The sequence below is a fragment of the Meles meles genome, chromosome 11 (assembly GCF_922984935.1).
Source record: "Meles meles chromosome 11, mMelMel3.1 paternal haplotype, whole genome shotgun sequence".
Taxonomy (NCBI): Eukaryota; Metazoa; Chordata; class Mammalia; order Carnivora; family Mustelidae; genus Meles; species Meles meles.
The window spans coordinates 33,578,463-34,155,178 of record NC_060076.1 but is presented as its reverse complement, the minus strand read 5'-3'; the positions used below and the strand labels follow the sequence as shown (position 1 = coordinate 34,155,178).

The following is a 576,716-nucleotide window of genomic DNA, read 5'->3' as shown; positions in this document are numbered from 1 at the left end:
CACAGGCTCTGAAATGCCTAAAAGGGTAGTTACGTTTTGAAGAGTGGGCATGCCATATGGAATAATGTTTATGGTATATTTTTAATTCGAAAAAAGAGAACAAAAGGCTATTTAGAGTATGATTGAAACTATATACACATGTGCTTGTGGGAGGCGGAGACTCATGCAAAGGAGGAACCCTTGAGAGCAGTGGGGTGTTCACACAGAGGGAGACTACCCTGCAGCAGGAGGTCTCGGAATCTTCATCACAAAGGTCATCCCAGACCAGAGGCAGCTGCTGCTGGGCTTTTGTGGACTTGAAAAGCAGGCCTGGGGGTGGGGGTGGGGGGGATTCTTTCCAGGGCTGCTGACAGCTCAGATCTGGGAAGACTCTTCTTGTGGTCAGAGTGTTCTAACAGCGACGTGGGCTGGCTCCTGAGGTAGTGAGCTCCCAGAGGTGGGAGGTGTGTAAGCAAAGGCAGGAGTAGAACCAAGTGTGGGTAGGCAGCTGGATTAGATGTCACCTAGGATGGTTAAACAATCACACGCCTACTCTTACCAGCATATCTGGCTAAATATCCCCCAAAGAGAATCAGAGCAAACCCTTTTGTCCATAGAACACAGGGGATGAAACAGGGAGAGAAAGCAGGAGGAAGAGGGATGGAGGGAATGAGCAAGGGAAAGAAGGAAGGAAGGAAGAGGGGAAGAGGAAAGTAAGGAAGGGAGGAAGAAAGAGAAGAAAGGAAGGAAGGTGGGGGGGAGGCCAGGGAGGGAGGGAAGAAAGGATGGCCGGAGGGAGGGAAGAAAGGAAGAAGGAAGGAGAGGCAAGGATTGCCACATGCTAAGCGGGGATCTAATCCCTTTGTAAACACTGTCAGAAACTTGTCTTCCTAATTGAAAAGCCCATGCGGCTGCTTAATCCAGTCCATGTTAATGAGACCAAAACACATTACAGCAGATATCGACTCTAGTCATCATTGTAGCGCCAAGGCTGAGGACGCCAGGGCGAGTATATTGACAGAAGTGATGCTGGGGGCCGTCTTGGCCTCCGTGAGCATCATCTTGCTGCTCCCTTACTCAAACCATCCCGGGCTGAGACCTGGCCTTACATCTGCGGGATTTTCATGCAGGCAAGTACCACTCCATAACCTACCTGGGTAGTTGTCCCTCTTCAATGAAAGAAAGTGGCCTTAAAAATAAAGGCCTTCATAAAAACATTCACTCAAAGTACAGATCTGTTCAGAGGACTCTTTTTTATCCCCCACCTGTTTAATGAGTTCAGAGAAATCGTTACCAAGCCAAAGATTGGCCATTTGAGGCTCAGGGTTCAACCACTTCTTGCCTCCTGCTTAGGACGTTTAACCCCTCCTACAAAAGGTTAATGCTCCTATCTTCAGCCTTGCTCTTAGCAAATGGTCCTCCCCCATATTTCTAATTAATGAGTGAGGCACCAAATTGCTGGGGCCATGGACCCAGACTTGGAGTCACACAGTCTGTGTTCTGGCTTGGCCCTCCCTCACCTGGGTCTCGGGACCACTGTGCACTGCTAACTGAGGCCTAACAAGTTTCCCTGCTCCAGGTTCACCCTCCCCAAGCCACACAGGCTATCAGAATGTTCTTCCTTATTTACAGATCTGATCCTGCCCTATTCTTGCTTAAAGACCTTAAGTGTTTCCCATTGTCTACGGGATAAAGCCTGAAATCAGTCATTCATTCATCCTTTTTCTAGCATCAGCTGCTATCGTCACATCCCTAGTCATCACCACCCGATTGCCCCTGTCACACACTCTAGACTCCAGCCACTGAACTGCTCAGAGAAGGTGATGTGACCCAGAGCCTGGGCTCCAACCACAGCCCTGCGGCCGATCCACTTCACATTCAGCAGAGCAACTGGTTTGAACAATCTGAAAAACAACAACAACAAAAACCAGACTGCTAGTCCTGTGGCATTACCCTCCCATTCTCAGTTTAGAAACCCTTTGCTGTAAGTTATCTCATTGAACCCTCACCGGATTCCTGAGGTGGGTATCGTTCCTGTGCTGCAGGTGACCAGTGCGAGGCTCCGCTGAAGTGGCTCAGAAGCCGGAGGCAGAGCTGGAACCCAGGGCGGGAACCAACATTACCTGAGCGTGTCTTGCCACCTGGGCCAACAACAGTCCCCCGGATCCCAGGTATTACTCCTCCTTTCATACAAAAGAGGAAGCTGAGGCCGGGGGGTGGTCAAGGAACTTGCCTGTATCACAGCTACTGAGTGTGGGGCTGGAGAGACCCAAGTCCATCTGGCACAAGGTCGAGTTCTCTCTCCCCCACACCCCCACTGCCCCTCCAAGGCAGCCATGAAGAGGCCACGTGGAAGTTACCCTCTGACCTTGGCAGTCATTCATCGTCAGTCCCGGGAACAGGGTCTTCAGGATCATTATCCGGAACGTGATAGGAGGTGGGCATTTAACCAGACAGCAGCTGTCGTGTGAATTGAGTGACTCAATTGTCCTTGAGAAATGTGTGTCCTCCGGGAGTGACTCCCAGCCCTTTCTGTCCCGTGATCTGAGGTGACTAATGGGAAATCCATGTCCACCCCTGAGCCTGGTGGCAAAGAGATGAGCCGTAAACCCTGGAGCAACCAGCGATTTCTTGCTCTAGTGGAGTCCGGGCTGTGCTGATAGCAGACAGCTACAGCCTCTCGTGTCTCACAGACCATATGGAAATCCCAGGACCGCACGTCAAGAAGGAACACTTACTTGCTCGTTCATTCATTCCCTCACAAACGTTCCCTGAGCAGCCTCGCCCACGGTAGGTAGGTGCCAGGCCTTCCCTGGTGGGGGAGTCGGTGGGGGGGCCTCACTCTCGAGGGGGCTTCAAGCTTGTGGGGAGATAGACCAGTAAACAGAGGGAGGAGGCTTTCTACAGCAAGCTGGGACCTTTCCCACAGGAGGGAGCGAGGCCTTAGAGGGGGAGGCCCTCCACTGCTTTCAGAGAAGAGATTTGCACAACTTTGCTTGCGAGTCAGAGACCTCACAATGGCGTTTTTTTGTTTTTTGTTTTTTTTTCAGGAGGCTGGAGGGGTTGAAATTTCCGTTTTCCCCAAGGCAAGCTATAAGAGGGGTCCTTTGACAAGGTAGTAAAACATCTGTGTTTACAAGAGAGATAAGGAGGAAGCTGGCAGCTGTGGGCCTCGGAGGCTGCCTTAGGAAGGTGTTGTCTCAAAAGATCCAGGCGGAGGTGGAGACAACATGAGGCAGGCAGCCTGAGCCTGGCCCCAGCCCTGGGTGCGGGCTTCTTCCTTAGGGCATTCCACCTTGGCAGGGCCCGCAGAGCCTGGCACTGGACCGGGTCTGGACTTGCTGCCCATCGAGGGGTTGTTTGATGGATGACTTCATCTCACCTCTGCCCTTGTCCATCCAACCGTCAGCTCATCTAGAGATCAGAACATTTCTTAATCCCGCTGCTCCCCATCTCCTAGATTGTATTACATTTTTTATCCTCGTGGTCAACAGCAGTCCTCTGGGCCAACCTCGTCTCTCCTACTCAGGCCCTCACACGGTCCCTGCTGAACCAGATCAAAGCTCTTGTTCCCAGACATGTGCCTTCTTTCCTCCAGGCCTTTGCCCGTGTGTCCCCTGTGGCTGGCATGCCCTTCCCCACCCCTTTGCTGCCTGTCCTTTGACTCCTGGTCCTCCCTGCCAGAGGCATCCCCTCTTGGAGCATTCTCCACTTCCCTGGGTGTTGAGGCAGTCCTGGAGGCAATGCGTTTGACTGTTTCTTCTGCACATCCCTGGTCAAAGTAAAATAAACAGGAGGTGTTCAGGAAAGGTAGTGGGCAACATGCTACTGAGAATGCTGAGAGGTGTCTTGTTCCTATCAGGGCGAGCAGCTGCATCAACCCTCTGACTACGGTGAACGCAAAAATAATGCAGACAATCTCTGTTGTTGACGCCAAGCTCCTCTCTTCGCTGGAGGGCTTACTTGGGGTCAAATCTTAACTCCACGGCTCTGTCACTGGGGGCCTTAGGTGACATCCTTGCACTCTGAGAACCTCATCTATAAATGGGATAGTGAACCCACCCATTCATGGATGTGGAAGTGCTTTGCAGACTGTGAAATGAAGGAAGCCCAGAAGTTCCTAGATGCCCGGTGACATCTGGGTTCTATTCCCCTGGACAAAACTACCTCCTGCATAGTCTTCCCCAGTGACTCTTCTCACCCCACCAGGCCTTACTCTTGGGCATCGGGCGTAAGCCCATGGAAGGGATGGTGGTTGAACTCCTCCCGTGACCTAGAGGTCCACAGAGCTGCTGGAGGCAGGATCTAAGGCCCTCAGGAGACTTGGATGACCCCAGCTGAGAACTGGAATATTTTCTAGGTTTGGGGCAGGGCAGAGCCAGGGGGGTCCCGGGGCCAGGGGCTCTAGAAGCAGGGAAGGGAAGCTGGAGAGAGGGGCACATTCCCAGTCCTCAGGATGGTGATCTGTGACACAGTGAGATAAAAGGAGGGACAGAGGTGAGGACTCAGGGCCTCTGGGATCCGGGCCTAATTCTGCCACAGGTTCACTGGGCAAGTCCCTTCCCCTCTCTAAGCCTGTTTCCTTACTCATAAAATAAGAATTAGGTGGTCTTGAGCTCCCCTCTAGTCCAGAAATTTTGAGGGTCAACAAGAACTCTCTCCTAGTTAGCAATCTGCTCCCACACAAACCTGTGATATGAAGAAGCCAAAGCAGGTTGTTCTATGTTCATTTGGAAATGAATTCCCTGAATCAATCTCTTCTCCAAATGCTGCTGTTGCCTTTCCAGTGCTCCATATCGGAGTCGTTAAGTTTCAGGTACTGCATTTGATGGAATTTCTCATTAGGCTAGAGAAATCTCTTTCCCCGGACCATAGCCAAATGGAGCCAGCTGCAATGGGAAGTGGAAAATAAAGCAGCCGTGTTGTGATGGAGAGGGGGTCAGGGGACCCCCTCAACCCTGGGAAGTGGGGATGACATTGGAATGCCAGGTTTTGACCATACTTCGAGGGAGGGAGAATCTATGTCCCATGAAACGGAGCAACAGCCTAACAGGAGTTGGGTATCTTGCCCCATTTTTAGAGGTGAGGAAAGCAAGGCTCAGAGAGGTGAAGCCACCTGCCCAAGGTCACACAGCCAGTAGCTGAATCAAGCTTCAAAATATAGGCTGTCTTTCCACTGCACTACATGACCTCCCTCCTCCCGACACCAGTCTGTTTATGAGCACGTCTCTGTGAACAGAGTGTCCCCTCAAGGACAAGGCTGGGCGGACTCAGCTCTCATTACAGAGCTCACAGATGCCAAAAAGATGCTCAGTAAATGTTGGTGGAATTGAACTGAATTGAACAGAATTTCGACTAGACCCCACCTGACACTTGAAATTGATGGACAGGTGATCCCCTGTTAGGGCTGTGGTGTGTATCTTCTCTGCCGTGGCTCCAGGGGCGTCAGGCAGACAAAGTGGTTCAGTCCCAGCAGGGGGCACAAGGTCATACTCTTAGAGGGAATTAATAATATCCAAGGAATTCCTCTGCGACGGTAGGGGGGAATAAAGATTCTTCAAAGAAGGCCTAATAGCGAATTTTCTGGATTTTCCAGCTAATTTGAAGGTATCTACTTGGAACATTTTCTTGTCAGAAAAGATTTTAAAATACATTCATTCAGTGTGACATGATAATTGGGCCTGGCTGCCTGATGAATGCCTTTTATCTGTTCCTGAGCTATTGTTCACTGGGATCGCACTGATGGGCTGGAACGGGCACTTTGTTGAATGCACAAATTGGGCTACTTGCAAAGATTCTGGCCCTGGGGTGCAGTGGGGTCTCCGAAAGATAGCGTGGGGGACGTGTAATGATAAGGTGTCAGAGAAGGAAGGAACTTCAGAGATTAGAGAAGCCAACTTCCTCCACCGTACCCCTGGGGAGACCGAGGCCAAGGGATGGGCTAGACCTGCTAGTAGCACAGGACAGGGCGGTGGCAGAACAGGACGTGGCCTGGGTGTTCTGACCTAGAAGCTGAGCCTCTCGCCATTGCCTACAGCGTTCCTGTGGGAAAAGACACCGCGATGGACAGCGGGTGTCCTGCAACCCTTCATGCCTCCCCTTGCCCATCACCCCAAGACCCGGAGAACAGTCACCTGTTCGGTGCCAGGGCTGGGCTGCCGGAGTGCTGTGCATTTCTGACAGCTGGCTTCTCTCAGCTCTACTGTGTCGTTAGCAAATCAGCTATTTTTATAGACTTTTCCCCCCTTTCTCCTTCTTTTATCTTTTCCTTTATTTTAATGCCTTTGTTTTATTGAAGGCAAATTTCCAGGCCTGGCCATCTGATAATCATTTGCAAAGGCTCCATGCTTCCTTATTACCCTTTCTGAGAAAGAAGGACTTGTTTGGACTTATTTATCTTAACATGATAATTTGGTGTATCCTGATTTTTCTATTAAAATTTCTCTGGCATTTTTTTCCCCCAAAACCAGCATCTGTTTTAGGGTTGTCTCAGTTTAAAAACTGACTGTATTATCTGAACTGCCTTTCATTAACATTTAACGAACGAAACAGTTCCGTTGGATTGTGAAGTTGACATTTTCACTGTTTTCCTTGGAAAACACCGCAACGTTAATCATCCCCCAAGGGACTTAATTTTCTTTTTCTTTTTTTTTTTTTTAAGATTTTATTTATTTATTTGACAGAGAGAGATCACAAGTAGGCAGAGAGGCAGGCAGAGAGAGAGGAGGAAGCAGGCTCCCCATGGAGCAGAGAGCCTGATGCGGGGCTCGATCCCAGGACCCTGAGATCATGACCTGAGCCGAAGGCAGCGGCCCAATCCACTGAGCCACCCAGGCGCCCCGGGACTTAATTTTCCACAAAAGTAAGGTAACAAAGGCCCAGACTAGGTGTGCACATATGTTCACGTGTGTTGTTTAGGTGTATACGGATGTTGTGTTTTAGCGCTTATGTCTGTGTCTGAATGTGTATTTATGACACTATACACGTGGCTGCGTGTCATCCGTCGTGTATAATTGGCCACATGGATGTCTAGGTTGATCGTGTGTTGTGTGTGTGTGTGTGTGTAGATGAATCTGTATGAATCTGAATGTATGTGGATATGTATGTTGTGTGTCTTATGACCGTGAGACTACGTGCATGAGTGTATTTTTTCATGCCTATGTGGTGGTGTGGATATACATATCTATCCATGTGTGTGAGTGAGTGCTATGTGTGTGATGATTTGTGGGTTTGTATCTGTCCATATGTCTGACTCTAGACACACGTGTGGGGATGTCTTTGTCAGTGTTTCTCTACATGAATGTTTGCCGGGGAAGACGCCTCAATTTGTGTTCAGTCTCCTAAACACATGCACACAGTGCCCTCTAGTGGACAGTAAAGGAAGGACCCCAAGACTCCCTCAAAGAAAGCAGAATCTGGATCCCCTCCAATTCCAGACTGGTCCCATGGCGACACACGGGGCAAAGTTTCCAGAATGGCCTCAGAGAGGGCAGGAGAGGGCAGTCGTCCACTTGGCAGGGAACTCTGCGCAGGGTCCAGCCCATAGGCAGCCCCTTTCTAGCACTGGGGGAAAGGGCTCCTCCCCTGGTATGGAGGCAAGGTCACTGAGCTTCCACTTGGTGGGTTCATGGGCCAGGAGGGGGCCAGCCTGCGCAGGATCAGAGCATGGTGGGGAGAAACCTTACTCCAAGTTTCCACATTTGCTGGGGCCCTGCGTTCTCTGTTGCCCTAGCCAGGCCCAATTATAAGAACATGTTCAGTAACATGCCCTTCATGCAAAGTCCCAGAGGTCTGGGAAATAAGGTCCTTTGGCCTGAGAGGCTGTTTCCTCTGGCTGTTGTTACAAATTGCTTCAAATCTGAAGGCTTACAAAAACCAAAATGTATTCTTGGAGTTGTGCACTTGATCTTAGCCAAAAGGCGGAGAAGCGATTATTCTTAGAGTTCTGGAAGTCAGACATCAAAATGGGAGGGCAGGACTACATTCCTTCTGGAGGCTCTAGGGGAGAATCTGTTCCCTCGCATTTTCTAGCTTCTACAGGCTGTTTGCATTCCTTGGTTTGTGGCCCCACAGCACTCCAACATCTGCTTCTGTTGTCACATCTCTGTCTCTGACTCTGACTCTCCTGCCTCCTTCTTTTCTGGAGTCTAGTGATAACTAGATCCACCCCAACATTCTAGGATAATCTTTCTGTTTCAAGATCCTAGTCACATCTGTAAGGTCTCTTTGGTGATGGATGGTAACATTCACAGGTTCTGGGTATTCCTAATACCCAGACATCTTTGGGGATCCATTATTCATCCTGTTCCAGGTGTCCACCCCCAAACCCTTCCTCTCCCTATACGGTTCTTCATAGGTCAGGACGGATAGGACTTGAGCATGTAGATACCATTTATGGAAAGTTTGCCCTGGGTCTGTCATTGTGCTACACTCTTTATGGACCATCTCATCTGATCCTTCCAATATTCCTATGAGGTGTGTGCTCTTATTGTAACTACAACTGAGGCCTAGCAAGGCTAAGAAACTTGCCCTAAGTCACACAGCTGGGAAGTGGAGAAAGATCTTGCTCCCAGAATTGTTCAACATCAAAACCATATTCTTTACCATTCTGAATTCTGCAAGGGTCAAAATGCCTTGCTTTAGATGAGAGAGCTGAAATCTGGAAGCAGGGCATTTGGTAAGATTTTGACATAAGTCAATGCCTTAAGAAAAATAGATACACATGTCCTTTTAAGGACTGCTGCTGTAGATGAACCAAGCAATCACAGGCCCTCCAGGGTATAAAGATTTTTTTTTTTAAGATTTTATTTGTTTATTTGACAGAGAGAGATCACAAGTAGCAGAGAGGCAGGCAGAGAGAGAGAGGGAAGCAGGCTCCCCACTGAGCAGAGAGCCTGATGTGGGACTTGATCCCAGGACCCTGAGATCATGACCTGAGCCGAAGGCATCGGCTTAACCCACTGAGCCACCCAGGTGCCCCTAAAGATTTTTTTTTTAATATTTTATTTATCTGACAGAGAGAAATCACAACTAGGCAGAGAGGCAGGCAGAGAGGAGGAAGCAGGCTCCCCGCGGAGCAGAGAGCCTGACGTGGGGCTTGATCCCAGGACCCTGGGATCATGACCTGAGCCAAAGGCAGAGGCTTTAACCCACTGAACCACCCAGGCGCCCCCAGGGTATAAAGATTTTTTAAAGTCAGGTGTTTAGAGGTATACTTTACATATATATAGTCAGATGCCCCCATTTTAAGTGTACAGTTCTGTGAATTTTGACAAATGTATATGGTCTTGCAACCACCGCCACAATCAAGAAATAGCATATTTCCATGACCCCCAGGGTTGCCTCATGCTACCCTGTGGTCACATCCCTCCTTCCACCCCAGCCCTGCAACCACTGATCTGTTTTACGTCCCTACAGTTTTTGCCTTTTCCAGAATGTCATAAATGGAAGCAGAGATTGGCCTTTTATTCTTTTTAAGTTGGGGTATTATTTACATGGAGTAAAATGTATGCTTTTTGGCAGAGAAATCCATGAGTTTTGACCAAAAACACATGGTCCTGTAACCACCACCACAATCGAGACACAGAGTTATTCTCTCACCCCAAGGACTTCCCCCATGCTGTGCTTCTGTGGTCACTTTTTGTCCCCATGCTGTCCCTATGTCCCCCCCCACCAAGCAAACATCTGTTTTCTGTTCCTGTAATTTTATCTTTTCCAGAAAGTCACATAAATAGAATCCTAATGTATCTAGCTTCTGAGTGCATCTTCTCTTACTAATCATGATGCATTTGACATCTGTCCATGTCGTTCGTATCCGTAGTTCATTTCTTTACTTGCTGAGCTGTATTCTGTTCCGCGAATGTACCTAAGCGTGTCTATCCTCTCACCAGCTGAAAGACACGTAGATTATTTCCCCATGTGGCAATTACGGAGTATTCTCTGTATGTTCTGCTGGATTTGCTTTGATAACATTTTGTTGAAGCTGTTTGCATTTATATTCATAAGGAATCTTGGACTATATATTTTTTTTTCTTTTTTTTCCGGGGGTAAGGGGTGTCTTTGTCTGTTTTTGGCGTCAGGGACATGTTGGCCTTATACAATTATTGGGAAGTGTTTCCTCCTCCTCTAGTTTCTATAAGAATTTGTGCAGAGTTGGTATTCTTCCGTCCTTAAATAAGTTGGTATTGAATTCACCAGTGAAGCCGTCTGCGTCTGGAGTTTCCTTTGTCGGAAGGTTTTCAAATCATGAATTCCATTTGTTGAACAGACACAGTACCATTCTCATTACCTATTCCCTCCCGAGTGAAGCTTTGGTAGTTTTGTCTTCCGAGGGACTTGTCCATCTCATCGGAGTTATTAAATGTATTGTTATAAAGCTGAGACAAGTCAGTGCTAAAATAACCAAGCACATGAGTGAATGACTCGCCTAAAGAGACTATCGCCAACAAAGGACAGGAATTCTAGGTTAGGGAATAATCTGAAATTCACGAAGAACTTTATGCTCTTTGAAAATGAGTGAGTTTATTGAAAAGTACAATTATGCCCAAAGATGTAAAGCTAAGTCTTATCAAAAAATTGGAAACCACATAAATGTCAAAGAAAGTTAATGTGGTATACTCACTTGATAAAATATATATTACATATCATTTAAACACTGCAAAATGTGCATTGCAAAGTCTAGAAAAAAAAATACACCAAAATGGTGGTGTTATTTGTTGAGGTTTTGAGTCTGCGGAACTTTTTTTTTCTTCTTTTTTATTTCTTCTAAATTTGCTATATAATTTTTTTAATGAGACTAAAAAGCTAAAGGAAAAAAACGAGCATTTCCTTCCATCTCTCATAGGGCATAACTGGAGTTCCTATCAAACACAGAACCTGACACTTAGTAGCCCTTCAATAATGCAAGGACCAAGCAAGTCAAGGACCAATAGCTCAGTTTCCAAGTCTCCTTCCTCCCAAGGCCTCAGCTGTCACCAGCACTGCTCCTTCTGCGGTAGCTGCTCGCACCAATCTGAGCTCATGTCCCGGCCCTGGCTGCCCCCATGAGGTCCTACGGTTACCCGAGACCACCCCAGGTGGACTGTGCATGCACAGCCAGTGGCCAGGCCGTCTGCTTGCTATGTGCACTGCTCACCATCCCCGTGGGGCCAAGCCCCCGTGAGCAAGCCCTGCTACCTGGCGCAGCTCCTCTGCTCACAGGCATGCTCCATTGTCTCATTCGACTTCACTTATAAAGCCCAAGTTCAAAGGTAAAATTATTCAGCATTTCAAGGTGATGACGGCAGGGGAAAAAAACAAACAAACACCCAACCTAAGTGTCCCATGCAGTTGCACAGATAATATACCTGGCAAACTAGTCTGTTGGCTTGGGTAGCAGAGCCTAACACAGAGTGGTGTCCCATAGAATTCAGGATGGTGACAAGGCAGGCCCAGTAGTGGATATTTCTAGAACACATGTCCCTAAATATCCATATCCACTCCATACTTACGGCTATGTAATTACATAGGTAGCAGAAGGTAACAGGAAGCAAAACACCATGAGGACAGAGAACATTTCTTAGTTTTGTTTACAGCTATACCCCCAGAGCCTAGCCTAGTAGCTAGCACTCTGTAGGTAACCAGTATTTATTAGATATAGTTATGGAGATTCCTGTCCCTACTCGTTCTCATTAGCTTCATAATTCCTGCACCTTATTTAAGATTCTATTCAAAATGTCCCCTCCTCTGGGAAGTCTTCTGCAATCCTTCCAGAGTTAGTGATTCCTCCTGTGCCTTTAGTGCATCTTGTGTGGCCCGCTGTATTCGCACCGAGCCGAAGCATGAGGTTATGAGGCAGCGCCTTTTACAAATCCTCATAGTTTGGCTTAGTTTCCTTAGGAATTTTGTTAACTATCAAAAACCCCAACCCCATCAACTAGGACAAAACAAATTATTCTATGGCATTTTCTAAGAAGGAAAGTATTTATTTTGTCTATTAGTCATCCTTCTCTTTTTCGCCAAATGCTTTCATTTTAGGCTTAAAATGTTTTTACTTTTTTTTTTTAAGATTTTATTTATTTATTTGACAGAGAGAGAGATCATAAGTAGGCAGAGAGGCAGGCAGAGAGAGAAGGGGGCAAGCAGGGAGCCCAATGCAGGGCTCGATCCAGGACCCTGAGACCATGACCTGAGCCAAAGGCAGAGGCTTAACCCACTGAGCCATGCAGGGCCCCTACATGTTTTGTTTTGTTTTTAATAAACTTTATTTTGGAAAATTTTACTTTTACAGAAAAAATAAATTGTGCAGATAGTACAGAGCATTCACAAATAGCCCTTGTCCAGTTTTCCCTGTCGTGAACATCTCATGTTACCATGGTACGTGTGTCAAAACCAGGACATTTGGCATCGGTATAGGCCTCGTAAGTGCCAGACTTTATTTGAATTTCACCAGTTTTTCCATTAACGTCCTCTTTCTGCAACATGAGCCAGGGCAGGGCACCATGTTACAGTTAGCTGTCATGTCTCTTCATGCCTCCTCTGGATTGGGACAGTTCCTCGGTCTCTCCTTGTTTGTCAAGGGCCTGACAGTCTCAAGAAGTACTGGCTCAGTATCCGAGAGGATGTCCTCTCATCTGGGCTTGGCTAATGTTATTCTCGTGCTTAGACTGGGGTTATAGACTTATGGGAAGAACACCACGGGTCACGACATTCCAGTGACACCTGCCATCACTGGTGACATTCTCTTTGATCACTCAGTTGAGGTGGTATTTGCCAGGTGCCTCTGCTGGAAAGTTGCTATTTTTTCCTTTCCACATTCTAGTCTTTGGAAGGAAAAATCGAGAGTTCTGGAATCCTGTTTTATGTGTCCCAGAACTGATGGCTATACTATAATTGTTCTTGTAAAAAAAAATAATCGATGAATTATGATCACTTTAGAATTTAACATCAGGCTTTAAAAGGAAATTTACCTGTCAGACCCAGTGATCCGAGAATCGCTATGTTCCTCACACCTGCTGTGTTCGTCAGATTACAAAACAACCCTGATCATGAACAGGGAGGATGAGAGTCGTATGGCACTCCCTCGTACTCTTTGTCATAAGCACTCCTCACATCTCCAACTCTGGCTGCACTGGTTCCCTCTGACAAATGACATCGTCATTCCTGCTCTGTCCCAGAGGTTGTCCTGGGCTCTGTGGCTTGGACCCTGATGTTGACCTGTTCCAACCCCTTTCTTGTACAGTAGGGACAACTGAAGACCAAAGATAGAGAGGGCTTGCCTGAAGTCACACAGCTCTTAGTCTCTCAGGTCCCCTGTGTTCCCAGTAATGCTAGTGATAATCTTGGCCCTCCTCGTGCCTCAAATCCCTGGTCAGCCAGGAAGGATTCTCTGCTTTTCTGCATGGCTTCCATCCCAGTCTCATTATCTGAGTTCCTGTGGCATAATCAAGCCTGGGTCTACCATGGAGGGTCCTGAGGACCGTCAAGGAACTCCTGGCTGGCAAGATGACAGTTCCCGTGAGGGCTTAACACATGCCTGGGGCAGAGTAGCTGTAAATAGTAGTCGGATGAATGGACTAGCAGAAACACTTAAATGCACCAGCCCCTTCTGCCTGGTTAAGGGCCATTCCTCACCTTGGTGGTAGCGTCGTCCCAACCTTGAGGACACTCATCATGGGCCTCAACCTTACACCAACCTGTGTGCTTTGGCTAATGAGCTAGGGATGGCCCTGCCCCTACCTGAACCTACACTCTGAGGGCTGGGACCTTGTTTGTCTTGCTCACCGGCTGGATCCCAGCACCCCGCACAGATAGTAAGTAAGCATCTACTGGGTATCTGCTGAACGAGTGATCGAGTGTGATCCCAGGCACAGAGAAGACCGGGCTGACACACACACACACACACACACAGATGCAGCTCCCCACACTTCTCACCAGCTGCCAGGCCAACTCATCAGAGGCAGGTTTTCAAATAGAAGTGAGAAGTTGGATGTTTGAAGCTAAACAAAGCAGTGGGCTGAGCCAACTTGCCTTAAAGGAAAGCTGTTTCCCCCTCCAGCCCGCCTGGCACGTAGGAGCCTGCCACCAGGCCTGTCCCACAGTCAACCCTCAGCTTCCACCATCTGGACCCAGTTAGGGAATGTGGGGCCAGGGGCTTCTGGGAAGAAGGTCACTCACCATCCTCCCATCCTGATGGCCAGGGCTGACCCGGCTCTCTTCCCACAGTCCACTCTGCTCACGGCCAGCACACCAGATCCTGGGGCCGGCGTGGGAGGAGGTCCACATCCAGCCGTGGAAGGAGGGAAAGAAGAAAGAGGCCCACCCACTTGTCTGGGCACCTCATCTGTGCTGACTTGTTTGTAGCTTGTTACAAGTCAGAGGCAGAGGTCATCACAGCCTTCTACGACATGGAAACTGAAGCTCAGAGAGGTTGCTGATTTGCAGAGGCCGCAAAGCCTGTCCGTGGCAGAGCCTCAGGTCGGTCTGATCCCAGAGGCTAAAGTCTGGCCAGAGGCTGTGGAAAAGGTTTCAGATCGCTCTATCTTTCCAAGTAGCAGAGTAGTTCCCTTTTCTTCAGTCCATGTGAAATGCCATCAGAATGATTCACTCTTACTCATTTGGTTGTTTGTTTTGTTTTTAAGGCTAATATAAGTAATGGGGGTGGGCGGTGGAGTCACGGAGCTATCAGCCATTCCCCCCCAGTGTGAATTACTCCAATCCCTTTGCTTTCCTTCTGATTCTGATCTCCGGCTGAAGCTCCCTTGTATGGAGGAGGTGGAAATGTTGTTAAGGAAAGAGAGTCAGGGTCACTTCACTGTAGTCAGTGTGCAGTTAAGGAAACGAGGTCAAGAGCAAGGAGGAGCAATGCCCAGAAGCTGAGTTAGGAAAGCTGATGGAGTGAGGCCCCCCGCTCAGGTGTAGAAAAGAATGTGATTCTCAACACTACAGAAAGTTCTTCTCACCGAAGGCCCCTGGTGATGGTAAAGCCAAAGGCAAGGTGGGGGGTGGGGGATGGAGGGGAAGATGGAGATTTTCAGAAAGAGAGAGTCATTCTAAAAGGGGCCATGGGCCACCTGGGCTATAATGATCTGTCCTGATAAAGGAGGCCCCAGCCACTTCCCACAGCCCCGCGTCAGGGAAGCACCAGTGATGGAGAGCTGTGAGCCTTGTCCCAGCCAGTCCCCACTTTCAGATATTAGATCATTCCAGGTCATCTTCTCTTTGCCTTTTTTCATATTAGAACCTGGGAACCCAGAGGCCAATGGCTGAACATTTATGAAAAGAGAAACAATCAATGCACACTTCTGGAAAATGGACAATATGCTTCAAGTTATCTGAAAGTTTGCGAAATGTCCCACTGGAGGAACTAAAAATTGTCAGTCCCAGAACTGAGACAGAACAGTGGCTGTACTCATAATCTACTGTCGCATAATAGATGGTCCCCAAACTTAGCACTTTTAAACAAGTTTCTGAGGGTCAGGAATCCAGGAACGGTTTAGCTGGCTGGTTCTGGCTCCAAGTCTCTCAGGGGGTTGTGACCAAGCCGTTGGCAGCCTCCTAATGACTTGCCTGGGCTGGTGGATCCACTTCCAAGTGCATTTATGGACTGTTGACAGCCTGAAAGGAGGCCACAGTTCAACTGAGGTGCGTGTCTCCAAAGCTCACATGGCAGCTTGCTTCCCTGAAGTGAGAGCTCAGAGAGAAAAAGCCCAAGACGGAGGTCTCTGTCTTGCATGATTGAATCTCGGGTTGACATAACACCATTACTTCTGCCATTCACCACTGGTCACTCAGAACAACTCTCCAAGCACAGCATGGGAGGGATCTACCAATGTGGGGCACGGTGTGAGTGCCAGGAGCCAGGGCTCGTCGGGCGCTCTCTTAGGTACTATCTATAGCATTTTTTTCTTAATCAAATTTTCATTTGGACCAAATTAATATCAACCAACATGATTTCATTTCAGTTGCCTTGAGCCAGATCACAGATGGCTTTGAACCTGAAGGGAAGTATGAATAAGGGTATTTCCCCATGAGGATTACCTTAGGTGGAAAAGGGTCTTTGCCTGAAATTTACCATCAGTATCCTTTATTTCTCCCCCCATTTCAAGAGGTTCCTTAGTGTGCATTCAGCTCCAGTGTCTGTCAGAGCTAGTACAGTCTATTTGTTAGTGTGAGACCAACAAATGGTTAGTTCAACAAGGGGCCTCTGGTCGCCTCCTATTATACACACTCAAGGGCAACGTTAGCCTAACCCCTAGTCTCTAGAGGTGGGGGGAGACTCACCCCTCAAATTCCTCCATTAGCAGAAGGGCACTTGGCAACGCACCTGGCTGTTCTGAGCCTTCCTTCAAAGGAATAACCCTCTTTCCCTGAAGCAGCACCTTCATTAGGCTTAGCAAAACCCAATTGGGAGCTTGTCTCTATTTTCTCTCAAGGTCCCAGATGATCTTAGATCTTGCCACAGTTGTTTGTCAGAGACCTTTATGGGCCCCCTTTTCACCATTTTATTATCAGCAGGATGCTTTTTTCCCCCCTCGCCTTTCAATCCGTCTCTTTCCCTCATGATGGATTCTTTCGGTTTCTCTTAAGTCAGCCACTGTAGTATCTACCGAAGCAATGGGCTGATCAACCGTAGGGGCGAGGACAGATTAAAGTCACGTACCATATTCCTGGGGCTGACTGTAAGGTGGAGGAGGGTCTTTGTGCATGTGATTAAGCTAAAGATCTTAAAATGGGGAGATTTTTTGGATTATCCAGGTAGGCCTTAAAAGCAATCACAAGGATCCTTGTAAAAGAGAAGCAGATACCCACACTGCTGGCTTCGAAGGGGCCATGAGCCAAGAAGTGTAAGAAAACCAGTTTTAGAAACTGGAAACACAAGGAAATGGATTTTTCCCTTAGAAGGAGAACAGAAGGAGTATAGCCCCGACGTCTTGATTTTGGTCAGTGCACCTGATTTCAGACTTCTGACTTTCAGAACTATCAAAGAATAAGCGTGCATTGTTTTAAACCATAAGTTTGTGGTCATTTGTATCAGGGGGAATAGCAAACTAATACACTATGTCATGTTCATATGGGACAATAAGGAAAACTTAGAGCAGGAAAAAAACCAGCTCTGCTTCTCGAGCTGTAAGTGCTGGAGGTTTTCCGGCTCACACGTGCCTTTGTTGTTAAGGGGAGAAGGACCTTCACACCAAAGCCGCAGCTCCTTTGGGAGGATAACCAATGACACTGATTTCCTGCATGTTCCAATGAGTTAGACCTGCTAGATTAGAACACACCACTTGTTCACCGGATGACCCTGGGCAGATTCTACAGCCCCATCTTCTCGGCTCTGACTACACAGTAGAATCACCCAGAACACTTCAAATCATACCCATAGCCAGGCCGCACCTCTGAAGATTGATTCAGGAGGTCTGGGTTAGGGGCTTGGGCATCAGTGTTTTTATAAGCCCCCTGGTGATTCTAACATGCAGCCAGGCTGAGCAAGGCCTCTCTAGATCTGTTCCTCCTTGGAGACAGAAATCAGTTCGGTTTCTCTTAAGAGATCCACATCCCATGGGTGTGATGAGCCTTAAACAGGTAATCCCTGTAAATTGTACAGCGCGTAGTAAGCCCTCAATAGATGTTAAGTAGTACCATACTTGGATCCAGACAGACAGATCATCTTTCAGTGCCTTTCAGTGCCTACTCTACCCACCTTAAAAATTCTCAGGATAAATAGGAAGGTTCAGTAGATCACTAACATGGTGACATTTTCAGGTACACTTAAATTAAGCATTTCAAACTCCAGGGGGACATAAGATAGGACCTAGTCAGATGTCTCTCGGGTTTCATGGGATTCCTGTGCCACTCAAAACCCAGGCCAAGCACCTGGTTCAGTGTCACTGAGGTGAGTGACTTGCTCCCAGCATGCCTTAAGGTTGCAAGAAATTTACACATATTCAGGAAGGGTAGAGCCCGTCTGGCAGGCTAAGGAGAATTGTAAAAATCCTTCAGGTTTTAGAACCAGGAGTTTGGTTTACTCTGGACTCGAGGGCTCCCTGAAGGGATGACCTTGAGTTTTCAAAAATAATTGCTTTTCCTCTTCTGTGCTCCTCAATACTTGTCAGCTGGAGGCAGAAACAGTTTCCTAGCTCTAGAGAACTTTGGAATGGAGCCCAGGGGCTGCGAGCCCTGGGAGCTGGAACCAGGGCAACAAGCTGGGGGGCAGGGGGCAGACCTAGGCTGGGTGGGTCCGGAAGCCCCCCCATCTGGGGCAGGAGGGCCCTGTCTGCCCCACCTCGCTGCCCTGTGAAGCACAGAATAGTGGCGCTGATTAGAAGACAATGATTAAACAGGTCTGCAAACATGGTTTGGTGAATCAACAGCCCCCCTCAGTACAGCCGCTCCTTTATCCCCGACACAGAGATGGCTTTAGTGGAATGCAGTCCGATTCCAGCCTCCTCAGCTGGAGGACGATTGTGTCCCCACATTACCCCTCTTTTTTGGTTTTCTTTTTACTTGAAAACAAGATTGAGTTACCTCTTCTTTCCTTCTGGGTGTTGAGAGTCTAGAAGTCCTTTAAATAAACATGCCTGGGGCGCCTGGGTGGCTCAGTGGGTTGAAGCCTCTGCCTTTGGCTCAGGTTGTGATCAGGATCCTGGGATCGAGCCCCGCATTGGACTCTCTGCTCAGCGGGGAACCTGCTTCCTCCTCTCTCTCCGCCTGCTCCTCTGCCTACTTGTGATCTCTGTCTGTCAAATAAATAAATAAAAGCTTTTAAATAAATAAATAAATAAACATGACTGTTGAAGGCCCTGATCTGTCCCCAGCCGGCAGTCCTTGCACCCCCAAGACTACCTGTGTAGCGGCTTCAGGGCTCAGAGGTAGAGACTTGGAGTTCTCCTCCACCATGCCCTGCCCTGTTGGGGTCCCTCTGCCTGCCTTGGGGCAAGCCGCTGTCCCAGCCTGGGATTCTGCCTCCTGTCCTGTACGGTCAGGCTAACAGTGCTCTTAGTCCGTGTTCTCTCCCTGTCGCAGAGATAAACCCCTTTGGCTCAAGTCATAAATGACAGCGCAGGACTCTGTCCCCGCTGAAGACCACTAGTGCTGCCACGTGGCTGCTTTCATAGGAAATGATCACCTGCCAGTTTGTCAGCAGCCAATGTCGGAGCCCCCAAGGCCCCACTTGTGTCTACTCCCAGCCGCTGCCCTGGGACCCCCAAAACCTCCTCGTGACTCAGCATCCGAAGGTGTCATGCCAGGCCCAGAGAGGGGGACACAAAGACGAGGCATGGAAGAAGGACAGCAGGCCCTCTGTTTGCTAGTGAGCGCGGATTTCTGGTGTTCAGGTTTTGAAGAGCAGGTCTCGGCCCTCCAGAGGCTCAAGCACTTCCCAGCCTGACACTGTCTCTCGGGGGAGCCTCTGCCACCCTCTACCCACCAGAGTGGGGCCCAGCTCGTGGGCAAACTCAGAGTGCTGGGAAGCCATTGACCACCAAGGGACCCCTGATCTGTCTACCCAGCCTCCTTTCAAGCAGGCCGTTTGATCCAAGAAGTTGGCCCTGGGAAGAAAGACCTGGCCAGCTGTCCTCCAGGCCCTGTGAAGGACTCTCACCAGGCCAGGGGGAGGCCACGCTGCCCGGCTCCTGCCCCTGAGTCCCTTCATGCTTCCCCACCTTGGAGCATTTCTAGACACCTCAGCCCAGGAGCAGAGCTGAGAAGGACAGCAGGGCCACAGAGACCCCTGGAGCTGCCTCAGGGCTTCCTAGGGGCTGAGAGGTCTGATTGACATTGAGCTTCTGTGTAAGATTTCGTTTGGGTCTGTGGTCTAGCCCAGCCCCCTTACCGTATGGACAGTTAGGCCCAGAGTGCACACAGTGAGGCAGGAAGCCTGGAACCCAAACCTCTGGCCCCCAGCATGGGGCTCTGCCCACTGCATCTCATGTCCTCTCTCCTCTGGTGGTTTTATCCTCCCCGTCCCTGCAAACATATTACTCTATTCTGGGGAAGGAATATTCCATGATCCATAATCCCGATGAACAGGTGTGCAATGGGAAACCCCTTTCTTATTCCAACCCTGGGGCAATTTCACCGACCTGCAGCTGTGGCCTTAACCAGGATGCAACTTATCTGAAAAGGTTGTTTAAACACCACACTAGATACCAGGTAAATAATTAATAAGACTGTGACCTGTGTAGGTTCTTGTTATGGATGCTAGTCCAAGCCCCCTCCCCCACCACAGACTCCCTGAAGAACCTGGGGAAGTCCCTTGGCCTCTGTGGGCCTCAGTCTCCCCATCTGTACAATGGCAACATTGGACCAGAATCTTGAAGGGCCCCCTTGCTCCCTGCTCTGTCCCTGATTCTGTAAGGCCAAGAGTAGGATCAGCCATTGTGGGAATTCTCTCAGGAAGAGGCTGCTCCTCCGGGATGACCCACGGACGCAGTCATGGCAGGATCTTTGGAACCAGATTTGGAGAGGGGAGGCTCAGCCGAGGTCTGGCACCTCCAGGAGCTTGCTAGTGCTTAAGAGTGTGTCAATCAAAGCCAAGTTTTGCAATTCAGGGCCCCCACCGATGAGTGAATCATGTCCACTCTCTGAGCCTCAGTGTCCTTATCTGTCAACCAAAGCTGGTAACACTTGTCTTCAAAGCAGAGCTAGGAGGGTCCCTGGCAGAGCCTCCTAGATACTTCCCAGTGTCTGTCTTCTCACAGAATCACAGAAACGGGATCTCTCAAAATGACCACCCCATATAAAGACTGCAGGTCCCAGCCTTCCTTGTACTTAGCAGTACCATGTGGCCAAGTTCTGGCCAAAGGAGTGAAAATGGACGGGTTTGGTGGAAGCTTTGGGGACCTTCCTTTAAAAACAGTGGACATACATACTTTGCCCTTTTGTCCCCATCCCGCCCCCTGAAATGTGGCGGCAGTAGCTGCTCTTTTGAACCCCAAGACAATGCTTACTGCTAAGGGTGACCAAACGGTGAGCTGGAGGGCTGCGCTTACTTGAGGGTCGTTTATGGCCCTCCTGCACTGCTTACCTCTGGGCTTATTTTCCTTATTTAGAGAAATCAACCCCATTTTATATGTCATTGCTACTGGAGTCTCCATGTCTCACAGTTAAACGTGATCCTCACTCGTGGGACCTGACGAAATGAAATGGTTCTCCCCTAACCAAGTCACAGCCCCCCCATCCCCTGCCTTAAAGTCCTCCTGTGCCTCCTCAGAATGACATTGACTCTCCTTAAGCCTGGCACCTAGTCCCTTCATGCTATATCCCCTTCCCACTCCAGCCTTGGCTCTCTTCACTGCACCCCACCTTGCTCATCAACCCCCCAAGCCCCAGCCAGGAGGAGCTACTCACAGCTCCCCACGCCACCCAGGCCACCCCTCATTTCTAGTCTTTTTGCACCTATGAACCTGCTTTCCAGGAATGCCACCTCTCCACGGGCTCTCTGTCGCTTTCAATATTCAGATCAAGGGTTACCTCCTCCAGGAAGCCTCCCAAGACCTTCACAGCTGTGTTGTGTCCCATTTCTTGTTTTGCTTTGCTCTGTTGGCACCATGGAGCTTTTTCATACCGTGTAAGAGCAACACACCAGTATCCCTCTCTGTCTACCTCCCCAGTCTGCGGCCCGAGGCTGGGGAGAGTGCCTAGTTCATCTCTGCCATGGAGCCATCCGTGAGAGGAGCTGAGTGAAGGGAGGAAAGACAGAAGGCAGATGCTTGTTAGTGTGGAAATAGTCCTAGAAGCCAGTAGAACTGACTGGAGAGAGAGGTCAAAGTCAAGGGCATCCTGAGCAGCCGCTCGTCCATGCTCCCCTGCTCTGGTCAGATATTCCCGGATCTAAGAGGCCCTTGTGCATTCGTTGGCAAATCTGTCACTGATGGTGGGGTGGCATCTCAGGCTCGCTCAATCAGCAAGTGTGTAAGATACACTTGGCCTCTGCCAACACTTTGTACTTCAGTCCTTGCCTCATTATGGCCCATAATCGGCGACAATAACAGGATGGGAGAGTCAACTGACAGTTTCACAAATAGCACGTGTGCGGGGCCGAAGTTTGTGGTCCAAGGACTCTGCTAACAATGAACATCATTTAACAGCCTGACTCTAATTTTCTGGGGCCCCGATCCTCTAATGATTCTTTGGTGTATCTCATCGCCACTCCTTTAACAGTGGGGGAGACTGAGGCCAAGAAAAATAAGTTGCCCAAGGTCACACACACCCAGGCTCTGATACCGAGGCCCTTGCCCTTTGTGCCCTGCTTGCCCTGCTCGGTGATCGCTGTCCAACAATTAACTGTGCAGCTGGATGAAGACAGACCCCTCAGGCCCAGTCACGAGGGGCACGAAGGGACAGATCCATTACAGAGCCTTTGAAATGGGAGGACACATTCTAATGATTTGGTAACATAATCTTTTCATAGTTTTTGGCTTTTTATTATGAACCAGTTTAAGTATCTGCAGAAACAGAATATAACGAACCCCTGGGGCCATCAGCAGTCAGCTTAAGTAGTTCTTGACACCTGCTGTTTTGGGTAATTTAACTTGGAATAATCGCTCCCTCTAGGAGACTAGAGGAGACACATACTGCAACCAGAATAATCTTCAAATTTCTAACTGGATCGTGTCAGCTTGCCTCCTTCTTCCTCAAAACTCTAGTGCGATTAAGCAGAGCTCCTCCCCATCTCTGCCCATCTCTGCACTTCCTTGAAGGGAGAGGAGAAGTATGCTTCTCTCTTGTTTAAGCCACTTTTATTTGGGTTCTCTCTCATATCAGGAGTTCACAAAAAGCTACTTACTGGAGTCAGTAGAGGAGCTGAAAAACAAAACCAAATGACTACAAGGAAAATTAGACAACCTGTAAACACCAGAGGATTCTGGTGGGGGATGGGAAGCGTCACTCAGGCACTGATGGTGTAGAAAGCTGTCCGGGTGACGCTCCCTCGGCCAGAGTTGAGAAGCACTGTTTCATGATCCGTGTCTGAACTCGTTCTGACACGCGGCTCAGCTGAAGTCATCTCCCGAGAGGCCCCAGGACTAAGGAACTCGGGGCTCCCTCCTCTGTGCTCCCACAGAGCTTGGTGCCACACTCTGCCAGAGGAGTGTTATGGCATTAGTGTGGTTGGGTCGGGCTCCTGCTGTCCTCTGAGCTCCTCTAGGGTCGGACCACATTAGATTGATCCACAGGGCCTGGTCCAGGGATCAGCGTTCTTACCTGGGCCTCCAGAACCCTGCATGGCCTGGTCCCTGCCCCAGCGTCTTCCAGAACTATTGCCCCCTTCATTCCTTCTGCTGTCTTCTCCCCGTTCCTTGAATGCATTTGGCCCCTCCCATCTCAAGGTCTATGCCTACTCGGGTCCCTGTCACCCGCAACTTTCACCTGCCTCTTCATTTAGCTCCTGCTTGTCCCTCACCCTCTACCATCACTGTCTGAAGCCTGGTCTCGGCAGTAGCGGCATTGGCATCACCAGTAACTTGCTAGAAGTGCAGAATGTAAGGCATTTATAGTTAACGGGGGTTAAGGAGGTCCCCAGGATATGGAGAATGCTGTGATGGGCAGTTCTGACTAAAAAATATGATCGAGGTGGAGGCAGGAGGGGGTCCCTTTTCAGAATAGAGGAATGCTGGGTGAACAGAAGAAACAATGTCCACCGCAATAATGGTGTCTGCAACGGAAGACTGTTGAACACATCTGGCCTGCTCTGGCTGGGCCAGAGGCCGTGAACTCCAGCGCCTACAAGGGCTAGAAATGAGTGAGTCAATGTATTCATTTTCTATTCGTTAGCTGCCATAAATTATCACAAAATCAATGGCTTAACACAAACTTATTATCTTGCTGTTCTGTGGGCTCTGAAATGGGTGTCACTGGGCTAAAATCAAGGTGTTGGCAGAGCTGTGTTCCTTCTGGAGACACTGCAGGAAACGTGTCCCCTTGCCTCTTCCAGCTGCTTGCATTCTTTGGCTCCTGGCTGCGTGACTCCATCTTCTGCCTCCATCACGTCTCCTCTGACGGTGACATCCCCGTCCCTGTTTGAAAAGGACCCTTGTGATTACGTCACACCCCCGCCCCCATGTCATCTGGGATAATCTCCCTGCCTCAGGACCCGCGACTTCAGGTGCCCTGAGCCGCCCCATGCTCCACGTCCGTGTCGGTGTGATTCCTGTGCTGGTGCGCGAGCCGGCGTCCAGCCTGACCTCAGGCCACACACCTCCTGCATGTCCTTGGGCAGGTCCAGCTCCCTTTCTGGCTCTCAGCTGACTCACCTATAAGCTGAGGTACAGAGGGAGAGAAAGGGAAAGGAAGCCGGGAAGGTGGAAGGGAAACGGAGTTTGTGATCAGTACTCAGGGCTGGTTTGACAGCGTTCCAGCTTCGGTCCCAGTCCAGCAGTGAAAACTGAGCCCAGCGTAAAGGCTCACTCCGGAGAAAAGGAGGGGGGAAGGGGTACATTTGGGTTTGCTTTTACATGCATTGTTATTTTTAAATTTTCATTCCCCGAACTCCCTCGCTATTTTGACCCAGTTTCCATCTCCAGTTCAAAGGCAGAGAGCGGAGGCACCTGTTGTGCTCCATGCAGAATAAATGTCCAGGGCCGCTTGCGTGGCTTTTTGTTTGGAATCTGTCTGATCCGTTCATTGTCTCAGAGCCAGGAATCTTCTCTAGTAACTTCCTAGACATATAAGGCTCCAAAACGCCGGAGTATAGAAATAGCCTCTCTTCCCCCACCAGGCCAGTGTAAACACATCCCTGGGTGACATTCCTTGCTGACAATGACCTGGCTGTGGCTTATGTTATCTCACCATTTCCCCTTCAATCCTTTTAGTCCAAACACTCACAGTGGTTCCAGGCCCAACATCCGCTACAGAGGCCTCGATACTTTTGCCAATTAAAAAGCTGAATCCAAAACATTCCTGAATAATAGTCCACTCTCTGCAAAACTAATGAACACATTTCACCCTGAGTGGCTGCCTATTTGTCCTTCTCTGCAAACTATAAATGTCAAGCGTTGTGGCAGGTTTTTACTTTCTGATTTTTTGGATGCTTTTACAAATGCCTTGTGATGGGACTACTTTGATCAGAGTTCTGATGACAGCCACAGCTTGTGAAATGTCAAGGGTGGGCGTGCCGAATGGAATCTAGATAGAGACAAAGCATACGCTGGATTAGTCCCTTTCTGAAAATCTGCCCGTGGTAGAGTCATAGACTCCCCCAAAGACCACTTAGGTCAGTCCTCCCCACGTGTAGCTGCATATCAGGAGCATGGGGAGATCTTAGAAAAAATTCTTGGGTCTCAACCAACATCTAAACATTTAGAATCTCTGAAGGTAAGACCCAGAGAGATTGTGGGGTTGTTTTTTGGGTTTGGGGGTTTATTTGTTTGTTTTTTACACTCTGTAGGCAATTCTGATGCGCATGTATGTCTGGAAGTCCCTTGTCTTATTCAGTCTTTTTTGGATACTCCCCTCTACAGGATTTTGGCAAATGGTTGTCTATCCCTTCTTGTACTCCTCCAGGGATGGGGGGCTCACTGCCTTTCAGAGCAGCCCCTCCTATCCTTCCTTAGCCAGCTCTGCTTTGTCCGGAGGTGCTTCCTCTGCCCCCTGTAACTTCTCCTTATTAGGATGCCACAGATGCCTGTCTTTGGCCTTTGGAGATTTGGAGGGTGCAAACGTGTGCCATGAGTTCTAAGGAGTGGACACCCCAGTTCCTTCAGCTGTTCCTCTTAGGACACAGCCTGAACCTCTTCCTATGGGGCCACTTCCTGTCTGCCACTGGCTTCTCCCACGCGCCACAGCTTTCCAAGGGGTGATGAAAACTGATAACTCCTTTTGTCATGGAATCGGCTTCTACCAGTGAGGCTGTTAATAATTGACTGATTAAGTATTAAGTCAGTCCATCACCGAGTGCCAAGTGCCCAAAGGGGTGCTAGGTTGGCCCTGTGCTGCAGGAGAGGCAGAAGGGACTTTGCAAGGGGCTATGCAGTTGCTGGGGGAGCCCGAGGAAAACACGAACATAGATACAAAATGCACTGCTTTTAGTGAAGAACTCCACTTTGCGGCAAGGACTGTAAACATCCTGAGGGGGACATGGTCACAAAAGATTCCAAAGAGATGTAGCTTAAGGAAAGAATAATGTGAATCAGCCAGGTTCAAGCGGGGAAAATGTGAACCCTAAATAATGTGCCGAGGCAGGGATTTAATATGAGAAGCCGGTGCTGACAGAATTGCTGGAAGGGCTGGAGGGAGAAGCAAGACACATTCCCAGCACAAGATGGACATGGCCCATTGGTCTCCTTACTGTCTGAGGCCACCTCTGGAGCTAGTTAGCTGCACACACACCCCTGCAGCCATGATTCAAAGAGCAGGTGGTCAAAGACCAGGAGAAGCAGCAGCCACAGCTGCCACCCCATTTCCAGGAAGCTGGAGAAGGGACCAGGAACATGAATGCAGAAAATCCTCACAATCTGTCATCTTGTCAGTGATGCCCCCAAAAGGGGCAGGACAATAGTCCCTGCCTTCCACCTCTGGCAGGGGTACTGCTAACCAGAAGCACCTCGTCCACTTTAGAACTCTAGCTGCAAACAAGGTGGGAAATAGCTCTTAGCTTCCCACAGTCTCCAACCAGAAGGAAGGTGCAGTGGAGGTGGGAAAAGTGGGAGATGTGGCGTTGGCAGGCTTTATACCAACGACATGGACACAGTTTTAGTGTCCATCCACGGTCTACCCTACCACGGAATTCTGTGCCACCTCGGAGAGGACGATGTTGCCTTTTGATTAATATGACACGAGAAAAGGTTCAGAATAAATCACTAACAAAAGAAAGAAAAAGGGGCGCCTGGGTGGCTCAGTGGGTTAAAAGCCTCTGCCTCTGGCTCCGGTCATGATCCCAGGGTCCTCCTATCCAGTCCCGCATCAGGCTCTCTGCTCAGCAGGGAGCCTGCTTCCTCCTCTCTCTGCCTGCCTCTCTGCCTACTTGTAATCTCTCCCTGTCAAATAAATAAAATCTTTAAAAAAAAAAGAAAGAAAAAAGAAGAGAAAATAACGAAAGAAAGAAAAGAAAAAAAAGCAGGCAGCAAGATAGAGGTCACCATATAATTTCTTTTTGGTTAGACGAATTTTTGAAAAATACAAAGTTAAAAGTACCCGCAAGATAAATGGCAACTTTTGCGTGAAAGGAGTGAAGGTATTTTTGTCCCTAGAGGTCAAAAAGTATAATTTTATAATGATGTAAGGTCAATACGTAAGTCATAATAATCATAGATATGTATGTACCTGACACACGAAGCAGAGACTGGCGGAATTAAAAGTAGATCCACAATCCTCACAAGATTTTAACATTTTTCTCAGAAATTGACGAGAAAACTGGATTGAAGTTATTTTAAAAATTCTTGCAACCTTTTCCATGTTTTTCAAACTTTCTACATAGTGCACATACTCTTTTTGACCTAGGACCAAAAAAATTCATTAAAAAACAATCACACAAAAATCTTAAAGGTGAGGGGGCGGGGCGGCGGGGTGAGCAGCGAAGGTGGAAGACAGAGGGGAGGTTCCAGGATGAGGGCCTCACGAGGTGCAGCTGGTGGGAGCCCTGCAAACTCTAACTGTGTGTGACCTGGGGAAGGCCTGCCCTATTCTGGGTCTTTGTTTCCGCTCCCAAACGTTCGCCCTGGGACTGCAGCTCGAGCCGCAGGGAGAACGCACTCCACCGTGCCTTGAGACTCCGGGGTGGGGTGGAGGGAGGTGGCTGGGATCCGGGAAGCGGGACTACCGCTCCCTGAACCCCGCCCCGATGCACCCGCGCCTGAGGGAGAAGAAAGGCCTTGGCCTCGGGGCCGCAGATCCGCGACGCCCGAGGCGCAGGCGGAGCCTCTTGGCCACTGAGCGGCTGCGCGGAGGCGGGACTTGCGGCGAGCAGGCGGCTGAGGCTGAGCTACAGCTGCGAGAACCTGAAGCTGCTCCAGAGCCCCAGAGCCCGAGCCCGAGCCCGAGCCCGAGCCCGCTGCAGGTAATCAGCGCCCTTCTCCCTGGACCCTCAGGCAGGCCGCAGCTCCCCTCCCTGAGATGGAGGCTGCCTTTCTGGGTCACTGCTTCCCCATCTGGGGACTGGCCTTTCCACCTTTCCGCGTTGTGGGACCCTCTCCACGCTAACACTTGTGCCTGCACCCCGGTCCCGGGTGGTTCCTGTTGGGTGGTTCCTGTTGGGCTCGGAGGACACAGACCCCTCCACCCCCCCACCCCCCCCACCCCCCGCCTTAGCTCGACCTCATTGCTCCTGCCACCCAGCCCACTCCAGCAGAGAGCCCCTGACTGTAGCTGAGAGGCCAAGTGTCACCTCCCTGCAGAAAGGGTGGGTTGGTGCCATTTGTACTGGGCAATGCAGAAAGTCCGGTTCTTGGGCAGTGGACACTAATACTGGGAACCATAAGAAATCGCCCGTGGTCAGGAGGAACACAAAGCTAGGGCTATGGGAATCCGGGTGGAGGCTCCTATTCTTAGTTACTATGTGTCCTCCATCAGTTCCCAAACTTCTCTGATTCCCGCCTCCTTCCAGAATGCTGCTGGTCATGATCATCTGCCCAGATCACCCCAGGGGTTACTGAGAGTCTCCATGACTTAACTGTTTATAAAATGGCCTGTAAACTGTAAAGCACGATGCACGTGAGCAGTGATCCTCCAATTGCAAGTGAAGGCTCCAAGCACAGACCCCCATTTAAGCCCCTAGAAGAGGAACAGCCTTGGCTTAGCACGAAAGATTTGCCAGGCTTTGTCTATGACTCTCTCTTTCACCTGTTCAGCCCCTCCACCCCTCACCTCCGCATGGATTGGTTACCCCCGTTTAACCTCCCCTGGGACTTCCTTCCTCCTCAGATCCAGGCCTGTTGGAGCCAAAGCTGCTTCTGTCCCAGCATGGGACAGAGCTCTGAGCAGAGTGGAACCTGAGTGCACCCCAACAGGTCTGCTGGCTCAACTACCCTCCAAGGGAAGGTTTTCTTGGGCAACACTGGCTTGTATGAAGCCGGGGGACCTGGCTGGGTCTTTGCTTTCCAGGATGCCCAGTGGCAGAGGGTGGGGGCAGAGAAGCTGGGTGCAATTCCTTTTGGCTGCCTGGTGGGTCAAGACTCAGCCGAGACAGAAAAGATGGAGGGATTGATGTCCTGGCTGAAGGGTAACAGTTTCAGTGAATCTAGGAATTTTAGACACCATTTAAATGTCACTGAATACATGTTATATTGTTTAAATTTTATAATTGTTGTTTTAATAAAGTCTGCACTATTTCTGAGTCCTAGGGAAGAATAAACAGGCCCTTCTTTCCAGCGGCTGCCAGACTTGCCGCACTCATAGGAAGCTGAGACCTATGCCCCAGGGGGCATAGGCAGGTTTCTGCGGGCACTGCCAGCTCTGATGAGCCGGGCAGACAGTCCTTGCTTTCTAAGTGCACAGCCCCATTCGGTGTAGCCCCAAGAGGCCTTTCACATAAGAGGAAACTGAGGCACAGAGGGAAAGTGAAGCAAAACCTCGTCTCAGAGAACAATTCGTCACTCGGTCCCTTTGGTTTCTACTCCATGGTGAGGTCAAACTGTGAACAGTGTTTGTGGAAATGTTGTAGATCAGTTACTGACTAGCCGTGGAGCCCCTGCTCTGTAGCGGGCCGACTTTGAGGCATCGGGGACGCAGCATGAATGAATCCTCCCTCTCGGAGTGAGAGAGGCAGGCAAGAAACATAGAAGTGTGTGAATATACTCTTTGGTGTGTCAGGTGGGGAGAAACAAAGCACGGGAATGGGGGACAGAGTCCTGGCAGTGAGAAAAGCTGCCGTTCTGTAAATTTTATAAAGGACAGTCAGGGAAGGCCTTGCCGAGCAGGGGACATTTGATCCAAGACCCAGCAGAGGTGGGGCAGTGAGCTGGAGGATAGATGGGACATGAGGAGGCTGGAACCAGACAGTTCTTTAGGACCATTGCCTCCCCCCAGCCCTGATGTACCCACACCTTTGTACCCCTTATGGTCTGCATTGTTAGAGGTGGCACCCCTTTATGCTAGCATCTTGGAACCTCTGAGCTGGCGGGCCTTTGGGGGACCACTTGGCCTGCTCGCACCTGTTCAGTAGGGTTCCTCCTGTCCCCCTCCAGAGTCGTGAGCATGCTGCGCCCCCTGGTGCCCCGGCTGCTTTGCCTCCGTGGCAGGACCGCCCCATACTCTTCCGCGGCCGCCCTTCCAAGCCCCATCCCGAACCCAGACATCCGCTACAACCAGCTGTTCATCAACAATGAGTGGCAAGATGCCGCCAGCAAGAAGACCTTCCCGACAGTCAACCCCACCACGGGAGATGTCATTGGCCACGTGGCCGAAGGGGATCGGGCTGACGTGGATCGGGCAGTGAAAGCAGCCCGCGAGGCCTTCCGCCTGGGGTCTCCATGGCGCCGGATGGATGCCTCGGAGCGCGGCCGGCTGCTGAACCGCCTGGCGGACCTAGTGGAGCGGGATCGTGTCTACCTGGCCTCTCTGGAGACATTGGACAATGGGAAACCTTTCCAGGAGTCCTACGTCTTGGACCTGGATGAGGTCATCAAAGTATACCGGTACTTTGCTGGCTGGGCTGACAAGTGGCACGGCAAGACCATCCCCATGGACGGAGAGCATTTCTGCTTCACCCGCCACGAGCCTGTCGGCGTCTGCGGCCAGATAATCCCATGGAACTTCCCCTTGGTCATGCAGGGCTGGAAGCTCGCCCCAGCACTGGCCACTGGCAACACTGTGGTCATGAAGGTGGCAGAGCAGACCCCCCTTTCTGCGCTGTACTTGGCCTCCCTCATCAAAGAGGCAGGCTTTCCCCCTGGGGTGGTGAACATTGTCACCGGCTACGGCCCCACGGCGGGTGCAGCCATCGCCCAGCACATGGATGTCGACAAGGTCGCCTTCACCGGCTCTACTGAGGTGGGCCACCTGATCCAGAAGGCGGCTGGCGAGTCCAACCTGAAGAGAGTCACCCTGGAGCTGGGTGGGAAGAGCCCCAGCATCGTGTTGGCCGACGCGGACATGGACCATGCCGTGGAGCAGTGCCACGAAGCCCTGTTCTTCAACATGGGCCAGTGCTGCTGCGCGGGCTCCCGGACCTTCGTCGAAGAATCCATCTATGATGAATTTCTTGAGAGAACCGTGGAGAAGGCTAAGCAGAGAAGAGTCGGGAATCCCTTTGAGCTGGACACTCAGCAGGGGCCCCAGGTGGACAAAGAGCAGTTTGAACGAATCCTGAGTTACATCCGTCTTGGCCAGAAGGAGGGGGCAAAACTTCTCTGCGGCGGGGAACGTTTTGGGGAGCGCGGTTTCTTCATCAAGCCCACGGTCTTTGGTGGCGTGCAGGATGACATGAGGATCGCCAGAGAGGAGATCTTTGGGCCTGTGCAGCCCTTATTTAAATTCAGGAAGATGGAGGAGGTGATCGAGAGGGCCAACAACACCAGGTATGGCTTGGCTGCTGCCGTGTTCACCCGGGACCTGGACAGGGCCATGTACTTCACACAGGTGCTCCAGGCCGGCACGGTGTGGGTAAACACCTACAACATTGTCACCTGCCACACGCCCTTTGGAGGGTTTAAAGAATCTGGCAATGGGAGGGAGCTGGGGGAGGATGGGCTTAAGGCCTACATGGAGGTGAAGACCGTTACCATCAAGATTCCTCAAAAGAACTCGTAAGAATGGCTACCACCGGACCCATCTCCAGCACAGAGTTCCATAGACACCTAGACTGTGGTTGCCAAGTAGTTTTTTAGCCTCAGACCCTACTTTATTTTTTCCAGATGGACTCTTAGAGGGAAGCTCGACAAATAAAGCAATTAAAATGAGAACTACTCTCTGGGGCGCCTGGGTGGCTCAGTGGGTTAAAGCCTCTGCCTTCAGCTCAGGTCATGATCCCAGGGTTCTGGGATCGAGCCCTGCATCCGGCTCTCTGCTCCGCGGAGAGCCTGCTTCCTCCTCTCTCTCTGCCTGCCTCTCTGCCTACTTGTGATTTCTCTCTGTCAAATAAATAAAATATTGAAAAAAAAAATGAGAACTACTCTCATTAAAGCAGGCTGGGGACTGGATTCACCAGCTTCCTCCATGGCCCCGAGTTACTTCCATGAAATCTTGTGAATCTCTGGAAAATAGATTAAAATCTGGACAGTGCCTTTTAGTTCTTCCTTCTGATCCGAGGACTCCCCCCATGGATTAACCTAATGCTTAGTTGATGGTCTCAGTTCAGACAGAAGATTGGAAAGCATTCAGAGTTTCAAACTAGGTGGATTCCAAATCTTGGCCCCATTCTTCAGTGACTGAGCCTAAAAACCAAGGATGCTTTTCCTTTTTTAAGTACCAGTTACTGGCTATTTTGCTTGCTTACCCTGCATTTTGCTACTGATTTTCATTAATTTGAGGAAAGAAGTGGGCAAATAATGCATTTATATAACCGCTCCTTTAAAATAAACAACTCAAGCGTCCATCAGGTAGTGAGTGGGTAAATGAAATGTTTGCATGGAATGTTCCTTGTGCTAGTTGGCCATAAAAAAGGAATGAAGTCCTGAGACGTGCCACAATATGAATGAACCTTGAAACCATTAGGCTGCGTGAAAGAAGCCAGGCATACATACAAGGCCACATATTGTATGATTCCATTTATGTGAAATGTCCAGAATAGGCAAATCCAGAGACAGAAAGCACATTAGCGGTTGCCAGGTGTTGGGGGAGGAGGGAATGGGGAGTAACTGCTAATAGGTCTAGGATTTCTTTTGGGGAGGTTTCAAAGGGTTCTGAAACTGGATAATAATGGTGGTTGTATAACTTTGTGAATAAACACAAAAGTGCTGAATTGGCCCAGGGATTCACATAAAAGGGTGAATTTTATGATATGTGCATTAATTTCAGTTAAAAATTAAAGATACTTATACATTGTTTGCCAATCAATTTTTTTTTATCAATATTCTCTTACGACTGAAAATTTTAGAGTCGTGGGCATGGAAGGGACCCCCAGCCAGGTGCAGAAGTCCTCTCCCCAGCATATTTCTAGTTGCATTTTTGTTTTCTCTTGGCTGGGTTATAAAGTGTAACTTTAAGACCCATAGAGAAAAGCCCTGGTTCCTGCCTAGAGCAAGTCCATCCGAGTTCCCATTTCGGGCCTTCCCCACTGTCCCCAGTCCCTACCCCAAAACACTGCCCCTCAAGCAGAGCCCAGCATCAGGGCCTTTCTGACATGTTAGGGGTTTCCAGAATCTTATGTATTTATATTTATTTTATAAAGATTTATTTGAGAGAGAGGGTGCATGCACTTGGGCATGTGAGCGGGCCAGGGGCTGAGGGGGCGGTGGAGGGAGAGAGAGAAGCAGACGCCCCACTGAGCACAGAGCCTGACATGGGCTGTGTCAGGACTCTGAGATCATGACCTGAGCTGAAATCAAGAGTTGGGTGCTCAACCCAGACACCCTGCTTTCCAGAATTTTAAACCTCAGAGTTCAGTGTCTTCATTGTTAGTCTTCGGACTTCGTTCTCCATCTGAAGGGAGTAAATCCAAGCCAGCCAGACCACGGTACAGAAACAAGGCTGATCCTCTCTCTCCTTGTCTTCCATCTTTCTAGACCATGTTGCTCACGCATCACCAAACTTCTGGTCCACTTAGTCTTGGAAATGCGCAGCCTTGGGCATCTCTTTAATGTCCCCTTATCTCACCGAGGCATCGAGATGATTTTTTCTGTGTCTTCAGGAGTGGACTCGAAACTTCCTATGGACTTGGGGTCTGTCTGGGCCCCTCATCTCCCCTTCCTAGGGCCTCCTTTTCACACCATTTGTCTAAGCCTGGGGTGATCCTGACTGTCCCCCAAAGGGCACCTTTTATCGCTTTCTCTTGGAGGCTGTTGGCACCTTTGCATGGTAGACAAGTTTCTCTCCAGCAGACTGGGGAGCGGGGTTGGGATGAGGGAGCTGGGTGGCCAGGTGGTGGGGGTCTCTGATCAGGAACAAGCAACATCCCAGTGTTTTCACAGCTCCATTCCTTATCTGCTTATCAGTACTTCTAAACCAAGAGGAACTTTTAGAGGGTGTCCCAGTGTGGGTGGGACTATGAAAAGGCAATCCTCTAGGTCCCTCGCTCTGGTCCCTAAAATTCTGAGACTGATGAGTCCGATAGGACAGCTTCCTAGTCATCTGAGCCCGGAGGCCCCTCTGCCTTCCTTGGTTGCTCTCACTGGGAAGTGTGAGCAGGAGGTTTAACTGGGCCTCATTCAGTGCAGGATTTCACTCAGTCATCGATGGGGCAACTCTGCGCCAACACTCATTCAACGAGCTTACACCAAGCGCTTAGCTTACTCTGTGGGCCACGATCCTGCCAGTCGTCTTTACACACCCCTGAAGCCTCACAATCCCGTAAAGTAGACAGTGGAGTGACCCTCTTTTCAGATGAGGAAGTGGAAGCTGAGAGGATTAGCACACAGCTCATTGGGATTCAATTTCTCATATGCATACGCTAGGGGCCGGCAAGAGGAGAGCATCTAATCACACCTCAGGAGGCCTCAAGGGCCCACAGCAGTGCTCCTGGACAAGCTTCCCAGTGGAACCCCCCCAGGGCTTCTGATCAGATCCCAGATTCCAGGCCTTTGAAGAGCTCTAGTTTGGGTTGGCTCTATTCGGGGTGTGAGCCTGACCTCTGGTGGCCACCTTGTTAGTTCATTGGCTCAGATTATCCACGGATTAAAAAGAAGCAGGGTGGGTGGGGGGACGCTCAGGTGCGGGTTCTGGGCCGGTTGTGGGGAAGGAGAATTGAATGAGGCAGGAGCTCCCTCCAGGGGCTCGCAGGCTGCCAGGGAGACCATTCCCGGAGACGTGAAAAGTCTGTGCGAAGCAGAAGCACAGAGGCCACACAATCACAGAAGGAAAGAAGGGACATTAAGCCCATACAATATTTAAAAGGTACGTACTATATATATGATCTCATTTAATGTCTCTAACTTCCTTCAAGGTACTTATTGTTAGCATTCCACTTGCTAAATAAATGTGGAGGCCCAGAGGTATTCAGCTAGTGAGTGGAGCCAGGATGCCAACTCAGGTCTCCTGATTTTTTACCCACACCCGGCTCGGCCCAAGGGAGAGGCCCAGAGGCCGGGGTGCGGGGCAGGATCTGCAGGGTGAGAAGGAGATAACCAGGCAGAGACATAGAATGCGTGTTCCTGGGAGAAGGGTCTGGGGTTTATGAGCAGGCACAGAGGGTGTGAGGAATGGTTTGAGGAAGGGAGAAACCTGGGAAGAAAGGCCTGGGAGAAGGCAGGGGCTGAATTTGTGAAGGGGCTGGTGGTCCTTTGAGGAAGCCCATGGGCTGTCCAGCAATGGGAAGCCATGCGGGCTTCCCAAGGAGAGTGAGAGGAGTCTATTTTGTTGTTGTTGTTTTATATTTATTTATTTCAGAGAGAGCGAGAGCATGAGCAGGGAAGGGAGGAACAGAGGGAGAGGGAGAAGCAGGATCTCTGCTGAGCAGGGAGCCCGACCCGGGGCTCGATCCCAGGACCTCGGGATCATGACCTGAGCCAAAGGTAGACCCTTAACCAGCTAAGCCACCTAGGCAGCCACCCGGTTTTGGTTTCTAAGGCTGGTTATGGTTTAGTAGGAGGATGGGTTGGGGGATCGCCCTGGAGCTGGACACCACTGCCAATGCGGCCAACACGATGCTGCCCTGAGCCAGGTGTGAGGATGGGTGGCAGAGCCTGGCAGCCGCAAGGTGGGCTTCTGGGTGTGGTGGGCGACGGCTGCAAGAGGATCATGAGGTTAGGGTGACCCATGCTCCCCGGCTGGGGACAAAGTGGCAGTAGTGCTAGCGCTGTGAAAGGGAGCCCAGCTGGAGGAGCAGATTTGAGGATGAGGTGGAGAGTTGATTTATTTATTGGTTTATTCAGCACATTGTATGAATGCTGACCATGCACTAGGAACTATTCCAGGTGCTGGGGACATGGCAGGGAACTAAACATGAGTCCTGCACATTCTCCCCGATGGGGGAGGCTGACCATAAGTGACATAAGGATTTAGTCCATCAGATGGATAAGGTTATAATGGTGGAAAGCCCCACTGGAAAGGAGAATTGGGAATGTGGCTGAGGTGGGGTAGGAAGTGTAGTTTTCAGTAAGGTGCTCAGAGATGTTTTCACTGAAGAGGTGACAAAGGTCTGAAAGAGGTATGGAAATGGCAGGGGCAAAGGCCCTGAGGCTGGAGCACATCTGGGGGTGCAGAGAACACAAGGAGGCCAAGGAGCTGGGGTGGAGTGAGCAAGGGCTCTAGATGCACATAGAGATTTGAAGGTCAATTGGGGCCTTTACTATGAATGATGAAGGAGGCACTGGGAGGTTTTGAACAGAGCAGTGGCATGATCTGACATGTTTTATTTTTTTTTTTAAGATTTTATTTATTTATTTGACAGACAGAGATCACAGGTAGGCAGAGAGAGAGGAAGGGAGGCAGGCTCCCTGCTGAGCAGAGAGCCCGATGCGGGGCTCGATCCCAGGACCTTGGGATCATGACCTGAACAGAAAGCAGAGGCTGGAACCCACTGAGCCACCCAGGCGCCCCAATCTGACATGTTTTAAAATGATCACTGGAACTGCTGTGTTGACCACAGATTGCAGGGAAGACAAGGATAGCTTGATCCTGATAATGCCAACATCAAAGGTGAGTGGAGAATGAGAATTCCTTAAGGATCCTAAGGAGAAGCAGCTGGGAAGCAGGAAGAAAACCTGAGAGAGAGGAGTCAAGAAACCAAGGAAGGCAGGAATTTGCAAAAGGGGGGAGCCATCGGCAGAGTCCAGTGCTTCCAAGAGGTCAGGTGAGAGGACTGAGACGTGTCCCCTGGGTGAAGCATGGCGTCCCTGCAGACTTGGTAATGACAGTTTGTGTGGAAGGGTAGGGATGGAAGCCAGACCATTATAGGTTGAGAACAGCACTTAATCCCCCCCAAGCCCCAGGGCTTTGTAGATTGATCCTAGAGTTGGAAGACATTGAAAGGAAAGTAAGAAGCTCATTATGAGGAACTCAAGAGCCTCTGGTCTCCCCCAATCCCTTAAGCTGAGAGGTGACCGAGTAAGCAGTCCAAGGCCACAGGGCTCCATGGTGCAGAAGCGTGGCCTGGAGTATAGATCTCCTGGTCCGCAGCCAAGTATACTTCCCATGTGTACCAGTGTAAGGTTAGTGCCACCACAAACAAAGCCCCAAGTTGAGGCCATCAACACAATCACTGTTTATTTCTTGCTTAATCTTGGTTAAGCAATTAACCGGTGGTTAACCAGCAGTTCATGAATGCTGCTGGTTAATTCCTTGTAATAATCTAATGCAGGTGTCTGGTTAACTGGCATCTTCTTCCACATGGAGATTCAGAAACACAGGTTCCGTCCATCTTGTGGCTCCATTGTCTTAACCATTTGTGTTCTGTATTTCTTTGAGAAGCTGATGAAAGCTACTAGAAAAACTGCACATATGCCCATCATACGAAATTTTGCACACTTTCAAAGGACCCATAGGCCGCATGAATCCATCAATAGAATCCCTAGGGGTCCACAGACCCAAGTGAGAACCCCTGTGTAGGGTCTCAGAGACCTCCCTGTCTGTTGGTAGATGGGGCCGAAATTGTGAAAAAGACCACCAACTTTTTAAAAATTTTTATTTTTATAAAATTTTATATAATAAATAATAAAAAAATTATTTAAAATTTATTTAAAAATTTAAATTTATATAAATTTTAAATAATAAAATTTTATAAAATAAAAAAATTTTTATTTTTTTTAGAAAGAGTGTGTAAGCACAGGGGAAGAGCAGAGGGAGAGGTAGAAAGAGAATTTCAAGCAGACTCCCCACTGAGCGTGGAACCCACTGTGGGGCTTGATCTTAGACCCTGAGACCATGACCTAAGCCAAAATCCAGAGCTGGATCCTTAGTCAACCGAGCCACCCAGGCGCCCCCCACCTATTTCTTTAAAGCCCTGGCTTCCATTCTGTCCGCTGGCTAAAATGACCTGACCCAACCGATGTTGCCAGGGGAGGCTGGGAAATTGTAGTTACGGGGGCACTGAGGCTGTGGAGTGGTCCGCGGCGTTCAGTGGACAGCTCACCCCAGCTCTGAGACAGCATCTCCGTGCAGGTGTGTGCGACGATGACAGTGTTTCTCACGGAGATATTTTTAGGGTTTAACCCTCTCATGGACCTTTCTCTCCCTACCTTCCAACCTTGCTCATGCTATTCCTTCCTCCTGTCTTCTTTCCCTCCAGATTCAGCTCAATTTCTCTGGCCCTTTTGAGGGGAGATTTAGGCGGGAGAAAGACAGCAGAGTGAACGGAGGCACGGACAACACTGTCTCCTGGCTGCATACACCCCTCAGCCCCCAGACACAGTCGTGGTTGTGGCTGAACCCAGAGGTAGCTTTGCACTCCAGGGGACGGAGGTCAGCCCTGCGAGCCAAATGTGGGTCATCGCTCCCTCTGGTCGTGCCCTGGCTGACCGGGGCTCCCACATTCTGAATTCATTATTCAGCTGCAGACGCCAGGCCACTTTAGCTTCCCTTAATTAATTAAAATATCACATAATAATCATTCTCTGATTTAACATTCGGGAGGCCCTGGCAAAGGCTGGGAACGAGGAAATTCATTAGAGGGGACTATTCACCGTCGATTGATTTGCTCATTATTAATTTTTCCTGTGTCATCCATCCCTGGGGGAGAGGGGAGGGCAATGTTTTTTAAAGATAGAGGATTAATTTTACTGCAAAATCTGAAGAAGAAAACTCCATTTTGACTAAAAATCAGACTTGTTTTGGATAAGGTGGGAAGTGAGTACATTTGGGATCGAACACTGGCTTTCAGATGACCTCCCTTAAGCCCAGTTATAACCCGTTGACAACAGAAGACTGAGATTCAGGCTGTCCACCACCTGCGTCATCAGCTCCAACCTGCCCTGATGGCAGTCAGGGGCGTGGCCTAAAACCACTCCCCTCTCCCAACAGCTATAGCTCCTGGCAATTACCACAGGTCACCACTCCCCTTCACAAGCTACCCTGCACTTCCCCATTCCTGCTCCTTCCTCATGCTGGTTCCCTAGCCCAGAATCCCCCGTACCCACTCCAATCCCCAACTCAATGCCTCCTCTTCCAGGAAGGCTTCTCTGATCACAAAGCAGACACCTTGTGCTGCCTGGCAGGACTGCAGCCTTATCTCCCCTCTCCTGCCTGAGTCCCACCCTTCTTCATGCTGATTCCTGCACCCTTCTGGCCTCTGTGTGCATATGAGAGATGACAGAGGGCACAGCTCTCTGAGTGAATGAATATCTGGGGTGTATATCCGGTGAGAGACACAAGTTCTGAGGGAGTTAGAAGGATCAGGCCGGCAGGAGGATTTTAGGCCTGGCTAAAAATTGTGAGTCAGGTATCCAGGTGGGGCAATGACCAGAACCCAGGTGTGAGGGGATCGGAGGATTCAGGCTGAAGTCGCTGAGCTGGGCTGAAAAGGGCAAGATGCATCCAGGGTCATGAAGACGTATTGGTGGCCCCTGCTCCCACCCACAGCAGTGTTCCAGGGCCAGAGAGACCACGAAACCACGAAGAGTGTCTCTAAAAACATTTATTTTCAGGTGCAGGGGTCAGGTAACATCATCACATTTATGACAATAGGGCAGAAAACACAGGCTTTGCCTGGTTGAAAAGCCATGAGGTTGGAACAATCCAGTTTTTTCTGCCTGTTTGGTTTTGGTGAGCATTTCGGAGAGGGCAACATGATTATAATTTTGCACATCCTTTGCTATGAACCCAGCCTCCTGCGGTTTCCATGTTCAACTCTGCCCCCCAAGTGCTCCAACCCCCTTCTCTCTGCATCATGGCCCCGCCCTCCAGCTGTGACTGGGCACACGTGAGGCGAGTCAAGTGATTTCGCTGAATGTATCCCTCACCAGATGTGGGATTGTTCTAGCATCTTCTCCAGGGCCACAGCATCCCTGCTTCTCCCGATAGTTTCTCTAAGTGCCTTTCCAAGCAAGTCTTCTAACTACTCACATCCCAAAAGACTTAGTGGCAGATGTTGGATACAGAAACCCCCGTGGTGGGGCAGGGGGTAGGGCGGGGAGGGCATCGGGGTGCAGGGTAGGGGATGGGAGTGGGGCCCTTGCAGCCCCACCCTCCAACCGACAAACACAGCTTCCAGTTAATCCATTTCAGATCTAATCTTATTCAAAGAAAGGGGTTCCACATGTTTTAAAGTTTGCAAACCACCCATCTAGTTTCCTTCCCTTCTTATTCAAATGAGGAAAACTGGGGTCTGGAAGGTGAAGGGGACTTGCTTAAAGTCAGGCAGCAAGCCAGGGATGAATTCCCAAATGGACCTCATGTTTCTGGATCCCCAGGCCATGCTCCTGCCACTTCGTACACGGGGATGATGCCACCCCGCTATTTCAGATATGGAATGGCCAGGCTCAAAGGCAGAACGTTTAACTCCAAAGAGGACTCCAGAATATAATGCCTAGCAGGAGTGGCATGGGAGTGTGCTGTAGAAGCTGAGCAGGACGAGTAAGATCCCCAGGGCCCCCGGAACCGGCCAGCACCTTCCTTTACACAGCTAGGAGATTACCCGAGCAGCAGCACTGTGGTGCGGGAAGGGAGCTGACAAGGGCCAGGTGCCCTGAGTTCTGGTCCTTCTAGGAGGCCTTCAGACCTTGGGCAGGTGCCTCCCTTTCAGAACTGGTTTTTCTCCATCTGCAAAGGGGGAGGGACACCTATGTTCCCCCTGCCTGCTGTCCTCGGGTTGGGGTGACCACAGACAGAAAAGCACTTCATGAACTTGGAAGGACGAGATACAAATGAGATCCCAACTCTGACTTAAAAAAAATTTTTTTTGAATCACCTAGGGGATCTATTTTTTCACCCAGGTATTAAATACTCTTCTTATTTAAAAAAGAGAAAGAAATAGGGGTGCCTGGGTGGCTCAGTCGTTAAGCATCTGCCTTTGGCTTGGGTCATGATCCCAGGGCCTACTCAGCAGGAAACCTGCTTCTCCCTCCCCGTCTCCCTCTGCCCCTGCTTGTGTTTCTCTCTCGCGGTGTCCCTGTCAAATAAACAGAAAAGATCTTTAAAAAAAAAAAAAGAAGAAGAAAAGAAAAGAAAGAAAGAAAGCCTTATTTCTGGGTAAGGTCAAAACCTCTCCAAGTACAAGGTATTCGACTACACTCTAATCCCACAGCCCAGAGAAAGAAGCCTCTGACGCTGTTTCCTCAGTTTGATGTCCAGAAGCCAGGGGTCCACTGCCCACCTGGTGAGAGAGTGTTGGGCTTGCTGACAAGGGGACATCTTGGTCCTCAAACACCCAGCCAAGGACTCCATCTCTTTAAGGTGGGAAAATGGCAGGGAAAGGAGGAGCTCCGGCTAGCTCCACATCCTAGTATGAAACCACGGCAACTGTTTTTGAGGGAATACCACTTAAAAAGAATGCTAACACTTTGCCTCCCCTATTTTTCCCACAGGGTCACCTTACTCTAGGATGGCAGGACTCGAAGGGACCCAGGAGGTATCTAGTCCGGATGCCACATTCCCAGTGAGGAGACAAAGGCCCAGAGAGGGGAGGGGCCCATCCAGGTCATACAGCAAGTTGGAGAGCAGGCAGAGGACGGCGTGATCCTACTCTCCCTCTCCTACAACACACGCTAATCAGTCACAGACAAATGAGGTAAAGACTCACGGCTGACACAGGCCTTCAGAATTACAAGCATATTGCCAGGTGACCTTCCCTGGGAGGGGTTAGGTAAAAAAGAATTCTCACAGAGCAATTCGTTTCACAAGTATAAAAAAGCCACATGCAGTCTGGTTTCCCAATGCTTGCCCGGCTAAAAACTACATCTGCGTACGAATCTAGTTTGCATCTAATTTGTAAAAACATACAAAAGGGGTCATCTACAAACACGGTTTCTCCAACTCTTCACAAGGAAAACGATGCATGACTTGACTCTTCCAACATCCCGTCATCAATGTTTCTAAGACCCTAGAGGAAAGAGAGGAAAGAAGCCTGCTGTGTCACGATCAACTATGTGGTAAATGGAAAGGGTGGGGGGAATGATCCTTAACCCTAAATCTTCCTGGCCAGGGGAGGTGCTACCGAGGAGAAGAGGGACCTTGGGGGCATCCAAGAAGTACATGTGAGACCCTGGGTGGACATTTCAAGGAGGCAGCACCCAGCTTAATACAAGGAAGAACTTTCAACTACTGGAAAACCCCAAGATGGATGTCTGGTGGTAGTGAGCTCCACAGCACTGGAGGTATGTAAACGAGAGCTGGCCAGTACAGCATGTTGTAGGGGGAAATGAAGAACTGCGTGGCAGTGGTCTTAAAATACCATGCTTCTTTGTAGCTCCCTTTTGAAAACTCATCTATAACAGACTACATCCATAGCCCAGCACCACTGTGCATGTATTTTAAAACTATATATTATTAAAAATTGTATACATATTTAAAACATAAAAGATGTATAGAGACACACATACCTAGGTACATACATATGAACGCACACAAGCATGCAGGACAAAATTCCCGACACGTGATATAACAACACACACTAGTACATGCCCATAAAAAGCAGAGTATCAGGAGGGCAACTTGAGGAACCATCTCCTGTCTGAATTCCTACTTGAGGATGTCCCCCCTTCTCTCTCCGGAGCTCTCGCTACTCCCTCCACCGTGCCACCTCCTTAGCGACCTCTCCTTTGTGGCCCCAGTTCTAAACGGCCTCTCTTGCTTCAAACTCGTACACGCCCATCGTTTCCTTAACATGGCACTTCTTGTATTTTAATAATGGTCACTGTTTTGGTTTTCTGTGCACCCCACAGAACGGACGGAAGGTCCTGTACGCAGAGGGCACCCCACAACAGTGGTGAAATAGGAAAGAAAGTGGCTTACAGCCACAGCAAATTCATGTGTGCCTAGCCCTGGGCTCCCGTGACAGAGCAGCGCCCCCTACCCCATGGCAGCTGGGCACTGCCAGAGGTAAGCAGATGTGTCTTTCCCCCCGCTCCGAGCAGAATCTTTAGAGGGGATTGTGTATCTGTGGCTAAGTCTGTTGCTCATCCCCTCCGCAACAGGAACGGACCTTGTGCACATTGGGGCTGATCCTCTCGCTGGGTCCCTGTGTGGTAAGACCCACGGAGCAGAGCCACAGCCAGCCGACGGGCTGCCACGACAAGGAATGTGGGCAAGACAGAAATGCTGGTGGCTGTGCACCAGCCAGCTCCAGAGGTGGTCACGCAGCACGTGCCGGCTAATGAAGGGGCTTGTTTCCTAGCTTCATGGCCCACCTGTTGGCAGGGGACAGATGCGACCCCAGCTCTCACGCAGTGGCAGGGGCTGGGAGGGGGGGCTATAAGGACTACGAGCCGAGGGGCCAGAGGAATGCAGATTCTCCCTGACACGCAGTTGAGCACGGGCGGTGCTGAGGACAGGCAGGTGAGGCCTGGAGACAGCAGAGCTGCCAGCGAGGATGCACCTGGGGTCAGCAAATGGAGCTCAGACTGTCTCCTGGGCTGGCATGTTTTCACACGGTGCTGTCACAGTGACAGTGTCTGCTCTCTCTGTGTCCCCTCTAGGACTTGAAGGAAATGTTCTTTCAGCTTCAGAAACAGAAAGAGACAGCTGGTCCTCCCCACCTGTGGAAACCCACAACGTGCACAGCCCTTGCGTTTGCACGCTTGGTGGGAGGCCCAGAGTGGTAGGAGTGTCGAACGTACTAGAGGTTCAACCTGCTAGCTGTAATGTGTTCCTACTCCTGTGTGGTATCCTCTGGTTTCCTTGGTTTGTGTATTTTTCTTCTTTGTTACTATGCATCTTAGCAGCCATCTCAATCTCTTGTGACACAGGTGTGTATACACTGAAAATGACTCAGCCCAAAACATGTACATTACCGCATCACAGGCGGTCATCCGGAGCTGGGAGGCGGGGGGCTGTGTGTTTACTCAGATCTAGAACTGTCACCGTGCCCTGTGACTGGGCCTCCCCAACCATGTTGGCTGAATGGCACAGGTACACTCCCTCATCTTCCTTTCTCAGAGGGTTGATCTAGAAGTAAAACAGGCAAGGTTATGGAGTTACATACGGCATGGCAAAATCACCTCCTCGCTTAGTTCCTAATGATATGTCTTATTCTTTTTCAAAATAAGATAGAGCTCACCATTCCTCTTCTAGCCTTGACTGCCACGAATTAACGTTTCTTCTCTGTGCCCTCCGTATGGTGGCCCTCATTTTAATGTTTCCTTTGCATTCCTGCCTTTTACTGTGAGCTACCTGATCCTTTTATTATACATAACAAGGAAATTACTGCAAGTTAAAAGAACAAAAGTCTACTGAACAAGGAATGACCCTCAAGTGTTCCCACTGGCGACAGCCTTACAAAATAACACCAGAGAGAACACTTTCCCCATTTCCCCATTACACCTTCTTGTAATAAAGAGGGGAAAGTGCTTGATTCGAAAAAGTCACATGGACTCTACTGCATTCTGAGTGTCTGAGCTGGGTGGAGAAGTCACCAAACAAGGCCGAGATGGGAGTGCAATGAGGCAGACCCCCTCCGCCCCTCGGGAGCAGCCTGCTCTCACGCCCACACCTGCTCCCTCCTCTCTTGTTTCCTCTGGGCACAACCACCTCTGTCAGCCGTGAGCCACTCTATAGACCAGGCAGGGGTATGCACACCAGCTCGTGTTGAACTCACGCCGACTGAGGGGGACGGGGTCACAGGGGAAAATCCATTTCTTGCCTTTCCCATTCTAGAGGCTGCCAGCATTCCTGGGCTTGTGGGCCTCTTCCTCCATCTTCAAAGCCAGAGAAGGTGGCTCAGGTCTTTCCCACACTGCCAGCTCTCTGGCATCTTCCCTCCGGCTTCCCTCTTCAGCATTTAAAGGGCTCTTGTGATTATATTGCCCCCCCATAATCCAGGATAACTTCTTTATTAAAGTCAGCTGATGAGCACCCTTAGCTCTATCTACAACCTTAATCCCCTCTTGCATATAACGTATCCACGGATTCCAGGGATTAGGACGGGGACATCTCTCTGGGGCCATAATTCTGACCACTGCTGAAGATCACTTATGCTCCTGGGGGTTAAACTTCCCTCACAGTTAGTGCAGGGTCCAACCAGAAAAGGATAAGAAGAACTTTGAAATGTATAACATGCTATAAAAATATAAAGGGTGCTTTGTAAGAGCCGGTCAGTAATAGCCACTAATCCTAAACAAATGAGATACCCACCAAAATCCAGGCTGTGGCCTCGTGGACAGAAGGGCCCCCTCGCACCTGGACAGCGATATTGACGTGGTCCCCGGGCAGGTCCTCCAGCACCTGGGTACCCTCAGGAGACTGTGTGACCTACAGAGGACAGAAAAACCAGGAGTGGTTTAGAAAAAGTATCTCTGGGTAAGAACCACATCACAGACATCCCTGCTGTCTTCATCATCCTACTGACTCAAAGGCCAGACCCTGGCCCCTCTCATTCCTATTAAAACGTCAGTGGCTTCATGAACCTAAATGTCTGCGCAGACAGCACCCCCTGCTGGACAATAACGATGCAGACACCAACGCTATCTCTCTGAAGCCGTTCAGTTTCCTGGTCCTTAGTGGGGGCTGTTGACCTGGGTGGACAATCATATGCTGTGATCCACACCAGTCTCTCAAAAATTGACCTGTAGGAAGAGCTTGTATTGGAATGGGATTTGGGTAGTCTTTCTAAAACCCAGATCCTGTGAGGTAGGCTCTAACTTTGTTCCAGTGGATCTAGGCAAGATAAATAGATGGAACTTTCTGGAGAGCAAAGTGGCTGAAGGGGCAAATGGCACAAGGAAGGATGGTGACTCCCCTGCTCTGGGGAGAGCTCTGGGGTGAAAGTTTTGAGGCATAAGCCCGAAGATAGAAGAGCGACATGTAAATCCTCTGCTCTGCGTAAAAAGACAGACACCACTTAGAAGAAACACCTCTCTCTCTCTCTCTCTCTCTCTCTCTCTCACACACACACACACACACATGGAATACGTGGACGTAAATACCTTCCTCCACGTGATGACAGGGGTGGGCACAGCCCTCACCTCACAGGACAGGTACACCTGGGCCCCAGTGACATTGTGAACACTCCTGGGTGGTGTGATGACCACAGGAGCTGGAGGAAGAAGACAAGGGGTCACAGCCTTTACCCTGCCAGGTTCCAAGCCATCGCACGTCGAAAATGCCCTGCCTGCAGAGAGCCTGCAGGGACAGTCCCCGTGAGGGGAGCCGCAGCAGAGGAAAGCTCTCCACACTCAGAGGCCGGGAACCATGTTTCCCTCAGACCTGGAGGGATGCCTCCATGCTTCCTCATCCAGCCCCTTTGTTCTACCAACAGGAAAACAGGGGCCTGGAAAGGAAAGGCGACTTCCCAGATCGCCCGCCACGTCTGTGGCAGAGCCGGGGTTTCGCCACACTCCCGCCAAGGACCCCGGCTGCCATCTGCTTGCAGCTCAGCTACTCGAGACACAGAGCGGCTCAGGAGGGGCTGGTGTCGCCTCCCCAGTGCCAAGTCTTGGAACAGATGGGCTTTTCTCCTTGCACGCGGAGGGCGGTCCAAAGAACAGGCCAAGCAGAACAGCTGCGTGCATGCGCCCAGACCCCCTGTGGGCCGGCCCAGACGCTCATTTGCATATCGCAGACTCGCAGGCTCCTGGCGGCCTCCCTGGCCCACAGCCCCCTCCCCGGGGGCAGGGCTGCAGACCCAGAAGGCTCCCCCTCCACCAGAGTCGAGGACACCTGGAGAGGGGTCACTCCCAGGACTGCCATCCCCAGGCAATGGGGCTCTAGGCTGTCAGAGCATTACAGAAAGGAGAAGGGAGGGTGTGGGTTGGCTGGCTGGGGCAGGGACCTTGCAGGCATCTGGGTTAGAAGTGCTTACCAGACACCCCACACCGCCCTCCTCCCGGTCCCAGCAACGTGGTCTGCTCACACGGACGCTACAAGAATGAAGTCTGGCCACCTGGGTGTTTGGGCCCTCCGTCCTGTCCCTCAGTAGACCTGCCCGCACTGCATGGAAGGCAGTCCCCCAGCTCCATGGGGGATGGCTCCCCCTCTTGCAGGACCTAGAGGGTTAGGGTACGTGTCCTAGTCCAGGACCAGCATGTCCGTACCCCTCTGAGCTGCTGGAGGACAGCCTGCTGGCAGTCCAGGTATGTCCACCGGCCTCCTCTGGACTGGGCCCATCCCTGCATCTGGCCCAGCAGTGTCAAAGATGCAGTGGGTAGTCCTGGGTGGGGGGAATCCTCCCTGCTCGGGTTTGCTCATCTGTTAAGATGGGGATAATGTCCCCCGCTCGTAGGGCCGTTGAACTGATCTTACCATGTGATGAGTGTGACAGCAATGGTTTAAGTTAACAGATCATGTAAGTGGGCCTCAGAAGGTCTGATAAACACATGACTGGATGAAGAAACACATGGCAAATGAGGAGAAAAAAACATTCCTTCTCTGGCCATCAAACTGCAGGGTCTCCACTCTTGGGGCTTCCCCGGTGACTCATGGATGGCTCTGGAGAGGGAAAGGGCCCTCACCTGCCTGGATGCAGCTGCAATAAAAAAAAGGAGAGCAAAGGGAGAGAGGGAGAAGGCTACAGGAAGGGGGGGGGCAGGAGTGAAAGGGCACAGAAATAAGACTGGTCTGGCCCCTCCTGACAGAACTTGTCAAGCTGGTACCAAAAAAGATCTCTGGAAAATTGTCTTAGAACCAGAGTCTCAAACTGGAGTGGCCCACCTTCTCAAGATCCTATGCCTGACCATCTGCAATCTACTTGCATGCCTCCACTGACAGAGAGCTCACTACCTACAGAGCCAGGTGTTCCATCCTAGGAGAGCTCCTCTGGTAAGAAAGCTTGTCTTCCTTCATCTGGAGCTAAAAACCTATCTCCCTGTAACTCCCACATGTTGATCCCAGGGCTGCCAGACTGGAGCCCTACGGCCCCCTGGGTGCCCCACTAGCCTCCACTGAATACAGACACTATGCTTCCTGCCCCCAGGCTGCTTTCTTCCCCCTTAGCCTGGTCACCCCAGTCCTTTAGTCGTGCCCATTTGATTGCCCCCTGAGCATCATGGCTCTACTCACAACACTGAGTGTAGTCAAAGCCCTCTACTGAACCAAGGTCCTAGGCCTCTAACGTCTCCCAAAGCAGCCTAGCCACCTGCAAAACTGCCACAAAGAACCACTGCACCCCTGCTTTCTAGTGGGGGGGGCCCATCTGCAATATGACAAAGAGAGTCTAATTTATCCACACCCTCCTGCCGACATGCCCTCCCCCCGGAGCCCAACAGTCTTCAAATGGCTCACTGGGGGAACAATCAGAACCGTATCTTATTCCAAAGCCCTCAATGGATTCCAAAGGGACACTCAATCAACATGTTTTACTTTCATTCATGTAAAGTCATAAATTTTAAATGAGATTTCATCAATCCCTTTCAGGCCTAAATGAATAAACCAGTAAATCACATTTCAACGGTCTCTCTCCTCAAATTTCCCTCTCCCTCCTTTGAAGACTGTCCTGGAAATGCTGTCTTTGCTACTGATCTTGTGGCAGAAAATAGCACTTCTTTGACAAAGGAGCCCCCAGCTTTCGATGATAAAGCAACATTCAAATTTTTATTTATTTTAAAATTTACATACAGCACATTTATTCCTTGTGGAATGTAGCTCTTGAGTTTTGACAAAGGCCTACGGTCATGTAACCACCACCATAATCAAGATCTAGAAGAGTCCAGTCCGTGTCAAGAAATTTCCTCAGGCTGCTCCCTGTCATAGTAATCTGGTTTTAACATATCTGCTTTTAAATGTAAAATGTTTTTATCCATAATAGCTCTTCAGAATCAGCCATCATCATCATCATCATCATCATCATCATTGCAATAACAGTGATAATGCCACCACCTAATTCTGAGAGCCTGCTGTGTGCTAGGCACTCTCGTCTGCTCACAGGGATTAACCTGTTCTATCTTTCCAGGATTTCACCAGCTGTGGAGCTAGGTAGGGTTACTTGGGTTTAGACGGTTGGGCAAGTCTTTGAGCGCAGGTTCTAGCTCTGAGCTTTGTCCCAAAGGCTTGCCCTCTACTTAGATGACACTTCCTGCTCAGCCAGTGCTTTTATCCCCATTTTACAGACAAGAAAACCAAGGCTCAGAACGGTGAAGTGCCTGGAGGAGCAGGGACTCAAACCCAGGTACCCTTCAACCATCAACTCTTCACTGAGTTTTAAAGTGAATCATCTGTTGTCTGGACAGACTCCATTCCAGAACAAGAAAGAGGTCCTTAGGGACTGTGTTGGGGAGCCCCAAGACAATCCCCAGGCTCAGTGATTTGCTAGGAGGACTCATAGGCCTCAGTAGTATGACTCAGAGCTTGACTTATTACTGTGACAGGAGACAAAGCAAACAGCAAAGGGAAAAGTGGCTCACGGGGTAAAGACGGGGAACCCAGGCGCGAGCTCCCACGCGCTGCTCCCAAAGGACCCCACAGGACACCCTGGATCCCCCAGCAGTGAATGATGACAACACATGAGAAACGCCATCTGCCAGGGAGGCTCATTGGAGACTCCGAGTCCGGGATTTTTGTTGGGGGCGGGTCACCAGGGCCTCCTTGCTCATCATGTACCCAAATTCCAGGGTCCCGGAAGGAAAGCAGGCATGCAGCGTAAACCACAGTGTTGGCCCAAACAGCTCAGGCCAAAAGTCACTCTTATCACTGAGGGAACAGCGGGAACTGTCCCCAAACCCAAGTTTCCAGACGCCAGCCAAGGGTCAGCCTGGCCAGCAGGCCCTTCTAAGGACAGTCTCAAGCCTGCTCTGTTTACTCTCTTCTGCACAGGGAAAAAACCCTCCAAACATCACCCCCAGGGAGCAGCTCTCATGAAAACACTATTAAATGGGTGATACGTCATTTACACTCACAGGACATTCATCTTAATGTCCCTAAGGGCTCATTCGAGTGTGGTGCTGGGCTGTTCAATGTCATGACTACCACAGGCAGGATGGAGCCAGGTTCAAATCCTATCTCTGCCACACCCCAGTGCTGAGACTTGGTCTCAGTTTCTTCTTTAAAATGGGCACAGGCACCTGCTTTCCTTCCTCTCCCCTCTCCTCTCCTCCTCTCTCCATAAACTACTGGGAGGAAGAACTACAAGACCCCTTGCAAACTGTAAAAGGCTTCCACAGAGAGACCTGAGGACTTGACCGGCTGTTCTGCCCCACAGGGATCTCCTCAAAGTGCCTGGCCTGCTCCAGACCCCCTCCTGGCTCTAGAGAGTAGGTCTCTGGGTGGGCTCTGCCCGGATGCTCGAGGCCATGCCCAACAGCCCTCATTCTGGAGAGTTCTACCTGCTTGTTGACAAGAGTAATGTGGATTTCAAGAGGAAGCATGGTGCCTGGTGGGCCCAGTCTGTGAACATGCCAGCTTCGTCTCTCTAGCTCTTTCTTGCTAAATACTTGTCTCCTTCTGTCCCTGCCCCAGCTCAAGAACAGCTGGGAGGGCACCAATCCACCCATCAGGTGACAGAATAGTCACCCACAGGCGCACCCACCTGAGATGGGGTCCCAGTGCCAACCACGGGGACTTGGACAGGCCATTAACCATTTTGTCCTTGTCTGCAAATGAAGACAGTGACTGCTACCCCACATCCTCTGGGGTGAAGGGAGAGGATGGATGTGACTGAATTATTAACCATGTGGGTCTGTACGAGTGAGAGGGGCCGACGGTTATTCCAGCATGTGGAGATCTGTTCCCCCCCAACACGGTCAACTAGATATGTCCTTGATGGCTAGAATGTAAGATCTTCGCACATGCCTCTGAGGTTTCTTTCAAGTTAATGGTGCCCAGGAAAGAAAGAATTTCAAAAGTCATCCCCCAGGACCCCATCTGCTTGTACAAAGAAGTGCACAACCAAAGAGTTTAATCATCGACGCATTGAGTGGCCCTGATAATTTATGCTAATAGTCATGTTCGGGTGTGGAAGGAGAAACAGCTTAAGCCGGCTCCCTGCAGCCTGTGCCTCCCACCCCCTCCCTCAGCATGAAAGGCTTTTGAGCATGAGGCCCCCCTTCTTTGTCCCTCTCACAGAGTGGCGTTCGCAGCCTCTCCTGGTTACCTGGTAACACGCGCCTCGCACAGACTGCGATTTCTAAGCGGAGCCGGAATGTCAACGGAGGGTGGTGAATTTTCTAAGATTCAGGAATCAAGAGCTCACAGAAGCTTCGGGGCCCAGTGCCCTGGTGGGTATTGGCCCGGGACCCTGTTCCGACCTAATTTAGCATTCAGAACCTGCTATCAACCTGCTGCCTACAGGATCCCACCCCTCTCCCATCGGCCAACGGTCAGGGAGCATGCACGAACAACACAGCCTTTTCAAGTAATGACAGTAGCGACAACAACGCCATGCCACTTAACAGCAAGACATGAAACCAGTAACTTAGTACAGAACGAAGCTTCACCCCTCAGCCGGGGCTCAAGGCTGGCCATGCCCCTGCCCATGCCACTCTGGGCCTCGCCGCCTTCCCCAGTCATGACCCTGGGGAGCTGCCCGGCAGCCCTGGGTCACACACACCACGGGACCTCCCCTACCTGCTTTTATCTTCCCATCCCCTTTTCTCCCCAAGAATTTTCTACAAGTCCTCCAGGGTTCCCCGAGATGTCTTCCCTTCTGTGACGCTATCCCCACTCCTCTCAGGGGCCATCCCCCAGTGCTAAGCAGGGGAGCCAGCAACAGGCACTGGGGGGGAACCAGGAAGGTGATGGATCAGGACCGAAAAAACCCTCAAGATTCAAGGGTAGCCAATTTGGAGCCCCTTCCTAATCAGGTGGTCGGAGAGCTAGAGATGTGTGGCTCTGCCTGAAAAGGGCCAGGCATACCCCATCTTGGCTAGAAGCTAGCCACGCGGCTGCCCAGAATTCCCTTCTGTGTGCCTCAGTTTTCCCTTCTATTAAATCGGGGTGAGATCAGGCCAGGGTAGTAGTGAAAATTGAGTAGGAAGATGGGAAGCAACAGCGATTTCCAACAGTAAAGAATGAATAATTTTTAAAAAAGAATGATTCATATGCTGGAATTGGGCACGTCTTCATTCAATGCATTAATCAAAGGATTGCCCTAATTATTAGGCATTGGGGGGGGGGTTCAGAGCATAGGCAAAGGCCAGAATTTAAGCCTGAAAGTGGTTTGCAAACGCCCCTCCGAAGTATGAGTGAGAACACTTCCCACCCTGTGCGGAACCTGATAAATATTTATCGAGGTCTCATTCCGTTCGAGTCAGGTGCTCGCTTACTGAAGGGTAGGTGAGAGCCGGGGAGGGGTGATTTTATTAACCATATTGAGGCAGAACAGCTGCTGCTAGGACTCAGCCCATTTCCCTTTCACCAGGGTCCCTGGGGGCATTGTTAAGAAGTGCCCCTGCTGCGTCCTCTGAATAAAGGATGGCTTTGGGGCAACCCAGAATGAGACGCCACTGGGGCTGGCTGGGAAAGATGTCCCTGTCCACACTGCCATGCTTCCCCAGGACACCAGCGCAGGGCCACACAGACAGTTCAGGACACAAAGAGCGGGGACCACAGTGCCCGGGGCTGTGCAGATGACACAAATGCGGTGGGGGGAGGGAAGGAGAGCTGAATTCTGGGGAGGCCCTGCTGCCTGTCACTAACAGGATCATTAAAAGCCGTTTCTGACTTTCCTTCCTTTTGGCCCCGTGGACATCTTTCCTCGCGGGGCCTGTGCCTGGGGTGGGCCTCGGAGCCCATAGATCAGAGTGGAGGGGCTGTCACATTTACTTGTCATTTGGTAATTTTCAATGAATTAGGGGTATGGGGTTGCCATCTGCCATCTGGCCCACTCTGGTAACCATGGCAACCACCACCTGCCTGACTTAACACTCTCAAGTCCTGTCCTGAAAGAACACTACAGAGGGCATTCGGGTCCTGGATGCTGGTCAGGCTTTACTGGTCACCCTGGCTGTGTCCCCTGCCCTCTGGGTCTCAGGCTCCTCTGCACCATAGCAGATTCCGTCTGTATGTCTTCAAGGAGGCTCAGCCTCAGGAACAGAACAACACTCCAGGGAGAAATCATCTGAGACTATCAGCACCGGTTAGATCCTGGGGACTCGGTCAGCATTTCTTGCGTCTCCAGCGTGTGGAGTGAAACTGTGCCTTGTCTGGAGACAAAGAGAACTGCCTGTGAATTAACTGCTAGGGAAGGCAGATTGTAAAAAGGAGTGAAAGGAACTGGAGGAAGGAAGGAGGCAGGACTGTTTAAATGCCACAGGCCAGAAACAAAGATTCCAAGTGCAAGGGACCTCAACTGCGGCTCCACAGGGCTGAGGGCGCCCAGAGAGGGGCAGGGACCTGCCCAAGGTTGCTCAGGGAACCAGCAGCAGCAGATCGGGAAGCACTTGCCAGCTCTTTCCTCCACTGGAAGCCCTGGCCAGGAAGAGCCAAAAGTGCCTTTCCCATGCTGTGGGACTGCCTCAGCCCCCTCAGTGGGCAGCGCATCGATTTTGTGTTGCCCCATCCCCAGCAACCCGCTGGGTCTCCTGCACTTGAGTACACGTACCTGGAATGCTTGGGCGGAAATAATACTAGAAAATCTCCAAGGCCTGGAAAAGGTTGTCCCCCACCCTCAAGGCTTCCCTGTTGGAGGTAAAGTCATTACACCGACTTAGGCATTTAGGTCTAGATTTGGGTCTTCAGGCTTAAGCCAGAACCTCAAGCCAGGCTCCTTGGAACTTCCGGGCCACAAGCTCACTCACCCTCAACTCTCCACTGCCCGCTCCAGGCAGTGCAGATGGGGGCAGCTCTCCAAAACCTAATGGGCCATCAGGGTGCTCCACTGGGCATCCGTATACTGATGTTGTTAGTCTATTTTTGTTTGAGTTTTAAAAAGTTACTTATAGAGGTGGGCAATGACGGCACCCATACATGACTTTCCTGGGACCTTGATGAACCTGAAGCTTCTAGGTACCCAGCAATGAATAAATTTCCATTCCTTTACCCGCCGAATCATATGAACCTTAGACCCACACAACCCAGGTTTGGCCCTGATGGCACCATCATCTTTTCAGAACTTAGGTCCTCAAAGGTCTTACCTGTCCTGCGTGGGAGATTCCTCAGGGTCTCCCAGCAGGGCCCTAACCTGGGGTTCTCGCCCAGTGGTTCCCGAGTCCCTGTCTGGAGCTCCTCCTCCTCTGGCATCTTCACCTTCCCTCCCTCTCCGCTCCAAAACCCGACCCTGGCCTGGCCCGCTGCTGGTCCCAGGGGACTTACACCCAGTAGGACACCCCCTCCCCCAACTCCCAGTCTGGTGGAGGCATACGTGGCAGGCCTGCACAGAACTGCACGCCTTTTGGTAGTTAAGTGCCAAAAGAGACAGCAGGCTCACCAAAATTCTGACCAGCTCAAGGATTTGTACCTCCATGAGTTTGGGAAGGGGTGAAGGATGTGGATTCCTGCCCCAGTCTCCTGGAGTACCTGGCGAGGTAAGAAAAACTACTTCCGAAAGGGAAACTGAGGCTCTCAATCATGGCGCATGCAGGCATCCTCTGCCCCACATTCCAGAGGGCTGGGGTCCCTCTTTCTCCTGTCCCAGCACCGCACGGCAGAAGCCAGACTCACCAAATTCGCAGGGGCCCTCCCGCGCCTTGTGCAGGTGGCCAGGGTGCGGATGGGGCGCGTGCCGGGCGCGCAGGCGCAGCGCGCAGATGCTGGGGTAGGAGCGGCCATCGGAGCCGCAGACGGCGCCGCGCTGTGCGCACACACAGAGCCCGGTGCCCTCGGGCGCCGCCCCCGCGGAGCGGCTGGCGCACACCAGGCCTGGGCCACAGCGCGCGCCGTCCCGCCCCCCGCAGCTCGCGCCCTCGGCGCCCAGGCAGCGCACGCAGCATCCGCACTCGTCGCGCGCCGCTATCCCGGGCGCGGGGCAGCGCGCGGGCGCCGGGCAGCGCTCTGGCCGGCACGGACCGCACTCGGGGCGCCGGCCGCCGGTGGCGCGGAGCCCGAGACCTGGGGCCAGCGGCGGCAGCAGGAGCACCAGCAGCAGAGGGAAGGGCGAGGGTGAGCGTGGCATGGTCTGCTTCGGGACGGCAGTGGCGCCTCTGCTTCGCGCTGTGCTTTGCGCGCGCCGCCACCCCGCCCGCCTCCCGGCCGCTGATTGGCCGGGCCTCCGCCGCGGGGCGCCGCAGCCGGCTGCCGGGGCCCGGGAGCAGCGCGGCGGGGTGGGCTCGAGGACGCCCAGGTTCCCAGTTAGAGTGATGTCCCGACACCTGCTCTCGTGGACCCAGTGGCCTCTTGGGGAAACTGGCCCACTCGGGGCGGGAACTTGCTCTAGGTCGCTCGGGTAACGCCAGGACCCAGATACAAGGCTAGCTCCACATTTTATGTACCTTGATCCCCCCAGAAGGATGCGCTTCGTAATTTTATTTTGCATTTGGTAGTTTTAAAAGTTTTATTTTAAAGAAGGAATATGCGGTTTAAAATTTCAGAGGTTACAAATAGGTGTAATGATGAAAAGAGTTTCCCTTCCACCCTGTGACCCAGTGTCCCAACCCAGCCTCAGGAGGCCGCTCGTTATCAGATTCTGTCTTTGCAGAAATTTTGTATGCCCGTTAAAGTCTGTATGATTGTATAGCTCCTCCCTTTAAACACAGATACACACACACACAGAGAGAGAGAGAGAGAAGTGTGCCCTGCGCATTACTCTGCACTTGGTTTTTCCATCTATGGTTATTTCCCATAGCTTCCCTACGGCTTATCATTTCTGCAATCAGGCTTGTACAAACAATGGGGCATTGTTTAATTGTTTTTCTCCCCTGAATGCTACTAAAGTCATGGTATATTTCACAGTCAAAAGTGACTATGGTGGTGATGAGATCTGGTGATCTGTTTTGGACTGGTCTCAGGCTTTTAAACTTGCCGCCACGCTTAATTGCACAAAAAACGCAATCAGTTAGCCAGTTGTTTTGAGTGCTTTTGTTAGTGGGAGTCGTGCTATGATGAATGTCCTGACCCACGTCTGCAGTTAGTGGGGGGTGGAAAGACATGATACATGTCGCCAGCTATGTATTCATGCGCCGCCTACCAGCAGTCAGGCTCTGTGTATCCCATCCCTGGCCTAGCCCTGGCAGGGGACTCACAGGGGAACACCTGACTGCTGCAGTTGGTTGTGCGGCCAAATGAAGGCATGGGATGGAGGGAGGGACTTGCTGACCCAGCCGTATGGATGGCTTTTCCTGCTCACCCTTTAATCCTCATTTGCCTTGTGGAGTTTTCTTCCTTTGCCAAACGCTTAGAGTTGGAGAAGCCTCTTGGATTGGTGTCCATTTCCTTGAAAATGGCCTGCAAGCCCATAGCCCAATGAACTCTGGTTCCCAGGGTGCCAGTTAACACTGTGGGCAACATCTGTGGGCCCCTAAAGATTATAGGAAAAAGAAAAGATGAGTTCTCCTGGCAAGGAAGGGGGTTGAGGCCCCTCTATTGTCTGCCAGGTCGTGAGCTCCCATGATGTTCTGTGTCCTCTGCTCACGGCTCGCACACACGGGAGGCTAGCTTATCCAGCACCTCAGGTGGGCGCGCGCACACTCAGCAGCTGCTGAAGTGGCATGAATGTCCCAGCCTGAGGAGTTAAGGTGAGGAGAGCTTTCTCCATAAAGGGCCATAGTCTTTTTTTTTTTTTTTTTAATATTTTATTATTTGACAGAGAGAGATCACAAGTAGATAGAGAGGCAGGCAGAGAGAGAGAGAGAGGGAAGCAGGCTCCCTGCTGAGCAGAGAGCCCGATGCGGGGCTTGATCTCAGGACCCTGAGATCATGACCTGAGCCGAAGGCAGCGGCTTAACCCACTGAGCCACTCAGGCGCCCCGGGCCATAGTCTTGAATCTCAAGCTTAACAGTCAGACCAATCAGAAAAGACATTAATCCAGGCTAAGAGAAAACAAAATCTCATCTCCAGGTCTCTGGTGGGACGTTCCAGAGCAGAGAGAGGGGTGGGAGTTATGGAGGGACAGATTTCAACTCAGTCCTGTGTAAGAAGGAACATCACAAGATATGGAGCTCTGCAAAAATGAAATTAGATGCTGAGCTGCCAAGATATGATAGAGGGTTTGCCCTCCTGCTGTAAACAATGATAAAACCCACACAAATGAACACAACAACAGTGTGTAGGTCTTGGAATGGGGATATCTGGGCGGACCCAGATGAAGCAGACGAAGTTGAAAATCTTGAGCTCTGAGTTATTCTGAGCCTCCCCTCTCCACCCCCAGTGGAAGCAGTCTGCAGATTATGTCAGAAGATTTGCTTTCCCTTGTTTAAGGACCCTGCGAAGGGCTGTTACTTTGCAAGGCATAACTTTTCTCTTCAAGACCTACCCCACATGCCTCTTGTCACTAGACTTCCAACTGGCATTAGAATTCCATATGCTTGAGAAGGGGAAGTACAAACTCCAGTGTGAGAAAATATAGCTTCTATACTACAAGAATGCCAACATTTTGCTAAATTACATTGTAGCAACTTGGGGAGTATGTGCAAGAATGGATTCTAAGGATGGAAAACCAAAGAGAACAGAACGTAACTTTTACTGAGTCAATAAAGGTGCCCTTACCTGGGATTCTGGGTTCAGTGTGTTGGTCTGTGTAGCTGGAAGTGACTCTGTCTTTACTTAGTTGTTTAAGTGAAACTGAGGCTTAAGGATGATGTGCATTTAGTTTATTTGAGATGCCAGTACTTCCCTAGTGTGTTACAAAGGAAGAGATAAAAAGACTTAGAGGTAGGGGTGCTTGGGTGGCTCAGTGGGCTTTCTGCTCAGGTCATGATCCTAGGGTCCTGGGATTGAGCCCCACATCGGGCTCCCTGTTTGGTGGGGAGCCTGCTTCTCCTTTTCCCTGCTGCTCCCCCTGCTTGTGAGCACAAGCACTCTCTCTCAAATAAATAAATCTTTATTAAAAAAAATGCGCAGTCAATAGACACATTTGGCAACTGACAGAATCCCAGCATCAGTTCTGTGACACATGGAGGAAGGGCTGTTATAAGAGGCAGGGCCACATGGGAGCCCCTGGAACTTTCCTTTTTTACCAGGAGAGTTAGCAGCTGCCATCAGTTTCCTCATAAATAATTGAAAGAGAAGTCACCTTGCCATGGGGAGGATTCATTTTCTTAGAAGGCCGCACAGCACACTCTCACTTGAATAAAGCATTTGCCTCCTTTTAGCAGGCCCTTGGCTCTACTCCTTTCAAACTAACAGTGTGTCATTATGGTGCTGAGTATTTGGTCTCTTCCTGACCTGGTGCCAACACAAACGTACAGTTGACCCTTGAATAGTGCAGATTTCAACTGTGCAGATCCACTTATGTGCAGATTTATTTATTTATTTTTTTTTAAGATGTTATTAATTTGAGAGAGAGCATAAGCAGGGGGAGCAGCAGAGGGAGAGGAAGAAGCAGGCTTCCTGCTGAGCAGGGAGCCCAGTGTTGGGTTCGATCCCAGGATCCTGGGACCATGACCTGAGCTGAAGGCAGAGGCTTTAACCCACTGAGCCACCCAGGCGCCCCACAGATTTCTTTTATACTATAGTACCATAAATGTGTTTTCCTTGTGATTTTTCTTAATAACATTTTCTCTAGCTTACTTTATTGTAAGAATTTGGTATTCAATACATAGGACATAGGAAATACGTGTCAGTCTGCGTTATCAGTAAAGCTTCTGATCCACAGTAAGCGATCAGTAGTTACATTTCAGGGAGGCAGAAGCTATATGCAGATTTTCCGCGATGCGGATGGGCAGGGCCCCTACCCCTTCCATGTGGTTCCAGGGTTGACTGTAGTTGGTTTTTCTCAACCAGGGATGGTTTTCTGTTCCTCTTGCTCCATCACGTCTGTGATCTGCCAATTCTTTGATTCATTCCTCATCCAGCGGGCTCTCCAAGGATCTGCTACTGCTTACCAGACCTGGGCGGGGCACCAGGGGTTAGATGAGTAAGCCTGGCGCTGTGTGCTCAAGAGGGTGGCCTCAGGAAGGTGGGCTGGAAGACATTTCAGTGCCATAAATGTGACTACATACAGAGAAGTTCTGGGGGAAAGGAGTCCAGCTTCTGGAAAAAAAAATTTTTTTTCTCTAGAAAAAATGCTCTCTAAACTGAGCCTTGAGGGGCCAGTAAGGGCTTGGAAACATGGAATCCAGGCCTGAACCCCAGAGCTCGCGTCTGTGCTGCTGACAGACTGACACCTTAAAGGTGGGGAGGAAAGGGGAAGCCAGAGGAGGATAAGTCTTTGAGGGCAGTCCCTGATTCTCTGTTTTTGCCTTCTGCATCTTTCCTAGGGCTTCCACCAAACGCAAGGTTAGTGTGGCCGCTGCCGTGCACATTGCCACCTTGTGGACAATGTAGGGATTACAGATCTCGAAATGACCTTGCTATTCGTTCATCAGTTCAGTCATTCCTAGTAACTGGAATGAACCAATGTGCTGGCATAAAGCACACTTGGTTAGGCGAAGAGAACAGAAATGGGTACAGATAATCGCTGTGTCCTCAGCGGTATGAGTCTGTCTGAAGCAATGGAGAGATCAGGGAAATCTTCACAGGTGACATCCGAGCAGGGTCAGATAAGGAGAAAGCGTCTTTAGAGAGCCCCTCCGACATCCTCACTTTACAGAGGGGAGGACGGCAGCACAGAATGGGAAGAAACTTGCTCAAAGTTACAGAGCCCTGCAGGCCAGAGCTGAGGGGAGGACTGAGGCCTCAGGGTATCCCAGCATAGAACTCCTTTTCCAGTACGTGGTTAGCCTTGGTTAACATGGGTCCCCCTCCTGGTGTTCCAGAAATGGTCTTTGCAGGGTTGGATCTGCTGCTCCGGTCTGTCCCTGCGCAACCCCAGCCCAGCCATTTGTCCCAGTCTGCCTTCTGGAGCCATAATCTCATTCTCTGCCTTCCATCTGTGAGCAATTGCAAAGCACCAGAACCCTCCCCAAGGAGGACACTGTGCCTAAGCCAGGATCTTGGCCAACGTGAGAAGAGGGCCCAAGGTGTGTCTCTAGAGTTCCTGTCCTCAGGGACTGACGTACTTCTTGGCACACAGGTGCTTTGTAAATATTTGTGAGAAGAATGAACATGTGAGGGCAGGGGAAGTAGATGGCACCTGAGAGGTGAGTCCAGATCTTCTGCAGACTTTTCCAGAGTTGAGTCTATTCTGGGAAGATAAATTGGGAAGATGAATCAAGTCACAAAGGTCACTGAATGCCGGGTTAAAGAGTTTGTCTTCATTCTGCCAGTAGGGGGAGCCATCTTGCTTGTGATGGAGAAGGGGCTGGCTGGGACTATAGATAGATTGTTTCATTCTTTTTCAAAGTGAGAAAAATCGTCTCTAGTCAAGGGGCATACCTGCTCCAGAAAGCCGTCATTGCTACCTAATGAAGAAATTACACTAGATCATCTGGATACCTGGGTTCTTTTGTTTCTAAATTTAATAATTAAGCCAGTTGTATGTCTTTGGAATAAATAGAGACTGTCTTGTAATTAGCTCCCAACGCTCAGGAAACACTCACGGTCTTTGTGATGCCTGCTGAATTCCCTCCTGGCCTGTCATCAGACTCTGAACCCTGCTGAATACCCGGCAGCAAGACAGTAAGCCTGCCTGGCCTGGGTTCCAGGGTAGTTCCTCATCTCTTTCCTCACCGTCTCATTGCACGGCTCCTGGATGGAGGGCTCTAGGGGAGTGCTGTAGGGCCCTGCTCAGTACTTTTATCGGTAACCTGGATGAACTCATCACAAGTATTCAAATGCCCCAAAAGGAATTAATGTGTGTTGGAGAGAAGAAGTGACGATGCTCAGAGGGTTGCCGAAGTTAGAATGGTAAAGAGAAATCAAATGTTGAAATGTTCTCCAAATGCCCGTCAAGTTCTTTGTTTAGATTCAGCACTAAAGTGAGAAAGCTTGAGAGAGAGAAAATGAAATCTGTGGCACAGGACTGCCTCCAGGCTCCAAGGGGCCACGTCTGGAGCATCACAGCCCCTCAGAACGGGTCCTTATTACTGTGGATGAAATTTTGCCAAACTCGAGCATTTTAGGTCAAGCGCTTTAACTTTTCTCCTACTTTAAAGTGGCTGCCTTCCCAGCCTCCCCAGGGCAGTCGGTGGCAATTCAATAATGACCTTTCCTTCATGGTGTGAAGAGAGGAATTGTAGAATTGAGGGAAACCACGATTATAATCCAAGAATTTAACAGCAGTTTGAAGCCTGAGCAAAGGAGCCAGGAAGCACCCGGCAGCTGGGAGCTCCCGGAAGTGAGAGCATCTCCGTGTGTCTGGAGGGAGAAGAGCTTCAAAGGTCTTTTCTCTGAACCATGTGACAAGGATGCACCGAGAACTGCTTCTTCCAGGGAAGGAGAGGCCCTGTTTTTAGAGGAAACACACTTACAGTGTTTCTTTGTTTCCAGACAGCCGGTAACAGTTACATTGGACCTGACCCTCCTATGTCTCTTTTTCATTTTCCTTTCATTATTTTCAGTTTTGAGAATAAGCATTTACAAAACCTCCCCTCTATTCCAGACATGGTGTTGAACTAGACTTAGTTGTGACTTCCAAGCCACCGTGATCTACGAGGGGAGCTGGGACTTGGACACGAGGAACTGGGATGTGACGCTCTGCTCAGTCGGTACCCGGCAGGGAGTGGGCGCCTGGGAAGGGCTAACGTTCATCGAGGGTTTCCTGTGTGTCCGGCGCCCTCTCAGGTGTGTTAGCTCATTCCAAACTCAGGTGAGCAGCATGTAGACCTTATCTCAGATTAAACTGAAGATCCGAGTGGGTAGCAGTGACCTGGTCAAAATTAGACAGATAGTCCACACTCTGAACCACTGCCCCAGACTGCTTCTCCATACATATGGGTCATGTAGCAAATAAAGGCTCGTACGTGCCATAAGAGAGGTGCAGGCCACACCAGGAAAACAAGATTACACCCTAGTGGCCTGGAGACGCTTCATGCCGGATGTTATGCCTGAGGTAGGACTTGCTGAACAAGACGCTGGTGACAAGCAGGACAGAGACAGGGTGTTCACTGTAGGAGTAAAGGGATCAAACACAAATGGCCTGAATCTGTCAGGTAGGGTGTCTGTTCACCGCCTGCAGGACCCTCTCCCGCTCCACTGGAGCTGATTAGCCCAGGGGCGTTAGGGACTGAATTTTGTCCCCATACAAACTCATAGGTTGAAGCCATAATCCCTGGTATTTTAGACTGTGACTGTATTTGGAGATGGGCCTTCTAAAGAAATAGTTAAGTTAAAGTAAGGCCATCAGGGTGGGCTCCAATCCCATCTAATTCCTGTCCTCCTAAGGAGGGGAGATTAGGACAGAGAGAGCAGGGATGCACATGTCCAGTGGACAGGGCACGGCGGGAGGTTGGAGGGCAGTGAGGAGGCAGAGCTCTGCAAGCCAAAGGAAGACTCTCTGTAGAAACCAACCCCGCGGACACCTTGACCTTGGACTTCCAGCTTCCAGAACTGTGAAAGAATAAATTTCTGTTAAGTCCCCGCCGTGGGTGGTGTTTGTTACGGCAGCCCTCGCAAAGTAAGACAAGGGCTGTGCCTAAGACAGAAGAATGAAGACTGACCTATGACCTACACGGGGTAGAGATAAACCGGGACAGAGCCTTTCTGTTAGCAGTTAGATCCGAGGGACCCTACAAAAGAGGGGGTGAACTGTGGGGGTAGAAGTTGAAAGGCTACTTGTCAGGACAGCGGTGAGCTGAGGCGATGAGAGAGCAGAAACTAAAAAAAGCAAAGGGACGGCGCCATAGAGAGCCTGAAGCAAGACATACCCAAAGGGAGAGAGACCAGAAAATGAGAGAGCCCTCGGGGGTGGAGAATCGTTCCCAAGAGGGGCTTGAGTTTCCAGCGCTTTCCCACGTTGGGCCCCAGCCCCTGTGGGGGGTGATGGGAAACCCCATTAGCCCCGGGCACCTGGGGTGCATCTCTGTTCCTTGCTCCCTGAAGACCCGGAGGAGCCAGAGAGGCTGTGTTTCGGGTTGGGTTACAGCTCAGGAAGAATGTAAGGTGTGCGGGAAGTCAGCAGGGAGCAGGCCAGAAGAGAAGGTTGAAGCCACTGTCTGGAAAGCCTGGGACTCGGGGGCCGGAGAGAGTGAGCTGTGCTGAGGGTGGGGGCGCTCGGGAGCTGGGGGTGGTCGGTGCAGCCCTGGGGCCGGAGGGTAAGGACCAGCGGCTGTAGCAAGCGGACCCTGTGGTGTGTGTGACCTGGACGCAAGAAGCGTTTATTTCTTGTCCCTGCAAAGCCTCAAGCCGTGGTTCTGTCCGCCTCCAGGGTGGATCAGGGGTCCCGGCCCCTTCCTTATGGGGGCTGCACTGTTGTGAGGTAAGTGCCCCCCACACAGGTGAAGGGGTGCGTGAGAAGGGCCTGGCGGCAGAGGGAACGGAGTGAGAGCAAGGGAGGGGAGTGAGGGGCCGCCCTGGCCTGCTGTAGGGGTGGGAGGGTGGGGACCTGACAGACAGGGACCCAGGAGTCTCGTTCCCATTCAGCTTGGAAGACCATTGGGAATCCGTGCCTACGGTGGCGACTGGGAAATTGACACCCATTCTCAGCAGCAAGAGAGGTGTGCTTGGGCCTGATCAGGACGCCGCCACCCCTTAGGCCCCTTCGTCCATCTGTCTGTCTGTTACCTGTTCTCAGTCCCCCTGATGGGCGCCCAGCTCTTGTTCTGTGTCTTGAGGCCAGACTCCCGAGAAAGGTGGGCTCCTGGGCAGTGTCCATCACAGATACTGGGTGGATGTCGTGGAGGACCGGCAGTCGTGGGCTGGGCATCTGGTCCCATCAGTGGTGCCCTGGGGCAGTCCTGTCGCGCCAGCATGGCGGCTGGGGCCCTGACGCCGCTCTGTGGGTCCGGTGGGATTTCTGAGGCTTGGCCGGTCCTGTGAGTACACATCCCTTCCTTAAACGTTAGTTTTCCTACCCTTAATATAAGGACTTGGGCCTCCGTGTTCCGTGCGGTGTCCCCTAGGGCTACATTTGCTGTAACAAAGAAGCCTGTGCTTCACTGGCTTATGATGGTAGAATTTTCTTTCTTGCTCACGGACCAGTGTGTGAAAGCACGGTTGGTGCAGAGAACAGGTTCTCCTACAGAGCGACCCAGGGACCCAGGCTCCTCCCATCCCCTTTCTTTAGGGTCTTGGAGTCTAAGCCAGTGGATGGAGAAGGAGAAGGCGTCTTTAACTGTCTCAGCCCAGAATTAACCCCTGTTACCTCTGTCGTTCATTGGTGAGCCTTGGCCCCATGTCTGTTCCTGGAAGCCAGAGCCTGGGGAGTGTGGCTCTGGCTAGGCTGGTCCTTCTGACCAGCAGCCTCACTTTATGGAAAGGGATCAGAAATCTCGGTGCACGGCTAGCCGGTTCTGCTATGTGTGTGGGGTTCAGTTTTGAACTTGTCTCCATCCTCTTCTTCAGGCAACGGGTATCCTTTTCCAAAAAGAATCTTGAAGCCAGTGGTCCTAGTTTCCTAGTTTATTGCCTTGAGGCAGAATCCTACTTTATTGCCTATAATAATGTTTGCAGCTAGCCAAAGAGGCCTTAGCTACCGGGCAAAGTTCTCATAGCTCCGGGGGGCCCCCCTACCCACCCCAGCAGGCTAACAGAGATAACAAGTGTCCAGGAGAGAGGAAAGAGGAAGCAGCGCCTGCTTTTCAAATGAGAAAGCAGGAGAAGGGGAGGAAGAGCAGAAAAATAGTTGTGTCTTCTGAAACAAGGAAGAAGGCCACCTGCCCGCTTTCGTTTCTCTGGTAAATATTTGACTGGATGTTTGCCTTTTTCTCTGTGGTTTTTGGGTGCTGTGAAGAGAACTGGGCAGAACACCAAACTTTCAGAAGCCGTCAATAACTAAGAGGCCGGAGAAGCTCACAGCACAGTCCAGAGAGGCAGGCTGCTCCCTGGGGCCACGGGCACCGTTCCCCCACCGAGATGCTTTCCCCAAACTCGAGGTGAGTTATGAGAGTCAGACTAAAGACAAGCTGCTGGACAACCACACGTTGTTGGCAACTGTATTCTTCGATGCTGGCGGCTCATGGAAACTGGCGGAAGGGCATCGGGTTAGCCGACTTGCAGGTAGGCTGGCATGCAGACAGGAACCACAGATGGGTTCCTGGGTCAGTGAAAAGATTTCTGTTTATCTTCAGTTCGGAGCCAGAGCGGAATGGGAAGAGCCCAGGCACGGTGTTGGAGGAGTCAAGTCAGAGCCCCGGCTCTGTAGTTTCTAGAAAATCTGAGTGCCTCAGTTTCCTCCCATATAAATCAGGTATAATAACTCTGACCCCCTAGCCCCCAGCTTAGGGAAGATCACAGGAGGAGAGACTGTGAAAGGACTTTGAGATCTGACAATCAGTCCAGATGCCAGCAATTAAAATTCTTGCTCAAACATTGGAACTTAAATATTTTATCTCAAATGATCTAAGAACTGAAAAGATGAGTCCAAAGTATGACAGAAAGTAGAACTGTTACTTTCTGGTGTCCTAGAGGGTCTGGTTAGGTTGTCAGGGGGCTGTCGTGGAGGGTGAGAGGCAGAAGAGGAGTTGTGGACAGACAGACATGCCGGGCGTCACTTGGGAAAGCCGGTAACAGGTTTCCCTGCTATCTGCCATGAAACTTTTCAGAAGCCAGAATGCTGGAAAGCCATTATGCGGAGAAACTTTGAGTGTTCCCAGACCCCAAAAATAACCTCTCTTAGGCTTTTCTGTTATCCTCAGACACATTTTGCTAACAGATGCACAAACTAAATGGAGATGAAGCACCAGTGCTCGCCCCGTTCGAAGCTCTGGCGGCTTGTTGGAAATGAGTCTCCCGGGGAGGGAGCATGGCGACAGCCCCCTCCCTCCCAGGGTCCCTGCTGCTTCTCTACTGGCTTGTTGTGAAACAAACCCAGGACACTGTTTTCACTTTGGCTTTTTTTTTTTTTCCATAAAGGGGAAAATCCCCTGTGGATTTCTTTTGGTTAATGGAAACAGGGACTAACATAGGGCTTCTGTGGAAGGGAAGTGGTGTAACATGAACTTTGGAAAAGCGGGGTGTAGCTGTTCCTGGAGTCCCAGGCATCGGGAACGGAGAGGGCGGGGGATGGAGAAGGACATGGGACAGGAAACAGAGCAGAGGGGGTCCTGGAGGACAGGTGGACAGAGAGGGGCGTCCGCTGAGTGCCGGGGGACAGGAACCAGGAAGCTGGAGGGCGCTCATCACTTCGTCTTCTCTCCAGCTGGACTCTGTGGGCTGAGAGGGAGCAGGGGAATGTGGTTGGACGTGGACTTCTGGGAGGTCCCTCTGGTCACAGGGTAGAGGACAGATGAGGGGGCAGACCAGGAGGGGTGAGACAGGGCGGGAATTGCACCATGAATCCAGGTGACAGTGAGGGTAGCCTAGACTGTGGCAGGGGCTGGGGCACAGAAACACGTCTGGATTCAACAGGGATCGGAGAGTGCCCCTGACTGGGTTGGATCTGGAGGTGAATTGGAGAACGTGCCTCTGGGTCTCTGGCTTGGCCAAATGAGGGGACGGTGGTGCCATTCCTGACATGAGGAACCCCAAGGAGGAGCAGGTTGGCAGGGGTGTCCAGTGGGGACGCGCTGGACTGGAGTCCCGTGGGACATCCAAAAGGAGAGGACCAGGAGCCTGGCAATTGGCTGTATGGTCTCAACTCAGAATAAATCTGTGCTGCACCCAGAGGACGTGACCGACCCCATGGCCTTCAGGGGCCCCTCCCAGGACCTCCTCTTTATCATGGTCATTGCCTGGACCCAGGCTGCCTTGTCAGGCCCTTCTCACGGGGCAGGGCTCAGGCCTGAGCATGTTGTTCTGATCTGTCTGGCCAGTGAAGAGTAGGGGTCACTGTCATCTCTGTGGACCCCCGGCATGGAGCCATTATCCATGTCTTAGTGTGATTTCAAAGAATTTATTTATTTATTTGTGAGAGAGAGGGAGAGCACAAGCAGGGGGAGCAGCAGGCAGAGGGGGAAGCAGGCTGCCCACTGAGCAGGGAGCCTGATGCGGGGCTCAATCCCAGAACCTTGGGGTCACCACCTGAGCTGAAGGCAGATGCTTAACCAACTGAACCACCCAGGCAACCCCTTAGTGTAATTTTAATGTGTGAGTCTGTTTCCTGTTTAGAAAATAGAAGAAGGGTTCACATGCCAGCTCTGCCGCTTACTAGCTGAGGGCCTGTGGTCATTTACTTCCTCTCTCGAAAGCCTCAGTTTTTCTACCCATGAAGTGGGAATAAGAGTCCACGTTCCATAGGCTGTAAAAGATTCAGGGAGATAATAACTTTAAAGACTGTAGCCCAATGTCTAGCACATGGTAAACCTTCAACAAACAGCACCTGTTATTATTGTTATTTTATTAGGTGAGAAGAAGTGAAAATGAACGTTGCTTTATCGGACATTTAGGAATGGTAGCAGTAGAAAAATGGGCTTCTGCCTTCTTTATTCACTGATTTTTTTTTTTTTTTTTTTGTGGTAACCCTCTCTGAACTTTTCAGACATGGGTGAGAACACCCCCTCACATACCCACCAGGCTGACCATTCCGAGCTGTGCAGAAAGCTCGAAGGAATGGGTGAGGTGAGAGCAGAGGAGAATAGAGAATAAAGACCTAGACACGTTGGGGGGGGGGGGTTAGAAAATGGAATAAAGACACAAAGGGCCTATTAACACCTCATCTCCGATCTTCAGAGCTTAAAGTTCATGCCTGTGTCAGAGTCCCCTGTGGATAAATGACAGCCTCTCTCTGAACCTCGCTAAGGACATAGCGAGACCTCGGGAGTGAGAGCGCTGTGTGAGCTGTGCAGCCCCGTGCTATCCTGCGGCGTCCGTAGCTGGGCGCCGGCAAAGATCCCACGGTTCCTGGGCCCCAGGCAGAGAGCTCCGTTCCCCACCTGGCCGAGCTGCTTCTGTCTCTCTGAGACACTGGTGGAGCCCGGACACCCACCCAGGATGTCCAGCTCGTTGGTACAAGGTTCTCCTGTGGATCTTGATAATGCTGGTGCCAGCCCAGGGGAGTGCCCTAGGGCCCCCTGGGGGCCAGGCTGCTGCTTGGAATCCGCCTGCAGCTCACGGAACAGCATCTGGGGGAGGCAGCTGCAGGGAAGGGCAAGATGGGCCTCAGTTAGCCATGCACCATCCAGACCCATTCTTTCTTCCCTTTTTTTTTTTTCAGATTTTATTTCTCCATTTGAGAGAGACAATGAGAGAGAGAGAGCATGGGGGGAGGGTCAGAAGGAGAAGCAGACCCCCCCACTGAGCAGGGAGCCCCATGCGGGGACTCGATCCTGGGACTCCAGGATGATGACCTGAGCTGAAAGCAGTCGCTTGACCAACTGAGCCACCCAGGCACCCCTGATCTAGGCGAGTGCTGGCATCCCACCCATTCCACAGACATGCAACCAAGGCTGCAGGAGGAGAAATGATTGACCCCAGGTTGCAAGACTGTTTGAGTCCAAATCCCAGGCTCTTCCCTCCAGACAGACTGAGGTTCTATATGAGCATGAAAACACTCCATTACACACCCTCTAAAGGAGGTTACCGACCCATAGCTGACCCTTTCTAACTGTGCAGCAAAGTCAAAATGAAAGGGAGTAGTCAAGGTAAAAAAAAAAAAAAAAAAAAAAAGGAATTGGGATTTTGGACACAGAGGAGACAGAAGTCCTGGGGGGGAAATGGAATAAGAACAGGGTGTGTAAATATCTTTCATGAAACAGCTTTCCCCTGACTCTCAGAGAGTCACAGAAAGTGACAGAGACAACAGGCAGTAAGAGAGAAGCAGAAGACATAGAACTTTCTGGAAAGGCTGTCAGAGGCGGGCCTAAAGTGGGCAGCAGGGATGGGAAGAAAATAAGACATCGTCTGCAAGGCGGCCACCTGTGTGGGTTTCATGATTGTCATGGACTTAATTTTATTTTGTTTTTCACAGTTTAAAGCTTTAAAATTGGAAGTGTACCATTTATGCAGAAGAGGAGGGAATAGTATGCCGAACCCACTTATTCCCATTACTGAGTCCCATGGCCATTCTGGTTTTGTGGGCACCCCCAGCCGCTCACCCCTTCTAGACAGCCTGTCATTTCGTCGTGCATGTCAGGTGTGAAGGGCGTTTTCCTCCCCTCATGGAACTCTTAGAGCTGTACACAGATGACCTGGAACACAAGGTCAAGCCTTCACAGCCCCTGTGCCTCTCTGGTCTTCATCTGAGAGTGTTCAGCCTGCCCTGGGCACAGGCGTATATTATGACATTGAAGAGTCCTAGAATGTGTCAGAAAGTTCTTATGTGATGGTCCACATTGCCAGGGCTCGAGTCCTGCTGGCTCCTCTCCTTACTAGCTGGGGAAGCTTGGACAAGCTTCCTGACCTTTCGGTGCCTCTGTTTCCTCACCTGTGAAATGGGGTGATGGGGTGATAATAGTGTCTCTGTCACAGGACTGTCACGGGCATGAAGTTCACTAAGAAACTGACAGCCCTTTAAGCGTAGCTTGGTGCACAGTGGGCCCCGGGCAGATGCCGGCCGTCCCTCCACCCACTTAAGGGAATGGTGGTGAGCACCTTCTGGGGCCACGTGCTGGGCCAGCAGCCAGACTCATAGAGATGGATGAGGAGGGTCTCAGCCCCTGGGGAGCTCCCCATGCAGTGGGTGTGCAGATCCAGGAAGAGACACTTCCCAGCAGTGGGCTGTGCCCCAAGTAGTTCAGCCTTCTCAGTTCCCCCCTCTGAGTGATCAGACTGAGGAGCCACATGGCACTTAGCAGCAGAGCCAGGTGGCCTCGAAGCAGTCGTTCTGGCCAGTTCCCTACATGCGGGTCTCAGGAGCCAGCGGCTCTGGAGGGCAGTGGGGCTCTTCTGGACAGCATGGAGGCGGGTCGTTGGGCCGAGTGTAGGCGGCCACTGTGGCTACTGGTTAACCAGGTGAAGGACTTCAGTCCACTGCGTGGTCATGGGGCCAAGGGCAGGGGGGTCCCTGATACCCCTCTGCTGAGCAAGAGGCAGGGGGTGCCAGGCTGTGCCATTCAGTGGATTGAGAAGGGCTGACTGCACACACTCCAAGGACAGAGGAGCAGACAGGCTCTGGTCTGTCTGCCTGAGGAGGTGGAAACACAGCCAGCAAGACTGCCTTTTCTGCCCAGCAGCAGGAAAATCCCTTTTTTTGGTCAGAGCTGTGCAAAAGCGGGAACAGGATAGAAAAGAACATCAGTTCTCGCTGAGCGTGAGGTGGGCACTTGACTCTCACTGTGTCTAGTCATTGGGCAGCCTGGAAGGAGGAGTAGAAGTCCAGAGAAGGCATGGCTCACCCACGGTCACACAGCTGCTGAGCGGTGGGGCTGGCTGGCTCTCAGGTCCATCTGGCTTCCATTCCCTCCCGACCCTGCTGACTCGGGGAGAAGGAAGGGTTGGCTTTGTGGGGGAGACGATGCCCACGCCTAGAAGTGCCCAAATGAGACATCTTTGCTTCCTAGGTATGGTTGTGGTGGGGAGGGTCCTAGAAGGCATTCAGGCATCCAAGAGGGATGGATTCCAGAGCCTTCTGGTGACTGGGCAGGAGTCTGTGATTCCATGGCTGGGTAGATGAGAACGTTTTCCCTAAGGGGTAGACAGGACACAGCTATGACACAGGCGAGCCCACCACACCCAGTGTTGCGTGTTTCTCATTCTCCCTCTCTCCCCTTTCCTTCCTTCCTTTTTCATTCATTCATTCAGCACCTAGTTTGGTTTGTTATGGACCTGTCTCAAGTCAGAAGCTAGGGGCGGGGCTGGGATGGGATGGGAGATGGTTGGAATTTAAAGCCGAGTGAAACGTTTCTTGCTTTGGAAAAGCCCAGAAAAAGAGTGAGAGCTCGGGCCTGAAGAAAGCACCTGAGACAGGAGGTGACGAATGCCAGGGAACCGTGTGGCTGAGGAGATGGGGGGGGAGTCCTTCCCAGGGGAGCGCCAAGGGATGGACTCTGGCACCAGGGAGACGAGCCAGGGCGAGGAGGCTGGTGCAGGGTCCTGAAGGGCAGGCTGATAAGGGCCTGGGCTAAAGAGTTTCCAGATGATCTCACCAGCTGTGACACATCAGAGCAAGGCCTGGTGTTTGGGAACCCCTTGGTGCAAGGACAGTTGCTTGCCAAAGGTATGGTGAGTCAGACGCCTTCAGGGATGGCGGGGCCCCTGCCCTCCCGATCACCTCCTAATCAGGGTTTTTTCCAAGCAGCTGACTGAGATCCATTAGTGGACTGTAAAGTTAATTTAGTGGTTATGACCAGCCTTTTACAAAATAGAACAGGCCAGAACAAAATGAAGAGAATTGAATCAGATTAAAAATCCTAGAGGACACCGTGCATAGGAAGGGTATTGTGTTGTGAAAATTAGTTTTACGTGGGCTCACACACATACACACGTGTGAACTGGCTCATGGCGACAATGTGTACTTGACCACACCTATGACTTGTAGTCAAAAAACCTGAAAACACTGAACTGACCCAATCTCCTCCTTTGGCAGAGCTTGGGAGAAGAGGTTAGGTTGGGCACTCGCCCCCTCTTGTGTTTTTTCCTCTAAACTTCTCTTTCTCCCAAAGCATAATTTATATCGACATCTGTTTCCAGAGTTGGACATCCTCATTATTCTTGCCAGAGCCAGGGCCATGTCTGCCCAGTGGTGGGCCGGAGATGTACAACAGCTGGCTCCCTGGAAAAAATATATGTGCTCGACATACGCTGTACCTACCTAGCATGTATCACACAACTTACACGTGATGAAATACACAACGCTCTTTATTACGGAGTCCATACAGCCAGTTAATTCTGGTGGAATGCTTTCATTGATTTTTGCTGAACTCTTATCTGTAGCCAACCTGCAATTGATGAATGAGCATAGTTTCGATGTGAATGTTATTTGATCATTTTATTTGCACTAATGAGTAAGACAAATGTGAAACAATGAAGACAAGAGTTCGGTCAGAACATCACTTGTTCATCAATTGATGGAAACTATTTCTAAGATGAATAGGATAAGAGTTTTTGAATTCTGGAAGAACAGTTTCAGATGCCAGAAGAAGGCATCACCCGTGGAGGGCGGGTCTTCTATATTTAGGGCTGTTGCTTGCCGCTGCCCTGTAGACGTTCACCCTTCAGCACACCTGCCCCACCGGGATCTGCCAGGAAGGGATCTCCGTGGCTTTCGAGCTTGGGTTGCTTGTGGTAGGCTTCGTATGTTCACGGCAGTGGCTGCTGGAGAGGAAGTGTAGCCCAGGGTGCCACACTCCGTGCCTGTGGACCCGTTGTGAGCTCACCTGTTTCCAGCTGCTGCCAGACCAGCTCTCGGTTCAGCCCCTCGAGCAGGAGACAGGCCCGCTGGTGCATCTGTGTGGGAGGTCTGGAATAGTGTGATGGTTCTGTATGTACTGACATGAGATGTTTCCTTTCCTAAGTAAATGCATTTTCTTTCCTTGATTAAATGAAAAAATCGAGTTTAGTTCGACCCAATTTTTGCTTAACATTTTGCTTAACACTATAGATGTTGTAAACACACATAGTTATGGGAGGAGAAAGGACTTTTATTTACTACTTTACACATTTATACATTTGTACATATTTTGAGTGTTTTACAATGAGCATATATTACATTTCAAATGTTATATACATGCACGCGTGAGAGAGTGGCACAGTGAGGATAGAGAGAGACAGAGAGAGACTGAGCATATCTGTAGGCACCTTTCTGAGTATTTCCTTAGCTTACATTTTTCAGAAGTAGAATTCCTGGAAGTGGGATTGCTGTGTTTGGAAAGTTCTTGGTGTATATATTGCAAAATTAGCCCGCAGAATGGTTACACCAGTTAACACTCTTTTTTTTTTTAAGATTTTTATTTATTTATTTGATAGAGAGAGATCACAAGTAGATAGAGAGGCAGGCAGAGAGAGAGAGAGAGAGAGAGAGAGAGAGGGAAGCAGGCTCCCTGCCGAGCAGAGAGCCCGATGTGGGACTCGATCCCAGGACCCTGAGATCATGACCCGAGCCGAAGGCAGCGGCTTAACCCACTGAGCCACCCAGGCGCCCCCCAGTTAACACTTTTACTACCAGTAAATGGATACTAACTTGTCTTAACCTATAGTAATATTGGGTAGTATTTTCAATAATTCCCCATTTAATAGATAAGATAACATTTTATCTTAACTTCTACTTTTTTCACTAGCTGGAATTTTAAGAACTCTGCATATTTCTATCTTCTTTGTTGGTGGCTTACTGTTCTTCAGACATTCTTGTTCTTGTGGTGTTTCTCTTCTAATCTTGATTTTGTTTTTTTCTCTTCCTGTAGTTGGTTAGAGCGATCGAATTTTCTTTCTTCCATAGATACTGTTTAATATACGGGTTTACACTGTAATCATATTCTTCCAGCATTTTCCTATGGATTTGTAACATACTTACTTAGAACTACTTTTTTCTTATACTGCCCAGAAAGAGAAAACCGTTTTCTTCATCATCCTGCCAAGCAGGAGAAGGGGATGGTGCCATTCTCCCCTCTGGGTCCACATCTGTTCCCACCCTGCCCCTCCCCCCTGCAGGGTATCACTGGGTATTTTACCTCCAATTTGGCATTTCACACATTATGGGTCACAGTAACTGCTCACCGAGATATTTATTTATTTAGAGAAAGCATGAGTTGTGGGGGGAGGCATAGCAGAGAGAGAGGGAGATGATCTCCAACTGACTATGCCAAGCACAGAGCTGGATGCGGGGCTCGATCCTGCAACCCCAAGATCATGACCTGAGCCAAAATCAAGAGTTGGATGCTTAACTGACTGACTGAGCCAACCAGGCATCCTGATATTTAACCATGTATTTTACTCATTTTTCTGTTCATTGTTACTTTTAAATCCTTCTCCTTCTTCCTAGAATCCTCTTTCTTATTTCTTGAGAATTTCTCCCACTTTTTTTTCCAGAGGGTCTTTTTTGTCCTTGTGTTTCTAAGAATGCTATCTGTATATAAAGATATATCTTTCTAGATATATCTAGATTATATCTAGACTTATCTAAATAAATTTATATTCATATATGCCATATATTTATATATTTATGTATTTATTTAAATGTATATTTTCTTAAAATCCTGTGCTAAGGGTTAACAGTAAATTTTGCTGATTTTTTGCCTGCTGTTGCTCCTTGTGCCCTTCTACTTCCTTGGATTTATGCTTCTTATAAAAGATTTCCTATAGTGATGACTTCAGAGAGGTTCTGTCTTGCCCCTTCAATTTTTAGCTCCCTTTTGTGGTGTAATCTTTCCTCAGATGTTTGATGGCCCTCGACTGTGTGCTCATCTTTGGGACTGAGTGGCCACTGGGGTGCCCGCTTTCTGGAAGGTGGCTTGTCCTAAGCTGCCGTCAGGGCGGCGGGTTGGAGGGTGAGACACCGCTAGGTGGGGTGCCTCTGGGGCTGGCCATCTGGAAGGTGAAGCTCCTGGTCCCTCGCAGACCACCTGTGATCCAGAGCACTACCCGTCTCTCTCTCTCTGTGACCCATATACACCACTCCTGGGGACTGCCCCTGGCTGGTCAGCGGAGGTGGGAGGAGAGCTGGGACTCTGCGAGACCCCAGTTCATCGTTCAGTAGGCTGTTGGCAACGCTGTCCTGCTTCCCCTCTTGCACTGTGGGTGTAGAGCCCTGTGTGTGTGGCATTGTTGACTCATGCTTTTTCTCTTTGCTGTTATTTATTTGACAGAGAGAGTGAGCGAGCAACAGCACAAGCTGGGGGAGTGGCAGAGGCAGAGGGAGAAGGCAGGGAGTCCAGATGTGGGGCTCATGGGGCTCCATCCCAGGACCCCCGGGTCATGACCTGAGCCAAAGGCAGATGCTTAACTCACTAAGCCACCCAGGCTCCCCTCTTTGCTGTAATCCTAATTGTTCTGTATCATTCAGGGTCTTTTTGTAGTTTCTGTCCCTGATAGATCCCCTTCTTGCTTTCAAATATTTGTTTTCTGTGTGTGTGTGTGTGTGTGTGTGTGTTTAAGATTTTATTTATTTATTTTACAGAGAGAGGTCACAAGTAGGCAGAGAGGCAGGCAGAGAGAGAGGGAAGCAGGATCCCTGCCGAGCAGAGAGCCCGATATGGGATCATGACCTGAGCTGATTTTTTTTTTTTTAAATGACATCTTTGTCATTTTGAGGGTTTCGTATGGGATGGGGAGGCTGGTGTATGTGCTCCGTGTACCCTCCTGAAAGCAGAAGTGTGACCTTTAGGGTTCTATCATGTTTCTGGCGACCTGGGTTCCCGCATCTTCCCCACCACTTCTAGGATCTTTCAGACCCGTGGTTACACAGACCTGGAGAACATTGGGGTTTTAAAGAACCACAGGGGAAGGTGCTCTGCTCATGGGTTTCCCTGAGGAGTGCTCTTCCCTGAGACCTTGGAGGGAAAAGCAGGAGCCGCCAGGGAAGGAAGCCTGGAGAGGGCCAGACGGATGCCACCATGGGTAGCGCAGACCTTTGGGCGCCTGTGAGCGCGCCTGGGGGGAGGGGGTGGAGTGGAATCCGAGCTGTAAGAACAAAGTATGGGGGAGTCCGGAAAGGAGAGGGTCCCTGTCAAGAGAAGTTGTGGAACTGCTTTGTCGTCTTTTAGCCCTGAGGCCCCAGCATCCTGCTCCTGCAGCCTGGAGAGGACACGGTCCGCAGCCACTGGCCCAGATGCCCGCGGCATTCCTGCCCAGTTAATGAAGATCCAGACTCCCACACAGGGAGGTCCTGCCGAGTCTCGGCGGGAGTGGGGGGCACCTTGTTAAGTGTTGGCATGTTTTTCTGAAAATACAAAAGTAAGAGGATTTCTTAGTTTTATTTGAAAAGGATGTCCAAATTAGATAAGCCTTGGGCCTCACAGAGCCTGAACCTGTTCCCGACGGTGTCATCAAGAAAGGAAGGAGCTAGGAGCACTGCTGGCTCAGTCCATGGAGCGTATGACCCTTGACCTTGGGGTCATGAGTTTGAGCCCATGTTGGGTATAGAGACTACTTAGGAGATAAATTAATTAACCCTAAAAAAAAAAAAAAAAAAAAAAAGAACGAAAGAAAAAAGGAGTTAGATCTGGTTAGCAGGACAGTTGGATAGATAATCAGGCTGGAGAAAGAAATATGGATAAGTATAAATCCACTTAGGGAAGATACATCACAGTGGGCAGTGCTGGCCCTGAGGAAGCAAAGTTAAAAAAGATCAGATGGTCTTAGTGGGGTACATGCCGAGCTCCTGCCAGTGATGCTCAAGGCTGACGGGTCAGTGACTGCAGCCGTGACTGATGGTGTGAATGTGGTTTGGGCTGTTTTTCAGAACCAGGCAGCTAAATGGCACCTGTGTCGGCTCTGTGGACTTGGAGCTCTTCCTCCATTATTCCCTCATCCCATCAGTAAGTAGAAGCAGGGGAGAACATGGCACAGACTGGGTCACTCCCATACACAGACTCCCAGAGGGGCCTGAACAGGTCAGCAGAGAGACATCGGGTGAATTTCCTCAACCTGCTCTCTTGCATTATGCACCAAAAAAGCAGGCAGAAGAAGTCTTTTTATTTATTTTTTATTTTTTATTTATTTATTTTTAAAAATATTTTATTTATTTGACAGAGAGAAATCACAACTAGGCAGAGAGGCAGGCAGAGAGAGGAGGAAGCAGGCTCCTCGCGGAGCAGAGAGCCTGATGTGGGGCTCGATCCCAGGACCCTGGGATCATGACCTGAGCTGAAGGCAGAGGCTTTAACCCACTGAGCCACCCAGGCACCCCAGAAGAAGGCTTTTTAAGGCCAAAGAGTCAAAGACACTGGTTTTTAGGGGAGTCAAAAAAGAGTTCTTCTAAGGAAGCGATGACAGCTGAGGTCTGCTGGGAGATGTGGTATAGAGCCTCTCAGGCAGGCAGGAAAGCACATGCAAAGGCCCTGTGGAAGAGTGTGAGGAGCTGAGAGAGCTTGTGTGACTGGAGTGGGGAGCTGAGGTGGAGGTATCTGGGAGGTGAGTGGACCTGGGTCCGGCGGAGCCCTGCGGGGCTCTATGCGAAGGAGTGGTGTCTGCATTCCAAGTGCAGTGGGGAGTAACTGGAGTGTTTCCAGCACGAGGCTGGTGTGATCAGATTTCTGTTTTGAAATGATTTTTCTGGTCGCATTGCGGGAATCAGTTAGAGGTAGGCCAGAGAGGAGATGGCTGTAGATTTTGGCTCATCCTGGATGGTGGTGGTCAGCTTAAGACTTTTGGGAGGTAAGACAATAGGACTGGGTAATGCATAGGATAGAGAAGTTAGGGAGAGGAAGAGTTGAGGAAGTGTGGGTTTTATCACTTGCACAGCCAGAAGAATGGTGGTATCTGCCATTCACTAGTTAAGGAGAACCAGAAGAGATCAGGGTTTGGGGTGATTGAAAGAACGGGGCAGGGAAGCAAATCATGAATTCCATTTTAAGACATACTGAGTTTAAGAAGCTTTCAATACATCCAAAAGAAATGCCAACTCTGTAGTCTGATGAACAGTTACGGAGCTCATGAGCAAGGTCTGGGCTGAAGAGTCAAGCATGTGAGTCTTCTCTGCATTGATGGTCATTGAAGGCATGGATGTGGGTGAGAGGATCCGGTACTAAGGGGTCCTGGACTGAACTGTGAGGCACTATAAGGAGCACTTTAATAATCCAGGAGAGAAGGCTGAGAGGTAATGGAGAACACCCGGGAAAGCACAGCTGATGGAAGCCCAGGGAAGAGGGTGTTTCTAAGAGGAGGAGGTGGTCAACACCGTGGAATGCGGCTGAGAGATCAAGCCAGATTTGGGCGTCAAGATTCCATTGGATTGATGGTAATTTTTGACTTTGGCCAGAGGTGTTTCCATGGATGGGGGTGAAGCCAGGTTAGGGGGTTAAAGAGCAAGCGAGAGGTGAGGAAATGAAGGCAGCGAGTGTAGACAGTTCTCAAGAGGTTTCTAGTAAAGGGGGAGAGACAAGGGGTATCAAGAATTGCGAATATGATTGAATCCACAGCAGGTAAAAACAAAAACAAAAACAAAACAAAGAAGGATTTGTAACCTGACAGGGTTTATCCCCTTTTTACAGATGAGGAAATAGAAATCAGTGAAGTTAGGTCTCTCTTCCAGTCAATTTGTGGGGGAGACAGGACTTGAACCTGTTCAGGGCAACGCAAAGGTAAGCTCAGTACAAAACTGAGCTTTCTGGAAGCTCAAGAGTGCATGTAGTTAGCTCCCCGCCTCGGGGGTCTGAGGAGTCACAGACACTCCGTGCCCTCTGCTCACCCACATGTTTTCTTTCAGGGAAGGCCCGTGGCCCCGCTATGGATGAATGGTCCCACTGATGCTCTCCTCTTCTCTTCCCATAGCTTTTCATCATTTTGATCTTGTCCTTTCTCCAAAGACGAGAGCACCGTAAGCAGAGAGAGGACACTTCTCACCTCCTGGGGAACCGCTTTGAAATCATCATGTGAGTGGAGCTGGGGCTGATCACTACAGCTGTTGCAAGGCCAGCACAACTCCCTGTTACCGCTCCAGCCTTGCCTCCTCTCCACCCCTCCTTACCCTCTCTGCCCCATCCCTGCCCAGCTCTGGGAGTTTAGAATTGGCCTCCAAGCCAGTGTGGCCTCAGCACCCAGGGCTGCCCAGATGTGATTCCGATGTTTCAAGGAGGCTCCACTCTCTGTGGGAAAGGCCTTTGCACACCCGGCACCATGGCGGTCTTGGGAAGCCGGAGGAAGCGAGCTCTGGGATGGTCGCCGGCAGCAGCAAACATTCATGCTGGGATGGCACCATGGGTCACACACCAGGAGATCCCGCTGGGATGAGGCTGCTTTCGAGCCCTTGCTGGCTCTGCCATCCTGAGTCTCTGCACCCCTGATCACGTTTATCTTTATGCTCTAATCGTTCAAGCCACATCCCCTTTTAATAATTCATAATAATAGTGATGATAAAGCAGATAACAGTTATTGCACAGTGACCGTGACCCAGGCACTGAACCATTTGCTTGGCCTACATTACTTGGATGAACCCTCTTGCCGACCTAGTATGCTGGAAGTTCTTATCCTCAGGTCATGGATGACAGCCCAAGTCCACACAGCTAACAAGTCACGAGAGCTTTCACTGAGGTCTGCTTGATATTTGCTCTGATTCCCCCGGTGTTGGAGCCTAAGCAGGCTCGAGTGTGAAGACTCACTAAGGTCTCCACCTTGGGCTCTGGCGAAGGGAGAGGAAGTCAGGGCATCGAGACCAAGGCTAGCAGTGACCTACGGCTTCAGGGTGACAAAGGGAGGCCCTGTGCCAGCTCTGAGGAGCAGACTCATTCTGGAAAGCACCCACTGAAGGGGTCAGTTGATCCCAAAAGGCCAGGCCTGAGCCCCACTGTTTGGGGTGCAGAGCCAGACTCTGCCCTGGGCTCTGACAGGCGGGACTTGTGCGGGACTTTTTAAGAAGCAGGAGCTCCATATAGGTCATGTTGAACTGCTTCGACTTCAGTTGGTAAGGGCACAGCTTGCTTGCTCCCTGGCCACTTTCCCATTAAAACCCCCGCTTTTCTGAGGAGTTCTGTCAGGCCCACCGTCTTCACGCTTCGGAAGCCCCTCGCTTGTGTGTGGCACGCCAGTTTGCCAAGCAGTTCTTCATTTGTGCCCATGGTGTCGCTGCCACAAGCAGAGTGGGGGTTGCCCTCTGTCTGAAGGATCTGGAAACAGTCTCACCTATCTCTGAGGTACCACAGGTGGGACTGACTGAATTCGGTTCCTGTCCACAAAACCGGAGTTGGTGAACGTGCGCTGAGCACCCACTCTTTTCAAGAGCCTGTACTAGGTACCCTCCCCTTGGAGCATATAGTTCTCTAGACAAAAAAATAGTGTGTGAAACACGGACATGCCCTTAGGGCTGAGGGGACACAGGCAAGGCAGCAACTAGGTGGGCCTGCTGGGAGGGGTCCGGGTGAGAGTGGGGGGATCTTCCCGGAAGAGGTGCTCCTTGAGCTGGGCCTTGAAGGGCAGGATGAGCAAGACTAAAGGGGCAGGAGGTGAGATCCAGACCCTGGCCCCAGGTCCCTGCCTCTGCGCATTGCTCCCAGTGTTTTCATCAAAATTTGCTTCAGATGGTCCTTTGACAGCAAAGTCTTCTCTTTTTTCCAGATGTGGTTGCTTATTTTGATCTGGACAGAGCTATTTTGGTTAGAAGAAACATATCTTGTAAAGGTTGTTTCTGTAGAAGGAAAATAAAGGATTTTTGTAAAGTTACAGAGATTGCACAGAACCTGGCAAGGCCAGCCTCATGACTGCTGGGTCTCCTGAGATGGCCATCTCTGGGAGACTAATTCTGTTCTTGCCTCCCTGCATCACGAGAGCCCCTCAGCACCATTTTATTATTGTCCTCTCTGCTGTCTGATTTTATCATCTGATTTAGGATCCTTCCTTCCCTAAAACCTCCGTTTGCCTCTAGCACCAGCTCTGGTCCCAATTGGGCATGGCTTTCCAGAACAGAATTTTAACAGCTGACTGGCCCATGTCCTCAGGGTCAGAAGCCCAAAATCCAAGACCAGGCATCTGACTGGCCCACCCAGGTTCAGGTGGTCACCCCTGGTCCAATCAACTGTGGCCGGGAAGGTACACTTACGTGGAACCCACACGGCCAATGCTACCCAGACCTCCCCAGGGATGTTGGGGCTCTCCTAGTGGCAGGGCACAGGGCAGGCTTCCCCAGGCCTGTCGAGCACATAGTCCTTGTTTTGGTCTCTTGAGTCACACTGCCTGTGTCTCTCATAGATGAAACTCATCCTATTTTGTTTGTTCTCATGGTTATTACCGTCCTTGCTTGTGTCCCTTCCCCCATTCTCCTCCCCAGGACTTGGAGCTCCTCAAGGGCAAAGATTTTGGTCTTCCTCCCTTCGGTATCCTGAATCCATATTTACCCACAGAACTGACCCTGAGGGTCTCAGAAAAATGCCAGTTGAAATGAAAAATTCACCACCCAATAATCCCTCCTCAGGATAGGATTGATAATTTGGAGGTGAATTGTGGGACGGAGCCGCGGTCTGGCCTCACGAGCTGTTTCCCTCCTTCACAGACCTCTGGACTTCGTGGGCACCTTTAGTAATCGATGGTCCTATGGAGTCGCCTTTGGGGCCACAGCCAATAAGGTCATGTTCTTATTCTCAGAAGGCTACCAGACCTTGAACATCCCACAGTGGGCCCAAGGTAAGGGCTGCCACATACCGGCTGGGAATTTTGCCGTGGCAAGTCTTGCTTTCAGAGAGCACATACAGGGGTTCCCAGGGATCGGGATAAACGTTATGAGCCATCAGTGTTCCTCTCTGCCTGTAACCTTCCCAGGGAGGATGCGTCATCTGCCAGGTCTCAAAGCTTGTTTGTGGGACTTTCTTCCAGGGAGAGTCAGAGCCCCTTCAGATAGAGAATAAAGGTTTAAAAAGTGGGTTCACCATCACCCACCCCTGAAATTTCAGTCCTGAGTCCTAGGCATGCTGCCTTCTTGATATCAACAAGCCCTGGCATTCCTCCTCACAGAACAATGCTTATGTCTTTGGCCATTGGTGTGAGGCCTCTTCATTCCCCCTGGCTCTCGTTCTCCCTGAAGGATCGACTCTAACTTACAGAATAGGCCATCCTAGTACGATGACTCCAAACCTCTCTGCCCAGCCGGGTTCTCTCTCAGGGCCTGCAGGCCTGTATGAGCAAATGCCTGCCAGCATCTCATTAGTCTTTAGGGAAATGCAAATAACACTGAAATGATATGCCACCAGACACCTCTTTGATGTGTACAATCTGATAAGTTCTAACAAATGTTGACATCCATGAGATCTGGACCACAATTAAGACAATGAACCCCATAAACTTCCTTGTCGTCTTTTGTCATCTCTCCTTCCCACCCTATTCCATCACCGCCCTCATCACTGATCTTTTTCCAGAATTTTATATAAAGGGAATTATACAGAATGTACTTTTTATTTTTGGTGTATCTTTCACACAGCGTAGCTATTTTGAGATTCATATACCTTTAACCCATGCCAGAAATTCATTCTTTCTTATTGCCAGGTGGTGTTACACTATTTTGAGAAAATAGACTTTGTATGTGCCCATTCACCTTTTTTTTTCTTTTTAACGAGATTTATTTATTCATGAGAGAGAGAGAGAGTGTGTGTGCTCCTGGGGCGGGGGTGGAGGGGAGTCGGGGAAGGAGATGGAGGGAGAGTCTTAAGCAGACTCCATGCTAATTGAGTGGGGCTCAACTCCATGACCCCGAGACCTTGACCTGAACAGAAACCAAAAGTTGGAAGCCTTGTAATTGGCCATCCCACCCGGGGACATCCCCTCTTGATGGACATTTGATTTATTTGCGTCTTTAGCTCTTGCAAATAAAGCTGCTATGAACATTTGTGCACAAATCTTTGTGTACCTCTGCTTCTGTTTTCCCTGGGTATGTACCTGTGAGTGGAATGGCTGGATCTTCATGGAGAAGATCACACTTTTTAAGGAAATCGTCAAACCGTTTTCCAAAGTGATTGTTCCATTTTCGAGTACCACCGTCAGCATGCAAGACTTCTACTTTCTCTGTATCCTTGGCAACACGTAGTCAGTCTTTCTATTTTTTATTTATATTGTTGTCAGTCTCTTTTTATTTTTTTCCCCTTCTTTCTCAGCTTTTATTTTTTTTAAGATTATTTATTTATTTATTTGACAGACAGGGATCACAACTAGGTAGAAAGGCAGGGAGAGAGAGAGGAGGAAGCAGACTCCCCATGGAGCAGAGAGCCTGATGCGGGGTTGGGTCCCAGGACCCTGGGATCATGACCTGAGCTGAAGGCAGAGGCTTTAACCCACCGAGCCACCCAGGCGCCCTTTATTTTATTTTTTTAATTTTTTATGTTCTGTTAGCCAACATCTAGTACATCAGTAGTGTTTGATGTAGTGTTCAGTGATTCATTAGTTGTGTATAACACCCAGTGCTCATTACCTCACATGCCCTCCTTAATACCCATCACCCAGCTACCCCATACCCCCAGCTTCTGCCTTCTTAACCCTCAGTTTGTTTCGCAGAGTCAGTCTCTTTTAAAAATAATCTTCGGGGTCCTTAGGTGGTTCAGTCGGCTAAGCACGTGACTCTTGATTTTGGCTCAGGTGATGATCTCAGGGTTGTGAGATCGAGCCCCATGTCCAGCTCCACACTGAGGGTAGAACCTGCTTAACATTGTCTCTCCCCAAGGTTGCCTGGGTGGCTCAGTCAGTTAAGTGTCTGCCTTTGGCTCAGGTCATGATCCCAGTGTCCTGGGATTGAGTCCAGCATCGGGCTCCTGGCTCGGGGGAAGCCTCCTTCTCCTTCTGCCTGCCACTCCCTGGGTTTGTGCTCTCTCTTGCTATCTCTGTCTCTCTCTCTAACAAATATAAATAAATGACATCTTAAAAAAAAGATTCTCTCTGCCCTTCCGCACCACACTTTCAGATAATAAATAATCTTAAAAAAAAAAAGATTCTCTCTCTCCCTCCTCTACCCCTCTGTGCCACCCACTCATGCATGTACTGTCTCACTCAAAAAAAATTTTTTTTTTAATTTAATTACATTAGTTTCAGGTGTCCAACATAGTGATTCAACATCTCGGTATGTTATGCTCTGCTCACCGCAAATGTAGCTCCCATCTGTCATTACACAACGCTATTATAATGTCATTGACTATATGCCCCATGCTGTGCCTTTTATTCCTGTGGCGTTTTCATTGCATAACCGGCAACCTATGAGTCCCCTCATCTGTGGCAACCATCAGTTTGTTCTCTGTGAATATAGATCTGATTCTACTTTTTGTTTGTTTGCTTGTTTAAGAAATAACAAGTGTTGGCGAGGATGTGGAGAAAAATGAACCTTCATGGACTGTTGGTGGGAATGTAAATTGGTACAGCCACTGTGGAAAATAGTTGGGAGAGTCCTAAAATATTAAAAATAGGATTACTGGGGCGCCTGGGTGGCTCAGCGGGTTAAAGCCTCTGCCTTCAGCTCAGGTCATGATCTCAGGGTCCTGGGATCGAGCCCCGCATCGGGCTCTCTGCTTGGCGGGGAGCCTGCTTCCTCCTCTCTCTCTCTCTCTCTCTGCCTGCCTCTCTGCCTGCTTGTGGTCTCTATCTGTCAAATAAATGAATCTTTAAAAAAAAAAAAAATAGGATTACTATACGATCCAGTAATTCCACTACTGTGCATTTACCCAAAGAAAATGAAAACACTAAGCTGAAAAGATAGAAGCACCCTGTGTTCATTGCAGCATTATTTACAGTAGCCAAGGTATAGAAGCAACCTAGGTGCCCATCGATAAATGGATAAAGAAGTTGTGACACACACACACACACACGCAGAAGAATATTACTCAGCCATAAAAAGGATGAAATCTTGCCATTTGCAACAACATAGATGGACCTAGAGGGTACAGTGAAGTCAGTCAGACTGAGAAAGACAAACACCGTATGACTTTATTCATATGTAGAATCTATAAAACAAATGAATAAACCAAGTCTTTTTAATTTTAGCCATTCTAAGAAGCATGTAGTGCTGTCTTATTGTGGTTTTAATTTGCATTTTCATGATGACTGAGGACGTTGTGCATATTTTCATGTGCTTATTTGCTAACCCTACACCTTCTTTGGTAAAGGGTCTAGATTGCTTTCCTTATTTACAAAGGTGAGGGGTTTTGTTTCCTTCCTATTGAGTTTTGATAGCTCTATATCTTGTTCTGTGGGTAAGTCCTTTATCAAGTATCTGAATTGCATTTGCTCCCAGTCTGTGGCTTTTGTTTTTATTCTAGCAACAATTTCTTTTGAAAAGTTGACTTAAAATTTTGATGAAATCTAATTTTTCATTTTCTTTTATGGATCATGCTGATGGTGTCATAGAAGAAATCTTTGTCTAATCTAAGGCCATTTAGATTTTCTCCTGTGTTTTTCCTGGAAGCTTTATAATCATGACATTTTGCACTTAGGTCTATGATACATTTTGTTAATGTTTTGTGTATAGTGTGAGGTAAGGACTGAAGGGTTTTGTTTTTGTTATTGTTTTTGTTTTTTTGCTTTTGGTTATCCATTTTTTGTCAATACCGTGTATTTCAAAAACCTGTTCTTTGCCCACAAAACTGCCTTTGGACCTTTGTCAGTATCAATCGGCCACATACACATGGGTCTGTTTCCAGACTCTGCTCTCCTCCATGGATCTACAGCATGTGAGGGCTCCCATCTCTCCACACCCTCCCCAACGGTATTTTCTATTTTTAAAGCAATGACAGCATCTCAGCATGGGTGAGGTAGCATCTAATTGCCATCTGGATTTGCAGGTCCTTAAAGACCAGTGCTGTGGAGCAGCTGGCAGGGTCAGAATATCATTTCCTGCTTCGTGGCTCGAGCCCCTTCTTTTCTGTTGTCACAAAGTGATCATAGAGCTGTATCCTCCTAATACCCCGAGCCTTCCCCAGTCAGCTTCTTCCCTCCGCTGGCGTCTGGGCCCACGGTTTCCGAGCTCCTAACGTTCCTCTCCCTCTCGCTTTAGAGTCTTACGGGTCTGCAGGCCGCCTCCATGGGGGCTGTGTCGTGGGTGCCGCCTGAGATAGTCCGCAGAGCCAGGTCAGGCCAATGGGTTTTTCTCACCCGTGATCTGCAGCCTTTGTCACCTGGTCGGCTTTCAGCTGGGATTTCAGCTTCGGTGTCTTGTGTCTGCTGGCAGGTCAGGCTGTTCTGTTCTCTGGCCTTCAGACATCCCGTTGCCTTCCCCTGCTTCCACGTGTTCAGATGTCGAGACCAAATGGCCTCGAGACCTAGATTTCTGGTAGATGTTTTCTCCACGTTTGGTTTTGCCGTCTTAGTTGCCCTGTCTGCCTCTATGACAGGTAGATTGCAGAATTATGCTCTTGTGGCTTCAATCCTCACAAAAATTCTTCCTCATATATGGTCCTGTCCTGCTGACCACCCACCCTTCACATGCACATAAATACAGACCAGCCCCAACCAGTCATCTCCTTCCCATTCTCTGAGTGAGGAATGCCCTTCCTTCCCTTCTCCTCTCCATCTTACAAACGCCTGCTTGTATTTCCTGGCCTTGCTAAATGTCACCACCTCCAGGAAGCCTTCCCTGATCGGGACCCCAGGTGATGTCAGTGGCTTCCACTTCTTGTCCCCACAGCAGATTGACTGTGCCTCTGTTAACACACCACTTACCTTCCTGTCTTTACTGGACAGCAAGCCTCTCAAAGCAAGTACAGAGCTAAGGCTCCTGTAGCCTTAGTGCCTGGCTCTGGACCCGGCTTAAAGCAGATACTTCGTAAAGGTCATCTTGCATGATTAGATTTTCCTGGACCCTGTTAAACCCTCTAAGAGCTAGTCAGTGGCAGAATGAATATTATCATTGCCTCATCTAGGACAGGGTGGTTACACAAGGTTTTGTGCACACACATCACCTTGCTTTGTGTTGCCGTGGTCCCCTCCTGGTGCTTTACTCTTGGTTGTTGCTGTTTGTCCCTTTATGTGGCCTGTCTGCGCCTCACGCTGTGAGCTGGCCAAAGGCAGGGGCCAGGTCTTCTCCATCTCAATACGTAGCCAGTGCCTGGCATGGAAGAGGTCCCAGGAAGGGTCATTTGCAAGAGGGAAAGACATTCTCGCATTCCTCCTTGCGGAGCTGGGGCTTGTCCTCTCATCTCCTTGGGTCCTGAGGTAAAGCCCCATCGCTTCCACGGGACATGCTGAGCCCATGAGAAGAGGACTCACGGCATTTCTCGCTCTGTCTCTCCCAGCCTTTGTGCTGCTGATCGGAGGCATGGAGGTCGGCCTGTCCCACTTCCCCTTCTTCGCCTGCCTCTCATCAGAGTTCCAGCTGCTCAGCTCCGTCCTCGGCTTCAGCTACTCTCTGATCTGGTAAGATGGACGCCACCTGCCTGCCTTCCTGTGACTGCTTCTTCTGTGGCTGACCTCTGGACAAAGGGCTGGGGGAATTTGGGAGCTCCCCATGGAGGGCCTCTTTGCCCAGACCTGAGGCTCAAGATGGGTGGGTGGGGTGACTGGTCCCAGTCCCGCTGAGGCCTGTCTGTGGGACTGCACGTCAGGCTGCGGAAGGTTAGTCCACTGTGCTTTCTGCTTCATGAGCCGCTTGTGATCAGAATGTTCTCTGAAGTTAGCGATGGAGCAGACTTCATCTCTGTAAACTGCCCAGAGTCCCGGAGGGAATGCAGGAGTCCCATTTGGATGCTTCTTCTCTGTGCTGTCCTGTCTCCCCTGGGAGCCCAGCAGAAAGTCCGTGCACCTCAGCTTGACGTTCAGGGCACGGCGGGCAGGGCTCCCCTGTCTCTCCATCCCTCAGTCTCCAGCACACACCACCGCTCACGGCAGGCTCCTGCATCCCTTCACCCACCCGCTTACTCCCTCGGCAAACACCCTATCACATCCCTGCTCGGAGCCGGGGAACCCGCGGGAGAACAGGCCAGTCCCTGTGGATCATGTGTTCTGGCCTCTTGGTCGGTATCTTGCTGTGGCCCCTGTGGACTACCGTCCCTGACTTGATCCGGTGGGACACGCAAGCTCATCCTTCATGGATTGTCGACCTCACAGACACAGACCAGAATTGTGTCCTATCTGAGCACATGCGAGCTGAATTTGGTGCACGTACTTGAGCATAAGCAGGGTGGCTGATCTGGGAGGGAGGGATGCAGAGGCCTGGGCACCAGCCCTCCCAAGGAGGAGGGGAAAGGGAGGGAGCTCCAGGCTGATGGAATCTGGGCTTCTTCCCGGGGGCTATGCTGGGAGCAGCCACAGCACCCCAAACCCTGTTTGTGTCCTGCAGGTTTGCTGTCACCATCCTTTACATCACAGAGTGTCCCCACGGACAGGTGAGTCCCTGCTGAGCTAAGTTTAGAGTATTCAGTCCTGTCCCCGTGACCAGTTTGCTGTGTGACATTGGACGAGCCCCTGCCACTCTCTGGGCCTCAGTTGCCTCGTGTGAATGGAAGGAGCTGGAACCGTTCATGGTGCTTCCGTTTGTACATATTATGCTCATCAAGGCACTCATTCACAGACAGAGTCCTCTCAGTTCATGTTCACAGCAGCCCCTCAAGGAGAGGAGCCTCTCGGCAGACCTGTTTCACAGGTGAGGCAACGGAGGCCAAGTGTGTTAAGTAACCCTTCAGAAATAGCAGGTTCGAGAGTTGAGACCAGGTCTGGCTGACTCCAAAGCTCATTTCTTTCGATTCCTTCATGTAGCCTCACTTTCTCTGTCTGGAAAATGAGGAGGTTGGACTGGATGAACCCTCCGGGTTGGCCATGCCAGGTTGCAACTGGAGGGAACTGGTTCATCTGTTTGGCCTTGTATGTGAGGAAAAGGAGCAAGATGAAAGACGGTGTCACGCTGCATCTAGAAGGGTGACTATGCAGGTGGGGGGAGCACCAGCGGGCCACTGGGGCCTGGAGATGATGGGATCCTTGCCGAAGTCTCTCCTGGGCTTCACTCACCATGGGGGACCAGAGGGTGTGAAGAAGGGAGTCTGGGGGAGCTGGACTAGAAAACGAGTTTGGGGGCTGGGCTTTCCCTCTGCATCTCTGTGCTGGGATTAAGAACATTCTAGCACACCTCTGCCCAAAAAGATGTCCTCCACACTGCTCACAGTGCCGGAGATTCCAGATCCCCGGCCTTTACTCCGGTATCTTGGAGAGCGTCAGGCTTCCGAGGTTCTTCTGAAATTTGAAATATTCGTGGTTAATTAAGAGAGAGGGCAGGGTCTTACCTTTATGCTCAGAATCACTAACATTAAGAAATGCTGTGTGCTCGGTGTTGTTCGAGGCTCAGCCCCCCCAGATTAACTATTGCAGAGTTCAAGGTGCTTCGAGGCCCTTTGAAGGCTGTTGGTGGGAGCCATCCCCAGTTCATTGATGAGAAAATGAGGCTCAGGGGCTAATGGGACTTACGGGTTAAAAATCATGGGCCTGGAATCCAGACTAAGGTAATAATAAAGATTTCGTCTCATGTTCTGAAATGTATTCATGGAAACATTATATGTAAAAATGAGACATTGGAAGAGTCTAAAAAGTCAAAAATTAGGAGAAACTTTAAAGTTGGTTCATGTAAATAATGCACTGTTCTGCAGCATTAAAAGTGACATATGCAAATAATTCATGAGCATGTGGGGAGCTGATTATGATGCATACAGACCTAGGTATTGGGTGTAATTTCAATTTATGATAGAGATGTAAGGCTGGATACAGAGGAAAGACATGGGAATATCGGCAGTGGTGATGTCTGATGTGTAAGCAGGGAACAGACATTAGAGAGGAGGATGAAGGGGAAACAAGAGCCCCCACATCTCAGCATGCTTACGTCCACCCGAACAGCACAACGTCAACACCCTGCTCCCCGTGGGAGCAAGTGCTCTCGAAACACAGAAAACATGGAACTGGGGTGCCAGGGTGGCTCAGTCAGTTGAACATCCAGCTCTTGATTTCAGCTTGGGTCGTGATCTTGGGGTCACAGGATGGAGCCCCGTGTCCAGCTCTGCACTGGGCAGGGAGTCTGCTTGGGATTCTCTCCTTCTCCCTCTCCCTCTGCCCCTCCCCCTGCTCACGCACACACTCCCTTTGTGTCTGAAAGAAATCGAAAAATCTTTTTAAAAAATTCCACAAAACCAACCTCTAAATTGTGAAAGATAAGTCACAATATTACTCATCCTGAAACATTGAAAAAAATTTACTCTGTGTGTGTGTGTGTGTGTGTGTGTGTATGTGATTAAAATGAAACTAAAATCACAGATAAACTATGAGAACCACCTTGAGAGATCTGTACTTGGGAACTTGTGTTGCTGTCGGCGTGATGGCTGTTATGGGGCCCTCCTTCCTCCCTGTCCTCCCTCCCACCTTCCTTCCTTCCTTCTTCCTTTGTGCCTTCTCCTCTTCACTCCCTTCCTTCCTTTCCTCCTTCCCTCCTTCCTCCTTCCATTCCTCCCTTTTCTTCCTTCTCTTTCTGTTCCTCCTTCTCTCTCTACTCGCTCCCTATTTTCTCCTCTCCTGTCCTCCCCTCCCCATTTCCCCCCTCACCCCTCTTTCTCTCCCCGACTGTTGTATTTTCTGAAAGCAATATTTAATCCCTGAACAGAAGAATCCATTGAAAGCCCTTTGTATAAAATAAAATGGGGATATTAGGACTCACACCCAGTGCTGCTGGGCCGTAGGCCATGGCAGGTGCCGCAGTGGGGGGCTAGGGGAGCAGAGATGGACCCCTGGCTACCCAGCTCTGAGAGAGTGGGCTTGGTGGGCACGGGTCAGGGCAGGCAGATCCCCAGCCACACTCACTGGTGGCCTGGCCCTGTCCCAGGGATAGCCCACACCATGCTCTGTTTTGGTTGCAGTTTTTGGGAAGGTTTGAGACGGTCGTGTTCTACTGGCCCTCGCTGCTGTGCCTGGCCTTCCTGCTGGGCCGCTTCCTGCACATGTTTGTCAAGTCTCTGAGGGTGCACCTGGGCTGGGAGCTGCAGACGGTGAGTACCGAGTAGGAGCCCCGTGTGTGTCCCTGTGGGTCTGGTCTGCACAACCGTCCCGGGAGGGAGGCGCTATTCATTTTTTAAAAATTAACATACAGTGTATTATTTGCATCTGGGGTACAGGCCTGTGAATCGTCGGGCTTACACAACTCACAGCACTCACCGTAGCACATACCCTCCCCAATGCCCCAGTGTCCATCACCCAGCCACCCTATCCCTCCCCACCCAGCCCCCAGCAACACTCAGGTTGTTTTGTGAGATTAATAGCCTCTTATGGTTTGTCTACCTCCCAATCCCATCTTGTTTCATTTTTCCCTCCCTTCCCCGCATGACCCCCCGCCCTGCCTCTGAAATTCCTCATATCAGGGAGATCATATGATAATTGTCTTTCTCTGATTGACTTATCTTGCTTAGCATAATACCCTCTAGTTCATCCACCTCATTACAAATGGCAAGATTTCGTTTCTTTTGATGGCTGCATAGTATTCCATTGTATATATATACCACGTCTTCTCTATCCATTCATCTATTGATGGACATCTAGGTTCTTTCCATAGTTTGGCTATTGTGGACATTGCTGCTATAAACATTGGGGTGCACATGCCCCTTCGGATCACTATGTTTGTATCTTTGGGGTAGATACCCAGGAGGGGGTGCCTGGGTGGCTCAGTGGGTTAAGCCTCTGCCTTCGGCTCAGGTCGTGATCTTAGGGTCCTGGGATCGAGCCCCACATTGGGCTCTCTGCTCAGCGGGGAGCCTGCTTCCCCCTCTCTCTCTGCCTGCCTCTCTGCCTACTTGTGATCTCTGTCTGTCAAATAAATAAATAAAATCTTAAAAAAAAATACCCATGAGGCACTATTCTTATTGCTCCAGTTCTGTGTGAGGAAACTCAGACCTGGGGAGGTGGGTTGCATCACCCAAGGTCATGTCACTGGTTTGGAGCAGAGCGGTAGCCAGAGAGCTCGGTTGCTGAGGTTCTGTCTTAACCACTGTGCTCCATCCAGAAGAACAACTTGACCCAAATTCATGGCCTCTGTGACAAGAGCCTGTCACAAGAATTTTTGAGCCCCAGCATACATCTGTCTCTTTTCTCACAGGAAGAAAAGCCTTTCCTGGAAGTTCACCAGGCAGAACATGTCAAACGTCTCCTGAGGAAGCCCCCCCTGCAGTAAGCCGCGGGGTACTCCCCTTCACCCCTTCATGTTTGCACCAGTGTGGATGAGCCCTGAGGTGTGGCAGCCCCTGAGATGCCTGGAAGGGCACAGAGTAGTCGGGACTCTTGTTGGCTAATGGCAGAAACTCAACTCAAACTAGATTTAAGAGAAGAAGGAAACGTATGGCCTCCCATAACTGAAAGTGTAGTGGGGGTCAGCTCAGATGACCATTGATCCAGTGGCTTCATTGGTAAAAGAACCAGGGCAAGTTCCCTCATTTTCTCTGAGCTCTGCTTTGATCTGTGTTAGTCTTGTAGTGAGGGGGTTTCCTCCCAGTGGTGGCCCCCAGAATCTCTAAGCTTATACCCTCTTGGTTTAAGCTCATAGGAAAAAGAAATTTTCCTTTCTAATAATTCAAACCCAACTCCCATTGTGATTCATTGGATCACATGGGACAACACGTCTTTCCAAAACCAATTCCTGTGGCTAGGCAATTAGAGTAAATGGATTGTTAAGCCTGTCACATATTCACCATTGGAACTAGGAAGTTGTTCGGGCTCACTTAACCACTAGGACTGACGGGAGGAAGCAGGTTCCCAGAGAAAGACTGCTGTGCTCTTACCAATACAAGAGGACATAGCTCATGGCCAAGCAAAAGCACCTGGTCTTCAGTGACCTATCCCTGCCACTGCCACCATATACAAGGGGATGTGCCCCAGAGAAGGGATGTGGCTAGTTCAAGGTCATACAGTGGCAAGGCTCATACTTTGGTTAGAACAACATTTGCTTACGTGTAGCAGAAAATGGGAAACAACAGTGGGACACACAAGAGGGAGATTTCTTTTTCTTCATGTCAAAGAATTCTGCAGGCAGGCAGTTCATACTGACCCCACCATGGAAATTTGCTGATCACCTGTCTTTCAGCTGCCATTCTTAGTGATTGTCATCATAAAGGCTGTCCACATCCAAGGTAGATGCTGGTCGGGCTCCAGCTTGCACCAGCCACCATGTCTGCATTTCAGATGCCGGGCAGGAGAAAAGAAGGAAAGGCAGCGGGGTCCCTGCCAGCTGTGTGAATTCTACCTCAGCACCTTCCCCAAAATGCCATGCCACACTGTGGTCACATCTGATCAGCCCATGCTTGGTCTTCCAGTCTTAGCTGTAAGAGTCAGAAGCCATAGCCCTTTAGTCTGCTGAATCGTTGTATTGAGTAAAACAGTCTGTTCTTAAGAAAGAGAGGAGAATGAAAACTGGGATCTATCAGTGTTCTTTCTCTTCCCTGCATTCTAAGAAGAAGCAGCGGCAATAAGGTTATTTTCCGAAGAATCAGGCATTTGCTATCAACCACAGCCTCTCTTTTCTTGTTATTTATTCATTCACAGGGAGACTAAAAAGTCCTGGTTCCAAACCAGAATCTATGAGTGGGATCCCTGCTTTCAGTTCCCAAGCAGAATGATTGGAACCACTGTGTTGGCTTTCATATGCCTGTACCTTGTAAGTAGATCTGAACAAATCCTTTTCTGTTTCATAAATGGGGTGGCGTTAGGGCAGGGGATATTCTTTAAAAGCTGGGTCAAAACTGAATCTCTGTAAATCAAAGAAGAACAGTATTTTGACCCCTACCATTTTTACTCCAAGAATACTTTCACCCACATGGCAAATATTACTAATAAAAATAATTTAATTATTTATGGAGGCTTCTGGTTATCAATTCTATGTAAAGAGTCAGCAAGACGCCACTCTATCCTAACAAGTAAAAACCTGAACAAACTGAAAAATCAATAGTTCTTCTTAAATGCATAAGGAAAGAGAAGTCATGGTGTAAACCATTGCCCCTAAAATTGGAGACAGGTGGATAGGAGAACGGCAATGGAATGGAGCAAATAAAATCTAGCAATGTCTGAAAAGAATTATATACCACAGCCAAGTGGGATTTATCTCAGACATGCAAAGGAACAATGTTAAAATTAATATTATCAGTCATATCAGTAACTGAAAGAAGAAAAATCACATGATCATATCAATGGATGCAGAAAAAGCATTTAACAAAATCCAGCACCAGTTCATGAGAAAATTTTTCAGCAACCTAGTCATAGAGGGGATCTTTTTCAATATAATAAAGAATATCAACAAAAAACCTACAGCTAACATCATACTTCATGATGAGAAGTTAGAAGCTTTCCCACCAAGATCAGGAAGAAGGGAAGACTGTTCCCCCTCACCACTCAACATTTACTTAGGAAATCCTAGCTAAGTAATAAGACAAGAAAAGGAAATAAAAGCTATACTGATTGGGAAGGAAGAAGTTAAAATGTCTTTGTTCACAGATGACATTATTGTGTATCTAGAAAATCCAAAAGAATCAACAAAAAAACTCCTGAAGGGGCACCTGCCTGGGTCAGTCAGTAGAGCATGTGACACTTGATCTCGGGGTTTTAAGTTTGAGCCCCACACTGGGTGCAGAGATTACTTAAAGTCTTAAAAAAAATTTCTGGAACTAATAAGTAGTTTTAGCAAGGTTGCAGGGTACAAGGTTAACATACGAAAGTCATTTGCTCTTTTATATATCAGCATTGGACAAGGGGAATTTGAAATTAAAAATACAGTATCAGGGTGCCTGGGTGGCTCAGTGGGTTAAGTCTCTGCCTTCGGCTCAGGTCGTGATCTCAGGGTCCTGGGATCGAGCCCCACATCGGGCTCTCTGCTCAACAAGGAGCCTGCTCCCCCTTCCCCCCCACCTGCCTCTCTGCCCACTTGTGATCTCTGTCTGTCAAATAAATAAAATCTTTTTAAAAATACAGTATCATTTACATTAGCATCCCCCCAAGAGAAATACTTACATGTAAATCTAATAAAAATATGTACAAGATCTGTATGAAGAAAATTACAAACCTATGTTGAAAGGAATCAAATAAATACACGGAGATATATTCTATGTTTGTGGTTGGAAAGAATATTGTCAAGGTATCAGTACTTCTCAAATTGGTCTACATATATTGGGATTGATATATATTGGAATTCAGTTGCAATCTCAATCAGAATCCCAGGGAGTTAGGTTGTGGACATTGACAAAGTGGTTCTGAGGTTTTCAGGGAGAGGCAAAAGGCTCATAATAGCCAACACAATTTTAAAGGAGAAGAAGAAAGTTGAAGGACTGACACCATTCAATTTCAAGACTTACTGCAAAGCTGTACTAATCATGACACTGTGGTGTTGGCAAAAGAATAGACAGATGAATCAGTAGACAGAATAGAGAGCTAAGAAATAGACCAACATAAATATAGTCAGCTTATCTTGGACAAAAGGGCGAAGGCAAAACAATGGGGCAAAGGTTTTCTTTTTTTTTAATTAAAGATTTTTATTTATTTATTTGACAGACAGAGATCACAAGTAGGCAGAGAGAGGAAGGGAAGCAGGCTCCCCGCTGAGCAGAGAGCCTGATGTGGGGCTCGATTCCAGGACCCTGGGATCATGACCTGAGCTGAAGGCAGAGCCTTTAACTCACTGAGCCACCGAGGTGCCCCCAAAGATTTTCTTTTTAATAAATGATGCTGGAACAACTGAACATCTGCATGCAAAAAAAAAAATCTAGACACAGACCTTCATAAATATTAACTTAAAATGGATCACAGACCTAAACATCAAATGCAAAACTATAAAACTCCTAGAAGGTAAAATAGGAGAAAATCTAGTTGACCTTGGGTCAACTTGATGATGACTTTTAATTTTTTTAAATGAAATGAAATTTATTATTGTTACTGTTTTTGGCATTATCAAGCATTTATTTGAGTGACTGATAAGTGTGAATTTATGTATTTATGTATGTATGTATTTTTATTTTAATTCCAGTATAGTTAACATATTATTTCAGATGTACTGTATAGTGATTCAACTATTCTATATATCACCCAGTGCTCATCACGACAAGTGCATTCCTTATTCCCCTTCACTATTTCTCCCATCCCTCCACCCACCTCCCCTCTGGTAACCATCAGTTTGTTCTCTACATTGAAGTGGTGATGATTTTTTAGATATGACATCAAAGACACAATCCGTGAAAGGTTGATAGGGTGGGCTTCACTAAAATAAAAACATTTTTACTCTGCAAAAGACCTTGTCAAGAGAGCAAAAAGACAAGCCACATTGGGAGAAAATATTTGCGAAAGACACATCTGAGAAAGTCTGTTATTCAAAATATGTAAAGAGTACTTAAAACTCAATAAGAAGAAAATAAATAACCATGTTGGAAAATGGACCAAAACCTTACTAGTCACCTCCCAGAGAAGATAGACAGATGGCAAATAAGTTTTTGAAAACATGCTCTACAGGATATGTCCTCAGGAAAATGCAAATTAAAACAACAATGAGATACCACTACACACCTATTAGAATGGCAAAAATTGAAGACACTGACAACATCAAATACAGATAAGGGTGTGGAGCAATAGGAATCTCATTCATTGTTGGTGGAAATAAAAATGGTATGGCCACTTTGCAAGATACTTTGGTGAGTTCTGATAAACTACACGTACTCTTACCATGTGATCCAGCAATCACCTTCCTTAGTATATACCCACATGCACTAAAAACTTAATGTCCACACAAAACCCTACACATGGATGTTTATAGCAGCTTTATACATGATTGCTAAAATATGAAAGTGACCAAGAACCCTTTAGTAGGTGAATGGATAAATAGTTTTTGGTATATCCAGACGATGGGATCCAATTCAGCGCTAAAGTGAAATGACTTACCAAGTCATGAAAAGACATGGAAGAAACTTAGATGCTTATTAGTAAGTGAAAGATGCCAATTTGAAAAGGTCACACAATGTATGATTCCAACTGCATGAATTTTGGAAGACAAAATTATGGAGACAGTAAAAAACCAGTGGGTTCCAGGTGTTGGGAAGAGGGGGGTATGAATAGGCAGAACACAAAAGATTTTTGAGGCAGTGGAAATACTTTGTATGATACTATAATGGTAGAAACATGTCATCAAATGTTTGTTGAAATCCATAGAATGTGCGACACCAGGAGTGAACCCTAGTGTGAATTATGGGGTATGGGTGATAATTATGTTTCAGCTTAGGTGTATTATTTAAGTTTGCTTTCTCAACAACCAAAAAATTTAAATGTTGGCCTAATTTTGATTTTAATATTTTATTAAGCACAGGATCAAAATATTTCATGTGGTCAAAGTTACCTGAGGTAAAATGTCTGAGTCAAAAGTGGGGTCAAGGGCGCCTGGGTGGCTCAGTGAGTTAAAGCCTCTGCCTTCGGCTCAGGTCATGATCCCAGGGTCCTGGGATCGAGCCCAGCATCGGGCTCTCTGCTTGGCAGGGAGCCTGCTTCCTCCTCTCTCTCTCTCTCTGCCTGCCTCTCTCCCTACTTGTGATCTCTATCTGTCAAATAAATAAAATCTTAAAAAAAAAAGTGGGGTCAACCTGGAGAGATAGAAATGGCAAGACCAAATTGTCTTCTGGATGATACCTATACATAAATTAATTCTGTGATTGAGTTTTAAATGAATATGTTAGGTAATGCTGAAGTACCACATAAACCCCTAAATTTCAGTTACTTAACACTATGTATATTTTTGCCCATGTAACAATGCTGAGTGGGTGGGTTTCAGGTCTGGAGGGCAGTGGTCCTCTGCATGTTACTCCATAACCCAGGTTCTTCTGTCATGTTCCTCATTATCTCCAAGAACCCTCACCATCTGCATCCAGTCAGCAGAAGGGGGAGGTGCATGGAGAAATGCACGTGGAAGGTTTTCAAAGACCTGTGTGGAATGGCACACATTCCTTCCATTCCTCTTCCGGGGCAAGAACCATGTCATGTGGCCACATCTAACTCAAGGGAGGCTGGGAAAGGTAGTCCAGCTTTGTGCCCAAAGGGGAGAATGGATTTTAATGGACAACTGGATTTCTCCACAATGTGAATAACCAACTTGAAGTTACTGTGTTCCTTAAGTCTTTGGTGGCTATCTACTGAATACCAAGCACCATGCTAAGATGGAAGGCTATTTAATAGAGTTTTCTATGGGGCTCCTGGGTGGCTCAGTGGATTAAAGCCTCTGCCTTTGGCTCAGGTCATGATCTCAGGGTCCTGGGATCAAGCCCCGGGATCATGGAAGAGAGAAGACAGTGGATCCATCAGTCTTGGCCTAGGAGAGGCCCATGGTCCAAGAGAAGGGGATACGATGTGGTATGAAGTACTTGCCATGTAAAGAGAGAAAAAAGGTGAAAGTGCTCTGAAAGCTGCCTGAAGCCGGTAACATTTGGAGAAGCACATTCAAAGACAAACAAAATCTGGTTGATGAAGTAAAATGGTAGTAGGAACTCTAGAAGCTTTGGTATGATGGTAGGCATGGAGCCATGGAACCATGATGACAAGATGACGGGAGTGAGCACGTGTGACCTGCATACAGGAACCAGCACCTTCTCTAACATGGTTACCACCAAGATACCAGAAGGACAACAGTGAGAGATACAGCTGGAATTGTCCCCAAGGTCACTCCTTAGTCACAGTTAGGCATTCATTTCACTTGGATATAATTAATGTTTGAAGAGTTCCTTGAGCCCTTGTAGGACCTAGTCTTGTGTGCTATTTGGTGAAGAAAAGAGTTTGGGCTGACTCCAAAGAAGTCACAGTCCCGCTCATGTTAGGATAGCCACTGTCCAGAGTCTATTTCAGATGAGTTTTGAGCTTCAAAGTGTTTTGACCTCAAAACCAAAGAGAGGGCCATATGTTATTCACCTACTAGGCTGGACTTGGGTGTGATGTTGAAATGTTTGCTGTTTGTACCAGTTCATTGTCATTGAGTTCTGCATGTTCGTGTACGTGAGAGATGAGCTGGATGTGCTTGAGGGGGAGCTGGAGAGCTACATCGCCTCCGTGAACCAGACGGGGACCCTGACCCCAGTCAGTCTGCAAGTGAAAGAGCTGATGAGCGTCACCAAAGGTAAAACCACCACACCTCCTTTGTTGGGAAAGTGTGGGAAGCTGGGAGAAGGACTTGGAACTCGCAGCAGGTGCACCCCTGGGATAATTATTGCTGTAGCATTGCTATTATCTGCATGAGGTGCCTGGTTTGAGAGACAAGTGGGTTACAACTGGTCTGTGCCTCCCTGGGTGACTGGAAGGCCAGTGGGGTTGGGATCCGGGCCATTCTGTTAAAATCTGTTTGGGGCTGAATTAAACATACCCTGAGAATTTTCTCATTTTAAAGATTTTATTTATTTATTTGACAGACAGAGATCACAAGTAGGCAGAGAGCCAGGTGGGGGGTTGGGGGGGAAGCAGGCTCCCTGCTGAGCAGAGAGCTGGATGTGGGGCTTGATCCCAGGACCCTGAGATGATGACCTGAACCGAAGGCAGAGGCTTAACCCACTGAGCCACCCAGGCGCCCCAGCTTCCTCATCTTTAAATGGGGGCTTGGATCGGGGTGGGAAGCGGTTTCCAAAAACCTCAGTAGCATTGGTATTTAATGGCCATAAATTACCAAATGTTCCTTAAGTCGTGAAACAGGTGTTGCAAATGATATTTTTACTTAAGACACATAATCTGGTAGAGTAACAGCAACCAGAAGGAAACAGATCTCCTGTGAACTATTTGAGGGAAATTCTCTTTCATACACGTGGCATGGAAAGTTACTTTGATGTGAGCACTGGGGTACCGCCCCTTCCATACCAACATACTTCACTGTTGCCCTTGAACATTCCCATTCATCTTAAATATAGGTTCATGCTCACGCTGAGGAGTCCCTGAGTACCATGCTCAGCAAGCCTGGTCTAATCTTTACGTTCAGTCATACTGATTTTAAGTCATAGTTTTGAAAGTCTACATTTCCCCCCTCCTCTGGGCAAGTTTGTAATGCCAACCTCAGTTACTCACTCTGGGTGAACCAGAGTAAATATATCACCATATTCACTCGTGTTTTACCCCCTCTTCTGCATATTTCTCTCATGTTTAGATACTTTGAGAGTCAAAACATAACATTTTCGCTCCATCTTGATCTTTTTTGGCTTTAACACCGCTGTCCCCTGGCCGAGAGAGACTTTTAGGCTTCATCTTTGAAGATAAACATTCATCTTTGGGAAGATAAACATTAAATGAAAAGTGTGTCGTCAGCCATGCTCTCACTGCTGGCTGGAGTAAGTCTACACTCGCTCTGCTCATGGCCAGACACCTCCCATCCTTTCCTTCAAGGCTCCCTGTGCCCCTGGGGGTGAGATTTATGGGGGTTTACCTGCATCCTTTGTGATGGTTGAGGTTTGGGATATAGCCCTTGCCTAATCCCGGTGATGCTGGGACAGAAACACATTTAAAACCTGGAGGGAATGGAGATCAGCTTTCTTTTTCCTTCTTTTTTTCATTTCATTTTATTTTATTTCTTTTCAGTGTTACAAAATTCATTGTTTATGAACCACACCCAGTGCTCCATGCAATATGTGCCCTCCACAATACCCACCATCAGGCCTCCCGACCTCCAACCCACCCACCTCCCAACCCCCACCCCTCCAAAACCCTCAGTTTGTTTCTCAGAGTCCACAGTCTCTCATGGTTTGTCTCCCCCTCCGATTTCCCCCAACTCACTTCTCCTCTCCATTTCCCTATGTCCTCCATGATATTTCTTCTGCTCCACAAGTAAGTGAAACCATATGATAGTTGGCTCTCTCTGCTTGAATTATTTCACTCAACATAATCTCCTCCAGTCCCGTCCATGTTGATTGATACAAAAGGTGGGCATTCACCCTTTCTGAGGGAGTCATAATACTCCATTGTATATATGGACCATATCTTTTTTTATCCATTTGTCCATTGAAGGGCATCTTGGTTCTTTCCACAGTTTGGCAACTGTGGCCATTGCTGCTATGAACATTGGGTACAGATGGCCCTTCTTTTCACTGCATCTGTATCTTTGGGGTAAATACCCAGTAGTGCAATTGCAGGGTCATAGGGAAGCTCTGTTTTTAATTTCTTAAGGAATCTCCACACTGTTTTCCAAAGTGGCTGTACCAACTTGCATTCCTACCAACAGTGTAAGAGGGTTCCCCTTTCTCCACATCCTCTCCAACACTTATTGTTTACTGTCTTATTGATTTTAGCCACTCTAACTGGTGTAAGGTGGGATCTCAATGTGGTTTTGATTTGAATCTCCCTGATGGCTAATGATGATGAACATTTTTCATGTGTCTGTTAGCCATTTGTATGTCTTCTTTGGACAAGGGTCTTTTCATATCTTCTGACCATTTTTTGACGTGATTATCTGTTTCGTGTGTTGAGTTTGAGGAGTTCTTTATAGATCTTTCCAAAGATATAACTCACACACCTTACAATTCATCCACTTAAAGTACAGTTTAGTGGTTTTAGTAGATTCTCAGCCATCACTGTTGTACGACCAATCACCACAATCAAATGTGGAACGTTTTCATCACCTTAAAAAGAAATCATAATCATTTGCAATCTCTCCTCATTTCCCCCTCAACATTCCCAGCCCTAGGTTACCACTGTTTTCTGGCTCTGTGGATTTGGCTCTTCTGGACTTCTTGTACAAATGGAATCCCACAATACATGGTCTTTTTTGACTGGCTTCTCTCACGTAGCAAATGTTTACAAAGTTCATCTATGTCATGGCATGTGACCCAACTTCATTATTTTTTATTGCTGGCATTTATTCTGTTGTATGAATGTACCACATTGTGTTGATCCAGTCATCGGTTGATGGAAATCTGGGTTGTTTCAACTTTCTTGCTATTATGAGTAATATAAATTCCAAGGTTTTCATATATTTTCGTATGTCTTGAATATATACCTAGGAGTGGAATTCTGGATCGTATGGTAACTATGTTTAACCTTTCAAGGAATTGCCAGACTATTTTCAGAAGCACCTGCCTCACTGTGTATTACCACCAGTGATGTATCAGGAATCCAGTTTCTCCATATCTTCACCAACACATTGATATGTTTTTTGTTTTTTAATAACAGCGATCTAGGAAGTGTGAAATGGCATCTTATTGTGGTTTTGGTTTTCATTTCTCTGATGTCTAAGGTTGTTGACTGGGATGGGACTGGAGGAGATTGGCCATTTGTACATCTTCTGTTTATCTCCAGGGAGACTCTTTGCCTATTTCTAAATTATTACTGAGCTGTAAGAATTCTTTATATTACACATAAATCCCTTAAAAGAGATACAATTTGCAAGAATTTTTCTCTCAGTATGTGGGTTGCTTTTTTCTCTTTTTTGACAGTGTCCTTTGAAACACAGATGGTTTTAATTTTGATGGAGATCAGCATAGTCATTTTTCTTTCATCACGTGCGCATCTAAGAAAATGTTGCCTTACTTGAGGTCACAAAGGTTTATTTTCCTATTTCCTTTAGACACTTCTACAATTTTAGCTTTTACATTTAAACCTATCATCCCCTTTTGAGTTAATTTTTGTATATGCTCTGAGATAAGGTTCTCACTTCATTGGTTTCCATGTGAATATCAGTTACCCCGGTGCCATTTGTGGAAAAGCACATTTCCCCCATTGAATTGTCTTTTTCATCCTTGTTGAAAGTACGCTGATGGTGAGGATTTACTTCTGGGTTCTCAGGTTATCACACTGATCTATTTATCCTTATGGCAGTACCACACTGTCCTCATTACTGTAGCTTTGTAGGAAGTTTAAAATCAAGAAATGTGAGTCCTGAAATTTTCTTCTTCCTTTTCAAGATTATATTGCCTATTCTGGGTCTCCTCATTTTCATATGAATTTTAAGATTAGCTTGTTGATTTATGCAAAATTGGCATTGGAATTTTGAAAAGAATTAGATTGAATCTTTAGATCAGTTCAGGGAGTGTTGCCATGTTAGCAAAGAACCTCCTGTGTAGGAACACAGCATGTCTTTCCATGGATCGAAATCTTTAATTTCTTTCAACAGTCTTTCGTAGTTTCCAGTGTACAGGTTGCATACTTCTTCTGTTTATTCTTAAGTATTTTATTCTTTTTGATACTAATGCAAACATATCTTCATTTTGTTCATTGCCAGTGCCTAGAAATACAGTTGATTTTTATATATTTGTCTTGTATCCTGCAAGCTTGCTGAACTTGTTTATTAATGAGTTTTAAACTTTTATGTTTGTTCATTCCATAGAATTTTTTAAATATAAGAACATATCACTGGTGAACAGAGGTAGTTTTATTTTTTCCTTTGCAGACTGGCTGCATTTTTTTGCCCAATTTCCCTGGCCCTCCGGTACGATGTTGGGTAGAATTGGCAAGAGTGGATATTGATTTTCTTATACCTGAACTTAGGGGGGAAACCAATCAGTCTTTTGCTGTTAAGCGTGGTGTTAGCTGTGGGGTTTTTTTTTTGTTTTTTTGTTTTTTGTTTTGTTTTGTTTTGTTTTGTTTTTTGCAAACGCTCTATATCAGGTTGAGGAAGTTCTTTCTATTTCTACTCGATGAAGAGTTCTTCATTATGAAGAGGTGTTGGATTTTTTTAAAATGGTTTTTGGCCCGACTGATAGACAGCTTGTCCGGAAGCTTCTCTATGTACACATAATTCCCCTTACCTGTTTCTCCCCCCCCCCCCACCTTGCTCCCAAGCACACAGGATCACGTGAAAGCAGATTAGCTACAACATATTAAAAACTTGCTGAAAGAGGGACGAAAGACATCAGTCAAGACCTCTTGACTCCAATTAGCCTTGCACATGGTTGCTTTTTACCAGGGATGGCAAAGAGAAGTCAACCACGAGTCATTCTACAAGGGTGGGAGGTGACTGGAATGTGTACACTCCTTCATTTTCTCTTCCCATTACTCACTGTAGATGGAAAATCTTAATACCAAAGGAGAGGCTTGTGTAAGAAGTAAAGTATAGCAAGGGCGTGTGTGTGTCTGAAATGAGACAGAAATAGAAGAAATAGAAGCAAAACTTTATGTACATAAGAAATGTGTTAAAGGAAGTAAAATATATCATCCAGCCCTTTCTGATGTGAACAGCTGTATTTTGAAAATAATGTTTCTGGCTCATCTTCTGAACAGCTGTATTTTGAAAATAGTGTTTCTGGCTCATCTTCTCAGGCCTCTCCCGTGACTTCTTCTATTTCAGGAGTCTGGCTGGTGACCATCTTGCCCGCCTCCCTCACATGCGTGAGCTATCTGTTCCACATATTGGCCTGTTACAGGTAAGAGGGCTCTGGGAGTCACTGGTGTGTCTTCAGCTAGAATTTTCTAGAAATTCCTGAGTAGTGACAGCAGTGTCCAAATTGGAACCAGGAATGTATATGCCATCCAGGAATAGCCACATTTATTGGTTGTAAAACAGAAAGCCCCAAACCAAAAAATCTATTGATCTGAGCTTCTGTTATAAGCTTGACATTGTGCTTAGAATATTTTGATTTTCAGGGGCACCTGGGTGGCTCAGTTGATCAAGCAGCCATCTCTTCGTTTCAGCCCAGGTCATGATCTCAGGGTTCTGGGATCAAGCCCCACTCAGTGGGGAGTCTGCTTCCCTCCTCTCCCTCTCCCTTTGCTCCTCCCCTGACATGCATATGTGATCTCTCTCTCTCTCTCCCTCAAATAAATAAATAAATAAATCTTTTTTTTTTTAAAGAATTCTTTTGATTTTCACCACAACCTGAGAGGCACTTCCATCTCTGTTTTAACAGCTGAGAAGGTTGAGACAAAAGACAAAAGAATTAGCCATTAGCAGTTGGCCATGTCTTCTGCCCTGAGACGCCTTATCACGTCTTGTACGCTCAGCATCTCTGTTGGGGCTCAGACTTGCTCTGCTCTCCAGGACTAACCACAGTGGGTTCCTAGCAGGTGCATCTGGCTCAGGGGATACCAAAGGAGATCAGGTCAAGGACACCGGGTGCACGAGTCTTTAGAAGAGCAGAGCAGGAGGAGGGGATGGCCTTGAATGTGTAGTGAGCATTTCACTGCAGATAGTGGTTGAATTTTAGGTATCTGCCTTCTCTCCTCTCTCTCTGTCACTCAGTATCTCTCTGTCTCTCAGTTCTTCTTCCCTCCCCAGACCTTAGTCTCTAAGTCACATGCAGTCACAGGAGGCCCAGGGCCATCTCTTATTGCCTCCCCTTCCCTGGAGCATCCTACCTTCACAGCTTCCCCATCTAGCTGCCCAAAGTGTGGGTCTCTTGCAGATGGCATGCAAGTAAGTACTTTCCTGGTACAAAGAGGCCCCAGCTCTCCATCATAGCCCTAGCTTGCTCCCTCTGCTTTCTTGTCCCCAGATCCTGTGGGTGGACTAGACACCGCCACTCTCCCCTGCCCTCCCTGATGCAGGGATATGGCCTGCAAGTGCCTGGGAAATGATCAGTGAGACATTGGTCCACAACCAGTCACAACCACCTTTTAGAACTGGCTAAGCTGACATGGGTAGAGGGCACAGGGATGGGAGGCCTTATTCTTGTCCAGGCTGGCCCCTCCCTCCCATACCTATTATGGGGACTAATGACCCCCGTCCTGTCTGCTTTACAGGACCACGAGGCAAAGGAAATAGTGGATAAGAAAACTCTACAATCAGAGAGCACTAGCATTGTGCTCGTATTTTTATTTCTCTTAGAATTAATCTAATCTCTTTTTTTTAAAAAAAAGTTATAAAAATATTTAATGTAAAATCCTTCTCCCATTCAGATCCCAGTTTGTTGCCCCAGAGCTAAGCATTATTCATTTTCTGTATCCTTCCAGAAATTGTCTGTGCCTCGTGCAAATATATCTGTGTTTGTATTCCTGGTGGCGTGCTCTACTCCAGGCTGCCAAGCTGAGACAATGAAGCTCACAGATGCAATTTTGAATTTTCTAATAGACACTAACTTTTAACTTTAACAAGTTAAAAAAAGGAGGTGAAAATAATTTAATATATTTTACTGAACCTAACAGAACCCCAAACCATCTTTTTGTCATGTAATAAATATACAAACTTTTTCCCCAAGATTTTATTTCTTTATTTGACAGAGAGAGATTCAGCAAGAGAGGGGAACATAAGCAGGGACAGAGGGGGAGGGAGAAGCAGGCTCCCCCTGAGCACTGAGCCCAATGTGGGGCTCGATCCCAGGACCCTGGGATCATGACCCAAACTGAAGCCAGATGCTTAACAGCTGAGCCACCCAGATGCCCCAAGTATGCAAACTATTTTTTTTTGATTTTTTAAAAAAGATTTTATTTATTCATTTGACAGACAGAGATCACAAGTAGGCAGAGAGGCAGGCAGAGAGAGAGAGGGGGAAGCAGGCTCCCTATTGAGCAGAGAGCCGGATGCAGGACTCGATCCCAGGACCCTGAGATCATGACCTGAGCCGAAGGCAGAGGCCTAACCCACTGAGCCACCCAGGCGCCCCCAAGCTATTAATGGCATGTTTACATTCTTTATTTCATACTGAGTCTTCCCAATTTAGTGGTCATAAAATTGCAAAACATCCTGGAAAAAGCTGGAGATAGGATGTTAGGAAAAAGGCAGGACACAGATGAGAATGCATCATGAACAGAACCATTGCCAACCTAATCTTTACTCAAAGGACCAGGCCGAGAGCAGTTTGCAGGGGTGCTGGGAGCATGAGGGGCTGTGGTCCCTTTTTCAGTTTCCTTTATATTGTTATAAGGTGGACCTATCATTAAATATGGGTTTCCATTATTACCTGTTTTGAAATATTGTTACATAAGTAATACATATTCATCACAGAACAAATAAGAAAACAGAGCAAATTGAACAAAATAAAAGCCGCACACAGAGAGTCTCAACTTCCACATTTAGTTACCATGAAGGCTAGGTAACTACATATTATTTTTATAAATTATATTAAGATTTTTAAATCATCAGGGAAACACATGACTGTGTTAAGATCACAGTGAGGCATCACCTCACATTGGTTCGAATGGCTAGTTTAGTCCCCAGACCACAAGAAGTAGCCAGTATGGGCTAGGATGTGGTGAAAATGAAGCCTTCGGGCACTGTTGGTGGGGATGCAAATTGTGCAGCCACTGTGGAAGACAGCATGGAGGTCCCTCAAAACAGTAAAAATAGAACTATCAGATGATCCAACAGCTTCATTCCCGGGTATTTGTGGGAAGAAAACAAAAACCTTATTTTGGAAACATATTTGCACCCCATGTTTACTGCCACATTATTTACAATATTCAAGATATGAAAATGTTCATTGATGGATGGAAGGGGCAAAGAAGATGCGATACACACACAACACACACACACACACACACACACACACACACAGTGGAATACCATTCAGCCATATAAAAACAAATGAAATCATGCCATTTGCAGGACGTGGATAGACCTTAAAAGGTGTTATGCTTAAAAATCCAGTTCCGGAACAGCCGCGCGGTCCAACTCTAGGACGCGGCGGCGGGGCGGGGCGGGGCGGGGCGGGGCGGGGCGGGGGGAGGGGGAGGTGCCGGTGCTTGAGAAGAGGTAAATATTGATGAAGAACTAATTATCCCGTGATGTGTGAAAAGGGGGAAGAAAAACAAGGCGTAGAACTTCCCCCGGCCTGTAAAGGAAAAACAAAACAAAACAAAACAAACAAACAAAAAAAGGTGTTATGCTTAGTGAAGTAAGTCAGACAGGGAAGGATAAACACGGTATGATCTCACTTATATGTGGAATCTGAAACAAAACAAAAATCCAAGCTCACAGATGCAAAGAACAGATTTGAGGTTGTCAGAGGCCGGGTTGGGGGGGTTGGGTGAAGGGACTCAAAAGGTATAAGCTTCCAGTGAGAGAATAAATATCATGGGGATGTAATACACAGCCCGGTGGCTCTGGGTAATGTGCTGTGCTGCAGATTTACACGCTGGGGAGTGTAGATCTTAAGAGCTCTCATCACAAGAAAAAAAATCTTATAACTATGCAAGATGATGGATGTTAACTAGACTCATCCTGGTGACCATTTTGCAATAAACACTTAAATCATTATGTTGTACGCCTGAACCTAATATAATGTTATATGTCAAGTATATCGCAATTTAAAAAGTATTTTGAAAGTATTTTTAAGGCCGATGAGAATGTCCCAGGAGCTCTGGTCAACGCAGGGAAGCTGAGCCGGCCAACATCTCCCTCCACTGGCTTTTCTGTCTACATCTCTTGAGCTCGAAGTGCATCAACAGCCGTGGACATGAAAATTCCTGATTTCCCACTCTTTCCTCTAGAAAGCACATGAAGAGGTTATGGGCAGGAAAGAAACACTTTCTCCCTTTGAAGTTCCATAATCCTTCCTCAGCGGAGAGTGTGGTGAGTTCTCTGAGGCCTCTCTCTGCTCTGAGACCGAGGCGTTGGCCGAATCCTGGTGTCCTGCAGCTGGGATGGGGGCAGCAGCCTCTGGGAGGAAGAGCCCGGATGGGGAATCCATGGGCCTCACTTCTGCTGCTGGGTGAGCCATGTGGCCCTTGGTCTCCTCTTCTGTAAAACGATGATCGTCATGACACCTGTCTTGGTGTGTGAGTCGGTGAACCTCAGATGAGGCAGGGACACTTGACCCATGTGTTAGAGATGATCAGTCTTTTCTCCCCTCTGAGACCCTTTTTCCTTTTAAATCCCAGGTGGCCATTGCAAGGTACTCTGGCTGGCAAATAGCCTACATGCTGTGGGGTAAGTGTCTTCACATGACCTATTGTAGTTCAACACCCATTCCCCAGGCGCCTGCAGTGTCCTGGCTGTGGGTAGAGAGAAGAGAGGTCATCCCAGGCAGAAGACACAGTGCAAGCAACAATGCCAGACCTTCGGTGGGAGGAGGCTGGAGGGGGCTCTTCAGGGAGGGCCAGGTATGACCGGGTCACGAAGGGCCTCGGGTGACTGTGCGTTCCCTTGGCCCCCAGGCTACCTCATCATCCACGTGGTGCAGAGTCTCTGTGGCATGCTGATCATGTACAGCCTAGTGTTGCCTGTCGTCCACAACCAGGGCCTGGAGATGCTCCAAGGACTAGGCATTGGGACGTAAGTGCTGGGTGGGCTCTCTGTCCGTGCCCGGGGCCTTGGAGCTTCTGTTCAAATTGCCCCTTCCCTGTTGGGATCTCACTAATTCCTGGACCCACGTTCTCAGCTCTGACCCAAGGATGGGCCAGAATAGCAACTCATCACCATGGGTGAACCTTACGGTTCACAGAATGTTTGCATTCTCGCTGGTCAGTGGGGGTGCTCACAGTTGTGTCTGTTGGGGAGACACATGTGTCCATTTCATGGCCGGGAAGAATGAGGTTCAGGGAGGTGACATGAGAGTCAGGGCAGTATAGTGGAAGGAGAGAGGAGAAAACCTGAGCTTAGGTTCTCGATCAGCTGTGTGACCTTGGGTAAACTGCTTCTCTGAGCCTCAGTTTGCCCCTGCGGAAGGTAAAAGTGAAGGTTGACATTACTGAGAATTCACTGTGCATCTTTTGTCTTAAGAACCCTTGGAAGGTTGAGTCTCATCTTAAGGCCCATTCTTCACACGAGGAAGCAGAGGCCCCCAGTCTGTATGTCCAGTATGTCCAAGGAGGGGAAGAGGCAGGGTTGGGAGCTAGCCACCTGAAGCAGAGGCCCCATTTAAGCACCCCACATGGCCGCTCGGGGAAGCAAACACAGGATGTGGCCTTCTCTGGAAACTCCTGCTCTGAGCTCCTTGGTTCCCTTCTCCCCTAGAGCCACGTGGGAGGCTGGGCAGAGCCTGCTTGTCCACTCTCAGGACCTTCATGAACTCTCGAAAAAAACCCATCCTTTTCTTTGATTTCCATGCTGTTAAACATGCAGCTTAGCGGTCATGTGTAATTAAAAACTGAACTTCCGGTCTGGAGTCACAAGGTCTGACTATGAGGCTTTGAGAAAGCCATCTGCCCTTCGTGAGTCTGTTTTCTCATCAGACAGTGGGTGTGAGAATGCTCTGGAGGCATAAAGCACAGAGCCGGGGCTCCTGTTGTCCCAGCAGGCTGGCCGGTCCCTGTCCTCTCTGTCACCAGGCACCGGAGGAGGGCTTGGACAAGGCCACCTCAGGACCTCCTTGCCCTATGTTTCAGCCTCACCATAGCCATCGTCCTGGGTCTCATGGTCCTGCAGGTGTGGATCGCCACCACCTTCTTCCTGCAGCCGAAGATGAGCACAGCTGACAGGCAGAAGCCCTTGGCGCTCAACAACAGGTGGGAGTAACGAAGGGAGTGGGGATCAGGGGCTTGGACTTCAGCAGCCTCTCGCTCCTTCCTTCCTCTTCCCCCTTGGCAGGTTCCTGGGCGGACGGTGCTCTCCCTGAGAGGGCGAGGGGCGGTTGTTCAGCGGCCTCTGGGACCCAACTGCCTGGGTCCAAATCCTGGCTCCACCCCTTATGGGCAATGGCACCGTATGTGGCCTTCCAGAACACCCATGTATGGTAGTTTCCTCATTTTACAAATAATTGCGCACCTCAGAGAGGTATTTGGAGCATGAACTGTGTTCCATTATGCACTTAGAACAATAGTGCCTGGTCCTAGGTGATCCTTTGTGGTTCACTCATTCTAAGTCCTTCATTCAGGGAGGAAACAAAGCCGGCACTAAGGATACAGAGGTATCGCTCCATGACCTTCTTGCAGAAGCTTCCAGTCCACAGGGGCCAGCAGACACAGACACATGGCAACAACTCCTGGGTGGGGGGCGCTGGTAACAGCGTCATGAGAGCAAGGCAGGTAATGGAGAAAGAGAGACAGGAATGGTTCATTCAGTGGCAAGTGGGACGTCTGAGCTGAGCGCAGTAGGCTGGTGGGATTCCGGTGGGTAAAGCTGAGGAGAGTTCATGGCCAGCAGCCCTCAGTGGTCCAGGTGGAGGCAGCTGGCCATGAAAGGGCAAGACCTATTGAGAGAACAGTGAGAATTCAATATGGCGACCATGCAGCGGCCTTGGATGGTGAGGGGCAGGGGTGGGAGTACAGAGTGATGACCCCAGGAAGACCCCTCCTAGAGATGGCCCAGACATCCAGAATGCCCGAGTTGGGGCCTTATCCCACGCACAGGCAACAGGAAACCACACAATCTAGGAAGTTTCCCCTGGAGGACTTGGAACATTTCAGCGGGGGAAGGGGGAGAGGGGCAGGTCATTGTGACAATGGACAGTGGGAAAGCCACAACCTCTGCTGTAACCACAAAGCCAGCTGTGGCCACATGAGATTTCTTGTGGTATAGGAAACCTTAAAACCAAAGGATCCCATGAAACATCGCAGCCACCATTGACAATCTGCACTGTATCTGAGCTCATTCCCAGACCACTGCTGTGTGGCGGGGACAATCAAGGTCACATGGCTCAGAGACGGGAACTGCAGGGTTTGACCCCAGGCCCCGGGGCCCTGAGCCAGCATGCACAGCCATCTCCTCCTGCTCAAAGCCTGCTGCCCCTCTGCCTGCTTCTGTTTGCAGGAAAGCATTCCACAACTTCAACTACTTCCTGTTCTTCTACAACGTACTGCTGGGCCTGGGCGCCTGTCTCTCCAGGCTGCTCATCAGCTGCGTCCTGGGCACGTGGCTGATCGCTCGCATCGACAGGACCATCATGCAGAACGGCTACGAGGGAGCGGACATGGGTGAGTGGCTGATCCCCCGTGGCTATGCATTGAGTTGGGGGCAGGGGGTGAGGGGGGCGCTGCTCGTGCAGCTTTCTGGAAGCCAGAGGCCGGTGGGGTCCCGGAGGCCTGGACTTCACACCCTCCTCCTGCCCAGATCTCAGCTTTCATGGAGGCTCTAACGCTGAGCAGAAAAAAAGCATTCAGCCTAATAGTCAGAAGAGAACTCAGGCTAGTGAACAGCTGCATATTTGACAGACCTTCCCTGTATCATGGAGAGCAGTAAGAAGTACTAGAATCCCATCTGAACAGTTAGACTGTAACTAATGTACCTGAACATTTTGAGGAAGAATCCATCTTAGAATTAACAGTGTCATTAGCTGGAAACATAGTTAAGAAAATGGTCTGTTCTGTTGAAAAGACTCCCAAATCAAGCCATTTCTGTAGAGCAAAAATCGTCTTGGTTTTCTTTCTGACCCGTGTCCATTCATTCACGCCCCCATTGCTTGTATGCCTGGCAGCCTCTCCGTACGAGCCAAGGCGTTCCTCCCACTTTCAGCTTCCAGGTCTCTGCAAAAGGGATGGATTAGAATGCCAGCTTGAGAACCCTTCTAGCTCTTTGCACCTGATTTTCTAGATTCTCAGTGAAAAGAGCACTGTTGAGGAACAACGTGGCACAGGCTCGCGCGTCCCGGGACAGGACAGAGGGCATGCTGCCCGGCCTGACTTGCCTTGTGTGTTTCAGGGTTCAGTGCCTGGATTGGCATGCTCTATGTGGATCATTATCATACCAACCCTGTGCTCGTCAGCTTCTGTAACATCCTGATCACAGGGCACAGGGAGAGGAAGCTGCAGCGGGCCATCAAATACTGGTGCCTAAATCAGCCAACAGGTAAGCCTCCTGTTTGAACCTATGCTGGGGTTGGACAACAGGCAACGAGGACCCTAAGGCTTCTCTGGGAGCCCCAATGACATGGCCCAGCTTCCCCCTTCCTCCATACTCTGTGCCCTGGGGAGCCTTCTACTGAGGAGACCAGGAGGCTTAGCCTGCAGCCAGCCTGTCCAGGGGACCCTGGAGGCCTGGTGTCCTTGTCCTTCTAAGTGGGCTCCTCCCATGTTCCCAGGAAGGAGCCCCAGTTCTGCTGTCTGTGTCCTTCAGTCCCACCCATATCCCAGGCTTCACGCCAGACACCCTCCAAGATGGGGCTCGGTTTGGTTACACCAAGGTCTTCTGGCTACTATTTTCTGCTCCCTTGAGGATCAAGACTGTCTACCCCGCCCCTCTCACCCTTATTACTCTGCTCTGCCTTCTGCTGGGAAGCCCACCACTTAGCCACGTCTTGTGAGCACTGGTCTGGACTACGTTCATCACTGTTCCCAACTGCAGACATCCGGCTCTGGCACAAACTCACATCCCTCCAGCCACCTTCATGTCCCCAGAAGTCCCCGTCCAGCTCCTTCTCCTGCACCCCACACCTACCAGTCAGCTTCTCCTAGAGCTTCTGAGAACAGAGACAAGCTTCCCCATCCCCCAAGTCCATCTGCTCTGGTTCACTCCTAGGTCCCCGAATCTCAGCCAGGTCCAGGACGAGGTGGTTTCTGCTGCAGACCCTGGTCAACAACCCCAGACTTGTCATGCTCAGAAAGGCAAGACCAGGCCACGGCTCCCGGGACTTTACCCAGATCCTGCTGACGTGCTCAGAGAGCTGACGGTAACCTCCGACGTTGCTGCAAGGCCATTCCAGCATGACTGCCCCTAAGACAAGGCCCAGGCTCCCACCTGCTGTCCCCTGCAGTGTGAGGGATGCAGTCACTGTCATGGGATGGCACTTGGGCTGAACCACGAAATCTCAGGTCTAATAATCCGGTTCCTTGGTAAAAAGATCCAGAACTAAAGAGAATTTCTGTTGGACAGTCTTTTCTCAATAATGATTTCCACTATCCATGGTTAGCGGGTAGCGCTGGGGATTTCTGTACGGACAACCACTCAGTTTGACTATAGGATAGAACTTTGTGTTCCTGAAGAAAGTGGTAAAATGTCTACACCAGGAGAACTTAACTGTTTAAAACAGTTTTTCTCTAGAAGAAAGTGTGGCCTTAATCCAACAGGATCCTTATTGCTTCCCCCTTTCCTGGCCTTCTGGTGGTGGGAGAGATACAGACAGGGCCTAAGCAAGGGGTGTATAGGGGCATTCTGGGGGTCAGGAGAGAGGCAGGAGGGCAGTTCTGGGTTTCTGTACACTTGGAAACCCTCCAGTTCCATCCAGGTCCTACCTATTCTCAGAGATGGGTGTAAATAGCTCCCCCTCAGGAAGTGGAACTTACCCCACCCACCAAGCAGTTGGGTCTCCCACTTCTCTGTTATCAAACTCCCAGGGAGTGTCCTGCCTTGGGCGGGGGTGGGGGGTCTGATCCCCCCCAAACCCCCGCAATACGCCCCCTGCAGTGAGTGCGAGAGATATTCATCTCATTCCTTTTCTGGAGGTTGATTCTGGTTCCCCTGGGAGGCAGACCGCCAGGGTCCATCAGAAAGAGGCCCCCAGCCCATAACTAGCATCCCTTCCCCACCCCTTCTCAGGGTGCACTACTGCCGAGGCCCTCCAGGGGGCAGGGCATGCACAGATAACAGGACTGGGACCTAGGCCAGGCTCTGAGCTCCAGAGAAGCGGGGAGGTGAGAGTTGAAGCTCAGGGACACGCCAGCACAACCCACTCTGATGGCAGACAGGGAGACTAAGGTCTCAGGCAGGAAGTGACTGCCCAGCCACTTATGTGTTGCCTGACTTGGAGGAACCCCACATCTCTCTCCCCAATGTGGGCATCTCCTGAAGGAGAGGCTGAGTCCCACTCGGGCAGCTTTGCTGTGGGGCAGCCCCGGGAACCATGACATGAAGCTTACATGGTGCCTTCATTCAGTCCTCCCTAAGAGGAGCATCAAACCCCAGCATGGGAGAGGTCTGCCGGGTGCTGTGACCTCAGGACTCAGTAGGTGATCTCTCCTCCCAAACCCTGTGATCCTGGCCCTGCTGTCCTGCCCCCAGGTTCTCTCGCCTCCACATAATCCTGCATCGCAAGGTCAGTGAGAAACATGCCAAAGAAGGGGAACATGAGGGCGGGAGTGGGGATGAACTCTGGCTCTCAGATGCCCCCAGGGACTGTCCCCTGAAAGCGCCTCAGCCTCCACCCCAGGGTTCCCATGGAGAGGCCCCTGAGTTCTCCTGTTGCCCTCTAAGAACACCAGATCCCTACTAGTCCCCTCCCAGGGCCTGCTTCTGGCAATCCCGAGGTATGTGGTCCTGGGTCCCGGTCACTTCTAATGGGGGGTTTCTGGCACTGTGGCGACCGGAGGTGGAGCTGGAGGGGGAAGGCTCCGCCCTCTTGATGTGGAGACCTCTGTTTAGGAGACCCCTCTCAGCTGACCTTGGGACCGGTTCCCCACAGGCGTCCTCACTTTCTGCTGCTGCCTCTTCTGGGCTTTCTGGGGGATCATCCACAGTGGTAGACTTGGAGATCCTCTCCTGCTAAGATCAAGGACAAGGTCAGTGAGGCCATTGTCCCCTCATCCCATTTCTTCCAAGATTCCTTCATACCGTGGACAACTAACCTAAGTGACTACAGTGCTACTCTGTCTTCTAGAATGCTCTGATTCTAGAGCAATCCTGGCTCTGGTACTCACCTGATATGTGGCCTTGGGCCTGAGCCCTGGCCTCCTGGGCCTGTTTCCTCATTGGAAGAGTGTGAGGAGAACTCCACCTACCTCACGGGGTCTCCAAGGACTCAGTGTCATATTACCATCATAATTACTCCCCCTTCACACCCCAGCACATTCCTCTCATCCCTTCAACCTTATCACTACCCAGTCCTGTGGGGCCTGCACCACGGGATCATCACCTTCCACCTTCCAGATGAGGAGACCCAGAGCCCCAGAGAGGGGCAGCAATTCTCTCAGAGGCCTACAGAGGAGAAGCCGCTCCCATCTCCAGACAGAGGCTGTATCTAAGCTGCCTTTCCCCCAACCCGGCCCCATCACTGACCAGAGTCCTGTCCTCTGGGCTCTCAGTGTGAGTCCTGACCCCCAGCCCCATCCGAGCTGTGGATGAAGAGGGACAAGGGTCTTGGGAGTCTGGCTGAGTGGCCCCTGCTTGCCCAAGCCCGCCGGGATTTCTGCCACCCATGCTGGGCCTGCAGCGACACCGAAGGCTTCGCCTCTCCAAGATAACCCTCAGGATGTTGTCCTGCACAGCTGTCTTCCTTCCTCCACTCAGAAAGCGGCTGCTGAGGCGCCATCTCTGGCTGACGGGGGAGGGAGTGACCAGAGCATAAGGTGGGAACACCTTGCTTTCTCTGTTTGAAGCTTCTGACTTCCATTCAGGAAGGATCCACAAAGAATCCATCGGTTCCCCAGACTCTTAGAAGGTATCTGGGACATATGTCATGTCTGGGACATCTGGGACATATATCAGCTAGACACCCAGATGAGACTCCTGACTGACTGATTGGCAGTGATGCTTGAGGGGCAAAGTAGGAAGTCACAGAAGGCACAGCTACAGGTCTCTGGTGCCGGCCATCTGCACCCAAGCCTAGGCAGCCATTTGTGCATCCGACCCATGGGATTCCCTTGCAGCTCCCACCCCGGTGCAGGCAGGATGCCCTCCTCTTGGAGATGAATCCTGGAGGAGCAGCAGGGGCCTGGCTTCCTGAGGACAGGCTGGGCTTATTTAGGAAAGAAAGGAACCCCCACCAGCCCCCAACAGCCTGGAGGAAGCTAAGTGCCAGGAGGATGGACCAGCATGGAAGCCAGACTCCTGCTAATTCTCCCAGCTCAGAGATCCCTCCTGGAACAGCCCAGCTGCCACCACTGTATCCCATGACCAGGGCCTTCTGCCCTGCAAAGGGCCCCCCACTTGCTTATAGACCAAACAGCAACTTCTTTCTGTTAATGTTGACAAGACTGGAATTTTTCAAAGATACTTTAGATGAGAAATAAAACCACACCCTGCCTGGTCCTCCTCCCCACCTCCTCCTCTCTTTCCAGACCTCCAGCTCCACTCCACCTGCCCGGTGAGTTGTCTTTGCTACAAAGCTTTTGAAGTTTTCAGGAGCTCTTCCTGAGGGGAAGAGAAAGAACAGAAGGAAGGAAAATTGGGGGAATGATGGGAAAGCTGTGAGCGTCAGTACTTGTTATTTGAGAACCCAAAAGATCAAAACTGTCCGGATGAGGGTTTCCACTGGTTTCCTCTGAGCTCAAAGGACTCCATGGGCCTGGGAAGGGGATCCTTCATACCGGTCTTCATGCTGGGGCTCCCATTCTCATTTCTTCTCAGCAACATTGTTTTGACTGGTTTTGGTTCCAACTGGACATAGAATTTGTTGCTGTAAAGTGAACACTTGAAAATCTCCAGTTTGGCCCAGCCCAATCTCTGGCATTGGAGGGAACGGATTCCTGAAGCAGAGCTGGTGGTCTAAGCCTCCAGGGAGGCTTAGAGGCTCCACTCCCAGCTCAATCCCTGTCCCCAAGGTTGGCTGCTTCCCAGAAGGTACCAGCTGAAGGAAGGAGCAATGCCAGCCCTGCGGGAGATTCCTCATCCACCCTGCTCCTGTGGAGAGAGGCCTCCCATTCTGGAAACTTCTCCCCATGTCTTCTTCAGACAGTGAATGGCACGTAGTGAGAAGAAGTTCCTGAGGACCCAGCTTTCCTGGAAAAGTGGGGAGAATGAGCTGTGAGGGGAAGCTCTACTTTCTCTAGCTGAGCCCACCTCACTGTGCCCAGCTGCTTACTGGACCAGTGGTTCTGCTTAGGTGAGTTCTGTGTAATCCCCCCACCTGCCACCTCTGAGCTCCCCAAGATCTCTGGAGCCCCACGGGTGCCCCCCATGGGTGCCCACCATGCAATCCGGTGGGTCCACGGGGTGCTGGACCGGGTGGGCTGGAGACCCTGGGAAGGAAAGAATTACTTTTCTATTTTTCCCCCTTTAGCTTTAGAATGTATTGTCAAACATTTAAACTTCATAATTTTGTCATATTATGACTAAGCCTGAGCCTATTTTCATATATTTAAGGCTATTTATATTTCTCTTTCTATAAACTGTGGATTCATGTCTTTTGCCAAATTTCCCACAATGTGTCTGTTCTTTTCCTTATCGGTTTCTAGGAACTCTTTAGGTATGAGGGATGTGAGCCCCTTTGTAATATGAATTGCAAATATTTATTCCCAGTTCATCAATTCTATTAGGACTTTTTGGTTGGTTTGGTCATATTTTTGTTTTTGTTTTTGGTGTGTGTGTTTGCTTGTTTTTCTACATATCACTAAGATATCATTTCTCCTGAAACTGATGTATAGATTCATAGAGCCACAGTAAAAGAATATCAGCAGATATCTGGTGGACATAAACTGTACACTTTCAAAATTTCCATAGAAATACAAGTGGCCAAGAATAGTCAAGACAATCTTAAAGAAGATCCAACTTGGAGGGCTTACACTACCAGATGGTAAGCCTTAGTATAAAGCAACAGTAATCTGGGCAGTGAGCTATAATAGTGCAAGGACAGGCAGAAGGAGCAACAGACAGAGTCCAGCTGAGACCCATATGTACAAACATCTTGTAGATGATAAATGGAGAGAAGATAGTCTTCTCAGTGAATGGCCCAGGGTCACTGGTTATGTATATGGGAGCAAAATTAATCTTGACTCCTACCCCCAGTCCCCATCATAAACAAAATCAATTTCAGGCAGGTTTTAAATCTAAATGTGTCAACTCAAAACAGTAACATTTGTAGAACATAATTTAGGAGAATATTTTCTTTTTTCTTTTTTAAAGATTTTATTTATTTATTTGACAGACAGAGATCACAAGTAGGCAGAGAGGCAGGCAGAGGCAGTCGGGAGGAAGCAGGCTCCCCACTGAGCGGAGATTCTGATGTGGGGCTCGAGGACCCTGGGATCATGACCAGAGCCAAAGGCAGAGGCTTTAACACACTGAGCCACCCAGGCACCCTAGGAGAATATTTTCATGACCTGGAAGGCAGGCAAAGATTCCTTAGGACATAAACAACACTAGCTATAAAGACAAAAATTAATAAATTGGACCTTATTAAGAATTTCTCTTTACCTTCCTGAGAGTTAGAAGGCTAGCACAGAATGGGAATAAGCACTTGTCATCTATTTATTGGGGGAAAAGCACCAGATAGGATATGTAACTGTATCCTATGAATTAATAAGAGACAATCCACCAGAAAAAAAAATGAGCAAAACATTTGATCAGATATTTTTCAGAAATAAAACTAAAAGTGTATAAAAGTTTACACGACATCATTACTCACCAAGGAGGTTCAAATTAAAGCCACAATGGAACACCAGTACACAAACACCAGAGTGGCTGAAATAAAAAAACACTGACAACAGCAAATATTGAGGAGGATGTGGAGGAACTGGAACTCTGAAACATTGCCGAGGTGGAAACACACACAACCACTTTCAGAAACGGTGGTGGTGTCTGCTAAAGAAGGACTTACACCTTGTCTTTGGCCCCAGAAGTCCACTCCTCAGTAAATACCCTGTAGAAATGCCTACATACATTCTCCATGCTAAAGAATGGTGAGGGCAGCCCGACTTGGTAATTTCCTAAACTGGAAACACCCCCAATGGGCATGAATAATAGAAAGAATAAAATAGGGCATTAAAAAAATGGGATGCTATACAGAAATAAAAATGAACTTACAGCCACATGCAAAAATGTTTGAACCTTGACAAAATGAAAGAAATCCGACAAAGGAGTATGTTCTGTATGACTGCATTTAAATGAAGTTCAAAAACAAGCAAAACTAATTCAGAAGTTAGAATACTTGTTATTCTTGGGGAATAAAGGGCAGTGACTTCAGATGGGTAGATGAAGGGGCTCCTGGAGAGTTGGTGATGTTTTAGTTCTTGGGGGTACTGGTTGCCAGGTGTGTTCCTTATGTGTTCCTATACCCTTATACTTTCTGGTATGTACGCTGTGCTTCGACATGCAAATCCAGTCAGCTTGATCCAGGACTTTTTTCTGGTTAGTACCAAGGCCAGCTGGCATAGTGCTTGGTCCAACATTCTGGAATTACATGATCTTGACCTCGATTCATATCCGGGATCTAACATTTCCTGTCATGGAGACCTTGGCCTAGTTATCCACTCTCAACTTCAGTTTCTTCACCTGTAAAATAGGCTTATTATGCTACCCTGTGTAAAGGGATTAAATCCTCTCAAAAAATATTAGCTCTTGTTGGTCCTTGTCAGTGTTTCTTCTATGGACTGTGGAGAAGATGGAATATGGCCAGTGGAAGAGGAAGGAAAAAATGAAACTCTAGTCAAGAGACATTTTGGGGGTGCATGAATGACTCCATCATTAAGAGTGTGTGACTCTTGATCTTGGGGTCGTGTCCCACATTGGTTAGAGAGATTTATTTTATTTTATTTAAAAATAAAATCCTTTAAAAAAAAAAGACCTTTTCAAGGTGAAACCCGAGATATGATGGTAAGGTGCAGAAAAAGTTCAAAGGCTTGACTTCACTAAGCCCCATTCCCTGTCTCTTGCTTCCTGCCCACCTCTCACATGGGGTAGGGACTGACCTGGTGATCTCTGGCTGTTTAATCTTCTGGATATCACATTGTGGAGTTGGAAGGGCAATAGAAATGGCATCTAGAAGCCAAACACAAATTTCCATGTTTGATCCAAACTCAAACACAAAGGCCCAGACTCAGGAGATAAATTCTCAGTGGTGAGACTATGGGTTATTTTTATGTTCTTCCTGGAATACTTTTCCTGTTTTATACAGTAAGTGTGTTGCTTACTCAGAACAAATCACTGTACCTGATATATCCATGCCTACATATTTCTATTCATATACATTAAAAAAAAAACAACTCCCAAATTATAGATGTGCCAGAAACTAGGATCCAGAATACATCCGGAGAGGGAAAACACCGGTTTTGATGTGCAAGTGTCAAGCCAACAGGGTGTCCTAGGACAAGACAGAGTATGGATGACTGTAAATCATCCCTGCACATTTCCTGTTTTGGGGTGGGGAGTGGGTGGGGGAGAGAGAGAATCCTAAGCAGGCTCCATCACAGAGAACAAAACGGGGCTTGATTCACGACCCTGAGATTATGACCGCAGCCGAAATCAGAGTCGGATGCTTAACTGACTGAGCCATGCAGATGCTCCCACATTTCCTAGTTTTGACTGTTTCCCCCCTCTCCCTCAGTTATCTACACTTTTCTCTTTTTGCAGCTAAAATTAGTCCAACCTTTCGTTACAATATTTGTAACATAATATTTGGAAACCCAGTGCCAAAGAAGGGGAATAAAAGGGTTTTCTACTCACTGTTTCTTAATTTCTGAAACTAGTCTGGATGGAATGATCACTTGTAGGAAGTTGTCCTAGGGCACATTTACTAGCAATTGGAACAGAGATCTCTACCGATGGGAGGGATTTTCTGGGAAGTTGGGTACCTCACAAAACATAGGAAACCTTCAAGGCAGGTTCAGTGATAACGTCAGGTAGTGTCCGGTCTGGACTCTGGCTGGCTGGGTGGGAAGGAGACAAACTCTAGGAGGGTGAGACCAGAACATTCCAGCTAGTCGTGCATTCACCCAGGGAACATTCACTGTGTCCGAATCATGTGCAAGACACGGTGTGAAGGGGAAGTGAAGCTGCGTCAAAATTAGTGAGATGTAACCTGCCCTTCAGGAAACACCTACTTTGGCATGTTCTGTGCTCCTGTCTTTGTCAGCCACCAACAGGGCGAAAGGAGCAGGGACAGGGTTTGAGGAACGTTAAGTGGCTGGGACATTTGTCCCTGGTGGTGGAAGACTGGCTAGCTCTGGGATGTGGGGAGATAGAAGGCTGCCTGCAGAGAAGGCTGAGGAAGGCCTGGCTGGGGGTGGGTGGGCAGGCAGGGGGCAGGGGCATGCGCAGAGTGGAGAGCTTGCTGAAGCAGGGAGGGGCAAGGTGCGAACCAGACTTCGGGGCCTCTGTGGTCATCTAAGACAGAGTTTGGCAGGGGCTCCAGATTGGGGGGTGGGGGGTCGGGTGTGGACTCCTGAGCGGGAGAGAGGGCAGGTCCGGGCGGTATTTTAGGAGGTTATGAAGCAGTGGTGGGGAGGATGAATGGAACTCAGAGTCCTAGAAAATCGTCTTTCATCATAATTCCATACAAGCCTGAGGCCTGAATTCGGAGCCCTTCAACCACGTACTCTGAGAAAGAGCTGGTCTTTTTTAGAGATGCGTTCAGCTTCTTACTTAGAGCCAAGCACTGTGCTATTGCCAGCAGAGGTTTTTCTTGACTACCATGGCTCGGAGTTAGAGTTAGTGTGCGTGCGGCTCTGGACGCTCCTGAGAGCTCCGAAGCTCCCTCTCGCGCTGAGGAGAAACTGGCAGGGAAAACTGGCAGGGAGGGAATGGGTTCCCAGCAGTTTCACGGCTCTGGGTGGAGAGCTCCCGTTGTTCTGGGCAATCTCCTCCCACCTCCGAAAGGAAGTGAGGGCGGGGCTAGCGGGACTCCCGCCCCTCTGCGTTGCCTTGGTGACCAAGTGCGTCCAGTCGCAGTTGAGCCTGGAAGGGCCCTGGCTGACCTGAGTGGTGCCTTCTTGCAGGTGGGACGTCAGGCCCCGGGGCGCAGGGCCTCCCTCCGTCGGCCGGGTTAGAGGGGATGGCCGGGGACTGCCCCCAGCACCCTCTCCTCTGTAGGCTGGCAGGGTTGGTGGCGTGAGAGGAGCCTGCTGGGTCTTCTCTGCACACAGTAGGTGCCTAATTAGCGTAGCCAGAGTCAGGTTGCTCCCTCCCTCCACCACCACCTCCTTGTGTCCACTTGTGGTGGGGAGTAGTGGAGGGGGGAGTCAGGGGTCCTTGAACCCTGGTCAGCTCCAGGTTGGGGGTTCAAATCCAGGCTGAAATCCAAACCCACGCCTTGGGCATGTTGACTTTTCCCAGGAGAGCTTGGGACAGTGAAGCACAAAACAATAACCATTTATTATTATTCTTTGACCCCAAAGTTCGGGTTTGCACTCTGCACGGCTGGAAGAGTCAGCCTTCTCCGTGAGTTCTGTCCTTACCTGAGGTTTGTTTCCTTTTTGCTTCCCCCCCCTTTCCTCTTTTTGTTTAAAATGAAAACCCTGATGTCTGAGAGGGGCCCCAGGCTTTCTCTCAGAGCAGTAGCATGTGTTGCTTGGGTGGGCCTTGTCCTAAGCGGACGACTTGCCCTGGAGGTGGGGGCGTCAGTTTCTCAGCCTCCCTCGGAGTGGAGACCAAACCCCAGATAGGATTCCCGGACAATGAATTCCCAACAGGGGTGTTCAGCCAGCGGTCAAGCCAAGATGTCCTCGGTGGGGAAGGTGACCCAGGTTCCCAGCGGGAAACTCTACCAGCAGATCTTCGAGGCTGAGGTAGGTCGGTCCCTCTGTCACCCCCTTCCCTCTCCTCCCCAAGCTTCCCTCCCTCTGAAGGCTTTTTTGCCTCGGAATCCAATGAAATAAGGGTTTGAAATTGCTTCGATTTAAAAATAATTCTTACTGGTTCTTAAAACATAGGAAGACAAAATTAGAATATCTGTTCTTGAAAATTAAAAAATTTACATTAAGATTTTAATTTAATTTAATTTAATCTTAAATTATTCAGAAATAGCCAGAATTAACCAATGAATATCTTGGGACATTTTTCTATGCAGAAAAGGATTTCTAGCTTTTCTATGTAAAAATGGGTTTGATTCTATACCAGTGTCTTGAAACCTGCCTTTTCCCTGTTAGCAGTATCACGTAGACCTTCCCCAGGTCAAGGGGCAGTCATGTACTTCAGGATGTTGAGAGGCTGCCTAGTTGTTCATCTCCGACCTCCCATCATGTATTAAAGCAACACCCTCTTGACAACCTCTTGATAGGTTGCTTGAATTGCCTTATTGTCTATAAAAACTGCACAGACAAGAACAATATCTTACTGTACTGCTTATTTAAACTGTACTGCTTATTTAAAAGGGATTTTCCTTCCTACTTTGAGCCCTGAATAATGCTCTCTGTAGAAGGCTTGGAAATTATACAAGTATAAGGAAACCAAAGAATCAAATGACTCACATGATCCCACTCCCGGAAGCAACACACCATTTCTTAAGAGTTAGCACACGTTCTCTGGGTCATCTTTCTGTTAAGTTTAAAATTTTGAGATCATAGTGCTCGCTTCGGCAGCACATATACTAAAATTTTGAGATCATGTATAATTTTGGTTATAATTTTTAATTTAGGCTTTTACTTGATATGTTTTATGTTTTTTTGTAAGCATTTCCCTGTGCCATAAAAAGTCCTTTGTAGGTCAGATTCTTAATAAATTCTTAATAAATGCTTAACAGTCCACTGAAGGGACATACCAAGTTTACTCAGCCAGTCTCTTGTCACTGGATAGTCCCATTTTTCTAATTCCTTATGATTATAAAAGATGCTGGGATAAGCATCTTAGCCCTCACTGAAATTTCTTAAGAGATATGTTTCTAGACGGCTGAATGTTTTAGGAGCATGTGTGGTTCGTACCGTGGGGTTGAAGGCCCCCGAGCAAAGTGCCTTCCCGCTGGCAAGTTCGCCTGTGACCTTACAAGACTGCGGGGTCAGGCCAGGGTGCTGAGGAGCCGACTTCTTCTGACCCACCACTGGGATCTTTTGTGGCCTCAGGCACAGCTGGTCCGCTCTCTGGCAGCCTCCAGGAAGCATGCCTTGGAACGGTCTGTGACCCCCAAGAATGGCAGGAAGCCCTTGATGAAGAAGATGGATATTCCTGAAGGAGAGATGATGTCTTTCCGGCAGCGGAAATGGGCACATAGCCTACCCAATGACTGGGTCACAGAAAACCCTGTTCTCTACAGGTAAGTCCTGTGGTCCACACTGCACCACCATATGCTTGGGGGGTGGGGTCAGAGTCTTTGAAAACTCAGAAAGATCTCACACTAGACGAGTGCCAGATAGGAATGGAGTCCCAGGTACCTCCTCTGAAAGAGGTACTTTGCAGGTCTCTGTGCTGCTCTCTCCCTTCCTTTTCCTCCCCTCCCCAACCCCCATGTCAGGAGTGATTGATTGAGAGCCTAGGGCCAGGTACTCGGTTTGGGAGCCCACCCTCCTGGAACTTGAGGCCTTGATAGTAAAAATAAGCAAGTCTCCTCAGAGGTAGGAAGGCTCCAACCCAGAGGACAAGCAGTGGCGCAGAAGTGAAGAAAGTCCCTGAGGAGAGGCCTCAGTTGAGACCGAGAGGAGGGAGGCAGGGGGCAAGCCTCTGAGGTGGGAAGGGTTTGGTTCTCTCCAGAAGACCTAAGGAGTCTGTGGGCCTGGGGCAGAGGGGCGGGAGAGGAGGCTAGGAGAGGCCTGCACTAAAGTCAGGATTTGGGCCTGCTGAAGTCAGCAACTGACCTGCCTTCTGAAGGTCTTCTGGCCGCTGTGGGCACAGTGTGGGAGGCCAGCCAAGAGGCTGGGAGGCCGGGGAGGAGGCTGCCGCTGTCACTAGAAGTCTGGTGGGGCTGCGGGCCAGAGAGTAGCGGACTTCGCATTTATTTTGGAAGCAGAACCACCCCCCGCCCCCGCGCCCCAGATGAGGTGGTGGATTGGACAGGAGGAGAGGGCTCCTGAGAGTGCTGGGTCTGTGGCTTGAGTGCTCGCGTGGACCGTCGAGGTGCCATTCCCTGAGATGGGCACATGTGGTATTGGGGCCGGGAGACGGGGAGTTCCTTCTGAACCTCCATGCTTAGAAGTTGAACTTGAGATTCCCGAGCAGGCCATTTCAGCTCCCTGAGCTCAGACTCCTCAAGCAGAGAAAAAGGAAAGAAAAGGAAATGGAGAGGCTGCATCTACCTCACTGGGGCGCTGGGGAGAACGTAGCAGGAGCTGACCTTCGCACGCTGCAAGCTGGCACAAGTCACAAACCCTTCTTGGGCCTGGGACCCTGAAGGGGAAGTCAGTCTTTCTGGATCTACCCTTGTTTTCCCTTTCACCTGCCTTGGGGTGGAGATTGACCCGATGCTGGGTAACAGTCTCTGCCCCGACCTACCTTTGACTTTTCCCAGGGAAATCTCCCTGGAGCTTCTGACCCTCAGCACCCTTAACTACCTCCAGAGGGGCAAACCCAAGCCCTGGACTGGGCACCCAAGCCCAGGCTGGAAGTCAGTGCTGATGCCCGGTGCAGGGGTCCAGAGGCACAGATGGCAGGGCCCTGCTGATGCTACCCCTACTTCCCAGGTGGACGGTCTTGGAGCCTGCCTATGACTCTGACTCCCACAGGGTCTAAGCCCCCTCTCAGCTGACCTGAGAGTCCTTGTGCCTCCCAAAGTTCCCCTCTTCCCCAGGGTTTAGCCTAGGACCACCCATTATCCCAATAACCACATCAGTTAGGAGCTCTTAGCCCCCACAGGACAGTGTTTTAGGAAAGGCACTTCTTTTATTTATTTGTTTATTTTTAATTAACGTATAATGTATTATTAGCCCCAGGGGTACAGGTCTGTGAATTGCCAGGTTTACACACTTCACAGCACTCACCACAGCACATACCCTCCCCAATGTCCATAACCCAATCACCCTCTCCCTACTGCCCTCCCCCCAGCAACCCTCAGTTTGTTTTGTGAGATTAAGAGTCTCTTATGGTTCGTCTCCCTCCCGATCCCATCTTGTTTCATTTATTCGTTTCCTACCCCCCAAGCTTCCCATGTTGCATCTCCACTTCCTCATATCAGGGAGATCATATGATAGTTGTCTTTTTCCGATTGATTTATTTCACTGAGCATAATACCCTCTAGTTCCATCCACATCGTCGCAAATGGCAAGATTTCATTTCTTTTGATGTCTGCATAGTAGTCCATTGTATAAATATACCACATCTTCTTTATCCATTCATCTGTTGATGGACATCTAGGTTCTAGGAAAGGCACTTCTCATGGAGGGTGCTGGCATTGTGCTGTGCTTGCTTCCTGGGACGGACAGACAAAGCCAGCTCTGCCCTGAATGCAGATCCAGAGGACAACTCCCTATGGTCTGTGGCAGGAAGAAAGATGTGTTTGTAACCTGCCAGGATCTGCCACCCTCCTATGACTAGGGTCATTAACTCAGCATTGGCATCTCTTCGCCAGCTTTGTCCCCTTCTTGAAAATTCAGCCAGGCAAAGCCAGCCAATTTGTGTGTTCCTTCACCCAGGGCAGGGCCTCTGGTGAGTGGAAGGGGAGCCCAAGGTAGGGATAGATCAACACCAGTATAAAATGAGTCCTTGGGTCAAGTGGCCGAGAAGCCAGAGCCATCAGCATTCCTTTAGTCTGAGCACCTGGGCTCCCATGGGCATCTGGTTGACGAGGTTGAAATACCCACGTCTGCAGGGTCAGCCCTGGTTCTGCAGTGTTCCTCGCTGGTAAGGTTGCAGTGAGGACTGCGTGAGAAACAACTAGAAACCACCACACTTGTGGGGTCCCTGAGGAATGGCAGGTGTCATCGAGGTATGTTGCATTTCTGTGCTGCTTTGTCCTGTGGACAGTGCACCCAGGGATTTTATTCCAAAGCTAAGGTCCTGCTCAGCTACCTTCCTCCTCCCTGCTGAGATAGTTTGTCCCGGGGTCTCAGCTTTCTCCTCCCACACCCAAACCCCACGGACTATGGACCTTGGCCTCATACATGTGGGTCTGGGAGTCTCAGCTCTGCTTCACACAGTGACTTCTCTAAGCTCCTTTCTCCACAAATGCCTCATAGGATGGGTTGCCGAAGGAGCAAATGCTGAATGCTTAGCCCCGGCCTGACTTTCCCAGGCTGGTCATGCCCTTTCTGGTCCTCAGTGTCCCCGTGTGGAAGTGGCTGTTGCCTACTCCCCACACTTGGTTTGCAGCCAGAGCAGAAGTAGACCCTGATTTCTTTTTTTTTTTTCTTTAAGATTTTATTTATTTATTTGAGAGAGAGAGAATGCATGAGCAGGGTGAGGGGCAGAAGAAGAAGCAGGCTGTCCACTGAACCAGACTCTGGGATCATGACCTAAGCCAAAGGCAGACATTGAACCGACTGAGCCACCCAGGCGCCCCATGTCCCTGATTTCTTGTCTGGGGACCATGGTGCCTGCTGGCTGCAGATGTCCGTGGGGAGACTGGCATGGCCTCAGGGCTGTCGGGGATGGGGTGAGCCTGGGTTATTACTGATGCCCACAGTCCCTCTGAGGACTCCCTTGTGTGCCAGAGCTGCCTTGGTATGGGGGAGGGGGCTGAGGGTTTACTGTTTCCTCTGCTTGTGCCTCAGGGAAAAGGAAATAATCAAGAAGAAAAGAGCTGAAGAAAGCGAGAGCACCATTGCTGCCCGAGAGGTCCGGGGCCTCATGGACACCATCGGTGAGCTTCTGTCCAATCGCAAGGGCAGGCCTGGCTTTCTCCCCTCAGCCTCCTTCCCTCAGCCTCCTCCCCTCAGCCTCCTCCCCTGGGCCTTCTCCTCAATACAGGGGGCTGGGGAGGGGGCGAGGGGGTGAGGGGCTGTGCACACTCGGCATGTCCCGATGAAAATCAGTTGGTAACAGGCTGACTTTACTGCAATTTCACAAGAGGATTTTAATCTACCTTGTCTTCCTTCATACGATGGAGGAAGGGTCTTTTTCCTCATGATTAAAAAATAATACATGCTCACTGTAAGTAATCTCTACACCCAACGTGGGGTACAAACTTATAACAGACACCCCCTAATATATGCTTACAGTAGAAAAACGAAGGAGATAAGCAGAAAGTAAAAACTCTCCCTTTGCAATAGCACTGCCTTCTCCCAAGAATGGCCCCCACCGTGAAACCACATGGGGCGTCCGGTGTCTAGGTTCCCCCATAGACTCAGGGGACAGCCTAGCACGGGGCAGGCACTCAGAGCCACTCTGCTCTGCTCTGCTCTGGCACTCTGCAGCCAAACCTCTGCTCAGCCACTGCCCGTGTTTGTTCTTTACCTCCCATGCCTGACCCTCCTTACTTTTTACGTAAATGGGACTAAAAAAATACGACTGCCTCTTGGCATCTTCAGGACTGGTAGTTGAGTTAGAACAATGCCTAGAAGGTGGTAAGTGCTATATAAGTGTGGGTTACTCTTACTTGTGTACGTATGTGCTTCTATAAAACTTTTTAACAAACATAACTGGTCCTGTTCTATATGTCCCATTTGGAAACTTTCTCTGGCATTTAACTGTGGATGACAACTTCAGTCCTTACAGCACTTAGGGATCACTTTGTCTTTTCTGTTTTTCCTTAAACCTCTGACCCTGTGGTTTGGTTTGGGGGTCCATCTCCTGAACCAGGGCACTTTCTGCCTTGCTGACTTCTCTTGGGCGCTATCCCCTTGCTTGGAAGCTCTGAGGGCCGCCTCCTCACCTCCGTTGTTCTCCCCCAGTTCCCGAGAGGCCCTGCACCCCCACCCTGGGCACCAAGGGAATGGACTCCCAGAGGCGGGGCTACGAGAGTGCTCTGGGGAACTTTAAGAAGGAGATCGCCCAGATTGGGATGGTGAGAGTCCTCCCCTCTCCCCTCCACCCCACTCCCAGCTCAGGGGTCCTGAGTGGCTCTCCAGTGGTGTAGACAGAGTCAGAAAAGCCATGTCTGAGTGGCTGATGATGAGTGCTTGGCATGCGCACAGCTAAGTCGGGTGCTGTTGTTTCTCCTAGTCTACAGGTGAGGCCCAGAAAGTCTTGCCTGACTTGGCACGTAAGGGGCCAGGTGGGAACTGGACTCTAGGGCTGAGGCCAAAGTCCAGCCCTGAGCTCCCTGCTCAGTCCTGCTTGCGGGGGTGGAGGGAGGTCTGGTCTTCCTACCCCCTGCCCGCCGTCACTTCACTCACCTGTCCCAGCTGTCCCCGAGCTCTACTTTAGCCTGTGGCTCTGTGGCTTTGGTCATACAGCACAACCGAGCCTCAGTTTCCTCATCAGAAGTAAGCTCGGGATTCTTGCCCTGGACACTTCTTTAATGACTATTTGTCGACCCCCAGCCATGGGCCAGGCCCGATGTCAGCACCTACTCCAGGGGCTGTGATGAGGAGCCCAAGAGTCTGAGGACAAGGACGAGGGCTCAGTGCAGAGTGGAGCCCCTGGCATGAGGCCAGGTCCTTGTGCTCTGGCTGTGAGCGGACTCGTAAATCCCAGCCGCTTAGGTCTAGGGAATGGTTATCAGTTTTGAGGCAGGACCACAGTTGGCACTTCCACAGCACAGGCCCCAGGGGGGGCGGGGGAGGGCCGGGCTCTCAGGTGGCATTGACCCCACAGCCATGGTGGCCCTACTGGCCTGTTTTAGGAGATGGAACCTTTCATCTTGGAGCCAGGAATGCTTCTTATGAAACAGTTGGCTGAGTCAGCTGAAGACATCAACCAACTCTTCAAGAAGGTGGAAAGCAACACCGACCTCGAAGACCACACCATCGAAGTAGGGAGGGGTCCCCTGTGGCCAGGCCCACCCCACCTGGGTCCTGCTCCTTCCCTCCCAGCCTGTCTGTCCTTCCAGCCTGACTCAGGCTTCTCGGCCTAGACCCTGCTGGAGCTGTGGGATCAGGTGGCTGAGAAGTTCCAGTTCCAGAAGCAGGGCATCAAGGAGCTGGATGAGGCCCTGTACAAGGCTGAGTTCTCTCGGGCAGATAAAGTGAGTTGGCTGCATGTGGACTCGTGGTGATTTCCACCTGTGGGATTTATGAGGCCTCGTCTGTATCCTTTTAGGGCTCCAAGAGAAGACAGTTGCTAACGATGGCACCTTGTTGTTTCTAGCTCAAAAGTGTGCTGAAGAAGTATGCGGAAATCATAGAGAAGACTTCCTACCTTATGCAACCTGATGTGTACAGGATGATAAACAAGGAGGCCATGGTGAGTGGTCTGCACGTGCAGGGGTTCGGCCCAGAGGTGGAGTGGGACCTGAGGATGCCCCAAGCCCGGTATCTCAGGAACAGTGGTTTTCTGTAGGTCACATTTCCAGTAACTCGGGTTCGTCACTTGGGTTCAGAACCAGGGTTTTGGTTAAGTATTTTCAACAGAAATCTTTCTAAAGTACATGGCACCCATCCCTGCTGTCTTAATCCCAGTGACCTAGCACAGGGTCACTGGTTTGAGCACTGATGGTTTTCTGAGCAGATCTGGGCCTGGTCTTAGCCTCCCTTATGCAGTGTCGTAGGTGCTAGATGATGGACGGTCCTGCTCTCTGGGTGGTTTGTGCCCTCCTAAGTGACTCCAGCCTGCTCTGTTTTTCTGGTGGTTCTCGTCTGCCTTCCTGCTGGCTCTCAGTGTCTGTTGTTAAACCATGCCTGCCTCCTGGCTCTGTCCGCATTCCACCCTTGTGCAGCTGCTTTCTTTGGGTGTAGAAAACAAGAAATTCAAGGTTGTTCATAATGCCTCCAAAGTCAGAGTTAAGCCTGACTCCTTCGCCACGTGAAAGGGCACTTGTGTATGTAAGTATGTATTTTCTTCCAGTATAAGTAACACACAGTGCTCTGGGAGTCTCAGGTGTATGGTACAGTGACCCAACACACCTGTATATTACTCAGTGCTCATGACAAGAGTGCTTTTGATACCCTTCACCTGTTTCACCCACCCCCCCCCCACCTTCCCTCCGGTGACCACCAGTTCTCTATATAGAGTCTGGGTTTTTTGGTCTTTTTGTTTGTTTTGTTTCTTCAGTTTGACATGAGTCAGATCTATATTTGTCTTTCTCTGTCTGACTTATTTCACTTAGCACTGCACGCTCTGTGTCCATGCATGTTGTTGCTTCCTCTGGCTGCTCAGGGGCACGTTTTGCCTACACGGGCTTCTAGGCCCTGTGCAGAAAGCGGGGCCTCCCAGCAGTGAGCGGGAGTCCCGGACGATCCACAGACAGGGAGCAGGCACACCTCCCTCTCCGCCACCCAGACACGCAAGCTCCCGACATCACTCTGCTCCAGCACCTGGAACTCCCTGTCCATAAAATGGGGGTCACGATCCTTAAATACCAATGCTTGTTGGGGGGAGGTGGGGTAAAAGATGGCTCAGCGGTGGCCCCGGTCATTTGAAATAAGCAAAAGTCCCTAACTTTTATCCATTTGATCTGTTGTGGGGCGGGGGGGGGGGGGGGAGTCAGAGTTAGCAGCGTCCCGGGGATGTTTCGTTGTTTGACTTCCACATACTTACTTTACTCATTAGGACAGCTGCACTTGCTCCTGACTCCATGTGCATTTATCTCATGTAATTTCACAAAATCCCTATGCTGCCAGTAGCCTCATCTTCAGATTATGGCTGCAGAATTAGAGGTTGAGGAAAAACCTGCCAGTGCTCCCCAGCTAGGAAGTCTAGCTGGCAACAAACCTCAGATTCTGGTGAAAATTATTACTAGAATTTCTACCCGTTGAGTTTGGCAGGTTCCCACCCTTGCCCCAGGGAGGCGCTGCCATGAGGGCTTTGGGCAGCTGTGGAGATACTTGGCTGTCGCACCCCTCGGGGGCATGGAGGAGACTGCTCTCATAAAGGGGGCAGGCTACTAAGTAGCAGAACAGTGCCACACAATGAGGAATTGTCCCCACTGCCTTACCAAGAATGCCCAGGGGAGGTTCACTGGGAGGACTGAGGACGAATGTTCTAGATCTGGCCTCATTTGGTAATTGGGTCTTCATTCCCATCATAACCATATGTGATGGATCCCTGTTGGCACGAGCACTCTGCTTTTGGAACAAATTTATTAAAAACAAAACAAAACAATTAAACACTAAGAGCCCATGAGAGTGCTTTTCCCCAGTGACCTAAAATCAGCTTCTTCAACAATCTGATATGGTCTTGGGGCTGGGTTGAGGGTACATAGTTAAGTCAGGGTTCATAGGTAAGCCTTCGGGAAAGATCCCTGTCCCTGTCCATGGCCGCTCAGCCCCAGGCAACTTTGTTGAGTGCCCAGTGACCCCTCAGTGCCCCTCAGATGCTATCACTGTCCTCCTTGGCCTTACTGGGCCCAAGGCCCTCTGCCTGCCACTCACCTGGCCCCTCTTCCCATCATCCCTCTCCAACTGAGCCTTGTTCTGAGCCTGGAGAGCCCCCGCCTCATGCAAAACCTGCCTGCCTATATCACAGGTTATAAACCAAGCCCTACTGGGCAACCGGAGGGCCATCGCCCAGCTGTTCATCAACCTCATGGAGGCCACGCTGCAGCAGGAGCTCCACAGCCACCGCTGCTGGCAGAACCTGGTGAACGCCTGGAAGGATCTCAAGAAGCAGGCCCTGGTGCAGAGTTTCAGGTCCGTGGCTGCCCGCCCTGCCCACAGCCCTTCCCTAGCCCCCCTGGGAGGCCGGCACAGTAGGCCTGTGGCCCTCGCCCTCCCTTTTCTGTCGGGACTCCAGAGGTCTGCTGTTCTTCTGGGGTGGAAAATACGTGCTTCTTTTCTTTTCAAGTCTCAGTAGATCAAAGGAGAAAGAAGAAATTAAAAATCACCACTAATCTCTCAGCACGGGGAGAAGCACAGCTGATATTTTGGTATATTTCCTCCCAAGATTTTTTAGACCCACACTGCATATGTATCTTAATTTTCTCCATAAACATGATCACATAAGCATTTTCTGAGCCCGGTACAAATTGTTTGAAAACATCCGTCTGATTATCTGCCCAATTTCCACACTACTGCTACACATAACCCTGTGTTACTGGACTAGGGAGAATGAGGGTCCCTCAGGCTTTGGTACTTCCTGCCCTCTGGTAGGAAGTTTCACCTCAGGGAGGGAGGGAGAGGGCCCATCTCCAGGCTTCTGCCGCCAGGTGGCCCTTTTGTTAATACAGACACAAAGATCCTGAGGCTTCTGGCCAACAAGCAAGGCTTTTTTTTGCTTGTTGGACCAAGACATCTGAGGATGGCAAAGAATGTCTGCCTGTCTGTCTGCCTGTCTGTCTGCACGGTGCATCTGCAGCTGGGAGGCCCATCTGTACACCTGAATTTCCCGTTGGAGAACACCAGAGTCTGACACCAGGGAGGAGTACTGAGACCTGGATCCACCTGTACTTTCCCTGTGACCTTGATCAAGCACTTGAACGTCTCAGAGCCTTTGTCTCCAAAGCAGACACAATGATGGGCCAGTGTTAGGGTTTCACGAATGATCAAGATGCTATATGGAAAGTGAGTGGTCTGGGTCTGGGCCTGGAGATCGTTACAGATGTCAATAATCATCAACAGTGATGACAGGAGCTAACATTTATTGGGCATTTTCCCTGAGCCCGGCATGGTCAGAGGGGCTTTGCTTGCATTATCTTATTGGGCCCTTATAAGTGTCAGGCAAGGAAGGTACTCTTCATAAGGTCTATTACAGAAAAGGAAACAGATTCAGAGGAGGGGAGGGACTTGCCCAAGGTCACAGAGCTGGCAGGCAGCAGTCAGAACCCACACCTATATCTGTGCCTGCTGGTCACATGCTCTTAGTGCCAGAACCTCCCTGGTGGCCCTCTAGTTCTTCTCTCTCGCCTTCCACCCTCCCTCCTTTCTTCATTGTCCCAGAGGCCCTCAGTGGGGAGGAAGCAGCTGGAGGGTGTAAGGGTACTTAGATTCAGAATGTTCTCACCATGGGTCTCATCCCCTCTCTCCCTTCTGTCCTGCGCCCCCCCTCCTCCCCATGGTGCCAATGCATCTGGATCCGCAGTGAGTTCATGGCCAGTGAGAGGATCCAGGCTCCTCCAGGTGTGAAGAAGGAGTTGGAGAGCATGCTGAAGGACCAGAAAGCCCTCCAGCAAAAGCGGTTGGAGCATCTCTGCACCATCTGGTACGCTGCGGGGGGGGGGTGGGGGAGGGGGAGGCTCCAGTGAAGGGTGCTGTTGGGGAGGCAGGCACAGTCCTCTGCACTGACCATTCTCCTAGAGCACCCCCCAAGCCAGGCCATTTCTTTCTTCCCTAGTCCTGTGCTGGCAGCCTGGGCCTGCGTTCTGGGGGCATTCCAGCCCTAGTGGCAACAAAGAACAGGGTGTATTTGCTGGGGAGACAAGTTTAGTGTGACTGTGCCAAAAAACTTGGAAGGAGGCAGTGGCGGGTGTGGGGGGGTGCGGGCTGAGTCGGGAGGGAGGGGGCAGGTTCAAGGGCTGGACTTTCTCCTGAGAGCTGGTGGGGAACAGATGGCTCCATCAGCCTCACAGTTGGGAGGGTGAATGGGAGCATCTGAGGCTGGAGCTTGAGGTCCGTGAAGAGGCTGCTGCCACCAGATGGGGAACCTGTCAGAGGCTGGGGCCACGCCCCTCAGCCCTGGGCTCACCCTGCTCTGACCCCATAATAAGCTGTTTGGTGAGGCACATAGTGAATGTGCTAGACCCTGGAAGCCCACTGCCCAGGGATCCTGTAGCATCCCCTCTCAGCAGCAGGATGGAGCCTGCGTGGTCCAGACAGTGGAGACACTTCATGTGCTGGGAGACACTCCTCCTCTTCCTGTGTGCCTTGGGCCCTCCCACCCCTGCGTGGGAGCCCTGCTTATCTCCCCACCACAGAGCCGAAGTTCTCCTCAGGTGTCAGTGACCATTAGAACCTCACACAGTCTCCCTAGGCCGGCACTTTTCCATGCTGGTGCAAAATTAACAAGGTGGATAAATATCTCCGCACAAGATAAAGCGCTTTTCTTGTTTTCTGTAACTCCACTTTTTCTGACTGAGTCCCTGTTTATGAAACCGGGCCAAACTCAGGTCTTTCTCGGGGTTGTAGCCATTGAGGTGAAGCCATGATTCCCCACGTGAAGCCATGTGAAGGGGTCTGTTCCTCTGTATTTGATCCACCCAGTTGCCTTGGGGCAGCTGCCCTCACCTCTAGACAGCTGGCTGCAGGAATCTTGAGGCTACTCTGTGCCCCTGTGGCCTCACACCCAGGGAGCTGTTTTTCTCCTGGTACCTGGGTCTTACAGCTGCCCCCCAGCCTTTCACCAGGAAGGAGGACCCAGGCTGCCCCTGCCAGGCAGCCATCCTCTCTGTCCGCCCCTGTCCCCAGCCCCCTTCTGTTGGGTGAGGAGAGAACCCTGGGTCCTCAGCTGCCAGCCCAGCTCCCCTCCCCTGGGCTCTCAGCCCACTCCTGCCAAGGTTTCCCCTCCCCAGTGCTCTAGGCTCCCCTGAAAACTTAGATTTTGAGATAAGGTCCAGAAAGATTTCTAGGCTGCTGTCTTTTCTACCTTGCCATATCCTGCACATAGGCTGTGAACACATAGGCTGGCTACCTGCCTGAGTGAAGGGAGAGACAGGGCCAAAGACAGGCAGGGAAATGCATTTCCTGGTGCTTCTGGCCCCTGCTGGGAAGGTAGGGTGCCTTCTCGTCAAGCCCAAGGAGCTATCTCAAGGAGTACCTCATATGGGATTCCATACCCCATCCTCCCATAGCTCCAGGCCTTACTCCTGAAACCCCAGAGGCCTGGACCTTATTTCTCTGCTCATGCAGAGGCCCTCTGCAGGCTTGTGGGCACTGATGTCACAGGGCTGGGGGGTCTTGATAAGATTCCCAGGGCTCCCAAGAGAGAGTTTTCCAAAGTCCTGGGAGTATTTCTGTGGATTTTCTTGGATCTGATAAGCATATGTGCATATAATTTAAAAATATTTTTTAAAATTCAATTTTTATTTTGGAGTGATGTTAGACTTACAGAAAACTTAAAAAGATAGTGCATAGAATTCCTGTAGACCCAGTTTCCCATACTATTGTTATCTTAAATACAAAACTAAGAAATTAACTCACGCATTCCCGTTAACTAGGCACCAGATGTTTTCAGATTTCACCAGTTCTCTGCCACTGTCCTTTTTCTGTCCCAGGATCCAATCCAGGACACAGTACTGCTCTTAGTATAATGTTTAGACTTGAGATATGCAGTGCAAGTCTCGGACTAATCTTTTGCTCTTTACCATCCCACCATAAGTAGGGTGCCCAAGGCCATCCTGGGTTACACGTCTTGTCCTGGTATAATCATTAATAGACTCCCTCTCTTCATTGTCAAAGATGTCCTGGTTTGGACAATATGTTATATGGTCCTCGTTGTATGCATCTTTCCACACCATTAAACACCACCCCAAATTTAGTGGCTTAAAACAACAAGTTGTTTCTCACCATTCTGTGGGTCTTTTCCCACAGGATGTTTCCCTGGCCTGGGCTGGCCAGGCTGAGGCTAGGTGGTCTAGAATGGCCCCACTCCCATGTCTGGAGCCTGGACTGGAACAGCTGAGGCTTCTTTGGTAGGAGAGGCGGAGATACCTGCAACCAGAAAGAGAAAGGGGAGAATTCAAGTTTTTCCACGTGGTCTCATTTGCTAACGCCTCATTGGCTAAAGCAAATCACATGGCCTGGCCTGGCCCAGCCCAGGGGTGGAGAAATAGACTGAGGGGAGCAGCTAAGGTTATTGGCCAGTTTTTCAGTCTTTCACACGATCTTCAGTGACTTCAGAAGAGAATGCACTGTGTTTTATTTAGACAGAATCCAGTTGTTGGATATGAAGTTTGTTTATGATCTTTGAGTACTATTAAGCATGTCTTAATGCATAAACTTTGTATGCATTTATATTGTTATCTCGAATTAGGTTCCTAGAAGTGGGCAAGTAGGCTTCCTTTGTCCAGTCATGTAAACCATTTGTTTTTTTTCCATTAAGAAAATTCAGTTTCTTGGGGGCGCCTGGGTGGCTCAGTGGATTAAGCCGCTGCCTTCGGCTCAGGTCATGATCTCGGGGTCCTGGGATCGAGCCCCGCATCAGGCTTTCTGCTCCGCGGGGAGCCTGCTTCCTCCTCTCTCTCTGCCTGCCTCTCTGCCTACTTGTGATCTCTCTCTCTCTCAAATAAATAAATAAAATCTTAAAAAAAAAAAAAAAAAGAAAATTCAGTTTCTTTTCTTCCTCCTCCTTCTTCTTTTCTTTTTTTGGGGGGGGGTGAGGGGAGAGCGAGAGCACACATGTGCGTGAGGTAGGGAGTGGGTGGGGAGAGGGAGAGAGAGAATATTTTTTTTTTTAAGATTTTATTTATTTATTTGACAGAGAGAGAGATCACAAGTAGGCAGAGAGGCAGGCAGAGAGAGAGGAGGAAGCAGGCTCCCTGCAGAGCAGAGAGCTTGATGCAGGGCTCGATCCCAGGATCCTGAGATCATGACCTGAGCGGAAGGCAGCGGCTTAATCCACTGAGCCACCCAGGTGCCCGAGAGAGAGAATATTAAGCAGACTCCACACTAGCTCCATTTCACGAGATCATGACCTGAGGCAAAATAAGGAATTAGAGACTTAACCAACTGAGCCACTCGGATGTCCTTGGTTTTATTTTCTAAGTAACAGACTTGGTAATATTAATAGACCTCTTATAAGTTATATTTTTGGTACCAGGAAATCCCCAACAAGTCAACTATTTCTTTGATATTTATATAGATACCATATAATACTGGGGCCAAGTGCCCAACGATACTACCAGTTCTGGTAAGTGAACGTTCTATATAAGCGTGGCTTACTTGTCCTATGTTCCTTCCCCAGTGATCTTCTACCCCCCAATTACAGCAAAGCTCAGCTGACTGAATGGCATTCTTCTCTCAACTCCCTCAATAAGCACCTTGGTGAGTGAGGTCTATGGGATGCCACCTGGGTCTCTTCAGAACCCTGTTCTAGTAGTAGCCAGTCATTTATGTGAGAGTCTGTCATAAACTCAGGAGTGGGGCGCATCCCCCCGGAGGAGGGAGGGAATGCAGATGCAAGCATGAGCTCTGAGGGTTCACATAAAATCTCCCAAACCTTGCATGATAGAGCCCCTTTCCTCCCTCCCACAGCTTCCTGGTCTCTTCCCCATTGGCAGCCATGCAAGCCATACACTCTGATCCCTTAACCAGCAGGAAGCCAGAGGGATGGCTCTGATGACCTCCTGTGAGGACAGCTTGGGGGCCAGGTCCTGAGCGTAGGAGATACCTGTGGTCTTGTAGTCAGAGAGACTTGGGTTTGACCCCCCAGGTCTGTACTGTTCCAGCTGTGTGACCTTGGGGAAGGTGCAGCCTCTCTTGGCCTTGAACTGCTCCTCTGTAAAATAGGGATCTCAAGAGGAACAATAAAGGTACCTACCTTGTGGGGTTGTTGTGGGAATCACATCCTACAGTCCAGTCGTCCATAGTTCAATGCCTGGCTTACAAGAGAGGCTCAATAATAAATGGTAGTGTTTAGAAATGCTCTATATCAAGGGTCCTCAAACTCCCACGCACGGGCCCTGCTTATTTGCAAGTAAGTTTCGTTGGACCACAGCTCTGCCCATTTGTTCCCATATTGTCTCTGGCTGTCTCTGCTCTACAGCAGCAGAAACGAGTCGTTGCAGGACACGTGGGAGACTCAGATGGTTAAGTGTCTGCTTTCAGCTCGGGTCATGATCCCAGGGTCTTGGGATCTTCCCCTTCCTTGCTTGTGCTCTAGTTCTCTCTCTCAAATAAATAAGTTCTTTAAAAAAAAAAAAAGAGTAGCTGCAACAGAGACTCTATGGCTGGCAAAGCTGGCAGTCCCTACTATCTAGCCGTTCATAGAAAATGTTTGCCAGGCCTTGCTCTAGAAGACATAGGATATTTCCATCTCCTTTGAGGCTTACAGCAACCTGGTAAGGTCGGTAGTGTCATTGTCCTCCTATGATAGAGAAGGACTCAGAGGCATAGAGAAGTGAGGTATCCTGCCCATGGTCACACAGCTAATGAAGTCATGCTTGAACTTGACCTGGGTACTTCGGTTAAGGGTACCCACTGTTGCTCCCAGGGCTCTCAGGTTTAGAATTGCAAAGGTATTATAATACCAAGGCAAGAGCCCCAAGACCCTCAATAATAGCAATGACTGCCATTTAGCAGGCACCTGCTAGGGACGGGAGTGGGCCCGGGCCCCGGTACGCAGCAGGGTGGCTCCTTGGGTGTTTCCCATCCAGGGTGGGGGTCAGGTCATGCAGGGTTCTACAGCGGAGAGCAGGCAGGTGACCAGCATGTTTCTGGGGACGCAGCTCGGTTAAGGCTCATAGGAGACCTTGCGGGAGAAGTATTCTTCCAGTCAAGACGAGCAAGGTAAGAGTTAGCCAAACCCAGGGCTGAGAGGAGCTTTTCTGGCAGGAAGAATAGCATATGAGAAGGCTCAGGGGCAAGACAGAGCTGAGGCCTTTGGGGAAAGGAGAACATCACAGGAGAGGCTAAAAGCTGCCCGGGGCCCAGACTGTGTCAGCCACGTCGCCATGTTGGGGAGGCTGGGCTTTCTGTGGTTGGAGCAGGAACCCAGGGCAAAGTTCTGAGCTGGGAGTGATGAGGTCAGAGTGGGAAGAGGTCAGAGGGGTACGGGAGTGAAAGCACAGATCACTGTGACTTCAGGGGATGGGTGGGGACGTGCTTGCCAAGGGAGATGCCCTGGCACTGGAGAAACCAGCTTTAGAGCTTCTCCTTGTTGGTTCCACTACATACCTGTCCTCCCCCTTCCTGTGTCCTCCATCTCCCCAGCTTCCATCCACCCTGCCCTCCTCCTCAGCCCTCATCCAAACAAACAAACAAACAAAACCCACTACAGAATCTTTGTGCTTTCAGTTTCTAGAACTTCTAGGAACATTAAACCTCAACTGCTTGTCTTAGACACCAAGAGTCACAAAATGAGTTTATTAGAAAGTGGGAAACAGTAGATGGGGAGGAGAGAAGTAGATGGAGTAGATGGGGAGGAGTGTTCCGCCAAACCTTTCACTTCTTAGGGAATTAACCACAGCTGTGATTGGTAAACTCGTTAATTTGCACCCTTGGTATTGTTTTATGATTTGGTGCAACCCTCTGAAAAGAATTTCATTAGCCTTGATTGACATGGAGTCAAGAATCAGGGTCAGAATAGATTCGGAACAGATAAAGGCAACTCCTCATTCCAGGCCCTTCTCTTGGGGTGTCGCAGACATTGTGAGGAAGGGGATCCCAGCCCCTGCTCGAAATCGAGACCATGGATCTCACCTCAGTTATCTTCGCTAAGGGGAGAAGTTGCCTCCCTTGCAGAGGGTAAACTTTCTACTGTCCCCTCTTCCTCCTGGAAGAGCAGCTGACATGTTTTCTTTCTGCCCACGGAGACACCTACCACATAGACTGCATGATGCGGATCCGCCTGCAGTACGAGAAGACGTGGCAGGAGTGCCTGGCCCAGGTGCAGACGTGCAAGGTGGGGGCCCCTCCCGCCCCGCCCCTGCCCTCCTCCAGCCTGGATTCCCCTCCACCCCCTCTGTCCGGACCCCTCCTCCCCAGCTTTTCCCACCTGTCACTCGGGTGGAGCCCAGCCTGACCTCCTCCAGGAAAACTTCCCAACCCCGTGGGGCAGTGGTATACTCTGACCACGTCAGCCTTCAGCCTTGATCATCTGTACCCCTTACAACACTTGACATTGATCCAGGGCAGGTCGGACCAGGGGGTTATTTCCAGGGCCTTGCTTCTGTAAGTGAGTGCAGCCACTGCTGTCACACCCAGCCCATCTGTCCACCCTGCTGGCCCCTGTCAGAGGGTGAGTCCGTGGGCCCCTCACAAACTACTTCCATAACAGTGCCTGCTTTTTGGGGGTACAGGAAGATAATTTGGGCAGAATGACTCCTCCTGCCTCCTGGCTCCGACAAGTTCCTGCTCCTCCTCCCCACATGAGTCTGTACAGCTTTTGTTCTGCCCCCGAGACTCTGGGGTGAGCAGAATTCACAGAGAGCAGAGTGCTTCACGGTGTCAGGCAGGGTCCAGCGCTCTGTGGCCTTAGGGCCAGCCGCGTGCCTCTCAGTCAGGTTTTTCAGGGTGTCAAGCCTCAGAAGTAAAGCCTGGAGGGAGAGAAGGGTGGAAACCTTTGCCCTAGGAGAGCCTTCCCGGCACCATTCCCTGACAGTATCCTCCCTTCATCCCTGCTGCTGCCTGGGACCTCCCAAGGAGCTCAGGGGCCCTCAGTGCTGACCCTTGTGCCCATCCTACTTCACTTTGTCAGGCACAGCAGGGGCTAAGTGGAAGTCAGCACACATCCCAAGAGCGTCTTAGGCCTGACAGGAAGGGCTCTTGGTATTCCTATTCAGCAGCATTGGAAGCATACGACTATAGACAATTTTTATTTGGGGAGATTGGCTTATATTAGATTTTCTACATAAACCAAGGCTTTATTAATATGAAGAAACCTGCTTTCCATCTGGCATAATAGGAATTCAGTTACAGGAAGTAGGAGCCTGTCTGACTTGCAGCCACACCAAGGTCGTTAGCATGGCTGATTATGTCTCTGGGGTCTGTAAGATGACAGTGAGTTCAGGTCCCAGCCCCCCACTTGCCAGATGTGTGGCCTCCAGCAAGTTCCTCCACTTCTCTGAGCCTTGGTTTCCTCATCTATCAAGTGGGTCTAAGTGAGACGACAGGGATAGTGCACAGCGCCTGGACTCGGTGGGCAGACAGTAAAGACAGACCATCTCTACCACTGTGAGGGTTTCCCCTGAGGCTGGGTGAGAAGCAGACCCCAGGGGGCAGGGCCAGGCCCCGAGGTGAAGCCCTCCCCCGTCCTAAGCCAGGCTCTGCCCTGGTTCCCCTCCAGAAGCAGCTGCTGGACTGCAAAGCCTTCACGGAGGAGGAGGCAGAGAGCCTGGTGAGCCCGTACTTCTTCCAGATGGTGGGCGAGCTGCAGAGCAAGGTGGAGGAGGAGCTGGAGCTCTTGGATGTGCGTAGCTGGGGACCCGCACAGCTGGGGAGCAGGGTGGGTGGTTGGGGAGAGCGGTAGCCTGCAGTCCTCCGCTATGGGAAGACCAGAGTCTGGGGCCCCCCAACTTTCTTGTCACCAGTGAGTCCATTTGCCCGGTCCTGGCTGCCCCTCTGGGGTAGTTCTCTGCACGGGGTGCTCTGGGCTCCCCTGTGACACCCTTCCCACCCTGCTGCCCAGTGACAGCCGTGCTGCCCAGGGCTGGGCTAGCGAGAGCTCCTCTGAGCCCTTGTTGAGTCTGTGTGCCCAAGGGCCACGAGGAGCAACAAGCCCCTGCCCCAAGACTCTTAGGATCAGGAGCTGGGTGGGGAAACATTGTCTGCTAAGCGCTGGATAGTAAATATTTCAGTTCCCTAGGGCCTGTCAAGTCTTTAGCAACTTCTCACTCTGTTCTTGTCACACAAAAGACAGTTTTATTTGTGAACACTGAAATTTGGATTTCATATAATTTCCACGTCATTCGGTATCTTTGTCTGATGTTTTTGTTCATCCATTAAAAAATGTAAAATTAGCTTAGCTCTTAGGGCCACATACAAAAAAGGCAGAGGGCCAAATTTAGTTCTTAGACCAAGTTTGCTGCTCCCTGACCCCAATGAGAGCATAAAATACAACCACGAAATGGGGAGAGGTGAGGATTTAACAGCCAAGAATGGTAGTTGGCTCAGATGCTAAGAATCAGGAAACGCCAAAGAAGGAAACCTGCTCAGGCTGAGATGGGCGTGGCCTGCCTGAGTATCCAGGCTGGTGTCTGGGGCGGCTCCTGCTTTCTTCCAGGCCCCAAACCTCCCCTTCTTCCCACTAGTGACTTCAGTGGATATGGGACAGGTCTAGAGATGGGACTTCGGGGTCAGCCAGACTGAGGGCATGGCTTTGGGCAGACCAGAAGCAGTTCCAGAGGAGGGAGAGCCATGAACCAGCGTGTGACCCAGGAAGATGACCCCAGGGGATGGTGCCCAGGCAGTGATGGCCGGGCCGGTCATTGGAGAGGTGGGGCCTCCACTTGCTGGTGAGGGAGCCCTGTGAGGGGGGTGGCCTTCTTCTCACCCTGGGCCCGTCGGTCTTCAAGCCCCCTTCTCTGGGTTCTGCCACTGCAGATATCCTTCGAGGGCCTGGCAAAGCAGACAGAATGGCAGAGCTCAGATCTCTTCAGCTACTTCCAGGAGGCCGTGCAGCTGTGGGAGGCACATCAGAGCGCGCTGTCGGTGCTGGAGCTGGAGCTGGAGAAGAGGATGGAGCAGCTGCGGCAGAAGCGCAGCCTGGACGAGAAGGTGAGGCTTCTGCCCCCCAGGAGCCCCTCCGGGGATGGAAGGGAGGCCGCACCACACCCAGACAGTCAGCTCCGGGATGGCTCTGCTAGGCGGCCTGTAACCTCAGCCGGCATTCATATTACAAAACAACAACAACAACAAAAACAAAAATAAAACAACCCACCATATTTATTGTAGAGTAAATAAAAGTTAACCCCAAACTTATCTTAGATTCAAATGTAAAAACCTCAAGCTATAAGACTTACACAGATGGAGAAATCAAGGCTCACTTTGGTCATGGGCTAGATGGGAGTAGAAGAAATCCACCTGTTAGGTCTGGGCTAGTGATGGGTCCCGGGACCCAAATGTGTCTTTAAGAGAGAGATCATGAGAGACAGACAGACTGGGGTGGGGTGCAGAGCTTCTACCTATGGTAGTCACCCCGTGCCCACAGGAGATGCCTTCACACAGTCTAGGGAGTGGAGGGACACACCCAGCATCTGGTTTTAAATACAGTTGGTTCAAGGAGAGCAAGGGGCAGGCACCATGGGAGGGTGTGGGGGTGGCCTGCCAAGGCCGCATGGGTATAGGGACGTGTCCCTGAGGAATCCCACCTGAGCTGGGTCTCCAGGGATGTAAAGTAGACAGAGAAGAACATTATCGATGGAAGAGCCCAGGGCATTGAGGGTAAGTGTGGTAGCACATTTGGTGCCCCCCTTTCTAGGGAAAAGCCCTGTGTTTGCCCTGAGGCACCTACCCTTTGGTTCTGGGGGTAGGGTCTCTGCATGTCACTCACAGGCACTCGGTGAGTTTTGAGTTTTGGTAACTCACATCTGCTTCCTTGTATTTTGGGGGTGGCTGCCAGGCCCTGGAGGCCCACCTGGATAAGCTCTTGGACCAACTGAGGCAGCAAAGCGACGAGGAATCACTGAAGATTCACCTGGAAAAGGCCAAAGATTTCCTGAAGAATATGAAATCCAGGTAGGCAGACCAGATCCCGAAAGACAGAAGGGAATGGCCTGAAATTCGTATTCAAGATCAGAGGCTGCCTGCTTAGGAGCCCAGGGTGTGCTCAGCGAGCTCAAGATTAAAATGTTGCCTCTAGCTTTGGAGAATGTCCTAGTGGTCCTTCTAACACAGAAGCTTACAGGAAGAACTTTCATCTGAAAAGTTTATGGAGAAGATTTCAAGGCCATGTAGTTTAAAGGCCAAGAGCATGGGCCCTCCCACTTGCTTTTCAGATTTTAAAACATAGGTCCTCTTTCTTAAAGACAAAAAGGTTAACCAGTACAAAACATGTAGAAATTTCCCCCTCATTCCTGCCCACCTCGTCTTTTTCATGGGCATGTACATTTATTTATGTGCATATAAACACACATATATATACACATATATATAAACACATATATACAGTGTCTTTTCAATAAAGGTTGACTCATGCGATGCAAGTAGATCTCTAACTGCAGATAGATGTCCGTTTTCTAATGCCCAGAATTCATCAGTATGGGGGCTTCATAATGGTCTAACCATCCCCCAGTTGATTAGTTCTTTAAGATTGGTTCCAGTTTCTCAATATTAGAAACAGTACTCTGTGAACTGTCTTGTATCTTTGTGCCTTTATACAGCTGGTTCTATAGGGACCATTCGTAGAAATGACACTGCACTGCCAGATGATTGCAGTACTTAGCCTGAGTACTTAGCTTCCGGAGTGGATCTTGAGGCAGATAAGTCACCTCCTCCCCACCCCCCCATCCAGCCTTGTCTCCTTACCTGGAAGACAGATAAAACCTGATCCCTGGAGCATTAGAGGGTTTGATGGGATCAAGTAGGTAAAGTTCAAGGACAGGGTTAGGACCGTGGACAGGAAATGGGAACACATGTTTTTTTTTTTGTTTTATTTTAAACTTTTTTTTTTTTAAGTTTTTTTTTTTTTTTTATTTGACAGAGAGAGACCACAAGTAGACAGAGAGGCAGGCAGAGAGAGAGAGAGGAGGAAGCAAGCTCGCCACTGAGCGGAGAGTCCGATGCGGGACTCAATCCCAGGACCCTGAGATCATGACCTGAGCCGAAGGCAGAGGCTTAACCCACTGAGCCACCCAGGCGCCCCGGGAACACATGTTATAACAGAGAGCTCTCCCGTGTGTGTTTTCCAAATGTTCTACAAAGAGTGTGTATTCCTGGTAGGATCAGAAACATAGCAGACCAAACCAAGGATTGCCAAAGTGAAAGGAAACTCAGGCATTGGCTCTGTGTGGCCCCCAGCCCATTTCCCAGCGGCCTGGGATGTGGTTCTGGGTTGAGGTCCCCCCTACTCAGCGGAGCCCCCCCCCTTAGACCCCTCCTCCACCCCCCTCCCAGGTATGAGTGTTTCCACAAGCTCTTGACAAAGGAAGCGACGGAGTATCCGGTGATCATACTGGAAGAACTGAACTCCTACAGCTCCGCCCTCAGCCAACACTTCTATGTTCGTGAGATCTTTCAGCAGGTATGGAGAGCGGTGCAAACACCCAGCCACTCCCGGAGAAGCAAAGGGGAAGGGGTATCTTCTAGCTCTGATCTGCCTTCCCTTCCATACCGTCACGAACCCCTACTCGGTCAGGACAGCAAGTGGTAAGAAGCTGAAGGCGTTTCTAAAAGAGACCATCTCTTTCTTAGATTAAAAGGGATTGAAGGGCTCCGAATTCAGGCCTCAGGCTTGGATGGAATTATGAAGAAAGACAATTTTCTAGGACTCTGAGTTCCATTCATCCTCCCCACCACTGCCACATAGCATCCTATAATACCGCTAGGACCTGCCCTCCCTCCCCTCAGGAGTCCACCCCCCACCCCTACCCACTTCCCCCTGCTCACCCCCTACCCCGCCAGCCTTCCTCAGCCTTCTCTATGGGCAGCCCTCTGTCTCCCCACATCCCAGAGCCAGCCAGTCTTCCACTACCAGAGACTAATGTCCCAACCACTCACGTTCCTCCGCCCCTGTCCCTGCTTCTCTCTCGCCCGGCGTGCTCGTATGTTGGTGGCTGGCAAAGACAGGAGCACAGAACATCCCAGAGTAGGTGTTTCCTGAAGGGCAGGTTACGTCTCACTAACTTTGACGCAGCTTCACTTGCTCTTCGCACGGTGTCTTGCACATGATTCGGACACAGTGAATGTTCCCTGGGTGAATGCACGACTAGCTGGAATGTTCTGGTCTGACCCTCCTAGAGTTTGCCTCCTTCCCACCCAGCCAGCCAGAGTCCTGCATGGTCAGACCGGACACTACTTGCAGTTATCGCTAAACACGGCTGAGGATTTCTCGTGTACACAGGGTCCCCAGCTCCTCAGAGAATCCCTGCAGAGAGGAAGGATCTCTGTTTCAGTCATTAGTAAATGCTTCCTCTGGCACCTGGATTGAGGGGGAGCTCACCATCTGCACTTTGAGATCAGTCTGCTTGCCTTGGTTCAAGTTGAGTATTATGATCTCCATGGCACAAGGGAAGACCTTGAGCTCTGTCTGGCTTAAGGAGCTTGGCCAAGGTCACTCAGCTTGAAAGGAGCTGGGATTCCAATCCGGACCTGCAAATGCTACAGTCCACAGTGTTATCCATGGCGCAGTATATTCACGACCTCATGTAGAGTCTGTGAAACAGGGAATTTGTAGGCTTAATGAAGGGGCTCCCAGGTCATGTAAATCATGTTCATTCTGTATGCTCACATCCAGCACTGGGAGCTGCAGACCCCTGCGCCTTGGTCTGCATCCCTCAATTTATACTTGCTTGCTCTTTGCCCCAGATCACTACAAAAATGTCAGAATGAGAGTTCGTTTACTGATAATGCCTATTGTGGGATAGAAAGATTTGCAAGCCTGCTTGGGATTAAGGAAAACTGATTCCCCGGTTTGGGAACACTCTGATTACCACAGGAAAATAAGTAGTCAAAGCCACATCAGATGTTGAAGGGAAGGGGTGGGTGCTTCTACTTAAATGAGAAGAGATGCCCTTAGAAGTGGCACTCTGGAGAAAGGCAATGCTGCTCACTCATTGCCCTGTGGTTTTTCTTTATAGACTTTGGACGGGGAAGTCATTTTCAAATTCAGGGAACCAGGTAACACTATTCTAATTCAAGTCTGATCCTCTCTGACTTCACTCTTGTACATTTGTGGGCTGGGTGGGCCCAATCCAGGCTACCTTGGTAACCTGTTTTTCCTTGTGCTTTGGGTCGGTCATCAACAGAAGCACACGAAAAGCACTTCCAGGAGAGTATGAGAAACTGGAGAAGCAAAGAGAGGGCTCAAGTGGAAATGAGCAGAATTGAGGAAGGTGAAAGTAGCAGGACAAGTCCCTCCAGTCCAGCAGAAGAGATGGAAGAAGATGATCAAGAAATTGAGTCTTCCTTAACTGAGGAGACGGCAGTGAGCCAGCAGGAACCGTCTATACAGAGTGACAAGATGGATGAGTCCAGTGAGGAGTCAGTTAAAGAATCAGAAAAAATACAAGTTGAACGAGACAGCTCCTTAAAACCATCTCTGAACCAGGAAGATATGATGGTTCAAGAAGAAGAGATAGAGGAGGAGGAAAAGGAGGAGGAGGGGGAAGACAAGGAAAAGGTGGAGGAGAGGGAGGAGAAGGTGAAGAGGAAGAAGAAAAAGGAGGAGGAGGAGGAAGAGGAGGAGCATGAAGAGGAAGAGAAGCAGAGGGAGGAGGAGGAAGAACATGAGAGTTTATTTATGGAAGAGGTAGGCCAGCAACAGATCCGTTCTTGGGTATGGGGAAAGCGTTCTAGGCTCACTCTATGTATCCCTGTTACAAGCTGGGGTCCCCAGTGGTGCAGTCTCCATTGGGATTTACAAATGTATGCACATCTTTTATTTTGTCAAAATGAATCCAATTCTTATCTCACAACAGTGCTTTTTGAAATTCACTTTCTTCTCCTAACATCTTATCCTGCAACCTACTCTGAAGTTAACCCTTAACTGTCTGGCTTTCCTTGTCTTTCCCTGGTCATCTCTTTCCCAACTCTTCTTTCCTGTGTAGACCAACCTAGCCTCTCCATTCCCTCTCTCTTCCCATTCTCTTCTGTAGCAGAAAAGATCCATATCCAAGATGGCAGACAGCTCTCCTTGGAGTGTAGGGAAGTTACTCTCACATTAATAAGTCTTGTCCTCAAAACACATTCCAACTCATAGAGCAGTAACTTGAATTCCATAATCATTAAATTGCAAGACTCTCTTTCTATACTGCTGTAGAAGAATTGGCATAGGAGACTCATTTTGAGCAGAGGTCCCAAATTCAAATTCCCACAGGCATGTAATAGAAAAGCGGGCTAGAGACCAAGTATAAAATAATAACAAGTGGTGAAGCTGATTGTCTTAGTCTGTTGAGACTGCTATAACAGAATACCATAGACTGGGCAGCTTACAAACAACAGAAATTTATTTCTCACAGTTCTGGAGGCTGGGAAGCCCAAGATCAAGGTTCCAGCAGATTTGATTTGTGGTGAGGTCCCACTTCCTGGTTCATAGACAGCCATCTTCTCACTGTGACTTCATATGGTGGAAAGAGCCAACTCTTTTGTAAGGGCACTAATCCCACTCCTGAGGGCTCTGCCCTCCTGACCTAATCACCTCCTAAAAGCCCACCTCCAAATACCAACACACTGGGGATATGAATTTTGGAGAGCACCCAACATTCAGTCTAAGGCAACTGTGCAGTCATTATTCAGCTCCAGCCAATAATGCCATGTGGGAATGGAGACAGAATTGCCAGCTTTCCTGATTTTTAAGAGAAATCCAAAATCCAAATTCTTTGTATGATTTCCTGATTTTTGAAAGCACTATATTGGGGAAAAATAATTACAGGCAAGATTCAGCCCACAGGTGTATAATCTTGATATCAAGGATCCTGTGGCTGGATCCCCAGGTCTGTCTGGTGATGTCAAGTATAAAGTCTTCTCTTCTGCATAGGCCAGAGCCCAGGAAGAGTGTGTGGAGGAAATCTCCCACTACGAGGACATGGAATCCTTCTCAACCTCCAGCGGACACACTTATTTTGTCTTCCTAACCCTGGAACAACAAGAAGAGAGTTGCAAGAAACCCTATTTCAACCTTTCTACCATTCTTGTCAATGACATTTCCAGTGCCAGCTTCCTAGAACAAGTGATCATTCCATCCAGACTAGTTTTACAAATTAAGAAACAGTGAGTAGAAACCCCTTTTATTCTTATTCTCCTATCCCAAGTTTTATTAACAAGGTGAGGTATTATAACAAAAGATTGGACTAGTTTCCACTGGAAAAAGAAAATGTGTAGGTAACTGAGGGTTGAGATGAGAAACAATTTTAAAAAATAGTAAATTTCCTAGAATTATTTGTAGTTACATGTATCTTCTGTGAGAGTGATCCCCTCCACCTCTCCCAGGATGCCTTGCTAGCCTGGGGCTTGTACATAAGAAATAGTGTTTTCCCTGAAAGATGTTAGACCCCGGCACATGTGGAATCTTGCTGTCTCCCTTCCTTCTTTCATTCCTTCCTTCCCTCCTCCCTTTTTTCTCTCTTTTTTTTAATGATTATGTAGATATAGACCCTAGGCATGAGTATGTATCTGTATGGTATTTGGCTCTGATTATATGACACATTAATTGCATAAATTAGAAAACTGAAAAAAATACAATGAAGATGATAAAATAACCCATAATTCTACCACTGAGAATTTACTTCCCCTAACTCCCAGGTTTCTGGGCCTCTGTGTTTGAACTTGGACCCAATGTGGAAATTTGCATTTGGCTTTAGGATAGCATTTCCATTGCCCTCCTGACTCTAAATGTCATAGCTAGGACTGACCAGCTAGAGATCACCTGATTAGTCTCCCTCCTATGTGTAGACATGGGCAGGGGATAAAAGTTAAGTCAGGCTTTTGGACTCTTCTCTTTCACCTCAGCATCATCTCATCTTGGAAATGTTTCTTTTTTTTAATTTTTATTTACTTTTTAATTTCTTTTCAGTGTTCCAGAATTCACTGTTGATGCACCACACCCAGTGTTCCATGTAATATGTGCCCTCCATAATACCCATCACCAGGCTCACCCAACCTCCTACCCCCACCCCTCCAAAACCCTCAGATTGTTTTTCAGAGTCCATAGTGTCTCATGGTTCGTCTCCCCCCAATTTCCCCCAACTCCCTTCTCCTCTCCACCTCACCATGTCCTCCGTGTTATTTCTTATGCTCCACAAATAAGCGAAATCATTTAATTGACTCTCTCTGCTTGACTTATTTCACTCAGCGTAATCTCTTGACTTGAAACTCATCCTTTTTCCTTCCTCTGTCACAGGCCATTATCTGTCTTCCCCTTAAAGAAGAAAAGCAAGGACCACCACAAGAGCTAATATTTATTGAGAGGATTTAATACTCTCAATAACTATGAAAGGGGTACTATAATTAGCTTATGTTACACACAAAGAAACTGAAGCTCAGGGAATTAGTAATTTGGATAAGATCTCGGAGATAGGGAATGGTTGGATCTAGGATATGAATCTAGACCATGTGATTCCAGAGTCTTAAGCCAAACATTATGCCATCTGGCCTTGGAATTAACCAGAAAAATAATTCTGTGTTAAACTAACTGGATTTGCATATTGATGGATACAATACTAAAAAGTATAGAAATCATGAATGTATAGTTCAATGAATTATCCAAAGGGAGCACACCTGGTCACCAGTACCCCCACCCCCAAAATAGAACATGACCAACTCTCCAGGAGCCTCTTCATGTATTCATCTCAAGTCACTGCTCTCTCTTCCTCAAGCATAGCAAATACTCTCATTTCTTTTGCTTGTTTTTGAACTTTATTTAAATGGAATCATAGAAAATGTACTCTTTTATATTGGAATTCTTTCATTATGTTCATGAGATTCATATGCATTTTTGAATGTGTGTCATCTCATTTTTACTGCTGTGTAGTAATCCATTATAAAGATACATCACTCTTTTTCTTTATCCATTCTACTACTGGTGCATGTTTGGGTTGTTTTTCATTGGGGGAATGGAACAATGCCTCTCTGAACCTTTTTTTTTTTTTTTAAGTTCAATTAGCCAGCATATAGTACACATTAGTTTGTGATGTCCCGTTCAACGATTTATTAGTTGCATATAACACAGCTTAGTTGCTCATCACATCATGTGCCCTCCTTAATACTCATCACCGGGTTACCCTATCCCCCCACTACCCCTTTCTGCAACCCTTTTTGTTTCCCAGAGTTGAGAGTTTCTCATGGTTTGTTTCCCTTTCTCATTTCTTCCCATTCAGTTTTCCCTCCCTTCCCCTATGGTCCTCTGCACTATTCCTTACATTCTACATATGAGCGAAACCATATGATAATTGTCTTTCTCTCCTTGACTCTACCCTCCAGTTTCATCCATGTCGATCCAAATGGTAGGTATTCATCCTTTCTGATGGCTGAGTAATATTCCATTGTATATGTGAATCACACCTTCTTTATCCACCCATCTATTGAAGCACATCTTGGCTCCTTCTACACTTTGGCTATTGTGGACATTGCTGCTGTGAACATTGGAATCCATGTGCCCCTTCTTTTCACTGCATCTGTATCTTTGGGGTAAATACCCAGTAGTGCAATTGCTGGATATAGGATAGCTCAATTTTTAGGTCTTGAGGAACTTCTATACTGTTTTCCAGAGTGGCTGCACCAGCTTGCATTCCCACCAACAGAATAAGAGGGTTCCCCTTTCTTCACATCCTTGCCAAAATTTATTGTGTCCTGTCTTGTTAATTTTGGCCATTCTGACTGGTGTAAGGTGATATCTCAATGTGGTTTTGATTTGAATCTCCCTGATGGCTAGTGATGTGAAGCACTTTTTCATGTGCCTGTTAGCCATTTTTATGTCTTTTTTAGAGAAGTGTCTGCTCATGTCTTCTGCCAATTTCTTGACCGGATTATTTGTTTTTTGGGTGTTGAGTTTGATAAGTTCTTTATAGATCTTGGAGACCGGTCCTTTATCTGATATGTCATTTGCAAATATCTTCTCCTATTCTACGGGCTGAACATTCTTGTATAAGTCTTTTGGCAAACATATGTCTCCATTTCAAGTGGAATTGTTGGGACTTAGGGTTGTATGCATTTTCCTCTTGAGAAGATACAACCAAAGGATACTACCAAGGAGTTTTCAAAAGTGATTTTATTTTAACAGTTTACAACAGTGTGTGGGAGTTCATTTGTTCCACATCCTCATCAGCACTTGGGAGTGTCAAGAGGTTTTGTGTTAGCCACTCCAGGGTACATGTAGTGGTGTTTAATTGTGGTTTCAATTTGCATTTTCCTGATGAGTAATGATGTGTACCTTTTCATATACTTGTTGACCATTCGGTTATCTTTTCTGAAATACCTATTCAAATTTTCCCATTTTTCCCTGGTGGATTGTCAATCTTTTTTTTTTTTCTTAATTTATGTGAGTAAGTTACCTATCCTAGATAAATAAGTGGCAAATGCTTATCCCTCTCTGTGCTTGCTTTTTTTTTTTTTTAACTCTCCTAAAGGTATCTTTTGATGAAAAGAAATTCTTACTTATAATAAGTTCCTGTTCATCAACTTTTTTCATTAGGGTTAGTGTACTTTCTGTCTTATCTAAGAAATCTTTGTTTGCCCAAGGTCATGAAAGTTCCTCCTATGGTATGTACTACAAATGTTATTGTTTTAAATTTCCACATATAGATGTAAAATCCACCTGGAATTAATTTTATACAATATAGGAGTCAGATTCATTTCTTTCTATATGGATAACTACTTGACCCCAGAAGACTCTCCTTTCCCACTGCTCTGCTGTACTTCCTTTCTGTTTCTCTGTGTGTCTATCCTTGCATCACTGCCTCACCCTGCCTGATTACTGTAGCTTTACACTAAGTCTTATTATCTGGTAGTGTAAGTTCTCCAACTTTGGCCTTCTCCTCAACTATCCTTGGCCATTTGCATTTCTACATAGACTTGAGATCAGCATATCAGTTTCTAGAAAAAGACATCTACTGAGCTTTTTATTTTTATTTATTTTTTAAAAGATTTACTCATGGGACACCTGGGTGGCTCAGTCAGTTAAACATCTGCCTTCAGCTCAGGTCATGATCTCAGGGTCCTGGGATCGAGCTGCACATCAGGCACCCTGTTCAGTGGGAAGTCTGCTTCTCCCTCTCCCTCTCTGATCTTTCTTGCTCTCATTCTCTCTCAAATAAATAAGTAAAAATATTTTGAAAAGAGATCTACTCAATTATTTTAGAAAGTGCGTGTGCACACAAGGTTGAGGGGCAGTGGGAGAGGATTTTCAAGCAGACTCCCCACTGAGCATGGAGCCCGACATGGGGCTTGATCTCATGACCCATGAGATCATGACCTGAGCCAAAACCAGGAGTCAGACATTTAACCAACTGAGGCACCCTGATTGCATTGAATCTATAGATAAATGTTACTGAATTAAATCTATAGATATATTTGGGGGGAAACCAACATCTTAACAAAATATAGCCATCTGAACAAGACATAAATTTTGAAAAAGAAGTGATAAGTTGGGGAAAAAATTGCAACTCACATCACAGTCAAAGATCTCATATATATAAGGGTATATATATATATATATATATATATATATATATGGATCAATATATAAGGATAATATATATATAATATATAATATATAAGGACTGATAAGAACAGCGTCTTCACGATGGAGAAATGGGCAAAAGATATTAATAGGCAGTAATCTAGAAAAAAAATTAAATAGTCTTAAACACATGCCAGTATGCTCAGTTTCAGTCATACCATGATGAAATTGTCAAATTCAAAAGTTTGGCAATCTGTTCCAAGACTGTGGAGAAATGGAAGCTGTTACTACAGATGGCAGTTCTGGTTGTCTTGCCTTAAAAGCAGTTAAGTTTATATCTTCAAGAAGCACACATGTGGCTGATGTCAAAGAGGTTACTGCCTATGTTCTCCCCTAGGATTTGGGTGGATTCCTGTCTCATACTGAGGCCTTTGATCCATTTTGAGTTTATCTTTGTGTATGGTATAAGAGAATGGTCCACTTTCGTTCTTCTGTATGTAGCTGTCCAATTTTCCCAGCCTACTTATTGAAGAGACTTTTTTTCCATTGGATATTTTTTCCTGATTTGTCAAATATTAGTTGACCATAGAGTTGAGGGTCCATTTTTGGGTTCTCTATTCTGTTCCACTGGTCTATGTGTCTGTTTTTGTTCTGATACCATGCTGTCTTAGTGATCACAGCTTTGAAATGTAGCCTGAAGTCAGGCAACGTGATGCCCCCAGCTTTGTTTTTCTTTTTCAACATTCTTTTGGTGATTCGGGATCTTTTCTGGTTCCATACAAGTTTTAGGTTTGTTTACTCCAGCTCCTTAAAAAGTGCCAATGGTATTTTTAAAAAGATTTTATTTATTTATTTAACAGAGAGATCCCAAGCAGGCAGAGAGGCAGGCAGAGAGAGAGGGGGAAGCAGGCTCCCCACTGAGTGGAAAGCCTGATGCGGGGCTCAATCCCAGGACCCTGAGACCATGACCTGAGCTGAAGGCAGAGGCTTAACCCACTGAGCCACCCAAGTGCCCCCAATGGTATTTTAATAGGGATGGCACTGTATCAGGAAACTTGAGAGTGTTCACTTAAAAATCCAAATTGTGTATAAATATTTTCTAGAAAGGTATTAATTCTCAAGTGTGCAATTTTGTCTAGAAATTTTGAGAAATCTACATAATGACATTAACCCCATATTTATGTTTGTCTGTATGTTTGTAAGGCATTAAAGTTTTATTAACCAAATTTTTGGTACTTGATATAAATTAGAAATAGCATTTACAAGCTTTCTGAAAGTACAGTTTGCTTTTGCTTCTGTTGCAAAATTAGTCTCTAAAAACTATAAAGCTAACTAAACTGATGAAAAATATCTCTGGTGTATGGTTTGGGGAAGGAGACTTACCTCAGAGGTATAACCATTTCATTTCTGTTTCTCGTTGTTTGCAAAATTGTACATGAAAACAGACAAAAGCTATGTTTCAGTTATTCAGTAGTTACAGTATTTACACACACACACACACACACACACACACACACACACACAGAACCACACATGAATTTTAGCCTTTGATTCAACAATTCCAGTTCAGGGAATGTGTCCTGTAGAAATGCTTCTACACTTGGCTTATGTACAAGGTAATTCGTTGCAGCTTTTTTTTGAAGAACGAATGGTTGGAAACCATCCAGTATCCTCCAGCAGGAGTCTGGCTGAAAACATGATGCTCCATCCAGACAAAGGAATAGAATACAGTTGGGAGATAAAATAAGGAAGAAATGAAAGGGGGAAGCACTTTCTGGATTGCTAGGGAAAGCTCTCTCCCTGCTCACTGCCACTGGCAGAGCTGACCCTCACGGTCTCTCCCTCAGACTTCGAGCTGGCCTTTTTGAGCACCTAGAGAAGTGGTTTGACCAGTGTGCCCTCAAAACTCAGGTCATGGTGGCCACCAAGATCAATGAGCTGGATTCAGAATTGGAGCTGCGTCAGCATCTACATGAGCCAAGAGCCAAGCGCATTGAAAAGGACATCCATAACGTCAGGGCAGGTATGGACCCTGCTTGGGAAGGCCTCCCTGCCCCTGACAGCCAGAGTCTGTGCCACGGCGGTTCTGTATTCATTAGGTGCCCCTGTGTGAGGGTTCCACCCCCAGGCTGGCAGAGAAGGCAGTATTCAGAACCCACATTTGAGATTAAAATTTAAAAAAAATTTTTTTTCAGAACTTTAAATGCTAGAATGAAGAGTATTGTCCTGTTTTAGCTGTGTGAATACCAGATCTGCTCACACACCTCTCTGATATACACCTGCATAGCAGATGCTCTAGAGGCAAGCCTGTAGCGCAAGAATCATAGCTACTAGACTCAGCCTCTCTGGCTGTGTTACTCCGGACATGTTACCTGACCTCTCTGATCCCTCCCTTACTCGCAGAAGGGGATATTGTTGATGGTAATTAACTCTCCCTGAAAGGGTACAGTGAGGAATCGTGAGCAAGTGGTACCCATTAATTTCAGCTTATTATTTATAACTTCAGAAGAGGTGCCATTTCTCTCCTAGGCAGAGGGCTCCTAGAGGGTGGCATACTTTTAGTTGGATCTTCAGGGACCCTGTTGGGTTTTCACTTGTGTCACACTTCAGACCTTTTCATAAACCCTTTGAGCTCCCAGAGTAACCCCCACATGGTCCCAAACAAACTCCTCCTGCCTAGAATAGTGACAGAATTGTGGAATCAGACAGCCTGTCCTGGAGTCCCAGTGCTTGTGGTCCGGGGAGCCCTGCTTGGCTTTGAAACCTCATTGTGTTCATCCGGAAAATGTGTGCATTAAATATAAGTATAAATTGAGATTCTCTATGAAGGCTGATTTCTTGCGTCTGCCCTGGATCCCCACTCCAGTGCACAATGGGGAGACTGAGGTCAGAGAAACAAGGTCCCAGAGTCCCCACACTCATTTTTGGTAGAGCTGGATGACAGCACTTTCCCCTGCAGGCAGCAGGCAGAGAGGGTGGGCTCGCCTAGGGCTATCCGCCAACTCTAAAGGTCTCTGACAGAGCGCTTGAAGCCAAATTTCCAGTTCCATTTACTCTGCCTTAGAAGTCCTTTGGAGTTTGAGCTCCCTGGAAAGAGCAGCCACTGATAGGAACAAAATCCAGCCGCCCTGCCCCGCCTTGTGCTGGTTGTTTCCTCCACACTCTCACCACATTCCCACCCTTCCTGACACCCTCCACCTCACCCGCCTGCTCCTGGGTCTCTTCACATGCAGGGACTGCCCTGCTCACAGCCTGGTCAGTCTCCTTTCCAGTGAGAGACCCTGGGGCAATATCGGCCCCCCTCAGATCGGCACCAGTTCCCCAGCCAAGCCCTGGGGGGGGGGGGGGCAGCTGTCACCATCCAGGAAAGAAATGTCCTGAGGTGACTTGAGATCCCAGAGGGCCTCACTCTGCCTCGTCCTTTTTCAGCTGAGCTCTTGCTTCACCAAGAGCGGCTGGACAGCCACTGTGCTGGGGTGACAGAGACCCTAAGGAAGGAGAAGATGATGTTCTGCCAGTTCCAAGAAGAGCAAAACATAAAGAGCAAAAACTTCCGCCGCAAGATTTATAACATGGAACACATCTTCTCGAACGCCACAAAGAGCCAGAGGTGAGGGCCATGGAATCCCAGACAAAGAGATGCCAGCCTTTGGCTGCTCTCAAAGGAGTGGTCCCTCCCTGGTGGACACGAGTCAGTTTTCCAGACCCCACAGCAACCTTCCCTTTTCAGGTCACCTCTTGACAGGTGTCAGGGGCTAACTGTATGACCCCTCTGGCGGGAAGCTGGGCACTGGGTGCTGAGTGAGCAGCCAGGGAGAGAAAAGGGCGCCCATGGTCAGGAGGCAGGGATGTTACTAAGCTGCCCCAAAATGTCCACGCAGGGAAAGGCCACTTCACCCAGAGGAATCAGGAAGAGTTTCCTGCCGTAGCCCACCCCACTCTACCCCCGCCCCGGCCTGGGATGGAGGAAGGTCAAGAGGACTCAGAATTTTCCCCTCAGAAAGGAGCACTGGCCCACTTTGAGGTGGGAATGTGCTCATGGCAGAGCAAGGGGTTCCAAGGTGGCCACTCAGGGCTTTGAGATGGAGGCCGCTGCGTGCTCAGGGAGGCCTCCGTCAGGTAACAGGTGAGGAGCCCTCACCGGTGTCAGGTCCACAGGAGGCTGCTGAAGGCGGACTTACAGGCAAAGAGGAATGTTGCAGGGTGCTCCTTTGGGAGAACACCAGCCACAGGAAGCACATTGCTGGGAGAGAGAGCGAGAGCGCGGCAGGGAGGCTGAAGATCCTGTGGGACTTGGGGATTCCTTCAGTAATTTGGTGGTGAGGGCCAGAGAGAGGAGAGGGATGGCCTCTGAGACAGCACACTGAGAGTTCCACGCTGTGTTCTGCACATGGTGGTGTTTTCAACTTCTTTTTAGCCTCTTTTTCTACCCAGAGGAACATAGGCCATGGTTCTGGTGGCCCCACAGCTGGGCGCAGCAGTGGAGCTCAAGCAGCCCCCAGGCTGCACTCCCATGCCCAGTTACCACCCTGCCCTCCTGTGTCTCCCAGGCTGGTTAGTCTCAGCAGCACGCTGCACCGGGAGCTGCTCGGCTATGTCGACGTCACCCAGGTGTCCCTGCGCAGCTTCCGCCAGTACCTGGAGGAGAGCCTGGGCAAGCTTCGCCTCACCAACATTGAGTTCATCAAGCACTGCAGGTGGGAGCCCGCATCCAGGGCCTCTGCGGGCCCTGGGCTTCCTCTTGAGAAGCGGTCTTGTTTCCCCTTACTTTTTTATTGTGACAAAATATATCACATCAAACTATCCATTGTAACCATTTTTTCAGGTGCACAGTTAGTTCTGTGACACTAAGTTCATTCACATTGTTGTCCAACCATCCCCACCATCCAGCTCCAGAATTTTTCATCTTCATAAACTGAAACTCTGAATCCGTTGAACACTAACTTCCATTTTCCTCCCTCAGCCCCTGACAGCCATAATTCCGTTTTTTTTGTCTCTGTGAATTTGACTACTGTAGGTGCCTCATGTAAGTGAAATCATAGAATATTTGTCCTTTTGTGTATCTGGCTTATTTCACTGAACATAGGGTCTTCAAGACTCATCACGTAGCATGTGTCAGAATGTCACTCCTCAAGGCTGAATATGTCTCTGTTGTGTGTATACACCACATGTTGTTTCACTGTTCCTCCCTTGAAGGACATTTGGGTCATTTCACTGCTTCTGTCTTTGAACCCCCTATATTCATTTTTTTCTGTGAGCTTACACTTTCTAAAGCTTCATCAACCACAGGTTTTGGGATGGGAGGGAAGTTGGAGGTCTGATCAGTGGCTCGTATTTCTCTCATACCACTTTCAGATTGTTTTCTGAGGGAGGCAACTTTTCTTCTGAAGAAATCAATTCACTGTGTCATCGACTGGAGAAGGAAGCTTCTCGAATAGAGTTTGTCGAAAGTTTAATCATGATCAACATGGAGAAAATGGAGAGTGAATACCTGGACCAGGTGGGGGAGCCCTGCCCCTAACCTCCAGCCAGGCTCCCAGGACACCCTTGCTCATTGCCTGACGGGTCCACCAAGCCCCCTTTCCAAAAAATTGTGCCTGTCGCACTCTGCATCCGAAGTCTGTAAGTTCCGAATTAAATTCACCTCCTTTACTTTTTATATATCTTTACAGGCCAATGATGTCATCAACAAGTTTGAAAGCAAATTCCATAACCTGTCTGTGGACCTTATTTTCATAGAGAAAATCCAGCGGTTGCTGACAAATCTGCAAGTAAACATCAAGTGTGAGGTAGGATAGATTCGTTCTTCACCTGCGTGCTAGACACTGTCCCAAGTGCTGGGGATACGATTGTGGCTCTGCCCCATGGGACTTGAACTCCACCCAGGGAGACAGATATTAAATTATATTAGCCTCTCGGATTCATTGAGTTATTATGCACCATACATCATGCTAACCAACTTATTTTGATCAGCTATATCAGTCCTGTATGAAGTCCCATAGAACTGTATGAAGCAAGTACTGTGTTCCCCCCAATTTTAGAGATAAAGAAACTGAGACAGAGAGTAATAGGTGACCTAGACAAGATCACAGAGCTCTTGAATGTGAAATCAAAATGTGAACTGAGGTCAGTGATCTTAAATATTAACAACCTAACTGTACACCTCAAGGAACTAGAAAAAAAAAATTAAACCCAAAGTTAGCAGAATGGAGGAAATCACAAAGATCAGATAAAGAATAAATGAAATAGAGACCAGAAAAGCAATAGAAAGGATCAATGAAATTAGAGATGGTTTTTCAAAGGTAAGCAAAATCAAGTAACCTTTAGCTAGACTAAGAAAAGAGGTAAGACCAGAATAAAATCAGAAATGAAAGAGAAGATAGGGGCGCCTGGGTGGCTCAGTGGGTTAAAGCCTCTGCCTTCAGCTCAGGTCATGGTCCCAGGGTCCTGGGATCGAGCCCCGCGTCGGGCTCTCTGCTTGGCGGGGAGCCTGCTTCCTCCTCTCTCTCTGCCTGCCTCTCTGCCTAGTTGTGATTTCTCTCTGTCAAAGAAATAAAAAAAAAAAATTTAAAAAAAAAAGAAAGAGAAGATAGTGCAATGGATACTGCAGAAGTATAAGAATCTTAAGACTATAATGGCCAATTATATGCCAACAAATTGGATAACCTAGAAGAAATGGAAAAAGTTCTAGAAACATACCTACCAAGACTGAATCATACACAAATGGGAAATCTGAAGAGACCAAGAATGAGTAAGGAGATTGAATCAGTAATCAAGAACCTCCCAGCAAAGAAACTCAGGATCTTATTGTTTCATGGGTGAATTCTACCAAACATTTAAAGAAAACTTGACACCAATTCTTCTCAAACTCTTCCTAAAATAGAATAGGAGGAATACTTCCAAATTAATTTTACAAAGCCAGCATTACCCTGATACCAAAGACAGATAAGAACACTGTAAGAAAATGACAGACCGATATCCCTGATGGATATAGATGCAAAAATCCTCAACAAAATATTGGCACACCAAATTCAACAGCACATTGAAAGGATCATACACTATGGGGGCGCCTGGGTGGCTCAGTAGGTTGGGCCTCTGCCTTTGACTCAGGTCATGATCTCGGGGTCTTGGGATCAAGCCCTGCGTCGGGCTCTCTGCTCAGTGGGGAGCCTGCTTCCCCTCCTCTCTCTGCCTGCCTCTCTGCCTGCTTGTGATCTCTCTCTCTGTCAAATAAATAAATGAAATCTTTTTAAAAATCTTTTTTTTTAAAAATGATCATACACTATGATCACGTGTTACTTATCTCTGGGATGCAAGCATGGTTCCATATACAAATCAATCAGTGCGATACCATACTGGTAGAATAAAAGATAAAAATCATTTAATCATCACAATGGATGCAGAAAAAGCATTTGACAATGTACAACATCTTTTCTTGATAAATATGTTAAACAAATGAGATAAAGGAGGAAAATACCTAAGTATAATAAAGGCCATATGTGAGAAGCCCACAGGTAATATCATACTCAACAATGAATCGTTGGAAGTGTTTCCTCTAAGATCAGGAGCAAAACAAGGCCACCCTCTCTCACCACACCTATTCAACATAGTACTGGAAGTCCTAGCCCGAGTGATCAGGCAAGAGGAAGAAGTAAAAGGCATCCAAAAAGAAACAGAAGAAGTAAGATCATCTCTGTTTGCAGAACATATGATCGTATATATAGAAGAGCCATCAAAAAATTGTTAGAACTGATCAACAAATTCAGTAAAGTTGTAGGATATAAAGTCATTACCAAGAAATCAGTTGCATAGTAAAACATCTAAAAAAAATGAAGAAAAACAATCTCATTCACATTAGCATCAAAAACAATAAAACACTTAGGAATAAATTTAACAAAGAGGACGAAAGATCTACACACTGAAAACTATAAGAATTAGATGAAAGAAATCAAAGAAGATACAAATTGAAAGATATCCCATGTTCATAGATCAGAAGAATTAATATTGCTAAAATGTCCATACTCCCCAAGCCTATCTATAGATTTAGTGCCACCCCTATCAAAATCCAATTAAAATTTTTCATGGGGATAGGAAAGTCCGTCCTAAAAATTCTGTGGAACCACAACAGATTATAAAAAGCCAAGCAATCCTGAGAAAGAAGTGCAAAGCATCACAATTCCTTATTTGGTTATAATAACCAAAATAGTATGGTACTGGCATAAAAATGGACATATAAACCAATGGAACAAAATCAAAAGTTCAGAAATAAACTCTCACATATAGAGTCAAGGCGTATTGAGTATTGACAAGGAAGTCAAGAATACTCAATGGGGAAAGGATAGTCTTTTCAATAAATGGTGTTGGGAAAACTGCATAACCACATGCAGAAGAATGAAATTGAAATCCTGTCTTACACCACACACAAAAATTAACCCAAAATGGATTAAAGGCCTAAACATAAGACACAAAACCATAAACCTGTGGGAAGAAAATATGGGGGAAAACTCTTGGACGTTAGTCTTGGCAATGATTTTATGGATGTGACACCAAAAGCGCAAGCAACAAAAGCAAAAATTAACAAGTGGGACTGCATCACATTGACTAGCTTCTGCACAGCAAAAGAAACAACAAAATGAAAAGATAACCTATGGAATAGGAGAAAATATTTACAAATCATATATCTGATAAGAGGTTAATATCCAAAATATATAAAGAACTCATATAACTCCATAGCAAAAGAAGTAAACAATGTGATTTAGATTTAACAATAAATTAAAATAATAAGATAATAAATAATAAATAAAATAATAATAATATAATAAATAATAAATTAAATTTCCTTTGCCCAAAGGAACTGAATAGACATTTCCAGTAGAAGACATACAAATGGCCAAGGGGTGCATGAAAAGGTGCTCAACATCACCTATCATCAGGGAAAGACAAATCACAATGACAATGGGGTATCACCTTGCACTTGTTAAAATGGCTGTCATCGAAAAGACAAGAGATAGTAACTGACGGCAAGGATGTGGATAAAAAGGATCCTTGTGCACTGTTTGGGGGAATGCAAACTGGTGCAGCCACTGTGGAAAATAGTATGGAACCACCATATGATCCAGCAGTCCCATTTTTGGTTATATATCCAAAGGAAATGAAAATATGGTCTTGTAGCCATATCTGCACTCCCATGTTCATTGCAGCATTTTTCACAATGTGAATGTGAACAATGTGGCAGAGTGTCTGTCAACAGACAAATGGATAAAGAAGATGTATCTGTACAATGGAACATTATTTGACCATGAAAAGGAAGGAAATCCTGCCATTTGTGACAACACATATGGACCTTGAGGGCATTAATCATAGTGAGATAAGTCAGAGAGAGATGAATGCTGCATGATCTCACTTACATGTGGAATCTACAAAAGCCAGACTCGGAGATAACCGAGGATAGAATGGTGGTTACCAGGGACTGAGGGGTAAGGGAAATGCAGAGATGAGGGTTGGTGGATAAAAACTTTCAGTTATAAGACAAATAGGTTCTGGGGCTCTAATGTGAAGCATGATATTATAGTTAAAAATCCTGTATTGCATACTTGAAAGTAGCTAAGAGAGTAGATCTTAAATGTTTTCATCACAAAAAGGAAATGGTAATTATTTGATGTGGTGGAGGTATCAGTTAATGTTATGGTGATAATTATTTTGTGATATATAAGTGTATCAAATCCATAGGTTGTAAACCTTAAACTTACATAATGTTATGTGTCAATAATATTTCAATAAAGCCAGGAGTGACTTTGACTTATCTTTAAGCTTTTTTCTGTATATGGAAAGATTTCTCATATATGTGTGTGTGTGTGTGTGTGTGTGTGTGTTTACACACACACATAAAGAACAAAACTGGCCTCTTGCTATTTATACAATTTTTTAAGGTGTATCATCTTTAAAGATTCTTTCAAAAACACTACTGTGATGGCTTCCCTCTCCTGAATTTGTTGCCATTTTTACTTAGCCATTCCTTTTTGGAGGAACATTTTGGTGGATTTCACTTATTATTATACCAATGGTATTATAAACACCCTTGCACAGGAAACTTTGATTATGTCCATGGGTATCTCACAGAGCTGGATCACTGGGCAGAGCATGAATGTTTTAAGGCTCCTCATGTTTTCTAGGTGGCTTATACAGACAACCCTCCCCAGTGGGACAATGCCCTTATTTTATTTTGGGTTGTCAATTTTATTTTATTTGTTTATGTATTTATTTATATTTATTTGTGAGAGAGAGAGCGTGAATGGTGTGGAGAATCAGAGGGAGAGGGAGAAGCAAACTCCCCGATGAGCAGGGAGCCCGATGCGGGGATCAGTCCCAGGATGCTGGGGTCACAACCCGAGCCAAAGGCAGACGCTCAACTGACTGAGCCACCCAGGCGCCCTCTTGATTTTATTTCTAAACCTTATCTGTTTGAGAATAAAAAACAAGCCAAAAAAAAAAAGTTTTTACATTTGCATTCATCTAGCTTCTGATAACATCTTGCATTCTCCCCCATTTTGCTTTTCCAATATTGAATTCATCCTGATCAAAATAAGTATTCTAGAAACAAATCATGGAACCTCTGGTTTTTCTAGGTTGCAAAATCCAATTTGCAAACAGATGGATTAAATTCTTCTCTGGAACAGCTCCAAAGGAAAGTAGAAATGTGTCGAAACTCAAAGGGAGATAAAAAAGTAAGTATTCAGTATTTGCTAAGCTATGAATAGTAAAGATGCATTACACCCGAATTATAAACTAGAAGTAAACTTGTATCTGTCATCAAAATTCCTCTGGCTGCAGAGGGGCCTCCTAGCCTTCCTACTCAACTCCTGCTTTAGTGAATGGAATTAAGGATGAAAAGAAAACACAGTCAGCCCCCAGACCCTCCCAAGCAGGCTTCTAGAGTCCAGAGCATTGGGGGCTTAGGTCTGACCTCATTCCCCCTCCGATGTCACCAGGCATCCCTCCCTGTAACTGGAACTCAGCCCTCAATGAAAGATAGAAGCAGGACTTTGGCCGCTGAACAACCACTTTTTTGTTGTTGTTGTTTCGTTTGCTTGGTTTTTTTGATCATGGCACACACACTGGCGACGTCTGTTTTCTACGTATAAACTGAAGAGTCCAAATGAGAGCGATACGGATCAGCATAGCAGGTCTCTCTGCACGTCTCTGTTGTTTCCTTGCTTGTTTTCCTCCATGAGTTTCACACTCAGCCTGGCCTCCCTGAGCAATGTTTGCTCAACGGCTCCCCCGGACACTCGAGAACCAGAAGTCTCAGCTGGAGGTTTCTTTTTTTTTTTTTTTCTTTTTAAAGATTTTATTTATTTATTTGACAGAGAGAGATCACAAGTAGATAGAGAGGCAGGCAGAGAGAGAGAGAGAGGAGGAAGCAGGCTCCCTGCTGAGCAGAGAGCCCCATGCGGGACTCGATCCCAGGACCCTGAGATCATGACCTGAGCCGAAGGCAGCGGCTTAACCCACTGAGCCACCCAGGCGCCCTCAGCTGGAGGTTTCTTGAGCGGGATGCTCCTTTCTCACCAAGCTCTGTCTTTTCTCTTCCATTTCAGTGACTGAGTTGAGGTTTTATTTTTGTCAACACTGAGAGGACATTTAGTGTCTATCTTTCTTGCTTTTTCTTGCATAGTAACACATGCTTCTTGAAGAAAATTCAAACATCCATAAAGCACAGAGTGAATACAAGTCCTTCATCTTATTCTCTCTCTCTCTCTCTCTTTTTGCAGAGCCCCCAGGGACCTCTGTGTTTTCCTGCAGTAATTTCCTGCATATCCCCAGGGAACATGGGGAAAGCAGGTTTACTGAAGTGACCCCTTCAGTAGACCCTCTAGAGACAGCTCTCTCTCCAGACCAGAAACATTTGCTCTTCCACATTTCCTCACCTTCCCAGCCCCCTCACTCTACCCTCCTGGCGGTGTTAGGGTTCTGGACAGGCGGCCTGGGGCTTGCAGAGCCTCCTGGCCAGGGCAGGGGAGCATGAACTTGGGTGGGCAGGCAACCGTGTTGGATGGAGGGGCCTGGTTGGCTATTTCTGCAAAGCAGTGATTGGGAGACAGGAACAATGCATTGGATAAATGGCAGAGGCGGTGGGGACCAGGGGCAGATGTGGCCAGGGTCATGGGCTCAGTGCCACACACAAAGAGCCTTCTGGCTACTGTGTGCAGAAAGGCAGGGAGGGAGTGAGGAGTGAGGCAGGGTGCTGCAACTGAGGCGGAGAGAACTGTGCCAGCAGAGACACCTCTGACTCCAGAATTGAGTGGCAGGGGAATGGTTAGGACTCAGAGCATAGTGGAGATGAAGGAAGCAGAAGAGGCCAACGCAACTCCTGGCCTGAGTTGTCTACAGAGGCCAGTGGACAATTCAGGGGACCAAGCGTGAGGACTGCTGAGTGATGTGTGAAATGTGCAGTGAGGGTGAACATCCTTCCAGGTGCTTCTCTGCGCACCGAGGGGCGTGGTCTGTGGGATTGCTGCATGTGCCCCTGACCTTATTAGATCACCTTCCAGAAAGGCTGTGGTCATTTCACTCCTATACAGCCTGGCCATCTTGGGCCAAACATTTCCTTCTAAGAGTGTCAGAGATAGAAGAGATCCCAGGGAACATTCTGGGTCACCACCATGCAAATAAGGAAATGGAGTTGAGCAAATTTAAATGATTTGTCCAGAATGAACCCATAAAACCAGGACTAGAATTCCTGATGCCCCATCATTGAAGGATTTGCTGCCCCAATGCAGCTGCCCAGGGGAGCCAGCTGGCATCCCCCACTGTCTTGAGCTCTCTCTGCAAGTGAGAGCTCTCCAGAGAACCAAGAGGCCTGCAGTTGAAATGTAGGAAACTAGCCTTCCTTCAGCCCGCTTCCTGTGGTTTTCTTCCCCTAGATTGTGACCTCGGAAGACCTCCTTGGCTTCGTCCAGACTTGGAAAGAGAAACTGGGCCAGAGGATTCAGTACCTCAACTGCAGGCTGGACACAGCGTCCATGACTCAAGTGGTCTTTACCGTAAGGAATGGACAGTAAAGGAAGGGATTGGCAGTGGAAAGGGTGGGGGAGACATCAGGTCTAGGCTCAGTAGAGCCTAAGGGAAGAGGAGGCTCCCAGGCTCCTGTTGGACACCAGACCTACGATAAAGACTATATATACACATGCATCTACTAGAAAGACCATAGGCTATGCAGTCAGACCTGAGCTCACATCCCAGAGAGTCCACTTCCCTGCCTTGGGTGCTTAGAAGACCCCTCACCTCTTGATACCACCTCCTCATCTCCACCGGGACCTCCGGCGTACCCGACCCACAGGCTCTCAAGCAACCCTCACCTTTCAGCCCCTTCCTTCCTTGCCCACACCCATGAGCAACCACTACCTTCTCCCCACCCCAGCCCTACCCCCCCTCCTTGCCCACCTGGGTGCCTGTGCTCATTCCCTCACTTCCCCTCGTGGTCCTCTCCCTGAGCTGCAGTCTGGAGAAGATCAGTCTGACTGTGTCATTCTTCTGCCTTCAGGGTGAAATCCAGACCCCGGGACGGGGCCTTTACAACAGCCTTCTCAACCTGCGCTCCGTGGCCTCTTCATTTCTTGCCCTCATTTCCACCCCCAAAGACAAGGCTTACCCCCGGGCCTTCTCTTTCAGACCCTACAGTGAGGTCTCCATTTTTAGGGGCTGTCTCTCTAGACTGTATACCCCCAAAGGGCAGACCTTGTCGCCTTCGCCCTATACTCAGCCTCTCACACCAGGCTTTGAATGCTGGAGGCACTCAACCATGTTCCAGGCGGGAGTGTCGTAGAACCAATGTGGGCAAAAGCAACACCCCGTAAGTTCTTTTCTGGGCACATTCTCACTGCCACGTTTTGAGCCAGTGCTTCCTTTATGGGAAGGCTCTTCACACCAGGCCGCCAGTACTAAGCCTCCCTCACACCACTGGCACTGCGCCCTTCCAGACGAAACTCAGGAGTCCAGCCATGGTCCTTCCCTCTTACAGTCTCCCACTGAGAGAAGGACACTTGGTAAGATAGGGAACGGCCTAACTAAGCACCCCCTGTGGGCCACCACTCCTACCCTTTCTCCAAGATCCAACCTGGGGGGGGTTTTGGCTCCTTGTTTGCATACACTTTCATTCACTCCTCCCTTTCAAGAACAGTGCCTGGGCATATCTGCAGGCTGGCCTTATAAGTCTATGATCTTTGGTCTCATGGAAGACTCTGGAACTTCTCTTTCACAACACTGATCCCAGTTTTGACCAATCATTTATTTGTAGAAGCACACGTTAGACTAGACTGTATGCCCCATAAAGATGAGGGTCACATGTCACCTCTCTATGCTGTGTCCCAGTCCTCAGGCAGGACCTGGGCAAGTACTCGGGAAACATTTTGAAAGCCAACACACACACATAAATGCCTGCATGCATACGTGCATGAATGACCCTCTAAAGGAGATAGGACCATTATCAGTATTTATTTATTTATTTGACAGAGAGAGAGATCACAAGTAGGCAGAGAGGCAGGCAGAGAGAGAGGAGGAAGCAGGCTCCCTGCGGAGCAGAGAGCCCAATGCGGGGCTCGATCCCAGGACCCTGAGATCATGACCTGAGCGGAAGGCAGAGGCTTAACCCACTGAGCCACCCAGGCGCCCCGGGACCATTATCATTTTTAAGAAGGAAAACGAGGCTCAGAGAATCAGGCAGCTGGCCGCCAGCTGCAGACCCTGGAAACACGAACACAACCTGCCTGCATCTCTGGACCGAGGTTGGGCCCACCAACTCAGGTCCTTCTCTTGGGCCTGTAGGACAATGTCATGACCGACTTGGAGGTGGAGAGTGACATCATGGTGTCTTCAGAAGCCCTTGAAGAGGAGGCCAAGGTAGACTTGGTCACCCCCGAGTCCTTCGCCCAGCCGAGCCGCATGGGGAAGCCCATGATTGAAGACCCAGCTGTGGAAGTGGTCAAGAAGATCCTGCAGTGAGTGGCCATGGGATCTGCAAGAGGGCCCTGCCACCCTAGCTCACGGCCCCCAACCTTCAGGCACGATCTGTGGGGTCCCGCACACAAGTTTCCCATCCCTGACAGCGTGTGACTTTGTATAGGGCCTTCTCCTCTTGAGCTTCAGTTTCCTCTGAAATGAGGCTCGTAATCGGACTGATATACACAGTATTGTGGGCTAACCGGGATGGTAGCTGACCTCATGCTCACTGGGAAAAAGCTCATATCCTTTCCTTTGGTTTCAGACTTCCCAATGAAAAATGCTCAACCCAGCCATGTGACAAAGACCGGTCCCAGACAGGTAGAGACAAACAGGCCTGTGGGTCTCAGGAGACTGGCGGTGGGGGAGCTGGTGTTGCCCCCAGCCCATCCTCACCTCCGGTCCTCCATTCTTGCCCTGGGCACTCATCTCCCAAAGGCTTGAAGCGACACCAGAACCGGGGGGATCACACCGTGAAGAAAGCCCAGTCCAGTGGCAGTGCCACTTCAACGGGAAGGTAGGGGGCCTGGCTGCCCCGGATCTCCCTGCCCACATGCCTTCCCTCACCCCCAAGACATAGGCCACAACCACCCTGTTGCTTCACCACACTGTCCTCGGAAGGCACCCCCTATGCTCACTTTTCTGAGACCCCCCCAAGGGACCCAGTGAGAGGTTGGCTCTGAAGCTGACTCAGGTCTGTGCACTTTCCTGCTGAGTGACGTGGCTCACACGGGCCTCCCACCTCAAGAACCCATCTTGACGTTCTGGGGCTTTCTGTGGTGACAGCTGCTGGATCCCAGTCCTCTTCCCATATCCATCATCCTGGTTAAAAAAAAAAAGAGAGCCATTGGAGGATGCCTGGGTGGCTCAGTAGGTTAGGCATCTGCCTTTGGCTCAGGTCATGATCCTGGAGTCCCAGGATCAAAGCCCACATCGGGCTCCCTGCTCAGCAGGTAATCTGCTTCTCCCTTGACCTTTCTACCTCTCATGCTCTCTTTCTCTCTCAAATAAATAAATAAAATCTTAAAAAAAAAAAAAAGAAAAAAAGGGACATTAGAGATGGCTTCCCTTACAGGAGGAATCCTAGACTTCTGCATCCTGGCCATGCACTCTATCCACTGTGCCCCCATTGGGGTCATTAGACTCATGGCTCAGTGGATGCGGGCCCCACTGTCCCCTGATACTGATTTTATAGAAGTCGAGTAACAGAGCCAGTGGCTGAAATGACTTCTGCATTCTCTGTGAGCCCTTGTTTATATGGTTTAATTCCTAGTTTTGAGGAAGTGGTAATGAGGAAATTCCTGCATTGCATACCTCCAAGAGGCCCATTTGAACATGAATGCCATCCGCAATGTGGAAATAAACCCAAGACCAATCAAATGAGAAAAGCAATGGCTATTTATTTGGAGCGTGGTACAGCAAGGGGGTCAGCCAGCATCACTTACATTTTAGCAGAGACTCAAAGGCAGGCGAGGGAGTGAAAAGGCGACGGTGAAGAAAGGGAAGAATTTCTGTGGGCTTTTATTGGAGGCTGTTGACATGGGGAAGCTGGAGGCAGGCCAGCTAGCAGGAGGCATTCGATGTGATTCCTTAGGGCTGCGAATCTGGCTTTCTCTGGTTGGTCCTAAATTGGAAACAGAGACAATAATCAAGTCCTAACCTTTTGGAGCTGACTGTTACATGAGTTGTTGTTTAGCATTTGGGTTGCCATGAGAGATAACAGTGCAGCTTCCAGCAAGTCTGCCCTGCATAAGGCTGACTTCCCGAGTTTTTTACAGTCGACAAGGAGCTGCTTTCCTTGGGCATGTTGCTGTAGGGTCTGGGTCAGAGTTTTCTGTATTTCTGTATAGTCCAGCTGTTATCCATTTGTACAGTCAGTCTCTCAGTGGTTACAGTCCATGTTGCTAGGGCTGTCTGATGTTGCGTGGGACCTACTTAAACTAAAGGTTATTCACTGCTTCTGTGAAATTCAAGTTTAATTAGGCATAATGTACTTTGATTTGAGAAGCACCTCAACCTGCTTTTCCCTGGGTCCTCACCATGGGGAAACAAGGATACACAATTTCTGGCCCTTCACCCCCCTCTCAGAGACCTTGGGTGGGTTTTAGCGATAAGGACTTTACCCCCACAATAAGGTTGTCTCCACAGCAGATAGGGAGTAGGGAAGTATCTTGAAGGGTTCAGCCCCAGACACGGGAGTCATGGTATCCCCAAGCAGGCCCAGAGGCTCTAGGCACAGGAGACCTGCCCGTTCGTGCCAACCTCCCAGGCACTGACTCACCTGTGTCTCACAGCATCACACGGTACTCCAAGCCCAACAGAATGGACAGAAAGTTCCAGGTGCTCGGAGAGAAGCCACCGCCTCCAGCTGAGTAAGTGGAACCTCATCCTTTAACTCTGCTTTAACCCACTGTCTCAGTCAGGGGGGGTGGCTAAACCTGACACAACTGGGGGGAAAAGAAGAAGGAAAAAGGTGACTGAGGGGACAGGTAAGGGTCAAGGTCAATGTGTCTCATTCCATTTCACCTAAATTCTTTGAGAGACATGTTCATCAAAATTTCTCATTTTCCAAGCTAAGTTCTTTGGGATAGCAGGGCAGCATACCCCTTTTAGGTTTGGGGTTTTTTGTGTGTTTTTTTTTTTTCAATTTTCTAATGCCTCACCTCCCCCATTCCTCTTTTCCTTTATTTTAATTTTATTGATTAAAACAAACTCTTTTCCACTTAATATGGCTACATTTAAGCTGTTTAAACAAGCAAGATTTCAACTTCAGAAAACTGGGGGCCCTCAGAGAAAGTCAAGATATACAATGAATACACACATACACCCTTAACCAGGGATCTCACCATCACAGCACCCCTACTTATCAGTCTTTTTGCCCCACTGGTCTTATCTCTGGGGTTTTGTGAACTTTGCCAGGAAAAAAAAGGGTGGCTTTCACTTCAGGTGGCCTAGAAGTTGGGTCCAAGTCAGCAGCTAGAATCTCCCTTGTCCCTTCACAAAAAGACATTCCTTATCATTAAAACCTTGACTTTCTCTTTCCATTTTGTATAGTTCTGTCATTTTATCGCATGTGTATATTCGTGTAACCATCACCAAAATCAAGAAACAGAACTGTACCATCACCACCAACAGATCGGTCACTCTGCTATCTCTTCATAGCCATACCTACCCCCTCTCTCACCACTCCCAACCCTGAGCAACCACAAATCCGTTTTCCAGCCCTACCATTTTGTCATTTCCAGAATGTCATATAAACAGTCTTATACAGTGTATGACCTTTTCAGAGTGGCTTTTTGCACTCAGCATAATGTCCTTGAGGTCCACCCCAGCTGTAGCATGCATCAGTAGTTCATCCCTTTGTGTTGCTAAATAGTTAGCCACTGTATGGAGGCACCGTGGTATTTTTGTGGTGAAAAAATAAAATCACAGACTAAACAGAAAAAAATAATAAATAAATCCAATATTTATGAAATCTCTGAGAGGGGAGAGACTTTCCAGGCCTAGCTCAGTGGTGTATTCGTCAGAAAATAGAATCAGACTGATGGTGTTTTGCCCCCCACACTGGTACTCTGGCTAAGTGACATCTCCCAAGACTTCATCTTCTCTGTGCACTGGGGATAGAAGACAATCCTCATCGTGGAGCTATGGAGAGTGTTACCCACAGGCCTCCCTTGACTATACAGGATCGTCACCCCAAGAAACACTAGATGAAATCACAAGGAAAAATGATGGAAAACTTTGGCAAATAGATTTTTTACTCCTCTGAGGTGAACCGCAATTAAAAGTTACGTAACAACCAGCCAAGACACAACAGTGGTAGATCAGGCCAACAAAGCAAAAATTGGCTCCTCTCCCTGCCCCCCTGCCCTCAGCAAACTGCTAAGGAAATTTCCAGCACTCAGTAGAGTAAGGGGGAGAACTGGAAGAGACCACACACAAGGAGGAGATAAAATTAGGAACACACATGTGGAGAAAAGACTAATTCTCACTAGAATGCAAACCAATGAAAGGAGAAGAAATCCATTCCGTATTTTGCCTGAGATTAACCAATCTGTAAATAGATTTTTAGAAGAAATCCCAGTTTATCAAGGGAGGGTGCAGATGGTCCCTCCCAGGTACTGCCAGTGTGAGTTGTTGAAGGAAAATTTATTCTCATCCTTGTTAGAACAGTAAGGAACTTTATGCAGGACCATTGCAATAGGCATCAAGACTGTTCCAACAGGGGAAAGGTGGGCCTCAACTCAGAATACAATAAGGACAAGAGAAGATCTATAGCCAGTGTGCAGAGTGAGGGGGGTCAATGAGTGACAAATTGAAGGGTAATGGGATTCTTGCTAAGCCTACTTAGCAGGATTCTTGCTTCAGGCAGGTCATGGTGATTGGATAGCGAAGGTCATCCAATATGAGGGTGGGGGGTTGTGTCTCAACTGACTTAACACTGTTCTTGCTCACATAAGACCCAGCAGGCCAAAGACAGTGCCCAAGGATGAGGCCTCGTCAGGAAGTAGGCTCAGAAGAGCCTGTCTGAAGTCTGGTCGAGCAGAGAGTCATGGGCAGTCCCTCCTCTTATTCAAGGAAAGAATATCAGTTCATATCTCACTCAGTCTGCTTTTGTTCCTTAAAGACCAGCTGAACCATCAGTTGAGACTCGGTGGTAGGGTACCCAGTCAAGCTTTCTAGATGCTGGGCCTGAAGCATCCTGAGTGGCCTACACGGGAGCAGCTCTAGGCGTTATGGTTGTCCCTCATCCAGAGTCAGCTTGCTGGACTTGCTAGTTTTGGAGGGAAAGCCAGCCATAAATGACAAAGTCCCAGTAAGGATCCAGGCAGCCAAGCCTTGTTCTCGGTGGCATCAAGTCAGCCGAGTGAGAGAGAATTTGGAAACATTCACTGGGGGATTTGTAGCCAGATATTGAAGGAAACTAGCAGAACTGAGTGTTTGGTAAGGACTGACCAACTGTGCAAGATGGCAAGATTCCAGTCCCGTTTACAGGTAAGTAACACAATCTCAAAGACAGTAAACAGGACTAGAATCTTAGGACCCACAAGAGTGTGCGGTAGTTTTCCGCTGAGGCATAAAACTTCTATTGCCCCTCTTTTTTTTTTTTTTATTCGTTTATTTGTTTACTTACAGCATAACAGTGTTCATTGTTTTGGCATCACACCCAGTGCTCCATGCAGTATGTGCTCTCCCTCTTACCCACCACCTGGTTCCTCAACCTCCCACCCCCCCCCACCCCCGCCCCTTCAAAACCCTCTGGTTGTTTTTCAGAGTCCATAGTCTCTCATGGTTCATCTTCCCTTCCAGTTTCCCTCAACTCCCTCTCCTCTCCATCTCCCCATGTCCTCCATGTTATTTGTTATGCTCCACAAATAAGTGAGACCATACGATACTTGACTTTCTCTGCTTGACTTATTTCGCTCAGCATAATCTCTTCCAGTCCCATCCATGTTGCTACAAAAGTTGGGTATTCATCCTTTCTGATGGAGGCATAATACTCCATCGTGTATATGGACCACATCTTCCTTATCCATTCATCCGTTGAAGGGCATCTTGGTTCTTTCCACAGTTTGGCGACCGTAGCCATTGCTGCAATAAACATTGGGGTACAAATGGCCCTTCTTTTCACTACATCTGTATCTTTGGGGTAAATACCCAGCAGTGCAATTGCAGGGTCATAGGGAAGCTCTATTCTTAATTTCTTCAGGAATCTCCACACTGTTCTCCAAAGTGGCTGCACTAACTTGCATTCCCACCAACAGTGTAAGAGGGTTCCCCTTTCTCCACATCCTCTCCAACACACGTTGTTTCCTGTCTTGCTAATTTTGGCCATTCTAACTGGTGTTAGGTGGTATCTCAATGTTGTTTTAATTTGAATCTCCCTGATGGCTAGTGATGATGAACATTTTTTCATGTGTCTGATAGCCATTTGTATGTCTTCGTTGGAGAAGTGTCTGTTCATATCTTCTGCCCATTTTTTGATAGGATTATCTGTTTTGTGTGTGTTGAGTTTGAGAAGTTCTTTATAGATCCTGGATATCAACCTTTTGTCTGTACTGTCATTTGCAAATATCTTCTCCCATTCCGTGGGTTGCCTTTTTGTTTTGTTGACTGTTTCCTTTGCTGTGCAGAAACTTTTGATCTTGATGAAGTCCCAAAAGTTCATTTTTGCTTTTGTTTCCTTGGCCTTTGGAGACATATCTTGAAAGAAGTTGCTGTGGCTGATATCGAAGAGGTTACTGCCTATGTTCTCCTCTAGGATTCTGATAGATTCCTGTCTCACGTTGAGGTCTTTTATCCATTTCGAGTTTATCTTTGTGTACGGTGTAAGAGAATGGTCAAGTTTCATTCTTCTACATATCGCTGTCCAGTTTTCCCAGCACCATTTATTGAAGAGACTGTCTTTTTTCCATTGAATATTTTTTCCTGTTTTGTTGAAGATTATTTCACCATAGAGTTGAGGGTCCATATCTGGGCTCTCCACTCTATTCCACTGGTCCATGTGTCTGTTTTTATGCCAGTACCACGCTGTCTTGGTGATCACAGCTTTGTAGTAAAGCTTGAAATCGGGGTAACGTGATGCCGCCAGTTTTGTTTTTGTTTTTCAACATTTCCTTAGCAATTCGGGGTCTCTTCTGATTCCATACAAATTTTAGGATTATTTGCTCCAGCTATTTGAAAAATACTGGTGGAATTTTGATCAGAATGGCATTAAAAGTATAGATTGCTGTAGGCAGTATAGACATTTTAACAATGTTTATTCTTCCAATCCAAGAGCATGGAACAGTCTTCCATCTTTTTGTGTCTTCTTCAGTTTCTTTCATGAGTGTTCTGTAGTTCCTCGAGTACAGGTCCTTTACCTCTTTGGTTAGGTTTATTCCCAGGTATCTTATGGTTCTTGGTGCTATAGTAAATGGAATTGATTCTCTAATTTCCCTTTCTGTATTTTCATTGTTAGTGTATAAGAAAGTCACTGATTTTTGTACATTGACTTTGTATCCTGCCACGTTACTGAATTGCTGTATGAGTTCTAGTAGTTTGGGAGTGGAGTCTTTGGGGTTTTCCATATAAAGAATCATGTCATCTGTGAAGAGAGAGAGTTTGACTTCTTCCTTGCCAATTTGGATACCTTTTATTTCTCTTTGTTGTCTGATTGCCGTTGCTAGAACTTCTAATACTATGTTGAACAAGAGTGGTGAGAGTGGGCATCCTTGTCGTGTTCCTGATCTCAACGGAAAGGCTGCAAGCTTTTTCCCATTGAGGATGATATTTACTGTGGGTCTTTCATAGATAGATTTTATGAAGTTCAGGAATGTTCCCTCTATCCCTATACTTTGAAGCGTTTTCATCAGGAACGGATGCTGGATTTTGTCAAATGCTTTTTCTGCATCAATTGAGAGGACCATGTGGTTCTTCTCTCTTCTCTTATTGATTTGTTCTATCACATTGATTGATTTGCGAATGTTGAACCAACCTTGCAACCCAGGGATGAATCCCACCTGGTCATGGTGGATAATCTTTTTAATGTGCTGCTGGATCCTGTTTGCTAGGATCTTGTTGAGAATCTTTGCATCCATATTCATCAGTGATATTGGTCTGAAATTCTCCTTTTTGGTAGGGTCTTTGCCTGGTTTGGGGATCAGGGTAATGCTGGCTTCATAAAAAGAGTCTGGAAGTTTTCCTTCTGCTTCAATTTTTTGGAACAGCTTCAGGAGAATTGGTGTTATTTCTTCTTTGAAAGTTTGGTAGAATTCCCCAGGGAATCCGTCAGGTCCTGGGCTCTTGTTTTTTGGGAGGTTTTTGATCACTGCTTCAATCTCGTTACTAGATATCGGTCTATTCAGGTTGTCAGTTTCTTCCTGGTTCAATTTTGGGAGTTTGTAGTTTTCCAGGAATGCATCCATTTCATCTAGGTTGCTTAGCTTATTGGCATATAACTGTTGGTAATAATTTCTGATGATTGTTTCTATTTCCTTGGTGTTAGTTGTAATCTCTCCCTTTTCATTCATAATTTTATTAATTTGGGCTTTCTCTCTTTTCTTTTGGATTAGTGTGGCCAATGGTTTATCGATCTTATTGATTCTTTCAAAAAACCAGCTTCTAGTTTCATTGATACGTTCTACTGTATCCCTTGTTTCTACCTCATTGATCTCTTATTGCCCCTCTTTCTGATGCTTGTCTACAAAACACGCCTGATTTCTTTAGGTTTGGCCTGATTCTTCATGTAGGTGCAGCAAGCATGGTAACTGACCACACAGATCTCTTCATAAAGAGTTTCAGAGTAGACTTGCAAAAGCCTCTTGGGGCTAAGAAGCCAGGCCAGAGTTTACCTGCAATCCCTCTAGATTTAAGTGAAACCCTCTCTTCTTGAGGCCCCACAGTATTCTAGGTTCCTCGGCTTGCTAGGAAGGGGTCTTCCTTCCTCACCTGTCAGCTGGGAACCCTGTATGCCAGGTACAGGCTGCTTTTCCCAAGAGGGCTTCGTAAAAACCATTGGCTCCATAAAATTGACCCTAGTTCCTTATGATTGTCTGGTCATATCTGATTCTATGTGTCCTTCTCCATACGATATTCTAGCCAAAGCCTTGGTTATATATCAGTGCTTCCAAGTATGTCCCATTATAAGGAAGATGGATTCTTACTGAATTCCCATGAATAGTTGTATTGTCATGAAAATAGGTCTACTCAGTAAGAGTTCTCAAATTCTGGGGTGCATGTGAGTGGCTAAAACACTCAACCTATTTCCAATTAGCCCTTTTTCCTTTTCCATCTCAGATATTTGTTTTTAGGGTTCTCTGGTTCTCTGAGAGCCCTGAGAGGGATGGGAAACCTAGAGTTCAGGGATTGTGGGAGCTGAGGGTGAGAATGGGAAGGGAAATGTTCTTCAGGGTGGACAGAGCTGGGCTTTGCAGGGGGCATGTCAAAGTGTACCAGGAAACTGAAGGGGAGATGGAGGTGGCGAGAGGAGGAAGTCAAGGAACAAAGGTGAGGCGAAGGCAGAGGGCTTAGATGGGCCAGTCTGGGGATACGTGAAGTTTCCCAGAGAAGCCAGTGAGGTTCCACATTATCCTTAGTCAAATCATGCCAGTGGCATGAATCATACAGCAGACTGTTTGGGAAGGGATGGTGAAAAAATACAAAGGATTCTGTATCACGTTTTGCCAAAAAGAGAGTTTTTGTCACGGCCTGCAAAACATCTTTCCAGAAAGCAGTTTGGGAAGGTAGTAAAGGCCATAAAATTATGACTTTTGTGCACCAAAAGGTGTTTCTCCCAAGGAAACCATCCCAAGGAAACCATCTCCCAAGGAAACTGTTGAGAAGAGAGAACTCACACAGATACACCACGCAATACTTTTCATCCTGGTTAAAAATGGGGAAACTTAACATTCTAAAAATAGGAGATTGCAAACCACGGTGCTTCCATACTCGGTAGTGTTACACAGCCATTTAAAAAGATATCTTAATGTGGGGGAACACTTAACAAGTGAACAGAATGTAAAATATACATGAACCTAATTCCAAACTGATTTTAAAAACAGCAGAAGGAAATACCATAAAATGTTGGCCTTCATTTTTCCCTTTGCTTTTCAGTCTATTTCTAATTTTCTTTAATTATGATGAGCAAATTTTCCAAATGAAACATCAAGTGACCTATATGCATATATTTTAGAAATTGGCCAACAACATGTGTGTTCAACTGTCACTATGTTACTTAACAGAAATTGTGAAAAATTGTGTCCAGGTGGACTTTACCGTTTTTCTGAGAAAGAGAGGTTAATCAGCTAGTCACACAAGTCAGTCCCAAATCCCCCTGTAGAGAGTGTTGTAGGGCTGAGGACCACTTTGAGAGCCTAGGAATAGGATGGTCAGGAATTGCCACCAAGCTGGGATCTGAGTAAGAGCAGTAGCAAATGTGACCAACAGGAAAGTTGGCAGTGTTCTCGGGGTGGGGAGGGGAATCGGTATGTACAAAGGTCCTGGGGCAGGAACAAGTAGCTACAAGGATCAATGAGGCCAAAAGAGAACAGACTCTTGGAAGGGGCCAAACCCACCTTGTCACACAGGACAGGGATTTAAACTAGACAAATGGAAATATCAGGTGAGAGCACACCTGGGCATCACATGAAGTGTCCAATTTTGGCTGGGCCACTCTGCACTCAGAATGTTTTGTCCATTTGGTTTTGTCCACACCATTTGGTGTGATTAGAAAAGGCCCCTCAGGGATCTGTCTTTTGTGTGTTACAGGGATTTTAAAGGGATTATCCTGACCCTTCTCTGGGAGAGCAATGAGCATCTGTTGAACGTGGTAGAGGTGAGGGCCGTTACCCACAGGCCTCGGCCTGTCCCTTGACCGGCTGTGGGCCACACATCGCAGCTGCCTCTGCCTCTTTTGTTCTGCTGATAATGGCCTTGTGGGTGAAATTGAGGAAAGGGATTCCAGCTCCCACACCCACAGCTACCCACCTTCATGTCTCCTCCTATCATGTTTTCCTAAAAATTAAACCTCATTCATTCATTTATCTATTTATTGAGCCACCAGACATTTCCCAGACACTGTGTGTCAGATACTGAGTGAGCCAAGAACAGCAAGCCCTGTCTCTGTCCCTGGGAGGCCAGTGTCCCTCACATGGGCGACAGGCATGATGGCCCCACAGGGAGACGGGTGGGGCTGCTGGAGCAGGCACCCTGGGGGGACGTCCAATGGGAGCTACCCCGTGCCCAGTTCCAGCACACCCCACATGCGGGCGTCTTTGCATGTTCCTGTCAGCCTCCCACTGGGCTGCAAATCCTTCAGAACAGGGGCTCTGAGTCTTCCATATTGGTGGTGCTCGGCCTCGTACCCAGCTTGGCACTTCAGAGAAAGCATCATAGAAAGCTCTTGACCTGGTCATTGAAATAAGATTCCGTTTGGGTCTTGAAGGACAAATAGAGTTTTGCCATTCGATCCTGTGTGCCTTGCATCTACGATAATGACGGTGGTGAAAAGGGCAGTTGGCGTGGAGGACGTAGGAGCGTGGTGATGCTCTGGAGCCCCGTGGTGACGGTCAGCCTCTCCCGCAGGAGTTCTACCGCAGAGAGAAGCGTTCCATCACCAGGCCTGACTGCATGTATGAAAACTTTGACCAGTGCACCGAGAACATCTGCAAGAAGATCCTGGAGTACCACATGCAGACAGACGAGTACCATAACTCCTGCCTCATAGGTGGGTGCGGGTGGCAGGCAGGTGGGCGGGTCAGGGGCGTGGCATGTGCCACTGACTGAGGGGAGCCTGGGCCTCAGAGTCCGGAGGAAGCCTGCCTGACCTGGAGGTCACCGGGGGAGGCATGGGAGGCCATCCTCTAAGTGGGAGGTCAAAGTGTTGATCGGATTGAACTGGGAGGAACAGCAATGCTGAAAAAAAATCACATTTCTTGAGAAATCTGGTGATGGACATCACTAAGACTGCTTTGTTGATTGCACAGATGACTTTGAGAGCTTTACTGAGATACTCACATGCCATCCCATTCGCCCATGTAGAGTACAAGCCAGTGGATTTTAGGAGACTCACGGAGTCAGACAACCATCACCACTGCCAGTTTCAGAACCTCTGTCCCTCTGTGCCTGCCCCAGCCCTCAGCACTGCTCAGCAGCTTTCTCCCTCTATAGATTTTCCTAATCCAGGCTTGCATATGAATGGAACCATGTACCGTGTGGTCTTTTGTGACTGGCTTCTTTCATTTTGCGTAATGTTTTCAAGGTTCATTCATGCTGTAGCAAGTGGCACTATTTCATTCCTCTTTATGACCAATTCTTATTCCGCTGTGTGCACGTACCATGGTTCGTTTATCCATTCATCTGGTGGTTTCCACCTTTGGCCACTGTCAATAATGCTGCCACATGCATTCACACACGCATTTCGTGTGGACGTATGTTTTCATCGCTCTTGGATGTGTATAACAAGGAGTGGAACAGCTGGGCCCCGCGGTAACTCTGTATTTGACCATTTGAAGCAAACTTTCCATGGTTGTTTGTTTAAGTGCCTACTGTATGCCTGGCCTGTGCTGAGCTCTGATGACCCCAACAGACACAGCCTCCTGGAGAGCAGGGACACAAAAACAGGCAGCTAGAACACATCGTCTGTTCACGTTTATTTTAATGACTTGAAAGAAGCTGTGAATAGACACCCAGTGCCCACCTTTGTCATCTCTCTGCGTTCCTCCGCAGCTTTGTCCATAGCCATGTCTGTTGTATGCTCTTGTAAGCCCTAATTATTCCTGCTCCTAAGGCAGGAAACCTGAGGGCCCCTCACAAGCATGCTTATTGGTAGAAGAGGAACAGGATAAGGGGACACCCAGACCTAGGATCAACACTCAGCACTGTCATCTCCCCGCCTTATGACCTTGATTAAGTCACCTCAATTCTGTGAGCCTCAGTTTCCTTACCTGTACAGCCGGAGATTAGGACAACACTCACTGCCGCAGAGACCCGCCACATCCAGGAGAAATGAGCCGTGTGGGGCGCGCTGCTGTTACAGTAGAGCGACTGGACCTCAAACTGTTTCTCTAGCTCAGAATTTCCCCACATGAACTCCAGGATCCCAGCCTCTACGACCGTCCTCAAACAAAAGGTTCTGGTCAAATGGGTTTGGGAAATGCTGCAGATTATGTCCTTCTCTGCAGGAGTCACAGTTCCCATTAAATGGCGACTTCCATTTCCTAAAGCATGGGAGTCCAGTATCCTGACCAATGTCCCCACTGAAAACATTTAAAAGTATTGGATATAATATTTTTGTGATAAAGTGTTTTTTTAAGATTATTTATTTGTTTGAGAGAGAGAGATAGAGAACATGAGAGAGGTCAGCTGGAGAAGCTGATTCCCTGCTGAGCAGGGAGCCCGATGTGGGACTCAATCCTGGGACTCTAGGAACATGACCTGAGCTGAAGGAAGCTGCTTAACCAACTGAGCCACCCAGACACCCTGTGATAAAGTATTTTAAATGTCTTGGTGAGCTAGCGATAAAGTAAGAAATACACAAGGCCCCTAAATTGGGTGACAATAGGAACTCCAAGAGAGAAATTGAATAGTAACACATTGCCTGAAGGCCTTTGCTGAATCCCAGGTGAACTTGCACCTTTATTTTCATGGGTCTCCAGGGCCTTGGGAAGAAGAGACAAAGCCCCAGACCACCCAAGGGAGAAAGTCTGGAAGGACACTAGCCACAGAAAACTGGGACCCCAAAGGTCTCCAGCTGAAGAGTAGGGCAAATGAGACAGAAACCAAGCCCCCCTCCCCATTTCCGCACCACTACCACCACCAGTGACTAGAAGGAAACAGTCTTATTAGAAACTCTGCTACTGGGTAAAGCAGAAGGAAAACTCCAATAAGAATCCATAGCTATTGGGATGCCTGGGTGGCTCAGTTGGTTAGGTGGCTGCCTCTGCCTCAGGTTGTGGTCCCAGGGTTTGGGGATCAAGTCCCGTGTTGGGCTCCTGCTCAACAGAGAGTCTGCTTCTTCCTCTGCCCCTCACCCCTGCTTGTGCTCTCTCTGTCTGGCAAATAAATAAAATCTTAAAAAAAAAAATCCATAACTATAAAACAGCTTTTGTGCTTGAATTTGACTTTGTTTTTGTGGATCATCCAAAAGACTTCCATCTGACAATATAGCTCAGAACGGGCTTGTGTTAGTGGTGCCCAGATGCTTAACTGGTGGAGACACTACAGATCCTTTCTAGAAAAAACCCGCCTTCAGTTAAGACCTCTAAGGATTCTCACAAATCAAATGTCCAGAATAAAAACTCACAGTAAGAAAACAAACAACACACACGCGCATGCACGCACGTGCGCGCACACACACACACACACACACAGACACCCATGAGAAAGGGGCCCCTTAAGTGTGAGTCACAGAATGAGATCAGTAAAGACTCTGGCTATTGAACATATCAGACCAGAATATAAAATCATGTATTTATTAGAATTAATTAGAATTAATTATTAGAATTTATTAGAATTAATTAATTAATGAGTAAGGAGTGAGAAGCCATTAAAATGACCAAGTAGATAGAAAAGAGAACCACATAGAACTTCTAAATTGAAGAAATAAATAGATGAAGTTTTAAAATTATGAATGGCTTTACTATCAAAGAAAACATCCAAAATACAAAGCAGAAAAACAAAGAGATGACAGTCTGGGAGAGAGGCAAAGGGATATTGAATGAGAAGGTAGATCTAACATAGAGCTACTTAGGGGTCCGGAGGGATGGAAGGCGACTGGAGTCAAGGCTGTCTTTGAAGGGATAATGGATGAAAAAGACTGTTCAAGAGTGGCTGCACTTTTCATGAGCTGGGAAGTCCTGCCGAGTAGTGAAGAGAAGTCCTTTGAACTTGCTTAATCCAGTATTTTCCATACTGCTCTGGCCCCGCCCCCCCCCACCCCTTCTGATGAGGTCTACATTGTAGACCTGGTCTTTCTCTTGGGACATTGCTTTGGGATTTTGTGAGAGTGACCACTTCAGCACCTGCCTTTTCCTGTCCCCTCCCTTGATCCCTCCACCTCCAATTCTTACAGAATTACGGGCCCAGATGAGGAGATTTGAGGAGCTGCTACCCCAGGTGTGCTGGCTGGTGATGGAGAACTTCAAGGAAGACCACTGGAAAAGATTCTGTGTCTCTGCCGAAGAGATCCGGGGACAGTTCCGGAATTATCAGGAGAAGCTGGAGAAAGGGAAGGTGGGGGCCCCCAGCTCAGCCCTTCCTCTCTAGGACCAAGGGCCCTGAGAGCTCAGAAATGGAGGCAGGGCATAGGCAGAACTGGCCAGGCTGGGGTTGACAGATAGGCTCTGAGGGGAAGGGCATAGGACGTTGGAGAATAAACTTTTTTTTTTTTTTTTTAATTTACTGGGTGGGTTTGCTGTTTCTGTGGGAGTGTGGTCATTGACATCAACAGTGATGGGCTATCTGGTCCTTAGAGGCATGGGACATGGATGCCATCAATTTTATTGGACTAAGGCCCTGGTTGTGCTGAGGCAGCTGCTCAGCTCTCCCATTCCCTAGCTCTCAGTGTCAGCTCCAGCCACACCCCCATCTGGCCTTCTCTGCCTCTCCTCTGCCCCTCCATGCCCCTTCACACACCCGAGTTGGAGCACACATCATTCTGGCCATGGCCTTTATTAGCAGAGGACATGGGCCAGTGACCTTTTGGTCTTGACCTAGAGACCAGGTCAAAATCCCCACCGATTTCTGGATTATTTGATTGAAGGATGAAAATGCCCAGAAGCTCCATCCAAATCTTGGACATCCCGCACATTTCCAAGAAATGGAGTCTCTGTGTCAAGTGGAAGAGAAAAGGCAGGATGATTTAGACACCATGATCATGACAACCAGGGAAAAGCTCGAGGTCAGTGGTGCCATGAACCCCCAGGTCCGGGTCCTGAGGGCTGCACTGCCCCAGAGAGATCCCTCCCCCGCCCCAACTGACAGTCCAGCGACAGCGCTGAGCCTAGCTGGCACCCTGGCCAAAGACGGGCATGAAAGTCAGCATGTGTTATGGGCTGGCTCGTCATCATTGGCTGGTCTCAAGTGTGTCTCTTGATTTCTCAGTTCGTTAACTATAAAATTACTAATGAGAACTTCTTTTTTGAAGATCCATGTCTATTTATATCTCTTTAGTGAATTGCTTGTGGGCATCCCTTGGCCACTAATGAATCACTTCCTATCTTAAAGCCCAGAAAGCTCTTGGGAGAGGCCTCTTGGCTGAGGACCAGATGTCACTTACCTTGGACATAGCCAACACATGGCTTTGGTCTTGTCTCACCTGCCGTCTCCCCAAGTCCTCCCTTGGCCTGCCTTTGGAGGAAGTCTTCTCTCCCTGCAACATCAGGCTGCCCATGTTTCCCTCAGGAATTGACCAGGAGGTACGGCCGGCATTTCATAGCCAACTTGGCCTCCTTCTCCGAGAAGTTCCTGCTGCAGTTGGATGAAGTGGTCACCATCGATGATGTCCGGGTTGCAAGTAAGTCATGCCACCGGCCTTGTGCCTGGGCCCCAGGGGGTTGAGGAGGTGGAAGGTGATGGGCCAGAGCCATCTGCTTTTCCCCCATTCCACCAGAATGAAAACAGACTCTCCACTGAGAAGACTGATGGATTTTTGTTTTCATTAAAAGTAAAGTGTTGTTGTTGTTTAAATTAAAAAAGCAAATTCCCAAATTGGTCAAAGAGTATATGTAAAAAAATAAAACCCTAATAGTAAATATTTTCATAATCTTGGGGTAGGGGCAGCTTTCCTAAGTATGAGAGGAGAGCCAGAAGCCATTAAGGAAACGGCCGGCACTCTTCTGTGGCCAAAACAAAAACAAAGAAAAATGTCAAGAAATTGAAAGACAAACCACAAACTGGACAGATATTCCTAGCAAGCTACTATATATAAAGATGTGAATCATATATTAAATGTTATCCATCTATCGCTAACTTAGCAAGTAATTAAATTATTTTTATTTTAAAAAGCTTGTTTTCCAAGGACAATACATTTTTATAGTAAAATTAAGAACTTGATATCAGTTACAAAGGAAGTAAAGTAAAGAACACAGTCTTTCCACCCAGAAAGAAGTGTCCTTTCTGTTGGCTGTCCGTCCTCCAGTCCTTTCCTTTTGAGCACAGGCCTGAGCGTGTGTGTCTATGTGGGGCAGATTAGAGGGTATGTGCTCTTTTATAACTTAATTCACCTCAAGTGGTCATTGGCCAAGCCAGTCAGTCATCTTCTTGAGCATTTTCTCTTACTGTGTATCCTAATTTATTACTTAGTCCCTTGCTGTTGAACATTGGGCCATTTCCAGTTTTTCACTCCTGGGCTTGTGCTGAAGGGAGCATCTGCATCCTTATATCTCTATTCTGGGGCTCTAGGTTCCTAGAAGTGGACTTTTTGGGTCGACATATATATGCATGTTAAGGCACTGGTCACGTTCCCATACTGGTGGTCTCTCCATCCAGGGTGAGCCCTGTGTGGGAAGCGGGGCCTGCAGAGGCACTAGAGATGAGGACAGACCAGCCAGCAGGGAAGACACTCTTGGTACCTTGGAAGGAACCGGGGTGCTGGGGAGATGCCCTGTATCAGCCCCAGGGAGGCCTTTCCTGCTGTAAGTCAGGCTCCCTCCCTGGGAGATGGGGCTGCCCCTGCCTGCTGGCTTTCGTACCACTGGTGTGGCCCTCTCAGGAAAGTACATCAAACGGCAGGTCAGCGAGCCAGACATCAGAGGGACGACTTTGAATATTTTTGCCCCAGGGGTAGTTCTTCCTTCAGAACCCATTTGTGCTAGTATGAACTAAAACTTATCTGGAGGCTCGTGGGAGCTGTGTGAGGGTCAGAGCATCATTTCCTGGGCTTTGGAGCTGGGAAGGGCACCTAAACCATACTTCCCATCACTCAGCCAGGCCCCCTGCCCACTGCTGCTGGCTGCCCCCCTCCATCCCAGGCCTACAGATCTGGTGCCCTCAGCTTCTCTGTGGGACCAGGCTCTGTGACCCCCTGGAGACTCCAAGTGGGAAGAAGGGGAGGAAACCTTCATCCGTCCAATCGTAAGGTCAGGGGGAAATCCCCTCGATCTCAGCCTGTGTGAGGCCATGGTCATAACCTGTCTTTTGCCTGCCAGGGATGGAGTCCCCCAAACAGAAAACATCAATCCTCATACGGAGGAAACTTGCTAGGCTTTCCCTGAAGGAAGAAAGTGAGAAGCCCCTGATTGAACGTGGGAGCAGGTAAGAGCCAAGAGCATTGAGGAATACTCACCCAGGGCTGTGTTTGCTGGAGCACGGGGCAGTAGGATGGTTAGGAGCCTGGAAGCCTTGGAAAGGCGTTATGTTCTAAGCCTCCGTTTCCTCTCCTGAGAAATGGGCATGGCAGCCCACCTTCCATGGTATTCTAAAGAGAAAGTTCGATGGGATCTTTCTTAGAATGCTTCTGGCACATAGCAAAAGCTCAACAGCTATTAGTTTCCCTGCTAAGGACACACAAAGCGGGGCCTGCAAAGAAAGGGAGGCCCATCCTAGTATGGGGCACATTCTCGAGGCACTGGTGGCACCATGAACCCCTGCATGGGAGTTGTCAAAGTGCTTATTCCCTGGGCTCCAAGAATGTGGCTCTGGAAGAAGGCAGTGATTTGCCCAGCCCAGTAGGAAAAATGGGCCAGGAATGGGTGCCTGCCACCTGGCCGACCCCCTGCTGAGGAAACAGGCCTGGTAAAGGGAGCCAACCAGCGGTATGGTGTTCCTCCCGCCCTGCGCAGAACCCAAGACCGTCCATGCACATGGATTTAAATAGTGTGAAAGTACGAGAAAGAACTTGAAGAAGCTTAATGTTAAATTCTCAGTAGGGTTTTCCTTTTAATGAAGATATTTCAGACATGGTGTTAAAAAAGAAAAAAAAAAAAAAGGTCTGCTAGGCTCTTCCACCAGGATTGGAGGGCGTGCTGCGAGCAATGATGAGGACAAGTGTGTCCGACTTCACTGTGCGTGTTTATTTGCAGGAAGTGGCCAGGAATCAAACCCACCGAAGTCACCATCCAAAATAATATTCTCCTCCGGAAAACACCATGCATCACCACCACCAAAACAACCCTGGGTCACCTGGCAGCTGTGGAAGCCCGAGATGCCGTCTACCTGGTGAGCAGAGAGGCCAGGTAGGGCCAGGCGGGCCCCAGGGAGCGCAGGGCAGCTCTTCGGCTGCCTTGGGAAGAAGGGAGCTTCCTGTCACAGGGTTTCCTGAGGTTTGGCCCATGGAGCAGATGACCCACGTCAGGGTGCCCCAGAGCACGGTGTCAACACTCCAGACGGTTAATGTTCTCAAGCCCGAGGCTGAGATCTGCAGGTCGTGTCCAGTCCCAGAGACAGCATGGGTCTGATGGCTTGAGCCCCGGTGCTGAGGGGGTGAAGGAGGACTTTCTGGAGGAACGGTTGAGTGAGAGCGAGGGGACAGAGTAGTCAGAGGCCCAGAGGCCACGGGAGCAGTGGGCGGCCGTCCAGAAGTCCCTCCTCATCTGGCCTCCTCCTGCTGCTTTGCTCCTAGAAATATCTAGCACTATTTGAAAAGGAGTTGAAGAAGATCCAGGAGGACATCATGTTGCAGGTGAAGGAGGCTCAGAGCTGGAAGGAATGCTGGAAGCGCTCCGTGCTTACCATCCAGGGCCTGTATTTGTGATACTCTCAACCCACCCTACATAAAGGCTCATTTTTACTGGACTCCTTCTCTCTCTGTCTATCCATCCGTCCATCCATCCATCCCTGCTCTATACCCAGTTCTGTAGCTCCATCAGTGACCAGGACATGGTGTGGTCTCTGTCCTTGTGGAGGTCACTTCCAAGGAGGAGGACGGAGGGGAAAGGGGAGTTCCACGTGGTTCGCAGGGATGGTGGGTCACAGGGGTGGGCCATTTAAAAGAAAGACCAGCCCGTCAGAGGACGTAATTCCAATAGGCATGCTTGGCACTTCAGCTTGGAAAACGCAATAATTAAAATGTATGAGCATGAATACATTTTACATTTCACAGTGTAAAATTATTGCAACCATACAACCAACAAAAAGTTAATCCAGTCTTGACTGGGTATCTGTCTGGCAATTTGCCTGACCATATTAGAGCATTTTGAGGAAAACCTTCCAGGCCTTCTTAATTTTCCTGGGGCCTCTTTAATCTTATGAGACTCAGATGATCCTTCTCTCTAGAAGCCTACATGGTGCCATCTTCCTTGTTGATTTTATCTCCCTGGATTAGGTGGCCTAATCATGCCAAGTCTCATTGGCCAGTAGCTCTCTGTGGTGGATGGACAGGCTGCCTACATTCCTTCCTCGGCTTGTCAATTCCTGTTTCTTTTACCTGGTTTGTGTTTGGACTATGCATCAGTTTGGATTTTCCCATGTTTAACCTCTTTTAATAACTTGATGAGGGGAGGCTTTTGCCCCTGCTTCACAGGTGTGGAAACGCAAATCCAGAAGGTGGAGACAACCTACTTAAAGGCACACAACCAGCATAGAACTTCAGCATAATTTTTGGTTCCCCAAACGTGGACGAGGACCTAGGGACAAGTCGTTTGTTTTAGAGATGATCCCAAGAAGCATGGGGAGGGGGAGCCTGGAAGGAGACTTAGCCTCACTCCCAGGCCTCCCACCCCCCAACACCAGGCACATCCTGTCCTCCTCACCTGTCCCCCACCCTGCATCAGCTGTCTTCAGGCCTGCTGCTGACCTTTCTCCTGACCTGTTCTCCTATAACCACGGTCCGCACTAGGGGCTGTGGGCTCACTGTAGCCCCAGGTGCCCGCAGAGGTGGACTGCAAGGCTCCAGTCCTCTCCCCTCAAATCTACCCTTGGGACCTTAGGGATTCCCCCATAGAGCAGGTAGTTAGGAAAATGGATGCCACTGCCCCAGGATGGAGCTGCCTCCAGTCTCTTTCTAACTCGCCCTCTTCTAAGTTCCCGTGTCTACTCTTCCTTAGCACACCTCCATGATCTCCACCTGAGAAGTCAGTGTGAGTGTGCCCGTGCCCAAGTGAGGATGTGGAGAGGAAAATGACCTTATATGGAGAAGCAGGTAGACAGGGGTCTCCCTAGGATCTTAGAGGCTCTCAACATCAAGTAAGCCCCTAAGGGAGGTGTTGAGCCCTGGCCTAAATCTCTTCCTTTTCCTTTAGACTCTGCCCACCTCCTAAGACCCAGACCAGTCCCTGACACACTCCGGGCCTCAGTTTCCTAATTGTGTATTGAGAGACCAGATACAGAACCACATAAGTGGATGTTCAGTGAGGTCAGGCTCCACCAAAACAGGTTGGGGGTGTCAGGGTGGAGTAGCATGGGTACAGAAAAGAACCCAGGGCATGGCAGCCTGTCTGTGTGCCCAGAGCCAGGCACACACAAGGGGCCCCGGGGAAGACCCAAGAAGAGTGCATACACGTGAGCCCTCAAACTGATGTGTACGCATGTGCTGTACATGTGAGGTTGTTCTCCTGCAGCCAGTTCTGTGCACCCCACAGCTGCTGAAGCCTGGGTCACAAGTTCTCCCCCGAACCCATGCAGGGGTGTCAGTTTAACTAGAACAGAGGGTGGGGAAGGGGCATTTCCCCAAAGAAATGCTGATGTACTATTCCCAACAGAAGAGGACGTAGATGTTGGGCAGGCAAAAGCTCCCCAAGTCTCAGAATCATGCAAGCTGCCTCCAAACCTGTCTCTGCCACTATGCTCAGGGGACTGTCCCCAGAGAAGGGACCTATCTTGTCCAAAATCACACAGTGATTCAATGGCCAAGCTCGTATTTTGGTTAGGCTTGGATTTGCCTATATATAGCAGAAAACCCAAAGTAATGTGGCATAAACAAGAGAGAGATTTATATCTTCTCATATAAAAGAACTCTTTTTCTGTCATGCAACAACTCCAGTGACCCCCACCCCCAGCAACTGGACAATGACACTGACTTATTTGTGACTTACTCACAATAACCAGAGAAAATTACTTATGTTCAGGGAGATGGGCTGTCCTCAGTAACCCCCCCTTCTCTGTTTTCATAAAACTTTCCCACATCCCCTGCAGTGGAGGACATTTGCTAATAAAAGAAAACAAAAACCAAAACAAATCCCCCCACTCCCCCAAAATTCTAGAGGCAGGCAGTCCTTACTGATCCCGGACTGCTCGTCATGGAAGACCCCATTTCATCTGTCCTCCACCATCTTAGCTTGTGGTTTCCATCATCCAGTCTGTCCCTGGCCCAGGGTGGCTGGCTGCTGGAGCTCCAGCCTAGACCAGCCACGGCCTACACTTGAGACAGCAGCAAGAGGAAAGGAGGATGGCAAAAGAGGCCCTCCCAGCTGTGTTTGGGCCATCTGGCCAGCCTCCCCAAAATTCCCACACCATACTCTCATCACATGTTATTGGCCTGAACTTTGGTCACTCTTAGCTGCCACAGAGGTTAGGCACTTTAATCTTTTCATTTGTGGAATTGCTGCCCAAATTAAAACTGTCTGTCTTTAAGCAAAGGGGGAACGAAAACTATGGAAACTACCAGCACTCTTTGCTACCCGGAACTCCAAGATGAAGAACAGGAGAGGGGGTTCTTTTCAGGTGGGTAGGGCGTCTGCAGCCTCTCTTTCCTTCATGTTCACTCGTTCACAGAGAGAACAGAGTCTCTGCTCTAAACCACAGCATATGAGCGGGACCTCTGCTTTGGGCTTCCAGCAGAATGAATGGAAACTACTGCGTTGGCTTTCATCTGCTTGTCCCTTAGAGGAAGATCTGAGCAAACCCTTTTCTATTTCATAGATGGGGTGGGTAGAGGTCTGGCTGTGAAGTCTTTTAAGCAAGCAACATGTTCCTGAAATGCTGAGTCAAAATTATATATCTGTAAATCAAAGAATAGAATCTGTTGACCCCACCATGTTGAACCTAACAGTGATTATACTAGTAAAAATAATACACACAAAATAAAACTAACAGTGTTTAAAACTGCTCATGGTGAAGTTTATCACTGACTAAAAACTAATAGAGGAAAAATATATTTGAAAAACATTTTGATAGGTGTAACTTGACCCCAGAAAAATGATTTGGTAAAAATAATAATCCCGTAAAATTTATAATAGCAGAATCTGTAGTCAGTAAATTATGATCTGGGCCAAAAATCAATTTACATAAAAAAGGATCCTCTTAAAATCAATTTACATAAAAAAGGATCCTCATATAAATAGTTGCAGTGAGTTAATAATAAAAGTAGATAAGCTACAATTGAGTTTCTGTACTATATGTTTGTTTCTCGAATGTTGTCTCACTTTTTAACATTCACAGACCTCATTTTAGAGCAGTTTTAGGTTTATAGAAAAATTGAGCAAGTAGCACCAAATTCTGTTTATCTCACTCCCTTCCCCCACAGTTTATTTTTAACACCTTGTAAGAGAGTAGTTCATTTGTTAAACTTACAGACCAATACTGGTACATTATTACAACTAAAGTCCATAGTTTATGGTAGGTCTCACTCTTCCTGTTACACAATTGATGAGTTTTGACAAATATGGAGTGCCATGTGTCCACCATTAGAGTGTCAGGCAGAATAGTTGTACAAAGCTCAGATCCCATGTTCTGCCTCTTCTGTCCTCTCTTCCTCCCCCAAACACTTTTTGTCCTCGCTAGAGTTTTGCCCTTTCCAGAATGTCAAAGAGTTGGAATCATATAGTACATAGCCTTTTCAGACTGGCTTCTTTCATTTAGCAATATGTATTTAAAGTTCCTCTATGTCTTTTTGTGGCTAGGTAGCTCATTTCTTTATATTGCTGAGTAATACCCATCATCTGGATGTACTACAGTTTGTTTATCCATTTACTTATTAAAGGACCTTTCGTGGCTTCCAGTTTGGGGCAACTATTCATGATTGTTGAATATGTGTGTGCAGGTAAATGTGTAGACTTGTGTTCAGCTCTTTTTTGGTAAATACCTAGGAGCATGATTGCTGGATCATAAGGTAGGACTATGTTTTGCTTTTTAAGAAACTGTCAAATTGTCTTGCCAAGTGGTTGTACTATTTTGCATTCCCACCAGGAATGTTGTTCCATACCATTGTCAGCATTTGGTCTGATCAGGTTTTTGTTTGTTTGTTTGTTTGTTTGTTTCCCATTTAGCCCTTCTAATGGGTGTTTGGTGGTATCTCATTGTGGCTTTAATTTGCAGTTCCCTAATGATATATGATGTTGAACATCTTTCCATATGCCTATTGCCATCTGCTTGTCTTCTTTGATGAGATATCTGTTCAGATCTATTAGCCATACTTTTTTTTATTGCCCATTTTTTTTATTGCCCATTTTTTTAATGGGTTGCTTGAGGTATTTGTTTCTTGAATTAAGGAGTTTGTCTTGCTTCTGAGATTTTGTTTACAAATTGAGATATTGTTGCATTTTAGGCATTCCTTGTATGATTTGGACATCCTTATTTCCCATCTTTATGTCTTCTTTGCTGAGGTGTCTGTTCAGATCTTTTGCTCATTTTTAAATTTGATAATTTTTTTTCTTCCTGTTGAGTTTGAAAAGTTCCTTGTGTATTTTGGATATCAGTCCTTTATCATATCAGATAATATGTTTTGTAAATATTTTCTCCTGGTCTGTGGCTTGTCTTTTCATTCTCTTAGCAGTCTTTTGCAGAGGAGTAGTGTTAATTTCAATGAAGTTCAATTTATCAGTGTTTTCTTTCATGGATCAAACTTTCGATATTTTATCTAAAAAGTTGCTGACAAATCTAAGGTCACCTAGATTTTCTCCTGTTATCTTCTAGGAGTTTTATAATTTTACAGTCTACATCGAACATTCTGAGTTAATTTTTGTGAGAGTTCTTTATCAAGGTTGTTTTTTTTTTTTTTTTTTTTTTTTTTGCAAGCGGATGCCCAGTTGTTCCAAAACCATTTGTTATAAAAACTATAATTTCTCTATTGAATTGCTGTTCATCCTTTGTTAAAGACCAGTTGACTATATTTGTGAGGGTCTATTTCTGGGTTCTTTACTCTGTTCCACTGATCTATTTGTCTATTCTTTCATCTATAACCACACTATTCTTTCTAAAGATTTATTTAATTTAGAGACAATGTGTGTGTGTGCAAGCAGGGGGAGGGTAAGAGGGAGAGGGGAAGCAGACTACCCACTGAGCAGGGACCCAGATGCTGGGGCTTGATCTCAAGACCCTGAGATCTTGACCTGAGCTGAAACCAAGTTGGACACGTAACCAACTGAACCACCCAGGCACCCTTATACCACACTATCTTGATTATTAGCTTTACTTTATAATAAGTCTTGAAGTCTGGCAATGCAGTCCTCCAATTTTGTTCTTCTCTTTCAATACTGTGTTAGCTGTCCTGTTTGTTTTTTTTAACCTTTCCTTGTAAAATATAGAATCAATTTGTCAATGTCCATAAAATGATTTGCTGGGATTTTGATTGGGATTACATTGTCTCTATAGATCAAGTTGGGGGAAACTGACATCTTGATAATATTGGGTCTTCCTATCCATGAACATGGGATATCTCTACACTTAACAATTCTTTGGTCCCTTTCATCAGAGTCACAGTTTTCCTATAAAGATCTTATACATATCTGTTAGCATGACAATGCTTTGTTGTAGTCCTCAAGAAGATGCAAAATGTGGTTATATTTATTTAGATAATCATCCAAATGAAAATGCAAATATTTTATATTCTTATTGAGAACTCTCAGACCCCCAAGAATAAGTCCAAGGACACAAGTTTACACAACATTGGCCTAGACTCCAATTCTATCTTGTCAGCACCACGGTCCTCAGTAGGTTGCTGATGATGTTGTAAACATTGCCCACAAGTTATAAAATCAGCTTTCCAGCAATAGGGTTTATGCAACATGTCATAATCTCTAGCCACAAATCCTGGAATTTCAAATAAAGACCTTTTTACCTTCCCAGACACATTACAAGATCAGAATTGAGACTTGGAATCACCCAGAGCAATACTTTTCTCAACTTTAGCAGTATAGGCTCCAAATACCCCCAAGGAAAGATTTTGACCAAACAGTTGCAAATCCTGCTATTGAAAACATCTGGCCATTATCTGAGTTATAAATACCTTCTAAATGGGTCTTGTTTATTTGCAAGGAAATGACCAACTGGAATTTAGGACTTTGTTCTGGGTATCACTTTCAAGAAATTTGATTAAGTAAAGCTTGCTTAGAGGAGGTAAGTGTGACATTTAATTAAGGGAAGACATTAGGAAGGTTGTGACAGCAGTCTTCAAATATCAAACAAGCTCTCCTCTGTCGGGAAGTTTCCATTCTTTCTCTTTGGCCAACAGGTAACACTAAAGCTTATGAGTGGACACTCTAGGGAGGGAGTTTTTAGATCCAAATGGCATTTTTATATTCAGAGCTACCTGCCCAATAAAGACAGGGCTCATACACAAGGGGAAGTTCCTCACTGATACAGAAGTGGTCCATGCAGAGGTACAATGTTTTGAAATAGTTCATAAAGGATGTCTATCTAGTTGACAGGCCTGTTGATGTCAACAAACATCTGGAGAAGTATCAGGTCACACTCCTCCAGACTCTTCTCTACTTTACACCCATGATCTACCAGGATTGGAGGTGAACACAGTGCCTTCCCAGGAAGGAAAGGGTGTAGAGAAGAAAATTGGAAGAATTGATTGGAAACATCTGGAGATGTGAAAGGAAAAGTTCTAGGATATAGAATGGCAAAATAAAGATCAAGTCTCTTTCTGAACAATTGTCAGCCCATAAATTGGTACCTGGATTTGGTGCAAGCTATTTGTTAACCTCTATTATATAGGTCTATGGCTTTCCTTAGAGATTTCAATAAGGGAAAAAAGTTTACTTTGTCCTTATACTTTTCAAGCATTTTACTTTGCTTACTTCTTCAGTCCCTTATTTCATTCATCAGGTACACATAAAGGCAGCATAGCATTGTAGAAAGAAGATGGACTTAAACTCTTCCCTATTTATTCATCCATTGAGTAAATATTACAAGCCTATATGTGCCAAGCACTAGAACACTGCAATCATCATGATTAGGGAATATATCTATATCCCTACCTATCTATAATCAACATTCAAACCCCTTTTTGGGAATATGTACTGCACAAAAGGAAGGAAATGCTATGTCACTGTTGACCACTGTGTTGCTCTCAGATTAAGAACGACTTTCCTAAAGAAAATCTCCTCTAGTGTCTTACTCTGGCCAACAGCCTGCTAACTCCTTTCTTAACCAACAACTGACCTCCAGGTATTACAATGTTCTAATTGCAAATATAAAACACCCTGTATTAAGGAAATTGCTGCTGAGAGCAGGGACCACATTTTTAAATGTAAAAGTGCAAAGGGATGAAGAGAGAATTGGAAGGAAGACCATCTATTCTACTTATGGGCTAAATGAACTCTAGGCAGAACCCTCAAAACAGTGGTTTTAATCTCCTCAGCTGGTTGTGAGTACTAGATAGAATCAGATAATTTGGAAGTGGGGTGATGCAGAAGTCTAATAAATATAAATACATGCATTCATCCCTAAGTCTGTTGGAGTAAACAGGAATGTCTTGTTCAGCTTCTCTTTGGGTAGGACTGGCTGTTGGGGGATTTCTAGAAGCAGCACTCAAGCCCAATCTGACCCACCACCTTCTTTTATAATGAATATTTTGTAATCCTTCCTTTAACTCTCCTGATATGAAATCCAGAGATAAAATAACCTGGAAAATTCATTTTATGGTTAAACTATGAAAAAATTATTTGTGTTTATACATACAGCAAAGGTTTTTCATCTACATGAATGACTGGCAAGACATTCACATGTTGGTTGGGACAAAGGGAACTTCTCAGATATGAGGGATCTCTTCTGTATATACCAGGACAGCAAGCATGCAGCCTGGACCGCTAAATCCCAGGAGGTGCCCCCCATCGTTGTGACAACCTAAAATAGCCTCGTGAATGTCCAAAGTGCCCTTGGGAAAACAGCAGGGAGATGTTACTCCCATGGAGAACCACTGGTGAGTGGGAACTGACCACCAAACAGCCCACAGGGAAGGCTCCTTTTCTACTTACTGGGTTAACATTGCCACTTAAGCAAATCTGAGGTTAGAATGAGCACAAAGGGCTCCCGATCCAACAAAAGACTTCGATTTATTCAAGATCAAAATTTTATTTATTTTGTATATTTATTTATTTGACAGAGAGAGACATAGCAAGAGACTGAACATAAGCAGGGGGAGTGGGAGAGGGAGAAGCAGGCTTCTCACCAAGCAGGGAGCCCGATGCAGTGGGGCTCAATCCCAGGACCCTGGGATCATGACCTGGGCTGAAGGCAGATGCTTAGTGACTGAGCCAGCCAGGTGCCCCTCGAGGTCAGACATTTAAGTGGGCCAGTGATATTCCCAGATACTACTTCGAATCTGAACCCACAATTTTTTAAGATTTTATTTTTTATGTAATCTCTATGCCCAGCACCAGACTCTAACTCATGACCCCAAGGTCAAGAGGCACATGCTCCACTGACTGAGTCTGTTGGGCACCCTGAACCCACATTTTTTGAGTACCATCTGCAACTTTGATTTCAAGGTCAGCTAACCAATACTGAGCACCTCCTGTATACTTACATGGTTCTTTCTCATTGCCTTCTCCCTTCCTCACCCCTAGCATCTACTGCAGCATAATTTTTGTACCAGCCTGTTCATCGACTATTACAGAATCCATAACACTGTAGTTGGTTCCCTTGTTCAGAGTATTATTTACCCTCCCTCCATGCCCTACGCCACATCTGGGCCCTTCAGCTGCTGCCAACTCAACACCTGCACCCTTGGAGTCCTCCTTCTCCCTGGGCTGTGTCCGAGACTGGGCTGGGTGAATGAACTACAGCTCCAGAGGGGCAGAGGCCACTCTTAGAAGCCAAGACCCTCCCCCCATGGGTCCTATGACCTTGCTGTACACAATACGGCTTTAAGCTTTTGTTATCCCCTGTTTTCCAGTGTTCGGTAGCTGTGTGGCCTCTACAGCTTTAGGGATCAGTCCCTTCTGGGGATTAGCCCCTTTCAGCTGACTCACCTTGGAGGCCTTTGTGGACAGATTAAGGAGTTTTGCTTGATCAGCACATCCTGAGCTTTACCAGGGCCTGGATTTTAGCAGGGCCCCAGCAATCTCTCCCTTCAGTGTTTTGTTTTGTTTTGTTTCTCTTAACTCAGTTAAAACAAATGCAATTGTCTAGAAATTCCTCTATACTTGTTTGCAAAGCAATAGCTGACCAGAGAGGGTAAGATCACGATATTAATGATTCACCAAACGTAACATAGATCTGTCCAAAAATTTCTTTTGTTATGAATCCATTTTTCCTGACCTTGTGTAAGCAAAAAGTATGAGTGAGGCTGGGCTTAATCCACATAATATAACTTTAAACACGTTGTTGTTTAGCTTCGAGAAGGACTTAAAATTATTATTTCTGAAATTATTTGCAATTAAATAACTCAGGGGAAAAAAAGACAAATGTAAAGTCTTTTGAGTTGTTCATAAGGGAGATGAGACATAGAACATGTTCCCCTGTTGTAAACATTTTTGCAGGACAAATAAGTTACATTGGGAGCTCAGCCCAGGGAAGAAGTCACTTTCAGGTGGACCTGCAAGGAAGATTTCTCCGGAGAGGAATTAATGAAGACACGGAATAACGCCACAACCGAGACCCTATGGCTCATTCAACAGTATGCAAAGTGATGGAGATGAGAGTTTTGGTTTGGGTTTTCTCTTTGGAGACAATATAGGGAAGAAACAGATGAGTTCAGATGGGAAGTGAGATGAGAATATCTAGAGGTCTCTAAAATTGCCCCTCTCAATTTTGGAGAGTGGAAGAGCTGCCGATGGCAGAGGTAAAGTCAGAGAAACTCAGAGAAGGAGGGTTAATAGGGTCTCTTTCTTAGACTGTATCGCACACCACACACTCCATCAGATGAGATAAAAACAAAGTGAGCCAGAGACATGGTCTTAGAACACGGTTGCTCTCTCCCCTTCTTTTTACATGGTGTCTTGCAGGACTGAGAGAGGGGAAGGAGGGATGGACAGAGATGTGCCTCAACCAATGGCTTTGGCCTTGTCTGCCTTGTACAGGTGCTTTGGTGTTTGTGTCCAAGGTGGCTCTCTCCAAACACTCCCCAGGTGTAGACAAAAATGCACAAAGGGCTTTAGGTGGACATTTCACACTAATAGTTGCACCCTTCTCAGCCCAGGAAAAGGCAGCCATAAATCCAACTTCCTTCCTTATACCTGGGTCTTGATTTGCACTCTGTTTCCATGACAACCTCTCTCTCTCTCTGGAGTATTTGGATGGGCACAGATTACCTGCCAGGCTGCTGCCCACTGGCCAGCTGCTCCCTCCTATCCACTCCCCTATATCCAAATGACACCTGTGCAGATCACATCCTCTCAACAGCCCTTGGGGGTGGAAGCAGTGCCTGCGTCTCCTGAGGGAGAGCCACAGTTGCTCCTGGCCCCCACTTCTGTCATCCAAAGATGATCTTGGGCTTTTGCTGAGAGAGAATACCTTCTCCCTCAGTCTAATTCATTCTGAAAACTCCGCTCTTTGGCTTCAGGATATATGCCTTCATATAAGGCAGTTTTCAATATAGATTCCTAGTGGGTGCCCCCAAACCATTTTTGAGATCATATGCCAAATTTTATGTCCATGTGCTGTTTTCACATATTCTGACTTCCTCCTCCCATAACCCATTTGTCATCTCAATGGGATGTCATCTCAATTGGATTTTGGGATTCCCCCAAAATCCAATTACATCCAGAGCATGGGAATTAATTCTTGAACTCCCCAGGCTTTGGACCATTTCCAAAGAAAGTAAACAAACTTCCTAACCTCTCCTTGCTATGTCAGCTACCCATGAAGTTCTGAGAACCTCCCAATATGTCTTAGCCAAAAATCCACCTGCAGAATGGACACTACCCAAGAACATATAGGAAGGGCCAATGAACACATGAAAAGATGCTCAATATCATTAGTCATGGGGAAATGCAAATTAAAAACCTCAATGTGATATCTGTATCCACATTCATTGAAATGGCTAAACTTAAAATGACTGACAATTCCAAGGACTTGAGAAGATTTGGAGGAACTGGAACTCTCATATGTTGCTGGCAGGTGGTGGGGGCATGGAGAACAAAATGATGCAGCCACTTTAGAAACAATCTGACAGTTTCTTATAGAGTTAGACATACACTGATTCTACAACCAGCAATTCTACTTCTAAGTCTTAATGCAAGAAAAATATATCACCACCCAAAGACCTGCATGTGATTGTTTATAGCAGTTTTGTTCATAATAATCCCAAACCGGAAATAACACAAATGCGTATCAAATGTGAATGGATAAACAAATCGTGGCACACCCATACCTGTGATGGTATGCTGTTATGCAATAAGAAGGAACAGACTGCTGATCTATGTGACAACATGAGTGACTCTCAAATGCATTATGCTAAGTGAAGAAAGCCAGAAACAAAAGACTACACACTATATGATTCCATTTACATGACAGTCTAGAAAAGGCAAAGCTATAGTGACAGATGTCAGATCAATGCCTGCCTGGAGCTGGAGAGAGAGGGGAAGAAATTAACTATAAAGAGGCACAAAGGGAACTTTTTTTTTTTAAGATTTATTTACTTGTGAAAGAGAGTGCTAGCAGGGAGAAGAGGATGGGGGGGTGGAGAGAGTGAGAGAGGCAGAGGCAGATTCCCTGCTGAGCAGAACCTGTCACAGGGCTCCATCCCACGACTCTGAGATCATAACATGAGCTCAAGAGTCAGGAGCTTAACCTACAGTACCACCAAGACACCCGAAGAGGCACAGAGGATCTTTTTGGAATGATGAACTAGTTCTACATCTTGACTGTGGGGGTGGACACATGACTGAATACATTTGTCAAACTTAATCCAACTGTACATTTAAAATATTATATGTAAAATATTCATGGAAAAGCTGATTTTTTAAAAAACTAGCTACAGAGCATCATTTTTCTTTGTATATAGGATAGTCCAAACACAGAATTCCTTTGCAAGGACAAATAATCTCAGACTTGAGGTCCACTTACATTGCTTTTATGACTTGCCTTGCATATTGGACTCTGGAGTTTTTCCCAATTTTCTATTCCAACTGGCACTCTTTCAATTGGGAGCTGCTTTTTACATCTTTCCCATCTTAAAAGTGGAACCAGAGGAGGTTATCAGCACTGCAGAGTCCAAATCAGGTCTGGCTATATTTTAGGTCTATTAAATCTACTGCAGTGTTTAGAGCAGATTGGGAGAGAGATCCTAAACAGACTGAAATACAGCAGCAGCGACAGAGAGGAGCGCCAGGGAGAGACATTTGGGCAGATCTAGTTAGAGACTAGTTGTGGGAGTATCAAAGAGAACAGCACACAAAGAAGATTTTGAACAGTTCCCCACCGCCTCTGGGGAGAAGCCCAAATGCCCACGTGGGCTCTCAGGCCTTCCATGGTATACTTCCAGTCTACCCTTTCATTGCCTGCTATCCCTTTTCACTGAACCAAAAGTTCCCTCAAGGGGCACCTGGAGGGCTCAGTTCGTAGAGCATGTGACTCTTTATCTCCGGGTCATAAGTTTGAGCCCCACGTTGGATATAGAGTTTACTTAAAAAGAACCTAAAAAAACAAAACAAAACCCAAAAACTAAAAATAAAAAAAGCTCTGCAAGGTAGGCTTGTGCCTTAACATAGTACGCACTCCATGAAAATTACATAAGAGTGTGTGTTCAGTAGGTACTGGTTGATTGCCTGTTCACCTAATGATGGGCATTTGTGTTGGTTCTATTCTTGGCTATTATGAACAAGGCTGCTGTGAACATTCTTGTCCAGGTCTTTATGTGGACATATGTTTTCATTTCTCTTGAGTAAACCCTGGAAATGGAATTACTGGATCAAATGGTAGGTTTATTACCTCCATATACTAGGATACTACTCAGCAATAAAAAGATATGAACTATGGTCCACACAACAACATGGATGAATCTCAACATATTTATGTTGAGTGAAAAAAGCTGGAGACCACCACCCCCACCAAAAGTCAGCATATACTGTATGATTCCATTTATATACAACCCTAGAAAAAGCAAACCAGAGGCACTGGGGTGGCTCAGTTGGTTGGGTGTCTGACTCTTGGTTTCAGCTCAGGTCATGATCTCAGGGTCCTGGGATCAAGCCCCGCCTTGGGCTCTGTGCTCAGGGTGTGAACTCTGCTTGAGGATTCTCTCTCCCTCTCCCTCTGCCTCACCCCTCATTCATGCTCTCTCTAAAAATAAATATAAATAAAATATTTGGGAAAAAAGTCAACTAATCTATAGTGACAGAAAGCAGATCAGCAGTTGAGGGGGCAAGGACAGAGAGGCACAAGAGGTGAGGATTACAAAAGTGACCCAAGGAAACTTCCTGGGGTGATGGATGTATAGTGATAGTTTCACAGCTGTACACATACATGAAAATATCAAATTATACATTTTAAATGTGAGGTTTACGGTATGCCAATTACACTGAAGCTGTAAAACAAACAAACAAAAACAAAACAAAACTACTTGAGGGATGCCTGGGTGGCTCAGTCGGTTAAGTGGCTGCCCTTGGCTCAGGTCATGATCCGAGGGTCCTGGGATCAAGTCCCACATCGGGCTCCATGCTCAGCCGGGAGCCTGCTTGCTTCTCCCTCTGCCTGCTTCTCCCTCTGCTTGTGTGCTCTCTCTCTCTGACAAATAAAATCTTTTAAAACAATACTGCTTAATAAAACAGCAGACCCCAATAAATGCACACAGAATAAATGCAGGGAGGTGTTCAATGTTGCTTTAAGGAATACAAACCAATATGCTCAATACATCTTAGTAGAATTAATATGTAGAAGAGATAATCAATATTAGGTGTTCAATAACTTTATAATGAACGAAGGAATGAATTTGACAATATTCACATCACCCTTCCATGCCAGGCACAATTCTAGGCTCTGGGAATAGCCTGTAGAGCATGACAAATCTCCCTGTGCTCATAGAGCTTTAATTTGAGGACAGTAGACAACGAAAAATATTAGTAAAATACATACAGTGTGCCCGATAGGTGTTAAGAGAGAGAAAGCTGAGGAGAGAGAACATATCGGGGACTGACATGTTTCGAAAGTGGCACCCTCCTTGAAAAGGTGACGCTTGTGAAAAAACCTGAGGGAAACGAGTGGACCAAGTGGATGTCTGGGAGAGTGAAAAGTAACTGTCCCCGCAAATGACGAAAAGAATGAGCAAGAGTTGAATGAAATGTCTGAGAAGTGAATGAAGGCAGCTGCAGGAGCGCACAAGTGCTGGCGAGATCCTGCTGGGTCCCATTGGGTCCCCGGCCCTCGCAGCCCGCCCGTACTTGCATTGTCCACGAGGAGGCGCGCCTGAGCCCGCTCCGCAGTCGTCTTCCGCCGACGGTCCGTGCGTGGGCACGCGCAGAAACCGCTAGGAGGCGTCGGTTTCCCTTCCCACGCGCGGACGCCGGCGTGGGCCGACGCGGGCCGACGCGGGCCGACGCGGCCGGGGAGCCCGCGCGTGCGCAGAGCCGAGGCCGGGGGGGGGGGGGCCCTCGGGGCGGGGCGGAGCGGGGCGGGGCAGAGTGGGGCGGGGCGGGGTCTTGAGGTGATTCCCGAGCCGCGGCAGCGGCTCCGGCCGTGCGGGGAAACCGAAAGTGGGCGGCGGCCGCGGTTGTGGCCCTGGCTGAGACCGCGACGGGAGCTGGGCCCAGAGGAGCTGGGACGGGCCGTGGGCCCCCGGGACGAGGTGAGCGCAGGTCTTGCCGCTGCGGGTGCGACAGGTGCTGGGCGACGTCGGACGAGGTTTCGGGCGGGCGCGGCGCACCTGGGTCACTAGCGGAACAGTGGCCCGGGCGGGACAAGAACGGGCCTGGGGCCTCTTCCCAGCAGCCGCAGGGGATGCCGCGGGGGGAGTTGGAGTTCCAGAGCGTTGTGTTTTTTAAATCTCTGATGGGACCCGTTCCCCGGCCGCTGGGTGACAGGCTGGGCATCCGCCCGGGAGCCTCACAGACCGCCGCCGAGTGCTCAGTGCAACGGGGAAATGTAGCAGTGGGGGTGTGGACGGACGAGGGGCGGGAGGCGCTGACCAGGAAGTGGTTCCACAGCCGCTCGCCTGGAGCAGGGCACATCAGAACCCCCGGCTGCCTGAGCTCGGTATTTTACACCCTGAGCTTTCAGTCCCTCGAAGGCAGGGGCCTCTCTGCGGACCAGCCCACGCAGGCCGCTCAGGTAATGCGGGGCGCAAATACTATATATAGCTCTCGAACCGTGAGACCCAGGCCGGGACACAGCGAGGAAGGACACACGAATCCATGAATGAGTTGTCTCTTAACTTTGATCAAGATCCAACAGGGTCAGGTGCTCAGCCTCAAGTTATTGGGAGGGGGCTGAGAACCCGTCCAACTTTTCTTCTACGTTCCGCTTGCAGGGTGTAATATATTTCCGTTTATAACCAAAGTCCCAAATAGTTTCAGAGAGCAAGAAAGGTTAATATCTGTATTAGAAAAGTCCTGGCCCCAAAGGATTCTCATTACTGCCCTGCAAAATAAAACAAACTACTGATCTGGGTCAACCCCCACTGCCCCCCCACCCCGCCCCAAATCGTGCAGGTGGAAAAATTGCAGCAAAGTGTTCTGCCTAGTGATATGCAGCAACTTAATGACAGAAATGAAACTTAGACCCAAATTTCTAACTCATCTCCGACTGCTGGGGATGTATAGGTGTTGCATACTGCAAATAGTGTGGCTTTGCGGACCTGGGTTGGGAATCTGGGCTGCTCCTCTTACTGATTGTGGATGGTGAATAAATTACTTTCTTTGATCCTGGTTTTCTGTGTATCGAATGGAAATGTTTAACATAAGTCCACACAGCTTTTGTGAGGTAACTGCTGTAAATCCTTTGGTTTATAATAATGGTCAAGAAATGTTAGCTCTTTTCTTTCCACCAAACTTCCTGTATTTTACGTAATTGGATTTCAGTTTCTTGGAGTGCTCTAATATAAGATTAATTGGCCCGTGGTGGGGATTTTTCCATCTCCACTTAATGGACATTTCAGAGCATCAGTTACATGCAAAGTACTGTGCTGGGTGCAGTGTAATTGGTCCCGGGGCCAGCTGTGTTAGAATCCACATCTCCTGTGTCCCAGCCCAGGGCCGTTTGGTGGCACACAGATTTCCTCTTTGCTGGTTAAACACAGTGAGACTATGAGGCAGCAGTTGGCAGTGCCTTTGGATTTCAGTCCTTGGAGACTGTAGACTGGAGATGGAACATAATCCCTGCTAATGCCCTTTTAAGTGTATTGGTTGAACGTGGCTGAATGAACTTACTGTGTTTTGTACCAAGAGATGTAAACTTCTTGAAGGACTGCTCTTTAAATTCTCTGTGCAATGTAATCTAATTGGAGACTTAATATGAATTTAAAGGAAAATACTTTGTAAACCAACTCTAAGTGCCCACTCTGTGTTTGGTCAAGTGCTGTTTTCAAGAACTGAGATTCTACAGAGGGCTTTGCATCTGGGCACTTTCAGGATCAGCAGATGAATACAGTAAGGACCCAAGTTCCTTGGTACTTGAGTGAAATGTAATTTCATATTTATGTGAACTGGTTTTTCTTTCTCTATGCAAAACTTATTTTCTTTGCCCTCTACTCCTATCTTTGTGCTTTTGTTTTGTTTTTTTTTGTTTTTTTTTTAAGATTTTATTTATGTATTTGACAGAGAGAGAGATCACAAGTAGGCAGAGAGGCAGGCAGAGAGAGAGGAGGACGCAGGCTCCCCGCAGAGCAGAGAGCCCGATGCGGGGCTCGATCCCAGGACCCTGAGATCATGACCTGAGCCGAAGGCTTAATCCACTGAGCCACCCAGGGGCCCCTGTGCTTTTGAAGGTTTCATTCTTTTTATTATTTCCCCAATGGGCCAAATGTATTTTTTTAAATTTTGTTATTCAAACTATCTAAAAGTAATTGATTTTGTGATTTTTAGCTGCAGTGTGTATATATACCAATTAGAGCTGCTGGTCAGCACAAAGTGCCCAATGACTCCAAAGCAAACTCAATATTATAGCTGTGCAGGTTTCTCAGGAGGAAGCCAACCTATGGTTTCCATTAGATCTTTGGCTCCCACTTCAGAACTTGAAGGACTCCAAGGAAAGTTGAGAGTCACAGCTCTTGTCCATCTTCCTATCTTCCATATGAAAAAAAGTGACCTGAAGTGACTCACTCAAAGGGTCACAGTTAATTAGTAGCAGAACTAGGATTAAGATCACAAATTCTAACTAAGACACTTGATTATTGCAAGAGTTCTTTTTTCTCTAATATGTAGATTTATGGAAACCCCTTACTTACTATTTGTAATATATAGTTAGTAATGCATGTACAGCTTAGAGCTTGAAATTATAATAATAATAAAATAATAAATAAATAATGCTCCCTAAATATGCCCTATGAAAATATGTCATTACTCGAAGGTGTTAATTACTATCTTTCTTTTTAAAAAGAGTTGGTAAAGGAGTAATTCAGGTGGTCACAAGTAGACTATACTGTAATAGGAAAGAAAAAAGAACATGTTAAACTGTTGCAAGATGAGAAATCATCCTGGAAGGGTCTTAGACCAAAACCTTCCCTCTCTTGGGCTCAGTTTATTGATTTGTAAAATCAATTGAGTTGAGATAAACTAGATGATATCTAAAATCTTTTTGGCACAGACATTCTGAACTTTGAGGGCCTGGTGTGTTCCTCAAATAGTGTCTTCAAGTAAAAGGGCAGTCAGTTACCACAAGTATTTGCCCTAAGAAGGTACTAAAAGTTGTGTAACTGACTGAAGAAGGTAAGAGAGGTTACTCGGTAATTTCAGTTTACCCTAATAATTCTTCAGATTTTTTCCTGGGGTTTAGTGCCACTCTGCAATGCAGATTTATGACATTGAGGAAGATGAGCCAAACAGGACAGTTGGAAATAGATGAGAAAAGAGAAACTTAGAGAAGAACATGCACAGGTGAGAGCTGGGCCAGCTGGGCTAATGGGTAGTGAGGAACCTCAGGCTCTGGGAAGCACATAACATGTAAATGACTGAGTCAGGGAGGCTCAGTCAGTGGTAAAGGCTGTATCTAGAGGCCACTGAAACCACATACTTCAGAATAAGACTTTGTCAGGATGATTATCAGGTATATTAAGGAGAAAAGTTGTGAATTTCCAAACACAGTTTTGAGTATGAGAGTTATTTTAGGCTATTTAAATTATTTAAATATTGCTTTCTTAAAGGTTATTACTTTCCCCTATTTCTTGCCCCACTTCTTGTACATTATTAGCACTTTGGAGTTCTCTACGAATTATTGTGTAGTAAAAAGAAAAAGGACAGAGTGAAAGGATAAAAGGAAATGTCAATTGCCACACTGAATATTTGCAACAATTAGGGATTCTTTTGGGATTGGGTGCCCATATCCTTAAATCAGAACGTGGCTGATCCCTGTTTCATGCCACTTTAAGGGCTGATCACGAAGTCAGTGTCCCCTAAATTCCAAATTACTTAAGAGAAGCCGATTCTAGACATTTGGAGCAGCTGTCTAAAAGGAAGCCCTAAGTTTGGAAACCAGAAGACCTAGGTTCTTGTTGTGATTCTGGCCACAAAAATATGTGAGAATATGTGAGACCTAGAATAATTGTTCTGGGCCTCAGTTTCCTCATTATTAAACTGAAGGGTTTGGAGAAGATGGTCTGAAGGTGCCCACCAGTTTTCCATGCTTCTCTCAGTTTTCTACTCTGAGGTTGGACCCACCATTCTATGCTGCTTCCCTAAATCGGGCAGGGTGTGGGAACATTGTGGGCTTGTGGTCTAGCATGGAATCTCTGCTCCCTGAGCCTTTGCCAAAGCAGTAACTGACTTTTTGTCTACTAATTAAGTGAGAAATTTTGGAGGGGATCCAGTTGCTTTCTTACCAAGCTTCCCAGTTCATAAGTATGTTAATGAGGCAAATAAGAAAATCTGGGAAAATTCTGGTATTTCAAATTTAATGCTAACTAAACATTTCCCCAATATACCAATGCTTTTATCATTGTGCTCTTAGCCATTTAATACATATATTCATAGGTAGTTTCCCATCCACAGTGGTGGATTCCAGGAAATGCAAGTAAGTACTGAATTCCAAGCTCATATAACTTTACTGTTGATGCTTGTCATTCAGAAGAGAGGCAAGGAAAGGAGGAGGAGAAAGAGCAATATGAAGGAAGTAAAAGTCAAATGCAATTGGTTGTGACCTATTGTGGCCATTTTCTTCCTAAGGTCTTTGCTAAATGACCTTGGTTAGTTTTTGAGATCAAAAGTACTCTGATTAAATAATTCCCCAGACCCACCTCTACTTTACTCTGCTGTTTAGGATTCTTAGTCAGCTCAAGCAGACCCTGTATTGTCTTCAGAATAAGAATATTCTTAAGGAATATCCTTAATTCTCAAGGAAATCTTTAATTCTTAAGGAAATTAAGGATGCCTTTAAGAATTTTAACTGGGCAAGCTGAATTTTAACTGAGAAGCTGTGTTCTAAAACAGAGATAGCCAGCCTTATTTCTCCCAACCTAGCCTAATTTATGGTCACCAGGACTTGCATAACATTCTCAAAATAAAAGTAACTTGAGTTTTCTTAAACTCAGAATTAATATTTGTCACAGCACTTTCAGAGAGTAGAAATAAAGGGGAAAGAGAGTTGACAAGTCAAAACAGCAACTTAAAAAATTTGGGGATCTACTTGGAGAAACTTCGAAACTTAATATTTGGGGGGAGGATGACTAAAGGTTTGCCATTGAGGCCCAGAGTTGAAATTCCCATAAACTTCCTCTTGTGTTTCTAATGGATGACATCCAAGATAATAAACTTAATTTTTTATAGCTAGACGAAAGTATTGTATGCTTTTTATAAAAGTTATTGGGTGTAATTGCCATCTTCAGAAAATTTCAAAAAAATGCCATGACAATCAAGGAATTCAAATTTAAGGCATTTAAAGCAATATAGATTAGAAAATAATGATTGTTTTAAAAAATTATTTTAGTTGTAACTTTCTTTTTGGTCACTGCCCAAAGTAATACTACTAATGTAGGAATCACAGATCCAACTGGAAGAAACTGACAAGCATGAGAATACCACCTACATCTGAACAAGATGTGTAGTCACATTTTCCCTCCCAGGCTTCACTGTGCTTAACTGCTTCTCACCAGCTTTGAGATCTTCAGTCTCATAGTCCCAAGGGACCACCTTTCCCTCCAAAAAGATATAGCTACTTAAAGTTGTTGTGAATTCAGTGTCAGTTTCTTTGTGAATCCCAACAGTATAGGCACAATGTTTGAAAAACAGGAGTACATGCAAGTTTGAGATACTTACTGGTATTCAGGCTGTGCCTGTGGCCCATCGGTATGTGTGAACTTCTTACAGGAACACTGGGTCGTTGAGAACACTGGTTCAGAGTGAAAGAGCCGTGAAATAATCTACCTGATGATTCTCAACCACAGCCTGCTGACGTAACTGGGTGTCTCAGTCAGTTAATAACAATCGTTAAAATTTGCAAGTTGTTTTTTAATAAAGAAATTTAAGATGATTCCTTTAATAGCTCACATGCATTATGCTATGTTTAAGTAAGTAGAAAGGAGTATCAGATAGATGGACGATTTCTCACTCATTCACCCAGTGTTTATTCAGCTCTTGTTGTGGGCTGGGCACTAGGGATTCAGTAGTGAACAAAGGCTCACAAATTCCAGCTTTTTAAAATTTTTTAAAAAGATTTTATTTATTTATTTGACGGAGAGAGTGATCACAAGTAGGCAGAGAGGCAGGCAGAGAGAGAGAGAGAGAGAGAGGAGGAAGCAGGCTCCCCACCAAGCAGAGAGCCCAATGTGGGGCTCGATCCCAGGACCCTGAGATCATAACCTGAGCCGAAGGCAGAGGCTTTAACCCACTGAGCCACCCCCCCATTCCAGCTTTCACAGAGCTCATAATCAAGTTGGGGAAACAGATGGTACAATTAAATAAGGACTACTGGGTGGTGATAAGTTCGAAGGAGGGAAATAAGGCAGGGAAGGGGTGTAGGGAATACCAGACAGCCAGCATAACAGTTTGGATTTTGGATAGGGTGGCCAGGAAAGGCCTTGCTGAGAAGGTAACCTTTGAGCAAATACTCAAAGAAACTGCGGCAGTGAGTTGTGTGGCCCCTATGTGGAAAATAGATTCTAGGAGGTGAAGTGGAAGCTGAGACCAGCAAGGAGGCAATTGCCCCAATCCAGGCAAGAGATGCTGTTGGCATGGACTAGAGCGATCACCACGAGATAGTCAGGAGTGGGGGAATTGTGAATGTCAGCCTGTGTTCATGTATCACGTGGTGATGGTGGTAAGGAGTTGAGAGTCACTAATACTCAGTTGCTTCATTTTACAGAGAAGGAGGTCAGAGCCCCAGGAGAAAGGATTTGTCCCAGGAAAATAAGTGCTCTCTCATAGTGATATTGAACTTGGAGACACCAGCAAGAGGAGGCATGGGCACAACCTTCCACAATCCCTCGTCTCTCCCCACAATCAAATCAAAATCAATATATCAACTACTAGTTAGCAGCACCCCCAAATGGCTAATGTTTGGGAGTTCCTTACCAGCAGTTCTTTCAGAGCAGACCTTGGGAAGGTAAAGGGGACATTTGACAGAAAGTGGTCTGAAGTGGCTCTCCCAAGGGTGGAAGGAGTAGAAGGCTTTCACATAGGGCAGCCTATAGAACCAGTCTCTGATTAGCTTCTAAGATCGGATTAGACTTGTCCTTTCAAGCCAGCAGCATACTGGAGTTCTATTATGTTTTAGTCACAGGATGTCCATTAGTGAGTAGAATGCTATGAGAATTTTTTTTTTTATCTCCACAAATTAGCGATTGCTGCCCACCCACCCACTAATGTAGCTGGAGAAAAGTATACCACGGTGAGGAGGTGGTAATGGGACAGATGCTCTTTCCAGAAAGAAGGGGAGGAGGCGGTAGAAATTCCTCCTCAAGGTGAAGGATAGGTCCTTCCTACTGATAGTCTCAGCAGGAGTTTATAGTACGTCTGACTAGGGAGGAGCCAGTACTAAACAGTTTAGTCCAAATAGATCCAGGTACCCTACTTGCACGCAAGTGGGTGTATTCCTACATGTGTGCTGACCACCTGGCATCATATCTACATATCACGTGTGCATAATTCATAGTCCAGGCCATCTGCAGTTATACAGAGATGCAAAGTCCAGCTTTACTCATAAGAGCTCTAGCTGAACAGGTGGGAGAGACAGAGTTTTGAAGGAAAGGTGGGAAATGTGGGGGTAAGAAAGTTGGGGAGGCTTGGCTCTGGGAGGTTAGTAGGCTATCCTTTAGTTTTTCCTCTTACAAATTAGAACTTGGCCAGCCTCCACTATGGTTTTTCCTATTTGAAGAAATAACTACAGTGAAGTTTCAGTGATCTTTAACTGTTGAGTCAGGAACCATTACAAATCAAAGTCTGTCTCTTACATTGGAAGTTTACTACTTAAGAGCCAGAATTTACATGTTAGATTTAACTTTTGGCAACCTTGAAATATAGGTGTCAAAACCAACCTCTCTGAGCTGCTACCCAACACACTCAGGAAAGTGTAGTTGGACATCAAGGGAATGGAGGTTCTGAGACTCTACAGCTGTCATCTTTTGCTGCCATGAATTTTCTGTTTACCCTTTAGAGTCCCTGTCTGTATCACTGACTTGGAATCTGAACCATCCCTGTGAGTGGCTTCCATACATCTTATCATAAATTGGTGATTTACCTTCCCTCAGCTTTGGCGTTCACATCTATAGAATGAGAACAATTTCCTCCTAGAATTATTACATATATTAAATTTTTAGAAAATCCAAATCTCAGAACTTGGATTGTCACAAGAGAAAGAGAAACATGTCTACCCAAAGATTTATATAATTCAAAGCAGCTTTATTTATAATACCCCCAAATTGGAAGCAACCCAAATGTCTATCAACATTCAGATGGATAAATGAATTGTGACATGTCTACACAGTGAAATACTCCTTATCATAGTATGAAAAGTTTTTGCTGATAAGTGTGGAAACATGGATGAAACTCAAGAACACCAGGAAAAAGTGATCTATCCTGACAGAAAGCAGATCAGTGGGTGCCAGGAGCCAGGACAGCGTGTATGAGAGGGTGAGAACTGCCTGCAAAGTGGCACAACTTGAAAGAACTTCTTTTTCTCAGACTTATTGATATATACTTTACATATAATAAAAGTCCCCCTCTTTTGTCTATAGTTCTATGAAGTTTTTTAAAGATTTTATTTATTTATTTATTTGACAGAGAGAAGGAACGCAAGCAGAGGGATGGGAGAGGGAGAAGCAGGCTTCCCACTAAGCAGGGAGCCTGATGCACAGGACGCTGGGATCATGACCTGAGCTGAAGGCAGACACTTAACCGACTGAGCCACCCAGGTGCCCCTATAGTTCTATGATCAAGAGAGAGTATTTCTGTCATTCCCAAAATTGCCCTGTGCCTTCTTTACAGTCCATCCCCTCTCTGTACTCCCATCCCTTGGCAACCACTGATTTAATTTCTATGCCTATAGTTTTGCCTTTTTCAGAATGTTACATAAATAGTATCATACAGCATATAGTCTTTTGTGTCTGGCTTCTTCCACTTAGCATAGTGTGAAATCATCCATACAGGGGCGCCTAGGTGGCTCAGTGGGTTAAAGCCTCTGTCTTCAGCTCAGGTCATGATCCCAGGGTCCTGGGATCGAGCCCCACATGGGGCTCTCTACTCCACGGGGAGTCTGCTTTCTCCTCTCTCTGCCTACTTGTGATCTCTGTCAAATAAATAAATAAATAATCTTAAAAAAAAAAAGAATTATCCATACAGTTCTATGTATCAATAATTTGTTCCTTTTAATTGCGGATTACTACTTAACTGCATGGATATGCAACGCTAGTTGATTCATTCACCTGCTGATAGACATTTGGATTGTTTCTAATTGGGTGGTAATTATGAATAAAGCTACTGTAAATATTTAAGTACAGGTTTTTGTATGAATATATGTCATTATTTCTCTTGGGTAATGACTGACATGTAAGTTTTTTTGGATTGTATGATAAAAACATGCTTCTTCATAAGAAACTGTCAAGCCATGTCTTTTCAAAGTATTGTTCTGCAAGCCCACCAGACATGTATGAGAATTTTAGTTGCTCTGCATTCTTATCAACACTTCATACTGTTGGTTTTTAAAAAAAGTTTAACTTATTCTAATAGATGGGTAGTGATGCCTCATTGTGGATTTAATTTTCATTTCCCTAATGAAAAATGTGGTTTTTGGCCATCTACATCTCTACTTTAGTAAACTTCAGTATGTGTTCAAATAATTTGCATGTTTTAAAATGGGCTCTTTGTTTTCTTACTGAGTTTTGAGGGTTGTTTACATACACTGGTTACCTGTCCTTTACCAGGTGTTTTATGAAAATATATCCTTTCAGTCCATGGCTTGTCTTTTCATTTTCTCAACAGAAATTTATATTTAAAAGAGCATAAATTTAAAATTTTGATGAAATCCAATTTGTCAGTTTTTTCTTCTATATTCTAAAAATAAAAAATCTTTGCTAAACCCAAGATCGTGAAGATTTATGCCTTTGTTTTTTTCTAAACATTTTACAGTTTTAGTTTTTTCAAGTAGGATCTAAGTGGTCTGGGTTTTTATTTTAGTTTAATTTTGAATATAGTATAAGGTTCATTTTTTGCATATGGATGAATAGTGTTCCAGAACTCTTCCTTGAACTTTGTCCATTGAATTTCTTTCGGTAACTTTGTTGAAAATCAGTTGACTAACATAACACAATAAAAAAATATACTGATTGGAAACTTAAAAAAAATAAAAGAAAAAAGAAAATCAGTTGACTATATATGTGTCGGTCTATATCTGGGTTATGTATTCTGTTCCATTGATGACTGTCCTTTTGACAATACCTACATTACGTTGATTAATATACTTTTAAATAAATCTGGAAATCAGTCTTTTTGCACTGGCTAGGATCTCCAGTGTGATAGTGAATAGGAATGAAGAGAGTGAACATTCTTGTCCTGTTTCCAATCTTAGGGAGAAAGCATTCGTTCTTTTCTTGTTACGTATTATGTTAGCTGTGGATTTTTCACAGATGTTCTTTATCAGGTTGAGGCGGTCCCCTTCTTATTTTCTGAGAGTTTTTATCATAAATGATTTTGAACTTGGTCAGATGTCTTTTCTTCACCTATTATTACCATGTGGTTTTTCTCCTTTAGTCTGTTGATACAGTCGGTTGTATTGGTTGATTTACGAATGTTGGGCGGGTCTTGTGTTTCTAGAGTAAACCATATAGTTGATCATGATGTGTTATCCTTCTTACATATTGTTGGATTTGGTTTGTTAATATTTTGTTAGGAATTTTTGCAATTATGTTAATGAAGGAAGTTGGTTTGTGCTTTTCTTATAATGCCTTTTTCTGGTTTCAGTATCAGCATAATGCTGGCCTCATAAAATGAGTTTAGAAGTATTCCCTTCCCCTATGTTTTTTGGAAGAGTTTGTGTAGAAGTGGTAGTGTTTTTTTCCTGAAGTTTTCGGTAGAATTGACAAACCATCTGGGTTTGAGTTTTCCCTGTGTGAAGGTTTTTAACTACAAATTCAACTTCCCTAATACATATAGGGATATTAATATTATTTATATCTTCTTGAATAAGCTTTGGAATTTGTGTCTCTTAATGAATTTACTCCATTTTATCTAATTGACAAAATTTATTGGTGTAAGTTTATCATTACATTTGCTTTTTAATGTCTATAAGACCTGTATTGATGGCCTGTTCTTTAATCCCATTAATAATAATTCTCATCTTCTCTTTTTTTTCTTTATTAATCTATCTGGAAGTTTATCAATTTTATTGATGTTTTTTAAAAAATAGTTTTGGTTTCATTATTTTTTTCTTTAACTTTCTTTTCTATTTCATTACTGATGTGTTTCATCAGTTCAGTATTGATTTTGCTCTCATTTTTATTACTTTCTTCCTTTTACTTTTAGTATAATTTGCTCTTTTTTCAAGGTAATAAATTAGATCACTGAATTGGGACCTTTCTTCTTTCCTAACATAAGCTATAATGCTTCAGAATTCCCTTTAAATATTGTTTTAATGACATCCAGCAAATTTTTGTACATTGTATTTTTATTTATTTAAAAATATTTTCTGATGTTTTTGTTTTGAAGGAGGCTTCCTTTCTGACCCTTGGTTTTTTAAAGAAGCATGTCATTAAGTTTGCAAATACAAAGGGATTGTCCACCTATCTTTCTGTTATTGATACCTAATTTGGTTTTTTTCTGGTTACAGGATACTCTGTATAATTTCAGTTTTTCTAAATTGGTCAAGGATTGCCTTAAGTCCCAGAGTGTATTCTGTCTTTGAAAAGAGTGTATATTCTGCTATTATTGGGGGAGTCTTTTATAAATATCAATTAGGTCAGTTTGATTGATGTTGTTAATCAGCTCTTCTATATCTTTACTGGTTTTTGTTTACTGGTTCTACATTACTGAGAAAGAAGTTTTGAATTTTCCAAATAATTGTGAAGATATTCTTACACCTCCATTGGTTTCTGCTTCGTGTGTTTCGAAGCACTGACATTTGGTGCACTCACGTTTAGGATTGTAATATCTTCCTGATGAATTAACTCCTTAATTATGTAATGTCTGTCCTTATCCCAAGTGGTCTTCCTTGTTCTGGTATTAATTAATATGGCATATCTTTTTCTATCTTTTTACTTTGAACCTATGTTGTATATCTATTTAAAATAATTTCTCATATATAGTGTATTGGTAAGTCTTTTATATCCACTCCGTCAATCCTAAATTTTTATTGAGATATTTTCAATGTTTACATTTGATGTAATTTTTGCTGTGGCCAGCTTTAAATCTACCATTTGCCAGATGTTTTTATTTGTGCTACCCGTTCTTTGTGGCAGTTGTTGTTTCTGGCTCCACCCTCCCCCCCTCTTTTTTGCCTAATTTTTTTTTTTTACTTTTAATTGCTTTTAAAAAAAAATTCCAATGTACTTAACATATGGTGTTATATAGTTTCAGGTGTACATCTAATTGGTTTTTGATTGAATTTTTTATTCTGTTTTATCTTTACTACTGGCTTATTAATTATGCTTCTTTAAAAAATTTTTAGTTGTTGCCATAAGATTTATAATATATGTCTTTATCACATTCCCCTTTCAAATAGTAGCATACTGCACATTGTGTATATACACATAGTATTAACTAAATGTTGGTGCTGGTGGTGACAGTTTGAAGAGAGCTAATGTTTAGCAGAGGGAAGTATATAATGAGTATTTAGGTTATTTGCCATGTAAACCTTGCTGTCACTTGAGTATCATATTTGTCATGAAGAGCATTCACAAATAAGCTGCTATCTTATCTCCTTTTCAAAATGGACAAATGAGGGAATTGCTAGTATTGTATGCTATTCCTCCTTTTTGTTATCTAAACCAGAGAAAGAATAAGACTGTCAAGAATTCTGTACTGTCTAATATAGTATCCACTAGACACATTTAATTCCAGTTAAATTAAAAATTCATTTGCTCAGCCATGCTGGCCACACTTCAAGTGCTCAGTCACCATATGTATTGGACAGCAGAGATACAAAATATTTCCATCAGCACAGGAAGTTCTATTGGGTAGCATTGTTGAAGGAAGAATTTTTTAACAAGTTGTCCATGGCTTGCCTTGCTAAGTCCACTTTTCTTGGCTTCCTGAATGTCATTCTGCCATTGTATCACCATTCCATTTACTATTAGTCCAAAGAGAATATGAGTGGTTAATTTTGAAAAATGCCAATTAATGACCAATGAAAATCCTTAGCCAGGGTCCCCACAGATTTCCTAGGTGCCAAAATTCTTTTTTTCTCTTGCTTGACCTCTTTGCTAGGTATGACACTTTCTAATTCTTTCCTCTTTTTGTTTATATGATATTAGCTCTGCCTTTTCTACTTATATCTATCTGGTCACTTTTTCTCAGCCTTTTATAGGTTCTTCTTTCATTGCCCATGCTTTAATGACAGCCTTCCGTAGAGGTCCATCCTTAACCTTAATTTTTACTCCCTGGATACCAAATACCACATATATTTTGAAGGCCAATAACTCTAAACTTTAGATCTCTAACCTGAATTCCTGGTGAATATATCTGTGTGGCTGATCTATAAGGACCCCAGTCTCCATATGTCCCAAGGGAATTCATTCTCTTCCTTTCTTACAAACCTGTTCTACCTCATCCAGTGTGGGTCATTACTACCCACCATGTTTCTAAGCTAGAAACCTGGGATCTTCCCTCATTGTCCAAACCAGTTAATCAATTTCTGTTGCTTCTACCTCCTAATTACCTCTCAAATTGATTTTTTGTTTATTCTCAGGGCCCTGTTTTCAAGTCCTCCACATTTCCAAGTATCTTTACAGCTCATTAGTTTTTCTCCTTTGCATTTATCTTCTCCACTACTGAGTAGTTGCCTTTTCTAAAGGCAGAACTTAACACTTTATTCCCCTCTTTAAAATATCTCTAAGTCTCCACTTTATGTTTGCTGAAACGCACGTGTTAACGTAATATAGGAGTCTCATCTGGGTCTGCCTCTTTCTACCTCTCCTACCCCCATCTTTCAGTCCTCAGCTTATAATTTTAGAGCCTTTGTTCAATCATGTCCAGCCGCATAACTGCCTGGAATTCCTCAGAATCAACCATATACTTCTCTCTGACCTCTGTGCCTTTTGAACTTCCTGTTCCCTTTAGAGGCTGATACCTCTCCCCATCCTGACCCCACACATCCTTTTCCTTCTTGCCTGGCTAATTCCTTCATGTCCTTCAGAATTCCATTCAGGCCTCTCCTTATCTGGGAAAAATTCCCAGATGTCTTCCCTCTGCAGACTAGTCTTTTTGCCCATCTGACTTCCCTGTGTTCTCATAATATTCTATGCTTTTCTCCACCATAGCAGTTATTTCTCTACTGTAATAGCACAGAAAGTAGTCAGTAATAGTTGGTGGGATAATCTAACACATGTACACTCTGAAAATCTATTTGAATCCACAGACTAATGAATCCTATTATAGTAACCTTCTATTGTGTTCTTATAGGTGAAGATGCTGGAAGCAGATCTGGTTTCAAAAATGCTACGAGCTGTCCTACAGTCTCATAAGAACGGAATAGCATTACCCCGGCTCCAAGGAGAGTACAGATCCTTGACTGGAGACTGGATCCCCTTTAAGCAGTTAGGTTACCCTACACTAGAAGCCTATCTGAGAAGTGTGCCAGCAGTTGTGAGGATAGAGACTAGTAGATCTGGAGAGGTAAGAAGGTAATTGTGCATGTCACAAGAGTCAAACCAATCTTGATTACCTACCTGGCACTTCTGATCTCCTAACTAGGCTAACTAAGAAGTCAAAGTGGAAAAGTACTAGCTAAGTGGTTTGAGGTTGGTAGTGATAGAAGAGCATCCAAAGCACAGCCTAGACTTCTTAGGTCTTTTACTTGATCCCTCAAATCCTTTTCATTGTAAAAGTAGACCCTAATCATGTTAAATCAAACATTTTAAAGTTAAAGTTTACCCAGTCTTCAGCATTCAAAATAAGTCTACTGGAGACCTAACTGCCAGGTCTCACATTGCATGCATTACAAACTTGCTATAACTGTTTTAGCCCGGGTGGTAATGACCTCCTGGTTACCAAAGCTAATAGATACTTTTAAATTTTCATGGTTTGACCTCCTTCCTATCTGTTTCTATTATCTGGACCCTAGTTCAATCCCTAGCGGAGCATTCAGCACCACCATTCTCCTTGTCTTGAATCCCTTTGTTCTTTAGGCTGTTCTGTCCTTCACACCATTATGATCATATGACTTAATTTTTTTAGTTTCTCCAGAAGAACATTTTATGTATAACAATAACAATTTGGAGTAGTAATGAAATGTTTTATTGCACATACCCTATAACCCAGCAGTTTCACCTCTCGGTATCTGCCCAATGCACAGTGTGAAAGATATAGACAACCATTATCCAAAAGACAAAAATCACCCACCTCCCCAAACAGCACATTCTTCTGGGTACACTTCTGCATGTGTAGATAGATACAACAGATCTGGGCTATTTCTCCCCAAAACTTGTAATAGTTGTTCTGTTTGGTGGCATAGGGAAGGCTGTGGAGGAGGGAAAATGTGACCAGGATTGAGAGAGTGATCAAAGGGAAGGCTCACCTGATCTGTAGTAATTTTTATAAGGAGCATGTATAAATTAGTTAACTATTATATTAATAATAAAATTTGTTTCAACATCCCTGATTCTGCCAGACAGTGCTAAGCCCTCCCCTCTGTCTACTTGGCACTTTGTGATACACCCAAGATAGCACTTGACACAATGTTTTTTATTTAGTCTCTTTGTGTCTTTTTCCTTTGTAAGTTTCTTGAGGATGAATGATCGTGTTTTTCACTTCTAATAGTTGGTGCTTAGTAAATACATGTTTGAATGTGTGAATGATTAAATGTCTGCATGAGTTAATAAGTTAATAATGCCTCATATGGCTACTATGCTATAATTTACTGAACCCTGCTCTCCTATTATGAACATTTTTAATGTTTCCAAGTTTTGATTATTAAAATAACCCCTATTGCGCATATTTGGGTATCTACATTTTTCTTCAGTCATTTCTTGTAATATATTTTCAGTAATAGAAATACTGGGCCAAAGAATAGGAGTATATCTTGACTTGTATAAAGCCTCATTGCTTTCCTGTTCCTGCTCTCAACTTAGAATCAGAGGCTTTTTAACACTAGGTGGGGCTTTAGAGACATATATACTTGAAAAAAAAAATCTCCTGTATGTCACACCAGTTTTTTCAAAAGTTAAAAGCTAAGCTGCCCTGTTTTAAGCAGGTACCACAGGGCCCGGGGCCTCTGCTTGGCCTGCCTTACCCTCACCACCCCTCTGCCATTGTGAGGCCCTGGAGCTGCCATCCAGCAGTTTGAAAACCCCAGATCTAAGCCCACTCCTGCTTTTCAGCTGAGAATACTAAGATGTGGGAGGGAAACTGATTTGTCCCAAGTCACCTGGTTAATCCACTTCAGTGACAAGATTAGGGTTGGGTGGTCTTTGAGAGGTAATACAAGTAGCAGTTATGAGTCCATACTTTGGATTCAGAGAGATAGCCTAGCTGTGTGACAGGAAGTTTGCTTAACTTTCCTGAGCCTTCCTTACCCATATATAAATGGGAATAAAATATATCTCAAGGATTATATGAGATACTATGTGTGACACAGGTTTCTTCTGATTCATTCGTTAATCCCATAGTACCTAGCACATTGTAGATGCTTAATGAGTAGTTATTTAAGGAATAAGTACAATTTTCAATTTGAGGAGGGATTATTCAATATGCTGGACTATTCTTGGTTTCCCTTTTAGAATATGTAATTTTGCTCTCATGGTATCAAGGAGAGAGGCTTAAACATTTGCATATAGTCTGATTTGGGATATGTAAACTCACTAAGATCCACTTTCAAAAATGAGCCTCTAGGCACCAGTGAATCTGAGAAATATTTCTCCTTTCCCCTTGCCGCTTATGAACAGATTACCTGCTATGCCATGGCCTGCACAGAAACTGCGAGAATTGCTCAGCTTGTGGCCCGTCAGAGGAGTTCTAAAAGGAAAACTGGGCGGCAAGTTAACTGTCAGATGAGAGTAAAGAAAACCATGCCATTTTTTCTAGAAGGTACGTTCTTTTCATATGCTAAAATTTTAAGCCTGTCTATGGATACATACGGAAGCATTGCTTGTATGCATGATAAACTCCTATATTTGTTAACATTTACATGTCAAGGGGGAAATCCTAAAGCTGATATTTCTATTTGAAATTGACTTCCATCACCAGATGATGAGCATGCCTACTAAGTTACCACACAGCATGAACTAACTCAAGAGTAGATTTTAATTAAGCTTTATTATGGCAAAGTATTGCTTTATTCTTTTAAGTTACTTGGGGGAAAGCCTAATCTAGAATGCTGGATAAACCAAGAACCTAGGATTCAGTGACTTATTTAGCAAATCATGTCTTTATACAAAAATCATGTCTTTATACTTTTATACTAAAATTCTCTATTTTCAGGGAAAAATCACGAGTGATATAATACACAAAGGTGTTGTAGGAAACTCAGCCAGTGTTTACTGGACACTTATCTCAAAGAGCTTATAATCATTCTAAAACTAAATTCTCAAGACATAGCTCAAAGATAATATAAAAGAGTAGATGCTTCAATGCCACAGTGAGCATTTTCAACGAGGGAGCAATTGTGGTGAGAATGGCAGTGGAGGACTTCATGGTGAAGGGGGACTTGACCCAGACCTTGGACGATGGGAAGAATTTAAATAGATGAAGAAGAGACAGGGAGACTGAGTATGCTGCATTTGTAGCAGCATAAAGTGGCTGTCATTGAAGCGTTGATTGGTGAGTAGAGGGATGGTAACTGACTAGTTTAGCAGATGAAGCCACATTTTAAAGAATCTCATTGGCTAAATACCAATCTGTTCTTCCCCTACTGACAAACCCTGTAGTAACAACTTCCTCGTGTTCTTACACACTGTTCTAAGAATAGAGACCCACAGAAAACATCTGGACAGGGGAGTGGGATAGTGAAGCTAGGTTTGGGGGAAGCTAATTGATTTTATTATGTATGCCTAACTTCATAGGGAAACCAAAAGCAACCCTCAGACAACCAGGAGTTTCTTCAGATTTTTCTATCAGCAAAAAACCTAATCCAACACTGTTAAGAGACAAAGGACACTCTCTTGGAGTTAAGTCTGATGCTGAAATGCCGCCTTACACATTACATACAACTATCGGAAGCGATGTATTCAAAAACGTTCCAGTGCAGAGGCATGTGACCATACCTACAAACAACAGGTATTTGGGGCTTTATCTGGCTAAAAGAAGTTTGGAGAACATAAGATAATTAATGTTTAAAATGTATGTTTAGGTCAAGAAGGAAATACTTTCTGGTTTATCTAATGTAAGTTCACATGTAGGAGGGAAATATATCATTACTACAAGGCCACTTTTCCTGCTATCTAAATGTCATTGTCGGAATATCTTCATTTTATATTTTCTCTGCATTTTTGGTAATCTCTCCTTATAAAATTCATGTTGAAAGCTCTCACAGGAAAAAAAAGAAAAGCTCTCTCAAGTTATTCTAAGATGCTATTTCAGCATAACTTACAATTTTTTCTGAAAACATTTCTTATAATTACTTTTGTAAATTTTTAGTAAAATCTTATTGGTTTACACATTCCATTGTGCTCTAATAGTCATATCCATAATTATACAGTAGCATCATACATCCATGCATCAGAATATTGGACAAAATAAGGACAAGCTTAAAGTCTTAGTTTGGGTGCTACCATTTATTAGCCAGGTGAATAAGTGAAATTACTTCATCTTTTGGGCTTTGGTTTCCTCATTCATTTAATGAAAATGTTAAACTAGGTGATCTCAAAGTTCCTTTCTGGCTCTAAGTCTTATGGCTTTATAAGATAATTCAGGTCAGCAAACCATGACCTATGGGCCAAATCTGGCCCATTGGCTGTTTTTTTTGTAAATAAAGTTTTACTGAAACAAATCCATATCCCTTTGTTTATGTATTGTCTGTGGTTGCTTTTGCACAACTACAGAGCTGAGTAGTTGTGCAGAGATAGTATAACCTGCAAAATCTGAAATGTATACTAGTGGACCCTTTACAGAAAAAGTTTACCAACTCCTCACATAAATGAATCAGCATCACATTCTTTCATTCTTCTTGTGCCTTTATAAAATAAATTTTGTTGTATCATATCCTTTTATTTTATTTTATTTTTTTAAAGATTTTATTTATTTATTTGACAGGAAGAAATCACAAGAGAGGCAGGCAGAGAGAGAGGAAGGGAAGCAGGCTCTCCGCTGAGCAGAGAGCCCGATGTGGGACTCAATCCCAGGACCCTGAGATCATGACCTGAGCTGAAGGCAGCGGCTTAACCCACTGAGCCACCTAGGCGCCCTTTTTTTTTTTTTTTTTGTATCATATCCTTTTAAATCAGTGTTCAAAAATCCCAGCACTGTCCCCCATATTAGAATATTTAGAAGGAATTAGTTATTTTTAGTATGTTAGGTAAAATTTTTCATAATGGTATATGTTTAATGCTAGTTATGGCTAGTTATTATAATTTTGATAAGGTCTGGGAAATACATCGTTAAAACTTGGATCTTGACCCAAAGCACTAGTTGGGTCTAATAGGTCTAATATGTGACTGAGGTACCATTGCTCCTCTAGTTGTGTGCCTAAATTTCAAGATCCATTTTGAATTGAATCTATAAAATGACAGCAAAACTTAGACATTCTGGCCTGTGGGCCCAGGGGAGCATTCTCTATCCCATGATCTGGTGTCTCCTACCTGCCTGTTAGTGGCAATGGGCAACCTAGATAAATGCCTTCCATTCCTCCAGGTAGCACCAGCAGTAATTGAATGGAGGCTGCGCCAGCACTAAGCAGCCCAAAGAGCAGGCCCAAGATGGTGCTTTCTGACCTACAGCCTAGTGTGTTCTCACCCTTCCACCTCGCAGCATTAGGCCCGGGGAAGTACATTCTGCTCCAATGGGCAGCACCTGCAGAGATCAGGAAGGAGCCCCAACAGCAACAAATAAATGTACCAGACCAGAATGACACCATTAGGGCAATGAAAAATGACCTATCATTGGAACTGCAGCCTATAAAAGTGGGCCAGGAGCTATGTGCTAAACCTAAGCAGGGTAACTACCAGCTAACAGGCGGCTTTCAAATAGAATTCAGTCTCCTAACAAATGTCCCAGCGTCCAGAATACAATAAAAGAATCATTTGTTATACTAAGAACCAGGATAATGACAACTTGAATGAGAAAAGACAACTGACAGATGCCAACACCAAGATGAATCAGATGTTGAAATTATCTGACAAAAATTCAGCTCATCAGAAAGGATGAATACCCACTATTTACATCAACATGGATGGAACTGAAAGGGATTATGCTAAGTGAAATAAGTCAAGCAAAGAAAGACAATTATACAGTTTCACTCATCTGTGGAACATAAGAAATAGCATGGAGGACATTAGGAGAAGGAAGGGAAAACTGAAGGGGGTGAAATCAGAGGAGGAGATGAACCATGAGAGCCTATGAACTCCGGGAAAATATCTGAAGGTTTCAGAGGGGAGATCGGTGGGGGAATGGGTTAGTCTGGTGATGGGTATTAGGGAGGGCACGTGTTGTAATGAGCCCTGGGTGTTATATGCAAAAAATGAATCATGGAACACCACATCAAAAACTGTATGTACTGGGGCGCCTGGGTGGCTCAGTGGGTTAAAGCCTCTGCCTTCGGCTCAGGTCATGATCCCAGGCTCCTAGGATCGAGCCCCGCATCGGGCTCTCTACTCCGCCGGGAGCCTGCTTCCTCCTCTCTCTCTGCCTGCCTCTCTGCCTAGTTGTGATTTCTCTCTGTCAAATTAATAAAATATTAAAAAAAAAAAAAACTGTATGTACTTGGGGCACCTGGGTGGCTCAGTGGGTTAAAGCCTCTGCCTTCTGCTCAGATCATGATCCCAGGGTCCTGGGATCAAGCCCCACATCGAGCTCTCTGCTCAGCAAGGGACCTGCTTCTTCCTCTCTCTCTGCCTGCCTCTCTGCCTACTTGTGAACTCTGTCTGTCAAATAAATAAATAAAATCTTAAAACCGTATGTGATATACTGTATGATGACTAACATACATGGTAAAAAACATATATATATGTATTTTATATATGATAAAATATATATGTATTTTGTATATATATATGTATATATATTTTGTGTATATATATATATAGTATATATATATGTGTGTGTGTATATATGTATATAAATACATATATATATGTATTTTATATAAGATAAAATTATCTGTCAAGAATTTTAAAGTAGCTCTCCTAAAAATGTTTCAATGAACAATTGCAAATAATTTGAAAAAAGTGGAAAAATTGAAAATTCACTAAAGAAATAGAACATATAAAAAAGAACCAAAATAGGAAGCTATAGTACTATAAAATGGAATACCAGAATACAGAATTCATTGGGTAAGCTCAATGACAGAATGAGTATGACAGAGGAGAGAATCAGTGAACTTGAAGATAGAGCAATAGAAATGACCCACTAAGAATAGCAGAGTAAACGGACTTCCTTCAAAAACAAAGTAAAACAAATTAGAAAAAAAATCCACTTAGCAAAGCCTGAGGGCCTTATGGAAATAAAACACCCAGAAGACACTTAGGGACCTATGGGGAGAATAAGAAAAGGTCTAACATTTGTATTATCAGAGTCTCAGGACACTCAGAAGAGGAGGAAAAACTGGGGCTGAAAGAGTATTTGACAGCATAATGGCTCAAAACCTCTCAAATTTGGCTAAGGATGTAAACCTACAGATTGAAGAGTTCAGAGAGTCCTAAAGAGGATGAATCCATAGAAACTCACATGAAGACACATCCTAATTAAACTTCCAAAAACTAAAGACAAAGAAAAAGTCTTGAAAACAGCCAGAGAGAAATGATACATCATCTATAGGGGAATACCAGGTCTTTTTAAAGATTTATTTATTTATTTATTTAAGAGAAATATTACATAGTTAAAACTATTATTAACTTAATATTTGAGGGCTCACCAAATCTTTTGTGAAGCTGATAAAAGATCTAAATGATCTTCCCAGAAAAATAAATGAAAATAATAAAAAACTTAAAAAACATATACATACATCTTTGTATATTAATTCAAGAGATTCTTGGGTCCCAGAAGCCCTTTCTCAAAATCTCTGCTTAAGAACTCATGCCTGCCAGTTAACAAACTGGAAGGTTCTAGAAAAATAACATGACAGGTATTTTCTAATACTGTAGATATCAAGCTAAGTTTATTATGTGTCACCAGTAAAATAGAAAGAGGAATCAGGAATACAGATATATGATTGATTTGTGATTTCTCTGATTTATATGAGGGAAGGAAATATTAATCTCTAAAATAATGTAATTCATGACCATTGTATTTTTATTAAGGTGATAAGATTACTAAATTAGGTATTTAATATATTTATCCATAAAACATAGATAAATACAGTGCTGAAGGTTGAGGTTCCCATTAGGCCCGTTAGAAAGAGAGAAGAAATTGCTCTGTGTATAAAAATCATGGACTTTGGATAGTAATAAATGGCTGTCTGGCATTAGCCAACAGACACCATGATCAGAAAGGCATCCTTCAAGTATTAAGCTAAATGAATATAAATTTAGTGTTGGTTTCTGAGTCTTTGTATGTTTAAAGTAGTTGTATGTTTAGTACATCCTAAATATTTGTAGGAAGCATGTTCTAAAAGACATTTACTGCTTTGTTCTGATTGTAAAAGTATTATATATATAGTATAGAAAATTTGCAAAGTGTAAGGAAGTAAAAGAAATTTAAAAATTGCCTCTAATCCAAACATAAATGTAACCATTTTAAAATATCTATCTTTTGGAGGCACTTGGGTAATTCAGTTGATTAAGCATCTGACTCTTGATTTTGGCTCAGGTCATGATCTCAGGGTCCTGGGATGGAGCCCTGCATGGGGATCCGCACTCAGTGGGGAGGCTGCTTGAGGATTCTCTCTTGCCTTTTCCCTCTGCCCCTCCCTCCACACACACTTTCTCTCTCTCTCTCAAATAAGTAAATCTTTAAAGAATATATCTATCTGTTCTAGGTGCACCTGGTTGGTTAAGCTCCTAACTCTTGGTTTCGGCTCAGGTTGTGATCTTGTCATGAGATTGGGCCCCACATCAGGCTCTGTGCTCATTTGGAGTCAGCTTGAGATTCTCTCTCCCTCTCTCTCTGCTCCTCCCTCTGCTCACTCTCTCTCTCTCAAATGATCCATAAATATTAAAATATATATATATATTTTTATTTACATGTATGTAAGTTTTTAAAAATACAAAGGGAAGGGTACCTGAGTGGCTCAGTGGGTTAAGCCTCTGCCTTTGGCTCAGGTCATGATCTCAGGGTCCTGGGACCGAGCCCAGCATCAAGCTCTTTGCTCAGCAGGGAGCCTGCTTCCCCCTTCTCTCTGCCTGCCTCTCTGCCTACTTGTGATCTCTCTCTCTATCAAATAAATAAAATCTTTAAAAAATACAAGTGGAATCAAACTATGTATTACTATTTTATAAATGTTTTAAAGGTAATATATTTTTAACCCACATGATTAAGAATACTTCTACATTATCAATTTTTTTAAGTTTGTTTGTTTTAACTAATCTCTCCACCCAATGTGGGGCTCTAACTCATAACCCAGAGATCAAGAGTCGCATACTCTTCTGACTGAGCCAGCCAGGTGCCCTTACGTTATGGTTTTTCATGTTATCAGGGAAGTCCATTGCGCAACCACCTATTGTTGAATATAAATGATTTCCATTATGTAACCAATTCTATGATGAACATATCTGTAGAACAGGACTTGCATATATTCATAACTAGTTCCTTAGAATAAATTGGTAAAATTGGGTAAAAGAGTATACATACTAAGGCTATTACTAATTTGTGTTCCATGCAGTTTATACCAATTATGTTCTAGAAGTATACGATGTGATTGTTTCTTTATACCCCTGCCAACACTAGGCATCACTTTTTTAGTTGATACTCTAAAAGGTGAAAAAAATGTACCTGTGTTTTAATGTAGACTTCTTTGACTTGGATTCTTAAGGAGGTTATAATTTTCACAAATGTTTACTCAACCATTTGTAGATCTTTTATGAATTACATGTCTTTGCCCTTTGCACAACTCTTCTGTTTTTTTTTCTTTTCTCATTTGTAAAAATAATTTATAAATTAAGGATATTGACCTTTTGTAATGTGTTGGCAATGTTTCCTCAGTTTATTTAATTTTGGTATTTCCATTATACAAAAACTTTAAAATTTTGTATAGTTACATCTATTAATCTGTTCCCTTGTGGCTCTGTCTTTAGGTGTTATGCTTAGAAAAGTATTTTTACCCCACTATTATGTAACAGGTCTTCTGTGTTCTTTTAGAATGTTATGCTTTCATTAAGTCCTTAATCCCAAATTTATGTGGTTTTGTATAGCATGAGATTTAGCAGTGTTATTAGCCAGATGTCCTAATACCAATCATTACATAATCTTTTCCCTCCACACTGGTTTCAAATACTGTCTTTACCAATAATAACTTGTTATAAGTATATGACTCAGTTTATGGGCTTTTCATTCAGAATCATTAATTACCTGTCTATTCTTTTGCTGTGCCAAATTATTCAGATTATTATAGCTCTGTAATGTGTTCATAACCTTTACTCTCTACTTCTTCCTCTCTCTACTCCTGATAGGGGTTCTTGCTTCTATCCTGTGCTTTCATTATACCCATTGCCACTATCATAGCACTTAGTAGATTTTGCTTTTATAGATTTTGTCAGTGCATTATTATCTATTTTCATGTAAGAGATTATACAGATTTAGCAGCTTATAATGCATTTTTATTATCTCCTAGTTTCTGTGGGTCAGGTATCTGACGCTGCTTAGCTGGGTCCTCTGCCTCGGTCTCTTACGAGGCTGCAGCAAAGGTACTGGCCATGGCCAGGAAGAATTAAGCAAGGATCTGCCTCTGGGCGGATGCACATTGTTGTTGGCATAATCATTTCCTTTCAGTTTTTTCTCAGTAGCCAAGTTCCCTGCTGTTGGTCAAAGACCATCTTCCAATTTCTTTCCACATAGGCCTCCCCAGTATGTCCATTTGTGCTAGCAGGGGGAAAATTAGAATCTTTTGTGACATAATCATTTGTAATCCCCTCAACCTTGACATATTCTGTTGGTTAGAAGCAGGTGACTCAAGGCGAGCACTTGGGTGGTGCTCCAAGCACAGCTTATACAAGTCTGTGGATACCAAGGCAAGAATCACTGGGGGCCATGTCATAGCTGCTTACCACAGTTTTCTCAACTATATTTATAGTCCATGAGATAGGGGTATGTTTCTCTTCACAGATCGTTACTGTCTCCCCATGCATGCACATAGTAGGTCTTTAGGTAAGTGTTTGTAGGATAAGAATGTGTCTCTAATGAATGGCATACGTTTAGATTTGATAGAGGATTTTGGGGGGCCAGTCTAAATATTTGTCCTTTTTATTTTTATTTTTATTTTTTTCAAGAGAGAACAGGTAGGGTGGCGGGGAGAGGGAAAGAGAGAATCCCAAGCAGGCTCCATGCCCAGTGCAGAGCCCAACCTCAGGGCTCAGTCTCATGACCCTGAGATCATGACCTGAGCCAAAGTCAAGAGTCAGACGTCCACCTAACTGAGTCACCTAGTCACCCCACTATTTGTCTTTTAAGAAACAAAATAATAAATGTTTTATACTTACTGTCATAGAATTGATTGGATCTCTTTCATCTTATTTTTGTTTTTCATGTGTCCCTGCAGTTTCCCTTGAAAGCTTTCTTTTGCTATGTCAACTGTTTTCTTTCCCATCCATCACATCTACCCATTCTTTTTTTTTTTTTAAGATTTTATTTATTTATTTGTCAGAGAGAGACAGAGAGAGAAAGATCACAAGTAGGCAGAGGCAGAGGGAGAAGCAGGCTCCCTGCCGAGCAAGGAGCCCGGTATGGGACTCGATCCCAGGATGCTAGGATCATGACCTGAGCCAAAGGCAGCCGCTTAACCAACTGAGCCACCCAGGCGTCCCACATCTACCCATTCTTGATCCATGTCTGTCCTTGCCATAATCTCTCTGTGCCCTCCTCTTGCTCACAACCCTCTGCCTGCTACTAGAACCCTCAAAGCAGACTCAGAGCAGGGGAGGGTTCCAGTTTACATTTTTATGGCTCTGGTGCAAGCGAAAAGAGTGCTGTCTCCCTACCATTTCTGTATAAATAGGAGTTGGATATGTTTTGACATCTTCTGTTATGACCCAGATGCGTTAATACATAAATATGATGCTCTTATCATTGCATAGCATCATATATTAAATAAGTTGTATTGGTAGTCTACCATTTAATAGTTTATTATAGAATTAAAATATTATGAGATGTGCTTCATTCCAAAGAATTTATCTAATTTTTAGGGTATTCCATGCCGTCCAAAAATTGGAAAATATATGTACTGTGTCATGGTCACCCACTCTCGTCCCATACCCACTGATGGGCAAGATGCAGTCATTGATTCATTCAATTATCTTATTCACTCTTACAACATTCCTCTCCCTTGTTTATACCAAGCAGTACCCTAGACACTGGGAACATGTCATTAAGACACTTGGAGCCTAGTGAGGGAGACTGATATGAACACACATGGTGTGTGTGTGTGTGTGGTGTCTTTGTCCTCCTGTTTGGAGAAATCTTCCTACATATATCCAATGTAATTTATATAAAAATTATTATTTGAGTAAGATGTGAGATATGGGGATTCTATGTTTCTTCTTTTCTCCTTGTTATTTGAGCAATCCCCTCTGTGGTTTGGAATGCCACTTCTTTTCATATGCTCAGATACAAGGTAAATTCAGTGTTTCTGTGCTCTGTATCATTTTAGTTTATCTGTTCAAAGATTATAATTGTAATTTTATAACTCATTTCAATTCCTGGTGATAGAAGTCCTTCATTTTTTAGTTATATTCCAAAATATTCTTTATGTTCAACTACTTATTCTCTGCATGATTTTTTTTTTTTTTTTTTTTTTTTTTTACTTTGTATGGCTAGTCCCTTAAAGGTGATTAATTGGAAATCTAACTTCCAAGTTCTTTTAAAGTTCCAGTTTAGGGCATGGGCTTCACTATTAGAATTTTAACTTACTTTTTTTCTTTTTTTATAACACCTTAGGTTTAGCCCAAAGGCATCCCTTCCACCACCTTTTCAGATGCATCTCTCAAGAACGTGTGCTAAGGAAATAAGTGGTATGTGTGCTAATCATTATCTTCATGATACCTTTAGGTTTCTGGAACCTCACAACCCCCGAGAAAAATGTCTGGTGGTGGCATTTCACATTTGCTCTCACCTTATCCTACTTGGAATATATGTCTCCTCCCTTCTTTCCTCATTTCTTTACGTTATGTAAATAACATACATGAAGTGATCTAAAGAGCAAACAATACCTCTAAGGATATCCTTATTCTGACGTAAGGCCTTCCTCACATCAGACCACTCCTGTTTCACTTCCAGGGGTACTTGTGCCCCTTGCCACCCTCTCACTCATTAGGGGGTGACATTTAAAGTACACAACTATGGGACTTCAACTCCTAAAATGGTTTCAGATACTCCACCATTGAAAAGCCTGGGACCGTAAACTGTGTACAATGACCACTAAGCATCAAAGTACGAATATAAATGATTCCTTGGGTTATAAGATCCAAAAGGACTGTTAGGAAAACAGTAAGTCAAAGATTCTGAAGATTAAAAATGCACACACTCATTATCTTGTCTTTTCCAACCGAAGTGTAAATTCCCTGCTGAAAGATCTACCTGAGGGACACAGCATTTCACAATCAGTACTTATGTGGCCTGAAATTTAAGTGTGATTTGAAATGATTTGCTGCTTTAAGTGTGATGCTTACTGAGTCAAAATAATTTTTCCCATAAGAACACATCTCTGGTATTTCTTATGGAAACTAATTGAATATGATTTTTGTTTATATCAATTACTGTTACACATGCATTTTCTGAAACATGGCAACTTAGTAAAGTTGTATACCCTTTAGAGACTATAAATCTTTTTCAGTTAGAATAAGCTTTTTTCTACAGAACCATGAGGACTTGTTTCAGAACTGATTGCAGTTCACCTGGCAGCTGATATGTACACCCTTATACACAGTCTCTCCTACCTGTAAAACAGATTGCTTCCTTGGTTTGTTTAACAAAAGGCACGCAAGCTTAGGGGATTCCCAGTGGCCCCCCCAGAACAGGTGCATTTGCAGAGACTCCCAACTGTGCATCAGTTCTGACATTCTCCCTTTAAAGGAGGTCTGGTTCTCAGAAGCTCATCTTTTCCTTATTCCTGGTCCTTTTGTATCATTATTTGGGGCAAACCTAAGTAAATTAGTGATACCTTTAGATGGACATTGTGGACTCATTTGCTTGCTGAGCCAAACTAAGTCTTGTGCCTTGTGGTGGATAAAGCAAAGTCAGCATCTAGCCATCCTCAAGGAACAGCTTCCCCTTTGGCTTTCTGGCATTCTCAGAGGCCAGTGTTCCCAAACCAGCCGGTGTATCTCTCTACCTGCCAGTTTAAAATAGAATAAAATTTGCTGAATCCCAGTAGGAATACTGTCTGATTAAAGTACAAATATATTTTGCTTATAGATGGTAATCTTTAATACAGTCTAATCTGTGTCCCAGTGAAGAGCTTTGGAATGAATTTCATTGTTCTTAAAATACCAGAACTGTCAGCTATAGACACTCAAATTTCTTTATTGTCTTAGGATGTTGGCTCAGGCATTCTAAGTTTTAAATAAAAAATAAGTGTGAGTAAAGAGAGCCAAAACTTTATATAAAAAATTCACTTATAAAAGATAAATGATTTGGATTGATGAAATAAAAACAAATTAGTAATACTTATCTGTGAACACTAGAGCTTTTATTTACTTTATAAGCTGAGGCTAGGATAATTATTGTAGGTGGATCAATTTTTGAACTTCTGTATATTGCTAAATTATTTTTTCTCATTAATAAAGCAGAAAACCTAGGCAATTTTTTATTTTCTATAAAATGTTCTTTGACCTTATGATCAAGGCATTATCCTAATGCTTTGTGGAACATAGCTTTAAATTGAGCAGTGCATATAAACCAGTATTGTCTTAAATTTAACCTTTCTTAGTTGCACTTCGGAAATGATTAGTTAAATAATAAAGTTCATTATGCTTTACGAAGCAAGATCATTCTGATGTTTAAATTAAATTAGGAATCACCCTGGTAACATAAAGGAAGCAGGTTCCGTCTGTGGGTGACTGTTGAGCCTGCTGGTTGTTTCACGGTTAAAATTTAGAATGAAGTTGTTATAGTCCTGCTTGGCCTAAATCCTGCTTGCTTCTAAGTCCCTTGACCCCCATAAACCTGAAGTGTAACAAAGCCTAATGACACAAATACTAGGTAATGGGGATAATCTAAAATGTTAAGCCTTCTGGTTAATTCTATCATTTTTTTAATTTAAAGATAATTTAAATCAGACTGTTGAAAAACCAAATGTCACACCTCCTGCCTCTTACACTTATAAAATGGATGAGGTTCAGAACCGCATAAAGGAAATATTAAACAAGCATAACAATGGCATTTGGATATCTAAGCTTCCACATTTTTACAAAGAGTTATATAAAGAAGAACTTAATCAAGGAATTTTACAACAATTTGAACACTGGCCTCATATTTGCACGGTATGTTTTTCCTGTTCCTTCCTTCCGATGCCTTCTTCCTGCCCCACTTTCAGATTTTGAGTTATTAGTCATATCACCTTTACCCTGGGAGCACGAAGCACTTGATTTATTAATATTGTTTCATTAATATTTATCTCTAAAATTAACATATATCAGGGGTTTTTTTGTTTTTTTTTTTTTAACATATATCAGTTCTTATTTATAGAAGTATGTCAAGATTGAGGGCTATGTGTGTTGTGATTGCTGTTTTTATATATTTTGTCTTAAGTTATTTTTAAGTGCATTTAATATGAATACCATTTTGTATTGACCTGCTTCCAGTAGATATTGCTAACTTTGCCATTTTCATAAGTTAAACTTACCGGTAATATAACTTTATTAGCCTCAAATTTTACATGCTTATTATTTTGGCTATTTATAGAATACCTTATTTTAATTTTTAAATTAATACAGAGTTGTGACTTAAAATGTTTATAAAGTTCTTTGGAGGAAAAAAATTGACTAATGAACTGACATCTATTTCTATACCTGTTTCTACTTGAGAGTCTATTATAATAAAATGATGAATCAGAATAGTTTATTAGAAATCTTAGTTCATCCAGCAATAGAGACAATTAGATTCTTAAACTAAAGTTACTATGTTTCTTTTTTTTAAGATTTTATTTATTTATTTATTTAATTTTTTAAATTTATTTTTTCAGCGTAACAGTATTCATTATTTTTGCACAACACCCTAGACTATGGACTCTGAAAAACAACCTGAGGGTTTTGAAGATTTTATTTATTTATTTGACAGAGATCACAAGTAGTCAGAGAGAGAGGAAGGGAAACAGGCTCTCCGCTGAGCAGAGAGCCCAATGCGGGGCTCAATCCCAGGACCCTAGGATCATGACCTGAGCTGAAGGTAGAGGTTTTAACCCACTGAGTCACCCAGGCATCACAAAAGTTACTATGTTTCTTAATGTTGTCATTTACATAGAATATATTCAATGATGTATAACTATTTTATTTTTTTTAAAGATTTTATTTATTTATTTGGCAGAGAGAGGTCACAAGTAGGCAGAGAGGCAGGCAGAGAGAGAGAGGGAGAAACAGGCTCCCCACTGGGCAGAGAGCCCAACGCGGGGCTCGATCCCAGGACCCTGAGATCATGACCTGAGCCGAAGGCAGAGGCTTAAACCACTGAGCCACCCAGGCACCCCGATGTATAACTATTTTAAATGGCAAGCTACTTGGGGCTTCTAAGCTTGCAGAATTAAGTATGTATATGATTTTTGTTTAATAGAGGGCTTTCATTTATCTAATCCATTATATATATTGGCCCCCAACCTTGTTGGATAAAGCACAGGCCACTCTTTTTCTAAGCACCTGGCCTAAAGACAACATGTATTTGTAACCACTTTCTCCTCCAGGTTTCTGACACCCATTAGAGTCCCAGTAACTTCCCAGGCAAGAGTCATTCCTTCATTAATGCAGACCATTTGTTTTTATACCATTTATTGTGCACCTGCAGGGACCAATCACCGCCGTAGATGCTAAGGACCCCTTAGGACCAAGTCACGTGTCAGAATACACAGTGAAAAGTGGGAAAACACGGAGAAATAGCAAACTCTGAAAAAAGGCTTTTGCCCTATAATTTATAGAGGCAAGAATATTTATTGACTATGTTACTCCTGATTTATGTGGAATATAGGATTTGGTCTTATAATGGAAATTCCTGCTGTTTGCCATTCATTTCATTCCATTTTTACTTCTTCCTAGGGCAAGTTTTCTCCTTGGGTGCAGATTTAGCACCATTGATGTGCCCCTCAGTGTTCCCTCATCTTGAGGGGACTTTGGATGTTTCACTGGGCTGCTCAGTTTAGAGGTGCAAGGCCTGGAGCCCCTTCTCCAAATGCATAGGGCTCTTTTATTTTTTAAATCTATAGATAGTCATAAACTTACAGCATATCTTCAATGAACTTAGAGCCCCTTTTTGTCAGGATACACATAAAGGTTTGATTATAAAAAAATAAAAAGTTGTCCTTGGAGTAAATTTTAAAAAATTAACTCCACAGATCTTAACGCATTATTGTTTCTGGTTACTTTATTTTATACTCCATGATAACTACTAGTGTCTGTGTAGCTTAATTTATGGCTTTTGGGGAGAAATTTTCATCTTTGCTAACTATCTGTCTGCAAAACTCCAAAATTTCTCTTGCTAGGATTGTAGGCGAGAGAGTATCTCTTTGATGTTTAAAACTTTATCTACAATGAAGGGTTTCTTACTAAATTTCAGGGTCAAAACAACTGACTTTTAATTTTTTGATTGCTCAAATTCATCTTTGTTGCATGATAATGTTCAGACAGTAAAGGTAGAACGTGAAAAAGACACAGAATATACCTTTCTTATCTATATTCTGTGTCCCTCAACTTTGAGTAGGATTGTTTAGATGCAAACACTATAAATTATTAAGGATGAGAATTTGCTTAGTGTTAAAGCATTGTGTCTAGGATGCCAAAACTGCCAGTCTTGTTGATGTCTATTAATCTTTTTAAAACTGTTTTCTTATAACCTCTGAACATTTTTAACAGCCTGCTGGTAAACGGTTTTAAACAATGACAACATGATTATTTTTAGACAGTGTTAAACAGTTATACCATAGTTGTTTTCCCTGTGTTCTGACTTCTTGCTTTTCGCCTTGCTGAAAAGCAGAAATGCTGATAGCATGCCCAGAGCTGATGCTATGACAGGCATGTACCTTCTCAAACGCAACATAGAAAATTCTGGGTAAGGAAGATTTGGTAGTGTGTATCTCTCTACACAGCTCGTTGTGAAACTGAAAAAGAAACCCAAGTGCAGCACATTTCCCTATTTCTTCTAAAAGATGCTTTCTCTCCCACTCATATAAAACATTCTATATAAAAAAGATTGAAAAATAAAGTTAGGAAAGCAAGATCATCCATTTATACCTTTATACAATGGATACACCATATGTACATGACAAACTCAGAGATAGCCACTAATATCAGAATATTAGTGTTTCCACTAATATCAGAATGGGCAACATGAGCTTCTGGAGCCAAAGAGCACCTCTGAATTTTACTTTCATGGAGGTTCTAACCTACTATGTGCTATAAGCCACTTTACAAGGATGTTGGCTTACCTTTTGATGCAGGTGGAAGGATGCTTTGACTCTGTTGTTCTTAACCTTAATCTCTACAATAACAAAATGTGGACTGAGTTTTGAAAGCTAAAGAGAATGTAGTCATGTTCACAGTGATGAACCTGTTGCATAGGGTTCCTAGACAACCTGTGAGGGAAGTGGAAATTGTGCAGAAGCTATCCTGGAAAGGCAAAGAGCCTAAGATGGTAGGTCGCTAGACCAAGGATATTGGAGTCTGAGAATTCCCACTCAGTCCTAGGAGGAGGATGGTGACACCTTTTAGCTATTCTAAAATGCTGGTCTTTTTAATAATGTTCTTCTTAGCTGCTGTGTTTAGCTAGGATTTTTTAAATGCTTCTATGAGCCAGACACTGCCATGGGTGCTAAGAATGACAGTAAACAAGACAGACATGGTCCTTGCTTGCCCTTATGGCACTTACTGTCCAAGGGAGAAAATAAACATTGAACAAATTATGATAAGCCTGTGACTGTACTGAAGGAGAAGTCCAGGGTGTTAGGGAAATGGCCCAACTTAGTATGACGAGTTAAGAAAAACTTCCCGGAGGAGGAGACTGCTGCACTGAAACCTGAGAGGTGAGCTGAAGAAAGCAGGCAAAGGAGACAGCTGGTACCAGAGCCCTGAGATGGAAAGAAAAGCTTTTTCAGGAAACAGAAAGAAATTCAATGGAGAGAATGGCTCAAGAAGAAACTCAAGAGGCAAGCAGAGGCTGGAGGCCACTTAGAATCGTCAGTTGGTGGGAACTTGGCGGGGACCCCCCACCGGGAAGTCACCCAGGATCCAGAGCCTCTGGCAGGCTTTACTTTCTAGTAAAATTCTAAATCTCATGACAATGACTGTTGGACACCCGAGATTTTGTCAACATTACCCTCTCTTTGCATTATGGATGGAGAGAGAAACCTCTCCATTCCCACATGAGCCAGCACATGTGTATTTATTTAAAGCCTTATTTGCCGCTGCACAGAGAGCTGGGGAGCTTGTCTTAGAGCCACACAGGACCACATGCGCGCATGTGAATTCTGAGAAGAATTCCCACCCCACTTCAGAGACCTAGAGGAGGAGCACAGGGCCACTTCAGGATGGCCGGGGCAACGTTCTGAGTTGTGCTGGAGGCACGCCAGGCCTTAATTATGAATATAACATTTTGTGATGAGAGCATGAATTCTAGAACATAAAATGCGAGTGATGAAAAAGCTGTCCATTGTACTAATTATTCGTGCTTTTGCAAAAAGTTGTTTACTATTAATCTGCATTTTTGTTAAATGACATTTCCCTACCCCTTAGAAATCACTGTTCTTTACATTTGAGTAACTCTAATACCTCAGACTCTAAAAAATTCTCAGAGTTCTGAATTGCATCAATACAGTAATTTCTGTAATATCGTAAGAGGTGACAACAGTTCCACGACTTACAAAGATACATTTTTATATTTTTGGATGTTCAGGAATTTTTCTTTAATTGTGGCAATTAATAGTTTAAGATAATAAAGCCACCTGTCAGCCCATGCAAAATGAAGCGATCTTTTTAAAATCCTGAATATTTCTGGGCTAAAACTGACCAACTTGGATTGTCTAAGGAAGTGAACATAAATCAAACAGCAGTGATGCATCCTCAGACTTAATAGCATGGATACGATCTAGATAACAACTCCAGGAGAAGCAGCAGTGAAAAGATAAACTGAGGGCTTCAAAGTAGAGCCTTAATATCTAATCAGAATCTAATTTCTTTTCTAATCTTCCACCAATTAAAAAAAACTCAGTGAACACATTGAAACAGTTTTTAAATTTAATTTCCATGAGCATCTCAATAGAAGAAAGAATAACACTATGGCGAAATGAGAACAGAGATGTTGATGTGGACGATGTTGCTGCCCTGGGACTTGAAACGGAGCAACTGCCCACAGGGCGCCAGAGCAGGATAGGAGGAGTTTGGGCTTTCGAGTTCCATGTTTGCCTTGCCATTTCTTAGCTGTCTTACTTTCAACATACAAATCCTTCCACAGCCCCACTCTGCTCTAAAATGTGACTCTGTCCATTGCATAAGGTCGTTGGCGTGAAATGGGACAAGCTATAAAAAGCAGCTGCCAGTGCAGCATCAGACACGCAGTGGGTATTTAGGGAAAGGGTCGCTCTTTCTTGAGGGGAAGCCCAACTTAAATTAAAGCAGGTTAGAACCCACTGGAAACCAGAGACATGCCCAGCAAGCTCTACAAAGGAACTGGGCTCAGTGAAGACAGAGGAAAAGCTAATGAAAGAACAAAAGGTTAAACTGAAAAAGATAAGGAGCAGTGGGTGACTAAAGTCAAAGGAATCAAAACTCCAAGATGAAGTGAGTTTCTGTTATCCAAGGGGCACCCCCCCACCACCAAAGGTAATGAGAGCATGCCTAGAGTACGTACTGAGCCTAGAAGGCACAGGGGAACCACAGCTGCCAGCCAAGATCATCCCCAAAAGCTCATTTAACCAGGAGAAGATGCCATCATATTCCTGAAAGAAATGGAGCAAGAGCCTGACCTCCGACACACTGAAGGAAAATGACATGAGTTCTATCCTAATGTAAAGAGTTGGCAGTGAGTGTCAGCAGAAAGTCCTTACTAGGAAAAAGGAGTGAGAGGTGAAAGAGACTGTGAGCCTTAAACTGTATACAGTCCATAGAACTACTCATCCAAGATGGTGGAGAGAGTTTTTGCTGGGCAGACGGTTTGTAAACACTCAGGGGTTACCCTCTACAAGGCACTTTTTACCTTTATCTTTGAGCAAATCTCTGTGGAAGATGCCACAAACACTTGTACTTTCTTAAACAGAAGCAACTAGAAATTGTAACTGTTTCTGAATATCTTGGGCTCAGCACCACTAGTACTGGTAAACCGCAGAGCGGGCGGCAGATGTAGGCAGTGTGGAACGTTAGATGGGTGGGTTAGCTCATCTCTATTTTCCTGCATGCAAGATATGCCCCATCCACTGCCCTTATGGACTACAGCTCCCAACCTATCAGTCTGTTTTCACTGTGGCCTGCTGGTGCCACTGAGCACCATATTCTCATCTCTTTCTCAATTGTCTGACTTTTCTAGCACTCCTCAGCTTTAGCACAAAAATACTGAGCTCCTAAGGAGGTCATCAACCAGTCAGTCTTTCTTTCTGTGAACTGGCTGATCGTAGAGTACCAGCTTCTGGTCAGTAACGCTTTGATGTTTTCACTGTCGCAAGGTACTCGGGGGTCTTTATTCACTGCTGAAGTTGAGTTTTTAAATTGGTTTCTTTTTGAGTTCAAATTGGTTTCTTTTTTAGTTCAAAACCTTGCTAATGCTTGGATTGCTCAGAAGCAGGCCTCCAGGTAAATGTGATTTTATGGTTCTGTCTTGAGTTTGTATTGGATGGTGACCATAAAAATGAAATTTAGAACTTAAAGCTTCGGGACATCTGGTTGGCTTAGTAGGTTAAGCATTTTGCCTTGGGCTTAGGTCATGATCCCAGGGTCCTGGGATCAAGCCCTACATCATGCTCCCTGCTCAGTGGGAAGCCTGCTTCTCCCTCTCCATTGCTTATGCTCTCTTGCATTCTCTCTCTCTCTCACTCTTACAAACAATAAATAAATGAAATCTCTTTTTTTAAAAAAAGGAAGAACTTAAAACTTCAACACAAAGAACCACTACCCAGTGGAAACTACCCAGTGGATGAGACCAATACAACTGTTTCAGAAAACCTTTTAATTGGACAATACCGATTCTATTATAGAATCCCAGAGAAAATTCTGATTCCATGAGAGACAGTAAGTTTACTTCAGTGCCTCATGCTGCAGAGTTAGCAGATGAGCCTTCCATAGACTCAAAGGATTTGGGCTTCAGGAATTTAAGTTTACAGGCAAAATTAGAAAGGAAGAAGTAAAGACTTCTAGCATTAAGAAGAAGAAAGTTTCTAGGTGTGTAAGATAAAGACATTTATATGAACAAATGGGGCTCCTGAAGAAATCGATGTTTGAAATCCTTGGGCCTCTCATATACCAAACCTAATATGTCTACTATAAATAAGAAATCCCAGAGGGGTATGAGGAAAGTATTTCACTGCAGTTCCAAGTGAGGCAGAAATCAAACTAAATATAATGAACTTATGGGGATAAAGTTTAAGGCATATTAGATGCCAGAATCTTCTGATGAGTGCCAAAGGAGGTGGTTTAAACTCCATGGGGTAGGGAGTTAATCTTCTCTGTTACCTACCTGTCTCTCCTGTTGGGGGTGAGGGTGAGGTGGAGTGAGTAAAGATGTGGAGTTCCAGGTCATGCCACTTCCCAGGTAGTTTTATGAGTGGATATCCAAAGCCAAAAGGGGGGGGGGGGAAGAAATGTAGAGCCAATAAAACAAAGAAAATATGGAGGAAAAGGGTAGGGTTTTGACCTTGAATCTTGTCCAACAGAACAGAAGGCCCATGACTCCCTCCTCAGGTATGTATTTGGATCAGGAAGACTGAAGAAGGTGTAAAGAAGGTATCTCCTAAGAAATAACTGAAATGATGAGCTGCTGATTGTCATACCAAGTATATAATAAAAGCTACATTTCAAGTGGCTGTTAACTTAACCTTGGTCATTTGTGAAGACTAGAAGAAAGCTTTCTACTTGGGGGATGTACGAGAGCACAAGGAATAATGGGCACCACACTGTTACCTATATTATAGCAGTTTCTTATCTTTGGGGAGATTATTGTAAGCTGGGGATACAGTAATAGGTATCTTTTGTAAGCCTATTTACCAGAAAATTAAAGAGAGAGAAAGACATATTTTGTGGAGGATAGGTAGCAATCACTGTAGAATGCCTGAGGAAAAACAAATTTAGTTTCAGTTGAAAGTTTTCAACTTTCAGTTGAAAGTTTCAGTTGAAAAAAAATTACATTTGTTTTATGTTTTTTAACTTGGGAGTGGCCAACTTCAGTCTAATCAAGTCGAGAAACTTTTTTAAAATAAAAGACCAGGTCGTAAATGTTTTCAGTTTTGTGGGCCAACAGCTGTCATTGTTACCCACCATCTGGCACAGCTGCTTGACTCCGCTCTTGAAGTGCAAAAGCAGCCAAACACAAAGCCTGCACAAATGGGCACGGCTGTGTCCCAACAAACCTTTATGAACACTGGATTTCATACCATCTTCACATCACGAAATAATTCTTTTGTTTTTCTTCAACCATTTAAAAAGATAAAAATCGTGTTCGCTCACAGGCAAGGCCAGAGCGGGTGATGAGCGGCATTAGGCTGCAGCTTGTAGTTTGCGGACCCCTGGTCCAATAACATACAGGCTTAAAACTTGGGGAAAATGGTGCCATACATCAGTTTCTCTTTCTTCTCTTATACGACATGCCATCGAGCCATACCTCTCAGAAATGTTAAACAGATCAAATTAGAGATTGGATGACATACAAATGCTAGGCATTTTTTTTTATTTATTTATTTGACAGAGAGAGAGGTCACAAGTAGGCAGAGAAGCAGGCAGAGAGAGGGGGAGAAACAGGCTCCCCACTGAGCAGAGAGCCCAATGCGGGGCTCGATCCCAGGACCCTGAGATCATGACCTGAGCCGAAGGCAGAGGCTTAAAACACTGAGCCACCCAGGCGCCCCAATGCTAGACATTTTTATCTCTTGTTCTTTGGAGGGGCAGTTTTTAGCTAAATTTCTACTTTGGTGGTTGTAAAAATTGCACCTTCCCTCTGGAGGGTCTTTTTCTAAATAATGGAAAGTTAAGGGTTTTCTCAGGACACTACAAGAAGAAGAAAAACAGCTGGTGCTTCCATTTTGTCTAAATATTTCCTAGCTCTCTTTCCAACAGTTTATTCCTGACAATTCTGATACCTTTTCATAGCTTCATCCTACCTTACATTCAATCTGTTTTTGTAAGCTGTTGCTTTGGATCTGACAGAGAACTCAATGAGATGTGTGGTTTGTAGGGCTGAAACTCTCAGGATTTCGTAGGGTTGTTGGAGATCAGATGCCTCATAAGCGAAATTAATGCTATTCTGTTTCCCTGTTTATTTCTGAAACGGCTCATGATGTTATTTGTAGATGAGGGAAATGCATTAAGTTCTTCGTAGTTGAAAAGAATAAAGTGTACACTTTGTGTTGTCTTGATTAATTTGAAAACAGTGTTGTTCTCATTTAAAATGCATTAATGTATTTTCAGGTTGTTTATAACCATTGAGATATCTGTCATTTCCTTTACTTAAAAATTTCAGGTGGAAAAACCTTGCAGTGGTGGTCAAGATTTACTTCTTTATCCAGCTAAGAGAAAGCAGCTTTTGAGAAATGAACTGGATGGTGAAAAAGTGCCTCCATCCCCGCTACCTGCCCCAAAACAAATACCACCATTAAAAGGGTGTCCAACAGTTATGCCAGGAGACTTGAAAGAGAAAGTTGCGGAGCTTTTGGCGAAATACTCAAGTGGTCTTTGGGCCAGTGCACTCCCCAAAGCCTTTGAGGACATGTACAAAGTGAAATTCCCGGAGGATGCCTTAAAAAATCTTGCCTCGTTTTCTGATGTATGCACCATAGACTACATTTCTGGAAATCCCCAGAAGGCCATTCTCTATGCTAAACTTCCATTGCCCACTGACAAAATCCTGAAGGATGCAGGGCAAGCACACGGAGATTATGATATCAAGTCTATGATTGAACAAGAGTATTTGCAGATAGAAGAAAACATTGCCAAAAGTGCGGATACCTTTGTGGAGAATATAGCAGTTCCTCCCTTAATCATTCCGACTGAGGCGTCCCCATCAGTATTGGTGGTTGAACTGAGCAACACAAACGAAGTGGTAATCAGGTGAGTTTTATTTTCTAATTCTTTAGAACCCTGGTATACTGCTGTCGCTTGGCTATTCTTCCCACGGATGCTGGGAGTTGAGGAAGAATAGTATATTCTTAGTTGTGTAGAGTTATAATGAAGTATAATAAGAATTCTTTTTTCATATTTTGCACATTTCTCTCAACTGCTGGAACTTGTGTTTGTATCTCTTAGATTAATTTTTATTTCTTCCACATATAACTATATATGTACATTTGAAATCAAAGCACTTTAAAAAATCAATCTCTGCATATATTCTTAATATTTGTTAGATTTTTTAAAAATATACTTCTGTTCTTGTGAGAAAAGATAACTAACAGTTTTAAAAATTTGAGTGATAGTATATTCTGAATATGAAACAGAATCTATGTTGAAAGCATAATGATAACTATGTATGTCAAAAGCAATACCTGATCCATAGAAGAAGTAAGTCACTCAGTAGATAGGTAATACTGTTAAATCTGGGACTATGTAGCATTTCACAAAATTCAGAATACCTAAGCACTGCCTACCTAGTATAATACATCCAATTAGCCCTTGGAGCCAAGTAAGCCTTGCTTACTTACTTGGACCTTTTGATAACAGTCATTGTCAAAGTGGCTGGTGATCATTGGAATTACGTAAAAATGGTCCAGATCCAGGCACTTGATGGTGGACTTTTGGAGAAAATATAGGCCACATAGAAGATATTGAAAGACTATAATTTGGAGTTTCTGACTCAGGATCAAGAATGGGAAGTGTATAGCAGATCTCTAGAGGCACCTGCCCGGAGTGTGGACAGAAAAGGAAAAGGCTGAATCAGAATAGTATCCAGGCTTCTTCAACCAAAGCATCCATATGGTTTGGGCTGTTACTCCTCCAGAGACTCATAGCTAAACTGGAATGCCTAAAGAAAGACCACAAAATATTGTCAAATTCCTGAAGTGAAAGAATAGATAAAAATTATCAAGTTCTTCCATTTGAACGTACAGAAGCTTTAGAGAAGCCTTGTTTGCTACAGAGGTAGGAAATGAGTAAAACTTTTATTCTAAGATGCGGTATGACCTGAAGATGTAAACGGGTTATTGAGGGTTAGGGATCCCACTGTGGCTCACTGATAAATTGACATAGAGGAAGGATGCTGAGGAGCACATGCTACCTTCTACCATTTAGCATTAGAAGGAAATCTAAATCAGCCTCCTTGGCAAGATCCTTTGGTGTCTGTTACTATTAGCTGCTGGTTCTGTTGTCAGACCATGCACCCGCCACTGGGCTAGACAGATCATGGGATTTCTGGTGTTCCTACCAAGGGCTGGCAGGAATCTGGATGAGGTCAGGACTTTAGTGAAAGGGTTTAATCTCCTTCAGGATGATTAGGTCCAGGTCCTCAGATTGTTTAGATCTCCTTCTCCAGTATAAATCTGAATCCTGGAGCCAGTATTCTGCCTGTTCAGCACAGTGGCTGGCAGCCAGCAAGCTCAAGGGGTGATGTGTGCTGTTAGGTTAACCCTAGGTCATTGGCATCCCCCACCCCAGTCCCAAAGACTTAGTAGATTCCAGCTGGGTTGAGCCCTAGTCTGTATTTACATCTTCACCCAGGCAGGCAGTAGGTTCTAGAAACTGGGCCTGTGAGTCATAAAGGATCTGAGAAGGTGTCATAGCGAATCCTCAGAATCGAGTACGAGAATCCCTTGTCTCTGATTTCAAAAATTACTTTGTAAAGTTTTTGTACTTAACGGCATACCTGAATTGGCCTACCTGTCATTCCTTCCCACTTGCTTAGGTAATTTGGGGACAAGGTAGGACTTCATTATTGCTACTACCCACCATTCTTGCCACAACTGTAATATCAACCCCACACAAGCCGTGCGGCCAGTCTATTCTCCTGCTTGCCGGAGAGCACATTTCATGCTGCTTCACTCCGCACCCATCCTCCCTTACAGGTGCCAGTGCTGAGCAGACTGCCAACTCACAGGCTGCTGCCCAGGCCTTGGCCCACTGGGCTCCCAGGGCTGTAGCAGCACTAAAAGGAGGCCCAGGAGAATCAGGGTCCCAGGAGATAGGCTCTGAGGCAGAGCTGCGGACCCCCCAGGGGACCTCGGAGTCAAGCCTGCACCTGCACTCCAGCAGCACCTTCACATGTGCAGAGCTCAGTCACCTGAACCCATAGAGTGTGACAAAGCTTCTTCAGCCTCTAGAATAAGTGATACCCATGTAATATTTGGTTTTAAAGTAGCCATTGCCTCAAAAGAGGCATTCTTTCTATTTTGTGTAGGATTTTTTAAAGCTTTTTCTCCTCAAGTAAAAATTGGTTGAATAGGATGTCTTCTGTCCTGCTGATAGTTACCAAGAATGCATGAGAATGTTCCCAGAGGAGTAGTTTCTTAAAGGTCTGTGGTAAAAGCCTTTCTTAAAGGGCATGGGTAAAACCAGAACAATGCAGAGGGTGGTGTGCTCTTGGCACATCCCCATCTCCATGGTCAGCATAGCTCCCAGACGAAAAGGCGGCCTCCTGTGGCCAAGACTGCTGCAGGCGCCGAGCTTGGTTTGCTGAACTCTACATCCTGGAAGGAGGCCTTTGGTGGACTTGTCCCTGAGCAATGATGGTCAAGAAAATAACAGTCTGTTTGTGGGAGAAAGGGAAATAGTGTGTTTTGATAACATAAACTTGGACAAGGTGACTGCAGTTTCAACAGCAGAAAATTGTAGAAGGGGATAGGCCATATCCCAAAAAAGACTTCTCAGAAAGGGTATAATTAAAGAGAGATATAGCTAGAAGATATCATCTCTTTAAGGATATCAAAACTCAACATTTTGTGGTAATTTGCTCAAATTTGTTCAATAAACCAGGGGGAGGGGTTGTCACATGGTTGTCTTTAGTGTGTTTACGGCTTTGTTTTTCTCTATTACAATTTGATTTGTTTTCAGAGCTCGAGCTGTGTTCAAACCCAGCCTCAGGGCAAAGTTGTCAACTAGATTCTCTTCTCAGTAATCTACAAAGACTTCCAGTAGCCTTAGTCGGAATCTTAAATCTTCTCTTGCTAATCTGGCCTGCACTGGCATCTCCATTTTCCACCGTGTATCCTTTCTTCCCTTCCCTTGAATCTTTTCTCAGCCTCATCCTCCCTATAGTTTCCCCGACTGCTTACTGTGACATCCTCTAGCTATCTGGATTGCTGCCAAGCGTTCACCCTGCTGTGTTCGACCTGGCCTGGTTTCGCATGAACTCCACAATATTACAGCTTCCTTTATCAAGATGGAAATGTTTACTAAATATGTGTTCTCTTACCTGTTGGTATAAGCCAGGTCTGAGACTGGAACCAGAGATGGCTGTGGAAAACACAGAGAAACATTAATGAATTCCTATGGTTTCCCTCCTCCTGGGTTGCTTCATTGTGTGTTCTTTCCTTTAACTAATTCAGGTATGTGGGCAAAGACTATTCTGCTGCTCAGGAATTAATGGAAGATGAGATGAAGGAGTATTACAGTAAGAACCCTAAGGTCACGCCAGTCCAGACCGTGCATGTAGGGCAGCTACTGGCAGTAAATGCTGAGGAGGATGCTTGGTTACGGGCACAGATCATCTCAACGGAAGAGAACAAAATAAAGGCAAGCACTGTTTACTTTGTCATAGTATTATGAAGACAAACACATTATTTTTCAAATGTAAGTGCTCCTTGTAATATTGTGTCCTTCGTAACTGCATGTAGTTTTTTCCAGAAGTTGACAAGATAATATCTGTAAAAGATTATCCTTGTAATATTGTATCCTTCGTAACTGCATGTAGTTTTTTCCAGAAGTTGACAAGATAATATCTGTAAAAGATTATCTCTGTCAGCTTTTAAGTCAGTGGTAGTCATATTATCTCAGAGTTTCAGTTAAAAAAACAGTCTCTTCCATGGCACTATTCAAAATCTGTGATATAATCATGAAAAGGCTTTTATTTTTCATTCCCAGGAGATACACAATAAACACTAACTGATCAGAGCTCTGTGGGCTGCCCATCCAGGTCAGCACTCTGGAGTCAGGGAAGCATACAGATCAGAGCACATGACATTCTTCCTCTCCCCTCTTCTGCAGCCAGGGGAGGAGAACCATGAATAGGGCTCGGCTCATGCCCTAGGAACTGTCCATGTGTAGCCCTCTTGGTCCTCTTGGAGAGATCAAAGGACTCTTTTGCCAGTCTCTTCTTTCAGCAGGCCCCAAGACTTCCAGACTTGGCCATGTTCCTGGTGGTCAACCTCTGCCGCATGACCTCTTTTCTTACCCTCAGTGCAGACTGAACAGGAGAACTCACTCATTCTCAAGGTGCAGTTTTCTCTAGGTTTTGCAAGCAGGGAAATACACTTCTATTTCTGCAGTCTCTGTTCCGTAATTTGAAACATATTTATTGTGGTGGTGTCAGTCTCTGGAAAATAACCCATTTTGTGTCCCAGAATGCAAATACTATTTGCTGAACCTGGGCCTAGGTCCATCAGATACCCTTCTCCGAAACCCCTGACCCCAAGAACAGTGTCAGGAGGTTCAGAAAGAGACGCTTGCTGTTTCTTGCCCAGATGGTTCCGTAGCAGAGGCCCTGACCCTCTCCAGAGGCAAGCTTGCCCAAACCACCTAGCCACCTCTGGTCATTCACAGAGAGATTTAGGAAATTCCTTAACTAAATCTACAAAGCTCCAACTTTTAAGCAATTAACCTGACTTTAAAAATCTGATAATTGGAATAGTTTGCCAGTTTCTTATAAAGTTAAACTTACCATATGACCCTAAGTATTTACATAAGAGAAGTAAAAACATAGGTCCACAAAAAGGCTTGTACACATGTTTATAGCAGCTTTATTATTAATAGTCCCAAACTGGAAACTTTCCCCAGATGTTTTACCAGTTGGTGAATGTATAAGAAAATTGTAGTTTATTCATATAATGGAATACTATTTGACAATAAAAAGGAATGAATTACTGAACACAGTCACATGGATAAAACTCACAGACTATTCAAGTGAGAGAAGCCAGATACAAAAGAGTTATCCTGTATGATTCCAGGTAAATGATGTCTAAGAATAGGTAAAATTCATCTGTAGTGATAGGAGTCAGATCAGTGGTTGCCTGGGACAGGAGGTGGAGGACGTTTAATTGGAAAGGGGTAAAGGAGAACTTTTTGGAGTGGTAGATACAGTCTGTATCCTGATTATGGTGGTCATTATATGGGTACATACATTTGTTAAAATCCATGAAACTATGCTTTAAATGGACATTTTTCATTCAATATAAATTATATGTAGATAAAGTTTGAAAAAAAAATCTGTTAGAAGCTAAGGATCAAGCATAGAACTGGACTAGTGGGGACCACAGTGTGATTAGCAGCTTGAGCCCTAGTCTTGTTTCTGCCTGTGAATGTCCTGTGCCCTTGCTCAAGTCCTTCCATTCCCTTCTCTGCATCTCAAATGCCCTTCCCTGGGTGAAAACACTCCGATCAAGAGACCATGTCTTCACCGGAGCCTCCTCTGGAAAAGAAGACCTTTCACACATCTTAAGAATGGCTAAAGAAGTAAAAACCAGGAGGGCAGGGTCATGAAAGCCAGAAGAAGCAAGTGTCTGGTGGGGAGGGAGCACTCACCATAGCGTGGCTGCTGACAGTGTTGGAGTGGAGGGGTATCTCCTATGTTGTACAGTCCTAAGCTCTCACACAGCAGGGGTTGGAGTGATTCTGACCCGAGCTTGTTCCCCACAGCCTGTGAAGCAGACAGACATGAAGTTCCCCCTTTAGCTGGAGAGACCCCAGCTACTTAGCCAGTCTTACTCCTCTCAAGCTGTGCCATGCCCTACAACGAGTACAGTTCCCTCCTTGCTTTCCACTTGTCAGATCGCTGGTGAGTATGGGAAACAGGAGGATGAAGTCATGCCCTGAAGCGGTGAGGTCTGGTGCTGACCCAGACTGGCTGCTTCTCTCTCACAGGGCACAGTGAGATCTGCGGCCACTGGATGGTGCCAGAGAACGAGGAATTGCCTGGGGCTGGATGCCAGGACTGTGAGCCTGCTTGTGCGGATCCCAGGGCATTAGGGAGAGAAATCCCGCTCAGTCCTCACAGAGCAAAGGACCCAGGGCAGGGTGTGGTGTGAGTCAAACTCTCAGTCCCCCGGCAGGTGTTTTGTAAACTGTAGCTGCCATGCATGTATTTGCCATGCATGTATTTGCCATGCAGTTATTTGATTCAGAAAGGAGGGAAGACGAGAGGACACACTCCAAGCACTACAGAAACCCTCTGAAGATTTTGGAGCCCTTATTCTTTAGTCTCATGACACTAGGAGTACACTCTGAGTTTCCAGGGACTGATGATTTCGAGGATTGTGTCCTGTTGTTAGACTGTGTTATCTCTATTCTAGGTCTGGGAAGAGCAAAGCCCAAGTTGGAGGTGGTGATAGCTATGAAAGGTGATAGCTCCTGACTTCTGAGGCCTCTGCAGAGTCCCAGTGAGATGGGACTGGAGAAATGGGCCCCACATTTAAATGGCTGGTCACCTTCTGTGGGAGCTCCATCAGAGATCTCAGCCTATGCTAGCTCTGAGTTAGGATAGAGACTCTGGGAGGTGATTGTCTCCGGCATGGGACATGGAGGCCCCACACACCCAATCATCCGGTGGTCTGGAAGGGTGTTCGCAGTATCCGCATCTCTTCTTTTTTGCTTTTGACTCTCTGCTGGGGAGAATTTCTGTTTTGGATGTTTAGTACCATAATCTAGGTACTAAGAAGCTGGCCTGTGGACTTAATTTTTCTACAGGAAGTGAAAGCACCTGGCTCTGTGCTACTCATTATTTCTTAGCCATGCCTTTGCTCTGGTTTTTGTTGTTGCTTTGTTTTAATAATGTCCTGTTTGAATTAGGAAGCATACTAGGTTTGCAACAGCTTCCTTCAGATTCTTATTATCATCCTGTAGTTATCATTCTAAACCACAGCTCAGTGTTTCTAGATTATATTTTTCTCGAAAAAGAGGCTTTGTTTATATAGTGCTTTCCAATTTAAGGTGTTATGCTGAGCTGGACAAAGGCCTAACCCAGCTTTGTACCACTGAAATAAAATGAACCAGAAGTACCTATTTTTACAGTGTAGAATTCCCTGTTGTCTAGCCATGACATCACTGTTGTCACTGACAGAGAGCAGCGGTACTCCGAAGCATAGTTGCTGGGAATAGGCCGTCGTCACAAGGGCTGATTTGGGGATTTCGAATCTGATAAATACCCCTCTTTAGGTGGTGCTCTCTCTAGAAATGAACACAACTGTCTAAGGACGGGCATCCTTAGTGGAAGTGTGAAGTCAAGAAAGAATAAGGTGAGATGGACAGTCAGGGACAGTCTGCCCCTTGGCAGTCAGGGCTGGCAGAACCAGACAGTGGTGCTGCTGAGAAGCTGGTACCAAGGCTCCTGAGTTCACAGTCTTCCCTCGTTCTTCCGACTGGCAAAATGGAGCGGGGCCTGGAGTCAGGAGCCCTTGCTTCCCTGGTGCCATCCCTACCCTTTCTTTCCTGGGCTGAGTCAGGGACACCCTCCGCCCCTGGCATTTTCCAGGCAGTCTGGTGCCACTTAGCATGCTGATTATGAAATACATGCAACTAGTTAAATGTGTCATATTTTTTTTAAGAAGTGAGCTTAAAATATTTTATTTGAACCTAAATGATGTTTCTGTTATCATCAGGTATGCTATGTTGACTATGGTTTTAGTGAAAATATTGAAAAGAGCAAAGCATACAAGTTGAACCCAAAGTTCTGTTCACTCTCATTCCAAGCTACCAAGTGTAAGCTAGCAGGTAAGAGGAACTTTTTTTAATGCTCACTCCATTTTGATACCACTGTACTTTTGGGTGGCTAAATCCTAAAATGTACTAAATATTTCAAGTCTTATAATGTATTATTTCTTGAAGGATGCAAATAAATTCATGTTTAATGTCCTCTTTATAAGATGTGATCATGGTAAATACATTATAATATTTTATTTTATATATATTTTATTATAAAAATGTGTATTGGCCATCTTAGAGGTTTTGTTGTTGTCCTGACTGCCCTAGCAACAATGCTAGAGGCCCTGTATCATGAGGTTTGGTCAGTTTGAATCCCGTTGTTTGACCTGTTGTGAAGTGACTCCCTGCTTCTTTCCCACTGAGGTGGGCTCTGGGTGCTGCTCATTGGCAAGTAACACATCACCTGCGCCAAGCTCGAGTTCGTGTGTCTTTGCACACGTGCATGAGTGACATCGTAGGGATAGCCTCCAGCCACGGAGGACATGGTGGCCACGTTCATACGAGGAAAGACATGGAAGTGTGTAAGTGTCATGTCAGGAGAGCCTGAGCTAGATTCAGGAAATGATCGCCATTCTTTCATGAATATGAGCCCTTGGAGACCTCCTTCTCAGCAAGAATGTGTCTGTTAGAGGAGCTTGGTATGGCTCTGTCTGTGAGATAAATCTCAAGTAATGTTAGAAGCCTCTTACAAACCCCTGGGAGGCAGTTTTGAGAAGAACATATCAAGAGCGTAGGCCAAGATTTAGGGTGCTGAAATGAGAGGTTTGGTAAAAGCTGTAACATTACATGTCTGGAGAACAGAACGAGCACGAGAGAGGTAGCCCAGAGGCAGTCTGTGAACTTGTGCTGTGGATTTCAAGGGGAAGTATATGGAAATGGGCCTTATAGCACCACTGTGGAAATGATGAGCTAGTTTTAACTAGTGTAATAGAATAACTTTGAGTTATCATGTATATGCTACATAGAATTACAATTTTCAAATAATTTAAAGAGTAATTGGACTACAATAAAACTCCCCTAATACCCATACAATTTAATCTTTCTCTGATAAATCACAAAGTTCTTTGGTATACTCAGAATTATCATGGTGTACTTAAGAAGAATTAAAGAAAAAAAGTGATTTTGTAAATTTCCAATACATTCATGTTCATTTTATATGAGATAATTGTATATTTAATTAGAAAAAATGAAAAAGGTCAAGAATAAACTTTTAGGAAAAACATTACAAATACTTGACTGGCAGACATAACTGACTGACAACTTCTTATGTGTACTAGTTTTCTTGTTTTAAATATGTGTTTGTATGTAAAGTGAAGACCATTCTCCTGAGATACAAATTCTGATAGGGCACCAACTTTTCATTTTAAGATTGCCTGCCTTTGTATAATCACTTAAAAGGGCATTCACACTATAATATGTATTTTAAGCCCTAAGGATGGGTAAAAGTGAAGATTGTAAAACAAATCTTCCCTAGAAAATTTTGTGAGAATTTTTTAGTAGAATCACAATGATAAATAGTGGCCAAAACCCATTCAATCTTAGAATGATTCTGCTAATTAAGTAGAAATTAAAATATTCAATATTTTTCAGGGTTGGAAGTTTTAAGTGATGATCCTGATTTAGTAAAAGTGGTTGAATCTTTAACTTGTGGAAAGATCTTTGCAGTGGAAATACTTGAAAAAGCGGATATCCCGCTTGTTGTCCTGTATGACACCTCAGGAGAAGATGATGTCAATATTAACGCCACCTGCTTGAAGGCGATCTGTGACAAGTCTCTGGAGGCTCACCTTCAGGTAGCACAGTGACCACTACAGTCATCTGTTACACGTACTATAGGGAGGAAAGTTATTGGAAAAGAATGATACAAATTTTAGGCTAACAATAGATAGGGACACATTCCCTGTGAATGGAGAAAAAAAAGGTAAGGGGTAGCTGGGAGGGGGGAAATAAGGCCAAAACATAAGCAGTCATTATTAGGAATTGGGTTTTCATTTTATATTCCAGTTTCTACACTAAAATTGTATTTTATATGAAATTATTTTGCAAAGATAAGAGGGGCAGATAATACAAAAGAAGGGAAAATTAGATCCATGAAAATGTTTATTGAATTGTTAGCTTTTACAGTTTTAAAATGTGAAAAACACAAATTCCTGCAAAAAAGGTAATCTTTAAATAAATTACAGAACAGCCACTGTAAAGAAAAGGATATTAAATATGGTCATTGTAGACTTCATGGCAACACCGAGAAAACATGTGTTTCATAGGTAGAACAACTGTGAGTGATCTCTATATTATGGTTTGACTAAAAAAAATGGCCAAAATGAAACCTTTATTAAGATTATAATTTTTAAAAATTACTACAATTCATGTGGCTGATAAACACAGGTTAGAAAGTATGCTGAAGATGGGATTGATTTTGTGAGAGTTTTTTATTTTCATTTCTGTTAATGTCACAAAAATATGTTTCATATAATAATGATTTCTCTCCACTAATATGGAGAAAATAAACCAAAATGAAAGATATTCTTAGCCTTTCAGGTAATGAAATTTCAGATAATGAAAAATAAGTTAACGTACGCAAACTTTCTACTTTCTGCCTGACCCAGTGATAGCAGATAATCCTTTTGGGAAGAGAGATATCCAAATGAATTTTTCACATTATTCTATTATCCTATCTATTCTCCAGCTTACTTAAAAGATTTTAAAATGCAAAGACAAATGAGATTATTGAGGTAGATAGCCCTTAAGGAGGGAAGATCTGGCTCTATTCTCGGGCTTCCTTGGTGTGTCCTTTGTTCCAGATTGATGCAATGTACACCAATGTCAGAGTGACTAATATTTGCTCCGATGGCACACTCTACTGCCAGGTGCCCTGTAAAGGTCTGAACAAGCTCAATGATCTTCTGCATAAGATAGAGGACTACTTCCATTGCAAGGTATGGCCGAGCATCACCCGGCTTGAAAATTAATTCAGAAATTCAAACAAGAGGTTACAAGTGTCTGACTTTTGACTAGTTTGAGGTAGGAGTTGTAGAATAGTGGGTAAGAGCCCCAGACTGCAGACCTTAAAAGACAAAAAAGCCACTGGTTTCTGCATTAGGAATTGAGGGTAATAATAGTGTGTATAGCCATCCATAGGACTGTTGTGAAGATTCGTGGCAGGCCTGCTCAGCACAGGGCCTGGCACAGAGTATGTGCTCAGCAGCTGGCAGATTTGTGATTTACAAGATACAGTTGATGCTACAGTGCACCTGCTTGTGACTTCGTCTGCTAGAGCCAGCTGGGTTCTCTGCCTGGGGCAAAAAAATCCCATGGAATTTAGGAGGAGGATAAAACTTCTAGGCACCACTCCCCACGCTCTTTTTGGTCTCTGAGAACCTACTACCTCTGTAAATGTGGTTCTCTGTCTAAATGTATTAATAAGCTCCTTACCCTTTGATTCTAGTATTATTTTCTGAATCACTGCCTGTTGAGGTTTTGTTTTAAGGTTCTAAGGTGGTGTTCTTACCTCCACTGGGACATTATAGTTGTAATCCAGAATATCCCCCTTGCTCCTAGAAGTGAACCCTTCCCTCTAACCTCTGAATATGCCTCATGGCGTCATTTGCCACCTGGTAGTTTAGCTGTTGGGTATTTGTTTGCCTTACTAGAGTATGGGTTTCCTGAGGGCAGAGACAGAGCCTTACCAGGTACTGGTGAGTACTTAATTCATTTACAAACTACAGTACCTAATCTAGTGTCATACATAGAACAGGTATTCCAAAATATTTGCGGAATCAAGTTAAACTTGTATTCAGACTACAGTCTAGAACAGAATCTTTAGATCTGTAGCTTAACCTCTTCCTGCATTTTAGATGTCTTAGCTGTATCTCAGGGTCATTACTGAAGTTTGCTTTGGTAGTCTATCTTGGAGAAATCTCAGAGATCCTGAGAAGCTGACTCCAGTGACTGACTGGAATGCATGTGCTTATTACCTATGGTGGTGAAAAGCTCTCTTGATAGTCCCTAGTGCTCTGGTAACCTGAATGGAGACATTGCCTTTGGGGACAGTAGAAACATTCACCCTGAACAAAAGAAACCAAGGCAGGTCCCAACTTCAAACTATAGCAGAGAGGAGGGAGTAGAGGTCCACAGCTGTGATTTGTTGACATTTCACTGGCACTGATATACAAATTTGTGTGGATAACATCTGTTTTGGAAGGAAAATCTCATCTTTGAATCTAAATGTTAAAAGTTGAAAAGAGGCCTTCTGGATGGCTAGCCCAACCTCACTTTCATCCAGGCTCTTCTCGTTTTTGGCAGATTCATTCTCCCTCTTCCTGTTTAACTGAAGGCATCAGTGCCTGGATGAATCATACTGACCTGCACACTAACATCTGTAGACATTTTAACAGCGCTCATTTTTGAGCCACGTGTGAGGGGGGAGAGTAGAGGAGGCCACCAGCAAATGTCTGAGAAACAGGACAGGCCATCACCCTCATGCACGCACCACTGCACACTCCTCATGGGGAGCCTCGCTAAATACGGGTTCACCAGTCGGCCTGAGCCACGGCGATGTTTTTCTAACTGTGTGGCAATCTGCTCCTTGCTCAGAGTAATAAAAGTGTCACGCATTTCTGTTTTGCAGCACATGACCTCTGAGTACTTCGTTTCATTACCCTTCTGTGGGAAAGTCTGCCTCTTCCATTGCAAAGGAAAATGGTTACGAGTAGAGGTAAAAGCAGTCACTTGATTTCCTTTTTAAAGCTTATTAGGAAATACTGTAGACATACAAACAAGTTTTATAAAAAAATGAAATAAGCACGCACGTACTCATTACCATGTGAGAAAGAAAATATGCCCAGTATGGTTGAGGTTCCATGTCTGCATCCCCTTCTACTCCTGTTCTGGCGGGGGCTGCCAGCCAAAGGGGTGTTTCTCATTCCTATTCGTTTCTTTATACTTTCACTCTATTTGTATTTATACATACAAATTTATATTCTAATATAGAGATAGTAGAAATACAGAAATGAAATGTATATAGAATATTTATAGTAAAACTTAATAAAATATAACTTAACAGATAAACATTTATAAAATGCATGTAAATAGTAGAATGTATAGATTCTTCTGAAACATGCTTCTTCATTCATTATGTGTGAGATTCATGTTGGTGTGTGCAGCTCTCGTTCATTTGTTTTCACTGCTGTTTGATACAATAATGTGTGAAAATACCAACGTGATCACTCCATTCTCCTGACAATGGATATTTAGATGGCTTCTAAAGTTTTGTTATAGACAGCACTGCCAGGAGTCTTCCCATGCATGTCTCCTAGGGTACCCAGGAAGGAACGGAGCTACTGGGTGGAGAGAGCGCATGTCTTCAGTTTCACGAGATATTGCTTAATTGCTCTCCAGAATCACCCTTCCACCGAGGGTGGGGGTGTAGCCCTTTGAGAGTTCTGGCTTGTTTTTGGAGGGGGGGGGGTCTCAGATTCTCCTTCCCTCCTGCCCAGGATGGCTTTGGCTTCAGTGTTCACATACTCCTCTATTTCTAGTCCCTTATAATTTTCTTATTTTCTTGCAAGCGCAGTTATGAATTTGAAAAGAGGTCTGTTATATTTTATCATATATTTCTACCTGTTTTTCAAAGGCAGGTTTTGGATTTTTGTGGTTGCTTGCTCACTCTTTCTTTCTTTCTTCTTTCTTTTCATTCTTTCCTTGTATTTTTGATGTCTAGTTTGTCCAGTTGCTAAAATTGCAAACTTGGGTTTGTTTTTTTTATTCCTTTTTTGTCTTTGTTACAGAGGTTCTTAATCTGGGTGCAAGACCCTCTACTTTAAGGGGGCAGAGATCCTGAACCCTATAGAATTGTATACAAATTAGGTGTGTGTATTATGTATTTTGGGGGGACAGTATCCCTAATTTTCACAAGATTCTCAAACCAACCCTAAGAAGGTGAGAACCATTGATTTATTGATTTTTTGATGCTGTGTAGTAATATTCCGATAACTTAATTATACTGATTTTCCCTTTATTTAAGTAAAACTTCATCATATCTAATGAAAGCAGTTTGGGAATAATTTTTGTCATTAATGTGAGTGTTAGAAGCCTGAGATCTGAGGTTATATGACCAAGAGTTGCATATCTAACTATAAACCTCAAAAACATAACTCATTAAAAAGAACACAGCATTATTTGAATTTTAAAACTCTGTGCTGTTTAGTGTATTACATAGAAACAGTTATATATTCAATTATTTAATTTTTCATTTTCAAATAATTTCAGGCTTTTACAAAGCTGCAAAAACAGTCCAAAGAGGTCTCATATGTCCTTTACCCACTGTCTCCCAGTTGTTAACATCTTATGGAACCATTATCAGAACCAGGAAATCAACACTGATACAATATTATTAACTAATCTGCAGACTCCACTGATTTTCCAACACTGTTCCTCAAATGTTCTCTTTCTACTCTAGAATCCCAAGTTGTAGTTAATTGTATGTCTTCTTAGTTTCTGTCAACCTGGCAGGTGCTCTGGCTTTCTTTGCCATTTGTGGCCTTTTGAAGAGCAGCAGCATTTTAAAAAATTAGTTTTAGAGGTAGAATTTAGGTTTCATCTGTTACACATAGCACCCAGTGCTCATTACATCAAATGCCCTCCTTCATGCCTATTACCCAGCTACCCCATCCACCTGCCCTCCCTCCCCTCCAGCAACCCTCAGTTTGTTTCCTAGAATTCAGCATCTCTTATGTTTTGCCTTCCTCTCAATTTTCATCTTATTTTATTTTTCTTTCCTTTCCCCATGTTCATTTGTTTTGTATCTTAAATTCTACATATGAGTAAAGTCATATGGTATTTGTCTTTCTATGACTGACTTAATTCACTCAGCATAATATCCTCTAGTTTCATCCACATCATAAAAAATAACAATTTTCATCCTTTTTGATGGCGGAGTAATATTCCACTGTGTGTGTGGTGTGTGTGTGTGTGTGTGTGTGTGTGTGTGTGTGTACACACACCACACTTTTTTATCCATCTGTCGATGGACAACTGGGCTCTTTCCATAGTTTGGCTATTGTGGACGTTGCTGCTATAAGCATTGGGGTGCATGTGTCCCTTCAAATCCCTGTGTTTGTATCCTTTGTTTAAATATCAAGTAATGCAATTGCTGGGACTTAGGGTAGCTCTCTTTCTAGAGTAGCCACATTTTATAGAGTGTCTGACAGCTTCAGTTTCTTCCTGTGTCGCATCAGGTTCTTCCTTTTTGGCAAAATACCTTTTTGGCGTATGTCAAATACTTTAGATGAATATCTAGTATTATTTTTGTTTTCCTATCAAATTGTCCATTGTCTGCCTTGGAAGTAACTAAAGTGTTCATTCTCTTAGTGATATGTAGAAAGTTAGGGAAGGGAGAATGATTAATGAAAAGCAGATCCTGTGTTTAAATGATGTATTTGTTCTTGACATTGTAACTTGTCTAAGCTTTATTTAGTGCCTGTACCTTCTTTTTTTAAATTGACATATAATGTATTATTTGTTTCAGGGGTACATGTCTGTGATTGATTAGTCTTAAACAATTCACAGCACTCACCATAGCACATACCCTCCCCAGTGTCCATCACCCAGCCACCCTATCCCTCCCACTCCTCTCCCTTCCAGCGAGCCTCAGTTTGTTTCCTGAAACAGAGAGCCTCTTAAGGTTTGTCTCCCTCTCTGGTTTCGTCTTGTTTCATTTTTCCCTCCCTTTCCCTATGATCCTGTGTCTTGTTTCTCAAATTCCTCATATCATTGAGATCATATGATAGTTGTCTTTCTCTGACTGATTTTTTTCACTTAGCATAATAGCCTTTAGTTCCATCCATGTCATTGCAAATGGCAAGATTTAATTTTTTGATGGCTGGATAATATTTTAGTGTGTGTGTGTGTATGTGTGTGTATGGCACATCTTCTTTATCTTCGTAAAAAATTATTTCTCTTCCTTCTGTCTTATTGTTGGTGTATAGAAATGCAATTGATTTCTATGCATTGATTTTATATCCTGACACCTTATGAATTTCTGTATGAGTTCTAGTAGTTTTGGAGTGGAGTCTTTGGAGTTTTCTGCATAAAGTAGCATATCATCTGCGAAAAGTGAGAGTTTGACTTCTTCTTTGCCTATTTAGATGTCTTTTATTTCTTTTTGTTGTCTGATTGCTGAGGCTAGGACTTCTAGTACTATGTTGAATAGCAGTAGTGATAAGTGGACATCCCTGCTGTGTTCCTGACCTTAGAGGAAAAGCTCTCAGTTTTTCCCTGTTGAGAATGATACTCACTGTGGGTTTTTCATAGATGGCTTTGATGATAATTGAGGTATGTACCCTCTTTCCCTACACTGTGAAGAGTTTTGATCAAGAAAGGATGCTGTACTTTGTCAATTGCTTTTCAGCCTCTATTGAAAGGATCATATGGTTCTTGTTCTTTCTTTTATTAATGTATTGTATCCCATTAGTTGATTGGCGAATGTTGAACCAACCTTGCAGCCCAGGAATATATCCCACTTGGTCGTGGTGAATAAACCTTTTAATGTACTGTTGGATCCTATTGGCTAGTATTTTTATTTATTTATTTATTTGACAGAGAGAGAGGTCACAAGTAGGCAGAGAGGCAGGCAGAGAGAGAGGGAGAAACAGGCTCCCCACTGAGCAGAGAGCCTGATGTGGGGCTCAATCACAGGACCCTGAGATCATGACCTTTGCCGAAGGCAGAGGCCTAGTATTTTGGTGAGAATTTTTGCATCAATGTTCATCACGGATATTGGTCTGTAATTCTCTTTTTTGATGGGGTCATTGTCTGGTTTTGGGATCAAGGTAATGCTGGCCTCATAAAATGAGTTTGGAAGTTTTCCTTCCATTTCTATTTTTTGGAATAGTTTCAGGAGAATAGGTATTAATTCTTCTTTAAATGTTTAGTAGAATTCCCCCTGGGATCCTTCTGGCCCTGGGCTCTTGTTTGTTGAGAGATTTTGGATTACTCCTTAATTTCCCTTTTGGTTATGGCTCTGTTCAGGTGTTTTGTTTCTTCCTGGTTCAGTTTTGGTAATTTATACGTCTTTAGGAATGCATTCGTTTCTTCCAGATTGTCAAATTTGCTGGCGTATATTGCTCATAATATGTTCTTATAATTGTTTGTATTTCTTTGATGTTGGTTGTGATCTCTCCTCTTTCATTCACAATTTTATTAATTTGGGTCTTTTTTCTTTTTGATAAGTCTGGCCAGGGACTTATCAATCTTATTAATTCTTCCAAAGAGCCAGCTCCTAGTTTCATTTATCTGTTCTACTGCTCTTTTGGTTTCTATTTCATTGGTTTCTGCTCTGACCTTTATTATTTCTCTTCTCCTGCTGGGTTTAGGCTTTATTTGCTGTTCTTTCTCTAGTTCCTTTAGGTGTGGGGTTAGGTTGTATATTTGAGACCTTTCTTGGTTCTTGAGAAGGGCTTGTATTGCTCTATACTTTCCTCTAAGGATCGCCTTTGCTTCATCCCAAAGATTTTGAACATTTGTGTTTTTATTTTCATTTGTTTTCATGAATTTTTAAAAATTCTTCTTTAGTTTCCTGGTTGTCCCATTCATTCTTTAGTAGGATGCTCTTTAGCCTCCATGTATTTGAGTTCTTTCCTCTTGTGATTGAGTTCAAGTTTCAAAGCAGTGTGGTCTAAAAATATGCAGGAAATGATCCCAATCTTTTGGTACCAGTTGAGACCTGATTTGTGACCCAGGATGTGATCTGCTCTGGAGAATGTTCCATGTGCACTAGAGAAGAATGTGTGTTCTGTTGCTTTGGGATGGAATGTTCTGAATATATCTGTGATGTCCATCTGGTCCAGTGTGTCATTTTAAGCCTTTATTTCCTTGTTGATCTTTTGCTTAGATGATCTGTCCATTTCAGTGAAGGGGTGTTAAAGTCCCCCACTATTTCTGTATTACTGTCAATGTGTTTCTTTGATTTTTTTAGTAATTGGCTTATATAATTGGCTGCTCCCATGTTAGGGACCTAGATATTTAAAATTTCTAGATCTTCTTGTTGGACAGACCCTTTAAGTATGATATAATATCCTTACTCATCTCTTATTATAGTCTTTGGCTTAAAATCTAATTTATCTGGTATAAGAATTGCCACCCCAGCTTTCTTTCGATGTCCATTAGCATGGTAGATTGTTTTCCACCCCCTCACTTTAAATCTGGAGGTGTCTTCAGGTCTAAAATGATTTTCTTATAGATATCATATCAATGGGTCTTTTAAAAAATCCATTCTGATACCCTGTGTCTTTTGATTGGGGCCTTTAGCCCATTTACATTCAGAGTAACTATTGAAAGATATGAATTTAGTGCCATTATATTGCCTGTAAGGTGACTATTACTGTATATTATCTCTGTTCCTTTCTGGTCTGTTACTTTTAGGCTCTCTCTTTGCTTAGAGGACCCCTTTAAATATTTCCTGTAAGGCTGGTTTAGTGTTTGCAAATTCTTTTAGCTTTTGTTTGTCCTGGAAGCTTTTCATTTCTCCTTCTATTTTCAATGATAACCTAGCTGGATATAGTATTCTTGGCTGCATCTTTTTCTTGTTTAGTGCTATGAATATGTCATGTCAGTCCTTTCTGGCCTACCAGGTCTCTGTGGATAGGTCTTCCAATCTAATATTTCTACTGTTGTAGTTACAGACCTCCTGTCCTGAGCTGCTTTCAAGATTTTCTCTTTGTCTCTGAGACTTAAAAGTTTTACAATTAGATGATAAGATGTTGACCTATTTTTATTGATTTTGTGGGAGGTTCTGTGTGCCTCCTGGATTTTAATGCTTGTTCCCTTTGCCTAATTAGGGAAATTCTCTGCTATAATTTGCTCCAATATACCTTCTGCCCCCTTCTCTCTTTCTTCTTCTCCTGGGATCCCAATTATTCTAATACTGTTTTGTCTTATGGTATCACTTATCTCTTGAATTCTTCCCTCGTGATCCAGTACTTGTTTATCTCTCCTTTTCTCAGCGTCTTGATTCTACGTCATTTGAGCTTCTATATCACTAATTCTCTCTTTCTGCCTCATTTATCCTGGCAGTAATAGCCTCCATTTTTTATTGCACCTCATTAATAGCTTTTTTGATTTCAACTTGGTTAGATTTTAGTTCTTTTATTTCTTCAGAAACGGATTTTATTTCTCCAGAAAAGGATTCTCTAGATCTTCCATGCTTTTTTCAAGCCTAGCTAGCATCCTTATAATCATCATTTTGAACTCTAGCTCTGACATCTTACTAATGTCCATATTGATTAGATCCCTAGCAGTCAGTACTGCCTCTTGTTCTTTATTTGAGGTGAGTTTCTCTGCCTTGTCATTTTGTCCAGAGAAGAATAGATGAATGGGAGAACAAAATGCTAAAAGGGTAACAACGATCCCAGAAAAATGTACACTGACGAAATCAGAAGAGACCCAAAACTGGAGGGAGAAGAAAGGAAAAAAAAAAAAATATATATATATATATATATATATAAATGATTAGGCTGGTCAATAGAACAGATCCATACACTTGATTTTGGGCATATTTTGGTCTATTAGAAGAGACTACCTCCCAAAATCTTAAAGAAAGAAAAACATATATTTATATTTGTGTAGATATATGTTATACATATCTATCTATCTATCTATGGGTAAACATGAGGAAGGAATGGAATATGACTGTAAAGATGAAAATTAAACAAGATTTTTAAAAAGGAATTGATATGATAAGCAGTTCATTGGGGGGAAAAAAGGGAGAGAATGTGATCAGGCTGGAGACTAGAACAAAGCCATATGCTATATTTAGGGTATATTTTGGTCTGTTGGAAGAAACTGTGTCCCAAAATTTCAATGAAAGAAAAACTATATGTATACAAAAAATAAGTTTAAATACAATGAAGGGATAGAATATGACTATAAAAATGAAAATTAAGATTTTTAAAAAGTTATTGATAAGATTAAATGGTTAAATTGGTTAAAATAGGAAAGAGGAAAATAGAATAAGAAAAAATTACTAAAATTTAAAACATTTAACTTTGAAAGACTAAAGAATTAAGGGGGAAAAAAATCCATGAATTCTATGTGTTGCTTTCCTTGAGCTCTGGAGTTCCAGAGTTCTCGATCAGTGAACTTGGTCTTGGCTGGATGTTCTTGCTTATCTTCTGGGGGAGGGGCCTGTTGCAGTGATTCTCAAATGTCTTTGCCCAAGGCAGAATCGTACCACCCTTGCCAGGGGCCAGGCTAAGTTATCTGCTTGGGTTTGCTCTCGGTAGGGTTTGTTCCCTGAACGCTTTCCATACAGCTTTGGAGGACAGGAATGAAGATGGTGACCTCCCAATCTCCGGCCCAGAATTGCCAAAAGCTTGGGGTCCCCCCTTCAATGAGAAAGAGAAAGACGTCAATCATGCCTGTTTCCCTGGTCTACGCCTGTACTCCGTGCTCACCCAGCCTGTGAACAAGCGTTTCTATCTCTGACTCGTGCCCCATTTGGAGTCTCCAAACCCAGCAGATTCCTGCAGCATGCTCCTGTGCCACTCCTCCCAGAGGAGGGGGGGGCGTCTTCCTGGATCTGCCACATGTGGGGTCCCTGTTCGAAAAGTAGTGGTCCAACTGTGCCTCTGATCATGGTTTATGGCAACTCCAAGCTGAGAGCTCACTCCTCAGCTCCGTCTCTGCAGTCAGCTTCCCTGCTTCAATACCTAGGAGCTCTGCCACACTCAGACACCCCCAATCTTTCTGAGACACCCAAGGGTCCTGAGACTACACAGACCCAGTGAAGATTCCACCCCCTGTTTAGCCACTGGAGCAATGTCCCTCCATGGAGCAGACTCCTAAAAGTTTTGATTTTGTGCTCTGCTGCACTCTCACTTGCTGGCAGCTGGCCCCTCCCCCTGCGGTCTATCTTCCCATATATCATCTTGGATTAATTTCTCTACATGTCCTACCTTCCAGAAAGTGGTTGCTTTTCTTTTTCATAGAATTGCTGCTATTCTTCTCTTCAAACTCCTGTTGAGTTTGTAGGTGTTCAGAATGATTTGATAAGTATCTAGCTGAATTCCTGGGACGAGACGAAATTTAGGTCTCCTACTCCTACACCATCTTGATCCTCTATCTCTGGGTAATAAGCATTAAGGAGAGCATGTGATGTAATGAACACTGGGTATTATAAGACTGATTGATCACTGACCTCTACCTCTGAAACCCATAATCCATTATGTATTACCTTGTTGAATTTAAATTTAAAATGAAAAAATAAGAAAATTAATACTTTCTTTGTTCCTTCTTATGTGCATTTCAGAGTTATACAAATGTAATGGCATAGATGTGTCTTGACCTTTTGAGTATGCTTATAAATAACCAACATTTGTCTCACTGCAGATCACGAACGTTCATAGCAGCCGGGCCCTTGATGTTCAGTTCCTGGACTCTGGCACTGTAACATCTGTGAAAGTGTCTGAACTCAGGGAAATTCCCCCCCGATTCCTACAAGAAATAATTGTGATACCACCTCAGGTATTGTATGTTACAAGCTGGGGTATTTGCTGAAAGAGATCTGGCTATATTTGTAATCATGTTGTGAGGTGCCCCCTCAGTTTTGATCTTGATAATGAGTGAAGCCCAAGTTTATAAGAACAATAGAAATGGTTGTTCACTGGTTTTCAGACATAAAATTTGACTGTCTTAGACAAGAAGAGCAGTCAAACTTACAGGATATTGTTTGATAAATGTTGTCAATTATGTTGTGTCATTAGGCTAAGTTGTCCAGTTAGAGATTCCATTTTAATAATTGGATGCCAGTGCTGACTTCTATACAGCTTCAGGATCTTATAAGAAAATTCTATCCTAGAGTTCTTAGTTTAATTAAGTGGCCATTCTCTTAAGAAACCTGTTTACATTAAACCATTTTCTTATATGAGTTTTCCCCCCAAATATTTAAGTAAAAAGATTAATTTCTACCTAATCTTCCTCCATTAATAAAAGGCAGATAATTCTTTCATTATTTTGAATTAAAATTGTTAAAAACTATTTCCTACCTTTAGGAGAAATAGAGGATTTTGTACAGAAAACAGTAGGTTTTTCTTTTAAATAAAATCATTCAACAACCTATCATTTCAAAAGGCCGCTTGACTTATATTTGCCAGAAGATATTTTGTACCATCAAAATTCAGTGAGTAAAAAGTGTTTGACCATAATTAGCATGGCTTTTGTACCTTCTGTCACTCCTGTCACCACTGCCTGTTCTAAAATGACTAGTACAGAAAAGCTTTTGCGCTTGTGTTCAAGCCAATTTTCAAAATCACTTTTACTCTTATTGTTGCTCAGCCACAATACTGAAAATCGTTAAATGCCACTTTCACTTGGTTGCCCTTGTTAGAATATCCACTGGAGGGCCAGCCTTACCTGGAAAAGGCTCCCCAGCTGGAGGGGAAAGGACATCCATCCCTCTGCCTCTGATTGTCAGAAGGCCACACAATTGTACCTTCTTTGTGCTACAGTGTTAAAAGCCATTCCCAATTTTTTTTTCCTATAAATCCTGTCTAGATTTGTTATCTCATAGATACAAAGTTGGGGGAAATCTGAAGAGCCAGCTGGGCTAAGCCTCTGGCTGACAACATCTCCCCAAGTGGTCTAAGTCAGAATAGCAAACTGATGGCCTGTAGGCCCAAGCTGACCCATAAATATTGGGTTTGGACTATTGGCTGTTACAGTGTTTGAAATTGTGAATTGGTTAACAAGATTTAAAACTCAGAAAATTTCACACAAAAATCCTGACTTCCAGCTTCTCCTGACAAACTAGAAAAATCTGACTGTATCGAGCACTCTCCTCGATGGGGCAGTGCTCTGTGGAGGCTTGGGAAGTGGCACTGTGCTTTGTAGGGCCCCTGCTCACCAGCGTGCTGGCCGCATCTGGCCTGTTTTGCTCCCTCATTGTCACCTGGCCCCTGCAGGCAGGAAGAGTCTGCTCTCGCTGCTCTAAGTGACCTCCTCCCCACCAAGAAAGATACCACATCCAGGGGCACAGTGAGAGACCCGGAGCCCCCAAAGAAGAATAGGAGTTAGAGTGGAAAGAAGGAATCCAGGAATCCTGAAAATAGGTTTCTTTCCATCACATAATTGCTTCAAACAATTCAAGGCTTCCATGAGCCCCTAAGGTCACCTTTTACTCCCTGCTGCAGCCATTCTACAGAAGTTTGTGCTGTGATGGTGGGATGTAAAAGGCATTGAGGAAAATGAAGCATCTAGGTATCTATGAATTTCAGTCCTTCTTACCCTCCTTAACTCTCATTACAACTCCTTCCGAAGGTGACCACAAATGTCTGGCACCGACAGGTACTCGGGAACTGCTGAATGAAGCATGTCAGCCTCTGAAAAGATTTTTGGAACTGGGGTCATTTCATCCAAATGACACTTCATTTTTTCAGTTGCACTTAGAGGGGAGACTTAAATATAAGTTCCAAACCTGTCTTCACAACTTCGTGATCCGATGCGAGTTAGGCTCTTTGATTCCATTTCACCATCTGTAAAATGGGTTCACAACATTGGCCCATATGCAGAAGTATCATAGGATAAGTATGTGAAGTGCCTGGTGTGAGCCGTGGCTCGTAACAGGAGTAAAGACAGCAGAGGACAAAGGCGCAGAGCCAGGAACATAGCATACGCTCCACCCCAAGAGTGCGATCGTCATCAGTGCCTATCGCTGTTGCGATTTACAGGAAAATACCATGGACGTTGCTGATCAGTACCTATTTTAAGATGGTGTGTTTGCTCTTCCATCATGTTTTCTTTCCAGGCTATCAAGTGCTGTCTAGCAGATCTTCCACAGTCTATTGGCATGTGGACACCAGATGCTGTGCTTTGGCTGAGAGATTCTGTTTTGAACTGCTCAGACTGTAGCATTAAGGTTAGTTCTCTTTAGGCGCCTGGGTGGCTCAGTGGGTTAAGCAGCTGCCTTCGGCTCAGGTCATGATCTCAGGGTCCTGAGATCGAGTCCCACGTCGGGCTCTTTGCTCAGCGGGAGCCTGCTTCCTTCTCTCTCTCTCTGCCTGCCTCTCTGTCTATTTGTGATCTCGCTCTGTCAAATAAATAAATAAAATCTTTAAAAAAAAAAAAAAAAGGTTAGTTCTCTTGATACATTTGGAAAGGGAGCTATCAGCCAGAAGGGCTCATCTGTTTTTCTGTGAGAGAATTTTATCTTACCATAAGCTAATGCTTTCAGATCTGATACCCTGTCATAGTTAAGAGATTGGTTACATGTGTGATAAGATATTTCATGATTTGATTTTTATTTAAGAATTTATCCTATATCTCCAATATTATTTTCAAGCCCTTCATATAATTTTTCCACTATTAATAAGGTAGCAGAGATAGTTCTGTGCTCCTATTTTTCTCCGTGAATTAAATTCCAAAGAATTAAGTTCCCAACAGAGGGACTATCTATCTCTTGATAAATGTTTCTAAAGATCATTTAAATAGTCTTCTATTTCTTCTTTTTTTTCCCTAGAGTAGAATGGCTTATAAGCAAATCATTTGCTAATAATCCTGCTTCTGCCTTTTAAAGTTTTCTTAAACTGTTTTTTTTCACAAGCTCCTATTTTTCTCTCTGTTTTTACACCTTCGTATCAAAAACATTGCTTTCATTTCCAAGAAAAAAAAATGTAAAATATTTCTCTGTTTTAACTAATGAAAGCAATGTTATTTTATATAAGTTTTTAACGGTGAAATGTCCTTGAGAAATATCTTCATGAAAATCTCTAAATTATTCTAGCTCACATGGATTTTATGTTTATACAGTAATACACTTAATTACCATTTTATATCCTTCAATTGCCACATGATAAGGAATATTGTTTTCTCATCTGTGGTTTAAGATCTTAAAGCCAGAGTGTTGGGTACTCAATAAAAATGTTTTTTAATGATTGATTTTTGAAATGGCACTTCTGTATCATAAGTATCAAAATAAATTAGCAGGCATTCATTCGTAGTACTTTGAAGTGCTAATTAATTTAAATAGATTCATCTTGCTAGGAGAAATATTTTTAAGTAAATTACTGTAGATGGATTGCCTTGTGTCCCTGTCTCAAGCCTTTCAGTCCCAGCCCTATTTGGTAAGAGATCAGTGTGGCTGGAAGCATCTTATTTTTGTCATTCCCAGGGTAAACCAGAGGAGCCAGACACTCAGACTATGGGACATACAGCTGTACAAGCCCAGTTGTCAGTTGATGAGACAAAGGTCTCCTGGGCAAAACTGTGTAGTTTGTTTCCTCTTTTTCTCCCTAGGTTCCCTTCCTCCCTTGTAACTGGGGGCAGATATTAGGACCGAACAAGGCATTTGGACCAGAGGTCCCCAACAGTATGGTGAATGTCAAAGCTTCATCCCTTGCTTCCCGGTCTGAGGGTGCAACAACCTGGGTGGAATGCACGTGGAACATCTTGTCATTCTTGTGACCAGTTTTTATTGTGAAAGCTCAGAGATGAGCACATGAGGGTTCATCACACTGTTCTTTTTACTTCGAGTGTTTTTAAATGTCATTAATTAAAAAAGCTTTTTATCATGATGTGTAGACTCCATCTCAGTGATAATGACCTCTGGTGGGTTACAAGGGATCCTCAGTTTTTAGAGGTTAATGAAGTTTTCATTTCTGTAAGCCAGCCGCCGGCATCTAGACTCTTCGCCTGTCTAGACTAAGCGCCCGTCCACTACTACAGCCGTCATAGATCATTTCTCTTACCTTCCATAAAATGAATTTTAGCAAGCTGGGGCTTCTTGCAAAATACTGTGTTTTAACACTCAAGGTTAATATTATAATTGCCTCTCGGAATTCAGTAGATTTGTAGAAATGTCTTCTGTGTTTTCCAAAGGTCACAAAAGTGGACGAAACCAGAGGGATCGCACATATTTATTTATTTACCCCCAAGAACTTCCCCGATCCTCACCGCAGCATCAATCGCCAGATCACAAATGCAGACTTGTGGAAACATCAGAAGGATGTGTTTTTGAGTGCCATATCCAGTGGAGCTAGCTCTCCCAACAGCAAAAGTGGCGGCACCCCCGTTCCGGGCAACACTGGAGAGAATTTCAGAAAGAGCCTCACAGATGCCATCAAGAAGTCCGTGGTAGACCACAGCAGCTCCTTCTCCACGGAGGAACTGCCACCTCCCGTCCACCTGTCGAAGCCAGGGGAGCACATGGATGTGTACGTGCCTGTGGCCTGTCACCCGGGCTACTTTGTCATCCAGCCCTGGCAGGAGATACACAAGCTGGAAGTTCTGATGGAAGAGATGATTCTGTACTACAGCGTGTCTGAGGAGCGCCACATAGCCGTGGAGAAAGACCAAGTGTATGCTGCAAAAGTGGAAAATAAGTAGGTCCTTGGACAAAGCATTTTATTCTACTAAGAAAAATGTGTAGAGTGATACCAAGAGTCCTTAATCCCTGCAGGGGGAGTTTGAACTGCACAGATGGGAGTTTTGAATGTGAAATGAGACTAGTGTATTATGCCATTTTTAATAGTTGAAATGATGTCATTTATCTAAAAATCTAGTGGCCGTATGTTAAATTCCTGTTAAAACCTAATTATATCTAAAATGCAGGTTTAAATATTTTTTCTCCTTTTCTATTAGATAAAATATTGTTTATTCAGAAAATAACATTTTTTAAGTGAATGACTTTTAAATTTTCAAAACTAAATGCTTATTGTAGAAAATTTAGAAAATGCAAAAAAGTATAAGAAAATCAGACATAACCATTGTTCAGCTTTGTTCAACTGCTTACGTATTTCTTCTAGTTCTTTTCTATACCCATTCATACGATTGGTATAGTTTTATTATATATAATTCCACACCTCCTTTTTTCACTTCACAAAATCCTGGGAACATTTTTCCATGTGATAAGATTTCTTCATAAACATGTTTAATGGCTGAGTCATAGTCCACCATGTAGAGAAATCATAATTTACTTACCGTTCTCTTATGTAGGTTTTTCCCCTCCCAGATGTTTCACTATTGTAACTAACAATGAGCATGAGTCTTTGTTCACATCTCAGATTATTTATTTCTGAGATAGATTCCCAGAAGAGAAATGACTTGTTCAAAGACTACAAGATTCTTGATATATGTTGCCCGCTGCTCCCAGAGAGCTTCCTCCACCTTTTATGAGGCAGAATAGTGCGTAGTTCACTGCTCCAGCTTTCAGCCTTCGGACAGTGAGAACCACAGTCCCTCATTTGTGTAGCTCTGTAGTCCGTTTCTCACAGTTCACATTTGGCTCCACATCCTCCTTTCCTGAAGCGGGTATGTGCTGGTTCCAACCCAGGGAAACCCAAGCACCACACTCTGTGGGCTACAAGGTCACAGAAGCCCTGGAAAAAGGAACAACCGACCCGCGTCCTATCTCCTTTACCAGCTTTCTCAGGGGAACTGACCAAGCTTATGTGATGACACCACACACGAAGAACTGTTCCCCCACCACACGCACACACTCACCCCCCCCCACAACTCAACTTGAAAGGTCACACTGCTTCTTTTATTTTATTATTTTTTTAGAATGCTTTTGTTTGTTCCTAAGATATCAAGCATAAGCATTTGTAAAATTTTGTTATTTTCACGAGGGAAAAAACCCTAATTTTTAACTCTTAAGAGTGAAAAGTATCATAGCCCTCATTTTAAAAACTGTTCAGCTTCTATGTCACAAGCTTTTCCTCTTCAAAAAACCCATTTTTACTATGTCACGTTCTTTGCAACTGTAAGCGTGTGTGGGTTTAATTCCACCCAGGAGCACCACTGGTGCAAATTTGCCTACATCAGAACTCATCACAAAATAATTTAATCACCGGTTAAAGGAAACTAATGTTAACTGTTGTCTGAGGGCCAGAGCAATGGTAATTAGTTAGCAGTGGGGAGGTCCTACTTGGGGCAAGTGTTGTGTGGGGCAGGAAAACCCCTAGACCAGAGACCCCATAGTGTGGTGCTTCAGACTCAGCCTCCTCCCCACAGGAGTCCCAACAGTCCTGTCCCAGCTCTGGGACTTTAACCAGCTCATCCGTCTCTAGATCATCAAGGATGTCTTATATACGAGAACAGATTATCCAGTATTTTCTTAAACTTCATGAACTCAGTCAGCGTAAAGTGTTTAGAGTTTCTGTCTTGCCTATACTCCAGGACTATTTACCAAGTCCTGTTCCCAACTGTGGTAACTTAAGGCTTAGGAATGTCACATTCACTGTTGATGGCAGTGGTTTCCAAATCCATCTTGGCTAAGAGTAGCCTAAATTCTCCTTCTTCACCCCAGACATCCTGAATCAGAATCTCTGGGGGGCAGAACCCCAGAATCAGTGTTTTTAACAAACTCGCCAGATGACTCACAAGTGGCCTTGCACTGAAATTGGTAATCTAGTCCAAACAGAAGACTTTAGCTAAGCTATTAGTTATGAAAATTAAAAGCTACAGAGAAGCAGGACATATTATGTCCTCTGCTAGCTCTCCCCTCACTGCTCTGTACCTCTTTATGAAAGGTACAGACCACAGCATTTGCCCTGTACAATTTAAAGATAATGCTAGAGGTGGAGACCAAATATATTTTTTTAATATTTTATTTATTTGACAGAGAGAAATCACAAGCAGGCAGAGAGGCAGGCAGAGAGAGAGGAGGAAGCAGGCTCCCTGCGGAGCAGAGAGCCCGATGCGGGGCTCGATCCCAGGACCCTGAGATCATGACCTGAGCCGAAGGCAGAGGCTTTAACCCACTGAGCCACCCAGGCGCCCCGAGACCAAATATTTTTTATCTCCTTTTGCACTTACACAAATTTAGCAACCTGCACCAAACTGGCATGTTCACAGATGAAAATTCCTCCGTAATTTGGTCTGATGTGCTTGTATTTACACAGCTTATCTTCATTTTAGTAATAATCATAATAATGATGATGATGGCTACCATTTGCCAAGCACCTGTGATGTGCCTTGTCATGTGCTAGGCGCTTTATATATATGGTTTCTGCTGAGTTAAAATTAAATACTGCACATGAGATAACTGAGCCTCAGAGAGGTTAAATAGAAGCCCAAGATGACATAGCTGGAACATGGCCTCAGGGGGACTCCAGCCCAAGTCTGTTGGTCCCCAAATTCATATACTTATAATGATACATTTCTGTGTCCCTGTTGTCTCTGTGACTCATGGATTATTGCTTGCTGCACTGTGGGCTTATCTGAAGGTTTCTGGAGTTTCCACCTAAAGCCCCCAATCACTGGTTCCCCAAATTGGCCTTGTTGTAGCTTTCTTACTAGAGTTCACCCTAAAGCAGCTCTAGGGGTTTCCTGGACCCATTCTCCACCAGGGTGCTGAGAATCAGTCCAGTCTGGCCAGCCCCAGCCCAGCTCTTGCACTGGGCACGGGGCTTATAGCTAACGAACCTGTTTCAGAGGGTGGCTGGGCCTGCCATCCAAAGTGGGCCCCGACTCACGCCACGCAGGAGCGTGGACGTTACCTTTGGACGCTTACCTTTTAGATGTTACAACCGATCTTCCTTTCCTTAGTGTAGTCATACTCCTCAATCATGTAATCAAGATTGCAGGCCTTTCATATTTTAACTTTGAAGTCTAAGCTTTTCTAATTGTAATGATGATGAGTGTAGGCTCAGGAGAAAAAAATACATTCATATGAATTTATTTCAGAACTCCAGATCTGAAAGCATGTTCTTCTTCCCTCATACTCTCCTATCCTTTCCAGGTTCTTTTTTCCAGGCAGTGGGTTGGACTTCCTGTTTTGTTTTATTTTGTTTCCCCGTGTCCTCACATGGCATGACTAAAATTGTCACCTTTGCATTCAGAATGTTTGTAATCTCTTCCCACACTCTCCCTCCGGGTCTGATTTCATTTTCCTTCACACATTCCTCCTTGCTCTGCTGTGGTGTTTGCCCCACTACCAGTCGCCATGCCCTGTAGAATCTTCTGTGCCTTTTCTTCTATGAGTGTCTTCAGCCTGGCCTGGTTCTGCTTGCCTCCCTCTGCCCATCTTCCACACACATCTCTTATCTCAGATCTGTGGCTGCCTCTGTGCCCCCATCAGAGTGAAGGGATCTCCTTGCCTTGTCCCAATCAGCCTCCATCTGTTTGAGTCTGTTTAGTGGTGGACACTGGTTTCTGTGTTTGGTCTCCTGCACTAGCCCCATGAGGCCTGTAAGCAGGGTTGAGTGAACAGACTCCATCAAATGAGCTGGTGGCAAAGCAGAGAATGGTAACCTTTAGGGTAAGAAGAAGCCAACTCTTTTAAAACTTTGATGACAGTGCAGTTCCATATTTCAATAAATGTCATTTACATTCCTATTTCTTTTTATCATACATTGTTACCCATAAAGCAGATGTCAACTTTGTGTATTTTTCTTTCCTTTTTAATCCAATGCACATCTAGGTGGCACCGGGTGCTTTTAAAAGGAATCCTGACCAACGGGTTGGTGTCCGTGTATGAGCTGGACTATGGCAAGCACGAACTGGTCAACATAAGAAAGGTGCAGCCCCTGGTGGACATGTTCCGAAAGCTGCCCTTTCAAGCTGTCACAGCTCAACTTGCAGGTAATTTCTGCGGAATTTGAACTTGTACCACCACATGGTGTATGGTGTCATTTTGTCCTGGGCACTCGGGGAGCACACAAGTCACTGGCCCTATTGAGATAACTTTTCTTTTTTCCTTTGGCAAACAACTTCCTGGCCCTATTGGGAGCAACTTTTAATCATCTCTCACTGTCATGCCCTCCTACTATACCTGCTGCTTCTATTTTCCCATGTTCCTTTCTGTCGTGGTCTGGCATAGGAGTGTATTCCTCAAGCTATCATCTTAGTATGGGGACGGTCTTGCATGCTGCTTTCTTCTTTTTCAGCATTTTTTTTGGTCCTAACTACTTTTTGTGTGTTTGTTTGACAGTCTTGATAGTGATGTTTAATAGCTGCAAAAGATTCTGTCTAATTAATATTTTCCTTTTGTTAAGTCTTTAGGTCATTTATACTTAGTGTAATATTATGAAGACACCTGCAGCTGTGTGTACTAGCCAAAACAAACACAAAAACAGTGAAACAACCTCTCAGTAACCGATAGGAGGAGCACACTGCTAAATTAATATGTGATGACAGTGTATGAATTATAATACAAATACATAATAGGTTTCTACAATTAGAAAACATTCTTAGGTCATAGAATATGACCCTCTTTATGGCCAGGTGAGTTTCCAGTTGCATTGCAATTAACAGCATGCAAGTATGTGATTTCACCACATTTACAAGGCCTACTGACTATTATTATTAAAATCTGAGGCTGTTGGGGCTCATGGGTGGCTCAGTTGGTTGAGCATCCAACCAGTCATATCGACTCAGGTCATGATGTCATGGGTCTGGAGATCAAGCCCCGCCTTGGGGAGTCTGCTTGAATCTCCCCTTCTGTCCCTCCCTGACTTGCTCATACATGCTCTCTCTCTCAAATAAATCTTTAAAAAATAAAAAGCATCTGAGGATGTAAGCTGGTCGTGTACAGGGGTACTTATTTAAAATATCGTCCAATTAGGTTGCTTTGACAGCAGTACAGATGCTGGCAGCTGGCTGTGTGTATTCCGCCGGCGGGGAGTGTGTACAGTTCCGTGGCGCTTCGCCCAGGGCCCGTCAGCATTAGCAGAGAGTATGGAGCCAGAGGGCTGAGGATGCAGACTGCCACCCATCTGGGGCTCCCTGCGTCCTGCTGTGCTGGGAAACTGGGGGTTTGACCACATGATGCCACCCTGATTCCTTCCCCTGGCTCCTTCCGTACACTTAGCACAGAAGTGATTTGATCTTGGAAATGAAAGAAATTATGTATCTAGATTTTTTCTTATAATTTTTGACCAGCTTTTATTAAGAGCTATTGATATCTATATATATAGTGTTATTTTGAAGGATTTTTCAGTTTCTTTGTGTCTTCTTCCTGCTAGATTTCAGAGGAAATGCCCATGGTAGTTAGATAGGAACCAAAAATAGCATTTGCAGGTGAGCATGGCTAGCACTGGACTGCTTGGGATTCAAACCTCTAAAGGGTTTCTTCAGATTTAATGATCACATTTTTTAAATTTTGAGTTTTGAATGTTCAGGTTTTGCTAGCAACATGTGTCATTAAGCACGACAGTCAGACTGTCCAGAGAGGGTGTCTCTGTGAGGAACAGGTGTGTGGCACCATCATCCCCATAGCCAGCACTGTGGCTGACCATCCCCCGCTCTTACTATGTGCCAAGCCCTCTGCCAGCCCCTCCATTTTATCCACTTCTCCCCCACACAAGGATGGTTCCGTACTGGTACTATTGCTATTAACTGGGTCAGGAAGCAGCAGCTTGGTGGCTGCTCTAGGCTTCTCCTGCTCTCAGAGAACATAGCCCACTCACTACGTGGATGGCAGGTCTGGCAAATTATGTGTGAAACTCCCAGGCCTTCATCACTACGGGACATCATGTACAGTTTCTGTAATCTAGTATAATGGACTTAATTCATGTTAGTTTACTAATATTTTTTGAAAAACATATCTCAATTCTGTTTTAAAGCCTAATTCTAATAAATTAGAATTCTAATAATTTAGAATTTAATTTAATTTAATTTAATTTAATAATTTAATAAATTAGAATTCTAATTTAGAATTCTCTAACTTGAGCCCTCAAACTTAAAAGTCATAGCAATTTAGAAATACATTGGGGTTTAAAGTTAATCTGGTCCAGTCAGTTTATTTTATTATAAATAGACTGAAGCCTGAGAGGTCAGTTGATTTGCCCAAGACTATACCACGCGATAGAGGAAGGAAGAGCCGAGAATGGTAAACGGGGTCTCCAGACTTTCAATCCAGTGCTTTTGCCATGATATTGTATATAATTTTGAAAAATCAGTAAAGTATATGAATTCTCTTCCTCATCCTCCTCCTTCTCTATATCTGGCACATCAGGAAAAAAAAGTCTGTAAATAAGAGACATGTCATTGAGATCACTGATACTCTATTTTAGTTGAGTGTAACTGACACACAATGTTACAGATACTCTTGTTTGGTTATCCCCATTATCAGTTTAAATCTACATGTACTTTATATAGAGAAATGGGCACTAGTTATTATAACTTCATTTCATAACACAGCAATAAATCTCACTGAAAATTTTGTCTGTAGGTGAAGGTTTACAGAAGTAACCCCGTTCAGAATAGGGAAACTATTATAAATGAACTGTTCTAAGATTGTTGAGCAACTGGGTTTTTTTTTTTTTTAAATTAGGCATGTCTAACCTGGTATGTTCCGCCTACCTTAGAATTGACTGAATAATTTGTCATTATTATGGATAAAAGAAAGGCTCCTCCGACCCCTCACTGATCCTTGTACTCCCTGTCTTTCTCCTAGGGGTGAAGTGCAACCAGTGGTCTGAGGAGGCTTCGATGGTATTTCGAAATCATGTGGAGAAGAAACCTCTGGTGGCATTGGTGCAGACAGTTATAGAAAATGCTAACCCTTGGGACCGGAAAGTAGTGGTCTATTTAGTGGACACATCGTTGCCAGACACAGATATCTGGATTCATGATTTTATGTCAGAGTATCTGGTAGAGCTTTCAAAAGTTAATTAATCACTGCTTCTGAGACATTGACAACTAATTCAGATTTTTTAGCAATAACAAAATGTAGTAGGCTTTTAAAAAAGAAACCTTGTCTCTGCTACAGAGCTCTGACTGCTGTGGGGATTGAAAAGAATACGCTTCTGTTTGATGAAAGATATTTAACAAGTTTTGTTTTAACAGAGTTGACTTTTCAAAGAAACTTGCACTTGAATTATTACTATAATATTAGAATAAAATGTTTATCAATATAAAAACTGACTGCCTCATCATTTCTAGGCTTTATGATCTTAAGATGAAGTGTTTCCCTTTCTATTCATGTCTTCTTGGTGATGACGGGTTTCTTTACAGTTAGGCTGTGAGAAATTCGTGATTTAACTCTGGTGTAATGGTATGTCCCAAAGCAAGTGACCGCCAGTCCCTGTGAGGACTATCTTGAATGTCTAGCACATTAGCATTGCTGGTGGTGCTATAGGGAAGGAGCCCAGGTGAACCTCAAAGCCTTCCCCTCACCCCAAATCTTGAGTGGCACCTCACTGCCCAGAGTCCATGCCTTCCAGTTTCCCTACTCAACCTCATTGCCCACCGGTCCCTAACCAGCCACACTGGCCCTTTATCTGGCTCCTGAACCCCAGGCATGTGCACCCAGCACTATATTCTACAGCAAGCCTTGCTCCCCTCCAAACGATGCTTATTCTGCTTCTTCAGCCTGCTGCTCCTTCTCTCCCCTACACCCTCCCCCCCCCACCCCTCCCTCCACTGGTTTTATTGGCCAGTATCCTCCCCAACGCCCCAGGCTGACCATGAAGACTTCCTACTCTATTACATTTTCAGTATGCCCCTCTTGGTGCCCAGACCTCATTGGGCTTATGGTATACAGCTAGTTTTCTGTGTACCCGTCACCCCAGCCAGACTGTGAGCTGCTCGAAGGAGGGAGGGGTCTTAGTCATCTCTCCAGTGTCGTACTGGTAAATGTTTGACAGTTGGTTCTGGTGGGCGTGGGCAGAGAGTAAGCCTTGATTCCCAGTATCTGATGATTCCCATGTAAATACTCCCACCATTGTTGAGTTCCCGCTAACAATGTGACATCACTGAATGCAGAGTTGGGGAAAGACATGCCCAAGCAGCTCTTGTGAGCCTGTGCAGCGGAGTCCGGAACACACTGTGTCTTCCACAACAGACAGAATGATATCTTGAACACATCAGGCACCCATTATATGCTCGCTAATTGAGGGACAGGATGGGCTGGTAGATAGGTTGGAGGCCTTCCTAGGCAGTGGTCTGAAAATGAGAGGGGCAAGGCCCTGGACTAAGAGGGTAGCAATGAGGATGAAGAAAAAAGTTAAAGTTCTTTTGAAGTTTTTTATTAGAATTTTTAGTACTGACATTTTAGATTCAGAAGACAGGAAAAAGGAAATGTTGAAAAGTGAAGCCAAGTCTTAAAGTCTGAGAGGCTAGGATGATGACCCTTACTCCCTTTGGGAAACTGAAAATTTTGAGTTTCAAACATCCTGAGTTTAAGTCAGTAGGTCTCTGTGAGGATATGCATAAACTATTAAAAATGTGGAGTCTCCTCAGGGGAGAAGACCAGGCTGGAGATAAAAATTCTCAAAGTCATTTGCTTATTTTTGTTTGAGAAAATCTAGGAAAAGTGAGAGCAAAAAGAAAAAGACCAGATATTTGACGTTTTTCATTTAAACATGTTGAAATCATCTAATCTCTTAAAATTTATATTGAATATTTATAATTAAAGTGATTCAAAATTCAGGACTGCTTACACCAGTGATTTAAATAATCATTTAGGATAAAATCAAAATATCTTGACATACAAACGTTTAAGTAAAATAAAGTAGTGTGAATGTATTTTATAATAGTTTCTTTCCTTAACAATAACAACAAAAAAATCCTCAAATTGCCTACAGATAAAGAAGAGGTGGTTCCTATTTCACTGACTTTAGAAATGCTTCCATTACTTTTTAAAGATTTTATTTATTTATTTGACAGAGATTACAAGTAGGCAGAGAGGCAGGCAGAGAGAGAGAGAGAGAGAGAGAGAGAGAGAGGAGGAAGCAGGCTCCCCACCAAGCAGAGAGCCCGATGCTGGGCTCCATCCCAGGACCCTGAGGTCATGACCTAAACTGAAGGCAGAGGCTTTAACCCGCTGAGCCACCCAGGTGCCCCCCATTACTTTTTAAAATAAAGCAATTGTGTTGTTGATGTAAATGAAAAATTAATCGTGTTAGGATAATTTGACAATGAAACTTGGCCTCATACCATATTCAAAGTTGATTCCAGGTGGATTCAAAGCCTGAACATGAGAGTCTAAGGAGGGACGATAACACAGGACAGCACCTTGATAATCCAGGAGTAGGAAAGATGTCCTATACAGGACAAAGGGCTAACAATAAAGGCAAATATTGGTATGTTAGACTATGTTAAAATGAAGAAGACCTGTTTGTCCGAAGGTATTATGATGGTGTATAAGCAATTACACAGTGGAGGAATGTATATAAAATATACTCAATTACCAAAAGACAATCCAGAAACAAAATGGCAACAAATTTGTTTCGATTTGGAGGGAGCACTAAATGGCAACAAATTTGAACAAACATTTCACAAAGAGGAAGTCCAACTGGCCAATAAACATGAAAAAGTGCTCAATTCATTAGGACATGGGAAATGGAGATTCAAGTTTCAGAGAGATACCTCTACTCCTCAGGGAAACGTGACAATGTTTCAACTTATGTTCATTCCAATTATTGAAGAACTCATGCACTTGAGCTGGAGGATACCGGTAAGGAATGTTCACAGCAGCACTATTGCCTGTAGCTAAAACCTAGAAACAGATGTCCATTAATACTAAAGTACATTTTTTAAAAACTGTGGTATATTCATGCAGTGGAAACCTCTACAGCCATGAAAGTAAACAAGCTACAGCCACATGAAGCCACGCAGGCAAATGGAGACAAACCACGGAGGAAAAGCAGTCAAGGAAATGATTATGGTAGTAGTCAAGGAACCAATCATCTTAGGAGGGAACTGTGACCCAGAACCACACAGGTTGGTTTCTGGGCTGCTGGCCATGTTGTTTCTTGACTGGTGGTTGCAACAGGTGTTCATGTGATAACTTCTCTTAAATGTTTGATTCCACAGCAAAAGAGTTTTAAAATAATCTGAAATAAATCATTGCTTTATTTAAAAACGCATGGCACACAGCCCCTTAAAAAGAGCCTTCTCGGGGCGCCTGGGTGGCTCAGTGGGTTAAAGCCTCTGCCTTCGGCTCAGGTCATGATCCCAGGGTCCTGGGATCGAGCCCCGCATCGGGATCTCTGCTCCGCGGGGAGCCTGCTTCCTCCTCTCTCTCTGCCTGCCTCTCTGCCTAGTTGTGATTTCTCTCTGTCAAATAAATAAAAAAATATTTTTTTAAAAAAGAGCCTTCTCTTACAGGTGTGAGGGTTTTCTAATGTAGGAATACATTTTTGTGGAAAAGAAGACTTACAAAAACAAAAGTGAACATTTTTCATTAGTAATCCATACACCAAGATTTTAAAAAATTTATTTATTTATTTGAGAGACAGCATGAGCAGGGCTCCATCTGAGGACCCAGAGATCATGACCTGAGCCCAAGGCAGAGGCTTAACTGGCTGAGGCACCCAGAGGCCCCTCTACACCAGAATTAGAAAGAGTAACATTATTAGGGTCTACCCCACAAGAAACTTTCCCATAATAATTAGAAACCATACCCTCTGTCAACACGAATTCCTTTTTATGAGCCATTTTATTTTTATTTTATTTTTAAAGATTTTATTTATTTGTTTGACACAGAGAGAGAGAGAGAGAGTGAGAGAGCACAAGCAGGGGGAGCAACAGGCGGGCAGAGGGAGAGAGAAAAGCAGGCTTCCTGCAGAGCAAGGAGCTGGATGCGGGCAGAACCCGGGGATCATGACATGAGCTGAAGGTAGCTGCTTAACCGATGGAGCCACCCAGGCGCCCCTTATGGGCCATTTAAAAAATTTAAACAAAGTTTTTGTTTGGTTTTAAGAGGTCTGTTCTGGAAAACATACTAGCCTTTTAAGAAAATGGGCTTTCTTTCTTTCTTTCTTTCTTTTTTTTTTTTTTTTTTTTTGGTTTTGTATTTTAAGTCGGTATTTTGGACACTCCATTCCTGCTAAGAATAGAGAGAATGCATTCGACTCTTTTGGCACTATGGGCTCACAAAATAATCGTTATTGAAGGTTTGGCTCCTACCACACCTAGCTGGGCGGCAGGTAAGATGGGACAGGTGGTTGCTGTAGTTAAGAGTAAAGATGCAGCAGCTGCTTGGCTGGCTGGCTTTGCTCCATCCAAAGACCTCCCGATTCTTACTTCCCTGACGCCCGAGGAATGCAAATCCGCCCACCTTTTCCCAGACACCTCTACCGCGGCTTAAACTCCTCCGGGTACAAGCGGGGAAACCGAGACTGAGACGGGGGGCTATCCACACCCCTATGTCCGCGGAACCAAGCCTCGGGGCGTCCCGGCCCCTGCCCCGCGCTGCCCCCAGCGGACGTCGCTCCCCGGTCTGGGACCGTGCGCGGCGCCCCGGCGCCCCCGAGTGGAGGGAGAGGTACGGAGGGGGAGGGAGAGGGCGGCGGGCGGGCGGGCGGGGCGGGGCGTGGCGCGGAGACAGCGCGGAGCCGGGCCCGCCCCTGGCTCCCACCCCCAGAGCCCACAGCGCCCGCCCGCGGCCGCCCGGGAGCTCGCCCAGCCCCGCGCTGCGCTCGCCCGCCCGCTGGCCGCCGCCAGCGCCCGTCCGCCTGCCGCCCGCGCTCGCCCCGTCGCCTCCCTCTCCCGCCCCCGCGGCTCTACGGCCCGGTAAGCCCCCCACCCGGCCCGGGGTACCCTCGCGCTCGCGGGGCTCCCTGCCCCCGCGCCGGGGCCCCAGCCATATCTGGGCAAAATATTCAGCTGTCGCCGCCGCCGCCAAGAGGGACTGAGCGTGGCTCCCTCTATAAATAGCCGCCGCCTCGGGTTGCCTCGGGGGCTGGGGAGCGCTGGTCTCGGGGTTCGGAGCCCCGCGCTGTGTCCGCGCCCCTAGGCTCCCGGGGCCCCAGCCGCGGCGCTCTGGTCTCCGGTCCCCGGCGCCGCGTCTGTAAGCGGTGGAGGGACCCGTGCGCTCTCGGAGAGCGGCGCCGGGCGGGGGTCCGGGCGGAGGTCCGGACGGAGGTCCGGACGGAGCGGCCGCCCCCGCCACTCGCAACCCGCCACCCGCGCCGCGGGCCCTGAGCCGGCGGGCGCTCTGCTGGGGACAGGTGCTGCCCGACGGAGCCCGGCACGAGGCGTGGCCCTTCCCCGCTGCCGAGAGTTTGGGGGTGGGAGTGGGGTGTTGGTGCTTGGTGGACCAGGAACCGAGGTTCCTGCGCCTGTTGGTGGCAGGAAAAGTTTCCCAAACTATGGGAGATGACGCGGTTGAAAGCACCACGATGCAGGCATTTCGTGCCGAGGGAGAGCGGGCAGGAGTCTGGAGGCAGAAACCCCCTCTCCGTAGCCAACTCACAGGGTGGTCTTGGCGAGCCCCCTCCCTTCTCTGGGCCTCAGTGTCCCCGTTCGTAAGGGCAGGGTTTGGTTCGGGTGATGGAGCAGGGAGTCTGGGCGGTGAGAGCAGCAGGGTGCGCTCTTGACCACTGGCGCTGCCCCACACCTGTTCCCTGGCTCTGGCCTGGGACGCCAGGGCCCAGCCGCGCACAGCCTGGGGCGTGATGGAAACCGGACACTTAGGCAGTCCCTCTGACTCAGGCCTATACTGGGACCTCCGAGAGCCCTCGGAATAGCCTGTGCCATATACATCCAGAAGGAGCGTCCCACGGTAATTACGGGCGCCTCTGCTGGGGAGCAGCCATCCCCCTCAGAAAGCAGCCTGTGATTCAAACAGCCTTAGACCCGACGAACTGGGCAGGACCGCAGGTTCCAGTCCAGCTCCTCCCTGGCCTCAATTTCCCCGTCTATACAGTGCTTATGATGCGGCCTCGGAGACACGCAAGCACCACGCCACCCCCCAGCCACCCAGCCCCTTCCTGCTACACCCACCCTGCAGGTGGTCTCCCCCTTCATTCACTCTCTCAGATTCTTGAAGATGACCTAGCCCCAATTTTTCCGTATCCGAATCACAGAACCAGACCCTAACTCGGGTTCAGGACCCTCAGAGGGAGCTCCCCCCAAATCGTCATCTTTCTCCCAGTGATGACAGCTATTTCATTCTTTGTCAAGGGCCACAGGACCCCCTGCTCAAGGTCACATGCTGCGGGACAGGCCAGGAGGCCTGCAGACTCCACTAGCCTTTCTTGTCTCTTTTCTGACCCTTCCTGCTGCTCCTAGGGCAGGTCTTGTGATCTGTGAGCACCCCACCAGTGCCCCCCCTTTTTTGAGCTGCTGCTGTCCAGAACTTTCCGCTGATCAGACCACAGCGCCCTCGTTCTGAAATTTCATTTTTGCTTCAACTTTACTTCCTATTATACATTTTCTCTAGACCTCAAAGCCTCCCTGATAAAGAAGTAAGGGGGAATGAAGACAGACAGAGCCCCATCAATCTGAGCCATGCAACAAACAGGCAGAGTGAAAACAAGGAATGTTGTCATTTTGTGTCTTTACTCCCTTTCATGAGCCCATCTTGCAAATTCACGTTTTTGCCCGGCTTGGCTGGCGAGTTGCTCCCAGCCGGAGTGGAAAGCCAGTGTCCTCTAAAAATAGCCTCCACCCCACCTTATCAGGGCCTCACACCTTCTCCCTCACCCAGGGTAGGGCTGCTTGCTGCCGCTCAGCAAAAATGTAAAAAACAGGGAGTAGGTATTCAGTGGCAGCTCTGAGTAACAGGAGCTGGACTGACCTGGAGGTTAGGACGCCTGGCTCCCACCCCAACTCTGCCACCCATTCTGAGTGACCTTGAGCTATGAGGGGGTGGGCAGAGTGGTCCCCAGTAGACCTGGGGTTAAGAGGGCTCAGCAGTTTCCTTGGAAGACTCGCTAGCCTGAGAAAAGTGAAGAGCCAAGGATGAAACTGAAGGGGGGACACTCCCCCCCACCATGAAAAGGAGGGAAGGAGTAGGAGAAAGTAGCTTCCCAGGAGCCAAGGAGGAGAGAGGTCAGCAGTGGCCGTTGCTGAGGAAAGACAGAGGGGCTGAGGACTGGGAAGGGGCCACCAGGACTGGCACGTGGTCTTGGGTGACTTTGGACTGGACCTTGCAAAGGGATCAAAGATGGGCTCTGCTGCTGCGTTCCTGGGGCCAGTGACCCAGCCTGTCTGTCTCAGCCTCAGTTTCCTCCTCTGTGCAATGGGGATAATAACTACACCAGTTTCACAAGGGTTTCTGTGGATATGAAGTGAGGTGATGCTGGGAGAGCCCTCAGCTCAGGGGCTTGGTACCTGCAAGGATATTTCTAGCGTTAGCGAGAGGAAGAGGCAGGCTAATGGGAGCGGAAGACGTGGGAACGGAGTCTACCACTCCTGAAAGCTCCACTGAGAAAGGAGTAGGGAGGGAAGGTAGCAGGAGCTGAAGACAGGCGTGGGGTGGGGGGCGATGGGCAAGGGAGGACAGGTGCTTCTGGGATGAGGCTTGTGGGAAGAGGTGGGAAAGGACCCAGAAGACAGGAAGAGGCCAAAAAGAGAATCTGGGTGTGTGCAAATGGAAGGGGACAGGGGCCTGCCTTAACCACCTGCCGAGCGTCACAGCCTCTAGAATCCCATTCCTCTAGAATCAGGGTAAGCAAAGAAGTGAAGTAAAGTAAAATGAACCCAGTCCTGGCTCTGACCCCTGCGTCCCCTTGGCAGGCTTCAGGATCTGCAAAGGAGGGTAGTGATGGGCCACGAAGGGTAGTTTGACTTGGCCCAGGAGCCTTGTGACCTTGGCTTGCTTATTTCTGAAATGACATCATCTATCGATGACTCCTGCTGAGTCCAGGAGTCATAATGGCCTTTTCCAGTCAGTGTTTTGATTTTTCAGTCTTACTAATGGACCAGCCAGGCTGCCAACATTTCTAAAGAGGCCGGTTCACTTTTCACTGAAAGCCAGAACACCAAATAGATCAATTATTTGGCTGCTCCAAGCCATTATCAGTGTAAAGCCACAATCCTGTTTCTGTGGGAGAACACAAATCGGAGAGCCGAATTCCGGGACTGTTTCCTCTCTTTTGCTTTGTTTTATAAGATCCGCTGTTGGTTAATAGGACCCAACTCTCTTTGCCCCTAATGATAACGAGAGAATGAGCTCATTGGAGTCAACCTAGGACACGTCTGGAAGGTTTTCTTCGATGTCAGGAAATGCTGGGCCCTTGTCTGGTCTGAAAACAAAACAAATTCAAGCATTTCTTCTGTTTCTTTTTCCTTGCATTCTTTTGTTTTTCTCTCAGACAAAAACACATCTGTGAAAGGCTGGAGTTACTGTGCACGGGGATGACAGGAGAGGAGGCAGGCCAAGCCCAGGCGCCCACGTGTCTCCGCCTCAGAACCTTCTCATGGGCTCCAGCCCAACTGACTGCTCACCCTGGGAGTTCTAGGGCAGTAACCCCATGGCCCTTCCTGGGGATGCTTCTGTTGGGTCATGAGCTGTGGCCACTGGGGTTTTCGGCCTCCGTGTCCCTGGGAACTGAAGGAAGCAGTAACGGCTCTTGGCCTCACTCAGCCTCCTTCATGGACTCATCTTCTTTCATCTCTTAAATGTCTGTGCCACTCTCAACCCTATTCTCTTTCCATCCCACACCCTCCTCCAATCCCATTCATGCCCAGGACTCCAGCCACCGGCCATAAACTCACAACTCCCAGATTTGTGTGTCCCCTCCGGGCTGCTCTCCTCAGCTCCAGGCATCCATGCCTCCTGCCAATCAGACAAAGCCAACAGGGAGTCCCAAAGTCACTTCACACCCCAACAGGCCTGACTCAGGCTCATCACCAACTCTTCGTTCAATGTCTTCAATGTCTTCCTTCAATGTCTTGGTTAACATTAGTAACACCATCCACCTAGGCGCCAAGCCAGAGATCTCCCTTTCCTTCACCACCCCATTTATTTGGTCGAGAATCCTGTCAATTCTACCTTCCTGAATATTCCTTTTAGTCACTTCTACCTCCACAATCATGACGCCAATCAAGTACTTGCTGTCCCTTCCCTGTGTTCTTGTCAGAGCCTCATAAATGTCTCTCTGCATCAAGCCTTTTCTTCTTCTGCGTCACTGTTGAAAGATCTTTATGAACTGTAACTCCAACCCTGTTATCCCTCTCCCTTCAGGGACCCCCCATTTCCTACCAGATTCCTTAGCACTAAACCCAAGACCATCAAAGATCTGGCCCAAGCTACTTCTCCCAAACCACCTCTTGGCCCTCCTACAAATTCTCTTTAACTTCTGGTCATGGAGCCAACCTATGTGACTTTATGGCTCCCTGGCTTTAGCTCTGCTGTTCCCTCTGCCTGGAATGCTGTTCTCTCCCTTCTTAACATGGCGGACTTGTGGTCATCCTTTGAAGCAAAACTCCTCCTTGCCTCACCTGAGTTCCCTCAGCCCCCAAAATGGACCTCAGAGCACCAGCCGTAGTGTGTTCTAAATGGAATCGTCAGCTAAATCCTTATCTCTGAAGGGACTGATAGCTCCTTGAAGACAATTTATAGCTGATTTATTTCTGCTTCCCCATGTTCCAGCTCAGAGCTCAGAGCTTGGCTCAGTGTAGGCATTTTCTGTGGTGACAAATGACTGACCATTGAATGGATGAATGAGCGAGTAAGAGGGTATGCAAATGAGAGCCCAGTGACAGCAATGACAATCACAAAACGGAAACTGGTATCTACAGCACGTTTTCCCAAATCATTGACTCTGTGAGGGGAAAAAATCCTATTCCACTCCCCCTGACTGTAAACCCCAATCAGCCCCATCCCAACACACAGAATGAATCCTTGATCTCATTTGAAACTCAGGAATCCTGTAAGAGGGGAAGGGTTGGTGTTATTAACCCCCTTTGTTGACAGAGGACAGTGAACCCAAACAGGAATTGTCCCAGGTCATCTAATTGGGGTGCATATTCCAGAAAAGCCAAAGTGTTCTCCAGGGTTTGGGAGGCTTGAGAAGTGAGAGGGCTTGTGTCCTGTACTAGGGCTTCTCTAGCATTTGAGTCATTTGGGATCTTATTAAAATACAGACTCTGGCTCAGTAGACTTGGGACAGGTTCTGAGATTCTGAATTTCTAATAAGTTCCTCGTGTCTAAAAAGCTTTAATCATTTTATTAAGTAATAGGCTTAATGATAAGCGCTAATGAACACCTCCTATTGCGACGCTCGGCCCGCATGCAGACTCCCACACTTTGAGCACCGAGGGGAGTGCTGGTTATCTCCACTATTGCCTTTGGCCCTTGCATTAAGATATCATTTTTTATTAAAATCTACAAATGAGCTCATTTAAGCCCTGACTCAAAATCCAGGGCTCTTACTGGGTTTTTGTTTTTGTTTGATGGGTTGATTGGTTTTGTGTGCAGGGCACACACATGGAGACTGATGGGGGTAGCTTGGAGGTGGTGGGGCATGTGGGGGTTTTGGGAGGACAGAAGGGGCAGGTAACAGAGACCCTAGTGATAGTGGGGAAGGCCTATGGTAGGCGTGCACGTGGCCACAGCACACTGGTGAGGGCAAGACCCCCAAATCCTCCTGCCGCTCGAAGGGTCGGGCTGAGCAGCAGTGGGTAATCTCCATCTTCTGCTACCTTCCCTCCTCCTTTGCAACCTGGAGAGATTTAGGCCCAGACAGGGCTGTCAAGCCCAACTTCCCACTTCCTGTCCAGCCTAGAACCTCTCCCCAGACTCCTGTGTCTCTTGGCCTTTTCAGGGCACGCTGCTTTTAAGTGAGGCATCTGTGAGCCCAGGATGAGCGCTCCCGGTGCTGCGATGGGGACACGGCTGCCTCCCTCAGAACCACTCAGAAGATAAGGGTTGGGGGAGCCCCAAAGAGGGACCGTCCTCCTGGCAAACCCAGGACGATTTAAAAAGTCAGATGGGAAGACAACATTGTATGCATTTGTTTGTGGTTTTCTATTGCATTCCATTTACACCATTGAAAGGCTTTGAGACCGCTTAAAATAAACCTGCTCAGGCAACGTAACTGGGAAGAACAGATGTTTTAAAAAAGACAGGGCTGCAAGCTTGAAAATCAGGATTCTGAAATCCTGGGAACCTGATGGGAGCTCAGGGCCTTGCTCTCACCTTTTTTTCTGGAGAAAAACGCATGTTCCTATGCATGGCAGTTCTTCACCACATGTCACCAGAGTGGGCAGGTGAGTCCCCCTGAAGTTCACTTGAAACCCCAGGTTAAAAATGCCCACCGCAGAATAAGGGGTGGTAATTAGGCCAGCGTCTTGGCTGAGATGGCAACTGTTTTTGGACACCCAAGTCAGCTCTGGGATGAATCATGACGGCTAAGGGGAAAGGGACACAAGTTGTGGGGGACGGTTGGTGTCTGATGAAAAGAACACTGGTCTTTCAGGGGAGACAGGTGTTTTCTGGGCCCTCCTTCTCAAACCATACATCACAATGCAACACTAGGTGAAAGGTTGCTTCCTTTTTTCCCCAAGATTTTATTTATTTATTTGAGAGAGAGAGAGGGAGATAGCATGAGCAGGGGGAGGAACAGAGGGAGAGGGAAAAGCAGACACCCTGCTGAGCAGGAAGCCCGATGCGGGGCTCCATTCCAGGACCCCGAGATCATGACCTGAGCTGAAGCAGACACCTAACTGACTGAGCCACCCAGGCGCCCCTGGAAGGCAGTTTAGCATTGGGCTTAAGAACATGGACTTTGAGGACAATTCCCTGGGTTCAAATCAAAGGTCTGCCTGTTACTAGCTATGTAAATTCAGGTGATTTTAAACTCCCCATGCCTCAGTTTCTCCTTTTATAAAATGGGGTTGTTGTGGGAACCTATTTCCCCATCCACAAAGCGGCGGTGCTGTGGGGACTAAATGAACTATTATACATGAGTGTGTAAGACCGCACCTGTGATGTGGTTAGCATCCACAGCGTGAGCTCTGATAGGGAGGCAGCTTGGAGTAGTGACGACACACACAGTCAGGTGGAGTCTTGTCTGGATTCAAATTTCAGCTCGAGTACTTACTAGCTTTGTGACCTTGGTCACTGTATTAAAGTTACGTCGTGTCCCCCCAAAATCACGTCCACAGAAACTCAGAAGGTGACCCTATTTGGAAATGGGGTCCTCATGATGTCATTGGCTAAGACAAGGTATTACTGGATTGGGGTGGGCCCTAGATCCAGCGACTGGTGTCTTTGTAAGAGGAGGGGACCCACACGACGAAGGAGGGCCTGCGATGACAGAGTCAGTGATGCAGGTACGAGCCAAGAAATTCCACAGAGCGCCGGCATCACCAGGAGCTGGAAAGAGGCTTGAGACAACGGATTCTCCCTCAGAGCCTCCAAAAGGAGCCAACCCTGCTGATATCTTGGTTCCCAATTTTTGACATTCTGAGTTGCAACAGAGCAAATTTAAGCCGTCCAGTTTGTGGTAACTGGTTATGGCACCCCCTGGGGGCTAATGCAGTCAGGTGACTGCAGTCCAGTTTCTTCATCTATAAAATGGGAATAAAAAGTATCTACTTCCTAGAGTTATTAAGATTGCTTGAAATAATCTGTAGAAAGCGCTTATCACTGTGCCCTTGATGCAGGATGTCCAGAATAGCACTTGTTGTTATGAGGTACAGTGACGCGCTGTGGGGAACAGCCCCAAGGCTGAGGTTAATAGCCTTGGCCCTATGTCTGCACTAGACCTTATGTACCCAGGGCCCTGTGGATGAACTGTTATGTGGTTCCCGGATTTTTGCTAATACAGATAATAATCAGATGATTGATACATGTATCTTAGTATAATTCAGTGAGTGAATGAGCAGGATAAATTCCCAGAAGGAGTATTGCTGTGTCAAAGGGCCTGGGCAGTTGGGTAGATATGGCTTAACTTGCCTTGAAAGGGAGTAAACCAATGGGAGTTTCTCTTCCCTGTGACAGCACTGCTCTCCCCCACATCTCGCAAACACTGGGAATTCTCAGGCTTTCGCTGTTTTGTTAATGTGATGGATGGAACCGATGGCTCAGTTTTTAATTTACCTTCCTATAGTTAGGAGTGAGCATCGTTATCTGCCCCTGGGTTCTTTAGTCATTTGTATTTTTAGGTGAATTGCCTGTTCCTTTCCTCTCTCTATGTTTTTGTTGAGCTGGTTTAGTTGTTGGCGCTTTGGTTTGCTTTGGTTTCTTGGTAGGACTCTGTCTATTAAATAAATTAGCCCTTTGTTCAATGAGCAGCCGATATCCCCCCCCCCCATTTGCCATTTGCTGATTTTCATATTGCTTTTCCTGAAAATACAAAAACTGGCTTCAGGAGCCAAACCTTATGTTAACACCTGCAGTGAGGCAAGGTGACAAGTTGTGTTTGTCCAATGGAGACTGAGAAGAGGAGAGAGGTCCACAGGCTTTTCTATAAACCAGCTTTTATTCTACCAATGCTTTTGATTTATGGTTGTCAAAGCCAGTAACAAGGCGAGGCGTTCATTCATTTACTTAGCAAACTTGCCCTCAGCACCTGAGAGGCACAGGCTTTGTGTGGGACCGTGGGAGAGGGACATGCTTGCTCCCAAGTAGCACCCCTCAGTCTTGGGGGTGAGAGAGGTACAGTAAGACGATGCTTCTCTTGGCCGAACTCTGATGGCCTCTCCCACTTGTACTAAGATGTCTGGCCTGCTAGAGCCCTTTGCAGCTGGGAGAGAGACGGCACAGAAGAGGCTGGGTCTGGTGAGAGCTCGCAATGGCTTGCACTGGAGGAGCTGCCGAGAGGTGGGGGAAAGGAGCCCCGGAACACCCTGTGGCCTGGTTTGCAGCCAGCCAGGGCCAGGAGATGGTTTCAGAGCCCTTTCCTGGAACCCTGTTGCTTACAGTGATTCGTGCAGTGACTCAGACACTGTGATGACCTCAAGAGATGCAGAATGAAAATACGCACAGCTGCGTGCACCCACACGCACATGGCCTTTCTAATTTAACCCGCTGGACAGTTTTGACGGACATGTGGACCTCCGAGACTCCCAAGTGTCCTGGGATGGGGCTTGTAGCAATGGCAGAGAGAGACAGGGTCAAACGCTGTGTTTAGCTTCCCTGCTTTTTCAGCAGGTGTTTTCCTGTATGACTAAGAGAATGAGGTCAGGTGGGGGAAAATAAAAGCAAACAGCCTAAGAGACAAGTCTCTTAAAGAGAGCTGGTCTCAGGGGCGCCTGGGTGGCTCAGTGGGTTAAAGCCTCTGCCTTTCGCTCAGGTCATGATCCCAGGGTCCTGGGATCGAGCTCCGCATCGGGCTCTCTGCTTGGCAGGGAGCCTGCTTCCTCCTCTCTCTCTGCCTGCCTCTCTGCCTACTTGTGATCTCTATCTGTCAAATAAATAAAATAAAAATCTTTAAAAAAAAAAAAAAGAGCTGGTCTCAGAGTCCCTGTCCTCCCCACGTAGTGCCCCCAAACATCTTTCATAATTGAATCAGGCCTTAAATCTCATCTTTCAATCCCAAACACCCACCATCAGTGGGGACCTCAACTGTCTCTGGAAGGCCTCATCTGGGACTCTCATCCCTGCTCACATGCCTTTCGTAACCCCTCCCTACTAGCTCCTGAATCAGCCCACTGCATCTCTAGGCATTCTGTTAGAATGTTCCTGGTGCAGATCCTAAATCCACGTCGTGGTAATCTAGGTCGTCTGCCTGCTGGGGAACCCCAGAGCACATCTGTCCCTCCTTCCTAGAGGCAGCTCATTACGGGTGTGAAGAGTGTGACCATGTCTCTCCTGGTCCTTCAACTGTTCTTCCTGTGATACCCTGCTTCCCTTCTCCGGACTCATCACCGCTCATGAGCAAAGGTCCAGTTCACAGAAGAGGTCACCCACGTGGTCACCAGGCATATGAATTGTACTCAGCATCACTAGAGAGCAGGGAAACGCATAACGAAATACCACCAGCCACCCGGCATCGTGGCTCAGGCTGAAATGAAAAGTACGGACCATAGCAAGAGTTGACGAGGATACAGAGCAACTGGAACTCATCCATCATTGGTAGAAATGGAAAATTGGGCAATTACTTTGGGTAACTGTTTGACAGTGTCTACTGAAACTAAATGTACACTTACTACAGGCGAGTAATTCAACTCCAGAGATGTACCCAAGAGAAATAAGGGATTATTTCTATCAAAAGGCATGTGTAGCCCTATTTATAGTTACCAAATACTAGAAATAACTGAAATGTTCATTACCAGTAGAGTAACTAAGTTATGGTGTAATTTGTTTGATAGAGTACTACACATCAGTGAAAAAGAATGAGCTCTTGTTAACACACAACACATGAATCCCACAGTTGTGATGTGCGTGAAAGAAGCCGGACGCGAGAACATTCCCACTGTGTGTTTTCATTTATGTGATGTTCAAAGCAGCTAAAGCCCATCTGTGGTTTTAAGAGTCAGAAGAGCAGTTACCTTTGAGGGAGAGGGGCTGAGAGGAGGTAGAGGAGCATTCTGGGGGCTGGAAACGGCCCCTGTCTTCCCCTGAGTGGTGTTTACACAGGTGCAAACGTGGGAAATTCAGGGCGCTGTGCTGTCAAGACTTGCACCCTTGACGACATACAAAGCCAATGCCTTATTAAAAAGGGGGAAAAAAGTCACCCCCTCAAATGAAAGGGTGGGGGCCCAGAGCTGAGCCCCAGCACAAAGCTAAGCAAGACCGCCATTGCCTTTCTGCAGCCACTGTACTTTGATGAAAGCGGAGGAGATCCCATCATGACCCTTGGGGCCAGTGCCTTACACTGTCCACTTACGTTGGGTTGGCAGTCCCTTGAGAACCTCTAAAGCTTTCTCATGGCCGCTCAGCCCTGTCCCCACCCATCTCATGTTTATGGGGTTGGCTTGTCGGGTCTGAGACAAGGGGAAGGAAACCAGCAATGTGAACTGTAACATCCTTTACCTCATTCTCTCCGTATAGCACCAGGTGTGTGACATGGCCCCAGGGATCTCTGTGTGAGTGTTACCCTCCCAACTTCATTATAAGCATCCTAAGGACCAGGAAATATCTTAATTTCTGTCTGTGCCACAAAAGCCCACCATGCCCTGCACGTAGTAGCTTCTCAGGAAATACCCACTGAATTGGGTTGTCGAAACTGAGATCCAGAGAGGTACAGCAACTTGCCCAAGATTGCACAGCAAGTCCTCAACCAACAGAACTTGTAACCAGATCCCCTGACTCCCATCCCAGTGCTCCTTCTGCCATTGCCCAGTGGACAACTTCCTGCAGAGGCAGGGACCATGGGTGGGAAGATACTAGGGAGGAAGGAAAAGGACCTTCTGAGGGGAGACAAAGCTGAGTCTTTGTCCTAGGGTTAGGATGTGTGTCCTGGGGAGAGGGCTGGGAATGGCTTGTAGGACACAGTTGCAGAGACTGTACTCTGCAAAGGATGCTGGGCTTGGGTGAATGCTCTGTAGATATCTCCTGAAGTTCTTAATTTTACCTTTGGCTTTGTATGTTTAAGTGAAGTTCCAAGGCCAACAGAGCATGCCCCAGGCTTAGTGGCTTGGCCCGCTCGAGGCCCCACCTCCTGCTGCCTCTCCTCTTCCTGGGGACAAGTTCTTAGACCCCAGCTGCCTCCCATCCTGGGCCCCCCCAGGTCCCACCAGGCTGCCTGCAGCTACCTCTGCAGATCTCTGGTACATTCTGCTGGTAATGCTGCCTCTCGTCCTCCATAGTCCAGCACGGAGGTCGCGATCCCCCCAGATGGCTCATTTCTGTGTGTGGGTGTGCGTATCCCGCTCCGGGAGGGGGAGGAAGAGTGGCCATTGGTGCATTTGGCATGCACGCTTTGTGTCACAGCCCATGGGCAGCTGTGTGACCCAGAAATTAAACAATAAGAAAACACAATGACACAGCAAGAGCGAGGCGGTGAGAGGAAGGTAAAACTTTATGTCTTGGTACCTGTAGTGGCACTTTTCTCTGATTTTGAACAGAGGATCCTATGGTCTTGCTTTGCACTGGACCCAGACCCGGCTCATTCGGCAGCCAGTCCTGTGGCAGGGGCAGGGGGGATTCCTCCCAGGGCCCGGTGGGGGTTAGGCAGCAGGCCAGGGCTCCCTGGGGAAGCAAGATGGCAGGGACATGGGCCAGCAAGTGGCTGGGAAGCTCAGCCCTCTCGTCTGGCTTCCGGGCTGGGTCTCACCACAGGGACACCACTCCCCAAGGCACACTTGCCCCTCGCTCTGCCGGGGACATGGAACAGCAGCCTGGAAGTGCTTGAGGTGTTTCGGCTACAAAGGTCTCTGCACGTTGGGTGACTGAGGCTGCTGACTGGTATGATTCTTGCATCACATTCCATGACCCTGTTACAAAGCCTAAGCCTCGAGGAAGTTAAGCCACCTAGAGCTTCCATTGCTTGCTTGTCTGCTCCTTCCACACCCTACCTGGCAGCCCCCACCCAGGGCTGCTTGACTTTCTCCCCTTGCAGGTCACTGGCCCGGGTTGGAATTCGGTCATCTGCCCTGCTCCCTGGGCCTGTGTCCCTGATCGAGCTGTGGTGACCGGGCCCTCACTCTGCGCCAGGCCCGGCTGCTCACCAAGATGTGGAGCTGGTCGGAGGGGGGGCCAGCTAGTGGGGGATGGGATGGGGTGCTGAGGGACATGGGGACACAGTCGTCCCCAGTCCCCGGGAGGCTGTGCAGGGGGAAGGCCAGCCACCACCCCAATAAGGAGGTCGGGATGCTTCGCTCTCTGGAGAGACTGTGCCTCCAGGACTTAGCAGGTCTTCAGAGGGCATGGAGGCGGGAGAGGGCACTCCAGGCTGAGAGGACAGCTGGGAGGACTGAAATGTCAGGGGTGGCCAGGGCGAGTGTTCTAGCACAGCCGGAAAGGGAAGGCCTGGGTTGGATCGGAAGCTAGGGAGGCCCAGCGGCCACCAGCTCTCCGATGGCCTCAAACCCCAGGCCGACGTGTTTGCTCTCCGTCTGTCATGATGGGGCCTTGGAAGGCGGCTTTCAGCTCAGAGCAGCATCAGAACTGACGTCCATGAATATCATTTAGAGGCTGAGTTGGGCGTGGACAGGAAGGTAGGGGATGAGCAGGGAGAAGTTGGGGGACTGTTGTGATAACATAGATTTTAAAAAGACAAGTCTGGTGGAAAGGGAGAGAGGGGACAGACAGAAAGGAGAGGAGAAAGTTAGGCTTCTGGTCCCAAACAGACAAATACGGTAGGATTCCACTAAGATGGAGTGCCTGGGGTGGTCACATTCACAGGGACAGAAGGAGAGTGGTGGCTGCCAGGGGCTGGGGAGGCCCGGAGGGCAGGATGGGGAGTTAGTGCTTAATGGGGCGAGTTTCAGAGCAAGTTCTGGAGATGGGCAGCAGCGATGGCTTCGCAACAGTGCGACTGTGTTTCACGCCACCCAGCGGCTTACTTAAAAAGGTTAAAATGGTAAATTTTAGGGGCTCCTGGGTGGCTCAGGGGGTTAAGCCTCTGCCTTCAGGTCAGGTCATGATCTCAGGATCCTGGGATCGAGCCCCGCTCAGGCTCTCTGCTAGGCAGGGAGCCTGCTTCCCCCCGCCCCCACCTGCCTCCTTGCCTACTTGTGATCTCTCTCTCTCTCTGTGTCAAGTAAATTAAATCTTTTTTAAAAAATGGTAAATTTTGTTATGTGCATTTTATCACAATTTCAAAAGCACTGTAATGTTTAAAAAATAAGAGAGAAAGAGAGAGAGGACTGGCGGGCATGGGGACTGACCAGAGCAAGGGGAGTGGGGAGGGCAAGTGCAGGCTGGCCCCAGGGGTGACTGAGGCTGCTCCGGTGGTCACCCAGGAGGAGAAGGTGGGGGTGGCAGGCAGGCCCACGTTCAGCGTTGGGCATGTGGGGCCTGGGGGGCTCCAGGAGTGCCTGGCAGGAGCCGGGGCTGGAGAGACTGGCTGAGAGTCATCAGTTTATCACTTGTAGCCGACCCCACGCAGGAGAAGATGAGACGGGCCAGGAGAAGTGTGAGATGTGAGGAGAGGGCAGAGCCCAGGGGACCCGTAGGCCAAGGAGAATGAATGCGTCATTGGAGTGACTGAGAAGGAGGGGCAGAAAGGAAGGAGGGAATCCCAGAGAGTCTGAGCTCTCGTGGGCTACAAGGAGCAGGGCTCATTCAAGGTGCCTGAGCATGGGGAGGGTAGCATGTGGGAGGAAGGTTTGGGCTTCCCAAGGACTGTGGGAGGATGGGATTCTCAAGGGAACCCAGCATGAGCCTCAGCAACCCAGACCTGAGGGAGCAGGGCACTTCTGGGGACACAGCATTCTCTATCTCTTTCTCATCCCAGGATTTCACCCTCCTCTGAAGACTTTTACTCCCCTAAATGTCTCTTCCCTCGTGGCCTCAGCTTCCACACGCTCATGGCGGTCTCTTCATCTGCAGCTTCCCCTGCCTCCTGCCTCCCTTTCTCCTTGAGTCCCTGTTCAGTGCTGTTGTGCATTGAATTGTGTCACCCCCAAAATTTGTACCCGTGATTGTGACCTTATTTGGAAGTAGGGTCTTTGCAGATGATCAAGTTAAGATAAGCTTCTAAGGGCAGGCCCTAATCCGGTATGGCTGGCGTCCTTATATTAAGGGGATGCGTAGGCACAAACACGTCCAGAACAGGGAGACCACCATCTCAAGGCTAAGAATGCCTGAGGCCCCCAAAGCTAGAGGAGAGACGGGGACCAGATTCCCAGATTCTCCCATAGAGCCTTCAGAAGGAGCCAACGCTACCAATACCTCAATTTTGAAGGTCTAGCTGTCAGGACTGAGAGACAACCATTTCTGCTGTTTAAGCCAGTCAGTTTGTGGTTCTTCGTTAAGACAATCCCAGGAACTAATACAAATGCCAAGAAATAAAAGCTCACTCACCCAACTCTAGGCCACCTCATGGCTCATTGACTAGCCGAGCAATCCGTTGCCCTTGAGCCAGGCACCCACTTTGTCCAATCAGCTGAGAGGAAGTATCACATGGTGTAAAGCATGGCTGCCCCCCCGGGGTGCCTCATGAAGGAGGGCAGTGGGGAGACAGCTCTCTCAAGAGGGTATCTCAGGCACTCTTGTGTCCCTGAAGCCAAGGGAAGAGAAAGGGACAGGTTTCGGTGAAGACAGGAAGTGTCTTCCCAAAGAGAAGGACATAGGGCGCCTGGGTGGCTCAGTCAGTTTAAGCCTCTGCCTTCGGCTCAGGTCATGATCCTTGAATCCTGGGATCAAGTCCCGTATCAGGCTCCCGGCTCAGCAGGGAGCCTGCTTCTCTCTCTGACCCTCTCTCCTCTCGTGCTGTTTCCCTCTCTCAAATAAATAATAAAATCTTTTAAAAAGAGAGAAAGAAGGACAAAGACACGAGAAGATCGAGTATGAAGAATCAACTTTGTAAATCAGCCTTTCTTCACCCATCATCTTGATGTTCACTGTGGCTGAGATAAGAAAATGGCACGACTGGAAAATATTCATTTGAACTTGTGACTCAGCCCCTCCTGACCTCAGGGAAACGCAGTCCATAAATCCTGACGCTGTTCCACTGCCTCCTTCCGGAGTTTTCCCGTGGGGCCAGATGCTGGAAAAGCCATTAGCAGAAGTGACTGGACCCGCTCCCCACGAAAGATTTAAAAGTGCATTTGGTACTCCGAGAGCTTTCACTTCTGAAGCTTGCTGATGGATGGCCTCAGCCCTTGACCCACTAATTTTTACTCTCCAACCTGCCTCGTTTTATTTCCTGGCACAGCCTGTAAGTTCTATTTCTTCACGTTGAGCGGCAGTCTAAGGCTTTGGCTGCTGAGAAGGGGGGTGGCCTAGTACACTGGCTGGCGTGACACAGACTGTAGCTGTGGAAAACTCGAGTTTTGCCGTGTTTCTTATGTTTCTTGAGCCGCTCTTTTGTTTTTCTTACCAACTCTTACTCAGAACTCAATTTATAAAGAAGGTAAGAAGAGGCGCCTCAGGCAGGCCATCCAGAAACTTCATCATTGCCCCCTTCCTGCTGCTGTCCCCCGCCTTGGGTTCCCAGCTCTCCCAGACCCAAAGGATGCAAGAGGAGAAGGGACTTGCCCAAAGGCCCAGGGACACTAGACCGAAACCTGAATGTGCTCATTCTCTACTAGCCTACTCACCAGGCACAGGGCTAGGCCCTGGGGACACGAAGACAAATAAGATGTAAGTCCTTCTCTGAGGGGAGTTACAGTCTGCTGATAGGGCCTGGGGGAGCGGGAGGGGGATGAGAAGGCGAGCCCAGCGGCAGCAGCAGGGGGGCGGCAGCCTCATGGTCATGGCTAGCGTTTGCGGAGCTGGTGTTGACCACACACCGGCCCCAGGCTTTGTACCTGATCTGCTCGAGGCCACTTAACCTTCGCAACACGCTATGGGGGGGAAAAGCACTATTACTGTCTCACTGTTCGGCATGCTTGGCAACTTTCTACTTCCGCAGCTGAATGCCCCCTTCAAGGAAAATCTGGCATGGAGCCCCAAATAAACACATCGGGCAAAACCAAGGTGAGATCTCTCACTCCACCTTTCCTCCGTAACTCCCAGCAGGGGCCCTGAAGGAGCCTGAGGTCTCCCTGCTCACGGTTCAAAGACCACCCATCTGGTCCAGTTTTTGGAGAGCTTCAAGAGGCACAGGTTACAAGCAGAGTGTCCCAGTCCACTTAGGCTAATTTTAGATGAGCAAATGGAGGCCCGGAGGAAGGGAGGCATTTAGCAAGGAAGTCACCACCACAACCAGCGCTCCAGCCAGAGTCTTCTGAATCTCAGCCCTGTGTCCATCAGGGACACCTCATTTATTAGGAAATGGGAGCCTTTTATTACCAGCTATAAAATGTCATCTCTTCCAAGCCACATTTTAAGGTCGAGCTTACCGTGGGCTCTGCGCATGTGGTTTTCACCTCCCTCCCACACTGTCCCTCCCCACCTCCAGTTCTCCACGCTGACCCCAGGAGGAGAATCTTGCTTTAGAGAAGCCCATTCTGGGAGCCAAGTAGGTGAGCGTGGCTTGAAGCTGACAGCTTCCTAGCTGGCCTTAGGAGCCCTCCGCTCCTCTCACCTTATTTAAGAGAAGGTCCCGTCACTCTGTAACATTCATGGGACACTTGACATTAGAAAGGGCCTTTAAATCCTCTGAAATAGGATTTTTTAATTCAACAGCGCCTTGGAGTGTGTAAGAGGAATGTTAACTTCCGTTCCCGAAGGGGAGGTCCTTCGGGAATGTTCATGATTGCACCCCTCAGGGTGGCATCTCTGGAGGCGGCCTGCCCGTCCCTCCTTCAATGGGCCCCATAGTCACCACCCGTCTCTCTCCTCATGCCTTTGCAATGCTCTTCCTCCTGTCCTCTGGTCCCTTACCTGGCTCATCCCTTCTGCAGGCTCTGTCTGTCACTTTTTCCGTAAGGATTTTAGTGTAAATCATCTAGGAAATGAGTCATCTGGCAGAGATAGCAAGCATGGGAAGCTCCCAGTGTCCCAAACCTGTGCCCAAGTCCCTTCTGGTGTGAGTGTGAATGACTCCCACATGCGACCCAGAGGTGAGGCTCAGGCTGTTAACCAAACTTTGCTTCATGGGATTCCAATGCCAGGAGCACTTTCTCAGAGACAGCGTTTCATGGTTAAAGACCAGGAAAATTCCACACGTAACCTATCTCTCCTGGAGGGACCCAATGTGTGGAAGCATACTGAAAGTTCTGAGAAATCCTGTGGTCTCAGGTCCTGTGGAACTTTGGAGAACCCAAAACCTGTTTGAGTCCCCAGAATGTGTTTGGCACCTAGTTCAGAGGTGTCTCTGTGAGTTAGTTCTGGAAGCCTCTGAACCTTTCATTGGTGTCCTTCTTGGCTATAGAAGCTTTCCTAGTTCCACTCAAGAAAAGCCAAATTAGGGTATTCTCTGCGCACATTCACAGAAGGTTCTGTTTTTTGGTTTTGGTTTTGGGTTTTTTTTTTTTTTTTCCATCTATACCAGCGCATTGTCAGCCACTCATGCTTTCTTTGGAAATAAAAAGAAATGAATCGAGGGGGACCCATTTATGGTCTGAACATCACATTCTTGGGGCCTGGGCAAAGGAAGACGTCAGGCCAAGCCGAGCCATTCTTAGAGAAAAGGATGCACTGGGGTTTTCTGTGTTTGGGAAGCAAGTCCTCTCTTATCAGACCGACCTGCTGTGTTTCTCCTGCAAATATGCTGGCACGTGCTCAGACATACATTAATAACGCGTCTCTCTACTTTCCGAAATGGAGGCTTTTCCTGTCGGCTTAGGGAACTTTAAGTGCACGGACTGTTTTTAGTTAACAATTATTCCAGCTTTTTGATTGAGGAGTTGGTTGTCTTTTCCTAGCTTTCTTTTCTCTCTATGCTGGAAAAGCCCATCAGTCCTGTCACAGAGGAGCCATGGTCATGTGTGCGTATGTGTGTGTGTGTGTGCGCACACGCCTGTGTGTGTTCATGTGGTGTGTGTGTTTGTGTAGGGGTCTAAAACCCCCCAAACTGCTGGTGAAGGCGATACTGATCGCATTCGTTTGCTGGGGCTGCTGTAACAAAGTACCACAAATGGCATGGCCTAAACAACAGACGTGTATCGTCTCAAAGTTCTGGAGGCTGAAAGTCCAAGATCAAGGTGTCGGCAGGGTTGGTTCCTTCCAAGGGCCATGGGGTCTGCTGCAGGCTTCTCCCTCCACTTCTGGTGCTTGGCTGGCGGTCTGCGGTGTTCTTTGGTCTGTTGGAAGCATCACCCTGGTCTTTCTTCAGCCTCACAAGTGTTCCCGAGTGTGTGTCGGTCCAAATTTCCACTTTTTATAAGGCCACCAATCCTTGGATAGGGATCTCACTCTGCTGTAGTACGACCTTGTGTAAACTGAACGAATTAGGTCTGCAGTGACTCTATTTCCAGGCAACATCACATTCTTCCTTGCAGTGTGGTGCTGGCTTCCGGAAGTCCTGGGGGCTGGAACTTCCGCAGATGAATTTGAGGGGGGGCACAATTCAACCTCTAACACCAGCGCTGTACACAGGAGAGTATTCCGTTCCGCAGCATTGAGGGAAGTCCTGAGCTACTGCTCCCTGTATAGCCTGTCAGCTTCAGAAAGGAGAGCTAAGGGGGAACAGGCTCAAACACAGAGATGCTGGCAGCTTCCGCAGCGAGCTGACATTTTCCGAGAGGAGAAGAGCCCAGAGTTGCCTGATGCAGGTAGAACTGCAATTGCGTTCATTCCAGTAAAAGGCACCTTGTTGGGGTGCCTGGGTGGCTTAGTGGGTTAAAGCCTCTGCCTTCAGCTCGAGTCATGATCTCAGGGTCCTGGAATCGAACCCCACATCGGGCTCTCTGCTCAGCGGGCCCCCCCACTCTGCCTGCCTCTCTGCCTACTTGTGATCTCTGTCAAATAAATAAATAAAAATAAAATCTTTAAAAAAAAAATGGGCACCCTGTTGCATGTGCGGCCCCGGGGTTGGGCCCTGGGGGAAGGGGGTTGCGGCAAACTGGCACCCTGGCAGTGGGGAATGCCACAGGCCATGGATGTGAGCTTAGTGGAGAGTGCAGACCCAGCGCGAGGGCCAGAGTGAGCTTTGCTTAGTGACGGGACGCAGAGGCTTCACGGAGGAGGTGATGTGTGAGCTTGGCTTGTCCATGACCAGACACTTTGAGCCAACAGGGAGGACAGAGGATTTAGGGCAGATCAGGATACATACGGTGGTTCTAGAACTTCCTGCAAGCATGATTCCCATGAGTCACTCAACCTCCCTAAGCTCCATGTCCTCATCCATAAAATGAGGGTGACAACAAATACCTCCCCCAGAGGTTAAATTAGAAAATCCTCGTGATGTACTTAACCCAGGGCTTAGATGTGGTGGTAAACGTTGGCCATTATCACCGGCTGCTTTTTGCGAGGCTTAATTGAGATGTTGCAGGTGAAGGACCTGCAGGAAGCAGGTGTTCAACTGACACCCCTCCGCCTATAAAATCAGCTTTGGCAGACCTTCCACCATTCATGTTTTCCCTCAGGGCAGGGGGTGAAGGGTGGAGGGTGTTTGTACAGAAAAACGCCAGAACTACTTAAAGAATAAAATAGTTTTCAAGCATTCACAAGCCATTTACAGTTCCCTGTTTCCTTGGAATTAATGGCCATGCCAATATAATCAATTACAATTTAGTCGGTCACAGGCCATCAAGACTCTCACCTTGCACGGAGAAGTAATCCAACTTAGAGTGTTCCTGACCATTCGCAGAGCATGCCCGGCCACCACGTGCCTGCCAAGTGTTGATTTGCTCTGAGAGAAAATCCAAGAAGGATCTTTCTAAGATTTGTCTCTTTCCGGTAGGTCATAGATCACAGAAAGTCAGAAGACAAGCACAGATTCTCTTACCATGTCGTACAGAAGAGAGCTAGAGAAATACCGGGACCTGGATGAAGATGAAATCCTCGGAGCCCTCACGGAGGAAGAGCTCAGGACCCTAGAAAATGAGCTGGATGAGCTGGACCCTGATGTGAGTAGTCACGAAAGGGGACCATGTCATGACAGATGCGGGGACACAATCATTGCCACCTGGGGGAGGGACAGGGACAGACTTCCCATAGCTACCTCTTCCTGTTTCCTTCTGTGGCAATGACCCTGGAATAACACTGCCCTTTGCAGGGCTGTGTGTGTGTGTGTGTGTGTGTTGTGTTTGTCAGGGTTGTCTAGAACAACAGAATCAGTAGAATGTGTATGTTCACAAAGGGAAGAGATGTATTGTAAGGAATTAGCTCACATGATTATGGAGGCTGACAAGTCTCAAGACCTGCAGTCAGCAAGCTGGAAATCCAGGAGGGCTGGCCATATGGGTCCAGCCTGGGTCCAAAGGCCTGGAGAACCAGCAGAGCGGATGGTGTGGTTTCAGTCTGAAGGCCAGCAGGCGCAAGTCCCAGGCAAAGCCGATGTTTGAGTTTGAGTCTGCAGGCAGGAGGAAAACCAGTTACCCACTCAAGGCAGTTTTGAGGGTCAGGAGGGTCCAGATTTTTGTTCTATTCTGAATTTCAACTGATTGGATGGGCACCCCCCCCTCCCCCCATTAGGGAAGGCAGTCTGCATTATTCAGGTTCAAATGCTAATCTCATCCAGAAACATCCTTACACGCATGCCCAGAAAAATGTTTAACCAAATGTCTGGGTACCCTGTTGCCCTGTCAAGTTGACACATAAAATTAACCATCACAAGTCTGCTCTTTGCCCATTTTGCAGCCATATGCATCTGAAATCTTGCTTCTCTATTATAAAGACAATAACGAGGTTGTAAGAGGAAGGGAGAGTCCAGAAGAGGCCATGAAGTCCTTAAGTGTTCCTGTCCCTGATATCCCATAATACTTAAGTGCTATGGTATGCAATTAACAATACCTAAGTACTACGATATAAAATCAGTACCTCTTATGCTACATGATAAGAGAGTAAGAGAGGGGGAAAAAGCAAAGATACTTGCTTCACACACACACATGTTTAAAACAAAATGAAGAGGAAAACCTCGTGACAATTATAGTCCTTGTTTCTCTAACTGGTCACATGGTTGCTGCTGCTATAATTACCTTCTTCCACTCCCTGTTCTGTATTCCCTTTGCCTTCAGCAAGCCCCTCGTTGGTCATGATCCTTTGCCTGGTTGGATGACTCAAACCTTCATTCCTAAAGGGTCTGGGCCCATGGTAGCCTACTTGGATTGGGCTGTTGTCGTTTTCCACTGACTCTAGTCACTGGACATGGTGCTCATAAGAGGCCCCATCAGCAGTCTCTGGATGCAGGCAGACACTTCCGTACTTCCGTCATGGGGCAGTGGCCCAATTCCACATCAGGCACCCCGGTCAGTAGAGAAACTCCTTCTGTGCCCATTGACTCAGTGGCATAAGGAGCCCCGAGGGGCTGGGCAGCAGTTTCAACGTCCTTTCCAGTGGAATTAACATTGTGTCTCCCGGTAGAAGCATTCCTCCCTTTGGGACCAAGACCTCCAGGCCAGAAGAACATAAGGTCACAGGGACAGGAAGCAAACATGCTGCCAGTGGGTCACTAGGGGTCACAGTGAGGAGGCCGTCTTCCATTTCTACCCGTGATTTCCTGGATCCGTGATCACAGCCAGAGCAGAGGGAGAAAGGCAGAACTAGAGGTTAGCTGTCCCAGTGCCAACCCCAGGCCTGTCTCTTACTCTCCATGTGCCCTTGGTCCAGTCGCTGACCTTCCCTAGGCCTCAGTGTCCCCAGTCCACGAAATGATGGAGTTGGATGGTCCCTTCAGGGCTCGGCTGCCATGAGCTTTTAACCTGGCCTTATCTCCAGGTTCAAATAAAGGTCTTCTTTCTAGAAAACCCAGATACCCAGTCTAGGGGTCCTCGGTCCTAGGCCCTGTAGAATGACAAAGGCCTCTTGCTATTCATGACATCCGCCTACCCAGCCACGAGGAGATGGACCCTCTGATGACGCCGCTCCAGGGCTTTGGAAGGCAGTGTTGGTGCGAGAACCCTGGATCTCCTCCTCCCTCCCCGGCACTCTTGCTGCCCTGAAGCCTGGGCTTCGGGACAAACAAGCGCTATAGGCAAGGAATAACCAGGCTTCCAGCTTTATTGCTGTGAGATGATTCTGTTCTAATTCGATCCCAGACCACTGTCCCGTAAAATTACACAAATGAGCAGCTTTAAAAAGTGAGAACCAAAGAGGGATGCAGTGACTTTTGTCAGCTCAGTAAACATGGCATTGTGACCTGCCGGGTGCCAGGCCCTGTGCGAGCTACCACAGGGGAGCCTGGCGGAGACCCTGCCCTCCTGTGTCAGTCCACTCAGGCCGGGGGAGCACAAGCGTGATAACCAGCGTCCTCGGCGGGGGCAGATGGAGAGCTCAGGGAGACGACTGATTATTCCTGGTGGGGCGCTTCACAGAGCAGGTGATTGGGACCCTGGGCCCTGGGATTTTTCTGAGTCAAGAATAAAAACAAAGCATTCTAGGCCCAATGGAGGCCACGTGCAAAGCTCGCATACAAAATGCAACTGGAGACAGTGGTAATTAGAATCTCAGTGCGGTTTCTGTGGGGGTTAGATGACCTTGGAAGGAGGTTTTGGTTGGTAGGTGGTGGTGGGGGTACAACTGGAGAGTTTAGACTTTTCTCCGTACGCCCGAGGAATCTTTGAGGGGCAGTGACTTGGTGGACTTGCTGGTTTCAGGAGCTTTGAGGACAGATGGACCAAAGGAGGTGCCAGTGAGATGCGTGGGAGGAGGAAGGCCTGGCTGGTTGGTGGGAGAGTTCCTTTCCCAAGCTAAGGAAGGGCCCCGCCCCTCCCCACAAGCTTTCCACCATATTGCAGACTCTTTCTGTCCCCAGTGCAATGAAGAGCCAGGCCTTCTTGCTCCAGGTGGGGTTGGGGTGAGATGAGGCTGTGTCTGCAAGTCACATGGGTGGTGCCAAAGGTCCAAGCCAAGCGTCAGACCTGAAGGGGACGGGGGAAGTAGAAGAGCCTTCTCAGGACGGGAGTATAGCCCTTACCTAAGGCCTCTCAGAGCCCCAGCTGGGAGCTCAGTTTCAGCTCTAACCTAGCAAAGGGCTCCCCCAGTAAATCAAGGTCTCTGGCCTTGGTAGCAAATTCCCCCTCACACAGCCAGCACCCCCAACCTCCTCCCAGAAGATCAACAGGAAGGTGGGTGCCTGGAGGGACAGAGAACCTGGGACCCAGAAGGACAGAAAACCTGGGGCCCAGAAAGCTAACTTGCCCCGGTCATAGGACCAGGGTGTGGAGGCTCAGATTCCAGACAGGCTCCAAGGGCTCTCTCAGCTTCCACTCCAAAAGGAGAAAATAAATGTGCTTTCAGATTTGGAAAAGGGTTGAGCAATCAAGAGACCCGTGATTCTCATACCATTGTGGTTTCAAAATGGACATTTTCAAAGACCCCTTTCTCTCTAAGTTCAAGAACAAGGAAAGAGAAGTCAGAGAGAAGATAGGAGATAACAGAGACCAGTGGGGTTTTTGTGTTCCAGTCACACAATTGGCCCCTTCACGGAGATGTCTCTGTTACCTGATTTGCAAGTCAGTGTGTGAGTTTCAGAAAGATCTAGTGGGCTCCCTACTTTCTGAGAGCACAAACATTCCAGCTCTGTTTCACCTGCCCTTGGCCCATGTTCTGAGGTCAGCACAGGGAGAGGCCAAAGGTATGCAGCCCAGGAGAGGTCTGGTGCCAGCCATCCCAGAGGAGCACAGGAACCAGGAGAGCCCATGCCCCCAACTTTCAGAACTGACCAAGAGAGGGGAAGGAGGTTGCTCTAGGTCACAGGTCCCAATGGAACAAGTTCAGGCCCCAGTTCCTCTGCCCTGTCTGGGACACTCTATATGGCTTCTACTTCCTTTTCTGTTTAACAGGTGCATACACGGCACTTCTTATGCCCAGGCACTCTTCTAAGCACTTTGAAAATCTTCATTCATTCCACCATCATCATAATCCTGTGATGCAGACACTGTTATCAGCCCCATTTTGCAGATGAGAAAACTGAAAGGTGAAGTAAATTGTCCAGGGTCCCACCCTAGGCAGTGAGGAGCCACGACACAGTTCTGAGAGCCGCTCTAAAGCCCCACGGGGGTCTCAGAAAGAGAGTTTGAGCCACAGATGTGCTCTGGTTTTATAGGGGTGAGTGCTGGATGCAAAATCACCCTCCTTTCCTCCTGGAAGCAACTTGAAAGGCACAAATCCGTGTTCAGTCCTGGCTCTTCTCCCAACTCAGGCATGTGTCTGCCCTCTTTGGATCTCAGTTTCCCTCGCTGAAAAAGGGGAGCAGTCAGCCTGGGTGTCTCTGACACCCCCTTCAGCTCTAAGCAGCTACGGTTTGACAAGCAGCACCCGGCAGTCTGATTACCTGAATTCAGCTGACACTTCAGGGGGTTAGGGTTTCAGTGATGCAACTGTTAAGCCCTGGGGTCACGTGACAGAGTAGAGTACTCTGAGTTGGAAAGCGGCTTTGTTTGCAGCAGAGGATTCCAAGCTTGTGCACTTAAAAAAAGAGAGAGAGGGAGAGGGAAAGAAAGAAAGCAAGGGGGAAAAGTCCCTGAAACTTTCTGTCTCTTACTCTGTGGCCTGGAAAAACTCGAGCTTATCATGAGATTGTTGCCCTTGGACTCCCGCGGGAGAGGAATGCTCCGTGTGCTAAAAGTATCCGCTGTTGACTGATTCCCCAAGAGGATTTGCCCTTTCTCATCTCTCTGGAGTTAAGTGGATGCCGCCGTGACACCGAGCCAACTCCTTGGTTCAGATTGCCTTTGCGCCAGGCAGTGAGGGGAAAGGAACAACATAGAGAAACATCGAAGACCGACCGGTCACACTGAGACTTGCGCCAGGCACCGTGTGCTAGTTCTTAGGGGATCAGTAGGTAGTTAACGTTTACTGGTTGCGCCATGGGCAAAGTTTGTGTGGATGATCTCATTTAATCCTCCAACAGGTTTGGTCATAGGACCCATTTTAAAGATGGGGAAACTGAGGCTCGGAGAGGACATAACCCGCCCAGGCTGTAATACAGTTAGTGCTGGGATTCCAGCCTCCAGTCCCTCCCCGAGAGCCTGTGCTGTTAATCACCACCTCCTGGGAGCGCCTGTGGGCTGGGACCTGCCAGGGCCTGGGATGGGTAATGACCAGCAAGTTGTTCTTTCCCAATACAATTTCCTTTGAAGTTGTTAGGTGAGTTTCACCATCCATGCTAATCTTCTAAAAAAGAAAGAAAAATACCATCAGGATCAAGAATTTCCTTGTAGGGCACCTGGGTGGCTCAGTGGGTTAAAGCCTCTGCCTTCAGCTCAGGTCATGATCTCAGTGTTCTGGGATCAAGCCCCACATTGGGCTCTCTGCTCAGCAGGGAGCCTGCTTCCCTTCCTCTCCCTCTGCCTGCCTCTCTGCCTACTTGTGATCTCTGTCAAATAAATAAATAAAAATTTTAAAAAAATTTTTAAAAAAAAGAATTTCCTTGTAAATATCGCTTGATAATGAAGCTTTGGGGAAAAGGAAGAATTTTTCTAAAGTGTCTCAGTAAAAGGATTAAAATATTAGGAGGGAAGATGGTAGAGATAATCCCAACCTTATAAAGAAATTGGGTTCTGTGGTTTTGTTTTGAAGTCAGCGATTGGAAGGCTATGGCCCGTTATAGCCACAGAAACAACAGTGGGAAGGAGCAGTCTCCCTGGGCCCTGCAGGGCCCAAAATAATTATCATAGCTCTTTTCTCTGTGGAGGGCTTCTTACAGGCTGGCACTGTGCTAAGTATTGTATGGGCATCACCTCTATGAGGATCACTACGAGGATCCTATGAGATTGATCCCTAAAGGTTGCGGTCCATACTTTCTTAAAAAAAAAAACACAAGAAATGGACGACCAGAATCGTGCAGCTGGTAGGTGGGAGGCGAGGCTCGGGCAGACCTGTTTCTCCTCATCCATAATGCATCAAGAGTTGTGAGAACAAGGGGCCATGAACAACAGGAAGAAACAATGGAGGAGAAAACCTAGAACTGTAGACTCCCAGCGCTGAAAGGACACCTAAAAACCTTCGAACCCTCCCTCCCCCGCCCCCTGCATATATGTACACAATGCAGGTAAAGAAACTCTCATTTATGGGGTCCCTCTTGGACACACGTCATTCACTCGGTGCTTTCATGTGTGTCACTGAATCCTCATACCAACCGTATGACATCAGACGTACATTGACATTGTAATGATGAAAAGTCAAAACAACAGCAATCCCCTCCCCCGGGAGCCCAGAGAGGGCAATGTTCTTATTCAAGGTCACACAGCAGGTCAGTCGCAGACCCAGGAAGAGAACGGGGGACTTCCTGTCACACAACTTTGCTTCCCATCAGACCCCACAAAATCCTAAAATCCTCCCTGCTCCCCAGATGGTACCCTGTGAGCCAGAAGGCGCTCTTGGCCAGGCAGGAAGCAGCCAAGTTTGGTCCACAGGGCTATGGTCCTCCCTTGTAACACAAACCAGCAGACTTGTAAGCCCAGGACAGAAGTAAACAGTTGAAATGGAAAGAAATAAATCTCTGCTCTAAAAATAGGCTCACATCCTTAGAAACACTGCAGGCCATGTACAGAGCCAAGGATAGGCCTGGCTGGGTGAGGGTGAGTGAGGCCAGGTGTCAGTGTGTCCCCACCCTAACCTCTGTCTTCTGGCCCCATGACCACCTCCCTGCAAGCTCTCCAGCCTCCTCAGAAGCGCTACTTTCTCCTCTGCCCCTCTCCTCTCTGCCTCTTTGCTGGGGGATCCACTTGGTCTTGGAGCCATTCACCCTACAGTTCAAAAAGTCTCCCATTTTTCAAGGCCCAACCTCCCTGCCTGTCCCCCTCTAACTCATAGCACTGCCCTTGCCCCACACTGAGGACACTGAGCAATTTCTGTTTTGATTTTGACATTTTCAATGGGAAACATTCAAAACACATAGGAGAGTACAGACAATACTATGTTCCCTTCATCTAGATGTAACAAAAGTAAAAATTATACCTTATTTTATTCAGATCACCCTTAAAAAGAAAAAAAATCACATAAATAAGGTTTTTTTTTTTAATTTTATTTATTTGAGAGAGAGAGTGGTGGTGGGGGCGAGGGTGAAGGACAGAGGATGAGAGAGAATTTCAAGCAGACTCAATGCAGAGTCTGGAGCCCGACGTGGGGCTCAATCTTAAAATCCTGACATTGTGACTCGTGCCAAAACCAAGAGTCGGACACTCAATGGACTGTGCCACACAGGCACTCCTGTAGATAAAGTTTAAACCAGTCTTCCCACCCCTAGCCTCCCCCATCTCTCCCCCTCTACTGGACACTTTCTACTTGAGAGGCAGTAAACCGAGCACCCACACCAGGAAGGCAAAAAAAAAGCGAAGGAAGGAAGGTGAGTCAGTTTCTAGAGAAACGTGGCCATCCTGGTTCATCTTTCACTTTTCCACTCTTAAAAGAGATGTGGACATAAGAAAGTTTTTGCTGTCAACTTAACCTCCCAGGAAGAACAGTGACAACACAGTCAATGATGAATGGTACCTGATTCTAGACCTCTGTGTTGGCGACAGTAGGGAGTGGCGGGGACTGAGGCAAACAGGAGAGTTTGTATTTGACTAAAGGGTACTTGCTCTTCAGCCCCGTCTGTTGTTGCCAAGATGGATGGAAGGAGCTATGGGGCCTTTATTGCCAGATCATTTAATTTTTCGAGAGATACTGGAATCTGATTTTTTTTAGTGGCAGTGGTAGGGGAGGGGGAGGGAGAGAACCTTACGCAGGCTCCCCACCCAGTGCAGAGCTAATGCAGGGCTCAATCTCATGACCCTGAGATCATGACCTGAGCCGAAATCCAGAGTCAGATGCTTAACCGACTGAGCCAGCCAGGAGCCCCTGGACATGTGAAGTTTTATATGCAAGTTCCCTCTTTTAAAATGTTGATGCCACATTTAAATGCACAGCCAAACCAACCCAAGTTTTGGCATTCAATTTGGACTGTAGGTCTCCTAGTTTGCAACTTAGCTCTGTTCTGAATAGCAGGCTTTTGTGTTTGTTTACATACACACATGCACACAAATAGAAGGATGGTTAGTTTTATAAAAAACACCTAGCCCAAAGCCTAACACACAGTAACAGCTTAATAAATGTTTGTTGAACCTAAACATACACTTTGCCCACTAGAATCTAGGCCTCTTGAATTTGGAGCCACACTGTACCACCAAATACAGTGCATCCAGGGATAGTTGTATAAGTTGTGCATTGCAGGAAACATTGTCCGCATAAATGTAATGTAATGTAATGTAATTGAAGTTGTGCAGTACACAACTTCCCCAATCGGATGTCGATATTCTGAGTGTCCCCACCATTCAGTATCTGTTCATTTGAATGGAAATGAATAATTATGCCCTATGATGATGAAACTAACAGGCAGTAAGTGCATCTGTATGGAGTTCACACCCTTATTCTGAGGCTTGATGCCAAAAAGGCTTCTGAATTTCATTTGAGAGAAGGAGAATCTGAAGTCAGAGAACACCAAGTGCACGGTCTGTGGCTTCGCAGCCCTGGGATGAGAACCTAGGTTGTCAGTCAGGATGCTGTTGGTGACAAGTGTAAGAGACTGAAAATAATGTGACATGAGCAGCGGTTTACTCATCCCTCAAGTTTGAGCCCAGAAGTGGGCCTTTTAGGGCTGGTATGGAGCTCAGCTCCCCACGCTTCCCAGATTCCCAGATTCCCTCCAGCTCATCTCCGGCTAGCCCTGGGGTACAGTCCTCACCCTCGTGGTCCAGGGTGGTGGCCGTCATAGCTGCACACGAGACATCAGACAAGAGGAAAAGGGGAGAAAAAGGATAGGAAAAAACCATATGTAGCCAACTTTTAAGGAAAGTTACTAGAACTCTCCACTGGACCCTTCTTACTGACCACGGCTTCATGACGTCACTCACCCGACCTACAAGGGAGCCTGGGAGAAGTAGTCTTTAGTCTCATAGGCCTTGGGCTCAGCTCTAAGAGTAGAGTGCTGTTAGTGCCAACAAAGGGGAGGTATGATATCGGGGACTGTCTGGAGGCTGTCACTGTGAGTTTGCCAGCTTGACGGCCTGTGGTCCCACTCTGTAAAAAGGTCCAAGGCAGAGCTGGGAGGAAATGAACCACATTCGGGCCCTTAAAGAAAACATCCCATGAGGCCAGCCTGCATTTCCCAAAACTCCCATTCGTGAACTGGCCCCATCCTGGACACCCCCACCCTGGCACCTTTCATATGTCCCCTCCCCCAACTCTGCCTGGGCAGCAGTCAGGTGGCCTTGACCGCAGGTGTGATGCTGACCTGGAGGGTGTCCAAGTAATACCAGCCTTCCTCAGTGGGAGCAGCAGGGCCGTGTGGATCAGGACTATTCTGAATACATGTTCTTAGTGCTCAGTGCTTGGGGCCGGGGAGGCGGAGAAGACGAAGATACATCCCGCTGGGTCTCCCTGGGGAGAGAGACATAGATGTGCTCCAAGACAGAATAAGGTAACATTATATAAGCACGGGCAGGATGCCTAGAGGAGTTTGGATAGAGAATTTCCAGATCGATGTGGGGAGCCCTACAAAAGCCAAACAGGGTGCCCAGGGGAAGGACTTTAAAAGACAAATGCAGGGGAGGAGGTGGGAGGGAATGCCAGGCAGAGGGCAAGGCCTGCACATAGGAATGGCAACGGGCGAGCAGGGTGCGGCTGTGGAATGTGGAGCCGCCTGGAGAGGCTGGGACCTGGGATCCTGGAAGATGGGAAGACTGGGAGCCTGGAGCTGGTTGGGGTCAAACTGAAAAGTTCTCTGTACCAGGCTGATGGATTTGGTTGTGACTATGTAGGTTAGTAGAGGCCCTGGACATCTGTGAGTGGACTGGGGAGTGTCACGGTGGGAGGCTGATGTTGGTGAGGTCCGGCTGGATGACAGGAAGGGAAAGGAGTAAAGAAGGAGAGGTGCGAGCCAGGAGGTCAGCCTGGAGGCTGCTTTCCTGCTCCCAGCTGGAGCCATGGCAGCTTGAACAAGGCTGGTATGCACAGGATGGAGACATTTCAGGACCCTGCAGCTTCAGACTCCCCCAGACAGGCTGTGCCCTTCGTTCTGCCATACCTCTGTCTGTGATGTGCTTTCTATCCCCATAACACCCTTCCCTTGGTCCTCCTGCCCTGGCTTTTTCCTGCCTGGAACACTGGGGCCCACCGAGCTTGGGAACCACCTCCTCCAGGAAGCTGAGTGTGGTTGCTCACACTTGGACGTGTGTCTCCCCTGCACCTGTGAACCCCATGGAGCAGGATCCCACATTCATTTTCTCAAGATGCCCAGGGCCCAGCATAGCAGTGGAACTTTGTTCTTGTATGTGAGGCATAAAAAGAGGATCAGAACATGGGGAAGAGACAGTTCGGCCCAGCTTGTGCTGTGAACACCAGAATGAGATAAAGTGTGCTGTTAGGACGGAGAGACCCCACCACAGCTACTGGACTTGGGCCACAGAGTTACATTTGGATGTCAGTTCTAATGCCCTAGAAGAGTTGGCTGGGGAAGATAGCACCTATTGGGTTTTGCTGGTCCTATAGCAAGGTCAGGTCAGTTGAGCCGAAGGCTTGGATCTTTCTAGAAAGAAAGAGGAAAAGGGGAGATGCCCCAAGTGTGTTGGAGTGGCACTATGATTGAAGAGGGAGGGGCACTTAGAGGTTTGGACCCTGCTTGTCCCCTCTGTGCCTGGGACATGAGTGGTGTGGCCCCCTTCACTCCTGCTATACTCTTAGGGTAAGTCCTGCAAGTGTGACAAGAAAGCTCTGTTGATGGGTTGCCTGGGTGGCTCAGTTGGTTAGGCATCTGCCTTTGGCTCGGGTCATGATCTCAGGGTCCTGGGATCGAGCCCCGCGTCCCGCTCCCTTCTAAGCTGGGAGTCTGCTTCTCGGTCTCCGTCTGTGCTCTTGCTCTCTCTCTCTCTCTCTCTCTCTCTCTCTAATAAATAAATAAAAGAAGAAAGAAAGAAAGGGAACACAAACAAGCAAGCTAGCTAGCTCTGTTGAAGCCCCACTGAGTGATTTCTAGTGGAACCTAGAAGCTGCTGGTCAGGAATGCAGACGCAGAACGCTCAATATCATCCAGGCCTGGAGGGTCTAGAGGGCCTCATTTTAACTGAAACAAATCCTCAAGTCCAGGGGAAAAAATGATTTTTTTTTTTTTTGGCCAAATACCTTGTAAAAGTTAATGGTATGACTGACTGGCCTATAAAATGTTTGGCCTTCCCGATGTGGGGGGCAGGGGTGAGGCATCTAGGAGAGGCTTAGGTCGTTTAAAATGGGAGGGGGAGGGAAGTCAGTGGGCATTTTGGGCAGTTTAGCCTCCTGAGTTTCACTCTCACCCCAGGACAGGAGCTCCATGCTTCGGGGCCTTCGTTTCTGCACCTGTAAACCGAGACTGATTTGATAAGGAGGTGATCTCTGGCTTTCTAACACTTGGAGAGGAGGCCTGGTCCTCATATGGCACCACATCTGGTTTCCAGGGTCTGTTCCTAGAGGAAGGCTGTCAGGTGGGATGGAAAATTTTCTGTGGCTTGGAAGTCAAGTGTCCCAGGCTCTCAGTCCAGCGTATGACGTCAAGCCAGGCCCTTCCCTCCCTGATCCTCGGCTGCCGTAGAGACACTGTCCTCTGTGGCCCGTCCTCTGCTGGGGAGTTGTGTGGGGCTCAGTCACAGCACAAGAATCCAGGACTCCTGGAGCTCGGACCATGGTTGGGGGGGGCACCTCTCATATTCCCTTGTTCTTAGACATACTTGCTTTATTTGAGAAAAGTGATACAGTTGTGTATTTGTTCACTGTGAAGAAGCAGAGGAGGGTACATTTTATGTATGATCAGATACCTGCCTGGAAATGGTCAAACTGATCCTTAGGCATGAGAATTATATACAGTGTCATTTGTATATAAACCCAGACTTTCTGGCTCTTTCTGTGCCTCAGTTTCCTCAACTGGAAATGGTCCATAGTCCTAGAGCTTTGCAGTCCCTTTAATACATTGCGTGTGTGTGTGTGTGTTGCCCAAGTGTTGTGTGTGTGTGCATGTCTGAACAAGCCCACAGTGGTCCTAGCTGGGATGGCTCCTGACGTAGCCCTAACTATCTATAGCAATGATAACTGTGCAAATGCTTGATATTTGGCCTTACTGGCCCCTGTTGGCAGGATGTTAGCGCTCCTCACAGCCCCGTTAAGGATCTGTCAAACTTTCCATTGTCCCTTGGACAGCTGGACTCTAGAGCGCAGGTGTGAAAGACAGATTAAGATGATGACCTGCCAAGATGCACATCCGAGTTTTAATTTTCCAGCATGTAAAAGGAAGTCACCATTTAAAAACCCACAGGGAAAAAAAAAAAAAACCCACAAGTGGGGGACCACAGGAAGAGCTCACCTAATTTTTTCCTCTATGATTATTTCTAAAGACCTATTAAAAATTTCATGGGTTTTTATAATTTTTAAAACCACTACATTGAAAACTCATGGATAGACCTCTTTCTTCCTCTAGTCCAGAGCCTGACATAGGCGAGACACTCGAATAAATATTTGTCGAGTAAATGAATGAATACCTTGACTTTTCTACACTGAGTTCTAATCTGTTAGGAATCTTAGATCAGATGTGGTAAAGCGGCAGCCCACAGACCCCGTCTGGCTTGCAGATGTGTTTTCCGTGACCTGAACATTGCTTTTAAAATACTTGCACTTTGTGTCAATATTTAAAAATCAAGTGCTTTCACATAAAGACAAGCAGATCTAATAGCACCACCCATATCCTCACATGGAGATAATTCTGGAGCTGGATAGTGAGGCACTGGATAATCCAGTGTGCCCCAGTCCCCACCACTCCCAAGCATCTCCCACATAACATTGCAGCCTCAGATCAGAGAGCCGTCCTCGTCACAGGAGTACATTTCCAAGTGTAAGGAGGGATGCGAATACAAGCTCTGAGTCCTAGGGACTGAGCTCGTCCTCCCAAAGCAAACCTCACCTGTCACCAACCTGTCTTTGGAGGGAAGCCACATGCATGTGTGGCATGTGCCTGTCAGAAACTGTCCCCCTCCATGTACCACTGATGTGTGGCCTGGGGGAGCCAGACCGATGCTTCCCTTAGAACTAACCACAGAGAAGGACGTGCCCAGCAAATTCCCCTGCGCACACTTGAAGATCAGGAGAATGAGACAGGTTCCTTCAAGGTTAGAGGTTCCGATGACTGCGGGCACCGTGGAAGTAGACAACCTTTATCCGCAACAGAGAGGCTAGCTGTAGACTATTGTTTGCTGGTCAGTGGAGCCGACTCCCATTTAGGATCTTGATTAACTCGAAAAGCGAAAACAATGCAGCGTTCTCCATGCAGGCAGTAATGGACACTCTGCTCTCATTCTATTCCACTTCCTCCATTGACCTTCCCTCTCCCCAGTTACTCCAAATGAGAGATCTCTTTGCTGGGTCCTGGCCCTGCCTGTTAGCACACTGCCTGGACACATGGGGTGTGTGTTGAATGACCAGGGAATATGGGAATGAAAGAGACATGTCCACTTGTACGTGTTCACCTGGTGCTCTCCTGGTCAGAGCCACCAACGAAATGGTTATGGGAGCTCTTTTCTTCACCAATGGGATAGCCTGTATCTGAGACTCAGTTTTAGGTTCTAAGACTTCTGAGAGATCCAAGGCAGTATTTTTTTTTAATTTTTTTTCCATTTTATTTATTTTTTCAGCGTAACAGTATTCATTCTTTTTGCACAACACCCAGTGCTCCATGCAAAACGTGCCCTCCCCATTACCCACCACCTGTTCCCCCAACCTCCCACCCCTGACCCTTCAAAACCCTCAGGTTGTTTTTCAGAGTCCAAGGCAGTATTTTCTCACCCATTTAACTTCTCCATAACTAATTTACACAGTGAGGCTCATCACATCATCAAACAGGACACCATTTTAAATTTGGCCAGCTCTGGCCAATCTCACCATCACTGCCAGCCACAGGCTCGCAAAGAGCTTTCTGTCCCAGGTGGTCCCTGATGGTTTAGCTCTTGCCTCAGCCATTTTTATAATTTTCCCCTAGATAACGTATGTTTTTTTTTTTTTTTTTAAGTAGCCTCCACACTCAGCATAGAGCCCAATGTGGGGATTGAACTCACGACTCTGAGATCAAGATCTGAGCTGAGATCAAGGGTTGGCTACTTACCTGACTGAGCCAGCCAGGCTCCCCAACATATGCCATTTTAAATAACAACTTTATTTGAGATATAATTCACATACTGTGAAATTCACCCACTTAAAGCGTACAATGCAGTGGGGGTTTTTTTTTCTTAGTATAGTCACAGAGTTATACAACCTCACACAATCAACATTAGACCATTTTCATCACCTAATAGAGAAACCCCTATTTCTCTCCAACCTCCCCAGCTCGAGGCAGCCACTCATCTACTTTCTGTCTCTACAGATCTGAAGCTTCATGTAAATGGATTCTGATATTGTAGTCCTTCGCCCGGCTTCTTGCACTTAACACCATGTGTTCAAGGTTTTGCCTGTGTTGTAATGTGTATCAATGCTACGTTTGTCTTTATCCCCAACCATCACTCTGTTGCTGATGCCATATTCTGTTTATGCACCCATCATTTGATGGACATTCGAGTTGTTTCAAGTTTTTGGCTACTCTGAAAATGCTACTGGGCTACTATTCCCACCAACACTTGCGATTATCTGTCTTTTGTATTCTAACCACACTGGCAGGTGTGAAGTAGTGTCTCATTCTAGGTTTGACTTGCATTTCCTTGATGGCTAATAATGTTGAGCATCTTTTCATACGTGCATTGGCCGTTTTTATGTCCTACTTGGAGAAATGTCTATCCAGATCATTTGCCCATCTTTAAACTGGGTTACTTGCCTTATACTTTTAGTTATAAGAGATCTTTATATATTCTGAATACTATACCCTTATCAGATAGATGATCTGCAAAAATTTTCTCTCAAATTGTGGGTTTCACATTCTTGCTAGGCTCCTTTGAAGCATAAACATTTTTATTTTCGATGAAGTCATTTTGTCCATTTTTTTCTTTTGTTGCTTATTGTTTTAGTACCATATCCAAGAAACCATTGCCCAATCTAGGGTCACAGAGATTTATGCCTATTTTCTTCTAAAAGTTTTGTAGTCTTAGCTCTTATATTTAGATCTTTGATCCACTCGAAGTTAATTTTTATGTAACATGTGAGATCATGTGCCATTTTTGAAAACAAGTTAAAATGATAAATAACCAGGAGTTTAAGAAATATGCGACAGTCTTTGGTTTTAATGGAATATAATGTTATGTTTTATTAAGTGTATCACTTAGTGGGAAAAAAACTTTAACCCCTAAAGAGGTTATAGTCTTAACATTTACTTTAAAATTCCAATAAACGAAGTTAGAAAGGGCCTTTGATGATTTTGTTGCTTAAAAAATTAACTGCTTTCAGTGAAGATTTAAATAAATGAAACCATACTTTAACCTGATGCATAAGTAATATTTTTAAAGTACATTAAAAAGATCTTCATTCCCCCATTGTGATAATATGGGCTTCAATTTAATAGTAGTTCTCAGTTAGGGGTGATTTGGGCCCCCACCCCCGGGGGGCATCTGGCAATGTTTGGAGATATTTTTGGTTGTCACCACTTGGAGATGAGGTGCGACCAGCATCCATTAGGTCAAGGACACAGATGCTGCCGATAGTTGACAATGCCTAGAACAGCCCCCACCACAAGGAATCATCCAGCCCCAAATGTTAATTGTGCCAAGGTTAAGAAACCCTACTTTAACTAAAGCAGTGGGCGCTATCAGATATATTCCAAAAGAGATGTGAGTTTGCAAGCCCTTTCCCCCTCAGTTCTAGCCTTGTGGGTTTCTCCCATCTCTGAGCTTTTAGGGCCAGCACGTGCCCGAGCACCTTACAGCAGCTGTCAAAACCCTTTACACTGACGACAACCTATTGGGTCTTCCACTGTGGGGCTCCTTGGGAAAACACTTGCTTTCAGTGCTTTATATTTGCATGTCTTCATTTTTTTGAGTTTTGAGGTCTATTTGGATAATACATCTCCATTACAACATACATGTTTGGGTAACTGTCTCCTGTTAAAATGAATTCCATCTGACCAGAAGTAGCAGTCTGTGAATGCTGGGCGGTGGGCTAAGCCCTCTTCCTGCATTAGCTCAACAAGGCTGAGAGAGCTGATTATTCACATTTTATAGCCTTAGAAACTGAGGCCCAGTGAGACGAGGTGACCTGCCCATGCTTGTACAGCTGGAGTCAGCCCACGTCAGGCCAGGGCGTAAGCCTGTCGGGGTGTTCAACTGTGAGCTGCAGGCATGTCACAGAGAATCTGGTTTGCTCCCAGTGGGTAATCACAGATGGAGGTTTGTGGGACAGTTAGGTGGTTCTCTCTCTCTCTCACTTGAGTCCCCGTGAATGCCCCACCATGGGAGAGAAGGCGTGGACACGCAGCTGGCCACAGCAAACCCATCTCGCCCTGGCCACGCCCACGGAAGTGTGCCTCCCCTGTGGGCCTCATCCATCCAGTGTGTCACGGTGGACAGTACCTGAGGATGACTGTTTCAGAGAAACTGGGGTGTCTGTGGCATCATTTATCTTCTTGATGCTCACCCCCAAGTCAGTCATGGCTTGATTTTCTACCTACTGGCCATCCTCTTGTAACATGTTCCAACTCCCAAGTGTCTTTGCCAACTCATGGTCCAGGTTCATTTGCACTCAGGGCTCCGAGGGGAGCAGCACCGCTATGGTAAACGGTGGTAAACCTTCTTGTGAAAAGTCATACTAAAGTAAAACAGTGGTCTTGTCTTCCTGAGCTGTCGCTCTCGGTGGCCAGGCCCACAGCTGTCTTCATATACCTGATGTCATCCCCATCCCCTCCCAGAGGGGGCTTTCCAAAGGATCCAGACTGTGTGGGAGTGGCCAAAGCTATTGCATTTTGTTGGTACAGAGATTGGAGGTGGGAGGGCCCTCTAGCTTAGCTGGTTTGGGGGGTGCTGCAAGAAGTGGAGTGAGATTCTGTTCCCCTCTGCCTTCCGGATATCCTCCACTACATCCCTGAGTGAAAGGGGGGTGGGGAGAGAGCAATGACTAGAAGTGAAGACTGCCCTCCTCCCCCGCATCTGAAGAAGGACCCTGGTTTTTGTTCTAGATCTATCCCCGAAACTCCTTGGGCAAATCTTTCCTTGCTCTGGGCCTCAGTTTCCTCTTGGAGGGCAGCTGTGTGCACTAGAAAATCTCTAAGCATCCTTGCAACTGCAGACTTCTTTGAATCTCTAGGGCACAGGGAGGGCTGAGATGAGGGAAGCCTACGTGACTCAGGTCTACCCTGATTCTAGTCTGTTTCAGTGGCAAGCCCACACCTAGAAGACTAACCATGTTTGAAGAAGGAACACAGTGATTGGCTGATGCTATCTTTCTTGAGACGCCCATCTCCAAGGGCGACGTTCAAAATATTTAACAGAGTGGCCTGCGCATGGCCTGTCAGCAGAGAGGAAAGAAGCCGGGAGGGCCGGCCAGGGCTGCAGCCCAAAAGCACGCCTCACCCCATCACAGCTCTCCTGAGCCTTTCCCCGCTTGGTTATTGGGTCTCTTGCTTCTTGACCGCTTCTACATTCAGGGACCTAACTCAAGGCCCTCGGACTGCTTCTCACCTCAGCCACTATAGGTACAATAGCTGTAATTATCCTGCATCTAAATGCCAACACAATCATATTCACATTCTTAGAGGGCCCCTTTATGCCAAGCCCCGTGTCGGCTGCCTCCTCACCCCCTTGCCTTCAGAATCATCGAAGGCTGAGAGACTCTAGACAATGAAGACTTGGGTCCTAGCCTAGCTATGGCCCTCATCTGGTAGGTGACCTTGGACAAGTTCCTGCCCTTCCTGGGTGTCAGATCTCTTACGTGGAAATGGGTGACCTGGATTGATTTGATGGGCTCTGAGGTTGCATGGGTCCAAGAAGAATTTGGGGAGAAATGCAAGTCTTCAGCTGCTGACCACTCTCTTTCTCTTTATCTCGTTTTCTCTCTCTCTCTCTCTCTGTCACCCGGCCCCACAACCTCCACTATAGAATGCACTGCTGCCTGCAGGCCTGAGGCAGAAGGATCAGACCACCAAGGCGCCCACGGGCCCCTTTAAAAGGGAGGAGCTCTTGGATCACTTGGAAAAGCAAGCAAAGGAGTTTAAAGACCGAGAAGATCTGGTCCCCTACACAGGGGAAAAGAGAGGTACTGAATACTGTTGCTCTTATGATTGCATCACTCCCCGTGCATCACTGTCAAGTGCCACCTGTGTGCAGGCTCTGTGCTGAGCCTTGTGTGACTGGGCCTCCTTGTCCTCATGCCTGCCCGGCCCAAATTCACAAACACAACACCGAGGGCATCAACACATAATGCAGATTTCATGAAGTTTTGGGTAAACTAAGGAAAGTGTGTTATATACCCAGACCAGCAAAACTTTCCCCTAAATCTCCTTTAGCCAGGGTGTCCTGGTTGTTTTTCATACAAATGTAGACACCTTTGAAAATGAAAGTGGAAACTATTAGTCATGACATCAGGACATAAGGCCTGTGCAGGGCCTGTGCTGAGCAAATTGGGAACAAGGTCACCTCCCTCTGCCCTCACTGTCCATGCTCTTTCCCCAGTGCTTCTCTGCCTTCTAAGACTGTCTGCCACAGCAGAAGGCAAGTCATCTAGAAGACTGGGAAACAGAGAGCACTCCCTGGCTGTCCAACCCTTCCAGGACTGCCCCTTGCACTCCAAACCCTTCTGCTGTCCTCTTGGATTATGTTCACTTTTGCTCATCCCATTGCTGCCCCACAGGCCTCCTTCCTTTCCTCACACATCCCAAGCTCTTTTCTACCTCGGGACATTTGCACGTATTCCCTCTTCCTGGACTGCTGTTCCTGCTGTCTGGCTCCATGCTGTCTTCATGACTGGCTCTTCCTCCCCTGTATAAGAGGCTTAATGGTTAGAAACACAGCCTGGATTATAAGCTGTGTGAGCCTGAGGACATTTTCAGTCTGTTGTGCCTCCATTTCCTCCTCTGCAAAATGGGGATGAAGAGGTACCAACCTTGTGAGGTTGTGAGGTTGTTATGAAGATCAAGTTAAGATACGCATAAAGCATTTAGCCAGGCGCCTGGACCACAGCACATGCTGTGTAAGTCCTACCTATTATTATCCGTTTACTCTCAACTGTGCTGTCTCTTCTTTTAGGGGAACTTTCCCATCCACCCTACTTAGGACATGCGGTCCCTTCAGCTCCCCTGGGTTCTTCTCCATCTCAGGAGCCTGCACATGTGTCCTTCAGAGTGATTTCCACTTGATCATTTTCTCCTTATGTATCGCTCGTCTGTCCCACGGGCTGTTAAGTCCCACGAGCCCGGGGACTCAGGCTGGTCTTGCTCACCCAGTAGCCCCGGCACCTAGCACAGGGCCTGGTCTACAGCAGGGCTCATAGAGAGTTGTTGAATGAATGAGTTAAAATTACATAAGTCCACAGGGAGTCTTGTGGGCTGCTTCCTCACACTATAAGCCCCACAGCTACAAGGACCACATCTGTTTGGCTCGTCATGACATCTACACCTAATGAACACTAACACGTGGAAGGCACCCGATAAGCCTTGGATTGAATGACACCATTAATTCTGATCAATTACTTCATTGTGTGATTGCTTGTTTGCAGCTTCCTCCATTCTCTCCGCCCCCCAGACTATATAAACTGCTGAGCCCAGAGTCCAGGTCTTTAGCATTTGTCTCGGTGTCCCTGTCATGTGGTAAATAAGCAAATAAAAAAGCAAGCAGAGGGAGCCTCATGAGGAGGAGCTCGAGCCGTCATAAACCCTGGACTCGGAGCTTAGTTCAGATTTTACAGAAAACCGGGAAGGTCAGGCAAGCCCAAGGGGCATTTGAGTTACAGAATGTCGGGAGGATAGTGTGGTCTGAGGCATGCTGGGAGGGTGCGGAAGTAGGAGGCCTTGACCATAAGGGCCGGGTGTGCCCAGCTGAGAGCGTGGGCATGAGAGGTTTTCGAGTGAGACACTTGTGCCACGAGGGGCGAGTCCTGCGCAGCAGACAAGGATAGACTCTCTGGATTTCTTGGAGCCTTATGGGGCCTCCCGTTGTCCCGCTTGCACCTTTGAAAAATGGGGACACCGAGAGTCAGGAGCATACATGGGTGGACTGCGGGTGAGTCATCACATGGCCCCATGGACCCGCCACCCTGCAAGGGAAGGAGCTGGACATGGGGGGTGGGGGTGGGGAATGGAATCTGGGCAGAACACAGACCCATCCTGTTGCCCCCCCGTGGAATGCTGGCCTGGCATGGAGCCGGGAACAGCTCTCCAGACTCCCAGAGCCTGCCGGCCTTCATGAAAAACCAAGCCAACCCAAGGAGGGCAGCTAGAACTTATTTGTTTGCACATAGTGACCCATCTCAGAGACTCACCATCATCACCACCACCAGCAGCATCCTCATCAGAAAGTATTTATGTGATGACCATTGGAGTCTTTACAGTTTGAATAAGTGAGGGTCTCAGCAGAGCATTGAGGAAGAACACCTGCCGGCTTGACGGGGCAGACTCAGGGCCATGGTGTCCAGCCCTCACTGAGCATCTCTTTACCGAGTGCTGGGCCTAGAACTAGCCAAGGTTGAGGGATAACAGCACCCCTGTCTCTACAACACCAAGCAGAATGCAATGGAGCCATAAACTGGCACGAAGTCCTAAGGAATCTGGACTTTCACTCTCGCTCAACTGGGAGGATCAGAATAAAGCTTCATGCAGGATATTTTTAAGGCAGAATTATACTGAATTCTCCATGCAGATTAGATTTGACTACATGTGCGGAGCAGAAAAGTGAAATAAGAGAGATTTTTTTTTAATTTATTTGACAGACAGAAATCACAAGTAGGCAGAGAGGCAGGCAGAGAGAGAGGGGGAAGGCAGGCTCCCTGCTAAGCAGAGAGCCCGATGCGGGGCTCCATCCCAGGATCCTGAGCTCATGACCTGAGCCGAAGGCAGAGGCTTTAACCCACTGAGCCACCCAGGTGCCCCAAGAGAGATTTAATCAAGGAAAAGTTTTAACTTTCTTTCGCTTAGCTACAGGATTAGGCATTCTGGGCTGATTGGGCATCTTCCTTGAGATTAGCAATCAAGACCTTTTCAAGTTTTTCATTCTGCCATCCCTGCAATATGTCCTCGTTATCGTGGACCGTATTGGCTGCTGAAGCTCCAGTCATCACATACACGTTCCAACTAGTAAGATGAAGGAAAGGAGGAAGTCCAGACCCCCTCTTGTGTCTTAGAGCCACTGGAGGCACATGCCACAGGGGTGTAAGAAACCACAGGTCTGACATATTTATTGAAGGGCAAACCTACTCATTGCATCTGTCATTTTTACAGCAGATTTTCTTTTTAACAGTTTTGTTTTCTTTGCATGTTTTGTCCTTTTCCAATTTCACCAGGTCTGGGCTCCCACTCTCGTCCCACTTCAGGCAATTCTCAATCAATAACCAAAGTGAACTTTTTTTTTAATTGAAATAAAACAATAAAATTCACGTAACATAAAATTAGCCATTGTAAAGTGAATGATTCAGTGACGTTCAGTGCATCCACAGTGGTGTGCAATCCCCACCTTTATATAAATCCAAAACATTTTCGTCACTCCAAGATAAAACTCTGTGCCCCATAAGATGTTACTCCCCAGTCCCTGCTGTCCCCAGCCCCTGGCAACCACTGATCTATTTCTGTGGCTTTACCTCTTCTGGATAATTCCTGTGAATTAAGTCATAAACTATGTGACTTTACGTGCCTGGGTTTTTCACATAGCATGTTGTTTTTGACACTCGCTCGTTCCCTTCTGTGACTGAACAATATGACACAATTCGTTTATCCATTCATCTACTGATGAACATTCCGGTTGTTTCCACCTTTTGGCTATTGTGATTAGTGTAACTATGAACATTTCTGTACAGGTAGCTTTTTGAGTACCTGTTTTCAAGTCTTTGGGGTATATAATCCCAGGAGTGGAATTCCTGGATCAAGTGGCAATTCCATGTTTGCGCCACTTTACACAGTCACCAGCAATCAAAAAGTTTCCAGTTTCTCCACATCTTTGCCAACATTTGTTATTCTCCATTTTGGTTTTTACCGTAGCCATCCTCATGGAGGTGAAGTGGCATCTCACTGTGATTTTGATCTGCGTTTCCCTAATGAACAGTGATGCTGAGCATCTTTGCAGGTGCTTATTGGCCATATGTATATCCTCTTTGAGGAAAAATATCTTTTTTTATTAACACATAATGTATTATTTGTTTCAGGGATACAGGTCTGTGATTCAACAGTCTTACACAATTCACAGTACTCACCATAGCACATAGTCCATCACCCAGCCACCCCATCCCTCCCACCCCCTCCCCTCCAGTAACCTTCAGTTTGTTTCCCAAGATTAAGAGTCTTTTATGGTTTGTCTCTCTCTCTGGTTTCACCTTGTTTCATTTTTCCCTCCCTTCCCTTATGATCCTCTGTCTTATTTCTCAAATTCCTCGTATCAGTGAGATCATATGATAATTGTCTTTCTCTGATTGACTTATTTCACTTAGGGTAATACCCTCTAGTTCCATCCATGTCACTGCAAGTAGAAAGATTTTGGGGGTTTTTTTGATGGCTGCATAGTATTCTATTTTATATATATACCACATCTTCTTTATCCATTCATCTGTTGATGGACATCTAGGCTCTTTCCATAGTTTGGCTATTGTGGACATTGCTGCTATAAACATTCGGGTGCATGTGCCCCTTTGGATCACTGCATTTGTACCTTTAGGGTAAATACCCAGTAGGGCAATTGCTGGGCCATAGATTAGCTCTATTTCCAACTTTTTGAGGAACTTCCATCCTGTTTTCCAGAGTGACTACACCAGCTTTTTCAGAAATATCTTTTAAGTTCTTTGTCCATTTTTAAATTGGGTTGTTTTTCTTTTCATTGTTAAGTTGTATAAAAAATTTTTATACATATTCTGGATTCTGGACCATATCAGATATGTGATTTCAGTATGTTGTCTTTTCACTTTCTCAATAATGTCCTTTGAGGGACAATGGTGTTAAATTTGGATAAAATCTATTTGACCCATTTTTAAATTTTTGTTGTCATGTCTAAGAATATGTTGCAAAATCTAAAGTCATGAAGACTTTATGTGAAGATTATGTTTTTCTTCTTCTAAGGGTTTTATAGTTTTAACTATTATATTCAAGTTGTTGATCCAATTTCAGTTCATTTTTTTTGGTATATGGTATGAGATAGGGGTGCAGCTTCATCCTTTGTATATGGATGTCCGGGCCCAGCACTTCTTTTTTTAAAAACATGCATTTTATTTGCTTGTTTGTTTTAGAGAGAGAGTGAGTGAGAGAGTGCAGTGGGGAGCAGCAGAGGGAGAGGCAGCGAGAATCTTACACAGACTCCACACTGAGTGTGGAGCCTGACAAGGGACTTGATCTCATGACGCTGAGATCATGACCTGAGCCAAAACCAAGAATTGGATGCTCAGCTGACTGAGCCACCCAGGCGCCCCCAGTACTGCTTCTTGAAGAAACTATTCTTTCCCTCCTTGAATGGTCTTGGCACCCTTGTCAAAAATCAATTTTCCACGGATGTGTGGGTTTATTTCTGGACTCTCTATCCTATCCCATTGTCAATATGTGTATCCTTGTCAGTGCCACACTGTTTAAATTTGTAGTAAATTTTGACATCAGCAAGTCTGAGCCTTCCAGGTTTGCTCCCTTTAAGATTATTTTGCCCTTTTCGGACCTCTTGTGATTCCTTATTAATTTGAGAAATGGCTTTTCTATTTCTGAAAAAAAAAGGGGAGGGGACATTGGAATTTTGATAAGAGTTGCCTCGAATCTGGAGAACGCTTTGGGCAGTATTGCCTTCAGAATATTGTCTTCCAATCCATGAACTTGGGGTATTTTTCTATTTATTTAGGTTTTCCTTAATTTCTTTTGGCAACGTTTTCTAACATTCCTCACACAAGTCCTTCAGCTCATTGGTTAAATTTATCCTTAAGCATTTTATTCCTCTGGATGCTATTGTAGGTGAAATGACCGTTCTAATTTTCCTTTCAGGTTGCTGCCATTCAGAACCCCCACCCATTTGTGCACATTGAACTTGTACTCTGCAACTCACTGAGAACAGTGTTTATCAGTCCTAACAGCACATTGTCGAATCTTTAGGGGTTTCTGCACATTGGATCATGTCAGCTACAATCAGAGATAATGTTACTTCTTCCTTTCCAGTCTGGATGCCATTTATTTTTTTCTTGTCCATTTGCTCTGACTGGAACTTTCGGTGCACATTTAACAGCCACGGTGAAGGCAGGTATCTTTGCCTTGCAACTGGTCTTTGGGGCAGTTTCCTTCCTTCCTGTCCTATAGACCAGCTCGTAGATTGTCATCTCAGTGAGGCCTTCCCTGACCATCCGACCCAAAAAAAGCCAAGCTCAAGTGGACCCCAGCCTGGAACTTCCTAGTCTTTTGCCCTGCTTTATTTTCCTCCACAATGCCTAAGGCCACATGATATCTTTGCATGATTGTTTACTGTCTGTCTGCTTTCCTAAGTTGTAAATTGTTCAGTGCTCCCCCACCTTGGCTGCTAGAAAGGTGCCTGGTACTTAGGAAGCACTCGGTAAATATCTAGTGCGATGAATGAATGAATGATGAATGAATGAACGAACGATGAATGAAGGCAGTTTTCGTACGTGGAATTACATTGTTCGTGCTCTTTTACAGACTTGCTTTTTCTCACATTATGTCCTGCTTGTCCTTCTTCATAAGCGGACATCTCCATCATCCTTTATAATCAGTGTGAGAACACCATTGTGTAGACATCCCGTAATTCCAACAACCCCCATCAGTGGTCAACACAGTGACTGTCCTTGTGTGCCTCTTTGCTCCCTCGTCCAGTCATGAGTCCGACACTTTAAAAATATAATGTCCCATGAGGCAAGGATACATTTTTGCTCCCTATTCCTTTAATAATCTGAGTGTATTTTGTTTAGAAATGTTTCTAAATTTTTCTCTCACATCTGAACCCTGGGTTAGGGTATCCCAGAGCCTGACGTTCGACTAAAGTTTTCTTTTGCAGCTCTTGCCTGCTTACAGGTTGTTTTCATTAGCAACGAGTGTTTTTAATAGCGAGCAGTCTAGTTGGACCAAGATTGAAAGTCCTTTTCAAATGTGAGAGGTGCTCTGTTGGAGATCTTTGGTTCTTGTTCCTTGGGGAAGTTTGGCACTAGGCCCCCAGAGGGAGAAGCCTGAAGGGAGCAAGTCTCAGCCCTGAGGGACCCACAGGGCTCTGGGACAGTCTCCCTGGGGCTGTCAGCAGAGTTTGCCCCAGCAGGGTCACCTGCCGTGTAACAGGCGCTCGTGTTTTGCAGGAAAGGTCTGGGTCCCCAAGCAGAAGCCAATGGATCCCGTGCTGGAAAGTGTGACCCTGGAGCCGGAGCTGGAGGAGGCTTTGGCAAACGCCTCAGATGCGGAACTCTGTGACATCGCAGGTAAGAGGCTTTCCCGAAGCTTCGCCACGTCTTCCAGAAGAGTTTGACCTGCCTTTGCAGGGAGTCTTAGACGGTTTATTGCAACATGAACACACTTTCCATTTCTTTTTTTTTTTTTTTTTTTAAAGATTTTTTATTTATTTATTTGACAGAGAGAGATCGCAAGTAGACAGAGAGGCAGGCAGAGAGAGAGGGAAGCAGGCTCGCCGCTGAGCAGAGAGCCCGATGCGGGACTCGATCCCAGGACCCTGAGATCATGACCTGAGCCGAAGGCAGCGGCTTAACCCACTGAGCCACCCATTTCTAAAAAGGACTCGAGACAGAATAATATTAACTATATTATTATTCTCCAGAATATTAAGACAGAAACCCAGTATCAAAAACCAAAGTGAAGAAAAGAGAAATAAAACCACCCAAACCTGTCACTTCACAGAGTCAACAGTGGTTACCATGAGAGCCCAACCCGGAGCGATGGGAAGCCTCCCAGGGAGGGCTAGCATAGGTCCTCCACCAGCCGTAGCACCAAATCCTGCCCAAGCCACCGGTGAAGAACGAACAGAGGGGGACAGGCAGAGGGCGTGAAGGCCTGGAAGGGTTATGAAGGGTCCTTCCGAGGCTCAGAGATCAGGCTTTGAGGAGCTCGCCCCCTCATCACGGATTTGTACAACACTGTCCATCACAAAATGTGTTTCCATACAACCTTCACACTCAACCCTTAATCTCCAGAAGGTGGTCTGTGATTCAGAGCCCTTTGCAACACTTGTCTCCTTATTATGGTCTAGTACCTGCCCTGTGTACCCTGAGTTCTGTCCCTGCCGAGGGTTGGACTCAGGCCCCATTGAGCACCCCACAAGCCCACTATGGCAATCCTTCCTGGCCTGGAGGGTGGGAGGGGCCTTTTCATTCTGCAAACTTGGGAGCTACTAACCACCAGCCCAGATAACGACAGGAGTGTGGATGGGGTGACAAGACTCAGGGCAAGTGGGAACAGGAGAGAAAGGATAGAGTCAGCTGTGACTGTTTGGCTGTGACACTGAGGTTGGGGGAGGAGTCAGGAAGGTTCCAGATTTCTGGCTCCAGGGACTAAATGGATGGTGGTGCTGTTAATGAAGGTGGGTATAGTAGTCTGCTTGGACTGCCATACACAATTCCACGGATTGGATGGCTTAAACAACAGAAACTTGTTCTCTCACAGTTCTGATAAGACTAGAAGTCCAAGATGTTGGTAGGTTTGTTTTTTTCTGAGCCCTCTCTCCTTGACTTGCAGGTGGCCACAGCTCACTGTGTCCCTCTGTGCAGGTGTCTCCCAGTGTGCCTTTGTGCGTCCTAATATCTTCTTATGAAGACACCCGGCAGGTTGGATCAGGGCCCACCTTAACAGCCTTCTTAGAACTTACCTCTTTCAAGACCTTATCTCCAAGTACAGTTGCAAATTCTAAAGTACTAGAGTTACGACTTCAACATGTGAATTTTGGAGGGACACATTTCAGTTCATAACAGTGGGAAATGAGCAGTTTTAGGGGAGGGACTGGGTTCTTTGTGGGATCTTTAAAGTTTGATGTGCCTGTGGGCCACCCTGGAGGTGGACAGCTGGCCTTGAAAGTCTTCAGGAATGCAGAGAGATCTGTGGTCTTGTTAGCATTGTCAAGCTCCAGACAGAAAGCGTGACACTCAGGTGGGTGCCTGGAGTTCTGGAGGCCAAGAGAGAACCTGTGAGAGACAGGGCATGGAAATGGGACAAAGCTAGTCGCAATGGGGGCCAGTAAGCCACACATGGCCCAGAAGACAAAACCATGTGAAGGCAGACGAAACCTAACGCAAGAGCTCGGAAGACAGAATGAGGGCTCAGGGGTGGTGGGAGACCCGGAGCTGTGAGGCCACAGAGCTAGGGGACTTGGCCACCAAAGCTGTCTTCTGCCTGCTCACAGCCTCCGGCTCCTCGTGGGCGTTGTGCGTGAGTCCTGGTGACATTCATGCTGGGGAGCGGGAAGGGGGTGGCCTCCCATCTGTAGCAGAACCACGAGGGGAGAGATAGTGAGAAGAGACCATATGACGCGAGGTGGGCCTGGTGGCCAACGCCAGGCTGCAGGGAGCCGAGGATTGTGTGATAGCGCGAGCCAACATGCAGATTCTGAGTCCAAACCACCATTTTCCTCAGGAGGCAGAGCATTTGGGAAAGGTCACAGGGCAGTGGTCTGCAGAGTGTCGGGGCTGAGACAGAAAGGCCTTCATTTGGCCATGGAGTACAGAAGCAGCGAGCCAAGAGCCACAAAAGTCCTATTAGAGTCCTCCCGAGGCTCCCATATTTTCCAGCAAACCATCTCCGTGGTTGGGGGTCCGCCTGACTTCCATTAACCCTGGCAGCCGGGGGCAGGCTGGGTGTCGCTGGGGTCCAGCCTCTCCACTCGGACTCTCCCTGGGGCTGTTTTCATCCCGGTCCTCCTCTGATCACCCTCCGTGATGTCACTGCCCTCATTAGGCAGCTCAGAGGGATTATTGGATAACTCCACGGGCAGAACCGCCAGTTCCTGGGCCAAAATAGAAGTGCAATATCGCGCTACGTTTCTGGGCTGGTTTCTTGAAACTATTTCCCTTTATTTTTGTTGGCGTGGCTAATCATTATTATCTGTTCATGAGACCATACACTTCCGTTGTCCGGAGAGGACAGGGGGAGCTGTAAGGCAACACCAGTATCAACCGGCTAACCTTGGGCACCGGTCACTGTGAATCAGCCATTTGAAGGGGTGGCAGGGGCTCCCGGGAAGGAAGGACGGAATATTTGCTGACCACCTCCTTATGACCCAGGTGCCCTGGGAGTGGCTTCTAGAGCCTTGCCGCATTTCTTGACCACAGCAATCCTAAGAAGTAAGGGTCACTGTTGTCCCTGTTTGATGGATGGAGGAAGGAGGCAGCGGCATTGAATGCTTTGCCCTTGGGGCTTGAACCCAGGCAGCTTCCCCGGAGGGCACACTTCTCCTCTGAGAGCACCAGCCACCACCATGCAGATGAAGCCGTCCTCTGAGGGGACACAGAGGGTGGGCAAGAGGGGATTCACCCCCACGCCCCATGGAGCCTGGTGGGGGGAGGGTGGGGCCACATTAGGAAAGTCTCTGTATGTCACAGGAAGGCATTGACCCCTTAGGATCAGTGGGGCCATGGGGACTGTTGGGAGAGGCCAGATGAAAGCAGAAGCTTAGGCAGAGGTGGTGGTGTTTGGAGGACGGGGGGTGGAGGAGGCTGGTCCCAGGTAAGGTCAAGGGCTAAGGTAGAGCTGGGGACTGTGTCTGAGGTGTAGCTCTCCTAGCACTGGACCTGAGGCCAAGAGGACAAGAAGCCACAGGAGGTAGAGGCGGGAGCTTGCGTGTCTGGTGTGGCAAGCCAGGGGTTCAGATCCCTCCTCAAGGATGGGGCTGCTGGAGCCATAAGTGTGGGTGACCCAGCAGAGAAAGGAGAGGAGGGCATGTGGTCTGCGGGACATCTCTGGTGTTGGGGACGTGGCTCCCAGGTAGAGCCTTCCATTAGGTTAGTTTTGGTTCCCTCATTCACATACTCGGCAACCATTTATCCAGCGTCGTCCCCGTGTGCGCCGGCTCCGGACGAGCCCTGGTAGAGCAGCATGCGGGGACACCTAGTCCTTGCCCTCGCAGAGCTGACGTTCAGCAAATACTTAGGCCAATAAGAAGTGACAAATAGGAGTGAGTGTCCTCCCGAAAAAGGTCAGGGAGCAAGAAGAGGGCTGGGTTAGGTGCTAGGGCCGGGGGACATGAGGGTAGAGGCTGAAGCTGAGCCCCAGGGAGGAAGAGCAGGGGTGAGCTGGGGGTGGGTTGGGGGAGACACGTCCCAGGCTGGCACACAGCAGGAGCGAGGCTCGGAGCCCCTCCGAGCGGCTTGCTTGGCACGCAAGCGGCAGGCTCGACGTTCAGCAGCGACGGGAAGGTGGAGAGAGGCACCCAGCAGATGTGTCGTCCTGACTCGAGTGTGGCCCAGGGAAGGCAGAGCTGGGGACTCTCGTTTCTTCGTTTGTTTTCGTGTCTGTGCACCATTTGTGCCTGCATTCATTCGCCCGCGGAGTCCACGGGCATCAACAAGCTACTGTGTGCTCGGACGCATCAGTTCCAGGCCCTGCCCTTGGGGGACCCAGGAGGTGAGAAGGAAGACAGACCAGAAGCATATGAATTTCAACATGAGACGTGTGACCGCAGGGTCATGAGCAGAAGGGGCAAGCCCCTGACAGTGCTGAGTGCTTGGCTGTGGCCTCGGCTTGTAATGCAGAGGCCACTGCGAGTCCGTGGCAAGCCCTTGGCATTATCAGTGGCCCCCCCCTCCCCCGGCAGGAATGCAATCTTGACTCATCTTTAGGGAGGACCCTTCAGGTGCGGCAAGACTCCGAAGGGAATCGGCAGGGAAGAAACTCTCCCTCCAGAAGGCCCAGTCCCCAGGCTGCCCCCATGGGCAGTTGGTACCCCCAGCTCCTGTAATTCTCAGAGACAGTCTTGGCCACCCACACCCCGCTTCTGGGGTCCTCTCACATCCTTGGGCACTGGTTTTCCTCACATTCTGCTAGGGTCGGGGTGTGGCTTATCTAGGAGTGGTTTGACGGCACCCAAGTCCTGGGCCAAAGCTGGCTTCTCCCACCTGTTTCTGTGATGTAGGGAAACGCCTTCTTGCTGTCTGCCCTGGGCCAGCCAAGCAGTTGGCAGCTGGAGGGGCCCGGGATGTGTGCTGTGATCTCTCTGCATCCTAAGTGGAATTACAAACCAAGTGAACCCTGCCAAGGCAGAAGAGGAAAGAGAACTCGATGTTCTTTTTCAGAGTTCAAAAATAGTCCTTTTTCAGTTTTGAGGAAGATCTGGTCTTAAAAAAAAAAAAAAAGTCATGTTTCCCAGTGCTAAATTCAGCCGTGCCAATATCTACAAGGAATGAAGTGGCAGGCAATGTTGATGTGCTGTTTTCCTCCATCATTCACTTGTGGTGACATGAGTGTGCAAAACCAAGCAAGGAGAGAGCCGTGATTAGGTGCCTGGGGCAGGCGGAAGGATCAGAGCCACAAAGCTCTGCCTTCTGCTCAACAATGGAGATTTTGCTTGGTGCATCCCCCCAGCCCCTGCCCCAAGTCCTTCCCCCATCCTCTGTCTCTCCCTTCCTTGGGTCTTTCCCTCCCTCTCTTCCTCCCTTCCTTCTTTCCCTTCCTTCCTTCCTCGAACCCTAACTTCCTCTGAACTGCGAATAGTTTCATTTCTTCTGAGAACTGCTATTGACATGTCTGGTGCCTCCCAGAATAGGCGTGTTATCAGTCCTGGGAATTCTGGCATGGAGGGGATAGTTTAGAACTTTGGAATTGCTAATGACCTAGTTTGTAGAGGAGTGGATGGGAGGTCTCAGAAGCCAGGATGGCCCTCACTGAGCAGGCTTTGACAAACCATTTCCCTCTTGAGCCTGCTGGAAAAACCAGAGAACCTGGCTGGGGGCTTGTTGTAAAAATCAAACGGGATAAAAGGATGAGATGTTATACGTAACTAAGGAATCGTTGAACACTACATCAGAAACTAACGATGTACTATATACTGGCTAACTGAACATAATTTTTTTTAAAAAAAGATAAGATGTTGTGTGACTATTAGGTGCTATGTGAGGGTAAGAGATTGGCATTCAAACATACTCCCTTTTATAGGTGACAAGACTCAGGCCCCAAAAAGTGGAAATGTCCTGGACAAGGTTGCCCAGCAAATTGGTGCCAAAGCCCAGCCTGGAGCCCAGGTCTCTTCCTTCTGTCCCCAGCCACTTCCTTGTACCCTTCCTGCCCCCCTTTCTGGACCATTATAGGAAGCTGGCATGAAGCACAAAAGGCATTTTCCATCCCCCACCTCTCTATACCTCTCAGCAAAACCAGCCGACAATACGATGTCACATCTTTGCTATGATTCTTAGCAACCTTTCCAAATTTTTTTTCCAAACTGGGGTCCCAGCTGCAGCCCAGAACCACCATAAGCTACCCCCCCACCAGCCCATGTGGGATGGGAAAGAGCCAGCTCCAAAAGGTGGCTCCCGGTAAGCCAACTCCCCACCTCCCCGGCTGCTGACTCAGGCCTTGGCCCCCACTGCCCACGTAGAAGCAGCCTAAATTAAAGCCTAGAGAGCTCTAAAAAATGCAGATGCCTCTCCCTATAAGTTCTCCGTGATGAACAGAAGAGTCTAATTTTAGCAGAGAAGATTCTTAGAATGTGAGAAACAGAAGGGCTTTGAGATCGGCTCATCCTGTGGTTCTCAGCCCCCACTGCGCACCAAAAATCATGCAAGGAGATTAAAAATATATCTGCAGAGATTCAGATCGGCTGGTCCAGGAGGAGCACCAATATTGTCTTGAAGCTGCGGGTGATTTGTATGTGTAGCTGAGGTAGAGAACCAAAGGGCTTGTCTTACTCTTCCTCGCACAGAGGAGGCTGAAGTCCAGAGAGGGCTGGGGACCTTCCCCAGGTCACACAGAATCAGGGGTATAGTTGGGATTAACTCGGGTCTCCTTACTTCTCACCAAGAGCTCTCATGTAGTCTCTCTCACTAGAAATCATATCTAATGAAATGGCCAGGGGAATTAAAATGGATCCGCAAATATTTACCAAACACTATACTCTAGAGGAGGAAGAAGAGAGAGACTATTCTTCCTCGACCTCTGGAAGCCCAAAGTCCAGTAGAGGAAGCACACATGTGTCCAGCTACCTCTAACGCTGTGTGGTCCATGCTGGGATATGGATGGCAGGTGCCATGGGAGAACTAGAGAGGGAGAGAGAGGATTCCAGAAGCCTCCATGAGGTAAGAAGTGTTACTCTAAGTCCTTAAGGATGGGAAGGTAGAGTTGTTGGGTCAAATACACAAATACAGGATTCTCAGTTGGATCTGAATTTCAGATCAACAATGAATAATTTTTAATATAAGTAGATCCCAAATACGGAATGGGACATACTTTTTTTTTTAGATTTTATTTATTTATTTGACAGAGAGAGACCACAAGTAGGCAGAGAGGCAGACAGAGAGAGAGAGAGAGAGAGAGAGAAGCGGGCCCCCTGCCAAGCAGATAGCCTGATGCGGGACTCGATCCCAGGACCCTGAGATCATGACCTGAGCCGAAGGCAGCAGCTTAACCCACTGAGCCAACCAGGTGCCCCCGGAATGGGACATACTTATACTAAAATATTATTCGTTGCTTATCTGAAATTCCAATTTAACTGAGTATCCCGTATGTTCATTTGCTAAATCTAGCAACACTACTGGGGGCATTTTAGCAGCACACCTGGCAGATGGAGGGAGACTCACCACCAGTAGAGGGGACGGTGTTGACAAAAGCAGGAGAATGTACTGAGCCGTGACCATTTGTGTCACCAGAGCAGAAAGGGCGTGGGTGAGAGGCCATTGAAGCAGCTGGCCCATGGAGTGCTGGTGAAGCCAGGCTCCGGGGTCACAAGCTACCATCCTCCAACCTGGGTGGCTGCAAAGTCTCACAGTCCCCACATCCTTCTCTCCCTCTGTAGTCCGTTCTGCACACACAGCCAGAGTGACACTCCCAGAACCCGAGTCAGGACATCTCAGTCCCTGCTGAGGCCTCCAGAGGCTTCTCAGCTGCCCCTAGGGAAAGACTCACAAACCCCTAACCACAACCTACAAGACCCTGCAGGATCGAAATGTGCCTGTTTGAATTAAATCTACCCCAGAGTGATATTGTGAGGATCCGGGGTGGGGGTGGTGTCAGGCAGTTTCCCAGCTCGGCTGCCTCCAGAATCTACTTTGGGAGCCTTGAAAAAGGCAGAAGCTTGACCTGACCCCTAGAGATAGTGGTTTAATGGGTCTGGGGTAGGCCTGGGCTTCAGGTGTTTGAAAAGATGCCCCAGGGATTCCAATGTGTGGCTGAACTGAGAACCACTGACATTTACCATATTCTCTGGCCATGAGCAAGTGTGCAGTGAGTGGGGGAGGTCCACCATGTGTCCAGCTCAGCTCCGTTTTACCTTCTGTTTCCCCTTCCTGCCCTAGGCTTCCACTCCCTGAGCTTGAGGGCTTTCCCACACACCATTCCCTCTGCCTGCCCAGAATGCCCCTCCTCCCTTCTCTTGACTCGGCTGACACTACTCATCCCTCCTGTCCCAAGTCCCTCCGTTCAGTTCTCCCAGAACACACTGAACTTTCCCTCTACAACACGTACACTCCGCGCTTTGTTTTCAATTATGCAGGTACCTGCCTAGCACCTCTCTCCCCCAACAGACTTTGCTGTTCCCTGCTGCCTCCCACACACAGCCCCACTCCCTCCCAGCACCCACCCCCCTCACCCGGTTCCTCTACGCCCTCCAGCGCTACCCCACCCAGAGCCAGGCATATGATGTGGGCACTCGACAAATGTTGAACAAACGAATGGATAAAAGCCCGACTGAGCACAGGAGTGATGTGGTCAGATCTGCACTCCCAGAAAGATCTTTCTGGCTGCTCTGTGCTGAGTGCTGGTGGGGGGAGGGTAGGAAGAGACCGGGGCCAGGACAGAAGTGATTACACGGCTGTGATAACACAGCTGCAAAATGGTAGGGCCTCAGCCAGCACAGAGGAGACAGAATGGGAGGTGGGACAGTTGAGAGACAGTGTTAGGAGGGAGGGGACTTAGGGCATGCCATGCGACCGAGGGTCCACCCTGAGTGGACAGGCAGGATAACAAGAAAGAAGGCGGGGCGCCTGGGTGGCTCAGTGGGTTAAGCCTCTGCCTTCGGCTCAGGTCATGATCTCAGGGTCCTGGGATCGAGCCCCGCATCGGGCTCTCTGCTCAGCAGGGAGCCTGCTTCCCCCTCTCTCTCTACTTGCCTCTCTATCTACTTGTGATCTCTCTATATATATCAAATAAATAAAATCTCTTTAAAAAAAAAAAAAAAAAAGAAAGAAAGAAGGTGATCCAAAGGAAGGGGCAGTTGCTGGGAAGGACGAGTTCTCTTTTGGCCAAGTTGGGCTGGAGACACCCGTGGGACACTGGGAGACACCTAGGAATCTGAGGCCAGGGCTGGAAAAGTCTCCGCTGGGTGTAGAGATCTGAACGTCACATAAATAGAGACGAGAGCAAAAATCAAGTAAAATTTAAAACCATGCAAGTGTTTCTTGCCATTTCCATGAGCAAAAATGCCTGGGGTGTGGGATGTCCATGGTCCGGAGGCTCTTCTGTGGAAGAGAGGTGAGTCACGGCGCTCCCCGTGTCCCCACAGCTATCCTGGGCATGCACACGCTCATGAGCAACCAGCAGTACTACCAGGCCTTGGGCAGCAGCTCCATCGTGAACAAGGAGGGACTCAACAGTGAGTACACCGCCCTCATCCCCAGCTTTGCGCCCCTCCCCCCTCCCCGAGCAAGGATGCCCCGGAAGTGAAGGTGTCCGCTGCTTCTTGCTTCCTCTGCCCACTCATGCTCTTTGGCTCATTGCAGACATTTTAAAAATTTGGATGTAAACAAATCTATCCACCTATTCCTTTGCCTTCGCTGGGATTTGTGTCTTGCTTGTGCAGGACTTCTCCGTCCTCATGTGGCAAAAATGTCCTCCTGCAGTGTCTCCTGAGAGTGTTAGAGGTTCGCCTCTTGTATCCCACTTGTTACTCCGCCGGGGTCTGTGTTTGGGTGCGGTGTGAGAGGAGATCGAACGGTCACTTTTCATGCCTCTCCCATGGGGACAACAGTGTTCTTTGCAAAATCCGTCCCTTCACCGCTGGCCTGGGACTCCGTCACGATCATGAATTTCTACACGTCCACACAGGTCTGTCTCCTGGGGACTCTTTTGTTCCTCGAGTCCCCTTGTCCTTTCCTGTGGCCATACTGTATTGTTCTTCCTGCTCCCCTGCATTGTCCCTAGCTGGCCTTTTGGCCCCCCAAATCAGTGAGGGTACCAGAAGAATATTGACCCTCTCTCTGGAAAGCTTATATGTTTCTCTCACGTTCAGGCTTCATTTTATCCTCACAAGAGTCCCTGAGGTAGAGCGACTGTCTGACACCTTACAGAGGAGAACACAGAGGGTCAGAGTGTTTCAGTCATTCACCCCAGGCATGTAGGACCTCAAAGGCGGACTCAAAGCAGGGCACGGTCAGCGCTTCTCCCCGCCTCTGCTGGCGCCCCCGAATGTGCGGCCTTCTCTTGGGCATGAACTCTGCCGCCGCTTCCTTCCAGAGAATCCTGTGGAGGGAGAGGCACCCTGTGTTCCTGTGAGCCACCTCTCTTCTGTCTGTCCCTCTAGGTGTGATCAAACCCACACAATACAAACCTGTGCCTGATGAAGAGCCAAATTCAACAGATGTTGAGGAAACCCTGGAGCGGATAAAGAACAATGACCCCAAACTTGAGGAGGTTAACCTCAACAACATCCGGGTAAAGTCCTTTTGATTTCCCTTCACCTGGGGCGAGTGGGAGGAGCCCATGGGCGGGTGGGAGGAGCCCATGTGCACGCCCAGGCTTGGTTGTATGGAGAGAACAGGGCCCTGTTTGGGTTCTGGCTGCTTCCGGATCAGGAAGGGGGCAAAACCTCTCAAAGGCCTGGGCGGTGTAAGCAAACACATCCTATGGCCCTGGTTTCTTCAGGCCCTGGTGTTCACCATGGGCCAACACACCTTCGATTCTGGAAACCTGCCTTGTTATTCAAAACACTGAGAGCTAAGGTCCTAAGTCAGACACCTGACTGCCAGGGATCCTAAGGCTAGAAAAAGTCTGCACCCAGCAGGTGTATGGGGTCCCACAGCCCTGGGAGGGGCCGGCCCTGAACCATCCGCACGCCATCATCTGTGTGGTCAGCCTCATTCTGCAGCCCTGGCAGGGAGCTGTCGGCCCCTGTGTCCAGCCTGACCAGATGTCGCCTGTGTGACCACCAAGGGCAGAGGAGGGTCCGATGGACAAGCATCTGACCCTGGACGGGCTGCAGGAGGAATGCAGGAGCAGAACCAGCTGCCTGCCCACCTGCTTAGCCCGGAACCCGGCAGGATTAGTTCTGGGAGGGTGTGGGGGTAAGATAAGAAGTGGGCCCCCCGCCCCTGCTCCCCAGCTCCTCTTTCCTTTCTTCTCCATTTTCTTTTAAGTGGCTGCCAGCCCTACAGCCTAATCTGATTAGAAACCTGCTCCCGCAGTGTTCTCCTCCACCTGGCCTCCCCAGGCTCTGCTCCCACCGGGAGCTAACATGACACTCTGAAATGAGAGATCCTGCGAACACAGCCAGGTTTTCTCTCCGGTGCCTCCATTGTCTGCCGTGTGCCCAGTGGGAGGCCCTGGCACAGCTCAGAACTCTGTCCCCTGGCAGTGAACCCTGGCTCAGAGCGGCGCAAGGGTGCGGAACCAGGCCGAGGCTGTGTGCCTTCACCGTGGGCCCACAGGCTCGTCCCTCTCCAGGCCTCAGTTTCCCTTCTGCATGTGAGAAATTTGGACCAGATCAGTGGTTTTCCCCCTGAAAAGATTAAGAAATCTATGCCAAAGCCACCCCCTCCCCAGGATTCTGAATTTATTGGTCTGGTCCACACCCATGCATCAGCAGTTTATAAAAGTTCCCCAGGAGTCTCTGCTGTGTGGTACACCTGAGACCTGGTGGGACAGATGTCTCCTAGAGATCATCTAGGGCAGTGTCCAGCCCCCAACCCTGGTTTTCCAAAAACAGGCCTAGAGAGAGAGAGGAGACTTTGCCCAGTGTCACAGAGAGTCAGAAACATTGCCAGTTGTCCAGGCAGAGGCCAAGGCCCTGCCCACTCCACACCCCAGTCCTGAGCCCCTGGCACAGCACTCCTCTGCATCCTTTGCCTTGATTTTTCCTTCTCTGGTCTCCACCTGCACAGAAAATTGTGGGTCCTCCCTGAAATTGTCAGGGATGGTTTTCTCAATCTGTTTACCTGAAAGTTCTCTCCAGATCTCAGCCTTTGGGGGCAAATCAGGAATTCTTTGCCTATTCAGTGATCTGGTCAGAGACCTACTAGGATTCAGGCTGCATGTGTGAGAGGGTCACTGCCCCGTCTGTCTTCCCAGCCTGACCCTGGTCGGGGCTGCTCCTCACCGCCCGCCTTTCTCTCTCTGTAGAATATCCCCATTCCCACTCTCAAGGCCTATGCCGAAGCCCTAAAAGAGAACTCATATGTGAAGAAGTTCAGCATCGTGGGAACACGGAGCAATGACCCCGTGGCACATGTATGTACCTTTCAGTTCCGCTGCATTCAAACTGGGGGGCTAGAAACAGAAGGATGGATGCTTGTGGCGTCAGGACTGGCCGAACCCCACTGAGGAAAAACCCTGTGTGGTACGATGAAAGGCAATGGTCCAGGAGCCAGGAGACGATGTGAACACAAGCGCTGTTATCCAGGCAACATCTGTACATTATGCTAGTTAACATCCACAGTCACCCCTGATCTCAGGGATGCAGGTCTCCCCACTTTGCAGATGAACCTGGGGTGCAGGGCATTCAGGCATTTTGCTTTGTCCAAAGTTGCACAGCAAGTGAGAAGTGGAGCTAAGATTTAGATGCAAGTCATGTTGGTTCTAAAACAGGTCCGTCCCCACTCAGCACACCGCGATGGAGAAGTACCTGCCCCTCCCTGGGCTTCAGTTCCTCTATATCCAAAATCATGGTCTTACTCAGTGGGTCCTGATGACCAATTTTATTTGAGTTTTTTTTTGCCCAAGTCATAAAGATATTGCTGATCAAATTAAATTGTATTTATTATAAAGTAGCCAACAATTCTTTTTTTCTTTTCTGTTAAATATTCAAACATATTTATTGAGAGTCTGTGTCCAGCACTGAATTAGGCTCTGAGAATATAACTGGGACCAACAGTCATAGCTCCCACTTTAAAAAAAATTTTTTTTTATTTATTATTTACCTGAGAGAGAGAGAGAGAGAGAGAGAGAGAGCGCACAAGCAGGGAGAGCAGCAGGCAGAGGGAGAGGGAAAAGCAGGCTCTCCGCTAGACAGGGAGCCCAACGTATGATTCCTGGACCCTGAGATCATGACTTGAGCCAAAGGCAGATGCTTAACCAACTGAGCCACCAAGGCGCCCCTATAGCTCCCACTTTCGTGAATATAATGGTCCATTTGGCCATGCAGACAACTAAAGCCTGAGAGTATAATATGATTATTACAACACTAATAGCAGGTTAAAAGTGCAAGAATTAGCTTACCAAAGAGGGCAGTTAATCATTTAGCAGCAATCAGTTTGTTAATAGCCACAAAATAACTTGCAGGAATTTTGACTGGGGTTGCACTGAACTTGTAGATCAAGCAGGGAAGAACTGATATCTTGACAGTATTGAGTCTTCTTGTCCATGAACATGGAATATCTTTTTTTTTTTAAAGAATTTATTTATTTGACAGATAGAGCACACATAGGCAGAGCACCAGGCAGAGGGAGAGGAGACGCAGGCTTTCCGCTGAGCAGGGAGCCGGATGTGGGACTCAATCCCAGGACCCTGGGATCATGACCTGAGCCGAAGGCAGTTGCTTAACCAACTGAGCCACCCAGGTGCCCTGGAATATCTATTTATTTAGTTCTTTGATTTTTATACATCAGAGTTTTATAGATATTCTCATATAGATCTTCTACATACTTTTTTAGCTCTAGACCTAAGTATTTCACTTTTGAGGGTACTAATGTAAATGTGTGGTGTTTTAAATTTCCTATTACACTTGTTCCTTCCTGGAATATAGGAAATTGTTTAATTTTTTTTTAAGACTTTATTTATTTATTTGACAGAGAGATCACAAGTAGGCAGAGAGGCAGGCAGAGAGAGGGAAGCAGGCTCCCTGCTGAGCAGAGAGCCCGATGCGGGACTCGATTCCAGGACCCTGAGATCATGACCTGAGCCGAAGGCAGTGGCTTAACTCACTGAGACACCCAGGCGCCCCAGGAAATTGTTTAATTTTTATATGTCAATCATAAATCCTGCTATCCTGCTATAATCATTGATTAGTTCCAGGAGGGTTTTTTAAAATTTTTTTGATCAGTTCTTTCAGATTTTCCACAAAGACAATCATATCAGCTGCAAACAGTTTTTTTCCTTCCTTCCATATGTGTATGTATATATATACAAATATATATATATATATATATATATTTGATTAATATATTTGATTTACTTTTCCTGCCTATTGCATTAGCGAGAACTTCTATTTTGATGTTGAAAAGGAGTGGTAAGTGGATTTATCCTTGCTTTGTACCTAATCTTAGTAATAACATTTCGAGTCTCTTACCATTAAGCATGATGTTAACAGTAGGTTTCTTGTCAATATTCTTTACCAACTTGAGGAAGTTCCCATCTATTTCTAATCTACCAAGAGTTTTTATTATGAATGGGTGTTGGATTTTGTCAAGTGCTTTTTCTGCATCTATTGTTACAATCATGTGACTTTTCTTTTTTTGCCTGTTGTTGTGATGGGTTACATTAATTGATTTTCAAATGTTGAACAAGCCTTGCATACTTGGGATAAATCCCACTGGTCACAGTGCATAACCTTTTTATACATTGTTAGATTCAATTTGCTATGTTTTTGAGGATTTTTGCATCTATTCATGAAAGATATTGGTCTGTAGTTTTCCTGTAATGTCTTTGTTTTCGTATTAGGATAACCCTGGCCTCATAGAATGGGTTAGGAAGGATTCCCTCTGCTTCCATTCTCTGAAAGAGATTGTAGAGAACTGGTATCATCTCTTCCTTAAATATTTGGTAGAATTCACTGTGTGGGTCTGGTGATTTCTGTTTTGGAAGGTTATTAATTATAGGCCTACTCATATTATCTGTTTCTTCTTATGTGAGCTTTAACAAATTGTATCTTTCAAGAAATTAGTCCATTTCATCGAGGTTATCAAATCTGTGGACATAAGAGTTTTCCACAATTTTCCTTTATTATCTTCTCAATTTCCATGGGATCTGTAGTAATGGGCCTCTTTCATTTCTGATATTAGTAATTTGTCTCTCTCTCTCTCTTTTCTTAGCCTGGCTTAAGGCTTATCAATTTTATTAATCTTTTCAAAGAATCAGCCTTTCACTTCACTGATTTTCTCTATTCATCTGTTTTCAGCTTCATTGATTTCTATTGTAATTCTTATTTATTTTCTTCTGCTTACTTTGGATTATTTTGCTCTTCTAAAAGTTTTCTAAAATGGAAACTTGGATTATTGAATTTAGATTTTTTAAAATCTGTGCATTCAATACTAGACCTTTCCCTCTAAGCTCCACTTCCACTGCATCCCACAAATTTTAATAAGGTATGTTTTCATTTATTTCTCTTAAGGTTTCTTTTTTGCCCTACATGTATTTAGAAAATGTGTTGTTTAATGACCACACAATATTTGTAGATGTTCAAAGTTATCTTTCTGTTACTGATTTCTAGCTCAATGCCCCGGAGCTCTGAAAGCAAATGTATGATTTTGTTTCTTTTAAAATTGTTAAGGTATGTTCCATGTCCCAGAATGTGATCTGTCTTGTGAATGTTCCACGTGAACTTGAGAAGAACATGTATTCTGCTGTTGTAGGACAAAGTAGCATATAAGTGTCACTTCTATCCAGTTGATTGATGGCATCGTTGAGTTCAATTACATCCATACTGATTTTCAACCTTCTGGATCTTTCCATCCCTGATAGAGGGCTATTAAAATCCCCAACTCTAGCAGTGATTCGTCTTTCTCCTTGCAGTTCTATCAGCTTTTGCCCCTTACAGCTTGACTCTCTGTTGTTGGGCACATATACATTAAGGATTGTTATGTCTTCTTGGAGAATTGACCCCTTTGCCATTCTGTAATGCCCTTCTTTATCCCTAACAACTTTCCTGGCTTTGAAGTCTATTGAGTAGCAATCAGTTCTTTTAAAAAAATTAATTTTTAATTGAAGTATAATTAATTCTATAATAGCTTCAGGTGTTCAATATAATGATTCACCATTTCTCTTCATTTCCCAGTGCTCATCAGGATAAGTATACTCTTAATCCCCTTTATCCATTTCACCCATCCTCCCACCCACCTCCCCTCTGGTAACCACCAGTTCTCTGTATTTAAGAGTCTATTTTCATGTGTGTCTCTTTTTTTCCTTTGTTCATTTGTTTCTTAAATTCTACAGATGAGTAAAAAGTTCTGTGAGCACCCCTACTCCCTGCCCCAGCTCCTCTCCCTGTACCCCCATTCCTCTACCATCATCCAGGAATGAGCTGACACCTGGCATGACAGGGGCTCTGGGACCTGCTCAGCCACCAGCTGGTCCACTTGGATTGGAGCACTTGCCTACCAGTTATTAAATATTTTGATTATCAGACCTGGACAGGTCTTCTTTGGGGAGCAAGAGAGATGCTGTGGAAAGAACATAGCCTGTGGCGCTCTCCTCAGGAATGTCCAACATCCTCAGGGTCTGAGAGAAAGCCGGCATGCCGTCCTGGGGGCACATGGAAACAGGGGGAGGAGGGAAGGATGATTGCAACAAGGAAGGCTTTCTGGGAGCTGAGCTTATATAGGGTTTCAGCAAGCAGGGATCGTGGGAAGGGTGTTCCTGGCTCAGAGAGTCATTTCAGACAACCAGGGCCCACTGATGGCACTTCCTGGCCCACCAGCTGCTGGTGTCCCCTTTCTTCCATGACACATCGTTTCCACCAACTGCTAATTACCTCATTTCCTTCAGAGGCTCTGATTGTCATCTATACCCCATTGGCTGAATTCCTCTGAAACGTGCTGGGGGCCACCTGAGCTCCTCTCCTCCCATTTGCCCTGGTCACTTGCCCAGTGGGGTGGTTTCCCAGGCGTCCTTCTGTGCTCTCTGCTGCTCAGATGAAGAGAACAATGACTCCATGGAACCTCAATAGGGAGATAGAAGCGACAAGTGGAGGATACATAAGGAGGTTGGGACTCCTTTAGTCACTCAGTGAACTATGACCGAGAACCTACTGTGTGCTGAGCACATGGGCACCCTGGGATGAATAAGATGCATTTTCATCCCACCAAGAGTAGAGAGTCTGATGGCAGAGACAACACCAGTATACAAACAACTCTGAACAGAGGAATACAAGTTCCATGAGGGAGGTTATGGATGAATTCTACAAAGTGCAAGAGGTCAGGCCTCAGCTAGCTGGGGCCATCAGTATAAAGGCTCCTAGAGAGGAATTGAGAATGACCTTGAAGGACGGGCAGGGTTTGGACAAAGTGGAAAGGAAAGGGCATCCCAGGCGGCAGGGACAGGATGAGCAAAGGCAGAGCAGTGGGAGAGCACCAGGCATGCACAGGCAGCTAAGATCAGCCCCGCCATAAGGGAACAGTGAGACTTGAGGCCGGGCAAGGGAGGAGAACCAGATGTTTGAAGCCAGATGCAGGCTAAGGAATGTAGAATTCTCCAGTTAGGGTTTTGGGAGCCATGACACATTGGAGGGGAGGAGAGACACAGGAGTTGTGCTTTGTGAAGGGGGTTGTAGAGATTGTCTTGCCTGGTCCCTAGCTCGAGCAGCATGAGCGTGCAAGGAATTCTCACTCCCAGCAAGGCCCTCTCGGTACTTTAGGTTCTACCCTAGAGGGTCTCCAGCCTTGCTCAGGGTGACTCACAGGTACCCTTGTTTTTCTCCCATGCTTCAAGGCCCTCGCGGAGATGCTCAAGGTCAATAAGGCACTGAAGACGCTGAACGTGGAATCCAACTTCATTTCCGGAGCCGGGATCCTGCGCCTGGTGGAAGCTCTTCCATACAACACTTCTCTAGTGGAACTGAAAATCGATAACCAGGTTAGATGCACAAAGGTCTCTTTGTGTCCTTCCCTGCAGGATGCTCATGGTTCTACCCTTGCCCTTGTCCTGAGGGATAGCTAGATGCTGCTGGATGGCACAGATCCAGGGCCCAGCTTCAAGGCACCCCAAAGGTCATTGGTCCTCACCCTCCACCATGCCCATCTTCCTTCTTCATCATACTCTTTAAGTGCTCTGCCAGCTTCTGCTTGTATACCCCTAGGGATGGGAGCTCACTCCTTTCCAAGATCACCCCCCTCCCCAGTTCTAAGTGAGAATATCCCTCCCCATATCCAGTCGAAATCAGCTTCCTGCAAGTCATGTTTATTGGGCTTAATTCTCTTCTCTGATGCACGTGGGACTCATCTGGGGCACAGATATTATAAACCACTACAGTCTTCCCCACCAGGCTAACTATCCCTGTTTTCTTCAAACACTTCCCCCACCCCACTCAGTGGACTTCTGAGTCAGTCTCACTACCATCATGTTTATTCTCTGGGCAAATACTAGTTTGACTTTCACCTTATGGGGTTACCATTTCTCTGTAGCTTCTGGGGTTCAGTCATTTATTATCAGGGCAGCTCTTCCAGCTCTGACTTTCTAAGATGATGCTGGCCACAATATCTTACATGTCGCCTGTGTTAAGGGTCTCTGGTGGGCTGGGTTCTGTGTGACGCACCTTACACACATCTCTGACCTGCCCGACCACCCTGCAGGATGTGCATATTGTCTAACTCATTCTGCAGAAGAGAAGCAGCCAGACAGGCTAGGACGAGCCACTTTCTTAGCACCCGTCACTTAGCACTTTGGGAAGCAGAATTCAAATTCCGGTCTCTGTGACTCCAGAGACCACACTCTTTCCATGACACGACATTGCTTTTAATGTTAAAATGCTTTCTTCTATAGGAGCTCTGGATGGGGAACTTTTGTTTTCCTACCTGACGATGTTTGCCAGATGGTCATATAAATATGTGCATGGAAAAAAAGATTGGAAGGAAATATAACAAAAGTATAAACAATGGTTATCCCTGAATGAGATCCTTATTGTAAAGTATCACACACATATGGAAAAGTGCACAAAACTTCAGTGGGCAGCTTAATGAATCATAGTGGGCACGTGCCCCTGTGCGAGTCCAGAACTAAAGCATTACCAGGCTCCCAAAGACTTGGTTAGCCCTTTCCAACCCTAACCTCTTGATAACCCTCTACTTTTGTATCCCCACGTCTTCACTCTTGGTTCTCTCCTTCTAGAATGTCCTCTCCCACCCCTACTCCTTCTCAGCCTGGAGAATCCCTCCTCAACCTTCTAGATTCAGTTGAATCCTCTTCCCCAAGTGGTGTTCTAGAGCCTGCTTGCCAGAGCTGATTGTAGGCATCTCTCCACACTGCACCTCAGTGATGGCATGCTGGTAACATGAAATCACTCCTGGTGGGAACATTTACACTATGGAAATTGACAAACACTACAAATCAACTTTTTTTTTTTTTTTTTTGAGAGCCTGCCTATCGCTACTTTCTCCCATTAGCTTACCTTAGAGCCTCTAACCCTCTCCCCAGGGAGAGTTAAGTGATCCCCACTGTGTTCTCCTAGCATTTCAGCTTCCCATGAGCTTCTCAGAAGCTGGTGCTGTATTTGAGCCATCTCTTTATTTCAGTGCCCAGCTCAGAACTTGGCCCATCAGTGGTGCTCGGTAAGCAGGGCTGCCCTGGGTGGTTGTGTACGTTGTTCACTGCATAGGAGGCAGGGGGCAAAATCCAACCCATACCCTACTCTCCAAGTCTTGGTATGGGGCTTGGTTCAGCCAGAGAAGGTACTTTTTTCTAATTTATATAAAGAGCAGCAGCCCTGTCATGTGAATTTGCTACACTGGACTCCTGCATCTCTCGCATGCCAATGGCTGTGGCCGCATTGCCCATTCCCAGCCCCTCCCCATTCCCTCTCTTTCTGCCACGGCTGATCCTGCTTTATTGCAGGCAGGAGAGGCAGAGCCACTGGAACAAAGGCATGCAGCAGGCTTAGCAGCAGCCCTGGACCAAGGCCTAGGATTGGCTATTCGTGTGACTCCAAGCCTGGCTGGGCAGGGAGTCAGGGGCTACCCAGCGTCAGCTGAAACCTAACTCCTGGGGCAGAATGTTGGCCAGAAGTGACCCAGAGCACTGGCCTTGGGTCCTTGTGATGACAGCTGACAGAGAGTGAGCTGCCTACCTTCCCTCTTGCTGCTGTCCACCTTGGCTGAGCCCAGAGTCAGAGCCAGTGCTGACTGGCACCCTCCCCCTCACTGAACATCCAGTGTGAGCATGCTCACTTTCCTGAGCCTCAGTTTCCTCACCTACAAAATGGGATCAAAAGAATTTCTACTTCTAAGTAAATGACAGATGTCAACTATGAGGTTGTAAACTTTCATAATTACTCCAAAGGCGACCTAGAGAGTTCACACAGTATTCTAAGAGCTAATTTACTGAGGTGGTACCATGTATCCATTATCTCATTTAATGCTCTCCAGTGGGCATGATAACCCCCTCTGTGTTATAGATGAGGACACTAATACCCAGGAAAGTTCTGTAACCTGCCCATAGTCACACAGTGAGTAAGTGACAGAAGTAAGATTCGACCCCAGATTGATGTGACTCCACAGTCCATGAACTGTGCTTCTCTGGTCTTTTGACTCCTACTGTTGTTTTGTGTGGGTCTTTCTTGGCTTTTTCAGCGATCCCTTTCCCTGGGGGAGAGCCCAGGGTGCTGGTCACCCCCTCCCCCCACCATCCTGGGAGCCTTATCTTTGGTTCATCTGAGAGTTTGATGAGTGCTGGCTGAACTCCAGGGCTGTGCTAGGCTCTGTATATGAATGAGGCTCTGGCTCTGCCCTCCAGCGATTCCACGCTGGACAAGAAGGCAGACAAGTGCAGAAACGATCACTGAACCAGGTGCTTCAGCAAGCTGCAGATGGTGGGCCTTTGGGGAAGCCATCTCAGTCAGGAGGAGGAGGCATCTCGGGGGGCTTCTTGGAGGAGGTGGAGTTTGAGATAAACACCTAGGATGGATAGTATCTCAGAGAGTGAAATGGAGGCCAAAGCATCTCAAGTGCAGTGAACCCCATGAAAGGGAAGGAGAGGGGAAAGCCGTGGAGCCCATCCTCTGGAAGAATCTAGAAAGGGAGTTAAAAATCCAAAGTGCTCTGAATGGGTAGGTTGGATGAAAGTAGGCTGCGGGCTGTGTTCTGGGAAGATGGTTGCCAACTGGGTAGGAGAGGCTTGAGGGTAGGCATCAGGGCCTGGGAGACCAGAGAGATGAGGGCGACCTGTGGGGCAGTGCTCCCAGGGCCTCTCACAATGCATCTCTCCTCGGGTGCCCCCACTCTGGGCTCTGAGGGCTGTGCCACAGAGGAGGTGGTGAGTGGCATTTGATTTATTCCTCCTTCCTGGTTAGTCACTGAGCTCCTCAGAGGCCACAGCTTTCCCCTCAGCCCTTGGGACTGTAACCTGCATTAGAGAGCCTCTGTCCTTCTTCCTTATACGGCCAAACAAAGGAGAAAGGGACTTGGGGAGTTCTGCCCCGGTGACAAGAGCCTGGCTGGCTGGCTCAGGACCCAAATCCGGGAACTGGGATCCTGGGGCTGTTTGTTTACTCAGTCATCTCTCTTTATCTCCAAGCAATGTTGTGCTCTGCCTCCAGTGACCCTGAGCCAGCAGTGAGGGTGGGAGGGGGCAGAGAGGCCAGGACCCAGAGCGGAAGCCATCAAGAAAATGTCTAGTTCCACTCTCCTTTTGCAGGTAGGGAAACTGAGGATCAAAGAAGGGACGGGACTTGTTGAGGTCAGGGATAAATTTAGTGCCAGAGCTGGGCCAGAACTGAGGTGTCCCGCCTTCAAGACAAGCTGCATTTGTGGCTGGACAGGAGAGACCCTCAGGCCCCAGTAGCAGGCACTGTGTACGGAGTACTTGCCCACCCTTTCCATCCCAAGTTAACCAAATCCAAATGGTGATTTTCTGTCCCTCTTGATCTGCCCTTGTCAGTCCCAACAAAGCCACCTCCAGCAGGCCCTTCCCCAGGACCTCGGGGTACAGGGTACTCCCTGCCTCAGAGCAGACAAGGCCCGAAAACATGACCCCTCCCTGAATGAAGTTATGTGCCGTGTCTGGGGGATATTGGCTGGATCTCTCACATTTCATTTCCAACACTGGACAGTGAGGATATACTTCATATTTTGAAAAGAAGATCAAGGAAGTGGACTGGATATTCTTGTTTACCCAGATTGGATTATTTTTCTAGTCCAAATAAGTTTAGAAAGAAAACACAGCCACAAAATAGGATCCTGAAGGTTTTCACACGGGTTGACACCCCCTTAATTTTAGATTACATACTCAAGGCAGATGGCTAAGTTTTTTGCTGTTGTTTTGTTTTGTTTTTAATGAGGCTGAATGTGACTTTTGGTTTTGTGAAAAAGAAGAAAACCAAGCTGGCAAAACTTTGCCACCAATCATGTTCTCTGTTTTGTTCCTTATACATTCAGCCTCTAAGCCGCAGCTCTTGGCTTGTGCATAATTTTTGTGTCTGTCTCCGTGGGTACTGAAGTAATTCAGCCTGGAAACATCCAGCCTCCAAGAGAGGACAGTCATGCGTCACTGTCCCTTCTTCAAAATGCCAAGTACGGTCCTTCACCAGCCTCACTTCTCAGGGAAAAAATGAGATAGAGTCAGTGGAAATAAGAGCAAAAAATGTAAGGTCAAAAAAATCATTTTCTGACACAGATCAACATGAATCAGAATAAAGATTTGCGACAACAACCACCTCGTACCATGACCGATCCCTAGTGGAGGCTGTACTCTGTTCTGAAATGCCAGGAGATTTCCAGACAGGAGACAGCCTGACCCAGGGATTACCTGTCTTCAAATCTCTGACACTTGAAGTCAAACGAGGATCAAGTCCAAGCTCAGCCTCCGCCCTGTGGTATTCTTGCTGTGTAACGGTGGAGAGGGACCACGTTTTGTACCCATGCCTCAGTCTCCTCACCTCTAAAATGGGAAGGATACACATACTCATGCAGCAGAGTTGTTAGAGGCTTTCATGTGTTGATCCTTTAATGAGTACCTGGCATGTTTCTTCTCTCAAGAAGAGGGAGGTGATATTTCTATTATTTTATTGTTGTCGTTGTTGTTTGGCGTTTTTTTAGAGAGGGATGGGGGAGGGGCAGAAGGAGAGGGAGAGAGAATCCTAAGCAGGCTTCACACCCAGGGCAGAGCCTGATGTGGGCCTCGATCCCAAACCCCGAGACCATGAGCTGAAATCGAGTTGATGCTTAATTCACTGAAGCACCCAGGTGCCGCGATATTTCTATTATTAGTTAGAACAGTCAGTGCTGGAAGGGTAGAGTGGGGAGCACTGACTTCTGACAGAGTCTAGCTGGTGCAGAAAACAATTTTTTTATCTCCTTCCTTATTCCTTTTCCTACTTATGTCTTCTTCTTATCAAAGTGTAACTTAATATAGTAACAAATACATCATAATTAGCTTAATGTATTTTTATATGTTTTTATATGGATTTATATGGCATATGTATTATTATATAATAATACACACACACACACACCTGGCTACAACACCAAGGTCAAGATATAGAATATTTCTAGCATCCCATATGCCCCCCCCAATCAATGCCCTCCAAATGCAATCATGTCCCGATTTCTGTCACGATGGATGAGTTTTGCCTGCTCTTAAACTTCATGTAAATGGAATCCCATGGTGATGTTTTAGGTCTGGTTTTTCGATTCAGCATTGTCTGGGAACATATCAGTTATCTAGCTGTGGAACAGATTACCTCCCCCAACTCAGCAGCTTAGAATAACAATGAACATGTATGAGTTCACAGTTTCTGGGAGTCAGGAATCCACGAGCAGTTTGCCTGCATGGTTCCAGCCCAAGCTCTCTGACCAGACTGCAGTCAAGTACAGCCTGAGGGCCTGCCAGGGCTGGAGATACCATTTCCAAGGTGGTTCCCTCCACGGCTTTTGGCGGGAAGCCTCAGCTCCTTGCCGTGTGGACCTCTTCCCTGGGCTGCTTGAGTGGCCTCACGACATGACAGCTAACTTCTCCTGGAATGAGTGATCCAAGGCACAGAAAGAAGAAAGCCATACATGCCTTTTTATGAGCCAACCCCGGAAGTTACACAGTCCCTTCGGCCATGGTCTCTCTGTTGGAAGTGAGTCACTAAGCACAACCACCCTCAAAGGGAGGGGTGTTTGGAAGGGAGGAGGATCAAAGAATTGACAGACATGCTTTAAAATCATCAAAGTGAGAATCAGCTGTGCTATTTTCCTTTGCTCTGGTTTGGCCAGAAAGACCTTACTAACCAGCAGAGGTACCCAGGCATGGAGCTGGGTACCTCCTAGGTGACGTGGCCCCATCCTCAGGGGTGTGTAAGCAAAACAGAATTTGGCAGCTATGATACAGAGGGAATTTTAATATCAGCTTGGGTTTGCAACTCTGAACTTGAACTAGATAATCCCCAGACTCTTTCCTTTTGCCCACGTCTTCTGGACCACAAAGGAAAAGGCCGTCAGATTGATTGATCTGATTGATCCCATCAGACGCACAAAGTGAGCTTCCTGAGGCCCATGGCACCTCTGCCCAGAATGGGGGTCTCAGAGCCACCCACTCAATTCCACCTAGAGCGTTGGTTGGTTGTTCAGAAGCCAGCAAATCTGGTCATCTTCTCATCAGGCTGGTGATGCTCGGCCACAGGGAAACAAGAGCTGTCATCACTGCTGAAGGGTGTGTCAGCATTTGTAGCCTCTTGGCAGTTTTAACTCAGAGCACGCCTGTCTTTTAACGCAGCCATTCCACCGCCCCATGTCCAGCCTAAAGAGTATGGGCTCCCTCCCCCGCAAAGCCACGGCCACACTGCCTATAACAAGGAACACAGAAGCCAGCTCCTCGTCCATCTGTACCAGGGCATGCCGTGAAGTCGTTCAAAGAAATGAGGTCGTTCTCAGTGTTGCGACTTAGAGAGGTCTCCAGAAAATGTTAAATGAAAAAGGCAAGTTGCAGAACAGTGTGTACAGTAGGAATCCATTTAAAGGAAAAAATTTTTAAAAATCTGCACATTTTTAATATCTACTTCACAGAAAAAAAAGCCAGGGAAACACACCCCACTGGCCTAGTGCTTACTCTGTGAAAAGTGGGTAGGATTGGGATTAGGGATGTGAAAGGAAGCTCTCTGACTTTATTCAAGCAGCTTTAGTATCATTTGAATTTTAATAGTAAGATTATATTTGTTCACATGTGACTGATTTCATTCTTAAGCACATCTGAAGGGAGACGGATCAGAGTTCTTCTCCAACCTCCCCTCCCCCGCTCAGCTGCCACAGTCTGCTGGGGACAGTCCTGGCATGACCTGCCCTGGGGGTTCTGCCAAAGGAGCTCCCAACTGCCCCTCGCCCACTGCCCAGGTGGCTCCTGATTTTTTTATGCCATCCAAGCAAGCCATCATGGATTCATAGAATGCAGGTGCCAGAGATCTGAAATGTCATAGAGCCTAAGCCTTCTCCATTCATAATGACATCTAGGAGACTCTCACAAGACACTATCAACCCTCTGTCCACACACTTCCAGGGACGGGAAGCTACAGCCTTCCCAGGCAGTTCCTCCCACATGCAGACACTCTGGACGGTGAGATCACAATCCTGCACGCTGAGCCAAACTCCATCTGCCTGTAGCCCCTCTTATCAACCCTACCCTGGCCTTCAGAGCTCTCTCAAAGACACCCAAGTTAGGCAAGAACTAGTAAACTCTTGAGCGAAACTCCTGTGTTCAAAGCCTGGTTCTGTAACCAACTAGCTCTGTGATTTGGGGGAAATTTGTTAATGCCTCTGTTCTTCATGGACCTTGGCTGGAAGATGAAAATGATAATAATAGTACATATTCCACAGGTTTATAAGGAGGAGAAAATGAGTTTACTTACGGAAAGTGCTTCTGTGGCTTCACTTGGTAAACAACGATCACTAAATCTCAGAATAACAGATCAGAGTTTTGGTTTTGGCAGTGTCCCTATGGTCTCTTCTCTCATCTGTGAAAGGATTGAGGCCCTGAAGAGGGATAGTTTGAGAATGAACCAAGTATGATACTTCTTAAGATGTGTGTACATTTCTTATTTTACTCTTTAATGTAAAAATAATGGTTTTGGTCAAAGATTAACACTGGGAAGACTGGCCATGATTATCTAGTAGAATCCTGTATACCCAGGATATAATCCTCCAATATACCCAGACACATCTGCACATATCCCAGGCATACTGGACGCCTGTGTGAGAACGTGGGCCTAGAGGATCCTCTGAAGTCTTTCCAGTGTCAGGTCAAGGTCAAGCCCCGGCTCTGGCATTAAGTGGAGGGAGCACGTTCCAGCTTCCCTCTATACATGGGTTCCGTTTACTCATCTCTAAGACGACGGAGGGCCAGTTGCTGCCTGAGCTGCCTCCCCAGGGATGTAGGGAGGCTCAGTGGGGGAAGTTTGCATGGGACTGCTCTGTGCTCTTGACTGATGGCACGGATTGTCAGCTTTGCAGAAGCAGCCCTCACGGACGCTGGCAGCTCCTCCACTCGGGGACACTGTGCTTTCTGAGATGAGCCCCTCCTGACTTCTAGCAGGGCTTTCCCGGAGAACAGCCTCAAGGAGAGGCCAGGCTTCCTACTAAGTGGGGTGGGTGGGGGACCTTCCCATTCCTTCTTGGGCCCTTGTATGATCTCTATACTATCTGCCAGGCCAAGTGGGCCAGAGCCGAGCGCTGTGCTGAGTCCTCAGGGGACAGACCTGAGCTCTTCCCAGCTCTTTCAGGAGGCGTGACAAATGGGCAATGGAACTTTACCAGTGTCATTCTACCTGCCCAGCTTGGTGTTCCCAGCCCCATTTGAACCCAGACGGGCTCTGGTGTACTCATAAGACCTTGAAGGAGTTCTCCATCAAGCGCCTCAACTGAGGTCCCTGCTTGTCCATTTGGATGGTGAGGTAATCTATCTTCTCAGCCCTCCTGTGTTGTTGTGCATCAACTGTGTTCCTCCTTCTTCCATTCAGTTCCTTGACCTTGACCTGGAGATATTGGGTACTATGTACTATCCAAGGGCTCACAGGCTAGGGGAGCCCCATCTAACATAATGATGGAAAGGTTCTACATCTGCACTGACCTAATTGCACAATTGAAATGTGGCCAGTGAGACTAAGGACCTGGGTTTCAAATTTTATTTATTTCATGATTTAAATTTTAAAATTTAAAAATTCCATTAAACAATGGGCTGAGGATCTGAATAGACATTTTTCCAAAGAAGACGTCCAGATGGCCAACAGGTACATGAAAGGATGTTCAGCACCACCAACTATCAGGGAAATGCAAGTGGAAACCACAATGAGATATCACCTCATACCTGTCACAATGGCTAAAATGAAAAGAACAAGAGATAACAGTGTTGGTGAGAATGTGGAGGAAAAGACACCCCTGTGCACTACTGGTGGGAATGTGAATTGGTGCAGCCACCACGGAAAACAGTATAGAAGTTCCTCAAAAAAATAAGAAATATAACTACCATATGATCTAGCAATCCCACTTCTGGATATTTACCTGAGGAAAACAAAAACAGTATTTTGAAAAGACATTTGCACACCCATGTTCATTGCAGCATTTTTTTACAATAGCCAAGACATGGAAACAACCAATGGATGAATGGATAAAGAAGATGCGGTGTATATGTATCTGTACACACACACACACACAGGAATACTACTCAGTCATAAAAAAGAAGGAAATACTTATGATCTCACTTGTATGTGGAACGTAAACAAAAAGAGAAGAAAACGAAGTTCATAGACACAGGGAACAGATTGGAGGTTGCCAGAGGTGATGGGGGAAGGGTGGGTGAGATGGACGAAGGGGGCCTCCTTGTCCTGGCTGGGACCCCCAGGACAGTCTTGGTGAAAGTGAACATTCTTGTCTTGTTCCCGCCCTTAGGAGGAACATCTTTAAGCCTTGGTGTGATGTTAGCTTGCTCTCCATGTCTCTTCAAATATCTTTAATCTTATGTTTATTTTGTATTATCTTATTATATGTGGTAACAGGAAATTCAAACGATAAGTTACAAAGAAGAAAACAAAACCTCTCCTCAATCCCACCACCACCAGGATACTTGCAGATTTTTTTCTAGGCATTAGGCATATATATGTGTACGGAAGATACATGTAACTTGACTTAAATATGACCTGTTTTATTACTGGGCTTTTTTTCTCTATATTGTTTTGTGGTCATCATTCAGGGCCTGTGACCAAAGATTTGCATCACCATCTGACAGCTTTCAGGTTCTCTTTTAAAGTTCAGCTATCATTTATTTGAGCAACCCTCTCTAGATGAAGTTGCCTTCCTTTCCCCCAGGATTATAAATAAGACTGGTGAACATCCTCATTGTATCCTTCCCAACACTATATTGTAGGTTCTCCTTTTCTTTTGTTTTCTTTCAGTCTTTGTCGCTAGAGGTCTTGAGATAGGGAACTAACATGATCAGAGGGAGAGAGGCTTTAGAAAACAAACTCTGGGCATTCCCAAATTACTGTGCGACCTTAGGCGAATCTTTTTCCCTTTCTGGGCCTCGACTTCCTCATTTGGAAATTAAAGGGATTCGTCAAGTGGCTGGTTACCAAACCTGGTTGTATATTGACATCACCTGGGAGTTGGAAAAACCACAGACACCTGAGTCTTATTCCCAGAGATTCTGATTTAATTAGTATGGAATAGAGCCTAGGGAGTAGAATTGTTCACTTCCTTGAGACTTGTTCATTTGAAGAGCCCTCCTGCTCGAGTTCTCTAGGAAAGATCTGTTCTTGGCGTCTAGCAGGGCCTGGGTTCGAATCCCAGCTCATTAGCCTTCTCCAAACTTCCAATTCCCTGGTCTTGGTGAGGGGAGGGGGGAGTGGCTAAAATCCCCACCCACCACACCAGGGTTCTGCGCCTAGAGAGGAACTCCTGCACAAGCAGGTGAGTGGTGACTGCTGTTCTTTCCTTCATCAAAGAGCCAGCCTCTGGGCAACAAAGTGGAAATGGAGATTGTGAGCATGTTGGAAAAGAACGCAACACTTCTCAAATTCGGCTACCACTTTACCCAGCAGGGGCCCCGGCTGCGGGCCTCCAATGCCATGATGAACAACAACGACCTTGGTGAGTGATCCTGGGCTACCGGCCCACCTGCTGTCGTTTTCCCACCCATCCTGCGGAACGGGGCGCGGTGCGGGGTGCCGGGCGGTATGGCACGGAATATTCCACTGATACCTTCTCCTCTTCTTGAGTCCCACTCCTGACTCTGACGTTGGTCACAACTCCTTGGTTTCTGTTGGTGCCTGGCCTGCCGCCTCCCCTGGCCTATGCGCGCTGCTTCGGCGTCCCCGGGAGCTGAGGCTGAGCTCGTTCCTTCCCGAAAACTCAGCGCGCACAGGGCTGGAGTCCCATTGCGCCATCTGCACCTTCTTTCGCTGCCTGAAAGGAAATGTGGCAGAGCATAGGCTCACTGGGAGTCTTTCCCTCTCTGAATACCCTTCCCGAGCTCAGGGTCCTCCCTCCCCTCGGCCACCCGAGCATAGTGTCTGGCTCTAGTCCCAGGCCCCAAAGCCACGGGACCAGCACACCTACCCAAACCCCATGCCCAGCAACCTCACAGGGCTTTCAAGGTAAAACTTGAAAATGTTGACTTCATAGAAAGTTAAGCCAGTTCCATTAATTTCATCTCAGTTAAAAGCATAGCTTATATTTTTTCTGAAAAGGAAAGGAAGGAAAATGTCGCCATCGTTTTTGATGAGCGTGGGCCAAACAGGTATGCACGACATCCGGATGAAGAGTGCGGTTGATCATTGACTTATTTCCAGGTGCCTGTTGTTTTCAAGCTCTCGGAGCGTTTATGACTTGTATTCCTGCTGGCTGCTAAAAGGATCTGATACAGTGTCCAAAAACGACTGTGCCTTCTGAGACTGTAGGGAAATAGGAGGAAAAAAACAAGAAAAGGAGTCGGTCTAATATGTTAACATAAGTGATCATCACATATAGCTGTGAGTTTTCTCAACCAAGGCAAGATGAACCAAGTTACAGTACTCCTATTACAGAAGAGAAGGAAGTATAACAAGCTCAGAAAGAAAGGGAAAAAAGAAAAGAAAGAGAGCTTCTTTCTGGGATTGAATTATGAAATGACTATGTTTTCTCAAGGACAGTGTCTTTCGTGAGCTTTTCATCAAATTCAAGCCTGTTCTACACGTGGGGTTTTTGTTTTCTGTTTCTATCACTCAGTAAAATGCAAAGCGTTTAATACCGAAGCACGTCTCAAAGTTCAGGTACATCACTCTCTAGTGATGAGTCTGAGGCTAAGTTATTACCTGGAAGGCCTGGAAGAATGGGGGGAGTGTGTAGGTGCACAAAGCAGGTACTCCCAGAACCTCTGCACAGATAACCACAGAGCTACACACACACGCGTGCACGCACTCACACGCACTTTAAATTGAGTTACTCAATTTAACAAGCATTTGTCAAAGTCCCATAAGGCAATATGGATTCCTACTGTGGAGGATATCATAGTCCAGAAGTTATTCATTCATTGCCCACTCTAGGTGTCACTTTTTTCTACAGCTGCAGGTCTAGAAAAGTCCATAAAACAAAGAAAGAAATGGGCATCTAATATCCAGGTTTATCGGACATGCCCTTATTTGAAATAAGCACAAATAATTATGAATCATTATTATGGCACCACAGAGGTGAGGGCTGCACTGAGCTGTGGAGGAAGGCCAACAGTCCAAATGCTCTGGGCTTGGCTGGGATCCAGCTTCAGAGCCAGTCCTCCAGAGCCCTGTGTTCTGATACCCATAGCCTCGCATTTTCCCCTCCCAGATTAGATGAAGCTTCAACTGTGCCCCTGGCTCCCTGTCCCAGGGCCAACCCAGCTTTTGTCTTCCAGTGGCAAAATGGCCTGGAGGCCTTTTCTAGGGACGATGACCAGGGGGTAGGGGTGCTGTGGTGGGGGAGGGCCACCGGAATTAGCTGTGGCCTGGATAACCTGGCCCTTGAGGATTCTTCCAGTCCTGAGGGTTTGTGCCTCCAAAACCCAGGCGCAACTCCTATCCCCAGCAGCTTGGGAGGTTACAACGGCGGGGTCCTAGAGTGCCAGAGCTGGAAGGGCTCTTCAGACTCCCCCCTCACCACCACCAGTTCCCTTTTGGGGAAACTGAAGCCTGGGGGGGTGGACTGCCTTTCTAAGGGAGCGGCTCAGCCAAGTCCCACCCGTTGTTAGTTACAGCAGCATTTTGGGAGCAATTCTGGTGTGCCCAGGACTGTGCCAGAGGACGTAAAGGGCAGCAGAAAGGCTAGTTCTTTGACTCCAGAACCTTTACAGCCTTTTAGGAGAGAAAAGACTCAAGGTGTGCCTGAAAATTCGAGAATGCCTGCAAAGTGTGCCCAGCGTGAGGAAGTGACTTGAGAGGACAGAGGCTGGTTAAGCAAAGCATCCTCATTGGGGGTGGGGTGGAGGGGAGGGGCGGGGGTCCTTTAGCCAGCCTTATAGGGAAGAGAGAGATTGTGGGGGAGGTCAGGTGCTCTCCGTGCGCGGGTACTAGCACAGGCAAAGGCAAGGTGGGAGGACCTAGTATTTCAGCTAGGAGAGACAGAAAGATTCAAAAGGAGTGGAGGGACTGTTATAGGGAGTTAGACCTAGAAGGAAAATCAGGAACTCACAGAGAAGGGAGGGAAGGGCATGCAAAGCAGAAGGAACAGCATGAGCAAAGGCAGGACCAGGAGTTTGGTGATGAGAGCAGGTAGGAGGTAAGACTGACAGTTTCCTGGACAGGACTGGCAGGTGATAAAAACGGGCCTCAGGGTTAGCCCAGGGGACTGTGCAGCTGTTCCCTTGGAGTTTCCCACCAAAGGCATTGGAGCAGGATCGCTTACATGATTACACATAATATTGAGTGCTGGCGGGTAAAATAGGATTTCTAGCTTTAAAGGCCAATTGGTGCCCATCTGCTAAATTTTGTTAAAGAAACACTTCTGATTCAGATAGTGCACGAGCTTTCTCCTGCAAAAAAAGTCCATTCTTTCCAACACGGCATTTTCATCCTGCTCTCAGGGCTCCAATGCGGCAGACAGGCTTCTGTGCTTTCCAGCTATATGTTTTTATACCGAGAGCCTCCCATGGGTCGCACCTAGCCTCTGTGGTGGTTAGCAGTGTTCGCTGCAGGCAGGGCCCAGACTCTCCAGCTTCCTTCTCACTCCAGCCTGCACCCTGCTGGCTCCTGGCTCGCAGACAGCCTTGGTGGTGGGTTTTGCCTGCCTGCAGGGTGGGTGGGCTCTTCCTTGGGGGCTATTCGATCCCCAAGGCCAGAGGTCAGCCTGTGCCTCTGCTTACGTGCAGCCTGCTGGGACCCATTCCAGCTGGCATGTCTTCGGTCCTTCCCATCCTTTGCACTGAGCGGCCAGCTACACGGCGGTGTCAGGGAGGAACCGCGGGTCCCCATCTATGTTTTCGCACAGCGATACCTCAGATGACTCCTACCTCTACACTATTTATAGCTGAGAGGCTAAGCATGGCTCTTGGGTCCTGTAAATCTGCCTCCAAAGCTCTCTTCACTTAATGAACTCAGAATTGCCGGCTCCAACTTAAGACTGTTGTATGTGTGGAGGTGGAGTGGGGACGAGGGCTAACCTGTTTGAAAGCAGGAAACACCCATTCCTGGGAAAGTCTCTCTTCTACTGTATTCTCAAGGAAGGCTTTTCTAAAAAGCACCCCAGACACCATGCACCCCAAATCAATTTCACCATCATCCCCCAAAACTACTCATACAAAGGGTATTACTTTCCTCACAGGCCTCCAAGCCAGAAATCTGGGCCTCTGTCTATATGCTGCTCCCACCCCAGCCAGTCAGCCCTCTCCAGGCCATCCCCGCTGCCCTGCCTCATGCCAAGCCCTCAGCACATTCGCCTCCTGTCCTGAGCCGGCCAGCAACTCTCACAGAGCGCCCATCCCAGAGTTTGTTCTGTCACTTTGCTTAGTACCCTTGCTGGGCTCCCACATCCCTCAGGTGACAGTCCTGAACACATCCCTCAGTAGTCAGAGCTGATACGTACACAGCCCTGAGTGCCAGGTGCTGCCGTGAACACTTCCTGTCTCACTTAGCCACGTGAGGCCCCCAACAGCCGGCTGAGTGAGGTCCCATTACTACCCCCCACTCTGCAGGAAGGAAGTGGAGGTCTGGAGAAGTAGGTAAGGTTACCTGTAGTTAGTGGGTACAAGTGGGGTTTGAGCTGCAGTCAGACCTCAGAACCTGTGCCCCCGTCTCCCTTTGTGGTGAGGACGTGCTAGGACTTCTCTGTCCCCTGACAAGCCATCCTCTCACCCCGTATTAGCACCAGCCAGTCCCAGTAGCTTGAGTGCCCCCCAATGACCCAGGCCAAAGTATCTCTGTAGAGGGCCCCTACTCCTAACCCTCCCCTCCCCTTCTCAGTCTGCCCTTTTATCCTTCCAGACTTGGTGCACACATTCCCTGCCGTCCTTCCAACCACTTCCTTCATTATGACTCATACTTGAGAGCTACCAGGGAACGTATAGCATGTTCTCAAACTCACTGTTGGTATAGCTTGGTGCCCTGTTAAGCTAGATCGTTACTTCTGATCCTTGTGCCTGGCACATAATAGCACTTGGTGAATGCTATTGAACATATAAGTGAATTTAAAATGCTTCCCCAAAATAAATAAATAAATACTTCCCAAAGACATGATAGAGGGGTTCGAGCTTGGCAGGAAGTGGTGGAAGGAGCTTGAGCAGCAGATAGAGGTTGGTCCAGACGACCTGAGATTCCTTCCGGCTCAGCAAACATGTCTGGCCATTGCAGTGATAAGGGTTTTGCTTTAATGGAAGTAAAAAGCAGATTGAATTGAAGGAAGATGTTGGGAGACCTGGGCTTCTGCTTCTGTCACTTATTCCCCGTGACTTAGGCCAACTTACTTCCCTCTCTTGGCCTCGATTCCCTTCATCATTAAAATGGAGAAGAAAGGGGCGCCCGGGGGGCTCAGTTGGTTGAGCGGCTGTCTTTGGCTCAGGTCATGATCCCGGAGTACCAGGATCGAGTCCCACATTGGGCTCCCGGCTCCACGGGGAGTCTACTTCTCCTCTCTCATGCTCTCTCTCTCAAATAAATAAAATCTTTTTTTTAAAAAAATGGAAAAGAATAACACCTAAGCAAGTGGCTGCCTTGGCCCTTTTCCCCCATCCTGTCCCCATGAGAGCCAAGGCTAAGGGAGCTGCGGGGCTCCTGCCCAGGGTACACAGTGAGGGCACGTGGTGAGGAAAAGAAACCTGGGATCCCTGTCTGTATCCTGAACCATGGGCTGGGGACTTAGGTTCGCATCCTGATTCTGCCGCTAGCTCTTTTGTTCTCCAGGGGAAAGGAGTGGATGCCCTTGTGAGAATCAGCTGTGTAGGCCCTATGAAGACAGTCCCAGATTGTCCCGAGGGAGGTGCTGGGCTGAGGCTCCAGATGAGCTGCACACCCTGGGTCTGTCTAGTACCAGCTTTACTGCTTCGGGCACGAAGTGTAGCCTCTCTGCCGTACTTTCCTGCTCCGTAATATGGGAAAGATAACAATGCTGACGTTCCAGAATTGGTGGTGGGGCTCTGGTGAGATTCTGGGTGTAGAAGAGGTGTAATGAGGACTGCCCTGCAGGGCATGCTTGCACAGCTAACATGCTGATACTCACGTGTCTGGCTCATGTAAACTCTCTGGTCACTTTGGACGAAACTTCTCTGCTCTTTGGACAAAACTTCTCTGCTCTTTGGGTTCTGGTTTTTGTTCCCTGACCTTTTCTCCCAAGCTGCTGGACATTCTGATGGTGTCCAGGGCCTGGGCTGGATGCAGTGTCTTCTCTCCAGGAAGACAGCCCACCGATTTGCATTCATTCTTCTCTGACAGGGGTGGAGGGGTGGGTAGGAGCTCAGGGACAGGCTGAACTCCAGCCCCAGACTAGGTGAGCTGTGTGCTCCAGCTCCCAGCCACAACCCCATACCACCCCTTCCCAGGAACTTCTGCTCTGTTAATGCTCCATGTCCTGCACAAGCTGACCAGGTTCTTGGTGCAGCTCGCACACAGCGATCTGGTGGCCGCAGGTCTACTGGCTCAGCTAGGGAAATGGAAGACACCTAAGTATAGACAGACTTCTTTCCTCGGCTGCCGTAGCCACCAGCAGCCTTCTTCTTCTTTTTTTTTTAGTATTTTATTAATTTGACAGAGAGAAATCACAACTAGGCAGAGAGGCAGGCAGAGAGCGAGGAGGAAGCAGGCTCCCCGCGGAGCAGAGAGCCTGATGCGGGGCTCGATCCCAGGACCCTGGGATCATGACCCGAGCCGAAGGCAGAGGCTTTAACTCACTGAGCCACCCAGGCGCCCCACCAGCAGCCTTCTTGGCTGCCACCTACCGGTTCTCCGGATTTTTTGACCTTTCTCTTGGGGTGGATCTAGCCGGCTCCTTGGTCTGCATCTGCAGACACTGAAATTCATTTCAAAACACTTTCCCGTGTAATAACACAGGGCCCCCCTTCCTCCTCTCTGTCACCCTACATGTAACGACTCCAGCCTGCAACCTTCTGGCTTGTGCTTTCCTCTTTATGGCATTTAACGACTTTGTTAAGTGAACAGTATTTGAGCTTCTATTGTCTTGCCTCTGGGAAAATGTCAAGGTTAACACTAAGGGGACACAGATACTGCAGGGTAATCTTCAAGGGTGGAAACTTTTTTTTTAATAAGACAGGAGGCAGGCCAGGAACTCAGAAGGAGCGGCAGGAAATGATTCCAGCAGATTAAGACCCTGCTCTCATTACCATCAGCTGAACTTTGGCCCTTATCTGAACCTCCGGGAGGAAAGATCTTCAACTGCAGGGCCTCTGGTGTAAAAGGAAACACACAGTGGAGGCAGATAAAGCGGGTTTTATGCCTGTGTGGTCAGAGGCTTAGCAGTAGTTTATGAATGAGTCAACACGCGGCCCTCTTCAGGGAACACTGACCAGCGCGAGGGCCCTTACACAGCTCGCACATAACCATCCTTTAGAAACAACAGACATCGCACCTTGCTAACTGAAAAGTTAGCAAGAAGCTTCCTAGGGCTTTCTCAGAGCCACAGAGGTGGTTCCTGGAGCACAGGGTCAGCTGGCTTATTTCTCATCTCCATTCCTTTCCAGTGAGGAAGAGGAGGCTCGCAGACTTGACCGGGCCCATCATTCCCAAGGTCCGAAGTGGCGTCTAGTGTGTGGCGGGGAGGACGGCGCCTTTGAACTGCACATGTCCTACTGATCATCCGTGCTCTGCAGTGGAAACCAGAAGGCAAAATGCCGGCACAGAACCCTTTCGTGGTTCAGTTCTTGATGCACTAAGGTTTTAGGTTAACTAATGGTTGTAGTTGAAAATTTTATAAACTATGGTTAATGTGAAGTTTTTCTTTAGTCACAGAAGTTCAGTCTGGTTATTATTTAAAAACTAAGAAGACCCCAAACCAACAGATCTTACTGAAGATGTTCTAGCAGCAGGACTTAGCCCTGGGAGCCCAGTTTCGGTGGCCTCACTGCGTGGTGTTTCAGGGGTATTTAGCATGTGTACCACAGGAACAAACAGCCCACTCTTCCGCATGGCTGAGACGCGTTATAAAATACTTTATTATGAATTCGATTTTTGCATTTAGCAAACAGATCATCGTTCTCTATTAACCCTCCTTTAAATTTGAAGAACCTCAAGATTAAAGTTGCCAAATTGATTACTGGGTCAGGAACACAATTTTACCCTTCAAGAAAGAGAGACTGAAGCCACAGAGCTCTGCCAGGAATCCAGGAACGTGAGATTCCTTTTGCTGGATACGAGGAAATGATGAAAAAGCCAATGGTGAAATTTCAGGTTTCAAAAACCATCCTTTCTTTACCAATCCCAGGCAACAAACATTTCCCTGAGTGTTCTTTACGAACATCTGGGATTTATTTACAATTTGATATTGGAATCGGAATTTTTTCCTTACTGAATGTCAACCGCAACGATGTGAAACCTATGGCCAAATACTTGAAAACACCCTTCCACATTGCACGGTGGTCCGATGGCTAACGTGAGGTAAAACACTAGAGAAATTTCTAGTCCATCGCGGCTATGCTTACAGACTTCAACCATGTGTCAACGACACTCATTAGACAAGTCACCACTGATCTCATGCCTGTAAAGAAAGCCTCTGAAGGCCAACGGTGAAGAAAATCCAGATATTAAAGAATTAGGAAACCCTGGCCAAACCATCCCAAGATGATTATTCTGAAAATGTAATTATGGTGTTTCTGCCAAATCCCTTTTTAACATCATGTGCATCTCTTGGGATCCAGCAAAAATGTTAAGCCACTATGCCCTTGTGCCTTTTAATATACCACAGTGCCAGTTAAACTAGCATGTCTGTTGCTTGGGAGTTATTTTCCTGAGTGATTCAGCAAATCTTATGATTAAGGACAGGCCAAAGAGCTGACGAGTGCAAACCAAGCTGCAGAGCACTGAGCAGAGGCTTTTGACGGGAAAGGAAAAGTCTTGCACACTGAACTGTAATGACGCAGCCAGTGCAGGGTAACCGGAGGTGCAGCCAGGGCCTCCCCGAGATGGAAGAGTGTCTACTGAGGCTGCGGGAAGGCCGGGAGTGGCACCACGCTGCTGGGAAGGCCAGCCCCGCTAGGCTTCTTGAAATACAACTGTGGCTGCATTCTGCATCACTGGAAACTGCAATATAATATTAAATCTGTTGGTCTATGGATGGTCGTGTATGTGTTTCTTGTGGCTTGTGTGACACGGACATGCGCCTGACACATTGGCCAGAGGCTGGGAGACTACCCCAGCAGTGCCGAATGGCCTCACTCCGAATGTGTTTATATCCCGGCACGTTCACATCCAAACTGCCCAAACATCAGGGTCCTCAAGCTAATATCAATCTCTCAAAGACTGTACTTAAAAGCTAAGAGTGTGGGTACTGGGGGGAAACAGGGACTCTTAGGGGGATATCTCTCACAGAAACTGAATCAATCAAACAATGAAGGTGGGCCACCTTTCAGATCACCTGCTCCATCAGGTGAGCTGTTGGGTTTTGACCAGGGGATGGCGATTTTTTTCCATAAAGGGGCCAGATCGCAAATGTTTTTGGCTTTGTAGGCCATATGGTCTCTGTTGTAACTACTTAATTCTGCCACAGATCATATGCAAATGAACGGGTATGGCTATTCCACTAAAACTATTTAGAAAACCAGAAGGCCAATCAAATGCCCTAATCTGCAGATCCTGATTTAGGGATGAGGGTAGGAGTGGATGGTAGGTGATGGTAGGTAGCAGGAATGGCCTACTTCCAAGAAGTCCCCCTCCAAGGCCATCGCTTTCATGCTTTTGCCACCAGGATCAACAGGTCTGCTGATGAGACAAATGACTATTACCAGCCTGCTGCATGGCACAGAAAGGGCATGCCCTGGTCACTAGGCTCAAGGCTCTCTCCCCCAGCAGCGCTGGGATCCTACACAGCTCACCTTTTCCTGTGTTCTGGCATCTTCTGAGTCAAATGTCTCAGGTAAGTGGTCAGCACCCTACCCCTCTTCCCGACCCCTCTGAAGCTTAGGTGGCCGATATGGTACCCAGTTTACGATGCTGGCATAACCAGCATTCAAGTTCAAATTTTTAGGCTGCTGCAGCTCTGATATTTTCCAATGTGTAGTCACTGTTAACTAGCTTTGTGCAGGCCTGGGGAAGTGCTGCTTCTGCTCACATACGCGTGGCCCATCCTCACCAATATCCGGCCTCGGCTCGGGGCTCACGGGGAGCCGCACCTGCCGTGGCAGCTCGCTGGGTATGCGTGGCCGTCGGGCAGTACACTCACATTCCTCTTTAAAGCTGTTCTGGGTGGGACTCAAAGCCAAACTCCTCCCTTTGTCTTGACATGTGACACAACAGGCTATGAATCCTTGTCGTTGGCAAGCAGGGCAGGTCAAGATGAGCTGGCGGCACTGGGGAGTTGAGCAAAGTTTATACTGGTCCCATGGGGCTCCACAGTATGAACATTCTGGGGAAAAAAGAAAAGCCCTAGTTCCAGACACATACATACACAGGTACACATGTAGACAGGCGCTTCTCCACGTCCTAAAGGTAACTCTTAGCACATGAGCTAATATACCCCATTAGGCCTGGGAAGGTTTCTAAAAAGTAAGTCTCCTGTCCTCGCCCCCAATATTTGGGGGTGGGGGAGTCATCTGGGAACTGTCTTCCTTTTTTTTTTTTTTTTTTTTAAGATTTTATTTATGGGGGCACCTGGGTGGCTCAGTGAGTTAAAACCTCTGCCTTCAGCTCGGTCATGATCCCAGGGTCCTGGGATCGAGCCCCACATCGGGCTCTCTGCTCAGCAGGGAGCCTGCTTCCTCTTCTCTCTCTGCCTAGCTGTGATTTCTCTCTGTCAAATAAATAAAATATTAAAAAAAAAAAAAGATTTTATTTATGTATTTGACAGAGATCACAAGTAGGCAGAGAGGCAGGCAGAGAGAGAGGAGGGGAAGCAGGCTCCCTGCCGAGCAGAGCCTGACGCGGTGCTTGATCCCAGGACCCTGAGATGGAGACCTGAGCTGAAGGCAGAGCTTTAACCCACTGAGCCACCCAGGCACCCCTGGGAACTGTCTTCCTGACTGCAACATTCTGTGACTCATTTTTTTCTTTTTCCTATTAGAAAACAGGAAACAAGGGTCTTAACCAGAAGTTGCAGAATTGATGGTTCTGTGTGAATATGGATGGGAAAATAATTATCTTTATTTTCACCATCCCACACCAAATGTAGCACTTCCTTTGATTGTTAGTGTAAGCAACAGATCAGTCACATGTCAATATTCTTCATTCCAAAGCTGGTCAACTACCCCTTAGTTCAATGATCCTGTAGTTCATTCCCCTTTCTCATGGGAGACAGCATCTGTGAATACAAATGACGCCACACCTATATTCAGCTCCTACAGTCCACGCCCCTCCTCCCCAAGCCTGAGGTTCTCCTGCTTTTGCTAATGAATTCCTGACCACCTGATTCCTAAGAAAAACTCCCATTATCTATTTTCTCAGCCCATTTTTCCCAGGCGACTTTGTTAGCAATGACAAAAACATCATTCTTCAAGTCTCCTCAACTAGTTTTATCTAAACTACCTTTGGGCCTTCCCTCTTGCCTTCACACTCACATCCAAGTACCCATCAAATCCTGCCAACAGGGGGTATAGCTCAGGGGTAGAGCATTTGACTGCAAATCCTGCCAACACATCCTCAGTAACATTTCGCAAATCCACTATTTCTATTTATTTATAATTTATACTTCATCTAGCTCCAAAACAGATTTTGAGTAGCTTTCGAGACACAATTACAAGATCATTAAAATTAATAAAAAGATCAAGAAGAAAGGGGAGAAGGCAATCATACTTAAATCTTATTCATTATCACAGTGGTGATTCAATCTTAGTCCCTGATCACAGGAGTTCTAGAAAGTTAACAGCAGCCACTAGGGTTGTCTGCCTAGGACCTTTCCTGTTTATGGCATCCAGGGGCAAGAGCCACTTTCTTAAGGATTATTTCCATCGTCCTTTTACTGACCTCATCTGGTACCCCCACATCGGTGAGGACTTAAAACTGCAGTCAAAGCACAGGCCTCTTGAGCTCACACCCTCCGTGGCCACCCTTGCCTCTGGGCTTGGCCCTGGGTTCAGCTCCCACCTTGGAATGCCCCAGCCACCATTGAGAAGTACCTGACCTACCACATGTGTCTACAGACCACATGAACTGGAGGTTCTTAAAATAAAATACACAGGATTACAAAGGAAGCCAATTATATAGAAATACAATATATCAAAACATTTTTAGGAATCTATGATATAGGTAAGATATTTATTAAGACATTGAATAAATAAGGCAGGGGTGGGGGCTAATAACTACTTCCACTCTGAGACAATGATGAGCGTAAATGCTATTGGGAGAAGTCTGCAGCAACTCTAATACATGAAACTACCGTGGTTTCTGTTGATGGCGAAGTCACTGGTGCATCTAATATTGATTTGTTGCTGACATTAACAATCACAGGAAGTGCTACATTTACTGTAGTGTGGGGAAAATAAAGATATATTTATTTTCCCATCCAAATTCACACAGAACCGCCAAATTCTACAACCCCTTGTTTTAGCCTATTCAATTCCCAGCATGAAGGCAGAGCAAGTGACCTCATCCCTCCTGTAAAAGACTCGCCTAACTGGCAAACGGGGAAGCCAGGACCCAGGCCAGGCCTCCTGATTTCTGATCCAGAGTTCTGTCTGTTTCACTGTTACATTGCCAACTCTGCTGGGAATTTGGTCATACTACGTTACTTCTTTTCCCTGTTTTCTTCTTCACATGACCAGTACTGGTCTGCCTTCCAGAAGGGTTCAAACAGAGAACGTGCCTGATGGTGAGTTTAGGGCCCAGCCTGTGCTGACCTACCTGACACTGTATCACTGTTGTAGGATAAGGCATAGCGCTCATCAAAAACAAACAACTTCCCTTTGTAGAAACCATCGGGAAACTCCTCCAGGTACTTGTGGATACCCCCTTTGAGCTGGAACACTTCCTGGCACACACCCTGTGTGAGGAAAAACAGGAGGAAATTTGAGGAGACAGGCCAAGACCGGTAAGAAGCTGCAGAGACCAGCGGCAGTTGATGACGGCAGTCAGGGCCTTCACTAGATCCTGGGGAGCCCAGCTATTTTTGCTCACCCCTAAATATAGAAAGACACCTGTTGGAACATGTAATGGGAATTTGTTCTTCTCAGGATCAAGCATACAGATTAGGAAAAGGGAGAGGTTAACTAAGCTTTCCCTTCTGTACTTGAGGAGCCTCTAAGACCGTGAAGTGATCTCCCACATCTTGAGATGCAAGAACTTCAGGTTTTATACCTACAAACTCTGTGCTGGAACCATTCAAGGGAAAAAGAAATCCCTGGCAGGCCGGGGGTGGGAGGAGGACTGAAGGTGGGGGTGGAAAGCTCAGCGCATGCTGTTGGTGGAACCTTCCTTACTCCCATACCCACATCGCCCCCAAGGGTGTTAACTCACCTTGGCCTTGAGGTAGGCTGAACCCCGCTCACAACGGATGCCCCCAGTGCAGTACATCAGCACCTTCTTCCCCTGGAAAAGTTCCAGATTTTTGTCGATGTAGCTAGGGAAGTAACTGAATTTCCTGATGTCTGGGGCTAAGCAGCCCTGGAATCGTCCCTACAATACAGAAGCAGAAGGGAAATTATCAGAAAAACATACCCAGCAAGAACAAAAGGTTTGTTGACCCCACTCAGAGACAAGGGAGCACTGACTAGTTGCTATTCTCATCCTACACTGACCTTTCAACTTCAAGATCTGGAACTCAGAAACAAGGCTGGTGAGCTATGGGTCATCTTTCCTAGAGTCCTCAGGGGAAATGGACAGGCTGCCCAAAGCCAGCTTTACAGGATCTTCGACACATGTCAAAGGTAGGCACATGGGAGCCATGAAGTACATTATGTGCCAAGATGTCTTTCATTCCTCTTTTCTTAGACTTTCTCAGCAGATCCTGAGTTCAAAGGCTTGGGTTTTCTCTGAAGCTGCTAGTAGTGGGGGGAGATCTGGGTGACTTGGCCACAGGTGGGCATACACGGCATCACTTGGCAAATGTGCCATGATGTGGGAAGGGGGAGACCTACCACTTCACAGACCTCACTTCTGGTCCTTACTTACTATTTTGCTTTCATAGAAGTTTCTGCAGTCCAGTAAGATAGTATCACTTGGTTCTTCATTTGCCTGAGACAAAAATTTTTCTACTTCTTTATGAAATTCACCTGGGGATAAATGGATTCCTAAAACCAAACCAAAAATTTACTTAAGACAAAAACAAAATCCAATCACAGCTAGCCCTGCCTAATGACTTAGATGCTGCTCTGTTTCCTTCCACCCAAACCGTTATTCATAATTGCAATTGTGTCTGAAAAAAACACTGATGACCATGATGAAATTATTCAGTGATTCCAGATATCCTCACTTTCCTTCTTCCAAAGATAAGCACTATGGAGACCTGGAGGTTTAGAAATGATTAGTCAAAGAATTTTCCATTCTCATACTTGGTCTAACACAGTGATAAAGGCCAGACAGTTAGGCTCTAAACTGCCATGTGGGTTTGCTGGTCCATCACATGGCCAGTGTTCTATCTTCATTGTACAGGGAGGGGACTGGGCATGTATGTGCTTGACGATAGGCTTTGACTGTAACAAAGGCAAGCCCAAGTTCAAGGCTAAGACCCTTGACAGGCAGCTGAGAGTATAAATTTGTGGAATAAAGTTGGACTGTTCTTTAAAAATATAAAAGGGTAAGAAGAATTTCTAAGTCTTTGTCCATGAGTGAAAGAGAAAGGGTGGGAGGGGCTGACGGCAGGAGGGACATGAGAGAATAGGGCAGGAGGGAGAGGAGGGAAAAGCTAAAGCGGGCAGGAGAGAAAGGAGAGGAACAAAATAAGTCAAATCCAAGGAGACTAAAAGGAGAGCACCTCAGTCTGTACCTGGCCTTCTGGACTCTCCAGAATAGAAATATTCCTGTATCTTTGGAGATCCAGACATTCTGGTCGATTGTGAAGAACTTCTGGTGAATTTGGCAATGGGCAGTAACCCCCTCTCAAGGACAGGGGCTCTGGGGATAGCAATCACCAACCACTCTTGGTAGAGCCTGAAGGCACCAAAGGAGCCTCATTCTGCTCAGAGGGGAACCCCAACAACCACCTGAAGCTGCTGAGTACCCAGGTGGGGCTAGAGACCCCAGTGCATGGCCAAGAACTCTGGAATCCTACTTGCCCAACCCAGAATTATAAGGCGAATGTAATGGGGCCAGAATTTACTCATTCTTACCACCTAATTACATGGTTTCCAAAACAAAGGGATGCAAAGGGAGGCTCAGAACTGGGATGAGAAGCATGGAAATCTGCTAAGACTTTTACTGACAGGGTGCCACGGGGACCCCAACCTGCTCCCCACTGCTGCTCTCCTGGCCTTGCGAAGGCCGACTGGACAGGAACTCAGAGAGACATGTTTACAAGAGCTGCCTTCACACCACGTGGCTTAAATCCAAGCAGCCCAGCATGGCATGGAGCCCACTGTCCCCTAACCTCCCAAGCAATGGCCTGTAGCACCAAGAAGGAGCTCTTCAGTCATCTTGCTGAGGTTGGGACACTGTGCAGACACAGCCTTTTGGGCCCTTCCCTCCTCCTGCACGAGTCTCTTTTCCTGGATATTTGTATCCTACTCCCATTTCCTTCTGGCTTAACCTCTAGCATTCTTTTAAATCCCTACATATTAGGAAGTGAGCAGAGACAGCCAGAATTTTGTGCTTCCTGAGGAAAGAGGACAGACAATACTACCTGTTAGGCAGTCTTGGCGGGGGGGGGGGGGGGGGGGGGGGGGGGGGAGTTAAATCTGAATCTAACCAAGTCTCTGGATCTGAGGTGTCTAACTAGCCACCAGCCACATGGGGATGTCAGGCTCTTGAAACGTGGCCAGAGATGTGCTAGAATAAGAGTGACACAGAGCCAGGATTTCAAGTACTTAGTAAGCAAAAAAAGGTAAACTATCTCAACAGTAATTTTTTACATTGATTACATGTGAAAATATTTTGCCTACATTGCATTGAAGCATATTATTAAAATGAATTTCACTTGTTTCCTTTTACTTTTAAAATGTGACTACTAAAAAACATAAAATTACATATGTGCCTCACATTACATTTCTATTAGCACTGCTCTAAAGCTAACTACCACTCTGTAGGAAACACAGAGGACAGAGGAGATGCAAGCAGCTTTAGCCAGACTGTGGGAATCTCTATAGACAAAACGACCTAGTTTCTTCAAAAACTAAACAACGGGCGGATAAAAAAAGGGAGGCAAGTGTACAGGTTAAGAGACTTAAAGAGACACAGGGAATCCATCACAGTGAGTGGACCTTACTTGAATCCCAATAAAAACAACTAAAAAAATTATGAGCTCCCCATGGGTACGATTTCTTCACATACATTGACACACAATTCTGGAGAACAGCAAGCTCCTCCTTTGCTGGTTTAGTCAATTTTAAGCACTGGCTAAATATTTGATAATATTAAGAAATTATTATTACGATGTTTTATTTAAATGTAATAATGGCTTTAAAATTATTTTTCTTAAACATTTATCTTTTAGAGGTGTCTACTAAAATATTTATGAATGTAATGACATGACACTGGGATTCCCTTCAAAATGATCCAGGATGGGGGAAGGGCACAGGCTATAGAAGAAAGTTGACGAATAATTGCTGAAGCTATATGACAGGTACCTGAGTTCACTGTATTCTTTTCTGTACTTTTTTTTAGCATTTGAAATTTTCATAGTAAAAAGCAAAACAAAAACAAAAAACCCACCAAACAAATGTCTTTCAACCATCTATGATAACCACAGGGAAAAAGAGGAAGAGAACATTCTAGCATACTTGCAAACAAACTGCTCTGGATTTGAAAGCCACTTGCTTCCTGTAGCAAAAGGCCTACGCGTTATTCAGTTGATGAACGATTTACCAGTAATAATTACATTCTTCCTAGGTTGCTATCTTTGGAACAAGAAAACAACTTCTTGCCAAATCATCAAGAAGAAAAAGCATTCTAAGGGGTTAGTCTTCAATTACCATAGCACCAAAGAGAAGACCAGTTTAAACACTGAATAACCCACAAGCTAGCTATTCCAGAGCTATTTTTTTATAAGTATAATTAACATACATTGTTATATTAGCTTCAGATGTGTAACGATTAAACAGTTCTGCACAGTACTTGGTGCTTATCATGACAAGTGTACTCTTAACCCCCTTCATTTACTTCACCCACCTTCCCTCTGGAAAGCACCAGTTCTTCTCAGTACCTAAGAATCTGGTTTTTTGTCTCTTTTTTTCTTTGTTTCTTAAATTCCATAGCCCAAAGCTATTTTAAAGAGGCGACTGTCGATCAGCGTGTCTGACTTCCACATTTGTTTCTATATCAAGTTTTGTCCCTCTGCAGAAAAGCAAAATTTTTCTTCTAAAATCAAGCATACCGGGCTTCTTGTAGGAGATCTTATTGGGACTGATCCCCATGGGCACAATTTCTTCAAATACACCAACACGCAATTCTGGAAAACAGCAAGCCCCTCCTTTGCTGGTCTAGCCAATGAGAAGCAAAACAGAACAGTCTTACTCTCCCATCTCCAGGTATAAGACAAGTGCCAAATATAAGAATTCTATCTGTTGTGTAATAATACGATAGCTCAAGTCTTAAGAAACCTCAAAGTAAGAATTAATGCTTAACGGGGAAAGGGAGTCAGGGCCTAAAATGTTTCAGATAATTCAACACTAATAAATATTTATTGCATACATTCCACATACAGAAATGTTAAATTGAAAAAGTGTTTCTATGGCTATAAGCATTTAACTATAAAACTGAAACAACACTGAGTGATTTCGTTATGTGAGATTACATCCTAGCTTTTGCTCTGGAGCAATGATCTTTCTCTCCCTGCCACCACCAGCACTAACCCTAGGTAAGGCATTCCCCACCTTTATCACCTACCAAGCCTACCAAGCACAAGGTGACTCAAAGGAGCTCAGCTGTGACAGCAGCAGCTTTATCCCACATGTGGCATGAAGTGCTGGTCTTGTAATTCCAAGTTTACTAAAAACAGAGTGATGCCCTAAAATAGCCAGGTGGTCCCTCAAGTGAGCAAATGTCATCTAAGTTTAGAGTGAGATTGTGCTGCTCGCTTCGGCAGCACATATACTAAAATTAGAGTGAGGCTGTGCAAACTGTCCTGTCCTTATTCTACAAGAAGGGAGACTGAGATCCAAGAGGGCACTAACTTGCCCGAGACCACATGGTAGCTTCGTAAAGAACTGGATGCGGATGCTTTGACCGCACGGCCTCGCAGCCTGCTAGGGGAAGGGTGTTTATCTTGCACTGCTTCCGTCTCCGTACACTCTCCTCTTCAGCGCCTAGAGCATGAAGAGGCAGTGAGGCAGAAGGCAATGACTCTAAATCCATTTTATTTTCAATTTCTCTTACCTTAAAATCATCCTTACACATATAATCCTTAAACAATGGGCAGGAAAGCATGACTTCCACGTAGAGTCTGGTGGCGAGTTTGCTTCCACCAACTGTCCCATTGATTCCTTCTGTAGCAATTCGAACCTGGGACACAAGGCAGTGAGAGAAGGGGAATGCAGCCTGTTCCTAGCTTAGTTTAAATCTTCCCGGGCCAGAACAGGGTTATGTGTGTCCATGAGGTTAACAAAAAAAGCAGAGACACAATAAAAGTGTTACCACATGAGGATACTTGTAGCTTTCTAAAATGGCACTGCCCACAATTCAGACAAGGTACTTAATAGATGTGCACTGGACAAAGAATGGATTGAGTGAAAGTTCTGGAAAGCCCCATTTGCTGTCCAATGACCAAAGAAATAAATTTCAAGCTTAACCTAAATCCAGGTCAGCAGATCGAGGATCAAAACTCAGTTTTGCCACTTACTTGCTGTGTGGCCCTGAGAAAATTAACTTACTTCTCTGAACCCCAATTTCTTCACCTTGCTAAAACTGAGACAGAAGAGAACCAATAATGAAAATGACTGCTGAGGAGATATTACCCAAGTCAGAGCACAGCTGAGAGCAAGGAATGCATGTGAGTGCACGTCTGCACAGCATTTGGGGGGACGCACATGACCCCAAACCCACCCACTGGAATGCCAGTTCCATAAGGGGTCTGTGTCTCTGTTGTTCACTGCTGCATCAGTGCTTAGAACAGTGCCTGCCAAGTAGATACCCAAGTCATATTTGTTGAACGAATGAATGTATACCCATTTCGGAAGCTTTTTGGCTTCTCAAACATGTAGTTTCTTTGAAATGCTTCAGTGACTGGGGGACTTTAGAACCAGGGTTAAGGCCCTCCCTTAAGAGACAATGCTTAGGGAGGCCTGCAAAGTTAGTTGTCTTGGTACTATAAAACCCTGTGGATGAGTTTAAAGCTGGGTCCTCTTTAGAAGGAGCTGAGCTCTCTAGAGCAAAGTGCTAGAGACAAAGCATGATACTCTAGGATCATGGTGTACTCTATGGAGAGAGAGGTCCTCTATTATTATTACTACCATTGATACGACAGTGATACCTACCAATGCATTAGGATTTGAAAAATGTAAAAGCTGTCCTTTTTCAGGGCCCAGAGAAGACATCATTTTATTTGTTGCCTCACTTGACTCTTTAGGGCCCGGATATAAATGGGATTCATTTCATAAGCCAGTGCCAACTCATCAGTAGTGGCTAGCCAGAGTTCCACGATGAGGATTCTGGATCCCATCCAGGCTCCTTGGGAAAGTACTGCAATCTGATAAAGCCTGTTCCGGCCATGAGAGAGGAAAGCAGAAGGAATATGCCATCCCTGCTGTATAGACTACTCTCCCACCAACCAACTAATACTTTTTCAAGGGCTTACACAGAAAAATAGAACCAATGTGTCAGGAAGTCTACTCTAAAACTGTCTTTGACTGTGGCAAATAAAGTACATTCTTCTATGGAGCTGTCTTTAGAATAGGCTAGTAGATTCTTTCCTATGTTGTTTTAATCTCAAAACCCAAATAAAGGACCAGCACACCTAATCCCTGTTTAGCTGGGGCAGAGCAATCTCTAAACTCATACACTACTGGCCTTTCAATCCCGAAGATTGTTCAAGACAAAGCTTCAGAGCGGCTCCCTGGTGAGGAAGGCCTCATACCTCAGGGATGGAGAGCAATGGTTAGCATTTATCGAGCACCTACTATGATATATGAACTTTATATTATAATCCTGTAAGGTAGGTATCATAATCTCCATTTGACAGAAAAGGAAACAAAAGCTCAGAGAAATCAAGTAACTTGCCCAAGAGCACAGAGCTGGTAGGTAGGAGATCTGAGATTCAAAGCCAGTTACTGATCCTTCCAAATCATGTAATTTTCCCTACTGAAGCCTCCAATATGTCCCCTCAGATTTCTTGAGGCAAAAAGAAACGTATAGCCATAGGAATCAGTAACTTCTTTCTAGAATTTTCAAGTTCTCGTCTCTCTCCACCTAAATGCCAATATTCTGCCAAATCTCCCACCAGCAGAAAATTACCTCAGTAAACTTGGCATGTATCACTGAAGTCTAAGGCTTTAGACTAAGATTTAGGCAGGTGCTGCCACCTTGTGGGTGGACACCCTCATTGCAGGTTCACCTCAGGCTGGGCTAAGAAGGAAAATAATTTGTCCCCCAAACAAGGAAAGAGACTGATTTCATATTTTGTACATTCGGGTTCACTGTGAAAACACCCATCTTTCAGGGTGTTCTCTAAATAGAGATGACAATAAATGTAAGTCATTCCAGGGGCACGTGGGTGGTTCAGTCAGTTAAGTGTCAGAGTCTTGATTTTGTCTCAGGTCTTGATCTCAGGGCTATGAGTTGGAGCCCCATGTCAGGCTGTTTTACAAAGGTATTCATGCCACAAATATTTACTACTTTTTTTTTTTAATTATCCGCCGGGAATTGTGTTAGAAGTTCGTGATCTAGCTGTTAACAAAAAAATAAAAAATAAAAAAATAAAAGAGCTCTTGCCCTCTTAGAGCTTACAAACTAGGGGAGGTCACAGGTATTAAGATAAAAGTTACAAAATGAAAAGAACTATGAAAAATAACCACAAGATGCTTTGGGAGAATGTACTGGGAAAAGTGAACTTAAGGCTGAAGGTCAAGAAAGGTCTCTTTGAGGAAGTATCATTGAAACTGAGAACTGAAGATTGAGTAGATATTTTACAGGAGAAACTGAGTGGGTGTGGGAGAATTCCTTGAAGACAGTTTGCCTGGAAAAAGATACAAAGATACATAAAACAAAACCAAAAACCTTTGTGGGCTCCAAAAAACTGAAAGACCATGTCGCTGGAGTATGGTGAGTGAAGAACGACATTAGATAGAAAAGGTAGGAAGGAGCCAAATCATGCAGGAACCTACAGGTATGTTAAGGATTTGGGTTTTGTTTTTTTGTTTTGTTTTTTTAAAGATTTTATTTATTTGATATACAGAGATCACAAGCAGGCAGAGAAGCAGGTAGAGAGAGAGGAGGAAGCAGGCTCCATGCTGAGCAGAGAGCCCAATGAGGGGCTTGATCCCAGGACCCTGGGATCATGACCTGAGCCACCCAGGTGCCCCAAGGATTTGGGTTTTTGTTCTAAATGCAATGAGAGCCACTGAGAGATTCTGAGCAGCAGTGTTCAATTTACTTTTTAAGAGGAGTCTGGCTGCAGAGTGGAGAACGGATTAAATGGCAGGCAAGGACAGGAGAACAAGACGGTTTGAAAGCTGCTGACGTGGACGTGGACGAGAGAGTGCTCTCAGGTGGTGGAAGGGACTGAGAGTGGATGGAGGCAAGGGATACTGTAGAGGCAGAAAGGGCAGGATGTGATAATGCACTGAATTAGGTAAAGGAAGCTTTTGGCATCATCTCTTAGGAAACCTGGGTATGGAAAACATCACTGATCAAAGGACTGTCTCTGGGAGTCAAAACACCTATGGAAAAGAATAGGCTTAAGATAGTACAGTGTCATACCCCAAAGGGATCTCAGAACAAACCGAGTTCATTTCAAGTTTATATAAGTATGTTCTTTATCTCTGTGTTTTTACATATACATATTTATATGCAGATATGTATATATGTATTTATAAATCTATGTCTATGTGTGTGTGTGTATGTGTGTGTGGTCATCAAGAATGTTTTAGAAAAGCGGCACATGGATGGCCCAGTCAGTTAAGTATTCAACTCTTGACTTCCGCTCAGGTCATGATCTCAGGGTTGTGAGATGGAGCCCCTCTCTCTCCCTCTCCCCCTTCCCTGACCCCACCCTTTTTTTTTTTAGAAAAAGAGAGCGAACCTTTTTTAGAGAAAGAGAGCACAAAGTGGGGAGGGGCAAAGGGAGAAGGAGAAAGAGAATCTTAAGCAGGTTCCACACTCGGCACAGAGCCCACTGCTGGGCTCAATCAGTCTCACAACCCTGAGATTATGACCTGAGCCAAAATCAAGAGTCGGACACAACTGAAACATCCAAGTGCCCCACCTCTCTTTAAAAAAACAAAAAAGATTCTTTTAGGAAAATAACAAAAACCATCCACAATCTTATCATGCAGACATAATCATGATTAACATTTTACTATCTACTACCTTCCATCTTTATACACAAACACTTGTGGTTTTGTTAGGAATGAAATATATTCAGTCCTTTATTCAACACTCCCCAAATATTTATTGTCTGCTATGTGCCAAGCCCTGTTCTAGCACTAAGAATACATCAATTAATTAAGACAAAGTTCCTGTCCTTACCAAGCTTTTATTAGGGAGACAGATTGTAACAAATTAAACAAATATTGTACTTTCAGATGGTAACAAATTCTTTGATACTCTCTGAGCAGAAGGAGGTGATAAGATTTAGAGAGAGGACTACTTTGGATCAGAGTTCTGAGGAGATAACATATACACAGGCAGAGATCTGAAGTGGGGAAATGAGCCAAGCAAAGATCTAGGAGGAAAGCACTCTAGAGAGAAGGAATAGCAAATGTCAATACCACAAACTGGTAAAAGGCCTTGGCATGTCTTTAGGAAACAGATATAATTTATTAGATGGACTTAAAAATCAACAAAATCACGGGTGCCCAGGCAGCTCAGTCTGTTAAGCATTTGACTCTTGGTTTCAGCTCAGGTCATGACCTCAGGGTTATGAGACTGAGCCCACGTCAGGCTCCGTGCTCAGTGCAGAGTGCACTTGAGATTTGTCTCCCTCTCCCTCTGCCCCTCCCTTCACTTACACTCTCTCAATAAATAAATGAAATCTTAAAAAAATTAATAAATCGATTTTAGGCACTTCTTGAGTACAGACTATAGGAATTTTCTACCAAGAACAGCTTATCTAGCAGGCAAGATCATAACGTTTTATACTTTAGTTTTTAAACAATATACAATGGCTAGACAACTGATAAGAAACAGTGCAGAATTAGCCCAACATGTTATAATTTCTTCACAATTCCACACACAATTTTAGGGTTTAATAGAAGCAGGAGTGAGTAGTCTTTGTGCAAATGCTCACTATTTTGCTCTGTAAGAAAAAATCTGCTGACTCAGTCCATGAAATACTGTCATAAAAGGCCATGCTAACAACTGTTTGGCAGTCTACTTAAAAGCCTCGCAGCATTTTGCAGACTTCTGAGAACCTAACAGTAAACCCTTTTTGTCTCCAGCACAGCCTCTGTAATCCAAACTGGAGACAAGAAGAGCCCCGTGAAGGATGGGATGTGGGAGGTGTTACCTTGCCGGTGAGGGACAGGAGCTGACACAGAGCCTGCTGCCAGGCACACACCCAGTGGGGGTCCTCCAGGTCACGGTAGCAGTAATAAAGCAACACCTCTCCTCCATCACTGCCCTGGCTGCTAGAAGAAGAAAACCACAGGGGGGAAAGCACTTGAATCCCTGGCATAAAGAAGCCACAATTCACAAAGTATCCCCAGGCAGTGTCAGAGGGAAGGCCGAGATGGAACCTACCTGTTCTGAAATAAGAAATAGATCCTGTCAGCATCTGCTCTGCAGAAGACATTATCTGCACCCAACTTTGTAAAAGTGAGTTTACCCTGATTTCCTCATTTCATCAGCATACAAGAAGGTTTCACTTCCATTATTACACGTAATCCTCTTAACCGTGAGAAGGATTACTATTATCCCCACTTTACAGCTGAGTAAACCAAGGCCAATTCCTCCCAGGTGAGACAAGTAGAGTGACTGTCAAGGCTTGGACAATACTCTTCTGAAACTAGAATCCATACTCTTTCTGCTGCACTGTGCTGTCTTATACTAACTAGTCGTGGGACCTGGGAGGGTCTCTTATCATCTCTGAGACTGATTTCCTCAACTGTAAAACCAGAGAAGTGAAATAAACTTCATTTCCCAAAGTGTACTCTGAAGCTATTCCATGAAATTACACATTGGAGAAACCTTGCTGACAGTCTCTCCCTCTCTGAGAATCTCAGTGAAAGCCCCTTACCTACTGAAGGCTCTGAAAAGCCCTGCAGTAAAGGACATTTAAGCTAGTCCTTCCTAACCTTACTTGTCTTTAGCACGTCTTTTCAACACCTGTTAGCATCCTTCAGCACTGGGGTTGCAAAGAACTTATTTTAGAGACTGCTATGGTAGATGATAATTAAGGCCCCACCCAACTCTGGAATCTGACAGTCATCAATATCCTCATCATATGGCAGGGCTGGCCCCCTCTGAAACCTTGTCTTTTTCAGAACCTATTTTCCTTTCTCTGCACTGCTGTAACAAATTAGGATCTGCACCACGCAGTTTAACTGATACTTAGTAAAAGGCGAAAGATTTATATGATCTGAAGAGAAACCAGAGTATTTAACTGATACTTAGGTAACCTGCCTCATATCATCCGAGAGTTGTTTCGCAGTATCCTTTCTTTGTTTCTCCCACTAGAAAGTAAATTCCTTGAGGCGCAGGGCCATCTAGAAACAAAAAGGCCATGTCTGCACAGCACTTTATAGTTCAGCAGTGCTCTTACCATCCTCATTTTATATAATTTATATAGTAGCACTGTGTGGTAAGCGGGGCAGGCATCATCATTATTTTAGAGGTGAGGAAATAAAGGTACCAAGAATTTTAGTGACTAGCTCAATTCTGATTCCAAGTTCAATTCTCTAACTTGCTCCTTTTCTTGATAAACAAGGAGAATATATAACAATATATATAATTTAGTGAGTTTTCAAAGGCAGGAGGAACTGAATACTAATGACAAAAGTATATGAAATTTGGACATTTTCTATTCACCCAATAATTCAGGAATTGCTTAAAATCAGAAATCTGTCCTCTAGAATTCTGTCATATAATTTGGTGAGTTTTTCAAAGGCAGGATCTAAACTTCTAATCCTGTGCCCCAGTGTTAAAAGTCAAAATCCTTTCTAAAACATACTCAACTCAGAAAACATTTGGCAACAAAAACCGTTTTTTAAGCTCCAATATTATGAGGGTAAAGAGATCATTCACATTTCTGAGCCTTCCAATATCTCTTTGAAAATAATACACTGTTCTGTTTATCACCTGTCCTTAGAGGAGATGAGATGTAGCCTTCCACAGAACCTAGCGAACACGGCCAGCTGCATGGGTATATGCTATGGTTCCAGGATATAAAGTATGTGGCTACTGGCCTAGCTTAGGCCCAAAGAGAAATTCTGTGCCTCAAAGATCTTGCCATTTTCGTGGATAGGTAGTGGTGTCTCCCTGTGGCTGGAAAAACTTTTAAAATTAAGTCAAAGTACAGAATGAAATTCTTACCTTATCAGCTCATCAGGGCTAAAGCAGCTTATATCAGGAAGCCAAACAGACACATCATGATTACAGGAAAAGTCCTCTTGTAGAGGGATCCTATTGTCCTCAGACTTAAGGCTCTTTGAGGTGTTCAATGTCACAGCCAGCTGCTGTAACACAGAAGCAGTCTGGTGGTGAATCTCATCAGCATGTTGTGTTGCCACGTGTCTGTGGATGCTGATCCGGTCTCTGAAGAGCTGCTGACAGCATCGCCACCATTTTTCTTTACATTCAAGAGGACATGCTGGAACTTCTTTGGTTTTGACAAAAAGGGCAAATGCCTGCAATTACATTTCAAATATGCCACTGTTAACCTTAGGTTAAAGCTGGCAGGAATCTCAATGAATCCCTTATATTATATTTCCACAGGGGTTTTTAATTCTATGTCCTATTTTTCTATAGAAGAACCTCCTGAGATTAACAGTTTTCTTTAAACTATACGTCAATCTAAAATTTGTTAGGGACTGTTCTTTTTTTTTTTTTTTAAGATTTTATTTATTTATTTGACAGAGAGAGACAGTGAGAGCAGGAACACAAGCAGTGGGAGTTGGAGAGGGAGAAGCAGGCTTCCCGCTAAGCAGGGAGCCACATGCAGGACTCGATCCCAGGACTCTGAGATCACGACCCGAGCCAAAGGCAGATGCTTAACCGCTGAGCCACCCAGGTGCCCCATTGGGGGCTGTTCTTAAGGAAAGGGCTTGAGTTTCAGATGAATATCAGTAAAACCTTACAAACAACACTATCAGTCATTTCTAAAAAGGAAATGGTCAAGGAAATTATGGAGTATACTTATTATGGAATATTGAGCAGCTAGTTTTAAATTATGTAGGAAAATATTTATGACATAATGTTAAATGAAAAACAATGGATCAAATTTGCTTATACAACATAATCTCAACTACATTAAAAAGTACACTGAAAAAGACTGGAAAGAAATATACCAAGATGTTTGACCTGTATTTTTGGAAAATAATTTTATTGTTTTTATAAAAATGATTTATACTCACTGTTTAAAAATATTAAACAGAAAACTATGGATGGGGGCACCTGGGTGGCTCAGTGGGTTAAAGTCTCTGCCTTTGGCTCAGGTCATGATCCCAGGGTTCTGGGATCCAGGCCCACACTGGGCTCTCTGCTCAGCAGGGAGCTTGCTTCCCCCTCTCTCTCTGCCTACTTGTGATCTCTGTCAAATAAATAAATAAAATCTTTAAAAAAAAAAAGAAAAACAAAAAGAAAACTATGGATGTACCATAATTCTCTTAACCAATTCCTAATGAACGGCCATTTTTTTGTTTCCAATATTTGCAATTATAAGCAATGTTGAATGTGCATTCTATGCATCTATCTTCCTATACCTCTTTAACCATCTACTTTAAATAAACATTTAGAATAAAGCTTTTGGGGTAAAGAAACATGAAGCTTCAAATTGTGATAGTGACGTCCAGAAAAACCAACCAATTTAAATGCTCACCAACAAGGAGACATTTTATCCACAGCACCAAGTTTTATCAGCATTCAATTCTTTATTGTCAATATTTTTAGTGCTGACCTGAATATGAGGCAAAAGAGATATATTGTTTTTATGTGCATGTCTTTGATTAGTAAGGCTGAATATTTTTTCATATCAATTTCTTGTTCTTGTCTAACTTGCTTGTTCCTATCTGTTGCCTACTTTTCTGTTGTGGCATTTATTTTCTTCCTGATTTGTAAGTGGTCTTAAGTGACCTTTTTTTTGATCAGGGTTATCACAAATTTGTTTCCCGGTTTGTCATGTTTTTCAACTTTGTGGTATTTCTGATGTACAAATAGAGGCTGAATGGGATCTATGATCGTCAGTCTCTCAACAACTGTTCCCTTCTGGTCTAATGGGGATATATAATATTTATATATACATGTGTGTGTATATGTGTGTTTCTTAACTTTTTTAATGCATATGGAGACTACCAAAAATAGGCACTCTAAACATTGGTCACAGACATGAAGCACCACTGTGGGACCATCTTAGCTGCTCACAACTGTATCTGGACTGTCTAAGACTGAAGCAGCAGGAAATTACACTGGAGAGCATTTTTTTTAGGGTTTATGAGAGTAAACCCTTCAAAATAAACAAAAAAAAAAAAAGGAGATAATATGTACGTCAATGTAAGTGCTTCTTTATAGTAAACTTGGGATTTTCAAATCTTATCTGGTCTTTTAAGGCCTCGTGAACAAGGCATTGAGGGCCCAGCAGTGTTTAGGGCCCATGTGGAGTCTGTTCAAGAAGAGACAAGCCAGAGCCAGGATGGCAGCTCAGAGGCCCACAAGGGGAAGGCAGGCTCTGGTAGGGAGGCAGCTTGGCAGGGTGGGTACACTTTACATACAGGAGAAAAAGCAAATAAGGAAATACACTGAACTAATAGGAACTCAGTTCCTCACCAAATCACATCAAATAGGGAAGTTATAAATATGGGAAAGGGAGAGTTAGGAAAAACTCTTATGAGGCTGGAATAGAACTGGTTAATATTGAGATAGTAGTAAATATAGAAGTATGTATGTATGTATGTATGTATAGAAGTTTAAGTATGGTACATGTAGACATTTGTGTATTTATCTATATAGTTTCCTAGCTCCATACATCAGAGGTCCTGGTAGAGGCAACATTTAGTAGCAAAGAGCTTGCCGAGCCTCCAGGTTTTGGTTTTTGACAGTCCTCTGCTAGAAGGAACCGGAGCTCCTTGAAGAAATGTTTGATTCCAGGGATGGGTCAAGAAAAATTCAAGATGAGCCTGGAATACTTTGTCCAGTCAGAAAGTGAGGAAATGCTCAAAGAATGATGGGAGCAAGTTGAAAGGACCGATACTAGCTTGAATGGGCTCTCAGCCAAATCTGAGATGATCTGAGCACCAAAATCAATAGTAACATAATGGCCTATAACTCAACAAATAAAATGTAACCTGAGTCCACACGGATACAAATAAATCAGGAGAAAAGAAAGCTCTTCCTTACAGGGGAATGCCAAACACTATCTAGAAGGAATCTAGAAGAACAAATCTAGAAGGAATGAAGCAAATCACCCTTCGGCCACCTTCATAGTAACAATCAACTGAACAAACAAACATCAAAGAATCTAAAACTGACAGATGAAAGTTGGATGAGGAATAAGATAATTACACAGTCTCAAACCATTTCCCCCCAGAATACTGAGCAATTAAAAGGGGGAAAAATACTTTTATAGCAGAAAAGTCTGACAGGCACTCCCTTAACCAAGTAACCAAAGTTAACATCACCAGTTTGGGACAAACTGCCACTGTGAACCACCTGATAGATTGTAGCCAGATGAACAGAGCATCTCTTGTGGGACAGTCTTATTTTAAAAAAGCACTAATTTCAATCTAACGGTAAGGAAACATGAGTGAAAATCAAAGGGATAGTCTATAAAATAACTCATGCAATCTTCAAATATATCGTGGTCATAATTTCAGGGTAGAAAAAATGAGAGAGTGCTCCAGACTGAGGAGGATATAAGACATGGCAACTCAATGTAACATGTGACCCTACAGTAGATCTATAAAAGCCATTTGGGACACCTGATGAAACATGAATGGAGCTTGTGTGCAAGGGGATATGAGGATCCTTAATACAATTCTGGCAACTTTTCTCTAAGTCTGAAATTATTGCAGGATGATATCTGAAAAAACCTTTCTGTACCCTTTGGGTTTCATTTTCAAGGACATCTGTGTGAGAAAGAGCAGAGGGGCAATAGATTAGAAGTTATAAGTAATGAAGACATCTATTCTTCACTGACGTGAAGCCAACAAAAACTAACTGCAGAAGGACAGCAGACTGGAGGTTAGAAAACTTGAGTCTCAATTGCATGTCCTCGGCCAAGTCATGTTCCTTCCTCGGGCTTCAAGAGAAGGAGGTTTGAGATAATGATCTCTGAAAAAAGAATAAATGACATAGAAGAGCAGCGTATCAATGGACCTCCCATTATAATCCAATCCCAACTGTCCTCAGTAAGCTTGCACAACTATTCTGGGCTGTTCCATCTTTCTCCTAACCAAGAGAACCCAGCCAGCTAGATCAGATCAGGAGCCTTACATGGCAACTATCCTACTGCCTATCTGTTCTCCTAATGACAAGGTCTCCTAGGTTCCTGTGATTCTAACCGTAGGTGGGAAAAAAAAATCCAGCCCATCTGTCTAGGATCTATCCTCAAGTACTCAACCATAACTGTTATAGAGCTACACCTTGCCCATGATTCTTCTTTGCCTGGCACTGACTTAAGATCACTGGATCATGACCCTGACTAGAACTTACTTTGAACACGGCAGCAGCCTCCTGCTCCCTGGAGGAAAACCTTGATGACTGATGAGCTACTAATAGATGTATCTGAGTTAACCACCATACACGATCCTGAAACAAGAGCCATACAGCCATTTTACCTTTTTCTTGGCATATGGGTATTTCTTCTTTGTACTGACATCTAACTCTGCTTTGAGACTGCTACTGGGATTGATAAGCCTTGTGTCTTTTAAATCTAGGTCGGAAAATCTTAAAACACAGGCCTCCAGGTCATCTCCTTGGTCTAATGAAGTGAAAGAAGGCATCTGGTTTGGTTGCAGTCGTAGGGCAGGTTCCTTTCAGTTCACTTTCTCCTAGGAAGCAAGGGAGAAACAACAATGTCAGTCTTTGATTCTACCTGAAGTAAACTTGAAATGAATCAACCAGTCAGGCAAATGAGCATGGGCCCAGCAGCCCAAGTCCATTCACTCATTCATTCAACAAATAATTGTTTAGCACCTGCTTTATGCCAAGCACTGTTCTAGACAATGGGAATAGAGCAGTGAAAGAAAACAGAAAAATTCTCTGCTTTCTTGGGGTTTATATTCCAGTGGGGAGAGAAAGAAAATAAACAAACGAATATATTGGTTAAATTTAAAAAGTCAGATAGGAAAAAGGGCCCACAAAGACAAAAAGAAAGGTAGGGAGTCAGGACTGATGGAGGGGCTCTTAAAAACAGAGAGTAGGTAAGTCTTTCTGAGGCAGTAGCATTTGAGCAGGAACCTCAATTAGGGGTTAGCCCTACAAACATTTAAGGTAAATGATACCAGAAAAGCACCAGGTACAACCAAAATCAACCAAGCTACATGCTAGTACCTTCAGTTATAAACACTTTGTTCTTCTTTGCCCTTTAATTTTAGAGCTCTGCAAATTCCATTCCTTAGATGACATAACTAAGAAAGCCCCATTTTAATAAACAGAAATATAAAACATAAAAATCTCTAGTGTGGCCAAATCTTGTCAAAATGGACAAATTACCAACCCCATTCAAACCACCATCACTTTTTTTTAAAATTTATTTGAGCAGAGAGAGAGCACAAGTGGGGAGGAGGGTCAGAAAGAGAGAGGGAGAAGCAGACCCCCACCGCCCCACCCTGAGCAGGAGCCCAAGACCAGGACCTGAGCTAAAGGCAGATGCTCAACCCACTGAGCCACCCAGGCATCCCAAACCACCATCATTTCTTGACTGAATTACTGCAATAGCCTAACTGCCCTCTTCCTCAGAGAGTTTACTGAAAGTAGTCCAGAGTTCTCAACATACTCTGATAAAGTCTAAAGTCCTTCCAAAGCCCCTCCCACCACCACCTCTCTAGTCTCTTCTACTACTGTCCCTTTGATCACTCTTCTGATTGCACTATGTCTGTTCATTCCTGAATGGATCACTAGCACCAAGAAAGCAAGGGTCTTCTTTTGTTCACCTCTTCACCCTTAGCACTGCCTGGCATACAGAAGATGCTAAATGTCAATAACTACAACGTTTGTAGAATGAAATAAAGCAGAAACTGGATAGCCAAGACAGGCTTCACTAAGGGCTTGATGTTTGAGCTGATACGTAAAGGACAAGGAGCCATCCATGCAGAATTAAGAGCAGAGGCAGAGGAAATAGTATAAATTCCTCAAGTGGGAAGTAGCTTGCCTTTTATTTATTTTTTTTTTAAAGATTTCTATTTACTTATTTGAGAGAGAGAGAGCATGAGAGGGAAGAGATCAGAGGGAGAAAGACTTCCCACTGAGCAGGGAGCCTGATGCGGGACTCAATCCTGGGACTCCAGGATCATGACCTGAGCCGAAGGCAGTTGCTTAACCAACTGAGCCACCCAGGCGCCCAGTAGCTTGCCTTTTAGAGAAACAGGAAGAAAGAATGGATGCAGGGCAGTGATGAGAGAGCACAACCTTGTAGGTCAGGGTGTGGGGTTTGCAATGCAAAGTAACCGGAGTGTTGTAAGCAATGGCGTAACGTGGTCTGATTCTGGATTTGTCTTGAAAGTAGGGCTGGCAAAATTTACAGATAGACCGTTATGTAAGAAGTAAAGGAAAAGGAGGACCCAAGAATGACTCCCACCTACACTTTTAGATGAAGCAATCAGATGGATGGTGCCATTCACTGAAATGGGTATGACTGACAGGAATAGGTTAGGACAGGAGAGTGAAACAAGAGATCCAGTTCGACGTGTGGAATTTCAGTGACCAGGGATAAGGCAGTCAGATAAGCAGGTGTGGTGCTCATCAGAGACGCCAGGGCAGGGGACGTTCACATCCATGTAAACAGGAACCCAATATTGAAAACATTACTAAAGCAATCGCCTGTTCCTTCCCAAATAACAACTGAGAAGGGTGACGGGTAGGACGACCACCAGAGTAACCCCGTAGCAGGACGATCTCTCTCTGGCGGGTCTTCAGTGCCTGGAGCCGCAAGCGCGGCGCCGCCCCCGCCCAGCCCCACCCCGCGCGCCGGGCGGGCCGGGCCAATCGTTCCGCCCGGCTTTCCCAACGAGGCAAAGGCCCGGAAGTGGGAATAAGAGGAGCACGCACCCGCCAGTCCCGGTCCTTTCTTAGATCTCTCCTCATTGAGCCGTCTCCAACTAGCAATAGTCACTGCTCCCCGTCCCAAGACCCTCCACCGGTCCCCTACCTGGAGTTCACGAAGGAAGGAACCCTGGAGACGTCACCTCGCCCCGGAAGTCTTCGGGGGTTGTTGGCGAAAGGGCCGCCGGGAAATACCGCGAGCCCGGGGGAGGGTCTGAAGTTGAGGCGGGGACTCCAGTGTGCGCGGTGGACCAGGAGCCGTCAGGTTTGGCTCGCGGCCGACGGCCTCCTGCTGGCTGAAGAGGTGGTGCTTTCCGCGTGTCCCCGGAAGGACTTAGAGCGAAAGGCGGGAGAAGGAAGCAGCCGAAAGGCGGAGGAAGCCCGTGGGGGTGGTTGCGTGTGGACCGGACGCTCTGGGCCTGGTGAGCTTCCAGACGCCGGCTCTCGGGCACCCGAGCCAGCCGAGCCCAGCCGGCCGCCTCTCCTTGCGCTGCCGCACCCGTCGGGAGCGAGTGCGCCTGCGCGCCTGCCACTGCGCGCGCCTCGTCTCTGTCCTCTCACCGGCCGGCGGCCCGACAGTTCCTGCCGCGCTCCCCTCCCGGCCTTGCTCAGCTCGGCAGCGCCCCGGCGTGCGGCATGTCCCGGCGGCGGCACAGCGACGAGAACGACGGTGAGTGCCCTCGGCCCGACCGCCGAGGCCGCGCCCACGCGGGGGCCGAGGTCTCGGGGACTCGAGGAAAGGGATGGGAAGCCCCCCACACACACACACAACCCCGCAGCATTTGGGGGACCAGGCAGGCAGGGCGGGAATGTGGCCGAGCGACTTCTAAAAAGCCTCCCGCTGTCCCCCTCCCCAGCTCCTTTAGTGGTTGGCCTCGTGGACCTCTGGTCTTTAGTACCGCCGAGCAGGGAAGCACACCTGGGTCTGTGCGGCCACCTCTTGGGCACAGTGACAGGTACCCACTAGTCCCGGTGTCTCGTTTTGACCCTCAGACTGCACCTGAAAAGGGGCTCCCAGAAGGGAAGAAACAAAGCGGTGAGTGGGAGATCTGATGAGCCGCAGTCTGAGAGCTCTGCTGTACCCGTCATCCGTTGGTTTGCCTTCTTTCATGCTGCAAGGAGAGAAGTCTGCTACCCACACTCACCCACATCTGTTTACCAATAAACAGATGCACATTGTTACGGTAGATTTCGAACTAGCTGCAAGTGTATTTCCCTCATGAAGGGAAAAGTGCTGGAAAACTAACTGGAGACCACTTAGGGATTGAGATCAGGGGTTCTCTACTCCATTTGGATGGTTTGCGCTCCAGGGGATCGTGATGTTGCCACCATAAAAACCAAGGATAATTTTGCTAAAAACAGAGAAGGATGGGGCGCCTGGGTGGCTCAGTGGGTTAAAGCCTCTGCCTTCGGCTCAGGTCATGATCTCAGGGTCCTGGGATCAAGCCCCACATCGGGCACTCTGCTCAGCAGGGAGCCTGCTTCCCCCTCTTTCTCTGCCTACTTGTGATCTCTCTCTCTGTCAAATAAATAAATAAAATCTTAAAAAAAAAAAAAAACAGGAAAAGATGCTTACATTACAGAAATGCGTCAAAAACATACGTCCACCAAAAAAGGAAGAAACTGAGTAATTCTGTTATTCTAGCTTATTGTTCTTTAAAAGGGATGTGGTGTAGTGGTTAAGAGGCCAGACTTTGGAATCAGAGGGTTTAAGTTCAAAGCTAGACTCTACCATTACTTCATGATCTTTCCCAGATTCTCTCACCTCTGTAAGGCTTAGTCTGTAATGTAGAAATGTAAGGTAGAAGTCTATAATGTAATGATACATACCTCTTCTCAGTTTTATGAGGGTTGAGTTAATACATGTAACAAATATCTCATGATGATATTTACTTATCATCTGTTAATGCTTAAGAACTGACAAACATTGGCAGATATCAATGATGTAAGAAAAAATATGGAAGAAATGTTTTATTTAATTAATTTTCTTCACTAACATTTTCTTATCCTTGAGTTTTGGGACATTTGGGAATAGGAACAGAATCACATATCTTTGGTTTTAACAATGAAACATCAGATCTCTGCTAGGGAATGGCTGGAGAGAATATTCTAGTTCATCCTTATCTGATATCTAAGGATCCAGAGTTTTAGTTCAGTAAACATGGAGACATAGCTAGCAGTGCCCAGACACTGTAAAAGCAAGTCCAGGGTTCTCTTCACTACCCAAGTGTTACTATGCTGCGTGCCTAGATTTTTTTTTTCTTCTAAACACATGAGGTTTTTGTATAATGGACATACAGGACGCAGAAAACACAGTTTTCATATGCTTTGAGTTGGATTCATCAAAATTAATGTGCTTGGAGTGATTGCTTGGGGTTTAGGGAACTCGAGTCTTTTAAAGTTCTTCCCATTTTCTTGCTTTTCTCATACTTTCTTTTCTTCACTCTTCTCCCTTCTGGGGCACCCTTAAAGGGAGAGAAAATGTTTCCAGAGGGCAGCCTGGAGAATTGAATGTGAATATGTAGAAAACAACTTTTGCTTTTGCTACTGTGATGGTGGCATAACTTTCTTGGAAGTTAGTTTCTTTTAATACTAGCTGGACAGTAAATCATGGTCCATTTGGAACCTTGGAATAATTAAGACAAAAAGAAGTAAAATGAATTAATTAAAGTTTACTCTGGTCAATAATTTAGTAGTAGAGGGTCAGTTTATAGTTCTCTGGGATACTCTACCAAATCTGGAACTTTTATAAATTGCCACAATTTGGGTAATGATCAGTTGGGGTTTACCCTAAACAGTGAGCTAAATATTTTAGCTAAGTATCTACTGATTTTTGAATATCTGAAATAGTAGACGTTTAAATGTTATAGAAGGCTATTTTAAAATAGCCTGAATTCTAGTAGTCGTAATTAATTTGATACATTTAAGCACTTCTGGATTATTGTCAGCTCTTATCTGTCACTGGCTGCCATGACTTTCCACATGCTTGACAAGATACAATCATTTATTCAACAAGCATTTAACAGTGCCAGGCACTGTCCTAACTACTAGCCCTACAGTAGTGAACAGTGTAATGGTTAAGCCTCCCTTGTACAGACAGAACACAGTCAAATAAAATATAGTGCATCACATGGTGGTAAGTGCTATGGAGAAAAATAAAAATGGGTAAAGAGAGTAGAGATTGTTGGTGAGGTGGATTTGCTGTTTTATTAGGGTTGATCAGGAAAGGCCTCACTATGAATGGCATCTGATCAAAGACTTGCAGAAAATAAGGGAGCAAACCAGGTGGCTTTATGGGGAAAAGCAGTGGTTTAAGAAAAGAGAACCATTAGTGCAGAGGATTTAAGGCTGGAGCATTCAAGGAGGCCAGGAGGAGAGGTGGGGTTGGGGAAGTTGTAGGAACTAAGAGAGATTAGCAGAGGATCAGCTCATAGAGGGCTTAATAGAGTTAAAGCTCATAGAGTTTTAAAATTGTATCTCTTTATTGAGACTAGAGTGTCCAGGATCCAGGGAAATAAGTTAGGAGACTACCAGTCTAGTTCTGCTGGAGTATAGTTCAATTTGTAGAGAAGGAAAGGGAAACAAACCCTAAATTCGAAATTAGTGTGTGGATACTGGTTCAATGCCAAATCTAACGCATTTTTTAGAATACCTTTAAGAATTTCTCTGAAGCTTTTCAGTTATTATAGGATATACATATAATAGTTGTTCAGTACATTGCTTATTTTGTTCTTCTGAGAAAGTATATCATCCATAACCTTTGTCAAAAACCCATATTAACCCCTTTTTAAACTACTTAGAATTGGGTCCTTATCTTTTAGACTATGACTACTTTTTTAACTTAACTGTACAAAAAAATGATTAGAGGTGAAAGGATTTGTTACTCCAGGGAAGAGTTACGTTTGTTTCAGGCATGATAGTCACCTCTGCCTTAAATCTTCAAAATCAAGGTACTTTACTTTTGCCTTTTACCTGGTTGGTTTTGCTACTTTACTTTCTTTTTTATAGGGTTGGTCTTTGTTTTCCAGTTTGTGGGTTTTATAATAATTAAGGGTTTAAGATGTAGTTCAGTATATCCATATAAAGTTAGGAGTTGTCTTACAGAGAAAAAACTGGTATATGGAGATCCTTTCAAAAAAATTTTTTTAAGATTTATTTATTTAAGAGAGAGAGAGTGCACATACAAGCAGGGGGAAGGGCAGAGGAAGAGACAGAATCTTAAGCAGACTCCATGTCCAGTATGGAGCCTGATGCAGGGGTTCTTCCTCATGATCCTCAGATCATGACCTGAGCAGAAACTGAGAGTCAGATGCTCAACCCTCTGAGCTACCCAGGTGCCCACAAATGGGTTTTAATAAAGACCTGTCTCTGTTTCTCTCCTATACTAGCCAAGGGTGTCAAAATGAAGTGGCAATATGTAACTTGAATCTATATTGTAAAACTTCTGCATTGTTACATTTAATATAAAATCTGTTCTTGTTTTGGGAGCTACCATAGATAGGTTTTCTTGAGGGCATATGAAAACATTCGGCTAATTTCCAAAATTTTATTCTTAATGAAGATGCTTTATTCTGTGTGCCCGTTCTCTTCTGAGTTCAATATCCTGTACTGTCATGAGTTCAGATATGTCTGTAATTTTACCACCCCTCCTTCATATCCTCTCAAATATCAGGTGAGAGTGGGGCATATCTACTTAATACTTTCTGCCTCCTCCCATTCTCCAAACAAAACGTGTGCTTTCTTATAGTCAGAATGGAAAGAGAGAAAATAGGAGTTGTGGCTCAGGGAGGACCATGTACTTGTATTTTCTGTTTTCTTCAGAAATCCTACCTTCTCTCCTACTGCATTTTTTTTCTCCTTTTCTAGGTTACAAGAGGTCTGGGAGGGTTGCTTTAAACACGAATATGATTCCAGATTGATTTGGGAACAAGGCAGCTGGAGAGTAATTTAGGGAGGATGTGGAGGGTGGGATGTGAGATAAAGGGTGAGTGGAGTAGATGGGCCAGAAAGAAAGTAATGGTAGTTGAAGTTTAAAAAACAATAATAAAAAACAAAAAAATTGCTCTCATTCAGCTAGTTTTTCACTATCTGCTTTTTCCAACCTTACCAGAATCTGGTTCTGAAGAACACCGTTAGTATATTCTGCTTTATAGACAGAGTTGCTCAGCTATCATTGACATTTCAGGCTAGATTATTCTTTGTTGTTGGGAGTTGTCCTAGGCAATGCAATATGTTTAGCAGAATCCATGGCCTCTACCCACTGGATGTCAGTAGCACTCCCCCAGTTGTGACGGCTAAAAACGTCTCCAGAGATTGCCACGCTGCTCCTAGCGGGGGCAAAACTCACCCAATTAAGAACCATTGCTCCAGGAGAAGGCTATTTTAACATCCTGGCTGTCAGCTTATATAAACATTGCTTTGAATATGAGGGGTTTTTCAGTGAATAAATCCTAGAAATAGAAGACTTTCGTGTCAAAGTTGGCTGTTTGGGTGATGGAACCTTTATAGATCCTGTAATGTAGTAGGTTTGATGCATACTTGAGAATGAAGGTCACTGATTCCACTGTGTCACACATGTTTACATGGGCTGGGATCTCTAGGAATACATCTCAGGTCTGTAACACTGCATGTGTGTTATATCTTTTTATGGCATTATCCTCTCAAAACTATATTCATTTATTATTTAAGCCAGATCATAATAATAACAAGGGGTCAGGGGGTCAGAGCACACAGTGCCTTACTCTGTGGCCTCGTATAGCACTTCCATCTGGTCCTGTCCAGATTGTAACAGATTGGTTTTATTCAGCTAAGTTCAAGTGGTACTTGAAGATCATTTCAGTTATTAAAGAGACTTAACACCCAAGTTTAGGATAGTGGAGTGCTGTTTTGTAAGAATCACCATGTATTTCAAGCCAGATGTTACAGTGGCAAGTAAGTGATTATGAATTCTATAAAAATGGCTCAGTTCCTTTGTCTATACAAGTCTGGAGAAGATTGTGGTTATATTTAACTTACTCCTGGGTAATTCTAGATCCAAGTGCAGATTTCATTATTAATGCAGATCCCGAACACTGTTACAGAGTATTGCTTCCTTGTCCACATGCTGTCCTAAAAATCTAATCAGTGGAAATAAAAGTTGAATTATATTGGGAGACTAGCCAACATTGTGTTTATCAACAGCATCATGTTCTATACTTAACACTATTAATTTAAAAATTTTAAGCAGTAGGTTATCCCACAAAAGGATATAAGGCGTGTGTATTAAGGTTTTAAACAAAATGATAAGAGATGATTAATAGTAAGAATCTGAACAATAGTAGACAGTTCAGTGCCTAAGTTGATTTGTAGTTTGTTCACCTTGAATTCTTCAGCAACCAAAAGGACAGTTGGATGATTGGTAATGATTTCAGTGTGGTAGGTTTTGTTGGTTTGTTTGTTTGTTTAAGATTCTTTGAATGATAGGGTTTTTTAATATAATAGACTGGTGGTTGAAGTAGGAAATCATGAAACATACTTTTCCCCCACCTATTATTTGATAAAGTGCTCAGGATGTTTCTTTGAGTATATGTCTGTTGATTATGATTCCCATTGCTTGGGGTAAGCTATACCCTAATGCTGCATGGTCTACAGAACCAAAGCTATTAATTGAAGAGTTTAAAGTTCAGACCTCTGTGAAACTAGTGAGGAATCCTAATGTTTTATGTTCCCTTTCCCATCTTCTGAAGTTGTCCCCCCCCGCCTTTTTTTTTTTTTTGCCTAGTCTAGTCTTTCCAAAGCATTTAGCTTGGTTTTTGTACCCATATTTCATCAGTTTACAAAATAATTTTCATTACTAGAATAATGAGTACTGCCAGCAATAGGAGGCTTTAGGACCAAGCAACTGAAGATGGGTGAACAATTCTGTCTAAAGAACGGGAGTAGCAGTACAGGAGTGTTCCAGAGAATAACTACAGTGGTTAGGATGTTGTAAGCAGCATTCCTATCTATCCCCAGGAGTGGACAGGGCTGCTGCCTTGCATAGCCTCATGGGGCACTATTCGCAGCAAACTGAACATAACGAATGCCTTTTGGAGTTACAATAGTGTCCATGGGTATGGAGACCTTTGGTGAATCTAGCTAGCCCAGTCAGAGAGGTGGTGGGTCAGTTAAGAGCTTCTCCTGTGTGTAAAAACTAGGGTTTCTGGTAGGAAAGAGATAATAGTATTTAAAAGGTTAAGTAAAATTTGCGATAGTGGATTCATCATGTAATACTAATTTTTTTACATTGTTGAAACAGGAGGACAGCCTCACAAAAGGAGAAAGACCTCTGACGCCAATGAAACTGAAGATCATTTGGAATCGTTAATATGCAAAGTGGGAGAAAAGGTATGTGCCAAATAGGCCCAAACTGTGACGGGGTTAGGGTTGTAGTTGACCATACTTGATTCATTTCTGCTGCTGAAACTGGGTGATCAAGGTTTTAGGTGAAACTTGTATTACCATTAATCTGTATCCCAATGTAAATTTGTTTTAAACACTTGGGATGCAGATAATTAAGAGTTAAATGTTTTTAGTAATCTTCATTACATAAATATGAATCTTAGAAGAGATCTTAAGGAATAACTCTCTCAGTATATAAATAATGAACCAAACAAGTCCTGGATACCTGAGGTAATTAGCTCAGAGTCATATATTAAGTGTGAGATACAAGAGAGCCAATGATGTCCCCCCATTTCTAATTCTTATTCTGCTACCTTAGACTGCTTGCTTTTAAAATTTCATTCATTCTCTTTTTATGGATTTCTAAAGAACAGTAACTACCTGAATTGGTTTATACTAAACCTGTCATAGTGCCTTATGCATGTAAGGCTTTAACTTTTTTTATGACCACATAGAAAATTTTAACTCACTAATTGCTGAGTACTTAACAGATATTTGATATGCTGTCCTCTACAGAGTGCCTGCTCTCTGGAGAGCAACCTAGAAGGCTTGGCAGGTGTTTTAGAAGCTGATCTTCCTAACTACAAGAGCAAGATCTTAAGGCTTCTTTGTACAGTGTATGTATGCAAAAGATTTATGAATCCAGGTGATAATGTATTATCTACTCTTAAATGCTTTGGGAATGTGCAAAAGATGTGTTGACATTCATATTTCATTAGTTTTTCTTCTAATGGGAAATTTATATGAACAAAATGACCTTTGTGAACTCTTTTTTTCTTAGAGATAAGTAAGACTAAAATTGAGCATTTTCTTTACGTTTTGTTTCTTGGAACTTTCAAATCATTTGAGTTGACTATTTTTAAGTGAGAAAGTAGACAGTTTTCACATTCAGAGATGTTTCTTTTAAGCATGTGCATTTAATATAAGAGTTTAATGTGTATTTTTAGTCAGTAGTACCAAACAAATGTGGGAACTGGTCACTTGAATAATAGTCCTTCTCAGAAGACTGAAGAAGCTTTTGAAGCTATTACTTTGCTTAATCTTTCTTTGAGTTAAGTTAGCTAGAACAAATATTATTTAATCCATGAGTAAATTAAAGTGGGAAAAGTCTCATGAAATCATGAAACAGTCTCTCCCATGGTGGAATTAACAATCCAGACTTTCTCATCTGTCAGACGGACATTGATCACTCTGAATTTTATGCTTTGCAAAGAAATGGTCACAACTTTTAAATAAAAGGGGTCTTTGTGCTGTACTTTATATTATGAGGTATTTTAAAATTTCAAACATGAAGTTGACTTGTAAGTTATTTCAAATACTTTGATTAATATTAATGCTTGCAGCTCGTTTTTGAAATTTAAAAATGTATGCATAAATCATAGCTATCAATAGATTTCTCTTTAACTTCTCATAAAGTACAAATTATTTGGGTTCTAGTTTTTGAAAGACATCCAGTTCATATTCAAGAAGACCTATCCTTAGACTAAGAAATGACTAAGAAAAATTATTTTGCCGTAGTGATCTCGAAGGTGCCTTCTGTTTTGAAAGCATTTATTAAAATAGAAGAGATTTATGCTAAAACTGTGATGGAAACCATGGCTTTGGGGGTGGAGAAGATGGTTACTCTCAGGGCAAGTATTTTTTTAAACCTAAATTGTCCCTACTGCTCTGCTAGGCACTTTGGGAAAACTCAAAATCTGTAAGAGTCTGACTGATCATTAGCTCCTATTTACTTTTCTTTTTGAGAGAATTTCTAAAGGCTACCTAAATTAGGAAATAGCATTTCCATTTTCCAAAGGTTAATTATTGTAATCCTCTTCCCTGCTTTTCAAATAGCTTTAATGAAAATTAACACACCTAGAGTAAGCAAACTGGGATGTAAAGAAATCTTACTATGTCCAAGAACCAACCTGACATTCAGCAATTTAACTGATAGGAACCTAGTTGGAAGTGGTTTTAGTTCTGAATTTTTTTCTTAGCAACTAGAATAGTGTTTCTCAAAGTGGAATTCTGATCCTGTGACATTTGGTTAGCTAAGTTTAGAAATGGTGAATGTTCTATCTCCCCCTTAATGATTCTGCATTAAAGAAACTGGTTTCACCCAGCATTCCCCAGATGTTTTACCATGGAAACATCTTCTGTAGAACTACTCTTAAGAGTTCACTAAACACATTGGAAGAAAAACTGGTCTAGCATTATATTTATTTTAGTTTGATAACTTTATAATTAAAGTGTTTTACCTAATTCTTGGATTAGCTATAATTAAAATGAAAAATTTCAGGGGTCATGTCTGCAACTCTTCTCAACATTTATGCCTTTTCTGAAGTAGTTTTAAAAATATAACTCAAAGTATGGGGCACCTTGGTGGCTCAGTTGGTTAAGGATCTGCCTTCAGACCAGGTCATGATCCCAGGGTCCTGGGATTGAGCCCTGCATTGGGCTCCCTGCTCAGTAGAGAGTCTGCTTCTCCCCTTCTCTCTGCCTCCTCCCCTGCTTTTGTGTGCTCTCTCTCTATCTTCCAAATAAAAACCCTTAAAAAAATTTTTTTTAAAATACTGCTCAAAGTAACTCTGTTCCAATGTTGGTAAAATGATAAAAGATTTATATAATATAGAATTGAGCAACTTAACATAATACTGTTGTTTTGGGGTTTTCTTGTACTGGGTTCTCAAATCAGTGCACGCCTGTTACCTGAGAAGTTGACAATTTATACAACATTAGTTGGACTGCTGAATGCCCGGAATTACAACTTTGGTGGAGAGTTTGTAGAAGCTATGATTCGACAACTTAAGGAATCATTAAAAGCAAACAATTATAATGAAGCTGTATATTTGGTAAGTTACTTTTTTGGTGTATTATGACTTAGTGTTGGGATGGAGAGGAGAATTGAGCTACAACCAACGAATTTATCCTTTCTTCTGAAATAGAGTTCCCCACTCACCACAGTAGCTACTCTTCTGAAACCGTTCTCACTTAAGGTACCATGGAGCTCATTACCAAATCCAGTGGCTTCTTTCCACTCTAAATCCTAGTTGACCTTCCTATAGCATGTGATGCTTTACACTCCTTTTATGTCTTGGATTTCTGCAACACCACTATTTCGGGACCTCCTGCTACTGCCACTCCCTTCTATTCCTCTGTCTCCTTTTACTGGGTCATCTTCCTTTACTCCTTACATTTTGTGTTTCCCGGGATTCTGTCCTCACTTCACTTTAAACACTCTCCCCTGAAGCATTCTTACTCTCTCTTTGCATTATTAACTATTAACAACATCATTTGGGTGACGCAACCCCCATCCTGATAAGTCAGTAACTGAATGTCCTGTTTCAGCCCTTCTCTTGAGCTCCAGACCTGTGTTCCAAATACTGCTGGATAGCCCTAAGATATCTTGCCTGGAAATTCCTAAAAGTAATGCATCATTCTGTCTTTTCTCCAAACTGCACACAGGGTCTGCTGTCTACTGCATAACCCAGCTAGGGACCTGAGTGTTAATGTTTGCCTTCCCTTTGCCCTGTCATCCTTTAAGCAGTCCCCAGATCCTGTCACTTCTGCCTCCTAAATTGCTCTCTGGTCTGTCCCTTTTGTCTCCAGGGCCTCTGGCATAGTTCATACCTTCCTCTCGGGCTTTTTTATTTCTTTTGTTTAAGTAAGCCTTATGCCCAGCATGGGGCTTGAACTCACGACTCCCAAGATCCAGAGTCTCATGCCCTAAACTAAGCCAACCAGGCACTCCCTTCCTCTTCATGTCTTCAAATAGCCTCTTAACTGTTTTTTTGCAGCCAGATTCTCTGCCTTTCACTGTATCATCTACTGTGGCACCAGACTGGTCTTCCTGTAACTCACTCTGCTCATGTTGGTATAGATCACAAACCCCTGTTCTTTCCCATTCTCTAAAGTGGAGGGTCTTAAAAGCCTGTGCATAAGATGATTCACTGGGTTAGCAGAAATAAATATTTATCTTAAAAGAAAGTGGAATTAATAAGCCCTACTAATGTGTAACACATGGATTGACAGTGGGCCAATGTATATTATATATATTTATTTAAGTGTGATGTATATGTTTATTTATATCACATAGAGTTGGAGGCATGTGATCAAATTCTTTTACTGAATATGTTATCAAAAAAGTTAGCCACCAATCAGCCTGTAAGATTAAGTCCAGATTTCATATTGACATTTTATGGTTGCCCCAATCTGTTTCTCTGTCCTTATAATATATATATATATATACACGTGTGTGTGTGTGTGTGTGTGTGTCCCATATACCCTCCAGCTGTCAGTGGTTACGTGCAGATTCCTGAACACATCTTTTTGAACCCTTCTGCCTAGAATAGTCCTCTTGCTCTCTGCTTGAGGCATACTTCAAGCATCCTTTATGACCTAGTCCAGGTGTTACCTCCTTTACAGTGCTCTCCCCTACTCCCCTTAGCACTGTTCCTAGAACGCTTTTTATTTACCCTCTAGTATAGGAGTCATCCCTTTGGGTTGAGATTATGCTCGTCCCACTAGACTGTGAGCTCCCACATGACAGGGATCTTAATACTGCTTAGCAGTGGCACACAAAGGATATCCAACAGATACCTGTTCAGAAATTTCCAGTTCTGTAGTCCAGGGAAAATTTTTTCACAGAGAACAGAAAAGATGATAGGTTGAGGTAGCTCTGTGGGACAGGAACCTGTAAATGCAGATTCCTGTCTGTCATCCTGTTCCGGTCCTAACTACTCAACTCTGCTGTTGTAGAACAACAGCAGCCATAGACAGTATATAAATGAGTGAGCATGTTATGTTCCAATACATGTTTATTTGTGGACACTGAAACTTGATTTCATATGATTTGTATAAATCGTAAAATACCCTTGGATTTTTTTCAAGCATTTAACTATCCCAAACCACTCTTAGTTCACAGGCTATGCAAAAGAAAAACAGGCCACAAGCTAGCTTCGGCCTTGAGGGGTAGTTTTTCAGACCTGTGGTCTCAGTCATTACAAGATTGCCTATTGTGTGATTATATCACATTTAGATTTAATAGAAATTGTTTTCCCTCATAGGTCCGTTTTTTATCTGATCTTGTGAATTGTCATGTCATTGCTGCCCCATCCATGGTTGCTATGTTTGAAAATTTTGTAAGTGTAACTCAGGAAGAAGATGTACCTCAGGTAAGAAAACCCCTTATGTTGAATCTTGCCCATATAGTACAAAGAATTTTTCACTTGGTGACCTTTTAGTAATCAAAACCAAAAGATAACAGTAGATTTTCATACTCTAGATTCTTAATATCTGCAAGCTAAGTCAGCTGCCATAGTGGTGGGTTCTCTTGATATCTCTATGTTAATTCAAATGATTCTAATAAAATTTAATATAAGGTAGAAATGCTCTGATTAAGCCAGGTGTCTTACTTAAGCCTCCATAGGATTTCATTCAAAAGTAAACACAATATGAATGAAAATTAACTAGCACATATTTTAAATTAGCCTTTGTAAAAATTCTTCAGGTGCGGAGAGATTGGTATGTTTATGCGTTTCTGTCGTCTTTGCCCTGGGTTGGAAAGGAGTTGTACGAAAAGAAAGATGCAGAGATGGACCGCATCTTCGCCAACACTGAAAGCTATCTTAAGTAAGGACACAGCTCATATAGTTCTTACTGATATGATGAATGTGTTGTATTGTATCTGTTAGTATTGCTGTGTTAGTTTCATTTCTCAAAGATAAGCTGTGGGTTTCCCTATGGTTTCCTCTAAGTAACTTCATTCCCCTACTGTTGTAATTTACTGAGACCTCAGAGTAATCAAATGTTTGCTTTGCTGGTGCGAAGGAGTTGGTAACATAGCTCCTTTTAAGCCGCTTTGGTACATATTAGCAAAGCCATAAAATATCTTTTGTCCTCACACAGTGGTTCTCAAATCGTAGTGTGCATAGAATCACCCATGGTACTTAAATAAGCTCCGATCCCAACCTGCAGACCTACTGAATCACAGTATTGGAGAGAGAGGTGTAGCACATACAGTGTATTTATTTCGCGTAAGTTAATCCCAAACCAAGTCCTTAAAACAGTGGCTCTTAACTTCTACCCAGGGCACACTTCCTGAGTAATATGACACATTTCAGTTAAAATAGTCTCATGTCCTCTTACTACCGTTTTTCCACGTGGCGCAAAAACTTGGTTTGTCTTAGTAGGTATAATACTAACAATAGGGCTTGTTCATAAATTTAGCAGTTAACTAGCAGCATGGTAATGGTTTTGTGTCCCCTTAAGTTCTTTCAGAATAATTTTGTTTAAGTTTTGTATTCTATCAATAGGTAACTTGTTTGGATATTGTTAATTAGTCAGTTACAAACAAAGCTACAAGAAATCTAAAGATAATAATCTTCTTTGTTCTTAAATTACTTTTAAATGGTAAATCTCTAACATTTTTCTGTTTTTGAAAGTCCTATTGGTTCTTTTTAGAATGTAGGTGTTTGCAAAAGAATAAAAATAAAAGAATATGAATATCTTAACATTTGAGTATATATCCTTCCCCTTTTTTATACAAATGGTAGTCCAGTATTCATACTGTTCTTCACTTGCTTTTTTTTCCCCCACTTAATTTAACTTGAACGTATTGCATAAAAGTACATAGGACTGCCTCACTGTTTTGGTTTTTTTTTTTTTTTGAAGATTTTATTCATTTATTTGACGGACAGAGATCACTAGGAGGCAGAGAGGCAGGCAGAGAGAGAGGGGAAGCAGGCTCCCTGCTGAGCAGAGAGCCCGATGCGGGACTCGATCCCAGGACCCTGAGATCATGACCTGAGCTGAAGGCAGAGGCTTAACCCACTGAGCCACTCAGGCGCCCTCACTAAGATTTTATTTATTTATTTGACAGAGAGAGAGAGAGAGAGAGAGAGAGCCCAAGCAGGGGGAGAAGAGGCTCCACACTGAACAGGGAGCCTGATGTAGGACTCGAACCCAGCACCCTGAGATCATGACCTGAGCCCAAGGCAGACCCTTAACCAGCTGAGCCACCCAGGCATCCCTGCCTCATTCTTTTTTAACAGCTGTACAATATTCCACTCTTTTAACATACCATAATTTAACAAGTCCCTTGTTAGTAGACATTTAGGTTATTTCCAGTCTTTTGGTATTACAAACAGTGCTTCAGTGAATATCCTTATGTATGTGTCTTCATGTACGTAAGAAAATATATCTGTGGAGAGTGGGAGTTTTTAGAAGAGGCATTGCTGGGTTGAAGTGTCTTAATAATCTTAATTTTGATAGACTTAGTCAAATGGCCTTCCGAAGAGATTATACTCTTCCAGATCTCCTCTAAAGAGATGATATCAGTTAATCCCTCTGCCAGCAGTGTTTGAAATTGGGTGCTTGCCCACATTTCAGCAATATAATAATGATCAAAATTTTTGTTATCTGCCAATCTGATAGGTTAAAATGTTACTTTACTGCTTTAATTTGCATTTTATTAATTATGAAGCAACTGAACATCTTTCCGTGTTGTTAGAAACCTAAGTGTAGATTTTTATTTCTATGTTTAGAAGACGCCAAAAGACACATGTGCCCATGTTACAGGTATGGACGGCTGAGAAACCACATCCGCAAGAAGAGGTGAGTGGATTCTCAGTGTCTCAGGATACAAGCACAGCCAGCTCTTGAGCAGATTCTTACCTCTGATGTAGTCAGATCAGTCCGTTTATATACATTAGCTTGTTTTCCACATAATCATATCAGGGGTCCAGCTCCTCATAGCTCTAGGAGTATAGTGGGGTTTTTTTTAAGATTTTATTTATTTGAGAGAGAAAACATGTGCAGGGGCAGGGGGGTGGGGGGCAGTCAGGGAGTGTCAGCAGTCAGAGAGGGAGTGACAATCTCCAGCAGACTCCGTGCTTAGCATGGAGCCCAACATGGGGCTTGATCCCCCAACCCCAAGATCATGACCTGAGCTGAAATCAAGAGTCAGACACTTCAACTGACTGAGCTATGCAGGCGCCCCAGCATATAGTGGATTTTTAATAAGTGTTAGAATGTAATCAAAGCATTCCCTGTTCTGTGTGATTCCAGTTACAGTTATTTTTTATTTAAATGCCCCGTTTGAAAATGTAAGTGGTCACAGCCTCAGACAGGTAGACTTTATAAAGTAATTAAAAACAAAAACTTAGCACCATTCCTCTGTACTATATTTAATTGCGAACTAGCTTACCTTTGTATCCTGTCTTTTATAAGGTAATGGTTTTTGGTTTATGTAGTCAAAATGTTAATTTTTATGTACCTCCAAATATATATATTAATTATTAAAAATTAATCTGTCTTTAGTATTTAGATTGCCTGTGGGCCCAGATTCAGAAATTGAAAAAGGATCGCTGGCAGGAGCGGCACATCCTAAGACCTTATCTTGCCTTTGACAGCATCCTATGTGAAGCACTGCAGCACAATCTGCCTCCTTTTACGCCACCTCCTCACACAGAAGACTCGGTGTACCCAATGCCACGGGTCATCTTCCGAATGTTTGATTACACAGATGATCCTGAGGTATGTGACCAACTGTAAGTTCCTTTCAGAGGGCTTATACTGCATTGTACTTGTGGCCTAATCTTGTCTGAATAATGCCTGTGATACATTTTAATTTCGAGTGGTTTATTTATTTTTTTAATTTTTTTTTTTTTTTAATTTATTTGACAGATAGAGATCACAAGTAGGGAGAGAGGCAGGCAGAGAGAGAGAGAGAGAGGAGGAAGCAGGCTCCCTGCCAAGCAGAGAGCCCGATGCGGGGCTCGATCCCAGAACCCTGGGATCATGACCTGAGCGAAAGGCAGAGGCTTTAACCCACTGAGCCACCCAGGTGCCCCTCGAGTGGGACCAACAGCAGTGAAGTTAACAGTTTAATTTAGTGAATGGTATCACCTCATTATGCAAGAAATTCTGCTCAGCATATGCAAGTAGATTGAGAGTACAATATATAATAGGTTCTGTGGCCAGATTGGTTTGAGGTTTTTTTTGGTTTTTTTTTTAACTTTTTTTTTTTAGTATTCATTTGAGAGAGGGAGAGAGACAGAGCACAAGCAGGGGGAGAGGCAGAGGGAGAGGGAGAAGCAGACTGCTGAGCAGGGAGCTGGACATGGGGCTCGATCCCATGGAGATCCCATGGGCGTAGAGATCATGACCGGAACCAAAGGCAGATGCCCAACCATCTGAGCCACACAGGTGCCCTGGTTTGAGTTTTAATCCTGTTTAGTTAGATCCTAGCTGTATGATCTTGATTGAGTGAGTTACTTTCTTCTCTGCCTTAGTTTCATAATGGAATAATAATAAAAGTATGTTCTAATAAAGTTTTAATGAGGATTGAATTACTAAAGCATAAAATACATAGAACGGTATGTGACATGAGTGCTCAATAATTTTAGCTATTATTAATAAGACTTTTTTTAAGAAAGATACTCGAGTTTTTGGGGAGGGGGGATTGGTTTTTGTTTATTGGTTTTGGTGGCTTTTTTGTTGTTGTTCTTTGGGCTTTTTTTGTTGTTGCTGTTTTTTGGTTTCTTAAGATTTTATCCATTTGAGAGAGAAAGCATGAGCCAAGGGTGTGGGGGTAGGGGCAGAGGGAGAGGGAGAAGCAGGCTCCCCACTGAGCAGGGAGCCCGATGCCAGGCTTGGTCTTAGGACTCGAGGATCACCACATGAGCCAAAGTCAGACTCAACTGACTGAGCCACCCAGGCGCCCCCCAGAAATACCCCAGTTTTTTAGATTATCCATCTCTCTCTAACTCTCACAGCTTGTCTTATTATTTATACTATGTAATTGGTGTTTTTTTTTTTTAATATTATGAAATATTTTTAGGGGCCTTGGGTGGCTCAGTCATTTAAGCATCCGACTCTTGATTTCAGGCTTAGCTCGTGATCTCAGGGTTCTGGGATGGAGCCCCATGAGGCTCTATGCTGAGCATGGAGTCTGTTTGGGATTCTCTCTCTCTCTCTCCCTCTGCCCCTCCCTCTCCCCACATTCACTCATTTTCTCTCTCAAGTAAATAAATCTTAAAATATTTTAGAAATATTTTAAATTTAAAAACCTCAATGATGAGTATAAGCTGACTATAGTTTTTAAATATACATATTCTTTATTATGAAGCCAAGTTGTTAACAGCTATGACACTTCACCAATTAAGAAAATGTATGATTTTGATATTAACTTTTGGTATAAAATTTCACATTTTCACATTTTATTTTATATGTTCACATTTATATGTATTTTTTACTTATTATAATATTGTATTTATTTTTTATTTTTTGATTTATTTGTTTATATTTTCACATTTTATTTTATATCTTTGCATTTGAATGATTGTCTTAACTTGAACATCCCAGCAGCAAGCATGGCGAAGACTGGATCACTTCTGGCTAAAGTACCATACCCATTTCCTAGTACATCCTAGTCAGCAGAGTAGGGTTTCTCAGCCTTAGCACAGTTGACGTTTGGAGCTAGAGAATTCTTTGTGGTGGGGGCAGTCCAGTGACTATAGGATGCTTAGCAGCCCCCCTGGCCTCTACCAGCAGCCTGTAGAGGGAAAATGTCAGGTGTGACAACCACAAGTCTCCAGAGAGTTCCAGGTGATCCCTGAGGGTAGAATTATTCCTCTTGAGAACCACTGGCATGAGAACCAGTATTGCCACCTGAGATCAAACATGGCATTTTCTTTCTCGTGTTTTCTCTTTTCTGTTCTATCGTAAATTGCTTTTGGGCAGTGAGAATTTAGTATATGTATAACTGATCTCGGAATAAAACACTGTCAGATAATCAGTTGTATTTACAGAATTACCAGTTTGCTACCCACTTTACTATACTGCATATATAGTGAAATGCTTTTAGTCAACATTATGTAATGGTCTAGTTAGGGGTAGCTAATTGGAAATCTAATATACATTTAAGATAGCCAGAATCTTTGTAGTTAGGCACTTGTTTGTACAAGAGAAACTAGAATAGAACCTCAAAATGTTTTTCTCTTAATTGATGTTGCTTGTGTATTTCTACTTAATTTATAAGTAACATATACTTAATTGGCATTGCCTCTCTAATGTGCCCATTTTCCTTTGCCAGAAGAGGATAAACATATAAAAGATTTGTTCCCCTGAAAATGAAAAGGTTCTTTGTTTTGGTCTCTGAAAAAAAATGTTTATTAGAAACAATTAAAATTAATAGAGATTAAAAGTCTACAGGAGTAAATAATAAGTAAAAATAAACTCTTTGAAACTGTTTGTTATGCATATACTTTAAAAAAGAATAATAACATGTAGGTAACGTTTTTTAACCTTTTTTTAAACAATATAATATGGCTGTCTTTTTTTTTTTTAAGATTTTATGTATTAGAAAGCACAAATAAAGGGGGAAGGGCAGAGGGAGAGGGAGAGGCAGGCTCCTCACTGAGCAGGGAGCTGATGCAGGGCTCCATCCCAGAACCTGGAAATCATGACCTGAGCAAAGACAGGCGCTTAACTGACTGAGCTACCCCAGGTGCCCTGAGTATGGCTGTCTTTCAATGCAATATATGACTTTTTATGTCTGTACAGTAATTGAAATAAAAATTTTCCTCTTTCCATCTTTATTATAGAAGTTAATCCACCTCGTGGTTTAAAAAAAATCAAACCATATAGAGCTAATAATACGAACTCTTTGGTTTAATTGAGATGGATGATGATAGTATGGTGTCAGGGGCACTAGCAGAAATGCTGCAACTGCCGTTCTAATTGTATTCAGTAGAAGTGACTATGATGATGATAGGCGTTTTCACACTTCTGAACTTTTATCCTTAACACCCAGTACAGTTTCTGGGCTATAATAAGCTCGTAAGTATTTGTTGGATAAATGAAAGACAGTATCTTTTTCTAGGTTTGTAGTATATACATTTGGTTTTCTTTCCAGGGTCCTGTAATGCCAGGGAGTCATTCAGTTGAAAGATTTGTCATAGAAGAGAATCTTCACTGCATCATTAAGTCCCACTGGAAGGAAAGGAAAACTTGGTAAGATTTCATGGTAACTTTTTGAGTAGAGAAAAAGTAGCAATATTGATTCGGTAAAATATATGTTAAGAGTGTAAGAAAAACTTCCTCTCTTCTGATGCCCTGTCTTGCTAAATAAGACCAATCTCTAAAGATACTTCTTTGCTTTTCCACGGCCTTTCACACTCAAACAGTATCTCTCTGGCTGCTTAATAACACTGTAGTGCTTTATAGTAATGTGCACATGATGTTGGCTTTTTTGTGTGGATATTTGCCATCTGCTATGGACAGACCAACTGGAATCAACTGGTTTTGGTATGAATGCTGTGAGAATAAAAGAATATTAATAGCTTTCTAGCATTTAGATATCACGCTTTGGGAAAGTTTATTTTTAGTGTTTCCTTGAGCCTTGGAAAGTTTTGGTTTAGATTTTAAGGTGGAAAGGAATATAGTATTTGTGGAGTGGTCTACCCTATTAACACTTTCAAAGTTAGTCGATTTGAATATACTCCTTTTGATCTTTCAAGGATTTGGGGCTGCATTAAAGAGTTTCCTTGTGGTAAACAAAGTAATATGTGCTGTAGTTAAGTGAAATACGAAATCTAGAGCATTTCAGAAAAGATTTCTTTTCTGTAAATCCAAATGCGCTGCTTTTAGAGCTGCCTATTTGAGATACGTATATATATAGAGAGAGATCGATAGATCTCTCTCTATGTATATATATTTTTTTGTATCTTTGTGTACTTATTAAACATCACTTACATTTTTTTGTAGCGCTGCACAGCTGGTGAGCTATCCAGGGAAGAACAAGATCCCCTTGAACTACCATATAGTTGAGGTACGCATTCCACATGAGCATGTTTCTAAATTTCAGAATCTTTCTGCTGATTTTAAAGTGTAAGGGACTCTTGGCTTTTTTTTCCCTTGCAACTTGTCAGGTACTGAAAAGTAACACAGGAGCAAGGAAATTGCCATTAGTTTTGGTGCTCTGTTAGCCATGTTAGTAAAGTGAAAAGAGGTGGTTGAGCCAAATGGAATTTTATGTTGCCCATAAATTATATAGTATGTCTTCATTCATGGATAGTGTAAGTTACCTCCAGTCCTGTCAGTACATTGTGTCCACTTACCAGATATATAATTGGCTTGAATACTTTATTGTTGTGTTTTTTTTTTTAAGATTTTTTTTATTATTATTATTTGACACAGAGAGAGGGATCACAAATAGGCAGAGAGGCAGGCAGAGAGAGAGGGGGAAGCAAGCTCCCCGCTGAGCAGAGAGCCCGATGCGGGCCTTGATCCCAGGACCCTGAGATCATGACCTGGGCTGAAAGCAGAGGCTTAACCCACTGAGCCACCCAGGTGCCCTTGAATACTTTAAAATATTGTATTATTGGGGTGCCTGGGTGGCTTAGTCTGTTAAGCACCTGCCTCAGGGTTCACATCATGATCCCAGAGTCCTGGGATCAAGCTCCACATCACATCCCTGCTGAGCAGGGAGCCTGCTTCTCCCTCTCCCTCTCCCTGTGCCACTCCCCCTGCTTATGTCCTCTCTCTCTCTGTCAAATAAATAAATAAAATATTTTTTAAAAATAAATAAAATATTGTATTATTTTAAGCAAATAACTTATCCTTAATTGTGTTTATCTGGCCTGTTATTGCTAGTATACGCTTTACTAGTATATTATTCCCTGTATCACAAGGTAGGGATAAGTATGAATATTTATTCCTAGAAATCAAAAAAGCACATTGTTTTTGGAAGTAAGAGGAAGAAATGATGCTTTTGACCCTATATTAGGTCATGCAGAAGAAGGGCGATAGTAGTAGTAAAGCTGAACACCTTGTAGAGATTTATGTGCTAAAAAACAGTGTTTTCACGTGACATATGCGTGAGTCAGATTGTTGATTGCGTTATTCCTTTGTGTTAAAATACTCATGAAAGTGATCATAGTGATGATATACTACAGATTCACTTTTTATTCATAATGCATTTGTGTGCTTTCTTAGAAATACTGCATTTGTCCTGTCTTTATACAACTTGAGAGTATGTTTAGACTATGAACCTGACTCATTGACACATCTCTTGAAATGCAAAATATAAGTCATGCTTTCAAATCTGAAAAATATGTAAAAATTCATCAGAATGAACTACAGAGGGATGGGAGATGGGAGTGAGAAGAAAGAATGCAGACCAGGCTTTAGAATCTAGATAGGTGGTCCATGAATTATATAGGGAGGGTAGAAACAAGTTTCTGAACAACAATCTTGCCAAAGAAATCTTGGACTGCCAAAGAGATGGCCAGGTACCAGTTTTTAAGTAGCAGCCTGGAATGTCCTCAGTTCCTATTCTCAAAATCTAGTGAGAGTTTTTACTCTTCTAGGAATGACACTCTGATGGACCACTTGCCTGAATCACCTCTGATACGTCCAGAGTTGGAATTTGATTGCACAATTCTTTGGCAGTATCAAATAAGCATTAATTTTTGCATATTCTTATTTGATTAAGTTACAGAAAGATGAAATTTTGATTACAGTATTCAGTTACAGATCTCCATGTTTTAAAGAGCATAATTTTACAGATTAAAAAGTAATTATTTTTTCATTATGAATGCCATGGAGTTAGAGTTTACGTTTAGAATGTTGAGGTCTTTCTGATGGAAGTACAATGGTCCTGGTTGAATTGAGTTCTGACTCATTCTTTTGTAGGTGATCTTTGCAGAGCTGTTTCAGCTGCCAGCTCCCCCGCACATTGATGTGATGTACACAACGCTGCTCATCGAGCTGTGCAAACTTCAGCCTGGCTCTCTCCCCCAAGTTGTATCCTTCCCTTTGCTTTTAAACTTACTCTCTTTGGCCTGGTTTTAAAAGATTATTAAATATTTCTTACTGTGGGTTTAAATCACTTCGTGGAAAGTTTGGCCATTTCTTCAAAAGTTAAACATATATGTAAACATACATTAAACACAATCCAGCCATTCCACTCTTAGGAATTTACCTAACGGAAATGAAAGCACATTACCCTACATTAATGTTCGTAGAAACATTAATGTTTCTGGGCATTAATGTTCATAGAAACTTTATTATAACCCCAAATGGGACAACCCAAATATCCATCAGTACTTGAGTGAATGTACACATTTGTCATATCTACACAATGGAATACTACTCAGGAATAAAAGGAGCAAATTTTTGGTGCAAGCAACAATTTGAATGAATTGCAAAATAAGTATGCTGAATATAAGTTGCCAAACAAACAAGAATTTATACTATATGATTTCATTTATACAAAATTCTAGAAAATGCGAAGTGATCCGGTGACAGCAGACCAATATTTGCTTGCAGACACAGGGGAGGAGGGGAAGAAAGGACTACAAAGGATCATGGGGAGAGTTTAGAGGAGAGGTGATGGACGTATTCACTGTGTTTATTTCATGGATGTGTGCAGTTCCAATTTAGTGTACATCATTGGTAACTCAAAGATGTTTTTAAAAGAAATCAATTATATGAAAAGATGCTCAGCATTATTAGTCATTATACAGACTTTTAAGAAATCTTTTTTTATCACAACTTATTTTGAAAGAGGATGGAGAGTAGTTTTCCTTATCCTCAAATTCACAGCTTGCACAGGCAACCGAAATGTTATACATGCGTTTGGACACGATGAACACTACATGTGTGGACAGGTACAGTAACTGTCTTATTTCCTATACTGATGGGTAGCAGCTTCTGCTCCCTGTACAGTATAAAAAATTTTGAACAGTAAAACATTTGCCTTTTTAGAAGTTCTAAGTTGATTTTTCTTTCTTGCCTCCCCCAAATAATCCTCTGTATAATAATAAAACTCATACTGTAACATTATGCTATCTAGTACAGCTTTCAGTATGAAATGATGGCCATGCTGAGGTTTTCTTTAATTTCATTCATTGTTTACTTGTTTGGTGCTTTGGTATAATTATACTTTTTCCTTTGTAATTGGACATGTGAGCTTTTAAAATGGGCTTTATATTAACTATCACCTATGCAGAAGCAGCATCTAATACTGTATATTTGTTATGTATAAATATATCTATTTTTGTTTATAGATAGTATCTGCTTCTAAAATAATTAGCTTCTGCATAACTATACCTTGAAGACTCAGTGTATACAAAAGACCATATTCGATTGTTAAAGGAGTAGTAATTGCATGCCCACTGTCTTTTGGGGGAGGCCTGTATACCACGTTTATCACCTGGTGGTCTTTCTTACCTCTGTCAGTTTCCCAGATCAGATCAGGACAGGTCCTGAACATTTCCCAGTCACCATGATCTTTCATGTCCATTGTTCAGATCGCATATCTGAACTTATCAGTAAGCACTGTTGTATGTCACACCCTATTATCCTGAGTAATTTCGGTGATTGCAATTACAGATCTGTGAGGGACATGCTTTAAGAAAGTGTCTTCTGATTTTTTTCTCCCAATCTAATTAATAAAACTAGGAGTTGTGTTGGATATCACATTTATGCCATTTGAAATTCAGCAGATATATACTTGGCTCTTAAAATTTCACAGCATTATACTGTGTATACTAAGTATACTAGTATACTACGGTGCTTTCTATCTAGTTAGATCAGTATTTTTAGGGGAAAAGAAGGGTATATTTTGTTTGTGGTAAAAAGGGTGTAATGTGATGAGAGACTACACTCTGGCTCTGCCACTTGTAAAATGTTTTATCAGCAATTCCTTTCATCTTTTTTCTTTTGCCTCTGTTTCATTGTCAGTGAAATGGGGGGAAATAGTACATTACTTGAAAGTTATTGTGAGATTTCAAATATATAGATAGATAAATAGATACACACATACACAAACTTGTATGTATAGTGCCTGGCACAAAACAGGTACTTATATCTGTTATTTGCTTAAAAAGTATAGTACTATTACAAGGAGTGAAATAGGGGACTGTTATTTTGGGGAGAAGATCAATTCTAGGATTTATAGAGAAAAGGCTAAGTGACAGCAGAAGATACAGCTTTGGTAGGGGCATATGCTTTTCATTTAACCCTATAAAGTAGGGTTTTCTTTGTCTGAAGGATTATATAAGTTCCTGTTACAAACTGCAACCATTCATCCTTTTCTTTTCCCCCCCACCCCCTGTCCACTTCTCTCTGTAGGTTTATTAATTGGTTTTCCCATCATCTAAGTAACTTCCAGTTCCGTTGGAGCTGGGAAGATTGGTAAGTGGTGGTATGTTTTATCGTTCCTTTTTCTGCAGTCTTCATAATAAAGAAAACTTAATATTTAAAGCTATAACATAGAGGCAATCTCCTACACAGTCTGAAATGATTATTTCTGTTTACGTGTGTGTGTGTGTGTGTGTGTGTGTGTGTAAATGAAAGAATGTAGGTACAAGGAAATTCATTATGGCTAAGTACACATTAGGTGTAAGTGCAGATTATGTGTAAGAGCTTATAAAACTACCATTTTCTCATTAGGTCAGATTGTCTTACTCAAGATCCTGAAAGTCCCAAACCAAAGTTTGTAAGAGAAGTTCTAGAAAAATGTATGAGGTAAGTTCTATGTGTTTTCTCCTTAACTTAGTTCTCCTAATTTCTATAGGAGAGAGGGGGAGTATCTCTCCTTTGCCTATGTGATGTATGTCCAGAATATCATTTTTTGAATCCAGGTACCTGCCTCTCTTCCCTTTCAGTTTTTAGTGAAGATTCAGGCTAAAAAAAATTAAGCAGCCATGCCATCTGGATTGTATGTGAATTAGGCCAATATTTTTTTTGTCAAATGTACTTTGAAATAATTTCATAATTTAGGAAAGTTGCCAAAATAGTGCAAAGAACGTTGTATCCTGTTCATTTAAATTCCCTAGTTGTTAACACTTCACACTTGTTCACATGTTCACTTCTTTTTCCCTTCTCTGTTTGTATGCACCCATCACATTGGTCTTTTTCTGAACCTTCTGAAGACAAGCTGCAGAGGTGATGGACCATTGTCCTTTAAGAATCCATTGTATCTTTCCCCAAAACAAAGACGCTTCTAAATGGCCAGCATGCAGTCCTCCAGATTAGGAAATGGCTGTAGTGTAGGAATACAGCCCACAGATGAAACCTTGCCAACCCATAGCCATAATGTCTTTGCCTTTACTGGGCCAGAATCCCATCCAGGAGCACATGGGCAGCATTTAGTTGTCATTCCCTTCATGTTCCTCACTTGACCAGTTACTCTTTCCTGTCATTCATGTTTTAAAGAATCTAGGCCTTTCTTTCTTGAGTTGCCCTCACATGTGTTCCTGACCAGACTCAGGACTTGCATCGTTGGTAGTCTTCCTCGTGCATCACTTCGGGAGGCACATGAGGCCCACCCCCAGAAATGTTAACCTTGGGCACTGGTCATGTCAGTGGCTGCCACGCTTCTCCACCTTAAATTCACCATTATTCCCTTTGTGATTGATTAATATTTTGTGGGAGATATCCTGAGATCATACTCCTGTTTTGTTCTGCATCAGACATCTACTGACAGCTACTTTTATCTGCCACCACTGTGATGACTGCCAAGTAATGATTCTTTTTCCATTTTTTTCCCTACGTTTATTCGTTGGTATTCTCCTGTAAGAAGGCACTATCCTTTTTCACCCATTTATTTATTTAGTCCTGTGTTTATATATCAGTAGGGACTAACGGATTTCTGTTTCCTTCAATGAGTTATAATCTCTTGCTATCGTTATTAATTTTGATGCCTAAATTGGCCCTGATTTGTTTATTGCGGAGTCTTTTGTGCCTCCTGTGTCCTTTTTTTTCTCTCTCAACGTCCCCCTCCATTCATTAAGCATTTCCTTATTTTTGGCAGAAGTTGTACCAGGCTTAACTTGTGTTTCCTTACCCCTCCCCTGGAATCATCTAGTCACAGAGCCCAAATTTTTTGTTTCTGTTTTTGATTTTTTAAAGATTTATTTATTTGAGAGAGAACATGCGCAAGCAAGGGGGAGGGGCAGAGGGAGCGGGACAAGCAGACTCGACCCCAACATAGGGCTCAATCCCAGGACCCTAACCTAAGGCAAAATCAAGAGTCTGACACTCAACCAGCTGAGCTACCCAGGCACCCCTCATGGAGCCCAAGTTCCTAATAGTGAAGTATAGTATTTAGGAACCAAGATCTGGACACTTGATGTGCTCATTGCTCTTGGAATGGACAAAGATAGTATATACATTTATGCACACACACACACACAAACACACACACACCTTGTTATATCGACCGAGGTGTGTGTATCCCTCCAACTCTACTTCATTTTTTCTAGCCTTCCCCTTGCCATGATTTCTAAATACCTTCTCAGGCAGTAGAAAACTTGGCTCCCATTAGCCTTGATATACATTATTTGCTACAGTATAATCAGTGCCTCCATCATGGAGACTGTCCTCTGCCCCACCCTACCCCAGTACCACTCCACTTCCTTGGTCACCAGGCTTCCGCTCACTGTGAACCAGTAAGTTTTGAAGAAGGCCTGAGTTTCAGTATGCTGTCATAAACAAAAGCTTAAAGGACTTGTTTTCCCCTTTGGCTTCTTGGCTGTCAGCTGAGTCCAGGGTGTTGGAGATGGGACTTTTCTTGGTAAATTGGAGGTTACCAAATAATGGAACTGATGAACAGTATTTTCTGAGGCTCTTATTTGTATTATAGGTTGTCTTATCATCAGCGTATATTAGATATTGTTCCTCCTACCTTCTCAGCTCTATGTCCTGCAAACCCAACCTGCATTTACAAGTACGGAGATGAAAGTAGCAGTAAGTAATAGAATACAATTCATCCCGTTGTCTTTTAAAAGTACTGATACCAATATTCTCTGAAGTCAGTTATTTAAGGTGGATAAAGTGAACTTTCTCTTTTCTTGGGTTTATATTTTGTCTGTTTGAAAGGCGATCTATACTAGTCGCTATTATTTTATTTGCCCTGTCATCATTTTGAAGATTCATGGTTTACTTACTAGCTTGTAAGTTTTTTTCCTTAATATTTTTTATAATGTTATATCCATGAAATTATCTTAAATATGCTGCTAAGTATAGCGAGTTGAATGTAGAGCCAGAACTTACCAAAATGAGTATATCTGTCACGGTGGTAGAGATTATCTGAATTGATTAGCATGCGGTACCCGTTCAGATGTGGGACCATAGGTGCACATTGACTGTATTTTGACCAGCAGTATGCCTCTAGAAGTCAATTCTTAAATACGGTTTTCTTACTTTTTGGTTACCTCCTGTCTGAGATTACGCTGTGAGTCAGAGGGCCTATACTGTGATAGGCCATTTTGTGCCTTATGCTTAAGGAAGGTAAGGTTTGCATCGGTGATTGCTGGTAGAGAGTTGGGTGCGGAGGTTTTCCACGGTCGTCTTCGCAGATGGCACTGCATCTGGCTCCTCCGTGAGCCTCCCACTTCATGGTGCGTGGCAGTTCCTACATCTTGAAACTCACTCCCCTCCCTTGCCTTCTCCTGCGCCCCTGGTTCTCCACCTCCCCCTCACACTACACCTGTTTTCCTTAAAGTGAACTCCGTTGGTCCCAATGCTGAGTACATTTCCTTCGTCACTATGCCACTTAATCCTTGAGGCAGCTCTGAGAATTAGTGCGTTTATTATACCAGTTTTACAATGAAGAATCTCTTCAAAGAGGTGAAGCCAGAGTGAAATGGCTTCCGAGTGGTAGAGCCCCAACTCACATCCATCCCACTGTGCTTTCCTGCAAGAGCAAAATTGATGCAGCAGCACGTGCACGTGCAGAGTTCTGAGCTCTGCCTTTTACTGGCCCAGAGAACCATAAGGTCGTCTTTGATAGCAAGAGCTCAGACTTTCGTTGAATGTTGAGCTTTCTTTTTTCCCCATAGAAGCAGCTGAGCCTAATAGTTAAAGCCCTCCTAACAGTTGTCCCTACTGTGTCATTTGTCACTTCTTCCCAAGTGGACCCCTGCTCCAGCCAGGCCATTTCCTCTTTTATTTATTCTGGGCTCACAGTTCTCGGTTTTGCCTTTATTTGTGCCATTAACCTAAGTCTGGAAAGCCCTTTCTCTCTTTAGATCCTGTACTCTCTCTAGGGTCTGGCCCAAGCTCCTCTCCAGTGAATACTAACCTTTAGCAAGCCAGTTCTATGTTGCTCTGGCTACTTTTTTGGTGACTGTCTTGGTTCTCTAATACAATGTAGACCCTTTAGTGACGGGATTTTCTGTTTCTCCACTTATTTTCTCTCCCACTTCCAAAGAAAAGCTACACAGCACATGTGACCTATTATAACTGACTTTATTCAAAATGCTTAGCAACTCCTGTTCTATGTCAGAATTGTTATTTTACTTGTTACCCCTTTGTCTGCCTTATGTTAAGATTTGCAGTTGCCCTGGTGATGCCATACAGTATATATTAGTGCAAAATTTTATACAATTAAGGACTCAACAGATAACTAATAGGCTGTGACTCCATGTATTTAATACTATGAGCATCTGGCTTATACAGATGCAAGTGTATGGCCTCAGCAAAAGACAAAAGCAAAAAACCTATCAAACTGACAGTCTTCCCCTGTTCAGACTCAGACTTATTTTTCACTGTCTTAGGGAAAAGGAGGAAGAAGGGGCACTGGCCAAAATGAAAGAAATACTTCGAGTGTCAGCTGTTTGGCTTAATAAAAGCCTAGGGATTTGAGGACTGTCAAAGGACAGTCATGGAAGTTTCTTAGTTATTTAACTATTTACAAGAACAGTCTTAAAACTTGATCTACCCTCTTCCCCATTCTGTGCTTAGATTCTCTTCCTGGACACTCAGTTGCCCTCTGTTTAGCTGTTGCCTTTAAAAGTAAAGCAACCAATGATGAAATCTTCAGCATTCTGAAAGATGTGCCAAATCCTAACCAGGAGGATGACGACGGTAAGAGGATTGAGTACTTCTTCAGGGGAGCTATGCACAGGCCAGCTTACAGCATAGAGAGAAGGCAGAATGTGAGCTCCTCTGAAGTCTCAACAGAGGCTCCTAACCAAAGGCCTGCTCAGTGTCCGCGGTTCCTAGAACCCAGCTACTTTCTCCCTTATGTAATATGAGACCCTCACCTCCCTATGATAGCTGACGTTCAGTTTAGAAACTAAACACAACGTAAAATACGCTGTTACCATTTAGAAATTTTTAAACATTTCCCGTTTTCACTTTAGAGAGGTTCCAGAATGGGAGGACTTAGTGAATTATAAAGTTGGGTTTTTCACCAGTTTTTAAACAATTATAATAAGAATGTTTAACACATACTGAGTATGTACCGTGTAATTCCAACCCTAACCCTAGGTTTTTCTCTGGGCAAGAATGGCAAAATAGGCAAAATGATTTGTAAGTTTACCTGAATCAGTAAATGAACAAGTCAAAAAATGATGAGAGGGACTTGCCTTATCATGTATTAAAAGATATCATGAAAACTGCAGTAGCTAGAATAATGTGATACTGGCACCAGAAGAGACAAATCAGTAAAACAGGTAAAAAGTCTACTGGGACAACTAGGTGACATTTCGGGGAAAAAAATTTTGTTAAATCTGTGCATAAGGACACATGCATAGTAAATGACTTAATCAAAATAAAACATGAATGGCCCTTGGGTTACTTATTACTAGGATTTTGTTTGGATTTTTCTAAGAAATTCATATTATGATAGAAGATATATTTAGAAAGCAGATGTTGGAATGATGGTCATAAATTCAGACGTTGTCAGACATCTTAAGACTTAACTGTTAAGTGTTTACTGAATTTGTTATTAATATATTATTTTGCCACCATACAGAGAGATATAAAAAAGTTTATGTTGTATTTGTAAAAGAAATGGATCATATAAAAGAATTAGGGAAACAATCCCAAAAAACTAAGAATTAAGATTATGCTTAGTTTTATATTTTGAGTATTTGAAATCAGCAGTGGTCTTTTATTGCTTCATCAGTATGCAGAGACATGACTGACGCATCTGACTTAATGCCTGAATGTGAGCATGCCATCCATTTCGCACTCTAGGTGACGGACCAAGGACTTGCTATACTTAGATTTTCTAGCTTTCTTACTGTGGAATATTTTTCAGATGAAGGATTCAGCTTTAACCCTTTGAAAATCGAGGTCTTTGTACAGACTCTGCTACACTTGGCAGCCAAATCATTCAGCCACTCCTTTAGTGCTCTTGCAAAGTAAGTGTGACAAGAACACGTACTCTGTTTTGAGGGTTTGGAATGTTGCTTGGTGTATACCAGTGGTATAGTAATTTTTAGCTAAAATTGTTGAATATGAAGATCTTAATAGTATCATCATATACTTTAATACAGCAGTTCTGGTTTGTAGTACTACCATCCTGTTTGGCTCCTGTCAGTCCGTATGGACAGTTTGCTATATACATGGCAGGTACCTATTTTCAGGTAGACTTTTAGAGAAACTAGTGAGAAACCTGGGTCCATATAGGACAATCCTATGTATCATCAAGAAGCTCCCACCCTGTCTAAACATCTTCCTAGAGGAAGGTAAGCAGAAATAGAGCCAGCTACATTTTGGGGAGTGACCCAAAGGTTGTTACTGAAGACAGAGCTTTCTAACTCCTCAGACAATGCAGAAGCAGGGAGAGCATACAGATACTCCTCCAGCTGAGCAGAGAAACTGGGCTGCTTAGCCGTCTCAACTTCGAGTCTCTATTGCAGGGTTCCCACAGAAAGTGCAGGCAGGATACTTCACCTGTGTTTGGAGACGGTTCATTAGCCTCACCTAGTCTTAGATACACAGTTAACTATACTCCTAGGCTAACAGTGGTGTATCGAAAATTAGATTTGTGGCAAACTTCATACAAACCATAAATTCCTAATCATACTCTTTATTTCCTTAATGGTTAACATTCAGTTATTTTGTATTTATGTATTACACTGTAAATTGAGTAGCATCAAAAAAGTTTTGAAAAACTTAAAATCCTTAATGAATAAGTTTTTATGTGGTGTTTTTTACCCCCACTGTCAAAAGGTTTCATGAAGTCTTCAAAACCCTAGCTGAGAGTGATGAAGGAAAGTTACATGTTCTGAGAGTTATGTTTGAGGTCTGGAGGAACCATCCACAGGTAAAAATTCTAATTAGACATGTTGAGGCTCTGATTGTATAAAGATAAGGCAATTAATACCATTGTTTTAAAACATGAAATTTGAGTCTGTTTTTTTAAGGCTGTAGAAATCATGGTATTTGATTAATTCATTAAAGAGCAAGTATATGATTTGGTTTTGGACTATAATATCTCAACACATTTTTTAAATATGTAGTAAGAATGCTTGTTTAGAAGAGTGTACCACGGGGTGCCTGGGTGGCTCAGTGGGTTAAAGCCTCTGCCTTCAGCTCGGGTCATGATCTCAGGGTCCTGAGATCGAGCCCCGCATCGGGCTCTCCGCTCTGCGGGGAGCCTGATTCCTCCTCTCTCTCTGCCTGCCTCTCTGCCTGCCTCTCTGCCTAGTTGTGATTTCTCTCTGTCAAATAAATAAATAAATAAATAAATAAAAAAGAGTGTACCACTTGGGTAAGGAAATGGTTGTCAAGTCTACCCAATTTCTACAAACAAGCTCCGGATTTCTCAAAACTCAAGTTACTGTTTTCATACTGTAGGTTTTAAAGAGGCATTAAAATAAATTGAATATATTAACACTTTATAATAAAACATCCTTAGATTTTTTAATTTAAGGATTCAACTGAGTTTATATATTTTGGTATTCTCTAATATTTTCAAAAAATTTTAGGTGTTACCACTAAGTTTTTCTTTTTGCTCCATCTTTACTGGCATTATAGTTCTCTTGCTGTCTTATAGTAAGTATTGGAGCCAAGCAGAATGCAGAATAAAGTTTAAGACCCAATGATCAAATTGATCTGTTCCATAACTGCTGAAAATGAATTTCAGACTTTCTATTTTGGTTTTGTAGCATGGGTGGGATTCCATATATATGTGATTTACCCTAGTAGCTGTTTTCTCATTGTAGATGATTGCTGTACTAGTAGATAAGATGATCCGTACACAGATTGTTGACTGTGCTGCAGTGGCAAATTGGATCTTCTCTTCAGAACTGTCTCGAGACTTTACTAGGTAAGTGTGGATTATTTTACAAAGTTTGTATTCTTTAAGAATTGACTTATATTTGGTCTCGTACATGAGCTCCAAATTCTGGTTCAAACATCATTAATGTACTGATGGTCCGATCTGATAGGACTGGACTTGGCAAAGATTCCTGGACAGTGTAAATACACAGTCAGGCAATTTTGCCGTATCTCTTAAGGACACACATGTAAATCGAATCAGGACCCAGCCAGACAAGTAGAATTGCTGATAAAGGATCCAGACTTGGGAGGGAAGATCAGGTTGTATGTCAAGGTCTGAGCTAGACAGTGGGATATAGGGAAGAGTTCCAGCGCAACTGGGGAACTGAGTGTATTCCAGGAGCTATGCGAAACCAAAGTCAGGTGGAATAAGGACACATCACAGAGGGACTAAGGGGAAGTCTGATGGGCACCTGAGTGCCTGTGGGGAAGGTAGGGTGTCTCACCTCAGGTCACAAAAAATCTAGATTTAATGCAAAAGATTGATTCTAGACCCATTTGCCCTACAGGAAGAGACTTTTCATTAAGTTTGGTTCTTACTCATGAGGTGAGTTCATAGGCTTTCAAACTGATTGGGACTGGAACAGTAGGAGTTGTCTCAAAACAGGAAATAAAGGAATAGTGCTTATAAAGATCAAAAAAGCCTTTATCCTCTTCATTGTATTTGGTATTGCAGAGGACACTGGTCTAGGCTATGAACTTAATTGTTAGGGTGGAAGGGTTTATCTAAAGTTACCGTATCAGCCAGGTTGGCATTCATAAATGAAGATGACATTTCTCATATTTGCAAACTCTCAGAAAATTGATCGCCCAGGTTATTTGGTAGCCATTATCCTCACCCCACACTATAGAGGGGTTATAGTATCTATATTGTACAAAACAGGAAAGTGCTGCAGTGTTCAAGTAGTTTGTCCAAAGTCACAACTAAGTGCAGAGTCAGAATTCAAACACGGGCATTCTTGAATGGGTAACGGGCTCAAAAGCTCCAGCAGTTCTTGAACCCTAAGCTCAAGGATTCCTAACTCGGCAAAGCATTCCCTGACCACCCCTTCCAGAGCTGAAGTATTCTGCTCTTACGCCCTGTCCACTAATGCTCTGGACTGGGTTTGATGACTGGCTGACTTATTATCTTGCACTGAAACTGTCCTCATCCAAGTCAAAATGTTTAGAGGAAAGTCCTCTTCTGCGCTGTATCTTGGGGTTAGGAAGAACTAGTTCATAGACAGATATAGTTAAGAGATTGCTTCAAAAAATAAACCATTTATGCAATAAACATTTTAAAGCACCTACAAGGTGACCATGCTTGAGCAGTTTGTGGATACAGAACCATTTTCATTCTTGAAAGTCCGGCAGTTGATAGCTATTGTGAACCAGTAAGTTTCTTAAACGTTCCAGAGAATTGGCTGAATATATGCTATAGTTAAGTAGCTTAAAGCATGTAAAATGAGCCTCAGATTAGGTTTCCATTTTGAGACAACCAATACATAATGTTTAAATTTAGAAGAGAGAAAAAATACATTTTTGTTTTTAATGTATATATATACTTTTTCTGGTTTGCCATTTCACTTCATTGAGTACATACACATACCTTTTATGCATGTCTAGTAGGGGATGGAAATAAAAACAACAAGGACCCAGTACTGCCTTCAGAAAGCTTACCTGAGTCTAATGGGTAGAGACAGATGTTTGCACAATCTATAATACAAAAAAATTTTTAAGTATTGCTGGAGAAATAGGACCAATTCTGCCTACTAAATAAGACCTTCAGCATGAGTAGGTTATAAAAGCTGAGAGATCTTATTTTCTCTTAAGTGTACTTGAACATACAGTAACTAAACACTATGTTATTTTAAGATTATTCGTTTGGGAAATCTTGCATTCCACGATTCGTAAGATGAACAAACATGTTCTCAAAATCCAGAAAGAGCTGGAAGAGGCGAAAGAAAAACTCGCAAGGCAACACAAACGGGTAAGTCTTTATGTCGATTCGTAAATGGTCAAAGAAAATATGCCAGAAACTCTTAAAAATATTCAAAGTTCATTACCTTGATAGGAACTTCTTTTTTTCTGAGGCCAGATTACACAGACTGTTGTAGAAGTAGAGGGAGAGGATGGACCTGGGGGTGTGCTGCTCCCTGCGGCTACACTGTGATGAACCTGGAAGGAAACCACAAATCTTGCCTTTCTGTTGTTCTTTCTGGATCAGCTTGTTTGCCCTTCCCAGAGGGGAAGGCAGAGAAGGAAAGAGGACACTTGTATTTCTCTAATAAGAGTTTCTGGTGCAAGAGGGGACAGGGAGAAGACTGTGTACCTCTTCCCCTGTACTGTGGGGAGGGATGGGCCATCATTCCCCGGTTTAGAGAATCCTTCTCATATCCCTAAGTATGGTTCGCCATTTTGGGTGGAAGCAGTGAGCTGCATTCCACGATTTTACAGAATAGTATTACTCGTATTTTTCCTAACAGTATTTTCCAGTGTTGTCCCAGCATATTTACCAGAGTGGGTGGAAACAAATTTAATGACGTACATGAACATATAGCAGTTTCAAGTGCTAGTCTCCATGCATACATACATACATACATACATGTATGTATCACATATAAACACACATTGACAGACTTAAAATACTGCAAGGTAAATGGTGTCATCCCCATTTTATGCATGTCCAAATTGAGGCTCGGAGAACTTAAGTAACTTGCTTAAGCTTGCATGGTTAGTAAATGACATAGCTTAGGATCTGACCCAGGCCTGTCAAGTCTCAGGGCCTTTCCTTCATGTCACACTGTTCTCTAGATCAGTGATGTCCAACACAGTAACTGCTAACTACATGTAACTAAGTTAATTAAAATGAAATGCAATTTTAAATTCTTTAGTCACCCCAACGCCATTTCAAGTGCTCAATAGTTATGTATGGCTAGTGGCTACTATGATGGGCAGGACAGACTGATGTAACATTTCCGTCCCTACAGAAAGGTCTACCAAGTAGTAGTACTAAGAACCTAACCTTAGTGTGCTGTTAGGAAAAAACCAGCATCTACCCAGTTGTCTACAAAAAAATAAGGCAGACCCCATAACAGGTGCTGTTAGAGATAAAAGCAGAATTCCATAAAAACAGAGGGGGGCTTTGATAATTTTGCTAAAAAGGGAGAAGACCATCACAGATGGGGCCTTATCAACAGCATGTTATCTAGAAGGAAATAGGCTTTCCAGGGCTGGTGATGCCTGCCTTCTTTCTCAAAGGCCCAAAGGACCTTGGTACATAAGATCCCTGGAGTCAGGTTCTGGCTCAGCCACCTACTGGGAAAGTCACAAAAGACAGCACCTGTGAGTGTTCTAAGTTCTTCAGGGTGAGCTGGAAGGGAGTTATTAAAGCTTAACAGGGATGTCTTTGAGCCTGTCACTGCCAGTCTGCTTTGAGTTATTATATGTAGTCGGAGCCATTTCTGAATCATTGCAGGGATGAGCAGGTTCTCAAGCTGTATGCAGGCCTGGCGAGCTATCTCTCTGGGGTTCCTGTTGAAAGGATCATAGAGCAATGTATGGGACTGGAAAGCACAGTTGCTCTTTTCACTGGCCATCAATTTTATTGAATGAGCAGTGGCAGAGTTAAAAGAATATACTGTCTATCATTATTTGTAGGTTCTGTTTTTGCAAACTTAGTAAAATTTGTGCCCTCAAAATCTATACTCATAGTGCTTTCCCAGTCATTCAGACATGGGCAGAGCAGTGAAAAGTTCGTGTGGTCCAGTGGGCTTGTTCTCAGATAAGGTCAAACAAGGCAGTACTCTGCCTTCTTGTTTCAGGTCTCATGCTGTTTTAAGAAAGTATCCTTTTCAGGGTGTATTTAGTGCCACATCTGAGCTTTTTTTGGTGACTTCACTGTTGAAAATGGCCCTGAAGCATAGGGTTGAAATGCTGTCTAGCGTTTAAGTGCAAGAAGGCTGTGGTGTGTCTGATGGTAAAAGTACATGGGTCAGATGAGCTTCATTTGGCTGGCAGGGACAGTGCTGATCGCCAGAGTTCAGGGTTCAAAATCAACATCCTCATATCCAGAAAAAGGGAATTCACTGATCTGTCCCTGAGGCTCTTCCATCAAGTGTTCAGGTGACAGCTGTAGTGCTGTGCAGAGCAGCTCAGTTTGTGGATTCGTAAGACATTCTTGTGAGGCTGAAAGCCAGAGACTTACGGTCCCATTACTCAGGGTCTGGAAGACGTTCAGTCCTTCTCAGGCAGTGTTTGAGTATAAAGAACTATGTTTATAATTATTTTTAAAACATATTAAGAGATCTTCAAACAGAAACACACATAAGGTTACATATCGATCAGGTGACAGATACAAGCCACAAGGCTCCCAAGAACCTAACCCTGTCCTTCCCTAAGCAGTGGTTCAGGGTTCACAGCAAATGCATAAACATAACGATGGTGAATAACAAGAATCCACATTTTCCGTAGACCTTATTAATTAAAGCTGTTTTCATTTTGAATGGAAGAAAAACGTGACACACACTTCCTCCCTGAATGGGTTGTCTTATAACTCACTTCCGCTGGGAGTGCAGACATGCCCACCTGCTGTCATCCAAGACAGTTGCTCCGAAGCTTCCCTGGCCTGGAAACTGGGGGTATGTGTGTGCATTTAGGGGAGCGGAGTACTTTCACCTTAGAATACCAGCCTTCCAAGTGGCCTCGACCAGACACAAGAACAGCCTTGCCCTTCCTTGATGAGGTTTAGCATACTGGAATTCAAAATGGCATTTTCCTTTTGTTCCTGTGCCTCCTGCAGCGAAGTGATGATGATGACAGAAGCAGTGATAGGAAAGATGGGGCTCTGGAGGAGCAAATAGAAAGACTGCAAGAAAAAGTGGAATCTGCTCAGAGTGAACAGAAGAACCTCTTCCTTGTCATATTCCAGGTATCTTGGCTTGGGACAATGATAGGTTAAAAAAAAGTCTATACATTTCTTTAGATTTCATTTTTTTTAATCACATAAAAATCATTTATAAAACTTCAAAATACAAAAGTTTACAAAGGAAGTAAAAGTTCACTCCTTGAAGGTAACCCTGTGTACCCCCCAGTCTATGGTATTCACCTAGCGTTCTTCCAGGACCATTTCTCAGACTGTGCGAGGATGCTCTCTATCCAGTTATTCCCAATTGCTGATCATTTTATACCTACTATCCAGTTACTCCCAATTGTTGATCATTTTATACCTACATTTCTGATTAGGTCCTTAAAAACAGATGCTGAGAAAAGCATAGTAATCTAGATATTAAAGCTGTTCATGTACGGAAAAAAAAGGATACACTCATGTTAGCACTGTGTTTCTAGACTGACAGCATGTATTGACTTAGGAAAGTTGGTGATACATATCAGGAAGACCAAGTGGAACAGGAATGCCTTTGAGGTCTCTTGGTCAAAAATGTGATTGTTTTCTGAAGTAGAAAAATTCTTCCTGTAACACTGCTTTAACTTTGTACCCCCTTTCCAGCGTTTTATCATGATCTTGACCGAGCACTTAGTACGATGCGAGACTGATGGGACCAGCGTATTAACCCCGTGGTACAAGAACTGTATAGAGAGGCTCCAGCAGATCTTCTTACAGGTTTGTGGGAAACTCTGATTAGATAATAAACATCACTGTTCTCAGCCCCAAGAATTTTCCATTTTAAAAAACGGTCAGATTTGTCAGGGGGTTTTATAGTACCTGTAAGGCCCTTTTACTGTCCATTTGTTCCTGCAATGGCTCATCAGAATATTTAGGCTCGAATGGGTCCTCCAGCACTCCGATTTAGGAATTGCTGTTCTCTAGGCCTGTAGAAGTCTCTGTATGTGCGAGTCCTACAGGCACAGATAGAAGAAATTTTCATTTTCTGACCTCCCCCACCCCCCACATAGCCTCAACAAGTCGGATTTTCAGTGAGACAGATGAGCTGTTTATTTTTGACAGATAAAACGAAGTTTGGGTTTCTTGTTTTGTGGAATAGTTAGTAGAGAATTAGCCAGTGATCTCTTATGTTTTTCTAAAAGAAAATTTTAAATGTCTAACCAGTAAAAGGAAATTACTGCAAAGTATCTTTTCTCATGTTTCAGCAGCCATAGTTTTAATCCTCTTTCCTGGGTTGTTTTTAATCTTAGGCCAGTCCCTGTCTGGGCTCCCTTTTAAGAGTCCTACTGTCTTGTCCTCATCAGTAGGAACCCAGCTGCGCCTGGTCTGGAAAGCTGCTCTGAAGCATGAATTATGTTTACATTCAAATCCAGTTCTGGCTACTTTGTTTCTAAGTTATTGAACATCCTCCCTGCCTTTTTTTTTCCCCCTCTACATTTTAACATTGGGGCTTTTCAGGAGCCCATTCTTCCTATCAAGCATAACCACTTTTTTCTCCTACCCCTTCCCATTCATTCCACAACAGGGACAGGCTGCTCAAGTGGTCTTTTTCCTGACCTAAACCTCCCCTTTTCTGTGTCCACAGCATCACCAAATAATCCAGCAATACATGGTGACCCTGGAGAACCTACTCTTCACTGCCGAGTTAGACCCACATATCCTGGCTGTGTTCCAGCAGTTCTGTGCCCTACAGGCCTAAGGGTCCTTTTATTCCCTTGTCAAGATTTTTTAAAAATATCTCAAAATAATTTGTCTTATTTTTTGATGGTTTGAATGCTTGCTTTCTTGTAGCATCTACTTATTAAAGGGGGGGAGGGAGAAGGACGGTGAAGAATAGAGCATTGGTTACCTTCAATGGCCCCTACAAAGCAAAAATTCCCGACTATGTGACAATGACCATAGGATGTATTATATATGTGACAGATACAACTTTTCTGGTATTTTTTTTTCCTTAAGGCACAAAAGATAAGTGATTTGAGGTATGTGAACACTAGAGGTCCAGCTTACAAAGTAGTATATAGAACTGGTGGGTTTACTATCAAGTAGCATAGCTTCTCACAGCTCATGGATAACCTGATATGGCTGAAATAAAACTAAATGTTTTTTAAACTTTGGTATTTCATGATTTATCTCAGTCTACTTAAAAATCGCTTTCTTATTGAAGGTGTACTTACCTCATTTGGAATTCTTTCTCTAAAGTATTTTAAGTAATACTAATGAATGTTATTCAGAGTAGCACTACCCAAATTCTTCAGTTATTTTCTAAATTAAACCACAATCTCTGGGGGTGAAATGGAGCCAGCCATCATTCTAAAGCCTCCCTTGGTGCTGTCCAGTGTGTAGGCAGCTGTGGGAACCATGACCTTGGAGCCATCTGGTCATCTCCTCTAGTCTCAGATTTGTCCAAGGTCCACTAGGGAAGTACACGTTGAACTGGCAACAGAAGTAGCTAGACTAGCTAAAACTGTACTTGGAATTCTATGTAGGTTTGGACTTTGTTTCTAAAGAACTTGGTCCAAGTAATTACTAATTCTTGAGCCTGTTCCCTATAGGGTATTAAAGCTTAGCTCAGATAAGCACGCACATGAAATAATCACGTCTACGGGATTCCCTGACATTGCAGATCGCTAGCATTTTAAGACTTCACTAAACTTAAAAATTTATCAACAACCCCACAACTGGTAAGTAGTATTCCTGGGCATGTGTGCAACACAGGTATTGTTAACTTACTGCATCATAAATTTCAGAGGCATGCATTAGCATTTTTCGTATTATCCGGTTTCTTTGGTTTACCCCACATTTAGTAGCTATAGAATATAGTCTACTCAAGAGAGAAGAATTCCTAGAATTTTTAAATACCAACCATTTAAACAAATAATGCAAGTTACCAGCAGGAAAGGGACTAACACCCAGGTTCTTGTCTAAATATTCTTTTGGTTATGCTGTTCCTCCTTCCCACAAACAGTAATTAGTTAGACATGGCTCTTGTCCTCAAGAGGCCAAAACAATAACCATTTATGGCTCTGGTAACTTTGACCCTACACTGTCCTGTAGCCTTCCCTAGCCCAGCGTACCTGCAGTTCGGCTGGTATACCTGCTGGATCCCAAGTCTAGAGGAATTTTTCTCTTGGATCCTCTCTTCACGTGTAATGTTGCTTCTTACAAGAATTCACTGATGGGACCCTGCTCTTGTACAGTTTGGCAGCTAAGTTTATGGAAAAAACGAAGCTGAATTTCAAAAAAAGGCATAAGAGCAAAAACATTCAGCAGCTGCTTTCCCCACACAAGCAGCTCATACAGACAAAAGAATGGCAGCTCACTACCCTACCTCACAAAGAAATCAGTATTCTGTTAAATACTCTATCAGTGCCATTTAACATTTCCTTTGTCAAAGTCAACACATGCTTTGTTTTCCTTGATTCTCAATCTCCCTTCCAGGAATAATTCAGGCAGTGGTTCATATGAAAATAAGTTTGCTTGCTCCTCCTGGAAAGTATTTAACAGTTTGTTATATAATTTTACTAATCTGTCATTATACCTAAAAATGAGAAAGGAGGAAAAAACTTGCCAACCTGGGTAGAATACATTGTGCTGTCAGTATTCTCTGGATACCGGGATCCTCTTCCAGTGACGAAAACGTGCATGGAAGCATACGGGAAACCAGACAAATCGAGTACTGTACGTCCTGATGAGGTTACGTGCTCAAGTGCCACATGCCACAGACTGACCATCTTTAATCCTCACAACCGTTCTCTGCGAGATGATTGTGCACATCTGATCAAAATACTCCCACGAAGTAACCTACCCAACGCCCACAGCTTTAAAAGAGAATTTGAACCTAAGTTCCTGGATTCAACGGCTTTTTATTGCCCATGCGGTTAATACAGCTACCTAGACCCCCTCATTACTCTGTTAACATCAAGCTGGAAGCTTTTTTGTGGTACCAGGAACATCTTGCTGCCCATTCTGAACCAGTCAGTAATTAGCATGGCACACTTAAAAAAAATACACATATCAACACTGGCCTAATACAGTAAACATTTCTATGTTGAATTCTTAGAGAACGATTCGTAATTACAGTCTCAAAAGTCTATTTGAGTTGGACTAGTTTAGATTTGCCTTCCTTCAAGCATCATCTCCAGGAGAGCTGATCTAGAGAGGAAGATGATACATCTTTCTTTACATATAAACTTCCTATTTTTTCTATTTGTAGCAACAGGACTAAAAAAGCCATGTCAAAGAACAACTTGAAAATATCCAGTTTAATTTTAACAGGTTTTGTTTGTGTATATATACATATAGATATCTAGATATATATATACACATATCTTGCATAGATCCAAGCACAAATCCTCTTACTAGCTGTAACTACCTTGTGATCTTTTGACAAGACAGGCAAAAGTGACTGATCTTGTTCCAGATGTCTGAGGTGATGTCAGGTTGTAGTATCACTTCCTTTAGAAGTGTGAAATAAATTATCTTCCCTCCTAGGATTAAATGAAAATACGTGTAAGCCATTTTACATCACACCCGCCTGGTCCAGTAAGTGCTCTGTAAAATGTTACCATGTTAGGATACTTAGTACCTTTTCTGATCAAGAAGACAATGTGGCTGTTTTTCCATTTTAATCCAGATTTAAAAAGGGCTACCTCAACAAGGACGTTAGGGCTTATGGTAATAAACCACAAAGATACCGAAAACATGATCGGACTGCCATGACTCAATTCCTGCTGTCAGGCGTTGTCCAACAATAGCTCCCCACTCCCTCATGTGGAGACAGGGTCTAGAAGACCTGGCTAGCCTCTGGGGCGCAGGATCTATTACTGTCCCTGTTGTTTCCTAGAAGAATTCACTTCAGTTGCCCTTATCAAAAGTTCTTCCTCCTGTTCCAACCTAGGGTTTGGTTCGGTGTATTTCTCAACTTTAGCTCCAAGCTAACTTTTGAACCTATTCCACCCCTTGGCTCTAATCCCTGCTATAGAGAAAAGCAATCACAGACCGACCCAGTATTTGCCCACAACCAGACTGGAAACTGAAGCCATAACATATATATTTCTTCCAAAGCGTTATTTACATGACTGTCCCATTCATCTGTGAATAACTTATGTCACATCTTCTCATAGGTCAGCTCATGGCCACACATGGTACAAGTCTTCCGATACAGGTCCTCCTCTAGGTTTTCCTCTGGTCCATACTCATGCTGATGAGCAACTGTCTCCCTTTTCCACACGCTGCTTCTTATCGCTCGCCGTAATTCTAAGAAAATAAATAAAAGCCGTTTTTCAGTGATGCTATTCAGCTGAAACCCAAATCCATCAAGGTGTAATGTAAACCAGATATGGTTTACATTAATTTTATAACAAATCAAAATTGATTTTATAACCTTAGCCAGCTTGGTCTGTGAAATTACTGTTGGAGCCATGTGAAATGAGAGATAGAGAAATGGGGTAAGTGGGTTAGAGGGACAGTAAAACAAAAAATTCAGAAGAGTAAAAGGATTTCAAAAAATGGGATTTGTTCAAGTAGCTAAGAAAAATGATGCCACAGCAGGAAAGGGCGGGGGGTCAGTCAGCTGGATAATTCAGGACAAGACCCATTTCAAAGTCCCGTACATTAGAGGCCGCTTCTATAAGAGGCAGGCCAAGCTTTGCCCGCAAGAGAACTAGAAAGCCAAGAAGTCTGCTATTATGCTGGTGTTTCATCCTAGAGCAACTGCCTGAAGTCCATTCAGTTCCTTATAAAATGAGAGCAATATTTTAGGAGAGGGATTCCCAATTATTGCAAAGTACAACCTAAATATAAGAATCAAAGCCAATTAAGAACTGGAAAGAAGGACAGTTTTTCTTTTGTTTTTTTTTGTTTGTTTGTTTTTTGTGGGTTTTTTTACTTATTTTACAGGCAGGGAAATGGAACAAAAATAGCATGTGACCTCAAGTCATCTATTCCAGAGCTTAGAACTTTTCCATTGTATCATGTTAAAATGTCATTAAAAAAACAAAAAAACCCTGTTGGATGCTTTGAAAAGTAACTAAGCCAATCACATGTAGAAAGTTCACACTGCATTACCTGAAGGAACCAAATGCTTGGTGTTAAGTGGAAATTAACAAGCTAATAACTTCAATTTCTGGTTTAATGAACAGAAAGCAACACGAGTCATTTACATTTTTTTATTCTGACCAGTGATCCATCAAGCCCAGCTTGGACAGCACATTACCTAAGGAAGAGTACGTTACATAATCTCAACCGTAAAAACCACTGTACACCAAGCGATCACACATTTTCTTTAATTCTCTAGATTTATAAGTAGTATCAAAATACTTGAACCTTTGTATTTCGGCCCTTATTATATCTTAAGGATAAACAGATGGGAGTGCTATGTACCAGGCACTGTTCTAAGCACTTTATCTATAAACACATTTAATCCTTACAATCCTTTGAGAAAAGTACAACTACCATCCTAATTTTAACAGATGAGAAAACCAAGGCCCAAAGAAGTTACATTCGTTTTGCCTAATATCAAACCGCTAGCTGATGGTGAAGGCGTGGTCTAGCTCACGTTCCTGTTAACCACAAAAGCTATGCTGCCCTTCCCCACCTCTGCTGTGAGAAGGCCCGATCTCAGACCACTGTTTTCAGGCTTCAGCATACACACCTCCAGACAGTTTCCAAACTAGGGGGAAAATCGTCTTCATCCAAACAATCTGTATTCCTATATTCTGTCACATTCTGAAGGTGGCAGTTTTTTCTAGACATACCTAAAATGTCCTATCCCTTTTTTTTTTTTAACCTTAAGGTATTTCTAAATAAAAAATGAAATCACGTGCTGACTAGCACAGATGCCTCATGGTTTCAGTCAATGACAAGAAGAGGTCTCCTGTTTGAGTTCCAATAGCTCCCCTCCAAATCTGTTCCGATACAAGGTATCCCATCTGCTTTTCCTTTACTCCGCCGAGAAAACGCTCTCAAAATCTGACTGCAACCTGGTCACTGCTAAACACTAACTCTAACTTGAGCATTATGTGAACTCAGGAAGCGAAAGAAGAGAGCTATTTGCTTAACACTAGAATACTGACAACAAAATCTAGTTTACTATCCATAATTGGTCATAATTGTACATAAGGTTTTTACTGATTTGATGGCTTTTTCTTCCCATCCTTCAGCTAGTGTATCAAGAATAATGACAAGAAATAAAGCCGTATCTTTAGTATTTACTAGACACTCCTGGAAAAACTTGTGCTAGAAGATAAGGAAGTACTAAAATACTGGTATGTTGATGATTTTCTTGCCTTCTTTCCCTTCCTGAACAATCTAGTCCCAAAAGCCATTAAGTGGAGCAAGTAAAGCAGGCATCTGTGGTAGGGAAGGGGGTGACCAAGAAAAGCGAGGAGCTCCCTACGGTGAAGGCTGCTAGCAATAGTGAGGGGAAATTACGTACAGGGGCATCAATCAAATAACTACAGATAGTGCAAATCAGGTCTCTCACTGTCAGAGAAGGGGGTTACAAATAAGGGGGAAAAATGAGAATGAATTCTAAAATCCTAGATTAGAACTGGGTATATGAGTGTGAACTCAAGATGTTAATTTATAACATATATGGGGCAGACATAAAAATACAGATAATATACATGTTTTGTGCTAGAAAGCAGAAGTCCTTGACAAGACATGGCAAAAGGACAGAGGAGCTTGCTTAAAGATTCTTTTCGGCCCAAATCTCAATCTTAACACAAAAATGAGGACAGAAATGAATCAAAAAGCCATGGAGAAGAACAGGAATTCATGAATCCATACCAATAATAAAATGGCAGAAAGGCTGCTGCAGATCACTCTGGGGAAAGGATACAACCACTGTATCCTCTATACTATACTTATCTTTGCAATCTTCTGGAACTTTTTGAACTTATTTCCAAATAAAAACTTAAAAAGGAGTTAGCTTGAAGGGGCCAAATTTGAGACCATTTGAGTCTCAAAATAGCAGGAATGGACTGTAACACTGATTTGAGAATAAGAATCCATGAAAATGACTTAATACTGAAAGAAGCCAGATAATAATTATATGAATAACAGAAATAGGAAGTCACCATTTATATCCAGCCTAGTAAAAACAAGAGTCATGCCATGTGCTAAAACCCAGGAGTGAGACTTAAGGAAGGAGATGCTCACCCAGTACTAAAGAGCCCACCCCACAGATTTTCTCGTAATTATAATGGGGAAAGGGCACCTGGACAACGGACAAATCTAGCAGACACCGCCCCAACCACACTAGCAAACAGAAGATCCCCTTTCAGCTGACCACATGTGTCTCCCGACATGACACACATGGACACATCACCAGGAAAGGACTCCTACCAAAAATACCCACAATCTAACTGTGTGAAAATAAGCTGCTAATGAACCTAAAAAATGGGGGCCATTTAGGTTACAAATTGTTGGCAGTCTCCAAAAATGTCAATAGTCCAAAAAGAAAACCACTGAGGACCTAAAAGAGTAGATAGGCACCACCCTTGATTGGCCCTTAGATCCAACAACTAAAAAGCTGTGAAGGACATCAGAATGACTGAATGTCTGGGACATACTAGACAACAGCATTATATTAACTTTACTGAGTTTGACACTGCTTTTCAGTTACACAGAATGCCATTGTTTACAGGAAATAACACGTTGAAATATTCACTACAATGTCCTCAGGCAACGCTAATGGGTCAACATTGTGTGTGTGTGTGCGTGCGCACGCATAAACAAATGTGGCAAAATGCCAACAACATCTAGTGAAATCAAAATTTTTTAAATGAAGATTAAGTTTTTACATTACTTTATTTAAGCAACTTAAAACTTCCAGAAAGTAGAGGTAACCACCTACTGCTGAGTGGGAAGAGGGAGACAGAAAAGTCAGAACCTAGAAGGGTAGGAGAGCCTCACTAGGCCCCTGGGAGAGCTAAGGAGCCCGGGGAACAAGGAGGGGGCACCATGCCAGGCAGCACTGAAAGCCTAGCTGAACTGGAGAACAAAACAGGTACCAGGTTATAACCTCCTAGTCCTACAGGCCTAGAATTTCACAGCACAGAAAGCTGTGGACTACCTCTCTGGAAATGCATAAAAATATTCACCATAGTCTTGCTATGGATATCTTCAGATAGATGTTATTTTTACCTGAAGAAGTTTCCCTTTAAATCCTTGTTTCAATGAAAAATTTAGTTTATGCCACTCTGAAATGTGTATTTTATTTGCCTTTTTTTTTGAAAGGTTGTTTTATAGATATTTATCCTGTATCCAGCAACATTATTTAACTTTCTTCTAAGTTATAGTAGTTTTTCAGTTCTAGTTATAATCATATCACATTAAGTCAGTCTTTTTAAACAGATATAGCTTCTTCTCCTTTAGTTCTTCTATTTCACTGTATCCTACACTTTTGTAAAAAAGACGGCTTGTATTCAAAGAAGCCCAATACTATTTAGGAGGTAACTTACAGGAGAACTAGCTGAGGAGGACCAAACATTTTTATATACTTGATGGAAGAGCAGAAATTGTGACATAGGGTGCTCCTTGTTAACTAGAGGAAAAGTCACAAGGAAATATCCAAATAACATGAAGCTTTGATCTTATCTTGTCCTCCTCCAAACACTGAAGCAAAGGAACATGGAACTGTGTCCTTCAAACTCCGCTGAGAGAAGCCCAAAAATGGTCATAAATAGAACCACAGGCCCAGAATGTAAAATGTCCACACACTTAGCAGGAACTCTAAAGTGGGCTTTTCTTACCCACCCTTTTGGGAGGAAAAGTACATAGTAACAATGAAGAATTATTTTCCATTTTTTAGAAGGCTTGCCTCTATCAGTACTAAGTAAGAGGAAACGGAGTCTAACTTTAAAGAAAAGCCTCATCTCCACCTTATTTGTGGAGAGGTATGCAAGCCCAAAACATTCTATGTATTTGCACCAAATGAGAGTTCTCATCCAGATCAAAGGCAGCATGTAGTGCATTCTTTGAAATTCAGTTAAACGGAATAGCAGTGATGCCCTTGTTTCTACTTCTGCCTTCTTGGATCTAAGAGATCTGTAATAACTTGAATTTGCTGACAATTCTTGCCTTTTACTTTGCCTATATTTATAAATACCTTATACTATTTATACTTAAATTTTTTCTGTAGTAAAACCAGTACTTTCTTCAACTGCTAAGCAGATCAATTTTCAAAGCAGGTAAATGTAATCTCTTACCTTTCCATAAAGAAGTAAGCTTTGTGTCAGGTTCTTTGTGGATCAAAATCAGAAGACCCAGAGGAACCAGGTTCCAATTTCTTTTCAACTAAAAAACTTTTAGATTTGCTTTTATTTCTCTCTGTTCTGAGCAAACTGCACGGTAAGCTGCTTGTTCCTAATCTCTACAGTGTCTACTCCACTCTCAGCCCTTTGCGGCCTAGTCAGGAGAACTGGAACTTGTTCACCGACCTCTGAAGTAAACCAATAAGAAGCCATAATTAGGGAACACCTGGGTGGCTCAGTGGTTAAGCCTCTGCCTTCAGCTCAGGTCATGGTCTCAGGGTCCTGGGATCGAGCCCCACATCGGGCTCTCTGCTTGGCGGGGAGCCTGCTTCCTCCTCTCTCTCTGCCTGCCTCTCTGCCTACTTGTGATCTCTCTCTCTTTAAAAAAAAAAAAAAAAAAAAAAAAAGAAGCCATAATTAAACAGGGTACCCCACTGACCCCTGCACCAGAAAATACCATAAGACAACGGAACAATGCTTTTACAACTGAGAGCGTGCTCAGGTTTTCATATGCAAAGGAAACTGGAAAACACTTAGGTTTGGAGGAACTTGGAAAATACACCCACTCAGAAAAATTTCCTCAAAAAGACATGCTTCATCCCAACAAGAAAGGAACTGAATTTAAGAAACCAGTCTTAAGGGTCCACAAAAAAATTCAGGGAAAATTCAAACTCTTCCAGGAAGAGAAAAAAACATAGTTTTATCTGGTAATTAATAGCAGCAGTTTAATGTAGTGAGAAAAACAGCCAATTACATTTGAGTTTATATTTCTCTAATACCTATAAAAATTATATAAATCTTAAAAGAACTGTTATCTTAATTCTTATAGAAAAAAGTATAAAACAGATCCTATAATCTTCTACTGTTAGTCAAATTACAGGAACTTAGCCCCATTCAGATGACCTCTTGACCAAACTACAGAGATTGTATCTAAAGAAAAATTATAGATCACCCCCCTTTTTGAAGTATTTCATCACTTTGCAGGTGTCAGTTTCTAATGCCTTTATCCATATACTATATTCTGCACCAAAACACCATCAGGAAGTGGCTTCAGGGGCAGCAGAGAGGGAAGAGTGGAGGCGATTCAGGTAGCTAGAGTTACCGACAACCCCAGGCTGGTCTGTAATGAGTCTGCAACTCTGCAGTCCTCTCTCACGCCCAGTAAGAAGCTTCTTACTTTCCCCCTCAAGGCTCTCCTTGATGCCAGAAGAAGGAAGGGCTGAAGCAAAACCTCAGGTGAACATAGTCTAATGGAAGATTAAAGGACAGGACTAAACTGAAAAAAGTCTTTCCAAAGCCCCTCAGTTGGTCCTTGCCGGGGTTTCCAGTGACCCGGTACAGCAGTGGCTCACATGGGGAAGACTCTTCAATGAAATGCTTCTAGACGGCACAGTGTGCCACAGGAAATCTAACCAAGCCAGAGAAGTGCACTTGCTCCTGACCCAGGAGCTGGCCTCTTAAGTCGCTAGACTTTAGATAAAGACATATGTGAGGATGTTTATCATAAGGGTTTTGATAAATGTCGTATCAACGATGCTTCCATTTTTATAAGAAATATTTTTAAAGAGTCTGTGTGTAGAAAAGAACTAGAAAAACAGACATTAAAATGTCACTACTGTTTGTCTCTGGGCAGGAGACTACTACAAGTTCTTTGCAGTTTCCCAACCTCTCTGCACTGCACACAATCTTGTCATGGAAAGAGGGAAAAAAGATCCTCACAAAAAGAAACAAGGCAGGCTTACAATTTTTGTTGCTGTAATATTTAACGCATCTGAGCTACCTTCCAAAACCTCTTCTAAATCCTAAACACATAAGCAAATTTATTATGACTAAGACACTCATTTTAAATGATGTATATAAACCCAGTAAATACATAAGATATATGCCATCCAGACGCACCCCACACCACAGCGGGCCTCTACAACTCCCATGGAAGAACACAGACGCCTACTGAGCAAGATGCTATGGAGGGACTCGGCGGTCTAGCACGGAGTGCTCCTGCTGCTCCAACGCCAGCCCCCGCTGCCCGCTATCAGCACTGACCACACTCCCACAGGGGGTTAAGTTTACTTTCTCTTCTGATGGGCTCGACCTCCAGCACAGACACTAGCGCAGTGCCTGGTGACACTACCGGAGGCCCTGCTGAACGGATGGATAACTGGACAGACTTACGCACAGAGGCATACACGGATGGATGGACAGGTACAGAGAAAGATGGACAAAGGAATGGACAGACAGACGTATGGACAAAGGAATGAATATACCAATGCAGACTTTCGGTTACGAAAGCCCGCTTCAGGCCCACCTCACTAATAACTACCGATGGAACAAGTCACTCTACCTTTTATTCACATATAAAAGAAGAACGATTAGACCTGCTGATATGAGAAGGCTCCTTCGAGCTACTAAATTAGAGGACTAACACTTAGGCTTGACTTTTTCATCTTAAGCAATTAGAAAGGTTTGCTGGTGGATATCATTTTTATAACCCGGTTAATCATATTTAAGATTGAACAGATGCCGAATCCTCGACCAAGGATATATCCCTGCTCTACCATTGTTCCTATATAAACACACAATTCACTCTGAGAGGAGGATTTACACGCTTTTTAGAACCGCAATACTCTGAAGTTTGCACTGAGAGCCTCAAACTTTCAGTCTGAGGGCAAACTTTCAGTCTTGTCTTTGAATGAAAAAACATTCCAATCTACTGGTGACAGATCTTTAAACAAGAACTATTTAGTAAAGTCCTTTTGCAAGTCAGTAAAACACAGTCTTTCATGAGATCAATGTAGCCACTTCCTTTTCGTTTTCTTTTCTTTTTTTTTTTTTTTTAAGAACTTATTTTTTAAGTAATTTCTAATTTCTATACCCAGTGTGGGGCTCAGACTTACAACCCCAAGAGCAAGAGTCTCACGCTCTAACTGAACCAGCCAGGCACCCCTCCACTTACCTTTTACTTTCTTATCAAACTTCTTCTGTTTCATTTTCTCTCGGTTTTCCTGTCGAGCTTCCTTTGCTTCTTCTAATGCTTCCTGACTACCCCAAACTTCAAGAGACCTCTTCACAATCTACAACACAGAATTCAGATTTAAATAAGCCAGGATTCAGAGTTAAGTATTATAAAGTCATAATGATTAAATCCATGGACACCAAAACATGATCTCCCTCAAGGGCAATTTTATAAGTATTTGAAATTCTGAAGATTTTAAATTATGCTAAGAAACAACTCTAATAACATCTTTATCTAAGCCTACAGAACCTCGTAAATGTATGCTGAATTAGATGGTAAGTACAAGAGCTGGGCTCTGACTGTAATTGTTTCTCTGTTTTCACATGAATCCACAGAAGTATCAGTAGCCAGTGGGTCAGATGAGTTTTGTCACACTCAAAAAAATCTGCAGACCAGTTAGTCACAGCCTATGTGAATATGAGGTCATCTCCAGACACCTCTCCCCACAGAGAATCAGTCACTACTGCTCTTCTCCTCCTTGATCCAATACTAACTTCTGATCTTTAGAATGTCAACTTTTTTTCTTAGCTGGTACCTGAAGGACCTAAAGTCTTTATTCTAGCTTAAAAACCTTGCATTCTAGTTATCTTTACTCTTTATAATATTTATTTACATTTAGGAGACTAACAAACACACAAGAATTGTGCTCAGGACCTCTCTCACAATATGTTTAGGGAACAAAAATACCAATCAAGGAAGCCAAACTCAAATTTCCTCCTGACATGATCAAACAATATCCTGGCGTTTCCTAAATTCTCAAACATCACATTTTCCACACTCTAACATCCCTGAAATGCTGCAGTAACAGCAACCGGCTCACCAGTGCTTTAACAGCTGAGTCACAAAGTGGTTCAGAAGAATTGGACTCTGAATGCAAAGAAGTTTAGGAATATTGTAATAAATCTGATGTAGTTGCATTTCTTATGTATGTATGCACAAGCATAATATATAACAACAACAAAAAAAAGACTGATAAATCTAATGGCACTATTTTAGTAAGAAGATAAAAGCTTCAAGTGTTAACAAGGCATTAGGTTGACATTTTTTCATTTTTAATAATACATAAAATAATGGTGATTCTTCTAATTAATGTTGTCTCAGGTTTAATATAAAGCCAGTTGTTTATTGACTTTTAATGTAGTTTCTTAATTTTATTTGAAGCTACTAGGATTTTCTAGTATTTTCCAATCAACCTGCTGTAAAGCAATGCCTCTCAATTTTTTTTTATATAATGGCACAAAAATAGGATGTCTGTACTCTTCTGCGATAGATATGGGAGGCTCTGACCCAATGCACTCACACTAAGCAGTAACTATCTCCACACACCACTACAAGACCAGAAGTTGAGAAGATCTACTCTGAAACACAGGAGAATTACAGAGACACTTGACACGGTTCCAGAAGAGCATTTTCCCAAGTGGAGTTAGATTTCAGGAATCTGTGAAATTCCTGAAACTTTAGGATTTTCAGTGGAGGATGGGTGTGTAGGAAAATGGGGCCCAACTTTTACTCCCAACTTAGCTCCCAAATTGTACCGGTAACATTACCTAATGTATTTGCCCCGAAGTACCACACCGAAAAGTCATTACTTAAGACTGTGACCCATATACAGAACAGAAGGAGAACAATCTTTTTAACTCTGTAAGCAAAACTAAACTAAACTACTAAGTCTACCATTAAAACTTCACCTGATTGAGGGATTAAAAGGAGTATAACATATCAGAGACCTGTAATTTTAAGTAGAGTTTCATATCACCCCATTGTGAATGATGAGGGTTCTTCTTCACAATACATTTAAGAGCCGGCTCTCTTTTCTCTAAATCACAGTCTTTCAGAAGGTACTCTTGTTTGGCTTCTGTCTTGGTTATGAGCTTATGTTTATCATCAGCATCTCTGAAAACAAATTAAGTCCAGTACTGTATTAGTTATTTTAAATAAACTATGTTTTCAAATAGTCCAACAACCTAGAGGCATGCATGCCAAAACATTACTTTAAAATAGTTTTTCCCGGGGCTCCTGGGTGGCTCAGTCATTAAACATCTGCCTTCCGCTCTGGTCATGATCCCAGGGTTCTGGTATAGAGTCCCACCCTGGATCAGGCTCCTTGCTTGGCTGGGATCCTGCTTGTCCCTCTCTCTCTGACCCTCTCCCTCGACGCAGGTTCTCTCCCACTTGCTCTGTGTATTCACTCTCTCTTAAATAAATAAAAAGTTTTTAAGCAATCAAAAACAGAGGCTCTTACTGCTAGGATAAATGAGGCAGAAGAGAGAATTGGTGATATAGAAGACTAAATGACGGAGAATAAAGAAGCTGAGCAAAAGAGAGACAAACAACTCCTGGACCACGAGGGAAGAATTCGAGAGATAAGTGATACCATAAGACAAAACAATATTAGAGTAATTGGGATCCCAGAAGAAGAAGAAAGAGAGAGAGGGACAGAAGGTATTTTGGAGCAAATTATAGCAGAGACTTTCCCTAATTTGGCAAAGGGAACAAGCATCAAAATCCAGGAGGCACAGAGAAACCCCCTCAAAATCAATAAAAATAGGTCCACACCCTGTCAACTAACAGTAAAACTTACAAGTCTCAGTGACAAAGAGAAAATCCTGAAAGCAGCTCAGGACAAGTGCTCTGTAACCTACAACAGTAGAAATACTAGATTGGCAGCAGACCTATCCACAGAGACCTAGCAGGCCAGAAAGGACTGGCATGATATACTCAGAGAACTAAACAAGAAAAATATGCAGCCAAGAATACTATATCTAGCTAGGCTGTCATAAAAATAGAAGGAGAGATAAAAAGCTTCCAGGACAAACAAAAATTAGAAGAATCTGCAAACACCAAACCAGCTCTACAGGAAATATTGAAAGGGGTCCTCTAAGCAAAGAGAGCCTAAAAGTAACAGACCAGAAAGGAACAGAGACAACATACAGTAACAGTCACCTTACAGGCAATACAATGGCACTAAATTCATATCTTTCAATAGTTACTCTGAATGTAAATGGTCTAAAGGCCCCAATCAAAAGACAAGGGTATCAAAATGGATTAAAAAAAAAGACCCATTGATATGATATATCATTGATAGGATATCTACAAAAAACTCATTTTAGACCCAAAAACACCTCCAGATTTAAAATGAGGGGATGGAAAACAATCTACCATGCTAAAGGACATCAAAAGAAAGCTGGGGCGGCAATACTTATATCAGATAAATTAGATTTTAAGCCAAAGACTATAATAAGAGATAAGGAAGGGCACTATACCATACTTAAAGGGTCTGTCCAACAAGAAGATCTAAAAATTTTAAATATCTATGCCCGTAACATGGGAGCAGCCAATTATATAAACCAATTATTAACAAAATCAAAGAAACACATCAATAATGATACAATAATAGTAGGGGACTTTAACACCCCCCTCACTTAAAGGGACAGGTCATCTAAACAAAAGATCAACAAGGAAATAAAGGCTTTAAATGATACATTGGGCCAGATGGACATCACAGATAGATTTAAAACATTCCATCCCAAAGCAACAGAATACTCATTCTCTAGTGCACATGGAACATTCTCCAGAATAGATCATATCCTGGGTCGCAAATCAGGTCTCAACTGGTACCAAAGATTAGGATCATTCCCTGCATATTTTCAGAGCACGCTTTCAAACTAGAACTCAATCACAAGAGGAGAGTTGGAAGAACTCAAATACATGGAGGCTAAAGAGCATCCTACTAAGAATGAATGGGCCAACCAGGAAATTAAGGAAGAATTTTAAAAATTCCTGGAAACAAATGAAAATGAAAACACAACTGTTTAAAATCCTTGGGACACAGCAAAAGTGGTCCTGAGAGGAAAGTATATAGCAATACAAGCCTTTCTTAAGAAACAAGAAAGGTCTCAAGGACACAACCTAATCCTACACCTAAAAGAACTGGAGAAAGAACAGCAAATAAAGCCTAAATCCGGAAGGAGAAGAGAAATAACAAAGATCAGAGCAGAAACCAATGAAACAGAAACTAAAATAACAGGAGAACAAATCAACAAAAGTAGGAGCTGGTTCTTTGAAAGAATTAGTAAGACTGATAAACCCCTGGCCAGACTTACCAAAAACAAAAGAGAAAGGACCCAAATTAATAAAATCATGAATGAAAGAGGAGAAATCACAACCGACACCAAAAAAATACAAACAATTTTAAGAACATATTATGAGCAACAGTACACGAGCAAATTTGACAACCTGGAAGAAATGGATGCATTCCTAGAGACATATAAACTACCAAAACTGAACCAAAAGAACAGACCCATAACCAGTAAGGAGATGGAAGCAGTAATCAAAAATCTCCCAACAAGAGCCCAGGGCCAGATGGCTTCCCAGGGGAATTCTACCAAACATTTAAAGAATTAACACCTATTCTCCTGAAACTGTTCCCAAAAAATAGAAATGGAAGGAAAATTTCCAAACTCATTTTATGATGCCAACACTACCTTGACCCTAAAACCAGACAACAACCCCATCAAAAAGGAGAATTACAGACCAATATCCTTGATGAACATGGATGCAAAAATTCTCACCAAATACTAGCCAATAGGATCCAACAGTACATTAAAAGGATTATTCACCACGACCAAGTGGGATTTATTCCTGGGCTGCAAGGTTGGCTCAACATCCACAAATCAATGTGATACAATATATTAATAAAAGAAAGAACAACAACCATATGATCCTCTCAATAGAGGCTGAAAAAGCATTTGACAAAGTACAGCATCTTTTGTTTGTTTATTTACAGCATAACAGTGTTCATTGTTTTGGCTACAGCGTCCTTTCTTGATCAAAACTCTTCACAGTGTAGGGAAAGAGGGTACATACCTCAATATCATCAAAGCCATCTATGAAAAACCCACAGCGAATATCATTCTCAACAGGGAAAACTGAGAGCTTTTCTCCTAAGGTCAGGAACATGGCAGGTCTGTCCACTATCACCAATGCTATTCAACATAGTACTAGAAGTCCTAGCCTCAGCAATCAGACAACAAAAATAAATAAAAGCCTATCGAATCAGCAAAGAGGAAGTCAAACTTTCACTCTTTGCAGATGATAAGATACTTTATGGGGAAAACCCAAAAGACTGCACTCCAAAATGGCTAGAACTCGTACAAGAAATTCAGTGACATGTCAGGATATAAAATCAATGCACAGAAATCTGTTGCATTTCTATAAACCAACAGTAAGACAGAAGAAAAAGAAATTAAGGAGTCGATCCCATTTACAACTACACCCAAAACCTTTTTTTCTTTTTTTGACAGAGAAAGATCACAAGCAGGCAGAGAGACAGGCAGAGAGAGAAGGGGAAGCAGGCTTCCAAAACCATAAGATACCTAAGAATAAACCTAACCAAAGAGGCAAAGAATCTGTACTCAGAAAACTACAAAGTACTCATGAAAGAAAATGTCTATGCTACTAAAGCAATCTACACATTTAACACAACCCCTATCAAAATACCATTAATTTTTTTCAAAGAAATGGAACAAATAATCCTAAGATTTATATGGAACCAGGAAAGACCCTGAATAGCCAGAGGGATATTGAAAAAGAAAAAAAGTTGGCAACATCACAATTCCAGACTTCAAGCTCTATTACAAAGCTGTAATCATCAAGACAGTATGGTACTGGCACAAAAACAGACACATAGATCAATGGAATAGAATAGAGAGTCCAGAAATGGACCCTTAACTCTATGGTCAACTAATCTTCAACAAAGCACAAAAGAATCTCCGATGAAAAAAAGACAGTCTCTTCAACAAATGGTGTTGGGAAAATTGGATGGCCACATGCAGAGGAATGAAACTGGACCATGTCCTTATACTACACACAAAAATAGACTAAAAATGGATGAAAGACCTCAATGTGAGAGAGGAATCCATCAAAATCCTTGAGAACACAGGCAGCAACCTTTTCGACCTCAGTCACAGCAATTTCTTCCTAAAACATCGCCAAAGGCAAGGGAAGCAAGAGTGAAAATGAACTATTGGGACTTCACCAAGATCAAAAGCTTTTGCACAGAAAAGCAAACAGTCAACAAAACCAAAAGACAACTGACAAAATGGGAGAAAATATTTGCAAATGACATATCAGATAAAGGGCTAGTAGTATCCAAAATCTATAAAGAACTTATCAAACTCAACATCCAAAGAATAAATAATTCAATTAAGAAACATGGGACACCTGGGTGGCTCAGTGGGTTAAAGCCTCTGCCCTCGGCTCAGGTCACGATCCCAGAGATCTGGGATGGAGCTCCGCATCCATCTGCTGAGCAGAGTGCCTGCTTCCACCTCTCTCTGCCTGCCTCTCTGCCTCCTTGTGATCTCTGTCAAATAAATAAATAAAATCTTAAAAAAAAGAAAAAAAAAAGAAACAGGCAGAAGACATTAACAGACATTTCTGCAAAGACATCCAAATGGCCAACAGCCACATGAAAAAGCACTCAAGATCACTCAGCATCAGGGAAATACAAATCAAAACCACAATGAGATATCACCTCACACCAGTCAGAATGGCTAAAATTAACATATCAGGAAATGATAGGTGTTGGCATGGATGCAGGGAAAGGGGAAACCTCCTACACTGTTAGTGGGAATGCAAGCTGGTGCAGCCGCTCTGGAAAACAGTATGGAGGTTCCTCGAAAAGCTGAAAATAGAGCTACCCTACAATCCAGCAATCGCACTACTGAGTAATTACCCTAAAGATACAAATGTAGTGATCTGAAGGGGCACGTGCACCCGAATGTTTACAGTAGCAATGTCCACAATAGCCAAACTATGGAAAGAACTAGATGTCCATCAACAGATGAATGGATAGAGAAGACGTGGTATATATATATATATATATATATATAAACACACACATACATACACAATGGGATACTATGCACATCAAAAGAAATGAAATCTTGCCATTTGCAATGACATAGATGGAACTAGAGGAAGTAGAGCATATTATGCTCAGTGAAATAAGTCAATCAGAGAAAGAAAATTATCCTATGATCTCCCTGATACGAGGAATGTGAGGAGCAGGGTGAGGGGGTTGTGAAGTGCAGGGAGGGAAAAAATGAAACAAGATGGGATCAGGAGGGAGACAAACCGTAAGAGACTCCTTTTTTTTGGACAGAGAAAGATCACAAGCAGGCAGAGAGAGAAGGGGAAGCAAGCTCCCTGCTGAGAGCCTGATATGCGGCTTGATCCCAAGACCCTGAGATCATGACCTGAGCTGAAGGCAGAGGCTTAACCCACTGAGCCACCCAGGCGCCCCAAGAGACTCTTAATCTCAGGAAACAAACGAGGGTTGCTGGGGCGTCGGGGGGAGGGATAGGGTGGCTGTTTGATGGACACTGGGGAGGGTATGTGCTATGGTGAGTGCTGTGAATGTGTAAGCCTGATGACTCACAGACCTGTACCCCTGAAGCAAATAATACATTACATGTTAGTAAAAATAAATAAACAAAAATTAAAAATCTAAAAAAAAAAAAAAAAGTTTTTCCTTCAACTCTCATGGTCAAGTTAGCAGCATAAAAATTCTAAACATGGGCGCCTGGGTGGCTCAGTGGGTTAAAGCCTCTGCCTTTGGCTCAGGTCATAATCTCAGGGTCCTGGGATCAAGCCCTGCATAGGGCTCTCTGCTCTGCAGGGAGCCTGCTTCCTCCTCTCTCTCTGCCTGCTTCTCTGCCTACTTGTGATCTCCATCTGTCAAATAAATAAATAAAATCTTTAAAAATAAATAAATTAAAAAAATTCTAAACATTAAGATACTTTATTTTTTATTAATCTGGAAAAGCTATATTAGATTAGCAGCAGATCTAGGTCATTTAATCAGAATTTCTTTTCTACTTATTTAAAGTCCCTCTTTGCCACAATGGATTTGAAATTACTAAGAGTATAGAAAATGTAAATGAGAAGTAAGACTCAATGGGTAAGAAAATATAAATCAAAGCATAAAGTCACGGTCTGTGGGATAGAAGGAATTGGAGTATACAAGGTCCAACTGGCCCAATACACTTTAGTTTCCAACTGGCTCAGTTGTTTCAAAGCCAAGGTAAAAATGGAGGCTTAGTCAGTTACACAGTTCTTCTCATTTATTTGTTCTCCATCTACATGCCAGGTATTACTTAAGGTACCAGACACACAGCAAAGAAGAAAACAAAGCCTTGTTTTCATGAAGCTCCCATTCTGGTTAGGAGAAGACACTCAATAAGCAAACATAATGACACAGAAAAGTGCTATAAAGAAACACAAAGCATGGTAAAGGAACAGAAATCCTGATAGACGGGGTAATCAAAGAAGGCCACTGATGAGGGGGCATTTGAGTATGGTCCTTAAAAAGTCAGAGAGCATTCTAAACAGCTGGAGAAAGAACATCCTGAGCAGAGAGAACAGCAAGTTCAAAGGCTCTAGGGCAGGAGTACACACTGCAACTGGACTCACAGCAACTGAGCTGGTGGGACCTGAAGGCTTAAGGGAGAAGTGGTGGTGAGGAGGGGGCGGGCGGGGGGGGCAGCAGATCAAGTCTGAAACAGGTGGAAGCCCTGTAAGCAGTGTAGAGACAGTTCAAGTCTACACGGATTAAAAACCGTTGAAGAGTTCTTACTAAAATGTTTCCATAGAAGACGACAATGGTACAAAGTGGGGGACACAGGCCAGTCAGAAGACCACCGGTGCCGTGCTCCAGGCCAGGGTTGATGGTGGTCTCAGCAGAAGTCGTGGTGGGCAAGGGGATGAGGGGGTGAAGCAAGGATATAGAATGAACACAGAGCCAAATGGAAAGAAACACAAAGATATCTTTTTATCTTTGTGTTCCAAACACAAGATAAAAAGAAACAGCCAGTGAAGCTGGCCTTTACTGAAATGAGGTATAGGTCAGGGAGGGGAGGGGAGACTTAAAAATTGCATAGAACTTTATGAGAGCTAAATAACTTGGAATTTTAAGCTAAAAGAGGGGACAGATAAATGATACTCTACTAAAATTAAAATCTTTGAAGGTACGGAAAGGAAACAGAATAAAAGGCTATGCTCCTTATTACTTTAAAGTTTAAAAGTATCTTTTTTCCAGACTACTACACAACTTTCTCTTAACTGATACATCTTAACCGATACATCTTCTCATCATCAGATGGAAGGTGCTTCCATCTTCTCATGTAAGACTCTATGTGGTAACTTAGTTCCCAAAAGCTGTCCATTCATACTTTAAGGAGTGACAGCACTATGGATCTTAACCACTGTGTATCAGTGGGAAAAGAGTTTTAATTTGTCAGGTGGGAAACATTTCCAGCCACAGATCTGATTGTGAGACCAGCAACATCTCCCATGTCCTCTTCCCAGGACTCTACCTAGCAACAAGTCAGTGGGGATGTCTCCCGATGGCCACAGCAGGGACTCAGAAAGGGCAGGTCCTCCAGGCAGGTGAGCAGTTGATCTAGGGTAGCAGGTCCAAAGAGGACCGGGAAACAGAGAAGAGGGCTAAGTAAGAATCTCAGATGGGGTCTCTGGTCCCACTGACACACAGTAGGTGAGATCCACAGTGCCGCCACTTCTTAAAGTACAGATTACCACATATAACACAGGACATGCAGGGTAAACAGCAGGGACAGAACCATGTGGTGTGAGAAGCATTAACCTGGGGTGACAGAAAGAGGACAGAGCCTAGGAGAAGAAGAAAAAGAGAGAAGAATGTGACTTTTCCTCATCTCTTCTCTCCCCTTCATCCCCTCCTCTCACTGAAGGCCCCAAACCTCTGACCAAGGTGTCCACAAATCCTGGGGTAAGACAGAGGGCACCCGCAGAGCCTGGGGGAAGAAAAGACTTAGGAACCGGCTACCGAAAGATGGTAAAGACCCACCAGGCCCACAGACAGGAAGACAGATCTATGGCCAAACTAGGCCATCCCTCCTACGCACGGGGCACATCATCACCACAATAAACACAGACTTCCTGTATTTCTTTGGCAAAATGGAAACCAGAGAAATTTTAGGAAACAGCTAGAATGAAAATCTTAATTACTAAGAATATTAAATCCACATGGATCTAATTATTGTTCTGCCCTAAACCTAAACTTGAGCAATTGAGAACGTCGGCTGAAATAAGTACCTGCAGTTATCACAAGTTGCCAGATCAAAGTGGGTCATAAGGTAAGAATCCATAAATTCTTTACCACATTCTTCACATATTGCATAATCAAATTCCATAACAGGTCCTAAAGAAAGAAAGGTTAATTCTTTAAGTTTCCTTTTTTGTGACTTAGAACAATATATTTTCCCACATCTTAAGTTTATCAGCATGTACTCTTTAACAGACACAAATACATTTACATGAAAGACAAAACCATGATTAAATAACCCTGTATCTTAAAAAAAATTTAAGAAAAAAAAAAAAACGATCAATTCATCAAGTACATTTGAACCCAAAGCCATGTGTAGGATGCTTGTATTCATTCTGTATTGCTGCTATAGCATATTACCACAAATCTGGCTAAAATAACACAAATTTATTATCTTACAGATCTGTAGTTTCTAAGTCTGACACAGGTCTCAGTGCACTATAGTCAAGGGCAGGGCTGCATTCCTTTCCGGGAGTTTTAGGGGACCATCTATTACCTGCCATTTTCAGCTTCTAGAGGCTGCCTTTCTTGACTCATGACTCCATTCCTCAATCTCCCAAGCCTGCAGTAGCAGCTTCTCACATCACTCTGACTTCTCCCATAACCACATCTCCCTGCGACTCTCTCCTGCTTTTTAAGTACCTGTGATTATACTGTGCCCACTTGGATAATACAGAATAATCTCCCACACATCTCGAGGTCTTTAACTTTAATCAATCTGCAAAGTCCCTTTTGCTATGTATGGTAATACATCACGGTATCCACAGTGATTGGAATGGGACATCTTTGGGGACTGTTACTCAGCCTACCACCATACTGTTGACAGGACAAAGGAGGGGGAAAAAAAAAAAAAAGGACAAAGGAGGCAAATGCCAGAGTAAAAAGGGGAGGGGTCTCTACCCCTCCCTCTCTCAGGGAGACCGGCACTAACAAACAACATGGAAAGGGTAGTCAAGAGAAATCAACACTAGAAGAGACAACACAGAATTCACTTTCAAATAGGAAACTTTGTCCCCCTCCATTCCACCCCACCACCACCAAGAGAGCCAATATCTCAACAATGAGATTGTAAACTTGTGGGTGGAGATTATATTTAGCTATATATCCTCAGCTTCCAGCACAGAAACTACTCTCAGTAAAGCTCAATTTTTTTGAGGACTTCAAATACCTAAGGATCTTTATCCTCTAGAACTGGTTCTCTCAGCAAGTCTGCAGTTTTACTAGTACGTCCTTAGGATGATTGCTACTGCCAAGCCTCCTGCTCTAAGAACTGCCACAACTCCCAGTGGAAAGAAGAAGGTAGTCGTTATTTGTCCACAGTTGGTTCAACATAATCCTATCACTGCCTTCCTTTACCTACTTTCAACACATCAAGGTCAGTTAATATTCTAGCACCCCTTAATTCCACTAATCTCCAAACTCTAACAAAAATACCACTCTTCCTTCTAGAATGTTAGCAGGGCATAGCCACAGACAAAAGGAAAAGTTAAAAGTACAGTCAAAGATCTTCAAAAAATTGATTACTAAAATGTGTTAGAAAGGAGAAAAACAGAGGTCTGACATACCAATTAAGAGACTACTGGACAGCATTATTAATCAAAAGCCATAAAATGTACATTTTCCTAATTTCAGAAAGTCTTTATGATGGAAAATTTTAAATGTCCATCATGATGATTTTTATACTCCTGTACTCCCTTTAAATTTATCACGTGGAAACTGGCAGTCTAGTGTAAGCAAGAGCCTACCCTCCCCGCCATTCATTCACTCATGTACCTATTAATTATAGATACAGATGCACAGATTCCTAACTTTTTTCCAATGGCATTACCACTCAGTAGTGTCCTTAATGAGTTCAGTGCTCAAAGTGTCTCAGATTTGGCCAGCAGGAGTCCTTTCAAGCTGTGCAACACACTTTTATCACTTGTGAACACTTACATATTTCTGGCATTACAGAATGTTCCAAACTCACCTGGTGGCCATCCTGCCCCAACCCTAGAATCAGCTATTTCTCTGTAGGGCCCTGGTTCCTTTCGGTGGGGGGACAGTATCCGAGTCCAAGATCTGGACACCAGGTATGCCCACTGCCACTGGGTTCTCTTCACTTCAAGGCCCTTTCTGTGGACAGAGCTAAGAAATACATGCACATGTGTGTACATATATGTGCGAATACATGCACACATACATATATGTATGCACGCGCAAGTACTCACGCGTACACACTTATCTTTCCGAGGTATAACATTGTATTAATTTCAGATATCTAACATAATGACTTGATATTTATATATATTGTGAAATTATCACAATAAGTCTAGTTGACATCTCTCTTATGAGAACTTTTAAGATCTACTCTCCTAGCAGCTTTCAAATATGCAGCACAGTAATATTAACTAGTTGCCATGCTCATGATTTATTTCATAACTAGAAGTCCTTCACCACCCCCTCTTCCCTTATCACCTTCCTAGTGATCCTGGGGAACCTCTATTCTAGATTATAAAAGCACTCAATAGGCTTTGCTTTACAGGCAAATGACCTAAATAATTTAATGGCCCAAATAATTTTAACTTTTCTCAGCTATGCTGAAGCTCTTTAAAAACTAACAAAGAAAACATGATATAGGGGCGCCTGGGTAGCTCAGCCAGTTAAGTGTCTGACTCTTGATCTCACGTCATGATCTCCGGAGTCATTAGACTTCCACAATAGGTTTCACACTCGGGGGGAGTCTGTTAGACAGTCTCTCTCCCTCTCCCAGGCTAAGTCAGCCCAGAGAATGAGGGCCTTTTCTAATGTGTTTCCCAAAGGGGACACTGTTGATGAGGTAATTGAGAGGAGATGATGGCCAGCTGACCTGTGAGGCAGACCTGGGCAATTACACTCCTCATCCCCTACTCTGTTCTTGGAATGCTCATTCTGCCCACCAGTCCCACAGTGGGAGGTGTTGCAAGGACAAACCCTTGACAGAGTAAGGTGTCGTTGAGGACATCTGACCTGACTACGGGACTGAACCCACTTAAGCCTCTGTATAAACGGTTAAGATCTGGCAGGTGGATGCAGAGATGTCCTCATCTCACAGCCACCCAAGACAAGCCTCCTAAGGTCCCTTGATAATTAAAGCTGCCACCTACCAATGTGGAGTGGCCTGACTCCTTCAGTCTTGTGCCCTCTGTGTACGTGCCACTGTGCAAACTAACACACACACCTTCTCTTAACTTTCACAAACTCACTATCCAAGTTCTATTCACATGCGGCAGCCACACCATCGATGCAGGAGTAAACCTCCACTAAGCAAGAAGGCACTACAATAGGTTAACAATAAATATTTGTTGTGTGACAGGGCACCTGGGTGGCTTAGTTGGTTAAGCGTCTGCCTTCGGCTCAAGTCATAGGTCATGATCCCAGGGATTGAGCCCCACATCATTGGGCTCCCAGCTCAGTGGGGAGACTGCTTCTCCCTCTGCCCCTCCCTGCTGCATGTGTGTATGTGGTCTGACAAATAAAATCTTAAAAAAATTGTTGTATGACCTGTTAAAGCATAGGCTTTACAGCCCAAAGCTGAGTCCAAAATCTGCAGACAAAGTTACCATGAGTCTTCATATCCATAAAATCATAAGGACTTTGAAGGTCTTTAATTCGATGCCTTCCCTCCTCCAACAGTGCTTCTCTAATATATCCTGGTCAGGTCCTTCCATCTCTGAACCCCTCCAGTGTTTTGCTATTTAGAAACAGCAATTCACATGGTCGGGAAGTTTTTCCATTTCACAGAGTCACCATGAGATTCACATGAAATACATGCCAACACTCTGTAAGTGCAAAATGCTAAATATATGCATGGTACTGGGCTGAAATCTCCCTCACTGTATTGTAGCGGTCACCCACTGTTCCAAGTTCTGCCCTCCAAAGCAAATCACAGTGAGTAAAATCGCTCCTCCACAGGGAAGCACTTACACTCGCAGGAGATTACAAGAGTCCTCTAAGTTAAACCTAACCAGTTCTGACTACTGTTCCTCACATGTCAATTTGAAGACCTCCATTTTGATCACCCTATTTTGGACACTATACACTTATCAATATCCCCCTTAAGTATGGCGCCCAAACTGAACAAATACTTTAATCCTTCAAGTCTCAGCTTCTGAAGACAGTGTAATAGAACAGGACTCTTTCCTACCTTGATGAACATATAACATTTCTGTTGCCACAGCTAAAACTAAACTAGGTTTTTTAAGCTTCCCCAAGGACAGAGTTACAGGTATCTATATATCCCATTCTTCCTCCAAACAAGTGAAAGAATGTCCTAAATTTTATCTCTTGGTAGAACATTAGCCCCTCATTTCGGCCTATCAAGACAATGGAGTATATCAGAAGTCAATATATTGGCTGTCCCTATTTTAAAGTAACAGAGAGCATCAACCGTAAGTCCACAAACCACAAGTTAAACTAATTATTGCCAAACTGGCTGCATTTTTAATCTACCAGCAAAACTGCCAAACTCTATGCCTCTCACAAAGCTGACCTGCTCACTGACAATAGGTATGGCACTAACATCAATTTACAAAGAATTATGCGTGTTACTCCAAATGACCAATCTAGATCCCTATTTTCTGAAAATACACTTTACCTGGTTGATGGACAACTTTTCCAGTTGTACACTGTTCTTCTTCTTCCTCTTCCAGAATGAAGCCTCCTCCTGTGTCAATGATCCTTGGGGCTGCTTTTACATTAGCCACACCTATGGAAAGTAAGTAAAAGTGGTCAATGACTTAACCAGGTAAGCCCATATGTTCCCTTGTGCATAAACAGGTTATTTAAATTTAATATATATCAAGTAGGACTAAGATGTCCACTGTTAGCACTTCTATTCAACATTATACTGAAGGGCCCAACTACTGCAAGATGGTAAAAAATACAACAGGCATAAAGGTTGGAAAGGAGTAAAGCCATCTTTATCCACAGATGATAGGATTAAGTACATAGACTATCCACAAGAATCTACAATCAGAACTAAGTAATAACACCGAGAAAAACAGGTGTAAAATCTCTACAGTGCAACCACCACTAAGAGATATCAAAGACCTAAATATAAATGGAGAAACAGACCACACGCAGACTGGAAGCCTCAATATTCTATTGGGCGCTAAGATTTTTATCTGCAGTACTTTTATTTCAGCTACAGTACAATTTCCATTTTTTTTTCTGAGCCAGGACATAGGCCATGGAAAAGACAGAGAAGAACTTGCTTAGAACGTGGTACTCAGGGCCTGAGGAAACAGCAAGCTGGAACAGCAGAGAGAAACGGGGCTTTGTCTTGGCATGACTGAGCATCGTTCAGTATCCTGCTCAAGTCAAGGTCTTGACAACTCCAGCTGGTCCAAGCTCCCAAAGCACAGCAGGGTATAACCCATGTCACAGCACAGTCCCTTGTCTGAGAACTCTTGCCAGAAAACTCTTAGAGCACATACATTCTACCTTGCTTTCCATGATCAGAAGTTTAATACCTCTGTATGTTCTTTCTTGTACCCTTGTTCCACAACCATTTAGCACAGATCTACAAACCTTTATGAAATCATGAATATGAATACAAATGAACAGGGGCGCCTGGGTGGCTCAGTGGTTTAAGCCGCTGCCTTTGGCTCAGGTCATGATCTCAGGGTCCTGGGATCGAGTCCCACGTCCGGCTCTCTGCTCTGAAGGGAGCCTGCTTCCCTCTCGCTCTCTCTGCCTGCCTCTCTGCCTACTTGTGATCTCTGTCAAATGAATACAAATGAACAACTTTCGTCCTGACTCTATAACATCTCAAGTTGAGAAAGAAATAAGAGAACTAGGAAACAGAAGGGTGACACCAGAACCATTAAAAGTGACTGGAATTTGCAGATTGAGGATGACTATCAAGACAGGGTACCAGCCCCAGTTTCTTGTCATTCTTCCTTTCTTCTGACTGAGGAAAAGGGGTAGTAGAGGACAGCTCCAAACTGTGCTCAATGACGCAAACAGTATGGGATATAGCTTTAGGAACACATGTACTTCACATTACAGAGGCAGTCCTGAAGACCTGCATGTCATCTAAACTATTTTAAGTACCCTAGAGATTATTACTGGACTACAGCGGAAAATTATGACAGGGACGTACATACATGAAAAACACGCAGTCAAGGGCTGCCCTAAGAAAGGGGGAAGATAAAAATTTAGACAGAAGTAACAGCCTTTCTTCCTAAAAGTGAGACAGTGCCTGGCACAGAGGCAGCAGTTGGTGAAAAGGAAAGGCCATGAACCCAGTATCAGAGCTCAACTCTAGTCCTGATTAGCTTATACACTTGCCGCTAAGAACCTGAGCAGATCCTTTTCCTTTCCTGGTCCTCAATTACCACCTCAGTAAAACACCAGTACCAAACGCTGCCCTAATCATTTTCCAAGTTAACAGTGAGAATCAAGTTAGTCAACTTGAAAACATGTGAAACACAACAGTGCCTCCCTTGAGAGCCTCACGAAGGCAGCAGCTCCTGCCTATTTGCCTCTCTCGGTGCCCGGCACGTAGCGAGCAGAACCAGAAAATGCACTCAATCGCCCTTTGTTGAGTGGATGAATTCGGGAGCGGTGCAGGAGGGCTGCGGCAACGGGTCCCAAGCCTAAAAGCTTTATACAAGGAGTGCCTCTGGGACCGCTCCACGCGCAGCTGGGAAGGGAAAGCTAAGGCGCCGACCAACACTGGCTGGCACCTCCCGACGGTGAGGGCGGCTGCATCCACGCTTAAGAGGAGAGCTGGGCCACACCAGGGCAGTGAGGAAAGACCCGGCTCCAGCGCGGAACCGCTAGTGGTCACAGCCCGCTCTGAAAGAGCCCATGGAGCGAACTCCCGGGACTGCGGGAGGACAGGTGCACAGAGGCGCGGGCAGCCGACGGGGCAGCCGACGCTGCACCCGGAACGCAGCACCCGGTCCGCCAGAGGGAAGGGACAGGCGCCGCCAGGGCCCAAACCTCCAGTAGTCTCCGCCGCCGCTGTCGCCGGATAGGGCCGGGCCGCCAGCCGGGCCTGGCGCAGCATCAGCGCCCGCTGCCGCTTCCGCTCGATGCTCGCCCGCACCGAGGCAGGCAGCTCCGCCGGCGGTTCCGAGGCTGCCGGCTCCCGCGAAGCGTCCCCGGCAGTCGCCATCCCCAAGCTCCCCGAAGGTCCGAGGCTCCAGGCCCGCGCCTGCGCATTGGCACCCCGTCCCGACGACGCCTGCACCGCCTCCGCGTAGACTCTACAGTACAGCCCCGGAGGAGAGCGCCTGCGCAATTTGAGGATGTCGGGGCGGAAGGGAGGGCGGTGACGGAGTTTGCGCAGGCGTTGGGGCCGGGACTACCTGCTGGAATGTAGTCTAGAAGGGGAAGGGTTGAGGTCAATTTTCAGGACCTGGTCATCCTTAAAATAATAGTCTTGCTTAGAGGTTCAAAATATGGGCTTTGGAGTCAGATCTGGGTTAAGTTCTAGCTCTGACATTTACCACTGGTTGCTGGAACAAGTTATGTAACCTCAGTTCGGTTTCTTCAGTAGGAAAAAACGAGGATAGTTACCGAACCACTTCCTGGGTTGTTAGAAAGAAGAGCTGTAAAGGTTTTCGGCACAATGCCTGGCATATAGGAAGCTTCCAAAAAATAATAGCAGGTAGTAGCGGTAATAGTGCCTGTCAAAAAAAGATCAATGGATGATTCATCTGACTACTTTGAAAGTGTGCCCTAGGGGCCAGAGCCTTAGATTTGAAATGGGAACCCCTGCGTTCAAACTCTCACCTGCTGTGTAATATCAACCAAATGTAGCACCTGGTATCAAAGCTGGTGTGCGTGAACTTGGCTATATTTTCCATGAAATATTCCTCAAGTGTGGATGAGATGCCACCAGGTAGACAGTGGGCTTATATTTGGGCCAAATCCTGACTTCCCAAAAGTGTCATAAATGGAGCATTTTGCAAGAAACATTGCTTGCTTTTCCAAGAATGTATGCCTTTTTTTTAATTACAAATGAAGTTTAATTGAACCAGGAAACCGGAAATACATTATGTTTTAATTACTACATATACCATTTAGGTCTAGTTTTCCGAACAGTCTGGCACACTGAGGTTTCATATTTATTTTCCTTGGTTAAAATTTGAGCAGCACAACCTAGTGGTTCTAATCTATTGATTATATATATATATATATATAGGCTGGAGAACATTATAAAAAGCAGATAAATGCTCAGATCTTCTGGTTGAACTGGAGACGGAAACCTCAAGCAATCCCTGTTCCCTTTCCCCTCAGATCCCCTTCTCTTCCTAACCATTGACATTGTCCAGGTGACAAAATCTCAAATTCCATATAACTCCAAAAGTACAAACAACAAAAGAAAAAAACAGATAAATTAGACTTCATCAAAATTGAAAGCTTTTGTACATCAAAGAACAAAATCAAGAAAATAAAAAAGGTAACTCACGGAATAGTAGAAAATATTTGCATATCATGTATTGGAGAAGGGCCTATTATCCAGAATACAAAAAAGAAATTTTACAAATCGGAACACCTAGGTGGCTCAGCCAGTTAAGTGCCTGTCTTCGGCTCAGGTCATGATCCCAGGGTCCTGGGATCGAGTCCCACGTTGGGCTCCCTGCTCAGCCGGGAGCCTGCTTCTCCCTCTGCCCACTGCTCTACCTACTTGTGCGCGCGTGCACTCTCTTTCTCTGGCAAATAAATAAATATTTTTTTAAAAAAAAAGAAATTTTACAAATCAATAACAAAAAGGCAACCTGTTTTTTTTTTTAAGATTTTATTTATTTATTTGACAGAGAGAGAGATCACAAGTAGGCAGAGAGGCAGGCAGAGAGAGAGGAGGAAGCAGGCTCCCCGCGGAGCAGAGAGCCTGATGCGGAGCTCAATCCCAGGACCCTGAGATCATGACCTGAGCCAAAGGAAGGCAGCCAGCGGCTTAATCCACTGAGCCACCCAGGCGCCCCGGCAACCTGGTTTTTAAATAAGCAAAGGACTTAAAGAGACATCCTTCTAAAGACTATATACAAATGGCCAACAGGCACATGAAAAGATATTCATCACTGCTCATTAAGGAAATACAAGTCAAAAGCAGAGTGAGATAACACTTCACCACCACTAAGACAACTAGAATTAAGGGGGGGAAATAACACAATATCAAGTGTTGACAAGAATGTGGAGAAATTGGAGCCCTCAAACATGACTGGTAGGAATATAAAATGTTGCTATGAAAAACAGTTTGGCTATTCAAAAAGTTACACATAAAATTACCACATGGGTCAGCAGTTCAACTCATTCTGCTTTATATAATGTTCTCCAGTTTAGGGCGCCTGGGTGGCTCGGTGGATTAAGCTGCTGCCTTCGGCTCAGGTCATGATCTCAGGGTCCTGGGATTGAGCCCCGCATCAGGCTCTCTGCTCCGCGGGGAGCCTGCTTCCTCCTCTCTCTCTGCCTGCCTCTCTGCCTACTTGTGATGTCTCTCTCTATCAAATAAATAAATAAAATCTTAAAAAAAAAGATAATGTTCTCCAGTTTAAATAAATACACACACACACACTCTTTCTCTCTCAATAGAGTAGAACCAATAGGTTGTACTGCTCAAATTTTAACCATTGAACACTGGTGTGAAACCTCAGTGTGCCAGGTTGTTCTAAAACTCTGCCCCAGCAATTCCACATAGCCCAAAAAATTGAAAACAGGTGTTCAAAACTTGCACACGAGGGTTCACAGCAGTGCTACTCACAGTAACCGAAAGGTTAGAATTACCCAAATATCCGTCAAATGATGAATGGATAAATGAAATGGGATATGCCCATACAGAGTAATATTATTCAGCCAGAAAAGCAAGATACATGCTGCAACAAGGATGAACCTTGAAGACATTAGCATTCCTTTTTTATGAAACATTCAGAATAAGCAAAGTCATCGGGACAGAAAGCAGATTAATGGCTGTGGGCTTAGGGGAGGGGGGCTGGGGAGTGACTGCTTAATAAGTATGAGGTTTCCTTTTGGGGTCATGGAACTAGATAGTGGTGACAGTTGTACAACATTGTGAATGCATTACATGTTACCAATAATACCAATATTACAAAATTTTAAAATTTTACAATAAATTTTAAAAACAACTCAAATTCTGATGGGTCCCAGCCAGGTGATGGAAGTTAATGAACCTAGCCAGGTGTGAGACTCAGGCAAAACGGAAGGTCGAAGCCCCTCTTACTTTTTTTTAAAGATTTTATTTATTTATTTGATAGAGAGAGAGGCAGAGAGAGAGGAAAAGAAGCAGGCTCCCTGCCTAGCAGAGAGCCCGATGTGGGGCTCGATCCCAGGACCCTGGGATCATGACCTGAACCGAAGGCAGAGGCTTTAACCCACTGAGCCACCCAGGTGCCCCTCGAAGCCCCTCTTAAAGGGGGCAGCTACCACCCAGCTCCCGCGGATAGTTGCCAAGGCAAAATTTGGGCCCATTGTCACCAGACTAGCCAATGCATCAGGAAAGTAACTGCTTCTCAAACTTTCATGCACTTGGTGATTTTGTTAAAACACAGATTGTGAATCAGTAGGTCTATGGTGGGACCTTCAGCAAGCTCCCTGGTGGGGCTGCCATTCCACCAACCACACTTTGGAAGCACCTGGGGAGTTTAACACTGACGCTTCAGCGCTACCCCCAGAAATTCTAACTTCATTGGTCAGAGGACTGTAACTCTAATGGGCAGCAAACTTTGAAAGCCAACACCCTAGACGACCCTCTAGACTTTTCATAACTCCAACGGCCTCTGAGACTATGCAGTATTTCCGGAGAACAAGGTAACAGTTTTGAGAATAATTAGCCCCTAGTACCTTCTCCCCGACAAAGCCTTCCTAACCTGAAGGATGTGGACCATACCTAGTTCAGATGCTGTACACGTGTTTTGTGACTCTTGACAACCTGTTGGATTTTCTTTGACCAGTAACTCCTTCTCCTTTGGCAACCTGACCGCTGTTAGCAAGTTTCATGTAAATGGGATCTGAGTTGTTAGCTGATACCTCTACCACGCTAAAATGAGACTCCTCCTTTAGAGAAAGGAAGAGTGCATGCCCTGATCTGTATGTCTCAGTCACAGAGTCTGAGCAGCATGAGTCATCTTGGTGGGGGCACGAAAGGAAAAGGAGCAAGGAGAATAGGCCGGCGGATGTGTTCTTGCCTCTCCCCACTCACGGTCTGTGGAAAAACCTGTGACTACCTCTCTCCTCCTGCTTGTACCTCTCCTCTCCCAGACCAACCGTGATCCTGGCTGAAAGACGGGTAATTAACAAAGAACAGAAAGAATTGAAAGCGTTAACCGGAGCCTGAAAAAGAACAGGCAGGCAAGAATGGAAGTCAGGAAGGGGAAGGAGAAACTTGGCAGCATTTCCTGACGGGGCCTCCTCACTTAGAGCATTACTGGAGTTATTCATGCCTGAGAGGACAGGATGTGAACGTATTTGTCTTTATGATCGAGCAAATAGTACACGTGTGTGGCTTTCTTTTTCATTTTTCCCCTGGTTCCCCGGGGCTTTACCCCGAATGTGGCCACTTTGAACATGGTTGGCATAAATTCACTGTAGAAGAACGTCTGTGGCAAGGAGCACGCCAAGGCAGGGAACGGTCTGGGACAGGGGTGCAGCAGCACAGAAATTAGCCCAATCCTCGTGGCTCAAGCTATCTTGATTCAGTGATTAAGGAAATGTAGTCTCTCTTGGTTATGACTGACCCTCCTTCTGGAGAAACTTCGATTTCAACCTCCCTCCACCAAAAGATAAAGGGGTTGAGGCAAAACCATCATACTGAAACCTTGATCAATAAAATGTGTGTTCAAAGAGATTTAGAAAACATCTTAGAGGTTCACAAGAATTTTTCCAGAAGCGGTAGAAGTGGGAAGGCCCAAGTGATTCCACTTAGTACAGGGCCTGGGAAAATGACTATCAGCACTGGAAGCCCAAATCTTCTGTTAAGATGGACCAGCAAAGGCAGATCTCCCCTACTCTGCATTTCCCAGATTCTGGTTGTTTTTTTCTTTAAGATTTTATTTATTTATTTGACAGAGAGAGATCACAAGTAGATAGAGAGGCAGGCGGAGAGAGAGAGAGGGCAGCAGGCTCCCTGCTGAGCAGAGAGCCCGATGCGGGACTTGATCCCAGGACCCCGAGATCATGACCTGAGCCGAAGGCAGCGGCTTAACCCACTGAGCCACCCAGGCGCCCCATGCATTTCCCAGATTCTGAATATGGTCCAGGGGACACTGCTTCTTCCTGCCTCTTCCAGGAAGCCTGCCCTGACTCCCTCTCCTGAGTGTCTGTGAGCCTCATGTGTGCTGGTGTTGTGGCACTTACTCAACATACAAGAGGTGATTCCTACCTCCCATCCTTCCTAAATTATCAAGTCCTTGGGAGCTGGGACTGTCTGATTCATCCTAGTATCTTCAGGTCCTACCATAATGTCAGCTACAGAAGAGCTGCTCAGTACATACTTGTAGAACTAAATAAATAGAACAAATAATGGGGCTCCTGGGTGGCTCAGTCAGTTAAGTGTCCAACCCTTGATCTCAGCTCAGGTCTTGATCTCAGGGTCATGAGTTCAAGCCCCACACTGGTCTCCACAGTAATGCTCAATGAACCTAGTTGGATGTCTCGACAGCACTGAAACTCAAGGTCCAAAGCTGAACCCTACAACCACCTCAGTTCTGCTTGTGCAGATGATGGAACACTCTCCTCAAAACAGCAATCCCGGGGCGCCTGGGTGGCTCAGTGGATTAAGCCGCTGCCTTCGGCTCAGGTCATGATCTCAGGGTCCTGGGATCGAGCCCCGCATCAGGCTCTCCGCGGGGAGCCTGCTTCCTCCTCTCTCTCTGCCTGCCTCTCTGCCTACTTGTGATCTCTCTGTCAAATAAATAAATAAAATCTTAAAAAAAAACACAGCAATCCCACTGTTGTCCAGCTTTGCCCATTATTCACTATAATAATAATAATAGCGATAACAATAATAAACACTTATATGGTTCTTACTGTGTACTCAGTGTTCCTTTAAGTGTTTCAAATCGACCAATTCTCTAGTATCCTCGCTAATCTCAGTTTATAGATAAGACAACTAAGGCCCAGAGATGTTAAGTAACTTGTTCAAGGTCCTAAGTTCCTAAGTGACAGAGCTGGACTCAACCAGGTACAGACCAGCCCGGCAGGAATATTCTCCACCACTAAACTGTAAGTCCCTAGTTTAGAACAAGTCTTCCTCTTCCTTCCTCCACTAGTGGTCCTGCCTGAGTCAGTGCAGAGCTGAAACCAGGTCCTTGCGATGCCCCACACGGCTAACCAAGGTGCTTGAAATAGGACTGTCTCTGCCCAAAGCTTGGTCCCAGAGTCGTTGTCGAACTATCTTGCCAACGGCCAGCGGAGGACGAATGTGGTCCAGGGTTCATCTATTACGTGGATGAGATCCAATCCAGACAATGGGGTTACAGGGTTGTGGTTTCCTTTTCTTACTACCCCCAATTGGGGTTTTCCTTTCAATTACCTTTATAACAAGTGTGGTTGCAGCTTCAAACCGCAAACCACTTATATTTTGTTGGCAAGGACTTCTTCTAATAGTTATAATTCTGTTAAACAGAGGAACTCTTTATCACTTGTTTTTACAGTTTTTATGTTTGGAAAACTGGCTCTTTCTGCCCCCCACCACTTTTCTGGTCCCACTGCTACTGGCCTACCTTAGCTCCTATCATCTGTTGTCTGAACAGCCTCTAACTGTTCTGCCAGCCTCCAGACTAACCACTTCTGGTCCATCTCTCACTTGGCCTTACAGTGCTGTCTTCCTAAAGTACACCCTGGACCATGGCACTCATCTGCTCGCCATTATTTGTGCCTAGTTGAGCTCAGCTCCTCCACTTATTAGTTTATGCCCTGGAACAAGTTACTTAATGTCTCTGGGCCTCAGTTGTCCCAGCTACAAACTGGTATTAGTGAGTATACTCATTGAGTATTTATGATTTTTTTTTTTTACAAAATCAAGATTCATTCTTGGAAGAATGGAACTGTGGGTCAAATATAAATTCAAGTGTGCTAAGTGTGAACCTCCTCGTTTCAGTTCAAACATTCTGTCCAGGTGTTTGAGGAAGTGGTCTCCTTCTGCATATGTGGGAGGTGGCCTTAGCTGACATCCGGGACCACATCCAATCTTCAGTGTCTGTGATTTTCAGTTTAGGTAGAACTCTCTTGAGAAGCATTCACACAAAACAGTCTGAAGGTCCTGGTGTCCCACCAACTCTGTGTGAGCCAACATGTGACATGACTGATAAAAAAAAGATAATGTGAGGAGAAGTAACAAGAACAAAGGTAGGGCATCTGAATTGTGGGAGATGTTTGTCCTGCTGTTTTCAGCTGTTCAGACCTCATCTGGAGCGTGCGCCCACTTTCTGAACAACACCCATGGAATCAGAGAGCCATTCATGTGGCCAGGTGGGGAGGGCTAAGAAACCCTCTCATAGGAAGAAAAGTGCTGGGAGGGAGGCCAATTCAGAAGATTTGTGCACTGGGCGGAATTGCTTCTTCCCTCAGAGCCCCAGACCCAGGACTATACTCAAAGCCTGCTCCAGGGGCCCTGCCTCTCTCCGGAGTTGAAGACAGAAGTGGCCACAGGGTGAGAGTCTGACCCGAGATCCACACACAAGGAGATACTGAAGACTCTCTAGTGTAGGCAATGCAAGCTTGCGTGGGGTCCAGGCTGGTCATGAAAACAAATGAAGCAAGTTAAGCCCCTGCCCTTTAAACGTATAAAAATGTCCTCACTTCCACAGATAAATATGTTGTGCCCTCTGCTGCCTAAAACAAATGACTTGCTCTCTTATTTTTCCTTTCCTGATGAAAACCTGATGAGAAAAATGTTTGTTTTGTTCTTACAATAAGGAAAACGACAGCACACGCGTAATGAGAGATGGCATCACCTCATTAATGGGAGTGGGAGTGGGGTCAGCCTCACTGCTGGGGTGGGAGTTGGGAGCTGAAGGGACAGCCAATGGCACTGCAGGAGGCCCAATGAGGCCAAGTCTTCCACTTTGTTCAAGAAGAGCTACATTCTAGGGTTTTATGTGAAATCTTCCCATTTTTAAATGTTGATGTTCAGAAAATATCATGCAAGCTTACAATCCCTCTACAACATCCCAGCTGCAGTCTGCTTAACTTGGCCTGTATCCCTGCGGTTGGCCCTTACACCCATGGAGGCAGCCGTGGGTCCCCCTGGACTGCTCTGACTGCTAGAAACGCACTCTCCCAACTAAATGGAAATCAATCGTTTCGTAGCACATGGCCCAAGCACTCGGGACCTGCCGGTCCTCTAGGCCTCTGCTCTCTCTAGGCCACTTCATTCATGCACTCACTCATCTACACACACACACCACGGACTCAGCTGGACATCTGCTGAACCCAGTAGATGATGATGTGAATTCCCCCTGAGTGGAAAACCTATATTATCCCTGAGTCCTTTGGTGTCTCCCTCCCACACAAAGCCTGCGTGGGAACACTTCAGCCTCCCTGTTCCTCACAAGGATGCAGCCTGCCCAGGAAATAAGTTCCCTCCTGGACCATGTGTGTAGCATTCCTTCTCAGCAGCAGCCTGGTGCAGTGAGTGGGCACGTGGCCATTTATTGGACCTGTGGCCCTGGGCAAGTCCTGATGTCCCAGCCTAGGCCGTCCCGTGTGCTAAAACAGGGGCGTTAGCTCCCACTTCATGCCCTATTATGAGGTATTTATAAATCGTTTTTGGGGAGCCTGGAGGGCTCAGTAGGGTAAGCTGCTGCCTTGGGCTCAGGACATAATCTCAGGGTCCAGCATGGAGCCCCCCAACAGGGCTTTCTGCTCAGCGAGGAGTTTGCTATTCCCTCTCCCCCTGCCCCTCCCCCACTCAAGTTATCTCGCTCTCTTTCCTCTTTCTCAAATAAATAAATAAAATCTTTTTTAAAAAATCCTTTGTTTAGGGAAAGTGCTACACAGCGGTCTAGATACTGACAAGTGATATTGACACGGAGTGGAAGGAAGTTGGAGTTCCACAGGAGTAGGTTTGAATCCAGGCTCAGCCACTTTGGGCAGCTTATTTAATCGCTAGGGGCTTCAATTTCCTCATCTGTAAAATGGAATACAACTGCCTAGTCTACAGTCCGGCTCTTTAAGTTTGAAATTAGAAATAATGGTGCATGCGGAAGGCATCTGGGGAGAGGCAGCCGCTGTTGCAGCTGATGACCAGTAGGGGGCACTAAGCTACTTATAAATGAAATCGGCCTGGTGTCAGGGTCGAGAGCGCACGAAGGCCTTTCTACAGAGGCCGCGGGGCATCCACAAGTCTGTGGATTTGCGCACACGTTCTTTTTTTATTGGAAATTTTTATTTTACGCTGTACTATTTGGGGGGTCGTTTATTTAAAAAGCAGCTGAGAGTAGTGTTAAGAGCTCCTCACAGAAGGCTGTTTGTCCTTGCCCGGGTCCCTGTGCTGTGTGACCGGTGTCTGGACCCACTTTGGCAAAGGGAGACGGTCGGGCCAAGTGGTCTCTGGGGGCCCCGCTAGCTGTCGGTGACTAAGATTCTGGGGCAAATACTCTTCCGGAAACATGCAGCTCGGGGGCGGGGGGTTGGACACGGGGACCCTGGACTAAAGGACCCCGGATGCCTCGCGGGGGCTGGGTGTGACGACTCCCACACGGTCAAGGGAAGCCACGCAGCGCTAATCCCGTGTCACAAAGAAGTGCGGCGAGGGCCGTCGGGTGGTGGCGGTGTTTTTCTGCGGCGCGCACTCCGCGCTCATTATCTTTTGTGCCGGCTGCTGCCCAAGCCGCGGAGACCACCCAGCCTGACAAAGAAAGGAATTCCTGTCTGCAGTTGACAGCCCTCAGGTTGACGGCTTTCCATTTGCCCCGGAGGCTGTCACTTGCGGAACAATGGCAAGGAGCAGGGTGGCTCTCACCTGAGTCTGGCGCTGTCGCGGGGGGAGGGGCGCAGACCTGGATTGTTGCGGGGTGGGGGGGGGGGGGTAGAGGGGAGAGGAGGGGCGGGCTGGTGTCTCTCCTCCCAGGATGGAAAGGCTCTAAGATCACTCCGGCCTGCAGCGGACGAGCTTGGAGAGGATGTGGAGGGCTGTTTCCCCCGTGGACGGTGTCTCACTCCACAGATCAGGAAGCAGCAAGCACTGACGACGTGACTCCTTGCTTAAAAAAAAAAAAAAAAGGAATGTATATACACAAAAACAGAAATCAATCTCTAAAGCATTAAGTCGGGCGAAAGAAGTCCGACAGAAAAGTACCTACAGTATAATCCCATTTCTAGAACCTTCTAAAGCAGACAAAACTGTGGTGATAGAAATCAGATCCACGGTTACCTCGCTCGGAGAGGTAAAAATTGACAACGGAGAAACATGAAGGGAGTTTCTGGGGGTGGAAACGTTCTCGTCTCAAGTGGTAAGGACATGGGTGCACATGCCTCTCTAAAATTCATTGAACTGTACACTTAAAAGCAGTGCACTGTACTGTACAAAAATACATTTCAGTAACACTGATTAAACCGGAATTGCAAGAAATAGTTATGACTTTTCTCATTCTCAAAATATATGTTCACACTTGAAGAATGAGAAAATACACATAATGTTTTTTTTCAAAAAGAAAGAAAAATCATCCATAAGCCCATTACCCAGAGGTAACCATGGTTATCATTTTGATATTGATAGGGTCAGATCTTAATTTTTCACAAAAACGAGATGATACAGCTTGTAATCTGCTTTTTTGCTTTCTTTTGCATTAAATTGGCAATATAGGCATATAGTTAAGAAAAAGAAATGTACCATTTATACACAGTTTGCACCTATATTAATCGGTACTTTCAATATAATATGATAATATGAACATCTTTCCATGCCATTAAATTTTTTCTGTCATTTTGAAGCAGACATTTGATTGAAGTATAACAAAAAAAAAACAGAAATATGCAAAAATTCTAAGTGTAAGGCTCAAAGTGTTTTCACAAATGAGATCTACTTTTATATGCAGCACCAGTATAAAATCATAGATCATTACACAGCACCCAAAAACCTTTTGGATCCTCTCCTCAGTACTGTCTCCTCTCCCCCCAAATAAACCACTATCCTGCCTTCTAATTTCTAATGAGTTTTTCCTGGTTTTTGAACTTTTATGATGGAATTATGTGGTGTTCATTCTCATGTCTATATTCCTTCACTGGACAGTAGAGGAATGAGATTCATTCATGTTGTTGCATTTGGCAACAGTTCATTCACACTTACTATTACCATAGAGTATACATTTGTATAAATGTATCACAATTTATTGATCTATTCTATTGTTGATAGACACATGGGTTGTTTCCAGGTTTTGGCTATTATAGCTGCTATAACTTCTTTAGATGTCTTTTGGTGAACATATGTATATATTTCTGGTGCATGTATGCTTAGGAGTGCAAATACTAGGTTGCAGGATATGCAAATGTTTAGCATTAGTAGAAAATACCAAAGTCTCCAAAATGGTTGCCCCAATTTACATTCTTGCCTGCAGTGTATGAGAGTTCCAATTGTTCTACATTCTTACCAACAACATCAATTATAATGACTATATAGCATTTCCTTATACGGATATGCCATACTTTATCTGTTTCCTGTAAATCAGGGATTCTTAACCCTTTTTGTGCCATACATACACTGGTGTTCTGATAAAGCTCGAGGACCTCTTCTGAGAATATGACATAGTAAATGTGTGCTTCATTATTAACACACTGATAACCTCTAGCAGCAGGTCTAACAACCACAGAAACCTCAAATTTTCATAATAAGCATAAACAAAAATGCTTATTGGCCTTTGGTGCTTCCTCTCCTATGAAATGGGTATCTTGGCCTTTGCCCAATTTTTTAAAGATTTTATTTCTTTATTTGACAGAGGAGACAAAGCGAGAGAGGGAACACAAGCAGGGGGAGTGGGAGAGGGACAAGCAGGCTTCCCGCTGAGCAGGGAGCCTGGTGCAAGCATGGAGGGGCTTGATCCCAGGACCCTGGGATCATGACATGAGCAGAAGGCAGATACTTAACGACTGAGCCACCCAGGCGCCCCTACCTTTGCCTTTTTTAAATCGCTTATTTATTTTCAATTTTTTATGTAAGAATTCCTTGTATATTATAGATATTAACCTTATAGCAAAATGTTACAATTGTCATTAGCTTTGCCATTTTATGTTTTTTATAGTAACTGTTTATATGTTTTAAATAATAGCTTTACTGAGAAATAATTCACCTGCAATAAAATTCACCCTTTTAAGGTATACAGTTAAATGGTTTTTAGTACAATCACAGTTATGAAACCATCATCCTCCTCGAATTCCAGAATATTTTCAGCACCCAGAAAGAAACCTTGAACTCGTTGGTAGTCATTGCCCAGAATTATCCCCAGACCCTGTAACTCCTGGTACCTCTAATTCATTTCCATTCCTATTTTGGAAAGAATAATAGGAGTTGCCTATTCTGGACATTTCATATGAATATGGGAACATACACAAAATACACACATAACATGTGATCCTTTGTGACTGGCTTCTTTCACTCGGCATAATGTCCTCAGGATTAATCTATGTTGTAGCATTTGTCAGTACTTTATGGCTTTTTGTGGGTGAACAATATCCTATTGTATGGGTACACCAGATTTTGTTTATGCATTTATCACTTGATAGACATGTGGGTTGTTCCTACTTTGGGGCCATTATGAATAACGCTACTATGAACATTCATGTACAAGTTTTTGTGTAGATGTGTATTTTCATTTCTTTTGGGTCTGTACCTAGGAGTGGAATTTCTAGGTCATGTGGTGACTCTAAATTTAACATCGGAGGAACTGCCAGACTGTTTTCTAAAGTGGCTGCATATTTTTAAAATCCCACCAGCAACACATGAGGTGTTTATGACTTTTGGATGCATTAAAATTTTAAATTATTCCTAGTCAAATAAAGCAGTAGTTTTATGGTATATGCCTTTGAGCCATTTCTAGAAAGGCTTTTCTCACTCCAAGATGATAGAAACAATCCATATAAAATATGTGTGGTTTTTTTCCTATTAGTACTTTGCTATTTGTACTTCTATTGTAGTTACTGTTGTTTTGTGTTAAAAATCTAAACAACCACTTGGAATCTACATGATGCAATGCCAGGTCTTCCTGCTTTTTCTGCCACTTTGGTAGACTTCATCCAGTTCCATCCGCCTTATAATTAATGGCAAGTTTTCCCAGACTCTGGCCTCAGCTGTTGGACTTCAGAGGTGTGTTGTGTTGTTACTGGAATCTTCTTGTTTCTTCAGAAGTGTTTATGGCTGTTTCAGATACTTCCAGCCTTTATGTTTTTGAACATTATTTTTAAGGAAAGTGCTCATTTAGGTGCGTTTTCCAGTGGTGTAAACATGTTATCAGAATGATAAAGGCGTGAATGGTGTTCTACACATGCTTTAGCTCATGCGTCTTGTCTTTTCCCACTTCCGCTGTCTAAATTTAGGGTGCATGGAAGCCCTGTATTTGGTGAGCAGACCGACTGATGAGGTAAGTGGGAAAGGGGGCTGGGGAAGCTGGGAGTCTAGGAGTCTTTGAGAGCATCCATTAGGTCTTCAGTCTTTCCCATTTTTCTCACTCTCCCCACCATCTCAGAAACAGAAAGTGGGCTGTTCCCATATATAATGGTGTAACCAAGCCTCACGTTTCCATCTTTTTGTAGTCTTTTTACTCTGTTTTATCCTTTTCACAATGCTGGAAGGTTAGACGGGGCTCAGAGCTCACTGGCTCCATCTGACCGATGAACAAACAGAGCCCCCGAGAGAGTAAATGCCGGAACCACTAGACTAGGATGTGGAAGAGCTGCATCTTAAGCGTCCAGCACTCCTGACTCCAAGCCTCGAAAAGCCCTGTTCAGCAAGGAAAGAGGGTCAAAGGTCTAGGGTGTGTACACATACAGCCCTCAAAAGGAATGTGGGGTTTTGTGGTTTGGGTTTTTCTTCCCCTTTCTGAGCACGCTTCGCATGCCAGCCAAGGGCGTGCAGCTGTGTGTCGGGGGCTGGAAGGGGGTGAGTCGCAGGGTTGCCTGTCATTCCGAAGCCACTTTATAAAGGAGGTCAAAGCACGGAACCTGGGTTGAAGCTCACAAGTCCCTTCTGGTCTTCTGCTGTCTCATCAGAACCGAGCTTCCGCGAGGGAATGACCTGGAATGAGACTCTGTGACGGTGGCAACTGGGCTTCCGAGCCACGTGACGTGGCTCCTTAAGTGGTTTACGGCGATCTGCACGTGTGCTTCAAATTCATAAAAGACCCCTCTTGCGGCAAGAGAGGCTGACAAACTCGGCTTCGCGGGCTCAAGAATAAATGAGAAGAGGAAGTCCTCACGTGCTTAGGACACTGCGCATCCCAGAGCCAAGTGTCCTTCATGGGGGATAAAAAAACATTCCTGGGCAAGTGCTCTGAGCGAATGCCAGTTACTGCCCACTGCTCATGAGAGTCTCAGTGAAAATTAGTGTACCTGAGGCTCCAAGAAGTCGTGCAAGGATGAGGCCTGTGGCACACTTCAACCTAGGTTTACGCAGCATCTCCAAACCCTGGACCCTTTACTCATGTAATATCCAAGACTTCTTCCCAACAACTGTTCCATGGAGCTTAACCCTGCACAGGGTTGCTATAGAACATACATTTCTATTACATGCACGTACTCATAACAACCACAATATTTTAGAACATCAATACCTTCCTCTACTAATTCCAATTTACAACCTTGAACGAGGCTGACAGTGTTTTAGGGCTTACAGAGATGCAGATTCATTCTATTACAACAAAGTAAAAAAAAAAAAAAAAGAGGCTGTTATTTAAAAAATAATAAAATAAAAAAGAGGCTGCCTAAATTTTTATGCTGGGTTTTATTGTTATTGCTGCTGCTGCTGTTTTGTTGTTTTTAGAAAGAGAGTGCGTACACAGGAGGGCAAGGGACAGAGGGAGAGGGAGAATCTCAAGCAGGCTCCATGCCCAGCTCGGAGCCCATGCAAGGCTTGATCTCACGACACTGTGATCATGACCTATGCCAAAATCAAGAGTCAGCCGCTTAACAGACTGAGCCACCAAGGCACCCATTGTACTCTTAAACGCATCAAATATTCCTTGTTATTGAGTGTACACATTTTAGAAATTGAAGTTTTTTGATCACACAATCATTTTTTGTGTGTAAGAAATTTATCATACTATACTTTTATGTGTATTGCACTTACTGAGTGACACAGACTTGGTCTCTATTAATATTCATAAAACATCTTCCAAAATTTTCAGTATTAAGCATGCTATCATTATTTTTTATCGAAGTTATATATGTAATTTTCATGAAAATATAATACAAATGAACTTTCACTTTGGGGCATTAAAATATTTCTGAATAGGACCCTTTTTTATAATAAGAATAATTGATGAACGCTTTTAAGTTGTTTTTTTTTTTTAAGATTTTATTTTTTATTTATTTGTCAGAGAGAGAGAGGCACGGGCGCACAGGCAGGCAGAGTGGCACACAGAGGCAGAGCAGAGGGAGAAGCAGGCTCTCTGCCGAGCAAGGAGCCCAATGTGGGACTCGCTCTCAGGACACTGGGATCATGACCTGAGCAGAAGGCAGCCGCTTAACCAAATGAACTACCCAGGCATCCCCCCCTTTAAGTTTTTAAAAAATACATACAAAGGCTGAAAAAGTCCATTATCTCTTAAATACAACCACTATTAATTAACATTTTCATCAAGTCTTTTCTTCTATGCATACATAGTTTTTACATCATTGAGATCCTTTGTTGTCTCTTTATTGTTTTAAAATTATAGGAAGAATATTAGCATTTGTTTTTATACTTGAGGAATGTATAAACAAAGAGAACCATTTAAGGTGTCTCTCCGCATTCCAAGGGCTGTTGGTGGTTTCAGTTTTTTGGGTTCCAGAAGGAGTAATTAGAGTGCTCCTTACTGAATGTGGAGGACTGCGGGCCTGTCTTAGATGATGACTCTGAGCTCAGTGAAGTAGCATCTTGGTCCCAGCAGTGTCCCGTCTCCATAACTGAGTCCACTTGGGTCTCCCCGCCAGCTCCTCCCACCGCAGGTGCTCCGACCATGCCTTCCCCAGGTCCCAAAGTAAGGCAAAGGGCCAAGGTCAATTTTGTAACAGAGGAAATTGAGATAAATGGCCTTCCTTCAACAATGAAGTTTTGCTTTCTCTTTTCTCCCAACTTGGTGATAAATAAACAACTGTACATGACCTCAGAGAGTGAACTCCTGGTAAAATACATCGTCTAAGGTAGCTGAGACTTGGAGGCTTCAGTGGTGTGGCCAAGCCCCCCTCTGGCTGGTAAGTGGCAGCTGCGGGGCCCCATCTCTCTGGGGTCCACATCTCCGGCCCTTCCACCTTTCCGTGAAGACCCACACCCCTGTTTCCAAGCAGGCGTAAAACACCATGGAAAATGTGAGACAAAAGTGCAGCTGTCCTTGGCCGTGTGGAATTGGAAGATATTTCAATCAGACAGAATTAATGGGCTTACGGCAAAATCCTCCTAATTCCTCAGTCAGCTCGTCTGAGCCCGGGTTCGGGGTCCCCCCATTGCTGGGTTTTCATCTGAGGCTGACAGATGCTGCAGGTTGAGAACACAAACCGCACAGGGCGGGAGGTGGCTTTGGTTTTCATAAAGGCCACAGGTGTTCTGGTCCGCCTTTCTGCTTCGCCCTTTTTTACACGCTGCCAGACGACAAAGACGCGATGAAGAAGACTGCTTTACTTTCTGGGGTTTCACACAACCAGAAGGATTTGCTGCACGGGGGCGGCTTTCATTTGTCTCCTGTGTTTTCCCTGGGAGAGTTGGGCTCTCAAAAACAGCTCCAGAACGTCGAACCTGGAGGGCAAGTCAGGCTTCCCTCTGAGGAAAGGCAGGTTAGAAGAATAATAGAGTGGAGTTAGAAGAGCATTCTAACCAGGCCATGTGAGAGACCAGGGCTGGGATGCGCCCGTGACAGCCAGAGAACAGTGAGAAAGGGACCAAACAGTTCACAATCATCTCTTTGAAGCAGGGAGACTTTACCATGAAAGGCACACCCTTTGCCATTTGACAGCATTACAAAGAAATATATTTTCCCAAGCCAGCAGCTAATAGGGCCCCAAATGGAAACTTTCAATCTTTTGTTCTAATCATTCAGGTTGTCTTGAAAGAGAAGGCTGAAGATACGTGATTTCCCACCTGAAACCGGGTCACAGTTTCCTCATCCATAAAACCAAGGATTTTGAACACACAACCACGGAGGGGTTTTCTGGTATGGTCTCTGTTATTTTTATATAAACTCAACAAACAGCACTGAACATTTTCCTTCTGGCAGGTGTTGTGCCCGTCTCCCACAGTGCCCAAGACACACATTTCCTGCCTGCGTGGAGCCACAGTTCACGAGGGGCCTCGAAGCCATACAAAGCCAAGCTTGGTGTGTCTCTGGTGCAGGAGATGCAGAGGGCCAAGGGAGGAATGAATGGAAGGAGAGATTCCGTGCAGGCGAAGACAAAGATTTTGTGGAAGAGGTGGCATTTGATTAGGCCTTGAAGGATGAGAGGGGTTTCAACACATGGATGTGAGGAGAAAAGGAATTCTAGGCAGGGGAGGAGCACAAGCAAGAAGTAGGAAAAGCTAGGTGAGTCCATAGTATCCTGAGATAAACACACCTGGGGCATAGGGCCCGAGCAGGGGAATCATCCGGAGGCCTCGAGCATTAGGGCATCCACTGAGGAGCGAGCCATTGAGGGCCTAAAGGAAGAGCTGTAATGTCATTACACATATTAGAATTGTACTTTAGCAATATCACCAGCAAAACTGGCATATTTGTTTTCCGAAGGGTCCCCCGGGTGACAAATGGAGAAGCTATTAGAACCCGCCCAGGCGGACTTCCAAGCTCGTGCCCAGAACTCTCCAAGAAGGCCACAGAAACACTCTGACGAGCTTCAGAGCTACAGCTGTTCAGACTCCAGTGTCTTGCCCAGAGGGATACACTGGGGGGAAACAACATCAGACAGGAAGGGGTGGAGATTCACCTGCTAATTCCTAGCCGTAATGGGTAGAATGGTGGCCCCCAAAAGATATGTCCACACCCTAATCCCTGCTACCTATGAGTATTACCTTATATAGCAAAAGACCGAACGTGACTTTACATGACCAAAGATGTGAATAAGTCAAGGATCTTGAGAAGAACTTACCCTGGATTCGGGTAGCCCTACACGCAGCCTCATGTAACCTTATAAGACACGTGTGCAGAGAAGGGAAGAAAGAAGCAATGTGACCACAGAGATGGGAGTGACGTACCGCAAGTAAGGAATGCCCGAAGCCACCAGAACCTGGAAGAGGCAAGGAATGGACTCCCCCCAAGAGCTTGGACAGGAATGTGGCCCTGAACCACCTTGATTTCAGACTTCTGACCTCCAAAACTGTGAGGAAAAACCTTCTATTGTTTGAAGCCCCAGGCTGTGGAAATCTGTTATAGCAGCCACAGGAAACCAATATACTAGGTAACCTTTTGTTAAATGTAAATTCATTTTGAGGGCCATCTGGGTGGCTCAGCCAGTTAAGTGTCTGCCTTTGGCTCACGTCATGATCTGAGGATCCCAGGATCGAGTCCCGTGTTGGGCTCCTTGCTCATCGGAGAGTCTGCTTTTCCCTCTGCCTGCTGCTCACCCAGCTTATGCTCTCTCTCTAACAAATAAAATCTTAAAATAAATTCATTTTGAATTGATGATATATGCATATGTTTCAAAATTTTAGAAGGGTAAAATATTTACGTTTAGTAGGAAATCTCCCTTCGTTTTATGCCCACAAGCTACCAGTCTTCCTCCACAGAGGCATCCACTATTAGTGGTTCTAAGTGGCCATTTAATCGTGTGTGTGTGTGTGTGTGTGTGTGTGTGTGTGTGTGTGTCTACAGAATCTTGCAATTATCCCTAAGTAATCTGGAAGGTAGTGTGTGCTATGAGGTTATGAAAACAGACCTTATCCTTGCAGACAGACAGATTTGGATCAGATTCCTTCCCACTTCCAACACATACCTGGAGACTTTCTGGGCAAGCTCCCCAACCTTGGAGGGCCTTGGTTTTCTCCTCTATGAAATGGGGATGATGATGTGTCCCACATCTGGGACTGCCGTGAGGATTCAATGAGTTGACGTGGGTGAAGCTCCCGACAGACACTGGTGTGTGGCTGCCTAGAGAGTCCCCATCCTATGGACCACTGTCACTGCTGCTGCCGTGGCCTGTGGCAGGTGCCTCTCAGCTCAGCCTTTCTCTGCTTGGAATCAGCCGGTGCATCTTTTGTTGGCATGCCTAAGAGAGACGGCTGCATTCTTGTCATTCCAGGGTTATTTCTGACTGCCTGCCGTGGTATCTTCCTTCAGTGTTGATGGAAAACCAAGGTTACAAAACATCAATAAGCCAATTTTTTAAACCCTAAAGAGAAAGTAGTGAGCATTAAGTGGAGACATGTGTCTGGGCTACAAAGACAGGATTCTGGGCCTTTGCCCATACTGTTCCCTCACCCACAATTGTCCCAAGTACAAAAATTCCAACAGCAACTATGCAATAGGGTTGTCGGTGTAATAGAAAGAATGTAGGAGTTAGGGAATTCAAAGTCACTTATGTCCACTGCAACTTTGGCCTTGATTCTTCCACTTGGCAAGCCTCAGTTTTTTTATCTGTAAGATGGGGGTGATGCTCTTTTTCATACCCATCTCAGAGTCATCATGTGGATTCCAAAAAAAGAATCAGGTGCCAACTTAGACATTACTTACTCCATTCCTAATTTTACAGATGAGGAACTTGAGACCCACAGAAGGCAAGTCACCAGCCCAAGATCACCCAGCAAGTCAGGAGCTGAGCTGGGGCTGGAACTTGGCCTTCTGGAGAGACCTCTTTTCTCTTGAGCAGGCTGAGGAGACTCATGTGATAAACCATTAATATGCTGTGTAACTGTCGCTTGAGACCACTCGTCTTAATGATGTCTAGACCTCAGTCTACCTGTTTCTTTTTCTAAAGCTCTGCCCCAAATGGACACAAGCCCTAGCCCTCTGCTGTTTGGCCTTTGGAGAAAAGGTATGGCATATTTGAATTCTCCCTGCAAAGGCGGCTTCTACTCCTAATCCCCTCCTGACTACTGGCTTGTGACAGCAGTGACTTCACCCACCCCTCTGTGTCCCTTGAAGAATGCAGAGCATGAGTCTCGTGCATAAGGCCACTTGACCTTCTGCAAGGTGACACGGTGATGGGGATAGGGTGTGGGGAGCCTTTTAGTGACAAATGATTCTTACCCAGATTGGATAAACATTCCCTAAGCCCACATGTAACTCAAATATTTGCTTCTCTGACTTGGACTTCATTCTGCCCAAGTTGTAGGGGACTAGAAAACAGCTTGGAGGCTTCTCATAAATGTTTGCCATGATCCAAGAGGAGGTGTCTTCTTTCTTTTTACCTACCATTACAGATAAAACAACAGGGTAACAAGTGTGACACTGTGACGGGGAGGAGCGGCATCTGAATGAGCAGGGACGGCAGAAAGGTGATTTGGCCGCCTTGCTCTAGGAGAGGTGAAAACACCCAACACTCTTAGTCCCTCCTCTGACATCCAGAGACACGGCAGAGAGCAAACAAGAAGCACACACATATCAGAATCGAAACGTATCCATCAGTTTTCACTTCGAACAGATAAGAGGGTCTCATGATGACCACAGAGAGTCCTCCTGGGAGCTGCACACTCACCCTGAAGTGTGGTTTGTATTTTTATATGTCCTCAGGTCACAAACTAGCAGCCTTTCGTTTCACCTTGAAGAGTTCCTTCCAGAATGACAATTCTTATTTAAGCCAAGCTTTACCACGATGGCTGCGAAACAATCTTCCAGCCCTAAAACTCCCTTCATGTTGATCAGCTGGCATTTTACTGGAAGCAAGAGCCTCTTCCTCAGCATTAATCCACTTATTACTGATCTATCATCACAACGATTCAGAGATTCCTAATTTTTAATGGTTTATTTTCATAACTATTTTGATGCTTGAATTATCCCAGATTCGGCTGATGGGAGCCTCTTCAGGCTGATTTCCGTATCTTTTTGACATGCCCCCATCACTTCTTTGAGCACTGCCTGACTCTCCAGCACAAGATGGACCAAGCTCATCTTGTAAAAGGAAAGCATGGGGATTAGAAGAGAAGACGGCACTTACAGATCAATAAAGATGATTGTGCATTGGCAATCATATGAGTTGATTAGGAATAATTATCCTAAGGGTTTAACCCACAAAGAAATAACCAAGCACAGAAAGCAGGAAGGACTAGAAGAAAATGCTAGAAAGCTAGAAGAAACTCCATGAGGATAATGAGAGTTGTTCTCATATTGCTCTTTTTTCCCCTGTATATCCCCAATTTTATGTGATGAGAATTTTTATAATGAAAATAATTATGTGAAAGGATTTTTCTTTCTAAGAATAATGGAGTGGGCCAACTCTAAGAACACTGTAAAAGGATGAATAAAGATGTTAACAAACACTAAGAGAAATCGGCGGAAAGCACTTCATTGTCGTCAGTCACGCTGTCAAAACAAACCTCTGTGCCACACACAGTAGGGAACGAAGTCTTAGAAAACTGGGCTTCCTGGACCTGGTTCTGCCATGTGTGCCTGAGTGACTTTAGGCAAATCACATTGTCAATTTGGGCCTCAATTTTCTCATGTGAAAAAAAGAGATCATAAGTTCTTCCTATATCAGCCGTGCTACGAGACTCAAACAAAACCATATATACAAAACATCCTTTAAAACCTTACAAAGGTAAATCATTTTCTTCAAGAGTTTTTTAAAAATTTGCTTCATGCTTTATTGAAAGCTTGCGTTTTTAGCGGGTTCCTTTGACATGGGTGGCAGAGAAGAGCTCCTGGAGTGTCTGTGAGCCTGCTTGGGTCTGTCTCGTACCCAAGACAGCAGCGGCTCCACGGCTGCGTCTTGAACTGGGCTCCCTAGAAGCCACCTGGGGACGAGGACTCATGTGCAAGTGATTTATTAGGGAGTGTTCCCAAACAAGCACGGAAGAGAGGAAGTGGGATCAGAGAGGAGAGGAGGCCCAGCAAGTACCTTATCAGACAAGTCACCCTGTGATATCTTTGGCTCAGCCCACAAGTGAACTCCAGTGAAAGTTACATCCCAGGGTCGTCCTGGACAGGGGCGAGGGGGCTGGAGCACTTATACCTTTGCACCCATCAGTTACTGAAATACAGGATGGGGGTGGGCAATCCCCCAGGCGCTTCCAGCTCTTCAGCTCTCCGGGGTGCAGGCAAAGTGGATTCCAGCAGCCAAAGAAATGAAATGTGGCCCAAGATGGGCTCCAAAATGGTAAGGGGATCCGAGTGGGTGTGGGCAGAGCACTGAGAACATCAGCCCAAAGAAGGCTGGACATTCAAAACGTAGGAAATGAAGTGAGAACCAGTGTTACACACAGCACAGGCCTTAGGGAGGCACCACAGTTAGGTACATGGAGACTGGGCCCAGAGAGGCTGAGTGACTAGCCCCGCGTCACACAGATGGCAGCCAAATTCCAGCCCTGCTCTGCCTGGGTGAAGTCCATCTGATCTGCCAAAACCTGCTCACTCTCTTCTATACTGTGTCGCTCACTACACTGGGCCTAATGCCCTTTCCACGGAGGGTCATCCACAGGGAATCCTTCATGTGCCACAGACTCTTACAGACCGCCCCGCCTCCAGAAAGCTCAGAGACCCTGTGGGTGTCTTCAGGACGGCAATAGTAGTCCTCCCTCCACTGCAGTCACCCGTCTCTTCTTGAATTTGTCGAACACAAGGCACCAAGAAGGTTGGAACATGACTTTCTGAACCCCAAAGAGAGACGCCTATGTCTCAGATACAGGGTGGCCCGTCTCCTGGCTCCAAAGACAATATTAGTGATTTGGGGAGAGTTAGTTAGATAAACAGGTACCATCCCAAACAAAAGACCTTATGAGCTCAGTCGTTTGTTTCTCCTTTATTGTACTTAAAGGCAATTACCCCACATCCTGCATTCTGAACATGAGCAAACATGTGAAGGAGCCAGACACTCGGGAGCTCCAGTCACGCAGACCTTGCATCTAGCTAGAGAGCTGTGGTCCAGAGCCCCGTTTCCATGGCCAGCCCTGCCACACGCTTGCTGAGAGGCAATTGGGTAAGATGTACGGTTTTTTCAGGTCTTAGCATCCTTGTTCATAAAGTGGTCAAGCCATACCTACCCCATAATGGCACCGTGAGGGTCTACAATATATCTAGAAGGCTTCAAGTGTCAAGCTCAAGGTACACATAAAAGTATTTTATCCACATTTGATCTAGCAGTTTGATTTTTATAAAGCCAAATGCAGTCACTCCCCTTTCTCAGTATCACTGATCCAACCTCAGACAACCAGACACCAGGCAAGAGTTAGGATACAAATTTATAAGGCCTCTGGGAGGATGCACCAGATGACAAGAACCCAAGCATCCTCCTCACCGTGAAGCAACCAGGCTCCAAAGCCCAGTGTATTTTCTTCTAGGCAGTTCTAACAAGCTTTGTTATTATGTCTGGTTTCTCCGAGGAGAAGCAAACAAAGACTCAAGGAGTTGGCCCGCTGACCCTAGCAAAAAAGCAGTATTTAACAACCTGACAGGAGAAATGTCCAAGAGAGTATAAATGACAGCTGTATTCACTCAAAATCACAGTCTGGGGTCAAAAGCCTACACATTCCAGAAGGCTCTGGTGTTGGTAATGACTCAAGACGCCAAGAATCAAGCTGCATTGTGTCCTGTGCTCTCTATTTAATAGTGCAGAGAGAGTTCGTAGTAGAAAAGTTGACAGAAAAATGTCCAGCAGCACTAGGAATTAAAACATAAGCATATTAAACAATAAGAAAATCTATGGTGTTTAAGTTAGTATGTATTTTCTGAACTGAAAACACTTGATGCTGGTGAGGGTAAGGCAAAACTGGTTCCAGAAAACCAAAAATGATATAAATGTCTCAAAATAAAGGAAAGAGAAAGAGAATTCTCATAGAATAAAATGACATTTAGCATCCACTAAAAGTGGAAAATTGGAAATCTATACAGGAACAGGGAAAATGGCTTATGATGTCAATGAGAAACCACAAGACACTAAGTTGCATGTACATACCACATCCGAGTGCCCACAACCACGTTTTCCTTAAAAAAAAAAAAAAAAAAAAAAAAAGACTGCAAGGAATATCACTGTGCTTTTATTCTTGCCATCCCCTCCTTCCTTAGCACTACACAGGCAGAGAAACTGAGGCCAAGTGGCTGTCTCTGCCCTGAGAACCTGCCCCTACAGTTTCCATATGGCCTGCAGGAGGAGAAGGGGCAAAGAGGAAAAGCTGAGGGCCGGGCACCAAGAGGGTCATGTCCCAGAGGACATGTGGGGCTGGGGGTGGAGAGGGCTGGTTCAACACGTGGCTTTGTCACGGGTTTTCAAAGTCACGAAACCTGCTCAGTGACAGGCCCCGAGGAACAGAGGCCAGTCCCATCTGGTGTCCGCCCTCACAGAGCACATGGGAGGGAGAGATGGTCTCTGTGTGCAGTGATCAGGGAAGGCATCAAAGAGGAAGTGGTATTTGGACCTTGAACCTGGTAGGGGACACGCAGCATGCCGGAGTCAGTTTGTGCTAGCTCAAGAGGAATGACTACTAAATTGTCAGGAACCTTGCAGGCCGGTGCTTAGGCATAGCTGTTGATAAAAATAAGTTCTGTACACTTACAATTTGATAAAAAAAAATTTGAAGCAAAGGTACTATGCAAAATTCATCATATCTTCATTATTCTACTTTCTCTTACTATTATCTGTACCTTTGAGATTGTTTATACCTACCGCGCCTGTGCAGTGGGAATACTGTAGAGTCATGTGCATCTCTTCTCAACTCCATGTCCAATGGCACCAAGTCACCATCTTGAAACTCTGGCACCGGGAGTATTTACATCACAGAAATGGGCAAACGCTCCAGATCAGAACTTGGCTTAGTGTTTTGTTGACAATCAAGCATTCTAATAAATGACGGAGAATATGTTAACAATGCAGACTAAATTCAAAAGTCTGCCATGCTTACAGGTTATTTTTTTTTAATATTATGAATAGCATTAAAATATGAGGGAATTCTTCCAGTACTTGAAAACTATTATCTGCTCTCAGCAGACAAGTTATCTTTGTTACTGATGAATGAGTGAAGTTCCATTGTATGTCTTCATTATTTCATTTTGTCTTACTCATAATGTAAAGGAAAATACCAGTCAGCATTCATGAAAGAACTTCACAACATGAGCGACTTCTTTTCTTTGCCGCATCCTATGGTAACCAAGCATTTGTTCATAGTTTGGTTTTGCAATGCTATTGTTGGCGACAATTAGAAAAACCGACAGCAGATTTTACAAGGAATAGCAGCACTGAAGCTAAAAGCATATGGGGTTTACGATAGGGTATTGCATATTATCTTAAATTGGATGCTACACATTCTTTACATCCAGAAAAATGTGGAGTAAACATATACAGGTATATATTATACATCCTTCTTCAGGAGAGACTTTGGTAAACATCTACTAACATACCGCAGATAAGGACCGGGCAGGAAGAGGCAGGCAGGAGTGGGTAGAGAAGGGTGCAGCAGGGACTGTAAATGGGTTCTAGAGCAGAGTGACGCCGTAGGAGATGAGGTGGGTGCTATCTCCCAGGGACCAGCATCCTCACTGCCCTGGATTCCTCTGGCCCTGGGCCCTGGCCAGATTGTTTTCTGGAAGAAAAAGGACGCCCTGGGTGGGGCAGTACCTGACCTCCCAGGGAGTGAGCCTCGCTGGAGGTAGTGCTGAGCCTGACCACCCCACGAGGAGAAGCCTTGGGGCCACCGGAGGGTAGAGAGAGGACACTGTATATCAAAGCAAGCCGGAGGTGAGACAGCCAGAACTGAGAGGACCCTGGTATCTCATCACACAACAGCCAGTCTCTCAAGGTCAAAGAGGAAATGAGTTCAAGAAGGGGACCTTGGGGCAGGAACCTCCAGGGGGCCCTGCACACATAATCCTGAACCCGTGCTTCAGGGACACATGGTGCTGGCCCCTGACGGCACTGTTTTTCTGCCTGATTCTTCTATTGCTTTTAATCCGAGTGAGACAGGAAAAGTCCAAGAAGCTCTCTGCCCCTCACTGCGCCTGCACTTCATTGACTCTTACCATGGTTTCCCCACGGCTTATTTTTCCTACAGAGTTTTAAATTCCCGTGTCTGTAGTCAGAGTCCTCCTGCAACTCCCACCCTTCCTTTTGTTCTTGGTGTTGTTTGTATCTTACGATTTCCCTCAATTAGGCCTGAGGTAAGTTTATATTATCAGTTTCTCAAAGAACTGGCTTTCTGGTTTGTTTGTTTTTTTTTTAAGATTTATTTAACACAGAGAGAAATCACAAGCAGGCAGAGAGGCAGGTAGAGAGAGATGGGGAAGCAGACTCCCTGCTGAGCAGAGAGTCCAACATGGGGCTCGATCCCAGGACCCTGAGACCATGACCCGAGCTGAAGGCAGAGGCTTAACCCACTGAGCCACCCAGGCGCCCTGGCTTTCTGTTTTGTTGATCATCTGTACTGGTGTTCTGTTTGCTTGGGTTCTTGTTCACTCATTTCTAATTTCATCCTTCTACTTCCTCTGGGTTTATTTCTTTCCTTTTCTAGCTTTTCGGATTGCAAGTTTGGTGATCTCACTCCTTATTTCTAAAAATTATTCTCTTTTAATAGTGAGGATAGCAGGAGCTACACATTTCCCTCTGAGCACTGCTTTGGCAACATCTAAGAGACCTAACATTTACCAGCGAGCTTTTGTTTCCAGGTGTGCGGATTTGCAGGGTGGAGCTGTCTTTCAGTAACTGAATTCTAATTGCTTTTCATTCTGGCCTGTGAATATGGTTTGCTTGATGAAAGCGTTTTGGAATTCACTGAGATTTCCCCTGCTTACTATTTTTTTCTTAACATTTTTTAAAAAATTGAAGTATGATACACACTCAGTAAAGTGATTACAGATTATGTGTATAGCTTGATGAGTTTTTACAAATACACATACCTAGGAGCACCTACGTGGCACAGTCAGTTAAGCATCTGACTCTTGGTTTCGGCTCAGGTCCTAATCTCAGGGTTGTGATATCGAGCTGCCCTGCGTAGGGCTCCCTGCTCAGCATGGAGTCTGCCTCTCCCTCTGTCCCCCACACATATACCTATGTCTCTGCCTATGGATCAACATATAGAATATTACCAGACCACAAGGAGACTTATTCTTGCCCCCCTTCCTATCTACCCCTCAGAAGTATCATCATGATTCATTTTTGCATACGTAAGTTTTCAAAGTTCTTATAAATGAAATCATACAATATGTATTCTTTCGTGTCTGGCTTCCTTCTCCCTACAATATGTCTGTAAGATTCGTCCATGTTTTTCACTGTAGCAATGGTTTCTTTCACTGAAGCACAGTTGTCCATTGTACAAAGACACTGCAATTTATTTATCCATTCTACTGTCCTAAGACACTTAGGTTGTTACCAGTACTTAGGTTACCTATCACAAACAATGCTGCTATGGACATGCTTATACATATTTTTTAATACAGACATGCATTTCTTATAGGTACATACATGAAAGTACTAATTAACTTCCAACTTTAGGACTCTGAGTGTATTTTTTCCCTATATCATTTAAAATCCTATTTGGGTCAAGGTAGGATATAAAAATATTTTATCACGTGTGACTATGTCAAATGAATCAGGGGCTGTAAGTCACACCAGTATTCTCCCCCATATTAGCTCTCCTGGCCCCTAGTGTTCAAACTTAGAAGAATCTTAGAACCCAGATATCTCAGGCAGTGGCTCCTAAACTTCTGTCTCGGAATAATCTGGAGCACTTGTTAAAAATGCACAATGCTGGGGCGCCTGGGTGGCTCAGTCATTAAGCATCTGCCTTTGAATCAGGTCATGATCCCGGGGTTCGGGGATGGAGCCCTGCATTGGGCTCCCTGCTCAGCGGGAAGCCTGATTCTCCCTCTCCCACTCCCCCCTTCCTGTGTTCCCTCTCTCACTGTATCTCTCTCTGTCAAATAAGTAAATATTTTCAAAAAGTTTTTTTAAATATGCACAATTCTATCTCTGCCCAAACCTATTGCCTTAGTTTCTCCAGGAGCAGGGCCCAGGAACCTGCATTTTAGCAAGTATCCCCAGATGATTCTACTGCTCATTGAGGTGTCACACCTTCCTGGGTTCCACGTTTCCATGACTGTGGACCAGTGAGGTGAATTATCCCCATCCCAGGCAGCCTGAGACCCTCTGTGTCCCATACTGAGACCCCCCTGTTATAACTGGGCTCTCTCCCTGCCCACTTCCTCCTTGTCTTTGTTCCTAAAAGCCCAAGTAAAGAATATGGATGGCTTATCAGAACTACCAATAAGTTTGGGTAGAACTGGCCCCTTTCTTCACTGCCCCCATGGGAAAACTGAGGTCAGGGAAAGGAAGGAGAATCCATAAGGAGACAGGGTCCTATCCTCCCTGTGTCTACAGTAAGGAAAAAACTCCTGCAAAGGGAAATCCCTTCGTCCCAAGTTTCCGGAGGGTATCGATGTTCCAGAAGAGGCCTGTGTTATCAGAGTAAGCCTGGCCTTGGGAATCAAGGCAGACCCAAGGTCAAATCCTAGCTCCTCTCCCTGAAGTAAATAAGGAGGTTTCTGAACCTCAGGTCCCAATCTTGAAAATGGGTTTTGAGCTGATGTTAGGCTGAGAGCTAACATGTATATGAAACATTAGACACAATGTGGTATGTGCTGAATAAATGTGTATAATTACTACTACGAGAATCTCAGTCACCTGGGAAGTCCTGTCACTTTGTCTGGAGTAGTACTCAGGCTAGGTGGCAGAAGAGGTGGAAGAAAGGAATCCTGACTCTCCCAGTGCCTTACCTACTGTCTTTAGGTTCTTCCTTCTTCTTTTACCTGCACAGCTGAACTCCAAGTTCAACCAGAAGCCCTTCCATTGGACACATGTTTCCTGAGCAGCAACTGTAGACTGGGTCCTGAAGGACACTTCAGGGGTTTCAGTTCCTGCCCAAGGAGTACCTGCCCTGACAGACAGGCAGGAGAGTATATGGACAGCTGTGGTGCAGAGGGCAAAGTGAGAGTCTGGCTGAGGAAGTGCAGTTGGGGTGGGCCCCAGGGGTTGAGGCAGGCATGGGCAGGGAGAACACACCAGATGAGTGCAAGCCTAGACACTTATAAATGGGCAAATGGAGGGTCAGGGACCTGCGCAAACACTCCCAGTGGCTCTAAAAACTGGCTCCCCTGACTCTCCATTTTGGAATTTATCTTTTAGGGAAAGCTTGATTGATACAGGGCCATTCAGGAGCCCAGCAGACAGGTAAGCTTAGTATGAACTTGTAGGCATGAAACACATCAAAGACATTAAGCAAACTGAGATTCATAAAGGCTTTTGTTTGCCTATCTGAGCTAATATTTCACAAAGAAGGACATCCCCCAGCAGAGTACATGTGAGTCTGTGTTAACAAGTGGTATTTATAGTGTATTTTGGTCTCAAAAATCACATGTACATGGATGGCCAGATGCAGGAGCGAGAACTCATCTTTATCTGCTCTTCCCACGGCCAAGTCTTGGGTTTGGTGCACACGTCCCGTCAGGAGGCCTGTGTTCTAGCCAATCTATGCCTGACTTGCTTTGTGATCTGGGCAATTCCCTTTCACTCTTTGGGCCTCAGTATCCCTGTCTGTGAAATGCAAGCATTCGGCTAATTACCTCCCAGGGCTCCTTCAGACCCAGGGCTCTCAGGTCGTGCTGTCTTTTTTGGGGATACTTGTAATAGCTCAGGAAGGTAGACATCATCATGTGCATTTTACATATGGAGAGTCAAAGCTTAGAGGAGGGAAGAGTCAGAGGTCACCAAAGAGTCAAAGGCTGAGCTGGCCAGAACCCAGAGCCCCACACCTTTCCCAAGTATACCTCCTAGGCAGTCCTGTGTGTGCACATATGCGTGTACATGCATGCATGTGGGGCAGGGCGCGTGTGGAAACATGTGCCCCAGAGCCGCCCTGCAGTTGTTCCTGGATGCTGCGTGTGCAGACTCGTTGGCTGGGCCAGGCCTGTTCCAGGCAGTTCTGCCCTGTGGGAGGCAGGAGGAAAGGGGCAGCGGGGAGGAGGGAAGGAGTTACACCTACATTTTTGTGCTGCCCTCTCATTTCAGCGGCTGTAACGCAGGCTCCTGGCTGTTGTGTACTTAGCTAAGTCTGAGTGACTCCATACACGGGCAGTGGGCCGGAACCCTCCCCTCCAAGCATCGAAACTGACAAGCTCCTCTCCCGGCCAGGATCCAGGCCTGCAGGGGCACTCGCAGCCCTTCCTGCACATGCCCACCGAAACACACACACAAACACGCAAGCACGTACACACTTGGCAAGTGCTTCCCCCGCTCTGGCCCCCGGTTACTCATCAGTAAAATGGGAGACAACCCTCTGTCTGACCAGAGGATCCTTTGGGTTCGGAGATATTGAAGCTGGTTGTACAAAGTGTAAAGTGCTGAGAAGACCCTGCTGGGATCATGCTCAGTCAATCCATCCACGCACATGGCAAAGAACAGGGTTTTTTTTTTTCCTTTTTTTAAAAAATAATAAAATAAGCCAGGTGGACTGCCTTTGAAATGAGATTAGATAAGTTTACTCTAGTTTTACCTTAATACAAAATTAGCGATTTCAACCTTAGAATCATGCTGGGGTGCCCCTCCTCCTCCCCATCAAATCTGGAATGGATTGCAGAGAATACCCTGATTGACGATTCAAAACAAAGATACCGATTTTGGACTTCTAACCTCCAGAACTCTGCAATGATAACTGTGTGGTTTGTCGGGGGTGGGGGAGGGGGAGATGCTACAGCGAGGTAGTTAATAGAATGGGCTCTAGAACCAGACTTCCGGGGCTCAAATCCTGGTTCCGCCACTTGTTGGTGCATCATGTTGCCTTGGACATGGGATTTCATGGCTTTGGCCTCAGGCTCGCCATCTGCCAGGTGAGGGGACTACAGCACCTGCTCCGCAGGGTGACTATGATGTCGGAATGTACAAAACTGCTCAACAAGAGTGGTTGCTACTATTTTTTTCTTGGAAGCAGAGTAGGCGGTGATGATCATATTCGAGGTCACTCACCGATTCACTGCCGGTGCCAGGGTCAGCCCTGAGCTCTCCTGCACCCCCTCCAGTCTGCACTGGCTTTGGGGGAACCCTCTTTCCCTGAGGGGTAGGGCAGTTACTCTACCCCACGTCCCTGCCCACAGCCTTGTCTACAGCTCTCATAGGCGTTTCCAGTAAGGAAAACTCAAGCTCTCGCGGGGTAAAAGCAGAAAAGGAAGGCTCGCTGCACATTCTTTACTCCAACAACACTGTCATCTATGACTGGACACAGGGGTCTGGTGGCAGAGGGCTCGAAACCCTGAGAGCTGTAGGGACCCAGAGATCTATCAGAAAAGGAATAAACTAAACAAAGAATTGGGTTCCAGATTCTGCACTGCCTGACAAGCTGGGTGACCTAGGCAAGTCGTTTCACCTCTCTGAGCCTTTGGAGATAACAGTACTATTTGAAGTTCTTATGGCTAGGATTTGACAAGATCAGAAATGTCTCACATTCCAAAGGATGTCAATAAAAAAGCAAGCTCAGTTCAGCAAAGGTATGAGAAGAGGTCAAATGTGGAGACTGACTCTAACTTGCTAAGCTGCTAAGAGCCTTCATAAGCCTCCATGACTGAAAATTCCTATGGGAGTAATTTTATTTGCAATGCAAATGCAGCCCCAGAAGCCAATACACAGAAGGTCAAGTCACAGAAGCTCGGTCTGTCTTGAAGGCCGTCTCCCAGAGAGTGGGAACTGGAAGGGTTTCAGAGGACACACTTGCCTCTGACCAAAGAGGCAAGCTTGAGGCTTTGGGTGTCGGCCAGCACTGGGTTTGAATCCCTGCTTGGCCAGCTTGTGACATCTGAGTGACCTTAGGTAAGTCCCTCAACCCTCTGCCTCACCGCTTCCTCATCTATAAAATGGGCATAATAATCATGGCCCATATGGCCGTGTGCAGGATTACATAAGGTGATGCAGTGAAACGCTCCTGGAGCATGGTAAGCTCAATACGTGGAAGGTACTGTTCTCACTTAGGATTCTCTTGTTTTGGGGTAACAAATAAAACTTGAGTAAATAAGTTTTATTTCTTAATAAAGCTTAAGAAGGCATTTTATTGATTTAATAACCAAGAAGGACAGGGTAGAGCTGGCCTTAGGTTGGGAGGTCTGGGACAAGGAACTCAAACACCAAGACACTTTCTTCTCAGTTTCTCATCTCTAACTATTGCCTTCCTTCCTTCCTTCCACAGACAGGGTTCCCCACGATAAGGACATGGCTCCCAACAGCTCTAGGCTCACACCTCCAACACCCATCAGGAAAGGATTCTTTCTAATCAGCTTTTTTTTTTTTAAAGTCCCAAGAAAGGACCCCAATTTGCCCAGCTGGGGTCACATGATCATACCTGGACCAATCGTCCTCTGATGGGCTCAGCCTGAGTCATGTGCCTAGAGCGCCAGGGATGTGCTCCTAGAACAAAGAGAGGACTGGGATGCTACGCAATTTTCTTCTCTGGAAATCCTGCATGTGGGTGGAGAAGGGGAACAGTTCTCTGCGCTAGGTGCTGGGGGTGGCATGAAGCCACTTCTCACATGGGTTACACCCTCTTAGTGCGCCTTTGGTTCCAAGTTTATCCTAAAACATATTCTTTGTAGAAACAGCTCGACTTAATACAGCTTAATGCTGCCCAAATCCATCATCTTCAGCCGCTGTTTGCCGAGCTTATGCAGAGCTCTCAGCAGGCAAAGCCCAGGCACGGTGACAGTCTCATGGAGGGCTTGTCGTGTATCTTTTCCTGCCCGTGCCCACTGTCTCCAGACACAGCTGGACGCTGGCCTCCTGGACGCCTCCTGGATACCAGGCCACAGATCTCATGGAGACTGGGGGTGCTATACTTAGAGCAAAACATGACAGTGCTAGAAGGGACCTCAGGAGCCACCTGGCCCATTTCACAGAAGTGGAGACAAGCCGAGAGAGGGCAAGGGACCAGGCTACCCAAGGACACAGAGCTACTTTGGGAATGGTGTCCTCTTCCTCAAGCACCAACAACTTGTGGGTATGGTAGGTCTTCAATAAATATTAAGCAAATGAACGAATGAACTAAGATTTTCATCTGGACCTCCTGTTTTCCAGGCCCATATACCTCTGCTCCCTCTTGAACCTAAGAATCATAATTTCTAAATCTAAAGTCCTTGCTCATTCTAAGGGGGATGCATTCCTGGCCAGGAGGAGCAGGAGAGACGTATAGGTGCTGAGAGGACCCAAATGCTGACAATTCTAGGTGAAGTGAATGAGAAGTGGTATGTGGTGTTGGGGCAGGCAGGCGGGGAGGATAGATCGGAGAGGGATGACTATATACTCCTCATCTTTGTGTAATTTAGGGTTTGGTCCTGTGCGTGATAAACAGGGCAGGGATTCCACTCCCGTCTGCCAGATGAGAGACCTGAAGCTCCAAGATGGCAAATGACTTACTCAGCCTCCCCCCCGCCACCCCCTTCCTCCACCCAGGCCCCAGCAGTTTGAGGAGGAGCTTAGACCCCTCCCCAGGTGTAGCTGTCTCAGCTTCTGGCTCACAACCCTCTGTGGCAGACACATGGGACCTCAGCACCTGCCACTCTGCCTAGGAGCTCTCCCTGGTGGTCCCTCCCAGGGCAGAGCAGACATGCTGGGAATGAACAGCCCCCTTCCTAGAAACAATTCTTAACCAGTGGCTGACACTCTGACACCCAAGTTGGGGATACATATTCTAGCTGCCTTGCCCCTCAGGTGGCTTAACACTGAGGCTAAACACATACATGTACCACACTGGTTCCCCAGAGTGGTCAAGATCCAGTTGCCCAATAGGGGTCACTTGCATGATAACATGTCACTCATGGTGTTCTCTCCCTGCCCTGCTTTACTTCCATGATCCTGGAAGCATTTCCTGGGATCCTCTCCCAAATAAACTACTTGCACTTGAATCTTTGCCTTAGAATCTGCTTCTAGGTTAACTCCAACTAAGATAACCACCTTCTTATAAAAAGAGAATGACCTGGTGGCTAAATTATGACAAATGCAGCCCATAAAAAGTAAATCCAAGGCAGGTCTAGAATGCCACAATGCTGTCTTACTACCTGCCTGCCCCTTGCCTGGCTCCCACCCTCACCAGTCCTACAAGTTTCTCCACCACCCACAAAGGAGGTCATTGCCTGTGAGGGTGTCACAAGTCATGCTACTGAGAACCAGCACCATGCAAGGCTGACTCCATCCCTGAGCCCTGGGTGACAGTTTCCCATGGCTCCGATAAGATGTCAGGAGTGAGCTGGCACCTGCCCTGCCTTCTCGGGCAGGCGCTGGTCTGTCTCTGCGCCACCTACGAGCCCAGCTTCATGTCACCTCGTTCCTAGACCTACCCCGCAAGATGATCTGTGCCTGGGTCTGAGGACCAGAATCATGGAGTCATGGAACGCTGAGCAGGAGAGACCCACAGGGACCGAGTGCCTTGTCTAACCCTCCCATTGCAAGGGGGAGGAGAGGAGACCTTGAGAGATGAGGTCTTGTCCAAGGTCACACAGTGCATCAGGAATGGGGGGGTCTTGTCTAGGGTCACACAATACATCAGGTTGGAATGGGGCATGAATCCAACCTTTTTTTTTCCAGTGATGTTTTTGCTTATTATCAAAAATTATTAAAAAAGGAAAGGGGAACATGATAGAAGACCAAGAACATGGGATTTAAGAGGCTAGGCAGACCTAGACTTGAAACCCAGTTTTGCTGACTGTTGGCCAAATGACTTTAAGTAACCAAGTACCAAGTGCCTCAGTTTCCATGACTGTAACGCTGAGGTTCTATTAGCCAGCCAACAGGGCTGTCAGAGACAACCAAGGTGGAAGGCACCCAGTAATAAACACTGGTCAACTCTGAATCTCGGATGAGATGCTGCCCGTCTAGGCCCCCACATGGCATAAACCCCCGGGAGGTCAAACAGAAACACCCTCACCACGTTCGTCGTCACTTCTAGAGAGTTTACAGCAGGGTCTGGGGCGGAATTTGCTGAGCGTGAGCTTCAGAGTACTACTCTGTGAGAGAAAGGATGCCATGTAAACAAAGAGCTGCACTGCCAGGTAAGCTGGGAGGAGATCCAAGTTGGTGGACTGCTCCTTGACGTGCTCCTGCGTCACAGCATTTCCGGGTGTAGCCCACCATGCAATTCTTGTCAGGAGCACTAAATGGCCCCCCTCCCAGTTGGGGGTGCTGCAGGAAATAGTCTGGGAACAGTTGCTGGACTACTGGAAAGGCCACTGGACTGAAATCAGGCTTTGCTTCTCACGTCGTGTTTGCCACTTACTCACTGTGTGAGCTGAGACATGGCCCTGACCCACGTGGGCCTCAGCCCATCTGTAAAATGAGAGGGGGAGAATGGAATTCCTGAGGCTGCTTCTGGTTCTGACATACTGGGATTTCAAAGCTCTTTTCTACAAATATTTCCCTGCTTTTAACTCTAGCAAACCCGATTCTGGCCAAGAACAGTGCTGGGAGAAGTGTGGAGGGTCCCAAGAGGGTGCCAGCCAGCAAGGCCATTGCTGGTCCCCTGTCTTGCCCCAGAAAGGTAGGAGGAACTGTTGGAGCAGGGCCCTGCCAGCCTCCTGCCTGGAGACGTGTGAGCTGCTACCCACCACTCCCTCCTCCTCTGCCTACCCCCCTCCCCCAGAGGGACAGTCAGCCTCTGGGGGATTAAGAGCAGGCCCAGCGCCCATTCAACCCATTCAGCAAGACAGGAAGCCAAGCGCGCTCCTGCCCGCCTGCCTCTGCGGGGCAGGTCTGCAGGATTATGCACATTGTGTTGCGGCCTTGCACAAAGGGAGGCCCGGCCCATGGGGAAAGGCTGTGTCCAGGCGGGAATCCACCACCCGGTAGCTACGGGCAGGCTGCTGGGCTGCAGAGCTCATGTGCCTGTCTGCCGAGCCAGAGGCTGTGCCTTCACAGGGGCTGGCATTGCCCTTTACCTGCCTAGGGGGTAGCTTGGGACTCCCAGGGGCATGATGAGTCCCATCCCTGCCAATGTCCGCCAAGACCAGGTCCCCACATCCACACACAAAGTTTTAGCCTGAATGCAGGAGTCTTTTCTTGGGACAATGCAGACATCTGCACAAAAGGCAGGTAGGAGGCAGGCGGCAGGCAGGCGGGTGAGGACAAGTTTATTTCCCTGAGCCAGAGGCTCCTCAAGGCCTCTGAGGAACTGGCATGTTCATTGTCTCTACCTTCTTACAGCCACCACCTAATCATTCACCCGGACAAGATGAAATTGGCTTTGAAGGTGATTAGAAGATGGAGATGCTGGCTGACAGCTGGGCTCTGCCATGGGTCAGTCCCATCCGGCCACTTGAAGAGACGGGCCTTCGCTCTCTGGGATCCCCTGGAAAAGATGTGTGCCCCAGTTGCTGCAGAGTGCCCTGAACGGCACTCGTGCCCTATTTCAGCCCTATCTGCATACACCTGGACCATTACTGACAACGTTTTTCTTTTAACCAACTTTGTAAATGGAAACAACTTCTTTGGCCCGTTGCTAAGCAATAATGTTTATGAAATCATGGGTCTTATGTGCTAGTTCCTAATACAATAAAAATAACTCCCCACTCACAGAAAAAATGGCTTGGTCCTAGACTACCTATCATCAGCCTGAGCATTGTCCATGGCGAGGCAGAGAGAATGGACTGGGTTAGACAGTCACCAGCTCCGTTCAGCTCTTGAGAGCTGGGTTTATATGAAACTGAGAATCTTCAATGCAACTGATTCCAAAATTCTCCACTTAAACCAGACACTCAACAGTCACCCCAGACCCTACCTCCTTCCTCATCCTACTGATGCAGAGGACAGAGGCAATCTGTCCTCTGTCTTCTGAGGCAGTCCGGCCTCCCGAACACCTCGCCTATCTGCCCCATCCTCTCCCATCCCAGTGGCCACCCACTCAGTTCAGGCTTTCATCTACTCTCCCCAGTTTCCTGTAGGAGCCGCCTCGCTGGTCTGCCTGTTACCTCCTGACCACCTCAAATCCACTCTCCACCCTGTAACCTGGCTACATTTTTTTGCCACGCATATTGAAAGCACCTGGAATACGGTAAACACTCCATTAATAACAGCTATGATATTTTTAAGGCTGCAAATCTAATTATGTCTCTTTACTGCTTAAAAGATTTCCATGGCTTCCCCATAAACCTCAGGCTACCTGGAAATTCCTTGACCTGGTACAGCAGGCTCTTTCTGATCCAGCCCCCCAACCCCTGACTCCTTTAACTATATTCTTCATCATTTCCCACCTCCATCCCTATGCTCCAGTGAGGCCAAAGCATGAGGTGGCCACATGGGCCACACTGTTCCATGCCTCTGTGCCTTTGCGGATTCTATCTCTTCTCCTAGGAATGTCCCTCTCCCAGACCACCACCTCTTCTTCAGCTGGCCAGCCAATTTAGGATCTTACTAAATGGCATCATCCTCTCTATATCTGTCAGTTTGTGCTGCATAACAAACCACCCCAAGACATAGTAGCTTAAAATAAAACAAAACAAAAACAGGTTGATTATTTCTCACCAGTCTGTAGGTTGAGTGAATGGTTCCTCTGGTCTGGACTGGCCTCACTCATATGTGCAGGGCTTCAGCTAGGATATCTGGGACAGCTGGGATGGCTAGAATCTCTCCTGACATGATCTTATCCTCTGGGAGGATAAGTCTTCCTGAACTTGTTTACATGGTAGACTCAGGTCCCCAGCAACAAGAAAGAGGGCAAATCCCATTGTGCAAGGAGGCTTATGAAGTCTCTGCTTGCATTCCATGTGCAAACGTCCGCTGGCCAAAGCAAGTTACGTGATCAAAGCCCGGCTTCAACAGTAGACAAGGAAGGCAACCCGCAGATGGATACAGAAGGCAAGGCTCAGGGATCTTGAAGAGGGAGGAGAGGACATAGATCTTCTCCAGGAATCCGTTAACCAAGGCTTGCACTTGAACTTTGAGTAATGTCCTACAACATGCCTAAAGATGTTCTTCAAATGTTAATAAACTCCCTGAGATAAGAGAGTATCACGCTCCTGCAGATGGCCCAGAACAGGACTCCAGAGGAAGATGTGTGGATGTGGGACAAGACAGGCCCAGAACAGATCTAAATGGAGGCCCTTCCTTAGTTGACTTGTTCTTGATCTTTGGGAACGGGGACACACTCTCAAATACTAGGGTTTCTAGGGGCATGCCTGAAGGGACTACATGGTACACTGGGGGGCTTGCAGGGTTGACTTGCATGCCTCTCAACAATGTGACACGATTTACTAGTACCAATGGCTGCTCAGGCTTATTCCTTTCCACACCCACAAAGCAGAGTTTGGGTATAAACCCTTGTCAAGATGACCCCTTGCTGCTTGTGCTTATTTCTCACTCACAGTGAATTGTATTGCATGATCCCTCCAGTTCAGTCTTCTAACTATATTAGGACTTACTGTAGCTAAAACTGAGTTTACATTTTTGCAGTACTCCAGCATACCCCACTTAAGAAGTGCTGCTTCAGTCAGTCACACAGCAAAGCCAGGGAGAGCCTCCATCAAGAAGCTGGATGTTTGTCCCAGCCCCTCAGCTTACAGTATGTTGTATATATACTTGGGCATAAATATAATTAAAATATATGTAATTATTATTTAATAATATGTTCTATTCTCTTTTAGTGGTTCCAATTATCTCTAAAAATTTTTAATTGAGATATTATTATGTGAACACAATGAAGTACCAGAAATGTTCTAGATCTTGATCTTGGTGTAAACAGGTATGCTCCCTTGTGCCTGACTTATTTTGCTCAGCGTAATGTCTCTGAGATTCACTTATATTGTTGAATATAATGGTAGTTTGTTCTTTTTTATTGCTCAGAAGTATTCCATTGTGTGATTATATTACAGTTTGCTTACGGACATCTGGGTCACCTGCAGGAGCGTGATACTCTCTTATCTCAGGGAGTTTATTAACATTTGAAGAACATCTTTAGGCATGTTGTAGGACATTACTCAAAGTTCAAGTACAAGCCTTGGTTAACGGATTCCTAGAGAAGTTTTGTTTCTACTTCAGGGGTATTATGAATAATGCTGCTATGAATACAAACCCTTGTACTTGTCTTCTGGGGAACCACATTTCTCTGGGGTATACATTCAAGAGTGGAATGGCTGGATCACGGGACAGTGTGTAATTTTATTTAATTTTTATTTTATTTTTTTTAAAGATTTTATTAATTTATTTGACAGAGATCACAAGTAGGCAGAGAGACAGGCAGAGAGAGAGGGGGAAGCAGGCTCCCTGCTGAGCAGAAAGCCCGACACGGGGCTCGATCCCAGGACCCTGGGATCATGATCTGAGCTGAAGGCAGAGGCTTAACCTACTGAGCTACCCAGGTACCCAACAGTGTGTAATTTTAAAGAGTGACTGAGGTTCTTCCTTCATAAAGTCCCTGTAGGTACTGTTATACACAGACTCCCGGTATGGTTGGATTCTGCCCAAATGTCAGCCTATATCCTAGTACCAGATCAGCAGCCCCCTTTACAGAACGCTGTCTAAATAAAGAGGGTTTTGGCCTTGTCTGTGCTATACAATTCATTGGCACTGTCTCATACTTTATTCTAAACATCATTTGACATTTCACCAGACTAAATGTTCCTTGAGGGCTGGTAGTCTGCCATCCCTGTAAACCCTCTTGCTTGGCATGCAATAGATGATTAATGTTTAAAGATAAATAATAATAATTAGTTAGCTGTTACTGTGTAAGAAATTATGTTAAAGCTCGGTGGCTTAAAACAACATTTGTTATCTCACAGCTTCTGTGGGTCAGAGATCCAAGAGCAGCTTAGCTGGATGGTCTGGCTCAGAGTCTGTCATAAGATTACAATCAAGGTACTGGCCAGAGCTGCAGGCATCCAGCGGCTTGACTGGGGCCGGAGGGTCCACTTCCTAATTCACTCTCTGCTGGCTGATGGCTGGAGACCTGCAAGCTGGCTTCTCCAGAGTGAGTGATTTGAGAGAGAACAAGGAGCAAGCTGGAGCATCTTGATCTAGTCTTTGATGTCACACATGGTCACTTCTGCTTTATTCTGTTCATTAAAAATGAGGCACTGTAGGGGTACCTGGGTGGCTCAGTGGGTTAAAGCCTCTGCCTTTGGCTCAGGTCATGATCTCGGGGTCCTGAGATGGAGCCTTGTGTTGGGCTCTCTGCTCGGCAGGGAGCCTACTTCCCCCACTCTCTCTGCCTGCCTCTCTGCCTACTTGTGATCTCTCTGTCTCTATCAAATAAATAAATAAATAAAATCTTTAAAAAAAATTAGGTACTGGGTCCAGTCAATACTCAAAAGGAAGAGAATTAAGCTCCACCCCTCGAAGGGAGGAATATTAAAGAATTTGTAGACATATGCTAAAACCACCATCTCTAATAACAGCTAATATCTGTCGAGTATTTACTATACTATATATACTATACATACTATAGTATAGTATACTACACTGTACTATACTCAACATTTGCTGAGTATGTACTGCCAGGTGCTATACTAGGTATTTTCACAGAGTATTTTGTTTAATCCTTATTACAACCCTGCAAGGGAGATACTATCTTCAGTTTTTCAGGGAGGAAATTGAGGTGCTGAAATAGGAAGGAATACGTTCCATGATAACTAACTGAACTAGAATGGGAGCCCAGAGGTCCGATTCCCAGACATCTTGCTCCTCACCACTAAGCAATGCAATGAACAAGAGATGGTAGATGATTCTTTGCATTTAGGGTTCTCAGATGGAATGGTAGGCTGAATGGTGGAAGCAAAGATATGTCCATGTCCTAATTTCTGGAGCCTGTGAACATTATCTTACTTGCCAAAGGATATGGTTAAGTTAAGGATCTTCTCGGGAGGTGCTTTCCCTGGATTATCCATGCAGGCCGTACATGCAATCACATGCGCCTCGTAAAAGAGAGCCATGGGGAGTTGCGTACAGATAGAGGAGGAGAAAACGGAGAGGAAAAGGTTATGTGAAGACGGGGCCGAGACTGGAGTGATGCGGACACAAGCCAAGGAATGCTGGCAGCAACAAGAAGCTGGAAGGGGCCAGGAACACGTCGCACCCCATCCCACATTACCCCCCCCCCCCCACTTATGGCATCCAGAGGAACTGCAGCCAAGCTGACACCTCAGTTTGGGACTTCAGGCCTCCAGAACTCTTGGAGAATATACAGCTATAGATTTAAGCTACCAGGTTTGAGGTACTGGTTACAGCAGCCAGGGGAAACTGATCCAGTTATAAAATGTATCCTACCTCTCTGTTCAGTGTCGCTTCTGATAGCTGGAACAGAGTGTTTCAGGTTTGTCAGCCTGGTTCTTATCTTTGGATCAGTTTGGTAGCAACTCAGCCTGAAAGCAGTAGAGAAATTAAAGGCAGGTTAAAAGGAGAGGAAAATTGTATAGTAACCATCCATATAGTTATTATTGAACTTGAGTTTTACTCAGAGTGGCTAAAAGAGAATCTAGATGGATTTTCTGATAAAAGAACATCTGTTCCTCAAAAAATACACATCTTTCCCTCATATTCCATACTAAGAATGACTGAGCAAGTGTGTCTTCACACACTGAACAAAGCAAGAGATAAAATACCAAGAGTGACATCGAGAAGAGCAAGGGACTAACTTCATGTTGAGGTTCTGGTGTAATCCCTGGATAAAAACCCCGGCCTGACAGAGAAACACGATTCAGAGTCACCCAGGCTGGCACCCAGGAATGACAGCTCATGTGCGTGCAGGACACCAAGGATCAAAAAGTGCTTTTACACCCATAATCCTACATATGCTCAAACAGCTCCTGAGAGCCAGGCAGGGCAGACTGTGTAATCTGCACTTTACAGATATAGAAACCGGGCCCAGAGAAGTGAAGAGCTTAGATTGCTCCAAGGTCACACAGCGGATGAGCGAAAGGGCTGGGTTTCTGTGAGGCGCCAAGAACAGGTCGCCAGCTTCTACTTAGTCCAGATGCCTCCTGTTGTTCTACAAGCCCATCTGTCTTAACTCTCCAAGCACCCTGAGCCTTTGTGGGAAGAGTCCTACTCTCACTTGGGAGAGTCTTGGGAAGCCCCCAGTACCTACCCAAGGCTGATTGATGAAAGACCATACCTCACCCCCAGTCTGCCTGGTCCTTCAGATCAGGTCCTAAGCCCACTGAGAAGAGTCCCTTAAAGGAGAGGGGGAAGGGGGTGCTGATTGTGGGGCTCAGACCTAGCATGACGAAGAGAGATCCAGGAGGGAGGGTGATGGCAGCCCAGTTGGGGTGTGGCCTGGGCACTGTCCACCACCCTGCAGTGCTGACCAGAGTCAGGTTAGTGGGGAAAATGGGACCCCGGGGGGAGGCAGGCTTAGTCTTCTCATCTCCCAACCTTCATGTCCAGAGGCTGACAGTGTTGAAGTAATTTCATCACCTGAGGGACAGGGAGGAGAAGGAGAGGAACTGCTGGCCACTTCTGTTCCCCTTCTTTGCTTTCTCCCCACTCCGTGCCCTTTGGTGCTTCTTTCTTCCCATCCATCCTCTTCCTTTTTCATTATGTTCCCATTTCCTCGCCATTCCTCTGGAGCCACTTTCTTTCCACCCCTTCTATGCTTATCTTTCTCTGTTTCTTCCATCCTTCCTCTTTCCTCTTCACTCACTAGCTGTGCAACTACTTGTAAGTTTCCAACCTCTCTGGGTGAAAGCCCTGACCTCACAGGGTGGTTGTAAAGCTCTATGGCCAGTATAGAGAAAATGCTCAATCCAAGTGCTTTGCCCTCACCCATTTCCCTTCCTTCCCAGGGAAGGTGTGTGGGGACACCACCTTTGCTCCCTTTGCTTCCTTCAACCGAGCTCAGCAAGCTGACTGCTCACCAACCACTGGAGAAAGCCTTGGGCATGATCATCTTCCTCCACCTGAGACATGCCCTGGTCCAGAGAGTCTGGCTACACCCAGCAGGGCAGGGGGATGACAGATGACATTTGATGAAGATCTCTAGAGGGGAAGGGAAGGGAATCATAATTTATCACATGCCTACTGTGTTCCAGGAATGGGGGGTAAGCATTTTACATGCATTATCATGTGAGGTCTCTGTGAGAACCCTACGAAGCAGGTACTATTATTAGCATACTTGTTGACAGATGAGTAGAGGGATCAGAAAGGGGAAGTGATTTTCCCTGGGTCAGCTATTAAATGGTGAAGACAGGTCAGTCTGACTCTAAATGCCATGCTCTTTAACTTTTTACTATGCGAAAATGTAAACAGAAAAATAGGCAGAGTAGCATAATGAATCCCCAGGTACCTATCACCCAGCTTTAGCAACCAACTCTTTATTTCATCTCTACCCACACTCACATCACCCTTTCCTTATTTTAAGGCATATTTCAGATGTTATATAGTTTTGTCCATAAATATTTCAGTATGCACCTTTAAGAGATAAAGTTAATTTTAAAAAACATAGACAAAATGCCCATACTATGCCATAAAACTTTGGAATAACATAAGATTATCAAATAACAGGGCAGCATTCACATTTCCATTCACTGTCCTGCTTTTCTGCTTTCCCCTTCTGCCTCTTTTAATAAAAATAAGGATACATCTTCCACTGCAAAGCCCTCCCATGCACATTATCTTTCTTATTTAATGCTCATATCTGCCCTTCCTCACTCTGAAAATGAGCAAACTGAAGCTCAAAGAGGTGAGTGGACTTGCACACAATAGGTTAGGGCCAGAGTCTGGCCCTGTGCCTCCCAGCCCTTCCTTCTCTGCACTGCAGAGACCTCGAGATGGGAGATCCAATGGTCAAGCTCAGAAGCTCAGTGGGGCTCAAGGAGTAGGCTGAGAGACACTCCCCCCAATGGCAGCAGGCTGGATAGCATGCATTCCCAGCTGCGGAAGGACAGCCAAGTTCCTTTCTCTGGGTAACAGCAGGACTAATTCCATGGCTCAGGCTTTTTTTGCGTGCAATAACTCCCCAAAGCCTGGGCAACGGCTAGGGCTTACCACCTAGCCTCCTGAACAGCATGCCTTAAGCCCCTGCAATATGGGAGATTGGATGCTGAAGCCCAAAGGGCAGGCACAATAGCCAGATCACTCAGACAACCTTACCCTAATTCTACTTTTTGCCTAAGTGCAGGTGGAGGGCAAAGGTCCTTCTGTTTTTCTTCTGGGAACCTCCTTGCCTAGCCAGCCCTGCACATGCAAAGAATGCCAAGGATTCCATTCTAAATCCCCTGGCTTTTATGGTTAATTCTTCCATTAGACTGCAGGCTACACAGCAAACTCCTCAGCCTGGCATTCAAGGCCTGCGGTCTGCCCAGCACCACTGATGTAACCTCTCACAGAGACTCATGGGACCACGGGACAATTTCAGGCGGCACAAACAAAGCTTTATACTAGCTAATTCACAAAATTATCCAGAAAGAGCTTTGCTTCTTTAGCTTTAGACTATGTTCTCTGCTTAAATGCAAGCATTATTCCTGCCAACAGTATCCATCGAGTCTCTTTCCATAGCTCAAATGCAGGGCCCTAACAATACCACCGGCTCCTCGTTTGCCCATATAGACCACAGCGTTTCATTCCTCCATACCTTTGTCACACTGCGTCCTCTGACTGCAACCTTACTTCTTCTTTCTTCATCCACTAACTACCAGGGGTGCCTGGACTCAGCTGAGGCATTGCCCCCTCTGGAGAACCTTCCTGAATGCCTCCCTCCTCCAGGAGCCTCCACACTGGACAAAGGGCCCTTCCACAAGTTTGACTTGACTATACCACTTATTTCACTGTGCTGTAAGCCCGCACACTCCACCCTCCAGAGCAGAGATCAGTGTTGTTCATCTCAGTCTTCTACAGGCCTGAACACAGGCCTGGCACATAGTCGGATCTCAACTTCAGGTGCTTACTGAAATACTTTATCTCAATGAACCCGCTATAGCTCTGTGGGTTAGGCTGCTCAGGAAGGGTGATCCCCCCATTTCACAGAAATGGAAGTTGATACATGGAGAACCAAAGTGCCATGTCCTGCAAACCCAGTGCAGAGAGGGGGCCAACCCTCTATCTGTGTCTCCTGCCTCCTGGTCTAGCTGTTCACGCTGCTGTCCTCCCAGATGTGCCCTGGAGGTAAGGCAACACAGAGCAGGTGGCAGTACCTCTGGGCACTGTGGAGCAAGCACCCCCAGACACCTCCAGCACAATCCCCTGTCACCACAGGGCAAAGCCTCGATTCTTCATCCTGGCCTTGGGGCCACCCACGACCTTCCCCGAGCCAACTTCTCCTCATCCTTTCCAATGACCTCTCAGATGCCCCCTGCTGCCACCACACCCGCCTATTCACCCTTCTTTTGGCTCCTCTGAGTTTTCAGGACCTGTGCTCAGTACCCAAGCTCTGTGCCCCTTATGCCCTGAGACCCTGTGTTCAGCACAACTTAACGAAAGGGGGCAGGTGCTCACAGGAGTCTTCTGATGGCAGGGTGACAAGGCAGGCATAGTGCTCAAACAAGCAGAGCAGTCAGTGTTGCCCACACTGGGCTCACAGAATACCAGCATCCTAAGGGAGGCTTCTAACTATTTCTCCACAAAAGAGCCACATGGGCAACAGAATAATGATCTTGCGTGTACTGAGTGCTTATACTGTAGGCAGTGTGCAGAACATTCTGCATGCAGTGCTACATTTCATCCCCACAGCAGTGCTAAAGCTGCAGATCAGAGACACTAGTGAACTTCCCCATGGTCACACAGCTAGAAAGTAGCAAATCAGGATTCAAAACCTTGCTGGTGCTCTCAGCCACTTTGTGAGCCTACTTTTGTGTACCGCATTGTCCCTTGAGGAAATTCAAGGTGTAATGAACATGTTAAACATCCTGAGAATTTTTATTTAAATTTAACTAAATATTGAAGGCTGAAACAACCCCCTTCTCCCCGTCTTTTGCTTTACTGAACATTATTCACATCCCACAGAATGTCATGTTTCCCTAAACAGTTTGTAAAATGCGGCTGGAGAAGATCCCCTCATATTGTCCTCACACCCTGACAGCATGGGATGGAGCTGTTGAAGGAACCTGGAAACCTCCAAGCAGAGCCCCTTTACTGTATACATGGGGTTCTGAGGCCCTGATGGTGGCAAGTGCTCTCTGCTCAGCCCGTGAGGGCAGGGAGCTGGTTTCTGACTCCCTCCACAGGGCCCAGACAGGCGCTTACTCAAGGCTGGCTGGTGGGCCGGCTGGCTGGAAGGTGTGGAATTCACACACCTTCCTGTAGAGGCCGCACAGGCTTCAAAAGAAGAAAATGGCTGGAAGCAGCACCATATTGTTGAGAAAAAAAAAAAAAGTCTAAGATCCGAGGACCACAAACAGGATGATTCCACAGATCATATCAAATTTAACTCCTCCAACACAAAGGCACAAAGGCCCAGAGAGGGAACTGGATTTGTCTAAGGACAGATAGCAGGCTCAAAGCACAGCTGGAAGCAGAATTCAACCCTCCTGCCTCCTGCTCCGAGGCTCTTTCTGCCCTTTCCTATAAACTGCTCTTCTTCTATGTATCTTCTCCTCAGTCTGGCCAGAGACCCCCTCAAGACCAAAGACAGTATCCACTTCACGCCTGATTTCCTGGCTACTGACATTTAGGGCTAAAGAAATAGTAACCAAGTGAACAAATTAATAAAACACTTTATTTTTACCAAAAACTCTATTTCTCTCGATCACCTACATGGCTGGGATTAATTTTTGGCTGCTTCTGAAAATGATTATACCTCAAAGGATAAACATTTGCTATCGAAGTATCACAGCAACACGTATGCGTAACATATATGTGTGTGTGTACACACACAGCACCCCAAACATGCTCCAAGCATTTTACCTATTAACTTATTTAAATTTCACAATGACCATAAAAGGTAGGTATTATGATGATGATGATGATGATGATCACCATTTTATAGATGAGAAGAAAAGTGTCACAAAGAGGTTAGGTAACTTGTGCAGGTACACAGCTAATAAATAATGCAATCAGGGACGCCTGGGTGGCTCAGTTGGTTGGGCAGCTGCCTTCGGCTCAGGTCATGATCCCAGCGTCCTGGGATCGAGTCCTGCATCAGGCTCCTTGCTCGGCGGGGAGCCTGCTTCTCTCTCTGCCTCTGCCTGCCACTCTGTCTGCCTGTGCTCTCTCTCTCTGACAAATAAATAAATTTAAAAAAAAATCTTTAAAAAAAATAATGCAATCAGAATTTGAACCCAGGCACTATAACTTCAAAAGCTATGTTCTTCACCACTGTACTGTACTACCTCTCCAAGATGCTCTCTTCGCCAAACATGTCCAATGTGCCAGGCACTTTGTTAAAGCATCATTGATATTATCTGTAATACTCATAGCAAAGACCTGAGATAAAGATTATTTTTCATTTTATGGCTAGAAAAATGGAGGCCCAGAGGTACAAAAGAACTTAGTTGTCTAAAGCCACACAGCTAGGAAGTGACAAGCCTTGGGATTTGAACCCACCGATTCTAGTGATATTCCTATAGTCATCTCTCATGGTTTATGGCTAAACTGTCATAAGCAATTCAGTCAAAACTTAAGTAAAAGCCAATGCACTGTGTCATCTTCCATAATATCATGTGAAATATTTTCCTTCCAATAGAGAAATATCTTCCTTTTGTTTATTGGTTTTGTTCCAAAGTTTAGTTATTCATTAATTCATTTGTTCATGCAAATACTATTGGATCTCTCTCTCTCTCATAGACACACACACATGCTAGCCAGCACCTTGTATGAGGGTTATAACAATAAACATGACAGACACTGTCCCGACCAACCCTACCTGCGTAAAAGTAACATTCCAGTAAGACAAATCATTGAACAATTCATTTCACAGTTAATTAGTCAGTTAAAATGATGGTGATTCCTACAAAGAAGAGGTAGAGGAACTATATTGTGATTGGCCTGCTCAGAGTAAAAAGTTCTGGTTAATCTGCTGCATGTTTTGAAAGCTATTATTAAAGTTAAATTCCATAGCTCCATACGGCAGTTATTTAAAAAAAAAAAAAGGCAGAGATAAGTTCTTGCTTATCTGAGAGAAATAAAAGGGAATCATTGGTCAACGCATATCCCTGAAAAACAAGACTACTTAAGAGGGAGAAGATCGTCAAGAGGTATTCAACAAGAATGTCTTCTGAATGGCTCCTATATGATAGAACTCTTGTGGGGGGGGGGGTGGTTCCCAACAATGTCATTAAGGAAGAGTTATTATGCCAATTTAAAGAGGAAAAAAAGATACAGAGAAGTTAACCAATACTATGGAGATCAATCACATAGCTACAAAGTAGGACCAGGATTCAAGCCCAGGTAGATGTGCAGCAACACTCAGAATCTTCCCCTAAACTGCATGTTTTTTTTTTTTATCTTAAAAGCTGATCTGCTAAGAGTTGAAACTTGGGACTCTGACATCATAGGTATGCAAAGTCTTCTTGTCAATACCATCTCTCCTCCACGGGGAAGAAACTCTACATTTTCTGGGAACCAAGAGGATCAAAATGAGAAGATCCCGCATGATGCAAACCACAGTTGTGGGGGGAATTGTTAATTACTGGAATGATTGCATTCCTTTCCCCTGAGATATAGGCTTCTCGAACAAAAAGCTTTAATATTTTGTTTATGCAAATGGAGAAAGCAGTCTCCATCTCTCAAATAGGATGGTCCGAGTGGGGTCTTTTCTCTGCCTTTCTACAACTTAAGCAAACATTTTCCTTCTGTAAGGCAATTCCACCTCTCGGTGCAGCCAAAACCTTGTCCAAAGTTCCTGGCCCCAATTTCAGGAGCAAAATCATTTCCTACTAATCCAGTTTTCTCACAGTTTGAAAGGGACAATGGAGCTTCACTTTTTGTTTGAAGAAAAAAGGGCTCATCCTCTGGCGTGGCGACAATCTTCATCTGATCACCACATGGGCCTAACCCCACAAATGCCTTTTCCCGTCAGCGACAAATACTCTGGAGCATGTTCCAACATGGAAAATGAATCCAGCTCTGGAATAGGTAAGTGTAGACTGTGCCTTGGCCAGGGTGCCTTCCTGGAAGCCTACTGCTCCCACCAGCCCCAGCTGGCCCGGCCATGGTGGTCTGGGAACCTGACTGTCCAGTGAGCTGCTGCTCCTGAAGCAGACATTCTGCTTCCTTGAGAGTGAACAGGGAAGAGGGGACCTGGACAGGCGTGTACGAACAGCCCTCCTTCCTAAGGAGCTTGCCTTTCAGGTTTCCTAAGAGCTGATGTGCCCGTGGATTCTATAATGAGAAGGGATTTGTTTGTTGAAGGATCTTTTCAGCTTTATTGCTTAACTCAAAGGTGAGAAGGGGGTGGGGGCAAGATGAGAATTATTCGCCTTTGCTTTCTTTTGCCTTCCCAAATAGTCCAAATTTAAGCTTTTTCTGAAGCTGCCCTGAAATAGTAGCCAAGAGTTTCAAGGATAGAGAGACAGAAACACTAGTGCTGGGCTGGCCCCCTAGCCTGTGTGACGAGAGGCAAACCCTTCTCTTTCTATGGGCTAGACTCCTCGCATGTGTTCAATGAGAAGGTGGGTACTATTACCTGCGTCTCGTTTCCCTCGTCTGTACAATGGGCATTGCAGTGAATATCTGACTCCCTTCTTGGTTGTTAGAAGGATCAATATGGACCGGTATCAAATAAACCAGATCTGAGATCTGAAGGATTAATTTTAACTGTGGCTATTTTAGAATTGTACAGCAGGGGCAAGTTCTCACTGGCTTTGGGAGTTCCTCAGTGGGGACTATCAACATCTCTGTGCATCAAATATACTTTATTTTGTTTTACAATGTTTTTATTTTGGAAAACATTTTTCCAAGATTTTATTTATTTATTTGAGAGAGAGAGAAGGAACCGTGGGGAGGGGCAGAGAAAGAGAGAGAGAAGCAGACTCCCCGCTTAGCAGAAATCCCAATGCAAGGCTCGATCCCAGGACCCAGGACCATGACCTGAGCCAAAGGCAGACACTCAACCAAGTGAGCCACCCGGGCACCCCAATTTGGGAAACTTTTGGTTTATGGAAGAGTTGCAAACGATAGAACAGAGCATTCCTCCAACTTTCCCTGATATTAACATCTTAAGTAACTATTGTACAATTATCAAAGCTAAGAAGTTAACAGTGGCACAAAACTGTTCATTAAACTACAGACTTCAGTAAGATTTCACCAATTTTCCCACTTATGTCCTTTTTTTTTTGTTCCAAAATCCAATACAGGGTCACACGTTATGTTTAGTCACAATGCCTCCTCACTCTCCTCCAATCTGTAACAGTTTCTCAGTCTTCCCTTTTTTTTTTTCTCATTATCTTGACATTTTTGGAGAGCACTGCTCAGATATTTTGTAGAATATCTCCAGCTTGGGTTTGTCTGATGCTTTCTCATGACATGGCAGAACTAATGCGTTTTTCAGAAGAATGTCACACAGATGAAGTTCCCTCCTCATTGTGTCATAAGAGGTATGACATAAATAATGTTATTGCTCGTGAAGTTAAATTTGATCACTTGGTTAAGGTAGTGCCTGCCAGGATGGCCCCGCTGTAGCATTACTATTTCCCTCTTTCCATATTCCGCTCAGAGAAGAAAGCCACTGAGTTCAGCCTGCACTATACTCAAAGTTCAAGGGGTGAGGAATTCAGTCCTTCCTCTGGAGGGAGGAATATCAAAGACTTTGTGGACCTATGTTGAAACTACCACATTTGGGGAGAGGTCACTTGAGGCTGTACAAATATCCTGTTTCTTCTTAAGGTTTTGCCTACCAATTTTATCATCATCAGTGGATCTTGCCATTATTATCATGGTGTTCTAAAGGTGATTTTCTATTTCCCTTGTTCCTTCTATATTTATTATTTGGAATTCTTTTGTAGGGAAGATTTGGCACTTCTTATTTATTTATTTATTTATTTATTTATTTATATCAATATGGACTCATGGATATTTTGCTTTTTTGTCCTTTAAGTTATGATCTAGGATTATGTGTATTTACTCTATCCACTGGAAGCTCTTTGGGTTGCCTCATGTCCTTTTGATATGTCCCATCTTTTTTTTTTTTTTTTTTTGGTCTTTTAATACTTCCTTACTTTCTGGCACCACTTTAAGCTTCAGGATCACCTTATATTTTCCCTGACTCAGTCCTAGAACTGGCCGTTTCTCCAGGGGAACTTGGCTCCTTTTATTGGAGAATGGCATCTAGGAACCAAGGTCTGGACAATGAGTGTGCTCATAGCTACTGGGATGTCACTGCTTCGAGGCCCCCTCAGCAGACAAAGCAGAGAGAGACAGAGGTATACTAACCCATGAGTATAAGTGTATCTATGTATGTTCCTCTATCCATCCTCTATATATATTAAAATAGGTATAGGGTACCTGGGTGGCTCAGTTGGTTAAGCGACTGCCTTCAGCTTGGGTCATGATCCACATCAGGCTCCCTGCTCTGCGGGGAGTCTGCTTCTCCCACTGACCTCTCTCTTCTCATGCTCTCTCTCTTTCATTCTCTCTCTCTCTCAAATAAATAAATAAAATCTTTTTAAAAAATGGATATAAACTCATAGTAATACCTCCAACTCTAATTTATTCCCTTCCGTCTAGTCTTCCCCATGTTCATGTGTGATTTCCTTCTCTGAAGTGAGAAACTTGCCTCCCATTATCTGCATATACATATTAAACCCTCATATATATGTAGTTCCAGAAGGCTAACTTTTACTCCTATGGGAAATACATTTGCCAATTAGAATAGTGTTTATAAGAATTCTTTTTGTCTTTAGGCAAAGATCATTTTTTTTTTAAGATTTTATTTATTTGTCCAAGAGAAAGAGTACACCAGCTGGGGGAGTGGTAGGCAGAGGGAGAAGAGGGAGGAGCAGGCTCCTGGCTGAGCAAGGAGCCCAATGTGGGACTTGATCCCAGGACCCTGAGATCATGACCTGAACCAAAGGCAGATGCTTAACCTACTGAGCCACCCAGGCATCCTGGTAATTAATATTTAAAAGAAGGTCTGGATTCAAACACCAGCTCTGCCATTCATAGACTGTGTTGATGTAAGACAGACAGTCACTTAACTTCTCTTTCTTCTGTTTACTGATCCACAAAACCAGAATAATGACCTCTGTCCTACCTGCTTCATAGCTCTGATGGGAAGAAAAAAATCAGAGAGATAGAAAAGAATTAGAGGGCAGATAATGCAGCCCTCCTCAACTGTCTGACGTTATCGTAACATCAGGGTCCCTGAGCTCCAGGCGTGGGCCCTGCCAGTGGCAGCTCCTGTCTGCTGAGTCTTGTCTTGCTCTAAGGCACATACAAGGGTCACAAGCATCCACTCCTTTCTGCATCCAATTCAGTGAGTGTGATCCAGGCCAAGCTGGGAGGGAGCCTAGTCTCTGGCTAAATAAACATGGACACTAAGAGTATCTGGGCTCTTAGAGGCTCTCACGGCCTGCTGGAGCATATCAGCTCAGCTAGCCTGACCAGAGCCAGAGCTCTGCACTGGTCTTCGCCCTCAGCTGCCTCTTCTTCCACAAGCAGCAGACCTCTGGTGGGGGAGGGAGGAGGGCCTTTGTTGGGAAGATCCCCAGCATCCCAAGATGGGAAGCACTGCTCTCACTTTGTTCTGGAGATGGGCAGGCCTCAGTTTTCCTCTCTGTGAAATGAGGGTGTTGGATTAGGTCAGAAGTCACAGACTCATAGCTAGATGCAGCAGATGTGTTGTATCTGGGTCACAGGGCACTTTCAGTATTTTTTTAAAATAGCCCTTACTTTTAAAGCAGTTTTGAGTTTACAGAAAATTGAGTGGAAAGTAGAAAGTTCCCATACGCCTCCTCTCCCTACATCTACTTCAACAGATTCTTCTATTACTAACATCATGTGTTAATGCAGTACTTTTGCTGCAACTGATGAACCCGTATATTCCTATTATTACAGATTAAAGCCCATAATTTACGTGAGGGTTCAGTCTTTGGACAGTTCTGTGGGTTGCAACAGATGAGGAACGTCATGGAGTAAGCATTACAGCAGCATAGGAACAGTTTCATCGCCCTAAAAAATCCCCTGTGTTTCCTCTATTCATACTCTCCCCTTCCCCCAAGCCCTTTGCAACCATTGTTCTCACTGTCTATAAAGTTTTGTCTTTCTAGAATATCATATGCTTGGATTCTTACAGTATGTAGCCTTTTCAGACTGGCTTCTTTCACTCAGCAACACGCACTTAAGGTTCCCCTTGTCTTGTCACGACTTGCTAGTGCATGTCTCTTTACTGCTGAGTAAGATTCCATTGTATGGATGTACCACAGTTTCTTTATCCATTTACCAGTATTATTTTAAGCTAGAATCATTTGCCAGTAGTTAAGAATGAAAGCCATTATACTGAAATCCATATTTTCAGCTTCTCTTAAAAATGAGAAGCTTTGGCAACACTGGGTCTCCCTTTCCAGATGGCAACAAGTAGGTGGAATTGAACAGTAGCAGGCTTCTCTGCATGGGGTTATGGTGACCTGCTCACGACAGTCCCCTCCTGTCCTCATATGACCTGCCAGGTCGTGTTAAGCATTTAGACCAAGCTTTGCATCTTGTTGGCAGGGTGGTTTCAGGCAAATGGGCTGACTGTTTTCCATGGGCACCATTCCTATCCTTCCATCCTGTCCCAGCCCTTTTCTGTCCTGCTCTGTGTCCTGAGAGGCTGACCCTGCAGACTACATTTCCCAGGTTCCCTTGCTGGCTGGCTTCCAGGTGGGTATGGCTGTACAAGGTATCTGGCATCTGCGTGAGAGCAGAGGGTGAGAGGAGAGCATGACCACTGTGTAGTCCCATCATGCTCCCCTGTTTGGGCACCTGTGGTCGGGCAGCAGCTGCAGCTCTTCAAGACTCTGGCTCCTGCGAGGTGACTCTCTCCCCCAGTCCCAGTCCTCTCCGGACACTGGTGACTCCATACCCTCTCTTTGCCCCTTGCCTCTGTGGCTAGCCTCTGGGTTTCTTAACATCTCGTTTGTCCTCTCAATACTGTTACTGCCCTGTAAGTAGTCCCTTCTCTGAAGGTGAGGAATGAGAATTATGTTAATACCCACTTAACAAGGATGATGTGACAATTAAATGAGAAAAATGTACGTGTCGTGCCTGGCACATATAAGTGTGATTTAATGATTCACATTCAGTGAATGCTCATTAATATTATTACTATCATTGTTATCTTTTTATGACTTAATTTATGACCCTGCAGCTTCATGGCCTCTGTAGGTCCTTACAGCATAGACAGAATATGAATGGGTGACTTGCTACACAAAAAATAAATCTGCTACTAAATCACCAGAGATTCTTGTAATTTTTTTTTTTAATGTATGGAGTCTTCCATTTTTATCTTGTCATCTTTTGACCCCACGGTAGAGTTGAAGCTTGGACAGTGTAAGTTGTCATTACCTCTGGCCTCATGTGATGGTAGCCACGTGGCACTTTCATCCCGCCTACAGATAACAGCCAATGTTTATGGACCCCTTTCTCTGTACCAGATAATCCAAGTCTCTATATGTGAGATTACATAACCACCCACACACCAGTGCCTCCACAGATGAGACAATGAGGCTCTGAGAGACAAAGTGACTTGTCCAGGGTCATAAAGTCAGTAGGCTGTCAAATTGGGACTGAACTCAGGTCTCTTGCACTTCCCGCCACATTCCCCAACCCCCTTTGGGGGCAAGGACTCTGCCACATCGCCACCCAGAATTTTCCTCACCAAAAAAATCTGCTTGTTTCTAAACAGAACCCTCATTCAGTGTTACAAACACCCTGGTCAGGTTAGCAGGAATCTTGAGAAACATAAAGTGATATTACTGAGGGTAGGGTCAAAGCCCCCCCTTGGCCACCCTCTTTCCTTGCCAGGCTCCAGCAAACAGCTCCTTCCCTTCACTTCCTGATGCTGGCCAGGCTCCCGGAGGCTGCGCCCAGGCTGATGCCTGACGTGTCTCCTTGCAAGACGGGAAAGACCCAGTCAGCTTGAGGAGCCCGGTGAGGAGGAAGCAAAAAGTGAAGCTCAGACAAAAAATCAAATCCTTCTGTTCAAATGTCAGCACAACAAATCTTTGCGGAGTAAAGTTCAGGGCTGAACTTGTTCAGGGCTGAACAAGTCAGTCAGTCCACCAGAGCATCAGAGCTGGGCAATCTGCAGGGTCTGGACCCATGTCCTGTTTGCCACCACTTCAGCCTCCTTGTCTGTGGACTGCGCTAGTGCTCATCTCTCTTTTGGAGGTTGTCTTGAAGACTGAAGGACACCACACGCACATGGTACCTAGCACCCAGTGGGCCCTCAGTGATGGTTGGCTCTGCCCTTCTGCCTGGTTTCACATCCCCTCCACATGTTCTCTGACTTTTCTCAGCCCTCTGCAAACTTATTCTGGCTGATTATAGCAATGGTGTCTAAGGATTATTATATTGGGGGATTTTTAGAAAGCAAAAGGCTCAGAAACCTCAAGTTCTAAATCCTTGGCTATATATCTGTGTGTCTCAGCATTCAGTGCATTGCTGTGAACAAGGTAGGTGCTTGAGAAATATTAGTTGATTTAATGATTTTAACTGTAGCTGCTTAAGACTGGGATCACTGTCACCTCCTTCATACTTAGTAAGCACTTTGACATTTATGACATCTCCAGAGCTCCCAACCACCTAGGAGGTGGGCTGGAAAGCATACACTATCCCCATTTTATGGATGGGAAAAACAAGTCTCTGTGAGGTTAGGCAACTTGCCAAAGGTCACAGAAGTTTCCTGATTCCGAATCCAGCGGTCTTTATAGTCTCATGAGTTGCCTGCTTATCTGTGCTAGGGAAGGAAGCGGTATATTTGAACTTGCCTCCCAGTGATGTATGTCTCACCCTCAGAAGCTAAGTTGCAGCAAGAGGAAGCACCTCGCCCAGGACACACCACAGTCAGAACCAAAGTTGAGACAAAACCCTGGTTCTCCAACTCTTTTCTTGGGCTCTTCTCATTGTTCTACCTGCCTTAGATTAAAAAGGAAAAGACATAAGGCAGGGAGTCCTCATGACTAACAAATGAGATCTATACTACAGGTCCTCAGATCCTCAGTAAATCAAATGTCCCCAGAGAGAGACCAGGAGAAGTCTCTGGACCAGTGCTCCATCAGCCTGAAGGACCCAAGGGTGAGATGTCTCCCGGGAGGCTGGCCTAGTTGCCCAAGAGCTCAGAAATGGCATCCAAGCCCCACAGCCCCTGGGTGAAGCCAAGCATGGGGATCCCAGGGCACCGGGCTGCAAACAACACCCTCTTCAGCACTGATCCTGACCTAGACGTCACAGGTGAGTGACTACCCAAGCAGGTACTAAGAAAGAGGGGCAGCCAGGGCTCCAAGGGACACTTGACTTGTCTCTCAGTGGAGCCAGGGACATGCTCCAGTGACGCCCATCGCCACTTCCTCCAAGGGCATACTGCCTCTCTGGAGCCTGCCTTTGGACCTGTCCAAAGGACCAGTGTGAGATGGTCAAGGGCTCCTTCTCTGACCTGAGCAGCCAGAGAGAGCTGGGCGAATGGAGTCATAGAAAACTCATGTGCTTGCTTACTCATCAAATAGTTGCCAACTACCTGCTCTCTGTCAGACTGCACTGTGAACTGGGGATTCCATAGTAAACTGGGTACAATGTTCACCCTGGACAATCTGTAAGACTTGTACCTAAGTAACCAAAAGACAGAGCAGAGAGTGGTAGGGCCCTAGAAGAAGGGCTCCGGAGTCAGGCTTCCTGGCCCAACCTCAGTCCAGTCCTATGATGCTGGGTGACCTTGAGCAAGTGGATTACCCTCTTCAACCTCCATGTCCCTCCTCCACAAGCTACTCTAAAAATGAAATAAGACAGTTGGCTTAGAAGTACTTTCTGCAGAAGCTGGGCAGGGAGAGATTACTCCAGGTGCTTCATGATTTCACCGCTAATGTAGATGTCAGGTAGTTAGCACCTTCTAAGTTCCATGTGTCTGCTCAGCATCACATATCATTACTCCGACAACCATGGTGCAGCTGTATTATCTCTATTTTAGCAATGAGAAATGGAGGCTCAGAGAGGGGTAGAGACTTACCCATGGTCACACAAACTGTAAGTGACAGAGCCGGGATTGGGACCCAGGTCATTTGGGATCCCAGAGCCTATGTTCTCTTTGGATTGCCTCTTATGGCTTCCCTCTTCTCCTTTGGCTTTCATTCAGAGTGATTTATGGAGTCCTTTCTATGTGCCATGCTCCAAAGGTACAGAGGGGCACAAAACAGACCTGAAGCCTTCCCTCACAGCCTCACAGACTAGTGGGGAGCAAAGCAAGAAAGAATAATTATGAGCATAACAGCTGTCACCAAAGGGCAGGTCAGAGCTCTGTGGGGCTGTGAGGCTTGTCTGGAAATCAAGCAAGGCCTTCCAGGGAAAGTAGTAACCTCTGAGATAAAATCTGAGGGCTGACTGAATTGGCCAGACAAAGAATCAGAGGGAGGGAACAGTGTGAAATCTGGAGCCACAGGTAATCAAGAAACAGAACAGAATGTACTGTTCAAAGAACAGAAAGAGACTGGGAGCAAAGCCACAGCAGGAAGCAGTGCAGGGATGAGCTGGAGAGGGAGGCAGGAGCCATAAGGCCAAAGAGTTTGGACTTGATCCTGAGGGCCCTTGAGAGTTGAGTTACTAGGCCCTCATACCACTCATTTTATGTCTTGTGGCTTCCTCATCTGCCCTCTGACTGGCTGATTCAGCAGCTGAGGAGTGAGTAGGGACAGGGGCCAGCGGAGCTGTGACTGACCACATAAGCTGAAGCCAGCACAGAGCTGCCTACAGGACAGGGAGGGGCTGGGGCAGGGTAGCACCAGGGACAGCTCTCAGTGGCTCTCAGGACTGCTGCAGAGCCCTCACTCTCATTCATTCATTCATTCATTCATTCCGTATTTGTTAAGTGCCCTAATAGGAGGGCACTGTTCTGGGCACTGGAGGATACAGCAGAAAACTAAGCAGATGAAATTCCTTGTCCTCCTTGAGATCACCTTCTTTCTAGTAGAGGAAGACAGAAAATATACACAACAAATAAGACAACTGTTAGAAGGTAGCCTGTGTATAGAAAGAACAAAGCAGGGCGCCTGGGTGGCTCAGTGGGTTAAGCCTCTGCCTTCAGCTCAGGTCATGATCTCAGGGTCCTGGGATCAAGTCCCATATCAGGCTCTCTGCTCAATGTGGGACCTGCTTCCCCCCCCCTTCTCTCTGCCTGCCTCTCTGCCTACTTGTGATCTCTGTCTGTCCAATGAATAAATAAAACCTTAAAAAAAAAGAAAGAAAGAACAAAGCAAGGAAGCAGCTCAGGGGTGCAAGCAAGCAGGGAGTCATTATAACTTTAAATAGGATGATCAGAGAATGCTTTATCACAAAAGTGATATCTAGGTAAATACATGATTGAGAGGAAAGGGAGAGTCAAGGGCACCCACAAGGAAGAGTGTTTCAGGCAGAAGGAAGAACAAGTGCAAAGTCTCTGGGGCAGGAGAATGCCACAAATGTGAGAGACCCTGTGAAGAGGGTGGAGGTGGGTGAGTAGGAGTGACTGATTTCAGAAAAATGGCAGGGAGGGAGTCAGAGCAGAGACAGCCATTGTAAGGACTTGGCTTTTACTCTGGGTGAGGAGCCACTAGGGAAATCTGGGCATAGACGTGACTGGTTTTTTGTTTTTGTTTTTGTTTTTGTCTTAGGAGAGAGAGAGGTCAGGGAGGGGCAGAGGGAGAGAGAGAATCTTAAGCAGGCTCCATGCCCAGCATGGAGCCCAACACGGGGTTCAATCTTGTGACCCCAAGATCATGACCTGAACTGAAATCAAAAGTTGGATGCTCGGGATGCCTGGGTGGCTCGGTCGTTAAGCATCTGCCTTCAGCTCAGGTCATGATCCCAGGGTCCTGGGATCGAGCCCTGCATTGGGATCCCTGCTCAGCAGGAAGCCTTCTTCTCCCTCTCCCACTCCCCCTGCTTGTGTTCCCTCTCTCGCTGAGTTTCTGTCAAATAATAAATACAATCTCTAAAAAAAAAGTTGGATGTGCAACTGACTGAGCCACCCAGGCCCAGCAGTGACATTATTTGACTTGTATTTCTTTTTTTTTTTTAAGATTTTATTTATTTATTTGGCAGACAGAGATCACATGTAGGCAGAGAGAGAGGAGGAAGCAGGCTTCCCGCTGAGCAGAGAGCCCGATGTGGGGCTCGATCCCAGGACTCCGGGATCATGACCTGAGCTGAAGGCAGAGGGTTTAACCCACTGAGCCACCCAGGCGCCCCCCTATTTGACTTGTATTTCACATGTGGATTTCTACCAAAAGCCTAAAGAAGGGGAGTCATAAAGGAAAGCTGAGTGAGCACACCCAGCACTCTGGAGCAGAAGGGCCAGTGTGTGAGTCCTGAGGCTCCCCCCATGAAAGAGCAGGGCCAAGTCTGAGGCATATTTGGCCATGATCCTTCAAGGCAGAGTGTGGAGGGAGCCCCTATGGATTGTGAACCAGGATCCCCTTGAGCAAACCACTCTCCCAGCAAGGCAGAGAGGGAAGACCCTGTCAGTAAGCACTTGCTGTGTTCCAGGCACTTCACCTACATTGTGTCCACTCCTCTCAGCAAGGCTGTGAGGTGGGAGTTATTATCTTTGCTTTTCAGACAAGGATAATGAAGTTCAGGGAGATGATGCTACTTGTCTGATGTCACCTCTTTAATGGTAGTGGAGCTGAAATTTGAACATAGGTCTCTCTGATGACTACAGTCTCTGCTCTGGCAGGGCTTTGTGGCACAGATGGCATTTGCCCTGGGCTCTAAAAGCAAAGTAGACTTGGTCAACTAATCTTCAACAAAGCAGGAAAGAATATTCAATGGAAAAAAGACAGCCTCTTCAACAAATGGTGTTGGGAAAATTGGACAGCCACATGCAGAAGAATGAAACTGAACCATTTCCTTACACCGCACACAAAAATAGACTCAAAATGGATGAAAGACCTCAATGTGAGACAAGAACCTATCAAAATCCCAGAGAAGAACACAGGCAGCAACCTCTTTGACCTCAGCTGCAGCAACTTCTTGCTAGGTATGTCTCCAAATGCAAGGGAAGCAAGGGTAAGAATGAACTATGAGGACTTCATCGGGATAAAAAGCTCTTGCACAGCAAAGGAAACAGTCAACAAAACTAAAAGGCGACGTACAAAATGGGAGAAGCTATTTGCAAATAACATAGCAGATAAAGGGGAGTATCCAAGATCTATAAAGAACTCATCAAACTCAACATCCAAAAAAACAAAAATCCAGTCAAGAAATGGGCAGAAGATATGAACAGACATTTCTGCAAAGAAGACATCCAGATGGCCAACAGACACATGAAAAGGTGCTCCATGTCACTCATCATCAGGGAAATACAAATCAAAACCACAACAAGATACCACCTCACACCAGTCAGAATGGCTAAAATTAACTAAAGTCAGGAAATGACAGATGTTGACGAGGAGGCAGAGAAAGGGGAACACTCCTACACTGTTGGTGGGAATGCAAGCTGGTGCAGCCGCTCTGGAAAACAGTGTGGAGGTTCCTCAAAATAGTTAAAAATAAAGCTGTGCTACGGTCCAACAATTGCACTACTAGGTATTTACCCAAAGGATACGAACATAGTGATTTGAAGGGGCACGTGCACCTAAACCCCAAAGTTTGTAGCAGCAATGTCCACAATAACCAAAATATGGAAAGAGCCCAGATGTCCATTGACAGACGGATAAAGAAGATGTGGTATATATATACAATGGAACATTATTCAGCCATCAAAAAAATGAAATCTTGCCATTTGCAACGACCTGGATGGAGCTAGAGTATATTATGCTAAATGAAGTAAGTCAGTCAGATAAAGACAAATACCATATGATTTCACCCATATGTGGAATTTAAGAAACAGGATAGATGAACATAGGGAAAGGGAAGGAAAAATAAATAAGATGAAAACAGGGAGGCAAACCATAGGAGACGCTGAACTCTACAAAACGAACTGAGGGTTGCTGGAGGGGAGGTGTGTGGGGGAATGCGGTAACTGGTAATGGGCATGAAGGAGGGCACTTGATGTAATGAGCACTGAGTGTTATATGCAACTGAGAATCACTAAATTCTACCCCTGAAACTAATAACACATTATATTTTAACTAAATTGAATTTAAATAAAGAATTTTTTTAATTAAAAAAAATAAAAGCTAGGTAGGCTTTACACATATAGAGAGAAGATTGCAATGAGGAAGGGACACAGGGTTTTTCAGGTGAAAGAAACAGAATGGGACAGGGGATATTTTGGGTCTCTGGATTTAAAAATAGAGACAACTTTGCTGTTTTCAAAAAACAGAGTACGTAAAAAAAAAAAACAAAAAAAAAAAAACAGAGTACGTGCTGGAGCTGAGTCTCAAAAGAACAGTTAGGACCAATTCAGGAAAAAGAGCCTTAAATGCTAGGCTAAGGCAGGGAGTCAGGAGCAGCTCCCTCCCCCTGTATCCAGAGAGCTCCCTAGTTTGTGACCTCAGTGAGGAGGGTTAGAGGAGAAACCAACAGCACAGAAGAAAATGACTTCTTGGATCACATCTAACCAAGCAATTGTAGCAGCTTTTTGGAGGAAAAAATAAATAAGTAACACCTGCCAGGCTTTGCTTGATAATGTCTACAAGGGAGTTTTGGAAACAGACAGGCTGGTGGATCAAAACGTAATGCTCACCACTTAAATAGCTTTATTCTTCAACAGCTACACTAAGTCCCTAAGCCTCCCAGCACAAGGGAGGAGGTAACAGTCATCTCTATTCCTTGAAGAGGACAGACAACCCAGTCTGTGGGCACCTGGGGCCCCCAGCTCAGACTCTGAGGGTAATAGGGGACCCCATCCCTGGGGGTGGCTCTGGAAGGACTCAAGAGGGCAGAGGGGCTGCTGGGTGGGGAGGTGTGTCCTCTTAGATCTTGGGCCCAGCACTAAATCCATCCTAATGCTGATGCTGGAGCCTGAAAAGGACTATTTGGAGACCTACTGGAGACTGAGGAATGGATCTCAAGAGGTCTTAATTGCCCACTCTCAACTCCTTTTTGGCCTGTCGCTTGCTTTGCACGGGTCATCTGCCATATGATAGAACTACTACCGCAGGGTCTCACCATGTGAGAGCTGTTGAAAAGGTCAGCCTTCTGTCCCTAGCCCATCCTCAACACCCTGCAACCCACCTACAAGGCATTATTTGCCTACTGGCCTCTTCTGACAGCCGGAGAGAACAAGGGAATTGCAGCCATAAAACTGGACTCCAAATAGAACCTTCTAAGAGTCCAAAACAGAGAAACAGCAACCCTCCACAGGGGCCTTCCTCAAGTTTCTTATCCTGAAGACCACTTCTCTTTCCCTTCTAAGATACAACAACCACCCTGTCAGTCCTTCACCAGAGAAGCCTCCACTTTTCCATTTAGGAAAAGCTCAACCCCTTAGCACAGAGAAGGGACTAACCCAAAGTCAGGGTGACCCATAGTACACAGTAACTCTCTAGCAGTATCCCTCCCAAAGTCTGAGTCGTAGATAACCACACAGGGCCCCAGCACAACAACACAGGGGACAGGAGGGGAGGGAAGGGCTTGGGCACTGTTCTTTAACAGTGCTCATCAATGTGTCTCCATCAGTACGGGATAAGCCTACTCACTCTTCCCACACATGAGTGTATGCATGCATGTCCAAGTGCACACACACACACTCACAATATTTCAAAGCTAAACAATAATTCTCAAAGCCAGCATAGGATCTAGACTATTAGAAGAAAAACATTTTCCTAAATCTACATAATCTGCATCGATTCCTCTGCCCACATGAAGATCCATCTTATATTGCTCAAGCCAGTTGGAATTTTCCATCTCTTGAAGCTACAAGAGTCCTGACCAATGCATCTCACCTGATTGTATTGGTTAAAAAGCTTTCTGCTGCAAATAACAGAAATGTATTATTTCACAAAACAAAGTGTAGAGGTGGGATAACCTCTAGGGTGCATTGACTCAGAGGTTTACTGGTGTTTTCAAGCTCCCCACTCTGCCTAGAAAAGAGATGACCAGAGTGGTTCCAGTTATCACATCCATATGAAATATCTGCATGACATCAACCTGAGAAAATAGAAGGGTCAGCTTTTACTACAGCTCTTTCTCAGAGACAAGGCAAGGAAACTTTTTCGTAACATCTCCAGCAGGTATCTCCAGGGCTTCATTAGCCAAACCTGGCCTTCCTTCAACCAATGGATTAGGACAGAGAAAACGGCAAGCAAAATGGGATTTTCCTCAGACCAATCATACTCATCTCTAAAGCTGAGGGTGGGTCAGAGTGCTCCAGAAGCAGATGGCTGTGGCTGTGTAATGAGCAGGCTATCCCAATCACATCAGGGTTCTATTAGGAGGGAGCAAACGGTGAGAGAGCATTGGGAAGGCTGCCAACCATGTGCCTTGCACTATATCCAATGGCTATGCTGGCCAAAGCTTTCCTTAAATTTGGGCCACACCAAATCCTTGGGCAGGATATTTTCTCCCTGCAAGGGGGTGGTGGTCAGTGAAGACATGTACACATCTTGTCCAGAACCAATTTTTAGCCAGGTCTTCCAGTTGCTGCTTCTCCAGTTATTGTGAGGAAGGTTCTCCCAGCTGATGTGGGGTTGGGCTGGAGTAAGGTGGGGCTGGAGGCAGGAATGTCAACTGGGAAGTCAGTAAGGCTGTCAGCCCAGGACCTGTGAAACAAGGAGACAGCCCAGCCCAGTAATGCTGGAGCCTGAGTCATGAGCAAGTTCTCAGGGGAAGGCTGAGGACAGGAAGCTGTGCTCACAGAAGGAAGACTCTCAGGGATCTACCAAAGGAGGACATGAGGGCCCTTCCATGAAGGTAAGGGAAAGAGACAAATAAGGGGCAGAGGGAGGAGACCCGCAAAGCATTCCTTTTCCCTTGTTCTGAATGGTACTGGGCATGCTGGAGGGCCAGCCCCTCCAGCAGACATTCCTTGAGTGACTGGAACAGGGACGCTGGGATTTGCTCCCTGCTGCTGGCCCACCTTCATTCTCAGGCCAGCCTTCACTCCCCCAATACTCTGTGCTCTTTCATGCCCTCAAGACTTTGTCAACGCTGCCCACTCATCAGAAAGGCATTTTCCTGCCTACAATGTCCCACTTCATCCTTCACATGCAGCCTCTGGAGCCCCAGCCAAGTAAGTGATGGCTCCTTCCTTTTATTCCCGCACAGCCATAGAGCTGTATGCCTTGCCTTGGGTTGTAATTCCTACCAAAATGTCAATCTTCTCACCTCCTAGAATGAGCTGAGAACACTCCAAGGGCAGAGACCATGTCTTGTTCATTTTGGTGACCTCTGTAGTGCCCAGCCAGTGTGGGGCCACACCACCTGCTTGGGAAGCAAGGGTAGGGATGGTGGGAAGGAGGGAGGTTCCTGTTGCCTTCTCCAGAGCTGAGCTGTTCAATATGGTAGCCCTTGCCATATGTGGCTATCTAAATGTAAAAATTTTTAATTTAGCCCTTTAGTTATACTAGCTGCTTTTCAAGGGTTCAATAGCCACTTGTAACTAGTGGCTACTGTTTAGACAGTGCAAATAAAGAATACTTCCATCACTGCAGAAAGTTCTAGTACATAGCACTATTCTAGAGACTCAAACTATTGCTGCAGCCGTAAGAGGAGCAAACTTCCTGCTACAAAGTCCTTTCTTCTCCCATCCAGAGCCCAGCACAAACCCAGATACATCCTCCGTTCTCCTCTCTCTCTCCTCTCTCCTTCCTCTCCACTCCCTTCTCTATCCCCGAGAGGGGATATCTGATCCGAGAGGATCAGAAGAATACTTCCCAGTGGCCTCAGAGTTCACAAAGCCTTTTTATAGTCTGCATGTCTCTGACCCTTCACTAAATCCTGGGAGGTAAGCAGGACAGAGATTGTAATTCTCATTTTACAGGTGAGGGAAACACAGCTCAAAGAGGAAAAGACTCTTGCCTAAGGCCACCCAGACAGCATGTGCTGGAGCCTAGACTGGACCTCAGGTTAGACTCCAGTCCCTTGTTCTTCCTCCAATGCCGTGTCACCTCGCACTGAGGAGCCATCTAATCCCACCTGCTATCTGATGCACAAGCCCTTCAACGACCTTGCTCTCAGGGGCTCATCCAGCTTCTGCTTCAGTGCTCCCTAGGATTTGAACCTTGCTGCCATTTGCGGAAGCAGCACAACCCACCTGTATAGATAGACCTGCCAGAAAACTCTTTTGCTGATGCTGGGCCCTGTCCTGAGACCTCAGACATCATGTGACACAGCCACTAACATGCCCTCTGCCACACGAGTGCCAGGTAGCCTGCAGCCTCACACACCTCCAGTTCGGGGGAGCTCAACACTCAGGGGAGCCTTTTCCTTCTTTGGGCCTTTAAACACCCGCCTCCCTCCAGCAGTTCCTCCCCACTGGTTTTCCCTCTGGGGCCTCCACAAACTATACCTGCTCTTGCTACCCCAGGACCAGCCTCAGGGACAAGGACCCATTCTCTATAGTGTGCTGTTGTCCTGGCTACAGCCTCAATAGGTCATCAGAGACAGGACGCTCCATCCTATTTGCCCATGACCTCCTGTGGTTTCTCTTTTGCATTAGCATATGAACCTCCTTATTCTGTGGACTCCATAGGAGGCCAAGGTCATGTCAATAATAGTGACAACTGCCACTGATGATGTGCTCACCGTATGTCAGCCATCTGGATGAGTGTTCTGCTCACATGCTACCTTCGATACCCTGCAAGGTGGCCATTAATATTATTCCCATTTAACAGATGAACAGACTGCTTATACACATATCTGTCATCTAGGTGAGAGGACAGCTGCAAGAATCAGGAGGATGGAGGTGACTGGGGACAATGCAGGTTTGGGCCTGGGTCAGTGCCAGGTCGCTGGGAGGGTGAAGGAGTTCAGAGGAATATAGAATCTGGCTATATGCGCAGGCCTCAGGGGCAAAAGACTTGGGTTTAAATCACAGCTACTTACCAGCTATGTGACATTGAGCAAGTCACTTTGTCTCTCTGAACTTCCATTTCTTCATGTGTAAAATGGAGCTGGTAGTACGTGATACAGAACCTAGGGCCTGCAATGAAGAAATAATGGCTGCTTAGCACCGTGTGTTACTCTCCAAGAGTTCTCAGGATTGGGAGCTAATACGAAGATTATCATCAATATTATTACAGAGAAGACCATACCCAGTGCTGAAGCAGGTGTAATTCACACTGTCTTCCCACGCTGAGCCTGGTCAGACCCAATAGCTCCCTGCACCCACACGTGGCTTCCAGCAAATACCTGACTTCCAAGATGAGGTTTTTATTTTTTTAATTAAGTAAGCCCTATGTCCATGGGGCTTGAACTCACAATCCTACGATCAAGAGTTGCATGCTCTACCAACCCAGCCAGCTACGTACCCCTGAGATGAGTTTAGATATTCTAATGGAGATGAAGTGTGAGGGGCTATGAAGGGCCTGGGCTGCTCCTGCAGTGAGCCACTCATCACCCACCCTTCTCTCCAGTAAAGGGGGTGGGGAATGGGCAGGAGTTAAAGGGTGGGGGACAATGAGAGATGACAAGGAAAGAGAAGAAACTAAAAATGAAGTCATGTCACTTCTAAAGCAAACATGGTTTTGGCAAGTCCTTTTCCTCTCTAAACCTCTGTCAAATGGGGTAACAACATCTCCTTTGCTGACATGGGGTGCTGTGGGTAGGAGCCCCAGCCAGGGTTAGCGCACAGGGGCACTTAGTGAGTGTCTGCTCCTAAAGACTGGCTGCCAGCTCTGCTGATGAGTTTGGGCCATCATGGCAGCCAATGAAAACAACAACATAATAGCATAATACCAACCGTTTCCTGAATGCCGGCTCGGGGCTACTCTTCATGGCAGCCTTTAAGGGAGGTGTCATTATCCACATTTGCAGAGGAAGAAACTGATAATTAAGGAGTAAGCAAGGGTGACATGCCCAAGGTCACTCAGTAGGCCAAGATGCCAGGACTGGCAACCAGGTCTGGCTGAAGCCCAATTTTGGTCCTGACACCAAGCTGCGGAGCCCCAGGGGAACCAAGCCCAGGTGCAGGAACCTTTGTATGCGTCTTCCATCCCAGCCCAGGGCTCACTGCCACAAACAAGGACCACGACTACTATGCATGCTGGAGGAGCATGAGACAGAAATTCAAGTCCCCTCTCTGCTACAAAATGACAACGGTCCTAGACTATCCCTTCTCCTCCTGGGCCTCAGTTTCTCCACCTACACAGCAGGGTGCTCGAAGTCAGGACTCTCAACTAACTCCCTGAAATTATGCAGACAGTAGAAGGAACTCGGAGGCGGAAAAGTGTCCTAAATGGGAGCAGTGCAGTGTTCCTCCATCCTTGAATAACCACTAATTAGTTAATCCCCAAAGCAGCAGGGTGAGTTATTCCGTACTATTATTATCCCCAATTTACAAGCAGAAGGTTGAATGAGGGAGTGATTGCCCCAGGCTCGGAGCAGGGATGGGATCAGCAGAGGCCTGGGAGGTGCTACAAATTGTTTTAGAATTGGGGGGGGGGGGGGTAGTAGAGGGACAAGGGAGGCCTCCAGGGGGAGAAACCACATAGGAATGCATTTCTGATCCTCGAGAAGTTGAAGTCCCTTCAGGGCATCTGAGCCAGCTCTCTGCCTGCACAGATGTGCAGACAAGGGCCCAGAGAGGGGGAGAGACTGGCCTAATGTCACACAGCCAGAATAGTAGACCACGAACAGACACTGCCATGGGTTCTCAGCTGAGGCAGCTCTGAAGAAAGGGGTGGGGGGCAGGGGGAAGGCTCCTAATAGCTGAGCTCCCGCTGTGGCCCTCCCTGAATTCCTAGAGAAAGCAGCTAGCAGTAAACCCCTAGGGATTATGTGTGTACTAATGGCCTGTGACAAAGGCAGCAGGATAAGCTCGGCTCCCCAGACTAAACAAGGTACAAGAAGCCAAGTCAAACAAAAGCCAGGGTTTTATGTTGGCCTGGCTGGTGGGCTAGGCTGGTGGCCTCTTGGGAGGCCAGGCCCTCTGCCACCACCCAGAATCTCCTCTGGTGGCCTTTTCCCTTTGCCATTGAGAACCAGACAGAAATATGTCCACAACATGTGAACACCCCTGTTTGTAGCACAGAATACACTTTCATCACCTTACCCAAGAGATGAAGAAACTGAGGGTCAGAGAGGGAAAGGAAGATACACGTCCCAAGTTACACAGCAAGTCAGGCAGGCAGCTGGGACCCACGGCCTCCTGGCTCCTCCTCAGCCTCCTGGATTCTTCCGTGAATTAGTGGTGACTGACATATGAACACAGGGACAGAGGTGGATGCAATATGCCAATTTCTATCCAAAGTATGGTCCTACCTGACCTCTCACTAGAGTCCGTGAGCACAGGCCTAGGTTCAAGTTCTGTTCCTGCCCCCTTCTAGAAACCACAGCTTTGGCAAATTACTTCACCACTCTGAGCCTCATTTTGCTTATCTCAAGAATAAGAGAAATAATGGTATCCCCCTCCCAGAGTTGTTGGGATGATTAAATGAGTCAGTAATGGATACAGAGCATTTGTTTCATGCCTGGCATACTGTGAGCGCTCAACTACTGTCATTACTATTAGCAGCTCTGGCACCAGTCTGCTGGATGGCTGGGGCAAGGCCCTCCTGAATAGCTGGGACCCTCCACCTCTCCTTCTTCTCTCTCAAATAGCATGTCACAAAGATTTCTTCTAACTCTACGGCTCTGTGGTCTCTACTACCAGCTTTTCCCAACCCACATGAATCAATGGACTCCAGAGTCAGGGAAGTGGGCTGGGAGACTCATCACTTCCCTGTTCGCCTTTCGAGGCCAGACTGCTTGTCCTGCCCTGGGCTCCGCACATCTGCTCCCAGGTGTTCTGGGTGTGAGTCCCCGCAGCAGATGGTCTGTCCATTGTCTGAGCAGCTGCAGGGTCACGCTTAGTGATGCTCCCCAAAGGTTTGTAAATAATTACAAATTATGAGACCTTGAGCCTTGGAGAGTTAGGAGATTAAGGCTGAGGAAGAGGGTCAGGAATATTTGGGGGCTGCACGAGAAAACATCACATCCATCTTCCCTGGCAGGGCCACCCTAAAATGGAAGGAGACAAATCTTCCCCACCTTATTTCTGGTCAAAACCACCAGAGACAGGCAACCGCCCACCTCTGGGGGACTTAGGAGTCAGTCTCAATCAACCCCCTCAGACATGTGTCAAAAGGGGCCCTCTCCACAGTCCTAATTGCATGGGGATTGTTCTGGTTGTTTCTGAATGTAGCTTCCTTTCCACATTATAGAGCTCACTTTTGCAAAATGAGAATGATTTGACTTCAGGCCTGGGGCCATTTCTCATCCTTCCCTTTTGGTTTCCAACAGAAGCAAGAAGAGATCTGCCTCATGGGGATTAAAACAATACTGTTCTCTACCAGCTAGGGAAGTGGCAACAGGGACGTGTGAAGAGATTACATACCTGCCCCTGCTTACCTGTCTGTGTGTCAAGTTTAAGCCCCTGGAGGGTTTGTGTAACACTGTTTAGGAGTCTTGAAAAAGTGAGACCCTATTTGTGGGATTACAGGGCGTGGAGACATTCTCGACTTTCACACTGATGCTTCGGATGGCTGCCAGCCCCACTCAGTCCTGCCAGTTGCCGAGTCCTGATTTGCAAAGAGATGATTTCTTCTAGTGTATTAGAAGTGAGTCACATCCCAGGAGTCATCCCCCATGCCCCTTATCTTTGCCATTGGCCAGTCTGGACTCAAAATAATGTTTCCAGACACAAGCACAGTTGGGAAAATGATGGACTGTGTTAAAGGCTCTGCTCTTTTGGGTGTTTGTTGTGTATCTTAAGCTGATCATCTCCCCTCTCTGGTAATCTGTTACAAAAACACACAACCCACAGCTGTTGTTCAGATTTGGGTAAAGGCGCTTTCTGAAATGTCTATACACATATATACAATATACAATACAATATATACATATTATATATATGTATATACAATATATATGTATATGTATATACAACGTATGTATATAAATATATAGTATATGTATATACAATATATAATACATGCATATACAATATACAATACAATATATACATATGTATATATACATATATACAATATACATTATACAAGTGTATATTGTGGCTTATCACTGTCAAATCTTATGGAATGATTTGACTCTTTAAACTATATATAACTATATATATACACACATATATGTAATATGTAACTTTGATAAAAATAAAAACTTTTTTAAATGATGTGTTAAGAATTTTACAGTTTAGATGAAGTATTTGAGAATAATTAGAGAAAAGTACATAGAAAACTAACCAAAGTGGGGCGCCTGGGTGGCACAGTGGGTTAAGCCTCTGCCTTTGGCTCAGGTCATGATCTCAGGGTCCTGGGATCAAGCCCTGCATCGGGCTCTCTGCTCAGCAGGGAGCCTGCTTCCCTCTTTCTCTCTACCTGCCTCTCTATCTACTTGTGATCTCTCGCTCTATATCAAATAAATAAAATCTTAAAAAAAAAAAAAGAAAACTAACCAAAGCAATTATTAATTCCAGGAAAACCAAAAGTACAAGAAGAAAAATACAGCATTTTTTTAAAAAGATTTTATTTATTTATTTGACAGACAGGGGGAGATCACAAGTAGGCAGAGAGGCAGGCAGAGAGGAGGAAGTAGGCTCCCTGCTGAGCAGAGAGCCCCATGTGATGCGGGGCTCCAATCCCAAGACCCTGGGATCATGACCTGAGCCGAAGGCAGAGGCTTTAACCCACTGAGCCACCCAGGTGCCCCAGAAAAACACAGCATTTTACTTGACTTAGCATTAAATAATATTTATGCAGTCATACCAATGAAAACACCGAATACTGACTAAAGCAAACGTTGTGATAGCATAGGGAGGTAATCAATAGATAATGGTTAAGATTTATAAATCAAGAAATAACAGTATAAGCATATCAATTAGAAATGTGTAAAAGGCAGAAAAAACAGCTAAAGAAATGGAAAGCAGTTGTCTGGAGGAAGCAGCCTTGTCGAATGAGAAAGGATGAGGAAGATAGTTATTTTTCATTATAAATAAGACTCTTCCATCAGAGAAAGACAATTATCATATGATCTCTCTGATATGAAGAATTTGAGAGGCAGGGTAGGGGTCATGGGGGGGAAGGGAGGGAAAAAATGAAAAAAGATGGGATTGGGAGGGAGACAAACCTTAAGAGACTCTTTTAATCTCAAGAAACAAACAGGGTTGCTGGAGGGTCCGGGGAGGGATGGGGTGGCTGGGTGATGGACACTGGGGAGGGTATGTGCTATGATGAGTGCTGTGGAGTGTGTAAGACTGATGATTCACAGACCTGTACCCCTGGGACAAAAAATGCATTACATGTTAATAAATAAATAAATAAGAAAGACTTTTAGTAATATCAGACTTTTCAAGTTATGTACATATATTCTTGGATTAAAATGAAAATTAACTTAAAAAAATAAAAGTAGAAGCAAGTGACAGCTATAAGAAGGCTAATTTAAGTTCCAGATAAAAAGAGAATTTTCTAATACCTAGACTTATCCAAAAGTGGAATTGGCTGCCCCTATGGACAGTGAGTTCCCTGTCATCCAAAGTATTAAGCAGAAAGTATATGTCCATCTGTCAGAAGTAAGGTAGAGGATTCAGCTTTGGTTGGGAAATTTGACTAAATAAGCTTAAAGATCCCTTTCAACTCTAAGATCTTCTCCAATTCTACGCATCTGTGGAAGCTGGGATGTTAGTGTCATTTATCTCCTAAGTAATTCAGTTATCTGTGCACTTAATAAGCATCTCCTTAGGGGTGCCTGGGTGGTTCAGTGGTTTAAGCCTCTGCCTTCAGCTCAGGTCATGATCCCAGGGTCCTGGGATCAAGCCCTGAATCAGGGTCTCTGCTCAGCAGAGTGACTGCTTCCCCCACCCCCCCTCTGCCTATGTCTTTGCCTACTTGTGATCTCTCTCTGTCAAATAAATAAATAAAATCTTTAAAAAACAAAATTAGCATTTGCTTAGTGCTATTTTGTTTCTGGGGCTTCACCAGGTCTTGGGTTGGGGATAGAACTGCCAAGATAAATATGACATAGTATCTGTCTACAAGAATCATTGAAGGCCAGTGCTAGAAATCTCCTCAGTGTTGTCTGATCCAACCCCTCATTATACAGAGAAGGCAACTGAGGCCCAGAGAAAGGCAGACACTTGTACAGTGTCACACAGCATTAGTGGCAGAGTCAAGCTTGCATCTAGATCTCTTGATTCCTGTGCTAGTCCTCTTTCCCTCACAATGCCTCCTCTGAAGAGCAACACCTCAAAAATGGTTCTAACAAAAATGAAGCTGATTCTTCATGGTATTTTAATGATCTCACATAAACATCATCGTGCAATGAATCTTATTTTAATTGTAACAAGGTTTGGCTTCCTGGATATCTCCTTCAGAAGGGCATGTGGTAAGCTTTCTGGAAACACCCAAAGTTCGCTGAACCCAGACCTCCAAGTCATTCACCAGAAAGATCTAAAACAACAGAAATAAAACCGGCATTGCTTTGTCTCACCATCTCGTGAGATGCGTGAGAATTCTGAAGTAAAGAGTTACCGCCTGTGTCATGGGTAAAATCCCAAATCATTTTGTGGAGTTTGTTATTATTCCAACAGCTCTGAGAGCCAACATCTGCATGTTCCAACATCTTTGCAGTGTCACTTCCTGGATCCTTTCTGCTTGATTTGGTATTCCTGTCTTTGCCACCTTGAAAAAGTCCCACATCTCACTGAATTTCAGTTTTTCTTAACCAGTTTGTTGTTTGTTTATTTAAATAAGATGAGACCAGTGGTTCTCAGCCAGGGGCAATTTTGCCCCATCCCCCAGGGGACATCTAACAAGGTCTGGAAACATCTTTTGGTTGTCACAATCGGGGTGGGGTGCTACTGGCATCTAGTGGGGTAAAGGCCAGGGCTGCTGCTAACCATCGTACAGTGCACACAGCAGCCCCTCCCAACACAGAATGATCTGTTCCAAAATGTCAATACTGCTGCTGTTGAGAAATCCTGGGCTAGACTCTTTGGGTGCAAGGAATAGAAACTGAAGTCCAACTTGCTTAAGCAAAAGAAGAAAAAAATCAGGTGGTTATTGTTAAGATTTTCACTGGTTTAGAGATAAAAAAGAGCTAAAAAAAAAAACTTCGGGATGGATACACCTTGGTGACTAGAATAAGTAATTCAACTCCCATCTAGACCGCCTCTCCTTTCTCTCTAACTTTTGTTCTCATGCTTTCCATGTGACACAGGACTAGCCACCCAGCTCTGAACTCATATCTTCACAGCTTCACAACCAGAGACAACAGGTCCTTTTATTTCTGGAAATTCTAGGGAAGGATTCTGATTGGTCAAATTTGGGTCACACAGTCATCCTTTTTTTTTTTTTTAAGATTTTATTTATTTTATTTAACAGACAGAGATTACAAGTAGGCAGAGAGGCAGGCAGAGAGAGAGAGGGGGAAGCAGGCTTCCTGCTGAGCAGAGAGCCCGATTCGGGGCTTGATCCCAGGACCCTGAGATCATGACCTGAGTCAAAGGCAGAGGCTTTAACCTACTGAGCCACCCAGGCGCCCCCACGTTCATCCTTTTAACCAATGACTAAGGCCAGAAAGAGTGAAGTATCTAAAACAATTGGCCTAGAACATGCCCATCCCTGTGCCCAGAGGGATGTCACTTCCCAAAGTGGAGGAGGGGTTCTAGACAGACAAGACAACAACCACTGCAGCCTGGAGTAATAGGGTGATGGACTAAGAGTCAAACATCCTGACACTATTCTTGGCTCTGCCTCTAATTTGCTGTGTGATCCTGGACAAGTCCCTTTCCCTCTCTGGACCCCAGTCTCCCACCTTTGCAATGAAAAGATGGATCAGAAGTCAAAGGGATCCCCAATCTCTAACATTTGGTAACTTTTGTTGGTTGTTAAGTATTACTGATCACCCCAACAATGATGATATTTGAAAATACTTGTTTTAGTATATGTGCTGCTGAAGCGAGCACTGAAAATACTTGTTAAACCCATCAAGCTTTTAGATTACTGGTTCCAGGATATAACATAGTCTAGAAATATCTAAAAATTGTTCAAATCATTTTAGTTATTGGATCTTTTCCAACTTTTTTTTTAAATTTAATTTAGAGAAATCACAACTAGGCAGAGAGGCAGGCAGAGAGATTGATTTTAGTTATTGGAATTTAGAAATGATTTTAGTTATTGGATCTTTTCCAACTTTTTTTTTTTTAATTTAATTTAGAGAAATCACAACTAGGCAGAGAGGCAGGCAGAGAGAGGGGAAGGGAAGCAGACCCCCTGCGGAGCAGAGAGCCCGACGTGGGGCTGATCCCAGGACCCTGGGACCACGACCCGAGCCGAAGGCAGAGGCTTTAACCCACTGAGCCACCCAGGCACCCCGGATCTTTTCCAACTTTTAATGATAATGAGAACAGCATCAACTAAAATGCTTTAGCATCTATTTATATTTTCAAAATGGTCCATGCATTTCTCAATTCTTACATAATATGCAACACTTATGGACCCACAAAAACCACTTATATATTAATTTTTATTTAAAAGAATTAGTGGTTGCCTTTAAAAAGGTTCAACATATGAATAAAATCTAGTTTAAGTATATAGATATTGTATGTTAAGCCTCATTATGAAACATATATCATCAAATAAAATAGATGGTATTGGGAAATCCCCCAACAATATGGAAGATAAGGCAAAGATTTCATTATCACCAACCACTCATTCATTCAAAAACTATTCCCTGAGTGCCTGCTATGTATCAGACACTATTCACTGACTGCCCCTGGGCAACTTACATTCTCATGGATGCAGCTACATTCTAGTGACTGAAGACAGATACCTTGAATCCTAGCCCATTATCAAGAGGAAGTCCATACCTCTCAGCCCCATAGCCTCTCCAGCTCCCAGAGAATTCCCACTTTCACTCTGCACCTCGGCAAACAGAGCTCCCAGCTCTGTCACACCTCTGTTACTGGGAACCCTTTTGCACTCTCCACATTTTTATCACCTCCTCTGAGAAATCTCCTTGACACTTCTCTTCCTACCTCACAGATTCCGTCCTGACTTCCTCTGTGCCCTCAGAACCTCTTGCACATGTCTACCAGATAACACGTCTCACTTTACGTCAGAATTACTTATGTCACATTGGACTATAGCTTTCTCTAGGGAAAAGAAAGGTTCTAATTTACCTGAGGATTTTCAGAGCTACCCTCATTTGCTTAGGTGCTCAGGCCAGAAACCTGGGCTTCATCTTCCATGAATCCCTCGTTCTTGCCTCCTACGTCCAACTGAGGCTTGTCATGTCTACCTCTGTGCACACCTTCATCTCTGGATCAATCAATTACTTCCCTTGGACTAGATCAATCTTGCCCCAACCCTCATAGCCTAGGTAACTCATTAATCTTGACTTCCTCCTCTAAGAATCCTGCCTTAATTCCTGTCCCCTGACCCCAGGCTGAGCTGAGTGTTCTCTGGGTAGTTTAGGTCTCCTGTGCTTCCTACTTTTTTGGTGACTGCTCTTCTCTCCTATTGGAACTATAAACTCTAGGAGGCCAGGTTCTTATTTATAAGTGCACCCCCATCTGCCTGAGATGTGATGAGTCACCATTGATGACTTTGTAAATAAAGATTTTTATTTTTTTTTTATTTTTTTATTTATGACAGAGAGAGATCACAGGCAGAGAGGCAGGCAGAGAGAGTGAGAGGGAAGCAGGCTCCCTGCCAAGCAGAGAGCCCGATGTGGGACTCGATCCCAGGACCCTGAGATCATGACCCGAGCCGAAGGCAGCAGCTTAAACCACTGAGCCACCCAGGCGCCCCGATGACTTTGTAAATAAATGCAGGAACAAACCTGTTTGGCGTCAGAAAGCCTGGATGCTACTCGGATCTGCCACAGTTAGCTAATTGAGTCACTATGCACTTAACTTCTCTGAGCCTCAATGATCTCATCTGTTAAATTGTCACAATAAGTCCTCCCAGTCTACCTCCAGGGATGAACATAAAACTCAAATGAGATAATAAATAGGAAAGCTATTTATAGCCTCTAATTGTTTTACACATGTAAAATGTTATTTCTAATTGTTTGGCGTTCAGGTTATGGGGTTTGTTTGTTTTTGGTGTTTTTTTGCATTTTCTCTGAGTTATTTTAGATATAACCACAGATTGCTCCTGCTTGTAAATTTCTTGTAGGTGCAGAATCCAAGAAGAAAAAAGTTACTGCTGCTCATCTCTGAGAAGATTTAGAACCTAAATGTTTTGAATTTTTTAAATAGTTAAAAGAACATTTTTAATACAAATTGTACTGGAGGCACTGCTTTAAATAACCTAAGTTTCCCTTAAGCAGTAAGTACCAAACTGATACAAATTAAATAAACTCACCCACTATAATATTGGTATAAGAGAAAAGAACTGACAATTTAGAACAGAGTAAAGGGAAAAAAAGAAATTCAAAGCAACCTTAAGTTCAGCTTTACACCTATTAAATTAGCAAAAATATTTAAAAATGATTCCTCTCAAAGCTGCTGTGGTTATAGAAAAGCCAATATGCACATACACTGCTCCTGGATATAAATTGTTTGCTTCTTTGGAAAGCAAATTGATAAAATCTATCAAGAGCAAAAAATAATTCTATTCTTGGAAATCTAGCTTAAGAATTTAACAGAATAAACAGGCTTTGTGCGCAAAAACATATAGCATTAACTCATAAATAATCAAAAAGTGCAAACATTTACAAGAGTGGAGAAGTGGTTTGGTAAAGCATGTTGCATCCACTGGATGAAATATTTGATAGCCATTAATAGCAATCATTTCAGGTGCATGGCCATGGCACCCTCGCCCTGCCCAAGAAACCCCTGTGACTACTGTTGGATTGCTTCTTCGTATTAGGAAAGGGCCAAGCTTTTAGAACAGAACCTCACTCAAGTCTTCAAGCAAGTCAAAGCCAAGTTCTCCAAGATGTTTCAGTGAAGATATTCAGCTTAAGTCAGGGACTACAAGATACCATGTGGCAGTGGGTTGGCAGGAGGTGGTAAAGTTCACTCTAACATTTCAGGAGTTTGATAACTTACTGTGACTCTGCTCACGATGGGACTATCCACATTCCTCTGGCCTTGAAGGAGACTATGGACACAGGAGCAAGGCTGTGCTCCTGTAGCCAGCTCACAACCAAAATTAAAAGGAAGGCCAGACCCCTTGGAAAGAAGGAGTCAAGTGCATTCAAAGAGGCTAGGGGGAGTCTTTGACTCTGTATTCCCTGCAACTGTAAGAGGCGATTCATGTACTTGTATGGTGCCTTCTCCTTGAATCTGGACTGGTCCTGGGACGCACTTGTAACTATAGAATATGGCAAAGTGATGCTGCATGCCTTCTGAACATAGGTCAGTAAAAGCTTTCCAGCTTCTATTTGGGTCTTTTGGAACACTCTCAGAGAGCCCTGGACCACCACGTAAGAAGCTCTATGACTGCCATCCTGGAGAAGCCATGTGTAGGCACTCTGGTTGACAGTCCCAGCAAAGCTAAATTCTCTAGCCTCTAAGGCATTGCACATATAAGCAAAGCTGTTTCAGATCCCCCAGCCATCCCATCCACAAGCTGATAACCCCCAAGTGACCACAGTTGATACCAAACGAGCATAAAAATTGATCAGGAAAAAAAAAAAAAAAAAGAATTGACCAGCTAGCTAATCTTGGCCAAGTTCCAGACCCTCAAAATTATGGGACATAATAAAATGCTTGTTATTTTAAGGCACTAATTTTGGGGGTAATTAATATGCAGCCACATATAACCAGGACATCAACTTTGGAGGATGTTTGAGAATAAACTCATAATTCCATAAACAAGTAAATGAAGTTAAAGAATCAAGCTTCTTTCCTGTCTTTCCTTTATGAACCATACTTCTGAGTAACCAAATAGTTGATGAGATGGAGCCCTTTTTTAAGAATTAAAGCTAATACATGTGTGGGAATATCAGAATTAGAATACTATTAAAATAAATAGAATATTTAAAATTCCTGATGAAATAATAGCATGAGGCAATGATCATCGATGACTGCTAAAATTATTAGACAAAAGGCAAGTGAGGAACATTATAATGAATAGATCAGGCTGAAAGCACCTCAAGCCACTAACTGATATCTTCTTAACAAGCCAAGACAAGGGAAAACCAGCCCTTACGGGCCTCCTGGTGTGAGGCAACAGGAAGTACACAGCACCAACTCTGAAACTTTCTTACCCCAAAATCAAATCTGAACCTGGCAGAACTTCTGGATTTCATCCCGGAGACCAGAAGAACATGTTAAATGATCTCTGGTGGATGTAATCAGCAAAATACAAAACATGGAAAATTCTACAAGGCAAACAACCAAGTTTCTGCAAAATACAATTTTTTTTTAATTGAGGAAGAAGGGGAATCTACTGATTAAACAAGACTAAGAAAATATACCACCCAAATTCAATGTGTAGACTATTTCTGGATACCGATATATATATATATTTGAAAATATATATTTTGAACAAGAAATCATTAATTTTTAATCATTAAATGATTAAAAATCATTAAATGATTAAGAAATAATTTTTATTTTTTAGATGTGGTAGTATATTGTAGATAATTTTTAAAGCATATTTATCCAGGGCACCTGGGTGGTTCAGTCAGTTAGGCATCCAGCTTTGATTTCAGTTCAGGTCATGATCTTGGGGGTTCTAGGACTGAGCCCTGCCTTGGGCTCCATGCTCAGCTCGGAGTCTACTTGAGATTCTTTCCCTCTTCCTCTCCCTCCCCCTCTGCACTTCTCCCTGCTCATGTGTGCAGGCACATGCTCTCTACCTCAAATAAATAAATAAAATATTTAAAAATAAATTAAAAAGCAGGGCACCTGGGAGGCTCAGTCATTAAGTATCTGCCTTCAGCTCAGGTAATGATCCCAGGGTCCTGGAATCTAGCCCCACATCAGGCTCCCTGCTCAAAGGGAAGCCTGCTTCTCCCTCTCCCACTCCCCCTGCTTGTATTCCCTCTCTCAATGTCTCTCTCTGTCAAATAAATAAATAAAATCTTTTTTAAAATTTTTAAAAATTAAGAAGCATCTTTATCTTTTTTAATTTAAATTCAAGTTAGCTAACATATAGTGTATTATTAGTTTCATGGGTAGAATTTAGTGATTCATCAATTGCATATAACACTCAGTGCTCATTACATCAAGTGCCCTCCTTTATGCCCATCACCCAGTTACCTCATCCCCCACCCACTTCCCCTCCAGCAACCCTGTGTGTTCCCTATCATCAAGAGTCTCTTATGGCTTGCCTCTCTGTTATTAACCTATTTTATTTTTCCTTCCCTTCCCCTATGTTCATCGGTTCTGTCTCTTATTAAATTCCAAATATGGGTGAAATCATATAGTATGTGTTTTCTATGACTGACTTATTTCACTTAGCATAATACACTCTAGTTCCATCCATGTTGTTGCAAATGACAAGATTTCATTCTTTTTGATAGCTGAATAATATTCCATTGTGTGTGTGTGTGTGTGTGTGTGTATACCACAGCTTTATCCATTCATCAGTCAACAGACATCTGGGCTTTTTCCATATTTTGGCTATTGCAGACACTGCTACTATAAACACTGGGGTGAATGTGTCCCTTTGGATAGATACCTAGCAGTGTAATTGTTGGATCATAGCATAGTTCTATTTTTAACTTTTTGAGGAACCTCCATACTGTCTTCCAAAGTGGCTGCACCAGTTTGCATTTCCACCAACAGTGTAAGAGAGGTCCTCTTTCTCTGTATCCTTACCAACATCTGTTGTTTCCTGAGTTGTGAATTTTGGCCATTCTGACCAGTGTGAGGTGGTATCTCATTGTGGTTTTGATTTGTATTTCCCTAATGATAAGTAATATTGAACATTTTTTCATGTCTGTTAGCCGTTTGTATGTCTTCTTTGGAGAATGTCTGTTCATGTCTTCTGCCCATTTCTTGACTGGATTTTTGGTTTTTTGGGTGTAGAGTTTGATGAATTCTTTATAGATTTTGCATAATAGCCCTTTATCTGCTATGTTATTTGCAAACATCTTCTCCCATTCTGTAGGTTGCCTTTTAGTTTTGTTAATCATTTCCTTTCCTGTGCAAAAGTTTTTTTTATCTTGACAAAGTCCCAATAGTTCATTTTTGCTTTTTTTCCCTTGCCTTTGGAGACGTGTCTAGCAAGAGTTTGCTGTGGCCAAGGTCACAGAGTTTACTACCTCTGCTCTCTAAGATTTTGATGGATTCCATCATTTAGGTCTTTGGACCATTTTGAATTCATTTTTGTGTATGGTGTAAGAGAGTGTGGTCCAGCTTCATTCTTGTGCATGTGGCTGTCCAATTTTCCTAACAGCACTCGTTAAAGAAACTGTCTTTTTTCCATTGGATATTCTTTCCTGCTTTGTTGAAGATTAGTTAACCATAGAGTTCAGGGTCCATTTCTAGGTTCTCTATTCTATTCCATCGATCAGTAAGTCTGTTTTTGTGTCAGTACCATACTGTATTGATGATTACAGCTTTGTAATAGAGCTTGAAGTCTGGAATTGTGATGCCACCAGCTTTGGTTTTCTTTTTCAATATTATTTTGACTATTTGGAGTCTCCTCTGGTTCCACACAAATTTTAGAGCTGTTTGTTCCAGCTCTGTGAAAAATGCTGGTGTTTTTTTAATAGGGATTGCTTTAAATATGTAGATTGCTTTCAGTATTTTTTTTTAAAGATTTTATTTATTTATTTGACAGAGAGAGATCACAAGTAGACAGAGAGGCAGGCAGAGAGAGAGAGAGAGGGAAGCAGGCTCACCGCTGAGCAGAGAGCCCGATGCGGGACTCGATCCCAGGACCCTGAGATCATGACCTGAGCCGAAGGCAGCGGCTTAACCCACTGAGCCACCAGGTGCCCCAATTGCTTTCAGTATTATAGACATTTTACAATATTTGTTCTTCCAAAATAAGGATAAAATGTTCTTCCATTTCTTCATGTCTCCCTCAATTTCTTTCATAAGCATCCTATAGCTTTCAGAGTACAGATCTTTTACCTCTTTGGTTAGATTTATTCCCAGGTATCTTATGGTATTTGGTGCAATTGTAAATGGATCAATTCCTTGATTTCTCTTTCTGCTGCTTCGTTATTGATGTGTAGAAATGCAACAGACTTCTGAGCCTTGATTTTATATCGTGAGACTTTACTGAATTCCTATATCAGTTCTAGCATTTTTTTTTTTGGTAAGAGTCTTTTGGTTTTTCTACAGACTATCATGTCATCTACAAGGAGCAAAAGCTTGACTTCTTTGCTGATTTGGATGTCTTTTATTTCTTTTTGTTGTCTGATTGCTGAGACTAGGATTTCCAATACTATGTTGAACAACAATGTTGAGACTGGACATCCCTGTCATGTTCCTGACCTAAGGGGAAAAAAACATCTTTATCTTTAGAGATAAAAGATGTATATATCCCAGATGCATCTGGGATTTCCTTCAAAACATCCAGTGGTAAGGTGATAGGAGTGTATTTGGTATAAATGAAGTAAGACCAGCCATATATGTTGATATTACTAAACCTAGGTGGAGATGTGGGGGTTTAACACATTAATAGCTCTACTTTTTGTACATAATTTAAATTTACACTAAAAAACTTGAAAATAAGTAGCTCTAGCCAAAACAATGGGGGGGAGGTGTTTTAGTGATGCATCACTAAGTGATCTGAGTGCAAGAGAGACAGTCTTTACCTTTTCCCCTCTTGCCAAATCCCCCTGCACTTACAAGACTAGAAACCAAAAGAGGCGTCTGAAGTCACATTTTAAGGATGCATAATGGAGGGGAGTTTGGAGAGGGAACAAAATTATTAAGGAGGATTATACTGTCACCACTTGACACAATGGGGATTGCTGCTTTTAACTGCTTTAAACAAGTCTTACTTCATACCAGAGCTTCTACTCAAGAAGGCGTCGCCATGGGAAATGGATCCTACCCAGATCAAATCTTTCTTCCCAGCTTGGTCTTTGAGTACATGTCCCTTCCGTCCAGGGCAAGAGAATGAAGGTGGTTCTTACAATGCACTTGAAATTCTTTTTTTCTCTTCATGGTGTCCTTGCAGCCAGGTGTCTCGGAAGGCCCAGGAATGGAGACACCTCTGGTTAGAGAGGCTGTCCTGCCTGAGAGGGGGACCAGGTCAAGTTTCTGCCTTTCCATGGGTCTATTTCCTTCAGATGCAATGACAAGCAGTATAGCATAGGGTCAGCCAGTGTGCTCTGGACACAGCTGGTCCTGCAAGTCATCAGCTGGGCAATCTTTTATCTAGTTGCACCCCTGAAAGCAAGATGGGTCACTAGCAGCTCTATTGGAGTCATCCACAAAATTACAGCCACAGTTCTCACTCTTGCTGTGTCTGCTCAAACTGGTACCATCATACCCAGAAATATGGCCTCAGTATGTGCTCTGTTTCTGTCAGTACTTGAAGGATACAGGCTTCATCAGGTCAGATTAAGTGATCACCCTTCAGTGGATTATCTAAGACAAATGTCTGATGAAGAAAACAATGCTAGCTCTTAGTACTTTTTTTTAATAATAATAAAAAAAAGTAGGGGGACCCTGGGTGGCTCAGTCAGTTGACCATCTGCCTTCAGCTCAGGTCATGATCTCCAGGTACTGGGATCAAGCCCCATGTCCATCTGTCTGGCTCCTTGCTCAGTAGGGAGTCTGCTTCTCTCTCTCTCTCTCTCTCTCTCTCTCTCCCTCCTTCTGCCCCTCCCCCCTGCTCATGCACACACTCTCCCTCAAGTAATAAATCAGAAAGGAAGGAAGGAAGGACAACTTCCAGCTTACATTCTTGTTGAAAGAAGAAAATTAGATAATGTATATATAAAGCATTCAGCATGGGTTCTAGTATAGAGACAGCTTTCAATAAATGCTTATTACAATAATTTATTACTCCATAAAATGTGGATTGGCCTAAAAATCATTAAAGGTCCTCCTTAGTCTAACGTTGGAAAAGTCATTCATTTATACAACAGCATTTCTCATCAAGCCATGCGCCCGGTGCTGCTAAGTGGAGACAAACTTGGCAGGACAGCTGGGGGCTAAAGCGTCCAAGGCAAAAACTCTACATACTCAAATTACTCTTAAAATCCCTCCACCACCAGCTGACCTCCCAACCACTTGTTCAGAGGTGCTGAAAGAGGTGCTACTAGGGGGAGCTACGTGGTCTGGGCCATGGAGTGATGGTAGCTGAGGGATATTTCAGAATGTGGCATCCTGTCTCCTCTCAGGATCTGGAAGATAAGAGCCTTAAACTCTCCTCCATTTAGACCTTTGCTTTTGAACCTCCAACCCCAGTGCTGAATGAGAAAATGGAGAGCAGCCTCAGTGGTCACCTTCCATCAAGTTCAGGGTCACCATGACATAGTCATCTCCCAGCAACTGGGAGTCCACTGCTTTGGTAGGCTTCTCACACCTCCCTGTGGCAACCAGGCCACCACAGCCTGTTCTCAGCATTCCGCACAAATGCACTGAGCGCCTTCCATGAGCAATGTGTAGTGCTGAGCTCTGGAAGGAATGGAGTAAGCCAAAAGTTGCTCCCCCCAGGACTGTATAGACATGGACACCAGCCACAGTAAGGTATGGCCAACAAGGCCACAAAAAGGCCCAGAGATGGGCTGTGAGGAACTAGGAGTTAGGAAGAGCTCCCAATCTTCCTGGGAGGTCACTTTGGACCTGACCCTTGGAGGACAGTGGCGATTTAAGGGGCAAAACATTGGGGAAAGGGTACCACAGGATGAGGAGACAGCATGACGCAACATCGTGGTGGGAGAGATGGGCTGTGTCCGAGTCATACCAGAAGGATCATGTGATTGCTTGAAAGGAGAGGTGAGACTGGCGATATCAATAGGGCCAGGTGGCAAAAGGCCTTAAGGTCAGGCCAAAAAGACTGGACTTTATTTTCTAGGCAGCAGAGAATCAAGGGACTGGGGCTGGCAAGGGAAGAGGAGTCCAGTTGGGTGTGATGCTCCCCTCCCCAACCCTGCCCATACCCTCATGAGTTGTTGCATTGTGCCCTCCCAGATTTGGAAAGCCCCAGTTATAAATCTTTCAGACTCAAGGTGTAAATCTTTCATAGTAGCTTCAGCAGAACTTTAGGGGTCAAGAGAGACAACCTTTCAGGCTTCTCTACACAATTGCCCTTCATTTATGGAGAAGCACATTAAGATGGAGCGTGAGTGGTGAAGGCAATGAAGTGAAGGGCTCTGGGCAAAGTAAGCAGACTAAGTATCCTGGAAGCTCCCCACCATCAAAATACCCAGATAAGCTGAGCAATACTTGTTTTAGTCATTTTAAAGATATGAGCACTGTCACAGGGAAGTAAGGGCATTTCCAAGATCAAAACAAAGGGAGCTGCAAACCCAGGCAGTCAGAGAGCTACAGCAGGGTCACAGAGGAGCTGTCAGGGTGACAGGGGAATGGGGAGCTTACCTCCCAAGCAGGAAGTAGGTTTCATAAGGATTGTGCTATAAGGACCCTGAGAGTCTCACTCTGTGTGTGCTTCTGAGTCTCTGGCTGCTCTCTGCATAGAGTGCCTGGAAAAGCCAGGAACATTTTGTCTAGGGAGATGACTGGTATAGTGGGGAAAGACCCTGACCTGGTCTCTAACCTCCCTTATCTCTCCTCCCTTCTCCAAGCCTTGATTTTATTTTGTTACGACTGACCACCACAAATGACCTCACACTGTGGCTGGGAAAATTTAGGCACTCATTCAGCAAATCCATATTGAGCAGGGAGTGTGACAAGTGCTGGGATATGGAATTGAACAAGATTAAAAAATCCTTGCTTTCAAGGAATTCCTGTTCTAGTGAGTGAACAGAGCAAACAGAAAACAACATGCAAAAGAGGTAGTAAAGATATGTTCAAGGTCTCCTTAGCCTTGGCCTGCAGGCTTTGGGAGGGGGTGTCTGAGCTGAGTCAAGAAGGACAAGTAGGAGTGGCTCACCAGAAGGCAGGGAAGGCATTCCAGCTGGGAGCTGAGCCCAGAGTCTGAAGGTGTGGCTGGGGGATACAGTGCAGCTGGAGCCTGGTGGGAAAAAAAGGCCAATAGGGATGGAGCTCACATGGCTAGAAGATGAGGCCTTGCATAGGTGCCAATGAAACTTAGTGAATTTCAGAGAAACCCCATCCTCCTTGCAATAATTCACAACCCTCTTCCCACAGCATGACACATAGGACTGTCATCTGGGTAAGTCAAGCTACTCTTGTCAGTTTGCCTGGGTTCCCCAGAAAGCCTAGCATGAATCGGGGTGCTTATAAGCTACTCTTTTATTAGGAAGCAGCAGTGAGGGATAAAGGGAGTAAAGCAGGAGAGAAGGCCAATACAAGATGGCCACTGCCAGATGAGCCTCATTTTCAAGCTCATGGAAATGCCCCCAGGCAATCTGCTTTCCAGGTAGAGGGACCAATTATCCTGGTTTTCATAGGACTGAATTGCAGAGGATTTCCCAGGAAATGAGACTCTGAGTACTAAATCCAGGAAAGTCTCAGGCAAGCCATGGTGAGTTTGTCTGCCCTGGTCTCAGGACCGCCTTCCAGGGAGAAGGGGAAGAATTTACCTACCAGATCCCTTTCCCAGAGGTTAAAAAGTTTCTCCCACAGAGGGCTCATTTCCCCCCGTGTCTCTGGGCCACACATGTATGGGCATCACACGGGCTCTACAGCAGAGTAAGCAGGGAAGTTCCAGGGTAGAGGAGAAAGTCATGCAACATGGGCCAGGGTAAGACACTATCAGAGTGAGCCCACGGGAAGCTGGCATCGACACAACGATGGTTACCATAGCAGCAGCATGAGTAAGAGGTGGTGAGGCTGAGAAAATCCAAGTGGTGCATCCTTCACCCCTAATTTAAAGATAGTAGTCCAGGTAATCTTCTACCTTCACTGTGTGAGCTCTCAGGAGTGTGCAACAATCAGCTTGGTGTCTCGGTCACCTCCCCATGTCCACCACAAATACAGCAGATAAGTATTCTTAAATTATAAAAACCCTAGGGGCGCCTGGGTGGCTCAGAGGGTTAAAGCCTCTGCCTTCGGCTCAGGCCACGATCCCGGGGTCCTGGGATTGAGACCAGGTGGGTCTTGGTGGGGAACCTGCTTCCTCCTCTCTCTCTCTCTGCCTGCCTCTCTGCCTACTTGTGAATCTCTCTCTGTCGAATGGATGAATGGAATCTTTAAAAAAAAAACAAAAAACTAAATATCAACTAGGGAATAGAAAGAAAGATATCCCAAGATTGTAAGGGATTACAGGTCATCAGTAGGTGGATATCTTTAATAGACATGCAAACACTAAATGACAGAAAGTTGCAATCAGATCTAATGCAGAAGCAATGGGAACAGAATATTAACTAGAGTTGCTCGGATCCCTTGCCTCTTAATCTCAGAATTCAAAACTGCTCTTCTTTTTTTTTTTTTTTAGGATTTTCTTTATGTTTGTTTATTTAACAGAGAGAGACGGAGAGTGCAAAGCTGGGGGAGCAGCAGGCAGAGGAAGAAGCAGGCTCCCCACTGAGCAAGGAGCCCGATGCAGGACTCAATCCCAGGACCCTGAGATCATGACCTGAGCCAAAGGCAGATGCTTAACCAACTAAGCCACACAGGCGCCCTCCAGAATTGCTCTTCTAACTCAATTTGAAGCCACTGGATGTTCTTGCCATGGTACCCACATGCCTCCTCAGCATATAAGCAGCAGCTAAAAATCACAGGAGTGGATGAGACTACCCAAAGAAAGTCTATAGAATGACAAGGGCTGTAAGACAAGGATGGATCCTGAAGAACACTAATACTTTTAAAAAGGTCAGTTGAGGGGTGCCTGGGTGGCTCAGTGGGTTGGGGCCTCTGCCTTCGGCTCAGGTCATGATTCCCAGGGTCCTGGGATCGAGCCCCACATCGGGCTCTCTGCTCAGCAGGGAACCTGCTTCCCCCCCCCCCCCCGCCTGCTTCTCTGTCTACTTGTGATCTCTGTCTGTCAAATAAATAAAATCTTTTAAAAAAATAAAATAAAATAAAATAAAATAAAATAAATAAATAAAATAAAAAGGTCAGTTGAGAAGGAGCCACAAAGGAGACAAGTAAGAGCAGGATCAGGAAAATTCAATGTTTTGTATATCAAAATAGTAGTACCAAAATGAAAGACTCCTCAAATGCAGGAGGGAAAAATAGTTAAATCAGAAAATACTGAAAAGCTTCTAAAAGCTATTAGGGGTTCCTGGTGTCCTTAGGGAAACCTAGGTGGGGGCAGGAGGCAGAGTGCAGTGAGCTCAGGAGTGAATAAGCAGTGAGGAAGTAGAAATAGTGAATACTGACTACTCTTCAAAGAATCTGGATAATTTGCAAACCAGTTGAAAGGCAAGCAGATAAATGTTAGAACAAGGTCCTAGAATTAGCTGGAGGGAATGAATGAGGTCCAGAGTGTAGGTGGGTAAGACTGGCCTTGAAAAGAATAAAGAACATCCTGACAATGAGATAAAGAGAATGATGTTGGATTTGAGGGTAGGAAAGTAGGGGGAAGACCTAACACTTGATGTCTCAGTTGTTCCATGAAGTAGGACTTAGAGAGAGGAGTATGGAAAACTAAAAATGGGGTATGAATAGATGTTCAGAGAAATGGAAGGATAAGTAAAAGGATGGACAAGTGGTCCTAAGAGCCTAGCTGAGATTGAAGACCTTGAATGTCTTCAAGGTCATTGTAACAAATGGTGATTTGTTCATTCATTCATTTGTTAATTCACCCATTTTGGGCCACATCAATGACTGTTGGTTCCCAATAGAAACATCAATCAATGACCTAGTTTTGGTCATACAGATATATGTGAGAGTTTCATGAAGATCAGAGCTCCATGTTCTCATCAAGGATCATGACTCCATCATGGCCACACCTACCAGCTGATCTCATCCTCCACCTCAACTTCCACTGTCAGGTAGATGCTGATGACCTCCAAATCGTTAACCCTAGTTCAAATCTTCCTGAGGGATTTAAGACGAGCACATACCCAACAGATACCTCAATCTCAACATATCCAAATCCATACTCACCAACTTCATCCCTAAACCTTCTCCAGAAGGGGAGTGCATCTCCCTAGACTGTGGGCACAAGTGTATCAGATTTCCTTTTCAATATCTAATTCTTTGCTTGGTGCTAAAAATTCCATCTCCAAAGGCTCCCCATTCAGGTTGAGAATCATGACATTCAGGGGCTACACATGGCCTTACCCCCCTGAAGCCCCAAAAGAAATGTTTAAATATTACTTCTTGACTCCCCTAGAAAGACTGCATGCACCCTCACACCATGACTAACTGTAGGCCACGCCAATTAACCACCACCACCCAGTACTGAAAGTGTCTTCAAGACACAGTCCAAGCACCAGCTCAGGGGTCCTACCAAAGAACTGATGTCAGTACTTGAGATCAAGGAACACAACAAACAGATCTAAATTCATACCATCACCTTATCTTGGCCAACTGTATCCAACCTCCCAAAGCCAAACTACAGACACAATTCCACTATAAAGTAGTTTAGACCAGAGCCCCACTGGAATAACAAATGGATTTCGTCCTCTCTGCCAACTCTGATGGATTAACAATGGTGCCTGAAGTTGTGAAATTTTGTGGAACCTTGACCAGACTCATCAGGAAAAAGTGTGTTAATCAATTGGTCATGTCTGCCACAGGGACAGGCATGAAGATGGGGAGGTAACACCAGTATGGGAGAACTTCACATATGAAAAGACATCATTAGTCTATAAGCCTCCCAGGGGACCTCAAAGACTTGCAAATCTTAATTCTGGTTATGGAGCATGTTTATTCATTCATTCATTTGTTCATCTGTATTTATTGAATGTATTTATTGAATGTCTACTATGAACCAGATAGTGTCCACTGGCCTGGACACTAGGAGCACAACTGTAAATAAGACAAACAAGATCCCTGCTCTCACAGGCCTTTCATTTTAGCAGGATGTGTAACAAATAAGAAAATATTAGTTAGAGATAAGTGCGACACAGATCATTAAAGCACGATGATGTGATTCAGATTATCTGGGTGATTCCTTTTGATCAACAGTGTGTCAGGGAAAGGTGTGAAATGATCTGGAGAGAGTTCCAGGCAGAGGGAACAGTTAGTATAAAAACTTTAAGGCAGGAAATAATTTGTGTTCAAGGAATGGAAAGAAGGCCAGTGTAACTGATGAGGAAGAGACTGGTTCAAAAGATGTTGGAGAGATAAAGAGAAGCTGGATCACATAGAGCTTTGTAGGCCAGGATGAGGAGTTTACACAACAATTCTTGGTGCTTTGAAAAATATTTAAGGGTCTTAAGCAGAAGAGTTGGCATGATCTGATTTATACTTTTCAATAATTGCTCTGATTGCTGAGTGGAAAATAGACAGTAGAGGAAAAGGACAGAGACAGGGAGACTAGTTAAGAGGCCACTACAGTAATTCATGAAGAGTTGATGTTGACTGGGACCAAATGTCAGAGTGCTCCAAGTCCTGACTGTAGGTTCCCTTCTCTACATCTTCTGCTGGTGATCTCTTCTGGTCCAAAATTTTGAAAACATTCTATGCAGTGGTGTCTCCCAAAACTCTTATCTTCTGCTCTGCCTACCTCTTGGACCTTGACTCATAAATATCCAAACTCATACTGAGTATCTCCACTTGGGTGTCTAATGTGTCTCAGACTTAACTTGTACCAAATCAAACTTTTGATTCTTCTCACCCTTAAACCTCTTCTTCCCTCTGCCTTCCCTATTCCAGTAAATATCCATTCACACAAATTATCAGAGCTAAAACCTTCAGATATATCTTTGATTTCTTGATTTTTCTCACCCCCCATACCCACCTCCTGTTGACTTTCCCTAGAACTGATCAAGCATTAAAATTTTCCATCAACATCACAGAGGAGGAAATCACAGAGGAGATGAAACAAAGATATGAGGTTGAGAGGCCAACATGTCAGATGGCTCATCCATTTGGATGTTGAAGTCATCAGGAATGATGTCAGGAAAAAGAACAGACAGGAAGACAGTATGTCAGTGCTAAAGATACTAATGAATGAGGGTAAAGAGTGCATTAACGTGTACTTCAGAGGAGCAAAGTTTTGAGGGAAGAGGGAGAAGAAACAGATTTGGAATCAACAGTAGAAAGCAAAGAGGCCCTACCTAACCCAACCCACTTGCCCCACCTACCCCACCCCAGACCCTCAGGTAGCCAATGTTTAAGAGGAAAAACTCCCTCAGGTTAAAAGGATTGTAGAAGAAATGGGGTCACGAGCAGACATCCAGTTTTCACTTGGTACAAAAGGGGAAGTGAATTTAGAGAAGAGATTGAGGATATTGGGGAAAGTATAATTGACACCCAGGAGTTCACAAACCCACAGGTAAGGAGTCTGGGAGTGCCAGAAAGGGTGGGAAATGGAGTCAGAGTAGAGATTACTTAGAGTAGCACAGGGATGAGGATCCCACTGGCCTGTGATTTTGGATTTCTGGGAATAACTGAGGTAAACAGAACTGTGGGGAATCAGGATTTCCTAGCGAAAGATGGCCTTGAGACAGAAGGCTCATGGCTGTAGGCAACAATCTTCTGTGCTGGTGAGAGGTGCAGCAATCACAGAGTGCGTGCCTGAAGGGACTGTTCTCCTAGGGGGCCTTCACTGTGAAGGCTTTTGGGAGAGGCTATCTACCCTGATACTGGATCCTTAGGGGCAACTTTGCTCTCAGGTGATGCAGTGCTATGGTAATCTGGAGTACAAGGTATAGGGAACCTGCCACTTTACCTGTGGGTGGTGTGGTGGTGTGGGACAGCCTCCAGACTCTCTCCCAATGAATGCCATTAATGTAAACACCACAGTGGCTTCTCAGAGTCTGTAGATCCATCCTCAAATTTTCAGGAGGAACTGTAATTCTTCTATCTTGATAATAATCTTAATAAAAAAATAAAATCATAATCTGCATCACCTAGGGGTGAGCTTACTAGAGAAAACCCAGGACTCACAGTTAAATCTGAATTTCAGATAAACAACAAATACTTTTTTAGTATAAATATATCCCAGATATTGCATAGGACATATCTAAATACTAAAAAATTATACTTTACCCCTAACTACTGCCACATCATCATCAGTGCCTGTATTAGTCAGCATTCTCCAGAGATCCACAGGATGAGTGAGCAAGCTGGTGACCCAGGAAAGCAAATGGTGTACTTCCAAGTCCAAAGGTCTGAGAACCAAGTGATTTAATGGTATAGTTCTGGTCTGAAGGCCAACAGGCTTAAGATCCACAAAAAAGCCAATGTCCCATTTCAAAAGCAATCAGGCAGAAAGAACTCTTACTCTGGAAAGTGTTGGCCTTTTTATTTTATGCAAGCCTTCAACTGAGTGAGGGAGGATGGTCCAGATTAGAGAGGGAAATCTGCTTTACTAAGTCTAAAGATTTAAATGTTAATCTTATCCAAAAACACCCTCACAGAAACATCAGAGAACCATCTGACCAATATCCAGCAGCCCTAGCCTAACCAAGTTGACACCTGCCACCAGCCATCACGGTGTCCATGTTTGTACTTTGATGATGGAATTGGGACCAAGCAGTAGTACTTTAATTGTAATAGTTAACGAGAATAGAGAGGCAGACCTAATCTCAAGGTGTTAACGGAGGATGAAACAATAGCACAGGACTGTAAGAAGAAAACTTTCAGAAGTTCAAATGGAAAAAGACTGGAAGAACTGAGTCACAAGTAGTAAACACATGACAGATTCAAAAGAACTTCCCCTTTAACAGGTCAGCCCCATAGTAATGGTGCAAAAGAGCCCGTGAGTGTCAGCAAGAAAAAAAACCCATCACCCTGAATGCATTACTTTGTATTTTGATGGGTTTTTTAGCATTGTATTCAATTTGTTAATTTGTTTTGATTTTACTATTTATAAGGAGGTTACACCTACTTTTATATCTGTATATATACTTAAATTAAATTAAAATACATTTAAGTCAATATAGGGGCATCTGTATGATTTTTGTCCTTTTATTTTTTTAAAAGATTTAATTTATTTATTTGAGAGACAGTGAGAGAGAGAGAGAGTGAGCACAGGCAGGGGCTAGAAGCAGAGGGAGATGAAGACTCCCCTGATGAGCAGGAGGCCTGACTCGGGATTGGAAAGCCTGACTCCGGGACTAGATTCCAGGACTCTGGGATCATACCTGAGCCAAAGGCAAATGCTTAACTAACCAAGTCACTCAGGTATCCCAATTTTTATCCTTTTAAACGGGTCCATTAGATTACTATCCTTAGTTTGAGAAACACATTTATAATGTAAAAGAGTTTTGACCCTTTTTTGGGGAGATTTGCATTTTGGAGCATTTCATTGCTCCAAATGAATTCATTGGAACTAGATGCTATTAAACCTTTTGTTTTTTTAAGATTTATTTATTTATTTTAGAGAGAGTATGCCTGCAAGGGGGAGGGGCAGAGGAAAAGAATCACAAGTAGACTACCGCTGAGCAGAGAGACCCATGCAGACTCTATCCCAGGACCCTGAGATCATGACCTGAGCCAAATCAAGAGTCACATGCTTAGCCAACTGAGCTACCCAGATGTCCCTAAATTTTTTTTAAATAACGAATTGAAAAGAGTGCATACACCATGTGCTATACTGGATTGGAAAATGGTACCCATGCATATTTCCTCTCAGATATACACAAAGCATTTTAGCAAAAAAAGGCTCTGAGAAATTCAACAGAAAAAAATATCAAATACTTCCGGCAGTGTTTCCCAAGCTTATGTGAGCAAAGAATATCTCCTCCACTGTTTTCTTTGAAAAATCAGTTTGAAAAACACTCATCCATAACACTACCCAAAATAGGGATACTCTATTTAACATGTTTGTAACAAGAATCCCCCTATTAGACCAGTGAAACCTATGGGTGTCTTAGACTAATGTATTTAAATGCATAAAATAAAATATAAAGAATTATAAAGGAAACCAATTATATGGAAATACAGCTTTCAAAATAACTGTTTTTTAAATGGGATTACCTAAGGAAAGAGGGAGGAGGGAACAAAAAAAAAATACTAAAGGTGGTGTCTGGGTGGCTTAGTTGGTTAAAGCCTCTGCCTTCAGCTCAGGTCATGATTCCAGGGTCCTGGGATCGAGCCCTGCATTGGGCTCCCTGCTCAGCAGAGACCCTGTTTCTCCCTCTCCCTCTGCATGCTGCTCTGCCTATCTGTACTCTCTATCTCTCTCAAGTAAATAAATAAAATATCTTATATATTTTTTTTAAAGATTTTTATTTATTTATTTGACAGACAGAGATCACAGGTAGGCAGAGAGGCAGGCAGAGAGAGAGAGGAGGAAGCAGGCTCCCCGATGAGCAGAGAGCCGCCCGATGATTGGCTCGATCCCAGGACCCTGGGATCATGACCTGAGCCAAATGCAGAGGTTTAACCCACTAAGCCATCCAAGCGCCCCAATAAATAAAATCTTTAAAAAAAAATTAAAGGAATAATGGCCAAGGACCACATATTATATGATTTAATTCATATGAAATATCTAAAATAGGCAAATGTATAGAGACCAAAAATGGATGAAAGGGGCACACTGGAACACAAGAGCTAACAAAAGGAGGGTTTCTCTTTGGGATAATGAAATGCTCTAAAATTGGTTGTGGTGATGGGTGTCCATCATCCATACCTATAGCAATATACATTTAATAGTACACTTTACTTGGGTTAGTTATATAATATGTGAAGTATATATATCTCAATAAATCTGCTTTCTAAATTATGATCAAAAATTTTCCAATTATGTTGAAAACTATAAATGCACACAGATCCAAGAAGCCAAATAAATCCCAAACAGAAGACATAAAAACGACACCAAGACATATCATAAACACATGGCTTAAAACAAATGATAAAGAGAAAATCTTGAAAGCAGTCGGAGATACATTATACACAGTGGGAAAAAGAGATGACACAGATTTATTGTTGAAGGCAATGAAAGTTTGAAGACAGTAGAGTAAAATCTTTATATACAAAAGTAAAAATTGTCAAGCTAGCATTCTATACACAGGGAAATTATCCTTCAAAGACAAAGGCAACATAGTGAGCTTCCACCTCACACCCATTAGGATGGCTACTATCCAAACAATGGGAAATAATAAGTGTTGACAAGGATCTGGAGAAATTAAAACCCTCCTGCCTTGCTGGAGGGAATGTAAAATGAAGAAGCCACTGTGGAAAAAGTTTGGTGGACCCTCAAAAAAATTAAACATAAAGTTACCAATATGATCTAGTAATTCCACCCCAGGTATATATTCAAAATAACTGAAACAGGTATTCAAATAAAAACTTATACAATATATCTATAATTAAAAACGATGTATTGGGGCGCCAGGGTGGCTCAGTGGGTTAAAGCCTCTGCCTTCGGCTCAGGTCATGATCTCAGGGTCCTGGGATTGAGCCCCACATTAGGTTCTCTGCTCAGCAGGGAGCCTGCTTCCTCCTCTCTCTCTCTCTCTCTCTGCCTGCCTCTCTGCTTACTTGTGATCTCTCTCTGTCAAATAAATAAATAAAATCTTTTTTAAAAATTTAATTAAAAATGATGTAATAAATCAATGTGATACATTACATTAATAAAAGAAAGGACAAAAGCCATATGATCCTCTCAATAGATGCAGAAAAAGCATTTGACGAAGTACAGCATCCTTTCTTGATTAAAACTCTGCACAGTGTAGAGATGGAGGGTACATACCTCAAGATCATCAAAGCCATCTATGAAAAACCCACAGCGAATATCATTCTCAATGGGGAAAAACTGAGATCTTTTCCCCCAAGATCAGGATCAGGATCCCTGTGTAGCAGGGATGTCCACTACCACCACTGCTGTTCAACATAGTACTAGAAGTCCTAGCCTTGGCAATCAGACAACAAAAATAAATAAAAGGCATTTGAATTGACAAAGAAGTCAAACTCTCACTCTTTGTAACTGATATGATACTTTATGTGGAAAACCCAAAAGACCCCACCCCAAAACTGCTGGAACTCGTACAGGAATTCAGTAAAGTGGCAGGATATAAAATCACTGCACAGAAATCAGTTGCATTTCTATACACCAATGACAAGACAGAAGAAAGAGAATCACATTTACATTTACAATTACACCCAAAACCATAAGATACCTAGGAATAAACCTAATCAAAGAGGCAAAGAATCTGTACTCAGAAAACTACAAAGTACTCATGAAAGAAGTTGAGGAAGACACAAAGAAATGGAAAAACATTCCATGTTCATGGACTAGAAGAACAAATATTGTTTAAAAAAAGTCTATACTACCTAGAGCAATCTACACATTCAAGGCAATTCCTAGCAAAATACCATCAACTTTTTTCACAGAACTGGAACAAATAATCCTAAGATTTATATGGAACCAGAAAAGACCCTGAAGATCCAAAGGAATGTTGAAAAAGAAAACCAAAGTTAGTGGCATCACAATTCCAGACTTTAAGCTCTATTACAAAGCTGTCATCATCAAAACAGTACGGTACTGGCAAAAAAACAGACACATAGATCAGTGGAACAGAATAGAGAACTCAGAAATGGACCCTCAACTCTATGGTCAACTAATCTTCAACAAAGCAAGAAAGAGTATCTAATGGAAAAAAAGACATTCTCTTCAACAAACAGTGTTGGAAAAAATGGACAGCCACATGCAAAACAATGAAACTGGACCATTTCCTTACACCACACACAAAAATAGACTCAAAATGGATGAAAGACCTCAATGTGAGACAGGAATCCATCAAAATCCTTGGGGAGAACACAGGCAGCCACCTATTTGACCTTAGCCGCAGCAACTTCTTCCTAGAAACATCACCAAAGGCAAGGGAAACAAAGGCAAAAATGAACTACTGGGACTTTATCAGGATAAAAAGCTTCTGCATAGCAAAGGATACAGTCAAAAAACCAAGAGACGACTGACAGAATGGGAGAAGCTATTCGCAAATGACATATTAGATAAAGGGCTAGTATCCAAATCTATAAAGAATTTATATTGTTCCATTTTTCCCTCTCTTCCCCCCTGCCTCTCAAATTCCTTATATCAGAGAGATCATATGATAATTGTCTTTCTCTGATTGACTTATTCCGCTTAGCATAATACCCTCTAGATGGGACGGGGAGGGAGACAAACCATAAGAGATTCCTAACCTCAGGAAACAAAGTGAGGGTTGCCTGGGGGTGGGGGTGGGTAGGAGGGATAGGGTGGTTGGGTAATGAACACTGGAGAGGGTATATGCTATGGTGAGTGCTGGGAACTGTGTAAGACTGATAATTCACAGACCTGTACCCCTGAAACAAATAATATATTGTATGTTAATTAAAGTTAAAAAATAAAAAAATAAAGACCTTATCAAACTAACACCCAAAGAACAAATAATACAATCAAGAAATGGGGAGAAGACGTGAATAGACATTTCTGCAAAGGAGATATCCACATGGCCAACAGACATGAAAAAGAGCTCAACATCACTCAGCATTAGGGAAATACAAATCAAAACCACAATGAGATACTATTTCACACCAGTCAGAATGGCTAAAATTATTAAGTCAGGAAACAACAGATGTTGGCGAGGATGCAGAGAAATGGGAACCCTCCTACACTGTTGGTGGGAATGCAAGTTGGTACAGCCACTCAGGAAAACAGTATGGAGTTTCCTCAAAAAGTTGAAAATAGGGGCGCCTGGGTGGCTCAGTGGGTTAAAGCCTCTGCCTTCGGCTCAGGTCATGATCCCAGAGTCCTGGGATCGAGTCCCACATCGGGCTCTCTGTTCAGCAGGGAACCTGCTTCCCTCTCTCTCTCTGCCTGCCTCTCTGCCTACTTGTGATCTGTCTCCCTGTCAAATAAATAAAATCTTAAAAAAAAAAGTTGAAAATAGAGCTACCCTATGACCCAGCAATTACACTACTGGGTATTTACCCCAAAGATACAAATGTAATGATCCAAAGAGACACCTACACCCCAATGTTTATAACAGCAATGTCTACAATAACCAAACTAAGGAAAGAGCCCAGATGTCCATTGACAGATGAATGGATAAAGAAGATGTGGTATATATAAAAAAATAAATAAATAAAAATAAAAATAAAAAAAGAAGATGTGATATATACATACAATGGAATACTGTGCGGCCATCAAAAGAAACAAAATCTTGCCATTTGCAATGATGTGGATGGAACTAGAGGGTATTATACTAAGCAACATAAGTCAATCAGACAAAACAATTATCATATGATCTCACTGATATGTGGAATTTAAGAAACAAGGCAGAGGATCATAGGGAAAAGAGGAAAAAATGAAACAAGACAAAACCAAACAAGACAAAACCAAAAACAAAGAGAGGGAGACAAATCATAAGAAACTCTTAATCTCAGGAAACAAACTGAGGGTTGCTGGAGAGGATGTGGGTGGGAGGAGTGGCTGGATGATGGACACTGGGGAGGGTATGTGTTGTGTAAGACTCATGAATCACAGACTTGTACCCCTGAAACAAAAAATATATGTTAATAAAAAAATAGTAATAATAATAATATAAATAAATAAATGCCTTTGGGGGAAAAAAAAGATGTATTGTACACTTAAAAATTTGGTTAAGAGGTAGATCTCATGCAAAATGCTCTTATAATTTTTTAAAAAAAAAGTATACACAAACGTTCATAGTAGCACTATTCACAAAACCCAAAAAGGCAGAAACAACCCAAATGTCCATCATCTGATGAATGGATAAACAAAATTGATATATCCATAAATCCAAATATGTGATATTATTTGGACACAAAGAGGAAAGAAGTACTGATACATGCAACAACAAGATGAACCTCAAAAACATTATGCTAAGTAAAAGAAGCCAGTCATAAAAAACTACATGTTGTATGATTCCATTTATTCCATATTCCATTATGAAATATCTGGAATAGGCAAATCCATAGAGACAGAATACAGATTACTGACTGCCAGAGGCTGGGAAAGCAGGGATGGCCAGTGACTTCTTAAAGAATATGGGGCTTCCAGGGTGATGAAAATATTCCGCAACTATGGTGGTGATGGCTCACAATATTATGATTGTACTAAATGCCACTGAACTACACAGCTAAAAATAGTTAAAATGGCAAATTTTATGCTTATGCATTTTATCACAATTTTAAACCCACAAAGACACACACTGCACACTTACTAAAATGATTAAAATTAAAAAGACTAAAGGGACAATGATTGGCAAAGATGCAGGAGAATGAGAACCCTCTACTATAGATCACTGGTGGGAATGTATGTTACTATTATTTCGGAAAACAGTTTGGTGGTTTCTTCTTTTTCTTTTTTCTTAAAGATGTATTTATTTATTTGAGAGACAGAGTGCATGCATGCACAGTGTGGGGAGGGGCAGAGGGAGAAGAAAAGAGAATCTTGGTGTGTTTTTTTTTTAAGATTTTATTTATTTATTTGACAGAGAGAGAGAGAGAGTATAAGCAGGGGGAGCAGCAGGGAGAGGGAGAAGCAGGCTCCCGTTGAGCAAAGAGCCTGACATGGGGCTTGATCCCAGGACCCTGGAAACATGACCTGAGGCAAAGGCAGATGCCTAACCGACTGAGCCACCCAGGTGACCCAAGAAGAGAGAATCTTAAGCAGACCCAACGTTGAGTGCAGAGCATGAAACAGGGCTTGCTCTCACAGCCCTGAGATCATGACCAAAAGCAAAAACAACAGCTGGATGCTTAACCCACTGCAACATCCAGGTGCCCCAGTTTGGTGGTTTCTTAAAAAGTTCAATGTACACCAACTACTTCATGATTCAGCCATTCTTTTCCTAGGTATCCCAACAGAATGAAGGCATACGTCCACACAAAGACAAATACTCATGCACAGATATTTATAGTAATTTTACCATTAATAGTCAAAAACTGGAAACAACCAAAGTCCATCATGAGAGGAATGGATAGGGGTGCCTGGGTGCCTCAGTGGGTTAAAGCCCCTGCCTTCAGCTCAGGTCGTGATCCCAGGGTCCTGGGATTGAGCCCCACATCGGGCTTTCCGCTCAGCGGGGAGCCTGCTTCCCTTCCTCTCTCTCTGCCTGCCTCTCTGCCTACCTGTGATCTCTGTATGTCAAATAAATAAATCTTAAAAAAAAAGAGGGGGGGGGAAATGGATAAACTGTGGTATATCCATACAATGGAATACTATTCAGCAATATAAATCATAAGTTATTGGCACATGCAACAATCTGGAAAATCTCAAAAGGATTACACTGAATGATGAAAATCCAGACTGAAATCAGTACACACTGTATGATTCCATTTATATAAAACTTTAGGAAATGCAAATTAAGCTACTGGGACAAAAGCAGGTCAGTGGTTACCTGGTGACTAACTGATAGGGTTGGGTTGGTGGGAAGGGACAGGGAAAGCAAACACAAGAAAAGTTTTATAATTAATTATAATTTATAATTAATAATGCCCTAATTGTAGTAATCATTTCACAGGTATATGCACATGCCAAAACTTATCAAATTATACACTTTAAATATGTGGAATTTATTGCATTTGAATGATATCTTTTTTTTTTTTTAAGTATCCTCCATGTCCAACATGGGCCCTGAACTCACAACCCTGAGATCAAGACTTGTATGTTCTACCCAGTGAGCCAATCAGAAGCCCCTAAATTATATCTCAATGAAACTCTTAAAAAACATTTTTCAAAGTATATGTGATGAGATGTTTAGGGACAAAAAGATAAATTAAGCTTATATTTCCTACTAAAGTATGCAGTTTTAATATCTTTGTCTTTAAAATATTTAAATATTGTTCCAAAAGATGGAAGTTATGTTTAAAAAATTGACTAGGCACTTAATGTTTTAGATTGATTGCTCTATGGATAATGAATTGGTCAGAATAGGCTAGATTAAGCCACAGTGACAAACAGACTAAATCTGAGTAATTTAATGCCATCGGGGTTTCTACATAACCGTAACAGTTGATAGGAGATTACATTCATGGTAATCTCTGTGAGACCCAGGCCAAAAGTTCCAATATTCTGAAGTGTAGCCTCAATGCAGCTGGAGGAGAGAGAACTAATGGGTGGAGGGCCAGCGACTGAACGCTCCAGGCCACAGAGTACTGCTTTACTCCAAGAGGCCAAGGGAGCGTATGTCTCCATATACCCAAAAGTAGAGGAGAAATGGATACTGGGGAACATTAATAATCTACCACAATTTCCCATGACACTAAAAATTATTTCCACACCAACATAGGACAAAGGAATTGAAACAATGTACTCCCGTGAGCCAGACATTCCACCCAGAAAAGGCAGAACTCCCAACTCCGGCCACACTTACAAGTCCTCTATTCTCGCAATATGTTGAACAAAAGACAAAATTCCAGGTAACCCAGGGACCACTAAGTAGCAGCTCAATTTGACTTTTAAAGTCTCCTAACTGCTAGAAAATCAGCTCTTTTACACTTTCTTTGCATGCCATCAAATACCTCTACCACTCATTCAGTAGCGGGGGGGGGGGGGGGGGGGGGGGGGGGGGCCCTATTATGCCCTTGCATTGAAAACCCATCAGGTGTCATCTGCACTCAAAAGGTCTAAATAAGGTAGCATGGGAACACAGAAGAGAACAATGAGTTTTCTTTTTTTTTTTTTTAAGATGTTTTAAACTCTAATCTAGCCATTTTTTTCTGCTTTTGTGATACAAATCTGGGTCCCCATCTTGCCAACTGGGCAGCTTACCTGCTCCATGGCCATAGGCAAATCCCTTCACCTTTCTGAAGCTCAGTTTCCTCACCTGTAAAACGGGAATAATAAAGCTTACCTCCCAAGATTGTTGTGAGAACAAGAATGAGATCATGTCTATGGAAATGCTTTGTAAACTGTAAAGTTTTGTGTCAATCCAAGTTAGCATCACCATCACCATCATCATGGCTGTCTTGCACTGCCTAGAAGGGAAGCCCCCGGGGTTGGGGAAGGCCCAGAGGAGAGAGGGGCTCCCAGCCTGACCCTAGACTCTGCTGGAATCAGGGCCTCTCTCTAATTAACTCTTCCTGGCAAAAGTTCCTTGCTGGACATGTTTGCCTACCAGTGAAAAGCTAGGTGAAGTTTCCAGGGGCCGCCCACTGGCCCTGACACACAGGGGAGGAATGGTGACTCACCAGCCCTGTAACAGCCTCACTGACAGGTCTCTTGGCCTGATGCCTGGCACGGAGTATAGAATGCTGGCAAGGACCATCAGGTTTTCAAGAAAAAAAAGAAAGAGAGGAAGATGGAAAGAGGGAAATAAAGGAAAAGAAAGGCACAAAAAGGTAAAAAGGAAGAAATGAAGGAAAAGAAAGCAGAATGTTGTTACTAGGGACTGGGAAGGGGGAGGAGGAAAGAAGTTGTTATTTGATGGCTACAGTGTCAATTTTGCAAGATGAAAAAGTCCTAGAGATGGGCTGCACAGCAATGCGAATGTGCTTAACACCCCTGTACACGTAAAATGATAAATTTTATGTTATTTGTTTTTGCCACAATTAAAAACAGATCTTATTTTTTTTTTTAAGTGAAGAAAGGATAAAGGAGAGGTAGGAAGGAGAGAGGGGAGGAAGGTGAGGAGGAAGGAAGCGCTGGAGGGAGAAGGGTGAAGGGAGGGAAGAAAACGAAGGAAGGAGGGAAGGAGAAAGGGATGAAAGGGAAACGAGATGAAGAAGAGAGGAAGGGGAGGAAGCGGAGAAGAAAGAAGGAGGAGGAAGGAAGAACAGGACGCCTCGCCCTCGGCTACCTGGCAGGACGCCGGCTTTCCCCTGCCAGCCCCCTGGCTTAGGGGCTGGGGATTCGGGCGCCGGGCTGCGCGTGACGTCATCGCGCCGCGCCGCTTCCCCGCCCGCCTCTTCCCGCGTCCCGGCGTTGTGCAACCGCGTGGCGCTGGTGCCTGGCCCCACCGGCGGGTCCCGCTCTCCTTGGGTGGCTGAGAGTCCCTTGGCCTTTGGCTTTCTGCCCGGCCAGCCCCGGTGGCGGCAGGAAGGCGATAATTGCCCAGAGACGCAGCACTTAATCTGGACCGGTTGTGCAAGGCGCGCGGGAGGGAGGGCCCCGGGCAGCGGCTCTCACGGCTCAGCAGCCAGGCATGCACGCGCGGGGGCGAGGGGCGAATGGGGGTCGGGGTGGGGGCGCCTTCGGGTGTTCCCGCTGGAGTAGCCGCCTGCATCTTCGGGAAAGCGGAGTCGCATGATCGTGTGATCATCGTTGGAGAAGGGGAGGGCCTGGTTCCCAACCTGGCCCTACCACCTGCCAAGAGATGTGATGTTGGACAAGTCACTTCACTCTGGGCCCCAGGTTCCTGTGTGCCCTAGGAGTAAAATTACTACCCCTCTTGGTGGTTGTTAGGATTAGAAATATGTAGGTGAGTCCTAGAGCAGTGTCCGCTCTAGGTACACTGCTACACATTAGGTACACATGGAGTGGTTGCCATTACTTCTTCTATCACCCACCCAAGGGGCTCGTGCTAAAAGTGTATGTGCTGGAATGTCCACAATAGCCAAAGTACGGAAAGAACCTAGATGTCCATCAACAGATGAATGGATAATGAAGAGGTGGTATGTATATATATATATATATATATATATATATATATAAATATATATATAAATATATAAATTATTATATAATTATATTATATATAATATAATTATATATATAATAATAAATATTATATATTTATATATAATATATTATTATATATAATACATTATAATATATAATATAAAATAATATAATAATAAATAATAAATATAATTATATATAATAATATATATAAAATATATATGTATATACATATATATAAAATGGAATACTATGCGGCCATCAAAAGAAATGAAATCTTGCCATTTGTGACGACATGGATGGAACTAGAGGGTATTATGCTTAGCAAAATAAGTCAATCGGAGAAAGACAACTATCATGTCTCCCTGATATGAGGAAGTGGAGATGCAACGTTGGGGTTTGGGGGGTAGGAAAAGAATAGATGAAGCAAGTTGGAATCAGGAGGGAGACAAACCATAAGAGACTCTTAATGTCACAAAACAAACTGAGGGTGGCCAGGGCAGGGGGATAGTGAGAGGGTGGTGGGTTTATGGACATTGGGGAGGGTATGTGCTATGGTGAGTTCTGTGAAGTGTGTAAACCTGGTGATTCACAGACCTGTACCCCTGGGGCAAATAATACATTATATGTTTATTAAAAAATAAAAGAAATTTTTTTTAAATTTTTAAAAAGTGTATGTGCTGGGCTCTCCCTCCTGGCCCACACACTGAATCAAGACCTGGGTTCAAGCTTTGTCTGCCAGTGACTTGCTGGACCTTGGGAAATTTGCCTTCCTTCTCTGGTCTTAAGTTTCCTCTTTCAAAAATGTATGAGGAAGGTCCCCACCGACCCCCACCCCCAGTTATTTTTGGGGAGATTTAAATGAAGTAATCCTTGAGGAAATGCGAGGTACAGATCTGTATCAGGCTCTGCCAACTACTGTCCTTGAAAAATTCCTTTCCCTTGGCTTCCATGACAACAGGCACTCAAAGTTTTCTTCCTACCCCTGGATGTCTCTTTCAGTCTCTTTGCAGGCTCTTCCTCCCTTACATGTCCCTTAGACGTTGGTGTGCCTTGAGGTTCTCTTAGACATGTCTGTCTCTTGGTGAGGGATGAATTGACTGCATCTTCTCAAAGACTTAATGAGCCAGCAGCCACTGCAGCCCAGATCTTTCTTCTAGAGATCCAGATGTTTACCTCCACTCAAATGGATTCACGGGGGCCTCACATTTGGCATGTTCATCCTGAATATACCATCTTCCTATCACGGAACCATAGGGCAGTGCCCAGGTTCTCCATCCTCCCCAGGTGGAAAAGAAACCTGAGAACCACTTTTAAGGCTTCCCTTTTCCCCTCCTCCTACAATCCAAACAATCACTAAGTCTGTCCTATCCTTTTACCTCTATCCCAGTCGTGGCCATGGCCATATTTCTCATTTGGGGGATTGCAACAGCCTCCTAACTTGTCACTCTGTCTTCAGTATTGTCCCCTCCAATCCACTCCACAATGAAGCTACAGCAACCTTCCTAAAATACAAAGGTATGTCACCCTACATTGGGTTCTTGTTTCTCTCCAATTAGTTTCCTGTTACTTGCTTGCCCTCCAAACTCTAGCCACATGGAATTTATTTCTGTCCTGAGATTGCAATGTCTCTGGGCCTTCTCACATGTTGTCTCTCTTTGTTTGACTCATTCCTACTTATCCTGCAGATCTCCACCTAGGCATTTTCTCTGCATAGCTTTCCCTGACCCCCCAACACTTGATTAACAGAAGCACTCCTCCTATTTGCTCTGAACATGGTAACACATAAACTCATCTCATGGTGAATTTGTTTTGATACAAACATTTTAGAAAGCAAAAAGAAATGCGTGTCAAAGTCTTTTAATATGTTCAAATCTGTCAACCCAGCAATTCCTCTTCTGAGAAATTTAAGAAAGCCTGAAAGATTGTACCCAAATATTTAAGGATACTGACATTCATCAGACTGAAAAATGGAAACAACTGAGGTCCAGCAAGGGAGTGGTTAAATGTCACACCCATACAATGGAATACTTTGCAGCCATTACAAATGTAGAATATGCAATATATGGGAAAATCATTCATGATATAATGTTAGGTGAGGAAAGCAGGCTGCAAAATGCTAAGTATATACTGCACGAGACTAATTTTTTCATTTAAATTCACATAGAAAAAAAGCATCTGGAGGAATATGCCAAAACGTTAACAATGATCATCTCTAGGTGACGGGATTTTAAGAGATTTTAATTTTGTTCACTTTGCTTATTTATGTATTCTCCCATAATCCTTTATTTTTTAATTATGCGATTTTTGAAAAAAATAAAGTGAATGTTTGTTGACTAATTGGGTATTCTTGTCGAGAGCCCTGAGCCAACCTGGCTAGGACACGTGGGCCTCTTGGAGCTCCTTGCCAACTTGAGAGGGGAGGGGACTGAATGCCAGAACAAAAAGCTTCTCGCCTGTGCCTGGTTCAAATACATAGCAACTGCCAGCAGGAAGGAAAAAAACAGTTGCTCTTTTCGTAGACATGGATACTAGAGGAGTTTTCATTCATTGAAGAATTTGGCTTGGAAACTTCCAGGCTGGTCATAGAGATTTTCAGATTCTACCCTCTCACCTTGGAATTAGGGAATCAAAAACCCAAAGACGTCGGTGACTTGCCAAACCTGCCAGATCACACAGGAAGATAATGGCAGAGCTAGAATTTGAACATATTTCCTTATTCTCTAGTTCCTGCTTGTTTCGCTCTATGTTTCCACCTCCATTCCCAGCAACTGACACCAAGACTACCCCACCACACACACATACGCGCACGCACACACACACACACACACACACACACACACACACAGAGCCAAGCTGCCACATTTCCATCCAAAGTCCATACAGGAAGCAGACCACCCTTGGACTCACTTAACTTTTTACCATGGGGATCTCACACTAATCCTTGAGAAGCTGATCCACCCAAATGGCCCACCAAGTTCTGTTGTAAAGAATATCCAACTTAGTAACAATTACAACCCAAACTCCACAGTCTCCTGTAGATCTTCCTCTGCACGAAGCACTTCTCCATAAGGCATTCTCTTTTATTTTTATATTTTTATTTTATTCTCCTGGTAGCTCTACAATGCAGGTCTAAGTGTCTTTTTGCCCTGTGAGGAAACTAGGAATCGAGGAGGTTAAATACTTTGTCAAGGTCACATCCATAATTGCCACAGTCGGGATTCAAACTCCCACTCGCAGTTGACCCTGCTTGTACTAATGTGGACCTGTTTCCCTGGTCCACACTGTTATGCCAGAGCAAATGTCCCTTTTTATAGTCTGCTGAGACCGTTACATTTTTGAAACTCACAGGAAATCATAGCTAAAGAGAACTTGGAGATCCTCATTTCACATCTCCACATTTTACCCCATTCTTTAAGCAAACCATATTGCAGAGTATTTTATGGGCAGAGGATCTGAACTTAAACCCTGGTTCTGCCACTTACTACTTGTGTGACTTTGCAGAAGTTACTTAACCTCTCTGTGCCTCAGATTCCTCATCTGCAGAGGGTGGATAATTATACTATTTAATTCATAGAACTGTTACAAGGATTAAATGAGTTACAATGTGAAAGTACACGAAACAGTGCTTGGCACATGGTAAACTCGCCATAAATAGCTTTTGTCATCATCACTACTATACCATTATATTATTTCTAAGAGCTTATGATGTACCAGGTGAGTGGGAAAACAAAGATGACATAGACACTGTCCTCTCCTCAGGGAACTCGTGGTATGGAAGGAGAGTGCAGAAACCATACGTTATTACATTTTAATTATGTGGTAAATGCAATCACATAGATTTATGTGGACACTCCAGGATGGGTGCGGCTTGCCCAAGGCAGCAGCAAATTTAGGACTTAAGCCAGAATATCCTGAGCCTCCTTCCATCTCACCTCTTTGATTGGGAATTTGCCTATGCATATAACAGGGGTATGACCCAAAGCCTTTCCACAAGGCACCAAAAAGACTCCTAAGGCCATGTTACTTATGTGTAGATACAGGCAATAAATATTTGCTGCGTGAGTCAATGAGTCAAAGACGCTGGTGAGAAGACGGCCAGCTTTTCCCTTAGCTCTCACCTCAACATATGGGCGTGAGGCAGCAGCATAGGATAAAGCAGCAGTGAGCCCTGGGGGACAAGTTACCCCCTCTTCCTCCTCAGAAAGGTGGTATATTGGGACACCATCATTCCCTGGCTTCTCTTTCACCATAGCTGCTTTCTGATGACCTCAAGGGAAATGTTTAGCTCATTCAATTCAATCACTTCCACAATTATACTTCATTTATATGTTCTGGACTCCAGTAGAGAGAAAGGTGAATCTCTCCAGTTCCTGCCCTCAGGGGACTTGAATTGTAAAAGAAGAAATAAACCATGACAAATCGCTATCTTGCAAGGTCTAACGTGCTTGGGGCCCCAAGAAAAGGACAGACCAAAGACAACCAGAATCTAAATAATAAGATAGTGTAACGGGCTGAATAATGGCCCCCAAAGAGGTCCACATGCTGATCCCTGGGACCTGTGAACATTATTTTATATGGCAAAGGGTCTTTGCAGGTGTGATCAAATTAATAGTCTTGAGATGAGGAGGTTATCCCGTATTATCTGGGTGGGCCCTGAGTGGAATCACAAATATCCTTACAAGAGGGAGGCAGCAGGAGACTTGACTGCAGAGAAGTGAGAATGAGAGAAAGAGATGAGAATGATTCCAGGAAGGGGTCAAGAGCTAGGGAACGCAGACTGCCTCCAGAAGCTAGAAGAGAAAAGGAGATGGATTCTCCCCTAGAGCGCCCAAAAGGAAACAGCCCTGCCTACACCTTCAAAGTAGTCCAGTGAAACTATTTCCGACTTCTGGCCTCTGGAACTTAAGGCAATAATTTCCTGTTGTTTTAAACCACAGAGTCAATGGTGATTTGTTTTGGCAGCCATGGGAAACCAATACAGATAGATTAATGATGAGATGGCAGGCACTCTGGGTTTGACATGTGAACTCTACAGTCAGACTGCCTGGGTTCGAATCCATGTCCCATCTGTGTAGCTTTGGTCCACTTGCCTCTCTGGGCTTCAGTTCCCTCACTGATAGAAGAGAAATAATATTTAGTACCCCTCCCATGGTGTGAGAAATAAAATGTAGGAGATATTACTAACACTCACTATTATTTGGTTCTTCTTTCCTTCCATAGGAGTCTGCACTTTCCAGCTCCCTTGCAGAAAGGTGGCACCACGTGACCATAAATAGTAAGAAAGAGAGACAGAGAGAGAGAAATCATGAGTGGGTGGGGGCAGAGGGAGAAGCAGACTCCCCGCTGATCATGGAGCCTGATATGGGGCTTGATCCCAGGACCCCAGGATCATGACCTGAGTCGAAGGCAGATGCTTAAGGACTGAACCACCCAAACGCCCTTAAATAAATACATCTTTTAAAAAATTTTTTTAAATAATAAAAGGGATCATAGGAACAATGTGAAACACATGGGTACATGTGACATGGGTTCCCCAGAGTATATGTGCAGCCTACCCAAAAGCCACTGGAATGAGTCATCTATATGCTGCCTACAGGAGACTCACTTTAGACATTAAGACACCTGCAGATTGAAAGTGAGGTTATGGGGGCACCTGGGTGGCTCAGTTGGTTAAGAATCTGCCTTCAGCTAAGGTCATGATCCTAGGGTTCTGGGATCAAGCCTTGTAGGGAGCCTGCTTCTCCCTTTCCCTCTGCCTGCCACTCTGCCTACTTGTGCTCTATCTCTCAGTCAAGTAAATTAGGAAGGAAGGAAGGAAGGGAGGGAGGGAGGGAAGGAGGGAGGAAGAAAGGAAGGAAAGAAGGAAGGAAGGAATGAGATGAAAACATTTACCATGCAGATGCAAGTGAAAAGAAAGCTGGGGTAACAAGAGACAAGGAAGGATACTACATAATGATTAAGGGGACAATCCAACAAGAAGATATAATAATTGTAAATATTTATGCACCAACTTGGGAGCACCTAAATACAGAAAGCAACTACTAGCAGACATAAAGGAAGAAATTGACAGTAACACAATAATAGTTTTAAGACCCACTTACATCCATGGACAGATCAGCCAGACAAAATCCACAAGGAAACAGTGGCTTTGAATGACACACTGGACTGGATGGACTTAACGGAATATTCAGAACATTCCATCAAAAACAGCAGCATACACATTCTTTTCAAGTGCACATGGAACATTCTCCAGAACAGATCACATATTAGGCCACAAAACAAGCCCCAACAAATTATCGAAGTCATACCATGCATCTTTTCTGACCACAATGGTATGAAACTAGAAATCAACCACAAGAAAAGATCTGTAAAGGACATAAATACATGGAGGCTAAATAACGTGCTCTAAACAATGAATGGGTCAACCAAGAAATCAAAGAGAACATTTTTTTTAAAGGCACTGGGATGAACTTGGTTATTATAATGACTAATTAATTAATTAATTTGGCAAATGATACTAGATTTCCATCTGAAGTTTCTCATCAGAATTAATTTATGTTTTAAAAAAGTAAGTTGAGGGGCCCCTGGGTGGCTGTGTTGGTTAAGCATCTGACTCTTGATGTCAGCTCAAGTCTCCATCTCAGGGTTGTGAGTTCAAGCCCACAGCTGGCCTCCACCTTGGTGGTGAAGCCTACTTTAAAAAAAAAAAAAAAAAGTAAGTTGATTTTAAGACAAAATGTTGATCAAACAATTTCATGGGTAGCTTGTGAGTAGGGCAAAAATTGTAAAGGAGGAATCAAAGACTAAAATCTAGGCAACTTCCTCGGAACAGTGAAAAGAACATGGGCTTTTGAATCATACAGGCCATGGATTGAATCCAGTTCCTCCACAGGCTGGCAGTGTAACCTCAATCAAATTGCTCAAGCTTCAGAGATAGTTTCCTTATTGTTTTTTAATGGAGATCATTATCCCTTCTTCCCAGGGATTGGGTTGTTGCAGGGATTATGAATTACTTTCACCATTGCTGACCTGTATTTTTCCTTCTTATTGTTACCTGTGGGTCTTGATCCAATTTGTAGATTGGGAGCCAATCTGAACTACATTCCCAGATGGCCTGGCCAGGCTCTGGAGAGATAGAGCCCATCAGGGCCCACTTCCTGCCCTCCAAGAGCTCCTAGCCTAGTGGGGCAACTGACCTAGACTCAAAGATCCACAGCCCACAACCAAAATGCTGTAGGGAGACAGAGAGACACAGTGGCAGGAGACACTGAGATGACCCCAAGGAGAGCCACCGTACCAGAGATGAGTCTTGAGATCTGTTTAAGATTTCAACAGGCAGATGAGGGTAGGGAATGTATACTAGCTTACCTTGCCTCTCTGAGCCTCAGTTTCCTCTTTTGTAAAATACAAATAATACCACCTACTTTTTGCCATTTCACTGTGAGGATTAAGTGGGATAAAACATGAGAAGCACCTACCACAGAGCTAGGTTCATAGGAGGCACTGGATAATGGAGGCAATTACTTTACTATTATGCTGGATAATAAGGCCCCAGTGGGTGGCCCCCTTCCATAATGGAATTATCTTCTCCTTCCCTGTGACTCACCTCCAGGGGCTGGCCCGGGGGAGGGGATGTCCCAGACTCCTGGGCAGGTTGGAACTATCCAGCTCTTTAGAGTAAGACCTTTATTCACAAGAGATCAGGGCTCATGGCACGTCATCCCACAGCCCCCATTTTGCAAACATAGATGCTGGGTCCCCAAGAGAGGGAAAATTTTTCCCCAGTGTCACATCTGGTCCTTAAGGCCAGATTTCTACCATCTAAGAAGAAAAAGACCATTCCTCTAAGTCAAACCCAGGTCCTCAAGAGCCTGCTCTGCAGGAACTCAAAGAGAACTGCTGAGAAGAAGCAGGAGTCTGAGGTGCTGGGGACATGGGTTCAAATCCACCCAACCACTGTTTGAACCAGGATCACAGCCCCTCCCCACTCTGGGCCTCAGTGTCCTAAAACTGGACGGATGGGCTTATTCTCCCACCCATGGCTGAATATCACAAAAAACATCAGCAAAGCATAAACCAATCAGAGCAGACATGGGCAGTGTCCTGTGGTCCTTTCCTGGGCTAGGCATGAACACTGCTTGTGGGGAGGTATAGAACATACAGTATGTACAGTACGGGTTCCGGAAGCGATATGGGTCAACTGCACATCTCCCTCTCCATCCCTCCACCTCCCCTCAAGTGCCTAGCCCTCTGCCTGATACATGCTGGCTCCATCTCAAGGTCAAATATGTGTCCTGCATGTCCCTCTTCTGGAAGAACGTCCACCTTCCCAAAAAAGAGGCAGAGACCTCATGGTTTTTTTAAAGCCCATTGAAGTATAATTTGTATACTATAAAATTCATTTATTTTAAACATACAGTTCAGTGATTTATAACATAAATTTACAGAGCTGTGCAACCATCACCACAGACCAGTTTTGGAACGTTTCCATCATCCCACTAAAATCCCTCATGCCCATCACTTCTCATTCCTATCCAGTCACAGGCAACCACTAGTCGGCCTTCCATTTCTACCAATGGACATTTCTGGACATTTCATATAAATGGAATCATATCACATGTGGTGCTTTGTGTCTGGCTTCTTTCATTTAGCATCATTTAGCATCATCTCATTTCAGTGCCTGGCACATAGTAGGTGCTCACTAAAAAGCTGAGGAATCTCACATGAAGACCAGAGGCCATTCCAAAAGGAGGACAGCAACCAGCCAAAGAAAATCCAGTTGGCCTCCAAGGTGCTGTAGATGATGTGTCGATGCCCATGCCCACTGCCAATGATGCGAATATAGCAATTTGTTTTTAAACCTGTAATTGTCCACCAGTTAAACTGTCATGCCCTCCTCTTCAGAGGTGTGCTGCAGCATCTCATCTACTTATTTTGAATTTGCCCTTATTCCCCCCTCACCTTGGCTCTGAAAGCCATGGTGACTCATTGCTCTGCAATTAATTTTTCTTCTTCAAGTCTGAATTGCCTGAACTAGTTGGAGAAGAACAATACTCCAAATCCAACCTTGTCTCTAACTGTTACTGTAGAACTGACTATCTCTCCCTTCAAGTCTGTAGATTTTTGCTTTATATATATTTTGGTACTCTATTTTCAGGTGTGTATATGTTTATAATTATTAAAAATTTAATATTTTCTGATGGATTGAATTTTTTTATCAGGTTATATTGTCCTTCTCTATCTCTTGTAATCTTTTTGACTTAAAATCTATGTTTCCAAAAGCACAGGCAATAAAAACAAAAATAAATAAGCGGGACTAGGGGCACTTGGGTGGCTCAGTGGGTTAAAGCCTCTGCCTTCAGCTTAGGTCATGATCTTGGGGTCCTGGGTCGAGCCCCACATCAGGCGCTCTGCTCAGCGGGGAGCCTGCTTCCTCCTCTCTCTCTCTCTGCCTGACTCTCTGCCTACTTGTGATCTCTGTCTGTCAAATAAATAAATATTTAAAAAAAATAAGCGGGACTATGTCAAACACTAAGTTTCTGCACAGCAGAGGAAACAGTTAACAACATGAAAAGACAAACTATGGAATGGAAGAAAATATTTGCAAACCATAGGTCTGATAAGGAGTTAATCTCTAAAATTTATAAGGGATTCCTACAACTCAACAGCAAAAAAACCCAAATAATCTGATATTTTAAAGGGGCGAATGACCTGAATAGATATTTTTCCAAAGAAGACATACAAATGGCCAACAGAGACATGAAAAATGCTCAACATCATTAATCATCAGGGAAATGCAAATGAAAACCACAATGACATACTACCTCACCACCTGCGAGGACGGCTATTTTCAAAAAGTCAAAAGATTGTAAGAGTTGGGGGCGCCTGGGTGGCTCAGTGGATTAAAGCCTCTGCCTTCGGCTTGGGCCATGGTCCCAGGGTCCTGGGATAGAGCCCCGAATTGGGCTTTCTGCTCAGCAGGGAGCCTGCTTCCCCCCTCTCTCTACCTGCCTCTCTGCCTATTTGTGATCTCTGTCTGTCAAATAAATGAATAAAATAATAATAATAATAAAGAGTATAAGAGTTGCTGAGGATGTGGAGAAAAGAGAACCCATATGAACTGTTGGTGGGAATGTAAATTGGTACAGCCATTATGGAAAACAGTATGGTGTTCCCCCCAAAAATTAAAAACAGAACTACCATATAATCCAGCAATTCCACTTCTGGGTATTTATCCAAGGGAAGTAAAATCTCTGTCTTGAAGAGATAGCTGCACTCCCATGTTCACTGCAGCACTATTTACAGTAACCAGGATATGGAAACAACCTAAGTATCCCCTGACAGGTGAATGAATAAAGAAAATGTGGCATATCAACATAATGGAATATGATTCAGCCTTAAAAAAAAAAAAAGGGAAGGAAATCCTGCCGTTTATAACAACATAGGTAAACCTGAAGGATATTATGCTAAGTGAAATAATCCAGACACAGAAAGACAAATATCACGTATTTCACTTATATGTGGAATCTAAAAAACAAAAACGAAAAAGTAGAACTCATGGTAATGAAGAGCAGGACAGTAGTTACCAGGGTATGGGAGGGGGCATGGTGGGGTGGGAGGAAAAGAGAGATATTGATCAAAGGGTACACACTTTCAGTTATAAGATAAATTCTACTGTAGTGAACAATGTACATTGTGGTGACTGTGGTTAATAATATCATATTATAGGGGCACCTGGGTGGCTCAGTGGCTTAAAGCCTCTGCCTTCAGCTCAGGTCATGATCTCAGAGTCCTGGGATCAAGCCCCACATTCAGGCTCTCTGCTCAGCAGGGAGCCTGCTTCCTCCTCTCTCTCTGCCTGCCTCTCTGCCTACTTGTGATCTCTGTCAAATAAATAAATAAAATCTTTAAAAATAATAATAATAATATCATATTATATACCATACTTGAAATTTGTAAGAGTAGATCCCAAGTATTTTCACACACACACAAATGGGTGACAAGTGATGGATATATTAATTAATTTGATGATGGCCCCCAAAAATCACATTGTATAATTAAAAATATAAAATTTTGTCAAAAATTTAAGTTCTTTTAAAAATATATTTTGTCTGATAATAGTACAGCCACCCCCATTCTCTTTTGCTCACTCTCTGTATACAGTATCTTGATTACTAGCCTCGGGGCCTGCTTCCGCAGGACAACACTTAAACCTGGTGCACCCAAAATGCTGTTCCAGGTCTCCCTGAGTCTTGATTCTGTGGACCATTCAGAAGTTTTCTGTTTCTCTTTCCTATGAGTCCCTACAATTATCCATTAGCAAAGCAGTCACCTAAACTCATTTCTTACCACCTGAAGTGGTTAAATTACCGGAGCTTAGTAATGGGGATAAGAACAGCTACAAGAAATCTGTAAGATAGGAGTGAGCCCCTCTCCTAGAGACATATGTGGCACATCTAAGATGCTGTGAGGGACCTTCAAGTCAGTTATTCATTCATTCCTTCATTTTCCAGCCCCCGGGTACCCATTCCATGCTAAGTGCTAAGCTGGACCTAGCACTGAGTCATTAGTAGCCTCTGCCATCTAAGATTTAGAGGCTACACCTCTGTCTCCTCATCTCTGAAATGGGGATAACAGCACAACACCACGGGGCTACCATAAAGATTAAATTAATTTAAAATGTGTAAAATGCTTAGAATAGTGATTAGTACACATAAACCCTAAATAAATATTACCTATCATCAATCATCATCATCATCATCACCAGCCTCAATCACTCTTTCTTTGGAAACTGCATCTCATCAGTTAAAATTTAAATGTTTTACTATAAAAACAGATTTCAGTAGAACATTTTTACTATAAAGTAGGAAATTTTAGTAATTTTTCTTTAAAACTTATTATTCATTTCAGGTATGCTCATTTTTTTTTTTTTTTTTTTTTAGATTTGGGAGCCCATTTATCTTGGGAAAGCCCTTGGAAGGTCATAGGTCCCATACCTCGGGACCTTAGAAGATAAAGTGGCCCCGCCCAGAGTGACCACGTAGGGCTACACAGGTTGTTTTAACTGCACAACCTGAAGGGAAACCAGTCTCATAGACTATGAAGGGACTGTCCCTACTCCCCAAAGCCCAGAGATGTGTACTGCTGCAGCCCTGGTCCCGCAGGTGAGGGAATCAAGGACTGCCATGCAGTGCAATAAAGACCACTTCTAATTGGGAGAAAAGAGAAGGCTTTATTCAGGGATGACATCTGAGCCAAGTCACAAAGAATATAAAGACTTCAGCCCACAAGATGCTGTGAGAAGGGCATTCTAAGAAGAAGAAATAATAAGAGCAAAGGCAAGGGAGTGCATCTGGGGAAGAGTGAGTCATTCTGTTTGGTTAGAATAAAGGATAGGGGTGGAGTGGAGACTGAAGTGAGTCTGGAGGGAGATGAAGGATCCAGATCAAGGAGGGCTTTGAATACCAGCCTTACAGTTGAATCTGCTAGATATGCAGTGAGAAGTCATTGCAGGTTTCTGAGGAAGGAAGTATCATAATCAGGGCTGTGCCTTAGCAAAGGCCCTCTGACAACTGGTATGCGAGGTGGACTGAAGGGGGCAGACGCTGGAAGCAGGAGACCAGGAAGACAATGGTCCAGTGGCTGAAGGGAGGGATGGAGAAGAGGGGCAGGATCAGAGTGATGTTGGGGAGGTAGAGAGGACGCTGCCCATTTCAGATGGCCACCAGGGCAGGTGTAGTGGACCTAACTAAAACCCTTAACTCCACATGGCTTCTCACCCTCGGGCAGGGTCAGGTCCACAGGCTGCAGCCCCACTCTCACCAGAGCTTCTGATGGCCAGGATTGATTGATTGATCTGCAGAGGTGTTTCAGGACAACAGCTAGCAATCTGGGCTTCGTTGGCTCAAACCACGATGTCATGTTGGCACCTCAGCTTGCTGGCTGCAGACTTGGGGCCAAGACCCAGAACTAACAGCACCACGAGGGTGGAGGCAAAAGTTGGGGACAAAAAATGGGACAAAGATTCTGGGACCACAGGCACTAAGGACATACAGGCGACAGCATTTTGCAGCCCACATTTATCAGGCCACTTCCAGAGTCCTGTGTCTCTGTCTATCCCCATACTCTGCAAGGGGCTGCAAGGTTGGGGTGTGCCCCTATGGGAATGGCTACAGTATGGCTATAATCAAAAAGACAGATAATAACAAGCATCAGCTTCCTATGGCCGCCATAACAAAAGACCACAAACCAAATGGTTTAAAACAATGGAATTTTATTATCTCACAGTTTGGGAAGCCAGAAGTCCAAAACCAAGGTCTGGTAGCATCACCCTCCCTCCTGAGGATTTAGGAGAGTTTGAATCCATTCCTTATTGATTCTGATGGCTGTCAGCATTCCCTGGCTTGTGGCTGCTCAGTCCAATCTTTGCCCAATCTTCCCATGGCCTTCTCCTCTTCTCTTTGTGTCTCTCCTCTGTTTTTTAAAAGGATGTTTATCATCAGATTTAAGGTGCTCCTGGATAATCCAGGATGATGTCATCTTGAGATCCTTAAATCAATTACATCTACAAAGACCCTTTTTCCAAATAAGGTCACATTCACTGTTTCCAAGGATTAAGAGATTAAGACATGAAGACATCTTTGGGGTGGGGAGCCCCTTTCAACCCACTGTGCACATTACACAGCTGGCAAGAATGTGGAAAAACTGGAAGAGCCTTAAACACTGCTGGTGGGGATGTAAAATGCTGCGGCCACCTGGGTAGTCTGGCGTTTTCTCAAATGGTCATTTCTCAAATGGCAATTCCGCTCCTAGGTATATAACCAAGAGAAGTAAAAACGCATGCAGAAAAACCTGTACATGGATGATCATGGCAGCATTATTTGTATTAGCCAAAAAGTGGAAACAACCCAAATGTCCATCAACTGGTGAATGGATCAAGAAAATGTGGTATTTTACACCTATAATGGGATATTATTCAGCAATAAAAGGAGTTAAATACTGATTCATGCTAAAACATGGATAAACCTTGGACACATTACATTATGGTAAGTGAAAGTAGCCACTCACAAAAGGTTGTTTATTGTACAATTCCATTTACAATGCCATTTATAATGAAGTATCCAGAATAGGCCAATCTATGAGACAGAAGTAGATTAATGGCTGTCTGGGGAGGCAGGGGGGATTCTGACATGTTACAACAAGGATGAAACTGATGGTATTATGTTAAGTGAAGTAAGCCAGTCACAAAAAGACAAATACGGTATGATTCCATGTATACCGGATACCTTGAGAAGTAAAATTCACAGAAACAGAAAGTATAATGCCAGGGGCGGGGAGGAGGGAGAAATGATGAGTTACTGTTCAACAGATACAGAGCTTCAGTGCTACAAGAGAAAACCCTGGAGACTGGTCATACAACAATGTGAACGTACTTAACACTACTGAACTATACACTTAATGATTAAGGTGAGGGGCACCTGGCTGGCTCACTTGAAAAATCGTGAGACTCTTTTTTCTTTTTTAAGATTTTATTTATTTATTTGAGAGAGATAGGGAGTGAGCACAAGCAGGAGGGAGAAGGAGAAGCAGGCTCCCTGCTGAGCAGGAAGCCCAACATGCGGCTGGATCCTGGGACCCTGGGATCACGGCCTGAGCCCAAGGCAGACGCTTAACTGACTGAGCCCTTCAAGGTACCCCAGGTCGTGGGACTCTTGATCTTGGGGTTGTGAGTATGACCCCCACATTGGGTATAGAGATTACTTTTTAAAATGCTTAAGGTGGTAAATTTTATGTAATATGGTTTTCTTTTGTTTTTTTTAACCAAAATAAATTAATTTTTTAGAAATGTATTCCCGGCATCCAGGGAGTGCTGCTGTCTTTTACTATCCAGTTTTGTCATGGTTTGGTGAGTGAAAGTGACCTGGAAATCAGCAGACATTTGTGCTAGGTAGATGTTTCAGGTCCCCTGGAAGAAAAATGCTCTTATAGAGAAATTCCTCCTCCTCTACCAGGACTTGAACCCATCACAATTACAAACCAGCAGCGAAACAATTTGTCCTCACTCTTGCATGCTCCATCTCCATCCCAGAGGACCCCTAGATGAGGTCTCTCTCCATAATTCCCCCCAAGACTCCGTCTCCCTCATCCTTCCGAGTCCAGGTCAAAGCCTCCTCAGACACTTTCCTCCACCTCGCAACGTGTTAATGAGAAAAGCGGTCAGTCTCCCTGTGGCCTCTCCACTCGGATTAGAGTCCTGGTTTTACAGCCCCGACGACAGCGACAGCGGGAAGGTTCCGAGGGCAGGACGCAGTCCGACAGCAGGGGAGCTTAGCGTGCTGGATGCCTGTCTGCGTGGACGAGCTGGGCTTTCATGGAGCCTCCGGGTCCACAAACACTTCCTCCACACTAACCACTTCCCTTCACTTCAGTCACATGTAGCTGATTCCTCTCTGAAAGCATAGGGTGTTTCCTGCCTTATATAATGGGCAGGTAAGTCCAAGGCTTCTCTCTACTAAAGACCCTGAGATCCCCGAAGAAAGGGAGCCAGGCTGAGCCATCTTCGCATCCAGAGTATCGACTGTAGAGAGACACTAAAGGCCCGCAGCGAGCACTGAGCTGAGCAGCAACAGGCAAGTCATACAGGCTCATTAAACGACCCAGTGTTGGGGGGGCCTGGGTGGCTCAGTGGGTTAAGCCTCTGCTTCAGCTCAGGTCATGATCTCAGGGTCCTGGGGTCGAGCCCCACATCAGGCTCTCTGCTCACCAGGGAGCCTGCTTCCCCCTCTCTCTCTCTCTGCCTCTCTGCCTACTTGCGATATCTCTGTCAAATAAATAAATAAATAAAATCTTAAAAAAAAAAAAACCCACAATAAAAACGACCCTCTTTGAAATAATCATGGGCCCTAACTGACCAGTTACAACCAAATACAACTCCTAAGAGTACCAAAAAAGGGGAAATTTCATGCGTCCCAATACTCCTTCACTCTGCGCTATAACTGTGGTCCCTCACCACCATCTCCTCGAAATCTCTCCTTTGCTGTTCTGCCTGCTACTTCTATCTCCTTTGTTCTGCCTTGATGAATCCTTTTACCACCCTTACCACCAGCCCCCACCCAACTGGGACACTCCACATTTGGTGGCCCCCCAATCTGATCAGAGTGCCCCACATTTATGATAATATTTGACACAGAGTTGAGATAAAAATATGTTGGACTCAATTTGTTTTGCTATTAAAAAAATACTTTAGGGGCGCCTGAGTGGCTCAGTGGATTAAAGCCCCGCCTTCGGCTCAGGTCATGATCCCAGGGTCCTGGGATGGAGCCCCACATCGGGCTCTCTGCTCAGGGGGGAGCCTGCTTCCCCTTCTCTCTCTGTCTGCCCTCTGCCTACTTGTGATCTCTGTCTGTCAAATAAATAAATAAAATCTTAAAAAAATACTTTATGTTCTAAAATATTAATCAGAGCATTATTTATACTAGAGAAAACCCAGAAATAACCTAAATACTTAGCAATAAGGAAATGACTAAGTTAATTTTAATGAAGCTTGACAAGACATTCTGTAGCCATTCAAAATAATAAATACGAGCAATGAGTAGCAAGATAGAAAATTTTTCTGAAATGAAGATAAGCAGAGAAAGTAGGTCACGGCAATGTATACACTCTGACTACAGATACAATCATCAGTATGCACTGAATGCTAAGTACATCATAAGCATTATCCCACCTAACTCTTATAACTCTGAGTTGAGCATTATAACCCCACTTTTACAGATAAGACAATGGAGGCTTGTAGAGGGGAAATACCATGCTCAAGGTCTCACAGTTGTTAAGACATACAAGCACGACTCAAACCCAGGTGGTCTATTTCAACGCCAAAGTCCAAGCTCTTAACCACTTTGTTGTACTATCTTCCAGTAAAATCTATTCTGTAAGCTTAGTAGTATTCATGCAGATATAAAAGCTGAAAGTTCAGGCAAGAGGTGATGTGTATAATATCAATAATATTATTAATATTCAACATTTTTTGAATAGTAATTTTAAAATATTTTCAAGGAGAAGAAATGGGATGCCAATGAAGAATTTCCTAAGGGCACTAAAGGGAAGGGAAAATTCTCTACTTCTAAGGTCTTCCAGCTAAACTAACAAATAAATTTACACAATACTGATTAACAAAGAAAAGAACCAAAGTTTTATTACATGTGCATGGAAGCTCAATAAGGAAATTGAAACCTAAAGAATTGTCCAAGACAGGGGTGCCTGGGTGGCTCAGTGGGTTAAAGCCTCTGCCTTTGGCTCAGGTCATGATTCCAGGACCTGTGATCGAGCCCCGCATCAGGCTCTCTGCTCAGCAAGGAGCCTGCTTCCTCCTCTCTCTGCCTGCCTCTTTGCCTACTTGTGATCTCTGTCTGTCAAATAAATAAATAAAATCTTAAAAAAAAAAAAAAAGAAGTGTCCAAGACAGGTGATTTTTATACTTTTTATTTTTATTTTTATACTTTTTAGACAGACAATAAATCTGTGAGGAATTGACATGACAAAGAAAACTTAACGTTAGGAGCTTCAATTAGGAAGGAATTCTAAACAGAATTTTTTTTTAAAGATTTTTATTTATTTATTTAGCAGACAGATCACAGAGGAGGAAGCAGGCTCCCCACTGAGCAGAGAGCCTGATGTGGGGCTCCATCCTAGGACCCTGGGATCATGACCTGAGCCGAAGGCAGAGGCTTAACCTACTGAGCCACCCAGGTGCCCCTAAACAGAATTTTTTTTCAAAGACTTTATTTATTTATTTGACAGA

General features: G+C 45.3%; 9 protein-coding genes, 2 long non-coding RNA genes and 1 pseudogene across 35 annotated transcripts; 8 read left to right on the top strand and 4 right to left on the bottom strand.

The window, feature by feature from the left end:
* Positions 1–27,720: 27,720 nt before the first annotated feature.
* Positions 27,721–31,786, top strand: ALDH1B1 (aldehyde dehydrogenase 1 family member B1). Its single transcript, XM_046023812.1, has 2 exons — positions 27,721–27,946; positions 30,072–31,786. Exon 2 carries the CDS (start codon positions 30,082–30,084, stop codon positions 31,633–31,635), a length of 1,554 nt encoding a protein of 517 aa, XP_045879768.1. The 5' UTR covers positions 27,721–27,946; positions 30,072–30,081; the 3' UTR covers positions 31,636–31,786.
* Positions 31,787–41,508: 9,722 nt separating this feature from the next.
* Positions 41,509–43,840, top strand: LOC123952667. The gene is made up of 4 exons (XR_006820687.1): positions 41,509–41,641; positions 42,056–42,227; positions 42,795–42,951; positions 43,047–43,840. It is a non-coding gene; the product is annotated as an uncharacterized LOC123952667 (long non-coding RNA).
* Positions 41,641–55,045, bottom strand: IGFBPL1 (insulin like growth factor binding protein like 1). 2 transcript variants are annotated; one of them, XM_046023107.1, is made up of 5 exons: positions 54,595–55,045; positions 45,993–46,102; positions 45,202–45,318; positions 43,858–44,016; positions 41,641–41,953 (listed from the first exon to the last, which is right to left on the bottom strand). In XM_046023107.1, exons 1-4 carry the CDS (start codon positions 55,043–55,045, stop codon positions 43,867–43,869), a joined length of 828 nt encoding a protein of 275 aa, XP_045879063.1. In that variant the 3' UTR covers positions 41,641–41,953; positions 43,858–43,866. The 2 variants fall into 2 exon arrangements, with proteins under 2 accessions (XP_045879063.1, XP_045879062.1); XM_046023106.1 differs by having other exon boundaries at positions 43,863–44,016.
* Positions 55,046–64,657: 9,612 nt separating this feature from the next.
* LOC123952947 (stimulated by retinoic acid gene 6 protein-like) lies at positions 64,658–122,235 on the top strand. 6 transcript variants are annotated; one of them, XR_006820784.1, is made up of 20 exons: positions 64,662–64,938; positions 76,275–76,350; positions 78,305–78,405; positions 81,015–81,145; positions 86,722–86,842; positions 87,765–87,810; positions 90,316–90,444; positions 91,545–91,615; positions 92,984–93,095; positions 98,414–98,567; positions 103,707–103,782; positions 107,783–107,864; positions 108,173–108,221; positions 108,449–108,566; positions 109,619–109,738; positions 110,982–111,145; positions 111,870–112,016; positions 112,686–116,922; positions 117,540–117,612; positions 122,150–122,235. XR_006820784.1 is itself a non-coding variant. In XM_046022681.1 (18 exons), the coding sequence occupies exons 4-18, from the start codon at positions 81,091–81,093 to the stop codon at positions 112,832–112,834; spliced, it is 1,593 nt and encodes a 530-aa protein (XP_045878637.1). In that variant the 5' UTR covers positions 64,659–64,740; positions 76,275–76,350; positions 78,305–78,405; positions 81,015–81,090; the 3' UTR covers positions 112,835–117,924. The 6 variants fall into 6 exon arrangements, 5 of the variants coding, with proteins under 5 accessions (XP_045878639.1, XP_045878637.1, XP_045878636.1 ...); XM_046022681.1 differs by lacking the exon at positions 122,150–122,235 and having other exon boundaries at positions 64,659–64,740; positions 112,686–117,924; XM_046022680.1 differs by lacking the exon at positions 122,150–122,235 and having other exon boundaries at positions 112,686–117,924.
* Positions 122,229–188,223, top strand: CCDC180 (coiled-coil domain containing 180). 10 transcript variants are annotated; one of them, XM_046022672.1, is made up of 37 exons: positions 122,229–122,539; positions 123,809–123,999; positions 127,385–127,473; positions 128,504–128,616; positions 129,397–129,525; positions 129,628–129,738; positions 129,861–129,956; positions 132,177–132,340; positions 133,728–133,847; positions 137,544–137,623; positions 140,113–140,201; positions 141,585–141,707; positions 142,841–143,014; positions 143,859–143,974; positions 145,352–145,478; positions 147,034–147,073; positions 147,202–147,704; positions 148,932–149,164; positions 155,417–155,592; positions 156,999–157,179; positions 158,120–158,266; positions 158,925–159,069; positions 159,242–159,358; positions 164,195–164,293; positions 166,493–166,612; positions 168,393–168,565; positions 168,832–168,887; positions 169,005–169,083; positions 170,861–170,938; positions 178,815–178,881; positions 179,631–179,772; positions 183,118–183,278; positions 183,808–183,945; positions 184,449–184,560; positions 186,194–186,299; positions 187,067–187,202; positions 187,606–188,223. In XM_046022672.1, exons 1-37 carry the CDS (start codon positions 122,429–122,431, stop codon positions 187,735–187,737), a joined length of 4,974 nt encoding a protein of 1,657 aa, XP_045878628.1. In that variant the 5' UTR covers positions 122,229–122,428; the 3' UTR covers positions 187,738–188,223. The 10 variants fall into 10 exon arrangements, 7 of the variants coding, with proteins under 7 accessions (XP_045878628.1, XP_045878631.1, XP_045878629.1 ...); XM_046022675.1 differs by lacking the exon at positions 148,932–149,164 and having other exon boundaries at positions 155,481–155,592; XM_046022673.1 differs by lacking the exons at positions 168,832–168,887; positions 169,005–169,083.
* A 14,508-nt stretch (positions 188,224–202,731) lies between these two features.
* TDRD7 (tudor domain containing 7) lies at positions 202,732–276,191 on the top strand. Of its 4 annotated transcripts, none has more exons than XM_046023347.1 (17): positions 202,732–202,872; positions 217,280–217,492; positions 219,760–219,901; positions 220,876–221,089; positions 230,051–230,124; positions 232,376–232,593; positions 241,967–242,553; positions 245,976–246,162; positions 250,239–250,350; positions 251,932–252,134; positions 253,143–253,277; positions 254,969–255,055; positions 263,725–263,859; positions 266,138–266,248; positions 268,207–268,709; positions 272,750–272,910; positions 275,726–276,191. In XM_046023347.1, exons 2-17 carry the CDS (start codon positions 217,286–217,288, stop codon positions 275,944–275,946), a joined length of 3,297 nt encoding a protein of 1,098 aa, XP_045879303.1. In that variant the 5' UTR covers positions 202,732–202,872; positions 217,280–217,285; the 3' UTR covers positions 275,947–276,191. The 4 variants fall into 4 exon arrangements, with proteins under 4 accessions (XP_045879303.1, XP_045879304.1, XP_045879302.1 ...); XM_046023346.1 differs by lacking the exon at positions 202,732–202,872 and adding an exon at positions 203,223–203,354; XM_046023348.1 differs by lacking the exon at positions 217,280–217,492.
* Positions 276,192–280,473: 4,282 nt separating this feature from the next.
* TMOD1 (tropomodulin 1) lies at positions 280,474–364,574 on the top strand. 2 transcript variants are annotated; one of them, XM_046023323.1, is made up of 10 exons: positions 280,474–280,540; positions 301,290–301,455; positions 319,552–319,708; positions 326,915–327,034; positions 336,262–336,351; positions 337,279–337,409; positions 339,093–339,200; positions 344,613–344,756; positions 355,801–355,945; positions 362,988–364,574. In XM_046023323.1, the coding sequence occupies exons 2-10, from the start codon at positions 301,336–301,338 to the stop codon at positions 363,050–363,052; spliced, it is 1,080 nt and encodes a 359-aa protein (XP_045879279.1). In that variant the 5' UTR covers positions 280,474–280,540; positions 301,290–301,335; the 3' UTR covers positions 363,053–364,574. The 2 variants fall into 2 exon arrangements, with proteins under 2 accessions (XP_045879279.1, XP_045879280.1); XM_046023324.1 differs by lacking the exon at positions 280,474–280,540 and adding an exon at positions 280,660–280,788.
* Positions 355,956–388,347, bottom strand: TSTD2 (thiosulfate sulfurtransferase like domain containing 2). Of its 5 annotated transcripts, XR_006820849.1 has the most exons (12): positions 388,111–388,244; positions 385,680–385,892; positions 381,223–381,536; positions 379,199–379,319; positions 373,915–374,040; positions 372,914–373,019; positions 369,559–369,677; positions 368,905–369,063; positions 368,293–368,431; positions 365,681–365,863; positions 356,414–356,748; positions 355,956–356,260 (listed from the first exon to the last, which is right to left on the bottom strand). XR_006820849.1 is itself a non-coding variant. In XM_046023322.1 (11 exons), the coding sequence occupies exons 2-11, from the start codon at positions 385,842–385,844 to the stop codon at positions 356,702–356,704; spliced, it is 1,479 nt and encodes a 492-aa protein (XP_045879278.1). In that variant the 5' UTR covers positions 385,845–385,892; positions 388,111–388,244; the 3' UTR covers positions 355,956–356,701. The 5 variants fall into 5 exon arrangements, 4 of the variants coding, with proteins under 4 accessions (XP_045879278.1, XP_045879276.1, XP_045879275.1 ...); XM_046023322.1 differs by having other exon boundaries at positions 355,956–356,748; XM_046023320.1 differs by lacking the exons at positions 355,956–356,260; positions 356,414–356,748 and having other exon boundaries at positions 363,436–365,863; positions 388,211–388,347.
* NCBP1 (nuclear cap binding protein subunit 1) lies at positions 388,326–427,582 on the top strand. Its single transcript, XM_046023318.1, has 23 exons — positions 388,326–388,774; positions 395,381–395,469; positions 396,040–396,140; positions 398,201–398,357; positions 400,572–400,679; positions 401,015–401,136; positions 403,050–403,119; positions 403,825–404,040; positions 407,423–407,520; positions 408,274–408,337; positions 410,203–410,313; positions 411,115–411,179; positions 412,645–412,707; positions 412,966–413,040; positions 415,160–415,263; positions 417,262–417,384; positions 418,565–418,667; positions 419,482–419,575; positions 420,477–420,580; positions 422,446–422,560; positions 425,372–425,500; positions 426,077–426,190; positions 427,059–427,582. Exons 1-23 carry the CDS (start codon positions 388,741–388,743, stop codon positions 427,170–427,172), a joined length of 2,373 nt encoding a protein of 790 aa, XP_045879274.1. The 5' UTR covers positions 388,326–388,740; the 3' UTR covers positions 427,173–427,582.
* XPA (XPA, DNA damage recognition and repair factor) lies at positions 426,209–456,107 on the bottom strand. 2 transcript variants are annotated; one of them, XR_006820850.1, is made up of 7 exons: positions 455,856–456,107; positions 453,502–453,612; positions 448,877–448,982; positions 440,470–440,635; positions 438,683–438,800; positions 429,046–430,729; positions 426,209–426,426 (listed from the first exon to the last, which is right to left on the bottom strand). XR_006820850.1 is itself a non-coding variant. In XM_046023325.1 (6 exons), exons 1-6 carry the CDS (start codon positions 456,028–456,030, stop codon positions 430,581–430,583), a joined length of 825 nt encoding a protein of 274 aa, XP_045879281.1. In that variant the 5' UTR covers positions 456,031–456,107; the 3' UTR covers positions 427,719–430,580. The 2 variants fall into 2 exon arrangements, 1 of the variants encoding a protein (XP_045879281.1); XM_046023325.1 differs by lacking the exon at positions 426,209–426,426 and having other exon boundaries at positions 427,719–430,729.
* A 66,057-nt stretch (positions 456,108–522,164) lies between these two features.
* Positions 522,165–557,610, bottom strand: LOC123953326. Its single transcript, XR_006820860.1, has 3 exons — positions 557,488–557,610; positions 557,069–557,123; positions 522,165–522,255 (listed from the first exon to the last, which is right to left on the bottom strand). It is a non-coding gene; the product is annotated as an uncharacterized LOC123953326 (long non-coding RNA).
* LOC123953325 lies at positions 538,590–538,756 on the top strand (annotated as a pseudogene).
* Positions 557,611–576,716: the final 19,106 nt, after the last annotated feature.

Coding starts and splice junctions, on each gene's coding strand:
- ALDH1B1 (XM_046023812.1), top strand. CDS start 30,082: ATGCTGCGCCCCCTGGTGCCCCGGCTGCTTTGCCTCCGTGGCAGGACC.
- IGFBPL1 (XM_046023107.1), bottom strand. CDS start 55,045: ATGCCACGCTCACCCTCGCCCTTCCCTCTGCTGCTGGTGCTCCTGCTG. Junction 46,103..54,594: donor GGAGGGCCCCTGCGAATTTG/GTGAGTCTGGCT, acceptor TTCTTCCTCCAG/CTCCTGTGGTCATCACACCA. Junction 44,017..45,201: donor AGGCCACAGCCTGGATTTTG/GTGGGTATCTCA, acceptor TTTTACTTCTAG/ATCAACCCTCTGAGAAAGGA.
- LOC123952947 (XM_046022680.1), top strand. CDS start 64,919: ATGCTTTCCCCAAACTCGAG. Junction 107,865..108,172: donor CTTCCTCAGCGGAGAGTGTG/GTGAGTTCTCTG, acceptor TTTAAATCCCAG/GTGGCCATTGCAAGGTACTC. Junction 109,739..110,981: donor CCCTTGGCGCTCAACAACAG/GTGGGAGTAACG, acceptor TTCTGTTTGCAG/GAAAGCATTCCACAACTTCA.
- CCDC180 (XM_046022672.1), top strand. CDS start 122,429: ATGAATTCCCAACAGGGGTGTTCAGCCAGCGGTCAAGCCAAGATGTCC. Junction 155,593..156,998: donor CATCCATAACGTCAGGGCAG/GTATGGACCCTG, acceptor GTCCTTTTTCAG/CTGAGCTCTTGCTTCACCAA. Junction 178,882..179,630: donor ATCTGTTGAACGTGGTAGAG/GTGAGGGCCGTT, acceptor CCTCTCCCGCAG/GAGTTCTACCGCAGAGAGAA.
- TDRD7 (XM_046023347.1), top strand. CDS start 217,286: ATGCTGGAAGCAGATCTGGTTTCAAAAATGCTACGAGCTGTCCTACAG. Junction 242,554..245,975: donor ACAAACGAAGTGGTAATCAG/GTGAGTTTTATT, acceptor TAACTAATTCAG/GTATGTGGGCAAAGACTATT. Junction 246,163..250,238: donor CGGAAGAGAACAAAATAAAG/GCAAGCACTGTT, acceptor TGTTATCATCAG/GTATGCTATGTTGACTATGG.
- TMOD1 (XM_046023323.1), top strand. CDS start 301,336: ATGTCGTACAGAAGAGAGCTAGAGAAATACCGGGACCTGGATGAAGAT. Junction 327,035..336,261: donor GGAACTCTGTGACATCGCAG/GTAAGAGGCTTT, acceptor GTGTCCCCACAG/CTATCCTGGGCATGCACACG. Junction 339,201..344,612: donor GCAATGACCCCGTGGCACAT/GTATGTACCTTT, acceptor CCATGCTTCAAG/GCCCTCGCGGAGATGCTCAA.
- TSTD2 (XM_046023320.1), bottom strand. CDS start 385,844: ATGCCTTCTTTCACTTCATTAGACCAAGGAGATGACCTGGAGGCCTGT. Junction 373,020..373,914: donor TGTGTAAGGATGATTTTAAG/GTAAGAGAAATT, acceptor CTCATTGGCTAG/ACCAGCAAAGGAGGGGCTTG. Junction 368,432..368,904: donor CAGCCTACCTCAAGGCCAAG/GTGAGTTAACAC, acceptor TTCCTCACACAG/GGTGTGTGCCAGGAAGTGTT.
- NCBP1 (XM_046023318.1), top strand. CDS start 388,741: ATGTCCCGGCGGCGGCACAGCGACGAGAACGACG. Junction 388,775..395,380: donor GCACAGCGACGAGAACGACG/GTGAGTGCCCTC, acceptor TTGTTGAAACAG/GAGGACAGCCTCACAAAAGG. Junction 412,708..412,965: donor CGTTGGAGCTGGGAAGATTG/GTAAGTGGTGGT, acceptor TTTTCTCATTAG/GTCAGATTGTCTTACTCAAG.
- XPA (XM_046023325.1), bottom strand. CDS start 456,030: ATGGCGACTGCCGGGGACGCTTCGCGGGAGCCGGCAGCCTCGGAACCG. Junction 453,613..455,855: donor GGCGGCGGAGACTACTGGAG/GTTTGGGCCCTG, acceptor TACTTTCCATAG/GTGTGGCTAATGTAAAAGCA. Junction 448,983..453,501: donor AAAAGTTGTCCATCAACCAG/GTAAAGTGTATT, acceptor TTCTTTCTTTAG/GACCTGTTATGGAATTTGAT.